At 44.5% G+C, this 576,716-nt stretch overlaps 4 protein-coding genes and 6 long non-coding RNA genes across 14 annotated transcripts in view; 7 read left to right on the top strand and 3 right to left on the bottom strand.

Annotated features, from left to right (window-relative positions):
- Rab33b (RAB33B, member RAS oncogene family) overlaps positions 1 to 4,630 on the top strand; it is a 15,226-nt gene extending 10,596 nt beyond the window's left edge. Inside the window, exon 2 of the mRNA XM_005327569.5 lies at positions 2,255 to 4,630. Coding sequence (XP_005327626.1) covers positions 2,255 to 2,695 — 441 coding nt within the window. The 3' untranslated portion in view covers positions 2,696 to 4,630. The remainder of the gene's footprint in view (positions 1 to 2,254) is intronic.
- Positions 4,631 to 28,878: 24,248 nt separating this feature from the next.
- Setd7 (SET domain containing 7, histone lysine methyltransferase) lies at positions 28,879 to 77,614 on the bottom strand. Its single transcript, XM_005327568.5, has 8 exons — positions 77,278 to 77,614; positions 68,654 to 68,783; positions 55,314 to 55,515; positions 50,803 to 50,992; positions 46,238 to 46,319; positions 41,182 to 41,299; positions 39,548 to 39,705; positions 28,879 to 34,602 (listed from the first exon to the last, which is right to left on the bottom strand). The coding sequence occupies exons 1-8, from the start codon at positions 77,315 to 77,317 to the stop codon at positions 34,422 to 34,424; spliced, it is 1,101 nt and encodes a 366-aa protein (XP_005327625.1). The 5' UTR covers positions 77,318 to 77,614; the 3' UTR covers positions 28,879 to 34,421.
- A 77,036-nt stretch (positions 77,615 to 154,650) lies between these two features.
- On the top strand, positions 154,651 to 174,969 carry Mgst2 (microsomal glutathione S-transferase 2). Its single transcript, XM_021727913.3, has 5 exons — positions 154,651 to 154,752; positions 158,791 to 158,890; positions 170,238 to 170,308; positions 174,249 to 174,330; positions 174,773 to 174,969. The coding sequence occupies exons 1-5, from the start codon at positions 154,695 to 154,697 to the stop codon at positions 174,948 to 174,950; spliced, it is 489 nt and encodes a 162-aa protein (XP_021583588.2). The 5' UTR covers positions 154,651 to 154,694; the 3' UTR covers positions 174,951 to 174,969.
- A 2,872-nt stretch (positions 174,970 to 177,841) lies between these two features.
- On the bottom strand, positions 177,842 to 569,942 carry Maml3 (mastermind like transcriptional coactivator 3). Of its 2 annotated transcripts, none has more exons than XM_078022112.1 (5): positions 568,498 to 569,942; positions 330,318 to 331,871; positions 190,624 to 190,887; positions 185,787 to 185,868; positions 177,842 to 181,178 (listed from the first exon to the last, which is right to left on the bottom strand). In XM_078022112.1, exons 1-5 carry the CDS (start codon positions 568,972 to 568,974, stop codon positions 180,181 to 180,183), a joined length of 3,375 nt encoding a protein of 1,124 aa, XP_077878238.1. In that variant the 5' UTR covers positions 568,975 to 569,942; the 3' UTR covers positions 177,842 to 180,180. The 2 variants fall into 2 exon arrangements, with proteins under 2 accessions (XP_077878238.1, XP_077878237.1); XM_078022111.1 differs by having other exon boundaries at positions 185,787 to 185,871; positions 568,498 to 569,941.
- LOC110598384 (uncharacterized) lies at positions 269,172 to 279,352 on the top strand. Of its 4 annotated transcripts, none has more exons than XR_005737340.2 (4): positions 269,172 to 269,515; positions 269,583 to 269,825; positions 276,369 to 276,603; positions 277,121 to 279,352. It is a non-coding gene; the product is annotated as an uncharacterized LOC110598384 (long non-coding RNA). The 4 variants fall into 4 exon arrangements; XR_002484222.3 differs by having other exon boundaries at positions 269,174 to 269,515; positions 276,542 to 276,603; XR_002484220.3 differs by lacking the exon at positions 269,583 to 269,825 and having other exon boundaries at positions 269,175 to 269,515.
- Positions 341,111 to 345,042, top strand: LOC144366943 (uncharacterized). The gene is made up of 2 exons (XR_013426152.1): positions 341,111 to 341,664; positions 342,118 to 345,042. It is a non-coding gene; the product is annotated as an uncharacterized LOC144366943 (long non-coding RNA).
- On the top strand, positions 373,453 to 374,824 carry LOC110598385 (uncharacterized). Its single transcript, XR_002484223.3, has 2 exons — positions 373,453 to 374,092; positions 374,434 to 374,824. It is a non-coding gene; the product is annotated as an uncharacterized LOC110598385 (long non-coding RNA).
- Positions 410,216 to 414,148, top strand: LOC144366942 (uncharacterized). The gene is made up of 2 exons (XR_013426151.1): positions 410,216 to 412,733; positions 413,110 to 414,148. It is a non-coding gene; the product is annotated as an uncharacterized LOC144366942 (long non-coding RNA).
- Positions 473,000 to 476,798, bottom strand: LOC120892589 (uncharacterized). Its single transcript, XR_005737341.2, has 2 exons — positions 473,756 to 476,798; positions 473,000 to 473,570 (listed from the first exon to the last, which is right to left on the bottom strand). It is a non-coding gene; the product is annotated as an uncharacterized LOC120892589 (long non-coding RNA).
- On the top strand, positions 512,742 to 517,543 carry LOC144366941 (uncharacterized). Its single transcript, XR_013426150.1, has 2 exons — positions 512,742 to 513,496; positions 514,854 to 517,543. It is a non-coding gene; the product is annotated as an uncharacterized LOC144366941 (long non-coding RNA).
- Positions 569,943 to 576,716: the final 6,774 nt, after the last annotated feature.

Here is a 576,716-nt window from a genome sequence, read left to right as displayed (position 1 = left end):
AGTTGTAGCTGGGTGTGGGGTATGCTCCTGTAATCCCAGCTCCTCTGGAGCCTGAGGGAGGAGGAATGCAAGTTTGAGTCCAGCTTCAGCAACTTAGTGGGACTGTTGCAGAATTAAATAAAAAGGCTGAGATTGTAGCTTGAAGGTAGAGCATTTGCCTAGCAAGTGCAAGGCCATGAAAGGAGGGAGAGAAGGAGGGAGGGAAGGAAGGAAAGGAAATGAATTGTATATATTTTTAGTTGTTGATAGACCTTTATTTTATTTATTTATATGTGGTGCTGAGAATTGAACCCAGTGCCTCACACATGCTAGGCAAGTGCCCTACCACTGAGCCCCAGCCCTAGCCCCATAAGTTGTATTTTTAAAGAATTATACATTTGTTTTATTGGCTCTCTGCAAAGTCATGTAGCTAGTATTTAGTATTCATTTGTAAGGTCTGGAACTAGCTTTCCTTTTATCATTGAGGGCACTAAGGCCTAAAAGTGTAGCCATAACCTACAGGTTGTTGAGTAAATATTTGTTGATGTTAGTTGTTAGTGTGCTTTGTAAACAGCTAATGATTTATGTGACAGTCTTTATGACCCATCTGTTAATTATGTTGTTCATATCACAAAATGTGTATTTTATGATGATTCACCTTGAGACACGGTCTTGTGCAGTACTGAAGAAAACTTTGTGCTTTCTGATTTATGTGAGTGTGAGGAGCATAGGTTTCAAGTGGTATATAGGAAGTAATACTTAGATGGTATTCAGCCACATGGAAGAGAAATTCAGCTGTGCAGTTTATCCATATGAGGTCTTGCTTTTGTCATGTACTCAGGAGACCAGAGGTGGCAGTCCATCTGATGGCACTCGCCAGCTGGGTGTTAGCTTTGTGCTTCTGCTGTGCCTTTCTTGTGGGTCTGGCTTCATGGCATAGGATGGCTGCTGTATTTCCAGGCATTGTATCTCATGCCAGGCAGAAAGGGAAAGGGTAAGAGAGGAGCCGGAGACCGTGCTAAATGCTCTTTCTTCTTCTTCTTCTTTTTTTTGGCAGGGGGTAAAATGGGGTTTGAACCCAGGGGCACTTAACTACTCAGCCACATCCCCAGCCCTTTTATTTTTTTATTTTTAGACAGGGTCTCACTAATTTGCTGAGGCTGGCCTCAAGCTTGAGATTCCCTGCCTCAACCTCCCAAGTTGCTGCGATTACAGGTGTGCACCACCATGCATGGCCCAAATGGCCTTTTTTTTTTTTTTTAATCATAAAAGCAGTAGTTTTCCTGGAAACCCATGAGAGGACTATCTGCAAATTGGCTAGAATTATATCACCCTCACCTCCCAGTGCTAGGAGAACACAGGAAATCAAGATTGTATAGTATCTTTTGTTTTTGCCTGGAACAAAGGTAAAAGGACTTACCATTCATACCAGCGGGCAAATTCTGAGGCGTTCATACCTTCTAATCTACATTTTGGCCAAGTACGGTGTCCCCTCAGGTGGTTCCCTTCTGTTGCCACATCACTGTGTGAGAAATTACTAGTTCAGGCTTTCAGCGCTTACTCTGTCTAGATGTCATGCAAATCTTTCGGTATAAAGTTATCTAAGTAAATCTGCATGACCGGTACCCTCGTCATTTAACTTTGTTTTATTCATTGTTTCATGTGAATCATGATATGGCTTACATTTGGCCCTGGACATCATTGCCCTGGATCCCTTCCGTGTTCCCACTAGGAGATACTGAGATAGTTTTGTTGAAAGAAATGTTTAGAATTAGATAATTTGAGTGTTTAGCACTTTAAAATTTTCAAGTGACCCATACCTTACAGAATGTGTATGTGTGTTGGTTTGAGGGTTGGACCTCTTATCGCCATGTTTCTTAAGTCTAAATATTTTAAGTTAGACTAGGAAAGGTACAGAGGAACATACAATAACCAAATTTATAGGAGTTAAGTGTTTGTTAAAACCCAATGTATTTTTCTCTTAACATTTTAAAATAAATTTTTGAGGTATGATTTTTATCAGAGAAATTTGATGTAATGAAATTTAGAAAATGCCAAATGGAAATATTTGTCCTGCCACTTGTACTGGGATTTAATTGTGGGGTACTCTGCTAGTGTCGTGCAGTCTGGATCCCAGAGGCCACACTGGACGGCTCCAGAAGAGGGCAGTCAGGCATCGCGAGCTGGGTGTTCCCAGAGACCACGCATTAATGAGGACATTTCTTGACAGACTTTCTGTTTTTCTTTTTCTTTTTTTTTTTTTTTCCATTTTAAGATCCAGTTGTGGGACACCGCAGGACAAGAGCGGTTCAGGAAGAGCATGGTACAGCACTACTACAGAAATGTGCACGCTGTCGTCTTCGTGTATGACATGACCAACATGGCTAGTTTTCACAGCCTGCCATCTTGGATCGAGGAATGCAAACAGCATTTGCTAGCAAATGATATACCACGGATTCTCGTTGGAAATAAATGTGACTTGAGAAGTGCCATTCAGGTACCCACAGACTTGGCACAGAAATTTGCTGACACACACAGTATGCCTTTGTTTGAAACCTCTGCTAAAAACCCCAATGATAATGACCATGTGGAAGCTATATTTATGACCTTGGCTCATAAGCTTAAGAGCCACAAACCATTAATGCTTAGTCAACCCCCTGATAACGGAATTATCCTGAAACCTGAAGCAAAGCCTGCAGTGACATGCTGGTGCTAAATAACAGCTTTATTGCACTATCTCATTTTGACTAAAAATGCTTTTGGAGAATGACAGTGATAAGTCTTAAGATTTAATCTCAAATATAATGGATCATCCTGACACCTCACTGTTATCAGTGTCATGCTTACTTTTGTATTGTGTATCCACTTAATCAAGTTTGTCACTGTGACAACACAAGGGAAAAGTTGGTTTTGAAGTGAGATTGACAATGAAGCAAGCCTAGGAGGATTACCAGCTCTTCCCATGGAGAGCCCCATGAAGGAGGCCTCCAGGGATCGATGCTGGAAGTGCCAGTCAGGAACCCTTCCATCCCACGCTCCTGGGACTGAAAAAGAAAATCTGTTCAGGATACACCTCCTGATGTTAAGTCCCGTGTGAGGGCAGATGCTGTGACTTCACAAGGTGCTTTATACTTCATTTTATCATCTTTAAGCAGCAAAAAACGAATTGAAAGCATCTGAGGAGTTGTAACTTTGGGGTGGGGTTTTGGTGACGGGGGTTCCTGGTATCTCTTGCTCCCGTCACCCTGAGCAGCTTCATGACTAAGTGCTGCGTGAACTCAGATTGCGTTTGGACTGTAGCTCCGAGGGCATTGCTCTAATCGATCTGAGTCTGTGTGTATTTCTGTAATGGTATGGTATTATCAGTTTTTAAAATGTTTGAAACTTATGGTCACAATAAACAGTTCCTCCTCATTGTGAAAAAATAAGTTAGATATCGTCTGTTCCCTCGGTGATGGAAAGAATATTTCAAAATTTTTTTGCCCTAAGTATTTTAATTTTGAATTTAAGACTTTGCACATAGAAAGAGCACGTTTGACTATGAAGCTCTTTACGTAAATGGAATATAAGCCATGGACTGAACTGCAGTGTGCACATAAACTGACACTCTGCTGCCCTTGAGAATTTTAGATGAAAGTAAGTCAAAAAGATGATTGTACTTAAAATATTTGCAGAATGTGGAAAACCAATTAAACATGTCCTCTAATCTAGTTTAGGATTTTCTGTTTAATCATTAGGGTGATCCTAACTGGATAATTTAGTTACCAAAAAAAAAAAAATCTATAAATAAACTAAATGAAAGTAGTGATTATAATAAATATTCAGCTTTAAGTATTAGGGCTCAAATTGACTTTTTTTGTATTTAAGATTAATCCATTTTTCTTAATCATGCTGGAATTAAAAAATAAAAATCCTTTTACCTTTATCTAAATTAACATTGATTTGTAACTATTTTTATAGTAAAACGACAGCTGGAGTAGTTGTGATGGCTGTAGTAGTTTTTTAAAGAAGGAAATCTGTTGCTTTTCAGAACATTTCCTAAAGTGGGGGAAGAAAATTTATAGACTTTCCAAGCACATTTGTGTTTTTTCAGTACTGTTATTATGATTTTAAAAAGAAGTAATTTAACTTTCTTTTTTGTAAGAAGTTAGTACTAAGTGTCCTTTATACTTCTGTGAAAGGACTTATTTTTTCACTTTAATAATTTATTAATTTTAAAATATTTGTATCATTTGCAACAACTTACATTTTAATTTTTGGTATGTTATCAGTTGAATGGGGATAAAGCTTTTAGATATTCCAAAATATTTATAAAACATCTTATTGACTGTTGAAATCACTTCCAAAATGGTGACTATCTAATTACTAATTATAAATTTTTTTAAGCACAAATCACACATTTTGTAAATCTGTGAATTTATTTTAACTCTCACTTTTAATTGATATATCAGGTATGTTTTAGAAAAATCTTTGAGAACACCAAAGGAAACTACCCCAGAATCTAATGTAGTTTGTTGTTAACAATGCTTAAATGAAAGTATATTGCTAATAATATATTTCCTCAAGAAATCTAAAGTTGAATAATTTTATTGTAGAAAAGTATGTTACATTTATCCATGAAGTTCAATAAATCATCTTTGTTATGAAGAAATGGTGTTTTGTTTTCTTTGTTTACTGGGTTGAATATAAAATTTTTAAGAATCCCTCTCCCCCACCTCACTTTCCAGATAATATATGTACACAGGTTGAAAATGCCTAATCTGCAAATCCAAAACTTTTTCCATTCAAAAATGTATGGATTTTGGAGCATTTTGGTGTTTCAGATTAGGGATATTCAACCAGCAGTAAAGTCTATGCAGATATTCTAAAGTCCAGAAAAATTCCCAAATCCAAAATACTTCTGGTTCCAAGCATTGTGGGTAGGGGTAGTCAAAAGTCTTAATTGTAAGCAGAAAATGCTATAAAAGTGGTTGACATCTATTTGGACATAAAAGAATTCAGCAGAATGAATAGATGCAACTAGAAAAAACGTGGAAGGACAGAAGCTATTCGAGGTATAAGACTGCAATTCAGGCCCTTGAGGAGAGTGAGCCTGGGGCTTTGGGGACTCTGAAGTTGAGACTGTTGCCCCTGGACACTTTAATCCACAAGTTACTTTTGTGTCCAAACAATTACACTAGTGAACGACTGCTTTCTCAATCATCTGTGGAGTCAATGAGTTGGTCATGTCTTTTTGAGGCACCTGGGGGACAAAGGTTGACTCACTTGGAATAAGCTGATCGTGGAAAACGTTTAATCAAGCATCTGCCATGTGTGCCCCAGTGGTGGTAAAAGTGGAGTTACATAGACCTGTAAGACTGTTCTGTAAGAACTTGCGAAATAGGATATAAGCAAGTAGGAATTCTACCATACAATGTGGTAAATGTAATCAAAGAAGCATATACAAAGGACAGTGAGCACAGAATGGACTTAGATGAAGGAAACAGCAGATAATCCAAAACCTTGCAGCAGAGGGGACATAGTTGCTGCGCCTTGAGGTAGATGTGAGGCAGTCTTGTAACAGGAGAAATCTGCAGCCCAGGTGGGTGCACCAGAAGACTCTGGGAACTGAACTTGGAGAGAATGGCTAATGGTTGAGTAGTTGGGGTGGTGGTGTGGTCGGAACACTGGGAAATGAAGCTGGCTGATAGGATGTGGTTAAACTGCCAAGGTGCCATGTGCAGTGGTTTAGGGCTGATTTGAGTGCAGGTTTTGGAAACAGTTTAAATCAGCCCACAAGGGAGAATACATTGTAATGGTCTGATAAAGTTTTTCCCTGGGTTCAGGAGAGCTGGGATTGACACTCAGGTTCCTAACTCTGAGCCCAGCTTCTCTGTACATCTTCATTCTTCCTTACAACTGGATTTCTGCATGTTTCCAGTTATTTGGCAGAAGATGTGGCCACTGATTGCGTATGAACTTCTGCTTGCTGCAGCTGTCCCAAGAGCGATGAACTGATTGCCAGCCCACGTTGAAATATCTAGGATGAACTCAATTGGCCTGGCTAGAGCCAGGTGCCCTCCCAAGACCAACAACCGAAAAGGAGAAGTCATTTCCACATTGTGGAGGAGAAGTAATTGCAGGGGAAGGAAGTGAAAAATGAAGATAGCTGTTACAGCCACACAAAAGCATTTGAACTTTAATACTTATGTAATGAGTACAAAATGAAAGCATTTAGCAAGGGAGTGAGATCATCTTTATACTGGGAATTCCAGCAGCAGGGGAAAGGACACAGGGGATGAAGGCATGGTGACAGTCAGCTTACCATAATAGCCTGGAAGAAAGCTTTAACTGGGACACACACAAAAGAACACAGAGTTGAGACATTTCAGCTAAAATCCCAGGTGGAGGGCTGCTCATTGTAGAGCACTTGTTCAGTTCGAGGTCCTCGGTTCAATCCCGAGCATACATAATAAAAATTTAAAAAATTATAAAAAGAACTCCCCACGAGTTGAGGATGGATAAAATCTAAAAAGCCAAGGTCAAGTATTTACTTCCATGAACCAGTTAGTGTTCTTTCCTAGAGCTAGCCATTGCATGCATCTCTGAGGTCAGATGTTTTAATAATGTCTGATTTTGGTTTTACTTTTTGGGACAAACGATTGTTTTTTAATTTACCTTTATCCACTCTGGATAAAGGTAAATTATTATTTGTAATCATAATATTTTTTTAAAAATTTCAAATTTATTTAAAATGATCTGACTTTTAGATTCTAAAGCCTTTTAGATATTTTTAAAAGTAATTTAATTATAGAAGATATTTTATATTTTTCTTGGAATTCCACAATATTCTTTGAATTACATTCAATTTTTGTTTTGGATCATTCATTCCATGGAATTAACAAGAGTATAGGAAGGCATTTTATTATTTATTAGCTCCTCATTATTAATCCTTCATTGCCAGAAATTAAAGAGCTTCAGTTTCAATAAAACATGGCCAGTAATAGGACCTATTTTTTAAAACTTATCTCTGTGTGTGTGGTGCTGGGGGTTGAACCCAGGGCCTGGCATGAGCCAGAGAGGCAATCTACCATTGAGCTCTACTCCAGATCTTGATTATCATGGTTTTAGCATGAAAATAATTTTAATGCAGTGAAACTTAGCAGTCTTTTTATGGCTTTAGATATGTTGTTATTGTCTGTTTTTGCAGTCTGGGGATTGAACCCAGGGGCATTCTACCACTGAGCCATATCCCAGCCCTTTTAATTTATTTTAAGATAGGATCTTGCTAAGTTGCTAAGGCTGGCCTCAAACTTGCTATCTTTCTGCTTCAGCATCCCAAATTTCTGGGATTGCAGTACCGGTATATGCTACATACCCAGCAATCTCTTCCCCCCATCCCACCCCCCTCTCGTATCAGAGATTGAATCCAGGGGCACTTAACCACTGAGCTACATCTCCAGCATTTAAAAAAAAATTTAGACAGGGTCTAAGTTGCTTAGGACCTCACTGAGCTGCTGAGACCTGCTTTGAACTTGCAATCCTCCTGCCTCAGCCTCCCAAGTCACTGGGATCATAGGTGTGCATCACCATGTCTGGCAATTTCTCCTTTATAATGTTGATCTTTGATCTATCTAAAATTGATTGTAATGAAAGGTATAAATTATCTATATCTAACTTTTTTCAGGTGACAGTTACTTATCCTACCACTTGGCCTATTATTTTTAATAACCTGTCCTCTTTGAGTTTGAGATTGCAACTTGATCACTTACTCAATGTTTAGGGACTTCTGAATTTTCTATGCTATTCCATTAATCTCCTATTAATGTGTCATATGTTTTAATAGCTATAGTTTATTGTTTTAATATCCAGTAAGGTTCATTCCCAGTTTTTACTCTTCTTTTTCAAAATTTTCATGATTTTTGCACATTTTCCCCAGTGCTGGAGATTACATCCAGGGCCTCCCACATGCTAGGCCAGGGCTGTAGCACTAAACTCCCCAGCCCTCCACTGGCACTTTAAAATCAGTTTGGGATCTGAAGTCTAGTATAGAATAATCCTGGGTTTTCATTAGGCTACTGTTCAATTTTGAGATTAATTTAAAGACAATCAATACCTTGTTAAGACTTTCTGTTCAAAACCATGATGCATGATGGCTCAGGCTGAGGATGCAGCTCAGTGGAAGAGCATTTGCTTAGCATGCAGGGAGCCCTGGGCCGGATGCCCTGCACTGCAAGAAAAGAGAGGGAGATCATGACAGCTCTTCCCCTTTGTTCCAGAGCGTTTTAGAGATATTATTTCCATATGAATATTGCTCATTTCTTGAGAGGTTTATTTATTTTATTTTTTAATATTTTTTGAGGTGTCAGTGGACCTTTATTTTATCTGTATGCAGTGCTGAGAATCAAATCGAGCACCTCATACATGCAGGCAAGCACTTTACTACCACTGAGCCACAACCCAGTGAGAAGTTTATTTTTTTATATTTTCTTTTAATCATCCTTTGGTGTTGGGAAACTTTTTTTTTTTTTTTTTTTTTTTTTTTGTGGTACCAGAGATTGAACCTAGGGGCACTTAACCACAGAGCCATATCCCCAGCCCTTTTTTATATTTTTTATTAGTGACAGGGTCTTACTGAGTTGCTTAGGGCCTCACTAAGTTGATGAGACTGGGTTTGAACTCGTGATCCTCCTGCCTCAGTCTCCTGAGTCGCTGGGACAGGTGTGCCCCACATTGGGGGACTATGAAGTGTTTTGAGAATGGATCTCAAATTTATATATTTTGGTCAAGATGGAGAAATTGGACCAGATGCCCTAGGCTTAAACAGGTAGGATTTTAGATAAAATGTATGAAGCACCAGTTTTTAGACACTGAACAAAAGGCATTGTCTGACTTGAAATCCAGAAAGTAGGAGAAAGAAGTAGGTGAGTTCTATGATTGCCTGAGAGGCAGTTGCTGGACTGTGGTGCAGAAAGGCAGGGATTTGTCAAACCCTTGGTGTCTTGCTGAGTTGCAAAGATCAAGGCTGAAGTTAGAGAAACCAAGGCAAGACTGGTGAAGAGCAGGGAGTTGAATACAGAGGGAGCACCAGAGAATTGCAGAAAGGTCCCATCTTTGCTGGGTGTGGACTTGTGCATGTAGGAGAGACCCACCCAGTGCTCAGTCAATAACCACCAGAAAGGAGTGAAGAATACTATTACAATCTCATGCACTGTTGGCAATAGTTTGCATTCCCACCAACCAGAGTGAAAGACTTTGTACTTGGGGGCATCAGGTAGAATCCTCAGAAGGGTATTGACTTAGTAGAGGGGTTAATTTAAGACCTGCCCTACCAAAATGTAAAAGCAAACCTTGAAAGACTCTAATTCCAAATACCTTATCTGTGTTAGAACAAAACTCCAATGTTATATATAAGAATACAAACAAAACAAAACAAAATCCAGCATGCAGTAATGTAAAATTTAAAATGCCCAACATCCATTGAAAAATTAACAAGCCTGCAATGTAGTAGGAATACATGGTCTACAATCAGGAGGAAAAAAAGTTCATAGAAAAAAACTCGAAAATAATAGGGATGGTGGAACTCACAAAGATGCTAAAGCAGTTAAGAATATGCTCCATTGTTTAAGAAAAAAAAATCATGAACACAATGAGAAAAGAAATAGAAAATATAAGATAACCAAATATTACTTCTTTTTCTTTCTTTTTTTTTTGGGGGGGGTACTAGGGATTGAACCCAGGAGCACTCAACCACTGAGCCACACCCCCAGTCCTTTTTGTTTTTTATTTTGAGACTGTTTTACTGAGTTGCTTAGGGCCTCACTAAGTTGCTGAGGCTGGCTTTGAACTTGCAATCCTCCTGTCTCAGCCTCCCATGGTGTGCACCACCATGCCTGACACAAATATTACTTCTATGGTGCTAAAAAGAAGTGAGCTCTCAAGCCATGAAAAGAATGCATACTACCAGGCAGAAGAAGCCAATTTGAAAAGGCAAAATACTGTGGCATTCCAACTCTTTAATAATCCAGAAAGAGTCAAACTATGGAGACAGGGAAAAGATCAGTGGCTGCCAAAAGAGTAAGGGGGAGAGAGGTATGAATAGTGCATTACAGAGGATTTTGAGGGGAAAAAGTAAAAACTAATTTAGTATGATGCTCCAACTAATTTAGTATGATGCTCCATTGATGGACACATGTCTTCATGCATTTACCGAAATCCATACAATGTACACCAGGAGTGAACCCAACATAAACTCTAATAGACTCTGGATGATTATGATGTGTCAGTGTAGACGCTATGCTACATACCACGAGGGAGGCGGGGGGGCTGTGTTGTATGTGTGTAAAGTTAGGGTTTATGTGGGAACTCTGGTTTTTGTTCAGTTTTGCTGAGAACTTAAACCTGCTCTAAAAATAGTGTATTAAATATGTCAGAGACTGCAGGTTGCCTACCCAATTTATCTTCTCTCTCATGTTTGTTCTGGGGCTGCAGTAACAGAGTACCACAAACTGGGTGGCATAGATAACAAAAACGTATGTTCTCCCGTTCCAGAGGCTGGTCATGTCCCCTGGAGTCGGTGTCTTCTGAGGGCTCTGAGAGAGACTCTGTTCCAACCTGCCCTCCTAGCTTCATGCACTCAAGCGTTCTTGGCTTATGGACAGAGTTGCTTTCTGTGCCTCTGCCTCTGTGTCCTGATTTCCTTAGTCATATTGGATTAGGGCTCGCCTTAATGACATCACTTTAACTCGATAACCTCCTTAAAGACCCTATTTCCAAATAAAGTCGCATTCTGAGGTGCCCAGGATTAGGTCTCCAACACGCCTTTTTTTGGGAGGGCCACAGTTCAGTCCATAACACCTTTCTTCCTTCCTTCTTGTTAAAAATTTTTAGTTATTGGTTCTTTTTAGTTACTCATGACAGCAGAATCCTTCTTTCTTATCAGCAGAGCCCTGAGTGTGGCTGGCATGGCCACCTGGCCCACGAAACACCCATTTCTGAGACCCTTTTATAGTTAGGTATGGCCATTTGTCAGGTTCTGACCAAAGAGATGGAAGCAGGTGCCTGCTAGGGATTTCCCGGGAAAGTCTCCTTTCTTGTGAAGAGGATGGCCATATCCTCTGTCTGCTCCCTTCTTTCCTTTCACATGGAAGCCAGACTAGAATTGCTTTGTGGTTATGATGGCATCTTGCAGCTTGGGCTATTCACCTCATGACTTCCAGGGAGCAAAACAATGTCTGTTGTTGGGTGGGGAGGAGTGAGTGCGGGTAACTGAACTCAATCCTAACCAGAAGAATGTTTTAGGAGGAGACCCAGGGACTTTGTGCCTAAGACTTTTGAATAAAGATGGCACTAATCCCATCTAGAGGCTTCTGTGTGGTCAGGGAGCCAGTCTACCTGGAGGGAATTTCTGGGGAAGCCAGAATCAGTGCCTTTCCATCATGTTCTCAATATGGGGGAAAAGCACTCTGAGAGTCTTGGTGGAAAATAGGGAGGGCATGCAGACATCATTCCTAGACAACATACTAGGAGCTGAAGAGGAGCAGGAGGTCACCACCCATTCCCAGATGTTGAGTGACAGTCATCACAGCCCTGGATTGCTATGACCAGACAGTGAATGAAAGTCAAGTACAAGGCCACTGTTCTTTGGGTGTAATGAATAGCTTATCTAAGGGACCTTAGAAAAGTACATTTAGCTTCAAATTGCTAAAATTTGTCAGTCCAAGATAAAATTGGTGGTAGACAATTTTAATACTGGATGCACAGCGGTGTTCGTGGAAAGTCTGAGATGGAATAGACATAGAGCAGGGATTTCTTCTGGTTTGTTTAAGAAGAAAAGAACTGAGAAGGTTTGGGGTAGCTTGCATGATCTCTAGGAGGACCTGGGCCAAGATTTAGTCGCTACAGAGACAGAACAGAAGCAGCCAGGAGAAATGTCCAGGCAAGTCAGCTGTCACAGGTGCTGTCACCATTGCATTTCCTCAATGTCTATGGCACCAGGACTGACATGTTCCCAGAGCTGCCCAGAATAACCAAAGCCCTCCGACATCATGCTGCCACGAAGGGCCTCTCCGCTGCTGCCCTCTGTGCTCGCTCCTGTCACCGTTGACAGGCTTGCTGGCAGAACTTGACCACCTCTCAAACTGAAGCTGTCGAGTCTCGGGAAGTGGAACATTCCAGAAGAGCCAAGGAGAGGCTTCACTGAGCTGTCAGAGCATCTGCTGCTGCAGATGGCACTAGCTCAAGCCTGCGAAGCCCTGCACGGGCCAATGCAGCATACCGCACATTTCCATGCGCTTTTGAATCACTTCTGAATCGGAAATCCTTGTCGATTGAGGGTTTGTTATATTTTCAAAAACTTCTCATGCCAATGTAAAATTAGAACTGTTGCTTGCTTCTTGGAGGCTATTATCCCACGGATGCTATTTAGCATGCATTTCCAAATTCCAGAAACAGGCTGGCTGCAGCAGTGCATGCCTCTAGTTGCAGAAATTCAGGAGGCTGAAGGCAGGAGGACTATAAGTTTGAGACTAGCTTAGGTAACTTAACCAGACCTTGTCCCAATAAAAAAAGGGGTGGCCAATCTGGGGATCTAGCTCAGTGGTAGAGCAGCCCTAGGTCCAATCCCCAGGACCACAAAATGAGTAAAAATAAATAAATTCGGGAAGCACTGGGAACTGGATGTGCATCATACGCTAGAGGAGGCGGCCCTCCCTAGGCCCTTGTCTACCTGCTTCTCTCCTTGCTGAACGCACTTTTCCTTTAGGGTCTCATCCTCAGAAAGCTCTTAATTCCTGAGCTTGACTTTGACCCCTGACTTTCTGAGTTTGCAGCTGCATGTAGGCCATCTCTTTTTGAGGTACCAGAGGAATATCCAAATAAACATGGCAACATCCAAACTCACAGCTGTACTGATTAAACTTATTTTTCTTCCGGTGTTTTCTGGAAACCTCCAGATTCTATGTCCTTGAGTTTCTCTTTCCTCCATCTCCCACATCTGGTCCTCCTCCTGGACCCAGCACTCCTGCTGTGTCCAACATGGGCCTGGGTCCCCTTCTTTCCGAAGGCAGTGGTCACCACAGGCACCACAGACCGGAGCTTCTGACAGCTAGGCTGCTCAATACTTCAGTTTCCTTGTTTCTATTGATTAATAAATTTTCCTAATTTTTATTATTTGGGAACTATTTACATTTATTCATAAATTAATATAATAACATATTTTATATATCACATTTATAATGACAGATTCTGGAATGTGCACAAAGGAATATACTATCTTAATAGTTACTTTTAGAAAAACAAACACACTTTCCTTTTACTTGTGTACATAGACATCTGAATCAAACACCGTATATATATATATATATATATATATATATATATATATATGGATAAATTTCTGTGTTTTATTTGCAAACATCTTTATATAGTTATGTACAGATTTCTAGTTGTCCCACCCATATATATATTCATGCATATATAAATATGCAAATATTTATCAGACAAGGCTTGTTTTGCTGAGGAGGCCATATGGGTCTCAGCCTGGCATGAGTGACCTGAGGGACCCCTGGCTGCTGGCCCTGCCTCCTGCTGACCTTCCTCCTGGGGCTGTGCCCAGCTCTTTGCCTTGCGCATGTGCAGTTTCCAGTCTCCTCATTTTCAAAAACAACTGGTAGGTTATTGTGAGGATTAAACAAGTTAATGTGTGTGTGGTATCCTTTGTGCATGACAAATTTCCCCAAAGTTCAGTAGATCAAACCACCCTCACGGTCTCTCACTGTTGTGGAGGGTGGACTGTGGGAGCGGATCAGCAGGGTCCTCTGGTGTGGGGTCTCCGGTGACAGCTGGAGGAGCACCCCCCGCACTCTTCTGGCTTCTCTCTCCCTGGGCCCTCTCTACCTGGCAGCCGAATTTCCTACATGGTGCCTGGAGACACTGGAGCAAGTGGCCCAAGATCAACCTGCAAAGCTCTAGGGCCTTTTCTCATTTAGCTCAGAGTCACTCTAGGGCTGGGGTTGTGGCTCAGTGGTAGAGCTCTTGCCTAGCATGTGCAAGACCCTGGGTTCCATCCTTAACACCACATATAAATAAATAAGTAAAGATATGTGTTCAACTACAACTAAAAAATAAATATAAAGATAAAAAAGTCACTCTACTCATCCCCAGCAGCAATCCCCCAAACCTCCCTGAGCTACAGGGGAGGAGACGTAAATTGTATTTGTGGTTGGGAGACCAGGCAGAAAACTTAGGAACTTTTTAAAAAGCCATCACAGAGTGACCATGAAGATATGTTGTAGCATTCACAATAGTCTACTTTTTATCTCTGGCAGAATAATTAAAAGCATTTAAATAAAGATAAGCACACACATTTTTTTTTTCACAGAGAACTGATTTGAATCATAGACCACATTTTTTTGTTTGTTTGTTTTTGCAGCCCTGGGGATTGAACTCAGGCCTGCTGTACCACTGAGCTCCACCTCCAGCTCTTTCTATTATTTATTTATTTATTTGCTACTGGGGATTGAACTCAGGGACACTCGTCCACTGAGGCCTATCCCAAGTCTTATTTTGCATTTTATTTAGAGACAGGGTTTCACTGAGTTGCTTAGCATCTCACTATTGCTGAGGCTGTTTTTGAACTCTCTATTCTCCTGCCTCAGCCTCTCTAGCTGCTGGGATTACAGGTGTTTACCACCTGGCTTCTATTTTTTATTTTGAGACAGGGCCTCACTCAATTGCCCAGGCCACACTTGAACTTGCCAGCCTCCTGCCTCAACCTCCCAAGTAGGTAGCTGGGTTACAGGTGTATGCTACCAAGCTAGCTGTCAATCACATTTATAATGACAAATGTCTGGAATGTACACAAAGAAGTATACTACCTTAATAGTTATTTTTAGAAAAGCAAACACACTTAATCTACCTCTTCCTGGTGGATATCTGGAAATGTTACCATCTGATATGATTTTGCTTCTAAAGCTATGTCACCTATAAAAATTCTCTTAACCCAATTTTAAAAGTCTGAAATTTCCACACTGTTTAGAATTCTTTCAAACTAAGATTTAAACTAGGGTTTGGACCCAATTGTTACAAATATAAATATAACACCTAATTAGTTTGTAAGAACAACTAGGGGAGAAGCCAATTTAGAAAATTAATTCCAGTAAAAACTTTTGCAAAGCTGGTGGGAATTGAAAACTCAGGAGTAGGTCTCCCACCTCCACCCCCTGCACCAGCGATTGAACCCAGGAGTGCTTAACCACTGAGCCACATCCCTAGCCCTTTTTATTTTTGATTTTGAAACAGGGTTTCATTAAGTTGTTTAGGACTTCCCTAAGTTGCGCAGGCTGGCCTTGAACTTGTGATCCTCCTGCTTCAGACTCCCAAATTGCTAGGATCATGGGCGTATGCCACTGTGTCTCCTCAGGAGTGGGTCTTAATAAGCCAGGGCAATCGTCTCCTCTTCCTCCTCCTCCTCCCTCTCCCCTTTCTCTTTCTTCGTCTCCCTCCTCCTTCTTCTTCCTTATTCTACTTGGATCTAAGAATCTTTCTAAGGTCATTTCTTTTTAGCTTTGATAGACATTAAATGGGAGTAACAACATAAACACCGTATACAAATAGATCTTCACCTTGCTTTATCATGAAGCGTTAAATCAAGGTGTTCAAAATGATGAAGCATATCTAATTCATGACTTTGATTTTAAGATATCAGCAAAATAGTTCAGTGTGTGTGTGTGTGTGTGTGTGTGTGTGTGAGAGAGAGATAAACAGGTTTTTTTAGGACTAAATGAAAAAGAAATAAAAATTATTTTAAAAATTCTTTATCTTCTTCTAAATTTCTATTTTGTAAATGGTGTCTGATCTTCTTAATGTGATTAGTGGTTTTGATTATAATTTCATATGAACCGATCAGAGGTGTAACAGTAGTGTTTGCTCACACACTTTTCTGATGGGGGTGAGAAGGCTACTGACACCACCACTTTGTTGGTAATCTGTGCCCCAGCCTCGGCAGGGGCAGGTGAGTCTTCTTTGTGGCCCTGTGGCCACACCCTCTGGCTGTGTGGGAAGTCGCAGGGCCAAGGGCCTGTGCTTGAGGACCCACATGAGGCAGCTTCCCCCAGCTCCAGTCTCCCTAGAGTGTTCCCTTCCAGCTGTCTGTCATTTCTGCTTGTAGCGGCCTTGATTGCATGGACAGTCTTCGAATCTTTGTGGTGGGTACCTTGGATTTGCTCTTCCCTTGTTTCCTACACAGCCCTGCTCTCCTTCCCCCACAAGAATCACTGAATCTGAAAATCACTTACTTCCTTGAGTGATTCCTCTCGATTCTTTAAAGCTCCAAGGACTTTATAAGAGGAAAAAAAATTCCCGTTGTGCTGGTTGAGTCCTGCTTTGTGAAAATGAGCAATTTATGCCCAGCACGATGCTATGGCAATACTACATTAAGGCTTTGCAGAGAACATGTGTCTTTTGAGAATTTTCTTACATGAAAGTATAAATAAAGTCACTTTGCTTTTCATTTCTTTGTTAAGCTTAACAAAATGTCTTCATTAAAAAAGACAATTAGGCTGGGCGCTGTGTCGCATGCCTGTGATCCCAGTGGCTGGGAAGGCTGAGACCGGAAGATTCAGAGTTCAAAGCCAGCCTCAGCAACTTAGTGAGACACTAAGCAACTCAGTGAGACCCTGTCTCTAAATACAATACAAAATAGGGCTGGAATGTGGCTCAGTGGTTGAGTGCCCCTGAGTTCAATCCCCCAGTACCAAAAAAACAAAACCAAAAAAAAAAAAAAAACCCCAAAACAACAACAACAAAACCCTCTGAATTCCTCATCTGTTTCTCTTGTATCAAAATGGCAAGAAGGTCCAGTTCTGCTGGTTGGTTCTCACTCAGGAAGACCTCTACAAGCCACATTACAGTTCTCCATCAGTCTGAGTTTCCCCATCTGCAAGGTGAGGACAATAATAATACCTGCCATTTTTAAGTCATAGAACATTTATCATTAAGTCGACTTTTATTGATTGGGTTCAGGGATGCTTGCCTATAATCTCAGCAGCTCCGAGGCTGAGGCAGGAGGAGCTCAAGTTCAAAGCCAGCCTCAGCAACTTAGCAAGGCCCTAAGCAACTCAGCAAGACCTTGTCTCTAATAAAATATTGCTCAGTGGGTTCAATCCCTGGTACCTCCCCCCAACTGACTTTGATTAATTAAATCCTCTGAGAAGCATAAGTAGGACTTGATTCTTCTGCAGTTGACAGCCTAGTTTCTAATACAAATTTCTCTACTTGCTATGATTTTATTTTATGTGGTTCCCCATCATCCCCAAATTTAATAGAGCCAGAATCTTTTATGGCCTTATGAATTGACTTTGAATTAGAGGCTGATGGTTCCAGATACTCTTTGTAGCACAAATAGAGCCAACAGGAAGCCAGTAGACTCTGCCTGAGGTTCTGACCAGCTCAGAGAGGCTGGCTCAGCAGAGTCCTGGGCGCTTCTCACAGGCCTTTCCCTCCCAGGGGACCCTCCACCACTGTGCAGCCAGAATGCGGATGCGTTCTGAGGCACACTTCGCCTCTCACCCTTTCCAACTCTTTTTCTTTCCCTAGGGGCTCAGGACTTCTCCCTTCCGCCTGGGTTCAATCTTGGAACTTCCGCAATGGTGGCTGCCTGGCTCCAAGAAGACTCCATTTTGCAAGAAGCTGCCTTGTTCCGCCTTCCGCCCCCAGCAAGTTCTCTTTGTCTGTTAGGGAGTTCTCCCTGGGCTCAGGAGCTTTCAGATGACCTGTGAAGAACTTATGATGGGGAAGAGAAAAAAGGATTGACCCCCAAATAGGAAAACACAATGAATAAAGCAAATTTAAGAAACATTTGGTTAAGCCTACAAACTAAAAAGTGTGCTGACATTACTAATTGATAAAAGGTCATAAAATATTCATAAAATAATTACACTTGGAAACAATTGGTGGTAGGTTAGTTATTTCTACTCAAAAGATTTCCAACCAAATACCGTGATTGCTTAGAAACTTTGGTTACAGATTAAATGGTTTATTTATAGTTAAATCATTTCAAAGGCAAAATTCTTTTTCTTTTTCTTTTTTTTTAATTAGAGCATTATAGTTATGGGTTAATTTGGACCAAACTATACCCGCATGGAATTTGATTTACTCTATTTCAGTCTCTGTTCCCTACCTGTCTCCCTCCCGCCTCCTTCCTATTATTCTCCTTCCTCTACTGGTTTTTACTTTGTCTCTGTGTCTTCTTCTCTATTCCATTGGTCTTCGTGTCGACTTGATACCAATATCATGCTATTTTTCTTATTACAGCTTTGTAGTACAATTTGAGATTGGGTATTGTGATGCCTCCTGCATTGTTCCTCATGCTCAGGATTGCTTTGGTCATACTTAGTTTCTTACTCTTCCAAATGAATTTTTAAAAATATTTATTCTTTAGTTTTAGGTGGATACAATATCTTTATTTTATTTTTATGGGGTGCTGAGGATCAATCCCAGTGCCTCACATGTGCTAGGTGAGCACTCTACCACTTGAGGCACAACCCCAGCCCCCCAAATGAATTTTTAAGTCTGTTTTTTGCTGCAGTCTGGCTGGGCACAAATCACGAGCCACTCAAGCAGGAACAAACTTTATTTCTGAACTCCACCAGCACACTCCACAAACGCTCCCCGGGAACTCTCCCAAATGCCACCCACTCAGCTCCTCCAGGAACCACACACACCAACCGGAACTCTCTCTCCAGGAACTTCCCCAACCAACACGAACTCCCCTGACAATCCTCACGAGAACTCCAAAGTATCGGGTGCCCAGGCGGACAGTAAAGGTCTAATATACAATTGAATCAATCCAGCATCATCTTAATGGCTTGCCTCTCAACCAATACTATAGGTAAAATGCCAGAGGCCATTCCGTCTGGCTGTGGCTCTCAACAGTTTTTCATAGTTCTTTGAAGAATGTCATTGGTATTTTGATGGGGATTGCACTGAATTTGTATATTGCTTTGGTAATATGGCCATTTTGACAATATTGATTCTGCCTATTAAGAATATGGGAGGTCTTTCCATATTATAGGGTCTGATTCAATTTCTTTCTTCAGTCTTCTATAATTTTCACTGTAGAAATCTTTTACCTCCTTGGGTAGATTAAAGTCCCAAGGTGTTTTTTTTTTTTTTTTTATGTTATTGTGAATGGGATGGTTTTCTTGATTTCTTCCTTGGCTGAATCATTGTTGGAATATAGGAAAACTATTGATTCATGGGTGCTGATTTTGTGTCCTGATACTTTGTTGAGTTCATTCATCAGCTCTAGAAGTCTTCTGGTGGAGTTTTTTGGGTCTTCCAGATATCAGAGCATGTCATCCCCAGATGGAGATATTTTGACTTTTTCTTTTTCTCTTTGTAACCCTCTAATTTCCTTCTCTTGTCTGATTGCTCTGGATAGTGTTTCAAGAGCTAAATTGAATAGAAGTGGTCTTGTGCCTGATTTTAGAGAAAATACTTTCATTTTTTCTCTGTTCAATATGATGTTGGCTTTGGGTTTGTCGTATACAACATTTATAATGTTGAGGAAGTTCCTTCTATCTCTAGCTTCTCCAGCATTTTTAGCATGAATAGGTGCTAGATTTTATCAAAGGCCTTTTCTGCATCTTTTGAGATGATCATATGATTCTTGTGCTTAGTTCTGTTTAAGTGGTGGATTACATTTATTGATTTGTGTGTGTTGAGCCAACCTGGCATCCCTGGGATGAAACCCACTTGATCATGATGTATTATCTTCTTGATGTGTGTTTTGAATGAAGTTTGCTAATATTAAGAGTTTTCAGAGGCAAATTATTTAATTTTTTTTTTTCAGAAAAACTGTACAATAATATGGGTCCATTTTGATACTGTTGAGTCTTTCTGCCCAATAATATGGTAAGTCTCTCCATTTATTTAGGTTTTCTTTAATGTCATTCATAATTTTCTTCTAAAAAGAATTTTTTCTTTTCTTTTTTTTTTTTTTTTTTGGTACTGGGGATTGAATTCAGGGGCATTTGACCACTGTGCCACATCCCCAGCCCTATTTTGTATTTTGTTTAGAGACAGGGTCTCACTGAGTTGTGTAGCATCTGGCTTTAGCTGAGGCTGGCTTTGAGCTCCTGATACTCCTGCCTCAGCCTCCAGAGCTGCTGGAATTATAAGCATGAGCCACTGTGCCTGGCTCTAAAAAGATTCTTAAAATTTTTTTCTAAAGTATTTTTTGTGGCTTTTTAAAGGCATCTTTAAGTTTTTTCATTTTCTATTTGCTTGCTGCTGATGTATGGAAATACAATTGATTTTAGTATATTGACAGAGTATTGAGGAGACAAAAGAGACATTTTTTAAAAAGTTCTTATTATTTTTAATTTTTTAGAGACGAGGTGTCAATATGTTGCCCAGGTTGAACGTCATCTTCTGGGCTATAGGGTCCTCCCTCAGCCTCTCAGTCGCACCAGCACACCTGTAGCTGTGAAACACTTATGAATTCTAAAGATTTGTTTGTAGATTTCTTTTGATGTTCTATATAAGTAATATCACCTACAAATAACAACCAATTTTTAAAAATTATTTTCCAATTCCTATTCTTTTTATTTTTTATTTACCTTATGTTGTTCTACTTCACTGGCCAGATGTCCAACATAATATGAAATGGAGTGACGACACAGCAGTCTCTACTACATTCTGCTCTCGGAATTGCTCTCCTGCTTTTTAATTTTCCCCAGTAAGTTGGCCCTCCTGATCACTCTTCCTGGAAGTCATCCAGCCCTCACGCATGTCCTGGGTTGATGCTTGCTTCTCTCACCCCATACTTGTTGAGTGTCCCATTTCCTTTGATGAATCAATAGAAGGTGGAGATTCACCAGGAAGGCTCGTTCATTTATTTAATAGATATTGCATGAGTGTCTCCCAGGTTTTAGGCACTGTACAAAGGACTAAAGAGGTAGCAATGAACAAGACAAAGACCATCCCACCATGATGCATATGTATCTTCTAGTGGTAGAAGACAGACAGCTATCAAGTGAACAAATACACACAGTAACTGTGGCTTGGGGATGAGGGATGACCAATGAAACAATCTGGGTGATACGCAGAGGGTAAGTGGAGGAACGTCTAAGACAGGATGGTCACAGAGGAATCTCTAATGGGGACCTGTCCATAGCTTGGCGGAGGCTTAGCCTGTGACCCGCCTCCCAAGCCCCACTGTCTCAGGAAAGAACAGGATCTGGTGGAAAAGCCTAGCTGCAAGAGTTTCTTGGAATGTGAATATTTAAGGCACAGGAAGGCAAGGGGAAAATGTCCTGTGAATGGCTTTTGAATAACCAATCCACAGCGTCTGCAGCTAGGAGTCATCTCCACTGTATCAGAAATGAGCCTACAGAAATAGACGGGACAATTTTTATTTATCTCGTTTATAAAGGGCTAAACCATTAAAAAGCACACAGGTTGGTGTTGTAGCTCAGTGGTACAGTGCTTCCTAGCTTATGCTGGGCCCTGGGTTCAATTGCCACACTGGGAAAAAACAAACATACAAACGACAACAACAACCAAAAGAAAAAACCCAGCACACAGTTAAAAGGGAAGATCAAGGGCTAGAGTTCAGATTTCCTCCCCCGCAGTACTGGGTCTGGAACCCCAGGCTTCCTGAATGCTAGGTAAATGTTTTACCACTGAGCTGCATTGCCAGTCCTTTGAAAGAATTTTATTCTTGCCAGGTGTGGAGATGCATGCTTATAATCCCAGTGGCTTGGGAGGCTGAGGCAGGAGGATTGCAAGTTCAAAGTCAGCCTCAGTAATTTAGCAAGGCTCTAAGCAAATCAGTTAGACTCTGTCTCTAAATAAAATATAAAAACAGGCTGGGGGGACTGGGGCTGTAGCTCAGAGGCAAAGCGCTCGCCTGGCATGTGTGGGGCACTAGATTTGATCCTCAGCACAGCATAAAATAAAATAAAGTTATTGTGTCCATCTATAATTAAAAAATTTTTTTAAACCTTAAAAAAAAAACGGGCTGGGGATGTGGTTTAGTGGTTTAGCACCCCTGGGTTCAATTCCTGGTACCAAAAAATAAAAGAAAAGGAATTTAATGCTGAGTCAGAGTCTCCCTAAGTTGCCCAGACTGGTCTTGATTGTGATCCTCCCGTCTCAGCCCCCTGAGTAGCTGGGATTAATGAGTTCATATCTTTTGATCTCAGATTGAATGTGCTCTCTTATTACTTTAAAGCAATAAGAGCGCTGCAAAACGCTGATCTGATTACTCATGTCCTGGTGGGTCTACTAGTGACCCTTTCTTGGAACTCTGTGAGCAACATCTATCATGTGTGCACTTATTAAGGCTGGACAGGCACTGAGGGATGCCAGGTCTTCAAACTTTAGAATGAAAAGAAGCCTAAAACAGGAGAAGAAAAAGCAAAGTAATAAGCAGTGTCTTCTATTAAACTAGGAAATATTGTTTCACCAAACAATGATAAAATGGAGAGATATACCCCAAAGGACAGGAAGGACATTCCCCTGGATGCGGGGAACATTAGAGGTAAACATCGGCCTCCTCACCCTCCATTCGTCAGTGGATTATGACAAAGGTCCTAGGCAAGTGGCTTTATGATAATGATTCTTAAACTCCTCCAATTCCTTTGTAATGATATTGGGAATTTCAATGAAATTCTACCCAGAAATAATGCTTCATAATGTGATGTATGTGTGTCTCATATACACATTATATATATTTAAGAGATAATAGGTATATTTCATATCTGTCACATGGCCCTGTAGGCAGAATGTGGCTCTGCAGATGACTTGAAGTATTTAACTCAAGCAGTGAACCATCTCTTTCATTCATTTCCTTCCTTTAACCAATTTGGAAGAAAGTCTTGCTAAGGAATTGCATACCATAAAACATGCATATGGAGGGCTGGGGTTGTAGCTCAGTTGGTGGAGTGTTTGCCTTGTATGTGTGAAGCCCTGGGTTCGATCCTCAGCACCACATAAAAACAAATATTGCATTTGTTGTTGCATTTGCTTACAACAACAACAAAAAATTAAAAACAATCAAACAAAAATCATGTGTATGGAAATTAAATGAGATAACCAAAAGGAAGCCCCCAGCAGAAGGTTTGCTGCACCATAAGCATTCAATAGGTTACAGCTATTGTTTGTGCAGAAATTCAAAGAAGGAACTGTGAGCTGGATGGGGTGTTTTTGCACCTTGGTGGCTGCTTGCTCTGGGTCACCTGGGAGATGTTCATTACGTTGGGAAATCTTCCTTGACTTAGTCCCTTTCCTGGTCCTTAAAGGCTCCCAAACTTTAGGTTTTCAGCCCACTCTGAGCAGCCATGCCTTTTGGGACAGACTCACTAACCAAACTCCTAAGACCAATGTTCAGAACCAGAACCCAGTGTAGTCACAAATAGAAGGATGTGATTGTCCCATCAATTGAGGGGCTATGCCAACATGAGCCATAAAACATGAATATATGTTTTATATTCTATTTGCATGTTTATGGTATGCAAAAAATGAAATATTTTCTCCTTGGTGCCGGATTGTCAACCAGAGAATCTCTTGGTGAGCGGGGAATCTGGAACAGAGGCGTTTCCACACATGTAAATGTCATGTTTAATCATACCTGATGTATCCATTTCACAAGAGAGATTAGTTGCCTGGGGGCTCAGGAAATTCAAGGAAGGCAATTGCTTGGATGGAATTAGAACAATAAGGCTTGCCTCTGTGACTCCTGTTTTTCGACATGTTTGTAGTTCATAACCTTTTGGGTTGTAGACAGATATAAAACCTTTATTTTATGTATTTATTTTTATACGGTACTGAGGATCGAGCCCAGTGCCTCACACCTGCTAGGTAAGTGTTCTACCACTGAACTACACCTGCAGCCCTGGATTTTTAAATTCTCTCCCTTCCCCCTTCATTTTTTTTTTTTTTTTTTATTGTGGAGACTTAAAGACCTGCACAACTCCACCTCTAGTGCTGGGCTTGGTGCCCAGCCCCCACTGCAACCATTACCCACACATGGCCAGTCCAATTTGTCCACACCTCCAGCCACTTCCCTCACCTCCTGCATGATTGTGAAGAAAATTCTAAACATTCTCATTGTTTTCAAAGCTATTTATCCAGTCTTGCAGGTTTGAGAGTTGTTTTTCTCTTTCTCTGGTGACTTTAGATGTCTCTGCTCAGATCTTAAAATGGCTTCCAGAGAGTGATCTTAAGTTCTTGGGGGGAGGCCAATGTTCTGCCAACAATCACATGGACATTAAGCCATCTACTTCCACTTACTTTTATCTCTTCATAATCACTTGGGAACATTAGGAGTATCAGTTATGGGTCTGCACTGGAAAGCAAGGATGCCAGTTTTCCTGTGTTCCACCCAGGGGACCGCCCAGATCTGCAGACTCTCTGGAGAAGCACCTGGCTGAGGACGTTTTCAGAGATTATCACGGTACATAGGTCACAAGCCTGGTGCAGAAAAACTGGAAAGGGGACTTTTAGAAAACCAAGTGCATTTTTCTAACCCTTCTCTCTCTGGCTCTTGGTGACTCCTCCTGGGCCAGGGCTCTGAGGCTGATCTCTGCTGTTCCGTGGTGGTGTGCCAGGGCAAAGTGCATGAACTCTGGAAAAGCTCTTGACTGCTCAGAGGTCACTTGGTCCCTGGTTTCTGGCTGTGCCCCAGCTGTGGGTCTCCACACACACCCAAATGCACACAGGTCAAGGGCTCGAAGCCTTCTCATGTGTAAAGGAATTTCTTTACTGTCTCAATCCTGTGGGTCTCTTTTAGAAGTCAGTTTCAGTCCCCGTGGGGTGGACGCGCATCTCCAGCATACAGCCCACTCACGTGGCGAGCCTGAATAAGACTCGGTTCATCTCACTCTCCCTATAAAGGTCCTCAAGCCTTCCTTGTTTTGGAGACATTTTCTCTTTCTGTCCCAGATAGGAGCTAAATTCTAGGATCTAGAAGAAACCCAGGAAGTGGTGGAAGGTACATTGACTTAATTCCAGATGGTTTGTGCCTGTGATTAACGAGAGGGCAACTTCCTCTGGTGAACCAAGACTCATTCTCCATAAGACACTGACTCATTTAAAAAAAAAAAAAAAGAAAGAAAAAGGAGAAGTGATAGGTCAGGAAAGTGCAGAACTGTGTTATTTTAAGACATTTGAACCTATAACCCATATTTTGGCAAACAACTGTGCTAGCCATACAGAATTTAAAGAGCCACATAACTTTAAAAAATGCTTTTGTTTGTTTTAAAAGATAAACTTTTGTTCAACTTTGTTCAACTTACTTTTACTGCAGTCTCTAAACATACTATTTAACCCTTTTGAAATTGGGATTTATTTAAAAAGTCATGTAAATTGTATGTTCAGTCAGCTACTCAAAGTTCACCCTGATGATAGGAAAGAGCATTAGCCAAGAATTTTTAAATTTCTATTTATTTATTTATTTTTTGGTACCAGGGATTGAATCCAAGGGCACTTAACCACTGAGCCACATCCCCAGCCTTTTTTGTATTTTATTAGAGATTGAGTCTCACTGAGTTGCTACTAAGCACCTTGCCCTTGCTGAGGTTGGCTTTGAACTTGGGATCCTCCTGCCTCAGCTTCCTGAGCCATTGATTGGGATTACAGGTGTGCACCAAAGAGCCAGGCTAGCCAAGAATTTGTTTGTCTTGGGATTCTTGTTTAGCAGCGCTGAGGACTGTATCCAGGACCTCACATGTGCTACACCTCCACCCCACTGGTCAAATTTCCACGTTTGCTTTTAAAATGTGTTAAATCATCCTCTCCCTATAGCTCTGTTCTCTGTCTTCTTGTAAGAAACAATGTAATAAATTCTTACCACAAGAGGGAGCTGGACCATGAAGAAATTCATGGATTATTTTGGAAACAAAAACTGGAGCGTGGGAGATTGAGGTTCGCCCAGGTGACAGTTTATTTTCACTAAGTGATTACTCCTGTCTTAGTGGCTCAGACCCCAAACCATAGACCTCATGCTTGATTCCTTACTTCCTAATGTAGGAGACATGTCTTTTTCTCTTTTTGGAGCTGGGGATCAAACCCAGGCCTTTGGGCAATTCTAGACAGGTGCAGTTCCACCACCCAGATGCACCCCCCAGCCCTGAACCCTTTTTTTTTTTTTTTTTTTGGTGGTACTGAGGATTGAACCCTCAATCCTCTGCTTCTTAAAGACAGAGACAGTAGAATTTGCTGAGATGCAGGGTCAGGCATTTTTAGATGTAGATCTTATTAAGGTACGATGAGACCAAGATCCGGAGAAGAGTGCCGAGTGAAGACAGTTAATCACAGTTCCCGTGAGGTGGTGGTCTTCTTTGTTACATAAGCCATTGAGTTGGATTCTCTTTCCTCTTTCCCTCCCTCCCTCCCTCCCTCCCTCCCTCCTTCCCTCTTTCCTTCTTTCCTCCCTTTCTTTCTCCAGGGATTGAACCCAGGGATACTTTACCAGTGAGCCACATCCCCAGCCCATTTTTTTTTTTAACTTGAAGACATGGCCTTGCTAAATTACCTTGGGCCTAGCTAAATTGCTGAGGTTGGCCTCAAATTGGAGATCCTCCTCCTAGCCTCCCGAGTTGCTGGGATTACAGGCGTGTGCCACTGAGCCCAGCTTTTGGATTTTTATATTTGAAGCTAGAAGCATTCTCATACTTGTAGAAGTAAAAACCTGGCACCAATTGAGATGACTGTTAATCCCCTTTCTCTATACTGTACACTATAAGAGGTGAAGCTCTGAAATCGAATGTTGCCTTTTTTTCTTTTCCTCCCACAGCAAAACAAAACTTTAGGAAAAACACATTTACTGAATCCATCAACGTGTTTTGGGGGAGTTAGACAAAAGTTATTTTCTGTAATATTTGGGAGAAGAATCTTATTTAACAACCACAAATCAGTCATATGCTGAGTTCAAACTGGATGACTGTGCTATGGTCCAAATGTTGTGTTAGAGCTGGGCATGCCGATGCACAACTTTAATCCTGGTGATTCAGGGGGCTGAGGCAGGAGGTTCAAAAGTTCAAGGCTAGCTTCAGCAACTTAGCAAGACTCTGTCTCAAAATAAGAAGATAAAAAGGGATGGAGATGTAGCTTGGCGATTAAATTCCCAGCAGCCCCCCCCCACCCCCAAACAAAAAGAAAGGAAAAGAAAAAGAAAACGTTGTATTAGCTTTCCACTGCTGTGGCCAGAAGACCTGACAAGAGCAACTTGGAAGAAGAAAAGTGTATTTTGGGCTCATGATTTCAGAGGTTCAGTCCGTTTGTCAGCTGACCCCAGAACTCTGGGCCCAAGGAGAGACAGAACATTATGGCTGAAGGGCACGGTGGAAGAAAGCTGCTCACTTCATGGCAGAGGGGAAGCAGAGAGAGCTTGAGCCAGGGATACTATCATCCCCAGGGACCTATCCCTCCAGCCATGCCCTACCTGCCTACCCTTACTACCCATTGGTCATGTGATTAATCCATCAAATGTATTTCAATCATAATCTAATATTTGCACCCATGAACATTCCCGCATTGTCTCACACACGAGCTTCTGGGGAACACCTCACACCCAAACCCAAACAAACGTGTTCCCCAAATTTTACGTGTTGTAAACTTGATCCCCAAACTCATATGCTGATGGTTTTTGAAGGTGGGCCCACTGGGAGGTAATTAGGAACAGAGAAGGTCATCAGAGAGTGGACACACACGTGCCCTGACTGGCCACGTGGTGCCTGTGGCCAGGTCACGATGCAGCACACAGCCCTCAGGGGGTGCTGAGCAGATTCCGGCTCTGTGCTCTCGGACTTCCCAGCTTCCAGAACTATGAGCCAAATAACTGTATTCTCCACAGTTACCCATCTTAGGTATTTCATCATAGCAACAGGAAATGGAGTAGGTTAGCCCCTTCTGAATGGCTGGTGCCTTCACCTGGCGGTGACTGCTGAACGGGCAGGTTGAATGATGGAGGTTTCAGTAACAAGTCTACCTGGATGGTTATTGACACCAGCAGTGTTTGGTCTAGATCTTCTTCACATGACCTTTCTCTATAACTCTTGGGCCCACAGGGAAGCTGCCCGATTCACTTTTGAAAGTTTAGCTTCTTAGAATTACCTGGTTTGTATTAAAATTTTAATTCTACACCTCTTTTCCCCCACAGGGAAGGATACCACCGTTGTGGTCTAAGCCATGAGTGCTGGTGGGGACAGACCTGCCTTAAGATCCAGCGTGGGACTTCCCTCTGCAAGCCAGGAGCTGACCCAAGTCCACTTAGATCATCACCCTTGTTTCTGTTTCCTTTCTTCTGCAGCAGGAGGAGTGATGAGATCAAGGACTGGGCAATGGAAAGAGCCAGGAGAGCAGTTATGTCCTCTTCCAGGTGAGGCCTAACTGAGTCTCAGGTCACCTGACCCAACTCCCTGAGATTAACTGCTTTGGGGTCCTGGTGACCCAGCCAAGAGGGAAGCACTGTTTCGACTCTCTCTGTCGTTGGCTTTTGTGTTTTGGGAATAGTGGAGGGGATGGCTTAGAAATGTAGATTGTGAGTGGGTAGGAATAAGTTCCTGGGTTCTTCACCCCAAATGCCTCATAAGATTGCCCAAATCTCCTGCAACGTCTGACCTTTTAAAAATATTTTCCTTAAGCCATAAGTTGAAGCTTTTTAGCTTTCAGGTAAGTTTCCTTAACACTTATGTATTCACTTCTGGTGCTGTGGCTAATGATTCAAGATTCATGAGTATTTGGGGACTCGGCTACTTCCTTCCCCTCCTGCTCTCCTCCTCAGATCTTACTGCAAAGCTTTGAAAGTGGAAAAGGCTGAAGAGCATTTTTAAACAATTTGTAATGTAAAGTTTTTAGTAATTTAGTTACAGGACAATAACATTGTTTTTTCAACCAAAGAAAGACAAAGGCGGATGATTGTATATTTTGTTTAATACTTGCATTGTTTCTATAGCGCAATTATAGCAATCTTTAAATTTACTTTTCATTACAAATATTTGTCAAGTTTTGTTTCAGAAACATTTTTCCTACTCTCTTGCACATGCACCCAGACACGCTACAAAAAATTCATTCATAACACAGTAAGGGCAAACATTACTCATGTAAACATCTTCCATTAATTTCCCATAATTTAAAAAAAATCATAGAATTATAGATATTGAATAAGGCTCATAGATTTTGTTCAAATTCCACAAAAGACCAAAGATGCTTCTTAACTGAGATGGGGTTGACTTTTGGTTGCGGCGAATGCCGGAAGCATCCCCCTGGCTTCCACTCCTTAAACATACCTCACAACCTAAAAAAATGCATTTTTAGGAGAAAAAGAGAACAGAGAGGAAAAACTTTTAAAAGTAGGGAGCTCAGAATCATGGACATAACTTTCTTATACCATAAGCAGGCGTTTATGTCATCCCTGTCATTTCTCCATACAGCAATCAAGATTAAGTAGAGTAACCCCGAAATGTAACCAAGTAGATCTGTTAGGAGACATTGGCTTGTGAGTTCATATTGCTAGTATACACAGTGAAAATCTGTCATGTTTATATTTCGTTATATCCAGGACCAAAATGAACAAGAACAAAACAACCCACTCAAGTCCAATGTCACTATAAAGGATTTTTTTTTTTTTCCCCCAGTAACTCAAGAGTCAGGGGGCTGGGAGGTATGCCTAGGGATGGGAGTGGTCTTGATATTTGGCTGACTTCTAACAACTGTGAGTAAAGTCACAGACAGAGGAAGCAAGGATTCCCGTTATCCGAGGACGTCTCTCTCTCTGGTTGGAAGTTTGGTGCTGGGGTGCATAGTCTTCCAGAGCTGAGACAGGGAATGGGCTGTGCTGAGAAATGCGCCCCTGGCCGGCGGCTGCCTTCCCCTCCCTCCCTGGGAGGTGGAGGTCAGAAGGCAGGGATCGCTGGCAAAACCGTGAAGTCCCACCCTGGGGTCTGAGCCCCAACTCCACTGAGGGCAGCCTCCCTGACATTGTGACTAGGCAGTAGGGGTGGCGGTTGGTGGCCGGGCTTCACCGGGCCAGGTCTGGCTTCTGATTCTGCTGCCCTGCAAAGAAATTGTGCTCCGGATACTGCACCGGTGTCTCCAATGCCCTGGGTTGGCTCCCGGGGCCCCCAGTGAGTCACTGAAAGGCGGACACACCTTCATTAGCACCAAACTAACCACCAGGAAGCGGCGGAGGCACTGGCGAAGCCTACGGGGCTCTCTCCGGACAGACCGACAGACGGACAGACCGACAGGAGGCTGCCTCGGTCAGAGTCGTGCGTAGGCTTTTTGATTTTTTAAAAATCAAAATTGATCTGCATTATATCTCAATAGACTCAGATAATTCTCACCAAAATTTTTTTGTAATGTGTTTAAATAGCACTGGAATAATTCAACTTCATTTAAATATATTCATTCTACCATGAAAATATTTCATACAAACATCTATTTACATACAAACACATTAAAATTTGTGAAAAGGGTTTCCACCCCCGTGGTTGTATGGCTTGAAATCGTTTCATTGCTTTGAATATGTACGCACACATTTGGCAAAAGAAAAAAAATTTAAATTTAGAATTAAAAAAAAAAAAATCCAAAAACCCGACACCAAAGCTCCAAATTCCTCAAGGAAAGATCCAAGAAAAGAAACAATCTATTGAGGTACCTCAAGTACATGTAAATTTAATATATTTTGTGAACCTTTGATCTGTGGCAAATTAACATTACAACTATCCATCTTGCAACACAGTTTTGCTTGTTTTTCTACAACAAAAGATGTCTGGATTCTAAATTACTACTCTTAACACAGAACTTGAGGCAAGGGTTTGAAAACAAAACAGAGAACTCTGACTTCTTGGAGGATTTTAAATGCATTTTGCACTGAGTGATTTAATTTTTTACATATTAAATGAAAATTACTAAAAGTGCCACATACTGTCTCACTAAGACAACCCTTTACTTCACTGTTCACAATTAATGCAATTTTATTTTTTCCGCAGTGCTAGGGATAAAACTCAGGGCCTCAGACTTCCTAGGCACATGCTGTGCCACTGAGCTAGTCCCCAGCCCAGTGAAATCTTCTTTTGTTACAATTAAATGTTGCAAATGGTTATATTTGGCCTTGTTGGCTATTTCAGGTTGTTCATGATGAGGAAATAGTTTTTCAAGTTTGATCAACCTACAGGGCAAAGAGGTTGAACTCTATTCCCAGATAGGTCCAAAGAGATCTTGAAAAACGAGTTCCCTTCTCAGGTGCTCAGGAAGACCAGGGGTGAAGCTGGTTAAAATCAGAATAGGTACTACAAAGCTCAAGTCCTCCTCATCGCTCACTGTTAATTTCACCATTTCTTTGTGTCAGAAATTCAATCCTCCCCGTTGCTCTTGTTAGTCCACACAAATGCCAATTTGGGGACATGCTCTTACAGATTAGTTCCTATTCCTAACTCTAACACAAGATAATATTCATAATAGAAAAGATGCTAAGGCAAGGTCTAGTCATGCAGGGATTGGCTTGAGAGCTCTGAGTGAATCCCCTTGACCCCAGGGTGTCATGCACACACAGGTGCTAGCTCTTTTGGGAGAGCACAAGTCCTTATTCTGCACCATATGTGGGAGATACTATGCTAAGGCCACTTGATTCGGTTGCTTCCTGACTATGTTCTTTTGTAAAGCATGTAAAGCAGAAAAATACATTCTGAAGCTTTTCCACTTTGGTTCAACCAAGGAGCAAACCCCTACCTCCTCAACAGTGAATTCTTCATGGAACCCCCCCCCCCATCAACTTCTTCACCTACCTACCAACACAGTGAATCTCCACCCCCTGAGTGCCAACTGTGACAGTCAGAAGTTTGGGAGAGAGAGAGAGAGAGAGAGAGAGAGAGAGAGAAAGAGAGAGAGGGAGGGAGGGAGGGAGAGAGAGAGAGACAGACAGACAGACAGACAGACAGACAGACACTAGTAAGAGAGGAGAGGCTCTCTGCATGGAGAAAGAGATGGGCTGGCGCTGTCATTCCACACGGAAGCCCAGGCAGTTCTCATGCACGGAGAGGGAAGAGGAAAGAGACACAAGAGCTAGAAGACAGGTGAGTATGAGAAGAGGGAGAAAGACACAGAGAGATTTCCTCTTTCCTCTGATTTGTTGCAAGGTCACAGACAACCGCTAGGTTTTAAACCCAGACTGTGAGCATTCACTGATGTGGAGAATTGATTATCTGGTTAATCAATTAACTTACAACTCTCCAATCCCATTTATCCAAAAAAAAAATATATATATTTTAAAAAAATCCCATTTGAATGGGATAAGAATAGCCCTTTAGAATAGAAATGACACCCCACTGAAACCACCCTCAGGCCCACCCATCCTCAGGCACGAAATGACTGAGCCAGCTGTGAGGAGGCATGACCTGCATTCTCCCCTCCAGCCCAGGTTCCACTGCCCAAGGTCATGACAGGGTGGATGAAAGCCATCTTTCTCCTGAAGACAGTCACTCACTTTGGGACACATTTAAATTAAAGCACCTATCAAAATACAAATCCAGAGCCTTGGCCCACCTGTCACAGTTCACAGACCAGTCTCTTTCTACAGAATAGAAGCAATCCTATCCTGGTGCCTTTCATCTAAAAACTCTATTGGGAGATCTTTCTGGAAGCCTGACAACTTCCTCTCCTGTGGGAACTGGCAGCTCAAGCTCATAAACAGGGATCCAACTGGATTCTCCGGAAACCACTGCCATCTAGCTGCACAGGAGGCAGCTGGATGTTCCAGGAAGCCTGTCCTGGCAAAGAGAAGAGCAGCCCTGTCATTCACTGTCCTAGGGGTTGAATCCTGAGCCCAGAGGCCACCTCAACCCAAAATCGGGAGCAGCCCCGAATCAAGCACTTTTGTCAAAGGCTTGGTGAGAGCAACGTGTCACTGACAACCAACAGGAAACTTCCTCTGCCAGGCTCCTCACTCTCTCCCACTCCCAGCAAGCATTTCTCATCTGCTGGAGCTCTCTGCACAACTTGGAAGGCATTAGCTTTCAAGACCAAACCGACAGAGGTGACAGGTGGCACAGCTGACAGCTGCAGACTGGCACAACTGCTGCTCCCAGGCCTTCCAGCCACCTCATCTGTCCAGGCAGCTAAAGAAGACACAGCCATGGCATGTGACGAGGGGCCTTATCAAAAATGACAGCTCTCAGAATTCACTCAGAGCAACCCCAGTTATGTTACAGATCTAATATGCTAAACTAAAAAACAGTTTTTTTTTCCTTATTTCTGTAGTGGTGATTATACATGGCTTGTGAAATGGCTGAAATGCTATCAATAATGCTTTTAAAGTATGCAGGTGTGAACTCTTAGCTTACAGGTAAGTGCTTTGAAATTACAACGAGGAAGAGGTTTAGCATTAAGGTTTGATTTGTACCTAGTGATCAGTATGTCTGCTTTCATAGTACTGATTTAAAACAAATTTTTGAATTCTGCGTTAGAACTCAAGTTTTCTGTTTGACTTATGAATTCAATGCACTGGGCACCCCAAGCTAGGCTGTGCTAGGTTATGTACATGTGATGTGTACCCAGGGAGAAAAAAGAATCGCTAGCACTATTGAAGATATTGCAAAATTGCCACAGTTACTGCTTGGAAATAACTAATTTTCCTCTCTTCTTTCTGAAGGTATATATTACAACTCTTCCATAACTTAATGCAAACAAAGCAAATTCATTTCTTCTCACATCTGAAAGCAAAGATATCTTTGTTTACATGCGAGAATAATAATTCTATAGTAATATCCTGGCTTTAGGAGCCAGTACTTATATTAGGACATAATAATGAAATAATGATATAGAAAGAACCAGAGAGACGTACACATTGCCACGGATGCAGAATCCATGTGGAAGTTTCTCCTGTGAAGGGCATCTACGATAGGGAATGAGAGGAGTAACTCAAGTGGGCTTCTGTTCACTAGGAAAAGAAACAAAGCCATTCTATTGCAAGATACAGATCAAAGGTTAAAAGGCAAATTATCCTACATTGAGAGAATAAAGATGTCGTCGTTCTCTACTCCAGCACGGCACAAAGGCAAGCGCAACGACAGTCTGCTTTGGCCGTAGGAAAAACATCATGGAAAACCCCCGACAAAAAAATGACTGAAAAAAAACCCCTTTCCCTTTTTCAGTCTAATCATTTGGCATCTCTGAACGTGGTACAGGTTTAGACTTGAACCACCAAAGTACATGGTGCTGTCTGTGTCAGCGCTCGGCAAGACCTCTCAGTAAGACGTTGTTGCAAGGCTAGCTAATTTTAAATCTGGTATGAGTAATACAGTCAAACCTAGTTAGTATGCGAGAAAGTCGTTGCTAACGCAGGGTGAGAGGATGTGATGTCACAGCATGAGCAGTCCCTGGTTGTCCCATTGTTGGATAAACGTAGTGCATAGATCCAAGTTTCTATTCCAGGTCTCTGGACTCCGGAGCCAGGCCTTTCACTTTTGCTGGGTGGCCTGGAAGGCCTTCAGCTCCACCTGGTACCACTCGGGGGCTTCAGGCCCGCTCTTTCCAGGAGGGCTGTGGTCATAGCCGTAGGCAACCGTGAGCTCCTCGTCGGCCTCCACTGCTCGCAGGGTGCGGATGCATTTGATGGGCCCGAAGCGGGGGTGGACAAACCTAGACATCAAGATGCACACGGTCATGCCAGGGCCAGACCTGGGAGGGACAGGCAAAGGCCAGCGAGGGGCCAGTGCAGATGAGCCCATGTGCTCTTGCCTGGGCACCGCTGGAGGGCACTGGAGGTGCACGCACAGGTCAGCCAGCTTCTGCTTCACCTGGGCGCTCATTAGACTAGAGCATCTCAGCCATGCCTAGACATAGGTGGGAATGTGCACTTAACAACACCTGGAGATTCACTGGCATATTCAAGTTTGAAAAGCACTGCTTTATCTTCCTTTTTGAGCATATTGGGCACTCTATTTTTTGGGGGGAGGGTACCAGAGATGGAACCCAGGGATGCTTAACTACTGAGCCACATTCCCCATCCTTTTTATTTTGAAACAGGGTCTTATTTAGTTGCTTAGGGCTTCGATAAGTTGCTGAGGCCGACCTTGAACTTGTGACCCTCCTGTCTCAGCCTCTTTATTTGCTGGGTTACAGGCATGTGCCACTGCACTGGGCTATGGCACTCTGTATTTCTAAAGCAACAATCAGGGTCAACAACAAAAACCTGTCCTTAAAGAAAAGTGAGATCCCGTGCAGCTTCCCACAGTTCAGCTCACTGCCTGGTAGCATCAGGCTCCTTGGCTATTTCTCAAGCAGAAAGAAGGCTTGATCAGATTGCTTTTTTGGAATTGTAAGGACAGCCTTGTGGCTTTTCAAAAGCAAAAAAACCAAATAAACAAACAAAAAAACCCCATTTGTATTGTACCCTATCCATAGAGAGGAAGTATTACTTTCTAGCATAAGAATAGATGAAGATTTCTTCCCAAGAGGGAAGTCTAGACCTTTCTGCCTACCTGCTTCTTCCATATTTCCCTTGGTGGGAAGCATCCTGTGAAGGGAACAATATCTTCTCCTAGTAAAATCCTCTCAGAACCAGAAGTGGGGTTAACACTCTATAATCACTTGCCACAGGTTCCCGCCACTGTTCACCTGCCCAGCGCCCTGCACAACAGCTGCATAAATAAGTAATGGACTTAGCTCCCCTGACAGTTGCTGAAAGGGATCTAAGACCAACATGGCCAGAGAGCAATCTGCTTTATTTTTATATGCATTTGGCCAACTCAATCTCATTCACTTATAGTCATATGTTAAACAAAGGGCCCTGAGTTGGGGTGCACATGATAGTTTGGCTGACTCCCTCTGTTGGTGGTGGAGATAGGAGCATCTGAGGTTTTGGGCTATCTTCCATGTGGAATAAAAAGGAGCAACCTCTACCTCACACCAAAGGGGACTCGATGTCCACCAGAACTAACACCAGAGTCTCCTGACCCCAGGTTAAATGTCCATTTTTATGAAACATCAAGAACATCTCTTTTATGATAAAATAATATTTCACCAAAGGGATGCTTAACTTGGGGTCAAAAGACTCTGTTGTTAGTCCTGGGTCTTCTTGTAAACTCTACCTTGTATTTCTCTCTCTCTCTCTCTCTCTCTTTTTTTTTTTTTTTTTGTTTTGGTGGTGGTGCTGGGGATTTAACCCAGGGCCTTGTGCATGTTAGGCAAGCACTCTATCAATTGAGCTATACCCCCAGCCCCTCCACCTTGTATTTCTGAATCCCACTTTCTTAATCTATAAAATCATAATGATACTAGTAAGACTTACCCTATGGGGTCATCATGGTGTCAAAATGGGGTCACACATAGAAAGCACCCCACACAAATCCTGATACAATAGAGGACTTGACTAATATTAGTTACTGTGTGTGTGTGTGTGAGCATGCCTATGTGTGAACTTGTGTGTGAATGTGCATGTGTGTGTGAGCATGTGTAAGTGTGTAAGCACACAGTAGTATCAGATTGTGTCCATCACAAAGGAGATGCCTGCACCAGGGATTGAGGAATTCCTTGTTAAAAAATCACAACTTTGTAAATTAAAATGTTCATCATAATTTCCATCATGTTCTTTCAGGATGAAGGAAAAAACTGCACTCCTGAACTAGAGCTCTGATTAATCTTCTGACCCACTGAAAAAATCCTGGGTTGCCTTTTCTGGGCCTACAGGGTTTCTATGATCCTCTTGTATTTCCATTCTCCTGCTCATCATCATTGTTTTCAGAGTAGATAATGGGCAGATGGAAAAGAAGGGACTTATTTCAGTGTTGATCCTTGGAGAGGGCATTCCTAACCCCTGGGCCTTCCTGATGTGCGTTTCCAGGTCTGAAATCTGGAAAGTAATACAAGTGGGCTCTTGAATTCCTGGGCTGATCAAATGAGAAAATGCATGAAAATCACCCAAAGTGAGGATTGGGGTGTGGCTCAATGATAAAGTATGCTTAGCTTGTGTGAGTCCCTGGGTGTGATCCCCAGCACCATCACCACCAAAAAAACAAACAAACAAACAAACAAAAAAAGTACCCAGAGTAGTTAGTGACCATTTTCAGCTGCATGACTGGTCATCAACCCAAACCTCTGTGCTAAGCAGTTTGACCCCTGTCCACATGTTACCTACATTTACAGCTAGGAAAGATCTTGTCTGTGTCCATTTGACATTTTGTGCCTGGTTACATTTAAAACAGCTTAGGAAAGTGTTGTTTTACTTATATTAAATATATAAAGTGTATGTAACAATACCAGTGTTGGGAAATAAATGAATGCCATGAATTGCAATCTGAATGTTACATTTGATTAGTATTCAAGTAGTCCTCCCCTGACCCCAAATAACTAAGGTTTGATCACACTGAGTTTGCAAAACAATCAACCAACCAACAACCAAAGCCAAACTTGCAGAATGGGTTGGGGATGTGGCTCAGTGGGGAGAGTTTGCCTAACAGGTACGAAGCCCTGAATTCCATCCCCAGTATTAAAAAAAAAAAAAAAAGCCCTTCCAAGTAAAGAGACTTGCATTTGTGCATTTGCACCAATAGAACTTTCTCTTGTCTCCTGTGCTCTCTTCCTTCTGGTGAGAGAAATCATGTCCTTGCAATAGAATCATAGAGCTAGTTTGTTGTAAAGGAGTGGTCTCAGTGGCATTTATGATGGTTAGTTCCCATGCTTTAGGGGCCTTGTTGTTTCACTGTGTGCAGCTTGGGTTGATGCTTTGGCTAATGCACTGGCTATGAAAGCCTTGCTGTTAATAACAGTGTCAGTTTCATTTCACTTGACACATGTCCTTTGCCATTTCTGCCGCTCTTTGAACAGAAGTTGTAGCTCCAGTGCTTGTTATTGGCTGCCAAAGAGAGCAGATTACTGCCAGAATGATTTTTTAAGCCATCTCAGGGATGCAAGAGGAGACATTCCTGAGGAACCTTCAACTCTTGGCAATTTCCCTGCACATGAACTGCCTACGATCTGCTCTTGCTTATGCTAATAACCTGGGTGACCTGAGGAGCTGCAGTTATAATGAAGCAGAAAAGGTCAGGCGCAGCTCACTGGCTCCCAGGAAAAGCTGGCAGGCTCAGGCCAAGCTCAGGAGGCAACAGAGAAGCCCAGCTGTATCCTTCAGAGAACAGTCAGAGATGCTTGGCTTTGGGAAGAGGACATTTGGGGGCTTGAGAAAGCTGCTAAAATATTTGCAGCGCTATCATGTAGAAGAGAGAGCGACAGATTCCACAGGAAAGAAACAATTAGGACAGAGGGCTGAATATTATAGGAAAACCCATGTAGGCTCAATAAAAGAAACCTGCTAGTCCTCAGAACCCAAAGGCAAATTTCATGCTGTCTCTTTCAATTGCCTTTGTGGATAACAGTAAGCTCCGCACCGACGGAGGTTTCCAAGAAGAGAATCAACGATCAGATGGAAGGGCAGGCTTGAACACCAAGGGGGACAGGGTATTTGACTTTTTAAAATACAGCTTTGTTAATATATAATTCACGCACCCTTTTAAAGTAGTCAATTCTGCGGTATTTAAATATTCACAAAGTTGTGAATCGATCACCATCAGCTGATTTTGGAAATGTAATTGCCCTCAAATGACACCCCACTCCCATTAGCAGTCACTCCTTAGGTGACCTCCCAGCCCCAGGCAGCCACTAGTCTACTTTCTGTCTCCATGGATTTCCCCCTTTGGACATTTCATACAAATGGAATCACCCAATATGTGGCCTTGGTGACCTGATTCTCCCATTGGGCGTAATGCAGCTAACTCTCATCACACTGTGGCAGGTGTCAGTACTTCATGCCTTTTTATTACCAGATAATTGGGGCTCTGATTTTATGGTGCTCTTCTATGAAACTTCATGCCCTTGGCGTAGGATTTTATTTCTCTCTTCCTTTCACATCATAAAAAGGGTTTCCTAACTTTCTGCATTGTACAGAGTAATTTCAGATAATCCTAATTTTTTTATTTTATCCTTTGTGTTTTTTTTGCATTGCTGGGGCTCAAACCCAGGGCCTTATGCATGTTAGGCAGGTGCTCCATCACTGAGCGACACCCCCAGCCCCAAGTGAGAAAACTGAAGGACAAAAGGGCAGTAATAAAACAACAACCGCTAAGTACATTCTTCCTATGGCATGTCCTACTGTGGAAGCACTTGTCTATCTCTTGGCTTGCCAAGGCCACAGGGTGGGGATGTCCGGAGTTTTGTTTGTTTGTTCTTTTTAGATACAAATCACAGTAGAATGCATTTTGACATAGTATACATACATGGAGTGGAACTTCCCATTCTTGTAATTGTACATGATGTGGAGTTACACTGGTGGTGCATTCATATATGAACATAGAAAAGTTATGTCTGATGCATTCTGCTGTCTTTGCCATTCCCATCCCCTCCCTTCCCTTCATTCCCCTTTGTCTAATCTAATGGGGATGTTCAGATTTTGAGTTTCGAGTCATAACACAGGCCTGTGGCAGAGGCCCTTTGGTTATTCTAATGGGGCATCTTTTATCTGAGATGTAGGGACACTTCCCAAGGGTGCTCCTCAGTCCCAGGGCCCCAGGCAGCTCAGGGCCCCACTTACATATCGTAGATGCAGTTTGGAGTGAAGGAGTGGTTCGCCTTGTGTCCCAAGGAGGCACAGTACTTGGACACGTGGTTGTAGGGTTCAGGCACATCAATGACTGTGTCCTCGTCGAGGGACAGGGTGTTTCCATTAAGCGCCCAGTCCCTGCTGTCGACCTGCAGGGAACAAAACAGTGGGCATTGGAGGGTGCCTATCTCTCAAAACTCATAAGATGCCAGAGATATTAACTCATTTCTCCTTAAACTTCATAATTGGAGTATTATAGATGTGGAAAAACAAACACAAAACCCAAGACATCTCTCCACACATGGATGGTGCAAGCAGACAACTCAATTTACTTTTCATTGATTCCCCCCCCCCCATTTTTATATAGAAAAATTGAGTTCCCTCCCTTGTAAAGACACACAAAAATCTAACTAGATAACTTGAATTGAAAGTAGATGAAAGCTGAGGTGGTGGTGCATGCCTATAATCCCAGCAATTCAGGAGGCCGAAGCAGGAGGATCACGAGTTCAAAGCCAGCCTCAAGCAACCTAGCAAGCCCTTAAGCCACTCAGCGAGATCCTGACTCTAAATAAAAAATAAAAAAGGGGCTGGGTGGGTGGGGAGTAGATGAAGATGAGGCAAATAAATATATGAATAAGTAAATAAAATAGGAACATCAAATGGATGTTCATGTATGAACATAGGCTAGTTATGTCTGATGCATTCCTATCCCACCTCCTTTCCCTGGGAGAAGTGGGTGGTGATATAGCTCAGTGGTAGAGCACTTGCTTAGCAGGTGCGAGGCCCTGGGTTCCGTCCCCAAGAGATCTCATCATGTATATGCAAATATTCCAAAATCGGAGAAAATCCCAAACCCCAGACATTTATGGTCCCAAACATTTCAGATAAGGAACCCTCAACCTGTAATGTATCATTTTCCTGAAGCCACTGTTCATATGCTGAACTTCTTGGGCTTTCTGGAGTGCCTTCAGAGGTCACAGGGACCCTGCTGCGTTGGAGTGCACTGTCCCTTGGCTGGTGCACCTGCTCTGCATGTGTGATATCTCATGGTTTTTTGCTCTTTATTGTTTGGCAGGGATGAGTAAAAAAGTGGAGATAGGAATGTGAAACATTCGCTGTAAGCTTCAGTCCCACACAGTGAAACTGAATCAGGGATGGAGGTCACTCACTGGGCAGAAGGCTTCAAATTTTGCCCTTAAGCAAACTCTAAGAGGTTAGCTGAGAAGTGAAGAAAAAAACCAAAACAAAACAAAGAAAAAAAAAGACCTAGAACATACGTCAAATAGGTCAAAGTTTGTATCTCAAAGGCAGGAGGTGATTCAACTGAAACATTCTATCAGCACCTAGAACTCTTCCCAGCAAGACACAGGCTGCGTATAGCTTTTGCACTGCCAGGAGAAGGGGTTTTCCTAGAGGGCACCCTGCCCAAGGTCATGAATCCGTTACTGACAGAATCTGACTGGATCTCAATTTTCCAGACATTGGGTGTGTCTTGTACAAAGCAGTTACTCTCTCAAGGACAGCACTGTCCCCCTTTCTATGAGTTAGCTGTGGAACTTTAAAGGGACCCTGTTTGAAACAAACGCTGTAACCAGTCTCACAGCTTGTCACCTCTCCCCACTCACCTCTTGGTGTGTGATTCGGACTCCATTATAAAAAGACATAACAGTATTCGGTCCCACTGCTACCTTGGAAAATAGTCCTTCTCCGGCACTGGAAATGAGAGACTCAGCAACATAAACCCTACATGGGGAAAAAAATAATGACTTTAAAAATGTGATATGTCACTCTTTACGCCAACCACCAAATTATCAATATGGCTACTGGATCCAAAATATCAGTTCCTAATAACCAAACAAAGAAGAAAAGAAGGAAGAATATGTTAAACCACAACATTTTAACGTCAGAAAAGGAAGAAATAGCAGGATAAAGCTACCCAGGACTTGCTATAGCAGCGATTTTCTTTGGATGGTGGATGACAATTTTGAGTCTGATTGTACAAGTCGATCAGTCAGTCTCCAAAGTTAGTTAAAACTATACTCAAGTTTGTCAATGTCAGTGATGAACCCAGCCTAATTCCATCTTAAGATTGGGAGCCATCTCATCACCAAGTCATGAAAAGTTAATTTTTGTTTTACTATAAATTACTGAGATTTCTAAACTTGTCTGGAATTCCTGCCCATGCTCTGAACTCACCCAGGCCTGGCTCTTCTTGACCAGATAACAACCCTCTCTAAAACCTTAGTGGCACCTCATAAATCCTGGCTCCCCCTGACCAGATAACGATCCTCTCTGAAACCTCAAGAGCGCATCATAAATTCTGATGTTGGGACCTGAATTTACTCCCTACCTTGAAATATCATGCCATGTAGATCATTAACCTACTATCTGCCTTTGTATTATGCTTGTCAAAATCCTGGTTTTTTTCCACCCCCCTTTGAAACTTTTTGTGCTATAAAACCTTTTTCCTGGAGAGCTGGGGGGCTGATCTCTAGCCCAGCTTAGGGAGAGACAGTCCTGGCCAGCATTATTTGTGTAAACAATATAAGCTTGCTTTAATTTGATTTAAAATTGGAGTTGGCGATCTTTTCTTTGCATCGTGGTTCAACAGTCAGGAAGGGAAGACTGTTTCAGTTAAACCCCAAGATGAATCTTCTACATGGGGGAGTGACAGTTAATAGGAATAATTACTTCCCCACTCTTTTTTGTGTTGCTGGGGATTGAATCCAGGGCCTTGTGCTTTTGAGACAAGCACTCTATCTACCAACTGATCCATATCCCCAGCCCTCCAACAAGTACTTCCCAACAAAGTGGTTTGTCCAGACACTGGCTAACTAAAGCCCAAGGATCAAATCTGGCTGCTGCTCATTTTTGTAAATAAAGTTTTATTGGAGCACAGCCACCTGTATAGGCTTGGTATCTTCCTGACTGCTGTAGCTCTACTAAGGCAGAGCTGAGTACTTGCAATGAAGCTCACCGGCCTTCAAAGCCTAAATATTTACTAGGTGGCCTTTTGTAGAAACAGGTTGCCAATCACTGGTTTATAAGAAGCAAAGACAGCATTCTGCCATAGAACTCTCTGTGCGTATGTGTGTGTGTTAGTTACTGGGAATGAAACTCCATACATAGCTCTACTATGGAGCTATATCCCTACCACTTTTTCCCCCCCACAATGCCTTTATTTTATTTATTTGTTTTTATGTGGTGCTGAGGACTGAACCCAGTACCTCCCACATGCTAGGCAAGCACTCTACCATTGAGCTACAGCCCCAGCCCCTTCCCACTTTTTATTGATATTTTGAGACAGGATCTCACTAAGTTGTTGAGGCTGGCTTCAAATTTGCTGCCTCAGCTTCCTGAGTCACTGGGATTACCAGTAGATTTGAATTTTAAAACAGAATATATGTTCCATCAACAACTCTTTCAGTTCTTTGGACACCATGATGGAATGATGCCGCAGGGATTGGTCATTTGTAATTTTTGCTACATGGAATTTGTGCTTATTTCATGGACTGAATAATAGCTTCCAATTCTACTCTGTGATAGGAGTATACATCCTGCCACTTTGCCAGATGACCTCGAGGGGCCTCCCCAGTGGTGGATCACACATGTCCGCCCTGCTGACTTAGTACTTGGCTATATTCTGCTTTGTTAGCAGAATGGACAGAAGCGACTGCATGCTAGGTGTCAGGTGGAAGAGCCCTGGAAGAGTTCTGCCAGCCTCCTCCAGCATTTCCATGAGAAGAACACGCCCCGGGGGCTGTACTCCTGTACTCCAAGTCTTGGAATGAAGACTCACGAAACAGACCTGAACCCAACTTGAAGCCTGGAGTCCAGCCTAGTCCAGCTGAACTAGTTGATCTGGGTCCAAAGGGGCTGAACCTCAGCCAACCTACAGAACCGTGTCACATAAAATGTTTGTTTTTGAAAACTGCTCATTGTTTTGAGGGTGTCGTGAAGAATCACCCCAACAATAATAAGACTGATATACACAGTTACGGTGCTGTGTTGTTTTAGGGCCAACAGAGACACAACTGTCTTCTTTGTAACTGGGCCAGAGCCTCTTGTCAAAAAGAGGCCATTCATTGCTTGTGACATTGCAGGGTCAGCCCTGTCAGCTAAGTCAGGGGACAGAGACTGAATCAGAGCGAGGCAGAGAGAAAACCAACCACCGAGGTGTCCTTGCTCAGAAACACCAGCTGCTAGGGAATAAGGATCCCAAGCAGGGTATCAGCAAAAGCCACCCGAGAATGGAGGGTACAGTGCAGCCTCCTCAAGGGTAACATGTGAAGTGGAACAGAACTTGACACTTGGAGTGAGCTTGTAGAACCCGAGACTTGTCATTTACAAGCTGGAATGTTTTTATGATTTATATGTTCGGTTTCCAAACTCTCCTTGATGATTGAATAAATTGCCTTGCGCTCTGGACCTTCAGCTGGGCTAAGAAAAGGAACGTTCTGGGGGTGAAGGCCTAGGGCTTTAAAGAACTCGAAATGTTCCCCTGGAGGACCGCAGGAGTGTGCAGCACAAACCTTGCCACCAGAGCTCTAGGAAAGGGGGCTCTTGGGCAGGGCAGGGCCACCTGGCCTATGGCTCTGTTCACTTGGAGCTTCCATGCCAGGAAACATGGGAGCCCTGCTCTGTGCTTGATAAGTGTAGAAACCCTCTCTAGGGAGAGATTCTGTATGAGAATAAAAACACTCATCCTCGGAATATGTAAACATTTATTTGGAAGGTTTGCAAAGGACAAGGGACACTTTCATGAGGGGCTTTGACAGACAGAAGGAGCCCAGCTTCAGCAGAGTGTGAAAGGCATGTGAATTCCCATCACTAGGATTTTTTTGCACCAAGGATTGAACACAGGGGCCCTTAACCACTGACCCACATCTCCAGCCTTTTTTGTATTTTTAAATTTATAAACAGGGTCTCACTGAGTTGCTTAGGGCCCCTCTAAGTTGCTGAGGCTTGCTTTAAACTCGAAATCCTCCTGCCTCAGCCTCCTGAGTCACTGGGATTATAGGCATGCACCATAGCACCTGGCCCACCACTAGGATTTTTAGCTGTACATAAACAGTACAATTAAAACCACAAGGAATTGCACCACCATACAGATTTAATGCAATTCCAATCAAAATCCCAATGATATTCCTCATAGAAAAAGCAGTCATGAAATTCATCTGGAAAAATAAGAGACTCAGAATAGCTAAAGCAATCTTAAGCAAGAAGAGTGAAGCAGGCATCACTACACTTTAATCTATACTGCAGAGCAATTGTAACAAAAACAGTATGGTACTGGCACTGAAATAGACTGGTAGACCCATGGTACAGAATAGAGGACACAGAGACTAATCCACAAAATTACAATTATCTTACATTAGACAAAGACACCAAAAATATACATTGGAGAGAAGACAGCCTCTTCAATAAATGGTGTTGAAAAAAATTGGAAATCTATATGCAACAAAATGAAATTAAGCCCGTATCGCTCACCATCTCTCACAAAACTCAACTCAATGTGGATCAAGGGCCTAGGAATTAAATCAGAAACCCTGCGTCTAATAGAAGAAGAAGTAGGCCCTAATCTCCATCATGTTGGATTAGGCCACAACGTCTTTAATAAGACTCCTATAGATAGAGCAAGAATTAAAATAAAAAATCAATAAATGGGATGGATTTAAACTAAAAAGTTTCTTCTCAGCAAAAGAAACAATCAGTGAGGTGAATAGACAGCCTACATCTTGGGAGCAGATTTTTACCCCTCACACATCAGAGAGAGCACTAATCTCTAGGATATATAAAGAACTCAAAAAGCTAAACACCAAGAAAACAAATAATCCAATCAATAAATGGTCAAAGGATGTGAACAGACACTTCTCAGAAGATGACATACAATCAATCAGTAAATACATGCAAAGGTGTTCATCATCACTAGCAATTAGAAAAATGCAAATGAAAACTACTCTAAGATTTCATCTCACTCCAGTCAGAATGGCAGCTATTATGAAGACAAACAACAATAAGTGCTGGTGAGGATGTGGGGAAAAAAGTACACTCATACATTGCTGGTGGGACGGCAAATTGGTATAGCCAATATGGAAAGCAGTATGGAGATTCCTTGGAAAACTGGGAATGGAACCACCATTTGACCCAGTGATCCCTCTCCTTGGTCTATACCCAAATGACTTAAAAACAGAATACTACAGGGACACAGCCACATCGATGATTATAGCAGCACAATTCAGAACAGCTAAACTGTGGAGCCAACCTAGATGCCCTTCAGTAGATGAATGGATTAAAAAAATGTGGCATATATACACAATGGAATGTTACTCAGCAATAAAAGAGAATAGAATCATGGCATTTTCAGGTAAATGGATGGAGTTGGAGAAGATAATGCTAAGTGAAGTTAGCCAATCCTCCAGAACCAAATGCCAAATGTTTTCTCTGAGATAAGGACGCTGACTCATAGTGGGGTAGGGAGGGGGAGCATGGGAGGAATAGATGAACTCTAGATAGGGCAGAGGGGTGGGAGGAGAAGGGAGGGGGCATGGGGGTAGGAAAGACAGTAGAATGAGATGGACATCATTACCATAAGTACATGTATGAAGACACGAATGGTGTGATATACTTTGTGTACAACCATAAGGAAAAGAAAAAAAAAACCCACAAGGAAAAAGTTACCTGTCCGATTCATAAGGATCTGGAAGGAGAGCATTGGTTGAAATGCAAGATGAAGTCGACTTATCAAAGTGGAACACGGAGCCTAAAAAGCAAAAACAAACAAGCCAACTGTCAGTGCAGGTAGAGGGTTGGGGAAGAGCATTTACAACATTTACTTCTATCCAAGGGACAAGAAAGAGCTAAACAACCACAGAGATTATTCTGGTTATACCTAGTCGAATGCAATTTTTCCATTCAAATAGATTTATTCTTCAGTTGTATTTTCAAGTCTTAATGAACAGCCATTAAAAGTGCATCTTAAAAATCCCTATTTTGCGATAGGGATTCAAGAGAATTTTCTTCATTCAAACAATTTAAAAGATACTTGGCTACTTAATAATCGTTTTTTTTTTTTTTAAATAAAAAAATGCTTTGTTGTGGAATTTTCAGATATCTGGTCAGATCAAATTGAATAGTGGTTAAAAATTTTGTTGTGGTTTTCTTCATACCAGACAGTCTGTAAAATCTAACAACTGAGCCCTGGAAGTTGGGTCTTTCACTAAGAATAAACATTCAGTCTCCAGAATTCAGGAGGACTGCACTCACTGCTTTTGATAAAGCATTAACAAAGTCATCTTATTTCTGTTGAGGTGGTTCAGAACCCAATCAGTAATTTTTTTCCAGAAACTAAGACGTGCAACCATTCGAGAATTACCAATGAAATCTCTGCAAAGAATAAGCCTCAGAGAATTCTCACCAAGCATAATGGAGACATACGATGTTCTGAAGACTAATAAGTAAAGAAACAAAATTTAGAACCGGAGGGCTTACTGCTGCAAAGCAAATTATTTTAGGCATTGAGACGTCACTAATAATCCATCAGGCAGTTCTGCGGTGGTCACCAATGGTTACCAGATCCTCTATTTTTTTTTTTTTTTACAACCCAAGCCCAAATTAATGTCTCAAATTAAAAGTTAGAAAACAACCCAAATCGGTCCAGGACTAAGTAAGAAATAGGCCATTTAAGTATTTCAAAAAGAGAGAATTTAACTCAGGTATTAGTTATACTGGAGACAGGAGAACTGAGAAGCCAAGGTGGAGTAGGGAGAAGACAGGAAAAGGAAGCCTCCACTCTAAGTTAAGGGGTCTAAGAGGATATGGTGCACCTGGGGCTCTAGGGCTGGGGTGGCCAGAGTTATGGTGGACTTCCCTGGTGGGAGATGGAATCAGGAGGCGATGGCCAGGCTGCTGCTGCAGATGCTGCTCCACAGATAGGGAGCTTCCCCAAACCCCCTCCCTGTCTGCCAGGGGGCCAGTAGCCTCCCTGTGGCCAAACCCAGACAGAAGACTGATAACAGAAAAGCCTAGGAAATGCAGAATCCCCTTGCAACAGAAGCAGGTGAGAAAGAATGAGAAATAGATCTGAGAGTAAATCAGTAAGAATCGAACCAGCAGACAATCCATGAAAGGCATTTAGTTCAAAAGAGGAAAAAAAAAACACGGATTTTTTTTTTTAAACCAACCTTGTGTGTGTGTGTGTGTGTGGAGTCCAACCAGAGCCTCACATATGCTAAGCAAGTACTCTACCACTGAGCGAAGTCCCAGCACTAAATCAAACATTTGTGTGAAAATTCTATAAATTTCCATCTCCTTCCTTAGACCAAAACTTTCAACCCCAGTGTACACTGTGTGCCAGCTACATGTAGCACAACACCTCAGGGACGCTGCTGATACAAATGGGTTACATCTGTCCTGTATTGCGGGCTGCAGAACAGCGTCTTCCACTCCCTGGGACACACAGGACTCCAGGCAAGCACAACACTCCCTTTTCCTTTCCTCCCTAGTTTTCACTGTGACTGCAGATTAGAACACATCACGCACTCAGCAAGCATTGATTACACCAGTGAGCCAGAGAGCACAGGGCCTGGCCAGGGAAGGCTGAAGAGTGAGAAGAAAGTCCAGCCAGAGGCAGGAGGAGAAAATCAGCCCAAAGCCAGTGGAGAACCAGAAGCAGTCTGTGGTCACAAAGCACCAAGAGAAAGCGGGGGTGGGACAGGAAGCCAGTGAGGTGGCAGGTGGGGGAGAACTTTATGGAGCAGATGGTCACATGACCCTGGAATGCCTACTTCATCGGTTAGTAATCAGCAACAATGCCAACTAACAGGAGGGCTGGAGGAGAGCCATAGGAACGTGGCAGGACTAGATCTTGGGTGCCTGAGAGGTACCCAGGACAACCAACCATGGTCCCTGACGCTCTTCAGTTTAGTGCTTTCCCACAGAGCTGTTTCCTGACCCCTTTGAAGACCATTTCCTTAAAATGCCAGAGGCCTGCCAGAATCTTGCCCACGAATGTGCCCCTTTCTCTTTTAACCTAAATGGATTCGAGAAGGGTGTTTGTATTTGTAACAAGTAAGTATAAGAAAAACAATCATCCCCTTGACAATTACCACTCTCAAAAATCAGTTTTTATTCATACCAAGAAGAGCATAAGAACAACAGTAACTTGCATTATGGTGTTTTATAGTAGGTGCTAACACCCATATTCAAAGTGAAGAAACAGGTTCTGAAAGATAAATAACTTGCTCAGGACCACAGTATGATGGATGTTAAATTGAGACTCAAACCAGGTGACTCTTTTTTCATATATATACATATTTTTTAGTTGTAGTTGGACACAATACCTTTATTTTATTTATTTTTATTATGTGGTGCTGAGGATCGAACCCAGTGCCTTGCATGTGCTAGGCGAGTGCTCTACTGATGTGCCACAATCCCAGCCCTTCAAACCAGGTGACTCTTGCTATCAACAATGTTGTCATTTCTGAAGTGTTAAACTTTGCATCACTGGGCTGGGGAGGTAGCTCCAGGGGAAGACGGGCTGCCTGGCAGGTGCAAGGCACTGGGTTTGAATCCAGCACCCCAAAAGATAAAAAAATTGAAAATATTGGATCGCCAGTTGGGATTCTCCCCTGCCCCAGGTCTCCTGGTTTCAAAACATCATAACATTATCTTTTTTTCAGAACATATCAAGAGCTGAAATACTAGAGTTTGTAGCTCAAAGATGACTGCTTCCCTTTTTAAAAAAGAAACTGTTCATCTTGGAATAGTTTTAATTATAGAGAAAAGTTGCAAAGATAGCACAGAGAGCTTTCACTGTCTCTCCTAATGTTAACTTCTTACATTTCAGGGTACATTTGTCAAAATTAGGAAACCAACATAGATACATTACTAGGAACCAAACTCCAGACTTTATTCAGATTCCACCAGTTTTTCACTAATGTGCTTTTTTTGTTCTAGGATCCAATCCAGAACCTCACACTGCATTTAGACTGCTTCAAATTTTAACTTAAAAAATAAAAATGGAGACATTTAAAGCAACCCAAGTTGGACTTACATGTAAATGTGAGATTTTCTATTTCTGGAGAACTTTCCTTTGCAGATTCTCCTGCAGATCCCAAATAGCTAAGTATTATTTGGGCCTACTAAGGCATAGGTTTATTATCTTTTAAATTTTTTCTCCTTCAAACCTAACCTGGACCAGAGATACAGGCATTTATAGTTTCCAAGGCATCAGACTAATTCAAACAACATTCTTAGGCTGTGCCACCCAAAATGCTAAATTTTGAATTTTTTCTTTGTGTTTCCAAATTTTCTACAATAAATAATTTTATATCCAGAAAAAAATAATTTAGTGTGGCATATTGCACATGCAAAGAAAATTCATTTTTTCTCATATGGATTCTCTTGGGTTCACACATATATTGAGTGTGTGCTCCATGCAAGACGCTGGGTTCTGGAGAGGGCAGGGGAATGTCACTATGCATTTGTCTTTTCCAGTTAGCGCTCAAGTTGAATCAGCCTTCCAGTATGTACAGGTTCGGAGGTCCATCTGATCTGGTTCTTTTTAATATCATTAAAGCATGGTTCTGTGCTTTGGAAATGTAGTCATTTGACATTGATTGGATTACTACTGTCATTTCTTAGCTCCTGCACTGTATTGTAGACTCATCTATCTGTGCTTCTTGTCATGTGACTTTTCAGTGACTCCCACTGAAGTGTATGATGTAATTTCTGTTTTTCTTGTATCTGGCTTAGCCGTGTAACTTGTTTTGGCCAGAGAAAACTGGTCACTCTGTCAGTTCCAAGGTGAGGCTTTAGGGAACATCACTGGGATCTGCTTCTGTTGTGACATGTTATGATCCACTGTGAGAAAAACTTTGCTCAAAGTTGCCATGGTCCCTTCAGCCCAGGTCCCATCATTAAGACACAGAGGCACATGCCTGCAATCCCAGTGACTCGGGAGGTAGAGGCAGGCGGACTGCCAAGTTTGAGGCCAGTCTAAATAAGTTAGTGAGATCCTATCTCAAAAAAGCATAAAGCAAATCAAACCTGAACAGAATCCTCTGGTCCAGCCTCGCCCAGCTGTAGCACAGTTGGTCAGCAGACCTACATCTGCTGCTGTAAACCATCAGGTTGGTGAAGTGTCTGTTCTGCAGCAAAACTTGACTAAGGCACCATTACAGTGTGCTACTCAGGTCGAGAGACTTCTCTCGGCCTATCACCCCTCTGAAGTGCGTTCAACTTACTTCCAGGCATCAGTTCAAAGTGAGGCTTCCCTTCTTCAGTGGCCATGAGTGTGGCCAGTTTTCCCTCGATCATCTCTCCATCAATGAATTTCCCATAAAGCGCGGTCCTCTCGTCAGGGTACACATAGGCTATCTTCTCTCCAGTCATCTCTCCATCTTCGTTGACATCCCCTACAAGGCTGCCTCCGTCCTGATGGGAGAAACCAAAACCCAGAAAATATTATATATAGTATTTATCTATAGGCCACGAGTTCAAGAAATGTCCATTCTACACTATTAGTAGCAAGAGTGAGAACAAGAAACATAGCTCCTCAAGTTAATGTCCCCGTGTGCATATAACTTTCCAGATCCTTACAAAAACACTGCGGTGATATTACATACACAAAGGCTGGTAAAGGGTGAGAACCGAGTTACACTTTGTATCCCCAGACTCCCTGCAAATTCTCTATCTTGGTTTGTTATTTAAGAAACAAACATGTTACATTTGGAACATTAGTTGCAGACATTTAAAGACAATGTAACATTACCTCTGGCTAATATCAAGGCAATCCTACCTGCCATTTCTATGATCTACTTAATGTTAGATTTTGGATTTCTAGTCTGGTTTAAATGTATCTAAGAATTAATTTGGGGTGCATTGGTAAATATAGAGTTGTCTGTATTTTCTAAGAGAGAAACAAAAGGACTTCCAGACTGCCTTTCTGAGAATCCTACATCATTATCTTTTTTTCATTATCAATTACATGGTATATTTTTTTCTGGTACCAGGAATTGAACCCAGGAACGCTTAACCACTGAGCCACATCTCCAGTCCTTTTTACAATTTATTTAGAGACGGGGACTGGCTAAGTTATTTAGGGTCTCGCTAAATTCCTGAAGCTGGCTTTAAACTCGTGATCCTCCTGCCTTAGCCTCCCAAACCATTACCCCTAACCTTAACTCCAAAGGCAAAGTGAAATCAGATGAACTCAATTCTCTCTCAATCACTTCACACTCTATTTACTGCTTCCTTTTGCCTCCTTCAGTAAGAGGAGCCGGTTTTGCTTCATTCCTAAGGATCACTGTGTACTTTAGCATAGAGGCTATGATAGAATTCTGTATCCTACTAGATTCCACGGACATAGTAGGTAACCCATAAATACTGTTTTAATTGACCTAGGGGTCCAAGAAACAATGCATAATTTAATCCAGTTCCTTCCCCTCACGCCCTACCCTGAAGGTCTTTATAGTATAACTTTGAAATCTAAGATCTTTACATGGGGGCTGGGGATGTGGCTCAAGCGGTAGCGCGCTCGCCTGGCATGCGTGCGGCCCGGGTTCAATTCTCAGCACCACATACAAACAAAGATGTTGTGTCCGCCGAGAACTAAAAAATAAATATTAAAATTCTCTCTCTGTCTTTCTCTCTCTCCCTCTCTCACTCTCTCTTTAAAAAAAAAAAAATCTTAAAAAAAAAAATAAAAAAATAAAAAAATAAAAAAAATAAGATCTTTACATGTTTGATATAATGTAAATGCCATAACATTGCTAAAAGCTTGGTTACTTTCCCTGGTTCAAGGATCTAGAAATAGCTACTCAAAGTCAGTGATGTGGGTGACTTGCTGCTTATTGAGAAACAACAGAAATCAATTACATGGTATATTTGATTTCTATGCCTCGACACAGTCTAATTGTTGTTTGGTGGGAAAAAGTTTATAAATTAAAATGAATCTCAGTGCTCCCATAAGAGGAAAAATACTTGGAAGCATTTTTTCATAGGTAGAAAGTGCACTAGTACTCTATTTATTGCTCTTCCTCCTCCCCAAAATAATTCTTACTAGGCATAAATGAGGACAATACTTTGTGCATAATGCCTTCAGGCTGTCAGTGATGATTACTGAGCCTGGGCTTATGACATGCCCGAACATAAACCACCACCATTACTAGTAATCTAAAATAGAAGTCTTTCTTCCTACTCCTCATACCTTTTCCCTTAAATGCTTTAAACTTCTGGTTTTGGAAGAAGTGAATGTATTTCTCTAGAATGATAAAATAGAAATTCTTTTATTTCTCAAAGGAGTTATGCATTTTTATTTTATTATTTTTGGATACTGGAGATTGAGCTCACAGGCACTCTACTACTGAGCTACCCTCCAGCCCTTTTTATTTTTTTAATTTGAGACCTGGTCTTGCTAAATTGCTCAATTGTAAGTTGATCCTATTCACAGGCTGGCCTTGAGCTTGCCATCCTTAGTCACCTAAGTAGCTGGGATAATATTCCAAATAATGTCCAAAGAGTTATGCGTTTTTAATCAAGAACTTTGTTTTACAGTTTGAGGGAATTTCTTGAAAGAAATGAACTCTTCTTAGAGTGAGCCTATAAGCACTGCGGGGAGAATAAATTCTTCTTTTCCTGTTTTGATTCCTTCCACAGAAATATCCTTGTCTGCTCTCTCAGGGGTGCTGGGTAGGAAGCTGTGGATTCTGGCCTCTGCTCGCTGGCTCCTCCTGGTGGAGCCAGGAGTCATTCAAGCGATGTAGCCGGCTAGAGGGCAGGTCTGACACACACACCCATTTCTTCTTTGGGTGGAGAGTAATAAGATAAAGTCTTCTTTCATGCATCTGCCCTTTTTTTTCTTTCCCAGGCCCTTATCTGCTGCCTGATTTCCTCTTTCCATTGGAAGCTCTTCGAGACAGGCCCATAACCCCTGGGCAAACATGCAGCCTTCTAGCCACTGTCCAGAGCTGGCCCATCTGCTCAGTTCCCACACCTCCAACCCAACCCTGCCACAATAAAAACTGACAACTTGACCTCTGACACCTGTGTCTATTTCCTGTTTCAGACTCCAGACAGCAGAGGAGTGTGAGCCACCCCCTCAACTGCCCACAGATACCACACTTAAAACAGGCATTATCAACCACTTCTGAAAACTAAGAACTCATTAGCCCTTCCTTCCAAAGGCAGCTTCTCTTGGCATTTAATAGGATAATAATTAAGGCTACTTATTAAAATGTAGCTGCATTTTTAGTTTTCAAAGTGCAACAACACTGAGAGAGGTGAACGCAGTCCCCCAGCTTAGAGCATCTTTGATCTCACAGCGATTGTAAGTTGATCCTATTCACAAGTTAGATGACAGGCAGTGGGAGAGCCCGGGAATCTCTATTTTGCCTCTCTCTGCCTACAGAGTTCTACTTACTTCTGTGACGTCAAGGTTCACTGTCATTTCAGCACCTCCCCAGCAGTGGGCAGCTAGGTGCTCACCTGGAGCCTCAGGAAGCCCAATCACAGTCTCCATAAGGTGGTAAGTGCCTCCCCTCTTCCTGTCCCACTTGCCTTTTTCTAGGTGGTAACTGAAATGACTTATCATCAGTCATGGATCCTACCATGAGGATATATAAATGCTTTCGTAATTTTAAAACAATTTTTATTAGTTATTGATGGACTTTTACTCATTTATTTGTTTATATATGGTGCTGAGAATCGAACCCAGTGCCTCACACATGCTAGGCAAGCGTGCTACCACTGAGCCACAATCCCAGCCCTGCTTTTGTAACTCTTAGCAAATGTTTTACACGTTCTTTTCCTAGAGTATATGTTCCTTCCTTCCTTCCAGATGGGTCTTGCTATGATGTCCTGGGTTCAAGCAGTTCTCTTGCCTCAGCTTCCTGAGTTCTTGGGACTACAGGCATGCACTTCCGTACTCAGTTTAACTTTTTAAGAACGACAGATAATGTGTAAGTAGATTTAATGGGAGCTATTTTTTCTCGTTACATATGTAATAATTTGTTTTTATTAACATTTTTAAATTGTAATAGGATTCAGAGTAAGCATCTGGATATGACAAAATATTAAATAAAATATTCCCTAAGGTTTATTTTCTGAAATATTTTCTGGAAACTCACCAAGAACAGATGGGATATTTGAAATGTGAACAAAAATTAGAACATTAATTCTGAACTATGGGTTTTGCCATGTCTACTTGCTCTAATAAATTCCAGTTTACTATCACCAAATACTCAGGCAAGTTAGATTAAATCACCTTAATTCAAGCAATATAAACTATAAAGCGACTTCAAAAGTAGTGACATTGTGAAAGTAAACAATGGTGTAGTAACAAAAAAAAAAAAAAAAAGGAAATCTCTGGATTTAATCTTACATATGAGAAAGAGAACACAATAAATAGCAACAATGAAATAGCCTACCACTCTTTCTCTATGACAAAAGGAATTAAAAGCAATGTGTGTGTATATATCTATATCTATATATTATCTTTCACTTGGTTAGTGGTATGATAAAATTGATTCATCCCAGTTAATCATTCTTTCCCAAATTGACTCTAAAAAATAACCAACTCCCAGGACTAAGCCCACGTCAGCAGCGCACAGCATGCCCCAGCCTCCCAGGCTCTGGGCTTCAGCTACTGGGCTGCTCCAGCTGGAGCAGAGCGCGCACCGCGCACCGCGCTCTTTCTGAAGGTCAAAGCCTTGTCTTACTGCGCCACACCTTCCCACAGGGGCAGGCGCAGGCTTACTGGGTAGTAGATCCAGCACACTCCATGGCGAATGTTGTCTTTGTACTGCCCCTTGAAGATCAGGCGCCCATCCGTGTCGTACTCCTGCGCTGGGCCGTTCAGCTCTCCGTCCACGTAGGTGCCCTGGAGAACGCCGCCGTCCTCGTAAGTGTAGACGCCCTGGCCCTGCAGGGCGTCGTCCACGTAGTACCCCTCCAGGGTGCTGTGAGGGGGAGGACAAAGAGGGACAGTCAGACAGACTCAACTCTCCCCAGGACAGGACCCCGCCCGAGGCCCTGATGTCCAGCTCTGTCCAGCCCGACAGGCGCAGGGCACCCTCCTGAACCCTGGGTAAAGTGGGTGAGGTGAGGAGGGAAGATGAGACTTAACTCCCAGTCTCCATTCCCATGATCCTTTCTCGGCTGGAGGAAAGAGAAGAAAGCCACAGGTGGAACTGAGGTCAGACCTCACCTAAATATGTTTCTGGGGCTAGAGACCAAGCCACACGGGGACAGAGAAATTCCGCCATTACCTTTGCCTCTTATAAACCACTCACGTTGATCTCCCTCCATAGAGGGCCAGAACTCACTGGGAGCTCTCAAGCTCTTTCCGATGGTTACAGGGATCGCCAATAAGACGAATGCAGGTTAGGGTGTGTGTGTGTGTGTGTTTAAGAATGCATGGCTACATATGTGTGTGTCTGTCTACCCACATAAGCTCCAAATCACTAACGTGCGGCTCACCAATGATCGCCTTAAAAGGCATCCAGACAAGTAATCCCCTTGTATCTCTTTGGAAGGTCCTGGAGATTTATTTAAATGTATAGATATATGTGTATGTTTGTGTGACACACAGATATAAGTCATGCATCACTTGACATGAGAACAGCTCCTGAGAACTATCTATCTATCTATCTATCTATCTATCTATCTATCTATCTATCTATCTATCTATCTATCTATCTATCTGTATGTATATATTTGTACTGGGGATTGAACTTGGGCACTTGACCACTGAGCCACATCCCCAGCCTTATTTTGTATTTTATTTAGAAAAACGGGTCTCACTGAGTTGCTTAGCACCTCGCTAAATTGCTGAGACTGACTTTGAACTCAGGATCCTCCTGCCTCAGCCTCCTGAGCTGCTAGAATTACAGGCATGTGCCATCACAACCAGTAAGGCCCATGTAATTTTGCTATTGTGTGAACATTGTAAGTGCACCTATACAACCCAGATGGTATAGCCTACAACACACTCAGGCCACAGTATAACTGTATGGGTTTCACTATCCTACATTCTGCCCGTCACGCCATTCTTAGGTGGTATGGGACTGTATACACACACACACACACACGCACACACACACAAACACATGATCATGGCCAGTGGGGGCAAGATGGAAGACCATGGCTCACCCTGCTGATGTCATGTCTGTGATAACGCCTGAGCCCTACGTGGTATTAGGTGGGAGAGCAGTGCTGCGGTGATGTACCAGCACCCCTTTATCTCTCTCCCCAGAAAACACCCTTGGAAGTTCAGAAATAGGACTTCTATGTCCTATCAAAGGCTATGCAATGAAACTAACTCTACCAAATGTTTCCTTTATGTATTAAAATTTGGAATAAGAGCAGCTCAAATTATTATTATTATTATTTGGTACCAGGGATTAAACTCAGGGACACTTGACTACTGAACCACATCCCCAGCCCTATTTTGTATTTTCTTTAGAGATAGGGTCTCACTGAGTTGCTTAGCACCTCGTTTTTGCTGAGGCTGGCTTTGAACTCACCATTCTTCTGACACTGGGATTACAGGCATGAGCCACTGTGCCTGGCTCAAACTATCTTTAAAATTTAAAATGTGAGAAATTTAGAAACAAAAACATCATGATTGTTTTAATATATGCATCTAACATTCATTCATTGATTATTTTAGTATGTGCAACTATATTCACTCACTCATTCATTCATTCACTCAAACAGTGAGCATTTAGAGTGTGCCTTCTGTGTAGCAAGCACTGTGTGCGGCTCTAGAGAACATGAAGACAGAACACACGACTGGACTGTTCGGCCTGGTGGGCACACACCGTGTCCTGAGCCAGGCAGGATGAGCACATGGGGTGCTGGGGTACATGGGATGCAAAGCAGCCACAGGAACTGAGGTGACTGTCCCTGACTGCCTGGTAAAGACTTGTCTCATTTTAATGAATGACTGAGAACGATCTATAATTATTAAATGAAAAGCACAGCCTAACAGGCGATAGCCCCTGATGACATTGTAATTACACTATTTGTAGCCTCCCAAGGAGATAAATAGTTCTCTTTCAGCTTTGTTTGCACTATCAATGACAAATAGGCTTACTAAATTCATGAAGAAAATGCACTTAGCATAGCCGTTGCATAAATAATCAAAATTCCAAATCAGTGAGGTTGAAATTAATGAGATTCAACCATTATTAGACTCCCACAATTAAAGAAAAAAAAAAACCACCTTGGAGAACAATTACTAATCAACTGACATATTGATGCAATATACAGTACAAAAAACAACTTAATCATTCATCTTCATATTTTGGATTGTCAGATAAAATATCAATGCCTGGTTAAGTTTGAATTCAGAAAAATAACAAATAATTCTTTAAGTATGTCCCACCAATTTTTAATTCAATTAATTTATTTTTAATTAAAAAAATTTCTTTTAGATAGTCTTACACTATTGCTCACAAATGCCTAGGCTCAAATGATCTTGCCACCTCAGCCTCCTGAGTAGCTGGGACTATAAGCATGCATCATGGTGCCCAGCCCAAATACTAAATAGTACATGATTATACTAAATTTTTTTTGTTGTTGTTTATCTGAAATTCCAATTTAACCATGTGTGCTGGATTTTTATCTGCTCATCTTGGCAACTCTGTGGACTTTGGATTCTCAGCAACATTCAAAATGTTCCTGTGTGTGTTTGGGTACAATTATCCCCCAAAGGACCAGTCTGCCAATATTCCTCAGGTTTAAGACCAAATCTTCAAGGCACAGGTCTTGCAAATCAGTTAAATCATAACATAGACTTGCACATATTTTCTCATAACCATATCCATATTGTCCTATTCCTTGCCAATGGCCAATGAAGAAACTGCTGTTTCCCTCTCTTAGTCCAGAGGACTTTGGACACACGAGTGCAAATTCTTAAGGTGCTGGACAGTAATCTTACTGCATGACTCTTTAGCATCTGCTTATCCTTAGCTTTCTTGGCAACTTTTTATGGTAACTCGGATGGAATCTTATGTCAAAAAGGGCACGTCACACACTCGAACTGGGTTCTCCAAGGAAATAAAAATCTCTGAAATCCTCTGGCATTGAAGAAATGAAGGGAAAGCTCCTTAGATTGGCCTTCAAAGCCAGGCTTTCTTTCCAGCTTTTCCTTCCTTAGAGAAGGCTGGAAATTGTGGCCCATGACTTGCTTTTGTCAATAAAGTTTTATGTGAACACAGCCATGCACATTCCTTCTTGCCTCCTGTGGCTGCTTTTTGACACTGGTGGAAGAGTTGAGGAGTTGCAGAGTCGCTATGTGGCCCAGGAAGCCTGTTCCTCTCTCACCCTGAATAAAAAACATTTGCTGCCTCCTGTTCTAGAATCTTCGGCTTACATTATATATTCACAGACTTCTATGTACCTTAGCTTCCATGCTGTGTGTTTCCTTTCATCCTCCTTGAAACCTAAGTGAGCTGACTTTTTAGCTCTGCATCTCCAAGGACATATTCAGGAAAAAAATCACGAGTTAATTTTTCTGTCACCTTCCTTCCTTCCTTCCTTCCTTTTCTCTTCATTCAAAACATAAATGCCTTGGGATAATAATGAATATTTTCAATCCTCTGGCATTTTTCCATTCAAAGAGAGAGAAAAAAAAAACTAAGAGAAAATGGTGCTATTTTGTAGCCACTAAAATGTCAATGTGGTTATATTTGAAAAGTAGGTACACAGAAGTAGCTTTCTAATCTTTCTTGCAGAAACTGGACTGAGAGTTGTTTCAGAGCATCTGCTCCTCACTGTAGGAACATAGATTCCTCATCTTCCCCATGGAGCCCTAATTTCCCTCAAAGTCTACCCTGGCCAGGCAGCCCTGCAGACCATTACTCATTGCAGCTTAGTCAGGCACTATTCTAGAACACTCCAAAGCTCTACCGAGGATAAACTCCATGTCCTGGGCTGCGGTGTAGCCCAGTGGCAGAGTGCTTGCTTGGCATGTGCAAGGCCCTGGGTTTGGTTCCCAGCATTGCAAAGAGTAAATAAATAATGTGTCCTATTTTTCTCTATCTAGGTTGTAAGTCCTTTACATATAAACATAGCAGATCATCCTAAAGCAAGAACCTCAAGGCTATGATGGCGAGCCTTCCACTGAGGAACTGGGTTTAAAGCAAGGAGACAGTTATAAAACACTGGGATAGTCAAATTTAAAAACTGCTTCAATTCTACTTTTTTTTTTTTTTTTTTAAGCAAGAAAGAGTCCTCTCTTTTTGCAGTAAATTATGAGTGACCCAGTTGAAAGGGGAAGGATGGAATAAATGGCTCTTTATGTTAAAAAGGTAACATGTGTTCACTGTCAAAGAAAACACACACAAGCACCCTGAGCCGTGGAAGGCAGAAACCCAGGATTTGTGCCCAATTATGCACAGCATCTGAGACTTTTTCAAGGGTGTACCATGCATTTTCCCACCTTTTGTTTTTTTTGTTTTAACAAAAATGGGATCGCAACACACAATTTCTTAACTTGTATTTTCTTGAAGTCCTTTTCAACATCTTGGCAGATTTTTCAGGAGGTTATGAAATTACAAAAAAAAAAGGTCTTTCAATTTTTCTGGCACCAGCATCTGAATTAAACAACTGGAAAGTTTAGAGGAAATGAAAATATCAATTTTAATTAAATTTCTTTTTCTGCATGCGCACAAACCATTTCTGGATTATCAAAGCTGTCATACTTTCAGTGAAGTTTTCACTAATAAATTAGGAAATCTAACTTAACATAAAAAAATACGTTTTATAATAGTTTGCGAGATACACTTAAGATCTGATACACTTGCATTTTATACAGATACCACTGCATTTTTACTTAAAAATCACCTGCAGTATCTGAATTTGCAAATGTCATTAGGGTCTAACAGTGTGGGCTTGTTGTCAGGGTTTGAGGCTCTAGAAGATTTGCTGCTTTCCACCTCATGGGCCTAAATTCTATTCTCTTCCTTTTGTCAACTACAGCAACATGAGGACCAAGAGGGAAATATGAAAATGAATCATAATTCTACTTTAAATTTCCATTCTTAACCAAATTAAATTGTGACTCTTAATATTAAAACATTGTTTTAGGAATTATTTTTACATGACATTATGCATTATCTCTTAAAATATGGCAAAGTATTGAGGAACAATAAGACCCAACTCTGCTCAATCTCTTTCTTTCTTTCTATTTTTTAGTTGTAGTTGGACATAATACCTATTTATTTATTTATTTTTATGTGGTGCTGAGGACCGAACCCAGCATCTTGCATCTGCTAGGTGAATGCTCTACCACTGAGACACAACCTCTGCCCCTCTGCCCAAGCTATTTCTTTTTAAAAATATTTATTAAGTTCAAGATGAACACACAGTATCTTTATTTATTTTTATGTGGTGTTGAGGATTGAACCCAGTGCCTCACACATGAGAGGTGAGCGTTTAACCACTGAGCTACAACTCCAGCCCAGCCCAGCCCAAGCTATTTCTAACAACTTCATGCTTCACAAGTGTGATAAGCAAGCACTGTAGTGCTTCTAGATGTATGCTATATTGTGTTTCTATTTTTCTTTTTGTTGTTGTTTGTTTTTAACCCTAAAAAAACATATTGAAGATCTATGAGTCTATAAGATCTGATTATCATAAAAGCTCAAAATAGCAATAAAATATCTGAGGAGCAATTAGTGCAATTTAGCTTTACTTCAAAGAACAAACAACCACAAAACTAAACAAACAAAAAAGAAAAAAAAAAAAACTAAGAAAAGTTCTGACTCTCCAATATCTGTGTTGAAATCCTAACCCCCAGGAAGATGGGCTCAGGAGGTGGGGCTCTGAGAGATAATTAGGTCGTGAAGGCAGAAGCTTCCAGAAGGGGTTTAGTGCCCTTATAAAAAGACATTAGAGAGCCCACTTCCTCTCTCCCTCCTCTGCACCGTGGAGAGGCACACAAGGAGAAGGAAGCCATCTAAACCAGGAAGCCATCGTCACCAGACATGTACCAGCCAGCTCCCTGGTCTTGGGCTTCCAGCCTCCAGAACTGTGAGAAGGGAATGTTGTTTATTTTTTATTTATTTTTGGTACCAGGGATTGAACTCAGGGGTGCTTAACCATCGAGTCACACCCCCAGCCCTGTTTTGTATTTTATCTAGAGACAGGGTCTCACTGAGTTGCTTCGGGCCTTGCTAAGTTGCTGAGGCTGGCTTTGAACTTGTGATCCCCCTGCCTCAGTCTCTTGAGCCGCTGGGATTCTAGGCGTGTGCCACTGCGCCTGGCTGGTGAATGTTGACTAAAACACTCAGATAGCATTTATTACAGCAGGCCAAAACTGATTAAGACACTGAGATACTGTGATATATTTATAGTTTGGTTTTCAGCCATGCTTCCTGACCCATAACTCCCTCCCCCAGGCAGGCTATCGAAACTAGAATTTCTCTTCTCCACGGCGGATCACAGAAACTCTAATCATCCCCTGCCTTTCTGTGCAGGAGCTGGCCATAGAGAGAATCTCTGGCCAGCCATTGTCTGAGAGTAGGTCCTAAGACCCCCTCATTCCAGAGGGGTCCTGTTCATACCCTGGAGGGAGGAGTGCTGCACAGAGACCCAAAAAGGATCTGAAGAGACAGGCTTTCTGGGCTCCCCACCAGCTGTTAGCAATCCTGTTACCACGATGAAATCTCCCCACACACCCCAAAGGATTGGGTTCCAAGAGCGTCCAGAGACGGACATGGCAAGTTACACTTCCAAGACGGCTGGGTGGTGCCACGCAGGCCCCTTCCCCAGGCCTCGCCCTGCGCATTTCTGCATGGGCACCCTTTGCAGCACCTTATATAATGAACCAGGGAACATGAGCATCTCCTTGAGTGGCTCAAGCCGACTAACAGAACGTGGGAATGGGGTTGTGGGAGCCTCAGATTTCAGCTGGTCAGTCAGAAGCACGGGTCGAACGGCCTGGACCTTGAGCTTGGCCCGTAGTGGGAGCAGCCTTGGAGACTGAGCCCTCCGCCTGTGGAGTGTGACGCTGTCTCGTGCAGACAGCATCAGGACAGAATTGGAGGCGAGGACACCAGCCACAGAACGGTTTGCTTGCTGGTGGGGAGACATCTCCACACCTTTTGAGGTCACAGAAGTCTGCTGTGCTGCCTGTCGTGGGACACTGGGAGCAGAAGGAGATGCAGGCACTCTGAGCCTTTCCCAACACAGTCCCCCAGTCACCGTTGTCGACTCACAGTGACCACGATGATGGCGGATCATCGTCTCCATCCATCCACCGATTCCTCTGAGCACCTAGGGGAGGCCCTACATTTGATCGGGTTCTCCGGGTTTCCTCACTTCATCACCACAACTCTGAGAAGTAGGTTTGTTTATTCCCATTTTACAAATGAGAAAGCTGAAGTTTAGGGAGGCCAACCAGCTAGAACCTTCCATCAGTCTCCCAAGCTCCCACCAAGTTGTTAAAGTTCCTACAGGAAAAGGAGCTGGGTTCACCCCAGGCCTCCTTTGAATTTTTCATAATTACAGCTCTTGAGTGACCTGAAGCCCCACGAGAGTGTGGAGGGAAGGCGTGAGGACCAGCTGTTTCCCTGTTTGTAGTTGGAGGAGGGGACACATGGAGTGGACAGAGGGCCTCATCTTGGTTGAATCTCAGCTCCAGCCCCTAAGAACTAGGTGGTCATGGGACGGTTATTGAGTCTTAGTTTCTTCATACTTAAAATGGGATCATGAAACCATCGTGGCGGATTGTTGTGAAGGCAGAGCCCAGTGTTGAACGATGTGCAGATATCCAGAGGTACCTATCTCTTTTCCATTCCCTTGCTTGCTGCATGTTACAAAATCTTTTGCCTCAATTCGGACTGTTCTTTAGAATACAGGTGAACACATTTGCTGAGCCTAGTCCTACAAGAGCTGGACAACACTCAGGAACACGAAGGACTTTTGCCTTGTGTGGGAGGCTGGGAGACATGACTTCAGAGGTCCACTCCAACTCCATTTTCTCTGAAATGTGACCAAACTCTTTCTTAAAATGTAGCACAAGAAATTCTGCATAGAAGTGTCACTTCAGGGACTCATCAGATATCCTCGTTTGGGTTACTGGGCCAGTGATAAACTACAAGGAGCTCTCTCGGCTGGACGCACCAGTGTAGCAAGCGACATCAGAAGATGACTTGGACACAGAATGAAGTCACGGGGTAATTGATACTTTGAAATCTAACTGGCATGTCAAAGAGAAGCATCATGTTTACACAGCAAACAACACATGATGCATTATAGATTCGTAACTATTTTATATATTACTCATATATCTACATGTGTACGTGTGCATACATAGGTATGAGCAAATGAGTTAACTCATCTTTTTCTCAGGCTAAGAAACAATTCCCTCATATCCCACAGCCCCAAAGAAAGCCAATCTAAACTGGAACTTCCTCCTTCTTCTTACCATTCTAGGACAGTGACAAATTCTGCCTTGAGATCCATAAATCTTGGTTGAAGTGAGAACAATTAAAGAAAACTACATGATAATAAACATCCAGAATTGGGGAATTATAAAGATTAGAGCTGTATACATCAAAATATTAGATATTTTCCTAATATCCCTTAGTACTCCCACAAATCCTCTAGTGCCAGGTTCCAGATCCACATGAACGATGCCTTGAGATCCCGTTTCCCTTCCCAACATGTGCCTCCACCTTAGAACCAGAATGATATTAAGAAGAAATCCCAATTACTTAATTTTAGGAAAAGTTTCTTCTCTCCCCTCCCTTTTTCTTTCTTTCCCCCGCCCCCTTTTTTGGGGTGATTCTGGTGGTTGAGATCAGGAATGCTTTACCACTGAGCTACATCCCCAGCCCTCTTTATTTTTTTTATTTGAGATAGAGTTTTCCTAAATTGCTGAGACTGGCCTCAAGATTGTGATCCTCCTGCCTCAGCCTCCTGAGTTGCTGAGATTACAAGTGTGTGACACCGTAACAGGTTTCTTCTCTCTTTTAAGGAGAGAGTAAAATGGAAAACAATAGCTGTTTTAAAAGACAATTAAAAAAAAAACTAGTTTATTTTCCCATTCCTTCCTCATTCTGGGGATAAACTGTCAGGTGAAGGATGAGTGGTCTAACCTAGGTTTCCAACTCAACCAGCCAGTTTCAGTAACTTAGCTTTCCTGTTGCACATTTTGTCACAAAGACAGGGATGACCAAGTCTTGGTTATGGTCTACAAACCTGCAAACTTTCTGAAGCTGAGACAGTAGGGAAGGGGAGAACAATGACCGTTCTGTTTCTTTCAGCTGATTTAGCGATAGCTAGCTGTTTCTGTTTTTACCTTGAGCACCCTTAAGATGCTCACCTTGGGGCTGGGATTGTGGCTCAGCGGTAGAGCACTCACCTAGCACAGGCAGGACCGGGGTTTGGTCCTCAGCACCACATAAAAATAAAGGCATTGTGCTGTGTCCACCTACACCTCAAAATAAATGTTAAAAAAAAAAGATTCTCACCTTTTCTGTCAACGGTGGTCACCTTGGTGACATGGGGTAGGGGTGGGGTTTAAAAAAAGGAACCTTTTTTTACATTTCTGTGATTCTGAAGAGTTTAAATCCACCAAGCATTTGCTATATTTTTAACCTTTAAAATATTCTGCTTCTCTCTAGGAACTTGGTTAAAAATTTCAACAAGATCATTTCTCCTGTAAATGTGGATGCTTATTGTTCTTAATCAGGCTTATTATATTCTATGTCAAGGGGAAAGTTGATTCTAAAATTTTCTTCACATTCATTTGAGCCCTTCGCATGATTGCACATCTGGGTTCAGGTTTCATATGAGACTAAAAATGCATCTTCTGTTACTACACTTTGTGATTTTCCTTCTTGCTTTCCAAACACAGGTTTCTACAATTGCAAAGAAACCCTTTAATGGGATCATAGATCAGCACTAGAGGTTTAAGCAAGTTTCTTTAACAAAACTTTTGTTTCCTGACCTTTACTTCAAAAGCTTGATTTCAGACTTTTGCAGGGAATATTTCAAGACTATAGGCCTTGACTGACTAAAGGCCTTGACTGTAGAGTCCCACTTAATTTAAAAAAAAATTATAATAAACGGACCTAAACCCAGCACCTCCCATGTGCTAAGCAAGCACTCTACCAACTGACCACCACCCCAGCCCCACCCCCACCCCCACCTAATTTTAACAACACACAGATCCTAATAATCAGGAGTCGTAACAGGAGGAAATATTAACAGATAAATGTAAATAGAGATGCTGCCCCTGTAGAAATAAATAGCTTCCCGTGTGCCACACCCCACCAAAACTATACCCTCTTAAAAGACGCACGCAATAGATTCCACAGCCTTTGTTTCAGTCATAAGATGCTCACTAATTTTTGCAGAAAATTCTCTTAGCAGACATTTCACATCAAGACATGTATTGGGATTATGAAGGATGACAGTGACCTTCTGAGGGCCTGTCCCTGCAGCATAGATTCTCATTTGTAATAACCACCCTCTTACCCAGGGTATTGGCCCTGGCCTCTCTGAAGATCAAACAGCCTCCCCCTCACCAGCCCAACCCCCCTGACATCCTTGCCAACAATATACTGTTTTTTTTTTTGGGGGGGGGGGTACAGGGATTGAACCACTGAGCCACATCCCCAGCCCTTTTAAAAAATATTTTATCTAAATACAGGGTCTCGCTGAGTTGCTTAGGGTCTTACTAAATTGTTGAGGCTGGCTTTGAACTTGAAATCCTCCTGCCTCAGCCTCCCAGGTGGCTGGGATTCTAGGCATGCACCACCCTAACTGGCAATACTTGAGTGGTAGGTATGGAAATTAGTAAATGGGAGCCTTGAAAAGAAAAAAAAGAGTCTATGAATTTATTTCTAGCTGGAGGGTGGTTACAGGGTCTGGGCTTCCACCTGACCCCGTGCTTTGAAGTTTTCATGTCATCACACACACACAGATTTCTGCATGTGTGTGCCCCCCTGGGTCAGTGGCTGGAGCTCATGGGGCCTGGTCTTCATGAAGGCTCAGGCCTTGCTCAGCAAACTGGGGGCTACCTCCTGCTCGTTCTCGGCCTTCTGGTTCAGAAACTGGGTCTGGACCATCAGTACTTTTGTTTATCGGATCTGTGAGGCAAGAAGGTAACCAACACCAAATCACCAACTTTAACCAAATCTGTCGGGCTGTTTTCAATCAGTCATTGGTTATAATCATCAAACTATCAGATTTTAAAGCCTGGGGAGGGCATGTTTTGGGTGAATTCCACCCTTTTCTCTCAGCTCCCTACTCAGCAAGGACTCTATTACGGTTTTTATTTTAGTATCAAATCAAGGGAAAGTGCTATGGAGCATAAGAGATGTTATAGACACAGAATCTGTCCCACGGAAATCTCTGTCCTTGGATATGGAGCAGCTGAAAGAAGACATTCATGTAAGTGATTGCAGAGAGAGGAGAACGCTTGCAGTATAAGGTAAAATGGGACTGTCAAGAAAAAGAACTTTACATCAGCTGCAGTGGAAATGGGTGGGAAAAGCTGCCCTCTGGACAGGTTGCCGGGCACGTGGGAGACCAGCATCTTGACCAGGTCTCCAGGGGGCATTCCCATTAGGATGAAAGAAGAGAAGAGAGCTACCTGGCCAGTTTCCCATTGACAGTGTGAAAGCAGAATCCTGATAAATATCACGTGGGGTGAGGGGTTGGGGACAATAGGAAAGGAAAGGGTGGCATTAGTCATTAAAATGAAACTTTTTTTCTCCACTGCCAAGAATGGAACTCAGGGCCTTATGCTTGCCAGGCACTGAGCCAAATCCCCAATTCCTGAAATAAAACTTTACAAAAGTCCTATGGTCAATTCTTATTGCGTTCCTCACTTTCTTATATCAGAGAATGGAGGAACAATTGTCATCTCTGAAATCAACCCACTGCATTTCAAAAAAAGGTTTGTGGTGGCATGCCAGTGCCTGGGAACACCCTCCAGCTGCCAGCCTAGACATCCCCTTTCCTCAAGTTTGGAAAGTGCTGGCGCATCACCAATGCCAGGAGTGTAGTAAAGGGTGCCATCACCCACACGCTCCTGTAACCTGATCGAAGTCTTTTCTGTATTTCCCACTCGACGGCTCTGATAACAGTGGGCCCTTCCATGGCTCCAGATTTCTTTAACTGCTTGAGAAATTCACAGCTTCTGAAGCTGACATGGAAGAAGACCTTGCTGAAGAGTGGGGCCCATGGAACCCTGTCTCTTCCTCTAAGAGGAAAGTCCTCCAGTCATGCCGGACCATCACAGGAGGGCAAACAGCCTCCACCACGTGGCATCCTTATGAAAGGATGCAAGAAGAGATGTGAGATACCTTGTCCAGGTGGTGCAAGTGTAAGTGCTTCGACTACAGGTAAACCATGGAAAATACTAGCACAGACATCAGTGTGGCGGTATCACATAGAAGGACCAATTATCCCAAAGGCAGGCATCTAGAGGACCATGAGTCTAGAGCTCTGTACCCCACTGTCTACCCCCTGGTCTTACTTCTTGGACTGCGATGATGTGGCTTTGATGGTTTTTGCCGGATGAATTCTTCAGCAACCTCGTCAGGAGAGGGAATGTAGGGAAAAGATGAAGCTAAGGAGTCACCCAGGCAGCCGAATTGAGAAACCACACCTGCTGACAGAGTAGGCTGAAGGCAGGTATGCACTTTACACTTGGAAGAAATGGAATCAGTCTCTGCTGGAATTGCCCAAACTGGCCACCAACAGAAGTGACCCGCACTTATGTGACCTCACTGATATGCATCACAGTACTTGAATGATCAGGTGAGATCCATCAGAGAACTGGGTGACCATGTAATGAATGAACTTGTGCAAGATGGGGGTCCCTGAATCTGGCAGGGCAGAGTATCACCTAGACCAGATCCATCATGGGCTTTGCACACCTGACGGTGGCTTCCCGATAGCCACCGGGGTCACATCCCAGCCACCAAAGCAGCGCATACATATTGGGGTTACCTTTTTACCTTTTGTATAAGTTGTACAAAAATTTCCACTGGAATTCTTGCATTTGTGTCATTCCTTCATGTGAAATAGTTCAGTTCCCATCAAAACAAAAAACAAAACAGTGAGTGCTACCTGCCATCAAAGAAGAAGAACTTCCCACGTCCGTTCTTTTCTCCATGAACAAAGTTGCCCTCAAATCTGTCGGTGGAGGAGTAGGTGACTGTGCAGAACCCATGCGGCAATCCATCGTCATCCAGATGTCCTGGGGAAAGAACCACAAGGCAAAGCTTAATAGAGTCTGGGCTCCCCACCACTGTCAGCCCGGATGCTGCCAGGCAAGTCCTGGGGTTGCCCAAGGACCCCTTCCTCAGCACCAGGTGGTCAAACATGCTCACGCTGGCGGCACCCACTGGATCATGGACACTTTGTGAACTGACAGGTTTACAGGGACTTGGCCACTTTTCAGAATATGAAATTTAAATAGGCTTGCATCTCATGTGGGACTGAGGGCTATTATCAGTAAGATCTGCAGTGCTGGCTACAATGCACCATCTACCCCCCACACTAGATCTTCTCATGTTTGAAAAGAAACTCTGTGCTTAACTGAAATGTGGTTCAGAGTCATTGTTAGAGTGTATCGCCAGATACATTATCTTTGCAATAAATTATCCAGTTCTTGAGATTTTAAAGTATCCAATATGATTTTATATATCATTCTGTTTTATGATGTGGAGGACTACAGCCATTCTGAGACCCCCCCAAGTTTACATGTTATGCTCAGATAACAAGAGAGTCATGTCTCTAAAACTGCCCTACTATTCATACACAGCCTCATTAGCTAAGAGTCCTTTTTTAAATTTTTTTTTTAAATTTTTTTAAATTTTGGTTTTGAGGATTGAACCCAGAGGTGCTCTACCATTGATCCACATCCCCAGCACATTTTATTTTCTATTTTGAGATAGGGTCTTGCTAAGTTGCTGAGGACCTTGCTAAATTGCTGAGGCTGGCCTTGAACTTGCAATCCTCTTGCCTCAGCCTCCAGAGTCACTGGGATTACAGGTATGTGCCACCACCACACATGACTGGCTGACAGTCCTTAAGCTCAAACTTGAGCATAACTTGTTTTATTTTGCAAAATCATTCAGCTTTAATGTTTAGCAACAACCTTGTCGCATACCCCCTACCACTGTGTGTCAGAGGGTTTGTATTCTAAATGGAGGCAGAAGTGTCCACAAAGCCATTTCACTAGTGATCTTTCAATTGCTGGCTCTTCCTGGATCCCAGGCGGTCTATTCTAATGTACATGTTTGCCGTCCACGGTTCAGTTCTTTATTACTATCTACATATTTCACAAACCCCAGGGATCACCTCATGGGGTCTCCCCACTCATTCTGGAAAACTGATTTTGCAGAGCTGGGTGAAAATAAGGGCAGCCATTACTCTACTGGCTTTTTCCTGGGTTAACAACCAGGGTCACGGATGGAAAAGGAATAGAGACATTACACACCGTGTGCAGCACAGGACATTAAATACTAAAATGTGGCTTCCAGATGGCGCACAGACAGGAGAAAACATACCAAACCACCACAAGGAATGTTTTCATCTCCTAAAATAATTTCTTCTAGCATGATAAAAGAATATTATCAGGCTGGGCTGTAGCTCAGTGGTAGATGGTTGTTCTAAGCATTCGTGAGGTCCTGGATTTGATTCCCAGCACCACACACACACAAAATAATAATAATAATAATAATAATATTACAAAGAATTAAAATGCTCCTTAGTTCTATTACTGATTACAGAAGGATAAAATAACAGCCAACAGATCAATATATTATTGCTACATCCGACTCCACATAAAATGGGTCTCGCTGAACGCGTTCAGTAAGACATGACTACTTAAATACATGACAATCAAGATAGTCCCTTTCCTCTCAACATATGCTTTTCCCACCAGGGCCAGGAAATCAATTGTCAGGAGGGAACTAGGTCATAAGTGCTTTCTTTTTATATAAAAACCAATGGTACATGACCCTTGAGTCATATGAAATATGTGGATAGCTGTTTTCTAAATATCTACTGATGACATTTTTCTCACTGAAACAGATTAAGTTTACTTTTTTTCTTTTCATAAAAAACCCACTCAGTGTACAATAGCAAAAGTTTTTTTTTTTTTAAATGAAAATGTTGTTGGGATCAAATTAAATTTAGCCACTAAAGTTCCTATAAATTTAATGTCCTACTTTGAATTGGGTATAAAGTTCAGAATAATCAGGTTAACCTCATATGAGAGTATTTACTAATTTGTTGAAAATGCTTTTTTTTTTCCATAGAAAACAGTTCACACATTTCACACTTTACACAGTCAATGTTGATAAATCTGTTATTTCACTTTAGGAGAGAAATATTATGATAAACATGAACACTAATTCCAATGTAAATGCACCCTGCTTTCCCTCTAGCCTGTCCTATTTCTGGATAAAGAGCTCACGGTTCACCCTCAGCAATGGACCTGAACTATGAGGGAAATGGAAGATGCCAGACAACACACCAAAAGTGCATAGAGGTCAGCACTGATCCCAGGTGGGATGACCAGAGAGGCTCAACCCTGCTCCACGAGGGATGCCTGTGTTAGTGCCTTTCAACAGGCCAACGGAGAGGAGTCCCGCCATCCTTTTCATCTCTTAGGAGAGAGAGAGGGACCTACTGAAGGATGGCCATTTCTCAGGTGACCTTGTGATTCTAGAAGAAGATGCATAGGTGTGTGACCCTTCCCTGTCACTCTTAAGGTTTTTATGTTGCTGGTGGGGGAGTTCTGAAACCTCTCAGAGCACTCTGGGGTCTCTTTCTCCTTCCTCTGCCCTTCCCCTCCCCCTCCTTCTTTTCTTTCTCTTCTTCTTTTCACAGTACTAGGATGAACCCAACGTGTAGCTAAATATACTGCTACATATTTAGGCAAGGTGCTAGGCAAGTGCTCTACCACTGAGCTACATCCCCAACCCTTTTTATTTTGAGACAGGGCCTCTCTAAGGTGCTGAGGCTGGTCTGGAACTTGGAATCCTCCTGCCTCAGCTTCTGGAGTAGCCGGGATGACAGGTGTGCACCCACAAGTCCTGCTCAGGGATGCCCCACTTGACTGGCTATGTTTTTTTTTTTTTTCCCCCATATGGTCAGGATGTGATCAACTAATTGCATTAGAAATTAGAGTCATTCAAGACTTCCACCCTGAATATTTAATAGCTCAGGGGATTTTCTGAGCAGTAGAACTTTACATCTAGAAAACAACCAAAACAATAACAACAAAGACTTTTCCAAACAAATAAACACAGGGAACATAAGAAATTGGGTGGCTATGCCCCTCCATTTCCTTTTAGCATTAGTTCTATGAGAGATTCCAGCATAATTTCATTTCAAATGTCCTTTAGACAATATGATTTATGATATTTTGTCATGTCAGTGATAGTCTTATTTAGTTAGTTTTTGCAGTGTGGGAGATGGAACCCAGAGCCTTGTGTGTGCCAAGCAAATTCTGTACCCTTTTACCCCACCTCTAGTCCTACGAAGAGTCAGTTTAATGAAGTAGGATGTTGATAAACAGAAGAAGAACCCACTAGATCAAGTGCTTCCTGTTATCACTTTAAACCTCAAAACAATCTTCTAGATTTCCACCTATTTCCGCTGAGGACATCAATGACACATGACTTGTCTATAAATGCTGCAAGCCCTTCCCCCAAGGCCAACAATTCCTCTTCTCTTGGGAGGAGTGTTGAGCACTCTTTCTTCCTGGCTGCTATAGAACAAGGTGTCACTACAAATGACAGGCGGGTCCAAGGCCTGGTAGAGAAGGTAACCCTCCTAGAACTGCAGAGATTCTCAACCACATGTCCAGGTTGTCAATTCCTGTCCCCCCAGCTCTGATTGAGGTCCGTCTGCAGAATGTGCCAGGTCAGCCAACAGCCTTCCAGGCCAGTTTCCACTACACAGAGGGGGAGCACCAGGCCCAGAGGACAGGGAAATTAACTTGAATGACTGCTCTGTGTTTTTAATGCTGCCCCAGCTAATCCACCATATATCCGTCTGCAGCATGATTTTAAATATTTATAGGCATTAGAGAAAGGAAAAGAAAAAGCAACAATTTCACAAGTCTACTTTTTCATTTTGTTCTAAAGATCATTATCTATTGAATGGATAGAAAGTTAAATATTTCCCCTTGAGTTACTTTTGAGTGAGGTTTTTTTCCCCTGAACCTGATAGAAGCCAGGCCTCTACTCTGCCAGCAATGTTTGCCTCAGCAAAGAAAATTCCCTCCAGATCAGACTCTGCTGCTGACTGCCTCAGGCTCACAAGGGATCTGGGAGTGCAGTGTGGGTTTCCTCAAAACAAGAGACCCTTCCACACACGGTTGGTTTTGCACAGCCCTCCAAAAGTAGTAATAATAAAAGCCAAGCTTATTCTAATAATAATGCAAAAAAAAAAAAAAAGCCTTCCTGATGATACACTCACACAGGCTGTTAAAAATATAATTTGATTTTTAAGGGCAATTCACTGCAAGAGCTCAACTGTTAGTTGTGAGGGTCATAATTTCAGCACGTGGCCCACAGGGAGAGGGTGCTACCAGTACACTGAGCATGCGTTTGTCCTAGGAACACAGCGTGGGCAGTCTTATTACAGAAGCCAGGACAGGATATTGGGTGGCCTGTTAATAGAAATATTACTGTTTTGAGGACGCTGGGTAGGGGAACACTGAGCGGCTGTTTTCATCCTGGTCCCTTGTCCTGGGGATTCTGCTCTTTCCTCCTTTTGAGCAATTTTCCTTGGTGTCTCCTAGGCGTTTCCAGGGCTTCCTGTTTTTTTTCCTGCTTCATAACTGCACACCTGGACCATTGCAAGGGGCCTATGAGGTGACATTCAGCTGCCCATTCAGCCCCTCCCAGTGCCCAGAGCAGAGCTCCAAAGGGTCCCCGTAGCTCCCTGGCCTCCAGCTGTCATCATCTGGTCCTGTGACCCACGCTCCCCTCCCTCAGGCACCCTCCACTTCTCTCCTTCTAAGCCCAGTATTACAGCAGATCCCACAAAATGATTCTCTGGATGGGCCCCAGTAGTTCCATGTGGGATGTCTTTGCTTTCAAAGTTTCCCTCTCAACTCAACTCTGTGCCACCTCTTTGGGGGAAATCTTTCCCCCTCTACTTCCCTAAGCTGCAAGTAATTGTTACTTGCTCTGAACCACTGAGATCCATCTATATAGACATGCTACAATTTTAAACTGCTAATAGGGACTACATTGTATTCATTTTCTTTCCATCTATGGGTGGACAAAGAAATAGAAAAATAAATGTTTCCAAAGCCCCTGATGAAAACTAACACATGAAAAAGCTAAACATCACTCTTCACTGAACAAACTAGACTTTTCATGTTTTAAAAAGCCACAGTGAGAACAAGGAGCAGTGACATGCACCTCCTCTCAGCTTATCCAGAGGCTGCAGCAAGAGAATCACTTGAGCCCCAGAGTTCGAGGCCAGCCTGGGCAACATAGCAAGACCCCTGTCTCAGAAGTCATAAAAATAAAAATTTTTAAATAAAAATAAAAAGCCACAGAGAGAGCTCAGGTGCAGCCCCCGGGTCTCAGAGCTTGTTGTTTACCCAAAGGAGCAGGGCAGGCAGAGGTGCAAAGAATGCTCCCTCCTGAAACCCCATTTCCCCTCTGGGAGTTCATTCACTCGGAGTTTAGAACTTCACTAGGTTACAATTCTACCCTGATAGAGATCCAAATTGTATATGATGCACAAGACATTTAAACTCAAGTCCTCAAGAGATCAGTTTCTCCCCCAGGGTACACTTTAATGGGGGAGGGGAGAGGAGAAAGGATTCCTGTGGCAGAGGCTGAAATGAAATGATCTTTCCCAGATGCATTATTCTGAGACACCGAACTCCGTCAGAAAAACCTCTGAAGAATTATTCTGATAAAGAACGATGTTGACATAATATTTAGCTGTTTCTCAACTCAAACACCCAAGTACTTTATATAGTTGACTGACAGATCAAAAATTTAAAACTATGTGGGGAGACAGTTTGGTATAGTGGAGGGGAAGTCCAGCCTGTCTCTCCTCCTTGCTAAATGTCCTTGAATTAGTTCTTCTCTATGTCTCATTTTCCCTCCTCAGTAACATGAGAATATTTGTACCTGTCTCATAAGACTGAATGGATAATATGTGCGAAACACTAAGCACAGAACTTCCACATAATAAGAACTAAACAATTATAGCAACGATAATAATAATAGCTAAGACAATGAACTTCTGAGCAGAGAGGCTGTGTTTATGGAGAGAGGTAGATTAGTTGGCACTTGAACACCAAGATATTCAGACTAGTTTCTCTTTGGGAAAAGGTCATAAACAGTTTATACCATATACCTGTGTTAGATGTTAAGCAGAGCCCACTGCACAAGCACTAAAAGGCCAACAATTGCTGAGAAAGGCCCAAGGGTGCAATTTGCCAGGAGCACAAACACAGCTTTAGACATCCTGCAAATTTGAGCCTGACGACTCATTATTATTTATTTATTTCATTTTATTGAGACAGGGACTCGCCAGGTTGCTCAGGCTGGCCTAGAACTGTCAAGTGATCCCGCCTCAGTTCCCAGAGCAGCTGGGACTTCAGGCATACACCACCATACCTGGCCTCTCTAAGGACTTTTAAAGATCAAAAGTTATTCTAGGACTGGGAATGTAGCTCAGTGATAGAATATTTACATAGCAGGCGCTGGGTTTGATCCCTAGCACCACAAGGAAAAAAATAAATTAAAAATTTAAAAATTTAAAGTTAATCTAATTGTCTAGTGTTAGGTACCACTGAGTGTGTGTCCCAGATTGCCCAAGATAGTCAAGGTTTAAGCCAGTTGTCCCAGCATAATTATTAATAGTGTCCACTCTTGCTCTCCGGAGTGTTCTGATTCAGGACAATAATGTATATGCTCAACCTGTATAACTGCCTTCCCCAGGGATAAAAGGAAACTTCCCTGCTTCTAATCCAGGAGATTATCTCAAAAACAACACAGATACATGTTGAAAGCCTCCTTAACATTCTGCAAAAGGCCCCCAGGACCACAGGGGAAGGAGGCTTAATCTGTGATCAGGGTTTTCACAAGTAAAATGTAAAAGTAAACTTTGAGGAATAAGAGTAAACCCTAACAAGCCCTAATTTGAGAAGAGCATTTTTCCCCCCATGACAGAGGCAGAAGAAGTCAGTAACTTAATTCAAAGACTTGTGGACCAACTCAATCAATGCCTTTGGGTCCCACTAAGTTCCAACATTAAGTTTACTTAAGGGGTACAAGCTCTGAGTTCACAACATTGTGAAAATTTTCTAAAGTTAAAAAGCATACTAATTGCCTTTGAACCTAGATGAAAAAAATAATAAGTTTTACTATTTACATCAGATTGAATACCTTTTGGAGAATTCATAAATATCACTCTGATTAATCTCCTTCAAGAGCGCTGCAATAGGAATTATGTTTATGAAATCATAAAATTTGATTTTTCCTACTGTAGCACTGACCATGCATCCTTATGCATTTGTGAAGCGTTGCCACTTTAGTTTTTAATTGTTTGTGAGAATCTGTTTATACAAATTAGATAGAAACCAGATTCAACCAATAGCTAAAAATTATTTGCTGGGATGCTGTTTAAAATATTCTGGAACAATACCACACACAACATTGCAAAACATCACGACACACGGTTTAGGGTAGGATCGAATAAATACGCTAAAGAGTATTTTCCAGTATTCAATGTTACAAAATCATAACATCTGATGACACAAACAACGAGATTGTATAACGTCCCCACAGCGTTTTTCAGAACTAGCAAAAAAGAGGTGGAGAAACTCAGCAAAACAAAGTGGCAAGGAAAGTCGGGGGAGGGGCGGCAGAAGAGAAGGGGCGGAGAAACACGACACCGCGGTGGTGATATCACCCACAGCCAACTGCAAGGAATTCAGAAAGTTAAGTGTCACCCAGCAATTTCGGTCGGGGTTTGCGGCGCGCCCGCACAGCGTGGCGGCGGCGGCGACACCCCGGCTCGGAAGCAGGAAGGGGGAGGGGGGCTTGACAGAGTTCGCTCCGGGAAGCAGAAGGGAGGGCCACCGGCCTCCCCGACCTCGCACGATCGAGCCCGGGGTCGGAAGCGTGGTCCAGTACCCTGCAATGATTTCATCCTTTTGGAGGAGCCGCCGCTGCCGCCACGTGCCAGGTTCGGCCCGGTGCGCGGCGCTGGGGGACCCACCCGGTGGCGGCCGCGGTAGCCGCGGGGCGCAGCGGCGAAAGGAAGCAAAGGGCTAGTGGCCGGAGAGGGACTCCAGGTTGCCCAAACTGCACTGGGGGGTTGCTCTGCGGGGACAACCAGGTCGCTGACCTCCAGGGTACCCTACCCTCCATCCCCGCCAGGGGAAAGGCCAGAGTGCAGGGCAGGTTAGCAACTCCAAGGGAGGATGCCGGCTGTGGCCGGGCGGGATGAAGCCACCGTGCATTCCCAGGGCCCCCGGCCCAGTGAGCCCCATTCCCGGCCTGCGCCCCGCCGCGAACGGTGAGCTCCCGGCAGCGTGGCCGTAGCTGTCCTGCCCCCGCCCGATCAGGGCGGCCCGCCACCCGCGTAGGGGACAGTGGCTGCCGCGGGGCCCGGCACCGCGCAGGTCGCAGCCCGCCACTCCTTCGGCGCTCCGGGCCCTAGGAGAGTCCTCCCCGGTCCCGGAGAAATGCTTGTACCTTCCACTGCCTCCTCCACCATCTCGTCGTCGCTATCCATGGCGGCCGGGGACCCTGCCCAGCTCGGGGCCGCGCGGCTGCCTCCCGTCCCTCCGGGTGCTCCCAGCGGCTGAGCGAGCGCTGGGGCTGAGCCCTGCGAGTTTGGAGGAGGAGGAGGAAGAGGAGGAGCAGTCGGGGCTGGCTCGCACTGCCTCCCCCTACAGCCCTTTCAATTCCTCGGCCTTCAGCTGCTGCCGCAGCAGCCGTCCCCCCTCCCTTCGCCCACTTGCCCCTGGCCTCCGAGGCTCTGGGGTGCCGCGGTGGCCGCCGCCGCTGCAACTTTCTCCTGTGATACCCCCTCTTTGTTATCGAGCAGCTGATCCGCTGACATCACCCAGCGCCGGTGCGCTCCCTCCCTCGCTGATTGACAGTTCCCTGTCCCTTCCCAGAAGTAAGGCTCCTTAAAACGAAAGGCGCTCCGGGGCCGTGCTGACTCCGTGCCCCAGCCACCCGGTCCCTGGGCCCCTCGGCGTTTATCTCTTGCTTTTGCGCGACTTTGCGCGCTCCGAGCGTGCCACACGGTCCTGGCAGCTCGGGGCTTCTCACGTGCACTCAGGACCGCAGGGTACCTGCCCTCTGGGGGTCTCCCGCAACTTGGAACTCCGCAGTGCAGTGCCCCCTCCCTCCCCGCACTTCGGGACAACCTCCAAAGCTCTAGGGAAGCCGAGGAAGCCTTGCTGCCGCCCCGGCGCCTCGACTTCCTCTCGCCCTCGCCCCCGCGTCACCCGGTGTGCCACCGGAGCTGCACAGTGCGGCAGGCACAAGAGCGCAGGTGCTCGCACGGCCCCGCATCGCACCCGCGAGCCGGTTTCCGAGACTCGAGGGGGTGTCATCCCGCCTGGATTCCGCCAGACTGCGGGTCCCACCCCAGCGCCCCCAGGATCCACCTTCCTTCGGAGCGTCAGGCCCTGGGGTGATTCAGAAACGCTTCGAATACCAACAGCAGCAGGCTCTTTATCAGGCAGGAAACTAGCCGCACCGAGGGCTTGGCAGATTCCTCCTCGCGGTTGTAGTCATGGAAAAGGAGCCGCCGAGCGGAGCTAACAAGGAAGGACCCTCCGTCTGGCGCGCCTCCTTCTCGCTCTTCCCGTCCTGTACGTGTGCTGTCCCCAGCTGTCCCTGCTTCTCCAAGTGCCAACTACTTCACAGATTCAGGCGCCTTCGAGTGGAGAAAACCACTGGGCACCCACTTCACGGCCCAGCCACTTATCCACAGTGTCATTATGGTGCTGCCTCTTACAGGTGGCGGTAAAGGGCGGCAGTAAATAGCGGGTTAAATGGATGCAAATGTACACAATGTACCGTGGAATTACCGGGTGCCGCTTTGGGCATCTGCCAAGAACAGCTACTGCACCGAGAGGAAGCGGGTGAGGCGGGGAGCGAGGAAAGTTGTTCCATTTTGTTTTCTGAACAATGAACGAGGCTTTAGAGATTTCCAAGTACTTCCATCACCCAGGAGACCACTCCTTTTTTTGGCTCGGTGCTTGAATGCCAGTTTTTTGTTTTTGTTTTTAAATGAGTATTGCTGGCTCTCTCTCTTTTTTTTTTAATTCAATTTTTCCTCAGTGAAAAAGAGAACAATGCTAGGGATATTAACCCCATCAACTGCCAGGAATTTTAGGGCCTCGAATTCCCCCCTCCCACCTCGGCTTTTTTGGGGGGAGGGTAGTGGAGGTAGAACCCAGGACCTCAGGCATGCCAGGTGCTGTACCACTGAGCTATCCTCCCAGCCCTTAAAGTAGTTTTGTTTGTTTGTTTTAATTTTGAACGGGGGTCTCACTGAGTTGCCCAGGTTGGCCTCAAACTTACAATCTTCCTGCCTCAGGCTCCACAGTAGCTGGAACAGTAGCCCTGTGCCACCGCCCCAGGCTTCTCAGCCCTCTGACTTTTGGAAAGAGGGGTGGATCCTGATGCAGGAGTTAGGACACTAACTGCAAAGCCAACCTGTCACCCCTGCATACCTGAATTCCTCCTCCTGACTGCTAGAGGTTCAGACTGTACTCTAAAGCTTCCTGGGGTTTTAGGTTTGGCTATTTTGAGGACCTTTAACTTAGGCTGGACCATTCTGGGGGTCCTCTGGCTCAGGTTAGACCATTCTGAGGTTTTCCAGCTTAGTTAGACCTCCCTGAAATCTTTCTGCTGAGGGCTGACCTCCATAAAGTCCTCCAGTGGGGATACCCGGGCCTCAGGCCTTCACAGGGAGAGGCATTCTTGCAGAGAATGATGAAAGGGCCATCCCAGGTCATGCCATGTTCAAATGTGAACCACATGTACAAGATTTTAATTTTTTTAGGTTGACAGTCACTGATCTTGGTCACTCCCTGATTTTGAGTTACGTGACATTTTAAAAAAATTTTCCATTTTTATATATCACTGCTTTTCTTATTGTACTGATACACAAAAACACACCAGAGCCTCATCTTCCCCTGTTCCCAGTTTATTTTCAGGGGCAAAAATGATACTGAAAGCTAAAGGAAGAAGTGAAAATAATTTATCCCCTTACACTTAAGGATACAGGGTAGGGGAGGGTGGATGGGAGGAAAGCTCTCAGAGATACAGGTTCATATGAGTGGGTATATGTGTGGGGTGGAATCTGTCAAGTGTCCTGCCTCTGTCTTTAGGTTCAGAGAAGGAGGTCCATCTGTTGTCCCCTTGGTGTGGTTCTGTCCAGTGCCTTTCCATCTGCTGCTTTGAGAACACCTGGGACCCAGCATAGAGCCCCCATCAGGGAAGCAGACCTCCTATACACCCCCAAGGGGCTGGGCTAGGAAGCAGCTAGGGCCTTGCTGGGAAGCAACTAGGGCAGAAAAGCCACCTGAAGACCTTCACCAGATCTGCTGGTGAGGCAGGCAGTAGCCAGACAGTCCCATCTCTCATCCTTCATCAGTCATATCTGTTGGCTCTGGGCCCAAAGTTTAGGCAAAATGTTTTATGACTCCCTTAAAGAATACTAGCATCTTTACAAGTCATTTTGCGTATGTTCTGAGTCTCCTTCCCTAGGCGGACTGATTCTTATTTATAGCCCCAGAACCCAACACAGTGGTTGGTAGTGAATGTGGGTTAAGCATTGTCAGCAATGATTTTGCAGATAGGAATATCCTGTTTTATATAAACAGTACTGAGTCTCTCTCACAGACTAGCTCCTCTGCCTGTGTTTTGGCAAAGTGCTTTGTTTTGGCTCAAGACTGGAGAGCATTTTCGAGTTGTTCTACTTTCCCACCTCCACTGGCCCCAAATCTGCTTCCATCACATCCTTCCCCACAGTTTCCTTCATTGAGAGCTCATTTCATAAACCCTCTTTCCACTTGGCTTCCCACCAGTATCTCGTGTCGTACTCTGTCCCCACCAACGTGGTCATAGGCTAGAAAATCAATAAAGCTCTTAATCACAGTGTGCAGCAGCGGTAGTGACTGCAGCTGGCAGCAGTGTGGCTGAGCTCCTGACTGGCAGATCCCAGCATGCCAGGACAAGCCCAGCCAGGGACCAAAAGCACTGCCCAGGACTCCAGCATCTGGGCCCTGCCCAGGGCCTTGCCTGCAGACTGACACTGCGGTGACTTTTCTGAGCTTCCCTGGCTTGGCTTCCACCATATCCGATGATCATTGCATCCAACCATATGTCCCCTCCCTTCAGACTCAGCTTGGGAAACAGAAGTTTCTCTGCCATTGCAGCAAGCAATCAGGATACTGAGTTAATTTGATTCATTTTACCACCCATGTCTTTCCACAGAGAACTGACACGACTCATTTACTTAAGAGACTGATGTAACCTGCAGTAAGTATATTTCTATGAGCTTTTTGTACTTTGTCCGTTCACGGCTGTGTAGATGGGGAGACTTAGTAAAGGTGGATTCACTGGAATTGGCTCTTGTGACTGCTAATCCTGTCACATGGGTTAATCCTGGAGGACACCAAGCATAGAGTCTCCTATGTCTGCATGTTCTTGACTCAGCTTTAGGGAGTCTCACCAGGGCCTTTCCAGGTGCCCTGGTAAATTTCTGGTCGGTACTCTGGCTTGGGTTTGCACCATTTGCCCATGTTACCCACAAGGAGACAAGGACAGCGAAGGAACTCTCAAGTAGTCATCAAGTCCCATTTTGGCACTGCTCACTCCTTAATAAAAATTTATTTCCCACCAATCGCTAGTTGGATTGAATTTGCACCTTATGCGTTTTGGTTCTGCCAAGAGCTCACTGAGCAACTGGGCCATTAAGCTCCCTGAGCCTTAGTCTTTCCATCTGTGAATGAGGATGTTGAGCTACATAAATTCTAAGCTCAAACATTTTCTGCTGCCTTCCTCAGGGAAAGCTAAGTAGAGCATGGAAGCCCAGGGAGGGGGCAGAAAAAGGAAAGGGGAAGGAGTCAGGGCAACCCTGACAGCACTCAAGTCTCCGGTCATTTCTTCTTATGCAGGGAGATGGGAGTCCCCGAAAAGGCCCTTTACCTTGACCCAAGGAAGGAGGGCGTGGGGATTGCAGTCCAAGGTTGTCGGACTCTGAATCACTGAGTCACTAATCAAGTGGCTAACAGACTTAGTGACAACTGCAGGAGCTGGGGGGAGGGGCAGGGAGAGGAGCAGCAAGGGGAGAAGGGCGTGGGGGAGGAGGCTGGATGAAAGGGAGGCATCTGCAGCAGCCGCTCTGGGAGTGCAGCGAAAGCAGGAACATCAAGGGCATCCCAAAGAGGTCCGGGAGCAAAGGGAGACAGGGGGAAAATTCCTTCTGCTGGAAATAGATGTCTGCAGTCGGGAGAGGGCTCACGAATGCAGGGTGACCTGGTTTGATTTGATTACGGCAACAGGAAGTGCAGGAGAGAGAGGGCAGAATAACCTGACCGAGGAAGTGAATGAAATAAGAGAGAAGACACCCCAGTTGCCATGGCATTAAAATGCCTCCTGCCACATTAGGCTGCCTTTTTTTCTCTTTTGCTTGATTCTTGTTCTTGCAACATGTTCCTGTCATTGCAGTCTATGCAGTAGACTAAAATTAGACCCTCCAGGGGCGTGGGGGAAGGGAAGATGTGGCCCAGATCTCTCTGTTTGGGTCAACTCTGGGCCAATCTTGTGCCCCCACGGTGTGTTTGGGTCTTTTGCTCTTTGTGAGAACCCCTCTCAGGCTTGGGTCTTGTGAAGCTGCCAAGTGACACAACTTGGGAAAAAGAAAGAAAAAGAAAATCAGAACAGTTTGCAGTTTGCTTTAGATATTACTTCAGAAAAATCAATAGGATTCAGAAACTTGAACAATAAATCCCATCAGCATTGAAACCAAATGTGTTTTCTAAAATATTATTTTGCTTTATTGCTTTTTCAAAATTACTTTGAAGGGCTACCATTAGGGTGATTGGGTCCTGGGCAAATAGAGACATTTGGGTAGGAGGTGGGTATATATTCTTTTGACACTATTCTATTCAGGATGACTACAAGGCTATTTCTACCTGACTTATTTACCACAAATGTCACCACATTCATCAAGTGGATTCATATTAATACCAGACCCCAGAGACTGATGTTCAGACCTGAATTATGACTGACAGACTAGAGTACTCGTGTTGTCATGGCCAGCTCAGCCTCTCTCTGTAGATGAATGCACTTAAGGAGATGAATTCCATCCAGAAGTTTGCTAGCTAGCCTGGAGTTAGAATAAATGAAATTAGTTGTGTGATCCACAAGAGAAGTACTCCTGACACAGTGTCATGAAAGAATGAGACTGTCCACCCATCCTTCCTGTCCTGCGTGGATGGCCCTGCCAGGGTCTGAGATTCTGAGCTTCTTTTCTGCTGAGAGCCATAGCCAAGTAGGAATGATGCATGGCAATTTCCTTGTCAGCCTACCCAATGTTGCTTAGAGGGAGGACTCTCCATTGTGAAAATGGGCTTGCCTTGGACCCAGGTCATTTGCAGTGACATTGCATGAATGTTTGAGAGTTTTGATTTGAAAGGTGACCTTGCTCAGGGATTAGGGTGGATCCGGGTTTAGGGTGGATCTGGGTTTAGGGTGGATCCTGCTGGGAATAGTGCATATCCTGCTGCCTCAGGCGCCCACTCCTTGAGTTCCCGTTGAGTTCTCGGGGATTCAGAGGGTATTTGGTACACAGAGCCCGGTGGAGAGTGTATTTTTCCCCAAAACGTGTGTGTAGAGTGCCGGTGAGAGTTTGGGAATAAAGAATTGCTGTTTGAATCTACAAGGCTGTGAGTGGCTCATGATTTTGTGCCCAGCCAGACTGCGGCACTTTTCCATGTTCTAGTCTCTTCAAAATGATTTTTCTACATAGCATCATGTAGCCAATTTGATAGATTTTCACTTTTTTTTTTTTTTGGTGTTTGTGGGGTTCAAATCCAGGGCTATGCTAAATATTTACTCTGTTGAGTTATAACCCTAGGACTTTTCAAGTCATAATCACTGTGACAAATACCTAACATGAACAACTTAGAGGAGGAAAGAAGTATTTGGACTCTCAGTTTCAGAGTTCAGTCCGCGGTTAGCGGGCTCCTTTGCTCTGGACGTGGGGCGAGGCAAATCATGTGGAAGGTGTAGTGTGGTGGAGAAAAACTCAGCTCCTGGTGGCCATGGGGGTAGAGTGAGAGAGAGGAAAGGGGAGGAGGGGACAAGGTATAGTCCTCAAGGGCACACTCCTAAGTGATCCACTTCCTCCAGCTAGGCTCCACCTCCTAAAATTTCTACTACCTCCCTAATGCCATCAAGTTATTAATCCATCGTGGAATAATGAGGTCTGGGTCCTCATGATCCAATCACTTCCCCAAAGTCCCATCTCTGAACACCGCTGCATTCGGGAACAAGCCTTCGACCATCACAATCACATTCTTTCTATCTTCCTGATATTATAGTCATGTCACTTTAATGGGAATTGGGGGTTTCCCTAAATTCTTCAGTCACAAGTTCAGTCAGTCTTGGTTTATTCCCACTGATTTCTAGTCATATCCATTTTATGCACAGAGAGGTTTAATCCGTGGTTGGCTGAGTTCATTGCCCTGGGCCCAGGGGCAGGCAGAGCATCGTGGTGGAAGGGTATGGCCGAGAAGCACTGCTCATTTCATGCTGGACAGGAAGCAGAGGCCATTAAGCACACCCCCAAGGACCTGCCCGCTCCAGCCATCCCTCCCCCACACCTGCCTACAGTTACCACCCAGTTAGTCCATGCAAACAAGGATGGACTGATTACAATCCAATTATCTCATCTCTGAATTCCTGCATTAACACAGGAGCTTTGGGGGGACACCTCATACCCAAACCATAAAAGGCAGGCCACATCCAGAGGCCTGGATGCTAGGCTGTCCCTTCCTGAGATATACTTTGCTGGGGGCGGGGGGGGGGGACCTGCCTTGCAGTCTCTTTGCATCTAGAGTGTTCTTTCAAGTCATTTAAGATCCTATTGAACTTCTTTGCAGAGTCCATAGATCAATTCCCAGGAAAAGAGGCTGCGGCCAACCTTTTGGAATGTCTTTCAGACAGATTTAAAGAGCCCAGCTCAAATGCTCCTGTGCTCAAGGTAGAGGGATGTGAAGAAAGCTGCATCCAGCTTCCATGGCCTCCTTGGAGAAGTGCCGGTGGGCAGCCCTGCTGTGGGAGGAGAGCTCCTGCAAGCCATGAACATCTCCTATAACCTGGCATCTGAGGAATACCTGGGCCTGAGACAGGAGCCTGCTCGCTGCTGGGCTATGAGTTCTCCTCGTCCACCCTGCCCGAGCTCCCCCGGCTCTCCCCCAACATTCTCCACCTTTCCTGTCTTAGCAGGTGTGCCAAATGGTGGGGCTTTGAACAGGCTAGGTTCATTCACAGCTGTGGATGCCACAAGAGAGAGGGACCACCCAATGACCCTTCCCCTCCCACCAATCCTCTAGGTTGGGCTATCTGCAACTACATTTTCTTTATATTTCAAACTAGTCCTTCTGAAAACTGTGTATTGAGAATTTGGGGGCCGAACAGTGGACTCATCTTATTTATAGGCTCATTTTTATCCAAGGGACTATTTCTACTGTTGCCATGTTCTTTTCAAGTATTTGGAGAGATTTATCTTGAAGAGAAAGTAATTTGTCATCTATGATTTAATTTGTGCCTCGTAATAATCTCCAAGACGAGGGGTTTAAGGACTCGCCCAGGATTTCACAACTAAAATGTGGCCAAACGAGGTTTAAATTAATCCCATTGAGTCTTCAGTCACGCCTCTCACCTTACACACAGAGCACTGAGACCCTTTAGGGAGTGGGCCAGGAGGGCAGGAGAGAAATGAGGAAAGAAAGATATTTAGAGCTGTCTACTGTGTGGCAGGAGTTTGATTCATTGGATTTTATTTAATCCTGCAAATGACCTTATGAAGCATGAGCTTCATTTATAGTCGAGGAAATCTGAGCCTTTGTGTTTAAATAGCTTGTCTGGGGTCATGTAACTAGTGAGTGTGGGCTTGGCGCCATCACGTCCAAACTATGGATAGGTCTGTACAGAGAAGAGGGAAATAAGCACACAGAAGACGGATGGGTAAAGGGAAGGTTCTAGAAGTTCCATATCAATTGTAAGTGTGCCATAGAAGATGGACTCATGGAGATGGCAAATTCACACAATCATGCATATGGTTGGCCTTATATTTGAATTTGTCTGTGGGGTGTGCCTTTATGGAGGTGTCCCCAGCGGCCCGCTGTCATTTGAGATGACTCTCCCTTGTTGGAGGTCACACACTTCTTGTTGCTCAGTTTGTTCTTCTGGTCATGATGGGGGAGAGGGAGGCAGAAATTCTGTCTGCTGCCGGTGCGTCACTCTTCACCGTGCCTAGTGAATGCTGGACGTGTGGGTCCAGAAGATCTGGGCAAGCATACTGCCAGGAGGAACCGTGCTCCCAGTGAGGGGCCAGTCCACGAGCCCACCAGGAGCAGACTGGTGGCCATGGCTAAGCATGGGCATCTTGGGAGCTACTTAGTCCTGACAGATACCTTGACCGTGGAAGTAGAACTGATTTTTTTGAGAACTACATTAATTTTTTTAAAATCCAGTATTCATATACAATTTTTAAGCCACAACTTGCTTTAATTACATTTAGAAGAACATGCCCATTGTAGAGATATTAGAAAGATGGACTATCAAGTCCTGTGCAGTGGCTCACATGTGTAACCCCAGTGGTTTTGGAGGCTGAGGCAAGTTCAAAGGAGAAATCGCAAGTTCAAAGCCAGCCTCAGCAACTTAGCAAGGCCCTAAGAAACTTAGTAAGACCTTGTCTCAAGTAAAAAAATAAAAAGGGCTGGGGGTGTGGCTCAGTGGTTGAGTACCCCTGGGTTCAATCCCACAGTACAATCCACCCCCCGCCCCCCCCAAAAAAAAAACCTACCAAAAAGAAGAAAGTAAAATTTGCCCCAACTCTAACCACTATGAACAAGGTGGTATATGTCTTCTCAGACACTTCCTGAAGTCATATAGACATAGGTAAACATAATATTCTATATTATTATGTGCTCACAGAACACATACTATTCTGTATTTTTAAAATGAACTCCATTCCTAAGTAATATTTTATATTAATATATTAATATTATGTTATATTTTTATTATATTAATATGTTATATTAATATTATATTAATTCTGAGAATACATTTGGTTCTATGTATTACCACCCAGCATTTTTTCCTCACAGCATCAAGATGGGTTTATTAACAGTATTTTAAAAATTAATAGTAAAAATACAAAAGATCTATAATCTAAGAATAATTTTATTCATAGAACCAATCATATGCTTTTGAAAACAGTAGCTCATATATTTGTATAGAGCATCTGGAAAAATATAAGCTAAAATATTAACAAAGGTTATGTCTGGGTGATATGATGTTAGATGGTTTAATCGATTGATTTATTCATTTTGCTCATTTAAAATTTTTCTTATAGTGGCTACTACTGACTTCTTATAAAAGGGGGTTATTTTTTCCCAAATCCTCCCAGATGAAGGAGAGTTTCTTTACTTTTCTGGGATTTATTTCTACTGTCAGATGGAAAGTTCAGTCATTTCTCCTCATTGGAGAAGTCCTGAGGGTCAATCTGCATAATGCAGGTAGAACTCGTCACAGGAACCTGTAAGGGCACAGTGGCTGCCGCCACCTTGACTCATATTCATCTGGACTTCTGCTTCTCCCCCTGCCCATTCTTCATGGAGTAGGAAGGTAGCCTTAGAAGTCAGGACTTCCGATGTGGACCTGGCAGGCAGGACCATCAGGTCATTCACCCTCTGCAGGCTACTCAGGCTGCCCAAGTCTGCCTGAGTAGCCTGCAGAGGGTGAATGACCTGATACCCCAGGGTACACCCCAGCCATACCTCCTCCTCTCTTCCTGAATTGAAGTCAAGTTCTAGCAGGGACTTTGCACTCACTCTTCACATGGGGTTTTCTTCCCAGGTCTTCTCATAGTCGGTTTTGGGTCTTAGCATAAAAGTCACCTTTTCAGAGGGGTCTCCGTCACCACCAGCCAAGAGCAGCTTCCCAACACACTGGGTTCAGCACGTCCCTTGTTGAATATTCAGCACAGCATTGATGACTACCTTGCATATTCTTATTTACTTATTTTATTCCATTTCCTAGTGTCAGTCTCCTTACAGACTTTGTCACGTCCCAGCTGTCCCTGGAACACCTAGAACAGTGTAGGGCACATCCAAGGTGCTAGGTTCAGGATGGCTAAATGCTTTAATTAATTGAGTGGGTGATCTTTGTCAAATGTTTAAATAGTTTAATCACCTCTTGCCACCTTCTCAGAGGGCTTCTGCTTCCCAAAGGAGGAACAGGGTCATTAGATCATTTTGCTTTCAACACCCCGTTCTCATCCCCAGTCTCAGGAAGAGGATGATAGAAAATCCAAACCACGTGTTTCTCAGGACCTCCTAGATGTGGCTGAATTTCTAGCTTTCCACCTCCGATTGAGGTTTATTATTATTGTTGTTGTTATTGTTGTTGTTTTTATTAAGGTTGTTCAGATTTGAAAAGAACCCCCTTGTAGGCTTTAACTCTGATCCATGAGGCTGGGCAGGCAGTCACCACCCTACAAAGAGGTCGTGTTCCCGGCGTTTCTTTGTGTCTGTTATTTGTTTCCAACACAGAATGCACTTTTCACTGAAAACAATGTTCCCAGACTAGCCCACAAAAGCCTACTTAATCCACAAAACAGAAAAAGAAAAAAAAAAAAGTGAAACTCTAGGAAACACAACAGGGGAAACAAATAAGAAATACAATTTAAATGTTTATCTTGAAAGCTAGTGCTCAAGGAAAAGCAGCTTCTAGCAAAGGGGAAAGAGGCTCAGGGCTTGGAGGATGCAGAGGGCAGTGCCCGCCCAGCTGTTTCTGAGCTTACATTCTGCATTTGACAGGCGGAGGCTGTGGACACAACATAGCACAGGCAGGTCTGAGTCTGTTTGAGAGAGCATTTTTGCAGATCCATATGCCGCAGAGGTGGGCAGGGACTGGCCAATGCTTCCACCCATTGAATTCTTGAGGCTGGCATCAACACATGAGAATTCTTCCAGAAAACTGAGATTTGAGTATGTAATATGGGTGGCTCTTGAGTTTTCTCGGGATTTTCTGCCTGAGTTATCTAAGTATAGGCATGGTAATGCATTCTAAAAAAATAATAGGTTCCATTTTGGTTTCATCATTGTTTACCGCAGGGTAATTCAGGCTTTCTTTGCTTTTCTTTCTAGATCTGAGTTTTGTGCTGCTACTTGGAGAGAAGAGATTTTGTCTCCTAAAAGCTAGTTCTCAGAAAGAGGGGCAATGTCCTCATGTGGAAGGTCTTAAAAAAATTGTCATGTCATTTTGAATAAGAAATTGTTCCATTTTAGAAAGACTCATGAATCTGAAACAATTCCAGTTCTTCTTTTTTTTTATTTTTAACATTTATTTTTTAGTTTTAGGTGGATACAATATCTTTTTAAAATTATTTTTTAATTGTAGTTGGACACAATATGTTTATTTTATTTATTTATATGCTGAGGATTAAACCCAGGGCCTCACACATGCTCAGCGATTGTTCTACCACTGAGCTACAACCCCAGACCACAATATCTTTATTTTATTTTTAAATAGATTCGAACCCAGTGCCTCATGCATGCTAAGTTGAGTACTCCACCACTGAGCCACAAGCCCAGCCCCTCCAGTTCATTCTTTTGGATGCTTGTAGAAAGGGCCCCTTTGGTAGATTGGTCAAAAAGGCAAAGAAATTAACACAAATTCCCAAAAAGAAGACCTCACAATTAAATTTTATAAATGAGCTTTAGGATATTGATAAATAATTGTACTTGCAAAAATGATAGATGTAAACTCAGAGGACAGGGCCGGGGATGTAGCTCAGTGGCAGAGGGTCTGCTTATCATTCATGTTGCCCTAGGTTCCATCCCTAGTGCTGCTAAATAAACAAATAAATAAATTTAAAGGACAAATACAAAAATAAGGTAGGGTTTCAATGATAGTATCTTGGCTGGAATTTTAAATGCTTAGTCAGGAGAAATAACATGCTCCTGAAAACTGTGTTAAGCTGATTCTAAAAACGGCTGTAATCATGATGAAGATGCTCATATCACAGATGTATGTGAAGAGTTTGAATAAGATCATTTCATGAAATGTCGCATTGAAAGTGGCAGTATTTCGTAATGTATTATTTTGTATAATGTGTAATTTAAATATGCATGCACTCACATTAATATATTAAATATCACTGACATTTGACTCTTTTGTCCACATCCCTAGTAGTTAATATATCGAGCTGGGCTAAGGAAGGGGCAGGAGTTTATTGGAAAATGAGGATTACATTATATATGTCACCTCTTTGCTTTCAGGCTCATGTGGCATGTATCAATAGTTTGTTTCTGAGGAAGACAGGGCATACAGGATTAAGAGAAAGAAGATCAAAGATTCAGGGTTTAGTTCTGAATTTATTACCATCACTGGGTTCTCTGGAAAGTCACCTGTGTGTTCCTCAGCTTTATCAACCGGAAAAAATAGAAACAGTTACTTTTAAAATCATCTTTGTTATACGTATATCATCTCAATGATTAATTGATGCTAATAATTGGAAGCAGGTCTGGGTAATCCCAGATGAGTGTTAATTTAATACCACTTTTCATGTCACGTATGTGTCTTGGTATTGACATTTTGTATCCACCTGCAATCATACTTTCAACACGGCAGTAAGACCAGGCCAAGCACATCGTCGGCGCTGAGTGGCTGTGTGGGCCTTCCCCTTCAGGCTGCTCATTTCTTCCACGGAACCTTCTCTATGGTGTCCAGCAGCTTTGGGGCCAGGTGGCCTGGAATCAAATCCAAGTCCCATCTCTTTTTAGCTGTCTGGTCTTAAGCAAATTTGTTCATCTTACTTAGGCATGCCTGCCTTGTTCTAAACTAGGGATGATAATAAGACCTTCTTCACTGGCTAATGGAGAATATAAAATGAGATTCAGCTTGTAAACCCAGCAATAAATGGCTGCCATTATTATTGTTCCTATTATTTTAAAATACGGGTTGGTAATTGCACCAGTTTTCTGGGGCTTCCGTAACAAAGACCACAAGCTGAATAGCGAAAGCAATAGGCATTTTATGTCTCACAGTTTTAGAACCAGAAGTCTGAAATCACGGTGTCAGCAGCGCCATGCTCCCTTGGATTTCCTCTGAGTGTTGCCTGCCTCTGCCTAGCCTCTGGTGTTGGAGTCCCCTGGCTTGTGGAGGCGTCACTCAAGCCACATGACCTCTTCTCCCTGTGTGTCATCTTCCCCTGTACATGTCTGACTGTGTCTAAATTTCCCTGATAAGGCCTCAGTCATATTGGTTTAAGGTCCACTCTAATCACCTGAGTTTAACTGATTACTTCTGCAAAGATCCTATGGCTGAGGAAGGTCTTATTCTGAGACGCTGGGTTAAGGGCTCGAGCACCTCTTTTTTGGGAAGACACAATCCCACCCGTAACATGAATGGTTCTTATTTTCAAAAATTCTCCAAGGTAAGAATAGTAAGGATGTTTTACATTATGCTGTCTAAAGTCTCTTTCCCAAGAGATTATCATCACAAGACTGGTTGCTCATCAAGCGCATGGAGCTGGGCACGATGGTACATACCTGTAATCCCAGCTATTTGGGAGGCTAAGGGAGGAGGATCACAAGTTAGAGGCCAGCTTCAGAAACTTAGACCCTATCTTGAAACAGAAAGTAAACAGGGTTGGGCATATAGCTCAGCCCTGTGTGTCTTCACATCATCTTGTGAATGTCTGACTTTGTCTAAATTTCCTGAATATGGACACAGTAGAGCACTCACAGGTTTAATCTCCAGGCTGGTTCTGCCTGCCAATAAACTTGAAAGCAAAGAATATGATTTATTTATTTTTAAAAAAATATTTTTTTTAGTTGTAGATAGATATAATAACTTTATTTTTTTTCTTTAATATTTATTTTTTAGTTTTTCAGTGGACACATCTTTGTTTGTATGTGGTGCTGAGGACCGAGCCCGGGCCACACACATGCCAGGCGAGTGCGCTACCGCTTGAGCCACAACCCCAGCCTACAATACCTTTATTTTTATGTGGTGCTGAGGACCGAATCCAGTGTCTTGCACATGCTAGGTGAGCTCTCTACCACTGAGCCACAACTCCAGCCCCAGAGTATGATTTATTTAAAAGAGGGATATGCATAACACAGGAGCCCTAACTAAACCCCCATTCTCTCTTGCATGGCAGCCAAGCCCCTCACTAGGTATACATTTAAAATGGTCATTAAAATTTACCTCAATGATGTCTGTTTTGCAATAGAAAGCAATGCCCCTTGAATTACTGTTGAAGTCAGCTGACCTGATTTCCAATTCAAGCTGTGCACCAATAAGCCAGTTACTGATGTCTCTGAACTTTCTTCCTCTTACCTCTAATGAGAGTAATAATTCCTGATGGGCTAGTGGTGAGATTTGGAGCTCCTGTTGCCTGGTAGACAGTCTCCAAGTAGAGCTATTAGCATGGAAGAATTATATATGGGGGACTTGAAGGGACCTTCTCTGTCACCTACTTGAGATTTGCAATGTGCTGGCATCCCATGTTAGCAGAGTAAGAGCTGTGATTTCAAGGTGGCCCCAAAGCTCTGATATCAAAGACATCACTTTCAAAGGAAAGAGATGTCGCTGTCATCCATGCCCCTCTCTGACCTACCATTGGTGGGTTTGAAATAGCATCACTTGACTTTGAAAAAATGAAGTCAGTGTAAGAGAAGAAAGTTCCATTCAGTTGGGAGGGACGGTGAAGTAGAGAGTCGGGGTGCAAAGCAGGGGTGGGTCTGGAGAAGACCCAATTCCCCAGATACTGGGATGAGGGTGGGGGAACCCATGCAAAGGAAGCAGGGAAGGAGGAGCAGAGAGGCACAGCCACCTGACTCCCAGAATCCTGCCCATGACTGAAATTTTGAGCATATACATATATATACACATACACACACACATACATACACATGTATACACACACACACACACATTTTAATATTACATGAAATTGCACATCCAGGGTTCTCTGAATGCCAGCTCTGTCATTTCTAAGACGGGCAAAACCCAAGGCCTCTCTCATAAATTGACTGGAACAAGTGAGCAATAGATGGAGAGCAGCTGTAAAAGCCTTGACTGGGTTCCTTGAGAGCCGTATGAAGAGACCCTGGAGCACATCTTCCCTCCCCTTTGGAAGGGGCACTTGGGAACCCTGGGTAGGCCTCAGAAGGTCTGTGGGAGCCCCTGCCCGGGGTCGGCTTTGAAGAGCTTCCTGTTGGTTCTTCAGGACTGCAGCGGAGTTTGTCCAGAGGCAGTGAGGAGGGCTGAGTGCCGCATGGCCGGTGAGTAGCTTTTCATCCCCTGAGACAAGGCCCGGATGTTCCTCCTGTCCCTCATCCACTATTTGCTTCTAAAGGTCTCTAGCTTCTTTGAAAGAGCAATTGTCACTCAACAACTTAATCTATTGACATGGATTTTCTAGAATAAGCAGAGACCTAGGTCATTCTTCCCTGGGGCCTTGGGGTGCCATGTAAGAGAAGGTTGTAGGAGCAGGATGGGCTCCGGATGGGATGACACCCTCCAGGGCCTCGGGGCATGCGGCAATCCACACAGGGCAACAGGCCGGTGAAAGTGGGCAAAATTGCCTCAAGCTCCCCCTCCAAGGGGAAGAATTCATCCATTCACTCTTTTATTTTTCATCCAACAAATGAGCACTCAGACGCAAGGAAGAATAGGGAAGAAAACAGATGTTTCTTAAGGAGCTCTGAAGCCAGGAGTTGGGGAATGACCAGAAGACCCCTTGGAAGGGCTAGTGCTGGGAGTGGCGCTGCCCAGGAGCAGACAGGATTGCAATCTGGGTCCTTACCTTTTTTTTTTTTTTAAATCTTGCCTGGCTTGCCCTTATGCACCCTTCCCTTATTAGGCTATAGACTCCTATTTTGGGTTCAAAAACCTTGACCGGGGGTCTCAGGGCTAAAAGAGAACCATGAACAAGTACCTCTCACCTCCCTCGGCATCTCCAAAGTGACAAGCCCAGCCCTGACATGGCCCCGTTTGCCTGGATGAGAGGTGCGGGTCAGCAGCTGTGGTACAAGCATCTATGAGCCAGGGGGTCTTTAAAATCCCAGCCCGACTCCAGTCTTTCAGAGTTGGGGAGCAGGTGGGTAGAGACCAGACCAAGGTCCTTAGGGGCAGCTCTGTCTGTGGCTTTCTTTACAAACCTGTCTTCTAGACCACACCATGACTCCACCCACAGTCTCTGCCCACAGGAGGAGGGTTGTGATCACTCCTAAAGCACACACAGGCATGCTAAAACGGGAAAGCTTTGGTACTGTTCCCAAGGTCACGTGGGGAAATCAATCGTGGATTCGGGTTTCTGGCCCTTCCAGTTTGTTCCCTGGCTCTGGCCTACTGCCTCTTTAAATCTCAAATCTAGTTAGAATGGGAGGGGGAGCTACAGCTATGAATGAGTTCCATCTTAACTTTGCTCTTAAAGAAAGAAAGAAAGAAAGAAAGAAAGAAAGAAAGAAAGAAAGAAAGAAAGAGGGCAGCCCTTGCTTTCCTGATCTTTTACTGCAAAGCTACTTTATAATTTGCCCGAGCAAGGTCTAAATGCCCGTCAGATCTCCCTCTGGGCACACAGGAATATCCTTGTTCTCTCAGCTCTTGGTGTTCTGCCGGGCTGTGTGATGGAGCGGGATGGGCTGCAGCTCCAGCTGCCTGGGAGCACGTGTTCGCTATTTATAGCGGGAGGGGGGCTGCAAGGAATGGAATTTTTTTCCTTCTGAGTAGTGTTGATGCAACCCACAACAGGAAGTGAGCTCTGATGGGTGCTAAATGTGATCACAGGAATGAAGTCTCTTAGACACCTTGAGCACACACCACAATCATCTGGGTTTTTAAAAATCACAGATTCCTGGGCTCCAACCCCAGCGTGTCTGATTCCGTGTGTGTCTGAGTGAGTTTGGGCTGCTATACCAAAGTACCACAGCTTGGATGGCTTAAACCGCAAACAGGTCCTTCCTGCAGTTCTGGAGGCTGGGAGTCCAAGATCCAGGTGCTGACAGATCCAGTGTCTGGTGAGGGTCTGCTTCTCCTTTACAAACTGCGGTCTTCTTCCTGTGTCCTCACAAAGTGAAAGGGGACGCAGCTCTCTGGGGTCTGTTCTAGATACACACTAATTTCACCTGTGAAGGTTTCACCTTCAGGATCTCGCTTCCTCCTGAAGATCCCAGCTCCTAATAAATCATTTTGGGAATAGGATTTCAGCATATCAATGTTGTGGGAGGAAGCAAGCTCTCATTCCACAAGGGTGAAAGTTTGCATTTCTAACTATTTCTCAGATAATGCTGATGCTGCTAGTTCTGAGGCCACACTTTGGGAACCACTGCTGTATTTTGATGGGTGGGGTGGACAAGGAGGGGTCATCATCTATGACAGATTGAACAACAGAATTGCACAGACCTGCACCAAAAGACTCTTGGGGCCTTTCCTGTCATTGTCAATAAAAAATATCTACTTCTTAGCCAAGTACTTCCAGGTCAAAGGTGTTGTTTTATTGAAAAAAGACCATAAAACTTAAACAGTAGGACTCATAAGAAATATGTATAATGCACCATATAGCAAAATATTTTTTTTCATCTCTCTCTCTCTTTTTTTTTTATCTCCAGGGTAAAAATGCTATTAATTTGGTAATTTGATCACCTTACAATGCTTGGAATTATGCTGCCGGACTTGACCACCAATTTCAATCCAGCAGCGCCAACACTGACCCTGGTGGCTGACGAGGCTAGTGTCCATCTTTGATGGGAGCCAGGACAAGTGAGCAGGCAGGCCCAGGAAGAATGTGCTTAATTACTGAGCAGACCTCACCCTGGGCTTTGGCCTTTGCTTTCTTGCCTGAAATGGACATGTTCAGGATTTCTTCTTCTTTTTGACATTTTATGATTTTCTTGAAAATTGTTCATTTCACTCAGATTTTTCAAAACATTAGCATATATTTGCACAAATGAGTCTTTTTATAAGAATACAGTTTCCTAAATATGTGTAGGCACTAAGCCATTCTTTACTAACTTTATTTATATTTTTTTCTTTTTCTTGATTAGGCTAGCTACTGGATTATTTACTGTTATTGCTCTTTTCCGTTTTGGTTTTTCAACAAACTAGCTCTTGGATTTCTTTATTGATATGAAAAACTGCAAACAGCATGCAATTTTTTTTTGTACTTGCAAGCAAATAAGTTAATCTGCAGGCAGAACTCATGAGACTCCAGGTCAGAGTTAACTATAGTATCAGCATTTATACTAGATCTTCAACTCCAGTTTCCACAGGTCACCATAAAGGCACATGGCGCCTATATATTTGGGTAAAGGTGGGGAATCTGAGTTCTGAGCTTAGGGAACCTGACTCTTTTATAATGGACAATCAGGAGGCTAGACCTTAGCTCTGGATAGGAGCACATTCTTTGTCTTCCATAACAGTTTGATACACAAACCCCCTTGAAAAGATCATCCAGGACAAAGACAGCTAATGACTCTGCTCCTGTTTTCAAATTCATTATACAGTTGTCTCAGTATCCCCAGGAGGATGGGGTTCCAGTATTGTACCCCAACCCTAGGATACTAAAATCTGCAGATGCTTGAGGCCCTTATATAAAATGGTCTATTATTTGCATATAACGTATGCACATTCTCTTGTGTACTTTAAGTCATCTCTAAGTTATTGTAATACCTAATGCAATGTTAATGCCATATAAATGTTTTTCTATTGTATTATTTAGGGAATAAGGACAAAAAAAAAAGAGGGAGAGAATAAGCAAGAGAGAATCTGTACATGTTCAATAAAAATACATTTCTTTTTTTTTCTTTTTCTTTTCTTTCTTTTTCTTGGTACCAGAGATTGAACCCAGGGCATTTAACCACCAAGTCACATCTCCAGCCCTTTTTGGTATTTTATTAAAGAAATGGTGTCTCTGAGTTGCTAAGGGCCTCACTGGGTAGCTGGGGCTGGATTTGAATTTGTGATCCTCCTGCCTCAGCCTTCTGAGTCTCTGGGATTATAGGCATGTGCCACTCTGCCTGGCTCAAGTACGTTTCTTTTCTATTAAATCTTTTCAAGGGGCTAGGCCCTGTGGTGCACACCTGTACTCCCAGCTGCTCAGAGGCTGAGGCAGGAAGATGACAGGTTCAAAGCCAGCCTCAGCAATTTAGCAACACCCTAAGTAACTTAGTGAGAACCTGTCTTAAAATAAAAAATAAAAAGAGCTAGGGATGTGGCTCAGGGATTAAGCACCCCTGTGTTCAATCCTCAGTACCAGAAAAAAAAAAAGAAAGAAAAAAAATTCTTTTCAATCTGTGGTTGAATCTCCAGATGTGGAACTCATGAATATAGAGGACCAACTGAATATTTTTAAAATTTTTAATTCTTTCCTTCTATTTAAAAAAAATATTATTTTTCTATCTCTTTAAGGTGAATATTTTTTTCCTTCACTGTTTTGAATGAAGGATTTTAAAATTCCAAATTTTCCTTAAGATATATATTTGACTATATCTCATAAGTCTTAATAAACAATATTTTTCATATCATTATTTCTTAAGTTATCTAGCTTTTCTTTCTTATTTGTGGAAGCCAGAGGTTTTTAATAAAAGTAATCAATATCTTTAGGTTTACTTGTTTTCTTGGTTTGCTCTGGAAGAGATTTTCTTTTTTTCCTCAGACCCTGTAGATCAAAGCTATAAAGCCCTTTTAACAAGATCCCTGTGATTTGTGTGCTAAATAAGGTCAAATTGCACTTCATTGCAATTTAGGAGGAAATGGAATTTGGAAGATGGAGGTTCAATTCCTGACTCTGCCACTTTTTATCAATAACCAAATAAATCACCCACTTTGAGTTTCACTGTGTAGGATCGCATTACATTATCTCCAAGGCTCTTTGCAACTAGGACTCAAAGGGACTTGAAATTAGTTTCAATTAAACTGCTTTAATGATTTCTGGGGTGACTTGCTAGTTGAAGCAGCTTGGCCATGGAGACTGGAGAAGCTGAATACAGTCCTTGTCATAGGCAGGCAGGTCACACAAATCATCTTGTGCAACACAAAATCCGCAGGGCTATGGGAGCCCATTTCCTTGGAGCTCTGAGCTTGAAGGGATGACAGGCTGACGCCAGAGGGGGCGCTCTGGAGCCTCCTTTTCTCACTGGGCTGTTTCCTGTTAGGAATGCCAGACAGCAGAGGTACCCGGATGTGCCTGCACTTCTTTCTACTTATGTATGTACAGCAGTATAGGGCCAGGGCCCCTCTCCTGGGGTCTTTCTCTGTTGTGCCTGTCTGTCATCTTATGCTGGAGGACCTTTCTGAAGAATGAGACCTCAGAGCCTACAGAATACTGCTACTTCTCTGCAAATAGTTTTCCTCAATAAATCCTATTTTAAATTGACACCATAAGCAGTGTGATAGTGGCTTCCTGTCCTTTGTGCACAACACATTCTGTTTGATGAACATGATGCTTTTACATACATGATCTCATTTCACCCCTTCGTTATATAACTGTCATCCCTTTACCAATGGGGAAAACCTGGTGCTCAGAAAACTTAGGCAAAGTGCCCAAAGTTCACGCGGCTGGAAGAGGAGAGCTGGAGGTTGAGTACAAATTGCTTGGTTTCTGGGCCTCTGATTTTGTATCTATATGGGTGTCATGCAGATATCATGGAAAATTTTCCTGTAGATGGTGCTAAAGGGTCTGATTCAAACAGAATCAGTATACTAGGACGATTTCTATTTTCCATTAGAAGGTAAAGTGTAAAGGACACCTTTTCTCATTTGTCAGCAAGAGTGCTCACCAGGTCTATAGCAGATCTGGTGCTATGGCTGTGTCACAGGAGGCAATTAATACATGGGATGAAAACATATTTTTTTAAGGAGAGGTTTAGTCCGAGATACATCCAGCACCCATAGGAAGGCAAAGACCAGTCTCAGAGGAGAGGGTGAAAGAGGTGGCAGTTCCCGGAGGCCCCCGTGTAGACCTTGGAGGTCTTATGTGGAGCATTCTGGGTAATCAGAGCCATCTATCCCTATTGCTCTGTGGATACTCGTTTCCGAGGTCTCCAAGGGCAGTTATTGGGAACTGGGTGTGTGGAGGAGTTTCATAGCACTGCGGCTTGAAGGAAGTCATTTGTTGTTTTAACGCTGATATGGACATTCCTGATTAGGAACATCTGTTTTTTAAAGACAGATGGGGGAAATCTTCATTTTTAAAACACTGACTTTATTGTTTCATGAGCTAAAAATCACCCTTCCGATCCACAGCACATCAGACCCAGATGGGGCTGTGGAGATCCCCTACCTTCCTGGCAGTATTTTGTAACAAAATATCCTTTAATTCTTTTCCATAAGGCTCATATGTCCTACTTCCACATGCTATTTTCAGGTTTTTTTTTTTTTTTTTTTTGTGAGCAAAATACTCTTCTGAGATCTGCCAGCCCTCATATTAACTCTTTCCCTTCTTTTCCCCATAACTCAGCAAATGATGTATTCTCTGGGGTCCAGGTAGAGCCTGCCCTTCTAGATTCTTCCTTGACTCAACTTCCAGTTGGCTTAAACACATTATCACTTCAGGGAGCCCTGTATCCCCAGAGGATCTGTGATAGCAAAGAGGTATAAACACGTCCAGGACCCCAACGTGGATACGTGTCTGAATCCACAGCAGGGCCGATTCGTGAGTCCCAACACTGAGACTAATGTTCATATGGGCTTGTGAAGTTGGGCCCCAGACTTCGGGGTAGCACTACAAACCCATACACCTGAGTACTTAGTCAAGCAGATGCGTGACAAAGAGAAGCCTGGGTGTCTGTGCATAGCCACACAGAAATAGACAAATTACCCCGGGGGAGCAGAGGGGTGCATAGAGGCCTCCCTGGCCCAGGCACAGAAAAGACTTCATAAGCTTCTGAGTCAAAAAGACGCCAGGAACAAGAAGAAAGGAAATATCAGCCCAAGCTCATGAAGACGATGACCATCCTGAAGAGAACTAGTTCACGGACGGTCAAAAGCAAGACAACATGGCCCTGGAATTTCATATAAATGCAGCTCCCAGTTTGGACCCTAGAGAAAGGAGTCATTGCAATAATGAGGCTCTCTGATGCCCCAGTACAGCCCAAACGGGGAAAATTTTGATCTGCATAAGAGTGTCCCAAGCCGAAAAGTGGTTTATGTTGTTTGTATGAATGTCCCCCCAATCTATTTATTTACCATTTTACTGGTTCTAGGTTTTTCCAAATCAGTTATTTTTTTGTTCTTATTTATTTATTTTTGGGTAGTAGGGCTTGAACTCAGGGTTGCTCTATCACTGAGCTATCCCCAGCCCTTTCTATTTTTTTATTTTGAGACAGGGTCACCAAGTTGCTTAAGGCCTTGTTATGTTGCTTGAGTCTGGCCTCTAACTTTCAATCCTCCTGCCTCAGTCTCCCAAGTCTCTGGAATTACAGGTGTGCATCACTGTGCCTGGCTCTGAATATGTTTCCAGGGAAATATTAAACCAGATATGTCCCCTTTTGTACTATTACAAAATAATAAGTGTTTCCTAATGTATATATTAGTCTCCTGAGAATTTGGTTAATATAAATTAGAATTTAAACTAAGAAAATTGAGTGTATCTTTATCACAGTGACCTAAATAGCACTTCTTCGGGAAATTTACCTCTAACCTCTCAGGAGAAATCTCACAGCATTCACATTCACTCAACAAATATTTATTGACCACCTTCTATGGGCAAGGTTCCATTCTAGGTTCATCAGTAAACAAAATAAAAACGTATGCGGTTCTTATATTTTAGCCAAGATCATATCTTGTAATTTCACACATATTATTATCCATTGGTGTGATTTTCAAGTTATTTTTAAACTGATACATAAAAATATAAAGTTGTACACATTAAAATGGGGTACCAAGTGTGTTGATTTGATTGTGGTTTTTCCCTTTTATGTAAGATCCCTGCGGATGGGTCGTTTTGCTAGCCACGGTGGATCCAGCACTCACACAAGGCCAACTCATAAAAGGTTCTCTATTTGATGAATGAATAAATTAGTCAATTCCCAATGCTTCACAACTGACTCTGGATCCCAAGCAACTGATCCTAAACCTCTGATCCTATAAAAAGCGTGCCTGTTGAGAAATGACTAAAGGGAATTCCTCTCGGTACAAGATCTCTGCCCACCAGTTTTACCTGCGCCAGGAGATAGCGTGGTCAGGAACGGAGGCCCTGAGGCTAGCTTTCCTGACTCCCACCTGCATGAAAGCCCCGTCAAGAGTGGTGGTCCTACACAGAGCCCTCTAGGAGCACGGGATGGGTGGCGGGGGTGGTCCGCAAGCCAGCTGGAGGTCATGGGAGGAGCCCAGACTCTGCAGAAGGAGGATGAGCTGGTAAGGGAGGGTCGCCACCCCGGCCCTGCCACGCCGGCGTGGCCAGTTCCACAGCTGCTGAGCCAGCGTTGCCAGTTTCAGCCCACAAGGCTGGTAACACCGTGGGGAAGAGAAACTTGGTCTAGAGATCAGCAGAACGCAGCCAGGAGACGCGCAGAGACAAGCCCAGGGCCAGGGTCATGCCCTCCTCCAGGCAAGCGCATGGGCATGTGCCAATCCAGAACCTCGGGAGAGCCCAGGCGGGACTGTGCACGGTCTGGTTCCTGGGAAGGCGCGGAGAAGTGTTCATGCCGAGAATGAATGTCAACCAAGAAAGCTCTCCAGTGGGGTGTGCGGTGACACGCGCCTGGAATCCCAGCGGCTCGGGAGGCCAAGGCAGGAGGATCGCAAGTTCAAAGTCTCAAAATAGACAATAAAAAGGGGGAAGTACCAGATCTCGCTACTTGGGCCGCAGCCAGCAGAACCTCTGCCCCTTGGGGAGGCCAACAGGGATCTCACCCACTCCCCTGCTTTGCGGTGTCTGCTGTTCCCCTTCAGTTGGAGAACTGGGTACACTCCGACCAAACTAGCCAGGGACACAAAGGTCTATTTCCCGTAAGCCCAGGAGCCATTTTACAGGGAAGCAGGGGGAGGGAAAGAGTGAGCTTAGTTTATTTTTCATAATCAACTTTACTGAGATATTTACATTCACTAGGATCTCAGATACCCCTTCTCAGGTCAGGACAACAGAGCCAGGGTTCAAATCCAGTCTGACTCCAAAGCCAAAGTCGTGTTCACTGTACAGTGGTCTCAACTGAGGACCTAAACCAAGGGAGTCAAAGCTATTTCAAGGGCAACGTGGGCACAGAGAGTACCACCGATGTGTTGGTTTTATCTTCTAAATAGGGCTTCAGCATTTTCCCACCATGCGTTCTTCTGGGACCTTGCTACACCTCCACTATGAGGCAGAGTCTGTCTCTTCCCCTTGATCCTGAGTCCTTTGGGAATGTCTCAAGTGAGAGGTGACAGAGATGCTCTCTGACTTGGGTGACTGAGTCCTAACAGGCAGCACACCTGCCACCTGGGATCTCTGGGAAACTGCTCTTGGAATCCAGCCGCCAAGCTGCAAGGAAGCCCACGTGGCAAGGTCCTGTGCTGCGACCCCAAGAATTACAGGTGTGCATCCATATGAAGGTGACGGGGAGACTCACAGGACTCCTGTGGTTGTGCTCGTGGCTGAGACTCATTGCAGGTGACACATGCGAGGCCAAAGCAGCAGACAGAAAGGGTGTGGAAGCCAGGAGGAAAGAGTCCTCTCCAGTGGAGTCACAGGGTACACTTAATTCCTCCTGCCACTGCTTGTAGCAACACCTGTGAATGCTGTCCACCAGGGAAGGGCCAGTGCCAGTGCCCACGACTTTGATCATGGAATGGTCCTGTAGGCATTTCCTCCTGGCCCTTCCAAGACCCCAGGACAAAAGCAGGTACCAGGGATTGAACCCAGGGCTGCTTCACCACTAAGCCACTGTTCAGCTCCAGCGTACACCACACTGATTGTACGAAAGTCAGTTTAAGCACAATGAACCACTTTTATTAGTTAAGGTGGTAGGAATCCTCCCCGAATCCCAAATCCCAAACCCCAAATGCCCACCAAGGACCAACCTCACAAACAGGCCTTTCTAAAGACAGTGGCCTGACCTGCTATTCCATTCTTTTCTACACAGGGCCCAGAGCCTCTGGCCTCCGTTCCAATGGAGATCCCCATAGATGGTAGGCAGCACTGTACTGTCTTGTCAGAGATGTCTCAGAACCCATTCCCTGGGCCTGAGGCCACTCCTGCTAGCCACGAGGGGCAGAGACATGATTCCCTACTGAGCCTGCCCATGTTGTAGATCTGTGAACAGAGCAAATGACTGTTACTGATTTGAGCTGTTAGGTTTATTAGGCAGTAACAGGTAGGGAATCCTCTCCCTAGCTGTTTGCCCCAAAGGTGCTCCCAGCCGTCGCCATCCAACACCCTCACCCATGTCCAGAATGATGGGTCCACCAGATCTTGGAGTGGAACCTCTAAAACCTCCGGTAAGTTAATCAGCTCAGATACTTCATCCTAGTGATGCAAAGATGGCTAAAACACTCATCTCATATATTGTCTTCTAAAACTGATCATCTTGAGAACCTGGGATCAAGGCCGTTCCTTTTGGAGAGGCCAGTCTGTAACTGGACAAAGCAAAGCTTGTGCTTCACCCTCCTGACACTTAGTAGACTTCCTTGGCCTAGGTCAGGGATCTGAATACTACCTGGAAGGGGACAGAGAGTATAGCATAGATTTTAGAATTTGTGGGCCACCTACCATTTATTTCACTGTGTGTGTGTGTGTGTGTGTGTGTGTGTGTGTGTGTGTTCCTCTTATGTTGAATGGCTGGATGGGCTCTCTGTTACAGGCAAATGAGGGACAGAAAGGTCCATTTCCCCATAAACTTAAGACCCCTCTTACAATGGCCTTTAAAAAAAAAAAACGTAGAAATAATGTTTAAGGGCTGGGGATATAGCTCAGTTGGTAAAGTGCTTGCCTCGCATACATAAAGCCCTGGGTTCAATCCCCAGCATTAAAAAAAAAAAAAAAAGTTTAACACAAGGGCTGTAGAAGAGGAGACTAGGCAAGATTTGGCTACTACCAACTGGCCTTGGCTTACCAACCTTTGTCCTAGATAATTAAAAAAGCAAAACCAGCAACAAAATCAAACTTGTAATGCAGCAAGCAAAGGATAACTTGAAATATAATGTCAATATGGAAAGAGAGAATGACTCAAATGTTTGGATAACAAAATGTTTGCAATCCAGGTGGTCTCTATTTGTTTGCTTTCCGATGTCTTGAAAAGAATCTAATCAAGTTTTTCAGGTGGTAGATCATAACAATAATTTTGGCTCCTAGGTCACTGTGATTGTTGGTCTAGAATTTGGAAGGCATTCAGAAATTTAAGTAAAATTGTAGTTAAAAAATTCATTCTTGGGGCTGGGGATGTGGCTCAAGCGGTATCGTGTTCTCCTGGCATGTGCGGGGCGCTGGATTTGATCCTCAGCATCACATAAAAAAAAAAATAAAGATGTTGTGTCCACCGAAAACTAAAAAATAATATTAAAAAATTCTCTCTTTAAAAAAAATCATTCTATATCTATCTTCTTATATCAACAATATTTTTCACTTGTATCTAAAAACAAAGAGGAATAGAATCTGCAAAGAAGCCCATCTTATTTTAGTAATTAGTAATATTAATTTAAAAATATAAGAATTAAGAAAAACGTCCTTTTTAAGATATATATCTTTTTCTTTTCTTTTTTTTTGGGTACTAGGGATGGGACCCAGAGCCTTGTACATACTAGGCAAGTGCTCTACCACTGAGTTACATCCCCAACCCAAGAGATATATTTTCAACAAAATTTTGCTTTTAGTCTTTAATAATGATTTTAGAATACACACACACACACACACACACACGTACACAATAGTTGTTTTCAATAGATGACTGCTACTAATAATCATGACAACAAGAGCCTATTGGAAGAAATTTAAATAAATTCAAATTTATTTTTTATACATAGTTGTGCTAGAGACATATGAGAGTGAGACCAATAAAATAATATCATGGATAAAGCTAATTGGCATAAAATTGTACTGGAGAAATAGAGTGTAAATAAATGCTTAAGGAAGAAGAAAGAACAATATATAACTTCCAATTGTTAAGAAGAACTCATTTTGTATTTTTAAAAAATGGATGATGGTTTCTTTCAAATTGCTGTTTTTTATTTATTTTTTTCCTACTGGATACATTTTTGGCAGTTTTATGTTTAAATTTCAATATTTACCTAACATCAGGCAAGCAGTTCTCACAGTGTGGTCCCCCACTGTCCTGACGTCACCTGGGAACTTTTCAGAAGCCCAGATTCTCAGATCCCATCCCAACCCACTGAACCCAAACCTCTGGGAACAGGGGCCGGTCTGACCATCGACAAGCCCTCTGGGTGTATCTGGGTATAACTACTGAACTACATCTCCAATCCTTCTTTCTTTTGAGACAGGGCCTTGCTAAATTGCCAGGCTGATCTTGAACTTACAATGCTCCTGCCTCAGTCTCCTAAGTCTCCCGAATAACGGGCCTGCAGCACCATGCCTGGCATCCTCAGGGTGATTCTGATACACGCTGATGTTTGAGAACCACTGCATCAAAAATGACTTCCTCTAAATAGGCACAGACACATACTTGAAATCTAGTGACTCAGGAGGCCGAGGCATGAGGATCAAGAGTTCAAGGCCAGCTTTTCCTCGGCAACTTAGTGAGACCTTGTCTCAAAATAAAAAATGAGAAGGACTGGGGATGAACTCAGTGGTAAAGAGCCCCTGGGTTCAATCCGTAGCAGTACAAGTGCGCGCGCACACACATACACGCACACACACACACAATACATACACACATGCAGGAAACATTCGGTGAGGGAATCACTGGCCTAGGCTGGACCATGGTGTGGGTACACAGTAGTTGGAAATACATTTGGAAAGACAAGATTTCAGTGATACCAGAACACCAGAACTTTTTATGGAGCAGGAGAGAGCTGTGGTCTGAGTTGGGCTTTATTGGAACTACTCTCAGAAGAAGTGGTGAGGAGTCTGGAGCAGTGAGACCTGATGTTGGGCCGGCTGACCGGGGCCCTTTCTTACCCTATGGGGTTGCCACCTCTGTTGGCTGGAGAAATCCCTACTTGCTGTCACTGGAAAGTTCAGACAGTGTCTGCCCAAGCCAAGGGGACGGGCAAATCCTAGGGACAGTTGTGCGCCTGTTCTGAGGCAGCTAGGGTCCATCTGTCCTTTAGGGCTCTAGCCTGGGGCCACCTTTAAAATCCTGGCCCTTCCCTAAGTAGAGATCTTTCCCACCTCCTGAGATCAATGAGATGGCTGCACTCTGCCAGGAGCTGCTGGGCAGAGCTCGTTGGCCAACTCCTGGGGCGCATCCCTGTTATCTTTGTTTCTATGTAACCAAGGGCACTCCAGGGAAAGGCATGACATCATCAGAGGCACCTCTCATTGGCTGGCCATTCCCCAAAGGGAGGGTTCTCTTTCCACTTGCTTAGTTCTCCCAAGTATTATATGCAGCACAGAGGCATGTCCTGTCACTTCAGGTTCCAGATTCAGTGCCTCTGATGTCATTAGGTTGCGGCAAGAGAGTGAGGTAACAGTGATGATAGATTTTAGTTGACAGAAACGAAGCCCCTTAGAGTAAGCTGCTCTGAGTAGCCTTTAAGACTGCTTTCGACTTGGCTTTACTACATTAATTCATAATGCAATATGCATGAGGGACAGGGATAATGAAACGGTGACACTAGCTCTTCCACTTAGTGTCCCATAAAATGGGATGCAAATAAATTGGTTCGATTGGTGCATTTTATCACACAACTTCGATTGACTTCCTGAAGGATTCTCACCCTGCCTGCCTGTGAGTTTGAGGTGCCAGCTTAGTTTTCATTATCAGTCGCCTTTGTTGAAGGTTATTAACTGAACCGATCTCTTTTCTTTTTTTAAAGTCTTACACAATTATGTTGAAGGAAAGGGAGAAAATTGTCACAATTGCTTTTCTCCAAACTTGAATTTGATGTTCCTTTTGGATGAGGAGAGTTAAAATGAGTAGCTCATTTTGGGGGTCAGTTAAAAAGCAACCTAAGTCTAAAGTGCAATTTTACATGATTTATCAAATAGTCCCAACTGCTTGATGGAAAAAAAAATGTAAAAAATAAAGTTTCAAAGGGATTTTATTTAAAAATAGCCATTAGGCAGGTACTGTAATAAAACTTTTAATGGTTATTTGATTTTTCATTTCTGAACTCATTTTTAGTGCAATTACTAGGTGGCAAATGGAATCTGAGTGGATGGCCTGGGAGGCAGGACCTGTGGGTTTCTGAAATAATAGAGTCACATCCTTCCCAGGAAGGATCCTCCTGCCCGGTCGCTTGGTGCTGGCCGTGGGGACGTTACCCACCTGCCACCTGTCCTGCCCTTCAAGACCTGAGAGAGGAAGGCCTGGGAGACGCTGTGACTCTTCTGGGTACTCACGGCTCCTGAATCCAGTGAGACCAGGGCTAGCGCCCTGCAAGGGGGCAGCAGTCCTTAGTGAGTCCACGCCGTGACGACATGGTTCCAGTGGGTGGAGATAAAGAGGCTTCAGGGAAGAGTCTCCTGAGGCCTGAGAGCATCACTGAGTCCAAGGAGAGCAAGCTGGAAGGGTTTTCTTGCTCACGTTAGACCTTCCGCAACACAGGCCAAATTGCAATGACGTCCAAAGGAACCCTTCAATGAAATCGTGTTTTGTGCTGGACACAGTGGCCCCACCCATCCCTGTGTAATCCCAAGGACCCAGGAGGCTGAGGCAGGAGGCGTGCAAGTTCCAGGCCAGGCGGACAGTTTAGTGAGAACCTGCCTCAAAATAAATAAATAATAAAAAGGGGTGGGAGTAGCTAGAGGGTAGAGTACTTGCCATCTCCTGTACCACAAAACAGAAACCAAAACAAACCAAACAAAAAGCCAAAAAAGGAAACAAAACCCAAACAACAACAAAACACCGACAAGGATTTGTGAAGTATTTCTCTGCTGTCAGAAGAAATTTGGGTTGATACATTTACATCTGGATGTCAAGGGCCCACCTGGCCTTGTGATTAGAAGCTCGGGCTCTGGAGCTACACAGGATTGGGCTTCTGGCTTCGGCCTTACTAGCTACGTACCAGCTGTGTGGCCTTGCTCATTAAAACAGTTTGCTTTTGAGTTCGATTTACTTTTCTGTAAAATTGGGATAATCATTCTATTTTATAAGCTTGGTGAATGGATTCAGCGAGACTATATACACATTTGTATGTACAAACAGGCTTAGTCTGGTGCCTGGCACACAATAAATATTCAAAGAAATTAAATTTTTTCTTATTAGCCCTGCCGTTATAAATGTGATCCATTTTTGAGGAGCTCTGGATTGCTGAATTCTGTCTACTCTGTAAAATGACCCAGCAGTGTGTGCCTGAGGGACCTGGGGGCATGTGGAGCTTTGTGGTCCTCACTTATGGGGTGCCCCTCTTTTCTTGGGTCTGGAGGCTGGGCAAGCCTGGAATAAAACCCACGGGTGTTCCACGGGCAAGCCATGGGTTTTTCTCTTGGGCATGAGGGCATCAAGGGCTCCCGAGGAACAGTGGGATTTCTTCCAGAAGGTTCTAGCCGCGGCCCCCGTTTTCAGTACATTTTCTGTCTTTTGCTAGAGTTGGAAGTCGTCTATTGGGTTGTCATTTCAGAGCACAGAACATTTCCAATCCTTAAAACACAGCTTTCTAAAGAAATGTCTCAGCTCGGGAGAGAGCGGAGACTTGGATGAATCTGGTAAGGATTCTAGGTAAATGCCACTTGTCCCTTCAATCTCTTCCCAGCCGCAGAGGTACTTGGGGGCGAGGAGTCTTCTGCTGACAGAGGGGCAGACTCAAGTAAAAGGGCCCAAAGAGGGCTCTTTCCAGAACCAGGCTGCAGATTCCATGCCCAGGGTGGGAAAGGGCTTTGTGCTTGAATGGAAAGAGCTTATGACTAAGTCCTGTGACATTTGAGGCCCAGAAACCTTACGCTGCCAACCTTCCAACTGAGTGTGACCAGGGCGTGTCTAAGGGAGGGATCCTTCTCTCCCACATGGAGCAGCAGAGTCAGCTCCACAGGTCACATGGGAGCTGAGCCCCGCGGGCCCCAGGGGGAGCAGTGGTTCTGGTAGGTGGAGAGGTCCCAGGAGTGGACCTCTTCTCTGGGGACAGGGTTGAGGTCCCTCCTTCACCAAACAGGCAACATTAGGGACACTGTAGACACGCATCCTGGGGTTTCCCAAGTACACTTCAGGGGTGGGGGATGTTGGTGGGGAGCCGGCGGAGGCTAAGTCCCTGAGGTTGGGATATTCATAATGATGACATGGCAGTCACGGTCACAGATGGATGAAGCCTGAGATACTTTGGCTACAGAGACAGAAACAATTTCCCCAAGATTCATTTTTCAGGACTTAGCTCTAATTCTCTAATTTACCCATTCATTATCACTGACAAACAAACCCCAAACTGCTCAGGGCCCCAGCAAAACCTTCTGGGGGCCCAGTCAGTGGAGGACCCAATCAGTCACCTCCCATGTCTCTCCACTAATGACAGACAGCCCCCTTGATGGACTGGACCTTGGCTCTGTGAACAGGCTTTCAGTCAAGATGGTGGAATTCGAGGATTTTTCACCTAATTGTGGCCTCGGTGCCTGAGGGCGCTGTGCTATTCACTGGTGAAGTTGAGAACCTTGTAGAACAGTCCTTGGGTGGTTTTCCCCACAGCCCCGGCACCATTAAGGACAATAAGCTTTTTACCCCAGGAATTTGAAATGAGCCCAAGGCTCCTTCTCAAGGGTTTCTCCTGCCTCTGCACGGGGTTGAGACGGGTCTTCTTGTCTTTCTGAGTCAAGGCACTGCACACTAAACCCATGAAAAGGTTTTGCTCACTTAAACAATTAAAAAAAAAACCTTTAAAAGTAGCCCTCATTGTAACTTTAGGACATTAGTGATGATTTCCATAAAACAGGAGATCTATGAAAATCACAAAATCTTCTTGTAGATTATTATAGAATGTTCCAGACTATTCCTTGTTCGTCAGATTGCAGAGATAATTCCACCTTTTACCTGCACACCCAGGCCTGAGAATTTGCGCGCATGCGTGGCTCACGGCTGCCTCCTGCCTTCCCTTGGCTCCTGGGACCCCAGGCATTCCTGTCCTGTCTCCTCTCTCCTGGGTGCTGTTTCTCGGTCCTCCGCTGGTCCTCTGAAGGCTGGCGTGCTGCAGTGCTGGGTCTCCCAGCTCCTCTCTGCTGTCTGCCCTCCTCCCTGATGGGGTTCAGGGTGGAGCTCCCCATGGGGCTTGGAGCTCTCCACATCCTGGTACCTCCGTGTTAATGTCTCTCCCTCTTCTTCCCCGAGCTCCAGGCTTGTTCACACAGTTGCCTGCCCGAAGCCTTCCCCCACGTGAGGGAGCATCTTGAACCTGGCATGTCCACCACGGAGCTAGCAGACCCCCTCCAAACCACATTCTCCCCATCTCCGTCAACGGCAGTGTGTTGGGCAGCCTTTTCTCTGCTGTGACTCAATGACCCACCAGCGCAACTGTAGAGGAGGGGAGTTTATTTGAGGGCTCACGGTTTTAGAGGTCTTGGTCCATAGAAGGCTGGCTCCATTCCTCAGGGCAGAACATCACGGCGGAAGAGTGTGGCAGAGGGAAGCAGCTCACAAGATGATCAGGAAGCAGAGAGAGAACCCACTTACCGGATACCAAACATACACCCCAAAGCCGCCCCAACTCCCACCTCCTCTGGCCATGTCCACCACTTCAGCTACCACCCAGAACAGGCAAGTTCACACTTGCAGTTGCTTAGACTCAAACAGCTTCAAGTTACCTGTGTGTCCAATGGTGGCTCCTGAGAGATACGCCCACATCCTAACCGTGGAGCCATGAATTCCTCCTTATGTAGAAAGTGGGTCTTTGGGGATGTAATTAAGTTAAGGGCCTCACCATGAGGCCACCGCACCTCCAGTCTTAGCTGATCTCGTTGGCTTGATCATCAAAATCTACCCAGAATTCGCCCATTCTTAATCACCTCTGCTGCAACCAGCCTGAGCGCTGAGCATCTCTTGCCTAGAAGATTATAAACCCAGTCTGTGTTTCTGCCCTGGACTGCACCACTCCTCAGTGGTCCTCCCAACCTCAAAGTTAGTGTCATTCCTTAGCTCCCATCTCAGAGTCACGGTTTTACCAACGCGGGCTGACCTGGCCTTTGTGACCTAGGCTATCCTAGACTATCTCCTCCCTTCTTCCTCCTGTAGCTACAGAAGCCCCTTTCTATGCTCCCACTGCGTTTCTGCCTTGGGGCTTTTGCCCTTTGTCTGAAACAGTCTTCCCCAGATACCCACTTAGCTGACTCCCTAATCTCATTCACGTCTTACTGAAATACGGAGCCCTCAGTGAGGTCCTCCCTGACTACCCTGCTCATGACTGCACCCCTGAAAGGCTCCAGCCCCTCTCCGCTTGCTTTTCTCTGTTGTTCTTATTACCAGCAAAGTATCTTGTACCTTAATTGATTCATCATTTTTTGTTTGTCACCGGCTGGAAAGAGGGACCCCTAAGGCTAGGGAATGTGGGGAGTCTTTGCTCATGCCTGAAACTCCAGCCTCTAGAACAATGCCTGGGACATAGTAAGTGCTCAGAAAATATTTATTTAATGAACAATTTAAAATCAGTTTCAGTGGAATAAGACGGCACATCTTGCTTCCTGTCATGTTTCCTCTTCTTTCTTGAAATCCAGGAGAGGGAGAGAATTCTATGCTACCAAAAATTAAACTTAAAAAAAAAAAGAATTCATTAATACTACTAATAAAATATAACATACAATCTACCATCTTGCCATTTTAAGTGTACAGCTCAGTAATGTTAAGTACTTACAGAGCTTTTTCATTTGACAAATCTGAAACTCTGCCCACTAAATACCAACTCCCTGTTCCCCTCCCCACACTCTGGCAACCCCCTTCTACTTTTGGTCTCTGTGAATCTGACCGCTCCAGACACCTCAGATAAGTGGAATCATACAGTTTCATGTTTTTTTAAGTTGTTGATGGACCTTTATTTTAATTTAATTAATTAATTAATTAATTTATTTATTTTGGGGTACTGGGAATTAAACTCAGGGACACTCAACCACTGAGCCACATCCCCGTCCTATTTGTTGGTAGTTATTTAGAGACAGGGTCTCAATGAGTTACTTAGCACCTCACCGTTGCTGAGGCTGGCTTTGAACTCACGATCCTCCTGTCTCAGCCTCCCGAGTGGCTGGTATTTTATTTATTTGTATGTGGTGCTGAGAATCAAACCCAGTGCCTCACTTATGCCAGGAGCCTCTACCCCTGAGCCACCAGCCCAGTGGCCTTGGTTTTTTGAGACTGGCTTATTTCACTTCATAGCCTGCCGTCCGCGGTCACGCATATTGTAGCAGGTGCCAAACTTCATCTTTTCCAGTCCGCGAGCTCGGCTTGTGAGCAGCCCTGGAATTTCACCTGGGCTCCTCGGAGCCACCATTTGCCTCACGGTGGCCACTGCTGAAGCAGCGCAGGACAGCCAAACTGGACCCTGGGGAAGCCACGCGGTGGGAAGCCTCGTGTCCGGTGAGTTCTGCTTCCTCCAGGGGAGTTGGCTGCGCTGGGCTTCGCGGACCTAGGCCCGCTGCTGGATGGCAGGGGGACCTCCGGGGGTTCTAGGTGGGAGCAAGCCGGTCCCCTGCACTTCCCGGTACCCACCCGCTCACCATCTTCTGAAGGAGCTTGGCCACGTCTCCCGTTTCAGTGGGTTCAAGTCCTTGAAGCGTCTCCACCTTAGAGAGCCCCCACATCATGGCAGATGTCAGGCCGCAGCCGGAGCAGAACCACCGTCCCTTCAAAACCAATCTCTGTCCCTGGGGAGGAGTGAGTCTCCTGGCTTAGAGGGGGTGAAATGGGCAGAGAAGCGGCCCTCGCTGCTGGTGATCAGGATGCTCAATATTGGAATAAACATACGGAGGCGTGCACACACGCATGTTTCAGCACACACACGCTCACACACACACACACAGACACAGGATGTTTTCTGTGTTCTGGATGCTCTTTTTATTTTTTAAAACATTTTTTTAGTTGTGCATGGACACAGTACTTTTATTTTTATGTGACGCTGAGGATGGAACCCAGTGCCTCCTGCGTACTAGGCAAGCGCTCTACCACTGAGCTCCCCAGCCCCCCAGAGGCTCTTCTAAGGGCTTCATAACAGTGAGTCATTCAATTCTCATAGCAACTTTAAAAGATAGGAATGTGTCTTCACTGTTTTGCAAATAAGGAACACAAGGCCCAGGGGGTAAGCGACTTTCCCAAGGGCACAGGACGAGGAAATGGCAATGTTTGGTTCTCACCGGGGCAGACAGATTGACTCTAGAATCTAATTCAACTATTCTATTCTGTTGCCTTCCAACACCTTAAAATAATCACCTAGCTTTCCAGCTGCACTCCGAAATCTTTTTTCCTTAACCCATTTCTCTCTAGAACAAAACAAAACAACCTGTGAAATCTCACCAGCAAAGAGTCATCTTGCAGACAGTTGCATCTTGCAGAAAGCAATTGCATCAGAAGACACCTGATCTGCCTTGCAAGCAGAGCAGGCTGGGGACGTGAGTCTTGTGGGAATATACAGACTTACCGGTGCATTCAGCTAACAGGAAGAGAAATTCCAAATGTACAAGACAAAGAAAACCAGAGGGTGGTTGCTTACATTGTGAAAGGATTCTTTGATTTGGGAAAGAAACCAGTGTGGAGTTCCTGTAAACAGCAGCTTGTGTATTTCACAAAACGGTTGGGGTCAGAAAACCCTCACACTAAAATGTTCACAGACCCATCCGATCCCTTGAAGATCAATCAGAAAGTTATGGTAAATTATCCCTAAAATTATTATGTAATCAGTGAGAAAGGAGATTTGTTTATTCCCTCTTCCCGAAATATCCTAAAATGACGCCTGGTGAAACCTGTCTCTGGTGGGAGGTGGAGCCCACTCTTGCATTCAGGTTCCACGTGGAAAGGCCTGGCATTGCAACTCACGGGAATTAAAATCTGAAGGTAGTGTGGCCCAGTGTGGCCCAGGGACAGCTTTTTAAGCAGCTCAGGAGAAGAGGCCTGTGTACAGGGGCAGCGACCCCTGACTTCTCTTGTTTAAGCAGCAGGCAGATCTTTTCCTGTATGTGGTTTGTTACAAAGTAACAAGTTGCTTTTCAATCATAATAAAGGCTTAAGGGCTTTGGGAGCCTCTGTGAGTCTTGGGTGGATGTCAGCAGCCTCTTACAGTGTCAGCGCTCCAAGTGACATTTAAAAACCACGACTCTTTGAAGAGACAAGCATGATAGCAAGTGGAGCCCGAGATTTAGTGATTCACACACACAAAAATCTTAATTTTCAAAATGAAACACTCCCAAGTGCATCAGCAAAGTCTTGGGGAGGGGGTTACGTGCTTTTTGAAACTTCAGAGATTTAGTTAATGATGTGATCTGAGTAGATTTAACTGCAAGGACAAATTTCAGTTTCTCCATATTAAGAAATTCCCAGCAAGTCTAGGCGAGCGTCACTCGTAACACTTAGAACAAGAGATGATTCATTCCTGTCACCAGAGGGCACCAAAGCTCAAGTTGCTAGGAAAACTGCAGACCAAGGGGTCACAGGAGCCAGGACTAGAAACCAGAGGGTGGTCCCTGTGGACTGCAGACAGGACTCCGCTAATTACCTCAGAGGATGAGAACGCTCCTGGTGTGTTTCCATAGCCCAGTGTATTATTTAACAACGCTCCCTTCTGAGCGATTCTCAAGACCAGCTGTATTCCCCCATGCCTACGTGTTTATTGAGCACCTACTGTGTTCCAGGGAAGCCATGGTGGGCAGAAAGACAAAGTCCCTGAGCTCATGAGCTTGCAGCCTGGCGGGGCAGACGGACATCAACCCCCTCCTAGTGGAGTGTGACACAGATGCTGGAAAGGGCATCGGGGACACGGGGGAGCAGCTGGAGGGGCCCTGACCTTATCTGTGAGGTCCCAGGAGTATAGCAGTTCCTGTGGCTTCTGCATAAACTGCATGGTTTGAAGCAACAAAAAGTGATCCTCTCGCGGTTCTGGAGGCCAGAAGGTGAGACCAGGCGTTGGCTGGACGAAGCTCCCTGGGGAGGCTCTGTGGGAGGGTCCGCTCCCTGGGGCTCCCACATCTGGTGGCTCCAGCCATCCCTTCCCTGTGACTGTCTGCACGGTGACTGTCTGCCTCTGTGGTCACCTTACCTCCTCCTCTGACCTCTGGGTGTCTCCATTGTAAGAATACACGCCTTTTCCCTTAGGATTCCTTATGGGCTCAATAGGGGCCTCTCCTTTGCCCATCCTTGAGCCCAAGCCCTCGCTCTCCATGTGACTGGGTTTGGAGACAGGGATTTAGGCGTAAGTGAGATTAAAGGAGGTCTCAGGATGAGGCCCCTAATCCTGTAGGACTAGTGCCTGTAAGAGAAGAGGAAGATCAAAAGACACGGAATGAAACCACTCTTTGACCCAGTTATCCCATTCTTCTGCATATACCCAAAGGACTTAAAATCAGCATACTACAGGGACACGGCCACATCAATGTTTACAGCAGCTCAATTCACAATAGCTAAATTGTGGAACCAACCTAGATGCCCTTCAACAGATGAATGGATAGAGAAAATGTGGTACATATACACAATGGAATATTACTCAGCCATAATAAAGAGTGAATTTTGGCATTTGCCAGTGAACGGATGGAACCGGAGACTATCATGCTAATGAAATAAGCCAATCCCCCAATCCAGAGGCCAAATATTCTCTCTGATATGTGAATACTAACACACAGTAAGGGTAAGGAGGGAAGGATGGAAGTTCATTAGACCAAGGGGAATGAGGACAAGGGAGGGGGATGGGAGTAGGAGAGGCAGCGGGAGGAATTGGACATCCCTTTCCCACGTTCATATATGAGTACGCGACCAGTGGAACGCCACACCACGCAAACCACCAAAGTGGGGAGTTACGCTCTACGTATGTGTATGACTATCAAAATACACGCTACTGTCATGAATATCTAAAAAAATTTTTTAAAAAAAGAAGAGGAAGAGAGACCAGACCCCTCCCTGCCTCTCCCGCCCCCTCTCTCTCCTTGCACACGCACCAAGGCACGGCCTCAGGAGGCAACGGTCTCCAAGCCAGAGACAGAGACCTCACCAGATTGTCTTGATGTTGGACTTCAGGCTCGAGAATGTGAAGAAAAAAAAAGTCCGTTTTTCAAGCCACACAGTCTGGGTCTGGTACCCGCGCAGACAGAGGCAGGGCTACTGCACGATCAGGGTTAGCTTCTCCCCGGGACCTTTAGCTCATCCCCGCTTTCGCCCAGCCGGGTGACCGGCACAGGTTCCAGGGGCCGGGGTGGAACAGCACTGGATGCTGGGGAGCAGTTCACTGAACCCCTGTAGAAGCTCCTTGTGACGACGGAGCGGGGCCTGGGAGCCGACCAGGGTCAGACGGAGTGGTGGACAGGCTCGGAGAGCAGGAAGAGCAGAGCCAGGCCCTGGAGTGTGGTGTGGGGCTCCAGGGGGCATGCAGAGAAGGGGACGGTGCTGGGGTGGGGGTCCAGGGCAGCAGAGCCCAGTGGGCAGTGCAGGGCAAATCAGATGAGCGCTGCAGGTCAAGTGGAGCTGATGCAAGATCAGTGCTGCAGTTTGGACCCAAAGTGTCGCCCAGAGGTCTACATACTGAGGACCTGTTCCCCAGCCTGGGGTGCCATGGGGAGGGGGCAGCACCGCTAGGAGGCAGGGGGGACGTTAGGTGGCTGGGGGCCTGCCCTTGGAGGGGCCATGAGGACACTGGCCTCTTCCTCTCTTTGTCGTTGCTTCACAGCTGCCATGAGGTGAGCAGCTCCTCCACCAAGTGCTCCTGCAGCGGTGCACTGTGCCACCACGGCCCACAGCCTCAGGGTCGAGTGCCCATGGTCTGAAACCTTTCCTCTTTAAAAGTTGATTATGTCAGGTGTTTTGTTACAGTGACAGAAAGATGGCTAACAAGAAGTTAGGAGCCTCAGTGGCCTGGAACACCAGTGGAACTCCACTGAAAGTGAGGAGCCAGAGAGACCGACGTGTATAATGGAGAATTGGAAGAAGAGTTGGCCATTGATTAGATCTGAGGCGCCGGGCATCAGGATTATAGATCCAGGCTGGGCGACAGGGTGAATCCCGAGGTCATGATTGTGACTGGGGAGTGAGCTGGGAGGAGAAGACACATGAGTTGGTTTGGGGCAGGAAGGGTCTGGGCATTGTCAGGAGTCCGCCCAGGGAAGGCTCCTGTCATCAGCCGGCTGTGTGGAGCAGAAGGAAGATCTAGATGAGGAAAAGGGACTGAAAGTGGTCAGACTTCAGTCAATGAGACGGTCACTGAGCTCATCCAGGGAGAGCGGGGGGAGTGAAAGGAGGAGAGCTGGGGCCAGAGGGGGGGACATAGAAGGAGGAGTCTAGGAAGGAGATGGAGGCCCAGCAGGGGGAAGAGAGAGGGAGGAGGAGACCCAGCCAGTGCTTGTGGACTCCGGAGAGGAAGGGGGTGTGTGGTGGCAAGTGCTGCCTGGACGTTGGCGGTGGAGGACGTCACCAGGCCAGTGGGGGGCTCTGGTGGGGACCATGTTGGTGGTGGGGAGTGGAAGAGAGTGGGCAGTGCGAGGGTTTTGATTTCACTTCTAAGACGGGTCCAAATGGACATGCTGATGCTGGAGGAATAGTCTACAGGAGGGAAGAGGGGAGACTGAAGACCAGGAGAACTGCTAATCCTCCATGTGAAGACAGCTGAGGAGGACCCTGAGTCCAGGAGCGCGGGGGACTAGGGTGACCTCGGCCGTTTCACCTGGAGGGCAGGGGAAAGGAGGAAGAGGCGGGTGTGCAGATCGCCAGGCAGCCGTTCCAGGTTTTCTTCTGTGAGGGTCCATTTTCTCCTGGATGAAGTGGGTGGGGGTGCAGGGGGGGTGACGGGATTGTAGGTGGGGGCTTGGAGCCGGCCATGAGGACAGAGGTGACTCCAGAAGCCAGCTGGGGCTGCAGAGGTGAATGATGTGGGAAGTCACTGGGGAACCAGGGACATGGCAGTGTCAGGAGTTCAGAGAGGACTGGACCTGGGGCACGAGGCCACGGCGTGTCCACTAGAGCCGGTGGCTGAAAGGGAGAGAAAAGGGAGGAAACCAGGAGCTCGGGGTCACCCAGGCAGATCCTGAGGTCCCCTAAGATGCCGTAGGACTGGAGGCAGAGAAACATGGTTCAACCTGAGATCGTCCCTGGAGGACAGGAGCCTCCATGGAGTGGGGTTTTGAGGCACGTAGAGGAGTCCTGGCTCCAAGGGGTTAGACTGCAGGTGGGAACGGCGACTCCTGGCTGACGAGGGTCTATAAATCAGACTGAGGATGAGCAAGGTTCCCCCCACAAACTGAGATAAAAACTAATGTGAAGAAGAAGTCTTTAAAAATCACCCCCATCAAGCTGGGCGCGGGGGTGCACGCCTGTCATCCCAGCAGCTCAGGAGGCTGAGGCAGGAGGATCGCAAGTTCACAGCCTCAGCAAAAAGCGAGGCACTAAATAACTCAGCGCGACCCTGTCTTTAAATAAAATACAAGATAGAGCTGGGGTATGGCTCAGTAGTCGAGGGCCCCTGAGTTCAATCCCTGCTACCTCTGCCCCTCCCCAAATCACCCCAATTAATGGTGCAATAAATGAATGCCACTAACTGCCACAGGGAAAAGGTCTGCAGAACAGGTGGCAGTGTTTTAGACATGACCCGGATGAGAGGCAACGGCCTCACTTCAAAACTGAAGAGTTTCCATGTGATAAATCCATGCGAGGGCTCCGTTTTCTAGGTGTCTAATCCAGAGCTGGTGGGATTTCTGCATCAAACGCCACACATCAGCTTCGTGATTCGTTTGTGCTTCTGTGAAAGTGGAACAGAGATGAGTATAATAGCTTTTAATATCCTTAGTGAAGACCACCGCTAATTTCACAGACTCCGCCTTCAAATTCAAAGCCGAATCCTGCTTCTGCTATCTTTTTTGGAGTGAATGTTTCTCTGCCCCTTAATCAGTTTACACGTGAGCCTAGAAGTCCTCTTGATAAGAAGCAAAAGGCTCGACAGGCCACGCATTTATCAAGAGCGTCTAAAGACAGGCTGGTGCTTGAACCCTGGAGATATCACGTCTAGGAAAATTGTCGTGGAGCGAGGAATTGTTATTTTTCTGCAGAGAGAATTCCTGCCCTCCCCTGGCTCAGCTGGGGTCTCTCTTTCTCTGATCTTCAGCAGAACGAAGCTAGTCCAGGAGGAGTTTCTTCTAGAGACTTCCACCAGCTGGCAGGTTGCTGCGGTCACAGCTACTCTGTGCCACTGGGCAAGAAACTCGGTGCACCAGGCTCTGGGCCAAGCAGTGGACACACAGCACATTTAACCCATTATGTCCCCAAATAGTTGTGCTCTATGTGGGAGGCTGGGACCTATTGACCATCCCCACGTGCCCACGAGGTCAGGTACTGCCCTGGCTCTTCTTTTTCACTTCCTGTCTGGTGAGCTGAACAGTCCACCATGCTCTCCCCACATCACCATCTGGCACCCCAGGAGGTGGAAAGTGAGAGGGGCACTTGATCATGGACTTCACTGTTATGGTTTGGATGTTGAGGTGTCCCCCAAAAGCTCACGTGGGAGACAATGCAAGAAGGCTTGGGGGAGAAATGATTGGGTTATGGCCTTAACCTAATTGTTGGATCGATCCCTGATGGGATTAACTGAGTGGTGACTGGAGGCAGGTGTGGTGTGGCTGGAGGAAGGGGTTCATTGGGAGCTGAGATTTGGGGTATATATTTGTATCTGGTGACTGGAAACCTTTCTGTGCTGGCCGATCACCACGTGAGCTGCTTCCCTCTGCCACGTTTTTCTGCCATGATGTTCTGCCTCACTTAGAGCCTCAAGGAACGGAGGAGCCTTCTATGGACTAAGACCTCTGAAACCATGAGCCCTCAAATAAATTTTTCCTCCCCTAAAATTGTTCTGGTCAGATCTTTCAGTCACAGCAGCAAAATTGCTGACTAAGACAGGAAGCTCCAAAACTGTGTGCCAAAATAAACCTTTTCTCTTTGTAAGTGAATTGCTTCAGGTATTCTGTTATAGTGACAGAAAGCTAACTAATACAGAGGGCAACTCTTGGATTTATGTGGCAAAGCAACTCTTCCCTTAAGCCAAGTGCTACTGCTCTGATTCTTTAGTCCTAAGGTCCAAAGTAGAGATTGGCAAAGTTCTTACAAAGGACCAGATAGTAAATGTTTGAAACTTTGTGAATTACATGGTATAGTAAAATGAAGAAAAACCTGTCCCCACAAATGTCTGCATCCAAATCACTGAAAGAGATTTGTGGATATGCGCCAACTAAGGATCTGGACATGAGATTTTTTTGACTGGGTTATCTGGGTGGGCCCAATGTAATCACAGGAGTTCTTAAGAAGGACACTAAGCGCTTGGAGTCAGAAAGAGACTGTAGGATTCTGTGCTATCTCCTTTAGAGAGGTAAGATGAGCCCATGAGCCAAGGAATATGAGTGATTTCTAAATGCTAGAAAAGGCAAGGAAACAGCTTCTACTAGGGCCTCAGAAAGGAATTCAGTTCTGCCAATGCCTTGGTTTTAGGACATTTGACCTCAAAGTCCTGAGAAATTGGTATTGTTTAAGCTGCTAAAATTTTTTGGCAATTTGTTGTATTTGACAACAAGAAACGAATACATTGCAATTTCTATTGTGATTATTCAATGTGCTGCTGTAGCAAAAAACAGCTATAGGCAATAATAGGTGTGCCTGCATTCCCAAAAATCTGGGAATTTTTGTGGGTGATTCCCTGGACCTCTCTTGGGCTACATTCTAAATTCTAGAAATGAAATTTTAGGTCAAAGGGAGACCATCCTCTTTCAGCACTGCCCTCTGTCAACGCCACCATAGTCCACACCCTCAGGACAGCCCAGGACCATCTGCCTTCCTACATGCTCAGTGTGACCAATTCTTGGCAAACAGATACAGGGATTGCAGTAAGTACCAAAATAATGGCTTACGTTCATATTTTATACCAACTTTAAAGCGTTGAAACCGGTGTCTCTGGTAACTCTGAGGCTGGGCCGTTTAGGGTGCCATTTTGAATACGGGTAACTGAAAACAAAACATAAAATCTTATTTCTAACACTTAAAATGATGGCAAGTAATCACAGCCTTGACCTTCCTCTCGCTCTGACGCCGAGTGTGGTGGTGTGGGCCACTGTGCCAGCCCTTGGCCTCTTTGTGTTGGCCCCTTGGCAACTGAACATGGCTGGGTGCATGCTTTTCTCAATTATCTACACAGAGAATTAAAAGGGCCCTATTTCTGGGATATGCTTTTCCCCATTTTTTTTTTTTAATTGTAAGGTAACTTATCCTTTTGTTTACAACCTCATTTCTGTTGGTTTCTATAGGAATTTCATTCTGGAATCCTTGTTTTGGGTGGAGTAGAGGATGGGGAAGAGGATTGGTGGTTTCATTCTTGCTATTCAGAGGAAAGATACTCAGTACCTCCATTTTTCACAATAATTCTGCGTTTCTAAGACTGATCTTTATTTTAATTTCCAAATTGGAGTTTTTTTTTAATGTTTGAATTGCAATGTGGCCCCAAATCTCCTGTGTTGAAAGCAGGGTCCCCAGTGCAGCAAGGTTCCAGGGTAGGGCAATTTAGGGAGGGACTGGACCTTGAGCGTGGCAAGCTCTGCAGCACAGCCACCCACTTGGTGGGTTAAAGGTTTGAATGGGTGCTGGCGGTAACGGGCAGGTGGGGTGTGGCTGGAGGCAGCAGGTCCCTGGGGGAGTGCCCTGGGGGACTGTGTAGTGGCTCCTCTCTCTCTCTCTCTCTCTCTCTCTCTCTCTCTCTCTCTCTCTCTCTCTCCCTGCTTCTTTACTGCCATGAGCTGAGAAGCTTTCCTCGCCTTGATGTTTCTGCCTGGAGCCAGTCCACCCAGGACTGAGCTCTGAAAAAGTGAGCCAAGATGCATCTTTGTTAGGGTCTGTAAACAAGTCTGGATGGTGCCTGGCATTTTGCCAGAGGGAGTGGTTTGAGAAGTAATGCCAGCGAGCCATTAAGTGTGGAGATTCCTTATTGGTTGACTGCTGTATGTGCTAATTAAGATAAGCTGTGTGGAATGTATAAATACCCCTCCTGTCCTACAGTAAATGGCTCCCACTCCTGCTGTATCAATGTACACAAGTTACTCGCCGCCCCCCCCCCCCCTGCAGCCGGACTTCGGCACATCTTTCCTCTTCTAAGTTGTTCTTGTCAGGCATTTGGGTCATGGTGATGGAAAGCTGACCAACACAATGGTTTTAATCAGATTTGCCAAGAGTCCTTGTAAAATTCCTGGAGAGATTCTACTTCTGCCGTGTCAGGGTCCTGCAATGGAATAAAGTGTGTTAAGATGCCAGGTGCCCCCAACAGCTAACAAATTTAGGATTCAGCATGTTCTGGGTTGGGAAAATTGTCTGAATTAGCTCTTAAAAGATCTCTGAAAACTAGGTATTTTTTGCAGGGGTAGCGGATTGAACTCAGGGACACTCAACCACTGAGCCACATCCCTAGCCCTATTTTGTGTTTTATTTAGAGACAGGGTCTCACTAAGTTGCTTAGGGCCTCGCTTTTGCAGAGGCTGGCTTTGAACTTGAGATCCTCCTGTCTCAGCCTCCTGAGCTGCTGGGATTACCGGCAGGAGCCATGACACCCAGTGAGAACTAGGTATCTTATTGCTGTATCTATTTTATTGTTGAGAAAACGGGGATACTGAGGGCATTGAATAACTTGCCTTAGATTATCAGCTAATAAATAGAATTGGTGGAAGGTGAACCCAGACAGTTTGATTCCAAAGCTTTTCCCTGGCACTATGGATCATACTAGAGAATCAGTAGAGGCATTTTTCCTTTATATATCCCATATGTCCCTCAAATCGTGTGTGTTGGAAACTCAATCCCCAATACAACAATTCTGAGAGGCGGGACCTTTTGTTAAAGGTGACGAGGTCACGAGGGCTGTGCTCTTGTGAATGAATTGATATCGTTATTGCAGGAGTGGGTCTGACATAAAAAGATGAGGTCAACTCTCTTTCCCTCTCTCTGTTTCTTTCTCTTGCCCTTCTGCTTCTGCCATGGGATGATTCATCAAGAAAGCACTAGCTAGATGTGGACCTCCTTGACCTTGAACTTCCCAGGTTCCAGAACTCCAAGAAATAAATCTGTTCTGCATAAACTACCCACTCTTAGGTATTGTGTTACAGCAGCACAAAACAGACTAAGACATGCAGTCAATCAATCAGTATATGTTTATTTATAGGGCTTGATAGACATCAATAAGCGAAACAGAAAACCTTCCTGTCCTGTTAGAAGTGTGTTTTCTGATGAGTGGGAGTGGGAGCCAGTACAATAAACAACAACAATTGACATATTAAAGATATTAATATGTTTAACACAAATATGTTCTATCACTCAGTCAGGAAGTATGTTAGAAGGTGTTAAGTATAATTAAAAAGAAAAAAAAGAATAGAACAGGGTAACGGAGGCTGGGAGTGGGTGCATGCTAATGGGCTTTGTTGGATGGCCACTGAATAAAGACTGAAGGAAGAGAAAGAGTTCTTTGGATTCTTATACAATTTCCTGTTTTCTATATCTGTAAAAAATCTCTCAGTGAAGTTTATACCAGTTTAACATCTGTCCCAGCTAACTACAGGGTGATACTGCACTCACAGTATCACTCGTAACTCCTTGGGATTCTCACTAAGCAGAGGAGCCAAACTAAGTTGATCAAATTACTGGAACGAAAAATACACAGCCTAGCCTCAGTTACTTGGATATTAGGTGAAAACAGAGATTGCCACCATCCATGTCTGATTTGGGGGTGTTTGAGGACTCAATCCTAGAGACAGCTATAAAACTCAGGAGTGAGATAAATTATCAGAGGAGCCTGATTAGGGGACCTAATAAAACCAAACACGGTCTTGATTGCTGTGCAGAAATCTTCTAGTACAAATGTATAATGCATGAGAAATATTAGTTTTGATTTTGTTTTCACTTTAGATGCCTGATATCTTCACAAAAAATATTGAATTGCTTTGTTTGTTTTTTGTTTTTTTTTTGGTACCAGGGATTGAACCAGGGGCACTTAACACTGAGCCACATCCCCAGCCTTTTTGTATTTTATTTTGAGACAGGGTCTTGCTAAGTTGCTGAGGCTGACTTTGAACTTGGCAATCCTCCGGCCTCGGCCTCCCCAGTGCTGGGATTAAACCTCGCAGCTTTGGACTGCTGTTGAGAAGTATTTTGCTATATGAGTGATTCAGAGTGTGAGGGAAGGAACTGAACCCGTGTCTTCATGTCAAGGTCAAGGCTGAGTGTCCAGTTTACTTCATTCCTTCGCTCCAATTATAAGTGCCACCTGGTGAGGAATGTGTCTGTCTTGGTAATGGCTGGTAATGGCCAATACTTTGTTGTTGAATTAAAGAGTGAGGAAAAGAAGAAGGAAGGAAAGACAGAACAAAGAAAAAATAAAACATAAAAAAATAACAACAAAAAAATAAAAAATAAAAAGAAGTGGGGGGGCTGGGTTTGTGGCTCAGCAATAGAGCGCTCATGTAGCACGTGCGAGGTTCGATCCTCAGCACCACATAAAAACAAATAAATAAAGGTATTGTGTCCAACTAAAAAATAAATACTAAAAATAAATAAATAAATAAAAAGAAAGGGAGAAAAGAAAAAGGAAAAGAAAAAGTAAATTCCCTTTACTCGGCTGCTCTAAGTCATATGTATGGAGCAACTTTTGAATAGAGGACAGTAGTGTTAGATTTCAGTGCAGCAACTGAACATGTAAGGTTGGTGCTCTGTGCTAATAATTGTTTCTTGACTGTGACAATCATGAAAGAGGCATTGTGCTTTCAGAGAGTGACGCTAATTCATCATTTAGCTAGTATGCTAATGCCTCTCATTGGGAGGTAAAAACCAGGCAATGGTTAATCATTTTTATGAAGTTACATTTTTCCCCTGTATATCATGTCAATCAGCATTTCATCATATGCCCATTTGGACTGAGAAAAGATCCTTTCATTAGTGATTTCCAAATTGCAGAAATCTACTTAATTATTTGAGACTGGCCTGGAAAAGAATGGCAGAGAACAGAAAAGAACAGAAAATATTCTGCGTGTCTTGCATGTTGTGAGGTATTTAGCTCGTATATGTGTGTACTAGATTACAAGGAAATGTGTTTTCCAGAAAGGTTTGAAATGTAAGCTTCAAATGAACTAAGTGATTCAGTCAGTGTGATTAGGATCCCCAGATCACGCTGAGCCACTGAAATCCTCAATAGGATTGGAGCTTAGTGGAGAAGCAATGGGTGAGGATCTGTCCTGTGTCAAACACAGCCTCCACCACTTCCTACCAGTGACCCTTGGGCCCCTGTTTCCTGACCTTTAGGGTGGGCGTGTCCACATTATGAAGTTCTTTTGAGTGTTTAAAATGAGTTAATAGGTGTGAAGTGCTTAGAAGAGAGCCTGCCAGGTAGGGAGGACTCTGAGTCCTGGTGATGATTTCGTTGTTGTTGTTAGGTGTTAAGAACCAGGGCTTGGGAGGCTGAGACAGGAGGACCAGGAGTTCAAAAGCCAGCCTCAGCAGCCTAGGGAGACCCTGTCTCAAAATAAAATATATAAAGGGCTGGGATGTGTCTCAGAGGTTAAGCACCCTGGATTCCATCACTGGTACCACATACACACACAGATTCACATGTCTGTCTCAATTAACCCAAGGCCAGTGCGAGACTTAACACCTGCAACACTTTGCATTGCGTTCAAGTACATCCTGGCAAGTTCACTTTGAAGCAGAAGCACTTACACAGCAGACGTCTCTCTAGCCATTCTTTCACATAAGTTCATGTTACCCAGAGGCCACATTTTATTTGGACAGATACTGTTTCTCAAATTTTTTTAAAAAATTAAAGTTTGAATGCCTGTTGGCAGGGTTTGTACTCTTCTACTTATGCCAGACCTAGTCACTCCTGTAGTCTTACATTAGCCATGTGATAATTTATTCTGTCTGTCCCCTGGATGTATTGAGTTTTAAATCCTTGCTAGAGATGGAAGTGTCAGGAGCTACCTGTAACTTCCTCGGTCTCTGCACCAAGCTGTTCTTCAGTTTCTGATCCCTAAGCAAATTAACACGTTTACTACTTCAGGGAGCTTCCTTCTGCTTCACACCCTCTGGCCTTTTGCCTGGGATGAGAGGGGCAGGGGTTGCTCTGGTAGAAGCACCTTATCCATCTATTTTGTGGAAGTCATGCTAAAATGAAAAGGAAAGTTTCTGTGCAACATATATTTTGCCAGGCATAAATCCATATACATCTCTAGGAACAATATCAGGTCTGTGTTCTGACGCCAGAAGATTCCATGTCTGGTGAGGGCTATTCTTTGCTTCCAAGATGGCACTTTTGTGTGATGGAAAAACCTGAGCACTGTGTGCTCACATGGTGGAAGGCAGAAGGGCAAAATCCTAGCTGGTTGCATTGAGCCCTTTTAGGAGGGTATTGATTCCATTAGCAAGGGTGGAATCTCATGATTTAGTCATCTCCTTAAAGCTCCAATTATAACCTTTGGGTTTAAATGACAACATGTATTCAAACCACAGACGGTGTGTGTACACTAGATCTAATTCAGAAGTACATCCTTCACTTAGAGTAAATAGACTGGTGTTCTACGATACGGGGAAGACACAGCCAGCAAATGGGCACTCACATTAAAAATATCTAAGGTTGCAGAGGTAGAAAAACAATGGGTTTCATCTATTCCATGCCAGGTGCAAGGAATAGATAGACACAGGGAGCCTAAAACCACACAACCGGCTGTCCCATTGATAACATTTGCCGCTTCACTTAGGGCTGTATAAAGTCTCCCATTGTCTACAATTCCCTCAATGGCCATGAGAGTCACAGAAGAGAAAAAAAAAATCTTCAGAAAACTTGGTGTGAATAATGGCAGCAAGAGAAGTTCCTGTTTATAGCCCACTCATATATTTTTGAAATATAGGTCAGATCTAGAGGAAGTGAAAGAAACTTCCTGTTGAATTTTCATTTATAGCATGTGTCTAGAAATCTCTAAATGTAATTTCTTGGTGTAAAATAAACTGCAGAAATCTGGGATGTGTCAGTCTGCTTTATGTTTATTGAAGTCATTCTGTTTGAAGCTGAAATGTTGTAAAATTATATAGTGGAGTGAACAGCTACAATTAGTTTAGCAGACATGACCCTATTCCTCAACTGAAGAGCTGTCAGACCTCAACAATCAGGCACAGAAAAGATCCAGGAATTCCATAAAATCTTGCCTCCTAGGAAGGATACTTTCCCCTTTGGCTGCTACACGTCCCTTTACATTGTTGGCTACCTGTTACCCTTCTCTTTTTTTTTGTGATTTTAAAAAAGTGAAACAACCACAAATGTCTTAAAAGACTTAAAAACTTATTGAATTTCACTATTATGTGTAATTATAATGCACTAATAAAAAAAAAAGATTTAAACTGGTTGAAACAACTTGGAAGTTTAGATGATTCCAAGCAAGCTCTCAAAAGAAAAATGGATGTGGATGTGTAACCGATGTGATTCTGCAATCTGTATTTGGGGTAAAAATGGGAGTTCATAACCCACTTGAATCTAATGTATGAAATATGATATGTCAAGAGCTTTGTAATGTTTTGAACAACCAATAAAAAAAAAAAGAAAAAAAAAGAGAAAAATGGGTTTGGGGCAAACTGTACCAACTTCATCCAAGCAGTACGGCAAGCATCACCACGGAACCCTTTCTACCTCCCACTTTGATTCAGGATTTTTCACTCAATTGGGATGAGGACTCTATCAGCTGCTGAACTGACGCTTGATGCATGCTCCGCAGTGACGGTGCGTGCTGCGTGACCGACCTGCAGCAGATGCCACTGCGTGCCCACACAGCTGGCAGTGGGAGTGCTGATTCTATGGTCGTGTCCATCTTCCTTCAAGTGGCCTCTGCTTCATGAAGGTGACTCTGTTCCCCATCCCGGGTTGGATGGAGGTTTTGTTGAGCCAATCATGATAAATCCATTTTCCTTTCCAGGGCCTGGCGAAAGGATAGGCTCTGATCTCATAAAACATCAATGACAGTTTCTGAAAAACTGTCCTCTCTTCTTTTGGGGGCTGTAGTTGTATCTTCATAGAACACCCAGAGAGGTGGTGGCCCTCTTGTGACCCTGGCACAAAGCTGGCACCTTGAAGAAGGCAGAGCAGAGATAGAAGGAATTGGGTTTCTTCTTGATGTCATTAAATCATCAAATCTCGGAGCAACCTACATGGACATTTTTCTTTAATGTGAGATTATTTATCTGAACGCGTAAGCCAAATTCAATGCGGACTTTCTTTCTGTTGCTTGCTTTCCCAGACAGTCTAACTAATATTGCAACAAGGAAAATATCTGTGTTCATGCAATGAGGGATAGAGTGCTGGTGGGCTTTGTAGGCTAAGCTAAGTCTTGGCTTCTAGAAGACTAGAAAGGCAAATACTATCGAACCAAGAGCCCTGGACTCAGTCTCACAACAACCAGCTGGGAATCACACCTGTCTTTCATTGTGTGCATGATCTCAGGCAGGCAGTCTAGTCTGTCTGGACCTCAGATAACCATGTTAACTAGCTCTGAAGGTGATTAAAATACCCCCTGTGACAGACTACCAGTCTCCATGAGGTCAAAGACTGTGATGACCGTCTTTGGCTTTCCCATCACTCACTGGGTAGCACATAACAAATACTCACTTAGCATATACTTTGTGCTGGTATTTTTCATGTTTTCAGCATTTTTCATGCAGGAACTCATTGAATTCTTGCAATAATATGATATTATTACCCCTTGTTATGGTTTGGTTGTGAGGTATCCCCCCAAAGCTCATGTGTTAGACAACGCAAGAAGATTTAGAGGGGAAATGATTGGGTTATGAGAACCTTAACCCAATCAGTGAGTTAATTCCCTGATGGGATTAACTGAGTGGTAACTGAAGGTGGGTAGGGTGTGGCTGGAGGAGGGGGTGGGGGCGAGCCTTTGGGGTTGATATTTTGTGTCTGGTGAGTGGAGTCTCTCTCTGCCTTCTGATCATCCTGTGAGCTGCTTTCCTCTGCCACACTCTTCTGCCCTTATGTTCTGCCTCATCTTGAGCCCTGAGAAATGGAACCCGCTGTCTGTGGACTGAGACCTCCAAAACTGTGATCCCCCAAATAAACTTTTCCTCCTCTACAACTGTTCTGGTTGGGCCTTTCCGTCGCAGTGGTGGAAAATCTGAGGACAACACCCCTTTTTACAGAGGAAGATAGAAGCTCAGGGAAATCAAATAATTTGCCCAAGTTCACCCAGAATGTAGTAGAGTCATGATTGGAACTCAGAGTCTTTCAGATTCTAGGATCTCAACTACACTACAGTTTGCAATCAGGGGCTGAGTATTTGTTAAATGAATAAATGTTACTCAGAGGAATTTAAATGAAGGCTTATTGGTAAATGGAACTTGATAGTTGAGTAATTTCTTTTTCTTAAGGAGAAATATTATACCATCATGTATTTTTCCTTTTGGAACAAGAGCTTATTACAAGTTTAGCAGACCTCCATGACCACTGGGGGAGCATTTATCCACGACAAATGGAGTAGCTCCCCAAGGGCGCCACCTGCAGGACTATAAAGGAATATTGTCTCTCAGGTCCAGGAAGTCTCAGAAATGAAGAGCTGGTCTAGGCTCCATGACTTTTAAGAGCATATGTTGGCTCTCCTGGTTACCAGGACATTCTGGTCACAGTTTCATGAGTCCTCAGTTCAACATTGGTGAGAAAGGTTTGCTCTCATGTCCCTCTTTACTATGACACTCCACGCCTCTGTCCCATCCTCAGGACCAGCGGGGTTCTCCTCAGCACACTGCCCTCTTTACCAACCCCCAGAAACCGGGAGCATGCTACCCTCTCTACCACCCTTTGAAATCTACAGTCAACAAATACTCCTGAAGGAAAGAATTTGAACAACAAAGCAACCCATAAATAATGAAACATAATAAATTCTGCCCTAAGAAATATAATTGACTCTTAGCTTACGAACGTGCTCTTCCTCCTAGGATAATTAGTAGCGGGTCCTTTCTCTACTCCACGAGGCCGAGTAACCCAATAGAAAAGTTGGTTTGGGAAGGCTGTCTCCTCCAGAGTGAGAAGTGACATGGTAGGAGGCCACCTACTCTTCTTGCCGTTCCCAATGACCCTAACACCTTCTTCCTGTTCCCTCTCCATTGATTCCTCCTTTCCCTCCCTCCATTCTCCACTCCCTCCCATCTCCCCAGGGAAGCCACACTTTCCATTATTTGTCTGGAGTTCCTTGTAGGATGCAGAAAGCCAACCCTAGAGCTGGTCTGTGTGGAAATAGTACTCTCAAATAATTCTATATTCCAGTACTCTTACACTCATAAACAAAATAAGAAGCTTAGCAATTTCATAGAACCTAGCAAACGTTAAAATCCATAACCAGAACCATCCAATAGAAGTGTAATGCAAACCACAAATATGAGTCACGCGTAATTTAAAATTTTTGGTAACCATATTTAAAACATGAAAAGAAAAAACAAATGCAAAGCTAATCATTCAACTCAATATATTTGGAAATAATTTAAATGTGTAGTCAATATAAAGAATATTCACAAAATATTTTACCATCATTTTTAACACTGAATCTTTGAAATACATTTTTCATTCATAACACATCTCAATTTGGACCAGCTACATATCAAGTACTCAGTAACCACATGTGGCTAGTGTCTACCATATTGGATAGCAGAGATCCACTGTTCATCTTTTCACATATTATAATTCAAACAGTGTGTTCAAACTCTTCGGTGTGTTCAATCTCTTTTGGATTCTTTCTCCATGACTTACTCTTACTATATAAATATATTTAACATACATTTGCATATCATACACATTATGTATATCTAACATAGATATTTCTCTCTGTGATCGGGATGGTCCACAGAAGTGGCTTGCCATGTATAAGCTGATATAATGACTTTTGGTCATATTACTATGCGATTTGGCAATTCACCTATTGGGTACCTGGGTGACTTACATTGTTCTAAGTATTACTTCTACGAATGCCTTTTTTTTTAAATGAAATTCTTTTTTTTTTTTCTCTTTCTGTATCTCTCACTTCCTTGTCTCCTTTTCTTCTGTTTCTTTCAGGATTACAGAAAGTGATGTTGAAAAATCTTCCTTCCTCGGTTGGTCCAAGAACGAAGTTTGTATCCCTGTTCTTTCACTGCGCAAGCCCCACCTGGGGCACCTATGTTTTCTACGACAGATTAAAGTCATCACCAAGCCTGGGCCAAAGCAGCTAATCCATGAATATGTAGAGAAGGAACAAAGGATGTCGGTGGGAAGCTTGAAGTGTTAAGCAAACACCTTCTTTCATGAAGGCTTTTGCAGGAGGAAAGAATAGCACCTTGGCTTTGAAGTCTGAAGAAGAGGATGTAGTAGCAAAATAGAAACACGTGCATGAATACGGATGCCGTCTGTCTTCCATGCACCCCTGGTGGCTTGCAGATGACAAAGAAAGACCATTATCCATTCCAAAGGTGGTGGGCTGGGGACAATTAAATTCCAGCGACTCAGGAGCCTGACAAGCTGCGGTCACTCCCCGTTCCCTGGAGGAGCCAGGGAAGGCTCAGTCTCAGAGGGGGCCCTGGAGGCCCTGGGTCGCAGCCACTCAGCACCGTGCTAATGGTCAGGGAGGCAGCAGTGTCACTCTGCTTTGTTGTGTGTACCCTGGGCTGGCATCTTGGCAGGGGTGGTGACGTCTCAGGGAGGAGACACGTTGCTAGGTAACCAGGGAGCTCAGAGAAGCCCCCTCAGGCTCCCCAGGGAGGCAGAGTGCAGGGGGCTTCACAAGGATTTGGATATGAAGAAACAAAAGCAAGTGCCACCCTAAGGAGTAGCAGGTAGTTTTAGGGGGAGGCTGGTTGGAAGGGGAATTGTGTGACCTGGGGGTGGAAGGAGAGGACCGGGAGGATGTGGCCAGAGAATGGAGGAGGAAGGGTGTTAACCGGCAGGGGATAGGGAATAGATGGCTGGAAAGGAGACATTTCCCTCCGTTCTGGAAATGGCCCCTTTGTGCAATGGTCTAGTAGGCTCTCCATTCACTGAAGGGGCCTCCGAGGGTTACGACAGACGGCAAAGGACAGGCTCAGGTGGTTCTGAAGGCTGGTCGGTCTCTGGAGCAGCAGGGTCTCACCTGGGAATCTCCTGGAAATGGAATCCTCCAGGCCCAGCCCGTCCCACTGCTTCAGCAACTGTTTTAGCTCGTTTTCCAGGTGATTTGAAAACAAGCTCAAGTTTGGTGGCCACTGCTGCAAAGAACAAGACCGTTTTAGGAGGCGTGGGGAGCAGGGTGTCCAGGCAGAAACTGCGCTAGGCAAAGAGAAATGATCACAAGAGACTCTTGAAGGCTATGGCGACGGGGCCAGGGAGCAGCACTCAGGGTGAACCCAGCACTCCTAGGCAGAGGGAGAGAGGAGGGAGCCAGTCCCAGTGCTGGAAGATCAAGGGGAGAGGTCAGGGGCCATCTGTGTTTGCCCCTCAGGAGTGGGGAGTGGGGACCAGGTGTCCTGGACCCAAGAAGACCTCTCTCCTCAGATGATTGCATTTCAAAGGGAGGGCTCCCAGGCCCCTGAGACAGACATTCCTGGATTGTAAAACTGCTAAGAGGCTTTTAAAAAGATTTGCAGACATCTCCAAGTGGCAGAGAAAGAATTTACAATAATATGTTTTTTTTTTTTCCCTAAAGAAAATGCTTCAGGAAAAGGAAGATGAGGAAGAATCCCATGTAAAACATAGTCCAGCTGAAGTGGATGCTAAGATCCTCCTGGTCAGGTGACAGGGATCCGTGGAACAGTCAAGTAAATGTTGTCTCCTCTTTGCAAGAATCTTTCTGCTTCTTTTTTTCTTTGCAATCTAACCCAGCACCTCGCTGCATCCAACAGAGCCACAGGTGGGCATGCAAGACACCTTATTCTAAGAGGGCACATCTTCAGGGTGCCAGGTGGGCAGGTGGGGAGAGAGCAGAGCAAAGGGCCAGCTCAGAGCCTCCTCCCTCTTGGTTTTGTTTGGTGGGCAAGCACTCTGCTACCTCCTACAGGAGCAGGAGGGCTGCTCAGGTTTTTGCTTGATTCTCTGGAAGGGTTTTCTGAAAAGCTGGTCAGTTCTGGAACAAGGCACCTGTGGTGTAGGCAAGGTCTTTGCTGTTACACTAACAATGCTGCCCCTCCTGGGGATTTGACCAGGACGCTTCACCCCAAAGAATAGGGCACCTGGATTTTCTTGACCACTGCATCCTTCCAACTGTGGAGTTGTGGGGGATATGGCTGCTCTCGTTCCTGAGTATCAGGATCCTCCAGAAGGGCTGGCTTTCTACCCACCCCTGTTGTCTGCTCTGGTTGTGCTTTTGCCACATAGATGGTGACTGATCAGGGTTGAACTCTTCTTAAAGGGTTGAGCGCTTTAAGGCCCAAGTTAAAGGGACAAAGAGGCATCTTCCTGTGACTTTTAACATAACTTGATCACCCCCTTGGGTGTGTGTGAGGGGACTTTTTCTTAGAATGGCGGGAGGCAGCTTCTCCAGGAAGTGTAGCCCAAAGGCCTGGCTTGGGTCTTGGCTAATGTGCCGTGGGGCTATGTAGCCCGTGTGACCTGTTCCTATTGTCAAATACTCTCACAGTTCCTCTGCCCAGCTCCCCTCCTCCTGCCTAGGGAACTCCAGGTTCTGATGCTCAAGATTGGCTTATCTGAGAATCAATATCTGCTGCAGCCCATTAGGCCTAATGAGATGCTCATGAGCGAATCCAGCAGTGAGTTCAGTAAGTAGAAAGCTATGAAAATGTCCCTCATTATCACTTTGTTACCAGGCAAGGACCTGCCAGGGAGCTGGGGCAGCCTCAGCAGCCCTTTCTCACTGGTTCTTGTGATCATGCTGGGAAGATTTCAGACACATCACTCAGAGTAGCAGGTGTGAGTTTATTGAAGGGATAGGAAAAGGACAAAGAGGACACTCTCAAGGGAGAGTGATCCTCTTAGAGAGGGGAGGGACAGCGCCCCCTCCTGTCTTCCAGTTGTATCGGGAGTTCCAGGCAATTTACCTGCAGCCCTGCCTGGCTTAAGTCAATAGAACATGTTACATCCCTTGGCAAATAACCTATTCTCTGCAGGAGAAATGCAGGCCCAAAGTGCAGGTTGAAAGAAAACAAGTGGCCCTGGGTGATGGGGGCTTTGTGACCCTTACACAGCCCACAACTTAGGGAGTTAAGGAAGTTTCCAAAGAGTCCCGCCCAAGTCCACCTCTTGATTTTTTTTTTTTTTTTGTACTGGGAATTGAATCCAGGGATGCTTTATCACTGAGTCTTATCCTTAGACCTTTTTATTTATTTTTTTAATTTTTAGTTGTAGATGGACACAATACCTTTACTTTATTTGTTTTTATATGGTGCTGAGGATAAAACCCAGTGTCTCACATATAGTGGGCAAGCACTCTGCTACTGAGCTACAACCCCAGCCCACATATTGACTTTTGACTGACTTCACACTTTCAAGTCCTCCCTATGCCTGACAACTCCAGGTCACTTTGGTCCATGCTGACCAGTTCTAATTGGACCCCGTTCTTACAGATTTTATGGAGGAGGCTCTTTTTATTCTTTTACTTTGATACAGAGTCTCACTAAAGTTGCTCAAGGCCTTGCTAAGTTGCTGAGGCTGGCCTCCAACTTGCAATCTTCCTGCCTCAGGCTCCCAAGCCACTTGTAATTACTGGTATGAGCAACCATACCTGCCTGGCTGGAGGAATTACCTTTCACAGGTTGTTTGCTGAGGAATGGAACATATCCTATTGCCTGAAGCCAGGCAGGGCTGCAGGTAAATTACTTTTAAAAGAAAGCATGTGGAGGTCAACACAGTGGGCTCGGCTTATAGCATTATTCTCATAAGCTCATGTTCCCAGTGCTCACGTCTGTCTGTTACTTATCAACTTCACCTTGTCACCATTTGCTTACATGATTCTTTAGACCATGGGCTTCCAAGGGCGAGCTGAGTCTGTGCCATAAATTCACGTGTCAATGTATGAAGGAAATAATGGATGAAATGCCCCCATAACTCTGTTTTGGTTTTAAAAGCAGTAGCATAACGTAAGCTTGAGACAAAAACTGTGCTTCCTTCACCTTGAGGATTGCTGCTGGAAGAACTAGCTAGTGTGTGGCTGGCAATCTCAGCAGCACTCACAGATATTCATTTGCTAAGAACTGACCAGAGAAGGACATCATATAGCTTGTGGCAACATTTTTTGGATGAGCTAATTCAGGGAAAATGCCCATTGATGAATAAAATTCACAGATATCCAAACCAACACTTTATAGCATGTGAGTTGGTGTCCCAGATAAAAGATGAATGCCACCACACCATCAATAATTCACCAAGGAAATTGTTTAGTGAGTGTTTACTGTGTGGTTGGCAGGCACCTGGTCAGATGCAGAGTTGCTAAGGCCACATTGACCTCCTGCAGCAAGATCCCTTCGTGGCGACAAAGCCCAAGGAGTCTGGAATTTCCAGGCTTCACGGTTTTATTAGAGACCCAGTTAAAAGATACTGTTTTAAGTAAAACCAGCGTCAAACAACATTAAATGGTTCGCCTTTCAAACAGGTCACCTCTAAAGCCGTTTTTCCTTGTGAGATCAACTCTGAGCACACCAAAAACCAAAGGATGATCTGGAGAAACTGGTTTTAGCCATTAGAAGAAAAGGCTGGAAACAAACCAAGCTACAGGGCTCCAAAGTGTCATTATTCCATCTAATTCTAAGGAGCCTCCGAGGTTCCTGCAAACATTTGCATTGCAAAATAGGCTGGAAATTGGCCTTGTTTAAACAGGCGCTCCCTGTCAAGCTGCCCCCCTCCCCCTTGGTAGCAGCGACCCGCCCCGTAGAGAGGCAGCCACGTGAGCCGCCGCTGCTGAAAAGGAGCCTTTGAGCTGCTCAGCTGTTTAATTAATGCAATTCTCCCCCGAAGGTTAGAGAAGAAAGGAGGGCAAAGCATCTGTGAGTGTTCCGCCGTTTGGGTCCATTGTATGTTTGCACAGAGAGACGCCAGGTACACTCCCGGCGCGCGGCTCTCCAAGTCTCCGGGGACGTCCCTCCTAATCCCCCGCGTTCAGCGGATCACAGCGAGGCCTCTGGCTGCCGGGCTGCGCTCAGTGGGTCGATATCCACGGGAAAGTCTCTAAAGCTTCTTTTGATCCTCTCGTAAATCAGAAGAAACAAAATCCACGCCTCCCCCCACGGATCTTTAGGAATCTAAGCTGGGATCTTTAAAAACAAAGCGAACCTTTCAGAGGACCAGAGTGACCCAGGACGAAGGCGGGGAGCTCCTGACTCCAAAGCTCCTGACTCCAAAGTCTGGGGCAGAGCCTGGCCCCATCTGCTCTGCAGCTCAGGAAGCCCAGGGAAAGGGGCAGCGAACGGGTGGGCGTGGCAGGGGACCCTGTCCCTTGGCCACTTTTCCCTTTTTATCTCTGGGGATGCCCTAGAGGCAGACCCAGGAAAACTGTGAAGCGAAGCGCAGGCCTGGCCCAGACACACCTCCCCTTCCCATGTTAGTCTGCACGGCTGCCAGGGGCAAGTGCCACCCACTGTTTTTGCTGACATCCTGTGTTGTAAAAGCTCTCTGGTGACAAGAGGAACTCCCGTGGCACGAATATGGTGGGGGGTTCTGCTTAGTTAGGGTCAGGGTCTTCTGGGTGGGGGTCTCTGGCCTGCTTCAAATACAGAAGAGGAAAAGTTTATTTTGGCTCACAGTTTCAGAGGTCTCCGTCTATAGATGGCTGACTCCATTGCTAAGGGCCCAAGGTGAGGCTGGCTCGGCTTCTCACCTCCATGGCCACGTTGCATATCTTGTCATCACAAATGTATTGTATTTTTTCCAAAATTTTGCTTTGACATCCTCATCCCGACCCCCTCCACAGAGCTTCTCTGCTGGCTCCCTCAGCACCCCACCTGGAAAGATGGTCACCCTCGGGCCTTCTCAGCACGGCTGTCCAGCCTGTCTTAACCCACGGTCTCCCCACTTGGCCATGAGTCCCAGCCCAGCCTCCACCTTCAGATTTTCCTGGAGAAACTCCAGCCCTCGTCAATTCAGTTCTCTGCCTTCCCTGCGCCTGGATCCCGGGAGGAGCTGAGCACCGGGACAAACCCTGCACCACCCTGATTGGCCTCACTGTGAATTCATGGACTCAGACTTCACGTGGGCTGGGTCAGTGTCAGCCCAACCAGGCAGAGGGAATCCGTTCTCAGTGTCTCTGTAATGACAAGGAGCTGGTGGGCCACCGGGTGGGCTGAGGGGCCAAGCAGGGTGGGGGGACAACCCAAAGACACCTCAATATGTTCCTGAGGTTGAAGGGACAAGGACAGAGATGGCATCATCAGAGTTAGAACTGGTGCTGGGGTGACAGGTGGGTGTGGTGGACAGAGCTGGAGACGGGGAGACACAGCCAGAGCCAGGTGCTGCCCAAAGCACAGCAGGGTGCAAGACAGCTCTGGACTCTCCCGTCCTCCGGGTCTCCCCTCCTCCTGGTTTCCCAGGGGCCCCGCCAAGCAGGAAGCCAGCTGAACCAGGGTCTGGGACACGCAGCCCATGGTGTCAGTCCTTTGCAACACAGAGAAGCAGGAGAGGGAGGAACGGAGGCCAGGAAAATCAGACCACGGCCAGACAGTCCCTCCCCGTCAGCATCCACAGTTGCCTCCTCCCTGGGTCAAGTCCAGCTTGAGAAACAGGAAGACACACACACACACACACACACACACACACGCATTCTCACTCACACGTGCACATGGACCCCACACCCTCGCACACGCGAAACCACGCCTGTACCCGTGTCTTTGTGGAGAGCTGCTTGCTACTTCAGCCTGACCTGGGGAAGTCTGGGAGCTGGTTATCCAGTTTCTCTGTGGCTGCTGCTTCGGCTGCCAGGGCGGGACGTCGGTGGGACAGGCCCTGGGCAGCTGGGAAGGAAAGGAGCCTGTGGGGGAAAGAAACAGGGCGCCCTGGAACCGCCAAGGATGCGCTGGAGCCCATGAGGATGGAGAAAACTCTGCCAGTCTCATCCTTCTGCCGCCCAGGGCTGATGACGGGGCGGGACACAGGGGAATCTGGTCCCTTCATCATGCCATGAAACTTAGCACCGGCCCAGAGCAAGGACACTGAGGATACTGGGGAGTTGCAGGCCCAGGCTGCCCCAGGCAAAGCAGATGGGCCGCCCAGGAGGGCGGATGGGCACGCGCTCACTGGCCTTCTGATTAGAAAGGCAACGTGACTGCTGCTGTACTCCTACCTTCCACATCCTAAAGAGAGTCTCTTTGAAAGACCCCCGTCCAATGAAAGACCCCCGTATCCCTGTCCAAGGAGAATCACACGAAACACTGGCTGCAAAAGCAAGAGGTTGGTTTATTGGGACACAGGCGCCTGCGGGTGCCCAGCAGAACCTCAGCCGGAGCTTTGGTGAACTGGCACACCGGACTTGGGGATACAGAGATTTTTATAGGGTTTGGGACAGGTTTCGCGCGCGCGGGAAGCAACAGGTTTCTTATTGGTTTGTTTAAATCTAGCATATAGGCCACCTAGGGGGTATAGGTCTGCATTCCAAAAACCACAGGTCTGCATTCTATTCTTTCTGTTCCTGCTTATCTGTTCCGGTTTATTCATTTATGCCTCAGGATGCAGGTGCTCTGTTCTTCAACCGGTTGTCCGGAGAGCATGCCTGGTGCCTGAACCTGTTTATGGCCTGCCTGGTATCTTGGTTTCATATCTTGGCCTTAGGTAACTAGGCTAACTGGGCTAGGGTCTTTCATCTTGTGGCCCCGATTGACCCGGAGCTGCTCTGGATGGGCACTCTGGGGCAGCGGCTCCAGGTTAGCTAGGTCGTTACGATACAAACCCACAGAGATCAGCTCACAGGGGATTCGAGCAGGTCTTTAAAGGCTGCTTAGATTTGCTTCCAAATAAAGAAAGTAGCAAAATAATGCTGTGTTAGTTGCTTCCAATCACCATAATAAAATACCGGAGATAATTAACTTAGGAAGAGAAAAGGCTGATTTTGGCTCACACTTTGGGGGGTCCTGTCCAAAATTGGGTGGACTCATTGCTTTGGGGTGACAGTGGCAGGGAGCACGTGTGAGAGCAAACTGCTCACCTCATGAGCTGGGAAGCAAAGAGAGACTGAATGGGGTGGGGTCCCCAAAAGCCCCTCAGGGCACACCTCCAACGACCTAATCACCTCCCTCTAGGTCCCACCTGCTACCAGTCCCCCCACTTCCTTCAGAGTGCTGCAGCACGGGGCCCTGCCGACCTGCCCCTCTGTCACCTCACCTTACCTTGCTCACTGGGCCTTTTCCCATCATCCTCCAACACTCACCCTTGGCTTCAGCCACGAGAAATAGCTGTTGTCCCCAAATGCGTCATGCCACCTATGCCTCTGTGCCTCTCTGTGTGTTCCTTCTAGCGCCAATGTCACCCCCTCCGTATACATGGAGTTCAAATCCCCGTTAGTGCCACCCCCTCTGTGTGGCCCTCTCCAAGCCCTCTTCCCCCCTCTTCCTCAGCGTTGGGTGCAAACAGCTCACACAACCTCTAGCACAGGGACCTCTGGTAGCAGTGCTGTCCTCATCAGCTAAATGCAAGTTCCTCCTCTCATCTGTCTTGCATCCCCAGTTCTGTAGAAGTGCTAAGCACTTCTCAATAAAAAGTGCTCAATTAAAAAGTCACCATGGGGTGCTCGGGATGTGGATCAAGTGGTAGCGCTCTGGCCTGGCATGCGTGAGGCACTGGGTTCGATCCTCAGCACCACATAAAAAGTAAAGTAAAATAAAGACATTGTGTCCACCTAAAACTAAAAAATAAACATTTAAAAAAAAAAAGTCACCATGGGTCCCAAGAGGCAACTGTGTTTTCTTTCCAAATCTTTTGTCCATTTTTAAACCCGGTTGTCTGTTTCTGAGTTGGTGGGTTGTAGACGTGTGTTGTGTATCTGGATATCGGTTCCCTAGCACATGTATGATTTGAAAGTACTTCCCCCCGCATTCTCTGGGCTGAACCTTATGGTTTTGTTCGCTCTGCGGTTCTAACCTCTGCTGTCTTCTCGCTCATACCTCCTGGGATAGGTCATTATCCTATGGGCTTTAATGCTTATTTGTTGATTATTCCTGCTTCTCTTGAACTAATCCTGATGTCTCCTCCAAGTTCTAGACCACACATATCTTTATAGGCCTAGAGATACTTCCACTTGATTCGTTAAACCCTAACTCATCCTCTCACTCCAAATTGACTCTTTTATTTTCTCAGTTGCTCCAGCAAAAAGAATGCAAGTCTAAACCCCTCTCTCCCTATAGAGTAAGACCTGCCCAGGTATTTATTAAATGCCGTCTCTCTTTTGCATCCTGATTGCCATTGGCCTTGTCAGATCTTACTAGGACCATTGCAGGAGCCACCATCTTCCTCCTCAGGCTAATAGAGCACACTTTCTAATATGTCTCCCTGGCTATGTCACAGTCCTGCTTAAATCACTCAAAGACTTTAGAATGGTGTCCAGACTCCTTGCATGAGCATACTTTTGTAGATGACCTGCCCCCGCATCTCACCCCCCATTCTCCTTCACTCACACTTCATGCTCCAGACTTACCCACACGCTTGCCGATGGATCTTGAGATATGCTCTGCTGTTCCACCCCACCGTGCTTTTGTTTCGTGCCTATGCTTGCTCTAGAAGTTTCTCTGCTCCATCCTTTTCTGTGTAGTGAACTCTTATTTATCCTTCAAAAACCCTCATGCAGGGCTGGGCTCAGCTGCAGAGTGTTTGTCTAGAACACGTGAGGCACTGGGTTCCATCCTCAGCACCACATAAAAATAAGCAAATAAAATAAAGGCATGCTGTTCATCTACAACTACAAAAACAAACAAACAACAAACAAACAAACTCTCATGCAAGGGTCACTTCTTCTATAAAGCCCACTCTGGCCTTCGTAAGAAGAAGGAGCGACTTCCTGCTTTGGCAGGTCTGTGCCCTGTTCATATTGTTACTTCTGTGAATTTAGTCACATGCCTCTTTCCTGCAGCAGAGCCTGATGTGGTAGCAACCATCAACATGTGTGTTTTGAACTGTTTAAAACCTGAGTCCACCGAGGCCAACTTTCACTGTTAAGGCGAGTTTGGGGGGAACTGGACCCTGCTGTTCATCCTTCCCTGCCCAGAGCGGCGAGTCGCAACTCACGACCCCAGGAGGCTGGACTCACATCCACTGCCTCCACTGGGCTGTGGCTCAGCCCAGCATCTCCCACTTTACCTGACCCACTGTAGCACCTTGAAGGGCCACACGGGGATGGGCTGAGAATTACTGAGGTCAGCAGACTAGGGCTAGGGGTTCCCGTGGGTATCCAGATGACTCCATGCCCACTGCCCAGGAAGGGGCCCAGACCCCTGTCCTCTGCCCACCAACTTCCATTGGGTAGGAGATGCCATATCCCTTCTCACGGGGCATTTCCTTGACTCTATACTTTTTCTTCTGGTAAGGAACAAATTCTTTGGGATTTCTTAATTTTCTATGGCTTCCTTCTAAACAAGGTACCATTTAGACAAAAAGGATCTGGCTGGTGCTTCTAATCTGAGGACAGCTCTGCCCACCCCCGGGGCCACCAAGGCACATCATCAGTCAGGGTCAGGGGACCCCAGAGAAGGGGGAGTCCACAACCTCCAGGGCTGGGGTGCTCTGCAGGGTCTCGGGGAGGAGCAGGGGGAGGAGAGAGGGCTCTTCAAATCCAGGTGGACGCTGGTGACAGTCCAGGCAGTTCCTTCAAATTGGATCTCCTAGTGCAGCCCAGGGAGGCCCCGGACAGGCCGTCGCACGGTTGTCTCAGCCTTGTTCCCCTTAATGTTCACACGGCTGACGACCCTCACCAGGTAATGAGTGTACTGGAACCCGAGACGTCTCCTGTGAGACACGATGGGGGACCACCCACCTTCATTAACACAGAACTCTACCCATTAGTCAGGATTAAAAAAAAATGACTGAGTCCTGTTAAGAACTGACTCGTTCACCCCCACTGCCAAATTCAGATATTGGAGCCCTAATTCCCAGGACCTCAGAATGTGACCTTGGAGACAGAGCCTTTAAAGAGGTGACACATTTAAAATAAGGTCATTGGTGGGCGACTCTGATACAAACTGACTGGTGTCAGAAGAGGAGTCAGAAGAGGAGGCACAGGGAAAAGACTCAGGACCCAGCAAGAAATGCGGCCATCTGCAAGCAAAAGAGAGAGGCCTGGGGAGAAACCAGACTGGCCCAAACTGTGAACTTGGGCTCGCAGCTTCCAGAACCGTGGGAACGCAGATTTCTGTTGTTGAAGCCACACGGTGTGCGGTGCTTTATGGCAGCCTGGGCACGCTGACAGCTCCCTTGGATTAGCCCGTGTGTGGTGTGTGTTCTGTGTATGTTGTGGTGTGTGTGTGTGTGTGTGTGTGTGTGTAAGTGGGCAATTTAGAAAATGGCCTCTGGCAGCTCCAGGAGGACTGCAGCCTGGCTTCTTCCCACCCCCAGCTAGCCTGCCGCCCTCTCTCCTCAGGACACACTCTTCTCTGATGTGGGTGGGACGAGTGCCCTGTGTCAGGGATGGAGAGAAAATAGAATCAGAGATGTGGGTTAGCAGTGGGATGCAAAGGAAGCTAATTCATTTATAGCCTGCCGAGAGCCAACCAAGGATCCCGGCGGGAGACAGGGCAGGCAGAAGGCTTCACTTTCCTAAATAGAACTCTGTTTTGACATTCTCCTGCAGCTGTTCTCCCCCACGCTCCTCTGTCTCGCCAACTGCGCTGAAAACGAGGAGGCGCGTTGAGCCGCTCACTGCGCCATCTGGTGGGCATCAGAGAGCGGTGCAGAGGTTCCAGTGCACAGCCAGCTCTACTGGGGCCACAGACTCTTGGCAAGAAAGCTCCAGACTGGAGTGACCATGGAGTCTGCATTCTATTGTGTGTGCACAATCTCGGGCAAGTTACTTATCTCTGTGCCAGTTTCTTTATGTAAAAAAATATGGCTCATTTGTGAGGGTTTTGTGAGGCTTCATTGTGATTGTCGTCCTTGGACAATCCACTCACCCTACTACTCTCTTCACTTCTCGTTGCATTTCTTTCCTCTCACATGATTCCTTAACCGATCACATTATTACTTCTATAGGCCTTGCTGAAACTAGCTGCGGGTGAGGTTAGGGGCTGGAAGGACAGAGGGTGTGGGGTTGCCCAGCAGACTGGCCCAGGGGCTCAGGAGGCTGAGGCAGGAGGATCAAAGCCAGCCTTAGCAACTTAGCAAGGCCCCAAGCAACTTAGTGAGACCTGTCTCAAAGCAAAAATCAAAAAGGGTTGTGGATGTGGCTCAGTGGTTAAGCACCCCTGGGTTTAATTCCTAGTACCAAAAAAGGAAAAAAAAAAAAAGAAAGAAAGAAAAAGAAAAAAAAAAGGTGTGGGTCAGGGAGTCCAAGCTGGAACTGGTATAGTCAAGAGCAGGAGGTGGTGAGCTTCCCATCACCTCAGGCATCCAGGCACAGGAGATTGTTTTACATTATTAATTTTCAAGATCTTCTACAGGCCTGGGAATATTATGAGAATATGAATTAAAGCAACATTAACAAGAACATGAGTCAAAGCCACCAATTATCAAACTCAAAACTGAAAAGCATGATGCACACATAGAATTTACCATTCAGGTTAAAGGCCAGAGGAAGGAGAAAAGAGGACTCATTACATGTTGAGAGAGGGTTCTAACCTATTGGAAAATAACTAAAATATTTTCCCTCACAGCTTTTCTTTTCTTTCTTTTATTTTTTCCTTTGAAGATAAATCTGATGGCATCTCTCCTGCCAGGGTTGGGATGTGTGGTGTGTGTTCTCCTGTGGCAGCCCGTCCAGAAGCCATGCTCTTTCCTGGGCCACCTCTGATTCTTTAACATGCTGTCCTAGAGATACACAGCAGCCTAACATGTAGAAAACCCTCACCATGCAGGAAGAACCAGGGCAGACCCTTCAGCCTTCTTGGAGCACTGTATTCCAAAGACCCATGTCCTTGGCTGTCTTGCTCACCACTTTGCCATCTCTAATGGACTCACAGGCCCTTCGACTTCCTTTGGTCTAATTTCTCATTTCAGCAAATTGTACGACCATTAATTACTCCATCCAGTTGCTCAGGTCTGTAACCAGAAATGTGGAAATCCTCACGTCCTCTCCCTATTTGCTTTATAGACACATCCAGGGCATTGCAGCCAACGTTCTTTTTCTTTTTTTAATTTTTATTTTTTGTTGTAGATGGACCCAATACCTTTATTTTATTTATTGATTTTTTTAAACGTGGTGCTGAGCATTGAACCCAGTGCCTCACACATGCTCAGCGAGTGCTCTACCACTGAGCCTCCAGCCCTAGCCCTGTGTCCAATGTTCTTGACCTCCCCTCTGTCCCCACCCTCAGTCACATGCTCTGCTGTGGCTCCACTGTGGCCCAGTGGCTTCCTGTGGTGTCCCTGCAGTTCTGCCTGCTGGGGACCACCAGCCACATTCCCAGTGTCTGGGGCTCTTGCCTGAAGCTGCGTGAGGCAGGGGGTGGTGGGAATGGAAGGAGCCCAGCCATGCCACCTGGGAGGTGAGTTGTTAACTTGTAACACGGGGGTTCTGGTGGCTACTCAGGTGTGACAAATTATCCCCAATTCAAGGCTTTAAACCAACTGTTTACTTAGGTCCATGGATTATGTGGGTCAACAGGGCTCCACAGGACCGACTTGTGTCTGCACCTCAGCGTCAGCTGGGGACACTCTGGCTGGGGTGACTGAATGGTGGTGGGCATTCATGCAGGCTGGTGGCTGGGACTGGAGCCAGTGCCATCAACCACGGGCCCTGCACATGAGCTCTCTACGTGGCCAGAGCCTCGTCCCAGTGTGGTGGCCTCAGGGGTTGCTGTCTGGCAGGGCAGCTGAGGGCTCTTGCCCAGTGTGCCAGTGAGGAAGCAGAACCACACCTCCTCCTGTGACCTTGCCCCGGGAGCCAAACGGCATCCCGTCCGCTGTGTTCTGTTGGCCCCACGCCACTGATTAAGGCCAGCTTAGACTCACAGGAGAGGACTCGGTCTCCACCTCACCACGGGAGAGAGGTCAGCGTCCGCAGGTCAGTGTTAAGTCTAGCAGTGGCCGGCAGGACGCAGAGGTGGCTCATCTCTCCTTGCGTCCCTCCGCTGGGGGGTTTCTCCACGGAGCCTGTCCTGTGCTCTTCTGAGTGGGGGCTGGGGCACCTGCTCAGAGATGGAGCATGCTTGTCACAACTCATCTGCAGCAGTGGCCCTTGAGGACATATTCTGCTTCCCCTCATTCTCTTCCTGGTCCCTGGGCCTCACTCCTGCTGCCTTGGTACCGCACCATCCAAGTCCAGGAAGAGCATCTAAACCTTGCCTGGTCCACGGCTTTAAAAGCACGGACCAGGAGACCCTGCACAGCCAATCCGTCCCCACATTGGACTGACTTGTTCTTTTAAATCTCTTTCTCAGCCATTCACCTTCCCTGTCCACACTGACATCCCCCTGGCCTGGGGCATGGTCTCCTCTTGCCTAGACCACAGTCTGCTTCCCAAACACACTCATTCATGTCTACACCAGGGATGCTGCCCCACCAGTCCACACTGATGTCAGAGTGATTTTCCAAACAAATATCAGCAGACCTTCCTGCTTTCCCTGGCATGGCATATCCTCGTTATGAAACGGGGCTGCTCAACCGGGTGGTATTGACATTGTGGGTGGGACGGTTCTTGGTTGTGGGTTGTCCTGCAATGTGGGGTATTTAGAAGCATCCCTGGGCTCTGCTCACTAGATGCCAGCAGCAGCCCGCTCCCCAGTTGGTAAGCAAAAATGGCTCCAGTGTTGGCCAGTGTCCTCTGGGGTGGGGGTGGGGGACAGTGGCCCAGGTTGAGCACCTCTGGTATAAGGTAAGCACGCTTAGCGTGGCTCTGTGTGGGATGCCACGCCCTCCCACATCTCCACTCAACAGTGACTCTGGACTTGGTTCAGGTTCATGGACATGTCACATCCCTTCTCTCTTCAGGGCTGTTGCTGCTGTTCCTCAGCCTGGAACACTCCTCTTTCTCCTTCCTGTCACCCCTCCGACACGCACCCCTACGGGCCTTCGCCTAGCTAACACTCGCCCTGAGCTGAGAGGTCTCTTCTGAAAAGGCTCTGGTGGGGCCCCTGACACAGGCTCCCTGGCACCCCACTTCTCCCTGGCACCCGCACCATCATGGGGATCAGGAACTAATCTGACTAAATGGCTTCTTAAGGTCTGTGTTCTTCACTCCTCTGCAAACTCCACCAGAGGGGGGCTGTGTGTCTTGCTTGTCAAGCTCAGTGCATGGTACCCATGAGCTTGGTGCATGGTACCCATGAGCTTGGTGCATGGTGCCCAGAGCATCTGGTGGGTGTGTGGATACTTATCTGTATTCCCCAGACGTCTCTGGGTTCCTTAAGTTCCTTGCTCTAGGCTTTTCCCCAGTGCTGCAAAGCAGGACGCTCCTTCAGTACCTGTGGAGGCTAGATGTTTTACTGACCCTAAGAAGCTCTCCAGACTCCTCCCAGCTCTCCGACCCGCTCCTTTGAATTTACAGAAAGTCGTCTGCAGAGTGCATTTTTGGAACCCATCTGTTCTAGAAGCCAGAGGCACACCCGAGGATCAGATAGAAGTATAAGGCCAGATAGCGGATCCCTCACAATGTTCTTGGAGGACTGAGATGTCCCTTGGCTGCTGTCCTCCAGGTGGGTCTGCTGTGCCTTCTCTTGCCTGTCATTCCTTGCTACATCCTTGCGGTTTCTAATGGGGCTGCCAAATCTGAAGTGTCCCTTTCTGGTTGTGCCATTCTCTGTGGTGGAGCCTGTGTTTGGCTGGTGTCCCCCTCCGAGTGGGTCAGGGCTAAGGTTGAATCCTGGTATCTTCACATTTCTGCACCCGTGGTTTCTGAGCAGTTGTCTGTGCTCCTTTGTGTCACAGGGCTCTTACTGGCGATGATGGATCTGTGGATCTCTGGAAAACTGCATTTTTAGAGGACATCGTTTAAAGACAATCCTGGCAGTCCATTTCTGTTAACCGACCTGTCCCAGTTTTACTGACGCACATCCTTAGGGATTCTGGGAAGCAGAAGCAGGAATCGGCAGCTGGCAGCCCAGAGGGTGGCTTGCCTCAAAGCTACAGCTACCTGGGAGGGCTGTAACCTGGGGTTTATGCCCCCTAGTGGCTTCACAAAATATAGGTTACCTTGAGAGAACAGAACTTGGGCTCAGCTCCTAGATCTGAAAGTGTGGGTGTTGACAATCCTCTGACTGCAAATTAGAGATGAAATTAAATGACCAGCCAGTGGGTCTTCTGGGAAAAGCACGGGAGGTGGGGCAGAGTGGGCCAGATAAAGCTGTTTTGTTTGGAGTTCCTGTCCCAGACAGGTGTTCTGGGAATTGCCTAAGACCGAGATTCCAAGAATTCTTTGCTGCCAAATTCTCAGAAACAAAAATGAGAATCAAAAACAACCCAAGAGGGGCTGGGATTGTGGCTCAGTGACAGACTGCTTGCTCAGCATGGGCAGGACCCGGGGTTCGATTCTCAGCACCACATAAAAATAAAGGCATTGTGCTGTGTCCATCTAGACCTAAATGAATGAATGAATGAATGAATAAATAAATAAATAAATAAATAAATAAATATTTTTTAAAAAGAAATTAAGAAAAAAAAAGACAAAAACAACCCAAGGGTCAGTTGCAGTGGCACACATTTGTAGTCCCAGTGGCTCAGGAGGCTGAGGCAGGAGGATCATGAGTTCAAAGCCAGCCTCAGCAACTTAGCAAGGCCCTAAGCAACTCAGTGAGACCCTGTCTCTAAATAAAATACAAAAAAGAGCTGGGGATGTGGCTCAGTGGTTGAGTGCCCCTGAGTTCAATCCTTGATACCAAAAAACCAAACCAAACCAGACAAAAAAATCCTAAGGGACAGCAGGAGGGTTGAACAAAAAGAAAGGAAGAAAATGAAAAGAAAAGCAGGCACTTGTCTCTGAGGTCCTTTATTGTCCTGCTGAAGAAGCTGACCGAGTGCCCAGCTGCTGGTCTGGGCCTCCATCGTCACGCCAGGCCTTTCCTGGTAGGTTTCTTGTCTTGCGTAGGCCATGACTCGGCCTAGGATCTGGCGGCATCGCTGTTTTCTTGGCGTGTGGTCACGGTCTGGTGCTGTGTCGCGGTTACCTGTGTCAGGTACAGCAGCCCGGGGGCGGCCTCAGCACCACGTTTCACAGTGACTGAGAATTAGTGCTCCTAACGGTTTCTTCTTAATCTGCCCATCTCCCTGTTTCTCCTCTGGGGGGACGACATACCCTTTTCTTTTTGCGATAACAAGCCCCGGGCCTTATGTGAAGGGCAGCCACAGTGCCCTCTTTCTTCTTAGGGAGCCCAATGGCGGGGCACTAACCCTGTGCAGATTTCCTCATGTCTCCACAGGATGCCTGGTGAGGGAAGGTCGAGGCCTGAGAGACGAAAGAGCATTGAATAGTCTAGCCTGAAGAGAACTGCTGTGTGGGGTTCAGAGAAAGTCGGCTCTCCTCCGCTGAAGAGGAATCTCAGGAAGTTCTCTGAGGCACGCCCTGGCCATCCTGGGGTCACCAAACTCAAGAGATTTCTCGGGCAAATCAGTGTTGATTGATTATTTCTCACGTGAGAATCAGTCATCTAGACGCACATCCGGGTCACCTGGCGGGTGCTGGTGGGCTCTTGGCTACGATGCTGGCTCCAGTCACACTTTTGTCCCCTGGAGTCTGGAGTTCTCGTCCCAGACTCAGATTTCCCTCCCACGTCCGTCTGCTCCTTCCTCCTCCACCCAGGCACCTGGAAGTTCTAAACCCAGCAGGAACTCGGGCGTTTCTTGGGGATGGTGCTCCTGAGGCCCAGGATCCTGCCCACCTGGCCTCGGCTCTTCCCTGAAATCACTGTGGAAACTTCCAGAGCTTTTCTTCCTCCTTCCAGGTGCTGCTGATGTCCACTGTGGCTTCCACCTGCTTGGCCATCCTCCCGACCCCGCTGCCCAGACCTTCCCTCTTTGGGCTGCAGTGAAGTGACTCGAAGCTCTCTAGGTCTCAGTGTCTTCACCTGGGAAGTGGGGGCACGCCACAGCCTCATGGGAGTGTCGTGTGCATGCTGTGACACTCTACGTGCTTGGCCAGCCTGCCGTAGTGGACCCTAGATGGGGCCAAAAGTCTGTATGTTCATGTGACTTCAGGTGATGAGGCAGGTGGCGTGGGCAGCATTGGAAAACACTGGTGAAGACAGAGGCTCACCCGGGGCCCTGTGTTGGAACCCTCTGGAGAGGGTTGTTCAGGTGCCCAGGCAGGACCTGAGCCAGTGAAATCAGAAGTTCTGTGGGTGCGGAGCTCAAAGTGCCTGTTTTTAATGCCTCCCCTAAAACCTGGGGTGATTTCAACTTTCCAAGTAAAGCATGCAGCTTTGGAGGCAGCACTAGATACGGCTGACCTCGGGCCCATCACTAACCCGAAACTCAGTTTCTCCACTTGAAAAATGGGCACAAACCAGCACCTGACTGATCACGCAGACCTGTTGAGATAATGCTGTGTGTTGCCTTCTGTTGGCTGCTTGGGAGCCGGGGGAGTGGATGTCAGAGGCCCCGTCAGACTAAGCCCTTTTGGTAGTCCCAGGCCTGTCCTGAGCACCTCAGTCCCTGGGCTCTGGGCTCTCCTGCCTCTTGCTCTCTGGTCCCAGCAAGTTTATGAATCAGGCTCTGAGCATGGCCCACACTGGCCAGGGCAGGGAGTTCACGTCAACAACTCTTTTAAAAAGCATTTAATCCAAAATACTGTTCTGCTAAAAACATTTTGAGTAAATCAAAGAGACAGGCCATGAATTTTAGTTCCATTTATTGTCACCAAATTTCCAGTACGCGCTCTGTCTCCTCCTTTGTGAGTTAAAATTTTGGTTAATGTGTGGGAACCTGGAAACACGGCCACCATTTGCAATATCACCTCTGTGAAAATATGTGTTCTGAAGGCTTAAACATTTGGCGTAAAATTCCTTTTTGGAGTGTGAATGTTGGTAGAGCATGAGTGTGGGCACGTATTTGGTGTGTGTTTTGAGTGTGTACATGAGTGTGTATGACCACACACGTGTGAACGGTATGAAAGTGTATATGAAAGGGTATATGAAATAGTATGTGTGTGCGCGTGCGTGCGCGCATGCCTGTGTGTGTGTGTTTGTGTGTTTGTGTGTGTGTGTGTGTGCGCGCGCGCGCGCGCAAGACCTGGTGCACTGGGAGCTGTCTGAAATGAGGACTTCTATTTCTCCTCCCCGCTCTAGGTTCTGTTTGATTTCACCCTCTCCTAACCCTTGTGCAAACTTAAGATGACTCAGGTTGAGACCTGACACGGTTGAAAGCCATTTGGAAGCTATTCACAGGCTGTTTCTTTCCTCCTGGGGAATTTGCATAGCCCTGGAAGTCACGCTGGCCTTCAAGGCCCCTCTGTGTCCCTGGGCCTTCTCAGCCCGTCTTTTCTGCATTCACCCAGAGCTAGGGAGCTGGGGCAAGGCAGAGAGAAGGGAGAGTGTGACACTGTGGCTGGCCTGTCACATGCATCCCTCACGGTATTTCATTTATTCATCAGAGGAAGCCCTTTCCATAGTCCCAGATCAGATTATCATTCCCTTTGAAGAAAGCATCCAGAGAAGTATAGCACCTGCCCTACCTCCACGACCCCTGGGGTAGCTTGGGTCACCAGCTCTAATTTTGAACTCTTTTTTCTACACCACACTGGGAGCTGATCTTTATCTCCCCTACAGTTTGTTCTTCTTTTGTCTCTGTCTCTGAGCTTTGGTGGGACATGCCTGGGATATGACAACACCACAGGTCATTGGAATTCAGTGGTGACTCTGCCTGTGCCCAGGACAAAGTGCTTTTCCTGCTGGTTTTTCACATCCAGGATGACAGAGAAAAAGATGCTGCAGCTTCTGAAAGGGGAGAAAACATTCTGTAGGGTTGCTGCAATCCCTTCAATCTCTGCAACATGTAACAAGAGGGGGCCTGATTGCAAGTTTCATTTATCTGAGCTTTGCTCAAGGACTGGCTGGGTTTTTACTGGGTTCTCCAACTGGTCAGGACTTCCGGCAAGATGATGTAGGAAACTCCAGGCTCCCGGAGAGCCTTCTGGGTGTATTTTTCAATCAAGACTGTTCTGGTGATGGATATCCGCATGGCCCTCATTATTTCCGGGAATCCCTGAGAAGGAGGCATTTTTCCCGTGTCTCTCTGTGCCTCTCTCTGCTGCCCAGCCTGTTGGCAGCTGGGACAGCCCTGCTGCTGACATCCCCAGGTTGACGAGCTGTCACTTTGGGAAAGATAGAAAAAAGAGAAGGTGGGGCTGAGGGATACTGCTGGGGGATGCAACGGAGAATGTTTCCGAGGGAAAACACTTGCCATTCAATGTGTCATTTTTTCACCAATTTCCAAAATGATCCAGAAATAATTATAGCAGAGAAGCAGTTCTTTAACATTTTTATAATTTTTATATCACCAAACCTTAGCCTTTCTGATTTGCCTGACCTGGAGTATAACTTTGATTACAAATTGATTAAACAATAAACCTAAATTCTTTCTTAGAAATTTTAGGGCGGGGGGGGGCGGGCTCAGAGGCAGAGCGCTCGGCTGGCATGCGTGAGGCACTGGGTTCGATCCTCAGCACCACATAAAATAAAATAAAGTTAAATAAAAAGCCCTTATTAAAAACTTTTTTAATAGATTTCTTTCTTGTTTATATAGATAATGTTACTACTAAAAGGCAATCATAACCAATATTGTTCGCCCTCTAATTTCCCTTTCCTTACAAAAAATGTAAGAAATGCCTGGAGTGTAGCTCAGTGGAGGATGTACTCAGCATATACAAAGCCCCAGGGTCAATCCTCAGCATCAACACACACACACACACACACACACACACACACACACACACACACACACAACGGAACACATACTAGAATGATCTATGCTCTATGTGTACTACATTCAGGTAAAATGCTTCTCCTCTTCAGCCAGTCCAAGGGAAATTTGGAGAATCTAATTTTGGTGGGGTTTTGTCAATGCAGCGGCAGTGGTGTTCCAGCAGCGGGGGATCTGGGGAGTCCATCGCTGCAGAGCGCCAGGCGAGTGGTGCCATCCAGGGCTGCGCTGTTTCATTCCTTCCTGGAGGCAGAAACTGCCTGCACTGGCCATCAAGCTCCCGCAAGTCAGATGCAAGGGTTTCAAAGCACTTGAGGCTTTTGTTTATTTAACCAGCTCTTAGGGGGACTGGGGACTGCCTGCAATGGTCTGGGAGAAGTCAGTCAGCTGAGGATTTGTCCAGAAAGTGGTACAATTGTCGTCCAGTGGGGAGCCCAGGAAGGTCAGTCTGGAGCTGCTGACTTAAAGGAGTCGTAGTACCCAGGAGCTTCTCACCACAGGAGTTGTGTACCCCCCCAAGCAGCACCCACAGCTCCTCCTCCTGCTGTGGGCCTCTCTGAGCACTTCTCTGTCTTTGAGAGCCCTCCCTGCTCCCAGGCCCAGCCTAGACCTCTCCTTCCAGGCCTGTCATTTGGGAGGTTATTTTAGTAGGTGGTGATGTGGGTTTGGGAAGGCTGGTTTGCAGCTTAGAGTCCCTGCCATGTCCTGAGAGGCAGAACCATGAAATAGAGAACACAAAAAAGTTTCAGGCCTTGGATCTGCCTCCTTACATAATCTCTGCCTTCAGGGATTCCAGGGCAAGCTGAAGACAACCCAGCAGGCTGGAGTGCAGCTATCTGGCCGTCCCTGGGCCCGTTAGGGATGTGGTTCCTTGAACTCTGCCCTGAGCTGGTTACCCTATTGCCTCAGTGCTTCCTTCATGAATTAGTTAAATATAATTTCATTTTTATTTTTATCTTTTTTTACGGTCCTGGGGATTGAACGCAGGGCCTCGTGCATGTGAGGCAAGAGCTCTAGCCCTGAGCTGCATCCCTAGCCCTAAATAACATCTTTGATGTATTTTCATTTTATATTGTCTAAGAGGCATGATTTTTTATTTTTGAAAATATCTTTAAATATTATGTATGTTATAGGCAAACTAATTTTCTGAATTTTTTTTTTTTGTGTTTTACTTTACAAACACATTTTTATATGCTGGGTGCTCTTTTAAGTACTTTATGTGTTAACTAATTCAACCTTAAACTATATCAATTGGAGGCTCACAATCTTGCCTGGATTTGTGTCATTGTTAAATGTGGGAATGTGAGGCTGAGGCCCCCCAAATTTCTAGTTACTAGGTGCTTTCTGCTATGGGCTAAATGTGTCCCCCAATTTGTATGTTGAGAATCCACTCCCCATAGGATGGTGTTAGCAGATGGGGGAATTAGGGAGGTAATTAGGTTTAGATGAGATTATGAAACTAGGGTCACCATGATGGGGTTAGTGCCCTTTCAAAAAGTAACCAGGGTGACTCTGGAAGTGGAGGCAGGAAGATTATAAGTTTTCCAGCCTGGGAAATTTAGTAAGATCCTGTCTCAAAATAAAAAAAAAAAAATAAAAAGGGCTGGCTCAGTGGTACAGGGTCCTCAGCCCTAGCACTAGGAAAAAAAAAAAGGTATCCCTCTGCAAACCAGGAATAGGACCCTTACCAGGAACAGAAGTGGCCAGCACTGTGACCTGGGAGCTCCCAGCCACCAGAACTGGGAGGAGTAACAATTGCTTAAGCCTTGGGTCTATGGTGTCTTTGTTATAGCAGCTGGAGCTGACTCAGACACCCCTCCAACTGAGCAGGGGGGTGGGTTGAGGAAGGATTCCCCAATTTTTTGGGGGGGGGGTAAGCTGCATCATTAAGAGCAAAGAATTGTCTTGACAGAGCAGAGGGGGCTGTGATGAATGGACTCTGCAGAAACCCTTGGCTGGGGAGGTGGCTGTGGCACTGTCCGGACAGTGGAGAGGCCTGGCCCAGGGTGGTGGCCAGTCGCTGGGCTTCCCTGGAGTTCATCCACCTTAAAACGTTGGCTCAGCTGTTTCCATGAGGGCCCTTCCTCGGGACAGAATCCAAATTTGTTTTTTAAAAGCTATGTCATGATGTCTGAGGAGCACTGAGGGGACAGTGGGAGTAGCCTGGTACAGGGGACAAGGCACACTTGGAGTCTGCTGGACCTGGGTTCAAATCCTGGCTCTGCGGCTCCTCCCTGGGTGAGTAAGGTTAGAGTGGGTTTCAATAAGCACTGAAACCGCCGAGTGGGATTAGGGACAAGCTTCCGGCTTCTTCCCCAGGAGGTGAGGCCTCTGCCAGCCTGTCAGGGTGCCTGTGCCAGAAGGAAGGACCCAGAGAGTTGGAGAATGGCTGCTCTGCAGGGCTCATCCCGCAGGGGGAGCTGCCACACTGCAGCTGGCCACCAGAGAGCCTTAGGGCAAGTTCAGGAAGAACCTCAGGAAGTTCAGGAAGTATCCGTGGTCAGCTATGGCTCTGGGAGCTCCAGGCCGGTCTGCCATCCGGGTTTCTGTTCCGGTGCAAAGGCTGCTTCCTCAACTCTGTTGACTTTGTAAGGAAGGAAGGTCAGCTTTGCAGGACTCTAAGGTGATCTTCCCTCACTTCCTGCAGGGTTCTGGGAACCAGGACATCCCTGGGAAAGATGGCAGGGAATACCTTCCTGCAGGCTGTTGTCTCTTCTTTCTCTACCTGTCAGCAAAGTAAGAGTCACCGGCTGAGTGTGAGTGTGTATGTGTGTGTGTGTGTGTGTGTGTGTGTGTGTGTGTGTGTGTGTGAGGGGGGGGGAGAGGGAGGGAGGTGGGCTCAGTTTGGGTTTCTACTTGCCCTTGTCTGTGGCCCTGGGGGGCTCAGCAGAGCAGTGGGCTCAGGACTACCTGCTGCCTCCTCCTTCCCCAGGGTGGGCAGGGAATGGAACATTCCAGAGACTAGTTCTCTGCCTCCTCTGTGGTTACAACCCACAGCCCAGCTCAGGGAGCACTGAAAGGGAGGTCCCCTGCAGAGGGTGGGGCAGATGCATTAAGTACCAGGGTTCCAGAGGCCATGTTGTTTCTGCTTCTGAACCTGGTTGTGATTTCTTGAAACCTGATCTTTTAATGAATGTGTTTTCTTCAATAAACTGCCTATGGCAGGCATGATTATCATGTTAAAAAAAAACTCCTGCAGAAATATGAGCTTTAGAGTAAGTAATTAATTCTAAATATTGAAAGCATCTTCCCACTAGGATTACTCAGGATCCTGGTTGCTTGGTTATGTAGAGGGCCGCTTCTCCACGGGAGACGCATTTGCTCAATTCCCGGTATTTTACCTACCAGGCTCGGGGGGCTGGGTCTGAGCACAGTGAGCAAGCCTTCTTACCAAGCATGCGTACTTCTTGATTATTTTCCACGTGTTCACGGGCCAGGAGGCAGGACTGAGTTGGGGGCTGCTCGGATCACACCCACAACTGGAAGGCCATCGGCAACCCAGTTAAGGAGGGAGTCTGGACTCAGTGTTTGCCTCATCAGTCTATTGTGTGAGTGCGATTCCTTAAACCTTCAGATATAAACCTTATGGTTTGGTTCCCAGTCTTCTGTGGAGTAGGGAAGGATGTTGGTTACTGACTGAAGAAATAACCTGGCTCTACGTAACCTGTCCCCGTTGCGGGAATCAGACGGGTGGAGAAGCAGCAGGCAGCACTTGGAGAGGAGAACGCCCAGCTTGATTTTACCCCAGTGCGCCCAGAGACCAGACTCCACATTTGGAGCGCCCATCCCCAGTTTTTCACGACTTGGATAGGCTATCTAGTGTCATGAATTCTCTGGTCTAAATGATACAGAGTTGCGAGTGGAGTTTCAAGTGGGAAGCTTAGAGTGTGATAAGGGGAAGAATTGGCTCCTTTTTCAAGGTTTTTGATAAATCTCTAGCCTTGGGCCAGAGCTTCCACAGGGGACATCAAAGGAAAGTGGTTAGATCCCAGGGGGAGTCATTTAGAATGCACAAGGAGGGAGTGGACGGGCCAATCCAGTTCCCTGAGGGAGGCTGACTAGAGAGGGGCGCTGATCCCAGGCACTGATTCCCAGGACGGTGTCCTTAGTTTACTTTGCATCAAGGCTTACACAGGCGGTCCCAAGCCACAGGTGCTGTCATCCTGCCACTGCAGAGAGCTCAGGGCAGGGCCACGAAGCCAGGGACTCCCTTATCCCCACAGGCTTCTGTTTGCTTCCTGGAGAAGGGGAACCAGAGGATGAGGGGACTCGTGGCCAGGTGGGAAGGGAGGGGGGAGGCGGGGAGAATCATGGCTTGTGGTGGACGGTGGACGGGGAATGTTTGATGATTGTGGGGGAAGAGGGAGAGAGAGAACTGTGAGCTGGGACTGAGAATCAGAATTTGCCACTTTTGCCAAAGTCTGGTGTTTATGGAGTCTGGACACCAGGTGACATGTATAGAAGCAATTCTATTTGTTTTTCAATTTTTGGCAGTACTGGGGACTGAACCCAGGGCCTGCCCATGTGGGGCAAGGACTCTAACTATGGAGCTACATCCTCAGCTCTTTTTAAAAATGTTGAGACAGGATCTTGCCAAGTTGCCCAGGCTGACCTTGAACTTGCATCTTGCCTTAGCCTCCTGAGTAACTGGGATTACAGGCCTGTGCGACCGCACCGGGTATAGCTCAAGTTTTGAGGATGGACAGATAGACCTCTATCTGTCTGGTCCAGCCACTTATCAGCGAGGTGCCCCTGGCCAGGATACTCCACCTTTTGATGTCCCCTTTAGAAGGATAAACAGGACACTGGACAGGAAGTGTCCCCCCCCATTGGTGCCTGGCCCAGGGTAGTGCTCAGCACAGTGGTTACCATCTTAAGCTCTCTTGCTGCAGAGAGAAGCTGCTGGATAGAGAGGTAGCCCCTGGTGGTGGTGGAGGCGGGGTGTAGTGAGCATTGGTGGAGGTCAGGTATCTCCATCCACTCTCCCCAGTACACAGGTATCCCCTGGAGAAAACCAGGGAAGAGGAAAGTCAGGCAAAGCAGGTAGTGACGATTCTCAAGTGGTTTTAATCAACTCATGAGAAGGGAAATAAAATCAAAGTTTCCAGCACAAAGGTGAAAGCCACCGAAAACATACCTTGGAGAAAAGATTCCCTCTTCAACAAATGGCGCTGGGAAAACTGGAAATCCATATGCAACAAAATGAAATTAAACCCCTGTCTCTCACCCTGCACAAAACTCAAAGTGGATCAAGGACTTAGACATTAGAACAGAGACCCTGTGCCTAAGAGAAGAAAAAGCAGGCCCCAGTCTCCACTGTGTTGGCTTAGGAACTGACTTCCTTAACACAGACTCTAAAGCACAAGAAGTGAAATCAAGAATCAGTCAATGGGATGGACTCAAGCTTCTTCACAGCAAAGGAAACAATCAGTAATGTGAAGAGAGAGTCTACGGGATGGGAGAAAATCTACCACACGTGCCCTAGACAGAGCACTCACCTCCAGGATATACACAGAACTCAAAAAACTTAACACCAAAGAAACAAATAACCCAGACTCCTAGGACTATGGGCCAGGGAACCGAATGCACACTTCACAGAAGAAATATAATCTATCAACAAATGTATGAAAAAAATGTCTGATACTTCTAGCAATTAAAGAAATGCAAATCAAAACTGCTTTGAGATTTCATCTTATTCCATTCAGAATGGCGATAATCAAGAATTCCAGCAACAATAGATGTTGGCAAGGATGTGGGGAAAGAGGTTCACTCATACATTGCTGGGGGGTCTGCACATTGGTGCAACCACTCTGGAAAGCAGTACGGAGATTCCTCTGAAAACTTGAAATGGAACCACTGTTTGATCCAGTTATCCCACTCCTTGGTTTATACCCAAGGGACTTAAAGTCAGCATACTACGGTGACGCAGCCACATCAATAGCAGCTCAACTGACAATTGCTGAATGATGGAACCCACCTAGGTGCCCTTCAACAGATGAATAGATAAGAAAATGTGGCATATAGACACAATGGAATATTATTCAGCCTTAAAGAAGAGTGAAATTATGGCATTTGCCAGTAAATGGATGGAGCCGGAGAATATTATGCTAAGCAAAAGAAGTCAATCCCAAAGAACCAAAGGCTGAATGTTTTCTCTGATATGTAGATGCTAATTCACAATAAGTTGGGAGGCACTATGGAAGAATAGAGGTATTTTGGATAAACAGAGGGGAGTGAAGGGAGGGGAGGGGATATAGAGGTGGGAATGTCGGTAGAATGAATGAATTACCCTATGTGTATGTATGAGTGGTGTAACTCTATATCCTGGACAACCAGAAGAATGAGAAGTTATACTCCATTTATGTAAGACGTGTCAAAATGCATTCTACTGTCATATATATCTAATTAGAGCAAATAGAAAATCATTTAAGAATAAATAAATAAAGCTGCTGTGAATATTGGTGTACAGGTCTTTATAAAGAAAGATTTCATTTCTCTTGGGCAAATACCTCTAAGTGGAATGACTGGTTGTACACTTAAATAAAAAATTTCCTTGCAAACTGTTTTTCAACATGGTTGTACCATTTCACATCCCCACCAGCAGCGTTTGAGAGTTCTAGTTGCTCTACACCCTTACCTGTCTTTTTAAAGTGGCATTATCTTTTTAATTTTAGATGGTCTCCTAGGTCTAAGTGTTATCTGACTGTGGTTTGATTTGCATTTCTCTGTTATGCACATGCCATAGCTTTAACCCAACATACCCCTTTCTTGCAGACTATTTTGCTCTTCAGGTTGGAAAGATGGGATTAAAGTGCAGGATCATTCCCCCAGCAGTCACTGGGTCACCAAAGTTTGAGAGAATGTTTCGTGCACAGTGAATAATGCAGCCCCACCCCTCACAGGTCTGTGCCCACCACAGTTGGAATGGTAATGGGCCACCCACCACTAGGGCCCTAAAGACCCTTATAAAGTATAATGAGTATAATGGAAAGTCACTGTAGGGTTTAAGCACAAGGGAAGCATGATCTAATCTCTTACAAGGATGGCTCTGCTTGCTGAGAGTGGTCTGCACAGAAGCATCAGTAGAAGCAGAGAATTCACTGAAGAGGCTACTGCAATAGTCCAAGCAGGAGACGCTGTGGCTCCAGCCAGAGAGACAGCAGATGAAGGGGAATGGTCAGATCCAGATCTATTTTGCCATAATGAAGGCAGAGTGTAAGAAAAGTGTAAAAACCGATCCTTGGATTTTTGGCCTAAGCATCCCCAAAATGGGGCTGAATTAACTGAGATGGAGAAAGCTGTAGGAAGAAGGCTGTTTTCAGGAAAATTAGGAAGTGGTGTCCTGACATGCTGTGTCTGTGCTGCAGCCAAGAAGAGGCACCGTATCTGCTGAACTATTTGGATTATTACTGTACCCTAAACTGACTAAGTCACCGTGGTTTGCACCTCCGATTAGAGATAGAGAGGAGCTCACTGGGCGTACAAAGCTGCATTTTAGGAGAGATCTGAGCGGGAAATATAAATTCATCTCCATCACGATGATCATTCCAAACCATGGATGAGATCATGAAGGTAGTGGGTGTAGGGCAAGAAGGAGGAGGACCAGGACCTGAACCCAGAGCTCTCCAGCATCGGGAATTGAGGATGATGCTAGGACCAGCACCCAGAGCTAAGGAGATCATGGAGGCTCTACTCACATGTCAGGTGACCCTCGATAGGTTATATGTGCAAATTAACGAACCCAAAGAGCAACAACCAAAGCACTGGAGAGTGAATTGGGAGCCCCACGTCATGACTCGGGCTTAGTGAGTAGTCAGCTTCCCCAAGGTGAGTGGCTGGGAGGAAGCTTGTTTTTTTTCTATTTTATTTTGAGACGGGGTCTTGCTAAATTGCTGAGGCTGGCCTCGTGCCTTCCTCCTGCCTCGGCCTCCTGAGTGGCCGGAATTACAGGTGTGCTCACCATGCCCAACCTTTCTCCTGGGGAATCCTCAGATGACAGGCCCTCTATGTCGTCTTTCTGGGACCATTTTATTTCTCTAGAGAAAACTCTCCACGCCTTCTTCAGGAGTGAGCGTGGTGGGGGAAGGCTTGGTGCTGCTCACGATGTGGATTCTCACTGTTTTCTGGACAGACTTGTACCCCACCCTGCACAGTGCCTGGAGGGCCCTAGAAAGTCTCTGGTTCAATTTCTCCCAACAGTGACCCCCCCAGCTCCTGGGATGGGGGAGAAGGAGGCAGAGAGCGGAGGTGTCGGGAGCGTGGTGCTTCTTGGCCTTTCAACCAATCTTCTGTTTCAACCTTTGGCGTCTAAGGCACTGGTCTCCCATCCCTGAGCCTCTCCGGGATGGGAGCACGGATGCTCCCAGCCTGCCCCGTTCTTTCTCCCCACATTCTGCCCGCTTAGCTACTGTACCCCCATGTACTGTCCTTCCTGCAGAAACTTGCTCTAGATGGCTGTTTCTATTTTTTTTTTTTTTTTTTTTATTTTACCAGCACTTGAGAGAGACTTCAGGAGCGAAAAGAAATAAACTTGAATTTCACCTGCCATGTTTAACAGGGAGTCTCTTCAGTGTGGTCTCCGTGACCTCAGAGGCCCGGGCTCACAGCCTTCAGCCACCCATAGCTGCTAACTAATTCAGGAGTCTTTTGTTTTCATGCGATTTGTTACTTACTCTTTCTTTACTTATCTTTCTCCTTTATTTAGGAAAGTGAGACTCATTTGTGATGGTGACGTAAAATTCTTTCTTTCCTAATTTAAGTTTTAAAAGAGTCGATTCATGGAAAACTGCTCCATGGTACGTGGAGAGGTGACTGTCTTGACAGGGATGGGTTAATGCTGGAAATCTGGGAGATGCCACACTATTTATAAAAATCATCACAGGAGGGATTTCAGGTCTCCTCACTTTGTCCCTCATGATCTGAGGACTTCTTCATGGGCAGCACCAGGCGTCCAGCAGGCTAGCTCCCTGGGCCACTTCTTGGTTCTATTTTTATTCCTCCAGTTTCCATACATTTGATTTTCTTTCAAGTTGCTACTCTCGCTATATCTGGACTCCTCTTGTCCTAGAAATAAAGCTGGACACTGTTTCCAAATATTTCTCTTAAGTTGCTATTTATAAAATAAGTATACAAACCCAGTTCCTTTGTTAGGAGTGTTTCGTTTGGTTTGATTAATCGCAGAGAAACCGTCAGGGTCTGTGTGATAAGAACACCCCTCCCCCACATCAGGGCCATTGCAGACACAAAGGGCACCTTGGTGGTTGCCCTGTTTTCTCTGTGAGGTTGAATGGGGACAGCTCTACTTGCTTCCCTGGATTTCTTCTTGGATATTCTTCAGCCCTACTCAAGTTCTGGCCTTGGACTCTAAGGTTGAGGATAAATCTGGCCAAATCAGTTTGCATTCATTGCTCGTGACGTCATTTAGACTTTATCTGAGGAGGTCCGGCTGGGGATCCTGGGGTAACCAATTCTTTCTTAGTAACTCTACCTCTCTTTAGATCAGCTCCCTGAGCTCTGCAGCCCCCTGGAGAAGGATGTACCTTCCATCTGGTTCTTGGGGACCAAAGCATTGATACCTCCAAGCCTCTCCTGAAGGTGTCAGGACTCTGACTTTCACAGCAATGTCACCTTCCCCTAACCTTCTTCTCTGGCTGCCTTTGCTACCTCATCAGCAATCACCTCAAGGTGCCCAGCAACCCCTCAGAGCCTGCTTCCTGTCTGAGGCCACCTGGGGTTGGGGAGTCCAGGTGACAGAGATGAGTATCCTCTAGAGTTCTGCACCCCTTTGCCAAAGTACATTTTTATAAATCACGAGAATCATGACTATAGTTTTTCCAAGAAACATTCCTTTGTGCTACTGTTGAACTTAGAAAATTCCATCTTGTCTAATTTAAAACACCTCGATTCCTTTACATGGGAGACTTTCATTACATCTAAATGGGAGAATCCAGGTAACAAACTGATCCTGCTGCAATTTGAATATGTTTCCTCTGATTGTATCTTCACTGGAAGGAAGCTCCTGACTCACTCTTTCACAAGCTTGTGGCCACTATTAAGCTTCCTTCATCTCTATTTTGAGGCTGGGTAGCACTAATTTTTCTTCTTTTGTTTTCCCCCCCAACCACTTTTAGATATTTCAATTGTTCCCTTCAGACTAAAATTTTTAGGATTATTTATTAACCTGGAGCTTAGAAATATATATATAGAATATCACACAATGGTTTCACTGGGGCAGGGAAAGGTAGAAGAATCACCTCTGACCTAGGGCATATGGTGAGGTTGTTTACTTGTACAAGTAAGGTATGGAGTCTTTCTACCTTGGCACCTGTACTCAAAATGGAGCAGCTTATGGCAAACTACTGCTTTACAGAATGTACACCTATCTGCTTAATGCTGAATTATTCGGTTTTTGCCCCAGATTAACCTGCCACAGGGCACAAATAAACCCTGCCGTCATGAATCTAGGTACACTAGAAATATTAGCCTCCTCTTCTTCTACTATAGTTTTTGTATTTTATCAGTTCACTAACTTTTTACAGTCTTTTCAAATTCTAATCCTAAAATTTTAGAAATTAAGACCAGTAACCTTAATGCACAGCTGAAAACAATGGAGAATAGGAAAGTGTCATGATCGAGCTGTCATTAACATAGACCATGTTTGTGTCCTTCCACAATATCAGAATTTATTGAATAATACTAAATTCACAAGAGACACCACTTTCCTCGGTGGCAGTTCACTGAATATGGGCGGGCCACCTGGTCGTCATAAGCCAGGCAAGCACAGGTACTTTTATTCCAGTCTTAATTTCTAATAGCTGTAACATTCAAGTCACACGCCACATTTTACAATTGTTTTAGTCAGCTTTTTTTTTTTTTTGCTGCTGTAGTTAAAAGATCTGACCAGAACAATTGTAGAGGAGGAAAAGTTTATTTGGTAGCTCACAGTTTTGAAGGTCTCAGTCCATGGGCAGCCAGTTCCATTCCTCAGGGGTCAAGGTGAGGCAGAAGGTCAAGGCAAAGAGAAAGGGTGTAGTGGAGGGAAGCAGCTCACGTGATGATCAGGAAGCAGAGAGAGACTCTACTCTCCCCAAAGCCACACCTATGGGGACCCACCTCCTTCAGCCACCCCCTACCTGTCTTCAGCCACCACTCAGTTAAGCCCATTAGGGGATTCGTTCACTGAATGGGTGTAAGCTCTCATAACCCAATCATTCCTCCTCTAAGCCTTCTTGCATTGTCTTACACATGAGCTTTTGGGGGACACCTAACATTCAAATCATAACAGAACTACACACATACACACACACACACAGACACACACACATACATAGGTTGCAGAAAGGCTAAGAAAGGGTTAAGAAGTCCCCATAAGGACTTCAGCAGGTTGAGCTGAGAGCAAAGGAAGAGAGCAGATACAGATGCAAAGAGTCACTGAGGGTGGTCAGAGTATGAGAACCAGCCAAGAATTGGTTCAGGGTGCAGAGCTGTCGAAGCTCAGGAACTGATTCTAGGCCAAGGCCTGGACTGCCGCAGTTTCAGTGTCGGTTTGAGGTGTCAGCTTGGAGTGGGACTTCTGTGGTCATCATGGGCAGGAGAAACTGCACTCAGCTAAAGCCTGAGGACAGAGATTCCGACGTTCATCGCTATGGCAATTTTCCTGGGAAAGGCCTGTGATGAGTGACCAGGATGGTCAGAGTCTTACAGTGTCCAGTCTCAGTGTGCCTCTCCTTTTATGGTCTCCAGTGAGGGTTTCTCACCTGGCGAAGTTGATATGCTCCTTGTCTTGACATGATTTGGGGTGTCCATGTGTCCAGCTACTTCTTGATTTAACTTGATAAGTTGGCACATATAAGTTATTTATCAGTGCCTTATGGTCGTGCTGGGCATATGGTGAGGTTGTTTACTTGTACAAGTAAGGTATGGAGTCTTTCTACCTTGGCACCTGTACTCAAAATGGAGCAGCTTATGGCAAACTACTGCTTTACAGAATGAAGTCACAGGTTTAGGCACAGCCTGAAAACTGCTGTTTTATACATCACAGAGTAATTTAAAGCAGGGTAAAGCCTGCTCTTCACAGAAAGGTAGTGATATTTTAAATTTTCTGCAACTTCAAGATCATAGAAGTATGGGCCATTAACTTTTGTAGAAAATGCAAAAACATAGAGAGAGAGAGAGAGAGAGAGAGAGAGAGAGAGAGAGAGAGAAACATAATACGTCCCTATTTTTCTTGAAAGTGTGACCATCTTGGACATGAGCTGAAAAGCCCTACACACTAAGTTATTTAAAGGGAATTCCCAAAATGACGAAATGACTCTGGGTGATGAGTTATTCCAACGCTAGCACCTTCTACAAACACCTAAGTGTGCTTGTCATACAAGATCACGGGGGCAAGAGGTACCTGGAATTTAGGGGAGGTGCCGTCTCACGCTCCTGTGTTCATCCCAAGTCTCCCAGCAGGACTGCAGATGGGTGGGCGGAGGTCACACGTGCCCACACACAGGTTCCCTGACAAGGAGTCATTTAGACAGTGCCTGGTCCTTGTGGAAAGACGGACTCTCTCTCGTCCAGAGTCTCTTCTGAGCACATTGATCTGTGGCTTTGGTCCTTGGATGGTGTCATAATCCAAAGACTTGTGGGGGTCCAAAGTCCTCAACCAGGGCCATCTGTGAACGTCACACATAGCCCTGAACGCGTGCAGTGGCTGCTTTAGAACGCCGACTCAGCAAAACCAGGGAAGGGAGAGGGAGGAAAGCTCCTGAAAAACCTCCTTGGTGTTGCCTGGTCCGGCTTTAGTTTTTTCAAAGACGACCCACTGTGAGCATCGGGATTAGGAACTCTCTAGGGCTGATCAGCTTTCTCCTTTGGAGAATGTTCGTTCTGATTTTCTGCATGAGGCTGTTGCAAGGGAAGTTTCATGTTGTGTGTTCGCTGGAGATTTGTCAAGTAGAAAAAATATCCAGAAATGCTCTAGGCCAGCGTTTTCCCTCATCCCAAAGGAAGACACTAAATAATCTACGAAGGGAGTGAGGAAAACATTGGAGCTTCTATTTATTCTTAAAATCTCATCCTTTAGTTTTATGGTGTGTTTTATAATATATGTAATATTCCTTTCCAGCCATATGCCCCAGATTCTTAGTGGTTTAACACATGGGTGTTAATGTCTGGCTCATGTCTGGCTCTCCATGGGGGTCCCCTGGTGACCTACCTGGTCACAGAGGCCCCGCTTACTCCAATCTTTGTACCCATCCAGGTCCTCAGGCTCTTCTTGGTTCAGTCAGTGGGTGCAGAAAGGTAGCTTAGCATGACAGCTGCTTGACTGTTTGGCCTGGAAGGGACATATTTAATCCCCTCACTTCCCGTTGGCATGCAACCCACATGGGCTTCATAGCTGCGGTTTCCCCTGTCTTTGTTGTCAGCTGGCCCCCCTGTGACATAGGACATGTATGTATTTTTATGTGGCTGGGCAGCTGTGTTGGCTATGCAAAAAGTTTGGAAACTCGTGTTTTAGAAACTGCCAGATCTGGAACAGCCAGGCCATGCTTGGATTTCTTTCCCCCTCCCAAATGATATAAAGTTTGTAGTTTACTTCATCACTAAGACTAGGCCCAAATGGCAAAGGCTACCTAGTCTGGGACAGCCTCACTGCTCCCAGGTCTTGGACCCAGGCAGAATCTGTAGTAGCCACATGTCCCGAGCCCCCAGGGTACAGGAACCTTGGACACAAGTGTTTCAGCAACTCTAACGGCTCAATCTCCATCTCTACCTGACTGTCCCTTGGGGTAACCAACGCTTCCCAGTTTTTCTGAGACTTTCCCAGTTTTTGTGCTTAAAGGTTCATGTCCCAAAAAACTTCTCAGTCCCAGACCAACCTGGAAAATTTACCTGAGATGGTTTTGAAGCTTGAAGTTCCACATTCTGGAAATGTCCCTAGTCCAGGCAAACCAGGACGGTTGCTCCCTGTGGATGGCAGGCTGTGTCCTGCTCTGAGTTGCTCCTTGGTGTGTAGAGCTATGGTTTTCAGCCTGTGCCTAACTCTGAGTTACTCCACTTTATAAAGCAGTAGGTTGCCATGACTTACTCCATTCGGGGCACAATGCCAATGTAGAATTAATCCACACCTTGTTTGGGCCAGTCAACAACCACCATCTGTTCAGCACATCCACCAGGCACAAACTGGAAATAACTTATTTGTGCCAGTTTATCAAATGGGGAACATTGAGACCAGTGAGCAATTCAAATCAAACCAGAAATATCAGATACCAGGAAGTCATCGATCTCAAAGGACATACTCTCCCCTCCTAAGACCTACAAAAGAAGGAGCCCCTCAAGAGTGGACACAGAAGGCTGGGGCTGGAGCTCAGTGGCAGAGCACTAGCCTCTCAAGTAATATTCCTTTCCATAAAAATAAACAAATAAAATAAAGACATGATGCCCATATATAACTACAAAAAATTAAAAAAAAAAAGAATGGACACAGCGTCCCTCTGACCTCCTCACCTTGTCCCTTGTCATGAGCCTTGCCCAGGAAAGTCACCACAGTGATGAATTTTTGACTTTCTGACCCTGGATTCAGCCCAGTGTGGTTTCTCCTGCCTGTAAGAATAACACGAGGCCCTCTTCAAATTGATACTTCAAGTGACACTCTGGAACTTCTGTCTGTCCGTCCAGACCCTTACTTTAATAATTCTGCAGAACTAGTTCCTTCAAACCCTTGTCTGATCACCTACAGAGATTCTTTGCCTTCCTAGTTGCTCTCCACCTGTGGCTTCCTGAACCCTTTCTGTTGCCGTGTATCTCACTGTGTGACGTAGGATGTGTGACTTGAGTGCTATTGATATGGAAATGAAGATTGGAGAGGAATAAAAGAATTTGTGATCACCTCAGGCAGGACACCAAATGAGCCATGAGTTTTTTGGTGAATTAAAGCCAATGAAAGTGATTCCGCTTATGAATTTATTGTCATTCAATAAATTCTGACATGTGGAAAGACACTAACGTGTTTGGTCTATGTTAATGGCCTCGCTCACTTGTGACACTCCCCGACTGTCCTTCTAGCAAAGCTTCATTCTGATATTGTCCCCTGCAAAGACTCGGAGGCCCCTGATGTTGTGACAAAAGATAACTTCCTCCTGATCTTTCCATGGGGACTTTAAATTTCAGAAGAACACAGGAGGCTGTGACCAGAGAATGAGCAGATGCAACCTGTTTCCCTCAGTGTGGACGTAGAGGACTGTCCGTCGATGGTCAGAATCAGCTGTACCCTCTGTTCCCACATGAAGGGCAACTGATGTGTGGATGCTGTGGCTGCTTGCTGTCCCCAATGGGGAAGTTTTCTGGGCTCCCTGTGACGTGAACATGGGATATGTCTGCCTTCATGACCAGAAGGAGGCTGCAGACGATTCCATACTGATTTTCATGTTCATGAAACTGTAATTAGTGGCTGGTGGGACTGTTGAGGACTTGTCAGGATTTCACCCCTTGAGTTGAAACATGTCTGCTGACAGCTGACGGAGGTGGAGTTATCACAGGGCACACAGGGCACCCAGGGCCACATCAAGCAGGGCTTGGACTCAGAAGAAGAGCTGGTGACAGAAGATGTGATGACAGGGGGGAGGGCTGGGGGAGGTGACGATGAGCAGGTAGAACGGGATCCTGGTGTTCTCTGCAGGTGGGCAGCAGAGAGGATCGTCAGCTAATGCAGGACCCCTGACAGGTGGGCAGAGAGTATTTCAATCCCCGAAAGATGACAGCAAGAAAAGGCTAGAGCCGCATCTCACAGGGACCAGGGCTTGAGGCAGGTCAGCCCCAGAGGGGCCTCGGGGCAAGTACAGCGAGCTCAGCTGGGCCGTGAGGTCAGGGCGAGACCAGCAGTGGGAACAAAGGGAACAAAGAGACCCACTTCTTGGCCGAGGAAGATGCAGAGATATGGTGCCAACCTGCCCCAGGACCCCAGGTTTTGCCCTCCGTGAGCACAAATGGAGTTACACTGCTTTTGAAGGTACTTAAAAATATGAATTTTGAATTAGAATATGTTGTGGAAAAACTTAGTCCTTTTGGGGTAACTGAGGGTACATTATGGACTGTAATAGATAATGGGGCAATTAATAGGACCCAAAAAGGATCCTATAGGATTCCTATGAGGTGGAAGGATTAGAGCCTTCCTTTGCTAGCCTTCTCTTTCTGCTCACGGAGAACAGTTCAATGGAGTTAGTCAAGGAAAAGGAAATGGCAGGAAGCTGCGAGCCCAGGTATTTTTTAGGTAGCAGCAGTTATTCCGAGTACACAAATTTATCAAGTATCTTCACTTAACCTGTTATAACCACTTACAAACTTAAGAGGTCATTAATTAAAAAAAAAAGACAATCATCATCAAAAAGAGAAAATCATACAGTTATAAGAATCAGCAGAAAGAAGACTCTCGGTTGCTTCTTTGAGTACTAGAAAGTTGGACTTCTGGTTCCTGGGAGTATTAGGCTCTGAAGGAAACCTTCCTTGGGTCATTAGTAGCCTTTTGGGCTTTACAAACCATAAGAAAAGGAAGAAGAGAGGATTTTTGCATTTACACGACTCATTTTCGATTTTCCGGGGAATTGACAATCACTGCTGTATGGGCCCTTAGAGAGCCATAGGTGGACCTTGCTCTTGTTTTTTTTTTTTTTTTTTTCTGGGGGGTTTCAAGTTTCCCCTTGTGCTTCAGGATTCTGCATCAGCCATGGCCTCACTTATACCAGCCTTGAGTTTGTTAATTATGCGTTTTTCTCGCCCAGCGTTAAGAGATGGTTGAAAGATGTGGGGGAGCTTTGTCCCATGTGTTGAGACCTCATCTGGTGAGGTTGAGTTGACCTGTCCACGTTTTCTGTGGAATTATGGACAAGGAAGAATTATAGACAATGTGCTTTGTAATTGTGTTTCCTCCCTCTCTCCCTCCCTCCCTCCCTCCTTCCTTCCTTCCTTCCTTCCTTCCTTCTTTCCTTCCTTCCTTCCTTCCTTCTCTCTTTTCCTTCTTTCCTTCCATTAAGAAATAAAAAAGACAGCTCATGGTGACAGGGGCATCAACTATTTCTGGGTCAATTACCCATCACCTTGAGTATCGAGCCGTGAGGCTTATTTAAGGAGGGATGTGGGGTCAGTTGTGAATAATCCTGTGACTGACTGTGACTCTTCCACCAGAATCTACCGTGGCCCCTCTACCTGTTACCATGAAGAGCTTCCTGCTTGTGGTGGGTGGGCCAAGAGCTCAGCCAACCTGACCAAGATCCCTTGGGGGCGGAGCTCAGGGAGGAGGATGAAGAGGAATCATCTTTTTTTCTCTTTGTTAGGTTCAGAGGAATTATTACTATGCCCATTTACTTAAAATAGCAGCAAATTTTCCATCTGAGTCTTCTATGAATAAAGAAGGTTTGAGCAGACATTAAGACAGAGTTTTGGAATCTAGAGATGGGCACACTCTCTACTTTTAATTCTCTGCAATGCCATCAGTCAGCCTGGGCTCTCCTTAGTTTCTTCCTTCATAAATGGAAATTAGATACGTTTACTTCAGGAAGTTTCAGGAGAATAATAATTATAATAGTAATTATTACTTTTGCAATTGGGGATTGAGCCCAGGGGTGTATTGTCAGCTTACGGAGGTGGAGTTATCATGGGACGCACAGAGCGCACAGGGCCACTGAGCTACATCCCCAGCCCTTTTTAATTTTTATTTGGAGGCAGTGTCTCCCTAAGTTGCTGAGGCTAGCCTTGAACTTGTGATCTTCCTGCCTTAGCCTCCTGAGTTGCTGGATTACAGATGGGCATCATTGTCCCCAGCCGGGGAATTACTTGAAGACCATCTTTTAGTGTTCCAAGGCACTAGGTGGAAGGTAATGGACGTGAAGGAATTTTTGAGAAGAAATTTGTTTAATATGAATTAAGTAATCTTTGGGATTGAGCTAAGATACAGAATGATCTTTAGGCTCAGCAGAACTATCATGTTGAAAAGAGCCATAACTCATATCTCTTAGTGGCAGCTTCTGTGTAGGAGAATGATTTGGGCCCTTCTTGAGGTTTACCCATGTTTGAGGCCCACTTTGGAAGATTCATTTTAAACGGAAGGATCATTTTAGTTCTTTCTGCATTTATATTACTTTGTTAGGATAGACTGGATTTTTACCTACAATGAAGAATCAATACATAATTGCACGGTTTCCCACACATCAACCCCTGTTTTTATTTTTTCCCTGCAGGCAAGACTGTGTGGAGCTTTATCCTGTGTTCTTGATTACATTGTGGATGGCGGGATGGTACTTCAATGAAGGTACTCAGGAAATACAAGACAACTCTGTCCTAGTGAATATGGTGCTTAAAAATAATTGAAGAGCAGATAGTCAACCATACAGTTATTGATCCTGAAAATGATTTTAAGCAAAATAAGCCATGTCTGCATAAATCTGTGTGGTAGATTTGCCAACTTTGACCCTTGTGATTTAATTCAATAATTAAAAAAATATTGGAACAAACTATATGCTGGGCACTAGAGGATGAAAAGAACATAATTTTGTCTTCAAATCCAAGAATTTAATTAGAATTAAATTATTAGAATTAAATAGTCACCTGAATAATTATAGTTAATATTTATGGAACACTTACTATGCTAGGCATTATTATTGTTTTTTAAAAAATATCTTTATTTATTTATTTATTTATTTTTAATGTGACGCTGAGGATGGAACCCAGTACCTCACAAGTGCAAGGCAAGCGCTCTACCGCTGAGCTAGAACTCCAGCCCCCGCTAGGCATTATTTTTAAGTGTTAAGTCTCATGTTTAAGATTTATAGGATTTACAACCTACACATGACATAGAGTCTATAACTAATTTCTACTTTACAGATGAGGAAACTGAGGAACAGAGAGGCTAGGTAATTTGTCTAACTAGACTTTTTTTTTTTTTTTTTAAAGAGAGAGTGAGAGAGAGAGAGGGGGACAGAGAGAGAGAGAGAATTTTAATATTTATTTATTTTTTTAGTTCTTGGCGGACACAACATCTTTGTTGGTATGTGGTGCTGAGTGTCAAACCCGGGCCGCACGCATGCCAGGTGAGTGCGCTACCGCTTGAGCCACATCCCCAGCCCCTAACTAGACTTTTACCCAATAGAGGGAAAATAGCCCTAGGAGGGGGTGTTGACATTTATTTGTCCTACAAACCTATGTACCTTTTTAGGAGGATCCCCCCAAAATAGTGCTACTGCTTATAGATAGCAGTTCTACAAACATCCCCTGTTCTTTGACTCGGGGATCCCTGGTGAGCTCCGGGCTCTATCCAAACTGCCAATCCACTCAGTAGGGAGTCTGACCGGCATGGGCCACCTTGGTTGGAGAAATTCAATCCCTTTGATTTCTGGTGACTTTTATGGCCTCATTTATATCGGGCACTTGATGACTAAGAAGGAAACCCCAATCCAGCTGCTTCCAGAGGAAACCCCATCCATCTCTCTCTTGTAATTTTTACTGTCAACTAAGGAATCTCAGATCAAATTCCCACTCATGCTTTTGTCCCTTAACGACACGAATGGAAGTGGCTGTTCCCCCACATGAGGGCATATTAATCACTAATAAGAAAAGCGCCTTTTGATAATGGGATTCTGTCTCGGCCATGTGACCCTTGTGTGTCCCTGTGATGGGCAGAATGAGGCCCACGGCATGGCAGGAAAGGGCTTCTTGGGTATCTTATGATTTTCTTTTCCTTCTTTTTCTTCCAAAGTCAGCTGCCCATTAGCTGCTCCTGGTCATTTTCTTTGGCTTTATGGGAGTCATTCACTAGTTAGGGGTAGAACCCTTCAAGTTCCTCAGACACCAGGCGTCTCTGTCACCAGCCCTTGGCTGGGTCCCCTCTTCTCATCCTTCAGCATCCGCAGACCAGCGTCCTCCCCTCAGGGCCCTTTCTGAAGGTGGCCTCCTCCAGCTCCTCTCTGTCCTTCCCTTTCAGTTTCCCCACAGCTGTTTCAAGTCCGGGATTTTCTCCTCCATTCTTTTGTTTGCTGTCTGACTTTGCTGATAGAATACAAACCCTCTAGGGGCTGGGGTCGTGGCTCAGCAGTAAAGTGCTCACCTAGCATGTACGAGGCCCTGGGTTCGATCCTCAGCAGCACATAAAAATAAATAAATAAATAAATAAAATAAACGTGTTGTGTCCAACGACAACCAAAAAATAAATGTTAAAAAAAATCTTCTAAAGGCAGGGAGCTGCTTACCCAGTCCTTAGAATAACATTTGGAATACAGTAGAAATTAAAAAAAAAAGTCTTTATGAGCAAGTAAAAGTAGCAAACCTAATTCCATCCAGCACATCACAGTCCCACACATGGACATTAATGAGAGGGCTCTGGTGGCTTGCATCTGGGAGGGGCCTTCACAGGGAGGACACAGATATTCGCATCCATCAGGATAGCCAGATATCTTATTGAAATTCCTCCTCCTCCTCCCCCCTCCTCCTTCTTTTGAGCTAAAATTCACAGGTAGCAAAATTCACAGATCTTGAGTGTTTGCTGAGTTTTGACAGGTGTACGAGTCTCTGTGAGCCTAACCCCTGTGGAGGGACAGAACATGGAGGTTTGCTGCTGGTGCTCCCAGCCCTGCCTGTTTTCCCTCCCTTCCAGATGCAAACACTGTTCTGACTTTTTCATCCTTTGGTTTTGCACACGCCAAACCTTCATGTAGCTGGGATCGTGTAGCATGTACCTTGTAATGCTCTACTCCCACAGCAGAATGTTCTTGAGGCCGCCGTGCTGTTGTGAGTAGCAGTGTCTTTTCCCTGCTGACTAACTGTCCACTAGGTGCCTCTACCACAGCTGGTTATCGATTCTTTTGGCTAATTGCAAATAAAGCTGCCATGAACATTCTTGTACAAGTCTTTATGGGCACATGCTTTTATTTCTCTTGGGTAAATACATAGGAATGGAATTACTGGGTCAATAATATGTCTAGTTTTTTTAAGAAACTACCAGAACTTTTCCCAAAAGGGCTATACTATTTTGCATTCCTAACAAAACTGTATGAGAATTCCAGTTGCTCCCACACCCTCACCGCTTTGTATTGTTCTTTTAAAATTTTCACCATTGTGGTGGGTGCAGAATCTTTGTGACCAAGTGTTTCAGTCGTCTTTTGCACTGCTGTAACTAAAAGACCTGACCAGATCACTTGTAGAGGAGAAAGAATTTATTTGGGTGCTCATGGTTTCAGAGGTCTCAGTCCACAGATAGCCAGCTCCATTCCTTGGAGCTCGAGGTGGAAGAGGGTAGTGGAGGGAAGCAGCTCAGATGATGATCAGGAAGCATAGAGAGAGGTCTCCACTTGCCAGATATAAATATATACCTCAAAGCCATACCCCAACTCCCACCTCCTCCAGCCACTTCAGTTACCACTCAGTTAATCTCTATCCCAGGGGACTAATTCACTGATTGAGTTAAGACTCTCACAACCCAATCATTTCTCCTCTGAACCTTCTTGCATTGTCTCGCATGTGAGCTTTTGCGGGATACCTCACATCCAAATCAGAACACCAAGTAACATAATAAATTTAGTTTTGCCCACTCCATAACTTCATGTAGCTGGAATTGTACACTTGTCAAAACTCATAGAGCTATGTGGTATGTCATTGTAGTTTTTTTGGTACCAAGGATTGAACCCAGGGGTGCTTAACCACTGAACCACATCCCAATTCCTTTTTAATTTTGATTTTGAGACCAAGTCTCACTAAGTCACATGGAGTCTCACTAAGTTGTTGAGGCTGGCCTAGAACTTGTGATCCTTCTGCCTCAGCCTCCCAAGTTGCTGGGATTACAGGTGTGCACCACCATGCCTGGCCCTCGTTGTAGTTTTAAGGGGCAGTCTCCTACTGTCGAATATTGGTTAAACATTTTCAGTGGTTATTGGCATTTTGGTTTATCTTCCTATGAACTGTCTATTCAAATATTTTGACCATTTAAAAAGTTGTTTTTTTCTAATATTTTGTTTTTTAGTTGCAGATGGACACAATACCTTAATTTTATTTTTATGTGGTGCTGAGGATCAAATCCAGTGCCCCACACATGCTAGGCAAGCGCTCTGCCGCTGTAGCCACAACCCCAGCCCCAAAGTTGTTTTTCTTTTATTATTGAATTGTATATTTTTTTCAGATACACATTTTGTAAATATTTTCTCTGTCTCCATATCTTATTTTAAAAAACTGCTGCAGTGTTCTTTCTTTTTTCTCTTTCACAGTTTTTGCCGCTATTTTGGGACTGGTGTACATATATGGCCGTCACAAGTACTTCTGGGGATATGCAGAAGCTACTGAAAGAAGGTAAGGAAAACCCAATCATGTTGTATTTATGCAAGATGCAGAAGAGAAGCCTGAGTTTGTTTCCTGATCCCAAGAGCTATCAAGAGCACCAGAGTCATCCATGTGGCCCGAGGCCAGGTATTGCCAGTCCACACAGAGGCATAACATGGGGGAGATGCAGGCCTGAAGCTGCTCTGCATGCAGACTTTCCCAGTCCTGTGACAGTTCTGTATCCTCTCTGTAAAATGCAGGGAGATCATCTTGCCCAGTCTCCATAATCCTTTGAGTGATCAAAGGAGTGAACTGACCTCTGTGGCTGGGCATCTCCTTTAATTTATGTGACAAAGCAAAAATTTCAAATGGCAAAAACACAAGTGTTCTGGGCAGCATTGACCACGTGCCAAGGCTCCCAGCTTCCTCAGAGTGGCCCAGGTGGTCACTCCTTTCCCTGTCCCCCCTGCAGGATGAGTGGTTTGGAGCCGAGTCTGAGGACATTGTCTCTGTTGACTGTGCTCAGTGGCCTGGGGATTGCATACTGCTGGACCTCATATCACCAAGAACCTGAGGTGGCCCTTCTAGCTTCTTCTCTTCCCTTTCATTCCTACAAAAGCTGCCTCCACATGGTGTCATTTGTTAAATAAATAAAAAGAAAAGTCTTCATTTTGTTTTTCTTGGAATGGCTTTGTGGAAACACATCCTTTAGAGAATACATTTCCTGTTTATTTCAGGGTGGAATTTTCTGGGTGGGTCTCTCCATGTCCTCAGTGGACATGTATCCAGCTCTAGTTTTGGAAGTGCAGGTTGAAGTCACGATTGTTTTTGTGGGGACACAGCAACCTGACCTGTGGGCTGGGCTTTCTGTGGATCGCTGACTTAGCCTGCCTCTGAGACAGCCTCTGTCTTGATGGAAAGTTCCCGACAAATATTGCTAAGGCAACCGAGCCTCCTGCTCTGGTGGCTTGGAAGCATGGGGTGGCTGTAAGGGGAGAAGGCAGGTAAACACATAGTAGCTACAGAAGAGAGCCAGCAACTAACAGCGCAGGTCACACCGACTATGAAAATGTACTTTATAAAGAACAAGGAAAAAGAAAAAAGGTATCATCTTAAGGAACCACCAAGGAATTGGATGCTGAGTAACTCTTCTTGGCCCTGCGTAGAGGAAACAGGGTCCTATCACCAGCTGTAGAACCTGGATTGGGTTCTGCTGCACATCTGGGCTTTAGGGTGTGACAAAGCATGTCGGCAGAACCCAGGTGGCTACCCTGAGCCTGAGCGGCTGGCGCTGGCACCACGCAGGTGGAGTTCCCTCTTTTATAAAATGGGAACGTTTCTACCTCATAGCCCACAAAGACCTTGGGAAAGTGTCATAAAACATTTTAACATTAGGAGAAGAGCCCTCCGTCAGTTTTTCCAGAAAAACTGGCATCTAAATACTAGTTTCCAGATCAGTAGGGCAGGAAGTCATAGCAAGCTCCCAGACCCAAATAGCAGTTTGAATATCCAGACACACGCAGTGCAGGTCTGCAGTGGGGCCCTGGGGTATGAGCCCTACCTCTCCACTCCTTGCCTGCTTGGTTTTGGATGAGCAGTGAAGACTCCAGGGCCAGGCCACCCTGTCCTGTCCTGTCACTTGCTGGCCATGCTACTCCAGCAATTCATAGCTTTCTATCAGTTATGATGGTGGCTTGAACTGGGACATTTTTTTTTTAATACTTGGAAGACAATGAAGGAAGAGAGGGCACAGATTCTTGACTCGATAGCATCATTACTGCATGATCATGTCCTTTACAAGTGGGAATAAAAAATACCTTTCATATCTTGTACTGTAGTATGTTTAAGGAAGTCCTATTTTTCACTTAAATTCCTTTTGGGCAGTGTAAACCATGCACAGATGTATACACACACACACTCACACATGCACGCATACACACACACTTTTGGATAAACGACATGTGGAAATAGTGAGTGTACTTTGCGTCTTAGAGTTTGTTTCCTTCATTCGAATTCCATGGTCACCAAGCCACCTCTTGACTATTTTAACTCCTATTAGATTTGGCTACATGGAGCAGATGTACTGGCCAAAGAGAGAGTTTCTGATTGATGTGACAGTTGTACATACATTTTTTAGTATATTAGAATTTGGTCAAAATTTTATTTAGAAATCAGATTCACTACCTAAAAAGAGTCAATGTCACAATGAGAGAGTTTCTATGAATCGAGTCTTAAGAGGCATCAAAACCAAAAAGATAGTGTGAGTTGCTTGAGCAAACATCCTGTTAGAGAGAATCAGCTATGAAAGACCCATGTGAGGCCCTGGGACAATGTGAATATGGAGAAGGGGATTATCAGGCAATTCACATGACTCGCATTAGGTGTAACAATGGGGTTGTTGGTAGGGACAAGAACACCTTTGTTTTGGGTCCATTTCTGAGGATGACTTTGTTCTGTGGTCTATTTTTTCCGCTCCCCCCAAACAGTTTTGAAATATATTGTTTCACTATGCTTTTTAAAGTTTGATGGGAGACTTGGGGCAGGTCTTCTAGAAATGGAGAAATGGATTCACATGCATATAACTGATTAATAAGCGGCTTGCAGAAGGGGAAGGGAAAGGGAGCGGGGAGAAAGGACTGAGCAGAGGAAGAAACCAAGCAAGCAGTCCCCGCCTCTGCTGACCCTGCAGGGAGCTCTGGAGCACACCTAGTGTCTCAGAGTGTGTCCAGCATGTTAACTCCTTTCCTGTCCTGTACAGTGAGGCACTGGATAAAGTCACTGGAGGGGCACAAACTTGTAAGCATTTTCAATTCTGAGGGTGGGTGCAGGCAAAGTCAGGCTGGGCTGTGGCTTTGAGAGATGTTACGTGGGCTGTAGAAATAAGAAATCGAGGAGGGGGGAATGTTACTGATAGTGTCCACGGTTGTGGAGTGAGACCCCTATATTACTCCCCGCTAACATATTGATTAATTTTGTGTTCATGCAGCACCGAGATTGAGCCCAGAGGTGCTCTTCTACTGAGATACATCTGCAGACCTTTTTATTTTTTGAGACGGGATCTTGCTAAGTGGCCCAGACTTGGCCTTGAACTTGCGATCCTCTTGCCTTAGCCTCCTGAGTAGCTGGGATTATAGGTGTGTGCCATTTGCCTGCTTTATTTCTTGATTCTTGCCCCCCCCGCCAAATTTTTATTATCCATTTTCCGAGTGCTCTGAACGTGCCAGCTGGAAATTGAATTGCTATGATACTGAATTGATAAATGGACCCCAAAATGTCCCCTTGCCAAGGAGACTTCTCCCTTCCCTTGGCCACACCCTCCAGAGAGCACCAGCAAATTTAGAAAGTTTCAGTTGTGAGGTTGGATTAAAAAGGGCAGGAATGATTGATGTCCATTGTTAAACAAATCTCTAAATCGTGACATCCAAATTTTGAGAAAAGAACGGCAGTTAATCAATTAATTAAAACCCAGGAATAATATGTCCACTTATTTTAATGCTGGAGATCCAGGGAGAATCCCAAAATGAAATCTACTTGGGATTGATTCAGATAATGATCATTTATTTTTGTTTTGTTTTGTTTTTTTTTTCTTTAAAAGTGGTATGTCAACATCACCTCATTTCTACATTTCAGAGTCCTGTACATCTCTTAAAAGGAAATAAGCAATGCTCAATGTACAAAGTAAAAACAGAAAACTAGAAAAATCTGAATCAAATGGAGCCAGTTGCCATAGGTCATACAGTACAAATTAGTCATTAGATGTAATCTGAAGTGCAATACCACTGTTGTGATGATGAGTGAAGGAATGAAATAAAAATACTCTATTTTAAACAAACAGTATATATATATTTATATGTATATATTTTTTTTACAGATAGTAGACCCAGTGATATCTGTAGTATTGTAAAAACTTATGTACAAATAACTTTTTTTTTTTTTAGACATTACATATACATCAGCACCGTAGTAAAAACAAAACAAAACAACCTTATTAAAATCTACCTCTCTATTCGTTGGTCCCAGGACTGAGCGGCTGGAGGAAGCTTTGAGGAGATGATGGAGCCTCCCCCTCTCCATCAGCCTCCTCCAGCTCCTCCTCATTGCTTATATATTCATTTCCTGAACCTTGCAGGAAAGGGTAATAATTATGAATCTGTATCTCGCATTTGTTTTTTACTTTTTTGGTTTTCATCTGTTTCTTCTCAGCTTCCCTCCCCATTCAGGAAGTTCACAGTCACCCTGCCACCACCTTCCATCAGCCAGGTGCCTCTGGCCTCCCCTCTCCCCTGAACAGGTCTAGACTCCTGGCAGATGCAGAGCAAGTCAAGGCCGATGCCTGCCTGCCTCCTCCGCACAGTCCTCTGCCCAGCTTTCCCCTGGAACTCGCCTTCGGCCAGGGCGGCCTCCATGGGTTCTGACCTCCTGTGCCGAGTTGTGTGTTGGTGCACAGAAGGGAGCCAGCAAGTAGGACACGAGGGGACCAGGGACAGGAGGAAAGTCCATTCAACTTGTGCCACTTTGCCTCCATGGGAGGGGAGGCAGACCAACAGACATGGAGGTGTCACTTAGGGTGGAGCTGAGAGCATCAGAGGACATCTGTACAGAATTCCCGAAGTGGGTCACCTTGCCCTTAGGAAAGGAACCTCCCCGGTTCACTATCCAAATCCGGAAAGTGGAGCTATTGATTTTTCTGTTCCTCCATCTCTGGGGTTTTATACTGGTGTTTGATGATGAGAAAGATGTTGTGCAAGGCCAATTTTAGAATGACACCCCTGGGATTCTCACCGAGAGAGTCAGAACTGGTGCTCTCCAGGCCACTCCTCCCTGGGGGTATCAGGAGCATCAGACGCGTAGCTCGTGTAAACCCACACGCGCAGCGCACTCCGTTCCACTCTACGCAAGTGGGAGAAAGAGTCTCCAGTGTCCCCTTGGCCTCCCAGGCGTTGTCTCAGTTTTGCATTTATTCTGACTTTGCTCCAAAGCTTCACCTCTTCTTGGATGGTCTTTAAGGAGAAGCAAAGGCAGGCTGGGGTGCAGTGAGGGGGTCCAGAGGCAGGGGTGAAGGAGGAGGGCTGGCTGACCACACAATCCAGCAGGGGTCCCTCCACCCTGTGGTCCCCAGGAGCAGATGAGAGCCACCTGCTTGTCTATTATTGTACTGACCCCCAAAGACTCCCGCTCAACCTGGAGTGGTGATTGGCATGGGGCAGCTCCCTAGGACTGCCGGAAGGCCCTTCTCAAGCTCAGCTGGCCTGAGGTTCATGGGCAGGGACAGAAGACAGGCCTGCAGGATCCTTGGTGGTCCTTTGGGATCAGTCCCTGTTCTTCCTGCCTGTTCTGCAAATACAGGAGCGCGTCTGGAAGGGCGCATCTCTTCCCACTCAGAGACTGGAGCGTTTCTGACCTGCACCTGCCTGTGCGGTGGCTGGCAGCCTCTGGGGGACTCTCCCTGGCTGAGGCTCTGTCTCTTGTGTCTCCTAAGCTGTAGTCCCTGGACCTGGAGCAGGAGGGCTGGCGGTACCTCACCTCTGGCCACAGTCCAGTCCCTCTGGGCTGGAGCAGCTCTTGCTGGGTCGGGCGATCACAGGGGGCGCTGAGCAGAGGGGCTTCACTTCCTTCGTCTTCCCCCCCTGCCCTCCCCATCTCCTCTTTTGCAGCAGGGATCGGCATGGCGTCTCAGCTCGATTGCTGTGTGAAAACCAGGTGAACGAGGCCCCACTGGGCCATGGTGGACACCTGGGTCTTCCACCATCAGCCAGCTGTAGTTTTGCTCAGTTTACGTGGGTCAAAAAAACAAAAAAACAAGGATGGGTCAGCATCCTGTTTCTTTTCCACGTGGTAAGCCTGTACCACTGTAGCTGTGGCTCCCGGGACCCCTCTTGACTAGGGGTTACCAAATAATTCATCAAGCTCTTGCATCCACTCATCCCCTGGCCCGCTTTTGATGATGGAGTCCACTAGGTCTGCACCATCCGGGAGTCCAGGGAAGGAAGCCCCCGCGCCTTCGCTGTAATTGTATGGCATGTCCTGAGGAGGGTTCCGCTCATAGGCTTGACTCTGGCTGCTGGGGGCAAAGCTGCCACTGGGCATCTGCTGCTGTGCTGGGGGCTGGCTGAAGGCTGGCATGCCAGGGACGCCCTGGTTCAGCCCAGACATGACCATGGGCCTCGCCTGGCTGGTGCCCTGCTGCCCCGGGAGTGGGGGCATCATCTGCCGACCCATGGCAGCCGGGTTGAGGGTTCTCACTGTGCCAGTGTTAGCGTCCATAACCGACTGGCTCAGTCCCTGGGGGAAGTGCTGCTTGGTCAGTCTGGGTTGGCCGGCTTGAAGTGGGTAGCTGGCGCCATTATTGAATGGGCCCAGTTCTCCACTAGTCCTTCCGGGCATTCCCTGCAAGCTCCTCTGTTGCCAGCTTTGCGCTCCTTGCTGGACAGTTCCCATGATGCTCTGAAGTCTTGGAGGGGCTTGGGGCCTTGGTAAGGCCTGGCCCACTGGGCCTTTCATCTGCTGGTGCTGCTGGGTCAGGGCTGAGTTCACCAGCATGCTCTGACCAAAGCCACTCACCATGCCGACCCCTTGGCCAGAGGCAGGCTGCCTCGGCCCCTGGGCTTGGTTGTGTGTGATGCTCATGCCACTTTGGTTTGGGTGCTGCAACATTTGGGTCATTCCTGTGCTCATACTGTACATTCCTGGCTGGCTGGTAGGTGTGGTGCTGTAAGGGACCAGTCCCATCTCTGACTGGGCCGCAGCTGTGGCCATCGTCCCTGGGTTCTGGGAGGGCCCCATTCCCATCATGCCTGCGTTCTGTGCCATCAACCGTGACGTCCGCATGCTCTGGAGGGCTGCCTGGCTTCTCACGGCTGCTATATCCTGGGGTGAGCCTGCAGGAAAACACAGGACACTCATCACTCACTCTCCTCCATAAACATTATACTGTGACAAGTTGCTGGACTTTCCTTTGGAAATGACAAAATCCTTAATATGAAAGGATTTACTCTGATAATATATCTTTAATAAAAATGATTATCATTTTTCTAATTATAACATATGCTGATTATGCAAAATTTGGAAATTATTGAAAAGCACAAAGACAAAAATTAAAGTCACCCAAATTTCCGCTACTTTTTGTACTGGGAATTGAACCCAGGGGTACTTAACCACTGAGTCACATCCCCAGCCTTTTTTAAAATTTTGAAATAGGGTCTCACTAAGTTGCTTAAGGCCTCTCTAAGTTGCTGAAGCTGGCCTTAAACTTGCACTCCTCCTGTCTCAGCCTCCTGAGTCAGTGGGATTACAGGTGTGCATTTCAGAAGCAAACTCTTTCTCACTCTTCTGGATATGATGCCAACCACCCAACAGGATACCATTTTCTTTGAAGGTGAGGGGGGAATTCATCTCTCCAGCTAAATTAAGAGGAAATGTCTGATCACGCTGCACATTCTGTTTGTGAAGTGGAATGTGGCAGAGTAGGGAATGCTATCAATGGAAACCATTAGGCTGATTTCCCTGGAGACTGAAGTAGGATTTGAGAGGTCGGATGTCATCGCTTCTGCCCAGTAGCTATTTTGACAAATGGGACATTTTTTTAGATCCATCCTGTAGATTTCCACATGCTCTGGATTCTCTGACTCATACATGTCAGTTCAAACTGATCAGCTTCTAGAGCTAGAAAAAGAAATCATCTTGTTACTTGCCACTTGGCAATGAACCTTGTAGCAAAGTCTACCCTTTCCAATCTGCAATGACTGTGAACTTCTCTCTGCAGATCACCAACAGTTCCAGTGACGCAGTTTAAATGTTGGCCAGAATATCTATCAGCACCAAGTCATTCAACTTCAATTAGGCATTTGAATGAAGCCCTTCTTTCTGATTCCCATAACATTTCCAGACCAGCCAAGTGAATGGAAATGTCACCTGTGGAACACCAGTCAATGTTGTAAAGGGCTGGGAGGAGCACAAAAATAGATTTTTCTACGGCTCTGCTAATGATTAAGTCTATGGGAAAAAGAAAAATAGTTCTTTTTCCTGGACATTTAAAGAAGATGCAGCACAGGAGCTGATCGATATTATAAGCAAATTTGATCCCATCTGGAACTGTGATGAGAAACCAGCTGAGAACAGTCTAACCTTGTTAAGCCTGGCACCTTGGCAGATAACTGAAGCATGTTTTTGTCTTCCTGATGGGGTTATTGATTTCTGGGCAGCAAATACGTCTCCATATTTTCTTCCTTTCTTTAAGAAATAAAATTATGGGGATTTTGATTATGACTTAAGTTTTTGTGGCTTCTGATCAATATGAGGCTACACTGAAAAATGAAACAGTACTAAGGGGAAACTGAAAGATCTAAAAACTTAAATCCCTAGAAGCATTTCAATTTTTTTAAGCTTAATTATATCCAAGTAATTTTTGGAAAAAAAAAATCAAACCCTCATGGTCAAACACTGGATGGTAGTATCTCCTTCAACTTGTAATCTTGTTATAAAGTTTTGTGACCTTCACCACTGAATTTGTATCGACTGCATGGCCAATCAGATCGTGAAATGAGTTATTGAGTTGTTTACAAAAAATTTAAGGGAAAAATATTGCTGACTCAGAGATTGATTGGATAGACTCAGATTATATAAACAGACTGATGGAGAGGACGGCTGGACACAGATTAGAGGACTTTCATAATTTGGACATTTTAGTTTTATATTTATAATGGATGTTGATGGACCGAGTATTGTCTGGACTAATTTTGTGAATGGGAAATAGGTTCCTTTCTTTAGAAGGCAGAAATGTTGAAATGCCCTTTAACAGGTAGTGAAACATTATTCAAAGCCAACTATTACTTTTACTTAGCATAAATGACGGCACCATCTAGATGCAATTCTTATTTTTAAGAAAAGCATTTAAATATCAGCAATCAGCACAATATTTTCAACCTGAGCGAAATATAAAGCTTTCTATTAGCCCAGTTTTATGCCTTCCGTTATTTTAAACATACAAAGGAAAAAAATTCAAATGCATCCAAAGAATTAATTGTTTTTACCCGATTACTAAGTGGGTTAAACAGACTACTTTTTCTTTTTGTCTAAAACAGATATTATTGTGAGACACTGTAGTCACATTAATTTTCTTGTCTGTTGGTTAACATCACAATGTCAGCGAAAATCTTCCATATTCAAACAGAGATGGCAATATGAAGTTTTTTTTCCCTAAAAGTTTCTATGTTCTATTTTCATTCACAATTCTATATTTGTGGAAAAGAAGCATTTGGTATGGATGATCACTCAGAGGCAAGGAACTCAACAGGAAAAAGGATGGTCATTAAGACCTTTACACTTCGTGGTGGTTACGAGCATGGTGTAATAACCATGCAAGTAATTCCTAATAGAGCTTCTCTCTGAGGACTGTATTTATTATCTATCAATTTACCATCTTCCCAGGAACATAACATCACACTATCTAGGGATCCTGGAAAATAGTGAACATAGCAAAAAAATTATTATATCTCAGAGCAATCAGCTCAGGGGCCCTACTAACTTTTAACCTAGACTCAAAGCATTCAGAAGAGTCATATAAATACATATCTACGTCCTGTAACACAGAGGAATTATTCAACTCTGGTGGATCCTTTATTTCAAAAACGATAAGTGAGTCATGAACCTAGAAAATTCAAGGGACTCTGTGATTGGTATATCGGCATTTATGTTTTTAAAGCAGCAATAAGGTGTGCTCCCCTAGCCAGCTGGATTGCAACTCCTGAGAACCTGTTAGAAATGCAAACTCTCCGGCCCCAGGCTGGACCTACTGAGTCAGAAACCCTGTTAAAGGGGCCCAGCTGTCTGGGCTTTAATGAGCTCTGCCGGTGACTCTGTTGCAGGCTCAAGTTTGAGAACTCAGGTGAAAAGGAGGGCTCTGTATCTGCGACAAAGACTTTATGTCACAGTGACTCTCCAGTGGAGAAACTTGAAACGGTACTTCTTCAAAGAATACTGGCACTGATCAGTACACCTGTGCACAGGTCAATTCTTTTTGTCTTTCCTGGGTCAAGTCCAAAGGGGTCTAGGGTCATATAAATGGTCCAGGGGTGCAAAGGAATAGGAGTTATTCAGGGCCTAGTGTTTTCACAAGCACTCTTCAGCAAGATCTATCAGTAACTGCTAGTGGGTTTCACACTCATTAAGCCACAAATCATAGTGGGCGACCCAGTATATATATATACATGGGTTTATAATAGAAACTAACATTTCTGATATTCCCTGATAATTTCTATTGTATTTCATTTAAAACATGTGAATTATGACTCACTAAATCATTTTAATCATCTGTTATAACCCAAAGACTGAGACCTGCTACCCCAGGTCATAAATTGTTCACCTAGTCTATTGATCAAATTCCAGAGTGTCACACATGGGCAATGATGTCAGAGTTTGCATATATTTACATATATGCATATTTCTGTGCAGAGGCTCTGTAGCTTCCAACAGATTCTTTTTCCCCCTATTTTTTTTAAACTGGTGTGTTACAGTTGTATATAAAGTTGAGATCTGTTGTTACATATTTGTACATGCACACCATATAAAAATACAATTTCGTATGATACTTGACTTTCTGAGTTTGGTTTATTTCACTTGTTACAATGAGACAAATGAAGGGACTCTTCCATCCATTTTCCTGCAGATAACATGCTTCCAGCAGATTCTTAAAGGGTCGGTTACATCGAGGGGTTAGAACACTGATCTGAATCCCACTAAACAGGCAGAGGGTGAGAATTAGGGTTTCTGTGGCCCCCTGAAAACTCTTGTGGGTAAGATTGGGAAGGGTCCTAGGCTCTTCCTCCAGCCATACGGGACTCTCCAGGGTTCTCTCTTGGAGACTGGGAGGGCTTGATATTCGAGTGGGCCTTCTGCATTTACATGAGGTGGCTACGCTGGCACACAGTGTGCCCACAATTCAGGATTTTTGCAACTGGCAGCAGGTTAGGCACAATTCACTTGGCCTACGTTCAGCATAGACTGGTGTTTGTTTCAAGCCAGATTCTTCCACTGGGTTGTTGGAAGTGAGGGCTTTGGTCACCTCACCTGTTGGGATTAGCAAGAAAGATACAGCCCAAGACTTGGGTCCTGTGGTCACTAACATGACCATCTAGACATAAAAAATGCTGATACTGGGCCAGTAGGCACTGGTATGTCCTTACTGGTTGCTAAACTAGTGAAAGATGCTGTTCCTTTGCCAAAAGACAGCTGCCTGAGTCTTCCCTTCCACCACCACCCCATTCCCCCTGGGCTCTCTGTGACCCAGTGACCAAAATGATCATTCCTAGCACAATAGGGGCCTCCAGGAATCCATTCTGAATGCTTGGTACTCTTCTCCTGCCAGCTGCTAAATATTTGCGAGACTCTCTAGACACAAATACAGACTGTAAGGCAACGCCACCGGCCACGCATTCCCTACGCTTTGCCACTGAGAAGGATAAGGCAGAAGAGGTGCAGAACGGCCTCACCTTGAAACTGATTGACTTGCTGCACAGGGTATGGGTTCCGCTGTTGCTGGAGGTGTTGCCGGGGGAGATGAGACTGCTGCAACTGCTAGAACGAGAGAGGACAAAAGAGATGGGGACGTGAGACGGGGGAAGGACACTTGATTATACATCCTGGGAGTTGGGGAAGGCAGGGTTGTTTCCCAAAACTCAACTTTATGTTGAAAAATAACGTGCAAACAGGAAAGTGTGCAAAGTTCAAGTACACAGGTGGGTGGATTTGTACAAAGTGAACACAATCCAGGTAACAGCTTCCATAGGTCTATAACAGCTCCTGGTGCCCCTCTGGTCATCACCCTCCCTTGACCAGGGGTATGATTAGCCTAACTTTTAACAATGTCCACTGGTTAAGTCTGCTTTTGTACTTCATAGAAAGGGCTTCAACCTGGCACGGTGGCGCATGCCTGCAATCCCAGCAACTCTAGAGGCTGAGGCAGGAGGATTGTAAGTTCGAGGCCAGCCTCGGTGACTTAGCAAGACCTTTAGCACTTAGCTGGATGCTGTCTCAAGATAAAAAAGGGTTGGGGATATGGCTCAGTGGTTAAAGTCCCCCTGGGTTTAATCCCCAGTACCAAGGAATAAAAAATAAAAAATAAATTTATTGTAAAATGGACTAATATAATGCTGCTTTTGTGTCTGTCTTCTTCTTATGCTCACTGCTGTATTTGTGAGTTTCACCTGTGCTGGGTTGTACACTGATTGCTTTCTTATTACTATTGAATAGCATTGATCCTATGAATATACCACAATTCACCCATCCTACCACTGGTGGTCGTTTTGGGTGTTTCTAGTATGGGGCTGACATGATATCTTTGCTACCAACATTTCTGAATGTGCTTTTGGTGAACATCTTCCTGCATTTCTGATATGTGACTTGCTGCTCATGAGGAATGTGTGTCGAGGGAGGTGGTTTGGATTTGAATTTCCCAAGTTTGGCCTGCATGCCTTTCCTTAGCACCAAGGGGACCCAGCTCAAAGGGACAAACAACTACTTTTCAATGACCTGGGCATAGGAGGATGCGATCCTCAGGGGCTATATAAAAGAGCTAATCTTATTCCCATGAAGCCACACTGCCTGAACATACATCTAATACAAGTAAAATATTCAGCATTTACTGCTTTGAGGAAACCACATGGGATTCCACATGTACCAAGATCCAGGAGGCCAGCATTTTCGTCTTTCTTCTGCCACTCCTGGGAATTTGCACTACTAGTATTGTTACCAGTACACCAGGCAGGCTATTACGATCATTATCATTCTGTATGTGCAAAGCAAGAGGACCCAGAGTGAGGTGGAAAGAGAACAGAAAGAGGTATTAGTTCTAGGGCTGCCCCCAAGAGTAGCTGCGTGACCTTCGGAGGCTGGTTGACCTCCTTCTTGCATCTGCTGAATATGCATGAAGCACCTCCATCTGCAAGGGCTCTAAGGAACCTACAACAAGGCCCTGCTCTTTAGAGTATTCATTATAAAAATAACACACATAGACCACTTCTTACCACATGTGTTGGCTTCTATTTTTTTCTCTCGTGTTTGTTCCTGAGCAACTCTATAATTTTCTTTTTCTCTACAAGGCCAGCCAGCATTCTGGCATCCAGAAGAAAAACACACAGCCTCTACCCCGTTGACCCCAGCTGAGTGCCTACCATAGGACTCTGCAGAGAACTCTTGACATTTATCGACGTGCAGACCATTAAAGAGTCCACCAGAAACCATGCTAATCTTTTAGGCAGTAATACAGAGGCATGATTGAGAGTTAGCTGAGCATTTAAAAGGTTCTCCTCAGCTGAACTTCCCATCATATGCAGGAATTTAGGTCTGGGGTATAGTTCAGTGGCAGAGCACTTGCCTAGCATGCTCCAGGCCCGGGGTTTGATTCCCAGCATTAAAAAAAAAAAAAAAAAAAAAAGGATTAAACTGTGCCACTCACAGAGAGCAACAAACCTGGGCTATGGCCTGGAGTCAGGAGTCAGGAGTCCCATTTCCCTCTTGGCTCTGCCTCTCTCTAGTTCTGTGATCTCGAATAAATCACGTAAGCTCCCTGGCCTTAAGTGTTAGCTTTCGTCACTGTGACTGAAACACCTGACAAGAACAACTTAGAGGAAGAAAAGTTTATTTTTGGATCATGGTTTTAGAGGTTCAGTGCACGGTTGACCGACTCCATTGCTCTGGACCCAAGTAAAGCAGGCCATCCTGGCAGAAGGGTATGGTAGAGGACCCCGGCTCTACTTATGGTTCCCAGGAGGTAGAGAGAGGAAGGGAGAGGAAGGGGACATATCCTTCCAGGGCATTCTGCAGTGACCCCCCTCCTGCTTGCAGTGACTCATTCAAACTAGGATGAACTGATTAGGTCACAGCTCTCCTAATCCAGTCTCCTCACCTACACATTCTTGTACTAACCGGAGCTTTTGGGGTATATTTCATATCCAAACCATGACACCTTAATGTCCTCATTTGTAAAATGATTGGGCTTCACTATCTCGATTTCTTTCATATCTAAAATCCCCAATTCTGTTGACCCTTTGTGAACAGATGAGAAGTGACAGGGCCTTGCTCCTGGAGAGTGAGGCACTTAATGTTAACCCACGCCGGCTTTCAACGAGACTCAGTTTAAAGTTCCCACAGATCTGCTATCCCAAATCCTTCTGTTTTCCTCATATGGCCTTTCAGGAAACCCAAGTGTTTACGATTGTTTCCAAAATTAAAAATTGCCAGGACACTTTCAATGCTGCAGAGACAGAAAATCAGCAAGGTGTTGATGTGACAGGCAGTATTCATTCTCTAGCAAAAAGTTGACAGCTCACCACTTGGAGACCCCCTAGGATAGCCTGCACTAATAAGTGCTATCTGCAGGCCCAGGGCAAGATGCCATTCTGATGTGGCTGGCACATGGGTTGCAGCTCTTCACAAGGTTCTCTGACACCAAGGTCACACGTTGGGTCCCCATATAAGTTAGTATAGAGCATACAGCCTCCAAAGACATTTGCACACATGATCTCATGTGATTGTGAAACCAGCTATATGAAGGAAATTATTCAAACTTAATCTGGTCGACGAAGTCAGAGGCCAAGTGGTTTGTTTCAAAATCACCACTGCAAGCAAGAGGATGGGCAGGTTCTCACCCTGAGAAAAACAATCTCGACTTGGACCCCTATTATAAATTCACACGGTTGCTAAAGATTTGCATTCAGGTCACAGTCCCCCTGTCATCTTTTCCAAGGAGTCCTCTCTCTCTCTCTCTCTCCAGGTCCTGGATTCCGAGGGGTCTAGCTCATTTTCTCACCTCTTGATGTCTGGGCATCATTTGCTACATCTCCTTCTACACGCTCCCACCTCCTTCTTTATTCCCCCAGGGCTTGGCTGGTCTGGCTCCTGAGTAGGAGTATCCTGAGACTGGCACTGGGATTTCTGCCTGGTCACCCTGACTTCCCCCTGGGCTTTGGTGGCAGCACACGTATCAAAAGCCATCACTCAACATCTCAGGCACACCTGAAATTTCCTGGGATTGGCCGAGGAGAGGATTTACAAAACCCGGCTTCCCTCTGCAGCTCCAAGTATCACCGCCTGAGAGGTATTAGCATGGCTGCTTGTCACACACCTTATGCAGGGTGAGAGGGATAGAGGTTTGTTTGTACAATAGCTGCCAGGCGGCTGACTGACCTTGGTAAAAAGGGAGATAATTACACAGCTGTTCAGGAAGGAAAGCAAAAAACAGGGAACATGAGTGAACTGTGCCCAACAGGACAATTTTTCTCTTTGGGGGATAACTGGTGTTACTTCGAGCTGCTGTTCTTGGTTAATAGGGACATCGGTATGCCCGTGTCCTACCTGGAATCTTGTAAATAGGCGGTGGTGGATGCTTTGTAAATTTCTAGAATTCTGAGCTCATTAGGAACATTCTAGAAGGATTACCATGAGTCCGAGCCATGTTGGGCCTTGAGCCTTATATGACAACCTCCCACCTCTCACAATAAAGAAGCTGCTGTGTGAGATCCCCTGGGCAGGCCCCCACAGGGGCCATCTGGGGATCTCTTGCAGGCGGCCTCAGGCCCTCCCTGGGATAATACTAAATCAGGCTCAGACATCTGTAAAAACAAAACAAATCAAAACCTACACGAGCGGTCTGCAGGGAAGGCTTTCTTTCAAAGCTGGAGGAATTATACAGCACGGGTGGACAAAGATGCCTAAGGTAGTGGTGTATTTGTGTCAGGCCTTCCTTTAACTCACAGATTTCCTGAGCTGTTTTAAAAGCTGTCAGGAACTTTCTTAAGTTTTCACCCTCTCTGTGACCCCCAGTTCAGGTTTCCAGGTGGTTCTGCAGGCCCTATTGTGCTGCTATTGTTCCGGGTCCATTGTTCGTGACCAATTCTGCAGAATTCTCTGCAGTCCCTCCTCCTGCACTTTCCTCCCGAGAAACAAAGTTCCTGGAATTATTATTTTTTTTGCTTCATGCTAGAAATATGAGGTCCTCAGAAGAATGAGAGCCAGCCCCCACTGCAGGCTGATGACGCAGATCCCTGTACCAGGATCCAGAAGACAAGGAGCCAGCCTCGGATTGAAGAACTGTCTCTGACAAATGGGCCTTCACATTGATGGCTGACGCTTGCCTTTTAAGAACAAACTAATTCATTAGAGGAAAAAGCCTAACTAATTGAAAAGCTCTAAATTCTGTAGGTTCTTCTGTGGTCCTGGGAATTGCTGGTCTGTGTGCCGGGGACAGGGATTGTGGTGAGTCCCTCACAGACAACAGGTGCCACATAAGTGCTTGCTGAATGGATGGATAGCACCACGGAGGCACAGTACCTGCTCAGCCAGAATCTGCTGCTGCTGTTGCTGCTGCTGCTGCTGCTGCTGCTGCCTCTGCTCCCGCAGGAACTGTTGCTTCTGCTGCTCCATCAGCTGAGCCCGCTGATCAATCAGCATCTGCTTCATGATGGCTGCCTGAGGCTGGCTGCCCAGGAAGCCGGGACCAGCAGGACTGGCCCCAGAGACCATGCTGCTCGAGCCTGGGGGCACAGAGGACTGCAAAGGGCCTGTGGTCCGGGGAAGCCCAACTGGGTGCGGCTCCTGGGGGGACAAGAAGAGAGATGGATGCAGTGATTCCTCATGGCCACTCGCTGCCCTCTCAGGGGAAAGCCCTGGGAGGGGGAAGGGAGCAGGCCCTAGGGGTCCTCAGGGGCACCCATTATATTTCTATAAAAACAATCCAGCAGTCCTCAAACCCCGCCTTCCCTCAGTAGAAACAGAGGCTACAGGGGATTGTGACAGAGCGTGGCTTTGTCACAATTTGGGAAGTCTGAGCCAAGTCCAGTGTGTTTCAGGTGAAACTAAAGGATATGAACTGGATTTTCAATTCATTTCCGAGCGCTCCTAGGGAAAGGAATAAGCCCTCAGGCTGGGCTCACCGTCAGCTTGGAGGTGGCATCCTGACCTCGCCCACGATTCTTCCTCCTTACCGTCCATCTGGCAAAATGGACATCTTAGCAAGTAGGAGGGACAAACCCAGAAAAATGCTGGGTATTTTTTTTTAAAATCAACAGATCTGAAATTTGATGTTATTCTAATTGATTACAACATTGAAGGGATTTAAAAATCTTGCTGCTCAGAGTTGTGGATGGTGAGAATTGGCAATGTTTTATTTTGACCAAAGCTGGTAATTGCTCAACATCTTTAAAAATGGAATCGTGTCTCATGTGTCTAGGATGATTTGAATGTGGGGGGCTGGATTGGGACTCTTGATTCTATAATTGTATGTCAGAGAGTCAACTAATGGCAATTTTTAAGGACTGGGGTCCTGCGGAGACAGAAAGTGACAGAGAGCTAATCCCCTGCAGCCCAAGCCCTGGAGGATGTGCTCAGAGGGGTCTAAAGAGCTGGGCAGAGAGGGCACTATGTAGGAAAAATAGTTGATGGGACGTCAGGTGTGGGGTGAGATTTGGTTTCTAGACACTTCTACCAAGCATATCTGGTAATGGCAAGTATTGTTCTGCAGAAATACTTCTTCTAGTTCATTAAAGTTTTAATCAACTAATCTGAACCTAGAGGAGCTGATTTCTGAGGTATATACAAAGTAAGTGGGTACAGCTATAAGGACAAAAACGGCCATACCCTGAGTGACTATCATGAGACCTAAAGAATAAGAAAGGAATGTGAACAGCTCTGAGGTTGTTTTAAAAATTATTATAATGTGAATTGGATTTTAGCATTTTCCTCTTTTGTGTTGCTACCTTTTCAGTGTAAATATTGTTGATCATGCTGGAAGTTTCCTCTCAAAACACAGAGTTCATCTCTGTCCTAGACGGAGAGTCCTGGATTTAATTCCCCACGACCCCAGCTTGCTGTACTCTGGTTTCCTCCCACTGCATAGGTTGAGCCTCGCAGACTTTTCCTTCCACCCTTGAATTTCTATCTACACCACATCTTTGGTTGCACTTCTTCCCTCTTTCCATCTACCCAAACAAACAGAATAAACAAAAACGAAGACCACGACACAACACACTCCTCCTCTTACCCCAGCAACAGTGGCTCAAGTGTCCTGCTAGTTAGTGTAGCAATTAGTAAGTGAATGACCCCTAACTAGCAGACCTAGAATACTAAGCTTGGTTCTAAATGCAAGATTCTTTCCACTTGCCCTGGCCCTGTCTAGGCTATGCATGGGGCCAGATGCACACTTAAGAGTGGCCTGTAGACCAAATATCTAGCGTGTCTCTCAAGAATGTGCAGTGTCACACATAAATGCTGGCCCTGAAGTTCATAAAACTTTTTTTGGGTGTGCATTTTTTTCTGTAATTAGGTAGAGAGCCATGCAATATTTTTAATGTTGCTAAAAAAAAAAAGTCTAATGCCAAAACAAAAAAAAAGTCCCCAATCATGATGTTTCCAAAAAAGTTTATTTTATGCTTGACCCTTGCAGGGGTCTAGATATTTCAGGGTCTTCTTTCTTCAAAACACTTGCTACCTGCTTTCCAAGCCCTTCCTTCTCACAGGATAGAGCTGTTTCTTGCCACCCATCCAAATGGCTGACTTAACACGTTTACAAACCAGTTTACACTGATGCATAGTCCATCAGCAAGAATATTGATATATTTTTTCTGCATGTTTCGGTATATTTCATGTTTTCCAGTTTTGAAAAGGAGAAGGAAGTTGAAGAGAAATGAGACCCAAGGAAAGATAACAGGTTTTTGTACCTTGAGTTTTGAGAGGGCTGCTCTAACTGGCCCTGTTTTCTTTGTGCACTTTGAGGTATTCTTGTCCTGTGGGACCAGCTCCACACAGCTGGAGAGTATGCCCCAGGGGAGGAGCCGGAACCTTTGCTTTCCCAGATTTCTCTCCAAAGGGAAAAGAAAGGGAGAGGCCAATGGGGTGATGATGTTCATCTATTGAGCCACTTTTTTTCCCCCTGTGGGGGAAAAATACTCCCAAAGGGATAGAATAGTGATTACTTCCAGGGATTCCATTATTTCCCCAAAGGATCCTCTCCCCAAAGTTATGCCTTGGGGTTCCTCACTGAAGAACACAGGCAGAAGGGCTGTGTGCACTGGTGAAGGATCACCAATGAAACATCTCGGTGCCTTCCCAGCAAGCTCTGCTACGTTCAACAGCAGGTGAGAGTCACCTACCGCCCCAGCCTCAGGTGTGTATTGCAAAGTGTGAAGGCGCATCAAGTGACTTGCATTACAAATTAAGCTGGCGGAGCTCCTTCACATTACAGACTTCTTTTAACCTCCAGTCTAAGAAGGCTTAATGAGAAATAGTCTGTCAAATTTCATGATTTCAGTCTCTGCTCTTGTTTCTAAGGAGGACACACACTGTGTGGTGCAATTAGAGGAAACCAGGCTGAGCTTTCGTCATGCGACATGTAATGCCTGGGAGCCAAATGATGCAGTATTTTTAGTTTTAATTACTGGCTTGTTCTCCACTCCCTGCCCAACGACCTCCCTTGCTTTCTCCACAGAATCTTAATACATTCTCTTCCCCTCAAATCCAATTGGCTACATAGATCTTCATTACTCTCCAAACCTTCTCACTCTCCAGTAAAATAAAGGGAGGAACAAGAAATCAAACCCAACGAACCTGTTTTACACATCTTCCCCCCTCCAGGGACAAGAACTTAGCCATCTTCTAAAGGCTCCAGTGAGGTGGGAGGTGTCAAAAACACCCTTACCTCCCCCCAGCCAGTTTTCGACTTCAAAAAAACAGCTGTGTTAAAAATATCTCCCAAGAACAGCCAGCTGTTTATTTATAAATCTGCGCGCAGGGAAGCTTGATTTTCTCTGAAGTGTTTTCAAGAACATGCACGGTGTTTGGGTGAGAGGGGCCGGGGTTACTGGCAGCCAACCAAAGACTGCGGGCTCCTGGGAGGGATTGTCACAAAAGGCTGCCGGCGGGGATGAGGCCGGGGTGACAACGACGTCGTGAATAACTGGCTTGAAAATGCCCAGAGCTGAATGGGGCCTTTTCCTCGTCGGGGCCCTGGGAGCAGCTGCTGTTCTCCCCGCGCCCCAGCAGATGGTGGTGTCAGCCCGGCGCTCGGCACGCGGCCGCCCGCTCCGCCCGCTCCGCCCGCGTCCCCTCCCCTTGCAGATGGCTTAATCAGGACTCGGCTCTCCCCCGCCCCGCGCGTCTGGGCCGCCGCTGCGGACGTGGAGCCAGGCAGTCAAGTGTTGCTGCATACAGCAGGTAGCCTGGCAACTGAGAGCATAATACCGAGCAGATGGTGTTCGCACGGCGTGATGGACATCCCACACGACAGCCTGAGACAATCCAGGAATTCCCTGGTGACTCGAGGCCCTCTTTACACAAAATGAGTTCTCTCTCGGTTGCCGTGTATCTCTGGGGCTATCTCCCCCCTCTCCGAGTGACACCGAACGGGTTTCTTATTACCGACTTTCCTCCCAGCCCGCGGGGAGGGCTGCAGGTGGGGGAGGGCGCGGGAAGAGGACGTGGAAGGAAACGGAAGGGAGAGGGGACAGGCTGGGGGCGGGAGGGGACCGCCGATCGGCCCGGGGCGCGCAGTCCGAGAGGGATTGGCTTCCCGGTGGTCCCGGCTGCACGAGGCGCGCAAGGGGAGGGGCGGAGGCGCGGGCCCGGGGACTGTGGCAGCCACCGCCTGGGCTCTGCCACCGCGCGGTCTACCAGCAGCCTAAATGAAATTTAGGATTTTCGTTAAAAAGTCCCCGGGGGCGTAATTTACCCTCTCGACTCGAGCCTGTCTGCTTACAAGTCCTTCGGGGCCTGGGGCTAAGCAGGCGGCAGTGGGGCCGGTGCGCTCCCGGTCTCCCTGTGCACGCGGCCCTAACAAAGAAGCCGGCCCCAGGGTCCCCGCGCTGGTAGGGCGCGTGGCCAGGCCAGGCCCCAGCCCTGGGGTCTCCGAGGGCCTCAGCCAGCGCGCGCATTGCCCACGCATTGCCTGGCTCGGCCACTCCGCTTGTGCCAGTGGTCTGCGGGATACCGAAGGGAAGTACGCATGGACAGAGTCAGGGCCGTGGCTAGGAAAAACTAGGAATAAATGAATAAACATAAAAGATGTCCCAGAAAACAAATCTGTGTTACACACACACACACACACACACACACACACACACACACACACACACACACACTCACTCTGAACTGGGTCAAGTAATTTTTTTTTTTTGTTGTTTTAAATTCATCTTTGGGCCAAATGGAATTTCCACTAAATTCTATTTATCAGAAGACCTCTATGTCCAACCTCTCGGTATGCAGAAGCTCTCTCCTGTCAAGGTACTATCAAGTTTTGAGTTTCAGAGGTGGAGGTCTGTGAGAGGTGAAAGCTAACATCACAGGGTTGGGCAAGAGTTCAACAGTCTCAAGGCAGGGAGCAGCCAGGGACAACCACCGTGGGGCTGAACCAGGCCCCTGGCGGTGACGGCCACAGGTACAGGCAAGCCATCTGACCCCTCCAGCTCAGTACCCGTCCCCTGAAATGAAAATCAGATTTGACTCCTCCTTGACAATGGAAATTTGGAGATGGAAATGATTAAGATGCTATCCCCTCCCCCCACCTTGGGTACAATCAGAGGCTAAATCAGGGGTTCTTGAAGTGTGGTTCCAGAAGCAGCAGCATTAGCATCACTTGGGAGCTGGTTTGAAATGCATGTCCCCAGGTTCAACCCCAGGCCCCTGAATCAGATCCTCTGGGGGTGTTTTAACAAGATTTCCAGGTGATTGCCCATGCCCCATAGTTTGAGAATCACTGGCACAAATTTAATCCAGGCTCTTGGTCACTGACCATATAACCTAGGCCTGAAATAGGTTACAAACCTGCATTTTCAAAGGCAAGCCAGAGTGCTGAGTTGCTTATGTTTTATTGCAAATTCTTCTCATTTGGACAAAACTCTCATTTGCTCAGGGCAGTGAGGTTTGCTAACCTAAGAATTCCAAAGGGAGTTCAGGGCCATGATTCTTCCAGGAAGGAGAGTACTCCAGTTGTAGCTCTGCTGTGGAGGCTGAGGGGCAGCCCAACTGAGGTAGGTGCAGCCCGACTGCATCTGTTGCAATGCGTTGCTAAGGGAGCATCAGCGTCACTAGACTTCCCTTGGTGTGATATTCAGGCAGCACCATAGAAAGCTGTGATTTGAGGAAAGTCCCCTCTGGTTGGAAAGGGTTCTCAAATATGGAGAAGACCATACAATGGAAGAAGATAAACTAAACATGAACGAGGCACCTGCAACAGACAGAGCACTCTGCCAGGTGCTTTCACCTGTTTAATTCAATTCTTTTCTTGATCAGCCTCCCCACCCCCAGTCTCTTGTCTGATGTTCCACAGTGGGTGGTGGCATCTCTGGGATTCTGACTTCTCCATCACTGTCATGTGCATTTAGTCTTAATTGAACAGACCACCCAGGAGCATTATGGGGAAAAGAATCCCCGAAAGGGAAAGGAAGGGACCCAGAATAAAAAGGTGGAATGACTAGGATCAAAGAATGAAACTGAAAGTGCATAAAAAATATACATCATGTTAAAGTTTATTGCCTAGTACCCAAATCAGGATGCCCCTGATGTATCAACCTTGACATTTAAAGAAAAGGCATAAGATTAGAAAATCCAATCATACATGGGAGAAAGAAACAAAACATAAAATAAGACCTTAGAATCCCCTTTGAAGTTGATCAAGTGTCAGGGCAGAAATGTGGTTTCTGTATGGTGATATCTTGTACAGATTTCCCTTTCTCCAAAATGATTTTGCATTGTAGGTTTGGAGAACTCTTACAATAAATTTTTAGCAGAGTCTCAATAGTATCCATCCCATTTGCACCCCTGTGTTTCAGAAGATTATTAAAGAAGGGTAGATTAAAAGGGTTGCTTTATGATGTGTGGTGGTTGTAACCCCAAGATAATTGAATTTAAGGGCACTGATTATTAATTTAGGAATCTTATCATAGAAATAGCAGTAACTTAGGGCCCAACAGTAGGGCTGCTAAATGGTTTCAGCAAAGTTCTTTGTTTAACCTTCAAGAAGAAGCAGTCTGCATTGGGGGAACCCAGCAGACTTGGACAGGAACTCAGCTCCCCTGTGGGCCCAGTGACTGGCACACTCTGACCACAAAACAAGCAGCTTGTGGTCATACTGCCTTAGCTCTTGGTCATGTAGCGCATCCTCTGGGATGAGGGAAGTCTGAGGTTCTAGCTTAGCACCTGCAAAAGTGGGGACCAGTACTTTCAACTTGGCATTTTTTCTAAATTTCAATGAGCAGAATGGAGTTCCTACCTAGACATTGGATAAAGTAACCATAGTTGGCCTTCTTCATCTGTGGGTTCTGCACTTGAGCATCAAAAATCTTCAAAAAGACAGTGCATCTGTGCTGACATGTATAGACTTTTTCTTGTATTATTCCCTAAATATAGTATTAACTCTATTGACATAGCATTTGTGTTGTATTAGGTATTGTAAGTAATCCAGAGATGACCAAGTATATGAGACGATGTGTGTGGGTTCTATGCAAACACTATACCATTTTATATGAGGGAGCTGAGCAGCCACAGTATTGGTGGGGGTGAGGGGTAGTGTCTTGGAACCAATCCCAAGGGATAACTAAGGATAACTATATTTTAAAAATACATGGTTGGCTGATTCCCACCCTGCCCTCCATGACCAATCATTTGGGGGAAACTTAAAAAGCAATGTAGGGAGGGGCTGGGGATGTGGCTCAAGCGGTAGTGCGCTCGCCTCGCATGCGTGCAGCCCGGGTTCGATCCTCAGCACCACATACCAACAAAGATGTTGTGTCCGCCGAAAACTAGAAAATAAATATTAAAAGAATTCTTTCTCTCTCTCTCTCTCTCTCTCTCTCTCTCTCTCTCTCTCTCTCTCTCCTCTCTCTTAAAAAAAAAAAGCAATATTCCTTTTTAACACTCAAGCATAACCATTGTTAATATTTTGATGTGCTTTTCTTCTTCCTTTTAGCCTTTACCTGGTAAGCAATAATATTTTCCATGCTTCTGATCATGGCATACACATGAATGTATACCTACTGATTCTTACTGTGTAACCTGGGGGTAGTAGAAAGTTGTGTCTTCCCAAGTTCTGGCAGGGTGATATCATATGGCCTCTTTACTGGCAAGATCTTTAGTTCCTTGGGGACCACGACTGTGACTTTCCTAGCATCCAGCACAGAATTAGGTCCAAAGTCCAAATAATGAATATTTCCTGAACTCAACTAATTGGCTATGATAGAATCTGGCAGAGGGAATATGAGGTATATGAGGTGCAACTGGGGTGGTGGTGGGGTGGGTGGTGTTGGTGGTGGAGATGGCCCTATGAAGAACTGCTTGTCTGAGCTAAGGATGGGACCCTCTGCTAACTCTTAAAGAAAGGGTTAAAGTGGTCAGCTCGGTGAGAGTGCCATGAGGCACAGGGAAGGCCAGGCTTTCAAGGACTTCCTTGGGGGTAAAAATAACAAAAATACCATTTGTCCTTATCAGCACTTTGACCATCTTTACCATAAGTCCCTTCAGTGAAGACACACTGAAACACATTTGGAGAGTTATGTTTTTCCTCTGCCTTTGATGTAAATTATAGAGTCCTTTTGATCCCTTTGTTGTGTTTAATTCCACCACCAAAGCAACTCCAAATTGGTTAAAAGTTCATTAGTGTGCAACAATAGAAGCCTGATTGAATAAATTATGGCATATCCATACCATGAATACAGGGCAGCCAATAAAAATCATGCCTTCTCAGACTAGCTGATCACATGGAGAAAGGCCCACAATATATAGTTGGGAGAAAGGAAATAGAAACAGTTTCTAAAATACTGCCACATAATAATACTGCTAGACAAAGTGTTTGTGACTTTTTTATATTCTTTCAAATTTTCCATTATGAATGTATATTACTTTTAACTAATATACTATTAAAAAAAAAAACTCCTTAATAGTCTAAACTGCCATGGACTGGAATGTACTAAGTTCCTAAGGGACCCAGGTCATGTCTAGGACTGGACTAATTTTCCTTGAGCCTACTTTATGCTCTGGAGTATGAAAGTTCTGCCTTCAAGGCCTGTACATGGTGTGATCCACTGATTTGGGGGTCCAGATTCTATACACAGGCTGGCTTTTCCTTGCTTCAACAAACAGCTCCCACGTCCCAGGCAAGGCTCTGAAGGGCACTGACCATCTTCCAGGAATCCTTTGATCCACTGGTTGAGCTCACTACCCGGATCTCTGTGGCTTTTCTCCATTCTAGGCTGGAAACCACAGAGCAGGGACCAAGCCAGCCAGATCTTGAGAGTTCAAGAACTTGAGAGATGTAAGAGACTGCCCCTTGCCTCCACAGCTCACCTTCTCTGTGGGGAAGCAAGCCTGAGCTTCTAGGTGACGGCACCTGCCCCACAGAGGCCAGCATCCAAGTGGCTGCTGTCAGGACATGTGGACCGTATGTGGCTCATCGGCTGCTCCATTAGCCTATTTACATATGTTTCCACCTTTCTTTCCTTGGTTTGCAGGCCAGAAGGGGCAGCGGTCTCCGCTGTCTTCCACGGAGCTGCTAGGAAGAGGTCCTTTCTTCTCCAGCTACTATTTCCCCGACCCCAGCCTTTTCTCAGGGTCCTGCCCCTCTGATGAAGTCATCAAAGGTTGCAGAAGGGATGCACAGGCCTATCTTGTGTTATCCTGGGAGGCAGGCCAACGTTTCCATTTATAGTCAGGAGCATCACCACCCTGCCACATGGAGCCCTCCACTGCAGCCGCTCCGACAGGAAAGAGGGAAGGACTGCTGGGGTTCAGCTTCCTCCATCAGTTCCAGACCCTCCTAACCTGGGAAAGGGGGGCAAGGAAGACCAGTTCCAACTGCCGAGAAGAGCTGCTTCTGCAGAGCTCCCTCGCTTTGTCCCACTGACACTGCCGGAGGGGTGACCTGTCAACCTGCTCTCCTGGTTTTCTGACTGCTGAACCTGGCTGTGGGCAAAACACACTGAGTCACAGGAGGCTGTGGCCCGTGATGAGGGTCTTGCCTCGGCCTTCCTAAGAGCAGCAGCCTTCTCTGTGGGGGGGCTGGGCCTTCAGGAAGGTAGGACTCAGGAGCCAAGCAGAAAAAAGCAGCAACACTGGGAGATCTGGGATTGGTACTTTACATATTTAGAGATTCTGGCTGAAAACCAGCTACTGGAGGAAGCAGGTCTAGGAGAGGGGCTCACCCTTGCTCAGAGAGTGCCCCGGGCCAGTGGGGCTGGGGCAGAACAGACCCTAAACCTCACATCCACAAAGACCCTTGAGTGTAGACTGTTAGATCTTTTCTTCAATCAAGCTTTGACACAGAGACACCGAGATGGGATTGAAAGATAGCATCTATTTTATAGCTTTCAGCTGTACCCTGTTACTGGAGAGACTTCTCTGTCCATTGTCAATTAATATTCTTTCTGTGTTCCCTGTATATGTTGCTAAGAGTATAATTACACTGGCCTGCACTTTCAGAAATTATAACATCGCTTTTCCCTCCCCTTAACCCTGTAGACATTTCTTCATTTTGTAAATATACCTGAGGACTCTAAAAAAATAGATGTGGCCCAGACATTTTCTTTAATTTTTTCAAGAGAAAAACATAACAAATTTATTAATATGCACATGGATATAGGAGCCATAAAAATAGGAAACTAAAAAATACTCTCTTCAAAGGGGAGAGGGAAAGGGGAGGCTAGTGGAAATTTTAGAGATGAAGTAAATGATTTTTTAAAGAAACGAATGATCCCAGAGAATGTACAATGTCCTGAACAAAGTTCCTCTGTGGCTTGGGTATTTTCTTAACCTTGAGACGAGCTAGGGACAAACTGGGATAAAAATGATCTTAGAAAACGCGGACCTGAAGAGTCTCCTCCATTCATTCCACTTGCATCTTGGTAACCACAGCCCCTGACTCCACACCCCACACACAGTTACCTGGACAGAGCAGTCTGGAATCATTAGGAATCATCCTCGCTGCAGATCTTTTTTTTTGCCACCAGGGATTGAACTCAGGGGATCAGGGGCATTTGACCACCGAGCCACATCCCCAGTCCTATTTTTTTTTTTTTTTGTATTTTATTTAGAGATAGGGTTTCGCTGAATTACTTAGCACCTTGTTTTTGCTGAGGCTGGCTCCGAACTCATGATCCTCCTGCCTCAGCCTCCTGAGCCACTGGGATTACAGGCCTGGGCCATCGCGCCCAGCTCCCTTGGCAGATCTTAAACTTCCACTCACTTTCACGGCAGCTGTCTCAGATGGTACAATGCAGCAGAGCCTGGCCACTAGCTGGCGCTCATAAATATTTACTCTCATTATTATCACTATTAATAATAATGAGGAAATTAGAAATGTTAGGTGGAGCCTAGACTTTCCACTCCTGGCTTGTTTTTTTTTCTAAATGGTCAGATCAGTTTCTTAGCTCTAGGAAGGAAAATATGCCTTTTTGCTTAGGATAAAAACGAAGTAGGTGGCTAAAGTAGATGGATCTAGGCTGGAGTGGGAGGGAAATCTATGTGAAACTTTTATTTGAAGTGAGGAATAAACCCATTCCTGTTGACAATAGCAATATAGGTCTAAGATGGGGATTATAAGCTCAATGTATTTTGCAACTCAACCTCTGTGGAAAAATCTTACATGTTTTGGCTTATGTGTCTTTTAAGTAGTCCCCGTTTTCTATTTCTTTCTACCAGAAGCTAAAGCCAACTCTGACCTCCTTACCACGATTGTACCTTCAATATCCCTCCCTCCCGCATATCCTTTTCTAGAAGTTTCTTGGGTTAATTCTCCCTCCCCCTAGCTGACCCCCTTTCAGGGTCCAAGTGGGATCCCTGACAGCATCCTCGAGAGTCACACACCCACAGCTTCCCGTGTGAGCTTCTACGACTCCTGCCACTTGGCAAAGGTGGCTGCTTGCAGGAGGTGAACATCAGAGCAGGGGGCAGACTGACTCTGGAGCAGGACAGGAGGTCACAGCACTAAGGATCCTGTTTCTCCACATTTCCCTGGTAGACACACCTCCTATCTTTTTCTTTGCCCCAACTAATTTCTTTCTCCCTGGTGTGTCTTGCTCCTCCTCATCCTCCCCCATCCTAAGAAGAGACCATTTCTCTCTCTCTCTCTTTTTTTTTTTAAAGAGGGGAGAGAGAGAGAGAGAGAGAGAGAGAGAGAGAGAGAGAGAGAGGAATTTTTTAATATTTATTTTTTAGTTCTCGGCGGACACAACATCTTTGTTGGTATGTGGTGCTGAGGATTGAACCCGGGCCGCACGCGTGCCAGGCGAGCGCGCTACCGCTTGAGCCACATCCCCAGCCCAAGAGACGATTTCTCAATCAGCAGTGGTTGGATCCCTCCCAAGTCAACCAGTCTTTTTTTTTTTTTTTTTGGTATGGGGATTAAACCCGGAGGCATTCAACCACTGAGCCACATTCCTAGCCTTTTTTGTATTTTATTTAGAGACAAGGCCTCATTAAGTTGCTGAGGTTGGGTTTGAACCTGCAATCCTCCTGCCTCAGCCTCCTGAGCCACTGGCACACTGCTCTTTATTTCAGTATTATTATTTTTTAAATGTAGTCATAGAGAATGTCCAAGGAGAGAAGGGGCCATCGAGTCCCTATTAGTAAACAAAAGTGATCCTCCAGGGAGCAACCCCACATGTGTTGAAAGAACCCAGGGTGCAGGAGCTGTCTCAGGAGCTATCTCAAAAGGTAGGCCAGAGTCCAGCCACTACCACCATGGAAATTGGCTGTAGCAAGGTCTTCGGGGACAGAGCCCAAATGTATCCCACAGTCAGATGCGTGCACCCCGCCTCACCCCCACCCTGAGGAGCCTTGGAAGTGTGAAATATCTGACTCACTGGCTGTGAAGGATAAAGAAGGGGGACTGAGGGCTGGGGTTGTGGCTCAGCGCTTGCCTGGCATGTGTGAGGCACTGGGTTCGATTCTCAGCACCACATATAAATAAATAAATTAAATAAAGGTTCATTGACAACTAAATATGTTAAGGAAGAAGAAGAAGGAGGAGGAGGAGGAGGAGGAGGAGGAGGAGGAGGAGGAGGAAGGAGGAGGAAGGAGGAAGGAGGAAGGAGGAAGGAGGAAGGAGGAAGGAGGAGGGAGAAGGAGGAGGAAGGAGAAGGAGAAGGAGAAGGAGAAGGAGAAGGAGAAGGAGAAGGAGAAGGAGAAGGAGAAGAAGAAGAAGAAGAAGAAGAAGAAGAAGAAGAAGAAGAAGAAGAAGAAGAGGAGGAGGAGGAGGGACCGGGTCAGAGCATGCATTGCCAGGGCTGCTCAGAGTTCCGGGACCTGGCTCCAGAACTTGGAGCCTATGCCCTTCACAGGACACTGAACTGTACCATGCAAACCTCAAGTGACATGTTCAGTTTCTAGATCTTGGAGAATAATCACAGTTAAACAAAACAAGTGAGCACACACTGACTTGCTTAATATGACACAAGAACCTATGGGTTTCCAGCTACATTTGGGATTTTATGTGAGATAAGATCCTATCACTTCATGGCCAAAATGCATTTATCACTCAGAAAACAAGCATCCGCGACAAAGCCTACACCAGAAATCTGAGAGCTAGAACCTTATATGTGGAATATATAATTTGCCATTAAAGTTTTCTTTCAGTTCAGATTTTTTTCACTTTTAAAATGTGGCATTGCTCAAGGAGTGGGTGAGGGTCTTCAGCACCCACAGCACAGTGGCAGGGGTTGTGGGGGCACGAAGAGAGGTGCTGCCATGGCGCTGCCCCACAGGATGCTGAGATCCACCTGGGAAGACAGGCTCCACCTTGTGAGAAGCTCAAGGGCGATGCCAGTCGGTCAAGGGTGAAACTGTGAGAGCTGTGCTCTGGTTCCATTAGGTTTCCTCGAAGCCATCCTGGCGACCCCTGGATGGTCACAGTCATGCCATGGCATGGTGGAAAGGGGCCCAAATGGGGGAGAGAGAGAGAGAGATGCACAGGACATGGGTAACTAGGGCTTGTATGCCCTGGGGCCAGTCACTGAGAATTCTCTGGTTCCACTTGGCGAGAGATGCATGGATAAGGGGTGACTGGACTGGGAGCCTTGACCGAAGTGTAGGTTTGGATGTGAATGAGAAAAGGGGGAGGGGAAGGGGAGGGGCAGCCACCTACAAGGAGGGAGGGAGTTGACAAGTTTGCTGGGGTATGTGGGAAACAAGGGTGGCAGAGGGTGGGCACAGGAAGGTCTGCGCGCTGGTGAGACATCGGACTCCACTGATGGGCAAGAAGGATTGGGAAGCAGCTCTGGGGTGAGGAAGCTGGGGTTCCATTACTGCAAGGTATCTGAGGGTGAGAGTAAGAGTTCTGCCCTCTGGACCACAGGCACACGTCTGGCTCACTTTGTCCCATCTCCAGTTATTCTCTCTCTCTTCTTAGCCCACCAGGCTACAAGAAATCTGGCGGAGATGGTGAGCCCTGCTTAAGAATAGGGTGTGAATAATTGCAGCATTTCTTGTCCTCCCTACTCTCTACAAGTCGAATGTATTTAAATGTGAATAGTATTTTAAATATACCACCTGGTTTTAATGGGAAGTAGGACAGTAGGTACGTATCTTGAATATTTCCAAAGTCCTAACAACATGTCCTGGGGATGAAGGGAAAAATGCCAAACGGTAACAGGAAAGAGCATCAAAACCCCTTTGAGAAGAAACTTTAAAATTCTGTGCTTCTTCAACTTGTTTCTCCGACTTTTCTCTTTCCTGCTAAAGGTCTCACTACCTTTTATCAAGGAAAAGCCTGACAAAGAATAATGAAAGTTATAGAGTGGCCCAATTAAGGGTTTTAATAGCAAGTAGTCTTTGTAACAAATGTGATAACTAATTATTTCCTAGGCTAAAGCTCTTTCTGGGATGGGAATAGTCGGAAAACCGCTCTAGGTCTTATTGCTAAATCTCCTTTACCACAGAGATGGTGTTCTATTTTTATGAGATGGTTAATACAAAACACTTCAACAGGACAAAGCTGCCTGGGTCACTGGAAATTTGTGATTGAAGTTAAGAATATGTTGGTGGTTCCAGGTAAAAATGTGTCTCACGCCATCAGTTTGGGGACTGAGTATCTTCTCTGAAGACGTGAAAGATTTTCATTCTTTGAAACATTTCCTACCCCTTTGAGACATGGAGTGAAAACACTCAGGTCCCCAAACTCAGGTCTGGGGAGGGTCTTACTTTGCCTATTAGTTGAATCTTCCAGCCTAAGAGAGGGACGGCAGGTCTCCTGTGTGTCCTCATTGCCTTGATCTTTCCCGTGGTGTCTAAAGCAACTAGCTTCCTCAGACATTGGACACAGGGCCTCCTCCGCAGGTGGCCATTTGCTTTCCTGTCACCCCACCTATCTTGTATGGAATGTTCTTTCTGTCCACCCACTGAAAGGAACGTGTCTAACTATGATTATTTCTTTTATTAAACATGTAGAAGAGAGACCGACCGCTGCTCTTCCTTTGATCTAATGGTAATAAGGTGCTCGGGGCAGGTAGGGGTGGGGCAGGCGGCTGGTGCTGCTGTCCTGGGCTGGGCCCGACCTCCTTGCTCTCCTCCGGAGGTTCACCAGGAGGAATTCTGGGCCACCTGGTTGTGACTTTGCCTGGTGGCCAGAGGCCAGAATCTGTGGCTTCTCATTTTCTGTTTGTGCTTCTCTGTTTCTCTGTTCTGAGCCAACTGAGTCCATACGCTAGGGAAGCGCTGGGGTGAGCAGAGAGGGAGGCCCTCAGCAGGTGCAGGGAATGCAGTGTACACATCTTACCCGGGGAAGGGACAGCTTTTCAAGATTGCAGACATTCTGAAGGGAGTCAGCAGGTGGCAAGAACAATTTATTTAAATCCTTAAAACTTCCTACCAGATTCACCGCTGACAAAGGAAATGTACCCTGGAGTATGGGGAAGAGAGGGGGTGGGCAGAGACATGGAGCACTCGGCAACCTTTTCCCCTTTAGGACAGGAATGGTTCCTTCAAACATCTACATCCCTTTAGCTGAAGGTTGAATTATGGGGAGCAAGTTTTGAAAATCTTGTATGAGGGCTGGATGTAGCTTAGTGGTAAAGCACTTGCCTAGCATGCAGGAGGCCCATCACAGAAAAAAGTATCTCATATGTTAGTTTTTCCTTGCCCACACAATCTTTTGACTACTTCTTGCTAAGAGCAACAGGAATGAATACACATCTAGAAGTGCTGACCCTGTGCGGAGGAGATAGGGAAGTCAATTCCCAGCAACGTGGCCTGTGGCACACGAAGCATCTGTCTACTCAAAGGCCTCCATCCCTTTAAATGGTGCAGTGGCTAATCCACAGGATGGTACTTGGGAAGTGAGGTTTAGGGCACGGGGCCATGGTGGAAATGCTTCCTAGGATGAGGTTTCTAGGGCTGCTAACCACAAGTCTCTATGCCTATTATATCCCTTGAGGGACTCCAGAGAAACAGGTCAACAACTGGAAATAGAATCACTAAGGACTTGAAAATCAGGAGGAGGGTCTAGAAGCCAAAGACCCAGAGCTCAGGTCAAGAACCAACAGTGGGGATTAACACTGGTGCTTACATCCAAAACAGACAGCAAGGGGGAGGAGAGGACAATCCACAAATGGAAATGACGGAAATCATCCCAAGGGAGCAGGCTGCTGCGGGAGCCGAGTCAGCTAAGAAGAGACCAAGAGCAGCCGTGGGGGCACCCCTCCATCTCCATCTCCAAAGCCAGGATAAAGGCTGATTTGAGACACTCTTGCCTCCAAACCATGCTTTCTGCAGTCCATACTTTTTTTTGAGTAAGGAAATGGAGCTCTTGGGATGACATTTCTGTTTTTCTTTCAGTCCTGAATGCAACGGGCTTTGGAAAGATGGTGGGAGTGTGGAAAGGCAAGCAGGGGACGATGGAGGGAGGTCCCAACCTGACTGGGTAGCTCGCCAGCAGCCATTCTCAAGCAAACGCCACCTGGTCTTATTTGTTGGAGGTCTCAGAGACAGCCTGTCCGGAGGCCTCTGTGTGCATGCCACCTTTGGTCCTGCGTCTTTGATGAACAGAGGGTGCTCATGCCCAGGCTTTGTGGCTGCTTGAGCCTCTGAGGTTCGCGAGAGGACACCCCTTCCTCTTTGGAGGCCCCCAGACTGACAGCAGAAAACCAATCCAACAGTTCAAGGATAACAAATATTTTTCTTCCTCATGAAAGATTAGGAATGTCTTCAAATTGGGACAAATGATGGTTTTTAAATGTATAGTTTCTATATTCACAAAGATATCTATCCTGATGACACCAAATTATGGCAAAGTTCCTACGTGACCTAGTATTCTTGCTTCCCACATTTCTTTGCATTAATAAAGCTTTTAAAAACATGAACCATACATTAATGCTAAAATGCTAAAAAGTTTTCACTAAGAGAAACCTCAACTCGGGCACCATGAGGCCAAGTTATAGGTTTGATGGCATTAACATAGACATTTGCATATATTCTCTCCTTAATCTGTTTTCTTACAGACCTGAGTGAAAAACTGGATTGTTCCAGCCCCAGGAACAGCTTGGAAATCTCTCCAGAGACACAGTACTTATGGTAACAGGAACTATTCTTTTGACTTATGAGCTCTGGTAACTGTCAAGGGGCTGAGGGGCGCCGATCAGAGAAATCTGGAGAGACACGAATCTGTCAGAACACGTGAAAGGACTTGACAGGAGGCTGAGTTCGCGCTGGACAGGGTGCACGAACACTTCTGGACAAATGCTAGTTTCACATGCAATTCGCAACCCTGTGGTGGCAGTGCTAATTGTTGAGGTTGCCGCCCAAGTGGCGAACCAGACAGGAGCTCTCACTCCATGGATGAACCGTAGAGCCATACAGTAATTATTTTCCAGTTATTCTGAATGTCCATCGTTCCACTATCTCTTTGTCCCCCGCCACATAGTGGAGTTGAATAAGAACCTCCATCCTTCTAGAATACACCCCAAGTGGAATTCATGTTATTTGAAATCAGCGTGAGAAAAGAGATGGCAAGGGGCAGCTATCATTTCATTAATATGGATGGATTATTCATGTCACTAGAGTGACAGCGAATTTGATTGTACCCTCAAGTGCCAGTAGGATGCCAAACGCAGCCGTGAGAAACACAAAAAAACAAGGAAGGGCAGAATGCTTTGGAATTTTTGTGCAAGAAATCAGATTCCCCGCCCCCCCCCCCCTCAGATAAGGTAGCTTGTGGTTCAATGCCAAGAGAGAGGGGCGAGGGCTGAAACCCCTGGGCGCCTCCCACCCCTACCTATGAAGGGAAGAGAGGGAGAGATCCTCCTGCCCTTTCCTAGGTGGCATTAGAGACTTTACAAACTTAATGTGGGTGTCCTTGTGGGCCACTCCATGGCCAGTCAGGAAGGTGAGGCCTTCCAGGAGGCAGGTCACGGGAACTCCTGAGGACAGTTCAGTGTTTGCTGCCTCTGCCCCAAATAGAAACCAGGCAGAGCCTAGAAATGGCCTTTGGGGCAATTTAGGGCTTTCTCCTCTTTGCTCCTTGGAGATAGGAAGCCTTAAATACTCTTTGCATTGGGAGTTACCAGCTGAGCGGTATCTAAACCACACTGAGGGCTGGGGTTGTGGCTCCGCGGTAGAGCGCTCGCCTAGCACATGCGAGGCCCTGGGTTCGATCCTCAGCACCACATAAAAATAAATAAAATAAAGGTATTGTGTCCAACTACAGCTAAAAAAAAATAAACATTTAAATAAATCAATAAACAACACTGAGCCATGGAGGAGCCCGGCACGCTGCAATTCTCCCTCTATGGTTCACTCTGTCTGGCCCTGTTCAGAAGCTTACCCTTGGGCAGCCAGGAAGAAAATAAATTTAAAGAAGGGTTTGGGTCCTGTCTAAGCTCAATTCATTTCTTTGTATATTTTATGCTCCTCCCCACAAAACAGTGATTTCTCTAAGACCACTATATTTCAAGTTTTAAAAGTTGGTGATACATTTTCATCCTAGGATTTCCCATCTCAACCCTCAGCCCTACATCCACTCTTCATCTGATCGATCTATCGATAGATCTATCTATCTATCTGTCTGGGATTTAACCCAGGGCACTTAACCACTGAGCCACATTCCCAACCCTTTTTGTGTTTTATTTTGAGACAGAGTCTCACTAAGTTGTTTAGGGTCTTGCTAAGTTGCAGAGGTTGGCTTTGAACTTGAGATCCTCCTGCCTCAGCTCCCCGGGTCACTGGGATTACAGGTGTGCACCACGGAGCCCAACCATTTTCATCCTCTTAAATGGGATTGGGAGGTTTCAGGAGAAGGGTTTTTGTTCTGCTTTGAAGTTTCTGGTTTTGGATTCAGTTGAAAATGAGGGGTTGTGGGTAGGAGGAGTGGAGGTGTCTACTCCTGCCTGGGGCAGAGGCCAGTTGGCTTCTGTGATTCAGTCGCTCTTTCCCCATTTTAGAGACCTGCAGACCTGGAAGTCGGTCCTGGGGCTCTGTCATGCAGTGTAGGCCAAGAAAAGAGTCTTCAAGTGGGTGGGTGGGTGGGGGGTTGTCCTGAGGTGACAAAATGCTTTTTAAAATACCTCTCCTGAGTCTCTGTCTCAAGATGACATTTTTGCATACGAGTTTAGATCTTCTTGACTCTGACACCTAAAATACTACTTGGAGTGTTCTTATACACACTCACACACACTCACACACACACACACACACACACACACCCCAAAAAGTGTTTTTTAGGTTCCTAGGGGTGATATATAACATGGGTGGGTCTGAAGGGCCCCCAGATTTTTCAGGGGGATAGGACCTTATACCTGGGGTCAGGGAGGGAAAGGACACCTAAAAAAAACCCAGCCCTCGTCACAGTTTTGCTCCCAGCAAGCCACAGAGTTACAATGACATCTTTGACCTAGAATCCACAAAGGATTCATTCTTACTTCTTGTGGTGTCTGCATGCAAGGTTACAACATGGCTCTTTTTGATAAAGAAAGGCTACACATTCAAAGCAGAGACCTCCAAGGAGCTCCCGTGTAAAAGGAGGCCTGTATTGCATCTATTACTACTGTGGTCTAGGCCCAGCAGCAGAAACCTGAAGCTTATAATTACCTGCCTGACTCTGAAATAGCCCTGTCTTCTCCCCGGCCTGTGACTTGGAGATTTGAATTTGAAGTTTCCTTGCAGGTAGGTATTTCAACAATCTCTATAAAATGTCCGCAGATGGCTATCTTTAGGTCCTCCCCAATATCTCGTATTCCATCAACTCTAAGACTCACACATTTCAGGGCATACTTTATATACTACGAGGAAGAGAGAGAAAAGCTGCCTACAACACGGTGGCATGACATCGGCTGTAAGATGCATTCTGACTTCAGAGAGGCAAGAAAGTGCATCTTAGGATGTGCATCTCTGTAATGGACCCCGGCCTGGGGCTGGAGCCCTGCCAACCACTGGGTCCAGAGTGGCAGCTGCTTCTTCCCCACTGGGTGGTACCCACCCTGGATGGAGCATGGCTCCCTTCACGCTCACAGCCCCACCTCCAAAAACGGGTAGAGACGAGGAGAGGGCATCTAGGGAAAGTGGCTGCAGGTCCCAGGGAGTCTTGGGGTCCAGGCCTTTCCTCTCCTGGCTTCTTCAGACCAAGACTTGGCACCAACACCTGTTGTCTGTTGTCTTCTAAGTGGTAGTTAATTTTTTTTTTAAATCACATAACATTGTACGTATTTCTTTCAAGAGAGCTTGTGTATAGGTAAGAGGTAACGCGCTCACTCAGATGAGCCAGAACCAGCACCCTAGTTGCTTGATCCAAGAAGACAAAAAGGCTAGGAGCAGGGAATAATTTTTAGAAGAAAAGAATGTTTCTAGGCTGCTAATGCTTATGTCACCAGCCACTTCCTTGTGGTGACACAGGTAAGGCCGTAGGGAGGGAAAGACAATGGGATAGCAAAGGTTTTGCTTTTTTTTTTTTTTTCCTTATCTGCTAGGTCAAGATAATAGGATACACTACAAACAGAATTTACTCTTTCTGTCTTCAAAAAGTGTTATTGCAGTCTTGAGTCTAGTTCAGGAGAGGCTCAACTAGTAAAATCCGGATTTATAGGAACAGTAGCCTCCACATGACTCAATTTCTATCTTCTTCCTTTTTTTCACTGTGGTAAAATACAGATAACATGATATGTATCCCTTCCCCATTTTTAAGCGAACAGTTCAGGAGTATTAAGTACATTTGCGGCGCTGTGTTACCATTACCACTATTTCAGAACTTTTCCATCATCCCAAACAGAAACTTTGCATTCATTAAACAGACTTTCTTTTTTCAGTTCTTTTCCTTTCCTTTATTTATTTATTTATTTCCGCTATGAGCCTTTTAACTGTGATTATGAGAACTGATGTAAATTAGGAAAGGATGTGGAAAGTGCATGATGGGAAAATCCAAAGATGAATTTTAGAAGCCAGTGAGAGAGCTATTACAGACAGACCTTTCCAACGGTCTAACTCCACGCAAATAAAATACAATTTTACACAACGACTGAAGGAAAACCAGGCGATTGTAGACCTTTTATATTCCTTCCCACCACAGTGCCCGGGGCCGAGGTCGGAATTTACCAGTGTGCAAGGCTCACAAGACAACGGCTATTAAGCATCCAAGCCTGGCCTGCTCCTTTCTCCTGTCCATTCACTGCTGTCTATCTCTCCTTCCTCTCCGGCATTCACCTTTGCTGGGCAGGTGCTGGCGGCATGAGCCAGGCCCAGTGCTGGGCACCCTGCCTACCAAGAAACATGGGCATCGGCTGTTCCTCAAGCCACTCCTCCATTAGGAGGGAGACACATGGAAACAAAAATTGCCACGAGCAAAAGGGAGATGAGGGAAGAAGTAATTCTGTGTGGGGCCTGGAGTGGGGCCAGGGGTGGGAGTTAATGGAAACCCTCTTCACCCAAGGCAAAATTAAGACCAAGATTCCCTACTCTGTGAGCAAACATTAATACGTGAAAATGTTCATAGGACAATCACAAACTGCACATCACATGGAACTATGATGACAGGTGGAAAGTAAAATATAAAATGGCATCTAACCTATGACTGCAACCGCATATAAGCTTAAACAAGCACATAATGTAAAAAAACATATATGTGTATATATATGTACAAAACAAAGTTGTATTAGGGAGATCAATTATGGGTGATTTTTTAAAATTTAAAATTTTAATTTTTTTTTAAATTTAAACATAGCTGGGTGTAGTGGTGCACACCTGCAATCCCAGGGGCTAGGGAGGCTGAGGCAGGAGGATCACAAGTTGGAGGCCAGCCTCAGCAACTTAGCGAGGCCCTAAGCAATTTAGTGAGGCCCTTTCTCTAAATAAAACATAAAAAGGGCTGGGGATGTGACTCAGTGGTTAAGCATCCTGTGTTCAATCCCTGGGACAAAAAAAATTAATATTTATTTATATTAGCTTACGTTTTTTCTTTCTGATTATAAATTAATCCACTCCAGAAAATTTGGACAACATGGGAAAACATAAAACGAGAAAGCAAAACCACTGCTAACCATTATTACAAAATGGAAATCACTTGATAACTTTCCCAGCTAAATATATAAGCCTGAACATCATTCCACTCTATGGAGGTGTTATCATTTATCCAACCAATTGTCTATTACCGGACATTTAAATAATTTTCAAATTGTCACCACTTAAGGCTGAAGTAAACACTAGTAAATAGTAAACCTTTTTGCTAACCTCTGAGTAGTTCCTTCAACTAAATTCTTAGAAGTAGCTCAGCGTTGAAGAGCACAGATATTTTTAAGGCTCCTGTTTCAGTGTCTATTCTCCAGTTTTTACCTAATTACATTGCCATCAGGAATATACAAGGGTCTCTTGACTATGCTTTAGAATCATTTATTTTAAAACAACCAATCGCCCCTGTGCAACGGCGATTCTGCATGTTTCCTTATTAATGAACATAACAGAAGACACTGCATTAAGACCACTGTAACGACACGTAGTCACCTGCACCTTCCCCTCGGTTTCTTTTCCTCTGCCCCAAGCCCTGGGTACGGGCCCAGGCAGCCCCTGCTTTCCTTAATCAGCCTGCTGACATCTGATGTCTCTTGCCCTCCCTTTTCAGGGTGGTGAATGCCCAGATGCCACAAATCCTGTTCCCCTGAGTTGTCACCTGAGATTCTTCAGCTGTCTGCTTGGAGGCAAAGCCCTGGTGGAGCACAGTGGAAAGCTGCATCCTCATTCCTGTTGCTGGCTGGGCCAGCTGGCCAGCACCAATTCTTATGAATGACAGCTGGTTTGCTGTTCCATATTCCAACAGCCGTAAGCTAGCCTAACACCTGTAGGCTCCAGGAAGGAGAAGCACTCAGAACAACACTCAGAAAGCCTGCTTCTGATCTCTGGCTTGGACCTCTCACTACCTTAGCATCTTGAATTGAAGGTAACGATCAGCAAAGACGGCAACCAAGTTGCAATCTATTGCTCTGTTCCAGTGGCAGGGGGTTTGATTCAGGATTCCTAATTACTGGTTTTGGTCCACATATATGGTTTATTAGAATAAAAGAAAGAGGAATACTGAACTTTTGCATGTCAGTATTGGATAAACATTGACACGCATGAAAAAGGTGTAACTACTAAAGGCTAGCATGTTTGATCAAAATTTTTGGTTGTATGACTATATTATTTTTTATTAAAATATTTTTTTATGTTGGGTTTGCATGAACTCTAGGTAATGGATCAGGCTATGAGAATAGTTAAAATCAACTATTAATTGAAAATTAAAAAACCCACAGTAACAAATTCCACATTTTGGAATTTGTAACAGTTTATTTAATAGGAATTACGGAGTCCAAATTCGATTAAAGGCAGCTTTTGCAAGCTTGAAGAAAAATTTTTAGAACTTTTTCCAAAATGCGGGTGTGAGAACAGGAACTGGAAAGTTAAAAGTTACTTGTTTCTTTACATAATTCATTAGAAAATTGTCCACACCATAAGGAAAAAAAAGTATCATAGGAACATAAGAGTATCATAAGAGTATCATAAGAACAGCAAAGACTATAGGTGCTCCATCAGACCTCCGAATCCCAATTTGTAGTTGTTTAGTATGTTTTGGAAGTAACTCTCCTCTCCCAGTGAAAAAAGTTGATCATTTTGAAAATCTGATGTGCAACAGTAAAAGGGTTATTTGCCTTTTTTCGAGGGTGGTACTGGGGATGGAACCCAGGTCTGATGCATGGTAAACCCTAGATAACCAGTATGCTAGCTAACTTCTTCTACCTCCCAGGGAAGCTGGCTTCAGGAGGTTGGTGCAAATTCAAGCTGGTATAAAATACTTTTTGGAAATGACTTGGATGTGGCTGTGCTAAGCTGGTTTAGGCTCCTCTTGGCACCAGCAGCTCTTTGCTCATTGCACAGCCCCCCTCCCCCTCCCTCCACCTGGAACTCTTTGCTCTAGACTGGCTTAGTGGCTGACAGCTCAGTGTCCCTAAACTGTTGCTACTGTGACTATCTGCACACCACATTCTTGAGAATCAAAGTAAGAACGATTCTCTAAGGAAACACTGAGGTTTTACAAAGCTGGAGCCCTGCCCTTCTCCCCAAAGTTTACAAGGAGGCTCTCAGCTTTGCAGGACCTAATATGAATGTATGACTAAGCCACCTGTCACCATAGCTCCGCCACCGGCAGCTTGGAAGCAACTTCTCAAAGAAAAAAGACAATTCACTCTGGAACCAGGATGAAATCAGCAACCCTGACACTCTACTCCAGACTCACACGTCTCCGTCCTCTGAAAATAGTGCTGCCATCTTGCCAGTCTGGCAGAGGACCATCCTAGACCCTTCCTTCCTTTGTCCTTCTTCATGGCCAAACCATCAGAGAGTCTGGGAGATTTCACCGCCTTCACGCCAACCCACCTGGCGTTTCCTTGGGCCAGGTCTTTAAGGGCCCCTGGGTCACAGTGAGACTGTTTTCTGCTCTTGGTTCCCGTCACTACGCCCTCCAGCCCACCCATGAGGCCGATCTTTCTGATCATGCCTGGACCCTTCAGTACTCCTGCCCACATCCCCCTACATATTTCTAGTAGGGCACACTTCACGACCCAGCTCCCTAGCCCAACCAGGTGACGGCCACCACTGGGCCCCCGCACTTATTCTGGTCCTCCTGAATTGCTTTTATTTGGCTGAATGGGTCTTGCTCTCCCTTCTGTTTCCTCTATCTCACACTCTGCATCCTTCACCAGGCTCACTCTTTCTATCCATCCTTTCACACACGCCTTCTAGTACCACACCCAGGAAGGCTTCCCTGTCATCAACGTGGCTGGGTGCCATCGGTCTGACCCACGGTGGCCTTCTAGAACCAAGTTCTTGACTCGGCTCATGGCTGTTTTCCTTTATCCTTTCCTGCCACACTCAACTGCAGGATGATCTTCCCTATGTCGTCAAACCCTTCTCCTTCTCTCCTGCTCCCTCCTTGATTTTCCATCAACAGCTGGCCCAGGTGTCTCCACCTGGCTGTCTGCCATCTGAGGACTAGCTTGTCCCTTCCCCAAGTTCCTCTGTATGATTCACATCTTTCTCAAGGCTTTTCCTGGGCTAAACTAAAGTTTCATGGAGATTGCCAGCCACTGACAGATGTATCAACTGATATCCCTGCTTCCAAAATATCAATCACACATTCAAAGGATGACTGAGCTGGAAGGGACCTCTGGGCCGCGTGGCACCTCAACTTCTCTCTTGATGGGGATCGACAGGAGATTTTGTTGTATGATTGTCCATCCATCCATCTGTGAAAAGTCACAGTGATTGATTGAAAGACGGGTTCTAAACTGAACCTAATGTATTCGGAGACAGATGTCCAACAAATCACAGTCACCCAGAGAGGACCTTCTTGCCCATATGTTTCCCCTCGAATCCCTGATGCTCAAACTGACGTGTGTCGGGGAGAGAGAAACGTGTCCAGATAAAGCTCTCAGGCAGGGTAGCACGGGGCACAACAGTTATGACAGAGAGAGAAAACCCAGCGGCACGAGAACGGTCCAGCTACTTCCCCTGGGAAGGAAAATCAAGAGGCTTGGGGGGTGGCCGTGAACTGGCTGCCTTGACTGTCACATACTGCAGTGCACTGAATACAGACAAGAGATCTTTTGGAACATGGCAGAGAGAACCCTGCCGCGCACCACGTCACACCCATCCTCCCTTGTCCCCGGGGCCTGGCCTTCCTCCTCTCCTGGCACCAGCTGTCCTCTTTCGCAAGTCTGGCCGCCGCTGGCTGGGTCCTTGTTGCAGGTGTGGCATCCCAACCTGGGGACTTGCAATGAATTCTTTTCACGCCTGAGCAAATCGTCTTCTAGATTCCACAAAGAACTGTTGACAGCAGGGGCGCTCTTTAGGACGACGGGACAATGGCGTTTTGGGCTTTCTTTACCAATTTTTGTACTTCCATAGTTTCTATAAGAGGTGGGCATTATTTTAATATTGGGGGAAAAGGAAAAGGATGGAAGATCACAAAATCCTCTGCCTCGATGGCTGTGGAATTACTATTGATGCTGAGAATAAGTGAATAATGGGAGATTGGAGTGAACTCGAAGGCCTGAGCCGACTGCCCCGTTTCACACAAGGAGCAAAGTTAAATCGGAGACAAGTTTCGGGCAAAGTTTTAGGACAAAAGATTAAGCATAGATTTGTGAAAATATATAAAATAAAGGAGGCATCTTTGCCATCATTCCTTAGTGCTGTTATACATAGAACAAATATGTCATCTTCAATCTGGCTTCCAGAGAGGTGTTGACCTGGAGAGAGTTCTCTCACGGCAGCTATGGGGCACGGTTCTGGATGAAGACAGCAAACACGCTGACACCAACCTGAAGAGATGAGCAAGGACCTAAGGCCACCTGTGCGGTTTCTAAGCTGCCGGGAGGTCCAGAGGAAACCCTAATTACGCTTAGCAGAGATCCATCTAGAATTCAGGTGAACAAACAAATCAGCTACCCAAGCTCATCACGGGAGGCAGGAGGTAGGTCAGTTTGAACATGGGCTTTGGAGTCAGAGTTGGCTGCGTTCAAATCCCAACCCTTTGGGCAAACTGTATGACCTCTCTCAGCCCCAGAACCTGTGGAAGAGTTCAGGACAGAGCTCATGGTGCAATGTTTAGCAGAGCGCCAGGTTCATGTGCAGCTGTTGTTATTATCACTATTTAGTGTGGTCTGCTTGGGTTGGGTGCGCTGAACCTGGTGGAGTTTCATTGCCACAAGAACAGTAGGAACTGATAAAGAGATAAGGCTGGGAAACCAGCCGATTTGAACTTAAGCTGTAGAATCGGGGAGGAAAGTCCATTCTGTACTTATCAGCAGCCACCTGGAGTCTTGTTCTGCTCAGGGCACCATGTTTTAAGAGACATCAGGGGGGCTGGAGGGCACCAGGAATTGTTTGACAAGACAGCGAGAAACAGGTGAAGAAAAGGCTTGCATTTGATAAAGAAAAGTGAGAAGCGCCACTGAGATACTTGAGGGGCTATTCTAAAGAAACGAGAGTCAAATTATTATTCTAGAGGACAAAATTCTCAAAGTCCTCAGCTGAGTTTGCTTAACAAAAGGGAAGGCTTTCAACAGATTGGACAATGGAGCAGATTGCTGGACTCTCCATCACTGCATGGGTTCAAGAAGAGCCCGGGTGAGAGTCACTTAGGGAACTGGAGAGGTCCTCACAACTGCTCCCCATGTCCCCTTGCCCTGGGCAGCGGCCACGCCTCTACTGCTTGACCTCTCCAGGCTCCCTCTTGTCTCCTTAATTACTCTTAGGAAGGACTCCGTCTCCAGATTGCTAACCTTTTCCTCTAGGGCAGAGGAGGCACATTCTCATGCAGCTGGCAGTGTTCACCGGTGACAGCCCACGGTCAGGCTGTGCAGCTTGACAGGCGGTACAAGGAAGAACAAAGCACCCAGGGAGCCCTGGTCTGGTGGGAAACGGGCTCCTCATCAGACCCCTGTGAAGTGGGGACGCAGGTGCAGAGAGAGATGGAAACCAGGCCTGGGAAGGACCAAGGAAGTGCAGCTCACCCGGCCTGACTTGGTCAAGGAGAGCCAGGGCGGGTTTTCTGGGGGAGCAGATTCTAGAAAGTGTACGGAGGAAACACCCCTGAGGACCATCAGTGAGACGCCGCAGGCCGTGAAGCGCAGGCCTGTCTTAGGAGGAATCGGGGCTGGGGAGGTGCAGGTGCGAGAGTGCAGAGAGCCCAGCGTGCATTTCGAAGGGCTGCATGACGAGCTCTGGCCCAAGCCCGAGGCTCCCACACTAACCCTTGGCTTCATCCGTGCAACTGTGGGTTTCATTACCGTGTTAGGCAGCCTCCCGTCACTGTAACAAAGACCTGAGATAGCCAGTGTTTTATTTTGGCTCCCCTTTTCGGAGGTTTCAGTCCATGATCAGTTGGCGTCACCGCTTTTGGGCCTGCGGCGAGGAAGCTCATCATGGCAGGAGGCATGTGTCCGAGCAGAGCCATTGCTGCATGGCCACGATGTGAAGAGTTAAGAGAAGTGGCCTGAAGTCTTCACCAGGCCCCACCTCTTCAAAGATCCGCCCCTCCCAAGAGCACCACGGGCTGGGGACAAAGCCTTTAACTCAGGGAGCCTTGGGGGACACTTAACCAAACACAGCAATCATCACGGTGTGTGCTCTGTCCCAGGAGCACAGGGACCTCGTCCATGGAGCTCACTCTTGTGTCCCCCGTGTCTCGTCCAGCGCTAGCCCGTCTTGTATGTTTTCATGGAGGGAATGCGTGGGAACAGGACACAGGCAGCCTCTCAGGGGTTCTGTGACGTTTCCTAGGAGCAGCCCCGGCCCGGTGAGCACAGTGAGGGGTGCTCTCGTTGTTATTCTTCACGGGCATCTCCTGTTCTCCCGTCTTGTTGGCTCTGCAAGCTCTCTGCTCAGCACCTTTGCTCTGGGTCTGTCCCTGTTTAATACATTTTGGTGGGTGATGATGTTTGCCGAACCAAACAGCCCCCAAAGAGGCCCCAGCGCATAGAGCGCGAGAAACACGCAGCATCCTCCACCACAAGATGCAAAGGAGAGAGAAGGGGCTCATTCCTCAATGGGAACTCTAAAACTCATCTTCCCAGCCGTCCTCCTCAAGAGCGTACAAGGCTCACCCCCGGCTCCACTGCCAGACTGATGGACAACGCTGGTACCTCACAGGGACCCCTGGATAAGAGGCAGGCAGACAATGGTGGGTGGCAATAGAGGTGTCTGCAGACCCCACAGGCCCTAACAACCATCGGAAGGGGTTTCAATGTGGTGAGCTGAGGGGGTCTCCCTAGGGAGGGCAGGAGTACAGCGGGTGGGCCCAGCGGTTATCCAGGGGTAGAAGTTCAGTTTCCTCACATTGTTTTCTCTGGCTTCTCTCTCTCTTTTTGGCCTGGGGACCACCTGGGACTGGCTAAGCACTGGTTACCAGCTGGTTACCAGCTTATCGTGGTTAAAGGAAATTGACCAAAGGTGCTTCTTATATGTTACTTGTTATGAAGATTCAGGGGAACAGAACTCTCTCAGAGAGTCCAAGGACTTATTCAGGGACTGAGCCCAAGGGTACTTAGCCACTGAGCCATATCCCCAGCCCTTTTAAAATATTTTATTTAGAGACAGGGTCTGGCTGAGTTGCTCAATGCTTCACTAAGTTGCTGAGGCTGGCTTTGAACTCACAATCCTCCTGCTTCAGCCTCCCAAGCTGCTGGGATTACAGGTGTGTGCCTCTACACCTGGCATCAACCCAACTTTTTAGGACCTGGTAAAAAGGTCATGTATCCCTTAACTCCACAGAGAGGAATTTCTCCTGCACAGGAATAAGCTTGAAGAGACCTTAACATTCTCCCTCTTCCCAAGTCCCCAAAGGATAAGCTCCTTAAAAAAAAAAATCGTGGAGTCTCCCTTTTCCCCTGCATGACTCAGGCTCCAGGCAATCTAAAGAGGAGTCTGGATTTTGTGGGAAAGAGCGAGGTGGCGGCTCTGAGTTGGCCGCTGTGAGGCCATCTGTTTAACAGAGCAGAGGTACCAGGCCAGAGAAACACATGGCATTAAAACACGCTGGGTCACCGGACCAGGGTTTCTGGTCAGTTCTTGAATCAGAAAAGAACATGAAGCTTAGGTGTTAAAAGCTTCGGGGAAGCTGAAGCGACTTCAATTTCCAAAATAAACAAAATTGCTTAATTAATCTAACAAAAAAAAAATCCTGTTCAGCATTGGATTAAAAAAATCCTGTTGATGTTGCCCTTGTTTATTTGGCTGAGTACTGGACCGAGAGGGTATATTTAGCCTCAGTGTGCCTGCAAGATTGCATCTTGCAGCTCAACAGGAAGTATCTGGAGTCACAGCTAAAGATATCTCTGCATGTTCGGAAATTTACGAGCAGCTGTAAAGTGGATCTCTGGTGGGCAGAGGGCTGGAACAGTCTCCCTTTCAAATGAGGGAGGCCGTGGAATTAAACACTCGAATGTACCAAGTTCATGGCGGGCAAATGCACCTGACATGCTAAAAATAACCAAAGTGGAAGCGCTTCTGTTGTTCAAATAATCCTGAACGGATAGGCTCCTTTTCCAAACCTCTCAGAAATGGGTGAAAGGGGGAGAGGGTGGCATTCCAGAAAGTGGGTTCGAAGCCATGCCAAAGGGAAGGAAATCATGTCCTCACTAGGCCACTTTTCAAAAATAAATAGGTCCTTTAAACAGAGAGAACTGAAGCGCAGGAATCAATACATTATTTTTTAATAACGTGAGACAGAAATGGTAGCACCAAAAAGACAATGCATCCCTGGTCTGCTGCCTGTCATGCCGACAAGCCAAACTTCCCATCCTGGTCAGGAGCCATTTATTTCTAAGCGTCCTTTTGCTGGCCTCCCTTATCAGCAGCCCCACGCCCTGCTCACCGATGCCCAGCTGGAAAGGTCCCCTCACACCCTGCACAGGCCTGGCAGAGCCGCCTGCTTAACAGTAGGGACAAGGATGAGTCTGTGCGATCATAGGTGGCCAGGCAGAGGGGCCAGTCCCTGTCCTGAATGGCCGCCGGATCCAAGAATCATTTAACTTTCACTTCATGGCGGAGGACACGGCCATCTTTCCAGGTGCCACTTTCCCTTTGTGCAACATGGCGCTTGGAAAGGTCACCCCGGTGGCCTCTGGAGGCGGTGGAGACGGAAGGAGACAATGCACGGGGAAGCGCTCTGTGCACCTGAGGGAGGATGTCGGTGCCATTGTGAGTGGGCATTCTCCTGCCAAGGCAGGGAGAGGGGCCGCATCTCCACGTGACCAGGGAGCGCTGTGCCCACAGACAGCTAGCCTGGGTTCTCCTGGGGGGTCCACACCACCTAAAGAAGGTCGGAGCAGGAGGGACCTCAGGAAACAGGCTTGCTTTCCATCCCCGATTGGCTCCGTGCCTCCTTCCAGAACTGCCTCCTCTGGGAAGCTCACAAAGGGGAGCTGGGCCTGCACTCGCTGGGCAGCAGGGTGGGCTCTGCTTCATGGGGAGGGTGATCACCAGTGTCCACCCTGGGACTGTCCCTGGGGAGCAGGCGGAGGCCCACTCTCTTTGGGCAGTCCCACCAATAGTTTCTGTTGGGCTGCCACTTAACTGAGACGATATTATTAATTTTTTCTGTTTTTTCCCTCCCCCTCTCTTCTGCCTTACAAGTCTCACCTAAATCTGATGAAAATTTCCAGTTCACCGTCGTGGTACCGTGATGCATATGGATGAAAATATGTCTGCACATTGTCTAAAACTGGAAGGGCACATTAAAAAAGAGACTGCCTGTTGCGTTAGGATGATGGGATTATGAAGCCTCCTCTCACCTATTTCTGCACTGGCTAATGTTGTTAAATAGTCTTTAAAATAAAGGAAAGGATTGTAATTGGAATTTTAACATTTTATAAAATGGCACTGTTGCCCTGATTTGGGCTGTACTGAGCTTGAAAGTGCAAAGTTAAAGAAACAGCACATATTTCAATATAATAATCATATTTTCAGCCTCTAAAATACTTTGCGTGTGGTATCCTTCATTTTAAGGTTGTTTTTTTTTTTTTTTTTTTAGAATGTAGTAAGTGGCAAAGGGAATGCCATGTAAAATCAAAGCATAGCCATTTTTATTTGGAAAACCCCTGAAGTTTGCCATAGTTTGGGTCTTGAGTGACCCCAAAGGCCCACGGGTGGGTGGTATGGACCCCAGCCTGCGGTGCTACTGCGGGGTGGTGGAAGTTTTAGGTGGGGCCTAGTGGAGGGAAGCAGGTCACCTGGGGTGTGCCCAAGAAGAGGATATTAAGACTTTGGTCCCTCCTGTTTCTAGTCCCCATGAGATGAGCAGCTTCCTCAGCCATGAGCTCCCATCACGATGCGCCACCTTGCCGCAGCCCTAACTGATCATGGGCTGAACCCTCTGAGACAGTGAATCAAAGTCAACGTGCTGGCAGGGGCTGGGGCTCAGCCACAGCCTGTGTGAGACCCTGGGTTCAATCCTCAGCACCAAATAAAAACAAACAAACAAATATTGTGTCCATCTACAACTAAAAAAAAAATTAACTTGCCTCTCTTCCTGTCTCTTTCAAAATTTCTCCTCCTCCTCCTCCTCCTCCTCCTCCTCCTCCTCTCAGGAGCCCTCGACCACTGAGCCACATTCCCAGCCCTTTTTATTTTATTTAGAGACAGGTCTCACTGAGTTGCTTAGCACCTCGCTGTTGCTGAGGCTGGCTTTGAACTCTTGATCTTCCTGCCTCAGCATTTCAAGCTGTTGGAATTACAGGTGGGTGCCACGAAGCCCAGCTCAAAATTTCTATTTGCTGAGGATTGAACTCAGGGCCTTGGTCATGTGGGGCAAGCATTCTACCAACTGAGCTATATCCCCAGCCTCCAAATTTTTATTTTTAATTTTCACTTTTTTTTAACTTTTGAGGCTCAGTCTCCCTACATGGCCGAGGCTGGTCTTGAACTCCTGGGCTCAAGGCATCTTTCTGCTTCAGACTTCCAAATAGTTGGGACTACAGGAATTCACTACCATGCCCAGCTAAACTGTTCCTCTTTTTAAAGTTGATTTACCTTAGATATTTATTATAGTAAAGGAAAGCTGAGTAACAAGATATCTGCAATCTATTCAATCAGTAAATAATGCAGTATTTGTTGAGCATCTATATGTGCAGAACATTAGGCAACGTGTTGTGTATTTCCCCCCATGTTCATCTTTTTACCACATTTCTCCTCCCACTAGTATTGTTGATGGTAGTTTTGTGGGACATCTGGTAGTCGATGTCCTTTGTATGTGTTTGTGAGCATGTGTGTGTTTTAAAGTCCTAAGTACCAAGACAGTGTCAGTAAGGGGAACTTCTAACGACTTATGCTTCCTCAAGTAAACAACTAGAGACCACTGAGAAATAGGGTTTGGCTCCTATGGATTCTGTTCGCCCTCTACTGTTTCTGCAGGGGCACAGTAATAGGGTGGGTACCTGCTCAGACCCTCTCCATTTTCTCCAGACAACTCCACGTTCCCCATTTCTTGAGGCTTGGTTTAAACAATTATTCTACTTGACAAAGAGGTAGATGAAGACAAGGTGAGGGGGAGTTCCTGGTGGCTGGTAGCTCATCAGAGGGAGGAGAAGTGAGGAAAAGGTCAGGGTCATCTTTTGTACTGTCTGCCTGGGTGCTGGCTCCACATCATGGCAGTGGAACACACACTCATGGTGGTGAACACCATCTGGCAGTAAGTGGTTGAGGTGGTGGCTCGACAATGTTTGCATACATGCATGGAAAACTGGGAGGACTGAGGTGTGATCCTCCTGCTTCTCAAAAATTATCCTGTGATGGCCATTACTGTCCACTTCATGATCATGCCAATTTGGTCACCTCCATAAATCAATTTACGTTCCTTGGCCTCCCAAACAGACAAAATAAAACAAGTGGATACAGGTGATTAATTCCAGCCTAAAAACTCTACATGAGGTCAGACCCGCTATCCATCCATTCAGCTAGCACTGCATCTCTTCTGGGTGGACCTATCATCCATCCATTCAGCTAACATGATATCATTCATGTATCATTCATGAGATTGGTTCAAGCCACTTAAAAAGCTATTTATACCTTATATTTTACCACATCTTAAATTAACAAAGTTCCATGAGCTTAGGAAACCAACTATCTAAGTGAGTGATGGATTTTTTTTTTTTCCTTGTTAGATTTGCCTCTTTCAATCTCCAGGATGGTCTTACCATTCTGGGATTGAGTGAATATGTCCAGGTTTGCACAAATCACATATCTGGTGATTAAAGAATCCAAATATAGCTCCTCTCACTTTATACATTCAGACAAAAGAGTGCAAACTTTAAAATGTATTTTCCCACAGTATATCTTAAATAAACTGGTCTGAGTTCCCTAAGTTAGCCAAGGATGGGCTTTTGTTTTCTTTGAAAGCCACCAAATGCCGTGTGCCATGTTGGTGGGTCTTGGGGTTGAAGCAGCCCACAGTGGATTTGTCTTCAGAGGATGGTGTACCATGATTCTCATGCCCATCTTCTCAGTGGGATCAGGTACCTTAGCCTATTATAGCATCATTACAACTTAATTTGGGTTATTTCCCCCAGATACACTGACTTATATGTTTTCACACTGTGTGCATCTGCTACTTGTCTGTTGCTCAGCCTGGATTCTGTCAGATCTTTTTGGATGTATGTAAGTGGATTTGGCTGTTTCATTGGGACACTGTCTTCTGCAAACATATAGGTGTTCCTGTGGACTCCCTTTTCTAAACAATTCATAAATAAGTAGCCAAGTCCGTATAGTAGAAACAACTCAGCCCCCCAATATTGTGCTCTTCCGGGTGGGGTCAGCCCAGAAGTGACAATGGTTCCCATAACCTCTTGGGTACAGACAGGGCCAAATAAATGGCTCTTGCCAGTGGGGATGTACTCAGAAGTGAAAGTCTGGGGGGGGGGGAGAGAGAGAGAGAGAGAGAGAGAGAGAGAGAGAGAGAGAGAGAGAAAGAAAGAATATTCTCCACCATCTCCTTCTCTCCATTTGATAATAAGATACAGAGGACTTGTCCACAGGAAATAAGAAGCCTGGGAACACTCACACTGACTATTAGGTGAGTGGGAACTCTACATCTATCCTCCACTAAAATGTAGTGGTTTTACTTATGCCATTAGATAGCATGCATATTCAGCCACCTTTTGGAACAGTGTGCTCCATAGACACAGTCTCATTTCTCTCCATGCTTAATTCTATGCCATTTCCCCATCCACATAAAAAAAGGTTTTCTTGTAAAATCTTTGGGCCTAAAGTATTTTTAAGAGATTTCATAAAGGGCTTTGTCTCAGATATTCATGATAGTCTCTGCCACAGGCTTAAGCTATTTACCTAAATACCAGGTTCTAGTAAAGGACTGCATATCTAAAAAGAATTTTGATTCTCAGAAACACATTGCTTTAGGATTCCCTTGTGTTAGTGTTTATTATGGCTTAGTTTAATCTGGCCTTATCAATCAACAGGACGGCTTCTGCCAGTCAAGTATTAACATGCATTTTCATTTAAACTTGTAAGTATTTCTTTATGAATCAGTGACAATAGAGGTAAGTAACACCGGCTCCTATTTTCCCAGTGTTTAGGAAATAATGCAAAAGCAATGTGAATTCCTGGTGCTGATCTTGTTATGACAATGCAGGGAAATTGGCCTTGCTGGGCCAGGGCAGAAACCAGTTCTGCTGCTGTGTGACATGGCCTTAGCTGATGCAAAGGGCCTCGTTGACCCAAGTCAAGGATTGAGTGCTATCATGGCTTTCTTGGACCAATCAAAATGCTGGACATTCCCTCTTCAGCAACATGCTTCCACTCAGACCAGCAATAACTGTTTTCCCTTTCCTCCCAGCTGGTAATCTCAGACAAGACTGTTTCCATTCACTTGGCCTCCATGGACCTTGTCACCAAGTGCACATCACACCCCAGGAATGGATGCTTGAACCCTGGGCCTGGCTGAGTCCTGGTCCTGGCTGTGGCTGCTCTGGCCAGAACATGGTGTTTAGGAAGAAAAGTCACGACCTCTTTCCAAAGCTCACCTCCTGGCAAATTTGCTAAAAGAATTTCACGTCTCAGCAAAAGCAGAAGCCCTATAATATCATTAGAAAAGGCTTGGGGAAACCTCTGGGTTGGCAAAGGAGCCCCGGGCTTTGAGCACTTAGCTGGGAACTGGGAGCAGGTAGGCAGGGCTCGTGCTGTGCACCCTTCTCCCAGGGGAGGTGATGCCTCCCACATCCAAAGGGGCCCTGGGGTCTCTGAATCCGGATATAGTAGCAGATGAGATAAAGCACATTCTCCCAAGGACACATCTCAAGGTCACAGAACACAAAACTTGCTGCTTTGATTAAGAGTGCCCTCCTGTCCACTTTGTTCTGTCATCCACGGGAGCAGACCATCTGCCCAACGGTGACACTCTCTAGTTCACTCTAAGGAGCCTTTTCTAGGGAGACTACCTTGAGTGACAGATCTTACGGCAGACCACAGGACGTGATAGTACAACTGGGGGAGAGGGGAGTGTGCGGAGGACAGTCTTATAGGTAATGAATGATTAGGTCAGGAAGATGGGGGCTGATTCCAGAGGAAATAAAATGCTAATACCTCCAGACTTCCCCCTCCTCCAACCTGTTGCCAAGGTCACCTCTGAGGAACTATTCCTCCCTGCAAGGGGCTGTTAATAAAGTGCCTCTGGGTGGCTTCCTTCCTGTCTCTGGGCAGATATGGAGAGGCACCCCTGGAAGGCTCCTTTCCCACCTTCTGGTTAGGTAGGGAGGAGGGGCATGAGAACAAAAGAAATCTGAAATCTATAAAAGGGGCAGAACACCCTCACTCCCTCAGGAAACAGTGTTGGACACCCCTCCTCTGTGGAAGAGTGTCTCTCTCTCTCTCTCTCTCTCTCTCTCTCTCTCTCTCAATAAAACTTTTTGCTCTTGCCTCAGCATTTCTCGGGTCAATCGACGACCCTGGGGGAACAGGACCTGGAACACCGGCACTATCTCTGGTCTCACCATCACCAGGAAAATCCACATGAACATTACACATTTATTCATCAGCAATGAAGGGTGATTTTGGAGACCTTCCGTGGCAAGGCTTCTTGTCTGTTAGGAGGATTCAGAGACATCTCGAAAGATATTTCCATTAACTTTGCATAGAAATAAACTAAGTGACGATATTAGAAAAAAATCTTTGGAAATTTCTAGTTTGAATGAGGGTGGGTAGGATGGAAGCGCTTCAGAGCCGAACAGCTCCCGTGAGCAGGACAACAGGGAAAGAAGGAGGAGGGACGTCCCTGTTTTCGTTGTTAACTTATGCTGTTTCTTTCAAAAGGAGTATTCTCTGTATCTCTGGTAATAAGCCCCTCTCAGGCTCCAAAGGGAACAAGAAGGACAGAGATTGGTGGGGGCTGGGTGGAGCAGGACAGAATAGGATGCTGATGTCAGGGGGCAAGTTGGCCAGTTGGTTGGAAAGCTGCTCTTTGTTTCTAAAAATAAGTCTGACCCTTTTTGGGGGAATCTTTCCTGGAATGAAGTCAGCCAACTGCTGACCTCCTTTTAAAAGTAGCTCAGTAGCTCCCTGCCCAAAGGTGAGCTCCAGATCTTCCGGCCCTGGATAAAATGTTATGCAATAAAGTTCATGGACCTAAGAGACAGTTTCTCCAGAAAGGATATGGCTGGTGTGCATGTCTGTAAAGAGAAATAGGCAGGAAAGGTGAGTGGACAGGAGGGGGCGGGTGTGAGGACAGGGAGAGAGGCCAGGCTGGAAAGGCTGCCCGGAGGTTTGGGTGCAGCAAGGGTGCCTCATACAAAGGTATCCTTGAGGGATCCCTGTCACACTTCCCTTCTAGAGCCATCTTTATAGCATCCTGAGATTTTCCAACTTTTCTCCATTCACAAAGTCTTCACCCAAAGTTCAGCCTTAGCTTATAAAATGGCAGTGATAGATTATGTTGCACGTCTAACAAACATGGGGGTCAAACCCTTCTCCTTTGAAGAGCCTCCGTTTTGGGGAGTGTGGGGCAGCCCTTGAATAGACTGACCACACGTTTTGATGGGTCCCAGAAGCGAAGCTGTTTCTCCGAGCTCTTCTGATGGACCCTCGTGCTACAGGTTCTGTATATAAAGGGCTTTCACCACACAAAGGGACCTTTCTCGGTGTTCTTCCTTACTGTCACAGCGACGGGTCACTTGAACTGACTAAATGCAAAGTTTTTCCCTGAAAGAGTAGAGTCTGTGGCCTCAGCACTCAGGCTCCAACACGATTCCCCCAGCAGCAAACCCTGGGAAGAAGATCCACTAAGACCTCCATGACTGTTTTCTATGTAAGCAGTGGAATTATAGGATGTAAAATAATGGGCAGAATTTCATGACCTTATCTGTACACTATACTTCTAGAGTTTGGCTGTTAGAAATAATTTTCTGGTTGAGAAATACAGAAAGTCAGAGAAATGCTGAGTTTATGAGATTATGATTTTTTTCCCAGCCTAGGCCAGAGTTTCTTTCTCTTTTTCCTTGCTTCCTTTTTTTTTTTTTTTTTTTTGGTACTAGGAATTGAACACAGGGCGCTTTACCACTGAGCTACATCCCCAGACTTTAAAATTTTGAGACAAGCCCTTGCTAAATTGCTGAGGCTGGCCTCAGAGTTGTGATCCTTCTGCCTCATCCTCCTGCAGTGCTGGGATTATGAGCACGTGCCACCATGCTCAGATAGAGTTTTCATTTATGTGATTCAAGAGATCATTTCTACCAGAATTAGGTATTGGTGCTTTGAAGATACAGGGGCCCATCCCAGACCTAGATCTCTGGGTTAGAGGCTGAGCATCTTCACCTACAACAAAATTACTGGGTGATTCTTAAACATGTTGAAGTTTAGGAATCACTGACATGTCCTGTTCTCCCAAGCTTTAAAAGCCAAAAAAAAAAAAAAAAAAAAAAAAAAGAAAGAAAAAAAGAAAAAAGATATCACATTCTTTAGGTGTAGTTCTCGCTCGCCTGGCTCACATTTTTAAGAAGTTATCTTAACATTATTGGCCCTCCATTAACTTTTACATGTATTATAGCAAGATCTAAAAGGATGAGCTGTCCAAAAATGGAACGGGTTAGTGAATTTTCCATCACAGAAGCTGTTCAAGCGGAGGCTGGAAAACCACTTATCAGAAATACCGCGGGAAGGACTCAAGTACCAGCAAAGGGCTCCAACTCTGAAATAATGTATTACATTTCCTCTAGCTCTAGGATCCCGCGATAACATTATAAAAAAATCAGCTTTAATATGTCAAGTACTACGTTTAAAAAAAAGTCTATGCATTCACTCAGAAATGTTATTGGTAGTTTTTAAAAGAAGCAAGAAAACCAGTCGATAAAATCCGAGTCCAGCAGCTACTGACAGAACTTTCGATGGGCTTGGGGATTCTTAGCCTTAAATCCAGCTCTGAAATTTACTGGCTGAGCCTGTGCTCGTGGGGATAGGGAGAAGGCAAGAGTGCATTGTCTTTACGGTGGTCCACCGTCTCCCAAGCACCCTGCGGAACCTTTACACACCTCACAACAGTGTTCAACAGACCGGGGACCTTAAATCATTCCCAATGCTTCAGGGTCTTTCCAAAAAGTAAAAAAAAAAAAGTATATCCCAGAAGCCCAGGGAAGCCTGATTCTCAAGAGGGTAAGTGCTTGACTGTGTGAGAACGCCTGTTTTCCACCACCCCTTGGTCAAAGTGCATGGATCATTGCTACTCCAGAAAAAGAATTCCAAATGCCGGCGAGTGCAAGGCTGGGAGAGCAGTGGGAAATTACCAGAAAGCTCTGGGTTCATGGGAAGAGAGGACGGGCGGCTGTGAAACTAAAAGGAGACCTGGAGGTTCTTCAATGAATAAAACTAACAATTCAGAGAAACAGGGAAGCCAGCAGTGGAGCTGGAATCATCTGCAAAATCACCTGCATATATCATACTGAGAAAATGGTTCCAGACTGGCCACACTTCAATCCACGTTGTGTGGACGTGCCTAAGCATCTCCATCGCTCTGGATGACTTGAAACTGGTCCTCTGAGATGATTGAGAAATATCCAATTTAATGAGAAAGTACACACTACAGGACCACCGAGAAGTCACCTTTATGGATTGTGACTAATTGGGCACTTTATTTCTGAAAGACTTTTCAAGATTTTGGAATCTAAAACCAACAGCCAGAACAGGAAGCAAGCCACACCTGGTCCTCCTTGGCAGGGGGTCAGGGGATCTTCATTTTTTTCCAACAAGGATGACTCCTCAGAGAAGTGCCCCTGTCACAGAACAATGGCACAGTGCCAGCCAGGATGCTGCTCTCCAGAGCTGAGCTTCAGTCTGCTGTTCCTCTAATTTGGAAGCAGAAATAATGACCAGAGTGCTCCTTACCTGGACTAGCTGCTTGGAACAAATCATCCCCACCAACCTGGGTAGTCGTGATTTCACCGGGGGATGATATTTTACTGTCTTCCCAACCAGTCTGCAAGTGACATGAGGGCAGGAACGACATCTATTCTGCTCACTGTTTTATCCCAAGTTCCCAGCGCTGTGGCTGGCACATAGCAGAAGTTCACCCTGTAGTTGAAGGGCGGATGAAGGCACAAATGAATGAAGAGATGGCAGCCTCCGTCAGTAACTGGGTCTCAATCCTGTAGCCCACTTCTTTTTCTTTTTCTTTTGGTACCAGGGATTGAACTCAGGGGTGCCTATTCACGGAGTCCCATCCCCAGGCCTTTTTAAAATATTTTATTTAGAGACAGGGTCTCACTAAGTTACTCAGAGCCTCCCTAAATTGCTGAGGCTGGCTTTGAACTTGCGATCCTCCTGCTTCAGCCTCCTGAGCCACTAGGATTACAGGTGTGTGCCACTGCCACTGGCTCCTGTAGCTCACTTCTAAGAGTGATATCGTCTTAGGAGACCCTGGTATTTAATCTTCAGAGAGTGCTAAGTATAATTTGTGAGTTATGAAAAAAACTTAAATTCTGTGTCATTCCATTAATGATCAAGACAGGAAGGGTTTTAAGAAGGGCAAAAGCGAGGGAGGGGAAAACGACAGGAGAAAAATCACGTTTAAGAACTAATTGAAGATTTATGATAGCAATTTTAAAATCTCAGACAGGAATTATTCTGAACCATGATAACGGAATTCACTACAACGGGTGGTTCCAGGAGAGCTTGAACTGCTCTATGATATTTTATTGAATCTCCACACTGCAAAATTGGTGGAAATTAAGCTGTTTGTAACTTACTTTGGAGGCAAGAGAAATAAATGTGCGTGTAAATGTTCATCAGGCCGACAAGCTGCCTTTCGGTGCAATTGGATAGCTACACTTGGGATAGGAACCAAACTTGCTTTGGGGGGAAGACTTACTTTTAGAATACCAGCAGCCCCCAGATCCATAATGGTGAATTACAGGGGTCTGAGGATAAGAGGGAACGTCACCGGGGCTAGAATGGATAACGTGAGCTACCTGGATCCGGCCGCTGCATGGTGTATGATTCTCTGGGTTTTATACTGCTTCTTCCTCAGCCCTCAGAACTCTTAATCCTATTTTCATTGCCCTAGCTAAACTGGGAAATATTTTCTCCCCCTAGACTGCAGTTACTCACACAATAAACAGGTAATAAACATTTTACTGCCCCAAGCAAACTCCTGCTGGGCAGGCTGTCAGGAGAGAGAAGACTGTGCACGGAGCAGCCCCCTACAGGACCCTCTGCGGGGGACAAAGGATATGAGTAACCCCTTAATAGGGCGCCCCCTCTGTGGGTTCCCGGAGAGCGGCTGGGCCTGCTGGATGCATTAGCGACCTGGCGGTCTAGATTCCTCCCTGCTTGAGGCTAGTAGGGAAGATTTGATTTCACCAAAAGGTAATTTAGTTGCCATTTCAAAGCTCTGTCTAGCTAAATTAAGGATGAGGAATGAAACTGGAGTTTACAATCTCACAGCTTAAAACGTGAGCGGTGAGGCTGGAAAGCAAGAAGGGGACAGTTAGCCGCCAAGTGGAGTGGCTCAGGGGACAGAATGATGCCACTTGATTCCTCTTTGATTTCCGGTTGGCATCGTATTTCCCAGTGCATCTCCGTTTCCTTATTCTTGCTTATATCTTCCCTGTATATTAACAGTTATTTGTTTGCAAGGCACAATGCACATCCTTTGACTTTCTGTTTTTCTGCTATACTAGAATTCCCTCGAAAGCCTGTTACCTTCAGTTTAGTTAAAGCATTTTATGTTTCCAACTGCTTGAAAAATATTCCCGTTTTTTTTTCTTTTCACGTGCTGAAGGTACAACTTGCAACTGTGAGAAGGTTGCACCTTCTCCTGCTCCGGGAACAGGCAGAGCCCAGTGTAATACCATCAGCTCTGCTTCTACCACAGCTATTTAACTTATGTATGGGAAATAAAAATTTCACATAAATATTTCCCACCAAACAGCACGCCAGATCTGAATGTATGAACCCAAGGCAGATGACAAACGCATCCACACAGACAATTTTCCAATTCACAACAGTTGAAAAAAAAATGATTATTTTGTAAATCAACAGTTCTTTGATGTCGATTGCAGTTAATTTGAGGCATTTTGCTCCCAGTTTATTCTGGAATATTAATTTTTGTTACATTTTGTAGCAGAAGCATTGTGATTGTCTAGCGAGATGCTGCCGTATCTAAAGAGATAGAGGAGATCCGATTGCACCTGCTGGAACAGGTCTAGACGTGTGGTTCCGCAAGCCCTCACCCTTTCTGCTTTTGTCTGTCTGCTGAACTTTTCTTGGGTGGGACTCTGCAGACAGGGCGATGACTGAATAGAAAGCACTTTGAAGACACACTCTCATAAAGGCACGTGAAGAATCACAGAGCTACAGGCAGCTGTAGGAAAAAAGTGTCAGGCTATGTCGGGGTTCTTGGCCATTTTGGGAAAGGGTCTCAAGTCGATTGAGTCTTTCCTTGAACTGTCTTTGGATGCCTTCCTCAAAGATGGTGGGAATACACTTGAGCAGACACCTGCAAAGTGGAGCCATTGGGCCCCTAAACAACAGGTGCAAAGTCTGCACAGCAAAGCTGGGCCCAGGCTGTAGCAGAGGCAGAGCTCGCCTGTGGACCAGGGGTCAGCCAGCAAAGGCTCTGGAGCCTGGGATGGCTCACAAGGACGGTGGCACACAAAGGGCATTAGACCATTGTTAGAGGTCTCTGTCCTACTCTGGTCTAGCCTTTACAAAAGGCCCCAAACTGCCCCTAGACCCTTTGTGCTTCTGAAAGAGAGGAATGATGTGGAGAAGACTCGGGAGGACCCAGAGGCCAGCAACTGCCATGATTAGTGGATAGAAAAAGGTTCTGGCAGTTAGACAAAAGGATTTGATTTGCTTATCCTGTAAAAATAAAGGTTAAGGGCAAAAGTGGTAGTACTCAAATACAGGAAGGGCTTCGGAGGGGAACTCGTCAACTCCACGGGCATGGGAGATTCTCCAAGAGCAACAGGTTTAAATAAAAAGCTAGAGAACCTTTAGTCAGAGAGAAGGAAGAACTTGTGGAAGAACAGGGTAATTTAAACTGTGGGCAGACTCTGAAGGATCTTGGGCTTAATAGGACTAACATAGAATTCCTGGTTCTTTTCTTCCCACTTCTGAAAACAAAGACCCTGACAGCCACATTCCCCTCCTTCCCCTGCCCACCTTTGGTGCAGCCCTCCAGCAGGTCTTATAGGAACCCAGTGCATGTGACCAGTTCCAGACCCCACCTTTGCCCTCCCTGTCCCGGCCATCATCATCAGTTGCTTGGACCCATCTCTTGGGTCCATCCTTTTGCTCATTCTCCATACACCTGCTTTTTAGAGCACAAATCAGACTATGTTACTGCCCGGCTTCATCACACCTGGTGTTAACCCCAACTCTACACCCTGACCTTCAAGCCCTGCACTTGCCCCTGCCCTCTGCGAGCCCTGTCTCAGTCCTCTGTCCCACCTGCTCACTTGGGCCACACAAAGTTCCCTGACATTCTTGAACAAGTGGCTTTGTTACATCTTTGGGCCAGCTGCTACCCAGCCTGGGACACTCTTGCCCGGGTCCTTCATGGGGCTGGCTCCTTTGGTCCTTCTGAGCTCAGCTCCAGTGTCACCTTTGCAGGCCATCTCTGGCCACTGGCAATGTACACGTAGAGTGGGAACCTTGTCTACCCGTGGCCAACGCTATCCTCCAGCCCTGAACAGGGGCCTGAAGCCGTGGGGCGAAGAGGTAGGAATTGGTTGAATCACAGAGTCAACCGACTGTAAAAGCAGACGGCTGCCTGCTGTCCCACGAGGTGAGGGGAAGAGAAAGAGAAGCCCATGGAAGGTTGATATCGCCAGGGCCTGGACCATCTTCTGAGTCAGAACAGAGATTCACCTTGAAGTGGGGCCTCTCTCCTTCAGAGAGGCCCCTGTCTTCACCAGGGACTTGGAATTCTAGGGCAGTTTCCCTAAGCAAGATAAAAAGCACAGAGGGCTGACCTTAGGTCCAGGCTGTGTGTGGTGTGGGCAGGGGGTCGGGGGGAGCCACGTGGAAGGAGAGAGTGGGGAGGGACTGAAGATCTGCTGCATCATCAGCAAACCCTCGAGCTGGATCACCTGTCGGATGAAGTGAGGAGAAGCAGGAGCGGCTGGGCTGTTCCCTTCCTCTTCCTGGAGGCTGATCCTTAGCTCTAGCTTCAGAGAGTCTGTGAGCTGTCCTAAGTCTGCCTTCACACCGCCTGTGGGAACTGAGCCAAAGAGGAAAGGGAAGGAGGTGGGCAGACGGGATTCCTGTGGTCCTTGCAAGCGGTGCCCATGGGTGCCCAGCCGGGCAACCAATGGCTTCTACTTCATGCTGGCTCTCATTTCTCTAAGAGCTGAGAGGTGGCCTTTGGGGTTCTAGAAACACTAGGGGCGCATTGACTCCGTGTGGCTCTGGCAGGTTTTTAGTTGTCTTTGTTGCCCTTCAATTCAAAATCTCCAGGGGTCATTGCCAGGTGACGGACAGAAATGGAAGACAATTGAAATAATTTTAAAATGTTTCTTCTTTTAAAAATTTATAGTCCCTCGCTCCAAAAACGGTCATAATTTTAATTGTGTTTTTAAGGCCCTGATCTTTTTATTTAATATTATTTCTAAAATATTTGAGAAAAGCCAGTAAAACATCCTTACGTTTAGAAATACAAGTTAATATTTACTGCCCACTTCAGGAAGCGTTTCTTGGTCTTCCTGGTCTTCCAGACCCCATCTGCCAGACACACATAGGACCTTGGATTTGATGGCAGCCTGGAACATGGGGCGGGTGTTTATAAATCAATAACTGGAGGGCTGAGGGACTGTCGTTTTGGTGATTTCATTTTTAGCCACAGCTGGCCAGACTGCATATTGGAAAACAAAAGGCTTGGCAAATTGAGCTTGACGATGACCAGGCTGGACTGCAGAGGCCCCTGTCCACTCACTGCTCTGAGGATGGGTGGAGGAGGGGAGGTTGATAAGGAAGGAACCCCCCACTCGGTCACAGAGCAGTCTTGGTCATTCTGCAGGGCACGGGACACATGTTACTCCTACTGGTGCTGCTGTCTGTCAGTTTGTGGATGCTGCTGTTCCCTGTTCCTCCAGGCCAGCGAGGCACTGCCCATTCTGACTTCCAGCTCCTTAAGTGGAGACAAAATCTAGAGTCATGGTGCCCAATGCAGCCACCATGGTTTAAATGAAATATCAACAACGTTAAAAATTCAGTTCCTCAGTCACATTAGCCCCTCTCCAAGTGCTCACAGTCACAAGTGCTAGTTGCTGCTGTGTTGGGCTGGGCAGACATGGAACATCTCTCTCATTCCAGAAAGATCTGTCAGACAGCCCCGGTATAGAAGACACAGTTGGTTCCAAGAGGCCCCTCCTTCTTTGTTCAGAAACATGGCTACCTCTGTGGTCAAAAAGGGAACTGGGTCATAGAATTTGAGGATTCTCGGGCGGGATGCTTGGTGGTAACACTCACCCAACATGCATGAAGGCCTGAGTTCTATCCCCAGGACCTCAGCAGAAAGCCAAGGATTCTCTGGACACCATGCATCGATGTGTAAAGCTGGCAGTACAAATGCCCTGACCTAGGACACAGCTTGGGCATCTGGAAGCCAAAGTTAGACTCCAAACGAACCTCACGTTTCTCAACAGAAGCACAAAGTGGGAGGTCTATTCCACCACAATACAAAAGACCCCTGGATGCTTTACCTGGCGTCTGCCCCCTTTCCATTGTTACTCACCAGGGAGCCTCAACCACCCTGCTTTCCATCATGTTGCTATGTGTGTGCCACTTGTTCTGATGACAAAGACTACAGAGGCTCTGATAACTTGCCCCTGCTCACGGGACTGTCACTGAAGTCATTATTCTATCCCGGTCAGGTTGCTCAGCCCTCCTACCCCCACGCCCACCAACGGGCGTCTCTGGCTCCTTCCCCAAAAGGCCCTGCTCCCTGGACATTTCTTGCATGGTATATTATGAATTCTTAAGTTTCTAATTTATTTGCCACCCTCAAAGGTATTATAGATCATCAGTGAAAAATGAAGCTGCCGAGGAAAAATCCAGATGCTGTCTCCAACAGGAAGCAATGGAACCCCCTTTCCTATGCAGCACAGAATTCCTGCTGCATGCCTCAGCCGCTGTCCTTTGGGGCAGACATGGTGAGAGGGAAAGCCTTTTATATCTACAAGTAGATATCAGACTGGGAGTTCTATGGATCAGAAGGTCAGGGTGTGCTGTTTGGATTCGGTCAACTCCATGATGTTTAATTTTGGTGAACCTCAAAATCTCAGTTCCATCACTGGGTGGATGTATGGTGAGCTTTCTTCTGAGGATCTTGGAGGATTTTTCTGTGCATGTACTCTGCACGAGGGCCCTGCAGTGGCTGTGTTCTCTATAAGCCTCATTTAATTCTGCAATCGGCAGGATTAGTGATCGTCCTGATTCCGTCGTTCGTCGGTGGACAAATGGAGAACAAAGTGGTCAAGAACTCCGGCCTCTCCTAGGGTTGTGAAGAGGGATTTCACAGTCAGGCCAAGCTTGTTGTGTGGCTGGGCACGGGGACACTGGTTTTGACACCAGTTACTTTATTCGTGGTGATGCTGCCTCTTCTAGAAAACTTGAGAAAGTATCCCAAGGTCAAGGTGACTGACAAAACAGCATCGTGTTAAAGATGACAGGATCTGGGTCTTCCCCACAGTTCCCCACTACGCACCACCCACGGGAGTCCTTTGATTAGCTAATAATAGGATCACCAGCTTGGTCCAAGAGAAGCTGAGTCGGCCTGGATGGAGGAAGCTATAAGGGATGGGAGTGGAGGGGTCGCATCCCAGAACATGATCACCGAAGTGACTTGCCGGCTTGTGGGAGGGAAATGGAAAGTGACGAGACTTGGGAATGAAGGCTCCATCAATATACTTTATCCACAAATCATGCTTAGTGCTCCGGTTTGGATGTGTGTCCCTCAAAGAGCCACGTGTTAGAGGCTTGGACCCCAGGGTGCTGCTCTTGGGAGGTAGTGGGACTTTTAGAAGTGAGGCCTATTGAGAGGTGGTTAGGATTGAGGATGTGTCCTTTAAAGAGACTGTGGGACTATGATAGTCCTTTGTTTTCTGGCTCATGAAGTGAGTGGTTTGATTCACTACCCACCCCTGCTATGATGTGCTGCCCTTGGCAAAGGCTCAAGGAAATGGGACTACCAGATCTAGGACTGGGACCTCCAAAACTGTGAGCCAAAAATAAACCTTTTTTCTTTACAAGCGAATAGCCCCAGATATTGCATCATAGTAACATGAAACTACCTAATACAATTAGTTAAATAAGTTTTTTTTTTTTTTAAAGCAGCCAAAATGCTGGATAATTTCAATGCATCCTCGATCACGGAGCACAGTGAAACTTCTAGTTCATGTGGGCACAGAGATAAAAGAGTTAAATAGTATTTATCTGTAGGAAAGTCTTCCTTGGAAGCTCTCCCTAATTTAACAGGTCTCTTAGGAAGGACAATACACATGTTACATGGAGACAGCCTCCCTGGTCCTTCTCTGGGTTGGCCTGTAATGAATAGCAAATGAGGCCAAGGAACAGCTGCAGGTTGAGCTTTCTGACCATGAAGGTGCTGGCTGGAGCCATGGTGTGGGAGCGGGAGATTGCAGCACCTGTGAGCGGGAACTCACTGCAGACAGGAGGCCCTCCCTGAAAAGCATTTCCCCCTCCATGTTTTGGGTGGGAATTGGCACATTCACAGGACCTTGTCATTGTATTTGCTGCTCTTTCCTACACTCCCGATTTGGCTTCAGGTTTCCTGTTTCCACTGTTTGGGAACCTCAAGCAGGAGCCACGCATAAAACCTGCAGCTAACATGAACCCTTCCTCGGGGCTTGGCAGTTAGCTGCTGCTGCAGCAGGCATGTTGAATTGTAAAAAGAAAGGGGGGGGGGGAGAGAGAGAGAGAGAGAGAGAGAGAGAGAGAGAGAGAGAGAGAGAGAGGGAGGAGGTATGTGCAGACTCTCTGAGTGCAGGGGCCTTAAAGGAGACGTGGTTCTCAAAGCCCTTTGTGCTGTGGAGCTGCAGAGCAGGACAATGAAAATGGAGACGTGCAGTTCCTGGTTCCCATGTAAATGCTACCTGGAGGACACAGTCCTCACCAGGCAGATGGCTAATTTCTGCGCTCTAACCTCATTTCTCCCTCGTTCCTGTGTTCCTGTGATGTCCTGCCCCTGGAGTCAGGTCCTAATTGCTGTCAAATGTTCAGAGACAAAAGTGGCGTCTATGCATCACTCACGTGGAGGCTGTTCCTGGCTGTGAACTGAGGTGGCGTTGGTGGCTGCGGCTGCAGTATAAACCTCGTGGTGGGTGGTACCTGCCAGGGCAGGGCCGCTCAGAACCTGCTTTTCTGCTTCCAAGTGTCAAGCTGCACATTTTCCTTTGTTATGGCTTCCAGCCGCCCCCTCTCCCCCCACACCATGCCCCAAGCCGGTGCTTTTCTTTGGGGATCCAAATCCGCTTCCTAACTGCTCCTATCTAGTTCTGACCAACTCTTGGCATCAGGCTGACCATGCAAATCCTGGCAGGGCCAAGAGAAGGCCCGTTTGTCTCATCTCAGATTTGGGGGTGGGGGCTGGTAAACTTGCGGCCCCTCGGAAGCGCCACTGCCACGGAGCAGACAGGTAATCCTAACAGCCAGGACCCTGCCACTCAGCGATTGGCCGTCTGATTGGATGCACATTCATCTTCAAATTATGTTGTGTGACAGCCCGGGCTGCTGAACACCATTTTAACATGCAGATTGACTCCTCGGAGGCTCTTCATTATGCATTTAGCGGTCTGTTTTCAGACTAACCAACATGTCAGAGAGGCCCCTATCCTTTTTCCACCTGGGTGGAGGAAATAGCTCACTGACTGGGGTGGGGGGAGCCGGAGGTATTAAAATGCATATGTTTACTTTCTTGAGCATCCACACATGCACACACAGCGACACCTTTTCCGGATGCAAGAGAAGAAGAAGAAAAGAGGGAGGGTCTTGATTCTGAAATGCAGGAGACATGGCTGTGCAAAACAAGCGAGGCTTTGTGGAGGACAGGAGTCCAGGAGGCAGGGCCAGGCCCCCAAGCTGGGCTGGGTGAGCCCACCCAGGGCTCCTGTTATCCATGCATGGACCCTATCTTCGGTCTCACACACACAGTATTTTAAGCAGAACACTTCCAATTTCCTGTTTCTAAAATTGTCTTGCATCTCCAATGGCACTCGGAGCGATCCTGGCGAGTCACGGGCAGAGCTGACTTCACTCAGAGCAGAGGGAGCGGGCACCGCATCTGCTGAGGCGGCTTCTGCAACTGGGTTTGGGGGTGCCTGCCCCTCTTCCCTTCCTGGCATGATTTACTCCCACTTGCAAGAATATTTCTTTATGGCTTTGGTGGCTACTGTGCCAGCACTGATGTTTTCCTGTGTGTGTGTGTGTGTGTGTGTGTGTGTGTGTGTGTGTGTGCCCGCCCCCCTCCCCGCGCGCAAGGATCTTTCCCCCTTCCTTAAAAGGAAATCAAGGAACCACGTTTGCACTGCTTTTTAAAAATTCTCATCTCTTCCCCTGTACCCGCTCAGCATGGTATTTTCTCCCTTCTTTTAAAGGACCAACAGAACTCATGTGGCCTCCAGCTCCTTAGGCTTCTCCTGCGGGCTCTACCTTGCTCAAGTCAGCAGCCCCCTTCTGTCGCCCCTGGTCAATGGTGCTTCCCAATTTGGAGAGTGGGAGCGCTCCTGCTGTGTATCTACGATGCTACCTGACAAAGGTCCTGCATCGGTTTGGAAGGCTGGCTTGGACCCCAGAGCTCACAGGCCAGGACCTATACCTGAATTCTAACTGACAGCCCTGCCACATGCCTCAGAACCCATTGTCTCCAAAACAGCCTGTCCCTCAACTTCTGGGTCCTTCAGTGGTGTAGGACCCTGTAGCAAAGACATGGCGGGGTTTTGCTATTTACATTAAAATATTAAACAGCAGAGTTCATTTTAGTAGGGCTCTGGGCAGAAAAGAAAATCGAAGGCAGAGCTATACTCTCAATTCCCCTGGAAGAGCTGTGAGGGAGGAATAAAATTGTTCCTGATGCTTGCTCAGGGATCGGAATGTTCCTGATGAGTGAATTGGGCAGTAACTGCAGCCTTTTATTTTTGTGTGGAATATGGTGATCCCCACTGGCAGGAACAGGTTGCATGCAGTTGCCAGGCTGTTGCTCGGCTGGTGTCACACTGTGGAGCATTGTCTGAAAAGGTCTCACCCAGCAAGAACAATATGGTGACCCAGGGCCCGAGGCGGTGTGTGCAGAGATCTGTCCCCTCGTTCACATATCTCCCCCCCACACCCCCGATAAAACAAATGGGGTTCCTGTTTTTAAAATGCTACTGAGGGATTTTGGCCCTGGCACAACTCTGTTTTAAGAAAAGTCCTTGATTGGCAAGGGAGCAGGGGGCCACTTGGTGTTTGAGAGTTGCTCAGACACAGAGAAGTGAGTTTCAATGACAGCTCCAATTGTGACCTGCCACACAGACCAGAGAACATCACTGAATCTTGACATTTAAGTTCATGATGGTACAGAGGGGGTACCCGTTGTTATGGGTCGAGCCCCGGAGCATTCATATGTTGCCGGCACCTCAGAACGTGACTGTACCTGGAGACAGGGCCCTTTATAGGCCTAACTAAGGCTCCACGAGGATTACCAGGGTGGGCCTTCATTGAGTACGACTGGTGCTCTTTTAAGAAGGGGAGATTTGGACACAGACTTCGAAGACCATGTGAGGACACGGGGAGAAGGTGGTCACCTGCAAGGCAAGCAGAGGCCTCGGAAGAAATCCACCTGGCCCATGCCTTGACCTCAGACTTCCAGTCCCCAGAACTGCTAGGAAACGTTTTGTCACTTAAGCCCATTCTTTGGTGCCTTCTTAGGACAGCCCGCACAGACTCCACAGCAGGGGTGTGACAGGACCATCCACGGAAGGGGGAAGAGGGGGCTTCATGGTATTCGGGGAATCTCAAGCATCTCCTGGTAGACCTGAAGGAAGATGGCCAGCAAATCTAGCCCGGATGCTCACTTCACAGGACCTGGGTGGAAATGGGGTGGTTTTCTGTTGGCAAAATACCTGTAGAAGCGTGGTTTCTCTTTAGCGTCCCGTGCATAGGGCAGAACTGACATCTTGAACCGAGAAAACGCTGTGAAGGACCTATCTGGCCCTTCAAATAAATCTCTTAAGATTTTTGTTTGAGCCAATCAATCGGTTCTCCAAGGTGTCAGCCGGTAACAGACATATCTGTCAATACAACAGCTCTGCCATCGCCGGGCAGGTTGTGCTCACAGTGGGAAGCAGGGCTCGGCAGTTCCTTATGTTTGGAAAATGGATGACCTGGGATCACGTGTTTCAGGAGGGGAGGTGAAAGTGGGGTCGAGGGCCAGGGACTGCTAGTACAGTTTCCACTGGAGAGAGACAGTGCGATGCATGGACTCGCAGGAAGCATGTTTGCTGGCCTCGCTTCCGAAGCCTGCTTCTGTTCCATCGGGGACACTCTTTGACAGGGACTAACTGTGCCTCACAGATGCACCCCTGCAACTGGTGACATAGGAAATGCCCAATCATGAGAGGCAAGAGGAAATACTCTGTATACAAGAGAAACATGTCACCCTCCTCAGTGGGTCTGGCTGCCGAGTTCGGTTTTTCTCTCACCAGCTCTGGGCAGAACTGGGTGGAACCTTCTGCGTCTTATAGCTCTGCCTGGTCTCGCCTCCCGGGGGAATTTCCTTCCACGTCGCTCAGCTGAACAGACGCAAATGTTAATGTGATTCTGTGCCCCTTAATCAAACACAGAAGCCCTCTTGGCACAGGGAAATCCACAGCTAACGAGCACTGGTTGGAGCTACCTTATATCTTTGTTTCATATTCTTTTTTTGTTGAATTCACCAAGTGCGGCCTTCTCATACCATGGGGTACCAGACCCGAGGCGGAAGTAGCCATTTCTAAATTATTATTCCTCTTCTTTGTATGATACCTACTCTTCCTTCCACAAAAGTGTCATTTTCCGAGTCAGTAAGTTTATATAAATCCCATGTCTCACTACTTTTCTAAACTATTTTCAAGTCCCTTTTCTGGGATTTAATATTCTCCTAAGATAACCCAAACTGGACACAGAATAGCACTAATGTTCTATCTGTTTTCCTAAATTTTCTACATCATTTTTTCCTCGTAACCCCCCAAGCATCCTATTGGCTTTTTCAATTGCTTCTGCACACCCCATGGATATTCTCCCCAAGTTATCAACCATCTCTTAACTCATTTTACTATGAGTTCAGAGCCTACCAGAGATTATGAGAAGTTTAGACTATTTTCCCCAAAGTGCATTACTTTACACTTAACCAAATTAAATTTCATCTGCTTCCACACTAGCCAATCCCCCAGCTGGCTCAGATTTGCCTGAAGTGTCTCATAGCAATCCTTAATTTTTTATTAACTGTGCCGATTCAGAGCCTTGTACTTAACTCTCTGTTTTAGCACTCTGGCCCTCTGCTCTCTTTGTGCTTCTGGAGATCATATTTGGTACGATCCCGTGCTTAGTAATATGTCCAAGATCCCAACAAGTGAAGATAGTCCTGAGGATGAGGTATGCGAGTCAAGTTCAACCCCCCAAAGCAACTTCACTCCTGTGCTGAGAACAAATGATCCTAAAATGCTCCTCATTCCAGGTGGATATTATATGGAAAACTTAAACCTGCAGCAAGCTAGTTTCTCCTGCAGAGCCGCCTCCTGGTCTGGGTTCCTCTGTGTACTGTAGGGGTTGCCGAGGGCTTGTCAAACCAAGATCCCGTGCACCCTCCCGTTCCCCTCTTCTTCTTGGTGGCTTTTCCTTTAATCGAATTGAAACTAGGATCCATTGGTTCATTGCAAATTTTTCCATGGTCATTTCCTGATTTCTTTTCTCAGGTAACAAGGGAAAGAGAAATAGATTGTATCTTGTCTCTAATTCTTTGCTCCCATCTGACTCCAGTCTTTTCCATGCCTGATGTAATGGAATCCTCCCGACTTAAGAATTACTACCAAGACCGTGGCTGAGACTACTAGTTGTCTACCACCTACTCATTTTTTTATCTGGGTCCATTGCTAGCAAGCTAAAGGACTATAATCCTCAATCCTTGCAAATAGGGATGGTCAAGAAACTATGGTTTGGTCTCTAAACTCTAGTGAAAGTTTGAGTAGGCTTTCTTGGACATTTCCATCAAAGAGGGCATGACTTCTTCTGTTCCTGGTATAGAAGTTCTGCCTGGAATTCATATGTGATGGCTGAAGCTCCACCAGCCACTATAAACCAAGAAAATAGTTGGCAGAAGCCTGAGTTCTTTTTCTTTTTGGTACTGCCGATTGAACTCAGGGGCACTCAACCACTGAGCCACGTCCCAGCCCTGTTGTATTTTATTTAGAGACAGGGTCTCACTGAGTTGCTTAGTGCCTTGCCCATTGCTGAGGCTGGCTGTGAAATCGAGATCCTCCTGCCTCAGCCTCCCAAGCTATTGGCTGAAGCCTGAGTTCTGGGTGATGTTGTGGAGTGCCTTTCTGCCCCTGGACTGCTTGCTTCTGAACACTCTCTATGAAAGAAAAACAAATGATGCTGTTTAAACCACTATTCTGGGAGATGAAGTGGGGAGGAGAGGGGACCTCTGTTGTTCGCAGCTGTATCTAACTTTTACAGAGATGGAAAGATTTGGTTCAGGTTTATTTCATATAGCTAAAGCCTTTTAATGCTAGCGAGTGGCCTGAGAGACCACCAAACTCAATTTCTTCAAATACAGCCCAATTCATCTCATTTGTCAAATGCCTACCTTGTGAAAGGCAGTTGACCAAGGGCCAGAGGGAGACGAAATGCCGTGAGAGATGGCTCTCTCCCTTGAAGGAGTTTTCATCTCATAGTGGACAGTAACGCAGGCCGGGGACATTAAGTGCCACGGAGAGCGCTTCAGTGTGTTGCAGAAACGTGGGGAGCCTGGCCACCAATGGGATCAGCGGGCTGGTCTGGACCACGGAGGCATAGCAGGTGAAGGCCGGCTGGGGGCTTCCGTCAGTGCCAGGATGCGGAGCTCAGAAAGAGGGAGGGGGCACCGCAAAAGGCAAGGAAGGATCCCAACATGGGGCTGAAGACCTGATGCTCTCTTTTTGTGTTCTTCAGGTTTTGCAGAGGAAAGATGCTGTATCAACAAAAATTGAACAGCGTTTTTGCCTAGAACACTGAGCTGATATCATGGCATTACAGTAAGCTTTAAGATAATTCAGATAGAAATTTCATTTAAATATCTTTTCAGGCCTGGCATGGTGGTGCCCGCCTGTAATCCCCAGCGGCTCAGGAGGCTGAGGCAGGAGGATCTTGAGTTCAAAGCCAGCCTCAGTAAAAGCGAGGCACTAACCAACTCAGTGAGACCCTGTCTCTAAATAAAATAGAAAATAGGGCTGGGAGTGTGGCTCAGTGGTCGAATGCCCCTGAGTTCAATCCTTGGCAACCCCCTGCCAAAATAAATAAGTAAATAAATATCTTTTTGACTCTTGATGTGTACTAAATTTCAAGTTTTATAATAGTAGAACCTTACACTAATGTAATCTTTAATGCTTATAAAGTATCCTCTCATTCATTATCCTTGAAGTAAATGAGGGAGCCATCATCCAGACTATGTCATGGACATAAAGTTATAAATAAATTTCGTCTGATATCTGCTAGAAGAAGTTTCATAGGGGTAGGGGTGTGGCTCAGTGGTAAAGTTCTATCTAAGCATGTGCAAGACCCTGGATTCCATCCCTGACACATTCCAAAAAAGAAAAAAAAATTTCATTGCATGTAAGAACTCCTTTCAGTGCATTTTAACTTCTGAAAACTCTTGATTCCAAGAGGATAGTCAAGGGCAGTTTTACTCAAAACCCAGGGAACTGTCCTTCTAACAGCTATCCACTAGGCTCTTTGGACATTACTACAAAACCACCATTATTCCAAAACCCGAGCATCTTTTATAGCATTTCTAGCCTACTGTGTTCTAGCAGAGAGTTTGGTATCACTTCCTCATCAACATGAGTGTTCAGCAGCTAGCCGCCTGCCATTGGTGCGGTAGAGAAAGGTGCTCCTCCCCAGAGCAGCCGGTGGAGATAGAGGGACTCTCCAGTAAAGGTTGTTTGATCAGCCAGTGGGCGTCGCCTATGCTGGAATCTGCTTGAATTTAGAGACTTCTTAGTCTGTGGGCAGATGCGTGTTGTAGGTTAAAGCAACACAAATGGGGACAGGGTGAGTTAAGTTTTTGTTGCTTTGAGCAAATCAATTCAACCCACATTTACTGAGACCCACTAAGTCTCAGTCTCCGTGCTGGGTTCCTCAAGAGCTAAGGAGAGAGCAGAATGAAGGCATTGGCATTGTCACACACAAAGGGACGAGACTCTGGCTCACGGTATATTAAATCTAGGAGACCTAAGATGTCCTTAAGGTCCAATTCCTCCTGTAACAAGGAGCAAACGTGTTTAAAATGGTAGAGATGGTTTTGGAACCAAGATTCAAGCTAACATCTGAACACCAGTTCAGGTTTAAAATATTTAAGATAGAAATTTGTTTGGTATTCATTTATTTATGTTCCTCATAAATTAATAAGCTCCGAGTTACAACCATTCTGCAATAATCCTACCTCACAATTATACAGAGATTGAGTGGATTAACCAAGATGGCGCAGATCTACTCTCCCAGTCTGTGTTTTCAGATATACAAGCTTAAAAACATCACACACTTCATGCTTAGGGTATCATGGAAAGGACCACCAACTCAACCTGCTTACACAAAAGAGACCTTCACAGAGATGTCTAATGAAGCTGAGGGACCTCCTTGCAGCAGACAATTAATGACATTCATTGGCCCATGTCACCTCCTTCTAATGGCACTTCAACATTCTTCTGGGAGTCATTCCACTGACTTGGTGGAACTGCAGGCAAGGTGCCTTCTTCTCTCACCAAGGAGTGGGTAGCTCACCCACAGGCCAAGTACAGGCTCTCCCAGGCAGAAGAATGCAGAGGCTGAAAAGAGTTGGAAGGGACTCATTTTGGTGGTGGCATCTTTATAGCCTAAATACTACTTCTTGATAAAAAAGCCCCAGAGTTACTATTATTCTTATGTTTTTTAAAACATGGCAGTCCAGTGTTCTGAAATCTGGGAGCTACCCACTGCTACCTACAGCTAGCTAGCTTGCTTGCTTATTTGCTTTCTTCCCTCTTTCAAGTTCACTTGAGTTGATTTTTATTGCTCTTCTAAGAAAAGCACCCCATTTATACTGAGTCCAAAAATGCAGATCTTCCATTTCAGAGGGTAGGAGACGCCATAATTTGCTCATGTTAGATCAGCAATCATTTATGGGTGGATGTTTGAATGTCCTATAGCATCTAGTTGGGAATGTGAAACTCTCGGAGAATATTGTTACAGCTATGTATTGAGAATACATTACTTTCCTAAATATAAGGAAACAGAAAAAACAAACATCTCCATACATCTTGGTTAGTTGACTTCTCACATTAGCTAGAACCCTTTGTCAGAAAGTATCCATGTACCTAAGTCCTATGTGAATGATCAAAATTCATGCTGGCGACTCCCTGGTCCTATTACGATCTGAATTAATTTATACATCATCATCAAACAAAGAATACATTAGCAGGGTGCGGTGGTGCACCCTGTAATCCCAGTGTCTAGGGAGGCTGAGGCAGGAAGATAGAAAGTTTAAAGCCAGCCTCAGCAACTCAGTGAGGCCCTAAGCAACTTAGGGAGACACTATCTCAAAACAAAACATAAAAAAGGGCTGGGGATATGGCTCAGTGGTTAAGCATCGCTGAGTTCAATCCCTGGACAGAACAAAATAAAACAAAAACAAAAACAAAAATCCACAAAACATTGTACTCACTTCATTTCTTAAAAACATTGTTTTAGATGTTGACAGACTTTTATTTTATTCATCTACTTATATACGGTGCTGAGAATCGAACCCAGTGCCTCACACCTGCTAGGCAAGTGCTCTGCCGCTGAGCCACAACCACAGCCCCACTTACTTCATTTTAATGTAATGAATTTTGTTTGAAAAAATTATAATATTCATCCTTCAGTATTCTGGTTTCTCCAGTAAGATCAACCAGAGCACTAGACTCCTGTAGAGAGCTAGAGAAGACACAAAGTCATCAAACATTCTTGTCCAAAGAATATTGTTCTGGTCAGGTGAGCTCTCTGTCTCTCTTTCTGTGGGCATCGGGAAGGACATGCAGTCTGGTGAGGAGGGAGACCAGTCTTCAGGTCAGGAAGTTACACTACAGAACCAACCCAGGCAATCAACAGGGAGCCTGGTCCCCCAGAAGGACCACCCCACACCCAGTCTGACTGCACTGGGCACATGGGTACCGTAGGATCCTCAGTCTGCTTCTGGCCCTGTCTGTCTGTCTACCCACAAGGTCTTGTTGAAGTGAACAATAATTTCCAGCTACTTCCATCTCTACCTTAGCATTTTCTTTTGCTTTAAAATGTGATCTCCTATGACTTACTGAGATGGTCTTCTAATACTGGGTCTAAAGAGCTCTCTTTCAGTTATTGGAACGATTTCCTACTGGAAAATGCCAACCCTCTGCCTCCCAGTTTTGTGGCTGAAATGTAGTTGAAGGGGCACATCTGAGTTCTGTGTTGGAAGAGCACATGGTATCTGATTCTTGCTGGTGGCACTGCCGAAAGTCTCTGCTCCTCGGTGGAGCTGGCCAAAATGACCTGTTTTCACAGTGTTTAATCAACTGGGGTCAGGTGCCAAGAGGTGGTCTGCCCCAGAAGCTTCTTTCCTAGAAGAAGGCAAGCATTGGTGCAGTGACACTTAGAAACTCCCAAAGAGCTGAAGTTTTTGAGAAAAAAAAAAGTTCCTTAGCAATATAGTTATCTCTGCCAACAGAGAGACTGGGACCAGAGTTCTCTTGCTTCCTCATCAGAACTCAGAAAGGGCAGCCACACAGTTAGGTGAGAAGGCACAGCTGGCAACAGAAGATTTGTATCACACCTGTCAGGTATGTCAATAATCCATCCTGAAACTCAGGAAAGCCTGCAAACTGTCTAACTTGAAATTGCATTAATAATAGTAGCAAAAAAAAAAAAAAACAAAAAACAAAAATAACCACCTAACCCAACAATAACCCTACATAATGTTGAATTCATAGATATCTTATTAAAGAGGAAAACAGCAAGCAAATTTGGAAGTCCCTTTTAAAATGTAGACTTCTGGTTGTTATTTTTTTTTTTAAAAAACAAACAAACAGAAGTATAAGGGTGTCAACTAAATCTGAATTCAATCCAAGAGGTCGTGCCTCGCGCGTCCTGCATATTACACATGAAATGTTCTTGGATGCATTTTAGCGAGCATTAAGGGTGAAATTAGAAAGGCTTAAGACTCTGAGGCAATTTCCCGTTAAAACTGTCAGCTCTTGTTTGTTGCAGGAGCTTCTGGGAACTGTTTAAGTCACCATAGCTCTTGTGTTGTTTTTTATAAGAAACCAAAGAAGTGGATGACATTTTTACATTTTGTGGGTAAGGAGCAGACGCCATTCTTTTCTCCACAGCACAGACACACTTTTTGGGTGTTGGCCCCACGAAGCTCCCCGCCACAGAGCTGCACCATCTTGAAGCTTGAAAACAGGAAAGGAGCCCCGTCCTTCCAGCTGACACCCCTGGAGGTGTCGAGCTGACCCACACAGCTCTCTCTACCATGGAAGGGATACAAAGCATTTCTGGAAGATTCTACATTATTCCAGAAGAGTTACCAGGCGTATTCCCACACCTGTATGGGCACCCAGATGCACACCTAAACACAGACAGAAGTCCCTTGCATCCATGCTTCATGCACCCATGTGTGAACCCCACGATTGGTGCACCTGCTTCAGCCCAGCTGTATCGAGGACATTTGGTAGGGTGATTTAGGTGGTGCATAGGAATCTCCTCCTCGGGGTTGGAAAACTCTTTTCTCTTGGGCAGGCAATTCAAGGTGAGGTTTCAGAGGACGTGGCAATGCAGGGTTTTCCCTTTTTCTCCTCGCAGAATACCTTTTCTGTAATTTTTTGGTAAACAAAGGATAAGACCCATCTCTGACACAGCAGCGGATTTGTTCCGCGTTATAATCCTTGGCTTACAGGCATCGTGACAATTATGAGGCTTTAGGAACTGCTGATATCTACTTGGGCTTTCAAGAGAGAGAAAACTTTGGAAAAAGAAGATATTTTACGCTTCACATGTCTGACAAGGGTGTGTGGGGCCAATTTACAGCAGGGGCTTAATATATTTTTGATGAAAATTGCTGCAATGTGGCACACAGATTAAAGAGAAAACAGCTATTTTGTAATGACAGCAGTAGATTCTGAAATGAAGCCCAGCTGGTGCGAAGATCCTGCATGGATTTCAAGAGATGTTCCCCTCTTTGCAGGCTTTATGCAGCGTTTCAAATCCCTCCAGGCCTCAGTAACTTATCAGAGTTTTCTACGGGTGAGAATCTATGGCTCCAATCTCCAAAGGGATTGGTTCTTTTAAATGGAAACTTCAGCTAGATGAACGTGTTGAAAAGCCAACCATCAACATGGATTCACACGGGCCATGGTGTAGCTCTTTCCACCAGAGTTTACGGTAAGCATCTCATATTACAGTGCGCCAGAAGCAGGTTCTACTTCTCTGTACCAGCAATATGTCAATATTCACAATATGAATGGGGTGTTTCCCTCCCTCCCTCCTTTCCTCCCTTCCTCCCTTCCTTCCTTCTCCTCTCCTCCGCTCCCCCTTCCCCCCACCCTTTCCTTTCTTTACTAGGGATTGAAGGTGCTTAACCATCAAGCCACATCTCGAGACTTTTTATGTTTTATTTTGATACAGGGTTTTGCTAAGTTGCTTAGAACCTCTCTAAGTTGCTGAGGTTGACTTTGAACTTGCACTCCTCCTGCCTCAGCCTCTTAAGCCACTGGGATTACAGGCGTGGGCTACCATGCCCAACCATAATATGTATTTTTAAAATGATCACAAATCCAAAGAGGAAGGGCATCCACTCCAGCAAAGCATGGCATGTGACATATAGCAAGAATGAATGCAGGACTGGTGACCTGCATTTGAAGACAAAGACCCAGCAGTGAGTTTTCCCAGACCTTATTTTGCACCTGAGCAATGGAATCGGTCCCACGGAGCCTTAGGTAGGGTTATTTGGGTTCCTTAAACTCAACTTCCTCATCTGAAAAATGGGGATTATCTGCTTCATTCTTATGATGCCTTAAAGAAATAATATCAAAGTTCCCAGGCTCTACGGGGCTCCAGGTGGGCTGGTGTGTTGAGACAGCAGTCTACAATCTGTTCTTAGGGTTGAAGAAAATATTACATATATCATACGAAACCTCTCAGTTTTATAGTTTATCTCAACTAAACTTGGCATTATTTTAAAGTAACAAAAACAGATATGTACACATACACAAGTGGATATTTAACTAATTAAAGCACAGGTCCACGATGGTGGTGGCCATCTAAACAGTGAATGTGTGGGCAGGTTGGTGCTGCGGGGCACTGGCTGGGGGTCAGGAGAGCCAGGGAGACGCCACAGTGAGGCCCACTTACAAGCTAACGTCCTGTGGCACTGAGAGATGCGTTTCTTCAGCAAGTCAAGGGCAGGTAATAAAAGAGATGAAAAGAGCCTGAATCCAAACAGCACATCCTTGGAGGAAGGGTGCTCCCCCCTCCGCAAGCACCCTGGGTCTGAGGGTATTGCTGGCTGGCCCAAGAGCACACCGTGGCGAAGACCGCCAGTTACCTTTTAGGAATAGACTCTAGAGTAAACTGATATAATGGTTGAAACTTGCTATAAAAGTACTTTGACAAGGGGCTGTAGATGTCATTCAGGGGTAGAGTACCCCCAGGAGGCCCCTGGGTTCAAGCCCCAGCACCTCAAAAATAAAAACAAAAACAAAACACATGCACAAATTTTCAACAAGAAGAAAAAAAAAATAAATGAAACAAATACATATTCCTGGCCTTCATAAAAAATTTATAGCTATAACATTCAAAGGTAACAGATGGACTTTGTTTGGATCCTGACTGACCATACAAAACAGTTTTTGAAACAATGTTAATGTAGATGAAGTACTAACCATTAATTTTTTAAAGTGTGATAATGACATTGTGACTGCCTGAGAAACTGGCCATATTTTAGAATTGGATCATGCACATAAAATGTAGGGGTGAAGTGACCTGAAGTCTAGCGCTCACCTGAAAAAACTCAGACACACACACACAAGCAGAGAGGGACTGATCAATGAAGTGTGGCAATACCTTAAGAACTGATTTGGGGCAGAATTTCTATGGGGGCTCATAATACACTTATATTGTGTAAATTTTTTCATCATAAAGTAAGAAAAAAAAAATCACTACTCATTCTGAGCCCTGGTGCCCAATATTCAAAATGAGTGGTACATCTTGGGTTGAGCCACATGAAATTGCCATCTTTCTAACTCAAAATTTGCCATCGTTGTTGTGTATTTGCAGCTAGGGGTGGGAGGTGTGGCTTAGTGGCAGAGCACTTGCTTAGCATGAGTGAGACCCTGAGTTCCATCCCTAGCACTGAAAATAAAACAACCCCAGACCCCAGACTGGTTGAACTCAACTCAGTCCCACAGCCTTCAAAGCCATGTTCATCTCTATGTTCTACCCATAACCCCAGACAGGTAAACTCTGTGGCAAGTTCATAGTTTTGTGCAAGACTCTCCAGGGATGTGCTGGGCACAAGTTAGATAGCTATCTACCCTCGTCCATTGACTGGTTCCTGTTGCAACTGCATGGTAAAGCGTGGTGCAGAGAGAAAGTCAAGACAGAGGCTCTGCTGTGACCTGTGTGGCCGTATGGCTGAACCCCCTGCCCCTGCCTGCCCATCACTGGTCCTGCTGCTTGTCCACGTCAGTCACTCAGGGGTCTCCCTTACACACGTATCGCGTCGCTCATGGCCTACGAGGTAAAACAGATCTGGATCAACCCACAGACTCTGCCTCCCCCGCAGTGCAGATGGGAGAAGCCTTTAAAGTCAGATATTCCACTGATTTCTAAATTCAGTCCTAGCCTTGCTTCCAAAATTAAACAAAATAATAAAACTACTTTTGGTATTGTACTTCAAAATAGCAAAAGTTGTCCAATTTAACAGCTGTGTATCAACATGTCGCTTCTAATCCTGATCCTCTTCGGGGCCCACTTGTGGCCTTCACCCATTAAATTTGGTAAATTTAAATATCTTATCTAATAAGTTCAATTTTCTGAAGTGGGAAGATTAAAAGCAGCTGAATCCCTTGGTCTGTAAGTAATTAGTTTAGGCACTAAAGCAACTAAACTTATGGGCAAGGTTTTGAGTTCCCCAGCTTTCTTCTCTGTCCTGTGGCTAATAAGAACATTCCGACCCTGGCCGGCCTACTGCAGGCCCTGATCCCCTATGCTCAAAGCGTGCGTGAGCACTTTTAGAAGCCTGGCCTTTATTCTTCAGGGCTGAGCAGTGCCTGTCTGTTTGTGAAGTACTACCCAGAATTAAATGACCAACTTCTAAAGCCATTTATGTCCATGAGTTAAAACTGCTTTTATCTACTTGGGATCAACAATCCTATAAGTGATTCTTTCAAGGAAAACTATCCCAACACTATCAATCAACCTAATGCTACCAATTGCCTAATGATAAGGTAACTATTCTGCTTTCAAGGTTGAAGCAACTGAACTCAGAAAATAACTAGACAAGGGTTCATAGATAAAATGGATATTAAGTAAAAATGGATGGCTAGTGAAAACCCTTTGGTAGTGAGAGGGAGACTCTCACTCTCCAAGGAAGGCAATTAACTAATTTTTCTTTCTGTCCTAAGTTGATGCATTACCAGGTTCATGTAAGGACATCCGAAAATCAGTTTATGAATTAGAAATAGCTCCAAAGAGGAGCTGGACAGGAAGAAGCTAGACTCTCATTTTCCCTCCAGGTTGAATTGATCCACACCTTCTGTAGAAGAAACTGAAGACCAGATTTCAGAACACGTCTGTCCCCTCCTATATCATGAGATGGGGGGATGACAAAACCCAGCTACAGCTGATTTCAATTGCAGTGCTTTACAATTATTTGTTCACCGGGAGGGGTCCAGTAAGCCCTGTGATTTAGATTTAAACAGAAGCAAATGCATTTTCATATCTGCCCTCTTAAGTTTCAGAAGTAAGGGAAAGAGAAAGAAAAGGGGAATGGTATTTATAATGTGAATCTTTATCTAAAAAAAAAAAAAAACCACTGGACAACAAAGGGTTCTATTTTCTTTGTCAGGCTAAAGACTATATATTGATCTATGCCCCAAATAATTTCATTTTAGGAAAGAGAAGAATCAGGCTATATGTTCAGGCTTTAACAGCCCATGATTTAAAAAAATGTTACACGCATCACCCAAAGTGAATATTCTTGAACGTTCTCTGGCCACGTTTTGGGTGCAGAAAGGGAGGCGTGGTCAGGACAGGGAGATGGTCAGTTCTGTGTCTAGATTTGTTTCACGATGGCCCGTCCCATCTTCTTTAAGAAGGCAAAGAGAATCACGCAGAAGCCTGTGTGAGAGCGCACAAAAGCCAATTTACAGATTCTTCCTTTCCATCCATGAACTCTGGGGCCGTCAGGAACACCTATGAGCCTCGGAGCTGATCTGATGATGATGACAACTAAAGAAGGAGAAGAGAACTATGTAACTCGCTGGGACTTGTAAAGTTCCTGTTTTAAAAGTTGTGCAGATCAGAGAAAGATTTTAAAAAGAGTAGAAAAGAGAAAGGGCACCTCTTGAGTTGCCATCTGGACCCCAGCAATGTGAAGGCCTTCACCACTGCAAGCCTGGGCAGAGCAAGCAGAACCCCAAGGATCAGAAAGATCCCCGAGTTAGTTTCTTTTGAAAACTCAAGTCAGCTTTCGTTTTTGAAAGGAACGGGAGATAATGACTAAAACCATGGCAGACTAGTTTTATTAACAGCCCTATCCCCCAAATGAATAATAATCGGAGACAATGAGTTATGCTACCCTGTAACTGGATTTCGTAGATTTGGCAACCAGTAATCCTGTGGAGGAGAGATGGGGTTGGCAAACTGTATTGGATAACTACAGTATCTTTGGACCGTATTTGCGAAGTTGGAGGAAATCCTGACAGAAGCAGAGAATGACATTTTGATCCGTATTAATGAGATGTATTCAGGGAGTTGGTCTGGCCATGTTGGGTTCATCTAATAGACCAAGATGGAATCTGCTTAGTTCTTAGAAATAACCATGCTTCTAAATACCGGTAGCTAGGAGCCTGCTATGAGACAGAGCAGTTTTAATGGCAAAGCCCACTTTAGCACCCTAACCATCTTGAGACCTCTTCCTAAGAGGATATTGAAGGGCCAGATGTGACTCCAGGGGTGGTAGGCCAAGTAAATATGAGACACCCAGCTTAATTTGAATTTCAGATTCACAATTTATACTACACTTTCATACACATACTAAAAATTATTTGTTGTTCAAGTGAAGTTCAAATTTAACTAGACCCCTCCCTCCTCCCCGATTCTGGTAATCTCATTCTCAAGTAACTTCCCCCAGGGTAGGGCTGAGCTATACCACTGCTCAAGGATGGAGCCAAAGTCGCAGAGAGGGGGAAGGAGACATCAAACATGGGCTTTTTTTCCAATAAAAAGAAGTCCCGAAGTGAAGATGGCAAAACTGAGAACAGATTTCAGACTTGGATGAGCATCCTGGGGAGACCTAGACTGCAGAGAACAGAAACAGGCACCTGTGGACACAGGTCTGAAGTGGCCATTCTGCAGAGGATCAGGAGTGGATCTGATGACCATGGTAGGAAAGTTGTTCAATGAGAAGAACAGATGAGAAAAAGTACAGTCCTGTTAATTCCCAATTCTGCAGGCTGCAGCAGGTCTGGGCTCCCCACAGATGAGTTCCCAGTTGCCCCAGAAGCCTTAAGCAGGGGGGGGATAATGGACAGATTGATGGTTCCCCTCAGAACAGGGCAGAGTGTGTGAGTCAGGGGCTGTGGTCTGGTTGTTTCTGAACACCAAGGGTTCTCTTTCAATCCTAGGCCTCAGGTCAGCATCATATTACATAAGCTGGGGAGCTCCAACTCCCCTGCCCCGTGGGTTCAGTTGTACTTTGGATGGGTAGATAGAGGGCAGGGTGGAAAGCCGAAGCTACCCTGTAACTGGAGACCTTTAGGATGGAGCATGTTGGTCCTCAAGTTGGTAGAACTGCCTACTTCTAACATGCGCCTCTTCCCAAGCCCATGTTTCTTTCTTTTTTTAAAACTTGTTCTTTTTAGTTATACATGACAGTAGAGTGTATTTTGACATATCATACATCCATGGAGTATAACTTCCCATTCTGGTGGTTGTACATAATGTGGAGTTACGCAGGTGGTGCATTCATCTATGAACATGGGAAAGTGATGTCCGATTCATTCTACTATCGTTCCCATTCCCATCTCCCTCACTTCCCCCGTCCTTCTTTCTCCTTTAATGGATATAAATATACATTATACATTATGGGGTACCATGTGATGCTTTGATAAATGTGTACATCAGAATAATTTTAAAGGTAGTGCTGCCAGATATAAGATTTAATTTGTTTTAAGCCTACTTTACCATAGTCTTTCAAAGATTACAGACTATCATTTTTTGGGGGGAGTGGGTAGGGAAAATATTTTATAAAGTAAAACAAACAAAAACAGATCCCCTATTAGGAAGTTCTAAGGGTTACCTGTTCTTGGGTGTAACATCATAAAGGGGAGTTTTGTCAGAGGGTGCTTGGGTGACATGTGAGTTAATGGTCACATTTGCTATCAAAACAGTAGAGAGGGCTCATTAGTGTAGCGAGGCTGGCTCTGGTGGAGAATGAGGTGCTGGTGGGCACAGGGTGGCAGGTGAAGACTACTAATGCTGCCATCTGACTCCACTGTGCATCCCCTACCCCGATTCCCCCCAAGTCAGGATGAGAACAACAGCAGTCTCTAGCACGTTACAGTTTATGAAGTACCTAGGTATGTACACACACACACACACACACACACACACACACACACTCTCTCTCTCTCTCTCTCTCTCTCTCTCTCTCTCTCTCTCTCACAGCATCTGGCTATATCCTCTTGGAAGCCCTGTGAGATAGGTCTCATCTCTGCAACCCGACTTCACAGAAGAGAACACTGAGGCCAGAGTTGAACACTTTGCTCAGGGTCACACAACTGGTGAACCCAGAACCAAATCTCAACTTAGGGGCTAGACTCTAAATTCCAGCACACCCAGGTCACATGATGCACACACACCGGGTGAGCAAGGATCAGACAGACTCTCACAGGGAGTGCCTAGAAAAAGCGGGGGATCCAGGGACCCAACTTCCTGCCCTGGCTTTGCCCCGCAGAGCTGTGTGTCCGAGGCTCCATCTCCCCAGCAATTTGGGCCCTCCTGTTCTCATCTGACAAATAAGAGGGTTGGAGCAGTGCAGTCACTCTCAGCAAGTTTTAGGGTCTTAGACAACTGGCCAGCACATTGCTGTAGTTTGGATCTGGATTGTCAAAGGTGTGGTCCCGGTGTGGCAGTACTAGGAGATGGTATTAGGAGATGGTAGAGACAAGTGGGGTCTGGTGGGAGTTCTTTAGGCCACTAGGGCATGCCCTCAAGAGGGGACGGTGGGACCTTGATCTCTTTCTCTCTTGTTTTTCACTTTCCAGTCACGAGGTGAGTGATATTGTCCTACCATATGTTCCCACCATGATGTGCCACCGTACGCCCACAGCAATGGAGCTAACCAATCATTCACAGAAACCTCTACAACTCGGAGCCATAATAACCCTTTTTCTCTTTATAAGTAGATTATCTCAGGTACTTGTTATAGTGACAGGAAGGTCACATGTGAAATTCAGCTACCCATTCTTTCCTCAGAAAAACGTGGACAGACACATGCCATCTCTCTAACAATGTTGGGATCCCAGTAGACTAGATGGCTTGGGCTAGTTGATTTTTAAGGTCATTTTACACTCTAAAATATCCCCTTTGTTCCTTCCCTCTTTCCTTGCTTTCTTTTTAGAAGTAGGGTCCAGGATCCTGCTATGTTTCCCAGGCTGTCCTTGAACTTGTGGGCTCCACTGATCCTCCTGCCTCATCTGCCTGGGTAGCTGAGATGATAAATGTGGGTTACTGTGCCTAGTGATAATGCTCTCTCTGTAAGCATATTAATTTAAATTGCCTGTAGTCTCATAGTTGGACACTAAAATGTTTACTTTTGTAGCAGGAAAAAGTATGTCTGGGGAAATCAAAAGGTATGTTTTACTGAGCTCAGGCCTGAGACTTAACTTAGAAGTCTTGACTTTAGAATAATAGGGAATAACATGTCTAGAACATTATTTGGTAATAACAAATAACAATTTTGTTTAAAAGTGAATTTATTATAGGCATGTAGCTCATTTATTCCTCATTTTCTCAAGGACTAAGAGTAGCATATTACGAGGGATAGTCACCGGTGGTGATATGAGAATAGCGGCTGGGCATTTCTTATCTGAGAAATAAAACCTTAAAATGAGTTAATTTAATCCAATTAGTTTTCAGATGGAAATTATTTAATTACTAATGACTTCTAGCTTGTCAGGTTCTGTTGGGTTTTTGCAGTGTGTAACCCCAATCTAGCTAATCAGGATCCTCCTTTTAAAAATGCCACTTTGCCATGATTTCAGAAGCAAAAATAATTAAACATTTGTGTTACCCAAGAACAATCTTAATAAGAAATGAATATGAACCATATGAAAAAACTTAGAGAATCATTAAAAAAAAAAAACTTGAGTAAATGGAGATATATTTCATTTCTGAATGGAAAGACTGGATATTGTAAAGATGTTCATTCATCCCAAATTATCCAGTATATTTAATGTAGTTCAAAACAACATCCCAGAGGAATTAATAAATATAATGAAATGAAATGTTTTTCTAGTTATTCTGGAAAAATCAACTGGGAGAGGAGCTAAGGAACTTGAAGGAGAATAATTGAGATATTAAAATCTACCCATCACCTTACAAATAGGAGACAGAGCCAGTAGGAGAAGAATTGGAAGGTCAATGGAAAAGACACGTAGTTCAGAAACTGCTTAAAAGAATCATTATCTGTTAAAAATATGGGGAAAGGAAGGATTATTAGTACTAGACCTCACAACGACCCCAAAATACATTTCTGAAAATCATCTGTAAAAAAAAATAAACTCCTCTAAACATTTAAAAAGTCAATATTTAATGATTGTGGCATAGAGAAAGTCTTCCTAAGTATAAAATGAAAGTTACAAAAGAAAACCTTAATAGTTATTATTACACATAAAAATTAAAAACTGTACATAAGAATCGTAATTAAAAACAGATTAAATCTAAGTTAAAGTATTTGCAAAAATGCTAATTTGTGATATGTAAGTTTTAAAAAGAAAAATACATATATTATTGTAAAACCTGGTCAACAGGCGTGAACATTAGACAGTTTATTAATGAAAAATGCAATTTTGCCAATAATTCTTATTAATGCTCAATCTCACTAATGATCCTACAAATGCAAATTAAATTTCAAAATTTATGTTTTCACTATTATATTGCAACTCTAGAGAAAGACATAATTCTTAAAGCTGGACAAGGTGTGGTGAGAGAGCTCATTCATATGGCTGGAAAAATCATATCGATTTTTCTAGAAACCAAATATACAACCCATGTCAAGATCCTAAAAAATTTGTTAATCACTTCCAACCCAGCAATTGTTCTTCTAAGCATCTAATACAATAAAAAAAACCACCAGAAATTCCACTTAATATTTGTTTAGAAGAATGTTTGTAAACAAAAAAAAAAGTAAACTAAAATGTTCAACAAGAGAGGATAGATTAAATTTTAAATAATTTATGGTATAGTGATACCAGGGAAAATTAGGCAGACATTAAAAATCATGTTTTATAAATAATGTTTAATGACCAAGAAAAAAATCTCAGTAAGAGAAGTGAAAATGTAAGGTTATTACACCAACTGCTGTATGATTAATGCTGTATAAATCAAGACCTTATAGGAATAGAAATAATGACTGCGATGAATTAGTTCCAAGTGATATCTGAGTATTTATCTTGAATGGTATGATTATGCACGATTGAAAAAAACACTATGTTTTCTAAATTTCTAAAACAAACAAACTGTTTAGAATTAAAATATCATGTAAACAGTAATTTTTAAAAATTCCCAGTAATAATTTAGAAAGACACTATATATTCAATGGCAAACTAGATCAGAGGTCTCATCACCGGTTTCCATTCTAGTTCCTTATTTGCCACAATGACCCTAAACAAGTCATTAGTCTCTCTAAGCTTTGGTTTCTCAGCTTAAAAAAATAACAACTGATAATACTCACCACAGAAAAACTGTTTTGCAAACTGTAAGCTATCATTGCAATATAAGCCATTATTATTAGGTAATTTTGTGTGTGTGTGTCTGAGTTTAGCATTCCAACCTAAGTAGAACTTGTAGATTAAAGCAAAAATTTACTAATCCATATCTGAGAAACCCAAATTCTGAAAATCTTAACATTTATGTCCTTGTTCCGTCACACACAGGAACCGTTTTGTCATAGATTATCATGGTACATACACATGCTGATCTGTAATAACTGGCTTGGTAGCCAAGAGAGGAGTGATACATTACATCTAGGGTTATTGGTGAGTAGGTAAAAGAAAGATAGAGCCAAGGACGGATGGTGTTTTAGTCAGCTTTTTTCACTGCTGCAACTGAAAGACCTGACCAGAACAATTGTGCAGGAGGAAAAGTTTATTATAGGGCTGAAGGTTTCAGAGGTCTTAGTCCATAGGAGGCCGGCTCCATTCCTCAGGGCTCAAGGTGAGGCTGGACATCATGGCGGAAGATTGTGGCACAGGGAACCAGCTCACATGATAATCAAGATGAGAGAGTCTCCACTCTCCAGATACAATATATATACTCCAAAGCCACGTCCCCAGTGACCCAGCTCCTGCAGCCACACCCTACTGCTTCAGTTACCACTCAGTTTATCCCTATCAGAGGATGAAGTCACTGATTGGGTTAAGACTCTTATAACCCACTCATTTCTCCCTGAATCTCCTTGTATTGTTTGACACATGAGCTTTTGGGGGACTCCTCACATCCAAACCATAACAGATGGCCTGAGCTGAGATGCCGTAGGACACCACAAAGGTGCCCCAAACACCTGGTGCCTCAGAGGCAGAAGCAAGGTGGCGGGATGCACCTTCTTCTCTGCCTGGGGTAGGTCGGGGGAACTGTTCTTTGCTCTCCTTCTGAAGTCAGATCATTGGTGTCAAATTGGGAAGTAAATTTAAAAGGCTGACATTATTATTAGCTTGACAAAGGCGGAGTGGGCTGTGGGCATACGGCACATAAATGATGACGATGCACTCCACCTTTGATGGATTTTCTCATCGACAAAACAAATGACCATGAATTTGAGCCTGGCAAGTCCCACGGTCAAAGGCAGCACTGATTCACAGCGAGGGCCGTTCCTCGGTCAGGACTGCGGGGTGCAGCGGGAAAGGTGCAGTCCATTTAGCGCTGGCTGTTCCCACCCTCTCTTGCTCTTCATCCGTGGGCACACGCTGAGGAGAGTGGTGACCTACAGTGTGTGCCGAGGGGCCAGGCATTCATTTGTCAGAGAAGATGGGCAATTTTCCTGACTTTCCAAGCTGTATTCATAACACAACCTCGAACTCTACTTACCCATCATTCATGCATCCATCTCTCCTTTCACGTACTCATTCATCCATCCATCTGTTCATTCATTCTTCAAACAGCTCTGCGTGCCTGGGGGAGCCCCCTCCCCCAACATCTCTGGTGGCCTCAATATTTTCAATGAACATACATCAGCCTACAAGTGAAGGGCGTGTATCACGGGCCTGTGGCCAACCGCTGCAGGCAGCGTACCACTTTTAAGCCCTGTTATTTGATTATCGCCATCTTTATTGGCCACAGAGGGGAAGGGATATTATAGCTTTGTGGCTTTTGAGAGTTGGGTCCTTAGTGAACTGCCAAGCCTCAGCAGCAGCTCCCAGATCACAGGATGGGGGATTTTTATGACCACATCTCAGTTCTCACCAGAAAAAGCAAAAAGAAGGAAGCGGGCGGCACATGACAGAACACGCAGCCACGGAGGAGCCGACAAAGCCAAGTCCTCCTCACTCTCTCGCTGACTTCTGTGTTCTTTCCCTCCCGCTCTTCCTGTCCACTCTCCTGACATCCCCTCCCAACCTGTATTCCAGAAGAATCTGAATTGGCTCAACCTCAAAGGCAAGGCAACATCACTGTTTACTAGATTCCGTATCATGCTTTTCTTAAAAAAAAAAAAAAATGCTGCACGAAGCCCACCCCTCAGTGAGCCCCGGGAAGAGAGGAGCATGGGAACATGGATGGGCGCAGGGTGTGTGTGTGTGTGTGTGTGTGTGTGTGTGTGAGAGAGAGAGAGAGAGAGAGAGAGAGAGGGAGGGGGAGGGAGAGGGAGGCGGGGGAGGGGGAGGGGGAGGGAGGGAAGCAGGAGGGACAGTATGAATGGTGGCGTGTGACTCCCCCCCTGCTCTGCGCAGCCCGAGTGACTCTCCTCTCTCAGAGCAATTACTACAAATGATTTATGTGGCCAGTCAAGAGGGCCTGCCAGGGTTCTTATTTCATCTCCAGAAAAAGGAGCTCTGCTGGAATGTTATCAGGGAGCTTGGGATTAAACTGACAGCTGCCTTTTGTTTTCCTGTGAAAGAGCTTCTCTGGACTGTGGCATTCCTTTTCCACCCAGAGCCAGAGCTCCATGGAGGCACAGGCCTGCTAGCACCGGGCCTTGAGGGGAGGGGATGCAGCCCTCCTGGGGAAGGCGGGCTCTCTCCCCTTCCCTGACGCATTGGCCTTGGGAAGATGTGTTCTTGCTGTGCCTTTCAGGAAGCAGCCTGGCCCCTGCAGGATTGGAATCTTTTTCTTCTTCAATGTACAGATACCTGGGCCCTCGGTTACCCAGCTGGTTTTTGCTGGGAGAGGAAAACAAAGGTCCCTTGCATTGTAGGCTGTTGAAGTGTGACCCCTGGCCCTGGCCTCTGCTGGACTGGCACATGTCAAGTCCCAGGGAATGGGGTGGGAAACAAGGTGGGCTGTAAAACACAGGGTCACATGCATCTCACCCTTGAACCCCCAAATGCTAACAGACCACTGTGGTGTTCCTAAGGCCTGGGTGGTAGGCTCAGCTGGCCATAGCCCTTCCTGGCCCAGCTTCCTGGGTACAGGGAGTGAGGGGTCACGGGGCTGACTAAAGCAAGGCGTATCCACCCACACAGTCACCGCACACAGGTTCCAGTGACTTCAGCATAGAGCTTTGTGGATAAAAAAAATCGTAAACACAAATTGAGGGAAAGCAAGGAATCAAGAGAAGAGTGTGGTAAGAAAAGGTGGGTGGGTGGGAGGAGAAAAAAGGGGAAAGGACATAAAAGAAGATTAAGGATGATAACAAAAGCCGTGGACTCTAAAATCATGGTTATGGTGTTATATTTTCTGTGCCTTGAATTCAGACATTCTATGCATGTTTTTAGCTTTTGATTTTGAAATTTTGCATTTACTACTGTTTTGCCAAGAGGTTTTGGGTAATGTCCAAAGCAAAATCAATTTGCATCAAATCATCTGCCTGTTTGCCTGTCTGTCTGTCTGTCTGTCTATCCATCCATCCACCCCTCTATGTCTCTGCAGCACATGCTGATGGTGTGATGGATTTGGAAGTCAGCCCCCGGAAGTATCACATAGGGATCCCCCATCCCAGAGAAGGGAATTGATTATAAAGGCATATTACCTGTTAAGTGTGGGATTCTGCATTCTTGAAATGTTTTCTCCTTTATTTCTCACTATGAATCCACGAGGTAGATATTTTTTTTCTCACTTCACAGATAAGGTTTATGAATATCAAGTGATATTAACTAAGTTGCTCCTAGTGTTGGTAGACACCAGTAACTGCCCAGTGAATCTTCCTTTCCCTTTCTGCATTGGAATCATGATTGCATTCTTGCATTTGAGGAGGGATTTCCCAGCCTCCCTTGCAGCTGGGGGTGGCTGTCTAACCCAGTGTTGGCCAAGAAGATGTCTGCAGAAGCCTGGGGACTTGTGAATAGGTCTCTGCCCTTTTCTCCTGTTGCTTTCCTCTTTGTCTGCTGGCTTGGAGTACAGACATAGGCTGGGCATGAAGACACCATCTTGTGACCCCGAGATAACAAGCACAAGGATAAAAGCCACATGCTGGGATAGAAAGACTGTAAGAGATGGGAAATACATGCCATGGCAGATCAGCTGCATTTCCTCTTCTCTGCCTGTCTCGGGCTTCTTATTATGAGGGAAAATGAAACATTTGTACTATGCTGCTGTAATCTAGTGCTCCTTACATAGAGACTAATGTGGCAGAGCTGAGCTGTCTATCTAATCTAATTTACCTAAGAACATCCATCACCCAATGGTGGTCCCACCCTGTGTTTGCAGGGTGCCCTGGACAAAAGAAGGAGCGCGGGGCGATTTCTTTGATTCATACAGAGACTCGCAACTGGGGTTGTTCTAGTTACTTAGACTGCTCTGGAATTTGTGCACAGATCTCAGTGCCAGACCCAGCAAATTGTTTGGCTTTGATCATATGTGAATTTTAGACTCCTTGCTGCTGAACCAGAACATCTGACTCCTGATCCTGGGATAGCTCTAGATCACACTGCATATTCTTTAAGGAATTCTCATGCAGACCCACACCAATATGGCAACCCAAGAGGAAACATTCCCAGATGAGGAACTTGCCAAGTAACTCAGTTTTATTTTGCTGCATATAGAAATGGGGCATTCCTTAGAGAAAAGGGTCCATTCATACATTGCAGCTAAACGTGGCAAGTTGACTACATGCTTATCTCCATTTCTTTTCTGCCTTACCTACTCATATTCCACAAAAATGACCAAAGGTTGGGGGGGGGGGATCGAAAATTGTATAAAACAAAACTTCATGCAGAGTAAAAAGAAAAGTAGGCAAAAGAGGATATGAGATGCCAACATAATTTTGGAAATCAGAAAGCAGATGAATGAGTAGGAACTCATTTAGCAGAGAAAGAAAAGCTAAAATCCAAACTTTCAATGGGAAGAAAACCCAAGTAACCCAGTGCAAGTTAAAAACCTCAAAAAGCCCAGGAGTCAGGGACACAGAGCATCTCTGATGATGGGGATGTCTATGTGGCTAAAACCAGGATGACTGACTGAACATCTGTATAAGATAAAGATTTAGACTCTAACACCTTTTTCTTCATCCTGTGATGGAGTGACACACATCATCACGCAACTACAGGTTGAGTGGCCCTAGTCCAAAGGTATGAATCCCAAAATGGTCCAACATTCAAAACCTTGTGAATGCCGACGAGATACTCCAAGTGGAAAATTCACACTTGACTCATGGGCCAGGTCTCAGTCAAAACAGGCACATTAAACATGTTGTATAAAATCACCTTCAGGCTATGTATATAAGGTGCATGTGAAACATAATCCATTCCTGTTTAGATTTGGATCTCACCCCCAAGATATCTCATTATATATAAGCAAATATTCCAACCTTTGGGAAAAAAATCTGAAATACTTCTAGTTCTAAGCATTTTGGATAAGGGATACTCAACCAACATTTCTCCTCCAACTTGAAAAGTCTGTGGTTTACTCCATGAAAGTGTGGAAACAGATTTGTCATAGGGACATAAAGCACAGTGGAAGGTGGGGGTATTGAACTGTAAATGACAATTAAGTGAAAATCTACAACTCAGTGTTGAGACAACTTTATTCAGCCAAAACCTCTCTGCCACTTGGCTTCAAGAACTCTGGCAGACAGAGTCATGGCTCCTAGACAGAAGACTGGCAGATTCCTCTGGGAAATTAACCAGCCCATGAGACATGACTAATAGATCTTGGATTCCCCATGGCTTCTAAGCTAATGATCACCACTTGAGAGTCCTCATGTGTACACACAGGGCTCCCAGCTAGATTGTTAATGCCTTACTCTGACTACAAGTATCTAAGCAAAAATTATGACACAGCTGGGCCTGGTGGCATATGCTTGTAATTCCAGTGGCTCAGGAGGCTGAGGCAGGAGGATCACAAATTCAAAGCCAGCCTCAACAATTTAATGGGGCCCTAAGAAACTTAACAAGAGCCTGTCTCAAAAAAAAAAAAAAAGGCTGGGGATGTGGCTTGGTGGTTAAGTGCCTTTGATTTCAATCCCCTGGTACCAGGAAAAAAAAAAAAAAAGAGAGAGAGAGAGAGAGAGAGAGAAATTCCAGCACATTTGAGGAAAGTCTCTAACCCAAAATGCAGAGTTCAATAAACAAATGGAAAAGAGAAAGGAGAGAAAATAAAGGCAACAGAAGAATATTTGAAAAAAAAATCGATAAAATATTTTCAAAAAGAGTAAAGAAAAAGTCAACCTATGAATTAAGAATAGGATGTTAAACATTTAAAACAAACAAACTTTTAAAAAAAATTTAATTATAGAGGTACACAATATCCTTTTTTTGTTTATTTATTTATTTTAATGTGGTGCTGAGGATCGAATCCAGTGCTTCACATGTGCAAGGCAAGTGCTCTGCCACTGAGCCACAACCCCAGCACTGAAGCAAAGCTTTTTAAATTAAAAATATAATAGTAGGAACAACAACAAACTAGAGAGTGGGAAGGGAAGGTTCAGAAATATTTCAAAAGGTAGGATGAAACTCAAAGAGATGGAAAAAAGAAAAGAAAATGATAACCAGATAGGGAATCAGTTCAAAAGGTACAATATCTACATAGTAGGAGTTCCACAAAGTAAGAAGAGAAAACAGTTGAGGAAATCATTAAATTATCAATGACATTGTACAAGAAAATTTCCCAGGACCAAAGGACAAGACCCTCCCGATTGAAAAGGTCTAGAAAATTTTCTGACTGATGAATGCAAACAGGGCCACACCAGAGTACCTCACTGTAAAATTTCATAAGATCAAGAATACAAAAGAGATCCTGAACATCTGCCAAGGAATTAGAGTGGCTCTGCACTTTTGGACAGCAACCCCGGAGGCCGGATGAGATGGCATGAAGTGCTTCAGTATTCCTGCTGAAAGCTATTTACAGCCTGCAATTCTATATCCAGCCTGATGTGAGAGAGAATGAAATCTCTTTTCATATATGAAAGTCCGCAAAAATCTACCTTGCAAGTACTCTTCTTAGGAAGTGAGTAGAATATACACTTCACTTAAAATGGGAACGGAACCAAGCTGGGGAACACTTGGAATCCACAAACAAGAGATCCGGCCTTGCCCCAGTGCCAGGTCTGCAGCAGCCTTGGCACCGCAGAAGGGACCAGACTGGGGGACCTCATGAAGAAAAAGAAATGGTTTGATTACCTCATGTTCCAAATGAACTGAGAACGATGTTCACTTCTGATGAGGATTCTGTGAATGATTTCAGGATAGGAGCAGAGGAGACCCAACAAGAAATGCAACCGATACTTGCAGGAAAGCTGAGGTCGTATGCAAGAGCAATGCCATGGGAATCGACCATTTGGTTCAGCTGTGAACAGTATTTATCTAGACGTAATACACACAGACACACACACATTAAATACTAATCTCATCCAAAGTTGTGATGTAACAATAATTGGTAAGATGAAAGAAAGGTGGGTTTGAGAGGTGGAAGGATGATGGGTAAATCCCTATTTTTATGGGTCGGGAGTCAATAGGTAATTTCAAAAACACAATAATCAAGAGACAACTGGGGGAACACGCTATTTAGGAAGACAGAGGTTCATATCAGAAGAAGCGGCTGAAACACTTCAAAGATTTGGGGAACAGAAACTGTGATGGGGAACATACTTCATATACAAAGATATGAAAAATTGTGCTCTATATGTGTAATAAGAATTGTAATGCATTCTGCTGTCGTTTTTTTTTAAAAAATAAAATCAATTAATAAAAGAAAAAAGAAACTGTGATGGGGAAGGGTTGGGGCAGTGCTGATACTTTTCATCATATACACTTTGCAGAACTCATACCTAACTGTGTTGCTTAAGATACTGACCGAAGAACAAAAGAGCCAATGAGTTCCCTTGAACACCTACTCAGGATGAAGGCAGGTGGGTGTGACTAATCCCTCAGGCTTTGGCAGCCATGCTGTGAGCATTTCCCACAGGGAGAACTTCCATACTGCCAGTGTTGCTCCCAGTGAATCTGTGCCCACAGTTGTCTGGTCTTGATATGTGGCTTCTGGGTAGACAGGACCAAATTGCAATGAACCATGTGGTTCAGATAACGTTTCTGTATGCCTCCGCTGGCTGAAAGGTGGGTGCAAACCCCTAACAGTTTCTAGGCTCACAGGGTGTCCGAGAGTTTTCTGAATCCCACTTACATCTCAGTCCTGTGACTTTCCACTCTGGACTCTCTCCAGAATCGTCCAGCAAATGACATCCCTTCATTGAGTAAAGCGGGCAGGAACTGAAGTGATGGGAGATCTGAGTGATGAAGACAAAGGAAAACTTCTACAGAGAATTTTACATGCTATTACCATGGCGTACTATAGAAATGAAAAGGTATTGTTAGGGTTTAGAGTCTAATGAGGAAGTGTCAGATAAGCCAAGGAAAAGTCTCTGAATGTAAAATATAATTATCTGGAGGAGAGGTAAGTGTGCTTGGATTTAGAGTACAGGAGAGCCAAAACCTAATTTTGATGAAATGAGACTAAAAGTTTGGCTGTGGGAAAGGCAGACTGGGAAGCTAGAAGGCTCCACTTCGGAATAAGAGACAAAAAGGCCTGTTCTGTGGGTTAGTGTCCACGCCATCTTTACAGAATGGATGGCTTGTCAATTGGGAAGTGAAGAAAGGTGGGATCCTGACTGTATGGTGTTGTTGAAGAAAACACTTTTGAGGATTGAATCATTTCTCTTTAAACAGGTAGATATGTCTGTTGTATGAAAACAGTCTGCACTTACTGACCGCTTATTATATGCGAGACCCTGTTTTAAGCTCTTTATGAATATTAGCTTTTTGAGTGCTCAAAACAATTCTATGATGCTATATGTGTGGGAAGTTAAAAAAAGAAAAAAAATTAAGACACAAGGAAATTAATGACTCCAAGAATACAGGAAATAAGTGGCCAAGTGGAATTCAAAACCAAGGCTCTTAACATATCAGACTCTATAAATTATAAATTCAATATAATTAACAGCACGTGGAGACCTAGGCAGAAGATATCTTGCATCAGTGGGGCATCTTTTTTTTTTTTAAATAAGTAACACTGTGTTTGGTATTAGCTTTATCTGAACTCCAGGTCGGGTGTCTAGAATTCAACTGGGAGGAAGTTAAAAAGTTTCAGCGTCGAACTCAAGTTTTCTCTGAAGATGAGTCTTGGCAATCCGATCCCGGCTCCCTCCCTGGCCTGCCATTCATCTGCGACCTCGGGAGATAACAGCAGCTTGCACAGTAACACAGCAACAATCAGGATGACGACGAGCATAGTAAACAATACTTCTAACGCTTGAACCCTCCTGCACGGGGAGAGGAAAACACTCTGGCTGCATCGCATCTGTGCGTAGATTCACCCCCAGCCCCAATATAATTCTGTGCAGGCGGCTGAGCTCTGAGACGGAGAAATGGTGAGTCATTGGGGAGGGGGGAGCAGAGATAAAAATAGAGATGTTGATTGCATTGTTACTAATTCAGTGGAGCCGAGGCAGCCCGGGCCTGCTGGTGAGTCAACCGCGTGACAAGTCGACAGAAAAAAAGGGAAGAGCTGGATGCTCCTGGGGTCCGCGCAGAGGGGCCGCGCATGGCTACATCAGTGACTTCACGCCCAAACAGACCCGCAGCGTCGAGGCTGCGGCGTGGTTCAAAAACCAACAAGAGCCAAGGGCCGGGGAGCGACCAAGGGGCTCAGATCGATGAGCACAGCGCCCTGACCCTCCGGTAAAAAGCTGCCTTTTGTAAGAACCCGGGTTGTGGGGGATGGGGCCGCAGGCCAGGAGCTGAGAGGCCGACTCACCAGGTTCAAACGGAGCATTGTTCTCTCTGGGGCATAAGGCTGACTGCGATTCCAGACGTGTCGCCATGGCAGCGGTGGGGGAGGGAGGCAGAGGAGGAGGAACAGATGGGGGTCACCGGGTCCTGTTTCTCAGGCAAGGGCCCCACTGCCCGCCCCTCTCTCCAGGACTCCAGTGTTGTGTGGCACCTTCTCTCAGGACCAGGACGCCACTGGTGTTGGCCCAGTTTGATTGAATGCGTCTTCCCCAGTTCCCACCACGTGTAGGCCTTTCCCTTCCAATTAAAATACCCAGCTTCTGCCTCGGAAAGCTGAAAGCAGGGATAAAAAGACCTTGTTTTCATACACTCAAAGCTTATCTTATTCCCAAACTGTATGGCTTAGAGGTTAAGCATATAGAGCCACATGGATGGGATATGATGAACGGATGCATGTGAACTTGCTGGTGGTCTGTGAGAAGGAACCAGGCATTCCCAAGCTTCCTTAGAATTCCTATAACAAACTTTCCCCTTGAGTTTCTTGCCTGTGTAGGTCCCTGCTGGTTAAGCTTTCTGAGGCATCCCTCCGCCACGATGTTCCCTGGTGACCCAACCTCCCCCTAGCTTGGATTTCAGTATCTGCCATACCTGCTCCTCATCCCTCCTATTAATCTTCTTCTAACCTTCAAATGTCCTTCCATGTTCTTGGAAGGATATAATAGGTAGAATGAATGAATGAATGAATGAATAATAAAAGAGGCAGATGCATGTCAAAAACTCATTTCCATCTCCATCCTTTGGCTCATATGGTCACTGTATCTCTCTCTTGAGAATCATTTTTTCCTTGGTTTTCACTCATGCAATTTCTACCAAGGTCTAGTGCATAGCTCCAGGGGATCTCAAATTCTGTATGATCCAAAATAAAATGCATGATCTCCGCCCTCTGTCTCTCAGTGTCTGGGACTATCACCCTCAATCTAGGTTTACAAGTTGGAAACCTGGGCTCTGTCCTGCCACATCCCTTTCCCTCAGTCCCCACTTCAAAGTATCACCTCTCCCTGGGGCCCCACCTCCTTAATACTGGGATTAGTTGAACTTCATTCACTTCCTTCTGTCTCCATATCCTGTTATTCCGTTCTATCAGTTATTGAACTGAAGAACCGAAGTCATTTCCAATAAGTCTTTCCATGTCCACTGCCCTCCATAGTTTTGTGGTTCGAGGAAGCTTTGAAAATGCAAATATGGCCCTCTCACACTCCTGATCATAACTCTCCAGCAGCTTTCTCCCATTCTTAGGACCGTGGGCAGGATCCTCACCACAGGCCCTGAAGCCCTCTGCCTCCAGCAGCTTCCAGCCTGGCCACACACCATTTTCTTTGGGTCCTCTGCCTTGGCCTGGCAGATCCCCCCTCTCCCATGCTGTGTCCCTTCCAGCCTTGGGGCTTCACTGCACTATTTCTTCTGGCTCATCTCAGCCCTGTCCCACCTCATCTGCTGATACAGTGGCTCTTGGACCTCAGGGTCCATCACAGTCGCCTAGAGGGCTTATTGAAACCCACAAAGCACAGCAGATTATTATTCGACCATAAAGACAAATAAAATTCAACGCAGATAGAACTAGAAGACGTTATGTTAAGTGAAATGAGTCAGGCGCAGAAAGACAGAAACCTCATGTTCTCACTTATACGTGGAAGGTAAAAAGTTGATCTCAAAGAGGTAGACAGCAGAACAGTGCTCTGACAACCTGGGAAGGTGTGGGGAGGGCGGGTGGAGAGAGGATGGATCATGGGTACAGGTTGACGATGTAGGAGGAATGACTTCTAACATTCTACAGCACAGTAGGATAACTGTGGCGCACCATATTTATTTGAAAATTTCAAGATAGGTAGTCGAAAGATTTTGAAAGTTGCCAGCACAAAGGTATAAGTCTGAGGTGATAGGCCTATTACCCTGTTCTGATCATTATACATGTATATATGTGTATTGAAATGTCACACTGCACCCCATAAATACGTACAATTACTATGTGTCAGTTAAAATAAAAATGTTTAAAAAAAAAGAAGAAAAGAGACGTGCAAGTGAATAAAATTTCTCAGACGTACAAAAACCAACTAATCAACCAACTTCCATGGCAGGAACCGCTCAGAGTTTCTGAGTTAGTAGATCTGAGGAGGGACCCAATCATTTAGACTTCTAACAAGTCCCCAGGTGCTGTTTGTTGATGCTACTGGTCCTGGAACTACACTCTGAGAATCGCCGCCCTTGGCACCTTCTACAGGTTTTCTGAGTCTCTGAGAAGCCTTCCGGGCAGGTCTCTCCCTTGGTGAGGTTACACAAGTTTATAGCCGTCTGTGTATTTCCTTCATGATACTGCTCTCGTTAAGGGCTGTAATTGTACATCTGTATAATTATTTCATTAATGCTGGTCTCTGCAGTTAGACTCATAGGCATGAGGTTAGGGACGTCTGTTTTCTATCCCCAGTGTTTACCAAGTACCTGGCACCTAGTGTGTGCTTGCAAATAATTGTTAAGCAGAGAAATTCTTCCATGAAGTTCTCTGGCTAGGTGCATATCACCATCCCTTCTCGTGCATGATTATTATTTAGAAAAAGCCCATCCCCTCTCAAAGAGGTTCCCTAAAATAGAGGAACCACCAAACACTGTTAACTACCTACGATAGGTGGAGAAAATTTGTTTGGAAGCAGAGAAACTGTTAGAAAAAAATATAGTACCTGCTGTGTAGCTCACTTCTTGTGTGGTGATGATGGATCTTATGCAGAAGGAACCTAGTGCAGCACCTAAAATGTAGCACAAGCTCAAAATACTAGCTGGTCGTGTGGTTTTGGCTGTATCCTCTGTATGAAGTTCCTCCATAGGTCATGTTTGTCCTCAGGTTTGGCTCAGGGAGGATGGGTTGTGATGTGTACAGTCATCTGAGTGGCCAGGTGGGCAAGGCTACCCCTAAGCTGAGATTTTACTTTTTGTGGTCTATTTTCTTCCAATTGGACTATTCTGCCACCAGGAAAGAGGTCACGGGTACTTAGAATGCTATTTTTTAAACACCCAAGTATTCTCAGAGATATGATTATGAAAACAAGATTAGAAAAACACTCAGGTGTAATTAGATAGCTTTCTTAAAAATGCTTGACTCAGATTTCTCTCCAATCTAATCCTATTCAGGTTTGAAGACTTTTTTTTTTTTTTTTTCATCTGACCCTGAGCGTTGACATTTTACACTTTAAATCTAAAGTTCCTTCCAGGCTGGATGCAATGGTTAACACCTGTGATTCCAGCGACTTGGGAGGCTGAGGCAGGAGGAGGGCAAGTTCAAGGCCAGCCGTGGCACTTTAGCAAGATCTTTACCAACTTAGTGAGACCCTTTCCCAAAATTAAAATAAGAAGGACTATGGATGTAGCTCAGTGGTAGAGTAATACCCAGTTTTTTTTAGGAAAGTCCTGCCAGGACATATATAATTCTCACGTACAGCCTGTGTTGGAGAACATACTCATTCCTGTAGTATTAAGATAATATTTTGATGACCTGGTCTTTCTCAGGCAGTCAGTGGTGCTGAGTTCAGCACTCAAATACTCTAGCTGCTGCCTCTCCTTTTCTTACTCCAGTACAAAGAAGTTACCTCATTTATTCACATGATCACAATAAGGAAGGATGGCAGAGGTGCGTCTCCATGTTGGCTCTGCCAATCCCCATGTGCCATTTTCCTGATGGGGTCGGACTCTGTTCGTCAATCCATCCACTTGCTTCCACATTTTGGCAATGAAGTAACTGTTGCACAAATGATATAAATACCCCTGCTTTGCTTTTGAAGGGACATGAAACTACAAAACTATCAGTGCATATCAGCCTATAACTTGATAAAATATGTTTTAAGGTAAAGAAGAAAATAAAAGAAATATAAAGTAGTTCGAAGTCAGATATTCAGCTATCCCATGATTTCATTAGGAACTTTGATGAGAAAAAAGTCTCCACTGCTAAAATTTCCTCTAAGTTCTTAAAATTTTTACTCCAAATTCATTTATGGGAGCAAGTGCTTATTTTCCATCTCACAAAACCAAAAATCCAGTCTCAAATTGTTTATATTCTTGCTCTTTTAAAAATATTAGGATTAGGAGTACTTTTTCAAGGTCACTTGAATCTGTGTTTTCTAGATTGCAATCCTAATTAGCCCCAAATAAATGTAATTTTCTTTGCTCTTGAAAATAAAAAAGGAGGATAAAAATAATGGGATCGTAGGTAATTTTATATTCTACCTTTTGTCACTTATTATATCACAGATCCCATGTTATTAAATACTCTACTAAAATACTTTAATAGCAGATGAATATATCATAAATTATTTAACAAATCTTCTACTTTTGGTCATGCAAGTTTTTTCCCTCCCAGTTTTTCACTACTATACATAATTCTAGAGTGAACATCCTTATAGATACTTTTCAAAAAATCATATCTATGATCATGTTCTTAGGATATTTTTTTTTTTTCCAGCAGACTCACTAGGTCAAGGGGTAGGAGTACTTGGAGGACCTTTCTATACTGCTGAACTGTTCCATGCTCGTTTCTTATATGGAAACTGGTGTTGGGAGGTCCATAGGAACTTTGATGTTTCTATGAGAAACCTCATAGTTCAATTGATTGGAAGCAGCAAATTCTATTACCAAAGCTGTTCCCTTCTTACAAGAATGGAGTATTTTGTCTGCATGTATGGAGCTGATCACCAGGTTTCAGTTTAATTAGATGAACTATTTATTGCAATGGTTGTGAAACATATGTACCAGGCCACAAGCTAATCTGAGTTAAGAAGGGTCTGGTGGCAAGATTTGTCATTCTACCACACGCAGCCCAGGAGAAGAGAGGAGGCGGAGAGTAGGAGAGCCAGGGAACTTGGCCTGGGAATTGGAACCCTGAGTTCAAAGCCTGATGCTTGTAGCTTGGTAGGGAGATAACTGTGAGCCAGGCTCATTTCCCTGATTTATGCAATGTGGACAATAATGGCTCTGTTCAAAAGATGTGTGGGGATTAAGTGAGGTAGAGGGCCTCACCACAGCACCATGTGAATTGTAGGCATGCAGGAAGTACTTAGTTTTGAAAATTAATTCCATGCTCACAATTGCCTATGGAACTTCAATATCTGGGGAGTACTTGGAATCAGAGAATAACCAGAAACAAACCATCTATTTGGGACCAGAAGTTTCTAAAATTCACACAGGGATTTTAGCCCTTTTTGTTGTTAAGGCAAATGGAAACACACTGAGTACCACTGGCTGTGGCAGCCACGGCCTCGTGGGTCTGCGGCCTCTGTGTGTCCACACCCTGGGGGTTTGCTCTGTTCTGGGTGGAAGGCAGAATTCCCAGGTGGCCTACATAATGGCCGCCCTCTTCACCTTCCTGCACCCCTTTTCCCATAGCACTTACAGCATCTTGCATGCTATACAATTTATGCTGAGTTATTATGTTTAATGTCTAGAATGCAAGCTGTACAAGGCCAGCCAGGGGTCTACCTTGTTTATCCATTGATACATGTTAAGCACCTGCCTCAGTGGCTGGCACACAACAGGTACGCAATGTTTGTTTAGTGAATGAACATTGATTAGCCATTCTAATTCATATTCCTGTTGAGTAACTGATGAGACCACAGGTCCAAACCTGCTCCTCTTTTGGAAGCATTTGCCCTCACCCCCCACTCCTCAGACTCAACACGCTCCCCCTGTCCACAGCAGGGCTGGTTCTGACACCGCCAAGCAATCACTGTCACTTGGTAAAATTGAGGAGGAAGTGAAATACTTAGTGAAGCAGAAATTCCAGAGGTCAGTAGACTGGGTTGTTTTTACTTAAACTAATGATGGCCATTGGCCCCCCACCCCACCTTGGTATTTATTTCAGAAGCCAAACAGACCAGTATATGATCTTGTTCTGTGATTCAGGCATAGTCAAAAAAAAAAAAAATTGACACTGTTTTAAAAATCCTTATATTTCCACTAAGTATGATCAGGGAAAATCCTACCTCAGATGCCTTTCTATCCTCAGAATGCCTTGCACATTTGTGTATGTTTGAGAATAGTCTTGAAGGTATGCAAGAGAACAGAGAATAAAAATAAAATCACACTGAAACTGGGGATCTCTCAGCATCTCCTAGTTGCTGAGAGGTATAATGAGGGCAAATACATAATTTTCCACCCAAACCAGGACAAGTGGCATAAACTGGGACAGACTGTCTTGGGCAAATTATACAGATGGTTGCCTTGGGTCTAATCTGCTTCCATCACTCTAGGAGATGGGAGAGAGCTAGCAAAGATCCTTGTGTCTGAGATATCACAGCCCTGTGGTTTGCATCCTTACCCGGTTTGAATTCAAGGGTCACAGATGTTGATCAAAATATTCATATTGTCAATTTGCACTAATTTCACTAGTTTGTAAGTATCAGGCAAGAATGTTCAATAATTGACCTAGCAAATTAATCTATTTCCCCCCATTAGTTTCCGACTCTTTAGCATGACAATATCAGATACCCTGTTAAAGAAAAGGCCCCGTTCAAGCTGTGGAACTGACGGCTTCTATTCCTCCTTGGAGACGCATCTGCCTACTTACCACCCCCGCCTGGGTATCCCCCTCCATCCCCGACCAGGCCTCTCTTTTTCGGTTCTTGCAGTACAATCGGAACAAGTGAAAAAGGACCCTGATTTTTCCAGAGGGACCACGCAGTCTGAAAAGGTACATCTTCAACATCATTAGCGGTTCATCTTCTGAAACCTGGGGGCAGCCCCTAGGCAGCACCCTGCAATCGCCCAGCCCCCTCCCACCGCCACCCCTGGCTTTTGGTGTCGGCTTATCAAATTAATGAAGCCTATCCAGACGGGAGGAAGTGTGTGTGTGGGGGAGACAGTGGTTTAAGAATAATTCGGTGCAAGCCCCTCCCTCCCTTAAAAAAAAAAAAAAAGAAGGGGGGAAATGAGAATTTCTTTCTCTTAGAATGGGAAGAGGGAAGGAAAATGGGGTTGGGGGTGGGGCGGGGTGGCTGTGATTGTCTCCTAGTCCCTGCAGGAGGAGGTGTCGATTTCCTTTCCCTGACTGAACATTTGCATGTTAAAAAGGCGCAGTTCCTTTGTGGGCAGGATTCATCAGGGCCACATTTTCTACTTGAAGGGGCAGGGTGCGGGCTTTGGACTCCAGGTAAAGGAGAGAGCAACTTCCTAACCCTCCCTCTCACCGTTTTTCCTCTACCCCACAGCGGCTCTGGGAGGCCAGAGTGAGATTCCTGTGACCCTGTGTGCAGCGTTTTGGCAGGTGGCTCAGGGCTGGTCCCACCGGGCGGGCGGCAAAAGCTGGAAGCCGCAGCCTGCTGCACACCCCCGGTGGCATGAGGCGGTGCCATTAGAGCCTCTCCATTTCCCGTATCCAGAGAAGCAATTTTCAGGGTGAGGCACGGAACTCATCAACATCTCTCATCACACCACGTCACTGACCTAAATATAGACAATGACTTCAAGGAAGAGAGGGGGCGGGGGAAGAAGTTGCAAGTTCTTTTACACCTGCAAATGCTGCGGAGAGCGTCAAACAAACTGGCAATGAGGAACAATAGATAACCAGTCAGATGGGAAGGCAGCAGAGAGGCTGTTCTAGAATGATGGCTGTGATAAGGCCATTACGGTGTCTCAGCGTAACATCAATCCTCATTTGTAAGCCGGGGTGGAGATAGCCCTGAGGGAGCAGCTCTGGGTCCCTTGCCAGCTTTTCCACGGGGAGCCCTGCGGGAGGAAGGGGGCATCTGCCACAGATCTTCCTGGCTGAGCCGGGCTGGTCTCTTCACTGGGTAGTGCAGGGCTCTGATTCAAAGAGGCAGGCACTCACTGGACGGGAAGCCATTTCTTTCCCACCCAAGAAGAGCACTGTGCAGTCTTTGTGACCAACAGCCTTCCCCAGCAGCCACTTGGAGCCACCCGCCTGTCTGGCCTTCCCCTGTCGCCTCCTGTGTCAAAGCCCTCCTCCACTCTGGAAGGCAGAAGTGCCCTGGATCTCTTGTGTCTGCCAAGAGGGGTGTCAGCCAGGGTCACTCTCTCTCCCAGAACCTATTCAGAGTCTTGAATGACATCATAAGAGTGCCTACCTTAAGGATGTGGGCATTATTCACCTGCCAGGTGAGCGGAAGGGCTGTTTTAGCAGCTTTTATGAACATGAATCCCATGTCTAGGGACATCGGAAAGACACCCGAGCCAAACATTAAGTGTAGCTAGGCTAGTGACGTCAGCAATTAGGACACAATCGTGGGCAATCATTGTGGAGGAAGAGTCACCTGTCTCTCACATGCTTCTAATGCTCTTCCTGTTCACTCAGATAACTATCTGCGTAAGAACTGCAGCGGGGGAGGCTCCAGAGGCAAGCTAATTGCCTGCTGTTAGGGAACCAGGGAGCCACTCCAGACTGGGGCTGTCCACAACTCCGTCATTTAGGCTGAAACACAAGCCCGTGCTCTTCTGTGTGCGCAGAGCATCCATAAGTGCAGCCATCAATTTGTGACCTCAGAGAGTACGTAGCTGACCCCAGCAGAAGCAGATGCCACCGTGGCAAGGAGAGCCCTGGCCCTTGGCAAAGTAACAATGCAGAAGAACGGAAAAAACAACACCACCCATGAGGTAAGAGGCCAAGGCAGCGCTGCACCTGGAGTAAAACCACGGCTCTAGCAAGAAACGAGGACAAGAAGCCACCCGAATGTTCCAGCCAAACCAAATGACAACCAGGAAAAGATGCTGGCTCAAGAGGAGCCCAAGGTCAGAATCCCCACCAGGGACAGTTTGGGCAGGGACATCTTGGTGGCTTCCCTGACATAGTGACCCTCTCTGTGTCTTTTACTGATGTTCTGGAAAGTGAGACTGAGTCAGAGCGAGGAAAATAAGGATCTGTATGAAGAAAAAAAAAAAAAAAACATCCCCAAAGGGTGGCAGAAACAGTGGCTCTGGATTACAAATGTCAGTTTAAGGGGATTCACCATAATAGAAATCTAGTTGCTCTGTTCTGTGCAACGGGAGGACTCTGGCACTGGTGGTTTCTACAAAGGGCTGGAAGCTAACTGGGTTCAGAGTCTGGAAGATCCCGACAGTGTTTCACTTCTGCAGGGCTTCCGCCTCCCTCCACAGACCCCGGGAAATATACTCTCTGGGATAGGTGAATGCAATTAAAAATTACAAAAGACTAGCAGGGGGAAAAAGCAATTTGGTCAAGAAGAAATATGCCCAGAGTCATTTTTTTTTCCAATCCAATATCTTTGTTAATTAAGCATTTTCCAACCTATGATGAGAATACTAATAGTAATCGAATACTTACTACTCATTACTAATAAAACATATTTGTGAAATGGAAATGTAATGTGCCTATTTCCAAAATGTGGTTATAAATGACTTACTCTCAGCCACAATTTAAAGTGGTTTGAGAAATGAGTCTTTAATAAAGAATTGATGAGGAACGATGACTGTTGGAAATAATTCTATTTGGTAAGATTATGTGGTTTGCTATGGCAATTTGAGCTGAGGTGATTGCCTCCAAAATTACTGCAAGTAACTAATATAGGGAAATTTAATTGATGATAAATACAGTGGTGGTATGTCAACTCTTGAAAAAGTGAGCATGTAATTGAACAATTCAGCATCATCTTGTTTGCTAATTATACTCGGAGTCATTACAGCGTTGTCAAGATGTTATTTGTCTGACACGTTTGCACATAGTAGGGATTTAAAAGGTGAGTGAATAAGTACCTATAATTAGTCCTTGATGTGGATTCCTATATACAATTATAGTTAATCATAAACCCATTAACATTTAGGGGAAAAAAAACCAATTATAATATGGCTTAGGCTAGAGCCATAATAGCATTTGTAATAGTCAGTGAAGTCATAGTCAGCATGGTCAGGCAGCCTGGATGTCAGGTTGTCACGATTTGGCCTGAGCTTCTTAGAAGGAAGAAACAAAACAACAAACAACTCACCAAAGCTCACTTCTCTTTTTTAACCGTCTTACTGCACTAACGGGTCAGGGTGTCTTGACTTGAGCAAAGCATTTGTTGGTACTTCCTTGGGATCCCTTTGTGCAGGGAAGCTGTGCCCTTGTAGACCTGGACAGATATCATGCACACAGAGACTCCTACCGTGACACAAAGCTTTGTCCTAAACTGTGAAACCCGAGGGAATAAAAAGGCCCAGACCATCAAAGAGCTGAAACACTAGTGAGGCCTAACCAAGAACAAACAGCTGAAGAGAACAGGGTAAATGATCAATGGCACCGAGGACTAGCGCTTCAAAGACTGGGCTGCAAGTGGGCCAGGGAGGGCTTTCTAGAAGTGACGACTGTTTGTGTTTGTTTAGAATTATTATTTTTTTTATTGTAAAGAGTCAATGGCCTTTACTTAATGTGAAAAATAAGCAGAACAAAGATGCTCATGGACTGTTGTTGGCTCCACGCTTTGGACGCAAGGTGGAAACCCTTTGCTGGGCAGCCTCCTTGTCTCCCTGTGGCTCTTGAGTTAAGTCTTAAAGGAGGAGTAGAAGTTTATGAATTAGATTAAGTATTGCTGGAGGCTTCCACGCAGAGAAACAGCCTGTGTGAAGACATGAAGAACCTGTGTTGGAGCAAGTGCTGAGGTAGACCCCGGAGAATAAGAGGTAGGGCCAGGGCATGACAGGAACCAATGATGAAGTCTTGTGACAAACCAAGAGAATGGATTCTATGGGGCAGTAGTGGACGGCTCTGAATGGATGCCGTTCTTCATCTGTGTTAGCCGTTTGTATCCCAGCATAGCAACCAGGAAGAATGACAATTACAAGAAAAAAAAAAATCTTACCAGACCAGCAAAGATAAATATGAAAGCCTGAATATACAGCTTCATAAACACTAACTACTCTGTGCTGTGCTAGAAAAATCTTGTCTATATGTGGTTTATGTTAAAAGATGTGAGATCTGTAATTGATTCAAACACTGTTAAGCTGAAGACCAAAAAAAATGTGATAATTGTCAGTGAACTCTGACATTTAGTGACATTTGGAATTTTATATATGATCTAAAAATCTCATAAAAAAGGTGTCAGTTGATCTGAGCATGTCAGAGAGAGGACAGTCTCTGTGACAATGGGTCAGGTAATCATGCCTACTTGAAGGGACTGGAAGGAGCTGGCAATGTCTGAGTTGGAGAGGAGATGAGAAATACTAAGGCACTGCTTGGCCATCTGGAGGTTGCATGTGAAAAAGATTTACCCCGTGTCACAACATAGGGCCAAGGTGGAGAGTGAGGAAGGACTGAATGTGAGGAAGGACTTTGAAATCACTCCATATCCAAGAAGTATGAGTGGGGACAAGCAAGGACTCCCCGAGAGTTCAGGAGAAGATTCGTGACTTTGGCCAGAGTTTCACGTAGATGACCTTGACAGTCCTTTCAACCCTTCTATTCTCTAAAATGTCAGTATATCCTGGCTGTATCCGGAATCTCTGATCTCAAAGTAAACCAACGGTCCCATTGGTTGGTGTTAAATCTAGTTTGTGTTAAAATACTCAACAAATATTTTTTGCACAGTTGGACAGTTTTGGAGGAGGATCAAAAAATAAAACACGTTCCGATGGTCTGTCCTTTCCCGGAGAAAATGTGCAACACCACCCCGTGGATGATTGTTGATCGTATGAAATTGAGGAAGGAGCCCAATTTGGCATTCATTATTTCTGCAGAAATCATGCAGAAATATGTTATGCTAATATTGAGCTTATAAAGTACCTCAAGGATAGAAGGATTCCTTTGCCTTATGAAACCAAAACAACAAGAGCCAGGTTGACAGAGCGTATGGAGTCCCTCAGGTACTCCTCGTTCTGGCTGCTGGGCTGTAGGGAGATAGGCAAAAAAAAGAAGAGATGATTTCTCTTTCAAATGGGTACCAATGGCAGGGCCACCCAAACCCCTCAGAGAACAGGGAGGTTTCAACTTTCATAAGCAGGGACAATTGATGAGCTCATGGCAAGGAGGTTTCCGATTACGAGTGGCTAAAGTATCAATTCCATACACCAGAGATCTATTTCTACCTGTTATTTATCAAAAATCCTCAGGGGTAGAAATTAGCATTAGACTGCTGTTTTTAAATGTCTAAGTGAGTTTTAAAAGCCCGAATGAAGGTCCTCAGATGTGTTTGGGAAAACTGACTGACACCTAAAATCTTAAAATACAAAATCAGAATTAACCAAACATTTTAAGTTTCGCTGGCACCAGGTCTCAAACTCAAACCTGGGATCCCTATTAGAACTTTCCTTAGACACTCCCCTCAGTTTTCCCACATGATAAATAGGCTGCTCCCTGTTTATTGATAAAGTCATGCTAGTAGCAACATTTTCTATCCTTGGCCAAGAGAGTGTGGCTTCGCTGATCCCAGTGACCCAGGTGAGAACCAGAAGAACATTTCTCTCTTGACAAAGGTACCAAATACACGCCCAATCTTCAGTACAGTCTTAGCATGGAATTGCCTTCTCCTGTGTGACCAAGGCTGAGATTCTGAGCTTGTGGCCAGGAGGAAGAAAAAAAAAAAAAAATCCATCAAAGCGAATATGATATCCTAAGGAACAAAGGCCAGGGATTGCCACCCCCTGTATTTTAATAGGGATTGTTTTCCTCTGCTGTGCAGGAGGCTGGAGGGAGGAGGTGGATGTATTTATTGTCTGTGCTTCTTGTTCCCTTTAGGCGGAAGAGAAACTAAAACAAGTGCAGCCACAACCTTTGTTCTCTCTGTTCTCCTGACCTTCCTCCTCCTTCTGCGTAGGGACCTTCTGTTTCTCACTCTTTCCTCTGGTTTTGATTTGCCAACAGCAACCTCACCTGGTGTCTTCCCACTAAACTCTCAGTCTCAAAAGTTAGGATGTGCCAAAGTCATTACTTACCCCCACCACTCCCACCCCAGGGTTGACCTGTGTATTTTAAAATAAAATACACAGAAAAGCAGAGATCCACCTGAGCAGGTAATCGATGTAAATAAATTATCTTAAAGGCTCTTTGGAAGTTACGGATAAGTGTCTCACATGAGTGCATATCACCCTTCTGGGACCGGCATGGATTCTTCTTAAATTTTAAATAGTAACCTTAGAATAAAGGAGATACATCTCCTTTATTTCTAGTTAAGAAAAACAACAGGCCAGAGAGCATAACAGTAATTTATGATTTTGCGGGTGTATTATCATCCTGTAATAAGTGCAATGTGAAACTGCCAATTATCTCATAAGAGGGGTATCACCTTTTCTGTTGTGAACGACTACATCAATAACTGTGGGTCCAGCCCCTTCACTCCCCCTACCCCTCCCCAGTGGCTCTGCAGCAGAAGTGAGCCAGAGAAGCAGAGGAGAAACAAAAACAGTCAACACACAAACACTCAAGCCAGAGAGCCCCTGGCCAGGGAACCCAGAGAGCACTAGAGGGAGAGAAAGGCGGTGGTGGTGGTGGTGGTGGTGGTGGTGGTGGTGGTGGTGGTGGAGGGTGGGGGAGGGGCTGTGGATTGCCGGGAGCAGTCGGCAGGTCACACGCAGGCGGTGCTCCGCAGCAAACTCAGTTTACAAAGAGACATCTGTTCCATTACTCCAATGCATTGTGGCTAATTACATCCTGGCCCGTCTGTGAAATGACAGCCACTTATTCTCCAGTGAACCGTAAAATCTGTACATGTTCGATTTGGGGAGTGGGAGAGCAGAGGCCTGCAGGCTGGAGTGGGGGGAAAGGGGGGTGCAGCCAAGGGGGAAAAGAAAGGGCTGGAGAAACCCAGAGAGAGACCCCTTCCTGGTAAGAGAAACATGGGCCCGGTGGAAAGATGGGATGAGAAATGGAGGACCTCCTCTGGAGTTCAGAGGCCCCACATTTAAGAGGCAAGAATTTGTACTTGCAAGTGTCACTGGTCCCTCTTATTTAAAGGAGGCAGTGCCAGGGGTTAGTTGCTTGAAGTTCTCCATCATCATTATCCCAGGGTTGTGTCTGGGGGACAGACAGACTTGCCCAATTGCTCTAGTCTCCGGGGGCTTGTAAAGAGGCAGCTGGTGTCGGTTGGACAGGGGGCGCTGGTGGGAGGGTGGGTTCTCCTGTAAGCTCTCTGGAAGAGTAAATCACTGCATCTCTCTTATCAGGGGACTCTGCCTGGATGATGGGCTTCCTGCAGTATGGGAAGAAATCCACCTCAAATATTTTTAAAAGAAAAAAAAAATCAGTGGAAGTAGCCCAGGTGAAAGAGAGAAAAAAGAAAAGGTGCTTCCTTTTCTTTTGGTTGACATTGAAACTTCATCCTAACAAAAATCCAAAATTTTTATGTAACTTGGTGACAGGTACAGGGAACTAAGAAGCACTGCCATTTTGAAATGAGACTTCAATCCACTGTGTGGCTGAACAGGAAACTTATTCTTACACAAAACCTTCTGCCAGAAACTCTGTGCACTTCGATTGCAATCTGAAACAGGACTGGTGATATTGTGGGGTTTTGCTGTGGTTAAACAGCCTCTTTCTTCCTTCTGGAACAATACCGTATTCTGTGGATCACAACTGGCAGTGAGAAAGATCTGGCAGCTCTTTGGAGGGAAGACCCTGTAGCTTCTGTTGGCTACTACCACTCGACACTGCTTCTGTGTGGCCTGGGGATCCCCATGCCCGGCCAATATAGCAGTACTTCTCAAACTTGAGCATTCAATGGACCTGGTGAATTATAGATTCTGATCTGGTACATTTAGAGTGGGCCTAGGCAGTGCAATTCCCAGTTCTGAAGGGATGCTGATGTGGCTGGCTCCCCCAGAGAGGAGCCTGGTTATAAAACACCCACCTGCATGTACTTCTGACCAAAGGTTGGGGTGATGTGAGGGAAGGAAAGGGTAGAATAAAGCTGAAGTCTTTGAACACGAAACACTGCATTTAATTGCTCTAGGAATTTTTACTAATTTGGAATCAAAGTCATTTAAACAACTGTGCATTAACTACAGAGATGTCAGAAAATTAATCAAACGGTGACCACCACTCTCTGGGAGAAAAATGAGGGGAGGTGAAGTATAGTTAGAGACAGGAAATAGACTCTGGTTTTATGTGCACCCCAAGAAGTTAATTTTATTCAGTTCACAAGGGGGAAGTATTCTTATAAGAGTCCTGCATTTTTATTTAATTTCTAGTGCCGCATTTTCCTTTGGATGAAGAAGCAAATAGCTCTGGCAAAGATGCAGTGACAGGGAGGGAGGAACAAGAGCATGGTGTCACCCCCTTTCTGAAGCATGTTCTTGCATAGTAATTTGGATTCAGTGAAAATTAATGAAAGTTTATGTAAAGGAAATGATTCCACCAGTAGCAAAGGCTGAATAAAGAGAGGCGACCCTTCCATCCTGGCTCGGAGATGGCTCCATGTGCCCTCAGTGTGCACAGGTACCCTGGGCTGTGCCTGTCTTTATGTTTCTGCCCTGTGCTGCTGGTGAATGAATTTTCAGCTGAGGCTGCAGGGTGCCTAATACAATGCTGCAAATACTAAATGTTCAGAGGATGCTACTGACTAAAGACAGACACGTGGACTCAGCTTTCATTTGTTATTTGAGGCGTCCTGAGACTGATTTTATTTTGGTCCTTGTCAGATTCCTTTCAGACTCCGAACCTGCATTTTTCTGTGAACCAGAGAATTATGACTAGCCTACGACTGAGTTTGAAAGTCCCCTCAGCAGTGGGTGGTCACCTACGGGCAGCCATAATATTACACAGACTGGGAAAACAGTGTTACAGCTGACCCGAGATGATCTAACTCGATCTACGTTATCAAAGGGGACTGTCCCCATTTTTACTCAATGGCCTGTAGTCACCAAGGAAGACAAATAACTGGGTAGTATGAGAGCTTTGGCTTGAACCCAACAGGTCTCACTTAAGAGGTTTTCCTAGTGTGTGGTGCTGTGTCTCAATCAAAATGGAAGATAACTCTTCTGAATAAAGAGGCCCTTCATTTCCTTCCTCCAATGACACAAGAGTCAAATATTATTTCTATGGAGGAAATATGGCTCAAAAGAAACAAATATAAGTGCAAAGGTTTTAAGAAAAACTCTGCTGATGTAGTAGAAGAGAGAATGACTTTGTAATTCAGGGAGCTGGTCTTTGGGAACATGTTTCTTCTGCTTGCCATGAAGAGGAAGGGGCCTTGGGGGAGGGGGCTGCCCCCGAGTCTGCAGGGGGAAGCGGATCGCACAGAACAGGGCCGGGCATGCCAGGGGAGGTGGCAGGTCAGGTCACGGCAGCCCTTGGCGCTCTGGGGCTGGGATGCCCACAGAAGATATCAAGGACCGCCCTTCTCTGTCTTCTCTTCTACGACCATTTCTATAGATAACCACGGTGTGTTCTAGAGACTAGACAACCGTCTACATTTCAGCCTGTCAGTCAATTTGCCCGCTTCACTCTCCTGTCCTCTGCCAACTCATCACTAAATAAAGAAAGCTAGAAAAGGGCAGTTGGGAGAAACACATCCATACAATAAAAATCACAGACTCAGACAGTACAAAATTACAGGAGCAGGAACGAGGGCGGTGATAGGAAATATCCTCAGAGGGTAGTTGTGAGAACTATTTCCAATGCAAAACAACCACGATGATCATCTTTATTCAATTATTAACTTCTGCTGTGTCTCAATGCCACGTTTAGGGGTGGTCAGATTACCAATTAAAAATGGAACACCACAGTTCCTGCAAGAAGCCCCAGGAGTTTAGCAAAGTGCTGGAGCCTGCCTTAGCTGAGATGGCAAGGGGCCCTTCCCAGCTTCCCAGCACCTGTGCCTGTCTCCAAAGGCCCAGAAATGCTGGAGAGCCTGAGCCAATATTATTCTTGGTGGAATTCACCATTGCTCTAACTTCCAAAACAATACTGTTGTTGTTACTGTTTGACCATGTCTCCAAGAAGGTCTGAGGTGATTACAGACCTTTAATTTGCTGAAGTGACTAATACAGCCCAACCCATCCATATTGTTGTCCACAAGAGCACAGCTCATCTCCCAGGGAGAAGGAAGGCACTTCCTCTTGTATCACAGTTTGGCTGAATAAATAATAAGCCATTCTGGTTGGGGGTGGTGGTGCATGCCTGTAATCCCAGCAGCTTTGGAGACCAAGGCAGGAGGATCTCAAGTTCAAAGCCAGCCTCAGCAACTTAGCGAGGCCCAAAGCAAGGCAGTGTGACCCTATCTCAAAATAAAAATGAAATAGGAGTAGAGATGTGGCTCAGTGGTTAAATGTCCCTGGGTTCAATTCCTAGACACACAAACACACACACACCAGCCATTCTGACAGCCTGCATTGGATAAAAAGTTGAAGAGAAAATGGCTGAGAGATCTGACCATGCGAGACTATTCTCCCCATAAAGGCAGGTCTGGAGCAGCCGAGAGTGGGGTTTGGGTTACATTTCTAGAGATTATCATGAACAGAGTGAGGCAAGGTAGCTGCAGGCCACTGGATAAGTGCCAATCTGGCCTGACTTGCTCTGCTAATGATGGGCCTCTTCACTTGGTGCCGGGCTACTCTTCATGGTGATATCAGCTTGCACGTGAATCTACTATTAATTTCCCACCAGGCACTAGATTTTTTAACATTCTTTTTAAGATTATTTCTGAAAAAATACTGCATGTCAGTAGGACTTCCCCAACTTGCAGATACTCCTCTTCCCCTGAGATAGTCCCTCCCATCTCAGATCATGTCAAGTCCTGTTTTGGAGGAGGACAGTATCCATTAGCTATTGCTCAATTCATCTTTTTCTTCACCCTGAGCACCTCTCTTTGTCCACTGAATGGGTTTGGGGAAAGCAAGATATCTTTCTTAGAAAAATGAATCCTATGCTTTATAAAATGTATTTCTGAGAAAAAGAAATTTTGTTAAGTGTTGCTGTTTGGATCCTTGACTTAAAATTGTTTTCCCCCTTAGTTCTTCTACCCATTTGCTTTTTCCATTCTTTCTCCTGTAAAATGGATGCACGGTCGAAAATTTCCTCAGAAAAAGTGGCGTTAGGTAGGTCTAGGACCTGGTACGGTTCTGCACATTCTACAGCTTTTTACTCTATGGCTTCAGAGAAGCAAACATCAATGCAAAGATTATAAGAAAAACTCTGCTGATGTAGGAGAAGAGAGAATGACTTTGTAATTCGGGAGTCAGTCTTATCATCACCAGCAGCATCATCTTCATCTTTATCCTTACTATTCCTGCCACTGCAATTGCTATTAGACACTAAATGCCATATTTGAAGTGTCCCCACAGAATTAAGATGCTGCTGTCTTCCTTGGCTTTTAAGATGAAGTTAGCAATGGTAAGTGGCCCTCCTGGCCCCTTGACCCAATGACCGTGACATGGTTCTAGACAGATTCCTGAAGTCTTCTCTTCTGACCGTTGGCTGAAGTCACTTGAAAACACTCATCTGAAAAAATTCAGGTGGGCTGAGCCTTGGCTGACTTCTTAATATAGCCAGAAAATCTTAAGAGAACAGATTTTTCTGGAAGCCAGGTGGTCTGCACATCTGCCAGTCTGACTCGCGGACCCCCTTCACTATCCACAACCTGCTGGCTTCGTTCCTTATCGGAGCAGCATCTGATCCCATTCATTCCAGCTCCTCACCAGAGCAGCCTGGAATAGAAGAGAATCAGATAGGGCACCTGAATCTCTGTTGGCCTGGAAAGTTCATCGCTGTCGACTGTCACATAAATCAGATCTTACAAGAGCAAAGGGGTCAAGGGGCTAAAGGACTCTTGAGACGCTTTCCTCACCAGAGGGGGGGGTGGCTAATAACCTATGGCTTTGGCATGCTAACCACAATTTTTCAAATTCAAAAATCATGAACTAGCTCACCTTCTGCTACATTGCACCCCCTCCTCATCCCGCAGGCCAGCTTCTCTCTTTTCAATGGAGGCTTCATTGGTTGGCATTCCTCCTGCACCTCCCCCAGGACTGGAGGAGGGAGCAGATCGTCAGTGTGTGTGTGTGTACACCCAGCATGTGCTCCCCCTCCCCGCCCGGCATTGTTTGTTGAAATAAATATGGAAATAAGGCTGAGCAAGACAGCCAAACCAGCCAAACTGAAATAAATTCATCACTCATGGGTTCTCAAGGGAAGGAAACCGTGCATTTTTTTCTAAATGATTATTTCTGAAGCACTGAAGGAATGGCTATATCACTAATGAGGCCCGGACGCCATGACTGCTGGTTACAAATGACCTGCGAAGACACAGGGGATGGTGGACACCAAGGGGAGACCGTGGCGGGAGCCGAGGAAGCAGCTGCAGGTGGAGGCTGCTGAGGGCGGCAGACAGGGCAGGTGGGTGTCCACAGTCTGCTCTCCCCGCCTGTCTGGCCCTGCAGCTGACCCCCAGAAGGCGCGCAACTCGTTCTACGAGGTGAATTCAGGTGGATGGAAGCTGTCAGAAGCCCCGCCCCCACAGAAGGGAGAAGGAGCATCTTGTGTGCAAGTCCTTCCTGTATCACCACAAACATCCCTCTCCTCCCGCACAAGAAGTTCTTGGCCGCAGAACAACATCTGCAAAATGTGGCGGAGGAGCCTGCAGCGACACACACACACACACACACACACACACACACACACACACACACGAGGCCCAGACACTGAACAGTGGCCCAGCTCCCGGCCTGGGGAGCGTCCCCTGCCGTCGACGACCGAGGCATAGAGGGCCAGAAGACGCAGACAGAAACCGGTTCCTACGTGGGATGGGGACTGTCCAAGCCAAGCTGGCCCTGGACTTGCCAGCTAGCTGCCATAACGCTGGGACTGAGAAAGCCAAGCAAGAGCCCGTTGAGCTTCTCCGAGCTTTGTGACTCATTGGAACTACGACTTCACGGGATATACTTCAAGAAAATACCCCTGGATCTCCTGGTATGACCTGGTGAGAATCTTTTGGACGGAAGAACTCACTATGCTATACGAACAGCAGCTAAAAAAGGCCTAGCCGGGGACCCACTTGGCAAATGAAGCGACCCTGTTCCCAAGGGTGAGGACAGAGTGACGTGGTAGTTGCTTTTTGAAATGTGTCTATCACTTAACTCAAGGAGATGTACTACTGATCTTCTTATCCTTATGGACGTGGAGGCAGAAAGGAGCTTTGGCAGCCTGTCAATCCAGGAGGCTGAGACCTGGCGTGAGATACATATGTTAGACAGGGTGGTCGTGTCAGAGGTTCCCGATGTTATGGAAGATGGTCGTCCTCTTGGTCCACTGCACCAGTGTGCCTTCCCACAACACTGTGGTAGGGCTGCAGAAGGAGCGTCTCACGGGTGGCATGCGTGCTTCTGCACATGGCACTCAGTGACAAGAGTGAAGGGCTAGGCTTCAGCTCCTGCTGCAATGAGCACTCTGGTTTTACAGGTTATCAGCAGCTGCAAAATGCACCGAGGATTCTGGACTATCACCCTCCATTTTCTAAATGTCCAAAGGATGACAACATTAGAACCTAAAGATATGTGGCTTCAAGCACGATGTAGGAAATCTGCTCACCAAATTAGTCAAGGCAATTCTCACAAACAAGGAGGAGAAAAGAGACAGAAAGGACTAATCAGAAAGTTCCGCTCAGTTTACTTCTCAGCCTTGCTGCTGTGGCAAGAAAGACACGTGCTTCTAACTCCCTCCCTTGCAGCCTCTGGGCAACAAAGAGCCACGTGTCAGCAAAGAGAAAAGCAATGGCAGCAGGCCCCAACCTTCTTATTCTTCATCACTGGGGTGAGAGCCATGCCCAGATCTATCTTTCTCTCTCATCTTCTCCATGCAGGGTCACAGAACAAACAGGGGTTCTCAAATAATCATAACAAAGAAAAGAATGAAAAGCCACCCATTCCAAGATTCAAGCTCCTGCCTGCCTTGCTGCTTCCAACAGGGGAGCAGAGAGAATCTCAGCAGTAGTACAATCTCGCTAAGGGCCCAGTGCTCTCTAATGAATCTGACCCCCGGCTGCAACTCTGAAAGGGTGCAGCAGCGTGTCAATGTAAACAGCTAAACCTAGTGTCATGTCAAGTGGTAACGAGGCCACTGCTGGTTTTTTACAAGCACTGTGCACTTAGCAGATAAAAATGAGCATCCTATCGCTGGTCTCCACAAGTCACACTTATCAACAGTGAGAAGAAACAATGCTTTGTGTGACAGGTGTTGCTTGGTGGCAGTGATAGGAAGTTAAATTTCTTACAGGCTGCCCATTAGCATGATCAAAAGGCGAGTAACAGCTGCATTAACAAAATCTTTTTGCATGTTTCCCAAGTAAGCAGCAAGGAGCTTCCTGATGTCCCCTCCGGTAAAGAGAACTAATTACCCTCCACGGGGCCACCTGGGCTTGAGACAACTACGGAAGGAAAGGGCTCTGACAAACACATTTATTTGTCCAGTCAGAGTCCAGGGCCGGCAACCTCCATTCTTGCTGGTATCAGAGTGGACCCAGATGCACATGAGATCAATAGGAGGCCCAGAGTTCACTGCGGGCTTGGGAGTACCCACAGACAAGGCATGCCCTGGGGGATACTGGTTTCCAGCCGTGGCCATGGAGATACACTCTGTGCCTGGGCAGAGCACAGCTCTGCCTGTGCACCAGGACCGAACATTAGGTCCAAGTTCTCGTTTGGAGAAAGCTGGGAGGTGCGGAGGCTGTCAGACGAGGAAGGGGAGTTTGAGAAAAAGGGACGTTAAGGTACCTGGTTTATAATAGAGGAGTTTTAAGCAGAAAATATATGTTGACCTTATTACTCCTACATTTTACATACTAGGAAGCTACACTCTAGGTGAGTGACTGCATCACGTGTCTGCAAAGGAAAGAGAAGAGAAAGTGTATTTCCTGAGCATGTACTCATTATCTACTTCCGTTTCTGCAATCCCAGGAGAGAGGCTTATTTATTTACTGGGTTCTGGGACTTGAACTGGAGGGTGATTTAGTACTGAGCTACCTCCCCAGCTCTTTCTATTTTTTATTTTGAGACAGGGTCTCGCTAAGTTGCTGAAGTCGAGCTTGAACTTGGCCATCCTCCTGCCTCAATCTCTGGAGTCACGGAGGTTACAGGCATGCCACACTGTGTCCAGTGGAGGTAGGAAGACACACACACACACACACACACACACACACACTCACGTACCACACTTGGGCTGAAGAAACTAATATTTAAGGAGATTGATGAACTTGCTCAAAACCTCTCTGCAAGGGCTGGATTCCTACCTTAATCCACCTGATTTTAAATTCCGTACTCATTCCACTCCAGGCCGCTCAAGGCTACAGTGAACACTGGGCGGTAAGAAGCTCAGTGATCTGCATTTTGGAGTCACTGGAGCACTCTTCTCTAGCTGCTGGGCCCTTCAGGAACCTTCCAGGAGGCCTAGGGCCTGGTCCATCAGTGAAGCTCTAATACAGTAAACAAGCCCAGCTTCTTTTACTAGTCGCCAATGCATTCTTCATCTTCTTTTCCCTCTGAGCGGACTAAACCCATAGATAATGACATCTGTTCCTCTCTGAAACTCCACCTGTACCCATCGGATAATGGGGTTTTGCCGGTTACTTGTTTCTCCCAATCTGCTGTCCAGCTCAGCAGGCAACAGAAAGGACATTTCATCTATCTTTTGCCCAGAAATGAGTACGTGACTAAGGCGTGTCTCCTCTGTGGGTATACATGCTCACATCTGAGAATCACACCAGACAATAACTTGATATATCACAAGTGTTGATTTACTCCCAGTCCCAGTGCAGGGAAATAGAGTATTTTAATTACGAATTAAAATGCCAACTTACAGTACTGTCAGGTCTTAATTACCTGTGTTTAAGGACAATGCAAAAATAAAACAAAAACCTCTAATTAGTTAAAATTAATGATAATTTAATCCAGCCCATATTTTTCCTTCTCAACCCACCAAATCTTTTGCTGGAAAGACATTTACAGACAACCAGTTCATAGAAGCAGGTCATGATATGCAGTTGGAGTTTCTGAGGCAGTCACTTCTAAAGGACTTTAATTTTTTTTGAGTCTTGTCATGAAACAGCTACAATTTCCAGGTTAATAACCAAATGATTACCATCCTTCTTGGCCTGGTCCCTTCCCAATCTGGCCCTGAGCTTCTGTTTCAAAAAATGAGCTTTCCCTCATTTCCTGAAGTCTCTCTCTGTGGACCTCATGAAATGACCTCCTGTGGGCGGCATCCTGGCCATGGAGAAAAACCTCAGCCACCAAAGGAAAAAGCTCTGCCCACAGGGCCCCTGGGAGGTACCATTTTCATCTTCTATTGCACTGTGCTGACATTTTTAAATTATAATGACTCCATATCCCAAATGAGCCCTAAGAACATTCTGAATCAGCTAATTAATAAATCAATTGCTCTTCAGGATGGCATTTATCAAATTCACAACTAATATGTGGGGTGAGGTTAGAGTGGAATTCTGCAGCTGCTGGGCACTGGCTCCGGTACGGCCCATTTGCGTAGGAACCAGTCTCTTCCAAGACCTTCCACACACTCTGGCTGCGAGCTGAGCGCCTGCAAGTGTGCACTGTACTCTGAGCCCCCTGGGGCACGCCTGCCTCATCAGAGCAACATCTGATGGAATAGTGAGTAGCTGCTAAGTCTGAAGGACAAAACACCCTTCCTACCCTTCCTAATCACTCCGTGTTCCATATGCTGGTGGTAACTGGAAACATCCTTTTGGTCACACGGTTGAACTACGATTAAAACCAATTAGATGCAATCATTTAGATGTCGGTGGCTTCTGGTATCTTTGCCTTGTTCATTAGCATAGGGATGATAAAGGTTGACAATACCAAGCTGATGAGCCTTCTTTGCAAAAAGTAGACCACTGGTGAACTTGAGAATTCCTTAAAACCTCGTCGACTTTCTACACCTTTCAGAATCGCTGCCGACACACATCAGTTGTGACAATTAGGCGGTCAGAGCAGAGTGCACTGCTCTTTCTTTCCTACTTAGTGCCTCCTCCTTGGTCATGACTGCCCCCTCCCTGCTGCAGCCACCTTGCTCCTCACGGGCTACTGAGGTCCTGCAGTGGGCCAAGAAGAGGAATGATGGGAAGATGGTTCAAAGGTGCCATCCGTCCATAGGACGATGGAAAGTCTGAGAGCCCCTGTTCAGAAGCCAAAAGTCTGCCACTGGTGGAGTCCTTTCTGGCTTGCACTATTCACCCTCTTTTCCTTCTTTTTTTATCATCAATGTGGGTTTTCTCCTGGAGAGGATTTTTTTTTTTTTTTAAAGATAATGGGCCTTGACTTTGCCATCAAACAGTTACTCAAGCCTAATGGCTTCACAAGTTTCATAGGCAGAATCTACTCTTGAGGGTAGATATCAGGGATAGGGTGTCGTGGGCAGGGAATCAGAAATGGGCCTCTGTCCTACAGAGAGGACACACCAAAGAAGCAAGAAGATGGAGTGAGGGAGAATGGATGGGGAGCAAGGCAGGGAAGGAATTGGACGTGGGGCTGTTTCAGATGGAGCACACCCAGGGGGTGCACCGACAGAGAGATGGGTGAAGGCGTGTGAGTTAGGAATGGAAACAGAAGCCATCTTTACTCAAGTTCGGGGTGTTTGAATCAGGCCCAAATTGACAAAAATATCCAGGTAGAAATTGAAATTAGAAAAACTAAATAAGAAAACGATATTTGGCTGAATAAATTCATCTCTGAACAGATGCCAGAAAGCCTCAAGACTGCCCATTTTCTTTCCATGACTGTACGGAGACTGCACAGGAGCGAGTGGTATCGGGAGTTCGGCTGGCTTGAGACCAAAGCCAAGCAGGAAGCTACTTGAAATAAAATTTTACTCATCTCCATGTTTTTGGACTTGAAACAGACGTTTACCTTATCTGAACTAGAGCATTTTACAGGATGTGATTTCCTATTTTCTCTTTTGTGGTCCCATTTATAAATCTATGGTGAGCGGTTTGAAATGGTTTTGTTGGTACCACCATCTCCTTCTGCCCAATATTATGATAATTCTGAAATACAAACTGAATAAATACCTAGGTAGGTCATTTTCAAAATGATTTGTATTTGCTTAGCAGATTGAATCTGTGCAGTAGTAAAATTACAGTTGGTTAAGTCAATCTTGAGTCAGAGTAAGGTTTACCAGGGTAATGTTGCTCTTTAACCCCTTAGTCTAATGTGTTTTTAGGAGTGGGAGGAAATCTCAACATCTGTATCAACAGAAGATCCACAGAGTTTGAAATGCTCCAAGCAGACTTTCCTCACAGTTATTTATGACAGTTTGACAGTGATAGAAAAATCTGGAATGCCTTCTCCTCAGCTTTGCAGATGCCTATTTCTGCAAGCCCGATTGATCATTCTGTGCCTTAGTTTCTCTTTCTGCACATTGCCCGAAGCCTTGTCGACTAAACCGCGGATTATAACAAGCTCAAGGCTGCACCTGATTTTTAGTTTACTAGCCAGACTCCATGCACAAACTAAGCATTTGTGTCTGTAAAGGAAAGAGTTTAAGAAAGAAATGATCTACTGATAGTTTCAATATTATTGTATATTTAAAGATGTATTTAAAAATAATCATCAGTTTATGACTTCTGATGGCGAATGGAGCTTTACTGTAAAAGTCTTTTTACAGTCTTTACACAAAGCTCCGGGTGAACGTTTGCTTCTGGCCTTCTGTATACTGCCAAATACCTACTGCGTGGCTTTCTCAGGATGTCCTGTGATTTAGGACAATAAGGTGATCCATTTTGATATTTTGGAGGGAGATGGTGTGAGGCGACGGGTCCAAGTCACACTGAGCTCTTTGATAATAAGCATGAAGGCAGGGGCAGGGGGACCCCCAACAGTATAATGAAACTGGATGGATCTGCTTTTTCTCACATCACTCAATAAGATTTTCACAGTTCGCACGTAGGATTTTCTGAATCTATGAAAAGGCAGGCCAGGGACAGGATAATGGGACAGGGCTGAGTGTGCCATGGATCAGTAGCCTCACAGAGAAAGCCCACAGTTTCCCTTCAAAATATCAAAATGAATCACTTGGATTTTCTAAATTGCAGGATATCCTGATGATGGCCGGCATTGGTTATCTGAAGCACGGGTGTGCAGACCAGGAGCAAACACGTTTATATGGAACTGTTTTTTAAAGATGAAATTATTTCATAGATGAACTTGCAAATGGTACCCAGCATGCTACTGGACAAAACTTTCTTCCTCTCTCCCTCCCTCCCTGCCTTCCTATTTACCTCCTTCCTTCCCACCCTCTTTCCTCCAATTTTCTGATTGTACAAAATTACAACATTAAAAAAACCAAACCGTGTGTCCTATTCTTCTGGGTCAACATGACGATGGTTAGCCCAGGTAAGCATGGAAAGGTGCAGAGGGCAGCGAGGAGTGCACAAGCTCACCCTCTGATACAATCTACTGAGCAAATCGTAAAAATATTTTTTTCACGGGGTCCTGCAAGAGTCATAAAAAATTACAGTGCTTCTTTTACATGGGTTTCCATGTTCCACTTGATACCGACCCTCTCCCGCCAAGGACTTCTGACAGCTCAGGTCACGGGGAGGGATCAGATAAACTGAACACTGATTCTGGGCCTCTGCACAAAGCCTTTTAAATATGATGTAGGGAGTTGGAAACTGATTAAGAAGCAAAGTGCAGTGGCCAGCGCTAGGCAGCTGATTGCACTGATGAACAGGCGCAATTAAGCACAGGAGGGAGAATCTTCAAAAATCCTGTCTCGCCACGCACAACAGGCTGATCACCAAACTCGGGGGCAATGAAAGAAAACACACTTCCGCCTGATTGTTGTGACAACAGACTGCACCGCTGTTTCTATTGTTGTGAAGGGCTCCCTTGGAAAGGAAAGCTAATTTGGAGGAATGAATGACTGAGTGGCGCTTAGGTCACAAAGCACCCGGCCCTCTGAGGCCAGAAATCAGGACTCAGAAAGAAACAGAATTGGGAGTATTTTGTTTGTTTGTTTGTTTGTGAGCATATTTGATCTGGGTACGGGGAGGATTTTAGGACTTGCCAATCTCATCCGTTTGATCTATTTTTCTCTTTAGCATGTGTGCTTAGTAAATTATATATTGTAAGCGACCCTGGGGTGCAATCACATCTCTTCTAATACACTCTTCCATTCTGACAAGGAGCTTCAGTGGATTGGAATAATCCTCTTCAATTGACAAAAGAAGCCCCCAATTTCGAAGTTTTTAAACCATTAGTGGCTGATCAGTTGCAACAAATACGCTGCCACTGCTGCTGCTGCACCTAATGATTGAATTTTAAATATTCATGATGGATGGCTGTCTGTGTGTGTGCACCGAAATGACAGCATGGAGGGCTGCTTCTCACCAGGGCACCGTTAAAGCTGAGACAGAAGCTGCATATGTCAGATATTTTCTGGTTAAATATTCCAGCCATTAAAAAAATTATTCTATCCTATAGATCCAGCAGCTTTAGTGTGTGAGATGCAGCATCCACAAATATAGCAAGGTTAAAATCGGCAGAATCCATTCCTCCAAAAGAGCCCTTTAAAGATCAGAAACAAACAATCAAACAAACAAAACAAAACAAACCACTTAATACACCAGCAATTCTGACACTGGTTATTTTTGGGCATTGAGACTTACAGTGATTTAAAATTTTTTAAAATTTGCTTATCTGTGGTTTTATTTTAATTTCCTAAAATAAACTATTTTCAATTTTATTTGTAATAAAATGAAAGTTTATTTTTAAAAAATCACAATCGAAGCAAGATTATAATGTCACAAGAAAATTTTCACCAATTTAAAATTCTTATTTATTTCACTTGTGGTTTATATAAATTAACACAAAAGAAAAGAATAAGTATTATCTAAGTTTTAGCTCTTAAATGTGTGGGAAATAAGGTCTGTTTCTTTCTCAGATGAGAAAAAGCAATCATTTTTTTTGGAGGGGGGCAAATTCAACACAGAGGACATTCAGAAAAGGGACATGCTTTATGCTATGAAATTATAAGGAATGTATTCTTTGGTCATTATTTATGGCTCAGATTTTAAGCTGAAATGAAAAAATATGCCCGGATTCTACCAGCTAGCACGAGTGTCTGTGTCTTTCTTGTTTCTCTCTTTTCTCTCCTGTTCAGCAATCCCTGTGGCTCTTCCTGACACACATTTTTAAACACTATCAAATCTTTCTGTTTCTTGCATGTGTATTCACATTGTCTTCTTTCAAATGGCTCCATGCTGACTACCCTGATCACAGGAAAAGGGGAAAACAAGAAACCCAGTTGTTAAAGAGAGCAAAACCAGGCACACTTGAATTGCTCTGTATGTGTGAACCCACATTTAGGCTTGTTATTCTATAATAGGGATTCTGTGAGTTCTCCAGACCAGAGATTAAGTGGTTAAAAGGAAAACTGTATTAACTGCTTGTCTCTGATTGGTCCTTGGGAATTTCCTGTAGAAAGGGATTAGAGCAAATATATCTAAAGGAAGGTCCAGGTTCTGCATCTACAAGAAACACCAGGGAAAAAATAAGACAATCTATGACTGTGAGGCTGATAAAGAGGCTGAATGGGGCATCTGGGGTGGCTCTTGTGACTTGAGAGGTTGGCTCATAAGTTTGTTCAGGGAAAGCCGGAACAGTAGGTATAGGGCGCGACAGAGGCAAAAGGAGCCTCATTAGAAAAGAGTAATTTTACATTTTGAGTCTGGAAATTACTTGCATTGATACAATACTGCACCTGGTGGCAACCGAACCCCAAAGTACAGACTAGTTAAACATAAATGAGATCCTCTGTAATGACCTCAGAGATTTTAATCTGTCATGTTTGCTCTATCCTATCAAAATATCCCTTTATGGTTCATTTGTGGTTCAGTGTGTTTCCTTGAAATGTTACATAAAATTCTGAAGGGCTATTTTTTCTGTAATGGTTACCATTTTCAATAATAATTTGGTTCCATTTAAAGAAGTTACAGACAAAACTTTCTGATAAGAAAACATGGCTTGGTCTGGTAACCAGAGATAAAACAGACACATTGAACTTTATACTATATAAAATGTGTTTCATGACTTATATTAAATTTACAGACAAATAGTATTGGTATTATCAACCATCTTTTTCCTTAAAATTCTTACTTGCCTAACATCTAATTTTATTTAGATTCTGTGTATTTTCCCCTCCCTCAAACCCTATGTGTTTGTAGTTAGTTATACCTGGTGTCAGAATTAAAAAAAAAAAAAAATCAGCGTTTTTTTTTTTGAAATCTAAGATTCTATATCATTCTGTGTAAAAGAGATGTAAATATTTAAACAATGTTAAACAGTTTTAAAAATAGTTTCAAGTCATTATTACTGTCTTAGCAGTCTCTGTTCACTCAGGTAATTTCATTGAACAAGATTATGGTGACCATCTAGCACTGATTCAAACTCAACCTTATACATATTCTTTGCTCCCAAAGGATGGTTGAGAGTAGAATATATATATATATATATATATATAATATATGTATATATATTGTATTGAGGAGTGAACCCAGGGTTGCATAGCCACTGAGCCACATCCCCAGCAATTTTTTAAAAAATAATATTTTATTTAGACATAGGGTCTTGCTGCGTTACTTAGGGCCTTGCTAAGTTGGTAACGCTGACTTTGAACTTGCGATCCTCCTGCCTCAGTCTCCCAAGCCACTGGGACTACAGGCATGTACCACCACACCTGGTGAGAGTGAAATTTTTGATGCACATATAGACTCATGTTAAGACAGAGGATTATTTGCAACATGAAGAGAAGTCACTCTACCAAAATATGGAATATGATTGACCCTAGAAATAATTCATGATCTCTAAGGGACATTTTTTCCACAAAGGTGGGAAATTATGGTGATTTACATCGTTATTATTAATTTTGGAGTATTAACATTTGCTTTGTTTGGCTACTTGGGTTCCAGTGATTTCTATCAGCATATTCTTCTTTCAAACACTATCCCCTAGGGGCCTTCTCTCTGAAGGTACCAATGGCTTGATCATTTTATAGACTCCCCACTGATACACTTAGAACTGGTCAGGCCTGGAACTGAAGGCCAGTTTTTCTCAGGTACAGTGTGACTATCCACCTTCTCCCGGGTGCTGTTTGTCTACAGTGTGTTCTGCCCTTGGCTTGCACTGCCTGTACGACATCACAGATTCGACATGCCACCCGGACTACTTTCTTCTTCTGGCCTTTTTGAGACTCTTCAAAGGAACACCGACTTCCTTTGGCTCTGGAAATTCACTTTATGTTGCCGGTGCCCAAGGCTGTAAACCCTGGAGCTTGGAGAGAAATATGGAAGGGAACAGAAAGAGAAAGAGCTACCAAATTGAGAACATAGAATGTCTTCAGGCCTGTTCTCTTCTCAAATACTGACAACCAACATGTAGTTCATTATTTCCATTTTCCAGAGAGTCCGTGTTCACACTTGGCAATGGGGGGGGGGGCTACTAGAAGAACAAGTGAGATAGGATGCTGGAGGCAGAGGCTCAGGCACTTAAGCAGAAAGGGAGTTTTGTGTACCTGGCTTTAGGACTCTTATTGAAGTAGGAAAATGTGGTATGCTTGTAGACTAAGATCATTGCAGCTTGTAGGGAGATGTTCTCACATTGAGATAATGGCCACCTGTGAGTAACTGATTATTCAAGAAGGACAAAAGGAGGTTCCTGCATGAAGCTGACCTCAGTGATCTCTGAATGCATGGCTGAGGTCACTGAATGGAAATTGAGAAGTGAAGGATGCCCTTCTGTGATACTTTTTCTTCACTGTAACAAATACCTGAGATGATCAATTTATAAAGAGGAAAGGTTTGTTTAGGCTTATGGTTTGGAGTTTTCAGTTTGTAGTCTCTTGGCCTTCTTGCTTTGGGTTTCACAGCACATCATGGTAGCAGAGCAAAAGTGCTCCCTTCACGGCCGGGAAGCAAAAAAGCAGAAGGAGGGGACCAGTGTCCCACTTTCCCCTTCAAGGGCACATCCCTGATGACCTGAAGACCTCCCATTAGGTTTCACCTCTTAAAGGTTCCAGTTCCTCCCAACAGTGCCAAGCTGGGGACCAGGCCTTTAATACATGGGCCTTTGGTGACATTTAAGATCCAAACTAGAGCACCCTCTAAGTCTGTACAATTTCTCTCCCAAACCAACCAAGGGCTTCTAAGACCCCAGAGTGCCCCGGGGCTTGCTGCTAATTTCAATTTGAGTTGGACTGGCGACATGGCGATCTCTGCCCTGGTCCTGAAAGCTGAGACGCAGGCTAGATGAGCCACACAGGATAACAGATTTATAGATTTACCACCTGCAGGAATCAGGCCCAGAGCAAGTACACATTTTGGAATTGTTGAAAACATTTTGGAACATTTGTTCTGTATTTCTAAACATCATTCAATCGAGTATACCATCCCTACAGTATTGGATAAAGCTTAATGAAAACTTTGCAAGGCACAGTTCTTTATAACCTCTCTCCAAATCAACTTATGCCTGGGTCATGTTCACAGAATAAAATGTAAAAGATATAGAAAGCATCACAGGTCCAAAGGAGCGTGAAACCTGTCATCAATAGCTTATTTTTATTCTTAGCACTCACCAAGCTTCAGAGGACTGGATATTTTTAGTTTTATGGTACTTATCTTATTTCTGGACTGTTAGTAATCCATTCCAGGAACTTCACATTTGCCAAAGGAAAGCATTCTGGTTAATTATCTCTCTTTCCTCGTAGACTCAGCTCTAGTGAATGGAGAGAGCACATTGGGTTTATCTCCCTTAACGGGCTGGATGTCTCGGGGAAGTCTTGTACCCTCGATGGTGGGCCTCAGTTCTGTGTTTATTTTCTTATTTACAAGAAGCAAGGAATGCAAAAATCACCTACAGGTGGAACTTAGTGTATACAAGTTCTTACTGTCCTCTTGTGTTGTAGATGAGAAGTCAATGACACACAGAACCACTAAGTGACTAGATCCTCAGAGCAATTCCATTACAGAACAGGTCCCACCAGACCATGTTCCAGGGACCGGCATGTCTTCTCGTTTCTGCTTATACATTAACGTGTGGATTAAGGACAGGCTTTTAATTGGCACTTAAAGTTTCATCAAGTTCAAATGACACTACCCCCAAAAGCTACTCCTTTTCTCCTAGATGTAGTATGTTTCCTTGAAAATGGCAAAAATCAAACTCATTACCTGACCTTGCTGAAGCTGCTCCTGTGCTCCAGAGGCAGAATAGATAATCATCTTTATGTCCTCAAATAAATGAGGTGAAAGTGGAGCAGGCAGGGTCTGCAGGTTGGGGTGTAATGGGGAAGAAAACTGGAAGAATGCTTTGAGGATTATGGAGAAGGCCTGGGGGTCCCTAGAAGGCAGAATTTTGAAGACTGGATCCTAAGATCATCAAAGACTTTTCCATAGGCAAATGACGTGTGGTCACGGTTCTACTGTATGTCTCAGAGAAACTGAGGAGAGCGGCAAAGCTCATGATACCCAGACAGCGAATCAGAGGATGGTAAAGGGGAAAGGAACCAGAATGCCCCTCCTAGGTTGTTTGGGAATTAAGGTCCATGTCCACAGAGCTTCAGCTCGGTGTCGGACATAGAGCAATATGGTATACAAGAAATACCAGTGGCTTTGCTACTAATTTTAGCTTCTTCAATATCCAGTGAGAAAACTGAGAGTCACAGAAGTGTAGGGGTTTGCTCAAATCCATAAGGCTCAAATCAATGGCCAAATACTAACTACCAACCTAATCATGTAGCCACAATTACAATGGATCCTTTCCATCCCCTCATCCTACCCCCCATGCTAATTCTGATGCCTGGCGTGTCCCAGGGCACACTGAGTGGACTGGATGTGCCCTCATAGCCCCTTAGGTCTACAGAATCAATGTCAGAGCAATGCACAGAAGCATCTCTCCACATTCTATGTCAGGTAGAAGAACATTTTCATGTATAACGCCAAGTTATAGATGATCTACTGGCTCAGGAGAGGCAATAGCAGAGATCATCAGTATCCACAGTCCCCAGCTGGCAGATACCTGCCCTGAGGGCAATCCCAGGTTCTCTCACAGAGTTGCGTAGAGACGGTGAGGCCTGCTCTTGTTGAGAGCATGCTGCTGGGTGTTTGGGCCACCTTGGGAGGGGAGTGTCTCTCCAGCTGCATGGCAGCTGTCAGACAAATTCTCCTGGAAGAGGTGGGCAGTCTTAGATAATCCTAGGAGGCTTAGACTCTGAAGACTCACTGTGACCATTCCCAAGCCTCGCCCACAGCCTCCCTCCTTCTCCTGAGCCTTGCATGTGCTCTCACCCAGGAGAAAGGAGTATCAGACAGGTCCCATCACCAGCCTTGTGTTCCACAGTCAATGCTAAATCAATGGATCTGAGCCCGGGGGTGGCTCTGCATCTTGACTCTGGCTCTTCCCACTAGAGACAGGCATGTCTAGAAGTCTGAGGTTTCCAGAAGAGTCACCAGAGGACGAATGGGGTGTAGCTGGAGCAGGTGTTATATATTGAGCAATCCTGTCCTCCTCCTATTTGAATATGAACTTCATCCTATGCTCCTCACTGTGGGTAATAAGTCTCAGGGTCTGACACTTCTGGAGGTCTGAGGGAATGAAGCTGTTGCAAGATAAAGAGCATTTCAGGCAAAGAGATAAAACAACGTCAGAATAAAAAGTTTATCAATGTATATATTAGAGAAAAGAAATTTGTCCAAGTAAAATGGCTTCAGGGATCTGTTACAGTTAAGGCAGTTTTTAAAAGGCCCCTCTTGATGCGTCTCCCTGTTTTCCAGCCCACGTACTAGCTCCATCATCCTAATGGCACACGGACACTCACTGAAGATAGCTCTTTGCTTCATATTTCCAAAAGTTTTCAGTCTTTCAGGTTTTAAAAAAAAATCACTAGAGAATTTATAAGGAGGGGAAAATATTCCAAAAAAGCCTGTCTAATAGCCCTAAGCCCTTACATTGGTATGGCTGTCTTTACTTCATAAAGTGATTTTATGTACATTATCTCCTCTTTATCAGGCATCCAAGGTTTGCTATCGTTTGGAGAGCAGGAAATGAGTTCATGTCTGTGGAGATGGCATTACAAACTGCTTTTTTCTAAATTTTAATTTTCATATGGCAACAAAAAATTTTATGAGTCCACAGGAAAGCAAAATAAACTCATTACGAGGAAACCATTGTAGGCTTCCTTATGAAAATTCCTTATAGGGCCGGGGTTGTAGCTCAGTGGTACAGCGCTTGCCTAGCATGTGTGAGGCACTGGGTTCGTTCTCCGGCACCACATAAAAATCAACAAATAAAATAAAGGTATTGTGTCCATCTACAAATTAAAAAAAATATAAAAAAAACCCTTATAAAATTTGTTGTATTCCAAATGTAGGCTCTGGGAAACTCTGAGTCACCCTTTAAGACTGTTCAGATCTCACTCCTTGTGGGGACTTCTTAAGTAGTAAGAAGACTATAACTTTGGTCATTTCTAAAGTTATATTCAAAGGAGGGCAGAAGAGAGGAGTCAGGAGAGGGATTATCTTGCTGGAGAAAGGATAACTACCAGGACCTGCGATGTAAGGGACCTGGACAGACACAAGCAGCCACTGACCTTAAACCTCTCCTCCAGCTTGGAGCACTTCTTTGGGTGGAAAGGCAGAAGAAGCAGGCAGTGCTCAGAGCTGATTGCCAGTCGTCAGAAAACAAAGGACCAGCTTCGTCTTGATGTGTTATACCCAGGCAGTTAAAGATTGAAATGAAGCCTCTTGTCCAAATTCTATGAAGCTGTGAAATGGCAGAGCCCACCTAGGCCATGAGAAACTTGTGTCTTTAAGAAAACTACCACCGTTCACCTCTAAACTCTGAAGAGTTACCAGAAGGGGTGGGGCTGTGTTCCACCCACCAAAAGAAAGCAAACCGACCATCATAATCTTTGCTATTATTGAAGAATATAATTTGTAACTCTTAGGAGCTGGCAACCAACAAACCATATCTGAATGCTATTTTGTAACATTCACAGATGCTTAAGGCCACAATAAATCTAAACACACAAAGCAGAGGCAAAACTGGCTATGAGTTTTGATGTGGTTCTGAATTTTAAATTCGAGTGGGGGCAGGGGCGGGAGCCCGGAGAAGGACAACCCAAGAAAGAAACAAGAACATAAAAAGAAGATAATTAATTAGCATAGGCATAACGAAGTTTCGTGATTTTCAATAACAAATGGAACCCAAAGCAAATAGGATCCACAAATATCAGTGACATTAAACACTAGAAAGAAAGAGGAGTGGGCATTCAGCTTAACCTCTGTAACTGGTTTGCTGCTGGCTCAGGCAGGAAGAGGTTTAAAAGAGATTAAGAAAGATAAACAAGAAGCAGCCTGGTGAGCCAGGGTTTCTTGGCTGCGTGCGTGTAGCCAAGCGGAAGGTCTGTTTTTGAGCGAGTGTGCTCACACACGTGAACAAAGCCAGGGGGCAGGCAGACTAAAAGGACCGGCTTGCTGTGGAACATGGTGGAAGTCTTCCCACCTGACTCCCAGTGAACCCGAAGAAACTCCCCCCACCAGATTCTGATTGGGTGTTTTGGGGTTTTCTTCACTGGCATATAATAGACCAATTCATTGATAATGTGTTTTCCTGCCGTGGTCTTGATCAAATGGCCCTGGTTTGTTCTCCGAATTCCAAAGATCGGACATTAAAGGTGGCATGTCCACCCTTCCATTCATTAGGTGGCCGTTTGGCCTATGGTCCCCTCAAGTGTCAAGAACTTCATTTCTTCCTGAAGAGGTTGTCACCATCCTTGAGCAGTTCTGAATATTAGCAAATTCTTCCTGGGATGGAGCCAAAATTTGTCTTTCTGAAATAGCCACCTTTGGCCCCTGGGTAGAAAATAAATCTAAACCATCTATAATATGAGAACCTTTCAAATATTAGAAAATGCTATTATGTACCACCTGAGTCTTCTCTACTTCAGGCAAAATATACTCAATTCTTTTAACCTTGCATCATATGATTTTAAGTTTTCCCACCACTGCAGCTACTTTCCTCTGAACTCAATCCAATTTCCTTCTCTCTCTTTTAAAATGTGGTCTTTACTGGACATACATTACCTAATGTGGTCTGACAAGTACCAGTCACAGTGGACCACCTCTAAGTAATCATGTATTTCCATCAAGCAGCTGCAGACTAAAAGCAGTACTTGCTACATTTACTGAGCATCTACAACACGCAAACGGCACTTTGAGGCTCTAATTTTAATGCTGAGAACTGTCCGGTGTATAAGGACTACCAATATTTCTACTTTACACCAAAGACAGAGAAAGGTCAAGTGTCTCATCTAAAGCCACACAGTAACCTGTGAACTCTACGCGGATTCCCAGTACACTTTATTTTCATAGATTCTGTTCCGTGTTCCAGATTGTGAAGATCTTTTTTAGATCTGCATTCCTTCCTTCAATGTACTGTATTCATAATTCCTCTCAGCCCCATGTCATGTCCGACTTGATAAATGTGCCCTTTAAAACTTAAATACATGAAATTCATAAAAATTTTTTACCAGGACATTACCATGGCTGGGTGATGGGGTGATGATTCTTGGTGCTGTCTCTCTCTCTCTCTCCCTCTTTCCCTGTCTTTCCCCCTCTCTTGTAATACCAGTGGAAATTATTACATTTAGTCAAATTATGAGCCTTCATTTTAAAAATGAACTCATTGTTAGTTCACTGAATGCTGAGACCATGTCACGGGCTTCCTTGCACCCCACACAGCCAGTAAATGCGCAATAAAAATCATTGAAAGGCTCACTGTGTGTGCAGCAGGAAGCCTGGCGAGGGCACCAGGGGGTGGCGCAGGCCCTGCCTGTGGGGCTGAGCAGCCTTCAGCTTCTCCACTGCTCCGTCAGCGTCCCAGCCTTTCGACGCTGCCAGACGTCATTCTGTGCTTTCTGTTTGACCGTGACACTGTGAATGTAGTCAGGTATCATGCCTTCCAGACCTCGGACCGAACTGGACACTGAGAAATTTGGAACGTGAGCCACATTTAAGACAGAACGCATCATGACTGCATCAGAAGCCAACGGTAAGGAAGGGCTTCAAGATGAGACATCGGTCACACACAGGCGTGGGGTCCAGAAACCAGAGGAAAAAACCAAGAGAGGGTGGGTGTGGCCCTTGCTCCCTGGGACACCATGGCGGACACCGCATGACCACACCATCTCCCAGTACGTTGTCAAACCGCACTACGGAAGGGCAGCCCCGGCCAGCCCCGGCCACAGGTAGGTCAGGCCCTGTCCCCAGGCCTGCGCTGGCAGGAAGGCATCTCTGATTTCACCCTGAGAAAGCTTATGGACACCAACGTTACCAGGGGTCCTCCTGCAGGGTACATACATACCTCCACGTCCATTGGGATAAGAGCCCTGAAAACACCCGAACTCCGGAAACCACAGCGCAGTGTGGACCCAGCGCCAGGAACCGTGTGGATCCACCTACAGCCCTGCTCTCGCTTAGCAGGCTCCACAGTGTGTGAGACGACATTGGGGTTATTCCCGAACTACAGACGGGTCAATGGAAGCAGAGAGGGTCACTGCCTCGCTTGCCATCAGCCCAGAGCCCAAGTCCAGCCCCGAGCTACTGAATGTGGATCCTCTTAAGCCTGGTGCGCGTCAGCGCAGCTCTTTGCAGAAGCGGACATGATGTTTTTAAGTGGGTGAGACACTACAGGGGAGGAAAGTGAGGCTCTGGTGAAGAGGCTGGGAGGCCACCCCAAGGAGGCACCACCAGGATGGTCACAGGGCTAGGGCAGCTGCTGCGGGTCAGGTCAAGGGCACCGTGGAGACCGGCCAGGGATCCTGGGTGCTGCCCTCCATGTGGCCACCATGCCCGCTCTAGTGTCTTAGAGGGAAACTCAAATAGTTTCAGAAGGACGTTTCTCTATCAGTAGAAACTTCAAAACATGTGGAACCACCCGCTTCCTCTCTACCACACGAGTGGAGGGAGCAGGCCCTGGGCAGGTCCAGTTCTCACCAGGAGCTAGGGCACCATGGCGCTTGGGGAAGGACAGCCTTGGGGTCCTAAGCATCCCAACGCACTCCCTGAGAATGTTCTTCTGCAGTTTCATGGGTTCTTCAAAAAGCATTTGGGAGAGGGGTTTCTCTAGCCACATTCCAGAATATTCTGAAACAGGAACTTCCTGTGCTGTGGAGCTCATGGAAATAAGCTGGGCATAAGGCTGCCCACACCAATGTCCTTTTAATCTTTCTTGCCCCTGTCAAGCCAACCTTTGTTCTTCCACAGAATGCCAAAACTTATGATGGAACCTCTTCATTTACCCTTAGTTGGAACCCAAGGAGAGCCTGGCTTATTGTTCACTGTGGCCACCATCCAGCACTCCCCTGGTCAGGCACTGAATCAGTTATAACTTCACCAGTCTTCTGAGCTCTGGCTCCAACTTTGGCTATGTGCACAGAGGACGTGCACAGGTCATCAAGCTTTTTGAATATATACACCTACATATACCTACATCTACATACGGTATGCATATAAGGGCATAAAACAGCCTGAAATAAGACATGTCCCTTCTTTTCCTTGGTGGAGCTAAAACCACTTTGCAACTCAGGTATCATTTTCTACCTTGACTCTTGACCTCTCTGTGTATTGCCTGGTGGACACCCACAGACCTGGAACATCACTCCTGCCTAGCTGTCCTAGCACCCCCAGATATCTTCTTTCTGTGTTTCTTCCTCACTGTTTTCTATCTGTGTGCCTAGTGCACTGGGTTCTCCAGACACGTGCCCATGAGGGTGGACACACCTCTTCAGTGTCTCTATATTTGCACCCAGAGCACAAGACCTAGCAAGGAGGAGGGGCTCTGTAGTGAACGAACCAATGAGCGAGTGAGCCGTAGGTCAGTGAATACCTACTGTATATGCAGAGGAAAGGACCCCGGTCTACACTAAGACCCTGGGACCTAAATCTTCACAAGAAAGCCAAGTGGAAAATCAGGGGGTTTGGAGCAGTACAAATCCGACAGATGACACCTAGCACAGACACAGCAGATGGCAGGCAGGGAAGCCGAGTCCCAAGATCTAGGCTACTGTGTAGCTCACTCACTAACTGTTTGTTCTTAATACTGCCCTCAAATTCATTCTCTAGTGTTATTAATTGCTCACAACTGACACTTTGGCTTTGCTTGGGATGAATAAAAATCTTGAATGATAAATTCCTGACTATCAAAAGCGAACTATGTTCCCTTCTCCTCTGCTCTTCCTACAGTTGCTGTAACTTGTTTGGGGGCAAAGCGGGATGCATTAGGTGGGGTTCTCAAAGAATCTCCCACTCCTCGCCTACTAAGTTGCTTGTGAATAAGGATCAATATGGACAGATATACTTTCAGGACAATAATAATGCAAAGTTGTGTCTTGATTTTTTGCTACAAAGATTTACTTATTAATCAGGCTCTTCCCTGTTAAATCATGGAAATATTTTGATTCTAAAACAAGGAACTTGTGAAATGGAAACAAATTATAATGTTGAGATACCATGAAGAGTTGTGTTCAGTTCTACAAAGTATGTTTGGGCAATACTGAAACTGTCTTTTCCTGTTTAATTCTGCAACTAGTGTAACTTCAAATATACCAGCTATCCTTCCCTGCCTTGCTAAAGGTTCAATGAACTACTTCAGTATTACTTTTTTTAAAAGTTTTTTTTTTTTTTTCCTCTTTGGAGAACTGGAATTAACCTCCAGTTTGGTTCTCCTCCAGGGGATACGATCAGGTGGAATGTTTTCTTTTGAAGGGGTCAAGGGCCAGCTTCCAGCAAGAGGAGGGGGAGGTGCAAGACCAAGATGGAGTCAGGTGACCTTGGGAGAAATCATTTCCCGTCCCTGCTTTTAGCTCCCAAACCATCATTCTTTTGCCTTTCATATCCCTTGTCACTGAATTACAGAGCCCTTTGGCCTCTGTAAAAGCAGCTTTTTTTTTTTTCCCATTCTTTAACTAAACACAATAATAAATTAAGAGTCTCTGTCTGTGCAGGGCTGGTCCAGGTTCTGGCCTTACCCCTTCTTTTCATCTGCCTATTCTTCCTCCTGTTTCCCTCTTTCCCACTTACCATCTTGCTCTCCAAAATGATCTGAATTGTCTTCATCAGTCTTAATGACTCTGCGTTAATCTCTTCTCAAAGTCTCCTCCTCCTCTTTAGCCATGCTCTTGCACATGGGCATTGAGGGGCCCTGGGTGCTGGGCTCTGCTTGGATCCTACTCTGGCCACGCTCCTCCCTACCAAGGCCAGAAGTTTGTGTTCCACTTCCAGAGCATGCTCTGGTTGTCTGGACGCCCAGATTCCCTGCATGGGGGACCATGAGCCAGCTTCCCCAGCTTGTCTCTGGAAGGTCGTCAGATGGCTGTGTGCACCTCGAGGCCCAAAAAGTGGCCATGGGAGAGCAGATGGACTGTGGAGGCATGGGCAAGAGGGTCCCACAGGTTGGGGAGGACCCTGTGGCACAGTGCAGAGCCAGGGACAGAACGACAGTTGGGTGGTCCAGGGAACCCAGGCAGCAGAACCCCCAGGAGGCCCGATTCTACGTTCGAAGCTGGCCTTTGCTCTTACTGTAAGATACATATTTGCCGATGGAACATATTTTGCTTAATAACTTTTTAGCTCATATGTAATGATTATATGAGGCATAAGATATGGAGGCCTGCATTTGTACTATTCTCTTGCCTAGATCTTTTCCCACCCACCATTTTCCTGCAGGTTTTCTGTTTTCAATTCACATGCCATTTCGGCAGTGAATCCAGCATAAAGTTTGAAGTTCATTGTCATCGAGGTCCCTTTCGATTAACCAGGCCTTCTTCGTACCATCCCTCTGGTTCCTCACATTCAGCCACTGACAAGGCCTGCTGGCTAATTTGTAAACAAGGAAGAGAAGCTGCCGTGTGTCCCCAAGAGAGGTCTTCACGCAGGTAGGGTGCTCCGGGGTCAGACCCTGCCCAGTACAGGATCCATCTGCAGCAGTAACCACAGACAGACAAGTGACCTCTTTCCCCCCCCCACCTTTATTGATTTTTCTCTCTTCCCCACTGTATTATTTCACCCCTCTTTTCCGAAGTGTGTTTCAGACCAAGAGGGAGGGGCTGTGATGGAAGTTGGCCAAGCAAAGACAAGGGGTGGGGGAGCCGTCGGCAATTCCAGTTTGACGCTAATGATTTGTGTACGATTCAAGGTCAGAGAATGATATGTGCAGCTTGTGCACCCACCCACACAAGCATACACAATTTAGTACTTGATTATATCAGCATATAGCGCTAATACATCTCATACTGTCGCGTTCATTCGCCTCTCCAATTAGAAAGAAACGCGCAGGGCAGGGACCACATGTTAAGCTCCTTTTGTGTCCCACAACACCCACCACCTTATTAGGCACATAATAGGCATTTGATAAATATGTTTTGCTAAAAGAGGCTGCCTCTGTTAATGAAATAAATGTGTTCTTGAGATGTTCTGAATAAAGTGGGTTTCTGTAAGTGGGATCTGATTTTAATGATGCTGGGAAAGTTGCAATGGGAAGAGTCTGAGAAATCCTTTTACAAAGCCAATAATTACCCCATTTGGACTGTCAGATATTGGACCTAAACCAGGGACTCTCAACCTGGGTGTCTATGAATAATCTCATGTGACTGGATCCACGTTTGTTGTGGGAATGTGTGCTTTTCTGGTGATTTCATTAAAGCTCTCATTGTATTCTGAAAGGGATGTGTTACTTAAAAAGGAGAAAAAATTTTAAAAACTCATGGGCTAGCTGGTGGCCCAGAAGAGAGTCTTAAGTTTCTAGGAAAATAACCCACCAGCTTTGGTAAGGAGAAAATAATGAATGAAGCTAACGTTTGTTAAGCACTTGCTACACACCGAACACTTGACATTTACTGTGCTGAACATTCTCGCCAAGGTAGCCATTATCATCTCCATGAAATAGTGGGGAGACTCACCCCAGGCATATGGTTATCAAACATTGAATGTAAGATGTTTGTTTCCACATTAAAAGCTTTTCAATAAAATGGTTTCTGCATCTCTGATGTTCTACCTAAAATGATAATGATGATAATTTTGAATAAATAACTTAAGAGTATATTACTAACCCTGTTTCACAGATGGGAAAACTGAAGTTAAGAAATATATGAGGGGCCAGGGATATAGCTTAGCAGTGGAGTGCTTGCTTAGCATGTGCAAGGCCCTGGGTTCCATCCCCAACACTAGGAATTAAAAAAAAAAATGGAAAAGGGAAAGAAATATACATAAATTCAAGTGTATAGGATAACTTGGTAAAGACCCTATAGCTGGTAACGAAGGGGACAGTGTCCAGCCTCGGTCTACCTACTTGCCAAGCCCAATGCTCCTCACTACTTTTCCCACATCCTCTTGGGGACATCCTGCTTTCCCTGTGATGGATACAAAAAAAACACTGAGCTGGATCCTGATTTCAATATACCATCATTATTTTCCTGGAATTCAGTTCTTTCCTTCACATTTCTCCAGTGATAAGTCCATTCCTCAAGCATTTATAAAGCACTTATTTTGTACCTATGGCTGTTGCCGTGGGAACACACACACACAAGAAAAGCAGCCATACTTTTTAACCAAAATGTCAGGTGCTGTTTCTGACTCTCTGATTATACTTCAGGGTTGTTTAGGATCTGTGGTGAATGCGTAGTCAACTGTGCAAGTCACATATGTAACACCCTGTTCAATCCTTAAGGCAGACTACCCACAGACTTAGCCGGAACTCAGAGACAATACTGTTGACTCTAAATATATATGGAAGGTTGGCCACACGGTCATTTGAGATTCATTTGACATTATGAATTCATTCCATTTAGCTACTCAGCTTGATATCAGGAGAGTAAATTAATATGTGAAAGTGCTGTTAGCTCTTTGAAAGAAAATAATGTTGAAATTCAGGTTTAGTGTGCAACCCAGAAGGCAGTTTGGCACAGAAGGGAAGGAAAGCACGGATTTGGAATTCACAGGGCTCTGAGTTCAGATTTTCACTCTGCCATTTACAGGCTCTGTGCCCTTAGGGAAAAAAGTTAGTTGGTTTTTCTAAGCCTCAGTGTTTCCACACATAAATGGAGATAAAAAATATCTTTATGACAAACTTTGAGATGAGTAGATGAGGAAATATGTGTAGTTACAATGTCTGAAACTACATATTCACTGAAAAAGCAGCATTATTTTGCTTAACTTCATTTAAAGAAATAGGATGTGCAAAAGTAAGAATTGGTAAAACTTCTAAAAATCCAAATAGGATAAAGGATACAAACAAACTCTCCTTCTCCGTGAGTGACAGTGCTGGGTTTGAAAAGAAACTCAATCCTTACAATAAAATCTCACAGGGATAGAATTCTAAAATAAGTCTTTTCCTGTGCATAGGTTTACCCGAATTTCCTTCCCAATTTTATTTATTACTGTTGACACTTTATTGCTTAAAATAATCTTGTGTGATGCAGAGGGAGCCACAGGAATGGGTGGGATACTCTGAAAGGTCTTTCTTACATGTCAACATTAGCCTGAATTATTTCAATCCCATGTCTGCGTGGGAAGCATGACCCAAGGAAGGCAGATTGAAAAGCTTGATTGATATGTTCCAATTCTTGCTGCTGTAGTTATTCAGTATATGTAAGGCAAAAATCCTTCAAAATCCTAATTTTCAGAAAAGAAGAGCGAACGCTGGCAGCAGAGTGTCCGTGACCTTGGAGACCTTGACCCAACCAGATACACGGAGCAGAGGATCTATGCTTCAAGGACCCAGGGACGTCAGCTTTCTAAAAGCAATACAATTTTTGTTTTTCATATGCAGTGTCCTTCACTGAAAATGACAAGGAGGTTGCAGTGACTTTAGATTGCTGCAGACAAGAATTCTTCATCTGGAGATAAAGGCCCAGGAAGCTGGATAAGAGGGATATGGTAATATATGTGTTCTTGCTAACAGGATACTGAAAGTATGAATTCTCGGACATTTCCAGACCACTTCCCCACGACCGACAAGCCTACAGTCTAGAAGTACATTGGAACCCATTTGCATAGAATAAAACACCCCTCCATTCCAACAAAAAGCACAAAGTATTCATTAAAAAATAAATAAACATGTCTCTGAGAGATGGGGAGAAATTCTTTTATCGCCTATGGAAGGTTAAAAAGTGGTTCAGAAGCAAAGAGGCTGCTGTCTTGGCAAGGAAAGAGAAGAGTAGAAAAAAATAAAGACCAAAATGTTCATCTGTGAGCGTCAACATGGAACCCAAACCTTATGAGCTCAGGTTTGGATCAAATACACTTTTCTTTGGTTCCTTAGCATGTGCTTACTGATGACCTTGAAAAGACTATTTAACTTTATTTATATGCCTGAATTTCAAGATTATTTGAAGGTGACATAAATTGACCCGGGTCAAGTATGTGAATGATCGTGCTTAGCACAGATCTCGGCACACAAAGCATTCCACAGGTGGTAAGTATCAATACATACCTCACTTTGGACCAGTTTCTCAACCTTGGTATACTGACATTTTGAGGTAGATACTTCTTTCATGTGGGGATTGTCCTATGCAATGTAAGATATTTGGAAATATTTTTGGTCTAGATGCTAGTAGCAAACCCACTAGCAAACTCAATCTCCCCTTCCCTTAGCTGTAAAAACTAAAAAATCCGTCTAGATGTTGCCAAATGTCCACTGCAGGATGGGGGAACACAATGCCCCACGGTCAAGGACCACTGCTTTGGACCAGTTCAAGTTCTAAAAGGTGAAGATAACTTCATTCTTCTCCTTGACACATAATCTTAAGCCCATTCTGCAAATGAGTAAGAAACTAGGTTCACCAGCAGGGTCTCAGTTTCCTCATCTTGAGGCCATTTTTTCAAGGCTCCCTGTTGTTCTAAATTCTGACTCTGAAAATCTCTTCCAATCTCTTTCATTTCTCCAACGATTTAGAATGATTTCTCCCTAAGAAGAATTGGATACAAGTAATATACCTTCAACTAGAAAACAGAAAAATTTGCAGATAAGCAGAATATAAATATTTATAATTCAATTAGTCAGAACCAACTGGGTTAACATGATGACAGTGAAGAAGGCACAGGTTTTCTTGGAACACGTGCATGTGTGTGCATGCACAATCATGTACATATACACTCACACAATGCACATACACACAAATATTTCTTGTGTGCTTTCACTTTTCACAGTCACTAATTCTAGCCATATCCAGACCCGGTGCTAAACTTCTTTTTTTAATTCCCCCTCATGTACAGCATCCTTTAGGAAGAGATTCATCCATTTATGTGTTTTGGCTACATGGCAGATGTGGATGGGCCTGAAATCTACACCTTTACTCCTGTTTTCTTCTCCAGGATGGTAACTTGAGTTGAATGTTCCACCAACAAACCAAGAAGTATTAGCAAGTATGTGGTTGGGTCAAAGCCTACTTCATCAGTAAACAGTAGCCATCCCCAGAATTTTACATATGAAGTTAGGAAATCACATTTGACTCCTCTCTCCCTTTCACGCTCCCACTCCTGCCTGGCGTGGTCAGTTCCGCTGTTGCTTCCTGTTTCCTAGGATCCCCTTCCAGTGTGGCATGCAGTCGGGTCCTAACTACCTAGTTCCAGGAGTGCTGAGTCCTAGCATCTCTCCTGCCAACCCCTGGCATCCAGATAGTTCTTGCCTGTTTTCAGAAACCTACAACGCTTCTCTTATGGCAAGTTAGATCACTGCGGGGCTCCCTCCCTCCCTTCCATCTCCTCCTAAGGACTCTGTGCAGCATCCACTTTTTATCCCTGATCACCTCCTCACAGTCCATGGCACCCCTGCTCCCTTGTGGAACAAGAGTCTGTTCAACATAAAGCAAATCAAAGCAAAGCACAGAACCGATGCCTTCCTAAGAACACTAAAGGTCCTTCTGCAGAACACTTCAGCTACCAATGGTGCCTGATTCCTTATGATATTAGTAGGGCATATCTTTTTTTGTTACAGATGATTCATAAATGCATTGTTTATTGTATGATCATATAATTCAGGAAACATGTTGCTTTTTCACCAGGTTGGGTGAAACATGTTTATGCCTCTGAGAAGTCAACCTGGGGCAATGATTTTCTTGTAGTAATCTCTCTCTTATCCAGGCATGTGCATCTGCTTCATTCAAAAGCCAGCTTGCTTTTTCAATCAAAAGGTAGATCAAGGTATAGTCCTTGAATTTAATTATTGTCATTTGGACAACATATTGCTCTATTGGCTATAAATGGAAATTTCGATATTATTTAATTTTTTTTTTAAACCCAGCTTTCAGTAGAGGATAAACTTTTAAGACCAGGGGAGGTGTCTTTTGCTTCCTTGTGACGCTTACTGTGACGGAAATGCAGCTCTGTGTGTAGCTGGTCCTGGATAAACGTTGCTAGGTGATTCACATTTGAAGGGGAAATGGAATAAAAAGCTGAAGACTCAGAGGGTTTGCGTGCACGCATCTTGCTGTGAAAAAACAGAGTGGGAGAGATGACGAGGTGGACAGCATGAGGCAGGGAGAGCTTTGACCCTGGAAATAGTAACAGGAAGTTCCAATATGATTAGGGCATTGGCCAGGCTGTGACTTGGAAAGCAAAGGAGAAGGCATAGAAAAAAGAAATAAATGCTTTACAGTGAAAAGGTGGGGGGAAAACTTCTGAAAGCAGAAATGAAAAACCCGACTGATGACAATGGCTAGAATGAACAAGATAATGGCTAGTGCTTAGGTTTTATTTCCTGTTTTAAATAAAAGCAGAGGCTTCACTTTTGACCACTGGGTGGGATACTGCTTCTCTGCTGTGGAGCATAGCTTTGGCATCAGGTCCAGGGCTGCAAAGGGGAGGGTAGAGATTTGGAGCCTGTGACCTCATCCCTCACCCCAGTCTGCTGCTGGGATCCACATCTGCTCACTCTGCCAGCTCAGTGCCTCCCGTCCTGAGCGTCCTCCTGCCATGCCACGTAAGCGCTTTAGGAAATGTCAGAAATCATTCGTGGTCATGACGTCGTCCACAAGTATGTTCAAAAATTCTCAACATCCCCTCAGAAGGGAGGCTCTCCTTTCCCCGCTTCTAGACCATGGCTGGACAGACTTGGCCAGTGATGAATGCAACAACGAGGAGGCGGAGATGACTTGGATGCGATGTCATAAAAGGCACGTGGCTTCCTCTTTGCCTTCCCTTGAGTCCCCCTCTCTCTTGGGAAGCCAGCTGCCATGTCCATGTCATTAGGCATCTTCCATGGAGAGGGGGATGCCACCAGCCACTGAGGCCTCCAGCCAGCAGCCAGGAGCAAGTGAGCTCCCTCTGGGGCCCAGATCCTCCAGCAGGTGATGTTTGACTGTCACCTGTGGGACACTGAGCCAGAACCACCTGGTCATCCTGCTGCTCCTTGATTTTCTCAGAAACCAAAAGATAATAAATGTTTAATATCCGAAGCTGCTAAGTTATGGGTTTAATTTGTTACACAGCAGTAGATAACTATACAAGAATATTTCCAACACAGCTCTTCTTTATGGCGGAGTTAAGTTTTAAAAGTTTTACTTCAATTGTCTTCTTAAATTGGAATAACCTTCAAGATTTTTTTTTTTCCTTTGTGCTAGAGATTGAACCCAGGGTGCTTAACTACTGAGACACATCCCAGCCCATTTTATTTTTTATTTTGAGACAGGGTTTTACTAAGTTGTCTAGGGCCTTGCTAAATTGCTGAGGCACACTTTGAACTTGAGATCCTCCTGCCTCAGTCCCTTGAGCCACTGGGATTACAGGTGTGCACCACCATTCTCAGCTCAAGATTTTTTTTTTAAGCATTTTAAAGTAAAAACCACATTCATGATTTTGGAATATCTATCTTCTTTTAATAAATACAAAGTTTAGATATTATAAGTATTTGGGCAAATTAAATCCCACCTTCCTTTTTAACTTCTGATTTTAATAGAGACAACTCATTTCTCTTATATAATGAGGTTGCAGAAACATCCAGAGCCTTCACTAGAAGACCTCAAAGGACAGGAGCTCTAAGGAGGAGATGGCTACACGAACTCTGAGGTTTTCTCCTCATTTAAGATCATTTAACTTAAACAAAAAGGTGGCATTTTCAAATTAAAATATGACAAATAAGAAATTTTTATTTGAAACAGAAGTAAATGTATCAGGAACAATCTTGCCAGAACCAGGATGAAAAATCTCATCAGTATTTTTAGGAAGTGGAACTTCCTCAAAATGGACTTTTGGGCAGATGGGTTGGGGGTTGGCAGGGGTGTGGCCGGGTAGGGGGTGTGTACTGGGGATTGAACCCAGAGGTGCTCTATCACTAAGCTACATTCTCAACCTCAATTTTGTTTTTGAGAAAGAATCTTGAAGTTGTTCAGGCTGGCCTCAAACTTTCAATCCTCTTCCCTCAGCCTCCCCAGTCACTGGGTTTATGGGTGCCTGGGGTGCATAGTGTACACCACTGTACCCAGCCGAGCAACTGAGATTTAAAAGAGACACTGTTACCACTTTGCTTGCAGTCCCCCATGTATCATTTTCTCATATATATGATAAGATGCTTCTTCCAGACTGTCTCCTTCTTTGTAGTGCTCAATGTCTGGAATGCAGGTACATAATCAATGTCAATTGAATGAATGAATGAATGAAGCTGGTTTTAGGGGAAAAAAAAACTGAAGCAAAGCTGCACTCTCCTAGAGGATTAAAAAGATGTGAGCAGCATATGAAAAGATCCATGTTTTCAATTCCGCAGAGACCCATTCAGCACTGTTCTAAATGCTTCACATGAAATACAGAATTGTCCTGATGACCCTATTATTACCATCTGCATTTTCTAGATGAAAACCTGAAGTTCAGAGAGGATATGCAGCCTGCCCACCGTCCTGAAGTGGTGGAGTCAGGGTTTCAAAGTCCTGGCTTTGGAGCTGACCCCTGACCTCTACATTTTGTCACCTCCCTAACATTTTGCCCATCCACTGTCTCATCCCTAGGCCGTTTCAGGTCAAGAGAAGGCAGAGTGGTAGGGGTCCTGCCAAAGCTGCCCTGTGGTGTTTGGGGGATTTGTGTTTTCACGAGTTTCTCTCACTAGACCACTGATTCAACACTCTGCCCACTGGCCAATTAGCCATGCTCACCTGGAGCTAGGTGGGCTGTCCTCCAGCTATCTCTTTCCACATAGTTGATGAAGTACCCCAAAACCCTAGAAAACAAGCCCAGAGCACCAGCCACTCACTGAAATGTTAATGGGGGGGGGTCAGGTGTCCCGACGACACCACAGGGTGTTTATGTGGCCCCAAAGCTGCTCACCAATGCTGGACATTGACAACAGGGTGTGTTCCTTCTTTGATAAGAAGCCCAGCCTGTTACTGGACTCAAATGGCTGTGGGAGGATCTGAAGCCAGCAGGGCACCCTGCTCAGATGAACTCGAAGGACCTCGGCACAAGCCTGGCTGGGTGGCAGGCTGTCCACAGGAGAGGGCTCCCTGGCTGGGTGGAGGGTGCTGGGAGGCACTAACGCTTCTGTCCAGTGTAGGATTATGTCATTTTTAAAAGGCAACGTCAACAGTCAGAAGCGAGTGCCTCTGTGATCACAGAGCAGATGTTTTTTGTTGGTTCTGGATGGGGCTGTCAATCATGGTAGCTGCAGGCCCCACATGGCTACTGAGCACTCCACATGCGGCTGGTCCAAATTAAACTGCTGTAAGTGTAAACAAAACATCAGGATTCAAAGATCTGGTATGGAGAAGAGCATGGAAACTCTCTCACTAGTACTTTTTATACCGATTACATGTTGACATAAATATGATCCTAATATATTGGGTTCAATTGAAAAGAATTAAAATGAATTTCACCAGTTTCTTTTTACCCTTTACGATACGGCCAATAGAAATTTTAAAATGGCATGGCTTGCATTGGGGGCTTGCATTGTATTTTCACTGGGTGGAGTCGCTCTAGAGTTTGGAACGTCCAAAACTGTCACTATGCTGAGAGGGATGCAAAGGCCACACGATTTTCCAAGCCTTGTCTCTGGGCTTTTGCTGCCACATTAATGAAAATCTTACTAATGGGTGATATGGAAACTAGCATTATCGACCACCAAGGCTGCTCTGCACTCGGACGCGAATCGCCCCGAGTTCCAGAGCCTTCAATCACCTTCAGCTCACATGACAGGTCAGACTCGCCCCAGCAAGCACACCCCAAGGCACTGCAGCTCAGTAACTCATTCCTACAGCACAGACCTGGAGAGCTGACTCTGCTCTGGGCTTGGCGGCTTTTAGGGAACAATCCTATGGATCCAGGGATGCTACCTGGGCCATGGCAGGATGCATAGCTCAACCGTGTCCAGAGGAAGGTGCAAGGGGGCTGTCACCACAGCAGGGCTGCCTGGGGGACCAGGGCTTCAGTGTATCTGAAGTGCCCGAGGTGGATGGCTCTCCACACCCAGAGGTGGTCTTTTTTCTTGCACCACGAGATAACTTCAGCTGGTCCTGAAAGAGCTGCTGGCCTAAGAAGCCCATTCAAATAGCTGTGTCTGAACTGGCTAGAGCCCAGTGCCGAGGGGCCCAAATCACCTCCAAACATCTCAGACCTGGAAGCCATTCGAAAGGCAAGAATGTTTAGAGAGTCCCTCCTAGGAAATCAGAGTGTTAATAAAATAAGTAAATAAGTAAGTTAGTAAATAAATAAATAAAATAAAAATCTGCAGACAAACCGTTTCGTCTTATGTCTTGATAATAACTAATTATGACCATGTGTTTGAAATCTGACATGACGAGTATCCCGATTCTTTAGGTACTGGGTCAGATGTAAGAAGCATTTAGTTTTTCATGAAACTTGCCCTGGCACCAAGATATAAGGAAGACGTGTGTGTAGGAAAGGAACATTTTATTTTTTAAAGAGTTTTATAACTTCTAGAAAAGCCCAGCATTGATATGAACAGTTAACAAATCGTGACACACACTACTTTAAAGCTTGCGACTCTGGTCCCCTCATCGACTTAAATAAGAACTGTAGAGAGGGCTGTCCTCAATAAAGAGACCCGAGAATGTGAATCTTCATAATGAAAACATTAAGCAAAGAGAGGCTGGGGATGTAGCTCAGGGCATTTGCCAGCATGTGCAAGGTCCTGTGTTCATCCCCAGCACTGTGGGAGAAAAAAAGAAAAGAAAAAATAAGCCTGTGATAAAGTGTGTTACTATTTTCATAATGATATGAATTTATGGAAAAAAAAAAACTTCTTGTAACAACAACAAAAAGGCCAGCTATAAAAGCCCGGAGGAGCTATCTATGGTTCTGGGCAGCATGAGCTGAACAAACCTGCTCTGAGCTTGCTTCATGCCTCTTGCTGAGTGTGGGACAAGTACCTCCACAAATAGGAGAATGAGATACATAACAGCAAGGAAAATAACAAGTGTTTGAATCGCTTCTAAATGCAAACAATATTTGACACTTAGATTTATAAGACATCATCAGCATCTTTCAGAAACTATCATACTCAACCTTATGACTGTAAACATTTGCTTCCTTTCCCTTTCATCTTCCCATAAAATCAATCACCAAGTCCTGTTACATCCTTCCTCTAAATAAATGCCTCTGTGACTATTTTCCCTTAAATTCTGTTTATTTTTGCCGTGCTGGGGACTTACTAGGCAAGTGCTGTCCCACTGAGCTACACCCCTAGCTCTTCCTTAAATTTTTATGCCACATTCAGATAGATACCCACTTGCAATGGTAGCAAGTCTAACTGTTCAAATTTCACCTCTCTCTCCCTCAATGTGAGCTGTTCACTCCAGCCTGGCTGTGGCCCCAATTCTCCACTCAAGCATCAGCCCTTCAGCTCCTCTAGAGTGCCTTTCCAGCCACCCGCCATCCAACCGCTACTTAGTCTGTCTTCAGGGAGCTCAGCTCCCTGTGGCTGCTTCTCTCTCAGCTCCAGGCTGGGCCGATCCTCACCTTCCCTTGGCCCATGAGCCTGCAAGCAGCATTTGGCAAGGTGGCGGTGAGGGCTCCAGGCCTTGTGCTGACTGGACAAGGGTCTTCCTCATCTTCCCCACTGGACTGGACTGTGCTGGACACTCCAGATTGCAGAGCTTGGTAACTCTTTCTAAGCCATAATACTGAGACCTTCGGGAGGGAGCCTACCCAGGGAGGGTATGATTGGTCAGGTGTCACAATTGTCCTTACTTGTCAGACCCCTAGGCTAATAGACCCATTCTCCTACCTGTAAATGCAACATGTAAATGCAATGGCCGTGGAAGCAGGGACCTCGGGTGCAGAGGAATGTGTCTGGAAAGGAAGGGAATCCAAATGCAGGAAGTGAAATGAAACTAGGCAGATAGGCAGGGCGACACCCTGTTCAAAGCCCAGGAACATCGGGGACAGTTGCCTGGATGTCATTTGTGATGTGGCTGAGAGCAGCCCTGCTCTGCAGAGGAGATCCTATAAGAGGTCCTCCGTGAGCCTCCTGCTGGCTTTAGTGCACACTACTCCTTCCACCGTGGCCTCTCTTCCTGCAGCTCAGCATACAGCTGTGCCTTTAGTAGGTCCTCAAACAGAAAAACGAGTAACTGAATAACCAACCTCTGTTGGAAATTCCACCCTTCATCATTTTGGGAGTGGGGAGGAAGAGGATGAACCACCTTATCCTGTTAAGAAAACCAACAGGACGTTAACTTCCATATTCAAGCATATACACACACTAAGGAAAGGAATCAGCCAAGGCTGCTTCAGCCGTGGTTCTGGTAGCTTCTTACGCACAGGTCTCCATTACAGAATGGCAGTGGTGGTGCTGCTTATTAAAATGCACGTTCCCAGGCCCCGGGCCTGACGCCCTGATTTGACAGTGGAGTTTGATTACCCACATCTTGACCAGTATCCCTAGGTGATTCTTAGGCCCATAAACATTTCAGAACTGCTGTTTGAAAGGTTATAAGCTCTCTCAGTAAACAATAATATTCCCACCCTGCAAAAACCTTACAGAGTATTCTCATAGGGGGCCAATTAAAACCTCCTTCTTCCACAGTACTAATATAAAACTAATTCCTTCCCAAAAAACTTTTCCTTCTCTACTGTTCTCTCTTAGCCTCCCATTTCTAAGACTCTGACAGAATGTCAATCAAGATTGTTGAAATCTGCCAGCATGTGTATGGAAATCATTTACTGAACTCATGGATACAGACAGTTCACTTATTATCTGGATTTTTGTAGCCCTCGTGCCCATGGCTCCATTGGCTGGGAGGCCCACTCATGGAGGGCCAGCATGAGTCAATTCTTCACCTTGAGTCAAGGCGCCCAGTCCTATTGGCTTAGTCAGGGTCATGGAATCTAAATGTTTTTATAGTCCTTGAAGTCAGCCAATATTTTCAAGATTCTAAAAATGACTCAGTAGTTACGATCATAAGGTATTATTCCAAAATGGCACAATGATCATGTTGACACTGTTGGCCTTTTGAACACATGCATCTGAGATCAGTCAATTTTCCATAAAGAGAGGACTTTAGGTTTTTATGAAACCTGCTTTATTGAAGCCAAATATATTAGAAATAATTGCATACAATTCGCCACACAGTGATATTTCAATATTGGACAACTTTGCTATTCAAATGCAAAGGTGCTGAAAGTCATCGCAGAAGCCTCTGAGAGAATAAACTGGGCTTTCTCCAATGCCCCGGGACAGTGACAATAAAAGAATTAAAAATGATACAGACATTCAAGAACACAGAAGGTGGGAGATGGCAACAGCAATTAAGGAGTGTCAACAAAATTCTGGAAGACGAAAACCAGACGACTTATCAGCTCTGAGAAAGCTCAATCTAATTCTGCATCAGGGAAGCCAAAAATCAAGCAAGATGGTTCAAGGCAATGGAGACCTCAGAGGTGCCTCTGAACATGGGGAGGGAGGTCCTTAAATTCTCCCCCAGACTAGAAGAAGAAAATTGCATGACCCTGCAGGTTGAAGCCACTGGACCCTAGCATCCTGGATCCCACACCTGGCTGAGAGTGGGAGGAGGAAGAGCCACATGAAAACCAAGAGTTTAAGTTCAACACTTCACAGTAGCCATTGCTGCCTCCTACCAACTCCCTTTCCCTGCTTACTTGTGGGAAGCCCTCTCCCAGACTTAGGACCCTCAGTAATGAGACTGAAGAAATATTTTCTGTCTTGCCTCAGGACAAACCATCTGCAGATACTAACCCAGTAAACTGGCGGGTTCTGATCCAACCTCCCTGCAGCAAAGCACCACATTTGACAAGTCCTGTCCAAGCACACAGAGCAACTCGGTGGCTTCATTGAGCTTCACTCTCAATAAGTGGACATTTGAGAAAAGCTTCTAATATGAAACAAAGAAAACCCAAATCAGCATACGGCCAAAGGTGCATGGGAGAAATAGAGAACTAGGAAGCACAAGAAAACTCATTTTTAAAACGATAATTAATATCCTTAGATTGAAAGGATACTTCAGAGAATTAAAAAACAGCTTACAGAAGTTAAAAATATGAAAATTAAAATGAAATGTTGAATATTAGGGTTGGAATATAAAGTTAAGGAACGCTCATGGAACATGGAATAAAAAGACAAAAAAACATGGAAAATAGAAAAGACATGAAAACCAGGGAACAATCAAGGAGATTCAATACATAATAAACAGAAGTTATGGAAAATCAAAAAAAAAATGAAGAAAGAAAAAGGGAGGGATAATTGATCAGAAAAACAAAAACCCAACAAGACCATGTCCAGGCCTTACTATCCTGCATGATCAGATTAAAAATAAGAGTTCACAGCACCAGATGTACTGCATGAAAAAGAGCTACCCTAAGATGAGTCGTTGTGAAATCTTAGGGATAAAGAGAAGATTCGAAAGGCTTTCAGAGGGAAGAGACAGGTTACGCCCACAAGGCATGGGCTCCAAATGTCACTGGACTTCTCAATACTCTGAAAGTCATAGGACCATGAAGAAATGTCTTTAAACAGAATATGTTTTCCAAATTACAGTTCTACCAGAGGGTAAACTGTCAATCAAAAGGACAAGACATTTTCGAGAAGAGTTTTTGTTAAAAAACAACCTCCTGTACTCCTTTGCAAGAAGCTAGGTGAATGTGCTCCACTAATTTGAGGGAATGATCCAAGAAGGAGGATCGACGGAGAAAACAGTGCAATTCAGAAGGTGATAAAACCCGTCAGGAATGCTGCTGAAGGGCAGGTGCAAGAGTCAAGTGGAAGGGCCAAAAACCAGGGGACAGAAGCACAGTGCAGCAAGAGAATAGAAGCCCCCAGGAAAGACATGGAAGGAAGGAGGGAGGGAAGGAAAGATGGAGAGCAGAGGGAGGGAGGGGATAGAGGGAAGAGACAAGGAAAGACAAAAGAAAATAGATTTTTTTTTTATGTGCTTAATCATATTGAAAGTTCTACAGGGTCAGGAAAGCTTGAGGACAGGATGAAGACAGGTACAGAGATAACAACAGTATTTTAAAGAGGCAATTACTAATTTCAAAAGTTGTGCATTAAAAGAATTGGAACCATAATATATGAAATGGCTAAAGGGTGAGGCACCATGCAAAAATTAGCCATGTAAGCATGAAATACTTTTCTTTGTAAAAACTTTCTTTTCGTTGTAGATGGACATAATACCTTTATTTTATTTTTATATGGTGCTGAGGATCGACCCCAGTGCCTCACTTGTGCTAGGAAAGCACTCTACCTACCGCCGAGCTACACCCCCAGCCCCAGCATGGAATACTTTTAAAGTCATAATCTGTGATAGAGTTAGCTATATCGAGAGTATGGAAGAGAAAGAGAGAGTGTGGAAGGCTGGGCATATTTATGAGGATGTAGTGTAACTGAGCAAAATCCTTATCTTCTATAGAATCAAATAATTGAAAAATTGAGAAATAGCAGTTTATGGAGATAAATAAGGAAACAATGAACTGAAGTGGCTGCCGTTGGAAAGCAGAGTTTAAGAACAGGGCAGGTGGAGCAGGGGACCACCATCACTCATCACAAGCTTTGCAAAGGCTGTTTGGCTTTCTGATCTGTGTACGTGCATTATTTGGATAAAGTAAGCAATATGTATTTAAGGAAACTGAACAGAGGGGCTGTAGATTTTTAAAGTTAGGAAATATATGTACTCAAAAGAAATTTCCAAAACAGCTGTGAATATTAAAGGTCTATTCTTTCTATGCAGATTCTATAGCTAAAAAGCTTACAATGATATACTTTACAGGGTACCCTACAAATTTTGGTAAAATAACCAAAAAGGGCAAACATGCATTTGTGATATACAAAGCCACACAAAGAAGCCACACACACAAAGAACAAAGTAGCAGAGTAGTCAATGACTTATCTAGTTTTCTGATTGCAAGTTCATTTTCAAAATGATTCACCTTCTGCCTGTCAACATACGGATTATTCTTGGGCCCTGGGTAGCCTGTGGCCCTCCTTGACCAGCAGGCAGTCAGGTGCCTTCAGTTTTCTTCTTTAATCGTTTTTGCCATTGTTTTTGTTTGTTAGAAACAGGGACTATGTTTGCTTCCCAGCAACCTCATGGCTGCTCCACTGCTGGAGATAGCCACCTCCTTGCAAAGGATTCTCTTTACTTGCTTTTCCAGTTCTTCTGTTTGATCTCAAAAGTAGGCTTCTGTCATTTGTGCTACTGCTTTCCTCACTGGAGCTGATAATCAACTGAAAATGCATTTTTAGCCCAAATTTTGAGAATTGCCACCAAATGGTTTATTAAACATTCTTATGTTTAAGATAGTTAGGCCCTATGCAAAAATGTGCGAGAGAAAGAGAGAGAGAGAGAGAGAGAGAGCGCGCGCACTCGGGAACACACACACACACACACACACACACGCAGGCACGCACGAGAGTGCAATCCTACCCTTGAGAAATAGCAACATTAGGAAAAGATTAATAGATGGATAAGGCCAAAGTAAGTTCTGTGTATTTTGTTATAGAAAAACATATTTGAAAAATTAGAGAGCGATCCAGGAGGGTCAATCCATGATGAATAGATGCAGAAGAAATTAACAAAAATAAGAGTGAAGGGAAGGGAGAAATGATCAAAGAACTAATCTAATATGCGTATTTCCAGTGGTTGAAATTTTATTTGTATTTTACTTGTCAATCATTTAGCTTAAGTTTTACAGGAATTAGGAAAAAATGCTAAGGAGGAAAGAAGGTGGGCAGAGATAATGGAAAAGAGAGTGAGGGTGGGAGGAAGGTTTTAGAACCACCTACTAACGCAGGGACTCACAGTTAATGTATGTAAATTAACAGGATATAATGGCACTGCCCCAATCCAACTGGCAAATCAATTCAAAAATGTTCTTTTTAAAAAAGAATTTGCAAAGTGTGAACTTTTTTTTTTTTAATAGGGACTTCTCCTTCCTTAGTTTTTTGTTTCTGATGGTAGAATTAACACCTATGTATATTAGTAATTTAGAAATATGTATGATAGAAATACAGAAAAACATGAAATTCAAAGCCATAATCACTCAACCTTACCAACCAGAAATACCATTTCTAACACTTTGAACACCCTTTTTCTATGTGTATTAGACAACACAGTCTGGATTATAACATAAACTGTTTCATGATCTGCTTATTTTACTCATATTAGGAGCACATCTGTGTGATTAATCGTTCCTTAGTATCAAGATTTTCATGTACATTATTTTTTCCAAAATATTTATATTGATTCCAAATTTTCACTGTCACAAGTATACCATGGGCATAATTTTTGTTAATCCTTTGATTATAAGGAATATGTAAACATTGAGAAGTGGAATTACTAGGTAAATCACATCCAACGTTGTGAAAGTCTTTTTTTTTTTTTCTTCTATCTTTGGTTCTCTCCTTTTTGAAATATCCAGGAAGTGATGGTGTTTCTGTTCATTTCTGAAAGTAATGGACTTTCGTACAAGTGTTCCAAATAAGCAAACATCTATACAACTTTCTTGAAACAAATGTGGCTACTATTCTCCTCTGGTGCTTAAGCCATTTGTTAGAATTAAGTGTTGATCATGGTCCTTGTGGCCAAGAAAAAATGAGATGAATTTTTTCTAGCAACAACTGAAAACAAAATCAAACTATATTGTACGTCCTGCCTGTAATTCAAGCTAGCATTTGTGCAATGCCACCCCCCCCCCCAGATAGTAGAGATGACTATTCTGTGAGCTATGTAAATATTGCTCTGCAATCAGATAAAAACATGAAATAAACGAGGTTTGCAGAAAGAAATTCACATGTCTGTGTTTTGAAGCGCCTTTCAAGCAGCGGTGAGTTAATATTTCATTAAAAAGCATGCTTTTACCTGTCAGTACTTTGTGAGATTAAGAAGTGATTATTCTAATGAGGGTTTGCCTGGGAAGGTTCTGTCCACCCTCAGAGCACCTTGTGATAAGGAGAGAGGAGCAGAGGCCCACAGATTGAATCCAGAAAGCCTCACATTTGCTCCTTCACCTGGCTAAGCCCTTTCAAAACATGACCTCTGCAGCTCAAGGCTTCAGTGACTCACAGGCAAGCATTAAGGACCAAAACGAGCACCTTGAAAATTCATGTTCCAGCAAAGACAGAAACTTTATCCCAAGTGAGCACCTTTCAGAAGCAGTTTAGTGAGGGTGGGGGTTATGGGTGGGTACATATTGCACCTATGCGTCTGAAGAATCTGTGAGTCGAAAATAATCATCTTTGGTCTGGGTTGGAGAAAATACTGGTGTAAAAACAGTGAATATAAAGGCACAATTTGTATTAAGGTTAACAACAATTCACTGTGACAGCTTTCACTCTCAGAAATCTTGTGATGCCTCTGTTACCACAAACACCCCTACGTATTGCCTCTATTTGTGCCTGCTTCAGAACTTAATCTTTTAAAAAGTACATAAAATGTTGCATTTTCTAATAGTATATATATGTAAATACATATACATAGACATATATATATATATATTATGAATATATTTTAAGATGAAACCAAGATAAAACATACAAATCTCACATTTCAATGACATTTTTAGACCAGCTACCTATTTCAGTGGATGTAAACTAAGCTATACTTTTATTTATCCAGACAGAATTTCTTGGGGGCTGCTGGCATGTGCAGACAAGAAGCCACTGTGAGGTTTGAGGGTTGGAAGGCTGTGAAGGACAAGAATGAAGCCACAGAGCTCAGGCTTGTCTCTGCAGGCCAAGGCCACCCCACAGCCCTGTAGCTTCCATGGATTGGGTGGGGGTGGAGGTAGAGACAGGGTGGGGTACTCCAGGAGATACAAGATGCAAACAACCAAGAAACAAGACAAGATCTGCCTGGGTTCCTTCCCAGGGCACCCAATGCACCCCATTGTGGATGCATATCCTATCATCAGTTTAAACATGAGGGCCTCTAAAACAGAATTCTGCAAAATCTCCAACTACAGTACTAAAAAGGGATGGAGCATAGAGTAGCAACTGGTAGTTCTAAGTGATCCCCATGAATTCATCTATGATGGGGGAAGGTAGAGATAAAGTGCATTTCCCTACTTCTTCTTTTCTTCATGGAAGATACAGTGTTAAACTAGAGCTGGCTTAGATGTCACTCCGTGGTAGAACACTTGCCTAGCATGCACAAGTCCTGGGTTCCATCCCCCAGGACCGCAAAAAATAAATAAACTAAAGAAGCTGTGGCTGTTGGTTACTGGTCACTTTGAGCATCAGTAAGTGCTTGTTGGTGAGTATTTGCTACCCAACTGTGGCTGCATGAAAGACCCTACCCTCCCCAAACAGGAAGACAGTAGGAAAAAGGAGACTTTGTTTTTAATATAGCACCAAGGTACATTCATCATCCAATTTTCCCAAAATAGAGCTGAATGAGTTGGACAGAGGTCATTGTAATCTCAAGCAACAAGACTGAAACTGCTTCTGACTGTTGATACCCTAGCAGCAAATGTTTCAGTGCTGACTGGTCCTACAAAATCTACCCTCGGGCTCATTTTGAAAATACAGAAATCTCTCCCACATTTGAACATGGAGAATCCAAATTTCCCATTATTCATAATTCAATCAGGTAGCTGAAGGTTGCTCAGGCCTTAGAAAATGGTTATAGGTAGCCTTAAGCATCCTGGCCTTCCTGTCACCTGAGTCTGGGATTGAACCATTTGGTAGGAAAGTTAATGAAGTAGCAAAATGTTTGGCCATGGGTCTGCAGCCTGCCTTCCCCAGAGCGAGAATTTTGTAATGTTTGGTTCTTAATCTGCAGGCAGGAGCAGGAAATTCGAGTCCTAGGCATTCAAATACAAGAAAGTTGATGGGGTCACCCTTTTTCCAACTCTTAGAAGAAAGGGGAAACACACCTAAGAGCTGCAACTCCAGAAGGCCGTGGAGGGAGAATTTCGGCGGGTAATTAGACCCTGCTCAGGCAGAAGCTCGGAGAGCATCACACTTGACAGCTTGAAATGCACGGGGAGCAGTGCTCCAAGCGTGTCTCACTTTCACACTTACCTGACCGTGGGATGGAAGCGCGGCGTAAGCCATGGGCTGATTCATCACTCCTTTCTGCTTCATGAGAAGCATGCGCTTCTGCTCCTCGCTCAGGTGCGCCCTGGGAGCCTGGAGCTGGGGTGGGGGCGGAGGCTGCTGCTGCGGGGGCTGCTGCGGGGGCTGCTGCTGCGGCTGGATATACGGCATCAAGGGGTTCTTGTTGGGGTTGGCCATTGGTGGTGTCATTCTCTGACTCAAGTCTGCGTTAAAATGGGTCAGAGGTTTAGTGTTGCCGTAAGTTAGAATGTTGTGCTGTTTGTTTAAGGAGTTTGTACCCAAGTTATTTGGCTGATGATTGATTATATTTATGTGGTTCTGAGGGAGGTAGTTATTCATCGTGGTCTTCTGCAGGTTGTTTGCCATTGGAGGCACTATAGGGTTTTGGTTGTTAAAGGCTTGGGGGTACATCATTGGGCTATTTGGTTTTTCTGCAGGAAAAGCTGCTCCGTATGGACTAGACGGAGGCCCCAGGGGAGACCAGCTTGAAGTCTGATTTGAGTGTTGCTGCTGCTGCTGCTGTTGCTGCTGCTTCTGTTGCATGAGTTTGGCCCTTTGCTGCTGCTGGGCAGCCATCTGTTTGAGCTGCTCTGCAGGAGACATGTCAGAGCTGGGCACAGCCACGGGGCCTGTCCCTGAACCGGCCACTGTCACTGCGGCTGGATTCAGGAGATAACCGTTGCCGGGCCGCGGTGGACCTTGGCCTGGGGTATGGGCTTGGTTTGGCGTTTGAGGGGATGGGACAGCACAGTTGGCTGGTGAGCTGGCAGGGTTCGGAGCTGCGGGAGTGCTGGCAACAGAAGGTAAGCTCGTGGCGGTGGAGACGGAGGAAAAGGGAGGACCCGAAGACGAAGGCCGGGCCTGGGGAGAGCCCATGGAGACGTGCGCAAAAGGAGAGTGAGAGGGATCACTCTTCACACTGGTGCTCTCCTGGGAGAGAGGCGTCTCCGCGGCTGCCTGGGAGAACTCCGGCTCCTTCTTCTCTTCGAAGTCCTCGTTGAACAAGTCCTGGATGTCATCTTCTGGAACCGTGTTGGCCAACTCATCTATTAACTCCTGCCACTCCTGGTCATTCAGGTTAATGTCTGAGAACAGCTTGTTCTGATTAGAAAGAGATGTTTCTGATGTGTCTATGCAAGTAGGGTCATCGAGAGGTTCCTGTTTGAGGTCCTTGCTCTGCAAGATGGCAAAGCTGTCCTCCAGGTCACTACAGCCGTTGACAGGGAGTTTGATCTCGGGGAGCCTGCCGTTCTTATTAAGATCCTCCAGAAGCCCAGGAGTGTGAGTCCCGCTGTTCTGCAAGGGCAAAGAAGGCTTCAGGTCAAGTTGGTGAAGAGGGGAAGCTGAAGGCAGGGGCATGTTGTTGGGCAAACTGTTGATGGCTTCCATCCCTGTGGGCATGTCCTTTCGGATCCGCTTGCTGGTCGGAGAAAAACTCCCATCGCAAGCTCCATTCTGTTGGTCTCCGTTAAGTGGGGATCGGGCTCCTTCCAACTTCCTTTTCACAGTCTCTTGTAGCTGGAAAAGAGACAGAAGAGAGATTGACTCAATCTCCAACCACATTTTCCTCTTTTAAGCATCGTTATGTGCCTGGTTGTGAACTAATTTTAAATGCTTTAGGATACGTAAGAAAGAAATGATGCTTCTCCCTTTAAATCAGGCCACAAACACTGAAATTCGAATTCTATGGGGAAAGGTTTTGCTGAAAAGCAGAGTCTGGACACCTAAGAGAAAGCCAACTGAAGACTGGAAGGTAGGGAGCAACAGAAAAGATCCTAAGGGAGAATCATCTGTTATCCTTTTCCAAATGAATGCTAGAAACGAGACTTGGACCTAAACACATCATACTTGAGAAAGACGTTAATACCCATCTTAACGTTCTTGCCACACCTTGAGAACATCAAGGAATTAAATTAACATTTTGAAGAACACTAAAAATCCCACTGAGGATATGGAATTTAACCCTTTTATTGAATACCAGACAATAGAAGATGAATACTGAACATAACCACAAACTTCCTTTCGGTTCCTATTGTACAACTCACTCCCAATACCACGTTGATCCAGTGATCTGCTCTCTTCTCAAAGCCTGTTCGACTTGGCTTCCGTGATCTCTCCCTCTTGTGGGTTTCCTTCCTTCTCCCCACCTGCTCTTTCTCAATCTCGTGTCTTCTTATTTGTCTAAATGACGGGACTCTTTAATATTTTGTCTTAGGCCTTCTTGGTTTTTCCTCCTGGCCATTCTACATGCTTCTGTAGATAATTTCACAAATTACAACAGCTTTGACTCTCCTCTCCAGGCTTATGATCCCAAATAGTGTACCCAGCGCCGTTTTCCCTGCTGAGCTCCATTAGCTCCGAGGCTCTCCCCCTGGATATTTCACAGGCAGGTAAAACTCAACATTGAGCTTATTATCGTTTGTTACCCAAATATGATCCTCGCCAATGTTCCCCACCTCAGTATCTACTCGGTTACCCAAGATAGAAATGGACGCATCTTTCTGAAGCCCCCCTCATCACCAGCCCCTCTAACAAGCCCCTTCCGTCAACCTGCCCTGCCACTCCCCTTGCCAGGGACCCTCGTCTCCTGCTGGCCTCTTTGCCCTGTCTTCTTTCACCCACTCACTCTCTCATCAGTCCTTTGATTCTCTGTTTTGTTCTCTTCCAATGAATCTCTATGCTCTTAAAAAAAAATTGTCCTTCCTGTTTATAACCCTGCAATGATTTAATGCTTTCTGTATGGATTAAAATCTACACCGACTCCCAGTCAAACCACCTGGCTGCTGCGGGTCCTTCCAGTTCACCTTTTGCTTCTCGGCTCAGCGTCTCCATCCTCCACCCCTCACCTGTTGTTCCACTTCCAGTCAACTCTTCTGCAACTCCTCCTGTTACTTCAGCGGGCAGGCTTCCTTCTGCCTCCAGGGCCCTGCGTGTGCTTCTACACCTCTTGGGACACACTCCTCCTCCCCACACCCTTTCCCTGGTTAATAGTTGCTTATTTTTCAGGTGAGATCACAGTTAGCCTTACCAAGTCTTATCTTACATGCCTTCCCCACCCGAACAGCTCGGGAGCCTTCCCTGACTCATCCACACTGGGATGGACTAGGGGAGTGAGCTCTTCGAGGCAATCTAAACTTCCCCATCAGAGCTGTTATCATACCTTGAGCCGATGACTTACTGACTGACGTGCCTGTTTAGCGGACTGTGGCTAACTTGCTTTCGCTATATCCACAGTGCTGCACCCCGTGCTCAGCTTCTTAGCAGTGGTTAATAAATAATCGCGAATTCAACAAATAAACCTATTGTCCTAAAAGAAGCAAAGCTTGACTCAGAGCAAGAGGCAGCACCATTGACGGTAAGGAATGCCGGCTTTTGAGACTCGACATTCCTGGTAACAGGAGTGCTGGATCTCTCACTCCAGAGGGTGTGACACCCACTGAACTGGGCCCATTTAAGAAGTCTTGTTAAGAGAGACCTTTCTAATTCTATAGGTTTATAAATTTTAACCCGAATTCACCTGTGTGCTGCTTTTGTGGCTCTGGTCTAAAGGCTTGGCATAGACTGGGTATGGGCTGGTGACTGAGGGAGCCCAGGTTGCAGTGGCTTTGCACAGGCAAAGGGGGAAGGGAGCAGAAGGCAGGGTGGGAGGGGGACGGTGGAGCGGCTCTTCCACCTGGGGGCTGCGACTCTTGGCAAAGCTGCTGTGTTAGAGAAGCTGTGGCAGAGGAGTAGGGTTCCCCTGTCCCCACCCTGCTGAACCCACACATGGATCTGCCAAGGCTCTGGAGGAGCCCCACGTATAAGAAAACCAATCTCATGGTGATATGGTCAGTTTCCAGAACTGTCACTCACGGCTGTGCACTTTCAAACAAGCAGAGAATTCCATTGTAGGAAGAAGGAATGGAGGAAAGGTTCTTAGGTCAAAGTCCAGTGTAACCCTTGTTCCTGAATCTTATATTTTTAACCACAATACCAGACGCTGTCTGCAGTCACTGGATAGATGCTCCCGAGCTCTGAAGCCAAGGTCCTAACTGGGACACAATGGGAATTTGACTTCAAAGAAAATACTGGTTCAACCCATCATATCAGGTAGACACTGCTCGAAAATGATGTGATTTATGGAATCAACCAAAAAGCCATGGTTCTGACCATAGAGACCACAGACACTTGAATGCAAGGCTCCAGCGGCAAGTTCAAATACCAGAGCTTCAGGACTTGAGGGAAACAAGGCTCGGGGCACCTCTTGAAGTGATGTGAGACCACAGAAAATAAACACTTGTCTTAAAATGAGCTCAGAAAGCAAAGGTCTGTGATTCTGTTCTAGGTTAGGTAATGGGTGGGACAGGACAGAGAAACAAAGACGCTCCACGTGTTCCCCTGTAAGATGGTGGTGGCACACCACGGAGACACGTCTGGCTGGAAGCCCAAGTTGTACCTCTCATTAGCAGAGTGGGTGCAGCAGGAGGGCAGTGTCACAGATCGGGAGCCAGGCTCTGGAGTCAGAACTCCAGGCTCAAAACCAAGATCCTGACTCGACAGTCAACACACATAAATGTCACTACCAAGATCCCTACATGAGAGTCAACGTACACGAATGTCACGCCACTCCTTAGTGATCGATGGCTATGATACCCTCCATTAGAAAGGAATTTACATGAGGGCAGTGAGTTTTCTGTTTTATTCACTTTGGGGTCCTCAGGAGTTCATAGTGGACGCTCAATAAATACCTGTTAAATGAGTGAATTTTGGTAAACTCATAACACAGAAGCCTTGATTTCCTTCTCTGCAAAATGGGTTAATAATATCTAGCTCATAGAGTCGCTGTGAGGATGACGTTGAATGAAATAATATAGAAAGGTACCTAGGAAGCCTTAGTTTTACCATTTTAAAGATTCAGGGATGCGCCTAGTCACAACGGCAACTGAGACAGAATGCTTCCTGGATCTTTGAAATACAAATAGGTAGAATGATAATATTTCCATTCCCTGGCTGGCAAAACCCTAATGTTTTCCAAGCATCTGGTGGAGCTTTTTAAATATGAACAACAAAAATCAAATTTGCAATTCAAGTCCAAGTGCGAACGCATTCATGTCCTAGATTGTACAACAGCGGAGGCGAGGTTGCTGAGGTTTCAGATCAAATACGTTTTCAGCACGCCACCTGAACGGAGCTGCCAAGCACCGCTTGTCCCCAAGGGCCTCCCGTTCTCCACCACTGGCCCCTTTTAACCCAAATCTTGATATATATTTCAGGTATCAGCGTATTGGAACATAAGCAAGACATCATTGAAGATGCTGGGTTATGGTTTTTCATGTTGTGTTTTGTTTTATGAGGCCCAAAATAGCAGAGCAATCTTCCCGTCAATTCTGTCTGTCTCATCCTCCTTTGTTATACGGAAAGGTGGTCTGAGAGTCCAATTCTCTCTTTAACGTCCCCTGTGGGAGACAGTCGAGAGGGGAGGAAGATGGCCAGCCGGCTGTGTGTTTGGGAAGGCTGGCTAAAGCCTAAGCCGCCGGCTCCGTGAGCATGAGGGAGATGTCCTGGTGAGGCCCTGCCTGAAGGGCTCAGGTCCCGGTCTCAGCAAGTCCCTGGCCCTTCCGCGTCCCCATTCCGGGGGCCTCTTCCTGGGGTTGTACCCTCGTGGAAGAATCACAGAAACTCTTTTCTGAGCCTCACAGCCCCTTGCTCCTGAATTACCATTATTACATATAAATGTTGTGTCCCATTAAGAGAAGCTGCGGTGCCAGGAGCCCAAGCGTGCCATTTATCCAAGGCCTGTGACAATATGGGCTGCTATCATGTGTCAATGGCTCTGGAGGAAACAATTCCTCCTCCTTAATGGCTCCAGCAATAGTCCCTTGTCCACAGGATGTGGCTTGATGGTTTGTGTTTCTGTGAAGACGTGGGTGTGTGTGTGTGTGTGTGTGTGTGTGTGTGTGTGAGTGAGAGAGAGAGAGAACGGGGGGGGGGCAGCATATCAGTAGTAACAAGAATAGTTTTGTCTTTGGAGTTACAAAGCACTTTCACACACAATCCCACTTTATTCTTGTAGCAAACCCTGGAGCAGGCCAGGTGCTGTTCTGATGGTTCTGCAGGGAAAGGGGCAGTGTTTGGGAGGAGGTGGAAGGGGCAGGTGTGGATGACACCCATGACAAGGACAAGCCTGGCTAAGATACTACCAGCCCTCTGCTGACACAGTGGAGGACTCGAGGTGTCCCCTGAGCCAGAGTGTCCACAATAAAGAGATCTTTTCCTTCTTTCAACTTCTAGCTGTGCTAGCTAGTTCAAAGCAATTCTCCTTGCTCTGTCCTTGATTTTGCATGAAACTGGACAGAGTCCCTGAGCTTGAGAATAAAGATGGTAGTGCTACTGTTAATAATGAGGACTCTAAGATGGAAGACATTGGCAGAAACCTCAGATTCCCTGTCTCCTAATGGTTTTTAAAGGGAGGTTTTATTAGAACGTTCTTACAAAGGAGGGACTCAAGGCAGGGTGAGATGAAGCAGTTGTTTGAGATTACTGAGATTACTAAACTCAGGGCTGATGTCACAGCCCACCCTACACCCTCATCCAGGACTGGGCCACGTATCGCCAGCCTTCATCCGCGGCATGGGTTCTGATGTAAGGATGCTCTCCAGATTGTGTTTTCAGGAATCATCTTCGATTCCACCCTCTCCCTGCCACTTGCACACAATTAAAGCTCAAGAATGCTCTGGTCTTATCCTGTAAGAATTTTAGGCCCATCTTCACCCCAGGGCCAGCACCTCCATTCAGATCAAGACTCCTCTCCTGGATTTCTTTTTTTTTTTTTTAAAGAGAGAGTGAGAGAGGAGAGAGAGAGAGAGAGAGAGAGAGAGAGAGAGAGAGAGAGAGAGAGAGAGAGAGAGAGAGAGAATTTTTAATATTTATTTATTTTTTTAGTTCTCGGCGGACATCTTTGTTGGTATGTGGTGCTGAGGATCGAACCCGGGCCGCGTGCATGCCAGGCGAGCGCGCTACCGCTTGAGCCACATCCCCAGCCCCCTCTCCTGGATTTCTGCATCAGTTCCCACGAAGACCCTGCCTGCCCGCTTCCTCAGCCCATTCCCTGTGGTTTCTTCTTCCTTGTGAATCTCATCGAGCTTGCTCTGCACTTCAGCTGGGTCTGGCACACGGGCCCTCCCCAGCTGGATCCTCATCACTCCAATCTCTTTGCCCACTTGGCCTCCCACACCAGCCACCTCCTGACACTAGCTCTGCAGTCGTGTGGCTGGACAATGGAATAAGTTCTGAGAAAGGCACCTTTTGTTGATTTGGTTGATGTCCATCAATGATGCTGTGTTCCCATGGTGTGCTTAGACAGGAACGGCTACGAGGTCACTAGGCGATAAAATCTCACGGAACTGTGGTATATGTGGTCCGTGGTTGATGGGAATGTCGTGATACAGTTAGCGTCCATACTTGACTAGTCCCCAGGACACTCCATGATTATTTTCTCTCTGAGCCTTTGCACCTGTTATCTCCCATCCAGCTTCTTCACCTGCCCATTGATCCTTCCCAGTTCAGTCTAGACATCCCCTTCTATGCAGCCTCTCCTGACAGCTCCTCCCCACAGCTCCTGGTCTTGGTTAGGTGACTCTCCGTGCATACTAATGCATGTCACACTATAAAACTGTTTTCCTTTTCCTTCATGAGTGAATGAATAAATGTTAAGCAGAGCTCTCAAATAACCATACTGAATTCATGTCATTGATCCTCAAAGCAGGCACTTGAAAATGTTTGGCTGCATAGTGTTTTCAAGGAAAATGTACAATTTCTTTTGGTTAGTTGGAAACACTAGAAATAGACCATCTCTTCCTTTGTATTTTTAAAGATTCTAAGGGTCCAGGGAATCCACATTAGGAACCACTAGGGAACACATATAGTGATTGTGGAAAACAACGACAACAACAACAACAAAAGCAGAAAGTGAAAACCAGTTTTCTTTTCTCCTTCCTTCCTTCCTTCCTTCCTTCCTTCTTTTTTTTGGTACTGGGAATTGTACTCAGGGGCACTCATCCACTGAACTACATCCCCAGCCCAATTTTGTATTTTTATTTAGATCCAGGGTCTCCTTGAGTTGCTTAGTGCCTTGCTAAGTTGCTGAGGCTGGCTTTGATCCTCCTGCCTCAGCCTCCCAAGCCACTGGAATCACAGGCGTGCATCACTGCACCCGGAAAAAAACAGTTGTCTTAAGGACACTACCAAGGTCACACGTTTTCATTTGTGTGTGAAATGCTGGATATGTTCATAGTTGAACTTCAAATTTCCAAACAAAGGTTTCGTACATCTCACAGCACCTCCTCCTTCACCAGCTGCTGCAGACACGACTCTTTCCCAGGACGTGAAGAATCAAAGCTGTAGATGCTCTATCTAATTCAGAAGTTCACAGAGAATATTTTGGTCATTTTGATCTGTTCTGGTCAAACTAGAAGATGATTCACTGCCATCGATTTCATACGGTTTTTCCCTTTCCATCTACCAGCAGATCCTAAGCCTATGGACACATGGATGGATATGAATTGCTTATTTAAGGTATCTGATGAGAATACTCATGTATTGTTGGTATTTCCATTAGCAGAATATTGATAGTGTGCAAAAACACTTCCAGAACTGTCTTCTGCATGTAAGCTCTCATAATTGAGGTTGATTTAGAAGTTTGATTTTTTTTTTCTTTTTAGTGATATTCAAACTTCAGGGGACTAGTTACCTGACAAGCTGCTAAAAATGCAGATGTCTTTGGCTAGGGATGTGGCTCAAGTGGTAGCGTGCTCGCCTGGCATGCGTGGGGCGCTGGGTTCGCTCCTCAGCACCCCATAAAATAAAATAAAATAAAGATGTTGCGTCCACTGAAAACTAAACAATAAATATTAAAAAATTATCTCTCTCTCTAAAAAAATGCAGATGTCTTAGTCCTGCTGCCATAATTTTAAAAAATTTTAAAAATCTATGTTGAGTAGCTCCAGGTGGGGTCCAGATTGGCACACTGGATGTGGACATGCATCTAAAGAAATTTAATAGACACCCCAGATTCTTCTGAGGCAGTTGGTCTAGGATCTGCTTGTAGACATTCTGATCTAGGCTAATAACTGTTAGATTCTGACATTTTGAAATCATTGCTTTGATTTTTTTAAACATACAAATGCAAACCCAATGTCAATATAGAATGCTCTTAACTTGATGGGTGATACCCTGGAGCCCCTCATAAGCATGATTACGAAATAATGCTCTAGATTGGGATTTTTCAAAATCTCCAAGGATGCTAAATTCTACAGAAGATTGTTGGATTTTTTTTCACAATACTTTTCATGAAAAATGTGTATTTTTCAATGTTGTATGTTTCTCTGAACACAGTAATATTGTAGACCTTTCCCCCTACTCACTAGCTGTTTACCTCCACTTTTATTCAATGGATGGGGAGAGGTGCCAGGTGCCCATGTGCCCACGCCATCCCAGGCGCTGCAGGGTGGTCAACCCTTTCCCAGGAACAAAGACCACTCTGCACAGTGAGCACGCGCCCTACATGTGTGGCCCAAAGTTAATTACTTCTGTTTCAAAGAGATCTGTATGATGGACAGAGCAACACTGAATGAGAAGAAGAAATTTATCCCAACTCCTGAAGCCCCCCTTCTCAATCTTATACACTCCTAATAGTATTTCAGAGACGATTTTATTACATGAATTTAAAAAATGTTACATAAATGGTGGAATTACTATATACTTAGTAGATACTAAATGTGTGTCATATTGCCATGAGGATCAAGTGTTTAAAAGTTCTGTAGCTCCCCTGGGCCTGGACTGTGACCAGTGTTGGAGGAGGCATGTACCCATGTTGGATATCAGCCACGAGTCACTAAAAAGTCTCCATTCTGAAATGGAAAAACAGGATCACTTTCAAAGGGACTCCACACTCTGAGTGGGCATCAGTTAGATTAGCCAAAGAGCCCCAGAGGGAGACTGGGGCAGAGAAACAGGACCAGTGCAGAGAAACAGGACCATTCAAAACATTCTGAGGTGCTCGGAGGTTATAATTAGAAATGCCCACGATCCTTTTCCTTCCACCAGGAGTCAGATTTAAAATGACTCCCGGGTAGTCTCAGGCAGACCCGAGTCTGATGGTACATCTTTTTGGAGTCTGGGACACAAGAGATGGCCATCAAATTCCAGCTGTGAGGTATTCGAGCAAGGCCAGGTGCTTCTTTTTTGTTTTAGTTTCTCTTTAACAACATTTGAAATCTTTGTGTGGCTGAATCTTCAGGCATGCTTTTATCTTTTAATTATGCTTAAACATGTATTAAGTACCAGTGGAATGTAAGACACGTTGGGAATGGATCACAAAAACATCAGGAGCAGTAAGAGACAAAGCCCTTGACATTTAGAAACCCCAAGTCTTAAGACTCCCTCAAATCTCCAAATTTCCAAATACATGAATGTTCATGCAGGCTTTTGGCTTCCTCCCAACTGAATGAATAAATTATATTTTCATCACAAGTCACACGAGTCTTGCATACTCTTTGTATCCGAAGTTACAAGGCTTCTCCAAAGCTCCACATACATAGTTAAAAATGGTGCCTTAACAAAATGATTAACTACTCATTAAAACCAAGACTGTTTTCTCTGCGAATGCCCGGGCTACGTGATTTTCAAATCTCCTCTCAAATAGGTTTCTGTGAAATGCTCTAAATTTCTTAAGTTTTTATCAGAGAATTTGGTCCATAGTTTAGTGAATGTTTCTAGATATTGTCATATAATATTCCAACTAGCTGAGAACTTTACCACAGGTAGGCATCAAGCTAAGTGGTTTACATGTAGTATCTTGATTCATCCTCATGATAACCTACAAAGGAGGAGAACTGAGTTCAGAGAGGCCAGGTCATTGGTCCCAGGGCACTCAGCAGAGCCTATCCAGTCGTGTCTGCTGCGCAAATCTGTGCTCTCGCCTCCTCTGCTGTTCTACTTCTGATGACATCGGTCCCAATCGAACTTTGGCAAAACTTGCTTAGAAAGTCTGGGGCGGTGTTTTAGAACCTGTGTCATGATGTGTCTCCGAGTCAGGTCTGCCTGATCGCCAGAGGACAGTCATGCTGCTCTGCAAGGAAAGAAGCTCGCTAGCCGCAGATTCTGCATGTGTTGGGGAAGCGATGTGGGATGGTGCAGCCGAGCTCCTGAGCAGGGAGCACATGTGCGCATCCAGCAGCAGCTTTAAAAAATCTCCACTGAGACCGGAAGTTGCCCTTAGAATTCCACAGCCTGAACCCTGACTCCTCTGTCTTTTCATACACAGAAACACAAGGTACGTTTGTTTTTCAGGGCAAGAGACAATTTCCCTAGGAATCCCTCCTGGTATCTCTTCCTAGACTTATGCCTACATTTTCTATTCAGACATGCTGTATACACGACCTGGTTACCATCTGAAATTCCTAATGGGATTATTTAGAGCTATTTAGAGCTGTAAAGAAATGAGGGGGAGGGCGGTCGTAGGGGAAGGAGGGAAGAGGGGCGAACAGAAAGATCAGATCTCCTCTGCTTGTTCACAGCTGCAGACCAAAGGACGGGCGGGCCGCAGAGGACGGAGGAGGAGCCTGGGTTGGTTTGTTTTCTGGGAGGAGGAAGGCAGGAAGGAGAGGGGCTTCTGCGGGGCTCAGCGCTCCTCTCTCCCCTGGGCAGGAATCAAGGATATTTTTACTTCACTCTTGACTCAAAATGTCCCTTCTTTTCAATGAGAAATTCTCACTTTTGATTCTAGACCCTTCCGGGAGCCCGATTTCCTCTGCAGCCTGCAGTCGTGAAACAGCTCAGGGGATGCAAAGGGCCCAGAGTCCAGATGTGACAGTGCTTTTGAGTAAAATCCCAGCGCCGCCTGTTTACCTCCCACTGGAAGCCAAAGTATGAAATAAGACCTCGTGCCCTATAGAAAGCTCCAGTTTCCCCCAAAGAGGCCCAAGACGTCCACTTCCTTGAGTTGTCTGTAGTTTGGATGAAGCAGCAATCAGACAGCCAAGAGCCACCTCCTGAAGAGCGCTCTCTCTCTCTCTCTCTCTCTCTCACACACACACACACACACACATGCACACACACACACACACACACACACGCACACACATCTCAGTGAGTAAGCAAACAACACAATTCTTATTCCCAGAGAGGGTCTGACTCTCCAGTTTCTATGTGACTCCAAAGCTGAAGGCCAGGGCCACGCCTGTCTCCCTCCACCAGGGCGGGGGGTGGCCATTGTTGACACATCTTTGGATGAACTTCGATCACAGACGGAAGACCAGGTAGAAGAGGAGGATTTTTCTCTCTGGGATGAGTCACCGGGGGAGGGTGAGGAGACCCAGGTGTACACAGGCTCGTCTCCGTACCCAAGGCAACATGGAGGAAATTTAACCCACCCTGAAGATTGGCCACTGGGCCGCGGTGTGTGCACCACGCACTCGGGCCATCAACCCAGAGCTCCAGAGCCTGTTGGCAGAGGTTTCCTCTGTGGGGAGAAGCTGCTCAGCTTCATCCCCCCAGCTGAAATTCATTTTTCAGAAGAAATTACACTGAGGTCCTGTTGTTATAGCAACAGCCAAAGTCATCCACACAGCCTCTTCCCGCAACCTCACTCTGACTTCGGAGGGAAGCAGTTTCAATTGTGGACGGGCAGTGACCACGGCTGAGCCTGGCCGGACCCTTTATTAGCCCTTGAGACCCGGGAGTCCAAACCCCTAGGACCACTCGGAAGCCCGAAGACTTCCCTGGGCTCTGGAGCGCTCTCCAGGTCCTGAAGGGGTCAGGAACAGTGAGGTCAGGCAAGACTGTTGGGTCCGAGGCTTTGTCTCCCAGGCGGGACCTGGACATGTGACCCACTGAATTTCCTGGGTGAATCGGGGACTGAGCCCCTCAGAGCAGGAATCTCCTGAGGATGGTGACGGTGAATCCTGAGGGACTTCACTCTTGGGGGTGTGGACTTGTCAGTGTCACACGCACTCCAACCTCTGAAAATATCCCTCAACTCCAGTGGCCCCTTTCTTGATGCAGATGTTCACTTATTACCGAATCTTTATGGTAAATGACCAACCAGAGAACCGGTGTGATGGGCAGTCCATGTCTACCCTCAGGGCACACAAAGGTGGTAAAAATCTTCCCAGCCAGAGCTCAGAGCCACTGCTAGGGGCTGAATGTGCCCCGTCCCCCCTGCCATCTTCCCCATTTACTTGTTGAAATCCTAACCTCCAGTACCTCAGAATGTGACTATATTTGGAGATTTAATGAGGTAATTAAGCTAAAATGAGGTCATTAGGGCCCTAATTTAATACGACGGGTGCCCTTCCAAGAAGAGGAGATTAAGACACAGACACTCACAGAGGGAGGACCACACGAGGACACAGAAAGAAGATGACCATCTGCCAGCCAAGGAGAGGGGCCTGCCTTAGTTCCTTTGTGGTACTGTAACAAAATGCCTGAGACTGGGTAATTTATAAAGAACAGAAATTCATCTCTCAATATTTTCAAGATCAAGATGCTGGCAGGGTCAGTGTGGGATAAAGCCCTGTTCTTCAGAGCTGGCACCATCTAGAGGGCACCTCACGTGTAAGATCAGAAGTTAAAGGCCTCCACTAGTTTCCTTCAGCCCTTTTACTGGGCGCTGATCCTATCCTTAGGGGCAAAGCCCTCATGAATTAATCACTTCCCAAAGCCTCCATCTCCATACTGCCACATTTGGCTGAAGTTTCAGTATATGAGTTCTGGCAGTGGGGAGCCTCTAACCACATCAAGGCCTTAGAGGAAACCAATCCTGCCATACCCTGATCTTGGACTTCCAGCCCCCGGATCCGTGAGGGGAATCGTTTGTGCGGTGTAAGCCGGGTGTGGTACCTGGTTATGGCGGCCCCAGCAAACTAACAAAATGAGTCATTGGACTTAAATTTGTCTCTGTCCTCTCAGGGTGTTGTATAAGTCGGGCACTTACTAACTATTTGAAAGGAACATCTTGCACAAATTTGTTCAGGCTTCGATTCAACTCTCTGGGCACCCATTGGGGCTGCTTCTCTAGCAGGCACCAGGACTCCAGAGAACAAGGCTCTGGGACCTCAAGACCCCTCAGGATGAAGGGAAGGAGAGCGGAGGAGCACGCACGGTGCAGTTTGCAGGAGGCTCGGTGCCCTGGGAACAACATCCCCCAGCCCACAGGAAGGAAAGCTTTCTGGAGGGACCAATGTGGAAAGTAAGACTTTAGGGGCTCAGAGGGGACACAGCCCAGGCAGAGGGCCCGTGGCCTTTGGCTGGAGAAGGAAGAAGCACATTTGTAAGCAAAATCTCAAGTCGTGGGCGGGAGCCAGAGTGTCAAGTGGCATGCTGAGAAATGGGCCCGGGAAGGAGGAGCTGCATGGATCCGAGAGGGCTTGCAAACCACGGCGGGAAGCTGGGACCTGATCCAGAAAGTTCTGGGAGACGATGGAGGGAAAACAGTCACTTGTGAGGCTGACTTCTGATCTCACCATGATAAAAGTCGGTTGAAACGGATGAGAAGCGGTGAACCCTCTGAAGTGATGTGTACCGCTGGCGAGGGCTGCCACCACCCAGCACAGACCCCGTGAGCCTAGGTGTCCCCCGACAAGTAGGTGCCAAAGGGAACCGAGGTGGAGGCGTACCGCGGAGCTTTACTCAGCCATCGAGAAAAATGAAGGTACGTCACTTGTGGGAAAGCGGAGGGAACTTGAGAACATGGTGTTAAGCAAAATGGGCCCAACTCAGAAGGTCAGGGGTCACATATTTTCTGTCATTTCTGGAAGCTGGAGAGGAAAAGAAAAAGAAAGGGGAGGGGAGCCGCATGGAAATCAGAGGGAGACGAGAATCGAGGAAAGGGAACAGGGAGGGCGGGAGGGCAAAGTGCTGGGGAGTGAGATGGGCCAAATGATGTTGATTTGGGGAATGGACACATACATACGAATCCCCTCGTGTACAGCTACTATGCACCCATTAATAAAAGGGGGAGAAAATAAAACCAGACTGAGTGGCTCTTAGGGTTTGCATCTGGAGTGTCCCACAGAGGCCCATGTGTTGACAGCTGGGACCTCAGCCTGTGGCGCTATTGGGAGACGGAGGAGTCCTTAGGAGATATGACCTAGGGAGAGGAAGTCAGGTCACGGGGCCGTGCCCTTGAAGACGATCATCAGGACCCTTGCCCTTCCTCACTTCCTCTTTTGCCTCCTGGCTGCCTTGAGTGGTGAGCAGCTCCTTCAACCTGCACTGTCACCACGATGTAGCATGTTGCCTCAGGCCCAAGGTAATGGGGCCAGATGACAGGACTGAACCCTCTGAAGCCATGAGTCCAAATCAACCTTTCCTCTCTTTAAGTTGACTTGTCTCAGGCTGTCTGTTACCAGGACAGAGAGCTAACTAACACAGTGGTGAAAAAAGCAATTAAACTAATTTCCTCATAGTCCCGGAGGCTAGAAGTCTCAGATCAAGGGGTCAATGGGGTTGGTTTCTTCTGGGGCTGTTTCTTAGGTTTGCAGATGGCCTTGTTCTCCCTGTGTCTTCACATCATCTGGCCTCTAGGACCTCATGTCCCTGGGGTTCCTCTGTGTATCTAAAATTTTTCTTCTTATAAGGACAGAGGTCCTCTTGGGTAAAGTCCCACCTTAACTGCCTCATTTTAATTCACGCTGGCTCTATCTTCAAATAGCCATGCTCTGAGGTTTTGGTGATGGACTTTAATGCAAAAATTTTGAGGGTGACAGAGTTCAGCTCATAACACGATCCCACATCATTCCTGCATAGCCAATTAGGCAAGTGGTAAAGCCATCCTCACCATATAAATCAACAGGACGCAGATTAAGTCTTGAGGCAACTAGATCAACAACTGCTACTTGATCCAGAGCTTACCCACGGTTTTCATCTGAAAAGCATTTCCCGTCTCCCACATTCAAAACCAACTTCACGTTCACTCCGAAGAAGGGAGCTGTGGCGAGCTGTCCTGACTTTAAGAGGCTTTGAATACTGACTGAGTAAGTAAATGTTCCTTGCCCACGATACCACCTGACTTCAGAGGCACACAGAGGAAGCTGTCACACAGAAGCGCGGGCCGTGGTGCCATCCAGAGGCATGATGGTCAGGATGCCGTGCTCCAGCCCCATGCCCCTTGCAATCGCCCACTTTGCTTATAAAAGATTCCGAGTTTGTCAACTTTCTGTTCAAACCATGGTACACTGCAGATGTACTGTAAAACTGTAGCGCAAGGTCTGTGATCCAGTGGTTTTATCCTTCTTACCTAGCCATCCAGACATTATTCCTGTAGTTTCCATTAGAATGCTACAGTTAAGTTTGCATAATATTTTCCATAACTACCGACTTGGGCATGGTTATGACTCTCAAGAACTCCCCTGAGACAGAATTATTTTTTCACCTTGGTCTCTGTTCAGAAGTGAAAAAAAAAAAAAAAGAAAGTTATCAACAGATGATGACTTTGGGAGATATTTTTGGAGTTCTGTGAATGGAAAAGAAAAGAGGATTTTTACTGCAGTGGATACTTTGTTACCTTTTGTCCAATCGAATACTGCAAATCAAAAAGAGCTAAGCATATAGGCATTGAGAAAAGCAGTGTAATAGATTTCACCAAGGACTGCCCATACTGCCAGGTGTAGCCCAAGGAGGTCTGCATTCACATGGTTATCAGCATTGAAAAATACCCCGTGAACACACAACAGAAAATGTCAGGAACTTGAAAAGCCAAAAAAATATGCATGTGGCGTTTCCAAATCTCTCCAAAGCACAGCAACTAAACAAACTTAATTATGTGATCAGGCGGCAGTTACTTAACCTCTCCGGACCCCTGTTTCCTCAATTATCAAATGAGAGGGTTGAACTACATGATCTCCAAGGCTTGTTCAAGCTCCAAGAGTCTCTATTTGGACTCTGGATTCAAATCAATAGCTTTACTTTCAAAATCACCCCGGAAGGCACTGTTAACTCAGATGGGCAGTTGAACTTGGCAGGCAGTTACTGAGTCACTAAGATGCTCCTTTTCCAACAGAGAAAGAAAATTCATTACACTCTTTTGCAAAAGGCTTCTTGGCTTTGGCACATTTGAAAGACAATTACACTTGAATCTTGATCATACTTATCTTTGAAAAAAACAAACCAACCAGAAAACCAAGTGTGCAAATAACACAATTTATATAAAAGAACGTTTTATTTTTTCATCGAACACCTGGTGGCAGGTATTGGGCTGGGTGCAGAGGATGTGAAAGATACCCCGCACCCCTGATTTCAAAGAAATTTGCGGCTTACTGCATATTCTCATTTTTGCTCCTAAGCATCTAAAGTTGAAAATGCTCCTGTTTAGGGTAACCCTTGCCTGAATTACAGATTTGCAGATTACGTGTTCTGCAACCCAAACCTGGGCTAACCTATACACCCGTGCATGGCTCTTCTTCTCCACCAGGAATGATTTTGAATAAATGGCCTTAAATGACATGAAGAGTCTGAATGTATCAGTTTGGGTAATTAGATACTGGACCAGGTTCCAAGAAGAAGCTGTGTACCTTTGCAGGGACCCACTACTGTGAGCTCACCTAAAAGAGGCCCTAAAATCCCTTCTTTCCTGGCCAACCATGTATTTGTGGAAGTCAGTTGACCATGCACTGTGTTGTCATTTTTGTCCCGGACAAAATGATCTCTAGAGTCCTTTATAAACCTAATAGCCTTGAACTTCATGATCTTTCTAGGTTAATTTGGGTTTAGCTGGAAGATGAACTAATTGATATTTTAGTTTTTATTTTAATATAAGTAAACGGTCTGTTTACATATTCCTTCCTGAAATATATTACTAATTTTGAAAGAAGAAAGGAGTCTGTGACTATTGCCATTTCTATGTACTGTACAGCAAAACCTAGTTAATTCACTTCCTGCTAATTTCGCCTTTCTGCTGTATCTTGGCAGAGGGCCAACCCAATATTTATCCTTATGTAGAAAAAAAAGAGCTTACCGTGTAAAAGAATAAGTATAATAAAGATTATAAGGGGAATGCTTAACCTACTTAAGACAGAAATGAGTCTCAAGGACTCAAATTTAAATCAACAATTGGTACACGTATTATGAATTCTTCTCATATATTAGAGTGTCCCCTAAGGATGCTTATTTACTCACAGTTTGATAGTCTAGTTTGAATTGCAGTTGTTACTTTTAAATATATCACATGCCGTATATATTTATTACTGTACTTCAATTCAGATTTTTCTCCATTCAGGAAGCTGTTTGCCCAAATTAGTTTAAATTAGGGGGAGTCTATTGTATTCATAAAATCTTCATCTAAATAGCAGAAATGATGACTATAACATTTGTCTTTGGTTTGTTGGAACTCCGCAGCTGAACTTCTAGTCTGAGATTCATAAAGAATGAACGTGGAATGATTAATGGCCATTACTGATTTCTTACAGCTGTAACTTATCAGAATATGTATACTCTAATACTGTACCCATGGTAATTATCTCATTACTATGAAGTGTCACAGAAACGCATTATGCGAAGTACGTGTTGAATCACATTTAGCAATTCCTTTTGATGTTGGAGACCCAGAAGCGTCGTGCTTTCCAGTGGTTGGAACTCTGCTTGGGCGTCTGGGGCTGAGTCACGGACCTGGGCAGCAGGTCTGTGGCAGCTGTGTCCTTCTGACCACTCCTTGAAACTTTCCCGCACCTCGGCCCCTCATTGGAACATGACCACATTCATGTGTGACCCCCACTACAGCTCATGGAAAGGACTGGACAGAATAAGTCTATAAAACAGCTGGTCACCTCTGGGAAAGGCATTAGGGGAATCACTCAGCCTGCTGCAGTGGTGACTTCTCTATCTGCATAAATATTTAATGCACAGGTACACATAACACTTGACATTTCTGTGGCGCTTTTCACACGAGCGTCTCGACATTGCTGAAAACAAAATGCATGGCAACAATGATCAGAGACCGGGGAAGCATCAGGGCTCTGGCTAGAGAGGGTAGTCGGCAGCTTAGTTTTGAACCTCATGGTGGTCCAGAGTAGTGGTATATCCCAATACACCGTCATCCCACACACTAGAAGATACGGCCTTAGGAATAAGGCGATGTCTACCTGGGAATGATCCATTTAAACCCACAAGGTGGCTCAAATGATGTCGATTAAAAAATTCCCTAAGATGAATGCAAAGTTGAAAATGGCTTTGTTGATTAGATAAGAGGAGTCAGCAGAGAGACAAAGAAACAGTACGAGAGATCAAAACACAACATCCTCAAGAAAAGAGGACAAAACAAAGAGGGACAATTTGTGGGCACATTTGTAGTGTCACCTGCAGCTTTGGAATGAAAGCTAAGAGACTGTTAGATTGGCACCCAAATAATTCACTGGGAATCTAAAAGAACGTTCGTGTGCACACCCAGCAGCACCAACACCTGAGAGCTTGCTAAAATGCAAATTGTGAGTCCTCAGACTTCCTGAATCAGAAAATCTGCGCATGGGGCCTGGCATTTAGAGATTTAACAAGCCCTCCAGATGACTGTGATGAATTTCAGAATCCTTATAAAGGAACAGTGCAACTTGATAAGAGAACAGAAACATCCTACATCTGCACCCACACCTTCATTGCTAGCCGTGTGCAGCGTCTGAGGCACTAACTTCGAATCCTATTAATTTTAATTAAATTTAAATTACCACATGCAACTAGTGGCCACTGCACTGGGCGGCACAGTTCTAGGATTGTAGTGCAAAAGAACGCCAGGGTTTTGGTCAGTCAGTGGAAACAATGGTGAAGGACGGAGATGTTAGATGTGACTCTTGGGTACAAGAAATCTTGTCTGGAGAAACAGGAAGGAACAAAGGCCTCATAGCTTATGTGTCATGAAGCGAAATATAGTTGTTGTTTTTTTTTCCAGGAAAAGGAAGCTACGGGTGGGTGTGAAGGAGGAAAAACAGTCAGGGAGCCCAGGAAGCTGAGGGATAAGTGAAAATTTGTGTTGGAAAAATCCAAGAAGTGTAACACAGGTGTGTGTGTGTGTGTGTGTGTGTGTGTACATATTTAATTGTGGTGAGATATTGATAACAAAATTGATCCTCTTAAGCATTTTTAAGCATAGAGTTCGGTGGCATTTAGGACAGTCACGCTGTCATATAATCATTTCCATCATCCATCCATCTCAGAATTCTTTTCATCTTGCAATATTGAGGCCCTGTATGCACTGAACATCTCCATGTTCTCCACTCCCCCCAACACCCTCAGCCCACCTCTGGCCAGCCTTCTATTTTCTGTCTCTAGGAATTTAACCACCCTGGGGACCTCATTCAATATCTGTGGTTTTATGACTGGAATATTTCACCACATCCTTAAGGCTCCTAGCATGTCAGAATTTTCTTCCTTTACAAGGTTGAATAAAACTTCATAGTATGTTGCTATAGTTGAAAAGTTTGTGTCCTCCCCCAAATCCATATGTTGGAACCCTAACCCCCAAGATGATGGCAATAAGACATGGGACCTTTGGAAGAATTAGGTAATATGGAATCCACCTTCATAAATGGGGTAGGTACCCTTATAAAATCCCTTTAGTGTGTGAGGAAACAGTGAGAATTCAGGTAAGAAGCAGGAAGAGGGTCCTCACCAGGTGATGAATCTGCTGGTGCCCTGGTCTTGGACTTCCAACTTCCAGAACTGTGAGAAATACTTCCTATTGTTTATATGGTATTCTGTTTTTGCAGCCCAAATGGACTAAAACATATGCATATGCCACAATTTGTTTCTCCATTCATCCATTGATGGGCACTTGTACTGCTTCTACAGTCTGGTGATTGTGAATAATACTGCTACTGAACAAGAGAGTACAAAACCTCTTTGAGACCCTGTTTCCATTCTTTTGGGTGCATACCCAGAAATGGAACTGCTGAATCATAAGATGATTCTATTTTTACTTCTTTTGAGGAACCGCCATATTGTTTTCCATAGCGGCTGTGTTGTACATCCCCATCAAGATCTTTGTTTCTGAGATAAGAATGGTACATCAGAGCCATCAAAAGAACCATGAAAAGACAAGCATGTGGAAGAGATGCCTTGAGATGGAAGTGGTGGGGCAGAGACAAAGCAGCGCGGCTCCAGCGGTTTTCATTTTCTCAGTGACCTTGATCCAAGGTTATCACCTCCAAAAAAGAGCACTGTGGAGGAGGAAAAGACAAGGGCTCAAGGAGAGGAGTGAATGATGGTTCTGTAGGTCAGTTCATTAGACGACAGCGGGGGACCTTCTGAGGGCTCCAAAACAGAGGTGCAGCCATGTTGTGGGTTGAATTGTGTCCCCTCAAAGAATGACATGCTGCGCTCCTAACCCCACAGTGTCTCAGAATGTGATCGGTGGAGAGTGGTGGAGTGTGGTCTTTGCAGATGAAATTGGTTGGGATGTAGTCACACCGGAGTAGAGGGAGCTCCAAAGTCAATACAGCTGGTACCAGAAGCTGGGCATGTGAAGACCAGGAGACGCACAGGGTGACATCATGTAATGACAGAGGCAGGGATCAGAGTGAAGTGGCTGCAAATAAGGACACCATGCAGGGCCTCCGAGGGAGTGTGGCCCTGCTGACATCTTGGTTTTGAGTTTCCAGCACTCACAACTGTGAGACAAAAGGTCCCTGGGGTTTTAAGCCACCTAGTCTGCAGTACTTTGTTTCAGAAGCTCTAGGAACTAATAGGGCCACGGAGCATGAATCTGTAGTGGCTAAGGTCATCCCATGTGAAGGCTAAAATGAGCATTTCCAAATTGCTGGGATCCCGTCTCTGGGCAATATGCTTTTTGACACTCAATGATAATATAGACAATAAATCAGTGTAGCTTATATTTTCAATCAGAGTCCTTACTAAAAGGCTTCTTCCTTTCTGTCTCTTCCAGACAGAAATAGGGCATGTGTAGAAATGCACTAAGCTGTAGCTTCTAAGAACCAAGGTGGGGGTCAGGGGGTCTCAGAATCTGAGGTGTGTGAAGTCCATGTGTCCAAGCCACGGCCAGGCGCTCTCTCTTTACATGGAAGTTGTACTGCATTTTACTTCACCTACACTAGTCCCCTATACCTTTTATCCGAGTTGTCATCCTGAGGTGGCTCTTGCTTTATCTGTAAAAGTCAAGCCTTTTCTAAGTTTTAAAATTTCTAAATAGATTTGCTGATTTTGGTCTTTCCCCTAAGTGCCAATGATGTTTTGCCTTTTTTTTTCTTTTTATTTATTTTTTGATACTGGGTTTGAACCCAGGTTCCTCACAGATGCCAAGCACACTCTCCACCACTGAGCTACACCCCAGCCAACCAATGATGTTTGAAAAATCAGTAATATATCGATTTTCCAATTTTTGCACTTGAACTTCATAAAAAAAAAAAAGTGTTAGGGTAATGAGAACAAACCAACGAAGCTATTTAAGAAAAGATTGTCTGGTTGCGAACTCCTGGCTGTCTCTCTTTCAGAGCTAGAGGTGGAATGGCTATGAGGCCAGAGAGCCAGTGGATTCTGTGGGGTCAGCACTGTCCCTGCTTTCAGTGCAAGATAAGGCGGGTTGAATCCCTCACCAGGTCCTCACTGGGGATTGTGGCAGTGTACCTTGCATTGGTAGCTGAGCTGTGCTGACATGGAAGCCGTGTAGATTATTTGGCTAAGCAGAATTAACCTTGGGCATTTGGCAAGTTGAAACACAAGTCATAAAAAAAAAAAAGAAAGAAAGAAAGAAAGAAAACCACAGCTCCTCTCCCTTGCTGCCTACTTGCTCCCTCTCTCTCAAACACACTTCTTGCTTTTGTTAAAATTCACCTAGGAAAAGTGCTATGAACTGCAGTTGTAAATAAAAAAAAAAAAAGAGAGAGAGAGAGAGATCTGCATTTTTGTATTTGTTTACGAGAAAAATATCCAGCAACAAATTCTTTCCCTCTACCCTCTCACCCTCTCTCCCACAGCCCCTCACACGGATCAGAAAAGGAAAAGAAAAAAGCATTTAGACTTTGGCTTTTCATGAAAGGCATATCGTGAAAGCATCACTGCTGCAAAATTCCAAAGCACTTTCACAATCATAATGAAACGAGGGAGGAAATGGTTTTGTTTAGGTCTTAAAAACAATCACCCCATGTTGGCATGCAGAGGATCTTTATAAATTACCAAGGGCTTTGCAAAAATTAGTTCATTCATTTACGGGACCCTCATGGAGCCTCATGGATGCACCAGGCCCTGGGTGAGAAGCTGGGGCTGCAAAGATGAATAGGGCTCAGTCTGCCCGGAAGAGCTCGCAATGGAGGGAGACAGATATTATTATTACTCATTATAATGTAGTCGGGCTTCCCGTGCCCATTCCTACCTTCAGCCCCAGGAACCTTGATTTTAATTCACAAAGAACCATATTGTGGGGAAGGAAGGGGGAAAAAAAAAGGAAAATGACTACAGTCAATCATGTAAAGGTGGCAGGTTACTCCAGAAACAGAGCCACACTCTCAGCCTAGCCTTCTTCTGAACTAAGGGCAGGGAAAGAACTGTCACAGCAAAATGCCTCACCGAACAGTACCAAATGGAACCACAGCAAACATCTGTGAGCAAGTGGGAGAAATCTGAAACTGATTGGGAGAGAAAATTATGGACGGGGTAAAAATCAGTTAAAAAAGAAAATGAAACAAACTCGAATAGGGTCCAGAGCATCTTTCTTTCCTCTCCTTTTCCCTTGCAGTGCCCCCCCCCCCACAGTATCTGCCGAAGGGAGACATTTGAGGTTTCATAGACACAGGGCTCAGTCCTGAGTTGGTAACCCAGTTTCCACACATTTCAGCTTTCATTCAGATGAGCCAGTTCGAATTGCAAAACTCGGGTTTTCAGACGTGACTCTTTGCTTGCTTAACACCAGTGGCTGAGGAGAAAGTACATATCCGATAAATCTCAAATCATTCAATTACCTTAAGTCAACTGGGAGGCTTATATTTACCGAAATAGGCATTTGACTCCCATATTACAAAGACATGCAAATGACTCCCATGTTGCAAAATCATTCTGGGTAGTTTACGACTCGACTTGCAGTTGCTGGAGGAGCCAGGGAAAGGTTCAAGAGCGTGATCAGGAAAATACTACATCTGTCAGGCAGCATGTTAGCAGGGCCTCCTGAATTAACTGTCATGTGAAAGTCAGCGCACAGGAAGGGAGAAAAATCAACCCCTCTTTGGAAACAGATTCATGCTGCAAAATTATCCAAGTTAATTTCCTTCAGTTAATTAAGCCAGTTCCCTTATTAGCAAAGGGAGATGACCAAGTCTAGTCTACATCTAATGACTCACAGAATGATGAGGTTAGCGGGCCCCATCCCTATTTTTAAACTTAACTTTCAGATAAAGTCTCATGGAACTTGCAGAGGCAGAATATATCCCACCCAGTATTTAATTCTGCCTCTACTACTGTTGAAGCAAGGATTATCTCAGCAATGTCAATATAAACTACCATTGAGATCTGCTTACTGCTGAATTCCCACATTTCTTCATTTCAGAGGAGTATATGTCTGTTTGAGTTCAATGTACCAAAATATCCAGTGCCCCTTTTGAAGCCGTGAACCATGCAGCATCTGGGGTATTCTCTGAACACCCCCTGGTGACATGGCACCTTACATGGAGCCTAGGGTTCACCCTGAACACACCCTGGCATCTTGTTCACCTTAAGCAAAATCTTAGGGTGACGAGGGGTGGGGATGGGGACAGGAATTCATTCCTCTGGGATGAATGTACCTTGGATGGTAGCTTAGCTGTGCTGACATGTCCTGCAATCCAGGTCAAAACACAGTAAGCCTGAGAGTGGAGTGGGGCCAAATCGACTGTCACTCAGGCTGTCCCCAACAATTCTGGCTCCTCTCAAAATTGTCATCAAGCAACAGAAAACCATTTATTTCCTCCCTTTCCTGTGCATGGGTTACATGCCAGGCAAATCCAAGATCCTCTTAGTTTCCACGTTAACATGTGAGGTAGGTTAAAGAACATCACTTATGCCAAGGAGGAAACTGGGGCTCAAAGAAATTAAATAAATTGCCCAAGGTCACCCAGCTAGAGGGAGGCAGTTGAGATTGAAATTCCATTGCGGGCCTTTCCACTTGTGAGTGGAGCACATTTCTCATTCCTGAGCGACTCCATAGCAGGATCCTCAGGGAAAGGAACTGAGGAAAGGCTCCTCTGAACTGCTGTCCCCATCAGAGGCCACTTGGCACAGAAGGAAATCCTATTTGAAAGTGGATTTCCTATAAGGGCTGAAGTTCTTTCTCATGTTCTCAAAACTGTTTTACAGCTGTTTGAGTTGCTGAAGTCTAGTACAAATTGGCCACTAATCCCACCCCAGCCCCAAACTGAAGAAAATGACATTGGTGATGGCGTGACACCCACGTGAGCCCCACCAGTCATGACTTATCACACCTATGACCACTTTCTGGGGACATTGCAGCAGCGACACCAAAACAAGCACACATTTCCCAGGAAACCCAACTTACCCATCAGCATCTGCAATGCCACGTTCTAGTTCACCTCAGCCTTTAAAAGTGAGGAAGGCCACCAACCATGGCTCATGGCTGAGCCTACAAGGACTCTCACTGGGTCACATGGGGCTCCCTAATTTTTTCATTAATATTTTTAAATTTTGTTTGACTACGATTATGGTTTGGGCATTAAATGTCTCCCAAAAGCCATGTTCTGAAGGCTTTTCCCCCAGATTGTCACACTATGGGGAGATGGTGGTGCCTTTAGGGGTGAGGTCCAGTGGGAGGAAGTTAGGTCATTGTGGGGGGTGTGCCCTCTCTCTTTTTGCTTCCTGGCCATCAAGACGTAAGTGTACTCCCTGCCGTGATGTTCTGCCTTGCCCCAGGCCAAAATGATGGCCAGCTAAAAAATCTCTGCCACAGTGAGCCCAAGTAAATCTTCCCTCTAAGTTGATTTTTTTTCCCCCTCAGGAATTTTGTCACAGTGACAGAAAGCTATCTCAGTAAGTTGTGGCTAACCTGATCCAGTGGAGAAGATGGTTGTAAGGATGATACAAGGTCCCAGAAGCAAATGTAACTACCAATAGCACTTAAAGACTTTTTATAACTTTCCTCTTGCATCTAGTAATTTGATAGTAGCCTATACAGATTTTTAAATTCCCCTCGACAAGTACATCATAAAATATACAGATCAGGAAGATGTGCGGTTGTACCTGACAGAACCAGGGTTCCACAATATTGATGTGGCTGGCTTCTTAAACTGGAGGATTACATGGATATGAATTTTTGAGAGCTCTGAGAATTCTGAAAAAATGTCATGTAGAATTTTTTTTTAAATATTTATTTTTCAGTTGTAGTTGGATTCAATACCTTTATTTTACTTATTTATTTTTATGTGGTGCTGAGGATCAAACCCGGGGCTCACTCGTGCTAGGCGACCGCTCTACCACTGAGCCACAACCCCAGCCTCTGTTACAGAGAATTTTATAGGGATGTGTGTTTTTCAGAAGGGAGGATCCAGAGCTCCTCCCCTTTCAGACTGTCATCAGACTCTTGGTGTGGTCTGTGACTTTCCCTAAGTTTAAGAACCACTCTCCTATAGGTTAGCCCCAGCAACTAAGATTTGGTGGGTCTGATTGTAAAGTTTTGCCTTTAAGACAGGATAACCTGTCTTAAAAGCAGCTTTGGTTTCCTTTGAGTTCAAAGCCAAGTGACCTAGCGATTCTAGGTTGCATTAATGAATGCACATTCTCTGAATCCAGGGAGACACATGTATTCTGCACTGATGGCACCTGGGAGGCTGGGTTTGGTTCCGCAGTTTTCATTCTTACCAGACACCTACCTGTGCACCAGAAGGTAAAGAAGACCCTGGAAACCAGGTCAGGGGAGAAAGATGTGGAGGAGCTGAGGACATGTGGCTGCAGAAAGGTCGGAAGAGTAGAGGCGCAGGCACGCCTGAGCTCCTCTTTAAATAGTTGATGACTGCTCCATAGGAGGAGAATTAGATTTAAACTGTGCAGCCCCAGAATATGGAACTAAGATCAATGGCCGCAAGTAATACGGAAAAAGAATTCAGCTTCTGTTTAAGGAGGAACTTTTAAAAACTGATTAGAGAGATTCAAAATAGAAAGGGCTGCCTTGTGAGGCTAATGAGCTTCCTGTTCCTTGAAGTTTTCCTACCAAGGCTGCATGTTCATCCGTCAGAGATTTTTAAAGGGGATCCTTTATCGGGTAGAAGGTAGGAGAAAATGACCTCTACGATTCCTTCTAATTCCATGATCTCTCTTTTGGTTTTATATCTCTTATTAAAATTTATAGTTAAAGCCCAAACATGTCTTCCTTTACTTTAGATACCTGAGTCAAATTGCTTTAGTAAGGGAATGATTTTTACATATTTTATATCCTTAAAAGGGGGTGCACCTGTATACAGCATGGTGCTTCAGAGAGCCAATACCAGGCCTCCCACCTGGCAGGCCTCTACTTGCTCTGGACCCACCAAAGTTCATCCCATTCCCCTCCCTGCCCTGGACTTTTCCACTACTGACCTTTCTTCCCTCCTCCCCTTTCTTTGGATTTTCCATGAACATCTAGAGTAATCTTGGAAAAACCCTAATCGGCTTGTGTCTTTCTGCCTAAAACCCTCCATAGATTCCCATTTAAATCCCATTTAAATCAAACTCATCGCCACGGCCTAGAGGGCGCTGGGTGGCCTGGGGTCTCCCAGGCACCATTATGCTCTAGCCCCCCACTGGCCCCTCCCCTGACTCCTTTTCTCTTCTGCACTTGCACCTGAGATTCTCCATTTGAGGAATGTGCTTCTCTGGGCTCAGGCGGGCTGATTGTCATCCTTCAGGTTTCAGCCCACGTCCCTCCCCAGAAAGACTGTCTAAGCCACTCTGTCCCCACAGCTGCACCTTCTCATCTGTGCTGTGGCATCATGTCTTTCTGTTTTATTTCTTTTCTTTTCTTCTTTCTTTCTTTCTTTTTTTTTTAGTTGTTGATGGACCTTTATTCTATTAACTTATTTATATGTGGTGCTGAGAATCGAACCCAGTGCCTCACACATTCGGGGTAAGAGCTCTACCCCTGGGCCACAGCCTCAGGCCCCTGTTTTATTTCTTCATGCTGCTTATCACAGTGGATAATCTTCTTGCCTCTCATTCTTTCCTGGGTATTATCTTCCCTGGGTCCAAAGATAAGGACCTGGCCTGTCTCCATGTACGTATGTGTCTCTCTGGCATCCAGTAGAGGGCCAAGCACAGGACTAGTGGCCAGTAAGCACTTCTGAATGAACCAATGAGTGAATGAGAGATTGCACAGACAAGTCTGTCCAGTATTGACAGTGAGCTTTGGGCCCGTGTGACTGGTTCTTTATCCTTTTACCTGTGAGAGCTCTATGCATACTACAGGCCCTTGAGAGAATTTGGGGTTGACTCCCAAGAAACTCACAAACATAATTCAAAGCCAAAGATCCATGAAAACAGTCTTTTTTTTTACTGGTGAGAGAAAGACATGGCCCATGTCTCTGAGTTTCCCCCAGTTTACAATGGTGCAAAATCCTACAGGACACTAAAGGTCCCCAAATCTAGGAGAGTGTGTCTTTTTTCTCTGAGGACTCTCAGGAAAAATATTCTGGCAATGAGGAGCAAGAGATGCTGGGATGGGTTACTGAGGAGGTGGGAGAGACTTCTTGTCTGGGTATCTTTAAAAATAGAGCTGCCATATGGGATGGTTGAGACAGGAGAAGGGGGACAGGAGGGGGCGAAGGATCCTCTCTGAGTCCCGCCTCATTCTCTAATTTCTGATATCTCCCCTTAGACCTTTATTCACGGTAAAAGCCTGAAGGGGCTAGAAATTCGCTTTTCCTTTTTAACTGCACGTTAAATCCCATTTTATCCTGAACTGCACTTAGGCCGTTTCACTATCCTTCTCTTCAAACGGGAAATCTGAATGCTATCACTTTTTGTTATGCAGAAAGTTTGGATGCAGCTTAACTCTCACTTTCTCTTTCCTAGAAAGGAAAGCAATGGAACTGCAGAGAGAGTGTTTGAAAAGTGAGAATCCAGAGAACACAATCTACTTGTGGGTCCTGCTCATGCCACTGAAAGGGACACAGGGAAGAGTTGGCCAAGACCCTGCAGATGTGGTGTGTCCCCGCATGGGACGTGATGCAATCAGACATGGAGTTAAGCCCAAGGTCTAGTTTACTACTTATAACTATTGGTTCCTCATTTATTTTTTTTTGGTGGAATTGAGCTTGGCAAAAACCAATATGCAAACAAATACTTTTCTAATGTGTGGCAACGAAATGACAGTAACTGAACTGAGTTGTAGAATCAAAAGAAAAACAGATTTTAATACACACAGGGCTGCATTTTACTATTTTTTACCATAGAGTCTATACGTAAAAACAAAAGCAACAAAATCCTTGTTAAGTTTGATTCTTGGCAGTATTTATATGCTATAACTATTTTTTCTAATCTAAATAAATGTGGTTGTGATTATCAAATTCATTTAGTTTTAAATATTCATCATAAGCATTGTTGTATGTAAAAAAGAAAAAAATAAGGACCACTATGACTTGAGTTTTTTTTTTCCCCAAAAGGAACACAGCTTTCAACGATGACAATAACTTTTTTCGCCTTTCTGTGAGTTAATGAATAATCCATATTTTAATGGAATGTTGTGTTAAGTCAGAACAAAGTGTGACCATGAAGGTCTTCACAAACCGTCCCTGAAAACTGGCCTTGTCGCTTTACATGATATACATCAAGTGCCCGTGCTCCTTCATTTGCTGATGATCCCAGTTGCTGGCTGAGCACGTGTGGGCGGCCCCTCCATGGTCTGTGTGGTGTGTCTGTGCATCTGGGCTAGAAATGTGACCCAAATGCCAGAAGGTCACAGAGACAAAATTCTACAGTAGAAATAAGGACTCCCCCAGAACAAAAAGCCATCCATGGGACATTCTCAAAGAACGACAACACGGATTACTTTAAAGTGTCTTCATCATACAAAACCCACATAGTGTTGTGCTTTGGTGTATCCTGTTGTGCAGTCATTGGCTGAAGTGGCCACCACCCACTTCCCATTAATGGTTGAAGTATACGAATTTGTTCAGACCAGACAGAAACTTCTGAAACTTTAGCAGAGCAGAATTAGCTGTCTGCAGGGACACTGCCATTTCCTCAGAACGTGGCTCCAACTGTCCACCCATGAGTCTGATTCTGTGCTAGAGGCCCTGGAATTGCTACCTGGGTACTAAAGTCCAACTCAGCCACAGACTGTGAGAATTTAAGCCCTGGGGTGAAGACTAGACTAGTTTGGACCCCGGTAGGTAGACCTAAAGAGAGGAAGGCCCTGGCATACACCTTCTGTCTGCTCTAGAATCTTCTCTTGTGCCACTCACCAACATGGAAAACATGTTGGAAACAGTGAGAACACAGTTCTCCTAATCCCAGGGGCCGGTCGATCCCCTGCCCTCCCTCTCCTCTTTATCCACATTCGCCCCTCTGTCCTCTTTATTTGACCCCAGGAAACCTCCAGGAGCCCCAGGGAAATTGAGTGCATCAGGGACACATCCTCTGAGAAATCTAGATCTGAATGTGGAACTGGTCCCTCCCATCACCCGTCACATCCAGGTTCCAGGATGGCTGGTGTGAAAGCCACCCCGTTTTCCTTTCCCACTGCTGGTCGACTCTCCTTCTCCTCCCTTGCTGGCTGGTGCATCACAGAGTTGGTCGCTTTGCATTTACAAACTATAGTTCTTGGTCTCGCTCCCTCTCCTGAGCAGCTCACCATCGCTCCTGCGAGGCTTGCTCAGGACCCTCCCTCACAAATCCAACACTGCGGGTCCCTCAGGCATAACAAGCTTGGGGAGCTTGCTGGGGCTTGCAAGAAAAGGGGAGGGGCTGCCTTCCCAAAGCCTGTCCTCTGGCATAGCCCATGTTAACGCAGATCTGCGGGGAGATTGCAATTCTAACATAATGAGATATTAATGAGGTTTGCACATGTCCCCAGCCACAACACATCTCCCCCCTCCCCCTTCCACCCCCTCTTCTGCAAATCCAAAGAGAAGGCGGCTGCATCTCTGACACCATGATGCCTGCACTTCCCCCAGAGCCCGCCCTCTCCTGCTCCAGAGCCCCGGCTGCCCTGCTCACCTCGAGCTGCCAGCACTACAGAGCACCAAATGGGCTGGCACCGCCTTGTTTCCTGGCCTAATGGATGCTTGTTTAAACACTGGAGCTGTTTGCATTGCTGCGGCTCACTGCATGTTAAACACAGTCCTCTGAAACCCTATGCCAATCCAATAAAGGTATCAGCAGTTCAGTGTGGGGAGGCAATTACGATATGGTCCCAAGTGTGCCTTCTAAGCTCTAGGAAGGAAAATTTGATCGAACAACTAAAAGGAAAATCTGATTCGGCTCAGCATCACGTGGAGGACACAAGGCTTAACTGCAGCCAGGTCTGTGGAGGGCAGAGGGAAATCAATCCACGCGCGAGAGAGAGCAAGCGCACGTTTTAAGAGGGCTCTAAGCCAGCCTGTTAGTAAGACTCTCTCGCACGCCTGTCCTCCGCCTTCTGCCGGCTTGCTTTGTAATTCCAGGGGGTACACTTATTTATTTTTTAATGACAAACTGCCATCTTTCTGAGCCACCCTCTGCCTTCTCCCTCACCTTTAATTCCTTAAGCACTCAAATAAAAAAAAATAAAGCTTTTCTTGTCCAAGATCATTACCATATCAAAGGCGATGGAAAGAGAGCAAAAATGATAGCAGGCTAGCATGCAGGCAGGTGGAAGAAGGCAGGCCTGCCCAGAGAGAGGCGTGGGTCCCTCACCTCCAGCTCATGACACCAGTGCACAAGGCCATGGATTGTTTTTCTACCTTAGCCAAGTCTGAAAGATAAGGGGAAAAGGTGCAAGATTTATATTTATTTCTCACCCACGAAGCAAAAGTTTTGGAAAAGTGAATCTTTTCTTCTGTTTTGAGGCTCTGGCTATGAAGAGATGGGGGGCTCAGCTTTCTTTTACGTCTCCTTCTTTTCTCATTGAACAATCTGCTCCAAAATGGCCCTCCTTTCCCGAGGAAGAGCGAGAAAGCAGCAATGTATGTGTCTGGCAACACTGAGAGATGCTACCCACAATGCTCACTGGGTGCCATCCATTCACCAGGAATTTTGCCAAATTCCTGTCTGTTCCCCAAGGTTGCTGGCACAGGGGACACAGCCAACATGGAGCTGGATGGCTGCTGTCAGCGGCAGCCAGCAGCAGCTCCCGACCAATGGATGTAAGGACAAAGGTATGACTTCAAAGGGTTGGGACCAGAGTGCCTGGGGTCCTAAATCCCAGGTAACCCCAGAGATGGGGGAACTCTGCCATGATAGGACTCCAGAGGGCTACGTGACACAACGAACAGCATCCAGACCACAAGCCTGACCGTGGGCCTGTGGACCAGCACACTCTGAGTGAGGCCGTGGGACCTAGAGGGCCTGGTCTTGTACCCTACACCTGCCTCTTTATTATTCCTGGCATCAGCCTTGAACAAAACTCCAGTTCCCTCTGTCCAGGCTCCAGGTGGAGGGGGCCACCAGGCCGGCAGCATAACAATATTGACTACCCTTGGGGGCACCACCCCATCAGCTCCCCTTGGCACTAAATGCAAACAGCCATGGCGACTCACAGAGTATGGTCATCTCTGGTGCCTGTAAGTGTTGACGTTGGGTGAGGTATCACCGATTTACATAAGCAACAAATAGTATGTTGATGTGTTCTCCTTGGTTTCCTGACTTAGTTCATGGAACAGCCTCATCTCAGGCCTGGAAATATAGTACATCACTACAAAATCCCTTGTGAAAATTATAATAAATGCTTTGCTGTCTGCACATGGAGAGTGGAGTATTCTACTTGTCATATGCACACACACACATGTGGATACACTCACAGTCATATATCTTAATATATGTTAGCCTTAGTGTGTGTATAAAGACACACTGGTAAGGCTCCCTTTAAAATGTAACCCCCCCCACACACATTTGTAGGTACATGCATGCATATACACTAAGACCATGCCTTTTAATAAAAGTGCCAAAACAATTTCTGAAGATATTAAACCTTTGTTATGAAAGGTTTTATAAAAACCTTTGTCTAAAAACTCTCAGACGCTCTTTTGGTTTATTAGGAAGTAGACCATTAACTTTTTTTGATAACTCATGGGGTCATAAGTTACCGACCCTGTACTGGTTGGTTATAAGTCTGATGTTTAGTTTCTTTGTGGAGAAAAAAAAAAAAAAGGCTAGTTATTTGATTACCAGCTACCTTTATGAAGAAGGAACAGAAGCTTGCAAAAGATGAAAGAACGATGTAATTTGTGAGCCTCACTTCTGGCCCTGTTTTGAGATGGTGCCAGGCTGTATTTCCAGAATATGGAATCTTATGGGCATGCTGGTCCTGCTTCTTCTCAATAATGCATGAACTTTCCCATCTCCACCGAGCAGAAAGAGCACATTTTAGTTTCTTTCTTTTTCCTTGTGTAGGACATGTCACCATGGAATAAAAATAGTGGTCCTGACCCCAGACTTCTTCAACTTGTTCTCTTTTTCTCTACCCAGATGAAGAAACTCACAAACCCCCTGTGGTCCTCCAGTTATTCTAATCCAGAGGTAGCAGCTGGACTGTCAAGTAAGGAATTCTGCTCCAGTGATGGGGAACTGTGGTAAAAGCAAGTATATTTATTAATAGTCATTCTGAGATTTTCAAAGCAAAACCAACTACAGAGGGACAGGGTATTCCTCTTCTTTTGATTGCTTTTTTGGTATGTCCGTGAAGAGCTACTTTAATTTAAAATATACAAAAAACAAACAAACAAAAAAAAAACAACCCACCTTTCATTTTGTGTATGTGAAACCTTCTTTCCTTTTTCTCATTTGTAATACATGAAATTTTCCCTCTCTGGGGAGTTTCAAGATGGCGGAAGAGAGAAGGTCGCTTTCCTGGCTGCTCTGTGGTGTGAAACCAAGTAAGCAGACAGGCGGCTTCTCAGCTCTGTGCTAACCCTTGGGGTCGCCAAAACAAGAACAATTGGTTCTTATTTACAAGACCTCAAAGCCTCTTACATATAAATGAATAACTACCGACAAATGCAAGAAACATTCAAATGAAAAACTCTAGAAGGAGGTTTCTTTGGGCGTCAGATATTAACTCAGAGCCCACTTGTGCTAATGTTGCTCCTATGATAGAACTAATATCCCATTTGTATATTTCTCATTATTAACTACTCTTATTGATATTCTTTGAATATTATTAATCTGAAATGCACGTGCTATATAATTAACTTAAAATCTTAGTGACTGTGATCCTAGCCACTTGAGATATTTTGCAGGATAAGTCTCTCCATTTTTAAAAAATAAAATATAATTATATTTGGCTATAAAAAATAAATTTTTTCCCTCTCCACGTAAATACCTTGAAACCTGTTGTCCTGAATTGAGAAATGGTATTCTATTCCTCTCTCTACCAAGAGACAAAAATCATATCCTATTGTAAAACTGTTAGATGATTATTAAAATCACTGAAGTCAGGCACATTGAAGTGGAGTTTCATCCTCTGGCTAGTGATACTGAATGAGAAGTCAGATGTTCCATTGCTTACCTCCCACGGGTCCTTCTCCCAAAGAGGTGTGTGGCTTTGCACTCCAATATCTAACATGGACACAGATGTAAATAACTCTTTCTTCCCCTTAGGAAACTAGCATTTTATTATTCATCTCGTGCCTTCTCTGGGAAGAGTTACTATGATCTCACTTCAGTATTCATTCAGGTCCTCAATTCCTGAGGATCAAAAATTGCTAGAATCGCTTTGTTAAGAATAAAATCTGAGATTCCTCAATCTGCGTTACTGGTGATGGAAAAACCCAGATTAACACCTGGGAGAGCTGTGGTTCTGTGACCTTTCATTAAGCTTTTTTCCTTCGGTGTTTAGTAACGCAGAGGTCTAATCAGTGAAACACGATTTCAGCTTCCTTTGGAAGAATTAGACCTTTAGAGCAATAGTGATTTTGACATTATAGTAAAAGCATAAATTAAACCATGGGCTCCTTGGCAAAACACTTAAAGAGGTTCCCTTTTCACAAAACACCCCCCCGCCAATGACCTCAATCTTGTGCAAAGGAGTTGGAGAGAGGACCTTCAGTGGGTCTTTGTAGTCTTGATAAGACAGAGCAGCCAAAAAGCAAGGCATTGGTCCAAAACCCAGAGTATAAAGTCAGGATGAAGAATGAAGGGAACTGGGGCCTTCCCTTCCTGCCTGCATTGGATGAACAGTTTACGTACCTTGCTGGTTAAGGCCAAGTTGACAAAGGCTTTATTATTTTCTATTTATCTGTCTATTTGAATATTTTCAAAATAAAAACATTTTAAATGTAGGCTGACTGGCTTATTGGAAAGAAGTATACATGCAGGTAAAGGAAGGGTGGAATCCCTGGTGGGACCCCTGAGCACCTGGCAGAGTCAAAATGCAGCCTGAGAGGAGAATGGACAGGCACGCAGGCAAGGAAGGGGTCCCTGGTCCTTCCCAGAGAACTTCCCAGGTGATGGGGACCGGCTAGGGAAAGGAGAACAGGCTGTGGGCTGCACGAGGCTCCAAGGGAACACTGAGACAGAGCCAGCTCAGTCAGAAAAACCCAACAGCCACATTCAGAGAAAGACATGGTTTTATTCTGACCCCCAAGGAAAAAGCTTTTTACATAGCGCCAGCCCCTTATAACTGGAAACAAATGGAAACAAGAGTCAGGCATGGAAAGGAATGGTGAGCAGAAACAGAATAAAAGAGGACATTTGCTTGGTTTTCTTTAAAGGATTCTCTTTGGTTAAAAAATACCTGAACTATTCATTACCAACAGCCTCCTTTTCAAACAATTTTTAAAACACTGAACTATTTTTTGATTTACAGTAACGTTAAAAAACAGTCCAAAGCTCTTCTTTTCCTTTACACCACTTCCCTTAATGCCAGCATCTTGCATGACCACGGTATAATTATCAAGAACAGGAGATTAACATTCATACAATGTTATTAATTAAACTAAAGACCTCATTTGAATTTCAATCCTTTTCCCCCTGTCCTTTTTCTGTTTCAGGAGCCTGTTGCACTGAGTTGTTACTCCTGCATGGGCCCTTCCCGTCTCTAACAGTGCTCAGCCCTTTCTTTTTAAGAAAAAATAAAATTCAGTTGTAGTTGGACATAATAACTTTATTTTATTTATTTGTTTTTCTGTGTGGTGCTGAGAATTGAACCCAGGGCCTCACACGTGCTAGGCAACCGCTCTACCACTGAGCCACAACTCTAGTCTGCTCAGCCCTTTCTTGACTGACTTGGCCTTTACATTTTGGAAGAGAACTGATCAAAACGATTTTATAGGATGTTCCTTAATTTGGGTTCCCCCCATGTTTTTTCATGACTGGAGTGAAGTTGTGCATTTGCAGCAAGGATACCATGAACATGACGTCCTGTTCTTCTCTGTGCATCGTATCAATGGGTTCATGATGTCGATATGTGTTTCTGTTGGGCGCGCTCCCTGGCTCACTTGGTTAGGTTGGTGTATGGTTTCTCTGCTGTAAAGTTACTATCTTTCCCTTTGCAGCAAACAAATATCTTGCAGGAGACATGGTGAGACTATGGAGTACTGTTTCTCTTCACACCACCACTGGCCAATTCTGGCATCTGACTGTGCATCTTGTCTGCAATGATTACTCCTATAGTGTTTGCCTAATGGTGATTCTGTCACCCACTTGCCTTCCATGTCTATCATTTGGAGTTTTACTTAAGAAACAGTTGTCTCTTCTCCCTTATTTTAAATTATTTATATCAGAATGGGCTTCTGGATGTTTGTTTTATACTATGGGTTAAGATTCAAAGCTATCGTTCTTTATTTTGCTCTTCAAATTGTTCTGGTTTTGGCTACCAGGAACAAATTTATATTGATTCCTGTGCTCTAACAATCCTGTGTCTTTGCAGGGGACATTTCCTTAGGTATAGGCACTGTAAGATGTTCCAGGTTCATTTTTGTTCCTTCTCTGCCTGAGCCCTGCAATCAGCTGCTTCTCCATGGTGGCTTGGTTCCTGACATTCGAGAACACTGTTAAAAACAAGACCTGAGTACTGTGTGAGCTTACTGATACTGAGCACCTGGCGGAGTCACTGGGCTACATCACTTCTAGGCTTCGGTAGACATTGCAGGATGGTGTATGTATGGATGCTAACCTACCTATAAACACGTAGCCACATTTCTGTATCTCTTGGAATACATATATGTATCTATGTATGTATACATATATAGGTGTGTGTGTGTGTATATATATTTCAATATAATATCACAGGTCCATTTGAGCCTTCCCTTTTCTATACTGGTGTCTGTGACAGCCTCCTTTAAATTTATATGTTAGTTGCATTTAATAAAGAGCTTCCAGGTGACTAAGAAAGGTAGATTACTGGAATCCAGGGCAACATAGCAAGACTCTTTACTCAAAAGTAAGGGGGCAGGAAAGTAGACCGCCCTCAGGCAGACAGAGAAAGGAAGGAGGGAATGATACCATCCCATCCCAGAGGGAGGCATCGAGTCTAGAGAACATCCTGAGGCTGCCCCTGACAGCTTTGGCCATGATGGCTTCTCCTTAGCTAGAACATCTGGTCACGGCCCCCGAAAGCTTTAACTATAACCACCCTACCCCAGTAATGGCTCTTCACAAAATCCACCCCTACCCCAAGCACTTCCTTTTTTATCAACAAACCCTCACCCCAACCCTGTGCTAATAAAGGTTTAGAAATCACTTTTCTCTGGATTTGCTGAAGAAGACAAAATAGAGAGAGTTGATGGATCCCTTTCTGAATCCTGTATTTACACCTCATCCCACCCATCTCCAATAGAGACAAATCAAGCCCATAAAGCTCCCAAGAGCGCAGGCACCTGTCGGTAACTGTGTCTTGGGACCTCTCCCTTTTAGAGAGCTCTGCTTTCTTTCTATGGCTCTAACAAATCCTGCTACTTTGCTCTCATGCTTCTGTCTGTGGATTTCATCCTTCCAATTCATGAGACAAAGAACCCACCCATCCATGTTCCTTGTTACAGTAATAATATAATAACAATCAGTTCCAAAGCCACAGTTTTAATACCCCAAAGGTCTAAGTGTTGAAGACTTGGTCCCCGGTCCATGGTGCTATTGGGAGGTGACGGAACCTTTAGAAGGTAAGGTAGAGTAGAAATAAGCTAGGCCACTGGGGCATGCCTTTGAAGGGAATATTGGGATCCCAGGCCTTTCCTCGATCTCTTTGCCTCTCAGTTGCCATGGGATAAGCAGTTACCTTTGCCCCATGCTCCCACCATGATGTGCTATATCACTACAGATCCAAAAAGCAATAGAACCAACCAACCACAGACCAAAACCTCTGAAACTGTGAGCCAAAATAAGCCTTTCCTCCTTACAAGTTGATTATCTCAAGTTATTTTGTCACAGTGACGGAAAGCTGATCAACACACCATTCACTGATTAGTTTTGAAATGGGATGATTAATTTAGTGAATATTAATTTGGTATATTCCATGTTTAAGGCCCTGTACTCTGGGAAGACTCTGTATGGAACACAGACGAATTTTAAGTCCTGTCCCCAGGTGGTTTATGGACCATACAAATAATACAGAGAGTAAGAAGTCTTAGGAGAAACAAACAAACTGCTGTGAACAGACAGAGGAGGCAGAAACACATTCCTATGGAGGGAAGATGGAGGGGCTCCAGGCAGAGCTGGGGGTCTTTGAGGGTGTGCAGTATTGGGATCTTGAAAAGATTTGGGGACAGCGTTCCTGGAAAGAAGATAGCGTGAATAAAGGCATCGAGAGGAACAAAAAATAGATGAGGCGTGAAAAAGAGACAGAAAATCTGCACCTGGGTAGGGAACAGGGTCCCTGAAGGGAGCATGCCCAGGGCTGGTGCACAGAGCTCCAGAGGCAGCAGATTCTGGTAGAATTTGGGCTTCTTTGGGGGTGCCATAAAGAGCCCCTGAGTTTATGAGTAAAGAAATGACCTGCCTGGGGTGACATGGGGTGACATGGCAGGATCCAGTATAGAGGGGCATTTGATGGACAGGGAAGGTCTTTGGAGGAGAAAGTGATATAGTTTAGGGGATCAGAGAGGGTCCAAATTGGGAGAGGGAACACAGGAATGGAGAGGAGGGGGGTATATATATCTAAGCAGAATCAATGACACTTGCCAACAACTTGATGATGGCAAGGGAAGAGCGACGGTAACTTCAGGATTCCAGGGATATGTTAAAAACCGCCAGAGTGAAAAACTAGGAGATAAGAGGGTGGGAAGGCATCTGACAAGTGCAGAACTGGGATAAAAACCACTTCCCTGGTGACCCTTTCAGGGCTTTGTTATGAAGGAAAGAAAGGAGCGAAGAGTCAGACTTTATACCAAAATAGACTCTCGCAATGCTAAAGCTCTTGTAGGGTAGAAAACGACACTAACACGCAACAGAAATGCCTAGATAGTAATGAAATTTAATTTACCCACAGTGGTGGTTAGCCACTGCCGCTGACAATCGCCACTCGGCGGCATTTTCTTTGAAGTCAGGTAGTTAGCACTCTCTAAACTAGAAATGGCCCACATTTTACCCATTACAATGTGGAGGATATTAAAACAGAGCCATATAACTCTAGTCTCCAGGGAGTTTTAGGACACTGAGGTTGGGATGAGACTTTCAGAGCTGCTCTAGAAATGCTGTGTCACCCTTCAGATGGAATTGCTTATTCCCCGGGAGCAGCTTAAACTCAAATACGCTGACGTCAGTACAATCGTGACAGCACTTACTAGTGCACAATGTACAGGCGTAGAGTGCATTTTGGGAAACGAGCTGTCTTTCAAGTTCAAGAAGCAGCTACAAGTTGACTGCTGTTGTTACCGTCTCTGTTTATGACATTCTTATCGGGTATGAGGGAAGAGCGCTAGATTTGTTCATCCGTTTTGTAACTATGTCACAGGCAGCCAGAAGCCTGGAAGGGGAGTGGGAAGCAAGTTATGCCGGGAAGAGTCTGAAGCTGTAGACCCCATGGTTATAAGGAAGCCTGGTTACAAGGATTCCCAGCCTCGCCCAAGCCAAGGCGCCCAAGTGGGAGTGGGTAGCACCCATGGTGGCACCCTGCTCCTTCCTCTCTTCTGTCAGGTGAGCGGACTTCAAGTTTTACTTTGGACCCAGAGTCTCCTACCCGCAAAGCTCTCACAGAACAACGCTTCTAAAACAGTTCCTACACCAGACTTTCTTCTGAGTGAAACAGAGGTAATTTGAATCTTCAGAAAAGAAAATTTAATTATGCTCTTCAGGACATGAAAGTACCATGTGGAAGACGGAGGCTGATGCCTTTTTTTCTTACTCCAGTGAAGTCAAAAGGGTCACGTTGAAAGAGAGGGTTGCAATCTGTACCAAGAGTCTCGGTGACTGCGAGAGCTGTTCACTGCCAGAGCTTTGCATGGCATTGCAGAGCGAAGGTGGTGGAGGACGGGAAGATGGGGAGGAGGTGCTGACACCCTGCTCCTGAGGGTCAGCACCCTCGCAGATATCAGGCAGCAGTTCCTCCAGGAATCCAGTCCCTCATGACAAAGATGCCACATTAAAAAAAAAAATCCTTATAAATGAAGGGGAGCAGATTGGCAGGTGTGAAGGGTCAGTTACAAGCTCTGAAACACACACCGAAAAAACAGGCGAAAACTAGGCAGCAAGCAGTGTGGTCGGCTGTGTCCTGTTCCTCCCCTTGGTGCCCACTGCCCCTGCATCCAGCACCCTCTTTTTAGTCCCTTTATCTTACATGTAAGTGGGGAGTAATGCGACCCTGGACATTTATGCTTATTTATTGATGGATTACGTTATCATGTGACCAACTGAGCCCATGATTTTTTTTTTTTTTTAAGTTTCCAATTAAGGAACTGAAGCCCATACCAATTGCTAGAGGAACCTCAAGCCTGGCCCAGCAGACTGTGAGAACTGCCAGGGGTCAGAGAGCAGCTACGATCACATATTTTAGTTTTCTAAAAAAGAGGTAAAAGATGCAGGAGAGAAGAATGAGCTGCCTTCTTCTTTCTCCTGGGAGGACCGAGGCTCTGTTGTAAAGGAACCTTTGCTTTCAGCAGCACCTGGTTTGCAAAGAGCAGCGCTCAGTGAAAACGCTCCATCCCCAAATGACAAAGACTCTCCAGAGGGTGACAGCAGAGTCTTCAACCAAGTTGCAGACCCAGGGGCCCCAGGGCTTCGATGCTGTGCCTGGGCGCTCTTTCTCTTTGGTCCCCCTCCTCTGGCCACGCGGTTCATCCTTCCCTAACCCGTCACGGCTTGAGAGATGCGCGGCCCCAGCCATCTATGGGTCTTACACGAAAATCAACCCAAGTGTTTCAAACGCTGCTAGAACACCGGGTTCCCTCAGCCTTTTCGCCTTCCCTTCTCCTGGCTAGAATGGCGACATTTATCAAGATGCCCTCGTGCTCTTTAAATCCCACCTAACTGGGGTTTTGTGCTTTCCTAGGCTGTCTCATGCTCTGGAACGTGTCTGCAGGTCTCCTCTAACGCTTTTCTACTCGACTAGAGCTCCTGACGCTAGAGTGGGCCTACTGAATACTCCTCTTTATCCGGAGCCTCCCCCCTCTGCCTACCTCTCTTTACCTCGTCTCCCCTTTAGTCACCCAGTTCCGGGATCACTTTCCCAAGAGGAAAGAGAAGTTCTGAAAAGAAATTTAGAATAATTTCATGACTTGCATAATACTCTGAATAGTGTTTTTGCCTGACTTTGCCCATATTTAGGTGAGAAAAATAGATAAATAAGAAGTACTTGCTACTTATTTCTTACAGTGGGACACAAACTTTATCCTAGTCTCAGATTTTTCTTGCTTGGTGTCCACTTTAGTTCCTCCCTGGCTGATAAGTTTTTTGTTATCTTGAGATTTTTTTTTTTTTAAATTTCTCCTTCTAATTCAGACTAAGTGGAATTGGAAGGATGTCATTAAGTGAGAAAAAAATTATAAAATACTTTAAGAGAAATTAAGGTCCATTGATCTCAAGATTAGGCAGAACCTCAAGCTAAGGTTGACCGAATGTTGCTTAGTTAATAGGGACCAGGAGTCAGTTAAGTGCTTTAATAAATAGATAAGGCTTATTTGTAATTAGCATATTGATTGTTTACATATAAACGAGCATTTCTAAAGTGCTCGAGGGGAGCTCAGAACAGCTTGTTAGGGGCTTTAAACACCCACCTCACAGATCAATTATTTCAGTACAAATAGACACTGTCTTCCAATCCTGTCTTTGCTGGAACCACTGAAAATCCCAAATAAACATAGATAACTGATAAATCTTTATTAGTAGAAAATGTCCATCAAAGTCCCTCTTCTGACCCTCTGAAATTTCTCTGCAAACCTAGGGAAATGGATGCCTTTAGCAGTGGCCGCAGAACCTAAAAGACAGACGTGGAAGAGATGAGCCTTGTGTGAAGGTCTGTGTAGGAGGAAATGACTGCGAGGAAACTGAGATGGTGAGAAAGAAAGAGAAGAAGGAGGCTAGGAGGAAGGAAGGAGGGAGGAGATAAGGGAGGGAGGGAGGGAGGGAGGGAGGAAGGAGCAACACAGAGACTGACCTCCCCAGACATGGCTAAGACAGATGACAGAATGACCAGGGGACCCCCGGAGGGAGCAGTTTGTCCCTGGAGACCTCCTGGTTGGCTTTTTCTGCGCAGGCCCAGCCCATAGCATTGGGGAGCGTGAACCTCTTTGTCCTGTGAGATAAAGAGACTCAGTGCTCACTGCTTACTCTGTAGCTTGCTGCCAGGGACCAGCTACAACTCCCCAAACCCCAACAGGAGCAGGGAGTAGGGCTCTGGGAGGGGATACCTAGGGGCCAGGGTGGGACACAGCCCACACGGCACACACTCAGGAGCCTCCCTTCTGGAGCATGTGCATGGCCTTAAATGCTTCTGTTTCTTCGCTCAGGCCGAACCACTGAAGGGCCTTTCCCTGGGGTGCCCAGGGCCTTGAAGTGGAGAGAGCTGGAAGTGGCTGCGCTCACCGCTCGGGCCCAGTGCCAGCGACAGGGTGGAGTGTGTCACACGCCTTTGATGTTCTCAGTCAGGACAGCCTCTGCCTGCTGAATATTTATTTAATCCAATTTGGCCAATCAAACTTCAGGTCTAATGAGTGATTACAGTAACAGGCAAGCTCTTGACCCAGAGTGCCCTTCTACTTCCTGAGGTCAGCCCGGGGCTTTGTTTGAAAACAAGCACAGCAGGGAGCAGAGAACCCTGAAAAAGGCCAGTGTGTGTGAGCATGTGTGTCTGAGTTTGTGAACACGTGAGTGTGTGAACATGCGGCTGTATGTGTGAATGGTGTCAGGATGTAAATACACGTGCATGTGACTATGTGTGTGTGTGTGCGATTTGTGTGTGTGATGGCATGACTTGAGTGTGTGAGGTGTGCCCGAGTGTGGGCCTGGGTGCATGCGGCTGAGCGGGTGTGACCGTGAGGTCTGCTGAGGGTCACTCAGGAGGAGGAAATGAAGGACAGGAAGCCGGGAAGGAGAGGCTGGCAAAGAGGTGCCTCTTCCCTCAGCTGGAAATGCAGATGACGGTGGAGCAGGAGCAGCCAGGAACCAGGCTGCGCAGCGCTGATGTCATCCTCCATTAATCAGGAGGCAGAGGCTCCCGCCCTTGTGCTCCACCATCTCCCAGGAAGAGGGTGAGAAGCTGACCCAGCCGGCTCTTGGGCTCTCCTGTTTCTACCTCCACTGAAAGAGGAACCACGTGGCTCCCTCCACCCCTGGCTTCAAAGCATGTGCAGCAGGGACCTCAGCTTCCTAGCGGGAGCAGTCTCAGGGGGTGGGGAGCCAAACCCACTGCATTCTTCCCCACTGCCAGGGGAATCTGGTGGGCTGCCCACGATGTTTTTTCCTAAAACCTCTTTGCCCTAACAACACTTTGTAAGAAGAGGGAACGCAAGACACTCTGTCTGCTGGGAGAAAATAAACCCCAGGGCATACAGTGATTATCTGCTTGAATCTTGTGCCTGTTTTGTTTCAGCAAAGCCAGGTTTCCTGAGCATCCGGGCCCCATCTACAGCATGGGCACTTCCACAAGAGTGTGACCCTGTTTAGCATAAGATCTCTGCTTTGCCAGCTGCAGAAGTCCTGCACCACCACATACTGCTGCCCACTGCCACTCCATCAGAAGGTATTGATCATCCGTGTACTGCTGTCCTGGGCTGCCCACCACCCCTTTCCCCTTCTGCAGCAGGACACACAGCGCAGCAGACTTCTCAGGGAACTCAGCCTTCCAGGCAGATGCAGTTACATGGCAACCATAGACACCTTTTTTTGGGAGACCGATATTCTATTAATCCTTACAAGTGTATTAGTTCCGACTTGCAGCAATCCATCAGCTGTAAGTGCAATAAATGATGCTTGGAAATGAATACCCACATTTCAACAGAGATGGTTTTACATATTAAATTATCTTTAAAGTTATAAATAAATAACATATGTGAAATAGATTTAAGCAATAAACATACATTCGGCAAACAATACTAAGTTTAAAATTCAGCAAGCTAGAGGTATTTTGGCAATATCTTGTTAATAGGCCCTTCAGTGCCTGATCTGCTTCTCTTCCTTGGTAAAATCATAAATCCATCATATCAAATATGGTTGTTCCTCTCTTAGAAAAAGTAGTGCTTTCTCTCTCAAATACTTATTCTTAATGCTTCAGTTTTCCTAGGTTGTGGCTGAGGATCTTTTTTTTTTTAAATTTTATTTCTATGCTTTCTAGTACTTATTTTTTCTCCAGCTTTCGTGAAGTATTTTTGACCAATAAAAACTGTACATGTTGAGGTGTACAGCATGCTATTTTGATAAATGTATAACATTGAAAATGACAACCACAATCAAGCTAATGAACACAGCCATGACCTCACATAATTACCACTTTTTGGTGTGCGTAGTGGGAACTGTTAAGATCTACCCTCTTAGCAATTTTCAAGTATACAATTCAGTATTATTGGTTACAGTTACCAGGTCCTCTGTAAGACCTCCAGGATTAATGTATCCTGTAAAACTGAAATTTTACCCTTTGGCTAACATTGCCACATTTTTTTCCTGCTCCCAGGCCCTTTCAACCACCAGTCTACTCTTTGCTTCTATGGGTTCAAGTTTTTTCGATGCCTCATATAAATGAGATCACGCAGCATCTGTTTTTCTGTGCCTGACTTAACGTCACTTAGCATAATATCCTCCAGGTTCACCCAAATCTTTGCAAATATTAAAAACCTTCTTTTTAAAAACTTCTGTATAATATTTCTCTCTCTCTCTCTCTGTATGCATACCAGATTTTTAAATCCATTTGTCGATGGACACTTCAATTGATTCCATTTCTTGGCTATTGTGAAATAGTGCTGCCGCAAACATGGGCGTGCAGATGTCTCTCTGAGATACTGACTTCATATCCTTTGGATATATACCCAGAAAGGGAATTGCCGGATCATATGGTAGTTCTATTTTTAATGTTTTGAGGACCCTCCATCCTGTTTTCCAAAATGGCTGTACTAATTTACATTCCCACCAATGTTGTTTTAAAATAATAATTAAGAGATTTTCTATGGTATCTTCATTTGATCTTGCTTCTTCCTCTCTCCCACCTCTGCCCCACAAAGTCCCTTGAATAGCTTTGAAAAGGTGATTCCCTTAAAGGAAGTACTGTTTAAATCACATCTTCAGTAGATGTTTTCAAGGACCAACACCATTAGCAATTCTTGCTTGTGGGAGCTCACAGTCTGGCTTTAGGAGCCAAGAGTTTCTGTTTTTGTTGTGTTGTGATATGAAAGCAAGGGGGAGTCAAATTTCAAACAACTGTATCACATTATCATCCAAAAATAAGTAAAAAAAAAAAATAGCTGTTTATTTTTGGTTTTGTTTTTTCAAATGGAGAACAAGAAAGAAAGAGCCTGCAGTGCTGTTTGCTAACTTGTTTTTTCTCAATAGCTAAATTCTCTAAAAGAGACATGCAAATGAAAAGTTTTATAGCCATGTTCTTTTTTTCAGTAATGAATTAAGTCTGTGTAATTTCATCAGATTTTTCCCCTCGTGGAAATGCAATTATTGCACTCTTGTTTCCTACAACTAAACCCTTTTTTCATGATTAACCTCACTCGTGGATTTAATGTACAACAAAATGCCACAAGATTCATGCCGGTGACAATTTAAAGTGAATTAAGGGTTAATGACACGGGTGTGGTCTGGTCTAGTCTGATTATACATAAATAACATACGTGAGATAGATTCAAGCAATCAACATAGACTTGGGTCCCGTGATCTACCGAGGGGCATTTTGTTACTTAACCTCAAAGGCGACAAAGCTGGAACCCCACTTTTTGCCAGCCACTCCTCCGGCGCCTTTGGTCCTTTTCTAACATCTCTTCTTCCTACGCCTCTCTGCACACAGACCTGCTTTCGGCTTGTGAATGTAGGAAAACTGTATCCATAAATTACATCACACCTTGCTGCCAGCATTGCAATTTCTCCAGACTTCAAAACTTCACAAACCAGACAGATCAAGATGCAAAGAGTTGCATTCGGTGTCCCTGCTGGATTCTGAGGCTGCAGAGACAAGCACTGATTTAGTGTCTGCCTGCCAGGTGGACGAACAGCTCTGATAACACCCGACCGGAGCTCCCAGTTCGCCTGTCTCCCATGCCAGCACTGACATCCCTACCAAATCTGGTCGTTGGGGGTTGTCGGGTGGAGCCCCCTAGGCTGAGAGATTTCAAAATACAGGCATATTCCGAAATGGTAATAGCAAAAATTTGGAACTGCACTTGGTTTGGGGGAGATACTAAATTCCACAGATGGGGATGGGGCAGGAATGGGCATTTAGTAGATTGCAAGTGACAGAAACCTCGTGACCTACTAGCACCAACTCCTTCCGTTTTCAGAAAAGAACCCTACAAGGCAGTCATGCAGTGATTTGCTCAAGATCACAATGCCCATCTGAAGCAAGCTAGGGCCTGAACCAGGGTCCACTATTAGTTAGTAAAGGTTCTTACAAAGATAATTCCAGCCAACTTCAGATCAAATGATCACAAAATATAATGATGTTCTAATACACAGGCCCATATTGCATTAGAACAGGACACACTGTTAACAGTCATGACATCATGGCACGATTTCATTTTGCCTCCAGGGTTACACAAGGATGGAGTTAAAATTCTAAATTAGAATGAGAATGGATACTTGGAGTCAACAGAAGCCATCTTTTCTCTGAAAGGTAATTTCAATACATGTAGTCTATGTATTGTAATTAAAATAATTATTTTGATTTTATCAGCCAGTGGTGTTCACAGAACCTACCCAGTGCACAAACACCTCTAGATAGACATAAACCCACCAAATATATGATGCAGGATACCAAATATATGTGTCCTTCCCAGACACAATTCCGCTAATAACTCCCCCCTCCCTTCATGTGCATGGAGGCTGAGACAGACGGGGCCAGCAGTCATTCCTCCCCTCTCCACGCACCATGAGGACTGGCTGTCCACTGAAGTCTGCCTGCAAATGGCATCACCTGAGGAACACCCATAGCCCATCCCTGTTTCTTCACATGTCTCTTTTGTCCCTGGTGCCACCTCTTCAGTGTGTGTGTTCCTTTCTCCCTGCCACTGACCTGCCTGAAGTTCCCTCACCTCTTTTTTCTTTTCTTTTTTTTGGTTCCAGGGATTGAACCCAGAGGCATTTAGCCACTGAGTACATCCCCAGTCCTTTTGATTTTTTTATTTAAAGACAGGGTCTTGCAAAGTTGCTGAGGATCTTGATAAGTTGCCCATGTTGGCCTTGAACTCCTGATCCTCCTGCCTTAGCCTCCTGAGTCTCTGGGATTACAGGCTTGCACCACCACATGCTGCTCCCCTCTCTCTTGTATAAACTGTTTTTCAAAAGCATTTCTCTTTATCCTTGACAAAGATATCGGAATTAGCATCTTCACACACACCTCTAGACATCGTTAAGTCCCTCGGGAAACTTCTGTGGCTCTCCATGGCTGAGTAAAGTTCAAATTTCTTTTCACCATGTTTCAATTTCTCTATAAGATGGGTCAGTCTGGTTGATCACGTCCAGCCCAATCCTCAGGACGCTCCCACCTTGTACCTTTGTGCTGACCTTTGTGCCCAGATGGATGCCCTTTTCACGCACTACCATCTTCCTCCCCAGCCCCCTCATCCCTGGTCAAAACTCTCTCTATTCTTCAAAATCCAACTGCAAAGCCACACCCTCAACTGTGCTTCCCCAAACCCCTGAGTTCAAGTTTACTCTCTTGTGCCCTGTCCTTCTACAGTGCCTTGTTAAGACCTCCAGTGAGAGCACCTAATACCTTGTTTTATCTGTTTTTTCTCCATTAAACTATAAATGCCTGAGGGGTAGGAGAGCTCCTGCATCTCTGGACAAGTCACTGGCACACTGCTCTGTGTGTAATCTCAGTAAACACTTGCTGGAATGAATCTTGTACGCTCTACATGCAGGTTAGCGCTCTCATTGCCCAGCCTGCCATAGCTCTGCATTGTCTGGAATTGGGTTTCTCATGCATTCTTACAATCCCCTTTCTCACCCCTCCACCCCTAATGCTGCTGTGATTGCTGCAGACAGGAACAGCCTTCACTTGTATCGGGGCAGCTCATTTTCTCCACATTTGGCCTACCCAATCCATGTCATAGCCGTGCACCTTCTAAAGATTTGCTAAGGCCCTTCTAGTAAGGAGCGGTTAGAATCTGGACTCACCCACTTCCCTGCTATGTGACTTTGTGCCAGGGGCTTAACTGCTCTCAGTCTTGGTTTCCTCACCTGTAGAATGGGATAATGATTCCCTGGTGCTGTGAGGATTACGGTGGCAGTCATATCTGACCTAAAGAAGGCATTCAGTAACATACACCAGTGTGTGGTGTATGTTAGACCAGGTCAAGGTGAGTGATCTGTAAGGGAGGCAAACTGGGAAACCTCTTAGCTGCTTCACCAATGAGTCCTTAGACCAATCTCCAAGGTTGGTTTCTCCCCGCACACTGGTTTCCTGAGTTCCTTCACACGGGGGCCACTACTTCCCCCTCTTCTCAATGGGCACACATCCCCCTTCACTTTAGGAGCCCGGCACCACTCAGATTCTATTTTGCCATGTTCCAGCAGGCAGAGATAACTCCAGGGAGTTGCTGTTCATTGAGATTTACTTGCATAACTGAGGAGTTTTGCTAAATTCACAGACTTTGTTACTAATGATATTGTCTTATAAGCTACGATAAATATAGACCACGCGTGATGCTGATGAATGGGTTGGATCTCACAATTGTGTTCGTTCATTTCACAATCATAAATTAAAATGTTCTCTCCTCCTACTATGTCGATTTGATCTACGTTTCATTATGGCAACATCATATTCTCTTAGTTTTCATAAAAACATGCTGGCTTTTTAATTTTGTTTTCTGCCTCTAGATGTAGCTGTATATGATTGGCAACATGTGTTGCCCAGATTACAGAATTTGGTAATAAGTTATATTTAGACGATCTTTGAAAATTCTTTTCAGGGTGGAAGATTTTCTAGCTTAAGTAGTATATGCGTTTTGCCCTTGGTTTCCCTGCAAAATCATGAAGATTCTGCAAACATGATCCACTGACTTATAAATATGTATCACCGTAAGTTTCTGAAACAAAGCCATCAACATATGGAGGTAGGTTGAGGCCTAGGTGTGAGCTTTCAGCCGTACTTATGTTGGTTAGAAGTTTTCTCCCCAGGTATCGTGCTGTAGCTTAATTCTGGTACATAAAACTAGGGTACCAGTTGACAATTGTAATTTGTTGTTGGTACTGGTGTTGGAGTCTTTCTTTACGGCTGGGGGAAGAATTAGGGCAGTAAGAAAGACAGTAAGGATCATACCTCTACTAAGGCATGGTTCTTTTCTGTGCACAGGTGTGTGCCGCATGCATGTGTGTGTGTTTAGGGGGTGATACACGCACAGCCTTGCTTGGGGCAAGACAGAGCCGTGATCAGCTCTGGCCCGTTGGTCTGCGATGCTCTTGTGTTTCAGTTTGACTACAAATAACTGAATAAATGGCCCAACCTATTATTTTATGTCAGAAACCTTTAATATGGAAACAAAGAGCCATAATATCCAGGAGAACACAACCCAGAGGATTCCAGGACTTCTTTAGTAGCCAAGCTCAAGAGATGCCGGAGTCCATGCTGCTTACAGTGAGTGCTCTTTTATGAAGGCTGAAGAACACAGCCTTGCTAGTTCCTGTCCCCTGTCCTGCTGCACACACTCGGTGGCCTGGAACCCCTCGTGATTATTGAAGGAAGCTCCCCGTGATTAATCTGGACCTAGCACTGTCTAGACGAACCAAAGCAGACATCTGAGAGCCACCACCCTGTGACCATGGCATGAGCTCACGGTCCCCTTCTGTCTTAGGCTCTCTCTCACTTAAATCACTCATCAAAAAGTTGATTTAAACTAACCTTAAATAAGACACAATTTCATTAATATTTTTTCTTCCCAAATATGCCCTTTTGGTATATACTCCTGATATTAGTTACAGAGACCTCAGGTTTGTGCTTTTCCATATAAAGAAAGTACATATTCTATGTATAAAACTGTGTAGAAACACATGTTGGAGTAGTTACATTAGAAAACTGAATTGTGATTGGACCATTGTATCTCCCAAAGCTGAATAAAGCAACTCTCTGTGACATCACAGAGACAAAACGTTTTCAGCTTGACAGGTTAATTTAGGCAACATTTTGTGTTCTGCTTTATTAGATAACCAGCATAACTCAAAACAACCGATATTGAATTTTTGCCAAGATAAAATGTTAATATAAGCCTGTTGGTATTTTGGGTCTGTTTTCTCTAACAAAACACAAAAATTTCAACAAATATATAAAATCAAAGTTTATTTTGTTTATGTATTAGAAATGGGGTGCTGACAAACTGGGAAAGAACGTCTCACCTAAATAAAAAGATTCTTCCAACATGAAAAAAGCTACAATATAAGGTTGTTTTCAATAGTGCCTTCTCCCTCTAATCACAAAACTTTAACGGGTAGAGAGCTGCTTCTCTTGTAGGGAGGGGAAAAAATCATATATTCTTTACAGCATTCAAATGTGAAAGAAGATTCTGGAGATAGGCCATATGGACAGGAAGAGAGTCAAGAGGTCCCAGGTTTGTGGGGACCTGGAGACAGGCTGGAGGTGGGGGACAGTTCATACATGGCCTGGGGCTAGAAAAGTAAAATACCCAGGCTTTGAAAAGAGAGAAAAGAAGAGGTAGAGAAGGAACTAAGCATTAAGGAGGAAGAATAGGGGCTACTGTAATTTGAACCCTGGGGAGGGAGGCAACCAGGAGGCTTAAGGAGCAACCCCTATTGCTGCATTCCTGGAATTCTAGAGGGGGGCTGCTTTGGATTCGAGCCATGATGTAGGGGATGATTTTGGCTAAGACCCAAATAGAAAGAACCAGAATGAGATGTGCATCAGCTTGGGTCCCACACCTACTACAGTGAGTGCATGGGATTTTCTTATACGAATTATGTACAGCGGAGATCCTCTTGCAATGGCAGGTTTTCTATGCTACATAAGCACAATCTGTTCATTACCCACTATTCAAACTCTGGACTACCATGTGATACCGTAAGGTGAGGCTGTAGGCTCAGGGACAAAAGTTTAAAGAAATGATTCCACTCTCCCCAACCCCAACAACCCTGCCTCTAGAAAGGTGCAAAGAAGTTTCTGGAAAGTCCTCCCTTTCTCCTTATTGACCCGGGCTACTGAGGAAAGGAGCTTCTTGCCTTTTAAGTTCTAGGCTCTTGATTAAGAGTGAATTATTCCAAAGCCATCAACTCTTCCTATTCCTGCAGACTATTTGAATAACCATTTTATTTACATCTGAGGAATTCACACGTTTAAATATCTCCAGCAATACAATGATGTGTTTTCATCTAAACCTTGTTACAAAACATTTTTTTTAAAAAATATTTATCCCTAAACCTTAAAGTTTCATATTTGGTTTTAGGGATAGGTGAATGATGAATGCCAGTTCTTTTTTTTGTTGTTTGGTTTTTTGATAGCCAAACATTTATACTTAATACTAAAACCAAAACCACAGACAAAGCAGCATATTTCACACCACTCTGTACTCTTTCAAATATAACTTCACAGTCAAAGCTTCAATTGCACAAATATATTTAAATATCAACAAATCGTACTTATCCTCCCCTCTGTCATATGACATTGAATTGGTAGGCTTCCCACTTGGGGACTCACAAACTTTGTTTCACTGAGTTTTAAGCAGCCTGTTGAAGGATAGATACTTAATAAATGTTTTCTCCAATGCAAACCCCTCCCCCGCACACACAATTAATACAACTTTATTTAAATTGTTGAAATATTGAGTTCCTCCTGGTCATGGCTGTGCCAGCAGCACTTCTTCTATTTATCCACATACATAACATGAAAGCAGTTATTTAGGCAGTGGTTTTAATAAGTCACATAGGAAACAAACAGAAATGCAAGGTGAAGGATCTGGCACAGTCTGCCCCGCACACCTCCCTGGGCCTGATGAACTCCCTTCTATTTTAGCACCAGACATCTTCTAATGAGAAAATGTTAAGTTTTCCCCCATGGTACCATGGTAGAATGGAAAAAAGCAACATACCTTGAGAATAAAACCCTCCCCCAAAGGTAAGCTTATAAACGGTTTTATCTTTCCTAGTTCCATCTTGATTTGTTTTGAATTAATCACTCAATATACATAATCCTGAAAATGTGCCTGTGCTAGGTATGGTAAAATCTTATATCCAGAAACTCAAGATAATATATGCATCAGCTTCATCATAATAGTGGTTTTTGAAAGCGAGGAGTTTATTAATTATCTCGACAAACCATCCAGGCTGATGCTTTCAGGCTCAGGGAATGTTGGCTTGAGCAAATTTTCATGGTTGATCTGAAGGACTTAAGCCTAGAAGCAAATACTTTTCAGTCTGTGTAATGAGCCTGACAATGTGAATAATCTCAATGCAATAATTTTGCGGATGCTGAACACACAGGTATGGGCAAATATACAAAGGTAGCCCCCTAGTAGCCAAGAAATAACCATACCACACACTCTAATTCTAGAGGTCACATAATAAATAATTCTGATTTTTTTAAGGACAAGTCTCCATGCTTGAAAAAAATTATTTCCAGAAGAATAATTAATATATTATTTAAGTAAAGATCAAAATGAAAGCCTCCTAAATAGCCCAGATTACATTCCTGGTTTTATAAGTAAATAAATATAAATTTGTATGGAAAAGCTAAAACAGATTAAAATATGCTTCCTGGTCTCAGGGAGGTTATCAGTTCATTGAGGGTCAAGAAATAACTACACTTTTTAAACTACCTTACATCAACTCCTATTGATATTTCAGAAGGAAAGCTAAGAAAAAGCACACAAACCTCTACACACACACACACACACACACACACACACACACACACAGACTCTTTACAAAAGCAAAGTTTGCAACATGCTATAATTAAGCTCACATCCTGACAGTAAAAACACAAAGTTTTATTCTAAATATAGAGGAAGACTCTGCATTGTGCAACCACTCTGATTGTTGTGTTTTTTTTTAACATTAGTCATTGATACAGCAGTGTCGCCTTTGCATAAGAAAATGAGTCTTTCTGAAAAATACGCTTACAGTAGACATGAAAATTGTACTGCTTTATTTCTTCATTTTGCATGGAGATTTTCCTTCAAATCTCTGGGACACTGGATCCCTGCCTCCCCCTTTTCATGGCTCTAAACCATTTTGTTTAAATGGCATTTTCCTTCTTGCTGTCAAGATTGAAAAGTGCTGCTTGCTACGCATACATGGATGGCTATCTGTAGCCTAGTTTCTAGACCTCAGCATTCTACCTTCAGCCTCCTCCTGAGATGATGTTTGTCCATGGAGGACAAGCTACACACACTAAAATAGTGGCATGAAAATTACATTTCCCAGCATATCAGATTGGACTCAGCACTGCTTAATAGAAGAATTATTTACCTGAGACCAGCTCAACCCACGCCCACAAAGCACTTAAAGCCCTTAGTGCAAAGTAGGGCTGATTGTAACTTATGGGACTTAAAGAAAGTCCTTAGAGGGTGGCTGTTAAGAGTTTGGGCTTTTGTATTCCTACCACCTGGAATCTACCATGGGCCAGCTACCTGGACCAAGTTAACTTCTCCAAGCCACAGTGTCCTCAAATGGAAAATAATGATGATATGGGTATGCAACTTGGTTGGATTATTTTCAAGATGACATGTGATGGTACATATAAAAGAGTTAATATAGTGCCTTGGACATGGAAGAACTCAAACATAACTAGCACTATTTTTAAATTAGGATTTTTACAAGAATAAAAGCTTCTGCTTTGCCCCAAATATCCAACAGAGGTACACCAAATAGGCCCCATGGAGAAAACCCCCAACAATTTACAAAGGGAACTTAGGTATATAGGAAGCACACCCACTCCCAGACACCCCTGCTGCTCTACCCCTGTGCTTCATTTGACTGTTAAGAACAATTGCTGGGCCTTTCGAGAAAATATTTCAGCTTTCAAATAACTGCTTCAGAAGGGACTGAAAACTATATTTAACTGCCTCTCGGGCAATTAGACCATGACCATCACCACATCTGCTATTTGCTCACCAGGAAACTGCTTCCAAGACATTTAACATTCATAGGTGTATCAGCTCACTATTAATACCCTAGAAATCCTCCATGACGCTGTGAACTGTGGTGTAGAATTTGAGGCCAGGAAGCTCCATCTTGGTTTCAGTTCCTCTAGAGGACTACGAATGGCACCTCCCAAAGGAGGTGCAAACAGTGGTCTCAATCATGGACTGGATTATAGAAAAGCTCCAGCAGAAAGACTGCTTCTAGAAACTTTTCTGCAGGGGCTGGAGTTGTGGCTCAGTGGTAGAGCTCTTGCCCAGCATGTGTGAGGCACTGGGGTTGATTCTCAGCACCACATAAAAAGAAATAAATTAAAATAAAGGTTTACAAAATACAATAACATTATTAAACAAAAAAAAAAAGAAGGGAACTTTTCTTCCACCATCTCAGCTCTCACTCAGATTTGATCGGTGCACATTCTCAGGAAGGAATCATGAGAGCAAACACTTAGGTGGCACCAATTAGGTACAGACACATATATATTAATACAGTGGATCCTCACAAGATCCCCAGGAGGTAGAAACTACGACTATCACTGCCATCATATATGAGGAAACTGAGGCACTGGAGATAAAATAATGCAGGAGTAGCACCAGGGCTGGGATTTGAAAGCAGACAGCCCACCCCAGGGTTAACCCTTCCTACAGCCACACCACCTTTAGGACTCACTGGCATGCCTCTGAGAGTTCAGGGGTGGTGGTGCAAATCAGTGATTCCCACTCTCACTCTCTCATTCACTGTCCCATTCTTGTGACACTGAGGTAAAGAATACTCTTTCCAACAAATATCTCCTGGAACAGAGATGTCACACTACAAGCATGTCGTCGAGACAACCTGGCTTTTATCCTAAAGACATTCCCATCATGGGATCTACGGAAACCTGAATATGATGTTCTCTTTTCAATTTACAAATAAGATTGATTTACATGAAATTTATCCAACTGTGGAGCCTAAAGACAGCAATGTTTTCTTGAAATCACTGGGATGAGATTGTCAGCTGCTGGAGGAGTCAGGAATACATCTTCAGTTTCCCCGAATTCCCCTATGTAATGGCTAATTTTATGTGTCCTATTGGCTGGGCTATGGGGCCCAGTTGTTTGGTCAAATGTCAGTGTAGATGTTGCTGTGGGAGTTATCTTTTAGACATGATTAACATTTACACGGGCAGATGTTGAGGACAACAGATTTCCCTCCATACCGTGGGTGGGTCTCATCTCACCTAGGCAGGTAAAGGTCCTAAGACTGAGGTACCCAAGAGGCATCTTTCTGCCTTAAGACTACATCACAGAAAACCCACCTGTACTTCATGCCTGAACATGGTGGCCTCAAGACTGCAACAGTCATGGTCATCGTTTTTATTTGTTTGTTTTGTTTTGGGTACTGGGGTTTGAACCCAGAAGTGCTTACCCACTGAGCCACATCCCCAGTCCTTTTTTTTTTATTATTATTTTTTATTTCTGAGACAGGGTCTTATTAAGTTGCTCAGGGCCTCATTAAGTTGCTAAGGCTGACTTTGGACTTGCAATCCTCCTGCCTCAGCCTCCTGAGCCACTGGGATTACAGGTGTGTGCCACTGTGCTAGGCATACATTCATGATTATTAGAACCTCCAACTTCCACTCACTGGCGCTCATCCCCAATGAGCCAAATTCCTTAAGCTCTCACCCCACATCTCTCTCCATCTCTCTTTATCTCCCTCCCCCAAAATTGATGGTAAGTAGGTAGATTCCGGATGGCAGGAATATAAAAGCGGAAGCACTTTTTTTTTTTTTAAAGAGAGAGTGAGAGACAGAGGGGGACAGAGAGAGAGAGAGAGAATTTTAACATTTATTCATTTTTCCTTAGTTCTTGGCGGACACAACATCTTTGTTGGTATGTGGTGCTGCTGAGGATCGAACCCGGGCCGCACGCATGCTAGGCGAGCGCGCTACCGCTTGAGCCACATCCCCAGCCCAAAAGCGGAAGCACTTTATGGTTACCTTCTAATATTCTTTAAGTCCCATAAGTTAAAATCAGCTCAACTTTTTGCTGGGGACTTATAGGTGCTTTGCAAGGTATGGGATCAGCTGGTCTCAGGTGTGTAACTCTTTTATTAAGTAGTACTGAGTCCAGTCCAATGTGGGGGGTGTGTGTGTGTGTGTGTGTGTGTGTGTGTGTGTGTGTGTGTGTGTTCATACACAAAGCAGACAACCTTCTGGAGCAGGAAGGCTCACTCTCCTGGTTCAGTGGGTGGATTCTAATCCACTCCCACTCTGTGAGATGACAGGTTGTAATGACATGCACCCTGGTGTATACATGTCCCCAAACGGGGCTCCAGAGACCCCAGGTCACCCTGCTTGGAGGGGTCCAGACCACTCCTGCTCTGCAGATGGGCAGAAGTGCTTGAACCCAGAAGTGCTTACCCACTGAGCCACAGTCCAGGCATTCTGTGCCCCTCAAAACCCGCCTGAAGGATGTGAGGAGGCAGCTTAGCTTACAGATGGCACTTGGTGACCTCTTCCTCCAGGACAATGTTGCTGCCCTAATGGCTTCCAACCTCCCTGCATGGGGCTCAAGGGGGCTCAGTGGTTCCAGTCCTGTCTTGCTTGCTTAAGCCCCACCCATTTCAGCATCTGGAGTTCTTCTCTCTGTTGCAGCCCCCAGAGACCCAGTAATGTACCAATATTTGTTTTCTTAAGACCTCCCCAGGCATGGTGGCACACGCACCCCTGTAATCCCAGTGGCTCAGGAGGCTGAGGCAGAAGGGTCATGAGTTCAAAGCTAGCCTCAGAAAATTAGCAAATCCCTAAGCAACTAAACCCTGTCTCAAAATTTTTTTTTAAAAAAATAGATAAATAAATAAGAAAATAAAAAGGGATGGGGTGTGGCTAAGGGGTTAATTGCCCCTGGGTTCAATCCCCAGTACAAAAAAAAAAAAAAAAAGCCTCAACAAGCCAAACCTCCATCTCTTTTTCCTTTCCTCCCACTTTCTCCTCATCCTACCCAAACCGCAAAGCCTCATGCTTTGCAAAGGGCTGGTGCTGGGAGCAAGGGAGATGTCACACCAAGAAAATCCCCCAGCGCCCGGAGCTGTTCTCCCTGTGGCTTCTCCAGTAGCAGGCAAGCTGCCTCCAGTGTTTACAGTCAGCAATTCTGAATGTGCTGACACGGATAGCGGTGACCACAGAGTCGATTCAAACCAGCAAGGACAAGCAGGCAGCTGCGGAAATGCTTCCCCAGGCCCCAGTGAGGACCCAGCGTGGCCAGTTGGGGCTGGATGGCAGGAGCAGAGGCAGCCTCCTCTCCGCTCCCCTCCACACTTCTATTTCGGGGGCTGACGCACGCAGGGCTGTGGAGGAGGGAGCCATTCCTGGGGAGACTAGGTTTCCCTCCCTGCTGCTGGTTCATGGAGAGGAGGGAGGAAGGGGTCAGGCTGCCACGTTCCGACAGCTTTGCGAACTTCTCCCTGGCCAACATTTCACTTAACAAAAGTTCTTTATATTGCTGATTTGTGTTTGTTCGTTTTTTTTTTTTTTTCCCTCCAGTAGCAAAGGAAACTTTTGTAAGCAAAAAAACGGTGCCAGAAAATGTCTGGGTAGCAGGCCTAGCATTAAACGGGGGAGGGGGGAGAGAGAATCCATTAAATGGAAGCTTGAAGAGGACTATTATAATATGGCTATGATGTTTTATAGGCAGACTGGGATTTGCGAATTCTGGAATCTCTCTAACCTGAGCCCTGTTGGGGTTAGATAATAGCAAAGTCATTTAGTTTAAGGTGGTTCAAGAAAAGAAGTGATCAGGTAGGCACCCACCAGTTCAGGGGCCTGGGCTCCCACACGAGCGGAGACAAAAGCTCCACTGGTTCTTTGGACTTTTGTCTAAAGTGATGCTTTTCCAAGTTTACAGACCACAACTGTGGTCTAAAAATCCCTTCCAACTTCCTACTGTCCTCTCCTGTGCCAAGAGGGAAACAAAATTTCACTCCCTGTAATTGAAAGAAAACCAGGTACATTTGGGAATGACATCTGTGGCAGAAATGGCTAGCTCCTCACCAGAGACATGTGCACCCTTCCAACTCTGTGGATCTGACCTTGGTAAGTGGACATGCACTTAACTCTTAACATGGACTTAACTCTTCAAAAAAAAAAAAATGGGGACAGATACAACAGGCACCGTTTCCAGGCTTGGTCCATAAAAACCTCCAGCAACGCTGCAAGGCTCTTCCAGGCCCTCTCTTTTCCCATCCACTAACTGGAGGACAAAGATCCCGAGACCCATCAAGGAGCTACCAGAGGAAGGAACTGCCCCCTGTCCCCAGGGGGCCATTGCATGAGAGGGAGGTAAACCACTGGGCATCTCGGCACTTCTCCACCACCAAAGTTACAAAAACTGCAGAAAATCAGTAAGTGGTCTCACAGGGCAATAATCAATCAAACACAATGTCATAGGCATTCAAAAGGATGTGTTACCATTTAAATTTTCTAAAAAAGCATTTGTCCACTTACATGTTTATATATGCCTAAGTTGTCATGGAGAAGAACATGTCACTCCCAGTGGCCTGTGGGGAAGAAAACTGGGACACAGGAAGAGAGACAGGAGAGACACGTCTCTTTTCCAGCCTTTTGAATTTGTTCTATGCGCATGTATTACCTCCTCAAAAGTTACAAGAAAAAAGACGAATTCTGAAAGGATCCAGATTTCAGACCTCCAGGAGAATATTTTCACACATTATTCATCCCCAGGGCCTATTTTAAAACCAAAGGTACAAAGTGTTGACATTTAAAAATACACAAAATTGTTCATTTCTAGAAAACTCAAGGGATGGGAACAAGTGTCAGGTATGCCTACAGCACGTCTGAATTTTGGGGGTGAACGTTCTCATCCCTCCAGTGGTGGTGGGTGACTGCTGGACAGGGCTGTTCCTAAATGTGTGCCCTGAGAATCCCTGCAGAGCTTGGGAAAAGGAAGATCCCCCCCACCCCCAGCACCTTTCTTGGAAATGCTGATTCAGCAGTTGTAGAGGGAGGCCATTCACAAGTATCTGTTGACTCTTAGGCTGGAGCACACTTGAGGAACCCCATTATCATCTGTCCACCTGTGTCACCTGCCACCCCAGATGAATCGCTTCACTCTCCCAGTTCATATCCCTGGGACACAATGACATTCATGACTTTTGAAACCCAAAGGATCTGCTGAGACTCTGGCCATGCCTGGGGAGGCCGCAAGGTCCCCTACAGAACCGTGTCATAGACCGACGTCAGTTACGATCATCATTGCCACTGCGAGCACCTGCATTTTGGATGGCTGTTTTGTGTTTTAAAATTCGCATTATGAAAAAGCACTTCATTTACCAAAGACAAGGGGGCTGGACAGCACGTCTGTGCTCCCATGGGGGCTTTTGTAAGAATTCCTGCTGTGTTGAGTAGGGTGCTCCCATGGCAGAGCCTCTGCTTTTGACAAGTACATCTGTTTCCAGAACCGGAGAGCAGGGCAAGACCCACAGGGAAAGTGCTGCGTGGGAGCCTAGTGGCTAGAGCCCAGGGCAGCCCCAACACAAGAATCCCATCAGTCACTGGCCGGTGGCAGATCACTTTAAGGAATGGGGCTGGAGGCAAGAGATACATTTTGCACTAGAAGTGTCCCGAGGCGTCCAGGCTGGCCCTGAGCCATTTTACCTTTTGCCTCGATTGTGGGCCCATCCTATATCTGAATATGCTAAGATCTTCCAGACCAAAGGGCCACCCAAACCCAACTTCTCTACGTAACTCAGTCCATAGACCAGGCGAGCAGATGACTAGTACCGAGTTACAACCCTGACTCTTAGTTTTCTTCTGAGATAGGGTATCGCTAAGTTGCTAAGACTGGCCTTGAACTTAGGATCCTCCTGTCTCAGCCTCAGGAGTTGCTGGGATTACAGGCATGTGCCCGCTCAGAGGTCCTTGAATGGTGTCTTGAAATAGGCCAGCCAAAAAACCTGTGACAGAGGGATTTCTGGGGCTCATCGCAGCTGGCTGCTTTGTGAGTATCATGGGAAAACTTCCAGGCTCTCAGGGAGTTAGCTGGGGGCCAAGTCACCAGCTCGGGTATGAGTGGAGAAAGAACTGACATGAGTTCACCCCATTCTTTTTTCCTGCAGCAGGAGACCTGGGGGTCACATGACACGGCAGTGATAACACGGTGGAGCTTTGGTCAGCTTGGGTCCCTGAGAGACTGGGTGGAGCAGAGCCTCCATAATCTCCTCCCACCGACCTGAGCTGGAACTGTATCAGGGACATGTGTTGTATAAAGCCACTGGAGCCAAGGGGGCACCAGGGAGGGTGGATCTGTTACTGCAGGATAATCTTGCCTTTTCTAATGAATTCAAAGCAACCGGTTTGAAATCTCTGAGCTCCCGTCAGAATAGCAGACTTGCTATCTGTACCACTGGTGGATCATTCACCTTATCCTTCTGAGCCTCAGGTTTTTTCACTGTAAAATGGGGATAATGATTTTTGGCATGTCTACCATTCAGAGATTGACAAGGATCAGATGAGTTTTTCTGGAAGTGTTTTGAAACCTTGCAAATCACAACTACAGGGGCTAAGTGTGACTGCTAATTTGGGGCCAGTTACTTGAACTCACTGCCTGACCGTTCTTCAAAAGCCACGCAGCCCATTCCAGTGCAGGATCAGGATCGTGACAAGTCCAATTCTGATCCCCGTTGGAGAATAGCGTGTCCCAGGAGTGTCAGGGTAGCTGGGTGGTTCAGAAGCCTGGCTCTGGCAAGCAAACTTAACTATTTGCCTTTGGCATAAAAAGAAAGGAAAAATAGAGGCCCCGAATGAAAAGCCTGACACAAAGCCCTTCATTCCTCCCACAGCCTGTCAGAGCGGGGAGGGAGGGAGGGAGGGAGGGAGGGAGGCAGCGCCTGGGCATTCCAGACCCTGCCCCTGCACAAAGGAACAGAGGGCGCTGCACACGTGGGGGTGGGGGGCCCTGCAGATCTGTTCCCCTGTAACCCTTGCAGGGAAGCAGGTATCCAGAGGAAACAGCAACAGAGGAAAGGGCCCTCGCACAGACGATACAGAAGCAGAACAAGGAACTATGTCCCCTGCTTTGGCTGACCAAGGGGCCCAGCATCTAATCCTAAGCCAAGAGAAGGACTTCCTGACCCCTGAGAATGAGTGCCGAGAACACCAGTGCACAGACCGATATGCCTCAGGGCCACGTCCACCCAGCTGCTTAGGTTGTCAGATAATAACAGCTGGCTTTTTTCGAACACTTGCAAAATGCCAAGCACTGACATTTTATCTATCAAGGAACAGCAAAGCACAGCAAAGTTAAGCAACTCGCTCAAGGTCACACAGCAAGAATTTGGCAGAAGCAGAAGTTGGGCCCAGACAATCTAGCTCCAGATGTTTGTGTTCTTTTTTATAAGGGAAGAATAGAAAAAGAGAAGGAAAATGTAAGTGGGGGCAATCCATCACTTGGTACATGCCTTGAAATGGGCTTCAGATGCATAACTCGCCTAGAGCTCCTCTCTATTGGTGTTCTTGCTACATTTTACAGCTAGAAAAACAGAGACCAAGAGAGGTGGATCAACTTGACCAAAGTCACAAAGCCAAAAAGAAGTAAAGTGGGAACCAAACCGAACCTGCCTCTACTAGAAAGTGGGGAGTTCTATGCCTTAAAAAATAGGCAAAATTTTGGGGGAGAAAGAAAAGTGCATTAAGAAGGCAGTAGAAAGAAAAACCATGCAAGAGACTCAGAAGCCAGCATTTATGGATCCTGAAAAAAATAACATCCAAATAAGGGGTAATGCTAATCAATAGAGTTCCCATTATCCAGAGTGCTTTTGGGTACAGAGTTAGAAAGACAGTGAATCAGTGTTTGGACCAGAGAAAAACAGTCCAGCATGTCAGGACAACTTCTTGCACTCAGCAGGAGGAGAGAGGCCATGCACAGAGCCAGCTGCGTGTTCTCTGTCTCTCCATCTTCTCACACAAAGTCATTGTGATCACATACTTCCATCTCCCAAACTTATGAATCGATGTTTTGTTATTGTTGTTTTGCATCATGGGCTAATCCACAGCGAGGCTGTTCCCCCAACCTCCAGCTCCGTGGGAGCAATGCAGTCATGACACAGGAGCAGAAGCAGCTCATTAACATACCCGTGACTGACACGGAGGATCATTAATTAGGCATTCCAAGCATAAGTATATATGTATAAATTAGCATCTACTCACCATTTAAACTGTAAGCGATTTTTCATATCTGAATATTAACTATGTTGGAAAATTACTAAGTTTTCCTGGGTGAATTCTACAAACAATCCCCAGCCCTGATAACAGACCCAAAATGTAGACAAGAGGTTCTACGGGCAGAGCTGGACACGGCGGAGGAGTCAAATGGGGTGGTTACTCTCCATGTCTCAGGACCCTCATCTGTTCGCTCTTGTTGGTGTTTCTGACCACGCTACTGGTCAGGAGCTTCCCGGGACTCACTTGCTGAGTGTGCTCACATACCACACGGCCACTAACGCGCTAGAGATGCTATGCCATGGCCGCATTCTGTCCCTGTTCATTCATTTTTCCTTTCAATACGTACTTACTGGATGTGGCCCAAGCACAAGAGACAAGGTGGAGGATCAAGATGGCAGAGTGCCTAGCCTCCAGGGCTGAAGTGCATATAAAGAGCGAAATGTAAAGTTCAGCAAGCCAGCTACCAAAGAGTCAAACCACACTCAGAGGAGGGACGGACCTCTCCTGGCAGGGACAGGGTTGGGAATGATTCATGAAGGAGGCAGCATTTCAGTGAGCCATACAGGTTGGGTAGGAGACGCGGATCTGGCAAGGGTTGAGGCATACCCAGAGAGTCGCCTTGAGAAACCAGAGCCACCTCAACATCTGTCTTTACATCCAGGTCTCAAGTTCCGCTACTACTGCAGCCAACCGAGCTCTGCCCCTCATTTGTCCATGGACCTGAAGTATTTACCCTTCGGGCTGGAAAACTCCTAGCACCAGGGCCTTAGTGGCCATGAGACTCTGTCACCCTCCACAGGTATGACGGTGCTGCTGACTGCTCTATAGAGCTGCAGCTGGCCTGGGATTTTCTTGCCGCAGTCTTGGGGCCACGCCAGCGTTGTTCAACATTGGCTTTTCCCGTGACCAGCGGCATGTTCCACTTCTGTAACGTGGTTATCCTGGATGAGGGCTGGAATCCCAGGTGATCTGTTAGGTCTGTGCAGAGACTGAATGGAGGAGCCTGGCTTTCGGGACCCTGGACTAGGGTAGACAGAGCGAAAGCATTTTAACCAAACCTTCTAGATGAAGAAAGGTGGTCAAGAGAGCAGCTTGTCTTGAATCTCCATGCTCCACAGTTCTTGATATCTCCTATAAAAATCAGGCAGCCCACAGATCCGTGTGCTCAGGCAGGGGCCAGAGAAGGGCCTGTCTTAGCCGTCTTGATTCTGTATCTGTGGGCGCTCAGGCTGTGGGGCTGCTTTGGGCAGATCATCCCCAATTCTCTGCTTCAGTAGGGCACTGACTCTTGAAACACCTCCGGGGGGATTCAAGATCTCTCTGCTTCCTACCAGATACTGGTCTGTGGTGAATGTACAGCTGCGATGGATGTCAGACTGCAGGTGTGCCCTTGGGACAGAAATCCAGGTAGCCAGCTGTGGTTCTCATGAGGACAAGCCTATTCTGCCTCCATGATTGGCAGGCACTCTGGGCCCTGAAGGGAATGTGCTGCCTACCTACCGTGGAACAATCTGGAAAAGCCCAGGCTCTTACTGAGGAACATTCCTTGATGGCCAACCTCTTCCATGTTCTAGTTACATATAAATCTGTCTCCTATTTTTGTGGCGATCCATGGATAGCAAATATTAATATTCTGTTTTTCCAGTGGAACTAGACCTACCTCAGCCATCAATACCTATGATTAAAATGGTAAGAAAATTCTTGACTTCTACATCACTCTAACAATTAATCAATAACAATCAACTGAAAAACTTCATGTTCTATTCCCTACCCTATCCCTGGCATGTAATAAACACAGAGTGTTAGAAAGCAGAGAATATCAATTATTTGGAGAGAACCACAGAGAACCCAGAGATTGAGAGGAAAGGAAAGTTCATGGTGGCTCAAGGTCATTCTAAGTCATCTATCTGCAGGGAGAAAGAGATGAACTCAGGTCCTACAGAAAATGAGGATGATGCTGATCTTCATGAAGGGGACATAGCCTGAATCTGGGAAATACCCAGGGCAAAAAGAATCTGAGTTCATCTCAGTCAAAATTTCCCAAATTTAAGCTGGGCACTGTGGTTGGTGCACACACGTAATACAGCAGCTCAGGAGGCTGAGGCAGGAGGATTGCAACTTTAAAGCCAGCCTCAGCAAAGGTGAGGCCCTAAGCAACTCAGTGAGACCCTGTCTCTAAATAAAATATAAACAGGGCTGGGGATGTAGTTCAGTGGCCGAGTGCCTCTGCATTCAATCCCCGGTACCCCCTCAAAAAATAAAAAATAAAAAATTCCCAAATTTAATTGCATGGAAGAAAGAACATGAACCACCTCACCCTGTGAGCTCTGCAGAAACGTGTCTGCTTTAAGAGATGGCTGGCTTCAGCCCGGGGGTGCATTTGCCCCCCTCCTCCTCCACTTTCTAAAACTGGACAAAGCCCTTCCCATGGAGGCCTCCTGACAAAAATGGAGTCCTGGATTTTTACGCCGGAGCTCCTCTGCTACACCGAGTGGAGCTTGGTAAAGCATCACAGAAAGAGATGTTCCGAGGCCAGCCTATGGAGACACGTTCCAATTTAAGCCGTGGAATGAAAATTACAGGGCAGCCACAGAGGCAAGTTTAAAATTAGGACAAACTTCACTTTGGGCCTCTTAAATCTCAAAGAGTTAGGAGACGAGGCAAAGGAAAATGAGAGAGAGAGAGAGAGAGAGAGAGAGAGAGAGAGAGAGAGAGAGACTGCAGTAAGGACTTGAAGAGCAAACCCCCCAGACTTCTGTTCTTTTCCGTGGTCCTCCTGACTCCTTAAGCCTTTTGCACATCTGAAAATTAGCAGCAAGAGCCTTCCTAGTCCCCAGCTGTTTCCCAGGAGCTACTGCTGAAGGCATAGCCTGTGGGGAGATTTGGGAAAATCCTGACTGGAAAAGAAGAAAGAAAAAGAAGTGAGAGGAATCACCCCCAGCGCAAGTCCTGGATCTAAGTCCCCATCACTCAGTCCAGGACTAGTCCAGGTGGTTGGTTCTAGAAGCAGCCACAGGTATCCATCAGCCTCAATGTGGACCCAGGAGACGGACCCCCTGGGCCCAATGGAGGCTTCTCAGGGGGGGCCTAAGGCAACAGTTTGGAGCAGGGGGGTCAAGGTAACACAGAAACCATTTCCTCTCATTTGCTCCGCCAACTTATCAGCCATGACCACCTCCCTGCAGAGCTGGTCTGGGAAAAGAATCTATGCTGTTATTTTCCTCTTGTTGCTGCAAGATCATCTGTTTCTCAAAGTTAGGAAAACACCACCTACATTTCCCTCCTTTGGAGGCTATTTTGACTTGGTGCTATGTTTGTAAAGAGTTCTGAAACTCCAGGGAATTCAATGATTCCAAAATAGAGAACAAATTATTCCTACTATTCCACAAAAAGGGGTATGTTTACCTGCACACCATGTGTTTTCAGAAAGCTCAGGGGTAAACACACTCAACTCCCAGCAGAAATCCTTTCATTAGATTATCCTGAAAAAGGCAGTGAATATCTGAATGTGGGAGGCGCCACACAAATGCCATCGGGGCTTCCAAGGTCCCACAGTGGGCCTGCCAGGGCTTCCATTTTCAAAGTCATTTGTGCAACTCATTTCCTAGAGGTAGACTGTCTTACATGTGCCTTGGTCTCTAGTTCCACATTCCCAAGAGCTCGAAAGTAGAGGACAATAAAAGACAGAGAAATGGTCACCGTCGCGTGTGACTTCCTCCCTGATGATCGGAGGCACATGAACAAAGCCCGTTAAGGGGAATGCCCACGTTTTTCACGTCACTCTGAAAAAGTTTTCAATCCATCGGAAGTAAAATGAGTCCCCAAGTGAAATGAAACTACCTTCCTGATCTAATTCACGGTGTAAATAAGGAGTCAGACATGTTAGCAGAGGCTGGCTTCTCTGAGGTGGTCCTGTTACATCTCCAACTCCCTTGGTCCAGAGTGTGAATAAACCAGCTCATGGTATCATGGTGCCCCTCCAACAGGTTACAGAGCTGTGTTTTGGGTTACCCAGCTCTCTCTGTCAGAGCCATTTCAGTTGACTCAGAGCCCACCTAGTTCCCCACTTGATCCCATTGAAATATCTGGTGCCTGCTGATATGTTCAAACAAATCCACCAGATCTTGATTATGTTCTGGCAATTAAAGCTATTAAGTCAGTAGATAGACAGCAGGTTATTTCATTGCTGTTTGAAAAAGCTAGCTTTCTTTTCACCCCTTTTTTTATGTGACAGCACTGTAATTAGCCTTAATCAAATACTATTTGTGTTCAGTGCTATAACTTTGCTTCCTTAGCCGGGAATCTAAGAAAAAGGGAATCTAGGAAAAGGAGAAATGCAACTCTGGTCCAAAAGCAAGAAAGCTAGGCACGGGGTGCATGGGGACTCTCTGTACTCTCTGTGCAACTTTTCTTCAAACTTAAAGCTGTTCTAAGAAAAAAAAAAAAAGGTTTATTTTTTTGAAAAGGCTTGAGGTGTAGCTCAGGGGTAATGCAACCTGCGTTCAATCCCCAGTAGTGCAGGACAAAAAAATCCTAACAAATGCAGAAATAAACTAATCAAGAAGCAACAAAGGGGGAAAAAAGAGAGGAATGAGACCAAAAAATGCCATTTAGTGTGACTTCCACTCTAGCAGCCTCCCATGTAAAAGTAAACTTTGGAAATAGTCAATTAATTCAGAAGATAAGTATTTTGTTCCTGAACAGCAGCCATCCATAATTTCCATTTGGAAATTCCAAAAGTTAACTCCCTGGGGAGATCTCAGTGCTTCTTCTTTCCCATGGTAAATTCCCATAATAAGTAAGTTTGTATTGGAAACTAGAGGTGAGTGAAGGGAAAGACCATAACCACAAATAAAATTGATTCTTCCGCCATTTATCCAAACTTGTAGTTCTTCCTCTATGTCTTAATTCACAACTTATTTCAATATCTCCGGAAGGAAGAGCTTGTTAGAGAATGACCTTCGTGAACAGGGCAGACAGGACTTCTCAAACGTTAATGTACGTGCCAATCACCTGGGGATCTTGCAAAACGACATATTCTTGTTTGATGGGTCTAGAATGTTGCTTGAGATTGTGTTTGTAGCAAGTTACTGGTTAACACCAAAGCTGCTGGTCCGTGGACGTTACTTTGAGTAGCAAGCGTATAAAAATTAGTAATTGGGTGAGTTCAGTTGGTCAGAAACAGAGCTACAATATCTTGTTTGTGTGGCTGACAATGAGAATCCTGCAAGAAACAGCTGCCAACAAACAGATACACATTTTATATTTTCTTTGGCTAATAATCCCCTGTGTCAAATTTTCAAAACACGTTGGTAGAATCGCATTATACCACAAGGTAGAGTGTTAGCTCAGAGAATCCCAGTAACAGAAGTAACTCTTTATTCTTGTTCAAAGTGTCCTAACCATGATAAGGAGGAATCAGAGGCAACTTAAAAACCAATGATTAACTCTCACTTGTTATTTTGACTCTATGTCTTTTTATATCTCAAAAATTTTATCTATAAAACATTATCTATTAGAACCAATAATTTTTGTTTTTGTTCACTAGTTTCTTTTGTTCACTTGAATGTTTTATGTTACATTCCTAGAAAAGGATTTCTAGGATTTTGCCTCCTGTGGGTCTTGCTTCTTTGTGGTCATGAGGCCAACTGAGTGCCATGCAATCAAGTTGATGGCTTGGGAGCAAATTCCTCAGCCATTTTTCTAGACCTTTGAGTTGCACATCAAATCTTGGGCTCGTCACTTGCTCCATGCTGGTCTAACCTGTCTGTGAAGTTCACAATTTTCCTAGCTCTGTGATCATCAGTGATTTCAAAAGCACCAGTGTAACCATGATGCACCATCACATTTAGGAATCCCACAGTGACGTGAGAACATGGCCTGATAAGAACCCAGTATTTCTTCTCTGTTCAGCATCATCACTGCTCTTGAGAGCTCCCACCAGGACATTCGTGTGCGCCATTACGGCAGCATGGGAAGATGGCAGAAAGAGCTAGAACGAGTCGTATTTTGAGGTTAGGAAAGAACTGTGATATAGTTCTTAGAGCCTTCCCCAAAGTGTTATTCCTTCTTAGGAGACGATGGTACTTATGTTCCACAGGAGGAACTGTTACAAGATGAAATGCCACCTTGCCATATGGCTGATGTCCACTTGAAAAAGAAGATTACTTGCACTGCATCCAAAATAGTGGGACTGGGCCATCCACGGCTTTGAATAACAGGAGAGCTCACTTCTTACAACTCATGGAAAGTACTGTGGAGACTGCAACTAATGCATGGGTCTTAATTTTCCTCATTTGGGTTTTTGACTCTTTTAGTACAATTACTGATTTCTAAACAATGGATTTTCTGCTTATTCTAGACATCTCCCATCTCTTGATGAATACAACTCAAACCGTCTTTATATCCAGGCACACGTCGGCACGTACTTGGTACCAAGGTCCCTAGAACAATGGCAACAGAAAGGCCCTGGGATATAGCTGTCAATTTTGATGGTGCAGATATGCCCACCATGGCTGATTCCAAGCACCTGGCCTTACTAAACCCAGAATCAGGAAGAAATGTGCACAATGACAAACCTGAACAAGTGTTCTCTGGCACATAATAATAGCAAGTGACCCCAACAGTAGAAAAACAAAACAAAACAAAACAAAACTGTGCTTTAATAACTAAATTGTTAACCAGTTAGAAGGGGTAAAAGTATCCCACAACTCCAAGATGGCCTACCTCTTAAAATGTTTTCATTTTGTTCCTGAACAGCAGCCATCCATAAGCCCTCGTGTTTTCATAAACCAAAAATAACTCCTTGCTATTTTTTTTAAGACGAATCTCATGATCTGTGTAATTATCACAAAATCTTGTAAAGTAAGCCATTTGGATTTTAATGACACAAATGTACTGGGAGGTTCAGGATTCTTCTACATGAACTTGAACGCTGAACTCTTCCATTTGTGTGTTTTGTTCTATCACAAACTCTTCCATGAACTGTAAGGCACAGCTCAGCCAGCCTCTGTGGCCACACAAAGCTGCGGAAAAGACTAAAACATCAACCTGTTTCTTACTGTTCCCTACAATTTGCTTCTAAGAATGATGGGGTGGCTTAATATCTTCACGTCCCTTCCTATATCTGAGCTGATTTGTTTTAAATAAAAATATATATTCATATATATAATATATTTAAAAAGACATTAGAATTCGAAAACTGCATTTTAACAACAACAACAACAAAAAAAAAACTATTACATGGGTGCATTTTTGCCTAAGATATACAATTTTAACATATCGTTCTTTCATTATCCTTTTAATCTATGTGTGATTCTTTGTTAAACTATGTTTCATATTTTCCCCAAATACACCTGCTTATTACCAGTGAGGCTCTTGTAAGAACACAAAAGCTAAAAGACTGGAGCTTGCAGGATGGGGGAAGGGAGGACGCTGGGGAAGAAATATCTGGCCAAGTAATGTAATTAACTTGAAGAAAAACATTTGCATCATGGCTATCCTCATGGCTTTTTCCATCAGCAAAAGCCAAAACCAAGCAAACAAAAAGCCACCGCCACTCGCCCACCACCTCCAACGCAAATGATTTTGGCAGTGTCGTCAACGTGAAAAAAAAAAAATACTGCTTGAAACAAATCCAGAAAAATAAAACACTGCTTCAAATCCAGCCCTTCTGCTGGCTCTCCTCGTATCCCCCTTCAGATCTTTAAACATGTGGATCCTGTGCACCTATTAACTCTTCGCAAATAAATGTGTCCCTTCAAGTCTTCCTATTTTCTCAACTTGTAAAATCCATCTGCACTGAGCACCCCGTTTATGACGAACACATTCGGCTGCGGCACATGCAGAACACAGCGCCGTCCACCCCCTGCCATTCTCCAGATGTTCGGAACTAGAAACACGCGCAAGGATTTTTCATGTTAAAAAAATGGTGGAAGTCAGCTCATCAAAGGTGAAAAGGCAGAATTTGTCTCTGCCCTTCCTTTCCTAAGATGCATTTAAATTCACAAGGTGCAGTTCTGGTTTGACAGGATTATTAATAGGATGGGCTCACCCCTTATGTGCATGAACCTCGTAGCCACAGGAAAACCTTTTGCTATCTTGGTGTTTCTTACCAATGTCTGATGCCATTAACCAGGCATTCTGGCTGATCCTGATCATCAGTTTATAACAAAGTGGCAACAGTATTTTTACTAAATTGGAGTGTAGCTTTGTGGTTGTTTTATTTTTGGGGGAGGGTACCAGATATTGAACTCAGGGGCACTTGGCCACTGAGCAACATCCCCAGCACTATTTTGTATTTTATTTAGAGACAGGGTCTCACTGAGTTGCTTAGCACCTCACAATTGCTGAGGCTGGCTTTGAACTCACGATCCTCCTGCCTCAGCCTCCTGAGCAGCTGGGATGACAAGTGTGATGAGCCACCATGCCTGGCTTGTGGTTGTTTTATTTTGTCCTTTTTTTGTTTAAGCAGGCTATTTTTACAACAGTCAGAAGACTTTGGTTAACAGGCTTGAAAGGTGACAAAAATATCTTAATGAAAGAACAAGTATTCAATCCTGGATGTTTTTGAATGATGGCAACAGAGACCTCTTGACTTCCCACTAATCCAGTGCACCAGCCTGGCAGTCCTAAGCTAAAGCTATATCAAGACACTGCAAAAAGAGCTGAAGAATAAAGATGGGCTTGAGGGACAGCTAGAGAAATCGACTTGAATGTGGACATACACACACAGCATAGAGTCAGGTAAGCAAATGAGTGTTCACATTGTTTCTAACCATCACTAATAAACTTAAAAGCCTAAGTGAAACGCAAAACAAAAAGATCGTAATAATCTCTATTGAAACAAAGAAACAATAAAAAATATTCAGTAGAAGTGGAAAAGTGAGTGGCTCTTCTCTCCCTGCAAACTGACAGCTCTTCTTAAAACCATCACCTTTCCCTCTTCCTGGGTGCCCTTCCTGTGGGCAGCGTCTGGGAAACCCCAGACAGAAGAAAAGCAAGCTGGCATTAAAATATAAGCTTACCCTATTTCTCTGTGGCCTGCAACATACTCCTTATTAAAAACAATGTTGGCCAGGTGTGGTGGCCCACGCCTGTAATCCCTGCGGCTTGGGAGGTCATTCAGTGAGACCGTGTCTCTAAATAAAATATAAAAAAGGGCTAGGGATGTGGCTCAGTGGTCAAGCGCTTCTGGGTTCAATCCCTGGCACCAAACAAAACAATGTTAAAAAATACCAAGCTGAGCCCAGCAGCTAGGGAGGCTGAGGTAGGAGGATCGCAAGTTCAAAGCCAGCATCTGCAATCTAGCAAGGCCCTAAGCAACTCAGAAAGACCCTGTCTCTAAATAAAATATTTTTAAAAAGGGCTGGGGATGTGGTTCAGTGGTTGTCTCTGGTTTCAATCCCCAGCATCCACCCCGCAACAAAAACTAAAGCAAAAACAGCTGGCTTTCTTTTTAAGGGAGTATGCATGTGTGTGCACACACACATACAACATACACACACACACACACACACACACACACAAATTCTATTCTTCACTCTGGACAGTTTCCCATATGGGCTACCTGCATAAGGTGACCCAGCCTCTCCTGCTGGGCCTGAAGAGTTATGGAGGGCATCTAAAATGGAAAGCTTTTAGCAAAATACAGGTGTAAGCAAGTTACAAAATCACAGAGTCTGCAGGACTGAGTTCTGGTTGGCACAGGCTTGGAGGTGATTTTTCCCAACACCTGAGCAAGGGGGAATCAAACTTCTTGCACCTTGGCTAGTCCCCAGTCGTACTCACACTCTCTCCTAGCTCGCCGGCCATCCATGTACCTAAATTCAACCCCTCTTTCCCAGCAGATGCACATTCCAGGCTGGGCACCTTAGGGTGTCTGTCCTTTCCTAAGTATCAGCGGAGCAGCATCAGAAGCCCACACCTGGTTTACACCAACACCACTGTGGGCTCAGGCTGGCTGCTTATCTCAGTGCCTCAGTTTGTCCTCGAGTTGAGAAGGCGATTAATTCCCCTGGGTAAGTCCATTCCAAGTACCAGGATCCAAAGTTTTGAGCAGCTGGCAGAAGCATTCCTCCAGTAATGATAGCTTGATATTTGTACAGTGCCAGACACTCTCCTCTGTGCTATACCTATATTAACCTATTGACTCTTTGAAGACTTCCTATGAGTTTGCTGACCCCCACTTTGCAGATGCCCATGCTAATGCACATAGAGGTTAAGTTCTCTGCCACTTTGAGGAGTGGGGGTGGGGGGGCTTGAAATCCTGCAGGGATCCGCCCAGAAGCCAGCTGTTAGATCCAACCTCTTGGTAAGAATTTTTTCAAGCAAAGATGACTAAATACCTTCATTTGTAAGAACTTTAGTGGCTGTAGGAGTACAGAGAGCAAATCTTTTCCTTTGAAAATGTTTGTAAAACACAGGAAGTTCTTCAACCTTTCCCATTTCAGGGAGGCAAGCAGAGTAGCCTGTGGCCCCAAGCCTGCCTGGACGCATTTAAATGACTTTAAGATAGAGCTGAATAGAAAACACAAGCAAGAGAAAGAGAACGCAAGGGTGCCAGGCTGCCTGGAGCCAGGATAAGGAAGGAGGAGACATGGAGCAGGCCACCGAGCAAGCCTCACGGAGAGTTCCAGGGGCCCACAGAACAGAGCAAGATGGAGAGGAGTTCTGGCTGCAGAGGAAGAAATCTTAAGGAAGGGAAGATCCGCATCCTCCCTCTCCCTCCTCTAGACCACCCCCAGATCATGCTGGGTCCACCTGACCCTTTTTCAGGTGCTACCAGCAAACAGGTAGACTGGGAGAAAGGGAGAGGGGTTGGTCTAAAGTACTGAAGACTGAACCAACCATTCCTCATTGTACCCCTGCTCCCTCCTGCTTCCCCACATTTTTGCATCAGAAAATTACTCTTGGAAAAATACACACACACACACACACACACACACACACACACACACAGTATCTCCTCTCAGCACATTCTTTTGTCAAGGACCTTCATAAGCTTGAAGAATTCCCACATTTCATAATTTATAACAAACTTTTCATTTGGGTATTAAAATGTAGGCATTTGAAAGCTCCCTGACACCACTTCTCCTGACAATGGGAACATATTTATGTAAAAGAATTCACAGTACAGGCTTTATGTTAATACTCCTTAATCTTGACTTCTTGCATTTCAACTTAACCTCCCTCATAGGAAACGGCCTCTGGATTCCCCTTCAAACATTCACAGGACCTACTGTAGCAGGGAAAACGTGTTCTATATAAACACATTGGCCCCCGACTCCCTCCCCCTCCTCCTGCCACCTCGAATGTTGGGAGCCGTGATAAGACTGGCCATTCTGCACACCTGACTCACAAAGAAGGGTTTTCAAAGCGAGCCAGTGATGGAGCGGTCCATGCTAGGTAACACACTGGTATTCCTAAACGTTTGATATAAGTAAAAAGAAACTAAGTTTTTAAACCTTGATCTGCCACTAATATCTGCCACCTTGGGCAATATACAGCATCATCGGATGAAGACATTTTATAATTATTGGGTAGGAGGTCAATGGGTTATGAAAGATAGGAGCCCTTGCCCTCCAGCGACTATTTTTAGGAAAAGATAGATATATAAACCACAACCCTCATCAAAACAGAATGCAGCTTCTGTCAGGGAAGTTGTCTGCAAATCAATGTTGTGGAAAAGCCAAGTATCAATAACTAGATCAAACCAGGAGAATCACAGCCAGCTTCCGGACAAGGCAGCATTTGAGCAAGACTGAAGGAAACTAGTTGGATTTTGAAAGGTGGAGAAGAAGGTAAGCAAGAAAGAACATGGGCAAGAGCAGGAGGTAAGTAATGTTTGTACCAAAAGAAGGTAGCAGAGTCACCTGGGCTGTGGAGCACAATTTGGGAGGAATGTGGTGCAAGGGAAGGAGACGGCGGCCTGAAAATCATGGTGGGGACTTTGGACTTAGTGTGTAGGCAAAGAGGAGGCACTCCGACTTCCCTGGGTTGAAGAATGGACCAAGAACAAGACATTAAGAAGCAGGAGGAAGATTAGAAGGATCCCCAAGCGGTTTAGGTAATGGATGAGGAGGAAAGGCTAATTTTAGGGCGTTAGCATCATTTTCTTTTCTCCAAATGAGAGAACAAGGTCAGTCGTAGAATCAATGAGCCTACGTATCTTAAAACAAACTCAGGGCTTGTTCTCCTAGGTCCGTATCTTCATTACGGCAACTCCTGGTGGATTTCATAGAGCACATTCATGCCTTTCTTCTTGCCAGACGTGTTTATAAGGAGGACCTTTTCGCTGTTTCTAGAAGCCTACAAGGCTAACTGCTATGGCTTGGATCTGGAATGTCCCCCAAGTCTCATGTGTTCACAGGCAGGGCTTGGGGCAGCGACTGGCTCATGAGGGCTCTGACCTCATCAGTGGACTCATCCACTGATGCCGACTGGACTCCTGGGAGTTGGGACCTAACTGGAGGAAGTCAGTCACGGGGAGCACACCCTAGAAGGCCCCTTCTCCTCTCTCTCTGCTTCCAGGATGCCATGAGCTGAGCAGCTCACCTCTAGAATGTCCTTCCGCCATGACGTTCTGCCTCAGTGAAGGCCTAGAACAATGGAGTCAGTCCCCAATCCCCTGAAACTATGAGGCACATAAATCCCACCTCCTCTGAGTTGTCCTTTTCAGGTATTTTAGCCACAGTGACAAAAAGCTGTCCTAGTCAATCAAACAAGCAAAGCATTCTATTGTATTATTTAAAATTTCTAGATAAATTACCCAGGATCAGAGATAAGGAAACAAAAATCGAAACTGTAGGTTTGTATTATAAAGTAGAAACTGTTACACTCATGTTCAAGGAAGGCTTAGAACATGGCACGCATCTGTTTTAAAGGATCTTAGAGTTAGTATGTCCACCAGCTCTCCTGCATGCCCCACTACCCCTTTAATGACCTCTTCAGCCACTAACCCTTCCCAGTCCCCTCTCAGCCCCCTAACAGCCCTGCATCGTGCCTCACTACCAGCCTACTGGGCCTGTGTCAGTCAATAGCCATTCGGGTGACTGTAAACCAAACTGTTCAAAGTATGCAAAGGATGCTCTTCATCTTTAACTCAACAGATTATTTTTCAAATGCTAACTTCCCTCATATTCTTGGATACTCATCAAGCATTTAACTGGATGATGTTGGTATCTAAACTATCACAACAGACATTACAAACTAAACCCCCATATTCATGAACCCTCCCATTCAGAAATAACAGTAACATGGAATTTGTGTTGTGATGTTGTGCTTTATACTAATAAAAATATGAATGAATAAGTAAGGGTCTTTTCATTCTTAATGACTTGAGTGTCTCTTATAGACTGATTTTTTGCATTAGCCAGATTTTTCTCTGAAACCGTTTTAAAAGCCTTTTCTTATTTCCCTATGGTAAACTCATTCCTGGCCATGACCTAGCCACCCTTTAATCTGCTCAATATTTCCATTTCTCTGGTTAAGAAAAATTGCTGTCTTAGCCTTCTCTACTTGCATCTCCAACTCCAGAACTTAACTTCCCTTGCAGGCCACATCTCATGAAGACACTATGCTTCTATCACATTATGAAAATCTCCTGATCCAGACTTGGACTAGACCTTTCTATTGACTCTGAGATTGAGATGATTGGCAGCTGGCTTGGCTCACTCACCAGGGAACTGACTGACTCTTGTAACGCACTCCAGCTTGTAAATTCAATATTTGAATTTATGCCTTGGCAAAACTACAAAGTTCTTTCTATCTCAGATCTTTGGGGATGCTTTTTGGTTCTTCTGTTTGTTTGTTTTAGAAGTGCTAGGGATGGAACCCAGGGCCTTGCACATGGTAGGAAAGTGCTCTACCAAGGAGCCTCTTTTAAATACACAAAATGGTAAACTCTGCAAATACCATGCATCTATTAAGGAACCAAATAAATGTTGTGACTCACAGAGGGAGCCACACTTGGAGACCACACTGAAGTTTATTACAAAAATACATCCAATCTATGGCTCAAAATGCTTTTGGAATTCAGCACTGAGATGACCATCTGAACAAGTTTACAAGTCCCATCAGAAAACAGATTCCATGATTTCATAGTCATTTTTTGGTTTTGACCCAAGGTCATTTCATGCTGTGTGATGCTCTTTATGCCTTTCACTTCCTACAAAAGTCAAACCCACTAAATTGTTGCCACCATGTAACAATAATAGTGTGCTAAAAAGAGAAAACTTATTGGAAGATGAAAATGTTCTATATCATAATTATGGAGGCTGTTTTACAAATTATACATTTATCTAGGCTTACATAAATGTACGCTGACAATTAGTGAATTTTATTTTATGACAGTGATATCTCAAGAAAATTTCAAGAGTGAACTCAGAAGAAAATTTCTAAAGCAGTATCATATTGTAAGTGTAAAAATAAATGTATGAAGTTTTTGACAATTCTAAAGGAACCATACTTATTTGAAATATTTAGAAAAAGCATAATACATATCATATGAAAACAAACATACAACAAAGTGACGACGAATACTTTATCTAGAACATTGTGCGAGTCAGCTTTTTGTTATTATAACAAGCTACCTAAGACAATTAACTTATAAAATAAAAAGTTTATTCATCCCACTGTTTTAGAGGTTATAGTCCATGATCAAGTGGCCCCACTGGTGGCTCCCTGTGAGGATGCTAGTTAACAATGGCAGGAGTGTGTGGTAGAGCAAAAACACTGACATCACCCACCTTACATCATTACCAGAATCATATTATGGACCACTAAGTCAACTGACAGGAAGCAAAGAAAGAGGACAAGACTAGGGTCCTACAATCCCCTCTGAGGACACACCTCCAAAGACCTAAGGACCTCCCATGAGGCCCTACCTCTTAAAGGCCCACAGTATCTCCTAATGCATCCCTGAGGACCAAATCTTTAATACATGGGGCTTTGTGGGACATTGAACACCAAAACTACAGCAAATATGCACCCACCCATACCAGATATTTCATCATTCAGATGAATGTACTATCTAGAGTCACTTTCAGTCTGATGGTTCATGGAGCAATTTACCTTTCACTTGATTCGTGACCACTGATATTCATCTGTTAGATGAGTAGCTGGGGGAGGGTCCACTCTGTAGGTATAAATCAAGCTACTTGGCTCATTCAGGTATCTCATCCTTCTTAGCATTACTAGAATCATATTATGGGCAATTCAGTCAACTGACAGTCATTAGGTCAGACTCTGGGTCACTAACACTAGACTTAAGAGTTCTCCAAAACAAGCAGGATTTCTGCAACAGGTCATTTCCATCCTGGGAAACCCTGCTTTGGCTTCAGTGCATGAACAGCAATGGCGGACGGAATCACTTTCCATCCTTCAGTCAGTTTAGGTCATAAATAAGCCAAACCCCAAATAGTGCTGAATATATTGGCAATGATTAAAACTGTGGAAAATCACTACTGATTGGTTTGGATGGGTCTGAACTGTAAAGGTGAAGTGCAGCAAGTCTGTGTTCTAGACCACGGGTTCTTGGAAAACACTTCATCACACTGAGTAGTTTTTATTGGAACAGAGCCTTAGCATCGCCCCCACATGGAGTGTATTTTTCAGGTCAGACCTGGGTGAGGCCATTTCTTGGTCAAAGGATGAATGAGGTCTCTTAACGGGGTGCTGACAGCCTTCAGCATCTGTGAACATCACAAGTTCACACCTACTATCAAAACTACTAATTTTCCAAAGAAAACAGCTCAGAGAATGGGATTCTGCCACATCTGTCCTTCCCTGGTGGACAAAGAATAGTAAAAACCATTTGTTTTCAATCCCAACTGCTTTGATAAATCTTGCTGAAGCAACAAAAATAGCTGTATCATGCAGGGATGACAGAATTACCTTTTTTACCATTTTGTCAGGACAAAAACCTCCTAGAAAGGCAAAATTCTTCATTTCCCCATCTACCCACAGCCACAAGCAAATTCCTAAATATCCAAAGGCAAATCACATTGATTTATAACAAGCTACCTAAGACAATTAACTTATAAAATAAAAAGTTTATTCATCCCACTTGCTTGTTATAAATCACATGCAAGTGGCCTTCTGCATCCAGAGTACCTGTGAATTCAGTATACTGGTGATGAATTAAGGACCTATAGTGTGATTTTAAAAAACAAATGAACCAAAAAAAAATCAGTTTGCTTTTACATTTAACTAAACAAGCATCGGTTAGATACGCACTTTGTTATCTACTGCCATAGGGTATTTTTGAAAAGTGCAAGACATGCACCATCCCTCGATGAGCTTACTGTTTCATTGGGAAAGACTGTGTGCACATTAAACAGCTAGCTGAGCCAACCCGAACAACGTCTGAATTTGGCTGGGCTCAGTTTCCCCATCCATAAGATGAAGGAGTCAGAATGGGTAATTCCTGACACCCTTCCAGGTCTCAAGTTCTCCAGACCTTTGGATGCAGTACCTATGAAGCCTTCTTAGAAGTCAGACAGCAATACTGCGAATACCAAAACCACATTATAAATAATCAATGTAACAGAGGATGAAGAAGAGGTCGACGTAGGGGTGACAGAGGATTCCTGGAAAAGCTGAAACTTCAGCATGGATTTGAGGATGGGTGGAACTTGATGGGGAAGGCGTCACTCTTCACTAAGAGTGGGGAGGACTCCCGCAGGGTCACTGGAATGGGTCTCTTTGAGTTTGTACGGGTCCCGGTGATACAAGGATTATATGTTGTCAAGCGGGGGGTTTAACTAGGGGAAGTGATTTGATGATTTGGTCCGATTAACCTGCAAGTCAGCTTACCCCCTTCTCAGAACCACCCAGAAGCATCCCATCTCTCTAGAGTAAGGCTACTCTTCTTGCAAGCGCCTGAGAGGCTTTGCCTCATCTGCTTCTCTGGCTCCTCTTCCTTCTCCCCTGCTTCTCTGCCACCCCAGCCTCCTCCTCAGGTCATCGTTCTCAAACCCCAGACATGATTCATGCTTCAAGCTTTTGTTGTCGTTTCTCAGCTGGGGTCTCACCATGTTGCCCAGGCTGGCCTCAAACTCCTAAATCCAATCCCACCTAACCCTACTGAGCAGCCGGGACTGCTGGTGGGCGCCACTGCGCCCGACTTGATTCAAGCCTTTGCACCCGCCTGTCTTCTTCCTGGGCTGCTCTTCCCTGGGATCTGCAGGTTGGCTGCTCTTTTCTGTGTTTGCTCAAAGGTCACATTGCTGTCGCCATGTTCACTTGCTTTTTGCAGCGCTGGGGATGGAGCCCAGGTTCTCTCACAGGCTAGGCAAGGGCTCTGCTGCTAAGCTAGGCCCCCAACCCCTGTCAATGTATTATAAATTGCATCCCACCTCTCCATACACACACACACACACACACACACACACACACACACACACACACACACACCCCACACCTCACACATCTCCCAAACTCCCTTTCCCTGCTTCACTTTCTCCATAACATCAGCCACAATCTACCATAATATTTTCATTAATTCATTTTGTAAAGCCCTTCCCTATCTGAGATCCCTCATGCCCCAGAGGAATAAAAACCATACGAAGGCAGTGAGTTTTGCTTATTCTATTCCCTGCTGGATTCTCAGGGCCTCAAACATTGTGTGTGGGAGGCAATGAAGGCCCAGGAACCATTTGTCCAGAGAGCAAATGCAGAAATATAACAAAAAGGGTGTGAGGTCAACTGAGCACACAAGTGGGACTCTAGCCGGAGCCCAGAGGGTCTGAGGATGAATTCCGAAAGCCTGGACGGAAGGAAGGACGGGAGAGAGAGGGCCTTCTCGGGTGCCCACACCCAGCAGCGCCAACCAAAAGGGGTGGTTAACTCCTTCACCATCCCGGTCCGGATGCACAGAAAAGAGATTCCTGAGGAAGTCAGGAGAAGGGGCAAGGACAGAAGAGGAAGAGGACTGAAGCTGAAACAACACGGAGTTCCATAAATAAACCCCAGTTGTATTCGACTTCAGCTGTTTCCAAACACAACTGATTTCTGTTTTCTTCCTGCCTCCAATTCTGAGAAGGGCTGAAGAGCATCTAAAAAAGAAGGAAGAGGGAAATGTACAGTTTTCTTTCAAAGCAACCTTGGCACGAGTGGCCGGGCCCAGCTTCACACCCTCTGTCTGTCCTCTGTCAACCGTCAGGACCACGAGGCAGAATGCAGGAAGGACAGATCCTGTTTTTCTGTTTTGTTTTATTCCTTCTTCTTCTTGTTTTCTTCGCCTCTTCATTATATTTTCTCCTCCCCCCAAACAGTAATCAGTGAGATGACCATCAATCTCTCTAACATCAGACGGGGTGTGATGAACAGAGAGGAAATGGAAGAAGAGAGAGTGTTTGTGACAGGGTCTTTCCAGTCTGTGCAGATGTTAGGACTCCACTGGAGCCGCAGCAGGGAGACGCCATGTGGGAGGCTGATATCTTATGCATGCATTTCTTAAGAAATGATGAAAACATGCTACGTTAACAGCCAGTCATCCAGAATTATTTGGAATCATACGTGATATCTTCAGGGCAAAAAAGCGGGGAGGGGTATTCTCTCTTGACTATTAAAAGAAACCTCAAGTGCAGTGGCAGAGCTGTGTGTGGATGGGGCAGATGGAGGAGAGGAGCTTTAAAAGACAGCCCTACACATCCGCAGATTCACATTTTACTCTTCTTTACAAATTATGTATTTTTAAAGAGGGATTTGCTTAATGAAGTTCACATCAATGTTTATTTTTCTTCTATACATACCCTAAACAGCCCTAACTCAGGGTTCTGCACTAGATGCATTTCTGCACTAGATGCAATGCCTGGGGATGCTTCCGTTGTCCTAACTGGGGTGGGTGGTGGTGGTATGTGTGGCTCCTTTTCATACCTGGTAGGCAGAGGTCATGCGCTACTGTCTGAATATTTGTACTCCTCTAAAACTCAAATGTTGAAACCTAATTATCAATGTGATAATACCGGGAGGCGTGGCCTATGGGGGGGTGATTAGCATCAGGAGGGCAGAGTCCTTGTGAATGAGATTAATGGCCTCATAAAACAGGCCCAGAGAGCTGCCTTGCCCTTCCTCCATGTGAGGTTACAGTGAGAAGACACTGCCTGGATGGGAGTGGGCCTTAACTGGACACTGAATTTGCAGGGGGGAGGTTCTGGGGATTGGGCTCAGGGCCACTCAACCACTGAGCCACATCCCCAGCCCTATTTTGTATTTTATTTAGAGACAGGCTCTCACTGAGTTGCTTAGCGCCTTGCTGTTGCTGAGGCTGGCTGTGAACTTGTGATCCTCCTGCCTCAGTCTCCCGAGCTGCTGGGATGACAGGTGTATGACGCTGAATTTTCATCTTGATCTTGGACTTCCCAGCCTCCAGAATTGTGAGAAATCAATTTCTGTTGTTTATAAGCCCCTCCCTGGGTGGGACTTCCTCATGGCTGCCCGAAGGACTACAATGCTGGGGACTCTGAATATCCTGCAGTACACAGGACAGACTGCCCGACACAGAATCCTCTAATATTTGACACCCCACTCTACATCATCTGAGAGAGATGCCCAATTAGGATAAAGTGATCACCTTTTGGTCCTAGAGTGCCCTTCACATATGACTAAGTACTGCAAATGGAATTGTTTGAAAAACGCAGCCAGACCCTGCTTTGGACCTTCTTCCCTTATTGGTAATGCTAACTAGGAACATTCAGATGAAATCTCCAGATGAGCTTTAAAAGGATGTTCTATGTTCTTTTCTGTTCACAGAAATTCAGGGAAATTTGTCAGAGAAGCAGAGAATACCAAAGCTGCAGAGAGCAGAGGTTTTCGCCACGATCCTCTTGCAATGCCCGGCGAAGGCCGCAGACCTGCTTCCAGGCCACGGCTGGCTCAGTTCAACCAACCTGGGACTTTTACCCCGCATCCCTCAGGTCTGTGCTCCTCCTACTTGAATCTGAAGCAGATTTGAAAAGTAGAGCTCAAGAAGATCACAAAGAAGTTCTTGAACCGAGGTCTCCCTCTTGATTTTAGCCTCTAAGGAAATGAGCTAGTGGGTACCCTGGCTCTGGCTCAGAGATGCAGTACCCTGGCTCTCTGTCCCATACAGAGGAGGACTCAGGGCTCAGTTTCCAGGAGCTGAGACCTCTCAAGGTAGAGAATGGGAGCAAAGGTGTCTAAAGTACCACTTCTCTTAAAGGAATGTACTAGAAAAATGAAGACCTGGAATTGCTTTAAAAACAAGTGGCAGAGGATGGCCGCTCTGCTCTTTCCCCTCCTGGACAAGGGGCAGGGGCATCGTCCTCACACTCTTCAAAGGCCTGCTGTGAAGTCCCAACCACCTGGGAACAACCTACACGGGGCCTTTGTGGCACTCCCTCCCTCTAGGGCCTCCACCCTGGTCACTGGTGGGTAGTCCGAGAACTTGGGTCTGTCCTGGAGCTGCCTTTGGGCCTCCTGGATGATTCCCTCCACAGACTGCAGGTCAACCTGCCCCTTTCCAGCTGTCTCGTCTGGCCTCTCTACAGACCCAGCAGAGGAGGAAGCCTGCGTGCCACTTCTCCATCTCCAGGTGGCCCCGAGACAAGGGCACATCTCCTTTGACTTTCTGACAAGCAACAAACCTTCCGGTGTGACATGAGCAGAACACATCAAGCATCTCGTATGCGGCGGGCTGTGTGCTGGGCGGTACTCCTGCATTCTCTGTAAGCCTCTCCATGACCCTGCAGTTTTGCTCCCATGTGAATGTGAGAGAACTCTGGGTTCGAGATTTAAGAGCATAGAGTTTGTAAATAAAATCTGAAAACATTTTGGTCTGAGCTGTCTTTTCCTTCAACTTGTTGTGAATGAGTCTAGACTTGCCTGGCCCACAGTTCCATCTTCAGCTCTTTTCATGATGCTCATCCTCATGTTTTTCGGGGAGGCAGGGCTGTCAATAAGCCCCCTGGGGAGATCCCCCCATCTCCCCCCACCTCCCCCCATCTCCCCCCACCCCTGGCCACTGTGGGCTCTGATGGCTGAGCCTTCTGGACTGCGTTCAATGGTGTCGTCTTAGTGCTATCCAGATACTAGGAGCTGGTTTGTGGTTGCTGTGGTTTGAACTTGTCCCCTCCCAGGACTCAGGTATGGTCCATGTGATGGCATCAAGAGGCAGCACCTTAAGAGGGAACCAGGCCAGGGGGATTCCTCCCTCCAGAATAGGAGTAAGGACCCTCTAAAAAAGTTTAATGCAGCATCCACTTTGCTTGCTCTTCTGCTGGTCTCTCATGTGAAGACACAGGGTCCCCCCCCCCAGAGGAAAGGGGCATCGGAGTGCCAACTTGGAAGCAGCAAGCAGCCCTCACCAGGCACATGAACCTGCTGGCGTCTAGATATCAGCATTCCCAGCCTCCAGAAAGGAGGCTGTTCTTTATGAATTTCTGTTCTTCATAAACTACTCAGTCTTAGGTATTCTGTCACAGCAGCACAAAATAGACGAAGACTTTGGTTTTTTACAAAAGTCATCGTTGGTAAGTGGGGCTGGGAATATTCCTCTGAGCCAGAGGCCAGCCTTAATGCCCTGCAAGTTGTCTGGAGGCCCCAGTTCCTCCCAGCCTCTTTATCCTAGGGGATAAAGAGATTTAAGATCATAGAGCTTGTAAATAAAATTTGAAAACATTTTGGTATGAGCTGGCTTTGGGGATTCCTCACCTCCTCCAGGGTACCTCCCTGCATCTGGGGTCCCTCTTCTGGGGCCCTCTAGGTCTACAACCTCTGCATCCACACACAACAGAGCCTATGTTCACCCCGAGATCAGAGGCCACACTCTGCCTGCTCTGTCCAGCTTCCTGACCCTTGTCTGCATGCTCACCTTCTTTGGTGATTACTGTAGTCCTATTTTGACTTGATTCTGTCGAAGTCAAGGTTTGGTGAGGGCTTGTGGCCAAGTCAGGATTCCCCATCCTCCATTCTTGGTTTAAAACCCTCTTAGAGTTTAAACATATCAAAAATCTAACGTCCTGGGCTTCCTGGTTTCCAATCTGCCTACCCTGCAGATCCCAATAACTTCATCTCATAGCAGTGCTTTAAGTCTAATAATAGAGGTGAACAAGTGTCCAAATCAAGAGTTCTCAGCCTCCAGGGGCACATAGCACTCGTTTAACAAATATTCACTGAATGTCTACCATGCTGTTGGCACTGACGGTGGGTGGCATTTGGTGCCGGGGAATCAGCAGAGGACGGGACCTCCGAGGTTCCTCCTCTCAGGAGCTCCTCTCCATGTTCAGGAAGACAGGCAACAAATGAATAAACAAACGAGAAAAGCAACTTTTGGTGGTAAGCCCCATGCAGAGAAGTCACTTGGAAGTAAAGCAACGTGACAAGAGATAACGGTGTGGTCACAGGACACTCCTCTGTGCACGACCCTCAGCTGAGATGGAAGAAGAATTCCAGGTAAAAGCCTAGGATTGGCAGCAGAGAGGATGCCAGCATTGTTTTTACCACCAGGCCACACTCCGGGGTTGAGACTTCAACATGAATATGGGGGTAGGGAGTAGACGGTTCCATCCATGACAAGAAGTTTTCAAGAAAATTTGCAAAGAGAATATCAAGCATTTCCGTAGACCCTGTACCCATTTCTCCTATTATTCACACCTTCAACTAATATGGTGCATTTGTCACAACAAATGAAGGAATATTGACACGTTGTTAGTAACTCACATTCATCCTTTATTTGGATTTCCTTCATTTTTGCCTAATGTCATTTTCCAGGATCCCATCCAAGGTACCACAGCGCATCTTGTCATTAACTCTCATTAGGCTCCTCTTGGCTGTGACAGTTTCTCCGTCTTGTTTTAGCTAACAGGTTTGGAGAAGAGGGGCAGTTATTTGGAGAAGACTGACCAGCTTAGAGCATTTTCCTCTGCTGGGATTGTCTGATGTTTTTCTCCTGGCTGGACGGTTAGGGATTTCTAGGAGAAGGACCACAGAGGCAAAGAGCCAGGCTTATCACACCCTATCAAGGATGCACGGTATCAACGTGACTTATTGCTGTTGACACAAGCCTCATCATCTGCCTGAGGTAGTATTTGCCAGATTTCTTTGCTGTAAAGTTACTCTGCCTCCCTTCTACACTGAACTCTTCAGAAGGATGTCACTCTGTGTAGGTCGCGTTGAAAGAGTGAAGAATTGAGCCGGGTGTGGTGGCGCACGCCTGGAATCCTGGTGGCTTGGAAAGCTGAGGCATGAGGACTGAGAATTCAGAGCCAGACTTAGCAAAAGTGAGGCGCTAAGCAACCCTGTCTTTAAATAAAATGCAAACTAGGGCTGGGGATGTGGCCCAGTGGCTGAGTGCCCCTGAGTTCAATCCCTGGTACCACCCCCCCCCCAACAAAACAAATGAACAAAAAAACAAAAAGAATGAAGAATTGTGCTCTACCTTCTGGACAGCAGAGTATCTACAAAAATTATTTGGAATTCTTCTTGGTGGGAGATTTGTCTTTTCGTCATACATTTACTTGCTAAAGCATTTCCCTATATGAGCCTAAACTCATGATGTCTATTTTATGCTTTGGGTTATTATCCAAGGACTTTATTTTGCTCAGATTGTTCCAGCGCTGGCCACTGGGAGTTGTTTCAGTTGGCTGCTGTGTCCCTGAGATATAGCCCACCCCCCACTGTGGGTTTGTTTTGAAAACTCCCTTAATTCTTGACATTACAAGACTCCTCATCTTGTATGTTTCCTGTCCCAGCCCTACACACAGTTATTCCTTCAAGATGCCCTTTCACTAGAGAACAGATTAGAACTGGGCTCTGGGTGTGCTCATCGTTACTGGGGTGTCACTTCTAGGTCCTCTCAGTTGACAGAACAAAGGAATGTGTGTGTGTGTGTGTGTGTGTGTGTGTGTGTGTACCTGTTTGCATGTCTATGAACATTTCTATGTCACCATTTGCCTCTACATTAAGCTAAGTATGTTCACACTGATGTCTCCAACTCTGATCCATGAACCACATGGATGGATCTAGCCTCCTCTCCTTACTTTATTGTAACCTTTTACTTCAACAGTGAGAAATCTGCTTCCCACCTTCCACTGTCTACTTATTTAATTGTTCAGTTCCAGTACACATTATAGTTGTGTTAGAATTGTTCATCTGTCCCTCCCTTGAGAGAGGGTACTATGTGTTAAAAAGAAACACTTCTATACAGCTGCCTTTGGCTCCAGTGTTACAATTTCACTCACTTCTAAAGTCACTTCATATCAGCAACCTCACCCCCTCCAATCCCTAAGTCCCATTATTTCACATATTCATGACAGACTCTTCTATCACAATCCGCATGTCTTCTTGGGATTCTCTGACCTCCTCAATGTTTTGAAATTTGCATACATTAAGGAACACTCATGTGCTGTATCAGTCCATCGGTTTTGACAAATTTTGTGTTATGCATTCACCATTATGATATCATAAAGAATAGTTTCATCACCCTAAAAAAATCCTGGGCTTCACCTATTCAACCCTCCCCCTCATTCAAATCCCCGATCTGCTTTTATCTCTCTAGTTTTGAGCTTTAGAGGATGTCATAAAAATAGAACCATAGAGTACGTAGACTTTTCAGACCAGTTTTGTTATAATGTGAGGTCACGGTCAGCAGGTGGAAGCTGCTGAGTGGTAAGTGTGTGCAGAAGAGTGACTATTAGATTTGGTGACATGGAAGATAGTATTAGAGGAAGGATAAGAAAGTGTGAAATATTGTTTGGAAGGTGAAAAAGCAAACTCACTAGGGAAGAGAAGGTGTGCTGGGCAGTGGAGTGCCACTGGAGAATTGTGCTCAAGAATTTTAAAAGAGAATAGTCAGCAAGCTCCCGTGTTTTCCTCTAGTGCTGCGATCAACTGTGTGGATGCAGGTAAACAGCAGTTGGGTAGGTGTATTTAGCCAAGGCTCAGACTTTGCAAGGCAGGTTTAATGGAGAAGAAGATAGGAAAGAAAATAATGCAAAGCTATAAAAAATGCAACCATAAGAACAGACCCTGAGATCTTAAGTTGGTTTGGGAGGGAGGTAAGAATATGGACAGGCACTGTATCAGGATTGATTTTGATGAACTCAGGAAGTGGAAGCCAGAACAGGAGGTGAGAGATGAAGCACAGAAAGTTTAAGATCAGTTATTGCTGATGACAGACCAAGAGTGTGGCCTTGAGAATAGATGGTTCATATGAGAAAGAGAAAAATGCTCTGCCAATGAGGAGCTCAAGGAGCACAAAGCCATGTGCTGTGGTTTGGGTGGGAGGTGTGCCCCCAAAGCGCACGTGTGAAACAATGAGAGAGGGAACAGAAGGGAAATGATGGGGTTGTGAGAGCCTTAACCCAATCCGTGAGTTAATTCCCTGATGGGATTAACTGGGTGGTAAGTGGAGACAGGTGGAGGAGATGGGGCTTTGGGGTGTATATTTAGTATCTGGCAAGTAGATTTTCTCTCTTTCTGCTTTCTGATCATGATGTGAGCTATTTCCCTTTGCCACACTCTCCTGCCATGATATTCTGCCTCACCTAGAGCCCCGAGGAATGGAGCAGCCTTCTATGGACTGAGACCTCTGAAACCTCATCTGTGATTGTTCTGGTCGGGTCCTTTAGTCACGGCAGTGGGAAAGCTGACTAAAACACCATGAAAATACACAAAAGGTGACATCATCAGACACAGCGAGGGGGTCAGTGTGTAAGTGCAGGGGAGAGAGTGACTGTTGTGGTTTGGATCTTTAATGTCCCCTAAAGGCGCATGGCTAAAGGGCTGCCTCCTCACCTGTGGTACCTTTGGAAGTGACACAACCTTTAAGAGGTGGGGCTCAGTGGAAGGAAGTTGGGTCACCTGGGATGTGCCCTTAATGGCCCTTGCTCTCTGTTTCTGTTTGCTTCCAGGCCACTATGAGGTGACAGTTTCCCCCTGCCAGGATGTTCTACCCCCTCACAGGCCCCAAAGCAATGAAAGCAGTCAACTCTGGACTGAGAGCCCTGAAACTTCAAGGCAAAACAATCTTTCCTCCATGGAAGTTGTTTATTTCAGGTATTTTGTCAGCAACAGGAATAAACTATCACAGTAACCAAGGTACGAAATCAGCTGTGAAGACGAAGAGTAGCCAGGAGATTAACTCATATTTCTAAATTGAACTGGGGACCAATTTCAGTGCTCCACTTGTTTGCTGTGAACAAGTCAACATTCTTAATTTTCGGACATATTCTTTTATTCTAGCATGATCTACCCCAAAGAAGATCACAAGACAAGGTTAACTAGTTCACTCTTGTTCATTCAAATATATCACTTAGACATGTATCTGAGTACTCCAAAGAAACAGAACCAACAAGAGATTTATTTTAAGGAATTGGCTCAGGAGTTTGTAGGGGCTGGCAAGTCTGGAACTGGTGGGGCAGCCAGCAGGTTGGAAACTCAGACAGGATTGTGCTCTACGGTCTTGAAGCAGAAAAAAAGTTTCTTCTCTAGGAAACTTTAATCTTTGCTCCTAACTTTCAACTAGATGGATCAGACTCACCCATATTTTCTAGGATATTCTCTTCTACTTAAAGTGAACTGGTTGGTGATGTTAGCCCGTCTACACAACACCTTTATAGCAACATCTAGACTAGATATAACCATTACCCATGGAATAAATGGAACAGCAGATATGGAAGATAGATTCTTCAGCTTTGTGCAATTTATTAAGGCAAACACAGAGTCGGCCTCTCATCCTCAGGAGATACATTCTAAGACCCCCAGGGGATGCCTGGAACCTTATAAAGTATGGAGATTTCATATATATATATACACACACACACACACACACACACACACACACACAATGTCTTTTCTTATATATGCATACTTATTATAAAGTCTATAATAGGCATAATAAGAGACTAACAATGATAATTAATAATAAAATAGAACAATTATAAAAATATATTATAATAAAAGTTATGTGAATATGGTCTCTCTCAAACTATCTTGTACTGTACTCACTCTTACAGAGTGAATTATCTCACTTTGCGATAATTCAGAATCTACGTGATAAAATGAAGCGAAATGAATGATATAGGCATAGTGACATGGTGTAGGCTACCACATAAGGATTCCTTGAACACAAGCATCGTGACACCACAACAGTGCATCTGAGAACCAAGATGGCTAAGTGACTAGTGTGCAGGTAGTCTATGTAGAATGGATATGCCCAACAAAGGGATGACTCACATCTTGAGTGGGACAAACAGGGAGCTATAAGATTTCATCACCCTACTCAGAATGGCATGCTACTGAAAACTCACCCAATCTGTCTGGACCATTCCATTTAATATTTTCGGACCACAGTTGACTGGCTAACTGAAGTCTTAGAAAGTAACCCTTGGATAAGGTGTGTGTGTTTGTTGGGCGGGGGGGACTACTATAGATTCTGGCAATTTTTGATCAGAGGACTTTCATCTTGTTATGAAAATGCCTCTGGATTTTATTTTTCTGTACACCAGACACCTGTGTTCTTTCTTTGCAGTGCCGGGGATTGAACTTGGGGCTTCATGTATGCTAGGCAAGCAAGCCCTCTACCACCAAGCTTCATGCCCAGCCCCAGAAGCCAGTTTTTCTTTAGTATAAGACATTCTCAAAGACTCTCTCTGAAAAATTTCAAGACAGGTCAAACTGACAGAGTTTTAAAAGTTTCCTAAAAAATGCCAGCTATGAGCACAGCACATCCAGGTCTAGAAGTTCCCAGCAATACAGCTGAACTTGCTATTTTACTTCTCCATGCCACGACTCAAGAGCCAGGAGAGAGCTACAGCACCAGATTCCAGAGAAGGGAGAGCTGCCTGTGATCAGGGAGAGTTCCAGACAAGGACGCCTCCAACCCCAGGGGCCTTCGAATGATAAAGCACATCGTCGCATGCTGGCTCTTAAGCAGAGGGTTGAGCCTAAATTCTGTGCCACAACTGAAGTCTCACAGCCCACAGTGAAAGGTCAGTGCCTTTAGATGTGCTTAATCTATTTATCTGAGCTGAAATGGATTGTGATCAACAGTGAAACATGCCCAACAACCTGGGAATCAATTAAGCCAGCTGTCCCTGTCATTCTGCTAAGAGGCCCTGAATGAAGAATGTACATGTCTGGGATTAAGCCTGGTGCAGGGAGGTGTCCACAGAAAGCCTCATCCGGGCACAGATCCGTGGCCACACTGGCCCCAGCCTGTGGAGAATTAGCTAGAATTCTACCGTGCGCTCCAGGCACCAGGGAGTATTTAAACAAACAAACAAAAACACACCGAAAGAGGCAAGATCTCCACAGAGACCCTTGTAGCAATTTCCTTAAACACATTTTGGAATGCGAACTCTTCACGAGTGACTCTGGAAATAGGCTGGATCTCTCTGCTCCCGCAGCGAGGCCTTCTCCTGCTCGCCTCCACCTCGTGTCTGCTGGCTCCTAGCTCTCTGGCAGACCCGGCAGCATCCTCCTCTGCAAATGCACTCCCTCATCCCGCCATTTCCTCCAGGATGACAGACAGCCGTGTCAGGACCATGAGAGGAACAGACCCAGGTGGGATTTTACCCTCCACGGCTTCTCACTGTTTCTGCAGATGGATCGGCACCCACCGTTTTTCTAATTCTGGTTATGGACAGTATCACTCATCATCAGAGTGCAGCCTCATGTAACCGTCATCTGTTTCTTCTTCTCCTCCCAGAGATCTCCTCCTCCTATTGTGCTCCTCCTTGGGCTGAGTATACCAGGGACAGGCCTATTGGCCGAGACCCAAGGAATAAAGCATCTTGGAAGAGAAACTGAGAAAACGGTGCAGCTACTGAATTTCTACTTCTTTTTATAACTACTTTTAGTCATTATCACTGGATTAAACACACGCTCACACAAAACTGATTAGTTCTGGTTGTTATTCATTATTCTCCCACTTCTTGTTGCTAAAAAATCTGCATTACAAACACCCCTCCAGGATCGTGTTCCAATCAACCTATCTCAGGTCTTACAATTAATATTCCTAATATAACCACTGTGCCACTCGACTTTTTCTTGTCTCCTTTTTAGCAACAAAACCAATGCCAGTGAATCCCAAATCACCACAAAAAGAGAGGCCAAAGACTGAACTTGACATTGCAAAGCGTCTCCCCATCCACTACAGCCAGTGGCTTTGGTTAACACAGGAAGTGCACAGTCAATTGCACACACGAAGCAGCCCACGGCAATTTGCCTGGTGGGGTCAGATAGCATGTGGCTGATAGGTCTCAGGAGATGAGGAAGGGAACAGCCATGATGGATTAAGCGATTGCTATTGGCCGGGTGCTTGCCCTGAATATTTCACCACGACAGTAATCAATTACTAGAGACCAGTAATGATACCCATCAAACGCAGTTAGCACTTCTGCACCGCCAACCTGAGGGCTGCCGACCTTCCAGTTTGAAAGGGCTCAAGGCTGTGTGAGAAGTGACATGTGGGGTGGCCACGGAGAAGCCTGCACATGGGGTGGGGGGGTGGGAAGCAGGCTTTCCCCCTTCACAGTAAAAAGATAAATGGATAAATTAGCCACTCACCTGCCCTACATTAAGGTTTATTTTAAAACAAGCAATATTCTCTCCTCCTTCACTCCCGGAGGGAGGACCGTTTATAAATATTTTGGCATCATACAAGGTATCTTGGTCAGCAGTTTTTTGCAAGCAAACAGCTTTGAAAACAAAATGACTGCACAGAGGCTGTGGTACAGAAGGAAATCAGTGTCCCTGTTGTTTCTAAATGCCCCCAGTCACCATGGACGATGGCACTCAAATTGTGCTCTCTGGGGGCGCCATGCATCCTCACTGTATTTACACAATGTGTCATTCTAGAATGTTCTGTATCATGTCCATGAGAATTTGAAACACTCTCTGCGTCTCTCGCATGCCAACAGAGGAGGTATTTTCACCTCTTCTTTAGGTTTGGGATCTTTCTTTCTCCCTCCTTGGCCATCTTTACTTTCAATATGGCATACCCAGGAGTTCTGAAGTACAGAGTTGTGCGCTTGTGGGGTCTGAATCCCCAGCCTCTGCTGCCACTCTGTCAAGTTCAAGTCTTCTACTGAGTAGTGGGCTATCCACAGTCACCATGTTGATGGACCTTCTGGCTTAACAATAAATGGAAACCAATCCAAAGGGGGGAAGGCCTCTGAGAGTTGTCCCACACTTGGTTCTTGAAGTCTGTTTTTGCTATGCTTTAGCTGTTGTTCCAGACAAGCATAGATTCCCTTTTTGTGAGCTGGAGAGAACAGAAAGGCAAAGCTCATTAAAGGCTTCCATTAAACTGCTATTTGCAAATCACCTCGGTTATTCAGGTGTTTTGCCTTACACTTGCACAAAACAGGGACAGGGAGGGGCAAAGAGAGCTTTTAGTCACTACACCTTGGGGTGGTGCTTACATGGGTAAAGGTATTTGTCAAAACTCAAACTGGACACTTCAGATGGGTGCATTTGGCATATGTAAATTTTATCTCGATAGAGTCAAAGTAAAAACTCTTGATTAGCAAGCAAGTCTAAAAGGACATGCAAGATCACTGAATGGGGAATTGAGATAAACGTGTCCTTATCTTACCTCTGGTGTATGGGGGGGGGGCAATCATTTTCAAATACGACATATTCCTTAGAGAGTCATCCTGCTCTGCCTGCTGATCAGCAGTTTAGAATCGAAGCCAGGGCTTGCTGGCGGCTTGAGCCTGCTGCCCCTTCTCTGGCTGCCCCTCAGAGAAAGCAGTAGGTAGAGATTTAATAAATTGCAAGTCGCCTCCATCAGCACAACTGCCCCTTCCCAGCGATTTATGAACTCTGTCCATCTGAGAGTGCAGTCCAGAGACAGGGCTCTGAGGGACAGAGGCAGAAATAATGTCCAAGGATACAAATCTCCCAGAACCACCAAGGTGCCTCCTTTCAATAAAATACTGTTCTGAATGGATTCACTCATGTCCCTTTATCAAGCCTGCTCCTACTAACATGGGCCAACTTACCTGTGCTACAAGGGCATTGCAAGAATTAATGTGATCATGAGGCCTCTGGGGTCTCCTCCAGAGAGGTCCCCAGGAGCGTCAGCACCATCAACCTCTCTCCACCCACCGCCAGCATTATTTGGATGAAGCATCCTGACATGGTTGATGTTTCTCCCCATTATGGTACCTTTGTTATGTAAACCCGGAAAAAGATTTTGCCATTGGATGTGTCAACTATTCTGCTGGACCATCTCCAGCAGGGGATGTTACTGCTCATGGTCCATGAGTCATGGAGTCCACAGCGCTCACTACAAATCCAGAGACTCAGCCTGGTTCCTGTCCCACCGCATCACTGCGCTTCCTCCTGCCAGGAAGATGCACGCTCTGATTGTCCTTCTATCCGGGACTTTTGTCAGGTTACCTTTTTCTCTGAAAGCCAGTGGCCAATCCTTTGAAAGAACTGGACATCCATGGGACTATGTGAAGGTGCCAATGCTACAGTTGTGAGCCTGGCGTTTTAATGATTTCGTTCATCTAGTCCCTGCCCTTAGTACCATTGCACCCTGCAAAACACGCCCCCTGCAACACACAGACGCAAACTCACTTCCAGAATAATTTAAACATTGAGTAAGTTTAAAGCAAATTGAAAGGTAAAAGAAAAAAATCATGACTATAAGAAATAGGAGAGCATCCAAAGAATTCTTTTTTTTTTTTTAATTGTGTTCCATTTTCTATAGTCTTTCTGTGTATAGGAAGCCCTGGTTTCTAGTTCTCCCATCAATATGGACATCTTTAGTGTTGCTCCTTCATGCAGGTCTGTCAGTTGCTGTTTCACGTCTTTTGAGGCTCTGTAGTTAGATGCAATATACTTTTATAATGTGTGTGTGTCTGTGTGTGTGTGAGTATGTGTGTGTGTATGATAGCCCTTAATCACTGGGAAATACCAATAATAATTATGAAATATCCCTCTATCTTTAGTAATAGTCCTTTTTTTGTAGCTGTACACAATAACTTTATTTATTTATTTATTTATTTTTATGTGGTGCTGAGGATCGAACCCAGGGCCTTGCATGCAAGGCGAGTGCTCTACCGTTGAGCCATAACTCTAGCCCCTAATAGTTCTTAAAATACATTTTCTTGATGTTAATGATTAGTATCTGCCTGGTATATCATTTCCTATTCTTTTACTTTTATCCTATTTATGTTTTAAATCAACAGTGCGAAATGCACTTATGGATAGCACATAGTGGGTCCTTATTTTATTTTACACAGTCTGACAATTTCTACCCTTTGACCAGGGTAATTAGATCATTCATGTAAAATACATCACCAATATAGTTGGATTTACAAAGACCATCATGGTATTGTTTTCTTTATGTTTCCCAGCTCTCCCTCCCTCTCTCCCCCTTCCTTCCTCCCTTCCTTCTTCCCTTCCTTCCTTCCTTCGGCTGAGGATGCAACATAGGGCCTCATGCATACTGGGCAAACATTCTCCCACTGAGTTACACCCCAGACCTTCTCTTATCTTCTTTGTTCCTCTGTTCCTCCTTTTTTGTCTTTCTTTGTATTAAGTACATATTTTTTTTGGCATGCCAATTTAATTGTTTTTTTACTCACTTTTCAGTTATCTTCTTAGTGATTACTCTATGAGTTATGCACCTCAATTTACCATAATCTACTATAGATGAAAATTACTATTAATTCCAGTAAAATACAGAAATTTTTCTACAATGCAGCTCTATCCTCTTCTACACTCTTGGTTACATTAATGTCATCCATATGTCATATACAACTATGTGTTACAAGTTCAATAGTGTAGTGTTATAATTTTTGTTTTACATGTTTTTAAATCTTTTTATTAATGCATGATCATCATTATTATAATCACCCACATGTGTACATGCTTTATATCTCTTAAAAGAAGGAACAAAATAAGGAAAATACACTTACAGAGTAAATTATGTTAACCCACATGATTAGCATTTTCAGTGCTCTTCATTTCTTTCTGGGAATTAATATTATCTGAGTCATATGCCATATCCTTTAGGTTTTAAGGATTTCTTCAGTATTTATGGCAAGGAAGGGATGTTGACAGCAAATTCTTCCTCCTCCACCCCTCTTTCCCACACCTAGGATATCTTAATTTCTTCTTCAGTTTTTTTATAGGATAGTTTTGCTGGGTATACAACTCTTACCTGACCTTCCCACTCCCTGCCCTTTTAAAATTCTAAATATATTATTGTACTGCTTTTTGTGTCCTTCAAATGAGAAGTCAAATATTCATCATATTGATGCTTTCTTGTGTGGTAAATAATTTCACTCTTGGCATTTTCAAGATTTCCTTTTGGCAACAATCTGATTGTATATCTAGATATTAATCCTACTTGGGATTATTTGTGTTTCTTGGTTGTACATATTAAGGTTTTTCATCACATTTTTGCAGTGTTTGGCTATATTTCCATAATTATTTCTCTGCTCCTTGCTCTCTCTCCTCTCATTCTCAGATTCCCATTATATGTGTATTGATATGCTTGATATTGTTCCTCAGGTCTCTAAGCCTCTGCTTATTTTTTCTTTAACCTTTTATTTATTTTTTTCTTCAAGTTGGATAGTTTTTATTGATGTATCAAGTTCACTGATTATTTAACCTGTCATCTTGAATCTGCTAGTGAATTTTTTTTACAGCATTTCTGCCTGGCTCTTTTTAATTCTTTAAGTAATTTCTGTATTAATTAGATTCTCTGCTTGTTGATTTGTTATTTTCTTTTTCATTAATACTTTAAACATGGTTTCTTTTGGTTCTTGTCTAAGCTGGTCTTTTTTCCCCTCCTTCTTTCAGAGTCTTCTTACATTTGTTTTATATACAATGTTAAACATATTTATAGTAGTGGTTTTAAAAAGTCTTTGCAAATCCAACATCTGGGGACACTCAGAGACAGTTTTTATTGATTGATTTTATTCCTGAGGATAAGCCCACAGTTTTTTCTTTCTTTGCATAGCTCATATTTTGTTGCAAATGGATATTAAAGGTGACATACTGTAGTAAAGATGACATATTGTAGTTCCCTCCCCATCCTGCTACTGGCACTTTTTGGATAAAACATCCTTAAATGGTTGATAGTTGCTGTCTTCTCCCTGGTTTCTTCCTATCATAGTACCTCTGTTATGCAAACCTGGACAAAGGTTTTGCCACTGGCTGTACCTCACTATTCTACAGAACTACTTCCAGTGTGGGGTGTTATATTCCCCCACCCCTGCTGAAGTTTGTTGTTGTTTATTTATTTATTTAATAACTTTGCAGGATTAAGTCTATGAATGAATGGATTAATTAATAGATTTCGGTTACTGAAATCTCTTCTCATTTAAAAAAAAAAAACATAAAAATGCTTGTTTTTGTTTTAATTGTGGCTTCTTATGTGCCAGCTCATTTCTGCATGGCTCAATAGTTGGCCAATGACCGGACAGATTATGATCAAGCACCTTGGGCCAGTAAGAGTGCCATCCCTTTCCAATGGATCTGTATGTGGATGGAGGAGGATGCTATTTGGGCCATTTTCAAGTGGATCTCAGCTTTTGCTTTCCACTGGGCACACCTGCATCTCCTCTATGTATATGCTCAGCCCTGGGACTGGCCAGGAAGGCACACACAGCTTGGGTTCTCTCTGTTGTCTGCTGTACACATGAGCAACATCATCTAAGAACATGCTTACTCCAACCATGACTGCAACCTCAGGACAATAGGGTTACTGGCCATCTCTGATCTGCTGTTGCCAGGATCCTTATGTTCACAGGTCGTGAGCATTGCCCAGCATTCCAAATCTAGCGAGCCCCCTCTGACAGAAGCAACATCCTGCCCATCCTGGACTATTGTCCTCTCTATCCCAAGAACCTCCATGATAACTGAGCTGGAGGAGGGATGGGTACAAGCGAGGCAAGAGTTCCACAGATTCCTAGTGTGCAAACATAAGTTCTGTGGTGTTCTAGTATAAATTTCTCAGATGGATGCAGCCTTTACTCATTCTCAGGAGCATGGGAATGATTGTTTTGTTCATTTTATCTTCCTTACATTTGCTTTCAAAATAGAAGACTGGTTGGCCTATTTATGTGGATGTAGCTGAAAGTCCCACCCAGAGTTTATTTTTACTCATTGATTGATTGATAGATTGATTGCAATATAGGGTACTCTACCACTAAGCTACAGCTCTACCCCTTTTTATTTTATTTTGAGACAGGGTCCTGCTAAGTTTCCCAGGATGACCTTGAACTTGGGATCCTCCTGCTTTGGCCTCTTGATATTGTGCAAGCTCCCCAAAGTTTACTTGTAAATACTGTGGATACTGCTTAGAAACTTGACACTCTAGATTATTTATGGCCTGTCCAAGATGATTTTATAGTGTCAAATATTATGCAGTTTATTGTAGGTCTGATAAAACATTTTTTCCAAGAGAATAAGCCCAACTGGAAAGTATGGATTGTTTTCTTAAAAGGAATAGAAACACAATTGATTTAAAGATTTAACTAAAGCCATTTGGGAGCCTGGCTCTGAATATTTAGTAGGAACTCAATAAGTATCTTTGATTCTATTATTACTTCTATCTTGAGTAGAAATATACTTATTTTTCCCTACTTTTATGATATTTCTGTCTACCAGGTTTCACCAAGTATCTATACCAAGTGCCATGTGAAGTATCTATTAAGGATGATTTTTAAAAGAGCTTCCTTAAAAACATCCAGTCACAGTTACACGTTTCTTTTCAGCATGACCTTCCCCTTGAAAGTCACAATTGGTCTTCCAGGTAACCTCAGGAAAAATCTGTCTGAGACGTTGCTGACCTTAAATAGCGATGCCATTTGATTAATATATTAAAACTGTCATGGTCATCTTCATTTACCTCAGTAAAGACTGTCCATTACTTTCAATGGCTCTTTATTGCCATATGACTGAAAGGATGAGATAAAGGGCCAGGAAAGCAGCAGGAGATCCAGAACCTCTATTCCCCTACTCCTGACCCCAAACACACAAAAACGGCACTTCCTATGGCATGATTCAACCTGGACATAAAAAGCACTTTGCCAACATCAACTAAAACTCACTGCAGCTGGTGAAGTTAAAAATCAATACTAGCCCCTTAAAGGAACATAAACGTATTTGCCTGAGATCACGTAACAAATTGGTACAACAACCAGGAAAATGGCCCAGAATACGTGCCCTTTAATCGCCACATCCAAGTCTCCCTCTACTTCCATCAAAACCAAACTATCGGGCCAGTTACCCAGACCTTTATCCCAATCCACTTCCCGCTGCAGAATTTCCTCCCTAGAGGAGAAGAAGAATAGTAGTGTGGAAGAGAACAAAGATGGTCTAGCTGTGTTAAGGACACCCTCAATGGAAAAAGAACAAAGGGGTAAGAAAAGAGTTGGCCTTCTTTTTTCAAATGCAATGCAAGTATGATCAAAGAAGCAAATCTCAAATAAACTAACAAAACATAGATTGATTTTCCTGTTCCAGCCCAGAATGCAGTAGATGTGTGTTAAATTTGCAACACACGACTGCAATTTTCTCCATGAGCAGTTTGCGATTTTAGCCACCATTGGTTCTTACCATGTTAAAACACATTTTCAGAGCTTCTTCTCTATAATGAAACCAGTTTGAAGGTTCTAAATTGCTTTCTTATGGGGGATGTTATCCCATATATCCTGATAACTGTTATAATACTCATTTAAAGAAAGAGGGAGCAGGCATTATAATTTCAGTGAAAGGACAGACAAGAGCTTAAAAGATGCCCCCAAGAGGTCTCTGAGTTAGTAAGTAGCAAAGTGAGAAAAAGTCAAAGTTGCTAGAGTCAGCACAGAGCTGTGTCTTAAGATATTGAGCTCATCCCATCCTGGGTCATCACTTCATATAAGAAGTGGGTTCAAATTACAGGTGACAAAAGGCCAGAGGTACACTCTTCATCTGTCTGCTCATGCGTACACATGCACCTTGATTCACAAAGTTTTATTCTGCGTATTAACCAAGGCAGTAATACTTCCCAATTTAGCCAATTGAAATCACAATGAGTCCCCACATACCAAACTTATTTGAATAATGAAATCTATGTGTACTTTACATACATGTATCACTGTTGAATCATATCCTGTGCCTGACACAGACTATCAATCTACGCTGGGAACCTTCTTACATTTTCCTTTTCCAAAAAGACAACCAAAAAACGTCCATACCTGGATTATTATGTTTTTTTTTTCACTGCAACATAGAAAGACGAAAATCATTCATATGAACGCTATTATTTTTTCTTTTAAAAAATATCCATTTTTAATAGATAAGAATGCATATTTTTGTGGTATACCTACAAGATGATGCTTTGTAGAATGTCTACACTGTGCAGTAGTTAAATCCAGCAGATTAACTATGCATTACCTCACGTATTTATCTTTTGTGTGTGTGCTAAGAACACTCAAAATCTGTTAGCAATTTTGAAGTATGCTGTACACTATTATTAACTACAGTGACCATGTTGTGATGAATTTTTGTGTTGAACTTTTTTCCCCTAACTGAAATGTTGGATTCTCTGACCAACATCAGCACAGTTCCAGGCTCCTGGTAGCCACCATTCTGCTCTCTAGAGCTTCTTCTCTATAATGAAACCAGTTTGAAGGTTCCAAATTGCTCTTTTCAATTTCTTATTCCCTGGATAAGTGAGATCAGATGGCGCTTGTCTTTCTGTATGTGGATTATTACCATGGTGGGGGGGCAGGGGCATCTGAAGCGTGTTCTGTTTATAATTACATGAAGAATAGGTTTAAAATCAGAAAATTATTTCAGTCAAGGTCTGGGGTGAGAAAAACTTACATAGAAGCAGAAGCAGAAAAACACAAATCATGATTTTTAATAAGTCACAATGGGAAAGAGGACGACTGGTCAACTTTCTATCCAATTTATGTTCATGATACATTCGTAAGTATTCAGAAGACAGTAAGTATTCCACTGGACTGTAGGTTCCAAAGACTGGACTTCAAGTCAGAAGAATCAGAGCTTGTGGTCATTATCATTAATTAGTTGCTAAGTAGCAGCCCACTGCCCAACACTGTAGGGTGGACCAGCTGTCCTGAAGGAGCTTACACTTCAGGCCTGAGTCACAATAGTCACACACCGTAGAAAAACCTAAATAGCACAGCTACAATATCCCTTGCTTTGTTTACTAGCTATACCCCAACCAACCTGGCACAAAGGAAACTTGCATTCATTAAAATTCATTTTCCAATCCCACAGTATCCCTTGTACTGCAGAACTCCCACGGTCTTCGTTTCCCAGCAGCCCTGGTCCCCTGAGCAAGCACAAGCAGAGTGCAACTTGTGCTGTGGTGGTGGGAAGGCAAAGGCAGGGACAAAGCTCCCAGCTCCTGTGCCTTTTAAAATCATCTCACTGGGTCAATGCTTCAATTTATTAATAATTTTTCAAGATTCCTCTCTGCAAATTGCTATGATAGTTTACGATCCTACAGTTGGAAAGAACTTGCAGTGGGAGTTTGTAAGTCTTCCCAACTGGTGATAGCACCCAGGCTTGACCTCCTGCCCCCAGGCCGGCTCTGCTTTTACTGACTGTACCACCTGCCTGGTACACTTAGGAATTTCTTCTTTGGGGATACTAGGCCTGGGATACCCAGGGTATAATTCTAGAAGGAGCTCTTGGAAAGAGTTCCAGACATCCTGGGAATTAAAAACCACAAAAAGGAGAAAAAGAAAGGCATCTTTAATATAAGGAGAGGGAGATAAATGTTATTAAGGGGTAGAAGGTAGACTGGGGGAGGGGGACTTGGAAAGGAGAAGCAGGAACTTAGTAAGTTAGGAGCCAAGGATCTGATTCCCTTAAGATCACCCAATGAATCTCAACTAGCTCAGAAGGACTCTGAGAAGGACAATTCTGGCTGGTTTTGCCACGAAACATTAACCCTGGGCTATTTTTCTTTTCCTGTGTTTTGGTGTTCCCACTTTCACATCTTGCTGGTGACATCTTTCCAGAGGGACTGAGATATTAACAGTGTCCCTGAAGGAGACTTGAAGGAGCACCAGATTCAAGTGCTGGTACGGCCACCCACTGGCCTTGTGTCCTGGCTGGGTCCCCAGTATCCCAGGGCCTTAGTCTCCATCTCCATCACAACACATAACTGGGCTCCTGGAACGAAGCCTGTCGCCGCTATATGATCTCCATTCACCAAATGCTCTATGCTCCCCCTAAGAAAGTTTCAGTATAAATTAGAAATGGCTTTAAGAGCCTCGTCAACCCACCTTTCTCCCTTAGCTGCTCTCTTCCTCAGCACAAGCCAGAGAATCACTTAAAAAGCATTGTGAGCTACAGGTAATGGAAGAAAAGAAGAGAGAGAGAGAGAGAGAGAGAGAGAGAGAGAGAGAGAGAGAGAGAGAGAGAGAGAGAGAGAGAGGAGAGACTGCAAATGGGCTCTTTAGAGGAAAGCCCACCAAGCCATTAGTGCTTCACTTTGCACAAGACAGACTGTGGGTTCGCGTGTTTATTGCAGAACCCTCTCTGAACACCACACCTGGCTATTTAAATTCACCAGGCATTTGTTGTCACATTTTCCAGCTTGTTAACAATGGCACAGAAACTGGGGGGCACTGGCAGTTCTCTCAATACCCCAGTACCCCTCGACAGGGCAGCTTTGCTTGACTTCTGATGAACAGCCACTTAAGACCCGGACCTACCTCCCTACCCGGACACCCCCCATGCCATCTCCCCGACAACATTCAGGGTTTTCTAGCTAGCAATCGCTACACCAAGAACATAGCTCCCCAGTGCACATAGGGGCACTATCAGTTTTAAAGGAATCCTGTGTGGTTTCCTGATTTCTTGGAAGCCCATTAGAAACCCTTCCTTTTGAGCAAAATTTACTTTGCCAAAATGCTCTTCAATTCCTTGAATCACAAACCAGTAAGAAAGGAAAGGGTTTGGGGTCGGGGGAGGATAGTGAGGATAGGAAGAAAGAAAATGGGATGAACAGGGCTGGGACTTGCCAGGGCATGTGTGACACAAGCTACCCACCTCAGACAAAGAACAGGAGGCCCAGGGAGACAATGAAGGCGCCTAGCAAGACGCAGAGCGCTGGGGCTGCCAGGGAAGTCACCGTCCCCCACCCCCAAACCCACACTCGCTTCTTGCCAGCTGAGGGCTCCCAGCAGCTGCTCTGCAGAGCAGAGACGCAGTCATTTCCTAGCTAAAAGGATCTCTACCCTTTTAATTAGGTTGTTGCTTTTTTGAAGATAAAATAAAATATAACTTCTCCACTGCCACGTTCCCCAGATCTAGAATTTCCAACTATCAAATGAACAAACAGAAAGATTTTGTTTTCTTTCAAGAGTTTCAAATTTCTTGTGAAATAAAACAATCAAGAGGAAAAAAGTACTTGAGCAAAGTAGCTAAAATCTGTGCTTGCTTAAAAAGCACAGGTAGAAAAACGTGGGGGCGGGGGGAGTGTCACTTGGAGCTGGGGAATGCACGTGGACACCAGGGGCTTGTACGGCAGAGGGAATTAGCTGGAAGGTACTGCCACTCTTTGTCCTGTTTAGCTGGGTGGTGAACACAATGCAGAGGCTCAGGATTTCTAACGTTTCACGTTTCCTTTTCCCCAAAAGGATCTAGAACAGAGTAATGCACTAGTGACTCCTAATCATCCCTGACAGGAAAAGAATTGGCGATTTGACAAATAATATGTGCAAAAATTGTCTCTAACCTAGAAAACATGAAGGAGGAAAAAATCAACCTAGAAGAACTGAGATAAAACCTAAAACATGGAAAGGGGAAAACCCAGCCACACTAGGAGGTTGGCAACACAGCTACCTCAGAACTAGATCTTTCTAGAACCATGATCTGCTTACAACAAAGCATTTACCAAATAATACCTAGGTAATGATGACTATGAAGTAGGATTTGCTCTTCCAAACATCATCAGATTAGAAAAATAGTACAATACCACCAGACATTAAAATGAAAGTAAATTAAAGTGAAATATCTTTTTCTAACTTAAGACATGCAGATCCAGCTGAGAAAATTGATTTCCACCACCCTCCATTCTCCCAAAAGCAGATTAGAAAGAGAAAACATATCCTGGGGATGGACTTTGCCAATGAGCACCATAAACATTCCTAGGGAGAGAGGCTCCTATTTCACAGGCCTCTGAAAAAAAATTTTAATATGCACACATGAGCCAGGCTTCGGTAAAATACATTGAGTGTTTAATTTTTTCTATACACTGTGGGGGTGGGGTCAAGTCTTGTCACTCACCTGATGAAATCTGATCTCTCTCCAATCATATCACCCAACAGTGTTAAAGTCATTACTCCTGTGACATAATTCAACCTCAAGGCAACTTGTGGGAAACAGGTAAGTTTTAAAGCACCACGTGGTGCTTTAAAAACAGACACTATTAAGTCTCCTGACCTTGAATTTTAGGGGTTGGCATCTCATCTTTAGTTTAGAGGATGCCAAGTAAGACTGTGTGCTTTGCAAGGATTTTCCAAATTTAAGTGGACTTCATAGAATAAACTGAATTTACCAAAAAAAAAAAAAAATCCTCTCTTGACCCTAATTCTAAGGTGCCAATAGAGAGAGAGGGAGAAAAAGGAGGAGGGACCAGTACCCTCTCCTCTCCTGGTTGGTATTATAGAGAATGAGAAGTAAATTAGGGAGCATTTCAAGACCCCTGGGCAGAGCAGAGAAAAAGGCAGTTGGCATGTTTTCTCATTCAGCTCAAGTACTTCTGTTCACCTCTCAAGGTTAAACCATGGTAAGGCCGTAGATAGGGAAGGAAATCAGCATTCTGTAGTCTCTTATCAAGTTAGAAAGCAAAACAAGTCATAATAAAACTAATAGCAATAGGTATACAGAGCTTACCCTTTGCCAGGCACTAATTTAAGGGTTTTGCATAGATTAACTCTTTAATCTCCCCAACAACCCCATGTAAAAATGAATATAAACTTGGTTATGTCTGAGAAATAAAATGCATCATAAAGTTGGTAGTAACTGGTGCGCCATGATTTGGCTCTTAAATGTTCCCCTAAAGGTCCCTGCATTGAAGGCTTGGCTCCACTGGAGGAGGTAGAACCTCTTGGAGGTGGGGACTAGTGGAGAAAAATTAGGTCAGGGGGCATGCCTATTGGGTGCCTGGCCCCTTCCTGTCTCTCTCTGGCCACCATGAGGTAAACAGCCTCCTCTATCAAATTCTCCCACCATGATGTTTTGCCTCACCTCAGGCCAGAAGTAATGGTGGCAATTGACCGTGGACTGAAACTTCTGAAATCATGAACCAAAATAAATCTTTTCTTTAAGAAGTTGATTATGTCAGGTATTTTGTCACTGTGGTGGAGAGCTGACCATTTTGAAAAAGTATTTCTGAAGTTGGCATATCCTGTGATATTGGATGTGGCCCTGTATATTACTGGGGCAAATGTTATGTGAAGAAAACACATAAGCATACCTCCTCTAAGTTTTGTTTTAATAGTGGTGTTCATAAATCTCCACCAAAGAGAATACTAATCTCTGTAGAGAGAAAAGTTAAGATTTTTAAAAGATTAGAAATACAAAAGAGGATTTGTGGTAAAGGGTAGAAAGACCTCATCATAGCTAAAAATCTCTCATCAGCTTGAGGGAAACCTTCTGCGCTCATTGAAAGAGCAGAAAATCTAAATCAAAACAAAACAAAGCCAGACTATCCCTCTTAGAAATCATAATCATGACAGCTTTTACTTGCTGCGATTCTTCCTAAGGTCAACTCCTAGTGGCTAAAATAATAATAAAGGTCTAAAAAAAATAAGGCAAAGGGAGAATGGGAACTGCTCCTGTGTCTCATTAATCTAGAGAGGAAAAGAAATGGCAATTTCAAAAGGGTCCTTGTACCTGTTTCTTTTGCCTTCTCCCCATTTTAAGCTCAGCCATTTGGCAGAGAAGGGAGAGGTGGGGAGATGTGGTTGTAGTCTGGAGTCACAGCCCAGGGCAGCCTGGGAAACCTGGCTGCTCACATCCTTCCAGCACAGCTAACTAAGATACAGGGAACTACTAGTCCTACGACTGCCATCCTCCACCCTGTGCTCTCCCCCATGGGACTGGGACAAGCCACCAGCTTCCTCTTATCCACCCAAACTTCAGCGGCTCTAGCACTGAAGCCTCCTGCCTTCTTAAGCCACGGTCCTTGAGTCATCTTAACCTAGTCACCCAGTCATTTATTTGGCCCCACCGTCAAGATAATTTGTCATCAATAAGAAACGGCATGGTTAGGTCAATTGATACTGCCGAGAACAGAGATTCCCAATGTCTGGGGTTCATATTTGTGATATTGACCCTAGGCTAGTCCCAGAGTGGGACTATTTTTGGAAATGTTTTCACAGGGGGCTTACAGGTTGCAGACCTTTCACAATTATATCACCTGGGGAGGACCAAATGTTTTCTGACCCAACGTTCTTCCAAATAATGCAGGTTTATGAGGAACACATTTTGCTACCTACCATTCCTTTATGATGCTGGTACCGGAAGGGAGAAGAAGGCAATCGAGCTGATAAGGAATGAAGATGCAAATGGTGGATCTTATTCTTTATTTTTTTTCCCCACTCACAAGTTAAAAGCCTGCCTTTCTATTGATTTTCAGATACTGAATATGCGCAGTTCATCTTCTAGATAATCTCAATGTGTCTTACTCCCATAAACAAATAAAATTTACGAGAATGGAAAGCAGAGAGGAGCCTGTATCTGTAAACAACCTGCATTCACACACACATAAAAATCCGCCCTGTATGCCTTGGGATCCCTGCGATAAAAGAGACATTTCTGTCGGGTCCCGACTTGTCAGCTGTGCCAGGGTGTAGCTCCACCTGTGCGTTTCCCCACAGCAAAAATTCTTTACCAATTAATTTGGCAGGAAAAGGACAGTGAAATTGTTTCTAAATTATAATTTGCAAATCTGGCTTAAGTTCTTGGAATATCTAAAAGGGTCATTTTCCCCCCTAAACTCTAACACCGTTCAAACTGTGATTTAATGAGAGTGTTTTCTATGTGTTTGAGTTCCTAATATGAAACCACGAGAGATGCAAATTATAGTATTCATTTGCACCACTGCACAGAGGCACCCATATGCTCCAGTCTGACAGTTGCTAATGCACAGAGGACACATCAGCCTGTCCTCCTTGTTACTAGTAATGGGTAGTTCGGTCACTGGAATTTTGGTTTACTACTTGGGAATTGCCTGGAAGATACAAGAGCGGTCACATTTAGGAAACCACAAGCCCTAGGACCCCACAGGCTACGTGTTGCAGCGGGGGGTATCTTGCATCTTTCTATAAAAGGAGCTGTCCCTCAGCCCTCCTGTCACGTGTGTTTCCTATCTGACCCACTTTGCCTTGTCTGCACACAGTTCAGTGTAAAACGTCTTCCCAGCCTGAGTCCCAGGCCTCTTATTCTGGTTAGTAAGAGGTCTTTTCCTATCAAAAAAAAAAAAAAAAAAAAATACACACACACACACTCTCACACACACAGCTGGGGTTGTAGCTCAGTGGTACAGCGCTTGCCTAGCATGTATGAGGCACTGGGTTCGAGTCTCAGCACCACATGTAAACAAATAAAGATCCATTGATAACTAATAAAATATACATATATATATTTATATATACTCATATATATATATATATGTGTGTGTGTGTGTGTATTTGTCCTCAATTAACCATGATGAGCAATGTTTAAGAATCATTAGGTTAGTTTTCTTACTCAACAATAATATATATTATAAAAATAAAAAATTTGAATCATTACTCTTTGCCCATCTCCCCAAGTCAAGGAACATTCTCAGTTATCCAAGTACAAGATTTAATTACGTTTCCTTAATTCAATAAAAATATCTCATGAGTACCTACTGTATACCAGGAACCTCCAATGAGTCAATGATTTGAAAGTGGAAATGAAAAGAAAAACAAAAATTCCCACCATTGGGGAACTAGCCTATACTTTCCTATATTCATAGGAATCTACAAAGGTACCTAGTACCAAAAGAATCTACCAATTTAAGCTAAACTCACTTGGGACAGAATGCATCTTACATTTATTTATCCATGCTAGGGTCGGGCTTAGCACTACTTGAGCAAATGGCTGGACAGTAATGAGAACTAAGCAACTTTGGTTATCCAGAGAAATTATTGCCAACCAACATAATGTCGAAATGGACATGGCTCTCATTGGGTGCTTCCATATTCCCCAAATTTCTTTTCAGCACAAATGGCAATTTTACCCTCACTTGTCTGAGTAGCATCACATCAACTAAATAAAGCAAAGGAAAAATTGAGAAACATCATTCTTTATCCTTCACGTGGTTCACTGAAAAAAAAAAAAAAAAAAAAAAAACGACCATCAATGTGTGCTACAAATACAAGGGCACTGGTTAGTTCCCGAACTTAGTGAAAGGGGACTCATTTGGCTGGATTCTAAATTGCATCCAGCATCCAGCAGAAGGAACAAAATTAAATTAGATTTTGACTGAGGTGACTGGAAATTTGTGCCAGTGATACAGATACCTGCATACACACAGAACTCTGTTTGCCACATGGTACAATTAGCATTTGCTCCAAATGAAGAGGTAAACACACACACACACACACACACACACACACACACACACGCACGCTTACTAGCAGAGTCCTATGTATTCTTTAATTCATTCTCTGTGTAAGGGTTAGATTCATCTGAACCACTTATAGAACTAAGAATTTTTATTTAAAGAAATGTGATTTGTTTTCAAGTACATTACCAACGAGAACTAAGGTGAGTAAGCATAAACATTGCCTTGCAGATGTTTCAAGGTATTTTGTTGAGTATGTTCATTTACCTACAAGTTTCCCAAAATGTGCCCATATTAGAAAAATCTTTTCAAATCAGGAAGGCAAAAGAAGTGTCAAAATATTTTGAAGTGGGGGGGAAGCACACCTAATAAAAATATCAAGCAGTTTCTAATTTGAATTAAGGGAAATAAGTGAAATAAGGATCCCATTAAACCATATATAGGCTCTAAGAACTTTACTTGGATAGCTTTGCAAAGGAGAGAGAAAAAAAATTAGCTTTTCTACACGTTTTTTGAAGGGTAAAAGGAAGCAGCTCAAGTGAACTCACATAATGGCCCAGTGATTTTTGTTCTTGCTTAAGGTGTGGCTATTTTTGTCTAAGCTCTCTATCTGTTAGAGATAGAGACCTGGCAAGTTTTTGTTTAAGGGAGGACAGAAGCCTTAGTTAGCATACTGATCAGTTTTCTAAGAGCTATTAGCAATTTATTCTCTTCAGTGTTTTACCTGGGGAGGGGGGGCTGGGGGGGCGGGGAAAGGGAGAAAAATCTTTTTCTTGAAGAATCACAATGGAAATTTCTCCCTGCCTACAGTACCAAAAGTTTTGAATTAGCAAGTGTGAGTTAATTTTTACCATATATTAGAGAAGTAATCTAAATCTCAAAGCAGGGGTGGGGGGGGGAAGGTCTAGAGATGCTTAGCAATTACCTATTATTTAATACCTCTTCAATCAGATGAGTTTTCTTGCAAGGAAGGGATCTTAAAATAGAAAATTTTGAAAAACAGGGAGTTCTTGCAAGTTTGAGCACCATTTTTTTTTTCTGAGATAATTCAATGAGGAAAAGACAAAAGAATGAGTGCTATTTAGATTCAAAAACAAGTTTTTCTTGTGAAACTCAAGCATCGATTCCATGACGTAGAGAAACAGTCTACCGCGTGGTATGTGTCAGAGGACAGGCATGGTGAGTGTGCAGCCTGTGTGTAGCCAGGGAGCCTCAAGGTCTGGTCCTGGCATGCTCGCCTTCCTGCCCTCCTACATGAGTCCGCTGACCAGCCCATCAGCTCTTCTTCTCACTGCCCAGAGCCTCAGTGTCCCTCCAGCTGCTGGACTCTGATGGTAGCCAACCCTAAGACCTCACACCATTTTAAAAGGTGACCACCAAATCAGCCTTCTGCCTTCCTTCTCTCATGCAGTTCCCCACCAATAAGTGTTCCTAAATCCCACCAGGGGCACCTGAGAGAAGTCTTCATTTAATGAATAAAATCTGGAACTTTCTAGCCAGGCAGTCGAGTTTCCTAGGATGGGGCCCTCAGATATCTTTTGAGTTCTGCATCCTACTCTTCATTCTGGTTTGACTTTTGTAGATGCCCAATGAGACAAGCGCCCTGGCACTATCCCATAGGGGGCACTGAAACACCACTAATAAGTGAGAACTACAGCGCCAGTTCACTCGGGTTTCTACCCTCCTTACCCACTGGCAAAATGCAAGGCAGACCCACTCACATGCAGCCAAGCATGCCCTCAATAAAGACCATGTGCTGTGTCCACGGTAATGACCTCAACCCGTGATGGATGACTAATCACATCTCATTATGAATGATTAAAAAAAAAAAAAAACAACCAAACCTATAAAATGAAAGGCAAGTCTAAATAAGTTAAAAATGTCAGGCTGCAGTCAGAGCATATAAATGTTATTTTGAACATACAGAAAAGTATATCTACTTTTTAATAGAAAATAATATTTCTCCTTTATGCTCCCACTAGAAAACGTTGAACAAATATTCAAGAAGCCAAAAGTTTGTGGTACCAAGGGTACCACAAATCTCCCTCTGCTCACTCTTGTGGTCTTGTCAATCTATGGTCCTCCACACACCCCTACTTCTTCTTGCCTATGCACAGGTCATCTCTCCCCTTTCTCTCTCTCTCTCTCTGGATCCTTCCTTACTTTCCTCCTCATCTACCTGCAATTCTACCTGTCTTTTAAGATTCAGGTGCTTTACTACTGTCTTTTTAACCTCCTCCTCATTCTCACTAGACCTCTGAAACCTACTGTCGCTGACACAAGACCATACTGTACTTTGTGCCCATTTCCCCCTTTTTATGAAAATATGTCCATCATCCTCATGATAAGCCATTCTCTAAAAGTTTTATGTGCATTTTCCCATGGATTCTTCAAAGTAACTGTACCAAGGATAGAGGGGATGGCTCAGTGGTGAGCACCTGCCTAGCATGCACCGGCCCTAGATTCAGCAATGAAAAAAATGTAGCTAGTATCCTTATTTCCATTTTGCAGATGAATAAACTGAGGTTTATTGAAATTAGAGAATTTAGTGCTGACCCCACTGTATCCTCAGCAGCTCCCAGAGTACTTCCAGCCAGGATGAGGATGCCCACACGTATGGACACAGTCCACCTCACCAGGATTGCAAAAGTGCTGCAACCACACAATTTAGAACTACCTTTCCATGGTGTTCTATGAAATCATTTTAAAAATGTTGGTCACAACTTTTACAATCTTTCTTGGTTAAAACTTTCTGAATTCTTCTAAAGGACTTGTCTTTAACAGTGTCCTGACTTCCCAACATTATAGCAGAGCAGTCAAGCAAAGCCACACCCATTTGTGAAGTGACAAGTGTCCAAAGGAAAAACCAGAGTAATTAAAATGACAAATTATGTTGAACAATTTTAAGAGTCTGAATGTCCAAAGGTCAAATGAAGACATAAATGAAAAAAGAGAAGATGTGTCAAAGCAGGAAGGGGTGCAAAGATTTAGGTACACATGTATCATTGTAAAACTTAGATAAGCCTAAATGTCCAAGAGGAAGGGACTTCTTAAATAAACAGTGCCTCAAGTGAACAGTGAGACACTCCATGGTCATCTGAAATAATTCATTTGACAAGTATTGACCAAGTGCCTCATTTGTATATGATGAATAGGAAAAAAAATGATGCGACCTTCATGGTTCTTAGAGTCTAGATGTTCATGTAGAAAAGTTTATGATAACAAGAAAGTCATATTGTTGAGTGACATGGTGGGTCACAATAGACCAAATCTATGTAAATTAATTGTGTGTTGTTGCTGCTTAACTTCAAGATAAATTTGTTCCGTGTTCACAGCTTGCCTTGAAGGTGTTAAGTTCATCATCAATGTCTTAGAAATTGTTAAAATTCAAGCACTCCTCTCCCTATTTATTTGCGTAACACTAAGATATCAAGAAGTCTAAAATAATACTGAAAGACATCATATGTGTACAGAAAGAACAGAAAATATGAGGCTATTTTATATAAAGGGACATGTAAAAGTAGACATCTTATTGAGTAGACTTGCAACATTAAATTTTATGAAAGTAATGCTGCACAAAGTTCAAATTTCAAAGTGAAGAGTAACACAAAACTCAAAATCCAGAAACATTTCAAATTCAAAAATTGAAAATTCAAAAATAAATCAAAAATCAATCAACAAGGCCAGTATCAATCAAATGAAAATTAGTTTGGAATCCCAATTGAAACTGGTTTTTAGATAGCTCTTTGAAGTGTTTTTATATACTCATTTTAAGTATATATTATTTTAAAGTGTGAACAAAAGTCTTCTATCAATCAATTACAATGTAACAGTATTATCTAGTGATGCATTTTATTTTTTTACAATACAGAGCATTTATTTTTTAATTTCATTATTTATTAACAGGCATCAATATGTAGTAACTGTGCATATTAACATATTCAATGTGATCTTTCAGCATATACATACAGGGTATGCTAATCAAATCCAGTCTCTCTTTATATACCTTCCCCCACAACCCTTCCCAATATCTGGAAAAACTGATGAATTTTTTAAATGGGAAAAAAAAACACACACACAAAAAGAAAAGAATCAAAGTTACGCAAAAGAATCAGAATAAACAAAATTTTTAATCTCTTATGAAACATCAATAAAATGAATTTTTACTACTCTAGGTTGCCGTGTTTTGCATAAATCCTGAAAATGCATCTAAATAATGAAATATATGTTCTATAATTTCTTAAGGTAAACAATAAATAATGTGCATGATTTATAATATTTGCCAGTGTGGTGGTACACACCTATAATCCCAGCTAGTCAATAGGCTGTGATATCAAGAAGTCTAAAATACTGAAAGACCTTATTATGTGTGTCCAGAAAAATGGAATATGTAATGCTATTTTAGAAAAAGTAATATGTGAAAGTAGATATCATGTTGAGTAGATGTTGCAATATTAAAGGCAGAAGGCAGGAGGATCACAAGTTGGAGACCAACCTGGGCAATTCAGTGAGATCCTGTCTCAAAATAAAAAATAAAAAGGACTGGGGTATAACTCAGAGGTAAAATGCCCCTGATTTAATTCCCAGTACCCACCTCCCAATATATGTAAATATTTCAAATTCTTAGTCTTTAGGAATAAAGGAAAACTTTAATAGAACTGATAGAGAAAGAGCACTTCTGACAAAATTCTTACAATTAATATAGTTAGTGTTAAAAGACTGAATATTTTCCTCTTAGAATCAGGAAAGAGGCAAGGATAGCTACTCTCACCACTGTTATTAACAAGGTATTAGAAGTGCTAGCCAGGGCAATAGGACAGGAAAAGAAAATAAAAGCTACAACAGATGAGAAAGGATTTGTTCCTGTTCATAGATAGATAATAGGATTATGTGAGTGGCATCTAAACAAAACAAAGCGAAACCCTTTTAGAACTTTTGAGTCCAGCAAGGTAATATGATTCAAGATTAGCATTAAAAAATATAATTATATTTCTATGTACTAGCAATAATCATGTAGGCATCAAATTTAATTTATAAAAACATTTGTAATTACTAGAAAATGGAAATAAGTTCACTTCAAGTTTAAAAAAGCTCATTCAGGACTTACATGCTAAAAACATCAACAACAACAAAATGTTGATGAAAAAAAGTACAAGAAAATCCAATCAAATGAAGATACATACTATTTTTATGGACTGGAAGATTCAGTATAGTAAAATGATATGAATTTTCTTCAAACTGATATACAAGTTCAACACAATTCTTACCAAAAGCCCAGCAAGATGTTTTATAGATAAAGAGAAGGTTATTCTAAAAATTATATGAAAATGCAAGGGAACTACAAAAACTGAAACCATTTGGGAAAATAATAAAATGAAAGGAATCGGTGTACCTGATTTTAAGATGCATCATGAAGTCAGTGTGGATGACTGGTGGGCGACAGAGGCCAGATCAATGGAACAGGATGGAGAACTTAGATCCACACAACACAAATATTTTCAGGCAATTTCTAACAAAGTTGCAAAAGCAATTTGATGAAGAAATAATGGCCTTTTTATTAAAAGAGTATCACAATTAAATATCCATTGGCAGAACAAAGAAAAACCAAGGCTGAGGTTGATCTAAACCTTATATCCAAATTCCACTTCAAAATAGGACACTGATTTAAGTGTACATGTAAAAACAAACAAAAAAAATTGAGGGGAAATAAAACGAGAGAGAAAAACTATTTGAGATCTAGAGCCAAGCAAAGAACTCTTAAACTTGACACCTATAATGTGATGAATCAAAGAAAAAATGTTGAATTGTACTTCATCAGAACTGATATTTTGTTCTATGAAAGATTCTCTTAAAGGGATGAAAATACAAATTACGGATTAGGAGGAAATATTTGCAAACCTCATATCTGGCAGAGGACTTTCATCTACAATACATAAAGAACTCTCAAAACACAGCAGTCAGAAAACAATTCAGTTAGAAAATGAGTCAAAGACATGAGCATCATGTCTCCATCACAGAGGACATGCAGATGGCAAATAAGCACATGAAAAGATGGCCAACATCCTTAGCCACCAATTAAAGCCACAATGAGATATGGCCATGCTCCCATCAGAATGGCTAAAACTAAAGATAGTGACATAACCAAAATGTAGGCAGGATCCAGAGAAACCGGATCCTTCATACATTTCTGGTCACTAGGCAAAATAATACAACCACTACAGAATGCAGTTTCTTAAAAAACTAAACACATTAACATCTGACCAAGCAATTGTACTCCTGGGCATTTGTTACAGAGAAAAGAAAATTATATTCAAAGAAAAACCTACACATGACATGATTGCTCATATCAGCCTATGCATAATGATAGATCAGACATATCAGCTTTATTCATTCATAACTCCCCAAATCTAGACACAGCTCAAATGCCCTTCAAGGGATAAATGGTGAACAATCTAGTGCACATCCAGTGCATAGGGTACTGACTCAGCAATGGAAATGAATCAACTCCAGATACACACGCAACTTCAGAGAGTAGTGCTGAGTGGGAAAGGGTTACGTGGTGTTTGATTACATGTGTGTAGCCTTCTTGAAATGACAGAATTATAAAAAAAGAGGGAGGACCAAAAGGGGCCAGGGCTTAAGCAAGAGGGTAGGGAAAGGAAGAGTAGCTATAACTGACTGAGGACTTCTGGTAGCTTATAGAAATGTTCTACAGTCACTGTGTCATTATTAATATGCTGGTTGTGACAGTGTACTATAGTTTTTTTTTTTTTTTGAGAGAGAGAGAGAGAGAGAGTTTTAATATTTATTTTTTAGTTTCCGGCGGACACAACATCTTTGTTTTTTGTACATGGTGCTGAGGATTGAACCTGGGCCACACACATGCCAGGCGAGTGCGCTACCGCTTGAGCCACATCCCCAGCCCCAAGTACTATAGTTTTTTAAGGGGTCACCACCCGGGGGAAACTGGGCTAAGGTCACATAAGGTCACCCCATACCATGTTTTATAGTAACTCTATGTGAATCTACTATTAAAATAAAATATTTAATTTTCAAAATAAATTAAGAAGCTAGATTATTAGTCCTAGAAGCAGCTGTTGAAGGGGGCTTCTACATTCAACTGCAAATTTAGAAATATCAACTTCAAATAACCTAAAATTTTAATTTGAGAACTCATCTCCCCTGGTTCTAATTTAAATCTGTGGATGTTACCCACAGATTATGTGGTAACTTCAGTTGGTATATGTTCAGACACCAAATGATATAAATGAAAACACTATGAAAAAATATCAAAACCCTTCACTCAGTAAAATGAAGGTGGAAAATAAATTTATGTTAAAAACAAATGCCCATATATCTACTTGTGGGATACAATGAATGAATTAAATGAAAAGTACACTATAATATTTTATAGCAATGATAGAGTAAATGTTTTAATTAAGAAAAAAAAATCTTGTCTATCTTTATATACTAATGTCATTATATGGAAAGGAATATGGAAAAAAAAGCACATGACAGTTATTTGGCTCTGAATTAATTATTCCAAATATCACATTAATCACAATAGTTTGACTTCCATGCAACTCTTTTCCTGCAGTCAATTTCTCTGTGAAAGGGGAAATCCAAGAGTCTCTTGTCACCGTGCTTAGTTTTTCCCATTCACTCATGAATGTATCCATAAGAATTTTGAAAGTCTATCATCAGGTACTGCTTGGAACCAAGACAGGGAGATGAAATAGAAATGGTTCCTGCTATTCATGTTTTATGATTTTATTTTTAAATAAATGGGTTGAGAAATGAATGGCTACATGTAGTTTAATATTTTTAAAACTTTCCTCCATATAGTACATAGTATTTTTTTTTGTTAGAATTTTTAATATTTATTTTTTAGTTCTCAGCGGACACATCTTTGTTGGTATGTGGTGCTGAGGATCGAACCCGGGCCGCACGCATGCCAGGCGAGCGCGCTACCGCTTGAGCCACATCCCCAGCCCTAGTACATAGTATTTTAACTTATTACAACTTACGTAACTAATTCCTTCATGTTGGGTACCTAGGTATTTTCTCAACTTTTCATGATTTTAGCTAACACAGAACTGTTATCAGTGATAATAAACTAAAAAGAAAAATTAAACAAATACTTTAAAATAGATGAACTCTTACAAAACTGTTTAACTCCAATTGCTTATATGTAAAAAATTAGTAATTGGAGAATGATTGTTTTCTTTTCCAAATTGCTCAAACCTCAACCTCTTGACCAACTTGGGTTCCAATTGTTTTCTACTGACTCATCTAACTCCACCCACTAGACACATTGGACTACTTTCATTTCCCCTAATTGGTCATGCTCTTTCCCAGAGATTTAGTATCATTTCAGTTTCGAAAATGTCCCCACCCAACACTTTGACTATATCCTAATAGATTTTTGAGCCACAAAGATGACTTTTTGTACGTGTGTGAAATCATCCCAGTATCTCAGAAGGCCATCTGAAGCACAACTTAAGACCCTGTAATTTTTCATCATATTGTAATCACTTCTTGACTTCTGTCTTCCTGCTGGACCCAAAATTTTCTAACAAATTCACTATTTTATCCCCAGCACTGAGAAGAGGGCCTGATCCCTAGCAGCTTCGCAATAAATTCTCAAGAGCCACGAACGTACAAGGACTCGATGGACAAACAGACCCCTAAACTGCTGGCACAGGAAGACAGGCCACTCAGTGTATGTCCAGACGAATGGTTCCTTCTAATGAACAAGGTGAACAACAGGAGGAAGTTCCCGGGAGCTGCCCCAAATATATTTCACCTTTCCATTGCTGTACAACTTAAGCCAACAATACCAAATCCAAGGCTGGTCTCAAAGTACTCCAAAGTACTTTGGTACTTTACTCAAAGTACCAAAGTCCTTTTGGTGAATACTACAAGGTCCCTGAAAAGAGACATCATGTAACTTCAGCGTGTGATGAGCAAGTGGAAGTGTTCAGAGTTAAGTGGCTTTTATATGACAGCGTCCCTGTCATGAAATATTTAGGTGGGTTACTTTGCTTAATTTATCTGAAGAAATACTAAAGCCCTGGGTTCTTTAAAGTAAGCATTTCTTAGTACTCAGGTCTACTGCTAAGTTTCCATCTTTCTCAGTATGGAGACTACAAATCTTCAAATAGCAGTTCTGAGTGAGCCTGGCAGTCCTCCCTGTGACAAAGGCCAGGAGACCCAGGATGTTGCTTGCCCCTGATTTCCCCATGTCTCACTTCAGAGGGCTCTCCCCACTGCAAACAGCAGCACAACTTTTTTCTCTCCTGACCTTTGTCAACTGTGTTGCCATGATGCATCTGGAAGTATTAACGATGGTCTTTACCTGCCCTATTTATTCAGAGTTAAGTATTAACAAGGCTGGGTTATCTCTGCGGCTGCCATATTTCTCCAAGACAGAAGTGCCTATGTACATGTCCGTATGCAAACACCAGCCTGGTCTTTTCCCAGGTGAGGGTGGGGAGAAGACCTGGAGACAAGGAAAAGAACAGAAGCAAACAGCAGATACTTTACGAGTGCGGTTTCCAGAAACATATAACATAATTGCACCATGAACTTTGAGTCAAGACTGATTTTTTGTCTGTGCATCCATCATTTCTAGTATAGGAACAATTTAGTACATATTTCTAGATATGTGTGTAACTTTGAACAATTTGATATTGACAGTTTTATAAATATTTTACAGAATAAAGAGTTGGGGGGGTGCTTGGCATTAAATTCTCTTTGTTCATTGTCTGCACATTTGGGTTTTTGTGTAGAACAGCTATGTTGGAGTGAGTAGGATTCTGTTTCTGAGGAGATGGAAGAAAGCTGACAATATTAACTTGAGGAGGGTGAAGAGTTTTATTAAAACTCCTATCAGATATTGCTTGTTGGATAGTGAAACTGCAAAACTTGCAAAGAGGAAGGATGGACACCATGCAGAAGAGATCAAATACAAATGAAAAACTGACTTCAGGGGAAAAAAATCTTTCACCGGAGTCAGCTTTTCTGTAAAAATTGGCCCACTCATAAATTGACCTAAGTTTATGTGCTGGGGTCAGGTGGGAAGGCAGAATTCCATCCTCAGATAGTCGCCGGGAATGGCCTGTGAAACAAACCGAAGCCAAGTCCACACTTCTTCAACTAGATGTGATCTGCAGAAAGCAAAGGGGTAGGTCACCTCTTGATTTTGAAGGTACCCTAGCAATTACACGGAGCTGTAAACCGCTAATGTGTGGAGAAAGAGAAGACAATTCCTTTCTTGTACACCATAAGAAATAAAACAACAATGCTACTTCCCCTGGCATTTACAAATCTGCATATTGTTTAAGAGGTTGGGCTTTGGAAAAGTTTTACTTACAAGCTTCAGGACCCAATTTAACCATTTCATGGTTGGTGTGATCTTGGAACAGATAATTAGCTATTAAAAGTTTCCTACTTTTCAATAGTGAGCATGGATTACTGAGTTACAGAAATTAACTGTGAATGGAAAAAAAAAAAGAGAATGATTCGCTGAGAAGTACTTAGTAATATAACCTTTACCTAAGAACAAATGTCATCATTTATTAGGGCCTAGTATGTGCGAGGCATTTCAGAAACACTGTTCTCATCTTTATATCCCCCTGCAAGGTTAATTCTATTATTCCCAGCTTATAAAATGAGAAAACTAAGATTCAAAGTAGCTAAGTAATTAGTCCTAAGTCTCAAAGCTGAGAAGTGGCAAAACCACCTACCTACATCCTGACCTCATTTTTTTTTCTTCCTACTTAAAAAAAAAAAAAAAATGACCCAAGAATTTCTCATCCCTCTCTGATTTCTGTTTTCCCAATTCTACTCTGGGTCATAATAGCCTTTGGGAATCTCCCTTCTTGGTTCTTTCCTTTCTTTAGCAGTTTAACTTCTCTAAATCTATTCCACCCACCTCCTTCTCCCTCACCTGGGGTACCACTAACCCCCATATTCTGCATAGCCAAACCCCTCGGCTCCCCTTCTTCCATCAGCCCCACGCCATGGGCACCCCATGGTAAAGACGGCAAACACCTACTGAGCGCCTTTCTATGTGTCTGTATGAGATAGGTACCTTCAACATCCCCATTTTAGAGATGTGGAAACTGGGTCAGCTGAAGGGGAGGTAGCCTACCAGGGGCACAGAGCAGGGGGCAGATGGAAGGGGAACGGCTTGGCCCAATCCTACATTATTCTGCCTCCACTGTCCCAGGGGACCCACACAGCAAGTCCCTCATTCCAGCAAGTGAGTCTGGGTAGGGAAGGGAAGCCCTTGTTTAAAAGTCAATGATTATATTCCATTATGTTTGGCACAAACAGCTTCTTTTCCATTGTATTTTCGTAGCTTGTTAATTGGGAGGGGGAAAATAGTTTGTTAGTGGGATCACATAAAGAACATGGGAACAAAAATTCTGAGCTTCAAAAAAACCCTACTGGAACAGCCTGTTGATATTCTGGAGACTGCCTTTAGTTCCACTCAAGAGAAACAAGAGAAAGGGAGAACGACTTCCCATTCCTCATTCATACAGCTCCTGCGCTGTGGAATGCGAGCGGGGTGATACATCCCAATTTTCTAAGTGTGCTAAAAATAAACACAAATGGTTCATTAGAGCTAAGCTAGAAACCAAAAGTGAATATTAATAACCCGAAAGATCAATAACATGCCTCGCAAAGAACAAATGGATTAACTTGATTCTAGAAAGAGCCAAGTTGTGTGGGCCAGAGAAGCAGCAACGGGCCAGGATGCCTGGTCAGAAGAGAAATTCATCTCTGCTTTATAAGATTTAGGAAAATGAAAATAGACAAAATATGCCCATCTCTTCTTGGCTGGGCCTACTCGATAAGCAGTTGAATCAATTTTTACCTTCCCTTCCCCGTCTTCATCTTTCACTCCTAACTCAGTAGAAGAATGTATAACCCTAGTTCAAATGCAGGTCAGGATGGCTGCTATAAATACCATGAATGTGCGCTATCACTTCCTCCCTGGGCTCTTGGGGCGTATGCTCTATTCAAGTTAAAGGACAGCATAGAATAGTTTTTACCCAAAGCACAGTCAATGGAAAAAAGGGGTTCAATGGCCAAAAGAAATCTGACAAATGCTTCATGAGATTCCTCCTTTTAAGAAAACTGAAGGCTCTGAGCAGCCAGGCAGGAAAGACACCAGTGTGGTGTGTAAGCCAGTGTTTCCTAAGACTTTAGATGACACTGTTCTTTTTCTTGGCCTTGATTAACATCTTTGTGCAAAATGATGGGAAGAACTCTGCACCAGGAGGAGAACAAGCAGAGTTTCCCCGCTTCCCTTCTGGAGTGACTTGGAGAAGCAACCTAGCCTCCCGCACTTCACACTCCTGAGGGGGCTGAGGCAGGATGGCTAAGGCTCTGTTCAGACTTGCAGTTCTTTGGCCTCCTGGCCATAGTCCCCAGCGTGGAAGCTGGGGCCTGGGGAGCCACTCCACAGCCTGCTCGCTCCTGCTAAGCCACCTCAGAAGCAATCACACCCCCCAGGAGCAGGAGACAATGGATCCTTTACACGCCTTCACATTCAGTCCTTTATGCCAGGCTCAGAGCTAATGCTGCAAAGGCTACAGGGGGGATTGTGGAGGGAGGGAATTTGCAGAGAATTGTTAAAACAAGCTTACATTTGTTCTTTGAAACATTTGTTGGCATTGGTACATGGCTTTTTAAATAGTTTCTTGTGCTTTTTCATTTAAATATTCAAGTTTAATAAACATTATTCACCCAAAACAGAGAAATGAAGCAAACTCTTATAACTGATTCTTCAGGCCTGCATTCTTAGGCCACATTCTCAGATGCTTTCCCTTGAAACGCTATTAATCCTGACATTTCAACTTTTTTTTTTTTTTTAATTATCACAATCCAGAAGATTGTTTCTAATGCTGGAAATATATGACTTTTATTCAGTTTCACAAAATTATTCATCTTTTATATTTTTTTGCATATTAGTCTCCTTTAAAACAATGGAGAACCAAGGTTACCCTACAAGTTGAGGGTGGCTTTTTACTTTCTTGTTTTTATGGCAAGGACATGAATGATGGATGTACCAAGAGTAGCCAAAAATTACGTAAGTGCCTAGTATGTGATAAACCTGATCCTAGTGATGCATGTGTCTACTAATCTTAACAGCTACCACATAAAATAGGTATTATTGTTATCCAGTTTTATAGATTTGAAAACTGAGGGTCAGAGAGGACTCAGCCAAGAGCCCACATCAGTGGTAAGTAGCAAAGTTGAGACCTGAATCCAGCAGTGCATCTTCTTAATCACTATGCCACAGGACCTCTTGATTGATTTGTGAAACGGATGAACTACTATGATAGATAGATAGATAGATAGATAGATAGATAGATAGATAGATAGATAGATAGATAAAGATAGATACAGAGAGGGAGATGAGGGGCATAATTTGGAGATACATGAACTCCAGGATATATTTAAAGAAAAAGGAATATCTGACCTCATGATTCTGCTAAGTGAGATCCAAGGGGAAAAGACCTGACCTGTCATGAGAGATACAGTTAGATCCACAACATGCTGTGAGACGGGCTTGATAACAAAAGTCACAGGAATATCTGAAATACTCTGGAAAAAGTTTCGCACAGAAGAATAAACAGGCTGACTTTATTGTTCTAATGCTTTCCCAGAGCACTCCATTTGACTATTTTTCTGACATTCAAAGAATGTTTTTTTACGTGTTGATGAGGGTGGGGTAGGAAACAGGAACAGAGATTAAAAAGATCTAAGAGACACAACAACCAATATAAGCAGGGATTTTTCTTGGATCCTGAAAAACAAAACCAATATGCAGAAGGCTTTCTTGGGTTAATTGAGGAAATTTGATTATGGTCTAGGTATTAGATGTTGCCAAGAAGTTATTGTTAATTTGGTTAGATGTGGCAACAGCATACGAGAAATCACTTATTTTAGAGATGCATCCTAAAGTGAAGAAGGCTGAAATGACTCCATGTCTTAGATTTTTACTTTGATGATAAAAGGGGGACAGATGAAGTAAGTGTGGCAGAATCTTGATAATCAAGGGAGCTCAGTGAAGGCACATGGATCGTTATACTCTCTCTCTTTTTTGGGGGGGTGGGGGGTACCAGGGATTGAACTCAGGGGCACTCGACCACTGAGCCACATCCCCAGCCCTATTTTGTATCTTACTTAGAGACAGGGTCTCACCGAATTGCTTAGCGCCTCACTTCTGCTGAGGCTGGCTTTGAACTCATGATCCTCTTGCCTCAGCCTCCGGAGCCCCTGGGATTATAGATGTGCACCACTGTGCCCAGCTATACCATCTCTTGCTTTTGCATATGCTTGACAATTTTCATGATAAAGCATTTCCATAAACATGTAAGGATTTTCATCCTCATGAAAAGAAATGCATGCCGGGTAAAATAATCTTGAAAACAAACTTCTCAGGAAATGGTCAGATACACACCTGGGTCTATGGTTCCCTTCTCATAAGGCTGAGGTCAGGACCAAAGGGGAGAATGAAAGAGAAGAGAATGAAGGGTGATGGAGAGCTGAGAGGGAAGAAAAGAACACCACAATGGTGCCCACCTTGATTCAGAAAGACTTCACAGGACTCCTGACAGCTCTAGATTTGCTGTCTCTACTTTTAATATGTCTTTTTTCATGCAGTATCCTAAAGCCCTGTTTGAAAGTACTAAATGGGCCCACTAACCCTGCTCCCCTTCCATGGTTGGCATTTACAATCTCTCCCAGAGACTGGCTCCTGGTCCTGGAGAGTCATTGGCTGAATTACTGAGGTACCTGTGGGCGTAGGAATGTGTTGTTGGTGTAGGTGGCCAGCTCCTCCTCACATCCTTGCTCCTTTTTGGTTTTGTTTTGATTTTGTGCTGCTGAAGATGGACCCTCGCTGAGCTCCACCCCAGCTCATGTCCTCCTCCTTCACTCATTGGGCTGTGCCTTTATACAGCCAGGAGCCATGGTACTCCATGGGTGCTTAATGTCTATCTAACTTCAGGACCATGAAATGTCCCTCAGTAATTAAGAAATTAGACTTTATTTTTTTTTTCAGAGAAAATAACCACATAGCTAAATCATTCCATTTTCCCAAGATACCTTTACTAGAGGTTCAACAAAACATTTATCAAAATGCAAATAAAAACCTTTAGAGATGGGAATGAACACAGAATATTACGCCAGACTCTACAAATACTTCATTTCCTAGCATCCTCTTTCTCACTACATGAAGACAACTATTTTGTTTCTAAAAATACACTAGCTTTGTGCTTCTAATCATATTGTGCTGTAAATTCTGCATCTTAGTTTTCTCATCTAACATTTAAAATGCAAATATTTTCCTGTTCTAATTCTTCAGAAACACCCCTTAACGGCGTAGAGAATGTACTGTCAAATGAGACAGTAACATCTTTTTAAATTTTCTCCTTAAATTTTGTTGCCATTTTTTAATATCATAAATAAGTAATGAACATCTCTATGTGCAGTTATTTCTTATGCAGTTCTATGTGTTTCCACAGTATTGATCCTCAGATCAGGATAAAGACTAATTAAGGACGGCGTCGAGTAGTTTACCTTAACACAAGAAAAATAATGATAAAAGAGGCAGGTCCCTTTGAGACGTGATTTTGTACTGGATGAGCCCAATGTCCTGACTGTATTCTCTGTGACTTACACGGTGTGCTAGAAAAAACAATAAACCAAAAAAAGAGTCACTGTCCTGTTGCTTCTTGGTGGCACACGGTGTTACCCTTGGTCCAACCTGAGCCACTTCCTCTAAATGGCTGTTTTTCTTATAGTGTAAGGACATGAATTTGCAGTCCTGTCTGTTCCCTTTAGAATGTCATCACTCCTCTGTTCCCACAGCAGTTTTCAGGTACCTTTATTACAGCTTCCTTCTGCTATAGCTAAATGTCTGTTGTTGGCTGAGATTCTCCCCCCCCCCCCCCGCCCCCAGTGCTAGGGATGGAACCCAGGGCCTGGAGCATGGTAGGCTAGCACTCTACCACTGAGCCTCAGCCCATTCCCAATGAGACTCTCAGTCGTCTTTTAACTACCTGTAATGCCTGGGATAGTGCTCTTCACAGGAGTCAGTACTGCAGGGGCATTAATTGATTTTAATCAAATTATCAACAACATTCTCTTCTTGAGCAGGTCAGTTCAGTTTATATTGTCCTCTGCCCCACGCAGGGCTTAACAACATCGCTCCATTTAGTTTCTACAAATTTAAAGAATGTGCTATTTACATCCTATCCTAGATAATTTTAAAAAGTCATAAATAAGACTGTGCTGAACATTCAGCCCCGCCCTCCTTGAAACCCAATGCATCGCCATTTATCATTACACTCTCAGTCCTTCAGGCAGTTTTCAATCAATTTGACACATCTGACTCAGTCTGAATTCATTTTCTGAACTAGATTTCAGGAGACCTGCTACCGATTCTTCCATTAATGTCTGAATGTATTTAGAAACAATAACATATTTCGTGTATTCTTTGTCTACTCTTTTCTGATTTTGAAAACAAAAAAAATCAATTAAGTTGGTCTAACATGAAAATCTTTATAAATCTGTGTTGTTTGTGGCTCATGACTCCAATATCCCATAGAAGTTCCCATATTTGCCTTCTCAAATGTTCTATTATTGTTAGCAATGTAGTTTTCTTAATTCATTTGTTTATTTAACAAACGCCCACAGAATATTTACTATGGGCAGGTACTGAGCTTGAAACAGACTTAGGACTAATTCTATCTAGAAATTAATTATTCAGGGGCTCTTGTTCTGTGAAGTCTCTCCTAAACTGGTGTTTTTACTACACATTAGCAACACTAGAAGAGAGACAGGGCCTGAAGGGCTGGGAGCACTCAGTGTGGCTTCCCAGTGCAGCTCTGACCCACAGGCTCCTGGGGGGAGGATTCTAGAAAAGCTGGCTAAAACAAGATAACAGCATGATTCTGTCTGATTGTCTGTGACATCCTTGCCCACTAGATGTGGAGCCATTTAGAATCGGACATGCACTCTTGACTCCACCGTCCGTCCATCCCTCTGTCTCTCGTTATTCTTCCTGCTTTCCACAGGAGGGCTTCCATATTTTCATCAAGTCATTACCACTTTCATTAACACACGCTAACACATCATCCAAGACCTGGCCTATTTATTTGTTTTCTTCTTCTTCTTCTTCTTTTTTTTTTTTTTTTTTAATGAAACAGGTCTTCATTACTGTTTAATTATCCTTATTTATCTTCTTAAAGGCCAGTTTTAAAAAGCAGTTCAGCAGCTCAGCCATTTTGCCATCAATAGCTCAGTCATTTGAGCATAATCATTAAGCTTAGCTCCCTCTTCATTTAATGCCAGGCCTCCTTTATCTCTGCCGTGCCTTCCTTTCTCTTCTTTATTATGTTTGTATTATTACCCTTTGCACCACTGATCACCATAAATACTTCTAGATGTAGACTCCGGAACCTCTCCGATGATTCATGCTCCCTTAGGAGAGTCCTACAGACAGATTTCACTTACTCCCAAGTTTCTCTCTCTCTCCTTCTCCCTCCTTCTCTCTCTCTCTCTCTCTCTCTCTCTCTCTCTCTCTCTCTCTCTCTCTCTCTCTCTCTGCACAGTTGTCAGTGTCGCTTTGATATTGCCTCTGTTTTTCCTCCAATGATGTCTGGCTTTCTTGGTGAAATCGTTCACTGAGTGAAGCACCTGCCCCCAATTTTACAAGGTGAGAAGAGCCACAGAACCATGGGACCCAACAGGCAGAGACTGCAGGTGCATGGCTCCCACCCCAGGGGACAAGTGCCACCTTTCCGGTGGGACCAAATCCTGCTCAGCACAGTAGGCAGCAACACAGATTGATCTGGGGAAGAGGGCGTCGGCCCCAATTTGTGACTGTCCCATGCCAGAACGACACCCTTGGCCTCTTCTTGCAATGACTTCCACTGGCCACCAGGATAGTCTCCTCTACTTACCAGTTATCCCTCAAAGACCCCAAGCTGAGACCCTGGGTTCCCTCTTTCCTGGGTGACATGCATGCTTATTTTTATACTCAGAAACATTCACTCCTGCTCTGTGTATTCTTTTCTTATTTGTGTGGTGACTCAATTGGTGACTATTGATTGTTATGTTGGATTAATCACCAGTGAATTTTTACCCTGTATTGCAGTACAGAAATAAACTTTTAAAATTAGGGAAAGTAAAAAAACAAAACAAAACAAAAAAAAACCCACCTACTTGTATATATCTATCACTTCAGTTACAGTCTTCTATTTTTTAAAAAATATTTTTTAGTTGTAGATGGACACAATACATTTATTTATTTATCTATTTTTAAGTAGTGCTGAGCATCAAACCCACTGCCTCACCCATGATAGGCAAGCACTCTACCACTGAGCCACAACTGCAGTCCTAGAATCTTCTTTTTAAAAGACTGAAATGAGCTAGGCATGGTGGAACATGCCTATAATTTCAGCAACTTGGGAGACAGAGCCAGAAGGATCCCAAGTTCAAAGTCAGTCTGGGCAACTTAGCAAGAACCTGTCTCAAAAAAAAAAAAAAAAAAAAAAGCCAGGTGCAGGGCGGTGCATGCCTGTAGTTCCAATGGCTTGGGAGGTTGAGGCAGGAGGATCATGAGTTCAAAGCCAGCCTCAACAACTTAGGGAGACACTAAGCAACTCAGCGAGATCCTGTCTCTAAATAAAATATAAAAAAATAAGGCTGGGGATGTGATTCAGTGTTTAAGTGCCCTGGGTTCAATCCCTGTTACCAAAATAAAATGAAGTAAAAAACAAAAAGGTCTGAAGGTATAGCTCAGCGGTAGAGCACCCCGGGTTCAGACCCTAGTGCCCAAGTAAATAAATAAATTCATAAATAAAACTGAAATAAGATACATAACTATTATGTCAAAACCATTTTATACCAGCTTAGCAAATGTGTCTATTTTTCTTTCAAAACTACAATAAGTAAAGGTGTCAATTTATTATATGCTGTAAAATTCATACCAAATAAAGCCATCTAAATGATTTGGCCCCAAGCCCATATTTTTAACTAAAATGATTTTGGATCATTTGGGGGAGGTCTCTGCTTGGTTTGATAAAGTAATTCACTGAAGACACATAAGTTGACTTTTTCCTTGGTCTGAGTACAATGAACGTCTCGCACTCTCCCAGTCTGCTGGGGTGGGGGGAGTGCATTCATGGTTCTGTAAGTGGGAAGAAGTACCTAAGGTGAAGTGCTGGTCTTTCTCCCCACCGCCTCTTTCTGTTTGCCCTCTTGGTTTCTCTGGTCTGGTTTCCCCTACAGGCCTTTTCCTCTCTTTCAGCTCCGGTGCTGATCTTGGCTCCTTCTACCCCACCCCTTCTAATTCCAGGATAATTGCATTCTTCATCTCTGAATGCCACGCCAACCACACATCAGTAACTTCAAGGAATCTTCCCGGGGAGAGGGTATTCAACGATTGTAAGATTACAGGCATTCATTGACAAACTATGACCCACGTGGCCCCGGACAGACAACACCAGTTTTGGAGAAGGGCTCTGCTCTCGGTTGCCCAACACTTGCCAAGGGAAGCCTGTCTTCTGGCTTGAGAAAAATGCTATGGGAGGACAGAGGCAGCTTTTACTAAGTGGACATGGGGACACAGGAGCCGGCTTAGAACAGCTGTGCTAAGGCCCATCGTCCTCTCCTCCATCTCCTCCCATTGCTTCCTCTTCTCCCCATGTGTTATTTTAATTCTTTCTTCTTTCTCCACCATTTTGGGTTTATGTGTTTCCTGAAAACTACAGATGCCCTTCCCTCACCTCAGCCTCTGCTTTCAACTCCTGGGCATTTTACCTGCCCCCGTTCTTGGCCCTCCACCTGAGCCTCCCAGCTGCTGAGATCCAAATGCATGCTCCCATCTGGTGCCAGCTAAGTGCTTGAGCAGGAGTCGCAGGGTCACCTCTGCCTCATCTCTATCAGGGGAGACCTTGAAACCTCAGGCATGGCACAGATCATTGTCATCTTGACCTCTCTAGGCACTATGGTGTTAGGGGGAAATCAAGGCTCCCACCTTTGAGAGTGAGAAGCTCAGAAATTACCCAGAATGGTTACGCAGCGTCAGCATATAATACCTGCTGAAAATCCCGTGTTCTACAGGCAGCTACAGCAGAGACGAAAAGCCACCAGAAAACAGCTGCAGACTGTCCCCATGCTGTGCCTCTGCCCAAGCCACTCAGGTTCAAACCCCTTTCCTTCAAAATGGCCCCAAGTAAGAACGATGAGGGAGGGAAAAAAAAATCGTCAGGGGCATTTAAAACAAATTCAAGCACAAATAGATTAACAACAAAGAAAATTTCTCCATTATTCTTCCAATGCTTACCCATTCTATGATTTAAATATTTATTCTTCAAATACAGCCAGTGTGTGTCCCTGTGAAATCGTCAGAACACTGGACCTTCGACTCTCCTCCGAGGATCAAAGCTGAGATTTTGTGTGTATAATATTATTATAGAAAGAATAAATATTTAAAAATGAACTAAGTAATTTTTCCTTATAGACGGCAGAGAGAACAAAAAGTTTCACGCTGCTTCCAACTCCGAAGAAGTTTGTGACTGTGTGTGAGGAGACTACATAAAATTCTTAGAGGAGAGAGAACAAGCCCTGTGAGCCTGACATGATTCTTTCCCTGAAATTTCACTATATTAAATTTTGATTCAAATACGTAATCCATCAGCCAAGGCTTCGCAATAGGGGTTAGACAAAGATTTTCAATGAGTGACATTTTTCAAGTGGGATGTAAGTTAAATTTTATAATAACTCTGTGGTGGCATGGAGACTTTCATCCATCGATTTTACATTTTCATAGGGTTAGTCATCAAGATATTCTGGAAGGACCCGATTACCTTAGTTAGTAACTTCCTCTGACTATCTCTGCCTACCAAAGTGTAGCGGAGAAAGTTCTTTCACGGAGATTGCCCTTATCTCTCAATTGAGTGAGCTTGCTCTGTCTCCTGAATATTCTGGAATTTGCCTGTGGTTCTATTTCCAGTATTGCTGGACCCCCTACTACCAACTTACTTGGAATAGTTCTATCAGCCACTTGAACTAACTTTGCGGACTCTGTTTGCCCTGGCTGACAGGTCATGTGACTTACATAGTGAGCTCAAAATAAATAAAGATTTTCCAAAGGAAATGTGAAACTTGGAGTCCTATTGCTATCTAGCCGCAGCCTCATATTTACCTCAGTCTTTAACTAGGAAGGGTTCATTCCCCACCCTCAACACTATTCCCGTAGTTCTAAATGTTTCTGTACAGATTTAGATTGATGATTCTAGAATCACAGAATTGGAAGTGGTTTGAGATATAATTTAGTCCTATTCACTCATTTTCAAAGACAAGGCCAGGAAAGCTCCGAGAGGCTAACTCCCTTTTATCACAGTGATAAAATTTAGGCAAAGTTGAAAGTGGTTATTTGGGTTTATTTTTACAGCAGCTGACCTGTCTTAGAATTTGTTGAACTTCCAGTGTTGAATGCAGAGTGATTTTACTCTGAATGAAAAATTCAGACTTGAAATTATTCTGTTTTCAAAGACACTGAAATTGCTAATTAGTTATAGTAAACCAGAATTTTAAAATTATCTCGTTCATTCAGTTCCTCACCAAAGCTAAGCAGGCTCAAAGTTCTTTGACTATCAAAACTGTAAGCCATTTGAAAATAATTTCGGTTACACATTATATAAACATAAGAGTACTTAGATTCATATCCCTGCATCTGGTACCAGTAGGTAAATTGGTACAATTCTATTGAAGGGCTTTTGACGGTATAAAGGAGTTAACCTTTGAACCCTGCTTATAGTGTCAACATCACATCTAAACATTTATTCTAAGGGAAACTTACTAGAGATCTAGAAATACAGTCAATTTTTATTCTCCTGCCTTTCTATATGTTGATAAATTCCACGCAATGAATTTATGTCACTTTTGCCATCAGGGGGAAGAAATACTATTTACGAAGAATGAGAGAACGAACTGGCTGTTTATCCTCCAAGGTCCCTTTTCGGGTCTCATGCACTGGTTGATATTTTTCTCTGGTCAAAAGGTTATAGAAAGGGAGAAATTGTGTTTTCTGGAAAAAAAGCCACCAGCTTCTAACTGTGAACACGTATTCAGAGCATTAGCTGATGCTTGGATTTCCAAAAAGCTATGGAAAGATAAGACTCCGGCTCAATCTCCTCTTCCCGTGTGCGTCTCACATGATCACAGACCTAGAAAGCCCCCCTGAACACACCGCAAGAACATCACTGCACCAAGAGCCCCCGGGAGACTGATGGCCAGAGCTTTCCCAGCTGCTTATAACTGTGTCCTGCAGCGATGACGGGAGCACATGAGAAGAAGACCAGGAACGAGAGTCTGTAATTAAAATACAAATACAAAAGGTAGGAATGTAAAAAAGGGAGAAGCAGATGACACTGACGAGGGACTCGAGCCTCAGAAATGAGATGAGTGTGAAGAGGTGGAGTGTGGGAAAGAACTGGGTCTGGGAGGTAAAATACTGAAACCCGGGGTCAGAAGGAAAGGCCACGGAGGCCCAGCCTCAAGGGCACCTTCACTGTCCAATCACATTTGATCATCAGCCTCCAAATACCCACTGGGTGTCCATTCTGTGCCAGGTGCCACATGAGCTGGTACAGCAGAGGTTCAGAGCGCTGAGTTCTGGAACCAGTGAGTACCTGGTTTCAAACCAACTCTGATGCTGACTAGCTCTTGGTCTAGGATGAGTCAACCTCTCTAGGTCTCAGTTTCCAGTATGTCAAACAAGGGGGACAACAGGACCCACCCTGCTGGGATGTCCAAAGGACTAAGCCATTTAATGCCTAAGAACAAGGCAAAAGTTCCAGTGTTGGCAAGGTGCTGGATATAACATGAATGATGTAAGCCAGCCAAGTGTCAGGATACAGGCAGGCTTGGGATCCAGGTTTCCATGTTCTTGTCCTCATGGAAGAGATGGGCTAAATACGCTCGGATCCCTCGACTCAATCAATGTGAAAGTCAGTTCTTTCTACATGAACACCTGATATGAGATAGTTCAGTTGTTCTTTGACATTGAAAGAAACGGAGTCGATAACCAAATGTAAGCCCTTAATGGTTTATCAGGGTTTGCTGTTTAATGTTCACAGATCTATAAACACAGCTACTCAGTAACTGAACACATTTTTGTCTTGCTTTGGATTTGAAGAGGAGGCAATAGAGAAGGAAGGCACTGCTGTTAACTGATTGTATTTTTGACTCCTAATTGCCTACTTCTAGCAAATTCCGCTTAATGATATCTAACCAAATAAAATAACACACTAATGGATGGGGCTTATGCATGGGTAGAAGCAGGCACAGTAGCAGCTACAAACCCCACTGGAAAACAGTAACCACACCCAGGTCAAAAATTTGATTAGCTGTCCAACAAAACAAGCTTAGAAAGTTCCAGGGTTAAGCCCTCAAAGATCGAATGTTCACATTCTAAATAGGTAAAATGAACACAGTCATTCTCAGATCTGACACGTGAACTCAGGGACCAGGTTTCCCTTTTTTGTTTTATCCAATAGAATAATTACTGGAATCATCACTTAATAAAATATAGCTTTTAAAAGCCAAATCCTGTCTTTACTTCTGGGGAATACATGTAAAATATTCCCATTAAAATGCTAACAGAATGCTAAAACTTAACACCAAATTGCTCCATCCGAGCCGAGGGGTAAAGCTTTATTCAGAACCCAAGGTCCACTTTTTTGGAGTTTTATCCTGTTACATTTCTTACTGAGGAGCTCCTAGAAAAATAAACAGTGCAGGTGAACACGGATTAAGATGAATTCCAACCAGAAACGAGCACCTACAAAAGGGAATGGGTGGCACAGGAAAAGTAAGGAAGAGGCATACTCCTTTTCCAAAATCGTTTCCTATACCACAGTCTTTCTGTTGCCAACAGTCCTTCTGTGATTAACTGGGCTTCCACAGCCCTGTCCATCCAGGTTTCCATTAAATGATGACTGTGTGCATTTTCCCAACACATTTGAGGCATACCCTGGCACGCGCTGCTCTGAGGCGAGGGATGATCCAGCAGTTGCCCAGGTCACAGCCTGCCTTACTGCTTTCCAGGAGCCCCTGCCTCAGGGAGTGCAGCAAGTGTGTGTGTGTGTGTGTGTGTGTGTGTGTGTGTGTGTGTGGGTGGGTGGCGCGGGGATCTCAGTCATCCACATGCAGGAAAATGGTACTTCTGAACTCCATCTTCATTGTCAGGGAGGATGGAAGAGCTACCGTGATTTAAAACCTGCCTCTCTTGAAATCAGTCATGTCACTGCTGTGCACCCAATGACCCTCTCAAGTCAGAGGCTGAGCTAGATCAACACCACCCCCTGTCCTTTTGATGGTGCACCAGCCGGTTCACCCCACAGGACTCTCCTGCTGCAGGTGGATAGGCAGGACCAAGGAATCGCTTCCAGGCTCGTCCCCTGAGTGACGCGCAGGCGTTCTAGCCCAAATGTTCCCACTCCTAAGGATGCGTCTTTCCCTCCTCCTCCTGTTTCAGTCACGGGTTTTCAGATTATAAGAATGACCACGGTTTCTTTCATTTCTTTTCTCACCAGTTGGTCTCTTAGAGCTGATTTCTCGCATCAGACTCTGGGTGCCTATTTTAGAAAACACCTCGAAGGTGACGACGATGGCTCAAGAGCAACTGGGGCGCAGCTGTGGTTACAGCCACTCCCCTGAGCTCGGCAGTCTGGCTCTCCAACAGGACTGAAGCTTTCCCGAACACGGGAGGCTAAGGATCCAGGGGTCATCAGTGAGGTCCTGCTTGGGGGCACTGCTGTCTCTCAGTCCACTGCTGAGTGTAGAACACAAGTCAGTAGATTCCCGGGAAACTAAGGCACTAAGAACCCTGAGTTTTCATTTCCAGGAAAATCTCAAAACTCAGAGTTGCTTAGAGGGAAACATCATAAATGACTTCTGACTCTTGGATGGGGGGAGCGGGGGGCAGGCACTGGAGATGTGTGTATTTCAGCAGCACTTGCCTAACATGCGAGGTCCTGAGTTCAATCCCTAGTAAGACTAAGAGGTGATCAAGAAGTTCCCTGAGTTACGCTTTAACTTTATCTTTCCACTCTACAACTGGAGTTGGCACCTTAAACAGAGATTTCAATAAATTAATGCACTAGCTACAAGAAATGGACTCAATTTAAATGACGAAACAAGTGACCTGAATATTATTTCCTCTAAACAGCCTGAGCAACATGAAAAGAAAACGAATAGGAAAAGGAATCTGAGTAATGCCCTGTGTCGACAAGCTTCCATCGAAATAGAGCACGTCTCCGCGTGATGTGAGTCACGGGAGGGCTGCGCTCCAGTTTTGAACAAATGGGTGCATGTTTTCCCCCAAGCCCAAACCTAACTCGTGTGAGTCACAAAGCAAGCCAGGTATCCAGGCTATCCCTGTTTGAAACATAACCAGAAACGTACCCTCCTTTAATAGGACAAGGCCCAGTGAGTGTAAGGGTGACCCTAAGGTACACGTATTTCAAGGCATGTCAAACTGTACTTTGCAGAAAATGATTTCGTTTAGCAAACTCTCAGCAGGCACCCCGACTAGACATAATCTATAAGGGCCTTTTGTCTTCAGCTGCATGGCTCTGCTGTTCAGAGCTCTCTTTGCAGTGGTAATTGGTTTGGCTGTCCATCCCACCCATCAGGTGATAGAAAACTATCAATCAGCCTTAATGCAATGTGAGAGAAGTCTCTTTAGCCAATTAGTCAGTAATGAGAACATTAGCCACGACATCTTCTGCAGAGGGCACCTTAGCCATTCCATAAGTCTGAGGAGATCACAGTCCCTGTGTGATTAATAAAGATCACAGGACACTTCAGAAATTCTACATGGGTGAAGAAGAGAATCAGAAGGCCTGTATTTCCAGAGCCACCAGGAGCCCACGCAAGATATTCCCAAAAGACACAACCAAGCACCTTCAGAGCTGGAAGGGACCTAGAGCATCATTTGATCCCACCTCGTGCTTTTACAGGTGAGGTGAAATGAAAAGACTTGTCCAAGGTCACCCAGCTGGCTGGCCACAGTGCATTTCTCAGGGTTTCAGGTAAAAATGTCAGGACTGTTGAAAACAAGTCCTGTCCCTAAAGGGACAGCAAATCAACATGGAGAGACCCCTTGCGACTTGTGATACTTTTAAATGTGTATCTTAATGCAGGGCAAAGATTCTGTGTTTATTCCCCTGACTTCCTAGGGTCTGTCACAATGACTGTGTGCCCCAAGGAAGGACCATATATATCTAGACAACCCTCACCAACAACAGACTATCTGGGTTCGTAATGCCAGCTCCATCGCTAACCAGAGGTGAGACTTCAGGAAAGTACTGAACACAAGTACTTCAGTTTACTCTTATATAAAATAGGGATGATAATAATAGTACCTGGCTCTCAGGGTGGTCATGAGGATTGAGAGTCTACGGACAGCACAAATACCAGAGCCCAACGGCAAGGCAGAGCCGCCTCTGCATATACAGAAACGACAGTGAGGTAAATTAAGGCAAATTAAATGAAATGCTATGACCTTCCTTGGGATGAGAATCGAGGGAAGGATGGAAAGGACAGAACAAGCTGTTAAGGTACACTAGTGGAAGGATCTCTGAAGCCTTGGATGAGAGTGCCGTAATGTCCCTATCTGCCTGCTGGGTCACCTGGGCACAATCAGGGGGAGCCTTGTGCGCACACTCACTCCTGAGCAGCCCACCAGTCAGGAGGTGCGTTCCATGACCATGTTTGGCAACCTTTACCCATGCGCACCCGAGTGATCTGGTCACCATCTTCGTAGTCACCGCGCTTCTGACCTTGAAGGTGACTTTACCTCTGGCATCTGCTCCTCCTACTGACACCTTTTAGGCACAGCATGAGGGACGAGCACTGTCATTGCTTACCTCACTTCACCTCTGCCTTTTCTATTCTGCTGCGGCACTTCCTGAATGCAGGGCCAGGCAGGGATTTGATAAAAGGGACTCTTACAGACACAAGAGCCCAGCTGACATGGTGCTGCCTTACGGCCATAAAACACCTGGAGGTGTTTCTTCCTTACTTTTTTCTTTCTTGAGATGGGGCCTTGTAGTGTCACCTAGGCTGCCCCTGAACTGCAGGCTGAACTTGGGCCTCCCCAGCACCAGGACCACAGACACATGCCACCTCACCCATCGTTTTTACCTTTTAAGTGCGATTACACCCTACTGCCAACCTCTCGTTACACCTCCCGCCCCACCCCAAGAAATACACGAGCCAAGTTCAAAGACCAACTCCTCTGCATGGCCAAACAGGAGGCAAGGAATGAACACAAACAGAACTGAACAAGGAGAGCAGAGAGGCTTGGTGGACACGCTTCTAGACCAGAACGTGGCCAAGACAGGAAGGTTCAGGTAGAAAAGGTGGGAAAGGGAGGGAGGGGTGACTCTGGCGCTTCCTTTAGGTAGCAAGCTGATCTGGTCTCACGTGAAGGGGGGCATCCTATAAGATCCTTGAGGAGGGAACACGTTTCCATTTTCATTTCTATTGCATTTTTATTTCTACTTCATCGTCGCACGGAGGGCATCTCTAATCGTCTGAATCAGCAAATGGATATGGGGTGGGAGACAAAGGGAAACTAAGAACCATATTTTGAACTTATGGGATAGACCTGAAAACTTGCCTGAACCCCAGAGAGGGAGGTTCCCCAACCACCAACCACCGCGTAGGACTCAGATGGATTTCATGTCCAGGTGCAGGATGAGGGTCCCTCCCACCTGAGCCTCTGCAGGTACCGTAACTCGGTCCCTCCCATGCAAGGGCAATATGGTTGACATCCTCTCAGCTGACCAGCCCTCCTCCTCTACCACTGGTCTACCATATTGTATCTGAGATCACCTTCCGCAGAAATTAGAAACTTCAAAGCACACCCTCTCCGCAGAGCGACAATCCACATTGTAAAGTACTTAACAAAAGGCCATCATGATTTTGTGAACAATGGAAATGTGAAATTGCACACAGAGTAATTGCCACATTTATGTCTTTCACACTGACCGTATCTTGCCAGAGTAGGGGAATCAGTGTCAGGAACGAACTCTTCACAGTTTAACTAGGATTCAAATATATATATTATGCATAATAATAGCCTTCTTCCACCACTACATAAACATAAAATATTACCCTCCTTCTATTCTTGAGATGCTATGACAATCTGAGCTAATACAGTTAATTCAACTCAAGTCCCTGAGAGAACAGAACTACAATTGCTGTTCAGCAAGTGTCTGATCATGCAGTCTAGGACACGTTCACGGAGGGCGCCCGGGAACCGTTGGAATGTAAGACACGCTGTGAATATTTTTTAAACTTCTTGTTTTTGACATTTAGAATAAAACTTTACTTTCTTTTATGTAGACAAGAGTTCATGTCCGACCCTATACATATGCATAGTGAGATATTGCAATTTTCCAGAGGTACGTTAGAGTACCTCTGGGTCTTGAAGTGACATGAATGGGAATTGTTCCTTACACACCACTGGATAAACACACCTTGGCTCGCTTGGGCTCTGAAGACAGGAGGCCAGCGGTTAGGATGGAAGGAAATCCACGGGAGAGAAGGGAAGGGAGGGCGAGGCAGAGGATCAGCTATTCAAAACTGAAGAACTAGATTTAAACCCAGCCCTCCTGCCTCCCAAAACCAGAGGAGTGATCTAACCTCTCACACTGTTAATGACAGGGAGAATATTCATTTTTTTTAACTATCCAGATGATGAAAAATATATAGAAAAACCAGGAACGTGTGCGATTCCATGATCCAGAGAGCCTATTTTACCAGAAGAGACCTTAGACTATGTGGATCCCGTTTCTTATTTGGGAAATAAACAAACAAGCTGAGTATGACGGGGCGCAGGAGGCTGAGGCAGGAGGATCCCTTGAGCCCAGGAGTTTGAGGCCAGCCTGAGCAACAGAGTGAACAAAGAAAGAAAAAGGAGAGAGAGAGATAAATATGGTGACTTTACTAAAGTCTTACTAAACATAAGATACCGTTAGAATCATTGTTAAATAATTTAATTCTGCCCAAACTCCTCTCAAGTCAGAAGTACTAATATTCACATTAGTGTTCCCAAATGTACATCCAGGAAATGGCAGAGGTGGGATTCACACCCTACTGTCTACATGGCTCCAGACGAGGCACTATTAACCGTGTCATCAGCTGAGTGAGTGGAGGACGAATGCAAGTGAATAAATGCAAAAATAAAGGCAAAATAAATGCTTCTAACTTGTGGCTTCCAGGACAGCTGGCAGACCTTGTCTGGACCACACAGAACAATGATGTGGACCAAGGGCCGCTCAGCTAAACCCTGCCTCCATGCCTCTCCCCCACCACGCCCCACTCTGATCCACAGCCCCCCTTTTCAAAGGGGCAAAGTCAAAAACAAGGGCGATATCCCATAGGTCTGGCCCAGTCACACAGGGACCATGTGACAAGACAGTGTGGTGGGGATCTGCTGAAGGACTGTGGAGCTTCCTGTGGGCCCCTGGTGCTTCCTGCCTGAGAAGAGAGATGCCCCTGGTGCCCTAGAGTGAAGTTTCAGTTAGTGGCAGGGTCTTCACTTCCTGTTCCAAGCTGTTGGGTAAGTCTTGTACTTCACGACCCCGGGGCCTCTAGACTTGGGTCACATAGTGCCCTGAACAGCTTAGCGACCATGTAGTGCCAGCCAGAAACAGAGGCTCAGTTCTGATTTTTTTTTTAAAAAAACTACCTATCAGGACAAAGAGACAAGCTATTCAAATTCAGGACTGTTCTAAGATGCACCCCGGCACTAAGGACGTGACTAATCGAACGTGACATGCATATTTTATGACTGAATCTCTCCCTTCCCGTCTCCTTCTCACCCCTCTTCTCTCTTAACATTTCCAGTTGTCATTTATAGATGCAGAATAGGAGACATTTAAATCTAAATTCATTTACCTAAGGCTCTGTTCAAGTCTTATGTGCCAGGCTGAATTCTCCTTACCTAGTTTCTATTTTGTTTTCCTGTATGTGAGGAGCGTGCTATTTCAAAGGCCCTGATTTTTTACTTTATAGGAATGCTGAGGAAGTCGGGCCCCAGGAAGACCATGCCGAACGTAGCATTTTCAACTCAGTCATCTGGGGGATTTGTGACCTTACAAAAATTTCTGGTGGTTTCTGGCATCCAACTTCCTCCCTGTCTCAAACTCTCCCTCTCCCCGCGTTCTGCCACATATTTTCAGGCAAGAATCTGAGCTGGTGAAAAACTAAAAGCCTGAAAAGTCCAACATCCAACAGCGACCATAAAAATTGTATTTTAAAATCCCAGCATCTACCAGGAACAGCTGATACAAGAATGCACAGCGTATTTTAATCATATCAACTGTGCCCACCTCAATTTAGATCCTGGAAAAAGGCTCACAAAGACAACACTCGCATTCGGGTTAAACTAGTCTACTGCGACAGGAAAGTACCTTGAACATCAGTGAAGTCTTATACACAGAATGAATTTCCCCTCCAGGGAAAATCAGCGAATATAAATTCATTAGGGCCATTAATTCATCCATGTAAACACAATGGACAGCACTGTTGATGGTAGGGGGAAAAAAATCAGACTCTTTAAGAAACAGACTAACACCTAAAGCAAAGAGAGTTGGGTTCTAATTGTGCTTCTTGTAAGAAGACAATAATAACACCTGTTTCTTTCTCATGGAGAATAGATACAAAATTGCTAAAAATATGTTTAAGTTCTTCTAGGTGAAGCTCTATGGAATCCCAAGGGAGTCCAATCAGAAAGAGGAAATAGACTGGTGGGTTCTCTTCATTTTCGATGAGGGCTAGGTGCCCAAAATGTTTTAAAAGCAGAAAACTGGTAACGCTGGATGAATTGTCAAAATACATTTCCCTCTGGTTAAGAAAAGCAGAGAGGGAGGGCTGGAAGGGCGGAGCGGTGAGCAATTGTCATCAAAGCATTGTTAATATGAACTGAATTACCCCACAATGGCAACGCTTCAACGTGGAGAATGAAAATGGTTCTGTATTATTGTGGATTGGCAATATGACAATCGCTCATTGAGAGCGGATGACAGCTGTGGCATTCTAGCTCCGCACACAACACAAGATGAATGAGTGCGACAAGTTCTTCAGGATGGGCCCCTATTTCACAAGAGTCCGTCTCATCCCAAAATAAATACACGCCAGCTTTTCCCTATCTCAGCAAATTTAGCATCTCTTTACAAACCAACGTGCTACCAGCGGCCTCAAAGTGCCAGTGTCAAGTCCCTGCTTAGTGGATTTGCAGCAGCTGTGAAATGTCAAGTCAAAATGCCATGGAAGATCTATACAGCGCCTTGGCAGAAGAAAGGGCAAGAAATGGTGGAACGCCCATTCCCGGACACATGGGAGCTGTCTCCTCATCCGCAGGAGCACCGCTCAGGAATTCGCCTCTTGGCACCAGGCTGGTCTCACCACAGACCTAGGGGACACATCTGTGGACCTCCTATACCAAATTATTCACCTAAAAGAAGTCATATCATACATGCTACTTGAAATGAACACATTTCGGAGTCCAGAGAAATTTACATATCCTCTTATGGACAACAAAAAGCCATTCCTGCTTACCTACTGCCCCCGGGCCCCCTCCAAAAAGAACCCCACAAGGCAAAAAGCACAAAATCCACCCATCATATTACCATGAGAAAGTAAAAGTCCTCTGTTCATCTTCTTATTTCCAGCTTTATTGCATTTAAAAAAATATTTCTAATTAAATTTATTTTTAACTGACACATAAAACACAGAACTTGCACATATTCATGGGGTCCCATGTGATGTTTTGATGTCTATATAAACTGAATAATTAGGCCAAACATTTCTTTCTTCTCTAACATATATCACTTCTTCGAGGGGAAAACATTCAAAAATCTCTTGTAGTTTTTGTAGATATGCAGGACACAACTGTTATCTGTGGTCACCTCACTGTGCAGCAGCAGGCTAGGACCTCTTGTCCCTATTTACATGCAACTTAGTATCCGCTGGCTAATCTCTCCCCAGCCTCTCCACCTCTTCTGCCTCCAGCCTGTAGTGACCACCAGTCAATTGTTCTACACTCAATTCCAATGCATTTTTTTTTAAAAGAGAATTTGCTGCATATCCTTTTCCCAGGGCTTGCTTTTTCAGAATACAGCAATCAGTATACTCCAACATTTTTTCAATCTCATAAGTATTCTAAAATATAATTACAATGGCTATATGTATTCCATTTTCTATATATACTATAACTTACAGAATCCCCTACTATTGGATACGTAGGCTGCTTCTAATGTTTCACTAAGAAAAAGAATGCAACTATTATGGAACATTTGTATACTCTAATTTCTTAGTGTAAAATCATAAAACCTGTCCTGATTTTCTGGGATCCTGACTATGGCAACAGTCAAAACCTCAGAGTAGCCCTTAGGTAGGTACCTGGAGCATAATTCAAAAGAATGCAGCAATCAATACACTCTCAACATCTCTCAACTTTCTAGAATATCGTGTGGTTACATGGGATCATGTGACTAGTTCCAGCAAATAAGTTGTGACCAGAGTGACAGATACCACTTCTGGGTTGGAGCACTGAATTGTGTTTATTGGCTTTTCACCTCTGTGACCAAAACAACTGACAAGAAAAACTTGGAGGAAGGAAAGATGAATTTGGACTCATGATTTTAGACATTTCAGTTCATAGTCACCTAGTTCCATTGCTTTAGGACTGAGGTGAGGCCAAACATCAAGGTAGGAGGAGAGGGTGGAGGAAAGATCCTCAGCTCATGGTATCCAGAAAGAGAGGAGAGAGAGAAGGGGAGGGGAGGGAGAGACAGAGGGAGGGGGAGGGGGAGGGGAAAGAATGGGTGAGAGGGAGAGGGAGAGGAGGGGTAAGAGACAGATATAGTCCCCAGGGGTTGACGTACTTTATCCAACCATGCCCCCACCTGCCTGCAGTTCCTACCTCCTCCCAGTAGTTCATTCAAACTATTAGCTTATGATGGATTAACCCACTGTTGAGGTTAGAGCTCACATGATCCACTCAAGACAAACCCTCTGGAGCTCTCTTTCCTTTGCTGGTTTTATTGGAAAGAGTCCCTGAGCAATGGGATAAACAGAGTCCCCCTTTCTCCACCAATCCCCAATATAGATGAGCAAGAAGCAAACTTTGGTTTCTTAATTTAAATCACTAAGATTTGGGAGTTGCTTGTTACTGTACCATCATCTAGACTCTTCTGAGTGGTAAGCACAGTAATATTTAGCTGAATTTCTTTGTGGTCTCATGATCTAATTTAAAATATTCACAGAAAATTCATTTCTTCTCCTCCCATATTGTTTATGAACCTGGCAAATGACAGACATGACCTTTCAGGTTTCCTGGGCTTCAGTATGTGACAATGCAACAGGTCTTTCTTCAGTGCCCCCTGGATACAAAGCAGTTAAGGACTTCGTGAATGCTGTGGTTTGATCGTGGTCTGTCCCTATGGGTCATCTGCTGGAAGCTGGGTCCCCAATGTGACAGTATTAGAGGTGGTGGAACCTTTAATAGGTGGGACCTAGTGGGAGATGGTTAGACCACTGTGGTCACTGCCCTTAGAAAGGACTGATACAGTTCTCATGAGACTCCAACTTTTTCTAGTGGGATCAGGTTATAAATGAGCAAGCCTGACCCCCAAAGTTCCCTGGCTTCCTGTGTGGCCTGGGACCTCTTTTACTTCTACTACTGCAACACCACCAACATGAGGTCCTTACCAGATGGAGCAGAAGATGGACCTTCAGAACTGTGAACCAAATAAACCTCTTTTTTAAAACAAATTACCAAACCTCAAGCATTTTGTTATAGCAACATAAAATGGACAAATATAGGAAATAGGTAGATAAGAAAGACCCAGTCTGGCTCTGAATAACTTAAAGTGAAAGGATACGGTTTCTGGTTTTCTATATAAAAGGAATTTAAGGTTATCAACTGGGCCGTGAAGGGCACCCGGCGAAGTGATGTTCACAAAGCAAATGCAGTCTGTGTGCAATTATATATTTATTTGATGTGGCTTTGCAGGAATGCCAAAGTGGACACAAGAGAGGGACTAGAGACCTGCTTGGGCTGCACCAGTACTACCCAGGATGCAGCAAGTTCAACTGAAAGTAGAAAGTAAAAAGTTCCAAAAGAGGAAAGGAAAAGGTAGCCATGGTGCTTCAAAGGACTGGAAGATAAAGTCTGAGGGGGAGACCCTGAGAGAGCGTTCACTGGGGAAATTGTATTTAAGAGCACTTCTCAGACCAAGTTATCCACGGGAGAGGCTTGAGGGAAAGGAACGGTCTGGACAGAGGGCACCTGTAAGCAAAGGCACAGAGCGGAGGACACAGCAGGTCCCCAGGGCAATCTGACAGAGGCCTTATAAGGAGGCCCAGGAAGGATGTCAGACCAGTGTGCACTCGAGGGGAAAGTGCTGGGGGACGTAGAGGGGTCTGTGTGTGGCCAAATGAGTTGGGAGTGGTGTGAAGCTGGGGTTTGGAGGAGGAGAATTATAAACCAGAAGCAGAGGAGCTGGTCCTGGCAGGTTTCCTTGGTGGAGCACAGCGCCTGTATCTGAATAATGAAGTTGGTCAAACCATAAGGGATGCAGCCCAGAGAGGGAGGCACGGGCCAGGGCCTAGCTCTCCCCGCACAGGTGGTGCCCAGCCCTGAGCACATGCTGAGCACAGACAGAGGAGCGCAAGGAACACCACCTTGGAGTAGCCAGCCCGGGTCAAACACAGGATGAGTGGACTTACAGGATTTGTTGGTCTGTCTGTCTGTCTTGTTTCTTAACTTCTGGGCCCATTTTTGCAGCATTAGTTTGTCATTAACATCTTTCCCCCAGAATAGGCACAGTAGACTAAGGTGTTGGGCGACCCATAAATCCCTTCAGTTTAACTTGGAGGAGACTGAAAGTAAAATGAGGTTTGAAGGTTATCTATGAATTTTCTCTTTAAATATTATAAACAAGGGCTGGCAGCCTGACTATCTTCTCATGATAATGAGAAAAAGAAACTTTTGAGACAAAAAAGGAAAATGTCCCAGACATTCAGCACTGGGTAAGGTTTTTCAGTGGGGCTTCCCTTTTGCTTAAGCAGATACTTTCTTTATGAAAGCAGTTTCGTTTCGTTCACATAAACAAACAAAAAGCCCCAAATGAGTATAAAGGCTGGGAGAAGCAGGTGGAGGATGAGAATAATAGTCATTCCTCTGTGTGACCTTGAGTGAAGGGAAGGGATTTCAAATACAAAGAGAACACTTCCCAGGGCAAGTGGGCCATCTAAGCCTGACATGGTCCTCTGACATCCCACCCAAACAGAGCAAACCCAGGAGGTTACAGAGCACCTCAACATCCTTGGTTCAGAAATAAATGCAGATTAGTTTCTCAAAGCAACCAAACAATAGCGCCATCTCCAAAAGGTCAGGAGCAACTTGCTGGGAACCTGCTTGACACAGAATGGAGGAAAGTCTCCTTGAACTTAGGCTTCCTGTGGCTGTGAGGGCAAGGGGCACCTTCACACTGTCATCACCAAAGAGAGCAAACATTTTCCACGGAATCTGTTTTGTTCTAAGGTCAGATCTACAAAGCCATAATTACCCAGGTAACTCGGGTCTGATGTTGCCTAAAATATCCTGGTAATTATAGGAGAAAGGTCATTTCCTGGGTATAATCTCAACTATACCACTGGCTGTCTACACTGGCAGTGAGCCAGTTAAGAACAGCCTCTCATTTCACTTTGTACTAGCACAGACCTTGCCAAAAGACTATGAATCCTTAATGGGTTGTGTGTTTTTTTTTTTAATTACCTTTATAAATATGCCTCCGCCCTTGTCCCACTCCCTAAAACGATCTAAGGACGTCAGGAGATGACACATAAAATACCCTTTGCTCATTTTTGCATTCAAAGGAAATGCACTCAGGAATGGGAGGAGACTGTCACAAGACAGAAAGGAAAGGCGAGAGAGAGAGCAGGAGGAAGGAACAGGGTGCCCAGATCCGCAGAACTGCGGGATTCAAAGATTGCAGGCTGCGCGGGGAGAGAGAAAAGCCGCGCGGGTGTGCAGGTCAACAGACATCTTATTCAGATGAGCCCTGACCACGCAGGCAGTTTGGGGGCAGAGAGAAGCGCATCTGCTGGTGTGCGATTGCACGGGGGAAGCGACCGTTCCTCTTCCTTCACAAAGAAAAAAAAAATGGCATTTATCTCAAGTACAGCCAAGCGTATTAGGATCCACCTCCCCCCTTCTTTCTTCCCTCTTCCTCCTACCATCTCCCTTGCCACCTCCCCTTCCTGTTGCAAAAGAAAAGGTGGGAGGGGGAGGAGGACCCGCCGGTCGCAGACCGCACGGTGGGGTTCTCTTTCTTCAGCTTTTACCAGCCTCTGGGGGTCAGGATGCTATTGGTTCAGCTTTCCGTGCGATTTGGTGCCTCTCACTTAGCAACAGCGAGCAGGAGCCGCAGCGAGCGACGCCACCTGGATCAGCGAGTGTGCGAGGGTTTAAAACGAGCCACTCGCTCCGGGGGAGGCAGAAGGGGAGAGAGGAGAGAGAGAGAAAGAGCAGTCTGAGCTCCACATATTGTACCACCGAGTGCAGGGCTGGATCAGGCGGCGCCCAGCAGCCAACGGGCAGGCTGCGGGGAGGGGCAGAGACTGGACAGGAGGGATTTTAATGAGTCTGTGCATACACCCTAGATTGTCTCCGCGTGTTTTTCTTTAAAGGACAATCTACTGCTGCATGGGGTGGTGGGTGGGGAGAGAGATGGTTATCGGGGCAAGAAATGAGAGATGAGATGAATCTGAAACTCTGCAGTGAGTTTCCTCGGTTTGATTTTGTTTTTACACCAGGGTGTTGTTACTAGAAAGGAAAAAAGTAAAATTGGGTGTACTTGAAAAGGCAATTGGCTATGTAATCAGGGGATTTTTTTTTTAATTAGTCAACACAGTAGCTATTTCTAAATCCTAAATTCCATTTTAGTGGTTGAAAATTAGCTTTCTGGAGTGGAAGTGGCAAAAGAGAAGTACAGCTCTGCTAGAAAGAGATCTTCTTTTTTCTTTCTTCTAATTCTCTCTCTCTCTCTCTCTCTCTCTCTCTCTCTCTCTCTCTCTCTCTCTCTCTCTCTCTCTTCCCCTTTCCTTTGCTTTGCCTCCTTTGTGGTGCAAGGGAAATTTCTGAGAGGGAGGCTAATGGAAGTTCTGCCCCCTCTCACTGCCCAAATGTAACCACTCAGCAGCAGTAACCAGGGAACACCTAGGCTAATCCAGATTCTCCTGCTTCTCTTCATAGATTCCTCCCCTTCCCCTGGTTCTAGGTCTCCCTACCAAAGGTTAGAAGGATCATCTCACCAGTGCCTCCACTCCAACCCACCCGACTCCATAACACCCAAGAGCCAGCCTTAGCGTCAAAAATACAGATGGCAAAGGATCCCTCTGCCCGCCCTAGGGAAAAATGGAGCCCACTTGGGTCTTCCACTGGGGTCAACTGTGCCCTGGAGACAAAGACCAGCACCCTGCAGGACACAGATGGGCCCCTTTCTTCTTGCTACACCAGACCCGATTAACCCCTTAAGTACTGAGTAGCAGAAGCCACTGACTACAGTGACACCTACTGCTCGGGGCACAGCTGTACATCCTGAGATCACCTACCGGGTTCTCACTGATGGACACATTTCTGGCTACTCTGGGAAAACAGTTGACTGGGGACATTTGTGGTTCCTTCACTTTCAGGCAGACCTCAGAGATAGGCCTGTAATTTAGGTCTCCTCAGTGGAGACACAACATACACCCATCTATCAAGAGACTTGATCTAGACTGCGTAGAGGACAGTGGAAAGCAGTTTCCAAGAGCTCATGCCTTCTTCAGAGTCACTGCTAAGGAGAAACCACTGTGTTATCCTGATACTTGATTAAATTATTCTGGGAAAAATGAAAGAATTCACTGAATTTTGCTCTACTTAGAAAAATACGTTAGCAAAGCATGGGTACAAGGAATAGGGGTATTTAAAAACTCTACTTGCACAAATTATAGAATAGCATTTTAAATTAGTCTGTATTTCTTTTATTCTGTGCATTCGTTAGATGGCAGAAATTCCCTCTTGTTGAGGAAAAAATCCATTTAATTATGAAAGTCAAAATTAACCATATTCTGAAAAGCAGGAGAAAATGTCTGTATGCTGATGCCAATAACATTTACAAGTGTTGGATTCTTTTCTCCAGGAAGGACAAGAAACAATATCACAAACAGAATCCAGGACTTCCTCCCCAATAGGCACTAAGTTTAAAACCACACCAAGATGCCAAGAGCATAAGTCAGGAGAGTTATAAAATTAATGGGTCAGGAGGTACAACTTGTTTCGGTTTTGGCAAAGCACATCGAAGGAGTCTTCCGTCAAGATAGGTACACATTGAACAGAACACTAGTAGTGCAGAAACTTCAGATATCACTCTTTCTTCTGGATGACTGAAATGCTTTGCAGATATTTTGCTGATTCACAAACAATCTACTTGGAATAACTGGGTGTTAAATTGTGATATTCTCATTTCTCACGTGGGAGACAGAGGAAGTTGTACAGTTTACCCAAAGTCACAGCACAAGACAGTGGAGGTCCGAGGGATCAGGCCTCCTGGTTTAAAGCCCTCTTTTAGCCCCTGGGCCACAAGTGGCAGGTGGTTCTCTCTGAATCACAGTGGAGTCAACCTCATTCCTCTAGCAGAGGCCTCATCCCTGAGTTAATTTGTGTTACTGTCCCAGAGTTGTTGATGGCCCTCCTAACATTCTTCTTGAACTTTCTCATGTATCAGTTGCTTTCACAAAATGGGTTAAGAAAAAAATCAGTCTATGGGAGGCATGAATAAAACCTGTTAAAAAAAAAAAAAACAGCCATGGTTCAAGTGTAAGTTGAGTGAAAGGCTGTATTTGCCACCTGCACCTACCTAGCCAATGCCAACACTGAAGGTGAAAGCCGCTCCGGGTCTTCCCTAGACAGGGATCCACAAGGTGGAGCTGCTGGGGGCCGGGTGGGGGGCAGCTATGTAGTTATGAATTATATGTTACTGAAAAGAGCCTACAGATCACCCCTACTGAAGACATGAAAGTGGTATTTTATTAAATCAACCACAAAAGGCAAATACACCGTGAGGGGCTTTGCATTCTTCAGGTGGTGATAGGAACTATAGCCACCAACAACTGGTGGCCCTGGTGTTGGATAGAAAACTTCCAATTCTGAAACTTGTCTCCTCATGCAGTCACTTCCAAAATTCTTCACATTTCCCGAGGTGCCAGGATTCTCCCAGCACCGGCTTGGAAATGGGGGATACCTTGACTACTCCCCACCTGGCCTCCCTCAGTGCCTCGGGATGCCCGTTGGACGATTCTGGTATATCTCACATCTGGATCTCCCACTTCTGTCTGAAATAGGGACTGGACTATCTCTTGGTTAGGTTTCCAGGGCCAAACCACCTCACACCTAAATTACTGCCGATGCCACATTCCTGATCCCTGGGTTTCCTGCTGGGCCATCCAACTTCATGTCCCCGTTGACCCTCACAACCAACCGCGACTCTTACCTCTTACGTAATTCAATCACTGCAGATCTAAAGAACTTCACTGCAACTTGGCTCATTCACTTTTATAAATAGATCAGGCTTATGTGTACATATTTATCCAAACTTATTTTTTTTTAATGAATATTCAGGGACCAGCAAATCTTTACTGTAAAGGGCCATTTAGTCAATATTTTAGGCTTCCAGGGCTGAAGGGCAAAAGTGATCTTACTTATGAAGATATTGATACAACAAGAGAGGAAACAAACTCCCACAAATATTTGTGATCAAAATTCAAAACTTTGTTTATGAACACTGAAACTAGAGTCCCACACAACTTTCATGCACCATGAAAAACTATTATTATTTTGATTTTATTCCCCCAACAATTTAAATATAAAAAAAATCATTCTGATCATGTGAGCCATAAGAAAACAAGTGATGGGCTAGGGTTTGGGCTCATGAGTCATTGTTTGGTGACCACTAGAATATGCATTAAGTGGTTCCATGCAAACTGGAACAAAAATTTTTTTACTCCCCTTCATTTTCTTTTTAAGACATTTCTGTATTGTTTATATATATATTTTTTTCTTTTCCTTTTTTTTTTGGCGATGCTGGGGATTAAACCCAGGGCCTTGTGCATGCAAGGCAAGCACTCTACCAACTGAGCTAGATCCCCAGCCCCTGTTTACATTTTAATTACAGACATGCATTTCTTTTATGATTGAAGAAATAATGGGCTGCCAAGGTGGTTTAGTGGTAGAGTGCTTGCCTCCAATGCCTGAAGCTCTGAGTTTGTTCCCCAGCACCACCAGAAAAAAAAAAAAATTAAAAAAAGAATGAAAAGAAACAATCACAGAAGTTTTGATTGACGGGTTAAAATAAAGACCTCTCCAGAGCTTTCGAGTGCCTGCCCTCTGTTTCTATGAGGGTGGCGGTGTCTCCATGACCTCCCTAGAATCCCCTGGACCTGTGTTCATGCATTTACTGCCTGGCAAGACCATGCTCATATTTCAAGTTACTGACATTTCCTAACTTTCTTCTTTAAGACCTTCATACGTGAGGCAGCATGGGGAAAGCCTGTCATCTGATCATCACTTGTCAGTTAATTTAGTGTGTGTTTAATCCTGTCTCTTAATTGGCCTATGAGCTCCCCACAGGCAGGGACCACCTCAGAACCTCCTCTGCCCTCCAAAGCAGCACACAGTGATGACTCTCCAACATCAACAAACACTGCATGGCTATGTGTTTGATCAGTCTATGCTAAAATGCAACTGTAGACTTTTTTAAACAGCATTTAATGAATATTCTAGGATCAGCAGGTAGAAATTAGAAACAGGGAAACTTTGCCTTAACGTGCGAAATGCTATTTTTTAACTTTTAAAACTGTCCAACAATGAAATACATTGCCTCTTGAAATAACACATTTCCTGACACTAAAAAGTATTCAAAACACAAGTGTACAGCCATCTGTCAGGGATTCTGTGGAAGGAATTCCTGTATTATGTAGGTCAGACCACATGGCCTCTAAAGTCCTTTCCCATTCAAGAATCTGTTATTCTGATGGACTGATTCCCCTATCCAAAAAAAAAAAAAAAATCTCATTTGTTTGTTAAAACTGAGTAGCTTAAAGCAACAGAAATCACAAGTGTGCAATACTGATCATTGGCATTTTTTTTTTTAATTCTAGGGGTGTATGGAGACAGTATTGGTCTGTTTGTTTGAAGCAGGCTTAGAACATTCGATAAACCTCAAGCATCAACCTGAGAAAGAGATCTCAGAGCACAGAGATTTCCCGCCTCTCCTTGAGACGGCTCCCTGGAGATAGATTTATTTTTTAAGTGCAGTTGTTGGGTTGACGTCACTCGTCACTTGTCTGAATGACACCACGTACATCATAATTACACCTGAATTTTATTTATGCTGACTCTATCTTTCTAGATCCTTTAGAATTCCAGGAAAACCCCAGGTTCAAAAGGAGCTTAGAAACATTTTACCTCCCTTTTGGAAGTAAAAAAATACTTGTAGCACCTAGCTACAAGTACACATGATTTCAAGAAGTCACAGGTCCAAAAGGGCCCTCCAAGAGTTCTCTCATCAAGTACCTATGGCACCCACCATGGGCCAGGCAGTTCTGTCTGTACCAGGTACAGACAGTAAGCAAGATGTCTGTACATGGGTCACTTACCAAAAGGTCATTTCATTTAAAAAAAAAAGAGTGAAAGAATTCCATTGACTGGCTTGCATTGTCTAGGAAAGATGGAGCTTTCCTAGAAGTTTACAGATTTCGGAGAATCAGTGACTTTAGAGATAGATAGCAGATGACAAAGAAATGCATATGCAAGAAAGAGAAAGAGGTAAAAGAGTGAGAATCAGCTGCAACTGTAGGGGCTCCTGGTGTCAGATGTAAGGACAGGGACAATAGGCACTAGCAGAGAGGAAGGGGTGAATGAGACTCTGCCTGGGGCTAATACTGGAAATGAGTGGGGCCCAGGTACCAGTGTGTGCACAGCCTCCAATGCCCCAGGGCCTCTGCCACAGGATGCCTTCAGGTTAGCTAATCAACTGGTGCTCACGACAAGAAGTGACCTCTCCATGTTCCAGTTCCCCAAGCACCTTCCAAGACAGTTCGCACATATGTTCTACAAAGCACCTACTTCAAGCCCTGCCTGTACAGAATGCCCTCTGTCCATCTTCATTTTCTTTTTGTCTTCTCCTGGAATTGTTTAAAAAATATTCAGGCATGCTTTAAGTCTTTTGATTCTTAAAAAGAAATCAGGACTAATAATAATAGCTTACAGTTATTGAATGCTCACTCTATGCATTAAGCTAAGAACTCGACACGGATTATCCCGAGTTTTAGACATAGAAACTGAGAATTAGAAAAGTTCAGTAGCTTGCTCAGGTCAGAAGGCTAGTAGATGACAAAAACAGGATTTAAACCCAAGCAGTGAAACTCCAAACGAATCATTCTCAACCACAGAACTGTAGAACAGTAGCAAATGCCGTGCTGACCCACCTTCTCATCTTCCAAAGCCTTCTCATCGTTAAGCCATGGCTATTTGAACGTTAAATGCCAGCCAATGAGATGTGAAAACTGTGCATTATTTGTTAACATAAGTTAGATTAACTAAAAAGTTCTTCCCCTTCAAAAATAAACATAAAAATTTTAAAATGCTCAATTAATGAAAACCACCACATCCTAAGAATACAAAATGAAAATTTCCCCAAAAGACTGATGTGGGACTATTCACCAGTAGCTTTATTTCTGAAGTTGTAGGAAGAGGACAAAAATCAATCAACTTATTGACATTAGAGCAGAAGAAATCGAAAGAACAGCCCTTGGTCAGCAAAAGTCCATGCTAACCTGACGGCTTAGACTATACTTCATTAGGTTTCAAGGGAAATGTAGTATCCCACGGGATCAGTCCACAAAACGGAAGTCTAGTCACTGAAATAAGGAATCTTTTAAGGATATCTTTCTTGAACATTACAGATTTATATTCCTGTGTTCTTAGCAGAAAATATCATATTATCAATGCACTGTAATAGGATGATCACTGTTGTGGATATTATTAGCAGTAACAGGTGGTAATACAATTTGCTCTGGGTTGGGGAAGTTAAAATCATTGGGGTTCTTTGTTTTGCCCTAAAAAGTACCCTAAACAGCTCTGCCTTCCAGGTCCTAAGTCTGTCTGCTTTTGCTTTTTCTCTTCTTTTTTGGTACTTGGAGTTGACTCCAGGGGTCCTCTACCACAGAATTATATCCCCATCCGCTTTTTATTTTGAGACGGGGTCCCCTAAGTTGCTGAGGCTGGCCTTGAACTTGTGATCCTCCTGCCTCAGCCTCCTGAGTTGCCGGGATGGCTGGTGTGCACCACTGTGCCCAGCCCGAGACTGCTTTTCCTATTTCTTCTCTTCCTGCCCTCCGTTATCTTGACTCTTGCTCCGGCACCCTGATTCTAGTCCGCTTCTTATTCTACACAAGGCTGCTTGCTGAGGAGCTGGGGTAGCTCCCTGTCTCTCCAGGGTTAAATGGGAAGCCCCACCCCCAACACACCCTTCTCTGAGTTTTCTGTTGTTTTTTTTTAAACTCATTTACAGGTTCCAGATGGTTGAGGTTGACGAGGCTAACCTCTGTTTAAATGTACAGTTCCTCTAATTTTCTCTTTTAGAAATGCCTGGCTGAAAAGACCCAGTGTGGATTTCAAGAGTTTTCTTTCATTCATCTGAGAAATTAGGTACAATACTTTTTTAAAAAAATAAAATATTAACACAGAGTGGAGCAAGAAGGGAAAAAAAAAAGGATGAACCTATTTTGGGGGGAGGGGGCGGGTCCTGGAGATTGAACGCAGAGCCTTAGTGCATGCTGGACAAGCAGTCTACCAACTATATCTCCAGCCTAGAAGGACGACTCTTTTACAAAGATTTCAATAGTGTTTTCCCTTGCACACTTTGTCTCTGTTGGTAGCTCCTTAAGCTTAGACTCTTTTTAAGTTATGAATTTAAGCTGCCTCGCTAAGAAAGGAGAACCTAACATTTGATGTAATTCTTTCCTTATTCCAGGTTGACTTGGGCCAATGAGTGGACACACAACATTAGATGTGATATGGACAGCTCCACTCATTGACGGTATTACTGTGAATCTGTATGTTCCCGGTACTTGTGTCCTGCCAAGTTACATGATCTCATGTTACCACGATGCGACACAGCGTCTATCTCACCATGTCACAGCTTTCTGGTGTTTTCGTTTTTTTAGCCACCAGCTACCATCTTTTTTGTCTCCCTCTTCCCGTATTGAGCATATTTAGTTTGCTTTATTTATTTATTTGTTTATTTATTTATTTATTTTTGCTCTGATCCAATAGGAGGCCCAAGCACAGTTAGAGAATAAAGGGGGAAAAAAAGTGTAGAGTGTGAGAGAAATGAAGAGTCTGGGGACCTGTTTTCTTCTGAGGTGACCGAATCTGACCAGCAAGGTACGATGAGCGTGCGCAGCGGCACTGTGGAGCAGCTTACGGGGCAGGTGAGGACCGTTTCGCTGTGACGATGCTGAGGGCACAGGTCTTCTACATGTACAACACACTGAACCCAACAGCTGTGCTTTCTAGAACAATGCCCATTCCCACTACTGGATGGAGCTTCACTTTGGTTTTTTAAAAAATTTGTCTAACAGAGGTAAAGAAATAGATATCCTATTATCAGAAGCTCTGGGACAACTTTAAGTTTGATCAGGGAAAGAAAAACATCTGATTCACTGCAACATCCCAGGCCTAATCACAGGAGCACAGCAGCATTCCGTAAACATGGCCAGGGGCTGGGAGGATGGACCATGGAGAAGGGGTGGCTAAGGGGTTCAAGAACACAGATGGGATTAAGGTCCAGTGTTCTGCAGCACGGTAGGGTGACAGTAGTCAACAGTAATCCATTCTGTGTTTCAAAATACCTACAAGAAAGGATTTTGAATATTCCTAATACAAAGAAATGACCAATGTTTAGGGGTGACAGATATGCCAATTGGCGAGATTTGATCATGGCCGGTTGTAAACAGGTGTTGACCATCACGCTGTAGCCTGTGAAGATGTACAACTACTTCTTGTCAATTACAAATCAATAAGTAAATGCATTCACAGGAAGAAAAAGAGAACCCGATAAACAACTCTGGCGGAATGCCTGGTGGCAGGGGTGTTCCTTCCCCTAAAGAACAGTCATCGTCCCTAGTGTGTGCAGACTTAGGGACGGAAGAGTTTCAAGAATCTGATATCGCACAGGTCCTGAGGAATGTGCTTAGGAGCATGTGCTGACTGGGGATTCAGTTCAAACGTAAAAAGAAATGCTCTTGACATTCTCGGTATCTGATTATTAAGGAAGCAAAATAAATCTCTATTATAAAAGCAAATAAACAAAATAAAATAAATCCTCATGATTTAAAAAAGACATACAATAAATAAATAAAGATATAAAATAAATTGAATGAGTAAATGGCTGCGTGCTCAAGAAAGGACTGCCCGGTGTGAACAGAAAGCCTGAGAGAGGCCCAACTTCATAAATCTGTATTAGGATAGCCCTTCTTTATAAAGGAATCAGCCTTCATAAAACTGGCCTGGGTGACTTTAAGTTTGCCTCTAAGAGCTAAAGACCAAGATAAGAGAGAGGGAAAATAGAAAAGGATGGGTTAAATTTGCAGAAATTGTCAAGGTTTCTATGGCAGTGAAATGCAAAATCAAGGGTGCATCTTTTGCACATAGCAATGTAAAAGGTATCTTAAACACAGGCAAAAATGTTTTCCCTCCAACACAATAGTTCTTATACATATTTGGAACTCAAAGTTCCTTTGTTATATGCGACAGGATATCTGATGTAATATCCATTTTATGTATATTAACAAAGGCCTGGAAGACTCTATCTGGGTTTACAGAGGCATCCAAAAAGGGGGTAATAACAAACCATCAGAAGTCACAAGCCTGAAATGAAAGTCCAGGCTGTGAACAGAGGTAGGCTAATTTCCTTAATTTAACCCAATATCCTGCCCCTGCTATAGCCAGGAACACAGATCCCAAAAACATTACAAAGATTTCCTTGACTCAGGCATTAGATCAGGGCTAACATTGCCAGTCACAGTGGAAGCAGACACTAAATTAAAAGGAAAGTCTTGCTGATTTCATGGATTTATCCTACAGTGAATGTCAGAACCTGCATTAAGTTTATAAAACAATGTCTAAATGGTGCTATGGTTTGGATGTCTCCTAAAGTCCCAGGTATGAAGGATTTGGTCCCTAGTCCCTGGCACTATTGGGAGATGGTAGGAACATTCAAAAGGTGGAGTCTAGTGGGAGGTTCTTCTAGTCATTTGGGGTGTGCCCTTGAAGGGGATGTGAGGATATTAGCCCCTTCTTCTTCCTTTCTTTCCACTTCTTAGCCACTACGGAGTGAGCAACTTCCTCTGCCATATGCTCTCACCACAGGTCCAAAAGCAATGAGTCCCATCAACCATGTAGATTGAAACCTCCAAGACTATGAGGTGTAATAAACCTTTCCTCTTTTTTAGTTGATTATCTTAGGTATTTTGTTACAGTAATGGAAAGCACTGGCTAACTAAAACATCACTATTATACATGATATCCTGAGGCTCTTAGATAACCTACAATCTATTTAAATACAGGTACTGAATATTTTGTATCATTCATATAAAAGTAATCCCTATTCCTAAATACAACACTAATGCAATAAGCAGAGTGACAACTTGTAAACAGAAATCTAACTATACATGCCACGGATTTCAGCCAGAGGGTCCAGATTCAAACTGAAATTCTGTGCTATCAGCACAGAATAATTTTATCAGCTAAACAGGCAGGAGAAGAAGCAACTGGTCCCAGAAAACTTTGATTTTATTCCAAGTTATCATCAGGGAATAAGATGAGTCCAATTTTATGTAGCTAGGAGTGACAAAATGGCATGCACATCTGAGGTGGATTTCTTTGTGGCACATACAAAGCAGAGGTAGGTTTTCAAAGCTCTCCTGATTCCTCTCTTCTCTACCACCAGCACCTAGAGCCATATTTCATTTTCATTTTAGCAAATGGTCAACTTTTTTTTTTTTTAACCAGAATTGGACCCAAATCACTGTCCCTAAGTAAGTTAAGCAATTTGGTGCACACAGGAGATTTATCCTAGAGAGAGATCCACCTAGTGATCTTCTAACTATGACATGGAAGATTGCACTCTCTCTCTAGCTAAAGAGCATACTGCTTCTGCTAGGGCAGGAAAACATCAATCTAGGCACCTCTAAGATTAACAAAGAACAAGATGCCATTCTGGTGCCTGGTAAGGGAGAATTCTGAAGGATTTCTGTAATCAAAACAATGACCAAAGTTCAACCATGATGTAGGAGTTCTAGTACCTAAACTCAAAGCAGGAACTACACCAAGTTTATGTCCAGGTACTAAAATACAACCATGCCAGTAATAACCTGTGCCAATCCAGATACATCTTCCAGTTACTTAATGAAAAATAAGAAGGGCTGGGATTGTGGCTCAGCAGTAGAGCACTGAGCACGAGCGGGACCCAGGTTCCATCCTCAGCACCCCATAAAAATAAAGGCATTGTGTTGTGTCCATCTACACCTAAAAAATAAATATAAAAAAAAGAAAAATAAGAAATCCCAGGGTTCAGAATAGAAATGATTTTCATGCTGCTTCTGTCGCACATGGTCACCTTGGTCCACAGCATGTTACTGAGACTCTACTTGGTGTTGGCAGAAATTACCACTAACTGGCAAAAGGAACAGAGAAGAAACGACAATATGGTGCCTGTACATGCAACCGCCACAAAGCCCCGTGTTTTGACATTGTTACTGAAACAAACTCGACTATTTATGAGAACTAAGTTGAATCCAACAGTTGGTGTGGCAGGAAAAAACATCTGTTTCTGGCATCTTTTTGTCTAGAAAGACACTAAGAAAGGAGGAGGAAGCACACATTCACACCAACACACACACACCTCCCGAAAAAACCGTAAGGAGCACCGTCACGTGGGAGCAGAACCTCCTGCACCCTTGCTGAGGCCCCACCGTGGAGGCTCAGGCAGGGCATCCCTGCAGATGGCTCTGGCTCGCTTCTGGATAGTTCTAGATAGTTTCCTTTTTTATCCACCAGATTTGTTCTCATTAATTATTTTGAATAAAATACCGTTCTGGAGTGGAGCACAAACCATTTTGCCTGTATAAATGGAGAGCATAAACCCAGATAAACTTTTCTCTTGAATCTCTAAATGGTGAAAATAAGCATCCCAGGAGGTGGGGTATTGACCCCACCCAGTGGCAGCAACATCAGTGCCACCGGGGACCTAGAGAATCTCGGTATTCGGAACCTACGGAGACCCACGGAGTCCTGGGGTGGGGCCATGCAGTCCTCTGACAGTCTTCCAAGGGAGGTGGGTGGAAGTTCACGTTTAAGATCGGTGCCTTCCAGTGAGGGGCTCTAGACCGCCGACTCCTGGTTTTCTAGTTCAATAGACTCCCCGTCTGCTTGCTCTCCAGTTACTGCTCATTTCTGCCCACCCCCGAAGCTGCTTCTTTTGGCTCTTCTCTCTTTAATTTGCTGTATCTAATCTGCTCTATGCTTAGAAATCGGTTGTCACAGTTGTTAAGACCATGTGTACACTACAAACAGGTGGGCTCCACTCGGTGGAGAGCCGCTTAGGAACGGGGAGAGCCGCTTAGGAACGGGGAGAGCACCAAAGTGCACAGTTTGAGGTCAGATTCTGGGCATCGATTTTGGGTGCTCCGGGCCTTGTGTGCATCCTTCTGTGGTTGCACAGGGAGTGTTTATTTCTGGTCAGAGAGGCGGCCTCAGAACAACTGAATTCCAGTAGGTGACCCATTTCTGTGGGCCAGTGAGTCAGTGCAGCGTGTATCTTTTTAATGTACCACTGATAACTCCTGTTCGTTACCTGCTCGTTGCTGTGTGCCGGGCACCTGGCTCAGCATTTCACACACTCTGTTTAGTTAGAGCCTCACAATGTGAAACAAGTTTTATCAGCCCCGTTCTAGATGAGGAAACAGAGACATTTAGCTATTCAGTAACTTGCTTAAGGTCACAGGGCTATTAAGAAGTACAGCCAGAAGTACAGCCAGAACTTTGGGATCCAGGTTTGCTGGATCCCAAAGGCCCAGAGCCTTCCTCCTTTAAAAAAAAAAAAAAAAAAAAAAGACTTTTAAAAAGTTAACACCACTGGGTTACATAGGAAAGAGGCAGCCAGGTCTAAACTAAAAACTGAAAAGAAAAAAAAAAATGAATCCCAAGAATAAAAAAGAACCATGATAAATGGTCAATATTCAAAAAGGGATAGGTGTATCCTTCTTGGGATGGGGATAGGAAGACACGTGACTCAAGCAGGCCACCCGGCCTGGGCAGCCCACACCTACCAGCCCCTGTGGTAAGAGGGGTCCCGGGTCCCGAACACCTGGCTGTGGCAACCCCATCTGCACTCCCTGCTTCCTGCCTGGGAGCTGCGCCAGGCTGGAGGGTCTTAAGGGATCCCCGGATCTCGCTCCCATGGGGACCCATGTTCCCTTCTCTGTCCTACTCTGGGGTCCTCAATTCGTCATTTAGAAGCTGGTCTAAAGCACACAACACAATCTTCATATTTGTAAACATGGTGAAGTCAGAATCTTCTAGCGCGTAACTGAGAGCCTAGAACCAATGTCGAACCATCTTGGAATATTAAAAGTGAAATGTCCTCTTCTGACTTTTTGTTTGCTTGCTTTTTTAAAAAAGAGAAAAAGGAAAGATGTCAAGTTTGCTTTCTTTGAGCCTAAGATTTTACTAAATACACAGTCACGCTACAGCACGCTGGGCAGTGTTCTCTGAAACATTTATCAGTGTGCAGACAGATGCTATGGGTGGATACCGTGGAAGAAGTCACGACAGGCTGGGGGAGGTTAGGTAAGAACGTGTTCATCCAGCATCGAGGCCGACCTTGTATGTGTTCTTAGAGCTGCTGGGGAAATGCCATTTCTGAAGTCTTCTCCATTTCTTATTGAGAAAAATCAGAAGCAAACTTTGTATTTCAATAACTTGATTATAATCCATATTTAATCACATAAATGGGCTTCTGCTTTCTAAATCTCAAAGAATCCCCTTTGATTTTATTCTTTAAAGAATCTGTGGTCATTGAGGAGATATTTCAGTGGGAAATGCATTCTACATGGTACCTATAAAAATGACTGAAATGAGAGATAAACATCCAAGTGTTTCATAAGAAGAATATCAGCATTCTGATATGGCACTCATGCCAAGGGAACTGTAAGAAGCACATATAGGCATATTACATGAGATGGAATGTGAGGGGAACACAGTTATCCAGAGATTTCCAAACTGGTGGCATATAAAAGTGCTTTACCATCTGGCACTGGAAAACATGCCTATGATCCCGGCTACTCTGGAGGCCGAGGCAGGAGGATCGCAATTTTGAGGCCAGCCTGGGCAACTTAGTGAGACCCTGGCTCAAAATAAAAAATAATAAAAAGTGGGGGTGGGGGGGTGGGGATGTAGCTCAGTGGTGGAGTGTCCCCAGATTCAAACTCCACTACCATGAAAAAGAAAGGAGTACAGTATTACTTTGTAAATGTTTCTATGGTTTATAGAGTTGGGCTGGAGGTGCATTTGAAGCACTAGTTTGCTTTTCGTTGTTGTTGTTTTGTTTGTTTGTTTTTGGTTAACTCCTCAGTGAGAGGTAAAAGCTGTCCATCTAACCTCTGGTTCCCAGCAGACTGAGAAGGGACAAAACTTGTGTCCCTTTTGATTCTGCCATGGCCTGGTCCTCTTTGTAAACCAGTATTTCACGACACTGCACAAATCAGCTCTTGGTGTGTCTGCTGAGGGGTATCCTCTGCCTTCCCTGCCTCCCTGCAGAATCTCATCACTTTCTCTCTGCCGACCCTCCCTTTCCCTCACCAAAAGACAAACAAACAAACAGAGAACAACAGCTGTGCCCTAAAATGAAAGTGGACCTTTTAAGTTTTGTTTTTCTTAAACCTCTCTTCTAATTACTAGAAGGTTTTCTCAAGGCGGTTCTTCAAACTGATGGAAGGCCCTAAAGACTCTAGGCTTCTCTTGAAAATGAAAACTCTTTCCCCCAACTCATCAAACAGAGTGCTTTAAGTTGCCAAGATGACATTTTTCTAACGACCATGTGGTTCTGCACTTTGGTTGTCTTTGCCTTTCCCTGACAGGTAAAGTGACTCCGGCTACAACTCTTACCCAAGAGCTCATCCCCCCACTGAATGCCAAGACCCAATAAGGAAGCAGAAGTCAAGTCCTGGTCTTATATAAAGGGTGTGCCAGCAAAATCCCAAAGCCACTTTGTGAAAGTACATATATATCAAAGTCTAAATTATGTTGACATTGAGCACTTAGTCATGGTTGAACTAACAAGTTTTCTTTTTCTTCTGCCTCTAAAATTCCATCAAGGTAGAATTTCATATCTCTTCAAAAAAATTTTTTTTCCTGCATATATATTACTAGTATGTACTTTATTATAGCAGAAGGAAAGAAATATAATTATTGCACATATCTGTTGGCTGTACTGATGGTGCTATTTCTCATAAAAAATGCAGCAATTCCTTCTGCTTTGGAAGTCAGCACAGCCTTTCACCCACAGAGCTGTAACTTTTCAGAATCAATCTCTCTTGGCTTTGCCATCGTCAAGACTTTCTGGATTAAACTGATCCACAAAGTCTCCACTGACCTTCCCCCAAGGTCACCAGAGGCAGGAAATGTGCACAACATACTAGGCCCATATAGAAACTGCTTCCAAGAGCTGCACCTGAGCTGCTCCGAGGGCCCAACACCTGGCAGGCAGAGCAGGACAGGACAGCCCCCAGCTGCTGCTTCCTTTCCGGGAGATCCCATGCAATTAAAGCCCTGATGAGTATCGCTTTGAACCTAATATCTGCAGATCAGTGTGCAGAGATGAGCCACAAATCTTTTAGTGCCAATTATCCAGACTCAGAATGAAGGGGACTTTATGCACACTGGCTATTTTTAATCACAAAGATTTCCAATCTTTTCTGTAAATGGGCTAGGGCCAACAGCACTTATATGAGCAACCTCAACAATACTGTTCCCATATGAGTCCCTGAATGATACATTTTGGCACGCTTTTTCTCCAATATCAAGGCTTTTTGGAATGTTTTCACTCATTTATAAGCAGGAAGAGGGACTAGGGATGATAATTAAGAAAATCACTAAATGTTCCAATCTCAAAGGGCCACATATGACAAGATTTTAGGATGCGCATGTGCACCACTGCATGAGAGGGAGTGGGGGAGGAGAGAGAAAGAGAGAGAAGAAAAGGGGAGACAAAAAGGCCTCCAAACCTCTAGTGCTCAGGGATGTGGCTTGAGCCCAGATATCACAATGGCCAAGAGTTGGCAAATCTGTCCCACAGATTCTAAAGAAATGCTGGGAATAGCCACCAAGTCAAGGAGGGAGACAGCACAAGTGACACGATGAATCTCACTAAATTATAATGTCCCAGAATATAATAGTAATTGGGGTGGGGAGGAGCGTGGTTGATAATATTAAGTTCCTAAAACATGACAGTTTTCTGTATTGTCTCTATCAGTTAAATAGCATACTCAGCAGCCAGGACTGGGCAGCTGATATTATTCATGATAATAAATAAAACATAAGGATGAAGTTTTCCCATAGGGAAAGTGTACATTGAAAATGTACACTTCAGGTAATACATAAGCCTCCGTTTTAACTTTTTTTTTTTTTTTGGTGGTGCTGTGGATTGAACCCAGGGCCTTGTGCAAGTGAGGCAAGCACTCTACCAACTGAGCTATGTCCCCGGCCCTCAGTCTTAACTTTTTAAAATCTGTTTTGGGGAACAGAAAGGTCTTTTCTTACTTAGTCTTAAAACCCTAGCAACCATACATATCACTTCTAGGTATTCTGTTGGTCCCAGTAGTCACAAATCGCTCAGAGAAAGGAGACACACACCTCACCTCTTCCTGTGAAAAGTGTCAGAAAGTTGGGCGCCACGTTTTCCATCTGCCGCGACACAGTGCTGTCAGTTTTTGTGTGCTCTGTAATCCCTTGTGATGGCTGACAGTCCTGTAAACCTGAGTAGATACAGGCTTTTCCACACAGTAGGTGTTTAATAAATATTTGAGAAGATACACCATGAATTCTTTTGTCAGAAGTAAGGTATGACATGGCCACTAACTTGAACTGAAATCGATTCACACAGCAATGTTCCAAGCTATGTGGAGGATGTGAGAGGGTAAGCAAGGGTCTCCACCTGGGTACTTTTCAAACAAAATGGCCCAGTTCTTACACTTGAATGAAAACAAACAACATTCCAGAAAGAGAGCTCTAACAACACCCGCTCTATCAGCCTTAGAATGAGAAAAAGGTGGATCTGAACCCTGAGCCTCTCACAAGTCAGACCTGGAAACATGTCACCTCTCCAAAACTGTCATTTTAAAAACAACACCAAATAATATCTGTTTCATATTGCTGTGACAAGTCATTGTGGAAACACCTATAGAAGGCCATGGAGCCAGGTATGGACCGGCAGGCAATAAATGTGTGTGGCTTTGTATCATTACTGCTATTTAAAAATTCTTAGAGCATTCTCTAGCATACAGCAAACACTCAATAAACGTTACCTATTAATATAATTATTATCCAGCATCCTCACTGTATCCATTTCTATCTGCCTCTTTATTGTATTGCCACCGACTGATTGGACTTTCTGAACTTCTTACTCCCTGTCCCTTCTTCATATTCTGAAAACTATATAAAATAACTCCCAAGTCTGTAACTTCAAGAAAAATCAAGCTTTGTGAGTAGCTTGAATAATCATCATCAACATGTGATTTTATCAGCTTCCTCTTAACACAGGGAAAAAAAAAAACCCTTCACCTTGATTTTTGCAACTCCCAAGTGTTAGCACCCTATGGGAGAAGGCCAGCTGTGGAGTCTGACGAGGGTCCCTTACAGACTGGCTTGCTCACTCTTGGGAAGGAGAATGAGACCAGGGAACACAAGGGACATGCTAAGTCCCAAGGTGAGACGTCACAGGTGGAGCAGGGACAACATCCGTGGCAGAGGGCCTGCAGGACAGAGCGTGATGTGGGAAAAGGATTCTCTGGAGAAAGATGGCACTGGAATTGCTTTTGAAAAACGGAACTACAGATGAGCCAGACTCTGACACCTTGTGAGGACAGGCACACTCTCTGTCACAGCTGCCATTGCACTTCCAACCTGGCACTCAGCGAGTCCTTCAGAGTTATTTGTTGAATGAGTTGCATACATCCATGTCAAATAAATGGCTGGGAAAGGAGCCCTCCTGAGATTTTAGCCTTAGTACTTTGAGGCCTACAGACGATCCTATTTTAATCTCTAATAATCCTGTTTGTCCATTATGAAAATGTTTCTCCCTTTTGAACGTGAGCTTATCTTTTCAGTTCACTGATGAAGATTATCAGAATAAAGTAGAACACACTCAAGAGGAAAAAAGAAAAAATAGACAAGCCTGAGAAATGAAGGCAGAAGCCCTGCAAACAGACAGACAAAGTGCTGTGTGGTCTCCTTACCGCTGACACCTAAGAACCTAAGGAAAACGGCCTCTCTGAGCAAAGCCCAAATTGGAGGCATGAAAAACAAATCCTTGAATGGCACCTAGGTGACCAGGAAGGATGGTGGGAGTAGAGATGCCATTGGACGAGCCACTTGAGCGGGGAGGACACGGATCCCGGGCAACCCCTTCATGCCTTAGCTTGTTAATATTTTTATTCAAATTTGACCGAGTCCCCTCTGCATTGGGTCAAGGTGGCACTTGGTCATTTTAAAATCACTGGAAGTAGAAATGCACCTTCCCTCTCCAGAGGGGCACCCTTTGCCATGCTAATAATCGTTGCCATTCCAGTCCCTGGGTCTTTCTGAGAACTGCCAAACTTCCCAAGACGGATGATAATAATGTGCCACTGAAGTAGGAATGCCACATCTTTCACCCCAAGATCCCCTGCCTGAGCTCATCTCCTGCAGTCTCCTTTGTCTTCCAGATCACACTGTGTCTTGTCATCATGGGAAACAACCAGGGGTTGCTCCACAGCGGTAGAGAGGGCTGCTGCCCAGGAAACACGTGTCCATGCCCCGCCCCTCAGGTGCAAGGGAACCATTGCATCCAGGTGACTCCCCTGGCCAGCTGCCCTGGGAGGAGCACTCCTGTGGCTCCCAAGCCCTGCAGGAGCTCTCTGATTTCACAGCTGGACGCGAGGTCAACTGCCCTCAGCCCCTGTTCACTCCCACTGCCCATGTTAGCTTTGAATGTGAAAAACAGCTGTCAAGACAACCACCTCTTTCTGAGGGCGAGGAATCCAAAGCGGCCTATGAGAGTCAACATCCACAGGAAGCCAGGAAGCCAGGACTCCAAAACAACACAGGACTCCCGCTTCCTTTCTTAGACCCACAGCCTCACAGCAGTCACTCTTCAAACAAAACCAAACCCACCATCGAAGGTAGGAGCAGAGTCCTCTTTCAGATTCGATAAACATATGAGCTCTCCTTTGATAGGGATCAGGATGGGGGGGAGAGAGAGAGAGAGAGAGAGAAAGAGAGAGAGAGAGAGAGAGGGAGGGAGAATGTGTGTGTGTGTTGTGCCTGCATCTGCCTATGGTTTCAGTGACCAGCTGGACAGATGGTCAAGAATATCATTAGCCAAGAAAGCTCCCACTCATTATCAGCAAGTCCCCTGGGCAGGCTGGTGTGGGGTGTGAAGGCCCCAGAATGCGATGTTGGGAGAATGTGCTCGTGTCTGAGATATGAGCCTCTGCGGTGGACTGGGGGAAGGAAGGGGAAGAACAGACGGCCTGTTGTGATCCGAGCAGCAACCTCAGGTCCCCCAACATTGGTTTGTCACCCAGACACTTCCGGCTCCCATTCCGCCCACTCCTGTGACGGTGTTACTCAAGAAGGAAACCACCGCTGGGTCACAGAAGCCGCCATGATCCTCCCTCTCTAGATATAGGTGCCCCGCCAACAGAAAAAGATCACGGAGGGAAGAGGAGACGCTGGCTTCGATGGCCGCTTCTTGGGCATCTCTTCTGGGCTCACCCAGAATATGGACAAAGGAACAGGAGTCTAATGTGTTCATCCCCATGTCAGTGTCTTTGGGGTGAAGATTCTCTACGTCACCATTTCACCTGACCAACAAAGAGCCTGGTGGGGCAGAGTGGAGGGGGCAGGTTGGAGGAGGGAAATGACAAGCACAAGTGACCCCACGTGGGTTCAGGAGGACCTGCAGTCAACAGGTCTTCAAGAGTCTAGTTTTTCTGCACCAATTCACATTCACCTTTCAACTTAATCTCCATGAGCTGCCATGAGAGGGACTCTGGTACCTAAGATGAGTTCCTCGGCCCTTTGCATCTGAGATATGCTCACTAGGTGTGAGGTGCTATGCCAGGGACCCACAGGAGTACAAAGAACTGGGGGTGTGGGGATCCCCAGTCAGCCACCTTGGGAAAGTGTGTGTGTGTGTGTGTGTGTGTGTGTGTGTGTGTGTGTGTGTGTGTGTGTGTGTGTGTGTGCATCAGTGAGCCTTCACAGCTTCTGGAAGAAGACTTCAAAATAATCACTGAGTATAGTGGGGCACATCCATAATCTCAGTGGCTTTGGAGACTGAGGCAGGAGGATGGCAAATTCAAAGCCAGCCTCAGGAACTTAGTGAGGCCCAAAGCAACTGAATGAGACCCTGTCTCAGAATTTTTTTAAAAATTAAAATTAAAAAAGGGCTGGGGATGTGGCTCAGTGGTTCAGCGCCCCTGGGCTCAATCCCTGGTACCAAACCAAACCAAATAAAAATAATAATAATCCACATGTTGCTTTTTGCCAACAGGTTAGTCTTGCCAGCTCAGGTGAGTCTTCTGATTGGAGAGTTCTGGGGAGGAAATCACTGAGAAACCTTAGGGGTTGAGTGGGAACCAGAGTCCATCAACAGGCAGGTTTGGAGCACGAGCAAAGAAATAAGGAAAAGGAGGACCTGAGCTCTGTTATGGGGAGGGGCACTTTCATGACCAGCCATTCCCCAGGGCTGTCTTCCTTCTCCCTCCCAGCAACTGCTGGTCCTCAGAAAACATCAAAGGCAGACTCCTCTGCACTGGCCACAGCTGGCCCCTGGGCAAACCAACAGCAACTGCCCCCTGCTTTAGATCTATTACCTAACTTAATGCTTGTGACATCTTTCTAAGGCAGGTTTCACTGCCACTTTAGAGCTTGGTGGCTTAAACTACTGGCCCAAGGTCATACTGCTCACAAGTGGCAGAGATAGAAACTGGATTCTGTTTCCAGAGTCAGGCTCTGAACCCCTTTAATTCATGGAGTTCTTCCTGTATCCTGGCTAGGCCTGTTTGAGATTTTACCCAATTAAATGCATTAAAGAACTAAGGAGGGTTGGGGTGTAGCTCAACAATACAGCACTTGCCTAGCACCCACAAGGCTCTGGCTCCAAGGATGGAAAAAGAAAATTAAGAAAAAAAAAAAAAGTCAAAGGCAAGTCTCTTGCACTCTTGATGGCAAAATCCAGATGTTTACCAATTAATAAGGCCACTAACTAATTTTCATCACCAAGTGTTAGGAAGGACATTATACACACAGACATATATATTACATATTATAAAGCACAATACAAAAGGACACAATACAAAAGTATTTATTCTTTCTAGGAATGTTCTTCAGCCCCCAACCCCCGGGGTCTATGAAGATCAAATAAGGTATTATGGTAGTTGAGTATTCTGCCTTACATGCCTTCTGCAATTTAAAAATTGTAAAATCATCAGGGTGTGGTGGTGCACGCCTGTAATCCCAGTGGCTCAGGAGGCTAAGGCAGGAAGATCACAAGTTCAAAACCAGACTCAGCAATTAAGTGAGGCCCTAAGCAACTTAGTGAGACTCTGTCTCAAAATAAAATAGTAAAAAAGGGCTGAGGATGTGGTTCAGGGGTTAGGCACCAGTGGGTTCAATCCCTGATACAAAAAGAAAAATCATAAAAAGAAAAGATATTAAGTATTTTAATTTTATACCTTCAAAATGAAAATATTGTGAGTGTTGTGATATTTGTTTGGTCAGGTTTTTTTTTTTGTTTGTTTGTTTTTTGTTTTTTTTTGGTACCGGAGATTGAACTCAGGAGCACTCAACCACTGAGCCACCTCCCCAGTCCCATTTTGTCTTTTATTTAGAGACAGGGTCTCACTGAGTTGCTTAGCACCTTGCTGTTGCTGAGGCTGACTTTGAACTCTCTAGCCTCCTGTCTCAGCCTCCCAGCCGCTGGGATGACAGGTAAGTACCACCATGCCTGGCTGTTAGGTCAGTTTTTTATGTTGTGATTGTACTGGGGATTGGACCACTGAACTATATTCCAGCCGTTTTTATTTTTTATTTTGAGACAGAATCTCACCAAATTGGCCAAGCTGGCCTCTAACTTGCAATCTTCCTGCCTCAGCCTCCCAAGTCACCGGGGATTGCCAGTATGCACGCCTGGTGAAAACATTTCCAAACCTCTTAACTGGTGGAGATCTCAGATCATAGAAGGAGACAAAAGAGCTTTTGTGGTTTTGTTAAGTAGTCTCCAGTAAACCTGTGCTGATTTTGTAGTTTTCTTCTGTCTCTCTTCAAGATCTCAGGCTCCTGGCCCTTGAAGTCCTATCTTCACCCTGCCCTACATCTCTTTGTACCATTTTGTTCATCTAAGTGTGCTGAGGCTGTTTCTACACCTCTAGAAAGTTCATTTTCTTTGCCACTTATTCTGGGCTGCGTTTAGCCTCTTTCACCCGTGGCCTCTACGGGGCGCCATCTTTCCCTGAAGCCTATCTGTTTCTTTTCTTCCCGTCTAACAATCTATTCAGAGTCTGTCCTCTCCAAACAAGGGCTGCCTTAGGTGACTCTCTCCTGACTGGTACATAGCTCCAGCTCAGCTCTTGTGCAGACTCGGGGAAGGAGTTCTCACCCTCAATAACTTCTACAAATTCTTTACCTTGAAATACCCTGAAGATGCTTTCTTCATCTCTTCACGTCTAAAGCAGGAATGCTATCCATGTACTTTATAATACCAATGTTCCTAATCCATACAAAACTTCCCTATCGGGATTGCCATCAACAAACAAACAAACAAAAAAAGTAGCAGGCAAGGCTATTTTCTTGTCAATCAACCAAATCTGGCAGCCTCAGGTCCAAGACAGCCCCACAGTGCCACTTCAACAGGGAAGACAAATGTTGTTATCTGTCACAGTGCCATTCTCAATACACCACTGAGTTTGGGAGTCAGAGATTTCCATTCAAACTCCACCTCTCACTCTTTTAATGATTACCAATTTTGTTACACTTCTATGCCTCCCAAACAGTGCTCTGAGGAAAGCCACAGGAGCTCAGGCGTGTATGTGACACCAGTGGTGTCCTGGTCATCAGAGGAGGAGACTCTGAGCTTGGCTTTACAGGGCCTCACTCCCAAGGATGGGGGGGGGGGTGGCTGGAGCGGGAGCAGAAGGCCTTGCACTTGGGTCCCGAAACCTGCTTGCTCTCCATGACCATCTCTCTGTACCCTTAGAACAAAATTTAAAAGATGGAAAGGTAAAGATTGAAGGGAAAAGGGACAAGAGCAAGAACAGACAAGGAAGGAGAATAATGAAAAGAAATCTACGGAGTCAAATAAATGCAGGGTCGTCATCAGCTCCCCTGGCCAGGATGGTAAGAACTCCCGGGCTCATGGAGGGAACCTTCCCCCCACCCCCCACCCCACCCGTGCTGTACAAGATCACTTGGGCCCACCTTGACGCGGGAAAGGAGAGAAGGCAGGTGTGATTTCCAGATCCCAGGGCTGGAGGCCATTGTCACGAGAGGAAAGATGGGCAGAAGAAAGAGGAAAGTCCGGGTGGGCTGTCAGAAGCTTCATTCACCACGGTGCGTGGGAACCCCACGGGGGATGCACTCATTCAGAAAGGGGGAATCTAGCTTCTGAACCCATGTTAAGGTCACCATGGGGGGGGGGGGGCAAAGCCAGGAATCAAGAGCTCGGGGCTCTTTTACAGGACCTCCACCAGCAAGGACGCCTTGCCTCATATGATCTCCAATATGGAAGGACCTCTGCAGCCATGATGGTTTTTAGAAAGGAGAGAACGAGGGGAAATCAGATTGGTGAATGAATGCCCTTCCGAAAGGAGGAAATGTCGGAAGCCAGTGGAAGTTCTCTGTGCTGATATTTTTGACTCCTGGCATTGGAAAATTAAAGGGTAAACAATCCCCATCCTCAAAACACTGTTTCCTCTAAATCCTAAAGAAAAATGTTTAGTCAAGGTTTGGTCATAGATGAGAAGGCAGGCAATAGTTCCCAAATGACCCCAGACCCAAGAGTGAATTCTCCATTACTAATTCCATGACCTTCTCATTTACTGCCTTGAACACAGGCTTTCAAAGCCAAGGACAAGAAGCTAGCAGTATGCTCATTTTCTTAATTGTTACATAAATGTCTCAGGCTGACCTGTAAAACATATGGAATCACTGGAGGTGTAATTTACCCTGAAATACATGTTTACAAAAGGCAAGACAGGTGTTTGGATTTATTTCAAATGTATTAAAGAAAAAAAAATACCCTTGAACAAAGAGTATCACACAGTGTGTGGTGGTGAAACTGGGGGGAAGGAAACACATGCAATCACTTATATTTCAAAGTAAAGGTTAATTTGCCGAACATGGGATGTTAAGACAGTAATCAACCCAAAAAGTATACAATATGAAGAATGGAGGACAGAGACTAATGATGGGCAAGGATGGGCTAACATAGATGTACTTGCAGAAATGACCCAAAAAGCTGAACTATCTCTTATTTATTTAACCATCGTCGACAGAAGTTCTAGTAGTGGTCACAATGTATTCAAACACATTATCACTTAAAGTATGGTCCCTGGACCCTGTGCTCATCCCTAAGCTGGCCAAAGTTTCACTCCTCACAGGGTAAATGCAGAATTTGAGAATGTCTGCTAAGAAGCTTAGGCCAATTTGAAACGGAAGGAATAGTCAAGTTGGTGATACTTCTCTAGCAATTCCTTTTTATTGTATTTCCTAAATGTATCAGTCCATAATGGATTGGAAATAGGAAAAGAAACTGGTTTTCCAACACAAGTAATCTACAGAGCACACTAAAATAATCGAAAACTAAAACTGTCATTAATAAGCATTCACGATGGAGGGAATAAAACATATGACAGTTTTCTATTGCTCAGTTTTTACCTTTGATTTATGTTTTCACAGTGCAGAAGTCTGCTTGGCTTATACGGAAACTGATCAAAAAAACAGGCAGTGATTGGTATGTTCGCTTGAAGCACAGATTCCACCAAAAGCAACACATGTTTTATCTTTTCCAGCGGTTCCTCATATGATCTTTTTGTTTATTTGTATGTTAGAAGAAATTCAAAACTAAGCACACTTCGATAGAGAAAAAAGAAATTAATATTTTTGATTATTAAGCATAGTCAAATAATTATACATCATTAAGCACAAAATACATGAGTGGCATAATGGGTGCTTTTCCCACTCTGCCTTACTATAAAGGAATATGACGTAATGCATGGACCATACCGTGTAACACATTGCTTTATAATAACGTGATATATATTTTATTTGACTATCTATGGCTTTGTCAATGTTACTTTTTAATCTTCTCTGTCCAGATTTTAGGTTTCCTCTGCCCAGATTTTTTCTCCCTGGAATTCTGTTTATGAAGAGGAATAAATATAAAAAGAAAAGTTATAAGTCTTGAGATTAAACACATCAAGAAACCACAATATACATACATATGTGGTCACAAGCACAAACACACATTCATAATAACAGAGTCCTGCAAAGTCCTCATGGGCTGGAAAAGTGATATGCCCAAGGACCATCCAACGACTGTCTCACTATTTATCAACACTGTGTGTTCACTGAATCAAAGCTTGGTAGCTACTGCCTTGGTTTTATTTAAATAAACTGGTTTCAAGTTCACATGCAAATGTAAATTTCACTAAATATGCACATGTTGGCTGCAGAACAGAGGGGCCCCGGTGACAGAATGAGAGAGAGAATTAGATGAGGAGGTGGGAACAGGTCAACAGTAACTCCGTGAGGAATCTTATCAGTCAACACTGATGCCTTCCCACCGTGATTTTATCTAGTAGCTTTAACAGTTCGCTGCTGCTACCCATGCTGGGGTCATCTAACAAGAAGGCTAAAACACAGACCTCATGCTCCATAGCACTAGGGATGCCACCGGTCTAAGTTGCCCCCAGATCTTCATCAACAAGGCCTTTTTCCATCAAAGGTCTTCGTGGAGTGGACCTGCGGTGGTTTATGCGGCTTTCTTTTTCTATTAGGTTTACTTTCCCGACGTTAAACCCTGTCAACTTTACGGCCCAGAAACCTGTCTTTGGAGTAAGACCTTCTGCTTTGAAGACTCCTTTTAAGAAATGTCAAGGGGCAGTAAACATAAAATAGGATCCATAGCACCACCAATGGCAACAAAAACAGAGGCAGAGCTAATCAGTCTCCTCCATAAAACACTGGCTCAGGCTCCCTCTCTCACACAGTAGCCGCCCAATGAGATCTGGGAGTGAATGTAAGCAACAGAGAAGGAAGCAGCTGAAAAGAAAGAGTTCCTGCTGTGTCCTCCCCGGTGCCTCCTGCCCAGTCAAAAGGACTCAAGGAAAGAATGTTTTATTGCACGCTGCAGCTCAGGACTAGCCGTGCAAGTTTATTCTGCCTGGGGGCCCACGTGGGACAAGTTTGGTCATCTCCGCTTGTTCTCAAAGTGAAATTCTTTGTTTCGTTTTTTCAGGCCCGGTCTAATTTAAAACAAGCCACACAGAGGCCCAGCAGACACCAGTCGACCCGCTCTGGTCTGAGAGTCAGGCCTGCAGTACTGGAGCCACCCCAGCAGAATTCCAGGGAGACTCCTTCCTCCCTGTCCTCTGGCCTCTTGGGCCTAGCATGGAGCCCACAGGAGTGTCCTTTCGATGGCCATAGGCCTGCAGCAGCGTGCGGCCTCCCCAGTCCACACAGCATGCACCTCACAGGCCACGGTGGCTCAGTCAAGTCAGCAGGCAGGGAGTCTAACCCGGTAGGCACCAAGTCCCCTTCACCCCCAAGTCACCACAGCACCCAGCAGACTTTCCCCAGAATGGAACTAAACCACTCGGGGATTTCAATTAAAAAGAAGATAAAAAAAAAAAAAAAAAAAAAACCTGGATTTGGGACTCTTCACAACACATGCACCCTTCAGTTGGAGACCACAGTGGGACCGACAATCAAATGAAACTGGAAAATGTTCCTTTATGGACTCCTGAGGCTCCATCCAGCAGGTAACTCCTGCAAACAGATGAGGCTAGTAACAACGGAGCCCTCTGGGAATGCTACTATTATCACCATCTTTATTATTATTAAGTCACCATCATCGTACTTGTGTATGTGGGCTTAGCAGTTCTCTCTGTATTCTTTCTATGAAAAATTTTAATGTTCCATTCACATCAAACTTAAGAGGAAGAAGGGTAGAAATTAGCACCCCCATTTTAAGGAAGAAGAATCCATGGCTCAGCATTTGCCAAAACAACCGAGCTAGAAAGAAGAGACTGAATGTGAAACCCAATCTGGTCTCTTTCTACCACTTCGCAGCCCACCTGCAGCAAGAGGCCTTAACTTTTTAAAAGCCCTGTCTTTCCACATCGCTCATTCTTCTAGGTGTGGGAAGAAAATGTCTCTCCTTTTATGCGTGTAACTAACGCATGGCTGCTGCCCAGCAAATGAGTTCTGAGCCAGTGAGCGCTCTCATCCATGCTGTTCCCATGGGCCCCTACTTCCCCTGCCCTGGGTCATATTTAGGAGGCCTTCATGAATCTCACATGGAATCTGAAGTAGTCAGAAAAACGAGAAAGAATGCAGGTGGATCTGCTCCTTGTGTGCCCATAAATGCCATCTGGCTTCCCCAGCCTGACACGTGAGCCCTTCCTGAACCCTGTGCTTTCCCAGCAGCCATGTCAGTCTGTAAAAGCCACACCAGCCTCTCTGGGACTCCAGTTATTCTGTAGTTTGACTTCTCTTGGTTTTACCAGAAAGTCTTCTCCGTCTTCCCGGTTTTAACTAAGCCAGATGATGTTTTGCCAACGGCAGGGCCTGGGGTTTCTGTGGTCTTAAAATCAACTCAGAGCACCCTACCTCTCCCCGGCTGTCTGGCCCAGGCATTTGGCCCTTTCCACTCCTCCTGGCCTAAGTCCTCTCCCACACTGTCTCCTGCAGGCTTCAAAGAGGCTCAGTGGCAAAAGAAACACCCTAGATTAAAAGAAAAAAAAAAATCCTGCAAAAACCTGCTGATAATGAAACTCAGAGCTAGCTGGGAACCAGGTGCAACTCATGGTTAACCCCCCTGCCAGCAGAGAACAGCCAAACCCATCTTCCTAGTTCTAGTTATTCCTAGGAGTTTTTAAGTCTCTGATGTGTCGCTATCACTCAGCACCCAATACTTAGGGCATCACTGAATGATTACTAGCGTTCCTGTAACAGGCCCTTGACAGAAACTTGATCAGATAAATTCTTACTAAATGTTAAGCTACTAGAGAAGCAAAAGGTCAAGGACTAGCAGATATTTACTCTGTGGTGTCAGATACAACTTTAAAGCCATGCTTATTTGCCTTCACAATCATTTAAATGCTGTGCTTGTTGGCGGTACTTTTCTTAACTATTTTTTAAGGTGTGCTGCCCTATGAGCAATGTAATATGCATGCAGACACAGGTAAAGGATAATGCTGCTGCGCTTTATCATTCCTAGAGATCACGCTCCTCAAAGTCAGTGGCAATGTTGTTTATGTCAACATTTTCACAAGTAGCTCAGCAGTTTTAAAATTTCTCTTTGTAAATTCTTCAACTTCCTATACCTGAATGTATCAGTCGCAACTTTTCCCACCACTTGATACTTAATATTCTATAATAGTCTACTTTTCACTTCAGGTTACTGAGAAGCATGACCTATAGCCAGCATTTACTTCCTGACCTCCAAAACGAAAAAGACTTATAAATAAAAAAAAAAAAGGAAGAAGTTTTAGCAACTATTTTTGGATCTGATAAACAAAACTTATTTTCCAGAGAAAGAGAATCCTTTGACCTACTTTCAGGACTAAAAACTGGCTTGAACACATTATGTTCAAGATTTTTTTAAATTATAAGATGAGGAAAATACATGATTATAATATTAAAATGCTACATTTTATGGGTTTTTTGCCCCCCCCCATAATGAACCACCCCATCCCAGTAGTAATCTTAGAAAACAAGATGGGAAAAGGGGTAACTAGACATTTTTAAGCTGGACTATTGTTATTGTTGATGTTACTGCTGTTGCTTGGTGATAATCTGGAAATGCTCCCTTTAATGTCCCTCTAATGCTTTTTGCACCTCAGTATGTGACTCCCCCCACCTCCATGAAGCTGTTAGCAGGCTGGGAATACAGAATGGAGTTCACAGAATCCAGGGTTTGTTTACCCACCAGGGCAGCATGGGGAAACAGAAAGGCCCAAATGGCTGTTGCCTAACCTGTTTTCTGTGTTTTCTTTGCTTATTTCTTCCCCAGCTAACAAACAGGTAATGGGTAGTTAAACCTATAGGACCAGTTACTCATCCTGCTGCACAGTCACAGGGCTGGCCCAAGTGGAGCAGCCAGTCACTTCAAAGGCCACCCCTGGTTTAGATCTGTTTCTCAGGGGATAGAACCCAAGCCTCAGGGTCCTTTATAAAACTGAAGGAGGCAATGATTCCATTCCTTGCCCTGGTCACCTGAGTCACAAGGTGCACACGCACATAACCTAAAGGGATACTCTACTGTGTCCTTGTGCACTCGGAAAACGAACAGAAGTCAGGTCCCTGCATCGGCCCCTTCTGCTTCTTCCCAACTCCACTTTCAAGGCCCTCATGCAAGCTCTTGGGAAAGATCACCTCATCAGGGCAGCTTGGCCAAAGCCAGAGAATGCATGGAGAGAAACCTAGAATTATGAAAGTAGTTCCCATCGCTTGTCTCTTACACAAGATCATGCATAACCCACAAGGCCCTTGCAATTTTAATTTATGATGGAGTTTCAAAATAAAGAACAAGGTACTATGACATGTAGGAACATCTAAAATCCTAATAAGGTGGGATAGCTGCTGCCTTTGATAGGGTCACATTTTCTTGGAAACTGTAGTACCAAAGGACTGAAAACTTTCATTTTTTCCTATTGATCTATACTGGGAGCCCTGGATCCAGATTAGATTGGTTCTTAGGCCTCTATCATTTTTGCCAGAGAAAAATTTATGCCTTCTCCTTTAACTACAACCAGGCTAAATTTACTTTTACTGAAGGAAATTCTGGCCCTAAAACTCATGTAAACTTTCCATTTCACCGTGATGTTTTCTTTTCTTGGATTCAGCACAAGTCTTTTCTAATCTAAGAAAATGGCTCTTAACCTCCCCTACCCCCCCGCCCCCCGCCCCTAGGAGTGTTTGTTTTCCAATTTAAGAGTATCTCTCTGTACATACATAAAACATCAAAAGCTTCAATGATGTGTCCAAAGTTGCTTTGAGCTGGGAACAGCTGATCTCCCAGAGGGTTCTGACCACCACCTCCCCCATGTGCGCCTTGCCTTACAAGTGTGGCCCTGCAAGACCCTGCCCACTCTCCCACTCCACCCCCCCCCACTCTACCCCCCTCTCTACCCCCACTCTACCCCCCACCCCCCCCTCCCCCCCTCCACTCCTCCACCCCCAGCCCCTCCCTCCCTATCCACTGCAGCCCCTCCTTCTTGAGCTCCACTCTGACAGCCACAGGTTTGAACTCCTGGGCAGTTCATCTCCCATTTCCTTCATTTTCTTCTGTCTCACAACAGAGTTGAACAGCACCTGCCTAGTTGTCAAAAGGCCTCCCTGTGTCCGTCCACAGGCTTTACGTCAGTGATCTTTAAGCAGCCAAGGACTAGCAGAGCACTAGGGCTTTCCGACCATTCTTCATAGGGGAAAAGGCTCCAGAACAACGTTGTGATTGGATTAAACACGGACAAATCGGAACTCAAGTGCCCCTTTTCAAACTGGTCCTGGACATGGCTACTCCAGCCTACTGCTCTTTCTCCTGAGGACACACGGACATAAATGGAACCTGAACCAAGTGAAGGCAAGGAAGGAGGGAAGGGGAAGGGCTTAGTGAACGGGAAACTCTTTCCCTAGAAATTCTCTTCCTTTTGACTCTGTCCCATTGACTCACTTAGGAAAAAGAACAAAAACACAAAACAGTCTTCTTCCAACCTCTGCCCTGCATTAGAGACTTCCGTTTTCCCGTACATGGTTAGAGTTAAGTAAGAGATGTTCTACTGCACAGAAGGGTGACTACAGGCAATAGTAATGTGTGCGTACTGCAAAGCAGCTAGAAGAGATGACTTGTAATGCTTTGCCACAAAAAGGATAAATATTTGACTACCTTGACATTGCACAACGTATAAAAAGACCACGTGTCCCAGAATTCTGAACAATTATTGTATACTAATGAAAAATAAAAATTTAAAAACCCCTTCAATTTTGTGCATGTGTGGTTCTAAGCTCTTTTATTTATTTTATTAATTTATTTACTTATTTATTTTGGTACTTGGGATTGAACCCTGGGGCACTTAACCACTGAGCAATATCCACAGCCCTTTATATATATTTTTTTTCTTCATATATATGTATATTTGGGGGGGGTACCAGGGATTGAACTAAGGGGCATTCAACCACTGAGCCACATCCCCAGCTTAGTTTCATATTTTATTAGAGACAGAGTCTCACTGAGTTGCTTAGTGCCTCTCCATTGCTGAGGCTGGCTTTGAACTCTCAATCCTCCCGGCTCGGCCTCCGGAGCCACTGGGATTACAGGCATGTGCCTGTATTTTATTTTTGAGACAAGGACTTAGTAAGTTGCTCAGGGCCTCGCTAAATACTGAGGCTGACCTTGAACTTGTGACCTTCCTGACTCAGCCTCCCAAGCTGCTGGGATTATAGGCCTGCCCCACTGTGTCCGGCTCTAAGCGCTTTTAGTGTTCACATTCTCTGGCTGTAATCAGAATCCATGTTGTCTTGTTCATTAAGCATCATTCTACTCACACCTGTGGTAGCACCCCTTTCCAAGCCAAAGGAAATACCTGACTAAGCAATATTTGCCTCAACATTCTGTGACTTGGAAATTTTTACTGTTTTTTTTTTTTCCATTGATTTCATTGCTGTATCAATGCCTGCCAAAAGAAACGCTATTCCTTACAATTATTTGGAGTTCCGCATGGTATTTAGGCTATGTAAAGTTTCAGCTTCTTGAGTCACTGGAAGAGTCTTCTCTGGGTCTGTTGTACCATCTACAGAGACATCAGCGGAGTGGAAGTTGTTTTGCCCACATTCAGATCAATACTGGTTCAAGATTTTTGATTAATTCCCCTCTAGTCTTTTAAGCACATAACTTCATGCTACAGTTGCCTTAATACATACACTTTATCTCCTAATTACAGCGATAATTTATGATCCACACTGAACCCTGTGCAAACTGCCTCCTTTATGACTCATGCCGCCTCTCTTTAAGCCCTGCATCATGCTGCTGGTGGAGGAAGGGGTCTCAAATAATTGTGTAACCATATTTTTAAACTATAACTAACCAATATAACTCTCTCTCTCTCTCTCTCTCTCTCTCTCTCTCTCTCTCTCTCTCTCTCTCTCTCTCTCCTGTGCATGGAACCCAGGGTCTCATGCAAGCACTCTACCACTGAGCTACACCCCTGACCTATATAACCAACTCCTCAGGACAAAACCCAGAATTCTCTACACACAGAAAATGGGATTATAATTAGCCTCCTGGAAATGAATAACAATCAAGCATAAATACTTGTTAACAAGTTCACACATAAGCACATAAAAACAAACTTGACCTGGTCAAAGAAAGAGCCCTCCCCCTCCTTCCGGCCCCAGGATCCAGCTCCAACATCCACTTACCTTCCATACTCACTTCCCCAGGACAAACCTGTTTCTCCAGCATGGTAAAGCTGCCCACCCCGGCATCCAGGGCTCAGTCCCCTGATCTCTGAGTGCTTGCTCTTGTGTCCAGTAGTTATTTCTATGACCCAAACACCTATTTCCTCCATTCCCACTGCCATGAGGTCTGCCTTTCTCCCTTCTTTCTAGACTAATGCATTTCCCAACCAACTCATTTCCAGCTTCGGTCTCCTTCCTGCTCTGTCCTATGTGGTGCTTCTAGATAAACCTCCTACAGCACAGCCATGACTTTGTCTTCCCACTATACAAAATTCTGGGGTACTTTGTGCACTGAGTAACCATATCCCAACTGGTTTTCACCAAGCAACCACGTTTCCAATAACACTGTCTCTGCACCTCTCTGGTATTAGCTTACAGCTTCCTGGGGAAAGGGAGCTTGCCTTCTCATCTTTAGGTTTTCACTTAGCAAGAATTTGCAGAAGAACTTAAATTCAAACTTTAAGTTGGAGGTTTCTTGTACATATTTTGCAGTACCTAGTCATCAAGTGTGAACTTATTTTTAAAAGTGTCTTCATTGTATTTCCTGTACTTCAGTTTTTTTCAGTATCTAATTTCCATAAATCATTATTTAGCCAATGACCTGTGAAACCAATAGCTATAGCTGGGTGCAGTGGTGCACATCTGTAATACTAGCAACTCAGGAGTCTGAGGCAGGAGGATTACAAGTTCAAGGTCAGCCTCAGGACTGGGCATGCAGATCAGTGGTACAGCAACCCTGGGTTCAATCCCTAGAGAAAGGAAGGAAGGAAGGAAGGAGGGAGGGAAGGAGGGAAGGAGGGAAGGGAGGAAAAGAAAGAGAAAGAGGGAAAGAGAATGGAAAGGAAAGGAAAAGAAAAGAAGTCAATAGCTCTATTCCAATCAGATACACTGCTTCGTGCTCTAGAATAAGCCATACAGAAACACCAGTATTTAAAATATTAGTGAAAATAATACTCAAGATATTCTGATAAATTAGTTATCAAAAAGTAATCACTGTAAACATAAAATAAATGACAGGTCTTCAGGTTAAGCTCTGTTATCAAATCACACCTGAGACAAAATCATACCAGCAAAGACACTGAAGGTCCTCAGGAAGAACTGTGTTACCGAGAGAGACGAATCCACACACTTTCTAAAGAACCTGCACCTCCTAGAAATCTCATCTTTCTAAAATTGTCATCATAAGTAAGGCTCAGTTTGCCAGATCAGATTTTGATCAATAATAATTCAGAGGAGAATGAAACCCCCTTGACAATCAGCTGCACCCTCTTCTTAATCCCAGTGTGATTTAACAGACAGGACCTGGACTAATGGTGGGGAATCCCAGCGTTCCAGTTCTTCCTTTAATTAGCTTCCTGACCTTGGGCAAGTCACTACTCCCCAGGAAGTCTGTTTCTTCACCTGGGAAATAAGAATGTTTGGCTCTGATCTTTAAGATTTATTCACCCCTAGAATCTGATGATTTATGAGTATTAGAAATAAGAGTTTTTCCCAGTACTGGGGAGTTGAAGCTAGGGGCAGTGAATCACTGAGCTACATCCCCAGTACTTTTTGCTTTCAGACAGGGTCTCACTAAATTGTTGAGGTTGGCCTCAAGCTTGAACTCCTCCTGCCTTAGCCTCCTGAGTAACTGAGATTATAGGCATGGGCCACCATGCCTACAACTATGATTACAATCACATGACATTCTGGAAAAGATAAAGCTATAGGGATGCAGGAGAGATCAGAGGTGGCCGAAATTAAATATAGGGGAACTGTCTGATTCTGAAGGGCCGTCATGGGGAATGATTCTAGGGAGGAGCCATGAGATGTTCTATATCTTGGTTGTGATGAGGTTATGTGACTCCATGCATTCACCAAAATTTACAGGATAGTACACCAAGAAAGGGGGTACTATGTGAATTTTACTGCATGAGAATTAAAGCATTTTCAAAATTACCAAGCCAATGGAATTTTTGCTCCTGTAATACTATCCAGTTTCCCAAGAAATTAATACTGATCTTTTGCATTTGCTAACACTATTTTGTTCCAAGACTGATGAAACAAGTGTGTATCGAAATGCTTTGCTGTTTGTTTTTGTGGTGTGATTGTTGCTTTTAACCTTTAGACAGACATTCTACAGAATCCTTTCTGTGTAGCTCTCTTTCCCAGTGTGGTAACAACAAAAAAGTGAAATGAACCCAAGTAGGAATGATTCTGGGGCGGTCGGGGCCCAGAGTGGCCTTGGTGGAATGCCAAAAAATGCGGTTATTACTTTTTGTGCTTCATACTAAAGATACAAGGTACAGAACACAAATGATAAGAGGACAGTAACAATAACAGCTAACATTTAATTAGCACTTAATATGTGGCAGGCGCTAAAGTGCTTCTATAAAGCCTTACTAGTGCCGCAGAAAGTAGCTCATTTCTTTCTGAGAACAATCCTGCCATGGGTTATATCGTTATCTCGTTTGACAGTTGAGAAGATCAACCAATTTTCTCAAGGTCAAATGGCTACTAGATGCAGAGTCAGACTTGAAACCTAGACAGCTTGGCTCTTACCACAAAGCTAAGATCCTGTGTAGAAAAGCCGTATTTAAAGGAACAATCTATTCATCTTCTTGGAGAGTCTCCAGCTTCTACTGTATGATACTACCAATTCTAGGTGCTCTTCAGAAATTGCCTCTCTAATGAGGACAAGCCAGCACCCCCCGCACCACTCGGTGAGTTCCTAAGGAAGTTGCACAGCAAAAGCCCTACAGAGACTTTCTAGCTGTCCCTGCCTACGCCCTGCTCCCTGTTGACAGCAGGGCTGACTGGTGGGGAGCACCCCCCCCCAGACTCTAACACAGGCAAGAGAATGAAGGGGCTTCTGCCTGCCACTGGTTAGGCTTCAGTTATTTTGCTGTTTTATGTAGGTTTGGCCTCTGGGGACAGAAAACTGTCCCAAAGCAGACAAGTTCCTGTTCCAGAAATGACCAGTTCTTCCTCACAAGGTAAGACCAACTGGCTAAACCTTATAAACTAGAGGGGGACAGTTAGTAAAAGCAAAGAACAAAGCTGTCCAGGCTGAAGGAAACCATCAGAACACACACAATGAACCCATCAGACAACACTCGTAAGGTATGTAGACCCTGAGCACTTTGAATGCAGTCAGAAGCCAGTGACAGAGAGAAAGGGCCCCAACTAGTTCAAGGGTTTGTCTAGTCTGTTCACCTCAAGTCCAAACTAATCATCTCAGTGGCGGTTTATGGCCGGAACAGGGTCAAGTGGCCTTTCAAAAGAGCAGGACAGGCCTAGCCCAGCCTGTCCTAGACTGCACCACCCTGTCTCCAAGACCCCCAGCCCTTCTTTGCTAAGGATCCCCACTCTGAGCAAGTAGACCAGGGTTTTATTTATTTATTACCTGTCTCTTCAAAGAAGCTGCAAGCCCCAAAGAGAGCAGCAAGGAATCATGTCTGTTCTTTGCTGTAGCTGACTCATAGATCATTTTTGGAATAAAAACTTAAAAAAAAAAATCAGAGGATTAATGGACTGCCCGGAGGGAAAGACAACTCAGGTTGAGGTTTAGGCCTCACTCGCTGCTGCAGACACCAAAACCTTGTCACTGGAAGTTAACCTGTCCCTTCCTCTATAGAGAACATGCACGAAACCTACGCCAACTATCGCTCTAACACTGGAATCAAGGACAACCAATTTCCCAAATTCAAATCCAACGGGGCAAGTGGGTTTAGGGGCAGACAGTCAACAAAGCAAGCCTTCTCCAGGCCATCTCTTCCCACCCCTCCACGCAGGTGCTCAGCCGGGCAGGGTGAGGCGTGTTAACCGAGAAGCCCTCCTCCAATTAATGTGTCATTGCTCCTTTAAAACTGAGAACAAACGGCCTGGCTGCTCCCGATCCCCCAGGCCGCAGAGCGGTAATTGTCTCTTAGCCACTTAACTCCCAGCAGCCCTGCTCACTCTTTCCTCCTGGTTTATCTCTCAGCCAATTACCGCTGTCATTTGCGTTTCCATGTGTGCTGTTAGGGGCCAGGCCCCGAGCACAGTCCAACAGAAAACACCAGGCCAGGAGCCCAGGGGCTTCCAGAGCAGGCAGAACCCGGCCTCCTCTGCAGCATGGTGGGGCGGCCCAGGTCTGCTCCGGAAGTGGGGGCCACAGACAGCTCTAGAGGACCCCAAGGCTCCATGACCACACTGCAGCTGTGCTCGGCACTGGCTCCACACTAAGGCAACCAAAAAGAGGAACATCTGACCCCAAAATGCCATGGCAAGAATAATGATGGTGACATTAGAGCAGTAGAGATGTTGCTGCTTAGTGACGGCAAACGAGGCTAGGAGAAAAGGAAGCAGGGATTATTGTAATATATTATTGCAAAAATCAAGACAGGCATAGTCTACAAATGGGAAGACCAGAAAAGTCTAATTCAGGTCTCGCTGCCAGCAGATTCCAGATGGATTCCCACGCAGGGTGTTGATCCATCTATAACTTGGCTCCAATGTGAATATTCTCAGGCAGCCCTGAGTTAAAATATCTAGAAATTATATTTGTGTTCTATTGTCATGTTGTACAGATTAGGGGTAAGTTGTGTACTCAGATGACAAAAATTTATTTTAAAAAAAAAGATTCCTTAAAGGTACAACCAGATGTGAATTTTTATAATTAAATCAGAATCAAAGCTTGCCAGACCATGTGAACAGATTTTTTTAGGTTTCTGCAAAGATACGTTTTCTGGTTGCTCGGTGGATCCTTGTTTTTTTCAAATATTTGGTTTACTATGCCTTCCTGGATCAAATCTCTATATACCCTTGTACACTGCAGTACAGCTTTTATTTCCACAGCGGAACCTCCCATTTGCAGAGGCAGCATCTTATTTGAAATGCATTAACCTAGCCTGAGTCTTTCTTTTGGAATTCACTTGATCTAGTTGAGGGATATATGCATGTTTTTAAGAGGGAAGGGAAAAGGAAAGAAACTGAGGAACACACGGGGTCCTTGCTGACTGAGCTCCTGCCCAGTGCACTACAGCTAGGAGCAACTGGAAGGTCAACATGGAGGTAGATCAGCAGCCAGCTGGGTGGAGAGCCACCTCTGGGCTGTCAGCATCTTAGTGTCCCCTGCTGAATAGCATTGAGTTAGTCCTGCTCAGGCTACAGTCAGCAGCTAGCTCTCTCTGACATTCCATCCTCTGAAACCCCAGCAACCGCAGGAGGAGGGCCTGAGCCAGAAGAGACCTGTTCTAGCTAGATCTACCCAGCCTGTCTCCTCCTGGTCTAAAATAAAACTCATAACTTCTCTGCCAATGAGCTCTGCCAGGCCCAATGACGTAGCAGTGCCGTCAGTTCTATTTGCAGGCAAGGTCCATGTGCACCAGGGTTTCATCCAGGTAAGGAGGAATCTGGGAGGGAGAAAATGGGAGGGGCTCTCAGAAGATGGTCCTGTCTTCTTCCCACTGTGCAGAGGGAAGGTTTGAAAGAGCTGCTGAGATGCCAGCAGGATTGTACACATCATCACGGGCTGTGCAAAGAAGACTGGGCCTTGCATTAGCTAATTGCTATCCTCGGGCTATCTGCTCCCCACTGCAGGCCAGACAAGGGAACTGTTCAGTGCATAACAAAGAAAAATCACAAGTAAAATCAAGCTTAGCAGAGGCCAAGGCTGCCGTGCTGAGGACCAGCAACTGTGTCCAGCCACATGGGGGTGGGGGTGGGGGGACTCAGGTTTGGCTCTGCTCATCTTCTTCCAGCTTTCTACTTAAGAAAAGCTTAAATTTGGAATCTTTGTGCTCCTTTCATGCTCATTTCAGTCCTCATTCTGACCATCTCCGGTGACCAGAGAGCACTTGGAAAGATGGCAAATAGCTCCACAGTGGCTGCAGGGTGAACTTGGGCCTCACGAGAGAAACTTTCTCTTTCTTTCAGCTCTGTATATATATATATATTTTAAATTTTGCTTCAAGCTGAACAAACTATTGGAACATCTTCTACCCTCCTTCCTTCCTCTTTCCTCTCTCCCTCTCTCTCTCAGCTGATCAATAATAGCTGGCTCTCTGGGTCATGAAGTGTGCAATAAGCTGTTCTTTTTCTTTTGTCTCAAAGCCAAAAGACACTTTATGGAGGAGCAAATCCCTCTTCTCCCGCCCTCCCCGTGAGTGGCAGCCTAGTGGAGGCTTGGCAGCCTGCCATCCGTGGCGGAGAACAGCGCAGGGGCCAATCAGCAGCACGGATCTGAGCCCCTGGCTACAGAGGAGCTGTCTTTCCTCAGCCTGGGCTGCTGCCACCAACTGCACCCAGGGCCACTTGGCTGAGGCAGGAGCCCCGCCTCTTTCTCAAAAGACGTCATTCTGAGTACTGGCCCTTGGGGTGCAACAGGTCTGCCTTTCCTTCTTTATGTCAGATTTGATTTTGATAAGCTGGGGAAAAGCTTTGCCTTTTCCTCCCTTATTTATTCCCAGCACCCCCAGTCACTGTCCCTAACTTTCACACAGCAAAATCAGTGGATGTGCCACTCCCAGGTTCTCTAAGATCATACTGAGGGACTCGCTTGGAGCCGGGTGCCTCCCTGGGAGGCACAGATCACACCTGCATATGAGAAGCTGAACACACTGTTTTCCTCTGTGACCCTCTGACTGTGCAGGACCCTGAACTTGGGGCTGGGGGCCCTATTAACCGCCCCTCTCCTCATCGCCTTCATCCAGTCGTGAGCTTTCTGAATTTAACCCCACACTCATTTCTCCACTCCAGCTCCCAGAGCCCAGGGAGAGGACCACAGTCCTAGATTGCGTCAAATCCATCCTCCTCCACACTGGGCCTCTGGTCCCCCACCAGAAAGAAACTCATACCAAAGTCTCACTCCATCATGGTCCAAGCTCTCTGCCCCACCCTCTGAGCTTTTCAACATGACTTTCAAGAACTCTTATTCCTCTGTCACCACACTCCTGGCAGCAGGGACTTGAACCAGGGCCCGCCCCACCAGGAAGCTCCAGCCTCCAGCCTCCAGCTCCACCCTCCCCACAGATCGGCCCCTCCCACCTCTTCACCCAGTTAACACCTGGAACCCTGCCAGAGGGCCCCACCCCCACTCTAGGAGCCACTCGCTCTTCCTGGCTCCTACAGTGCTCAGGCACATGACTGTCACCACATCAAGTTCCTTAAGAACAGCCGTCATGACGTATTTCTCTGCACAGCGACACACCACGGGCACCTGTTACACACTGTAGGCCCCTGGCGATTGGGATATTGGATTTGTGCTTTCTGATTACCAGTCAATGCCACCTATTACTTACGGCGGGACAATCAATGTCTTGGTCTGAATCGGATCCATTTTCGTATGATCTATATTTAAAGACAGAAGGTTCCCAGACACCAATGAGCGCGCCTATGTAACATATTTTGTCTCGAAACTTACGTACTCTGGGGGACTTAATAATGTGATGGGGCTGAAGACGACGACGATGACGTCAACCATGACAGGAAACGGGAGATGATTAGACATCCCTTTATTCTCTGAGGCTGTCTAGCTGCTTAAAACAGGACCGGATGAGTCACAGAGTGACAGCTCACTTATCTTGAAACCTTAACTAACCAGAATTCAGCAGGGATCTCAGTTTAACACACTTCTGAGAAGCCAAAATACATGCAGGAAAGTCGGTGCACGAGAACTTAAAGAGATAACTGGCAGAGGGGTCATCTGGTCTAGGTCCAGAGCCTGTTTGTTCCTGCTTTAAAGCCACCTTGATAATCTGGACAATCTCATTTCCCAGCACAGCAAGTTTGAGAAAGTATGGGAAGAGGTGAGCAGGAAAGAGGCTCCCCCAGGACCCCACACAGTTGTGATGGGAGAAGTGCTAACCCTGTACCAAAGAGCGGACAGACAAACTTCAATGAAACACAGCAGCTCTGGGCAGGCTAAAGCAGGAGGATCGCAAGTTCAAAGCCAGCCTCAGCAACTGGTGAGGTGCTAAGCAACTCAATGAGACCCTGTCTGTAAATAAAACCTAAAATAGGGTTGGGGATGTGGCTCAGTGGTCCACAAAGAACACAGCAGCTGGGGACATCTCACATTTGGGAGCAAGTTCCACCCAAAAACAACCCTTAATACATCCCATGATAAAGACACACTGTTGACCTCTATAATGATGACTGAGATAGCAAGAAAGAGTTGAAGCCCGTACAATATTTGCCACAGGCAGAAGAAATTTGTAATATTTTATGAACAGAACTCACTGATTATGTTTATCTGGGCATTTTTGATACTACTGACATACCTGACGAATGAGCCATTGCTGAACTTCAGCTGACGTGGAACTGCTAAGTGCCACGCCACGCTGGCCCACCAAGAGTGCTCAACCTAAAAAACTCGATACTCTGGAGAACACATTTGTATGTGCAGTTTTATTTTTAAACACAGAGAAACAGAAAACCCTATCTGCCAAAAAAACTACCAAATACAGTACATCCCACACCTCCGCATCCATGCAAAACGCAAATGGACTAAGATTTTAATTCAGGGCCAAAGAACACGGGTGACTCTATTTCAAGGCAGGTTCCACCCGGGAAAGTTTTCTTTGGGTCTTGACAGCCCACTCTCCATCTCTCTCCTTCCTTCTCTAGGTCCACTTTGTCTACCTCACCTGAGACCCCTCAGCTGTCCAGGAGCAGCTTAGATAAGGAAGCCCACCCAAACTGGCTTTCTTTGACTCATTTCCCTGGTGGTTCGGCAGAAGGATGAGCCAAACCTGGTTATTTTTCACAAGACAGAAGTTTGAAATGGGATTATATGGAAATGCTGTTGAATGAGAAAATATAAAAGGGGAAACATTACAAAATGGGATATTACGACCAGGTGTGGTGGCACACACCTGTCATCCCGGCAGCTCTGGGTAGGCTGAGGCAGGAGGATCTCGAGTTCAAAGCCAGCCTCAGCAACTGGAGAGGCGCTAAGCAACTCAGAGAGACCCTGTCTGTAAATAAAATATAAAATAGGGTTGGGATGTGGTCAGTGGTGGAGTGCCCCTGAGTTCAATCCCCGGTACCCCCCCCACACACATCCCCCCCAAAAAAACAAAAGGAATATTGATGGAAGGAGCATATCCAAGGAAAAGCAGGGGTGAAGGGCAGCCAGAGGCATCAATTGGTTAATTCTAGGAATGAAGCAAAGAGTTTATCACAGAGCACGACGGGAAGGAAGCCAAAGTTCAGCCGCTTATGTGACCATTCCTGCAGAACTGGAAATTTCACAACTGCATCTCCTAGCTCACTTTTCTTCCTGGTGACAAGAGGGGAGAAGTTACCACAACATTCTCCATACTGTGTTTCCGCAGAACGTTGCCCAGGTGGCTCTCACTGGTTTGGTATTTTTGTCAACCTGCCTGTATTAAGAAACTTGTCTTGAAAATAACTTAATTAAAAGCTAAAACCCTTTGAGTCCTCCACATCTTTTTTTTTTCTTTTTCTCCACCATATAACATTAGACTAGCAAGAAATAAATAGTAGTCACTGTTTATTTACCATGTCTTCCACACCTCTTCTGTGTTTGATCCAGGGAGTTCCTAGGAACCTCACATTTTCAAAATCAGGGTAAATTTTAATTTGCACGTAGTTAAGTGCGTCGGTTCACACCAAAAATAATATTCTGACAAAGAATATTTGCAGCGGACCCAAAAATATCTGTGATACATTCAATAGGTTTATTCAAGCCATGCAAATCCAGATAGGTTTGAATCCTGTCTATTACATACAAACTGCATGACCTTGATCGGGTAATGTCTTTAGGCACTGATTTCTTCATCTGTTGAATGGAGGACCAGGTTTCATGGTTGTTAATGAAGATTAAATGAGATCCGATGTCAAGGGCCTAACAGAACCTGGAACGGGGCAGTTAAGCAATCCTTCATTTACTAACTGTTTACTGAGCATCAGCTACGTGCCAGAGTCTATTCTAGGCATGGAGCCTCAGCCACAGAAAAGAGAACCAAGATCCCTCTCTCTCCCCATCCTTCACATTATTATCACCAGAACTTGTCGCGGGCTCCGCAAGCCTGTGAAGATTGGATATGGTCCCCATCTTCCAAAGGCCATTCTTTTCCAGATCTCATCAAGGATGGCACTTTCAAGTGAGATTGAGCCTGCAGCTATGAGTCCTGAATACAAAGGCCCCGTGGCTCCTGGTCCTCCGCAGGCTTTACCTGGGAACCCAGAAGCAGAGGGTATGTGACACACACCCTGGTCTCTGGGGTTTAGGCAGAAACAGAATTTAAGAAACATGGACTGCTGTCTCTCTTGCCTTTTTGCTCTTAAAATGAAGAAGGTGATTTATTGGGGAGGTGGGGGGGGGGTCACAGCTCTATTCAGAGGAAGTTCCCAAATGAACTGCTCCATTGTTTCTGGCTCTGTGACTCATTCTTACTTTTCCTCCCCAGCTCCCCCTCCCACGTCTTGGTGTGTTCCATATGGGGCACAATAGAATCTTTGTTTACAAGAATCGAATGTGCAATAAAACCAGTTATTAGGGCAAGAATAATTTATGAACAAAAAAATAGGGCCAGCACAATTAACATGAAGTGTGTATTTCACCGTCCTTTCTTATCTGAAACATTTCAGTTGATAGAACTGATAAGGAAACTAGCTCAAACCCCCAAGTGTCTACAAAAATCACATTCAAGATAGAAGCATATGATTCTCTCTCTCTCTCTCTCTCTCTCTCTCTCTCTCTCTCTCTCTCTCTCTCCCGCCCCCCCCCATACAGACGCTCGTGTGCACGCGCGCGCGCGCACACACACACTCACACTCACACACATGATTCAGCAATGAAACATCTGTAAAACCCTTAAACAAAATTCTGAGTTCTTTGGTTTTGATACTGGTACAATCATCTATCTCATGATCTCCTAAGTAAGAAAACTGCAGTCATTTTTAATGGGTGAGGAGATGAGGTTTCGTGAGAAAATTCTGAAGCACTTTGTTAGCCCAATGCACTTGGCTTTGAACCTCAACCCTATTCACTTCATGCTATCCCCCATCAAGGAGGTGGATAAATGTCTCAAAGCCTCACTGACTTCATCTGAAGAAAAAAAAAAAAGGATTTTTGAAAGGACTAAATTAGAGGAGGGGTGGAAGCAGGGTGTTTGAACACATGAGGCATTCAGAAAAAGGTGTTTCTCCAACCTCCCTGCCCACAACATACCACGCTCAAAACCTCTCTTTTCCCTCCTCTGTGATGGCAGCTCTCCTGGACCCCTGCCCTCCAGCTGGTTTTCCAGCTTCTTGCCTGCAACTCCTCCAGATCATCCAAAGCCTGCTATGAGAAGTAGCACTCACAACATGGGAGATTTGACCACGGCTCTCTCTGCTGCAGATCCTGCAATGGGATCACATTCAGAATGAATCTGCATTCAGAGCCAAGTCCACAATCCCCCAACCCATCTGTTCAGCCTCACCTCTTGTGACCACCCACCCCTGCCCCTGAATGACCACAGCCCCCACGTCCCAGGCTGCAGTCATTGTTCTGGGATATACCATCTGCTCTGTACACTGACTTCTGCTGCTCCCCTCCTGGCTGCCACCCTACCCCAACCCTCCCATCTGCAGAGATCACTGTTCCCTCCGAGGCTGGGCTCAGCCTCCCAGACTCCCCTGGCCACCTCAGTGATCCTCACTCAGGCATACACCATGCCTCTCAGGTTCGTCACTTAAACTCTGTGACCTACAGTTACCCATATCAATGATGGTCCTCTCCACTGGATTGTTGTTCCTCCATGACAGAGACTAAATTTTATTCATTTAACAAAATAACCCTGAAGTTTTAGCATTCCTTGTATGAAGATGATAATTTCTTGTCCTGAAAGAATAGAATAAATAAACTCTAAAAAAAAAATGCCTTTAAAAATCAGAGGAATTCCTTAGTGGAGAAAAATCCTTCCCCCATGGACACCTAGGTGAGTCTCTTTCTCTTCCCTTGAATGTGAGCTGCTGAAACTGCTTGGGCAAATAGAGTTGAGAAATGATTGTACACCGTTTCCAAACCTAGTATCTGATGGGACTAACAGCTTTGGCCTTGGTCTCTTAGAACCCTGAACTTTGCTGTAAGGAATATGATTACTCTATTGGAGAAAACACGTGGAGAGAATCCAAGGTGACATGGGAAGGCATGGGGACCTAGGGGAGCTGAGCCTTCTGGGCATCTTGCTAAGGTGTCTGGTCCCTCCAGACCAGACCAGCCATTGACTAAATGCCTTCAAGTGACCAGAGTCAATGCTACACAGAAGAGAATCACCTAGCTGATCTCTGCTTCAAGTCATGATCAACAAAATCAGAAACACATAAACGATGATTGTTGTTTTTTAAGCCAGAGGGTTTTATCGTGGTTTGCTAGGCAGCAATAGGTAACTGGGACCCCATCTTAGTCACTTTTGACTCAATGAATAGAATAACCAGGGGTAAATGGAACTTAAAGAAGTGTGTATAACACAAGTGTATCACCACCACAACTGCCCGAGGGCCCAGCACTTCCCGCATCTCAGCATCTGAAAGAAGCATTCATGTTTTACATTATACCTCCCTCATGGGTGTGGCACACAGCAGGTGTCCAACACCGTTTCTTTGAGCATCAGATTCACTGATTGCCCATCTAGTAAAGAGACTGTACCCGACGACTGGGAGGTAAGAACCTAAGCTCTGTTCTTCATTTCGAGAAGTGAAAGGACAGAATTGTCACTAATATTTGGACAGATGTAGTTAATAGATAACTTCAGGAACAATCCGGTAAACACTGTCCTGAAATCAGGAGATCCTCCATCTATCCTCTGTCCCTATCACCTCCCATGCAGGGGAGGAAGAAATGTTTGTGCCTTCATGTGTCTAGATGTCAACTGGGGAGAAGCATACCTGACCACAAGTGAAATGAGGTCATGGTGGAAAACCCCTCAGATCCCAGTTCGTTGGCCAAAATTTACATAAACTCAAGGTACTGTTGTTATTCTGCAGATATGTGATCCTAGGACATAAAATGACCTGAATTAGTACATGCAATTCCATGTGTGAAATTTGTCAGCTGAGCACTTGCTTGACATCTGCCAGACTTCCCTGTTACCATCTGTAAGGTACAGTAAATAGAACAACACCGAGATGTATGGAGAATGTGACTCATAGGAGATGTAACACATGTTGGAACCAGAAAATAATCATCTAAGCATGGTTCTTCTCCAAGATATCAGTCAGACAAAATATGGTGGACAATTTGAAACTTACATGCTCCATGGTTTGTGTGTGTGTGTGTGTGTGTGTTTTAATAATGCTAAGTACTCACCCAAAAGTCATATAGGAAATAGACACTTGCCTGTCAGACAGAAATTCTCCATCTTGGAGAAGGTATCATGATAGCACTGGGCCAACTGCTTCATTCCATTCTTTCTCACACAGAACCCTGTAGTGTCAGATCAATTTCTAACCCCAGCTTAAAGAGCTTAGAGAGATTTCAGTATCCTTCTGAATTTCTTTTCTATTTCTGCCATAACAAAACAACTGACACCAGTTTTCTTCCAGTTCTGGAATAGTGGAAGTCCAAGATAAAGAGCCAGCTGTGTTGGTTTCTCCGGGCCGCTCTCTGAGGCCTGCAGAGGGCCACTTCTCTATGTGCTTATCCCTGCAGTCCCTTTCTCTTTATAAGAACACCAATCTCATAACTTATGACCTCATTTAGCTTTATGAACTCTTTCAAGGCCTCTCTCCAAATACAGTAGCAATCTGGAATGGGGCTTCAACCTGTGAATTTGGGGTGGGGGGACACAATGAAGACCACTCAACTTCCAAAATCACCAAGCTAGTCAGTGGTAGAGCTGGGGTGTCCACCTGGCTCCCTGCCATTTCCTAGGGGCCACCCAAATGTGTTCCACCTCACCACCTCACTGCCTGACGACAGAAAATCACCTTGTGCAATCACTCATCACACAAAGTTCAGGGAGTAAAGCCAGAGTATGGAAGAAGGAAACCCAGCCATACAGAAAGGCAACAGTAAGATCCAGAAAAACTGACTGGGCGAGGGATGAAATGCAGCTCACCTCCAAACCCATCCCCTCTCTGCCACCAGGATGCTGACTTGGCTGTAACAGCAGGAAAACCCCACCCTCTTCTCAAATGACAGGGCAGGACCAGTGCTCTGTCCTACTGAAGTCATTCCCAGGCACAAAGCAATCACAGGCTTTTTGCAAAATCACAAGATAAAATACAATGTAATTGTTCCCATCACATTTTTTTTTTGCAACCAAAATAATACAAAGACTTTCTTAGAGTGCTATATAGCTCATAAATGTAATTAATAAAGATTTTCTGATTAGCTAGAATATGTTAAATCCAAAGAAGCAAGACGTGACTTTCTCCCACTTTTAGATAATGCAGAAAGCATCTTGTATTTAGAAAAGCACAAGCTTTCAACTCTATTGGATTTTCCTTTTAAAAAGAACAATAATTTAAAGTGGCTGCTAGCAGAGAATTGTTAGGTGCATTTAAATGGGTATTTGTGTTCTGAAAATCCTAATTGGAATTCTTTTATTGTTGTTGTTTATGTATGTGTTTGTTTTGGTTCCGAGGGAGAACTGAGGATTTTTTTGTGCATTAGGAAGCCTTTCATGTGAAATTCTAGTTTCATACAAAATTAAACCAGCATATTGAAGATATGACTTTATATAAAGCATTAAGACGTGCCCAAGTATTGTCTTAAAGAGATATGAAATATCGAAATGGTTTTTCTCTGTGAATAATTCCACAACAAATTAGAGACACAGAGCAACGGATGTACCTTAGAAGGAGATGGCATCTGTGTTGCCTGTTGCCTGACCCTCACTGGGTCGACTCCCTGGGCTCTGTGAGATGCTTAAGCCTTACCAGATAAGACATGGCTACTGGGAAGAATTGTAATTCACCCTCAGTAGTGTTGGCTACAACCACAGGAACCTCAAAACTGCACTCTCAGCTTCAGCAGAGCAGAGACCCAATTTTCATTTATAAGCCAGAAGCATCCTGTTGGTAAGGAAATGACTCAAACAAGAATACCCGTCTGCTACTCTCCTGGTAGAGGTACAGCATGAATACATCACATCAGTAACCTGAAACAGCGGTGATCTTTTGATACCGAAAATCAATACTGATAGTGTTTTCTTAAACAGTACCTTAAAGAAAAGAGTGAAGGCATCATTGTAAAACTCTTTTCTTTTTCACCAAGCAAAGGGATATACAATCACACAGCCACATTTTAATGTTCATATTTTGGTAATCTGTTGGTGATATTGTCCTTTGTCTGAGATATTGACTCAAGGACTTTCCAGTGTTTCTCCCTAAACTTTCCAAGTAGTAGTAGAGGATCCGGAGTGCTCATGGAAGGAGCAAAAGTATCTTTATCCTGAGGCTCTTTGACTTAGCTGACTACATAAAGACCCTCACTCTGCCTGCCTTGTACCTAAGATCATGTGTCCTATCATGGAAAAGACATTGTGTAAAAGAAAGTCCTTTCCTGCTCTGTGTCTTTTTGGATAAAGCATGCTTTTTATAACTTAAAAAAAAAAAAAAAAGCCCTTTAAAATCGTGACCAAAACAGTCCTGATAACAGACCCAAAGGCCTCCTGAGAAGCCTGCCTTATCATGGCCTCAGTCTGGTGCTTCATTTCAAATGTTCATCAAATCCCTCTCTCCTGCTCTACTTTTTCAGGGCTAAAATAAGTGCAAAGTAAGTGCCAAGGACCCCTGCAGAACTTCTTAGTACCTTGAGGAATGAATAATAAGAATTAAACATGAAAAGAGCCAGCAGATCAGCCCTTCCTCTGTCTGACAGAACAGGATTATTCCCTGCAGGGCATTTTCAAGTTAGATCACATCCATTTTTCTTGTTTACAAAGTCTAGTATTGATAAAGTAGAACAAACAGCTGCCTGTTTAAACAGCTTCATTGACAAATTCATAAGAGAGCCTATCACCGAGAAGCTGCTTGTGGGGAACATGGTGGAAGAAACCCAAGTCTTCTTCACGGTCTGGTCAAAGATGCATCAGTGGAGTGAGGGGACCTGGCCCACCCAGGCTGACATCCTGGGCTTCTGAAGTGCAATGGCCCGGTGCAAACCAGGAAAACATCCCTATGCCTGAAAAACTTACAACTGAACAGGAGATGGCTTTCCAAATTCGAAAACCATTTAAAACGAACTAGCCTGGTTTTTCCACCTCGATGCTCCTAATCCCAATTTCAAAACTTCCTCCTAATAATCCCATCACTCTGCATTATGCCACACCACTAGGGACAGTCATCCTAAACTGAAGGGACCACTCGTCATCTTTATTTCCAGATATGTCTTGGTGTAAACAGTGACTTTTAAAAAAGGAAAAAACCCGGCTTCCTTCTGAGACACGTAAAAGATTGTGGGGGAAAGGACTCAAATTAATTTCCCATTTCCCGTTTTTCAAAAAATCTTTGTCTTTGATTTGACATTCCTGCTTTGAGGCAAGGATAGATGTACTAATGTTTCCACTCAGCCACGACGGTCTTTCTAATTGAACTCAACCCTCATTAAGTCCCAGTTTGGGCCAATGGATTTCTCTCTCTCTCTCTCTCTCTCTCTCTCTCTCTCTCTCTTAGTAAATTTCCTTACATGATATACTGGGTGAATTGCTATATGCCACTTGTCTTAGAATTACCAATCCAACAGAACTATACAATTGTGCGTGTGCACACACGAGCAAGTACACACACGAAGGCACCCACAGATAAGTGAAATATGAAGGTCAAGAAGAATCTATCTTATGCAACTGTGACCTTAACTTTGATTTCCTTGTCCAAAAATTAATTAACTAATTAGTTAAAAATCAGTATATTTCAAATACCTCTAAAGTACTAGTATTTTAATTTTTATATTTGTGTCATATGGCACGGAGACCCATGCACATCCACACTGAATTTTATCACCTTTAATGGCTTTAATGTTATCTTTCCCTTAACTGTTGGTATGGTACTCACCTAGACAATTTGTAAATCACTGGCAACCAATCACAGCTTGAGAGCAGTTCACAAGTTTTCTTTTTTTAGTCTAAAATTAGGCACAGTTTAGCAAATGCCTGGGATTAATTTCAGGAATAAAATGTGCTAACCCAGGAATGAGGCTTCAGGAGAATGATGTCTTCAGGAAAACAAGAAAATAAACAGCAGAGGATTTCTAAACACCTCTGGCTGGAGGACCAGTCCCCAGTACGTACATGAACCACACGCAGGGAGCACCTTGCGCAGTGTGTGGCACAGAGGTGAAGGCTGAGTCTAGCGCTCAGTCACCTGAAGCTGAGCACTGAAGAACTGTTACCAATGAAGTCCTTTTAACAAATAAAACCCCCTCCTCCTCTTAGTTATTCAAATGATTCATCCAGGACTGATGGGCCAGTGTCCTCACCCATTCTAACTAATATTTCCTTTCATTTAGGGTCTCATAGACTATGGATCAAAAACCACTTTAAGTAGAAGAAGCCTTTAACTAGAATAATTGAAATGAAACAACAATGGTTGGGTGAGCGAAATACATACTCTGAGAAAAAGAAAAGGCACTGAGGGAGAAACATCAATAAAACAGAAAGCCAAACGTGGAAGGACCTGCCATGCAAGTCAATGACCTCTAGCTCATCTGGACTCCGCAGGCAACAACGACAACCAACAGGGAATCCCCAATCGCATACCTAAGACCAGGCCCGCTGGGCTCTAGAAAATCACCTGGCCACCTTCCCCAGCCCTGGCTTTCCCCTGTCGGTGCACGTGCACACCCACACCATTCCAGAAGGTGCCATAGTCTCAGTCTTTTGTGTCTTTACTGCCCAGCCTGGAATTTCCTTTCCTCTTCATTTACCTTCAAATTATCTATTTGCTCTTTAATAGCCATCTCTGCACTGAGCTCCTCTTGGGAGTTACTTGTCCCCTGTTTTGTATTCCTATGTCTCTTGGAACACTTAACAAGCTGCCCTGGAGTTATTAAGTGCTTCTTTGGCTCTTCAACAAACTCTGAGCTCCTTGGAGGAGAGGCTAATCTTGTCCATCCCTTGAAACCACGTGGTGGAAAAAAGAAAGAGTCTGGAGTCTTGTGTACCCCATTTGGATTTTATTTTTGCAAAGTTCTAAATGCAAAATGATAATGGTGTAACTAACTACTTTTCAAGATTACTGTGAAGGTTAATTTAAAACTAGGTGCTCAATAATTTTGAGATTCTACTTCCTACTCATTACCAGGACCAAGTTAAATACCTACCATTTAGTAAATGTTCAAAATATGTGTGTTGGATTAAGTTGAATCCCTGTTAGTATGATTGATTTATGTGCCAATGTGTTGGAAGAGTGATTTCACCTACTCCTATGAACTTAGACTTGATTGCTTAAGAATATGCCCGAGAAATGTCAAAGGTAAAGCCACTGCCTAACTCAGGCCACCAAAGGACCCCACTACCCTGGTGTCCCTTCTGATGCTCCAGTGAACACCCTGTCCTGTCCTGAATACTTCTTTTTGAACGCCACAATATCTCGTTTCCCTCAATATAAAATGGAAATGGAAATGTACACACTTTTCCTCTCCCTCTATTATCAAGATGGCATGATTCCACGAGAAATATAAAGCAGGTTTCAACTTGTTGGGACAAGGGACCACATAATCACACACATGCAAGTTACACCAGTGGTCTCTTAGCATGTGAGGGTTTCAGTTGAAGACGTCTGTCAATTTTTAAGGAAAGAAAGAAGAGACTGTGAAAAGAGAAGAGGGGAGAAAAGGAAGCAGTATGGTGACTACTTGACAAGGAACAATCCCCACCCCACCCAGTTGAATGTATCCCCTACCTTCCATAAACCCTGGCAGCAAGCAGTATCTGCTAATGCTCAAAGCGCTCTGTTAGAATATTACAAAATGACTCCTTACCACTTCTAACTAGCAAAAATCCAGTGATGCTTTCTGGCAAAAGACGTCTCAGACCTCTTTCAGTGGGCAGAGCTGGCTCCCTGATCCCCAAGCAAAGCTTCTAGACCATAAGGTGTCTCCTTGCCTCTTCTGAGGCCACCGTGTTATCACGTTAGCTCAAGGGGGAAGAAGAAAGGCATTGTGTTAATCATGTGTACACAGACAGCCATGCCACATCCAGAAGCCATTTTTTTTTCCTTTTAATAGTCCACCTTCATCTCATTAATAAAAAGTAAAAACTCTGACTTCCTCGGAATCACCTAGAGCTTTTAACGGAAATCTTTTCTTCAAGTAGGCTAGCTTTTCTCCAGCTGATCCTATAAACACCGCTGGCAATTTTTTCCCCAATGCCTCTAACATATTTTCACTTAGCACCAGTTTGATGTATAAGATCTGACAGCCCGGCAGTTATAGGCCACCTGCATCACTGTCGCCATGACAACAGTGAAAGACAATCCATGATCCCATGCCCTGGTCACACGTTTCAATACAGCTTATCTGTCCAAAGCCACTGAGTCTAATGGAAGAGAGTAATTACCATCTTCCACTCATTGTCAAAATTCCCACCATATAATGCTCTTCAAAATTATTTTATTCCTCTCACATGGCTGCTTTGCAAAAACTAAAAGAAACCTTAAGTGGAAAGGGGGGTGGATGGGAGAAGGAGGAGGCTGTGACTGGTATAAATGTAGCTGACTGTGCGTGAACTGTCCCTTTGCAGCCAAGGAATGCACCAGCCAGCAAGAGGGAGAGGGCGATAAAAACAACTCTGGTTCGTTGAGGATCCTCTTAACATTTTTTTTTTTTTAAATCTGGGTCTGGAAATTAGACAGCAGAATTTCTCAGTTTTGACCTGTATGGAAGGCATTTCATTACTACCAGCTCGGACCCTGCACAGGGACCTTGATCCTGCAGGACAGTAGCCAGCAAGCACAGTGACATTGAACCGGATGGCAGCTGGAACAGACGGAGGTGAGGCCTGGGCAGAGGCCTCCGTGTGAACGTGTGTCCTCTGTCCTTTCCTCCAATGCACCTCATTCTTTCCCTCACACTCGGGTAATAAAACGAACTTCGTGTGTCGTTGGCATTGAGCATAATCCTGGCGGTGGAGATAGCCCTGCCTCTGAGAAAAGTCTCACTCATACAGTACTAAAAAGCAGGGCTGGGGTTGTGGCTCAGTGGTAGAGCGCTTGCCTTGCATGTGTGAGGCATTGGGTTCGATTCTCAGCACCACACACACATAAATAAACAAAATAAAGGTATTGTGTCCATCTACAACTAACACAAGATTTTTTTAAAAAAAGGTGAACTTTGACCAGCAAGTGCTTTTGTGGAAAAACATTGTGGAGAAAAGTACTTACAGGAAAGAGTAATTAAATTTAAAGGCAGCATTCAAAGTCATGTGGACTTGAAAAGCAAACTATAAAGAGCCATAAAAAAAAAAATTTGGACAAAAGGGCACGGAGAAAGATAATGCTTTGGGTGCAGGCAGCACAACTTGGTGACACCGTTCCACGCTTAACTCTCACTTCAGCCATCCTCATAACAATAAATCCTTCTTCTCCCAGAAAGTTATATGAGGTGGTGCTAGCTTTGTGGTTAACCTAAAATACTCCTATTAAGAAAAAACAAGTAATCTCATATGATGAAATCAATCCCAATACAAAATGAAAATTACAAGACGTAATTTTTAAACATAAATAATGAGTTCCTAGGTTAGTATTTAAACACCTGTCAAAATGTGCTTGAAATGTTTTATTTATGACTAAATCCTAAAAACCATAGCCACAAAACATTTAACCAGCTGTCAAAACATTATACTTACGAGCTGACCTTACCTGGGCTACATGTATTAAATATGGCATTAGATGTATTTTACAAAAAAACATGGAAAGCTTGATGAGTCCATGACCTCTGGGACACAGCCACTCTGCTTAGTGGTTGGTGGACAGGCCTTTTATCTTTCTCTCGATCACTTAGCCACCTCACTGTTCATTAAGTCTTCAACGGAAGCCAGAAAAAGATGATCTCAGATGAAACTGAGGCTAACCCTATCCATGGAAAAGTTCAAGAGTTTGCATAATTTTCTGCAAGGCATCACAGATAGAGATGCTTGCAAACACACTGGATGTTCATAATCTCTGCTCTGAATGGCCAGCCATGACTAGAATGTTCCAAGGAATTTTGGCAATACCAACACTTACACATGACATATTCATAAAAAAACATTTGTGGATTTTGCTTAAGTCATCTTAGGGTTTTTCCCCTTTCCCTTCTAGAATTTGATAAACATCGTTTAGGTATAAGGGCTAAATATATATAAATGTCTTGAGGAACATAGCTGGGAAACTCAAGTTGCCCTTGTCCTTTCTGTACCCTCTTGTGAGAGGAGACAGGGCAACTGCAATGTCTCCTATAATCTTCACCTTGAGAGCCTTTTCTCCACTATTCCGTCTCCTGTGAAGGGCTAACTTTTAACACTTGCTCAAGAACCTGCTCTTAAGAAAGCCAGAGGCTCCCACCATCAAAAAGAAGAAAGTATCTGCCCTTCCCATCCAACTTGCCCACTGGTGCAACTCCAGCCCAGCCTGCCCTCTCCAGGGGTTCCTTGTCTTCTTGAACATGACATTCTTCAAGACTCCAGGCCCACTCATTCAATGACCCTCAGTTGGAATCTGTCAGATACTCTGTCATGAAGTGATCTCTTCCAGATTTCTTGCCTACGAAGCTAGATTTGCCTTTGTAATTAATTAATTAGGGCATTTGTGGGTTGATACTTTGAGACTGTGTAAATACCCTGTTGTTCATCAAATGCACACTTTCCACTCTCGCACACTGATGACTATATCTCTGTCAGTCCTTTTATACTTACTCGTTAACTCTGAATAAGAGCTTTCACCTCCCCCTGCCATTTATTCATTTGGCCTGTTTCTATATCGATATGAAATAATGGAATTCATATTTTATTAAACTGGTGATAATCAACTACCTTATTTACTATGACATAAATTCTCCCAAATTTGGCCAGTGGGAGACATCAATCTGGCCAATCTCGCCCCTGTCATTCTGATTGTATGACAATTTCCTCTGCTTTCCGGTTCCATCAGATGGAACTGTCCTTTCCCCACCTCTGCCCAGGAACGTAGCCATTTCTGCAAGTCATGTTCCACACTTTTAAAGGTAATACGTGGACTTGATGCTTTTCAAGCATGACATATAATGTAAATATATTCGAGGATGGGATGTAAAAAATAAAATGTCTCAGTCTATTCAATATAGAATAGAAGCATCACTATCTGAAGGAAGCAGTCGTACAGGGAGTAAAGGATCATGCAAACAAGGAGCTCAGACCATCACATGGGTTCACTTCCAGTAATCCCAGAACTGGCTTAGCTTTGGGCTACACAGCCGGGCTTTGGAGTCATGGGGCCACTAAGGTCAAAGAGAAGGAAAGTAAGAGCACAGAGATCAGGAAGCCAAAGCACCAGTGCCAGGTGGTGGGGACAAGCCATTGTGCCCACCAGTCTGCCTTGGGCAGGGCCAAAGTCAGCAAAGATTCTTTGCGGACCCAGGAGGTATGGGTCTGGTTCCATAAGATGTTCCAGATTCATGTGGGCAATGAGGACCTCATCAATGAGGTCCTTCTCTTCTTGTGTCAGGACCAAATTATTTATCACATTTCACTTGTTCCCCCAAACAGCATCTGATTCTATTTCACATACAATTGCATAGTAATTGCTGAGGGACAAAATATTGCTGTCTGTTCTTTTCAGAACAAAAATATAGAGGATGGAGAAACTTCCATGTGCAGCTCAGAAGCCAGGGGTGTCTTGGTTTGGTGAGGCCTGGATCCTTTAGGCCTTATCCTTTAGGAGCCAAATGACTAATATGAAGTAAAGCATGACTAGCTAGAACTTTCTAGGGCCGCTTCCTGAATTTTGTAAAGGACTGCGCAAATGAGGTGACTAAGCTTAATGATGGCTTTTCCTCCGAAGCTGTCCTCTGGTGATGCCCACCCGGAGCCTGTCACATAGCCCTTGCACTGCTCTGGGAGAATCAGACCTACCAGGTTCTACTCCGATAAATAATCCGAGGGATTTCCCTACCTGATGGGTTTCGCACACAATCATTATTTTTCAATTTAAGAAGAAAGCAACCAGAACTCCCACAAAAGTCTGGGAGCAATCTGTTTGACAGAGGATTAGAGACTTTTGACCGTCAGCAAACTTCACCTGTACACCATGCCAGTGTGCGCACCTGAGTGAGGCGATGCTGCAGCCAGGACCTAGAACCCCTCGGGCGCCAGCAGGGGTGACAGACGCTGTTCAAAGACACAGGTGCAGTCTAACCCTGGACCTGCAAACTCAGGCTCACAGATGTAAATCCTCTGGCGTCTGGCAGGGCGGACTTGAATGCTGGATTTTACTCTGATGTTCTTGTATCTGCTCTCACCTGTTTTACTCCACACTCAATGAACCCAGGCACTGCTGGCCCAACCCATGTCCCCCTGCTCCCTGCTATGGATCCTGCTGTTTTCTCTGCCTGCCGTGACTCTTCCAGAGCCATACTTTGCCTCTGCCCAGAAGAACCCTATTTACTTCTTCAGGTCCAGTGCAGATATCAACTCCCAAACATACTCCTTCCCAGCCGCCCAACCAAAGCAGAATAAAATCAGCTCGGCCTCTATTCCCAGAGTCGATTTTCCTAAGTCACCCTTATCACATCACACTGTGGGATGCCATGGAGAAATCCCACCAATGACTTCAGTGTAAGGCCCACGCATCCATGTTCTTTGAATTTCCAGTGATTTCTACAGTACCTGGCAAAGAGGGGCTTTAAGGAACCGTTCTCTGAAATAAAGACTGTTGTCAAAACGGCAAGTGTTCTTTTTCCTTTCGCCTAAGCAGAGGCTTGCCTTAATTAAAATAAAACTACAATATTATTGGATTTTAAAATCATGTAGCTGTATATAGCTGTATGTTATTGCAATGCAATCAAACCTCTGATATTTTTAGGCACTTCCTTCCCTTGAAACCCTAACTCCCCTTGAAAAAATATCAATGTGTTTCTAGTCGATAAGTTTTATGCATGTTTTCTTTTTTAAAACTTTGATTTTTGAACATGTCCAATACACCAGCCGATGACTCTCCTGTTTCTATACTCCCTCCCTACCTTTCCCTCCCAGACTATATTAAAGCAAATTCCAGTCATTATATCACATCTATAAATATCGCAGGATGCACCTTTAAAAGTCATGGTCTCTTTTTTTTTTTTCAAAAATAGAACCACAATACCATTATCACATCTAAAAAGTATATATAATTATCCTTAATACCATCAAATATTCCATGAGTGGTATGATTTCCAACTGCCTCAAGCCTTCTGCACTGAGTATATTTTTAACAGTGTAAATATGTTATTTTATGCGATCATAAACAAATTGTCCTATTTAAATAAAAAGCCCCAAACTCACATGCTATAGAGTCACAACATTCCACAGGGCAGGACATATGAAGTATCATTTCAATGCAACGTGCTAATTATGCTGCTGGCATTCTGTGAAACATTTGTCCTGTACAGATATATGAAAATAATTTTTTCAGTTCATTACCTTTCGACTCAAAGATTTTATCCCACAAAGACTTCCACATGAGTTAACACTACTTCTGGGTTATTCATAGCCCATAACAATACATTTTATTTTTAAGACTCAAAGTACATGTTTTCCTTCCTCCTCAAACTCAACTGCTCACCCTCAATTAACACAAATGCTTCCACTCTCAATTTTCACTTTCAAAATAAAACTACGGCTATATAAAAAAAAAATCTGCTGTCCATGAAATAATTCATAAACAAGTAAGATATGCAAAGCAATAAAATATCCTTTAGAATTTTTACTTGGCATGCAAATTAACACATGGAAGTAAATATTTTTATCTACAAAACAGAACTCTTGTTTGTGTCTTTTAGCCTTTTGAATGCAAAAGACCAACACCAGGATAGATCTGGTGCTTCCTCTATACATATGTTCAGAGGAAAGTGAGAGACCTAAGATTGGCTGTAGTAAGTTCACTTTTTGGTGACTCTGGACATATCCTATATATTCCTGATCTGGAAATGGGCATTGGGCCATTAACAGCATATAAATAACTATATTCAATTTCAGTAACTGAAATATTTCTGAAAAGCTAAATACATTTGTACAGAGAAATCTTGCCCTTAGATGAATATTAAAGTGAAGATCTTAGGAAGTTAAGATTCTTTTTTTATATACTGTAAAAATCATCCTTTTGAATTTTCTCTTTGAATATAAAGGGCCTTCCCACCACATACCCAGAGTCACTGGACATGCAGATGTCAACTGAAAGATAGAAAACATTTACCACTTTACACATTAATGAAGGTCAAGTGACTAGGAAATAGATACAAATACACAGACTACAAAGATTTGCTGGAGATACAGTCTTTAGGATCTTTGGTGATTTTATTGGCAATGATTTTATTGTTTCCTTGTCCTCCTCCCCCACCCCACCCCAAAAGGTTTATTTCTAAATAAAAGCAGTTTGTTTTATTGAATAGGTAAAACATCCCATCCCATGCCTGGTTTTGCTCACTGACACTCTTTGGAAAACTCAAGGTGTAAAAAGCCATATCACAATTATCACAAATTCTGAACATCCAAACCCAAATTAATCAAACTCAAGTGTTCCCAGGATTCTAATTTGTGTGTGTGTGTGTGCGTGTGTGTGTGTGTGTGTTTTCAGAACAATTCTATCCTTTATCTAGGTCACCCAGAGAGTCAGCCCTGACTCAGGAAGTCCCTTACTCACAACAGCCCTGAAGTGTCTCCCTGTGGTCTCCCGAGGAAGACCACGTTGGGATGACTGCTCTCACCAGAAACCTAGAGGTGTCTGTTCTACTGCCAAACAGGGAGGCTGACAAAGAACACGAAAGAAAACAGGACTCAGTGGAGCCCCCTGCCCGGATTCAACCCCTTCAGAATGTCCCCTGCCACTCTGACCCCAGATGCCACCCTCAAGGCGTCCCAAGTTGCCATCCCCTCCAGGGTGGGCAGCTTGGACCACTCGCACACGGAACCCATGGAGCAGGTTTGTACCCTACAGGGCAGGAAGTGAATCAGGTCTTACTCAACTGAAACTGCGGCAGGTTTTAAGGAAGCTAAACACAGTTGGCCAAATTGAATCAGTAACACTTAGCTTGTAAAGAAGTGTCTGGGGATTATGACTGATGACAAAGGATTAGCACTTTGGATTTACATCTCCCCTCACCCATGAGAGTCTTAGAAAACCCAGGCCCTTTAACTCCAGAGGCGAGTGCGGCTGCGCAGACCACCTTCAGCAAGGGGAAGCCGGCAGGACCCTCTCAGGACTCACCCAGGCACCTGGGCTCCAGGGACGTTCGCTGCTGCTGGCAGTCCATGCTGAGCGCCAGACCTGACCCTTTCCTCTTCCCAGGCAGAATATAAAGCAGGTTTACTTCCTTTTTTTAAAAGTTCTTTTGTTCTCAAAAGGGGGATGTCTCTCACCTTTACTCTTGGTGTCATTTGGTGATGTTAAGGTTCTTAATAAAGGAAATTTTAATTATGGGGAGAGCCATTACCTTATATCTTATTTACTACAACCCAAAAGTAAATGTTTGGGGTTCCTAATTATACCGATCCAAATATATCTCCTGTCTGTTCTTAAATATTCTCAAGTAAGACCTTTAAAAGGTGTTCCTAAGTCAGGCAGGCTGGTGTGCACCTGTTGTTCCAGGTACTTGGGAGGCTGAGGCAGGAGGATCACTTGAGCCCAGGAGTCCAAGAACAGCCTGGGCAATATAGTGAAAACTTAGATTAAAAAAAAAAAAAAGAAGAAGAAGGAGAAGGAGAGAAAGAGAACAAGAAGAAAAAGGTGGGTTTTACTCTGACCACATAAAAATCTACCTTCTAAAAATAAAAGTTAAATACAGTTTTATGTTTTTTATGCGTGATCTAAACACAAACTTAAAAAGTCTACGTTACAGAATATTTATTTCCCTAAGAAAACATTCAAATGCATTATAAATGACAAAGTAAGTTATTCCAAATCAGAAACCCCTTGTAAAACATAGTTTTATATAAACATTACAAAATACCTCAAAACTGTAAATATATCCAATAGAGAAATTGGTCTAATCTGATGCCACTTTCCTAAGCCCCATAAAAACACAAATTAAAAGTTTCTAAATGACAGCTGTATCTTTAATAAACTCACAAAAGGCTGAAGTTATCAAAGGGCAGAGCATGTTCTCTGAGGACGTCACACAAGATCAGAGGCCAATAGTTCAAAGAACAGAGTTTGATCTAATAACTCCTCAGGGCGATCTGTGTATACATAGTTTAAGATCATAAACAGTAATATATGCCAAAAGTAATATATCCCAAGGGAATAAAACCCTAAAAGAACACCCTAACTTCATTTTTTAAAATGCCTTTATTTTATTTATTTATTTACTTATTTTTATGTGGTGCTGAGGATCGAAACCTGTGCCTCACACATCCTAGGCAACTGCTCTACCACTGAGCCACAACCCCAGCCCTAACTTCATTTTTAAATGTTCTAAAACGAGAGACATGACATCCATAGTTAGTTATTTCTTCAGAGTCTATAGCTAGACAATTGCCACAAAAAAAAATGTTCTCTCTAGATCAGCTACAACCCATAAGTCAAAATATTTACGGTATTTTTCCTCTTTTTTTTTTTTCCTATTGTGTTCAGTCTTCTGAAAAATAACAGCCCTGGGCTAGGGATATAGCCAGAGGTAGAGCCCTTGCCTAGCATGCTGGGTTCCCTCCCCAGCACTGCAAAAGAAAGGTAATAATAATAATAATAGCAACAATGACAATAATCATTATAGTCATCAGTGTAGACTCTGGATCCAGACTTCCTGGGTTGAAGCCAGAGCTCTGCCACTCAGTAGCTATAAGACCCCGGTCAAGTCACATAGCCTTTCTGCGCCTCAGTCTCCTCACTGGTAAACATGCTGCTTCTTTGAAGAGTAAATGAGTTACTGTGGGTAAAATGCTTAGTACAGTGTGAACAGATGAGTTCCTACCAAGAGAGGAGTATGTACCACTGAAACTGTTCTAGAAAGCTCTGGTGCATTCCTTTGATCAATATTTATATTACAGCCCACTGGACATGAATAAGCCGTAGCAGGGGAAGAGAACCTGATACCCTCTCCAGTTCTAAAAACAACTACCTAAGAGCCACTTTGGACCCAGGGATCCAGGTTGAACAGATTCTCTCCCTGCTGTCCTGGCTGCATCCGAGGACATACACAGGAAGGATGCAGCCTCCTGCAATCCAAATGTGATCATTCAAGCTAACCTAATTATTTTTTGATAAGCAATTTGGAAATTAACATAGGCTTGTTAGCAAGAGTGGCAGTCAGTAGCAGCTTCAGTTAAAGGTAGCTTAGTAATGTCCTTCCTTCCTTCCTTCCTTCCTTCCTTCCTTCCTTCCTTCCTTCCTTCCTTCCTTCCTTCCTTCCTTTCTTTCTTTCTTCATTTTATCTATTGATTTATTTTGGTACTGGAGATTAAACCAGAGGTGCTCTGCTACTGAGGTAGATCCCCAGCCCTTTTTGTTTTGAGACAGAATCTCACTAATTTGCTGAGGCTAGCCTCTAACTTGTGATTCTCTGGCATCAGCCTCCTGAGTCACTGGTACTACAGGTGTGCGCCACTGTGTCCCATCTAAATGTCAAAGTCTGTTGAATTCCCAATAGAATTCAAGGCAAAAGTTCGGCATGCTATAAGGGTGTTTTCAAAATCTCCTGCTCAAGTCGACCTCCAGATTTTTTCTCCCATGATAGAAGAACTTATTTCTGTTTTCTGATACATTGTCCTTTCTAGAAATCATTTAAAAAGATGTTCCTGTGATCAACAGTTTTAATAGATATTGTAACCGTTTGTCCACTTATTTCAGGTGGTGTGAAAAGAACTTGGATTCAGCCATTCAAGTCTTACATTAGGTGGAAATTAATTTACACTTATCCAATTCCTCCCTGGATGCTTATCTTTCTTTCTCACATCTCACCATCCATTTTTGGATATGCTCCAGTGGTTCATTTTGTGTTCCTACACACAGTACAAATTTCCTCTATACTACCTCTAAGAGACACTGCAGGATAAACCGTAGTTATGCCTTCGAAGACGGGCACTCTTCTGCCGCTAAACATCTCTCCATTTCTCCATTTAGTCAACTACTCTTAGCTCCTCCAGAGAAGCAAATTAATAATTATTATGGGATTGAAAAGAGACTTCCAATCACGATCAGGATCATCTCCAGAGGTTAAAAGCTAACCAGAGTGTGACATCTACAATGTGAATCAGAGTGCCTCTCCTAATGAGCAATGAGCAGTATTAAATTACAGGTTACTACCGATACCATACACAAAAAGCTGCACATACAAGCTAGATGATGTCTTATAAAAGTCATTATTAACCAAAGACAAATTAACGAAACCTTTGGCTAGGCAAATATCTCTCTTGTTTTTATATTCCCTTCCTTTTACATGAAACTGGGCAAAGACGTCTGGTGTAGCTTCATGTTTTAAGGCATCCAATCCTTGGGCATCATGCTTCCACATTAATCTTCTGCATTTTGTTGCATATAATCCTTTCCCACAGTTCTAATTTTAGATATAGTTAGTCCATCAGAATTAATCTTTTCCCTTATAAAGACCAGTCACAGCTAAGATCTAATAGTTTCTCCTTAATCTTTTTTTTTCCTTCATAGAGAAACATATGGGTTATGTTATTAACTGGCCTTTTTACTCTCACTTTTCATTTTGAAATTAGCAACAGATAGGGGAAAGGTGTCCTTTCCAGAGCGGAAGTGTTACAAGGACGTGCAGTTTGCAACTCAAGTGCCTCCCTAGGAATGGGCTGCATTGCTGTGGTCGTTAGCCATTATTTACAAAAACACACAGTGGTTCTAGGAAAAATGCACTTCTAGTATCAAAGAAAATCTTCTGGGCTAAAAACTCCGAATCCATTCTGAAGGACAGACTTAATTTTAAGCTTCTAAAGAGTCTTACTGTTTCTGTGTTTACAGACAAGGTGTTTTTCTGGAAATTCTGCCACTGGTTATGTCGTAGAGAAACACATCAAAGACAAAGTCATTTTCACTTAGACATATAACTATGATGAGCTCACACTCGATTTCTTGGCTTCTTAAAGCTTTTGTTTTGTTTTGTAGTTACATCTTGCAGTGGTGGTCTCCAAAGCAGAGAGATTTAGCTCTTCCTAATTGCACCAAAGAGATACAAATATTAACCTTTCCTTGACACATACCATAACCTGGGTGAAACTCAAAATGTTAAATACGCTTTCTTTTCACATAAGTACGCCACTTTAGAAGCCTCCGAAGACAGATTATCTCGGCCACTCTACAACAGAGCACGTCTTTCTGTTGATTCTAAGGGCTAACAAGTTCCAATGTTCTTCCATGATCTGACCCATTAGAAATGTTCTCTGGCTGGTGAGCACAACTGAACCACCATTCTACTAAAAGGGAAAAAGAGGTGCAGGTTTCATAGGCTCCAGAGACAGGGGCGAGACTCTCCTTTCATACTAGCCTCTGATTTAGCCTGTGTTGATAGGGACTCAGTGGGCCAAAGCAAAGAGCAGAGTTTTACAGACACATTTTGTTTTATTAAATGACTTTGTTCTGCCAGACTCAGAGGCACACACTTGCAAACCCAGCTACTTGAGAGGCCGAAGCAGCAGATCACAAGTTTGAAGCTAGTCTGGGCAACTTAGCTGGGGGCTGTGCTAGGTGGGAGAGTGCTTGCCTGTTGTGTGTGAGGGCTCAGGGTTCCTTCCCCAGCACTGCAAAACAAGATAAACCAAAAACCACTCTGATGATAGGAATAACCAAATGAGTCCCATCTATGAATCCAAAAGAACCATCGTTTCTTAAAAGTACACCAATATTTAAGTATTAAGTAAATATCTATGAGCATTTTGGGTACCTAGAGTTTTGATCCTAATAATAAGGTCGAGCTTTCTTGAAATTTTTTTTTTAACTAACTCAACCTCCAATTGCTCTCATTCTCTACTATACCAATATGGTCTCTATATTATATATAAGACAAAACCCAGAAATTCTGAGCATTTCAAACCTCTTCCAAGAAGAGCTCTATAGCTTTTTAAAGAGACAGCTATAATCAAAAAACAGCTTACACCTTTCAGACCACGGTTGATTTTCTACTACAATGTGACTATTTATTCAGTCTCAACTTGCCCCCAGAAAAGGTTTATTCAGATGGCTTGCAAAAAAACGCATGCCAAATAAACTGTCAAATTAGCTAGGAGATATTACCAGTTGTAGAAAAAGGAAGAAAGCACGTATATGCCTACATATACAATTAAAAGGAATCTGAAAAATTATACCCAGTTTCATAGCACATGCCACCTGAGTAGAGCAATTGAAGATAATTTTTTTTAAACAAAGATGTATTTGCAAAAATTTTTAAGAAATAGGTGAGATATTGACACCTGGTGAACTAACTTTCTCTCTCTCTCTCTCTCTCTCTCTCTCTCTCTCTCTCTCTCTCTCTCTCTCTCTCTCTCTCATAAGTTCCATTAGGTTCTTGAGACTGATTGGTTCAGGAGGATCTTCTTTAGAAGTATGGGGGAAAAAAGTGCAGCCTACTTCCTTGGAGAGTAATGTCTGAAGCCATTATTGCTCCTCACCATTCAGATCTGAGTAACCCGAAGCATCTAAAGAGTAAAAATTCATAAATTCAATTTTGAGGGAGAAACATCTTTACAACATGTCTGGCTTCTTTGTACATAGACAGACACTGATGGTATCCTCAAAATAATAATAAAGTGAAGTTGGTGAGAAAGAACTCATCATAAATCAAGAGGAGAAGAGGACAGGACTAAACCCCACCCTTCTGGAAGATTCCTGGAGTGGAACAGAGGTTGGGCTTTTTTTAATGCAGATTCAAGACAAACATTGCTCTCTGTGTCACATTTCACGGTAAACCCTTACATGACCAATTTTGAAATGAAAATCCCTAAGTTTTATTTCAGTTTTTAGGAAAAATCCAGTCAGATTCCCCCCCCCAAAAAAAAAAATTCCCAGATAAATACTGATAACCACGTAGGAGTTTTCTCTCTTCTCAAACTTCCAAATTCGGTCGTCAGAATGCTGGCCCTTCCAACAGATCACACTTGACCCTGTTCTCTGAGGTCACATTCTGCCTTTTTTCTCCAAAGTCTTCTCAAGGCTTCTGGAACATCTGTCTTAATCCCCACACCTTGCACAATGCCTTGTGCATGTTAGTATCTCAAAGCCTGCGCACAGAGAGCTGAAAACAGTGGCTATTCTGAAGCAATGTCCAAGATACCACCTTCTTGATTAGCAGCTAGGTGCGCCCACCACAGAGCTCAGGCCGAACTATTGTGCAGCTCCCAGAGGCTGCCCGATGCAGAGATAGGATTATGTGGCACTGACTAGGTCTGCCTGGGAAAGTTTCTAAGAGGACAAACCCTCAGCCATTTCCTAGGCCTTCTTCATCTGGAAAGAAAGAATAACCATTAGGAGTGTTCTCTCCAGAGCTTGGAGGTCCCACCCAAGGTAGCCCTAGAAACGTGATGAAATCTATATCGTGGGAACCAAGAGGTTTCACAAAACAGAACCCTAAGCACCTCTTTAAAGAGTGGACCTTTGGGACTGGGAAACCACTTGCTTAGCATGCACCAGGCCCTGGGTCCACCCCTAGCACTGCAAGAAAGAGAAGAGAAGGGAAGGGTAGGGCAAGAGAGGAGAGGGGAAAGAAGAGGGTCACCAGGGCATGTGGATTCAGAGATTTGGACATTCAGGGCTACTAGGCCTATTTCCAACCCTAATTTGCCTTAAGCTGACATTTCTTCATAGTCATTAAGCTGGTAAACTAGAAGGCCTGGAACATACCATGCTCTTGATGCGGGAAGGCCCGTGGCACAGATGGCAGAGCCTTGGGCATCCTGAATTGTGACCCCAGCACGGGAAGTGCCCTCATTAGCAAGCCCCCCTAGGTTGATGCCCAGGCTGCAGATGCCCTGCCTCCTATGCAGAGCCAGAGTCTACAGGCAGAAGAGGCCAATTCTTCTAAAAGAAATGATTCATAGAAATTAATTGTTTTCTAATGCCCTTTAATTAAAGAAACTGAGCAACGGCTTTGGCTTTTTAATTAAGCCCAACTTTAGCTTATTTCTCAATATCCTGAAGTTTAGACATTCAACTCATATGCATTCTATTAAAAGACACTTCAAGTCATATCAGAACAGAAATTAATATTAACATATGTAAGCTGAAAATACTCAATAAAATGAACATTTTTTTCTAAAATGAAAGCTATTAAAATGCGTATATTTTGAAACAATGAAGAATTCACTACAAAGCAATTAGTAATTACATGACTTCTTCTTACCTGACCTTTCCAAGAATCCAAATTATATTACATACATATATTTATTTGTACACACACAGAACAGTCAAAGCAAATGACCACACTACTCCTATGTAGAGGAGAAGGTACAGGTTTTAAAGTGGAAACCCCGTAATTCCAGAATTCCCTCTTTTAAAATAAAAACAATAAGACTGAACTAGCATTGGGTGTGGTGGGGGGGGCAGGTAACAAGAACTACAAAACCATAGCTCTTTGAGACGATCCTATCCCAAGAGACTTGCCGGCTATTTAAAAGGAGGCCATTCTTCTGACTGTGAGATGGCCTGGTCCCCTCCTTCCCCTTCTGGTACATGCTGTTTTTCCTCTGTCAGGCTAAACTTCCTATTCCACACCTCCCATTTGCCCCCGCCACCATTGACAAAAAGCCAGGACCTCTCAGTTGCCAATAATGGCCGCTACATTGGCCTTACTTTTCAATGCTCCACTCTCCTGAAGGTCCTTGCTTTTGGACTACCCCTTCTTGTCTCCTTTAAAGATGAATCTGTTTTGCAAAGTTCCCGCCCTTGTTCTCTTCCTTCCATAGTATCCATGCTTCATCCCTTTCATCCATTCCAAAGTTTCAGCCATCTGCGATGTCAGCACCTGCCACTCTCAACTCTGGGCTAAATGCTAGGCCTGTGTCTCCAGATGCCTACTGACATCCTTCAGAATGGGCCATAAATAAGCCAGTCATTAAGTTAGGAACGCCCAAAGCTGAACCTCTTCCCTTCAAAAGCTAGGACAGTTCTTCTCTTTTCTAAGTTAGCTAATGATACCGTCTTCCAAGCTAGAAACCTGGAAGTTATCCCTGATCCTGATTTCTTTCTACCCTCCCTAGTCTGTTTGATGGATGGTTTCCTCCATATTTTTTGAAAGTGGTCTCACATCTATGTACCTCTCTTTCAAGCCCTTCAACATCTCTGCTGGAGTGGTCAACCATGCCCCCCCTGGCCTCTTACTTCCAGTCTTTGTCTCTACCTGTCCTTCACACGGTCATTCAGGGGCCTTATCTAAAGTCTAGTGACCACGTCACTCCTTGGTTTATAATCCCCTTGGTTTCCTCTCAACCTGGATGGTGGGGTGTGCCATCTTGAGCATGGCATCCAAGGCCGCCTGCGTCCTGGTGTTGGCTTGTCTGAGCAGCCTCTTCTCCCACCACTTTCTGCTCTGACCCTTCTGTTTCAACACTGCCAAGACTCCCTGCTCATGTCCTGTGTTTCACAGGTCCATCCTCCACCTATCCAAACCCTCCTCAAGCCCTTCAGGGCAAAGTCAATAGCCCAGATGGCCGTCACCTCCATGCTCAGTCTCGGCTCACAACAGGTTTCAGGTGAGTGGTGGGTGATAAATGATGGAAGCATATGTGGTCAAGTCCACAGTGAACGGAACAGATGAAGTGTTGAGGGAATATGGCTCACATGGAAAGTCACTGCACCGGGGCCCAGACGTGCTATAACCACTTCCACTAAGACATGCAAGAGCCAGGAAAAGCCCACTCCTCCTTATAATCCCCACCACAGACATGGAGCCGTACTCTATTTTTTTGGAGAGAACAGTCTGGCTACCCGCTGAGCCTGCCATCCCAAGGCACAACAGTGGGCATCTTGGTGATGTGCTAATAATAACATGCTATTTACAGAATGCCTACTGTGTTCCCAGAACTGCACAGAAATTCTGCATAAATCGTATCTCTCAGTTCTCATGTCAGTCCTGTGATGAAGGAACTATGGTCCCCTTTGCTTTACAGGTAGGGAAACTGCGGCCCAGATATCAAGTAACTTTATTGCAGACACAGAGATTTTAAATGGAGGACATCATTCACCACAAGGCAAGCCACGCCTCCTGTCCATCCGTGTTTCACTTAGTTCTCAAGATGGTGTGCGTATTTCAAGAGCTAACCAAAAGTGAAAGGATAACCTACTGTGCCAAAGTTTGGAGTTACTGTCCCACCAAATAAAGTGACTTCACTAAATTATAGAGTCACGGCCATCCACCGTGCCTCACAGATGCTGTCACCTGCACATCACGGAGACCTAAGTGGTAAGACAGACAGATCTTCTGCTGATGAGACCCTGCTCCCATGGCCCGGCTCTCTTTTGCCTCTTCATCTGTCCGTGGTTCTCTTCTGTTTGCTCTAAACTTCTCCCATCTTCAGTTATGAAGGAAACTTTAGGATGCCAAGCCCACAGATGTGTGTTGAGCCCCTAGTATGTGCAATCTAGAGCCGGCAGACAGAGCAGGGGACAAGAGGAAAAGAACCTCCGCCTTTAGAGAGCTTCGGACCCTGGTCCAGGGTTGTCTTCCTGTTATGGAAGGTTGGCTCCCATCAGGGCTCATCTCAGGCATGAGGAGCTGTATGTAGTAGAAGCCTCCTTCTACCACCATGAACTTGGGCTCTTGGAAAGCTCTCTATGTGCCCTGCAAAAAGGGGTGCACCCATGCTGGTTCTCCCACACACGGCTGCACATGGGAACTCCCTGGGGCTTGGTAGCCTCATCTTTTAAACGGAAAAAGTAACTATAACATCCACATAAAGCAATCTAGCACCACGGGATCATTGTGAAAACTGGGAGAGACGATCACATGTAAAACACTTAAAACTTAAGCCAGCTGCTCCGGTCCTCAAAGCCCAAAGAAAATTTTGACTTTGGTGATTTGGAAGAGGAACCAATGGATGGAAGAACACGGAACATTTTGAGACTATGATTAGCAGGCCACATGTGGGGCCAGGGACAGAGCTGACACCAGGGAACTGTCCTTAAGCTCAGGGCAGAATTGAGAGAGCCAGTGAGGGAATCAGTGGGTGACAAGCAGAATCTGGGGTGGACTTTCACGGTTCCCCTCACACCCTGCACAGGCAAACAGTCTTCCAAAGTCCTAAAGCCATCGCCTCCTCCGAGGGCCAGCCTAGGGAGGTAATTAGCCACCACACTCAGTAACCCAAACTCTGAGCAATGCTGTCGGGTTTGAATCACTTTTCCACCCCTGGAGAACCTTGATAAGGAACCAAAATTCTTGAGACTCAGCAGCCTCATCTTTTAGATGGAAATAATTCTACAGCTGCACAGGGTCATGTGGAAATGACAAGAGGCAAACGCATGGAAAGCATGTAAAACAGTGTCTGGCACTCAGGAAATATGAGCTGTGGGCTCTACTGCTTTTCCATCCATGGGAGCATCGTGAACGCCCCTTCCAGACTGTGGTAAATTCCGGAAGCCACCTAGATGCTATAAATGAACAGTTAGGGTATGAGCTCTCATTTTGAGGTCAAGTCAAAATCCTACATAAAAGGTGTTTCTAAATGCCCTTACCCCCTGAATTTCTTGTACATACTTTCCTTTTTTGAATGATATATATATATTTGTACTGGGATGGAGCTCAGGGTCTGGCATATACTAGGCAAGCAGGCTACCACCAAGCTACATCCCCAGCTTGAGACAATTATTTTTTTTATTTTTATTTGGTACCAGGGATGCTTAACCACTGAGCCACATCTCCAGTCCTTTTTATATTTTATTTAAAGACAGGGTCTTACTAAATTACTGAGGCTGGCTTTGAACCCACGATCCTCCTTCCTCAGCCTCCCTCCTGCTGGGATTATAGGTGTGCACCGCCCTCACCCCACCCACACCCCCATCCCAGCAGCAATTACTATTTATTTATTTATTTGGTACCAGGGACTGAACTCAGGGACACTCAACCATAGAGCCACATCCCCAGCCCTATTTTGTATTTTATTTAGAGATAGGATCTCACTGAGTCGCTCAGCGCCTCGCTTTAACTGAGTTGGCCTTGAACTTGCAACCCTCTTGTCTTGGCTGCCGTTGGGATTACAGGCGTGCGCCACTGCACCTGGTGGACAAGTACTTTTTAATCAAATTAAGGCAACACTGACTTTTGACTGCAGTATACATCGTCAAAAGGTAAAGGCACAAGAGTTGGCAGATGTTGCCTGCAGGCTGACCGCCAATCAGTAGAGCAACTACAAGAGCCCAAGTTTAACCAGTCACTTAAAATTGAAACAAAACATCTGAATATTTTGCTACTATTCTAATAAACCTTCTATAATAGGGCAAGGCACAATGATAAATCTCAGTAGTTGTCACCTGAAGCAGAAAGGAGATAAAAAAAAAAAACTTAACTGGGGGAAAATAATCTGTTTACAAACCAAACGTGGAGCAGGGAAGGTTTTTTTGATTTTTAACTGTGACATGGGAAAGAAATCCATGGGTGCACTGCAGCAATTAGAATCACCTGTGTGATTGCCAGGCTCAAAACAAACATTACACTAAACCAAGTTCATTTCTCTTCCTGTTTAGTTGATTGGAGTGATTCTCCCACCACACACAAGCACGCATTCACACACACACACACACACACACACACACACACACACACACACACACTCACACACACACACTGGAGTTGTAGAATAATATGAATTGTCATCAAAACAACTGAATTTGATTTAATTCCAAGGCCTTCTCCTGTTTCTCCATGTGCTTGTCAAACCTACTCAGAAGCACAGAAAATACGCTTGCCAAAAGGGGATCACTCAGGACCGAAAAATGGCTACATGTATAAGAATATGCTTGGTATATACTACTTTGGAAAACTCTTTGATTTTGCGTTATTATAATCCAAGCACTCTACTTCATTAAAAATTCCTTTTATTTAGAAAATGTGCCCAGAAACCCACCCTAATGCTCAGTATCTCTAGAACTGAAGAAATAGTTCGCTGTTTGTACATATAGTAGCTCTATACCAACACTGTCCATTGTTTTCTAAAGGAAATGCAACTAAAAGTGGTATCATATCATTTTGTTTGAGATAGTCTATAGTAAGCACTTGAGAGTCTCAAAGATTTTGCTGAGGGTCATCTATAGGCATCTGTTATAAAGGCATCTAAACTGCAATTTGTATAATGATTAAAAAAAAAAAAAACAGCTTAAAGCTAGGTGCGATGGTGCACACCTGTAATCCCAGCAACTCAGGAGGTTGAGGCAGGAGGATCACAAGTTCAAGGCCAGCCTCAGGAACTTAGCGAGACCCTCAGCATTTTAGCAACACGCTATCTCAAAATAAAAATTGGGGGGCTGGGGCTGGGGCTCAGCGGTAGCACACTTGCCTGGCATGTATGATGTGCTGGGTTCGATTCTCAGCACCACTCATAAAAAAATAAAAGAAAGGCCTATCAACAACTAAAAAAAAAATAAATAAATAAGACAACTTAGAGGAGAAAAACATTCATTTAAAGAAAAAAATTTAAAGGGGCGGGTGAGTGGGATGTAGCACAATGGTAAAGCTCCAGGGGTTCAACCCCCAGTACCAGAAAAATAAATGTCTTAAAATCTAAAATCCTTGGGATATTATTTGGCCTTATTGAAGGAGGGGTTTTACTTACACATTGCTATTTCAATAGTGGTGACAGAAGATATGTGCTAACTGAAAGAGCAGACAAGTAGCTCCAACTCCCCTGAAGAAAGGTTTGCAGGCCTCACTGACAAGCCACATTTAAGACTCCAGCCCTGAAGTTCAGGACTAATGCCATGATTAATAAGGCCATGATAAAGCAGCCAATACCATAGTCAATTTGAGAAGCATTTATTGAGTTTCTCGGTGAATCAGCCTAACTCTTACCTTGAATTTGCTCACCACCCGGTGTTGGCCACGTACCCATGGGCAACAGGACAGGCACAAGGTCACATGCAGGGTGCTGTAAGATCCTGAGGGACAGGCAGCCAGGGTTCTCAACAGACAGGATGCACAGGCAGAATTGGGAAACATCTCCTCGTGGCTTGCTGACTAGCCTAATCTTACATACCCGATTTCCAATCAGGGCATGCCACATAGACATTAACTTTATAACTTTACAATCTTTGGAGACAAAAATCCTCCAGTCCCTTCTGGGTTTTATTGTGATCAACATCTCAGGGTGGACAGAAAAACAGATGCAGGTGTTCCTACAATTTCAGGTAGGATAGCATGGCTACACAAGTCACCGAAAACTTGCATGCCATAAATCTGTTCCCTTCCTACTGTAAAACATCCTTCCAAATCAATCAAATCAAACCATGAGCTTTGTGGTGCTCGGAGATGCAGCGACTTGGTCAAGGTGACAGCATTAGTAGTGGCAGCCCTGATGTGCAGACCCGATTTCCTGGTTCCTACATCACATACCTTCCCTGAAACCCAGCTGTCCCTCAGATGTGGAGGAGAAAGCCAGAACAGATGTGATGGTGGGACTGTTGGTTATACTCAATACTCAGAAATTCTGTCTCTGAAACAGAGAGATGATGCCCAGGAAGTTACTGACTTGGTGCTGGTGTAGCCTGGGAAGTTTGCAGAGCAGGCCAGGTAAAAGGGGGGGAGGGGAATGCCCAGAGCAGCAGACCTCTGCCCAGAGCAAAGCTGGGGTGTTTCCCTGGGTGGGGCACAGTCGGGGAAGGGTGGGCAGAGGGAGGAGCTCCCCTTGGGGCAGGTCCACTTCTGAGACTTCCAAGCTCCTCCTGCCAAAGGACTCAGAGTGGAGACAAAAGGTGCCTCCAGGAAGGAGAATCACAAAGGATTTCCACAGGCTGTCCTCCAGCAAAGTGGAGAAACCCAGAGGCTCAGCATTTCAAAAATCAATTCTAGCTAATGAAGAGCCAATATCCGGGTGTCTCCTGGCATTCCGACTTCTTTCTTTTTTCCCCACCCACCCCAGGGCCCCTCCATCCAGCTGCACCATCTCCACTGTCAACTTCAGGGGCGGCCCTGGCAGCCAGGGTGGACCCTGGGGCGGAGCACCAGCAGTCAGCTGCCGCCCAACACCAGGCCGGGCCAGGAGGCAGTGACAGGGAAGGTTGTCCGGGTCATCGGCCACTGGTCTCCACTGCAAATGAGACATTCCGGGTGTTCCCCACCCATGTGAAATCAGGAATGCTTCTCCAGTTTCTATCTGAGACATCATCAGGGATGCCATAGCTGCATCTATTCCTCCCAAAGCAGCAGCATCTTTCTAGGGGCACTGGGGTCATGGGAGGGTGTGGCAATGGGCCAGCAGGTCTCGTTTACAACAAGGAGGCGCCAGGGTGGGCTCTGTGCCCGCTCAGCTCTGTCCCTTCTTTCTGACCTGGTCCTGGCACGCACGCTCCAGGAATTCCAAGCTTCAGAATACCCAAGAAGACGAGAGGCTCTCGGTCCACCCGTGTCTGCCCTGCCCTCCCTTCCCCTCCTCTCTTTTAAGAACAGAGCTCATCAGACATGAGACTCGGTAGAAAATGGAAATGGAGGAGTTCTTATGAATGTACCGATGCCGGCCATAAAGCCTGGCCAATCCGCCCAAGTCCCTTTACTCTCATATACACCTGGTCCCTCGCAGGACAAAGAAAGGAAAAACAAAGACGACGTTCAGATAACTCAAGCTTTTCACAGCTGTGCAGTCAAGAGGGGAAAAACATCTTTTATAACTTCCTCTGGTGCTAACTGAAAACTCTGGACTTTGGGGAGGCTATTAGAAAAAGGTTAAATATGAGTCCAGATAATGATATACCAAGGGACTCGTGTCAGGGTTGTTTGAACACTACTCAGAAGCAATTGCTGTTGAGAGTTGCCGACTACTTTAAAGACCTCTGGAAGAAGGTGAAGCCCTCCAGTAAATGCCTCTGTGGAGCCCGGGAGGCGCAGGCTGAAGGCTTCCTATTTGCACAAACATCCCTAAAAACGTTTGTTCTGTTCTTTAATTCAAAGATTACTAGGCACACATATTAGTAATGATTTCCTAAATGTGGCATATATTCTTAGATTTTGTTCTTGATTTAATTTTAGTTTTACAAAGACATAAGCTTCATGTTCATAACTGTACCCTTCCCCCTTTCTTTCACTGGAAGCTTTAGAGGTTTGGGGTGTAGATCTTTTTTAACCTCATGTTGAGTTTATCCTGAACTAATCAGTCAATCAGTTCATTAATATTATCCATTAATAGTATTGTATCAATGAATTGACTTCAAGGTATAAGTTGCTGACTCTAAGTACCTATCAAATTTTGCAGATTAGCTGGGTGTGGTGGCGCAGGCTTGTAATTCCAGTGAGTATCACAAGTTCAAAGCCAGTCTCAGCAACTTAGTGAGACCCTAGCAACTCAGAGAGATCCTATCTCTAAATAAAATATTCAAAAAAGGCTGGGGATGTGGTTCAGTTGTTAAGTGGCCCTGGGTTCAATCTCCAGTACCAAAAAAAAAATTATCTATCTATCTATCTATCTATCTATACATACACACACACACACATACACACACGCACAGATTATTTTGAAATCTGTATTTATTTTTAAAGGAAGGGAGAATGGAGATGAATTTCCACCACTACGCGTTGCTTGTGTAACATACATATGCATAGTTTTCCATGTTGGAAAAACAATACAAAGGGGAAAAAAAGGAGTTTACTTCAAAAGTTCTGTTTGTATAACTTAAAAATTAGTATGTAACCCTTCTCTGCCTCTAAAACTACAGTGGTCTCCCCTTATAAAATGTGCAGCTTTACCCAAAGCACCTTGTGTTATCAATTACAGGGTCATGAAATCTCCACCACTAAAACCATCTGATTGGCTTAAGGTCCCCTGGTGCTTTACAATGATAACCACATAGTATATAATTACACAGTCCCCAGAAGATACTTATAATTGAATCACGGGGCATTTTGTGAATGTTTGGGACAGTGATTAGAGGCGCACAAAGTGAGAGTATTGCAATTCTTGCCAGCTCGAATGGAAATGAAGCACCCTAAAATTCAATTATGAGAGTCCTTTAGGTATTAAATAATTATAATACAAATCATATTAGGGGGCAAGTCTTTTTTTTTTTTTAAATCAAACTGTCCTCAGAACTCCTGAAGACTGCATTTCTCAATAATTTATAAAACAACAGAGATAGATTCTCAGATTCTGATTTCTTCATCCAAAACTGGAAAAGCTGTACCAAGGGTAAAACATTCAAAAATCCGTTAGTACTTTGACTTTGCCACCCATGGTGACCTGGTGAGTCAGGTCTCACTGCAGCTCCTCTTGTCCCATAAACAAGCTACATAATTAGAATATCTAATATTATTTAGCAAATATAAAATGTATTTGCAAATTTATTTAGATAGAAATAAGAATACTTCATCTATCTGAATTGCCACTATGTGTGTGTGTGTGTGTGTGTGTGTATGTGTGTGTGTGTATACACATACATACATATTGCCAGGGTTTGAACCTAGGGCCTCTTATATGCCAGGCAAGTCCTCTATCACTGAGCTACGTACACCCTCAGCCCCCTTTTCTGAATTTTGAGACAGGGTCTTGCTGAATTGCTGAGGCTGGCCTCCAATTAGCAATCCTCCTATCTCAGCCTCCTGAGTAGCTGGGAATACAGAATGTTATCTATTCTTAACATCCAAAAATGTCCTACCTTTTCATCCCCTCTCCTTTCCTGCTTTCCTATGGCTTTCTCTTCCAGCTGACTTGCTTCTTTCCCATTCATACCTTCCACCATCTCTATCATCTCTCCACTCCAGGGAGGTTGTGATAACTGTAGGGAAACCTTTGCGAGTAGCTGTGGTTGGCTCCACAGTGCTCAGGGCAAGAGTAAGGAAAAGCCAAGAGTCTGCCTTTCTCCTCCATCGTTTTCTTGCTTCCTGAGATTGGTCCCCCAACTTTGGAGTCATGGGGAAAGCAATAAACCAGAAACACTCATCCCCGACTTTGACTCCTGTGAACACATTCTGTGAGCAACCAACCTGGCAAGTCACCAGGAGACAGGACCCTGGTCACATATCAGAAAGCTCTGAATCACTCCCAGAACAAAGGCATCAAATCCCCAACTCCTGAAGGTCAGCATCCACTTGCAGCAGATTTATCAACAGACCTAGTCTCCTCCGCTTAAACACAATTGTTCATGGCCAGTGATCAAAAATGTAAAAAAAAATCAGTGTCCCTAGCAGCCTGGCATTAAAACATAATCTCTGATTAGTGATTAGAGCATCACAGATACATACATATGTATATGTGTGTGGGGGGGGTGGAGATTTGGCCTTGTAATGACATTTGTTCACGAGAAAAAGAAATCCACTCGTCTCAACACCATAACCCAACCAACCTTCATAGGTGTTCTGCCAAAAAAAAAAAAAGTCTCAGAGATCAAGAATATGGTGACATTTGGTGATCTGCCATCAGAAGATGTGAATACCACTTGCTGAAATAAAAATATTCTCGTGCACGGAGCACAATAGCACAGGCTCTGGCCCCTCCTCATGAAGTCTGATTCTCTCTGAGCCTCGCCTTCTGCTGTGTTCCAAGAAACCTCCCCCAGGACCATGGAGCCCTTCAAGATCACCCTCTGCATTCTGGAGCCAAAAGTAAAGGAATCAGAACGGATGGCCATCACCACAGACAAGTTGAAGCCATGGAGCATTCAAGATGGTGGGGAGACTCTGGCCCACGTGGAACACACCACAGGGCAACCCAGGAGAGCCTTCCCAGGAAAGTGGAGCTAATTAGCCTTTTTATGCACACACACAGGCTGGCTTCACACATTCAGAAAATAGACCCATGCTAAGCAAAGGGCCTATTTTAGCCCTGCCTTATAAAAACTAGACAGACAGGGACTCTCTCCTTTCTAGCAGTAACCTGGCCCCAACCTACTTGCCAATTCTAGTTATGCGAGACTTTAAGAATGAAGAGGTAAGGAGCAAAGTGCTTTGAAAAGCACTAAAAATAAAACAAAACAACGTTCACTCTTAGAGGTCTGGGGCATCAGGGAATGGAAGCATCTGATAATTGGCATTCCTGTCGAACATTATCTTTGCCATGGAGCCACTGGGCCACTGTGGGAAAAGGTCCCCATGTCTACTTGTTGAACAAATGACTTGATGAGTGACCAAAGTAAGGAGGAGTGAGTGCTCTCCAAACACGAGCTTTTCCGCCTGGCCTGAGCCAGCCAGCAGGCAGCAGGGCTGGCACACGGCCAAGAGCACGCTTGCCCCATAGCAAGCCCTGAGAGCTACCAAGACCCAGCGCTGGGAGAGTTCCCCAAACAAAAGCCGGTCACCGAGTTCAACAACTGGCTCGCCCAGGCACCATATGCTCCGCAATATTGTCCTGCTGCAACACCGGGGCCTGTCTTCAGGGTCCCGTGTGCTGCACAGCTGTCAGCCCAGGAGCCTGCTTATCATTATTTTCACTGTTTTATTACTTTTCTGGGAATTCAAATCAGTGGAACCGCGCTTGATGCACCCGGTGAAAAATGGTATCTCCCTCCCCCTCCTCCCTCAACCTAATGAATTGCCTTTTTTCATATCAAAGAGTAATGAGCACCAAACCACATAATATTTATTCATGGAACAAAAGACTCAGGCACGGGGGTGCAGGGAACAGAGGCGGCTCCTGGTGTGGAGAGAAGAAAAGCTGGACGTTTGAAAGGCTCCTCACTCTGATCCCTGGTGACACTGGGTTCGATTTACAGGGAAATCCAAACCTTTGGGCTCCCCCATTCTTCCCTGGGAGCCCCCAACCCCCTTCCAGCCATTCTCTAGTCAATGCTTAGAGACCCTGCTGCTGAGAGCTGAGGTTAGCAAAGGTAACTCGTTCCCTCGACTTGACTGTGATCTGTCTAAACATTTCCTTTCTCAGTGAAATTCCCCTAAAAAGCCTCCCCTTGTCTCTCTTAGGAGAAATAAGCCAATATCTCCCAGAATGTGGTAGATAGTTCTGCCCCCACCCATGCCCCTTTCTCTGTGTCATCATGACCTCCATTGCAGATGAGGGCACGTTTGGCCCAGGGAGAAAGAGCCTTAGGAACCTTAGATGATCCTGGACGCTGGCTGACCTTAGATGACATCCATTTTATCCCTACCCACTTTCTGTGTTCATCAATCATCTGTCAATCTATAAATTTTCTTATGAATGCAGAAAATAAAAATTTATAGACAATAGTAAGGCAACACACCCCATCATTAATCTCTTTCTTTATAGGCATTGAGACTGTTGACCCTTTGCAAAGTATCCCCAAGTTGGGAGGTGCAGGATGAACAGCTAAATCAAATTGGTGCAGAATGAGTCTTTTTTCTTCTTCTTTTTTTTTTTTTTTCTTTTTTGGAAGTACTGGGGATTGAAGTCAGGGGTTCTCTACCACTAAGCCTCCAGCCCTTTTTATTTTTTAATTGGAGACAGTCTTGCTAAGGTGTCCAGGCTGCACTTGAACTTGCAATCCTCCTGCCTCAGCCTCCTGAGTTGCTGGGATTACAGGCCTGTGCCACTGTGCCTGGCTAAGTCATATTTCCTGAAGGTCACTTCCCCAACGGCAGGAGCCAGCAAAGCGAAAGGAAAACTATTTTTTAAGGTAAGGTAGCTACCAAACAAAGGTTCCTCAAGAATGACACGCTTATGCTGAGAGAGGTCAGTTAATGTCCAGGGCCTGGTGAACAACCTAGGGAGTTTTAACCCCAGCAGCTGGGTTGCTTATTTCTCCCTCCCATATTTACTACTGAGTATCTTGAATTTCTCCATTTCAATTTTCTATTTTTAAAATTAAAAAAGATTTCTTTAAACGATAGACAATTTTTTGTTTTTTTAAAATCACAAAAGTAGCCTCTTCCTCCCACAACCCTGAGCTACCGCTATGGTTGTGAATTTTAACACTGAAGAAGTTCTTATCTGGATAATTCTCCTCAAGCTAGTAACCAAATCCTTTTCTGAAGCAATGCTCTTGCTTCTCCTTCTTAAGGTTTCATTTCTGCAAGTCAAAGCTAATTATCTCTCTCCTCAAATTTATTGCTCTCCAGCGTATCATAAGCACATATATTACAAAAAGTTGGGGGGAAAAAAAAACAAGCGAAATGTGCACTCCACTGTGAAGGTAAAGACAGACATACGTAATTATTCAAAGTATCCACTGTCTCTGTTAATAAGAGTAAGGAAGATGGCATCAGAAAAACCAGAGGAGAATGCGGAAGCCAGCCAATCCCCTCTCCTCTTCCATATATGGAGGTTCCCACCCAGGACAATACCAGACACTCCTACACCATCACTTTAGGTTAAAGAGGGAAGCAAAGTTCTCAGGTTTGCAATCCTTTGACATTCCAGACCACAGATAAACACAAAGCCGACCAAACCAGTAACACAAACACCCTGGGCCTCAGAGGGAACAAAGCCAGGACTCTCCCAAGCACACACCATCATTAAACTCCCCTGCTTGAAACTATTGTTCCACAGTCCCAAGTGTCCCAATTCCAATCTCAACCACAAATTTAAAAGTTAATAAAAGGCCCTGAATGATTCATACCAGTCCTTTAACTCTAAGAATCAAATACAGAAGGATCAAACATCAAAAAAGCAATAGGACATGAATTTCAATAGATTGGATCCCACATATCCCTGATCCCCAAAGTACCCGTTTGTCACACTTTGTCACCCCCTAAATCACCTTTCCCTGTCTCCAGTTCGTTGCAGCCTACAGACATTTCCACTCTAACAACTTGCCCAAACTATTTTTGAGTGTGGTTATGTAGCATCATGACATACAACTTTTTCAAATATTCTTTCAATAGGTTTTGAGAATCAGGCAGCATGAAATCCAAATCTGAAATCATTGTTTCCATGCTTCACTAAGGAAAATGAACGTGTTTTTAAAAATTCAATAGCAGCTGTGCACTAACTAGGAAACTCCAAAATCCATTTTCCACCATTTAGCCATAACAACTTTTAAACTGAGAAAGCTGTTTCTTCATATAAACCACCTCTGTTTACCAAACACCAGAGAATCTCCGGGTAAAGGGTTACTGCAGGATGTGAATAGTGGATGTCACCGTCCCTGAGGTGCCCTGCTGCCACTACTACAGCCACACGGTCACCATGGAGAGAGGGTGCACCTACCATAGTGCACTGGAACTGAAAGTGACAGGAGCCAGGAACAGAAGATGGAACTGGGGAGGGGAATGTCACTCCCCCCAAACCCACTAGCAACTCCAGCTTTATTATCACTTAGACATTCTGAAGCTCAAACTCAAGAATAAACCATTAAAATAATTTCATTTCATTTCTTTTACTTACTCTCCAGAAAATTATATTGAACTTGGACATAAGTCAAATGTCCTGGCATAAATGTTAACATTAACCCCTAGATATTCCTGTTTACGAATTCATACCCACAGTTATTGAACTGACTTCATGGTTGTCCTGTCAAGATTTGCCTGAAACTTTCACATTTTTCTTAAAAAAGAAACAGGTTTGAAACATCTACTTTTTCTAAGATATATATATATATATATATATACATATATATATATATATATATATGTATATATATATATATATATATATATAGAGAGAGAGAGAGAGAGAGACAGAGAGAGAGAGACAGAGAGAGAGACAGAGAGAGAGAGACAGAGAGAGAGACAGAGATAGGTAGATATAGATATATAGATATATTTTTTAAATAAGGTAAAATTTACCTATAACAAGGTAAAATTTGCTTACAGTCATTTTATTACATATTTCAAATGATCTCTGGACTCTTTCAAAGAAATACAGTAAAACATTTCCCAAAGGAATTAAAAATTAGATGTTTATCACAGCAAATCTCAATAGCCTGTGGAGAAGTTTTTATCTAATATTATAATCAGGTAGCAATGAGCTAACTAGGACTCAAAACATTTCAACATAAAGGTAGGGGTTATACTTCATGCAAAATGCAAGATATTTATCTACCTTGTATGTAGGTGAAATTCATCCTTAAAAGAAAATATTCTAGAGCAAGAGAGAGATCCCAGAAAAATCAGTAGCAAACACCCATAAAGGTGGCATGGCTCCTAGGAAGGACAACAGAGAAGGTAACAGACCAGGAAAAGCCAGAGACTGGAATTCTGTCGCACAATCAGAGAAGCAGCTTTAAGAATCTCTTAGTTTGTAATATGAGATGGACTAGGTTCAGCTAAGGGGAGAAGTTTCCTATTTTCTGTGTTCAACCAATCTTGCTGATTTGAGCCATGGAAACAGAAGAAATCTAGCTGTGTTCAGGATGAAGCCTTCCCTAAAGCCTGCACTGAGCACATCAGCTGAGTTCCCTTGGTTGGCCAAAGGTTTTTCTAAGATGCTGTGTGACTGCTAAGTGACCCTAAGTGGCTAATCAACATAAATGAAAGCACGGTGCCTAATTTTTTTGGAATCAGAGGAAGTGTAACTGTAGGCCCCCATCTCCCACTTTCCTACCCTTAATCTATTTCCTGGTTCATCTCACTGTCACCTACACCTTGCTTGAGCTTCCAGGTACTACTCTCACTGTGACAAAAGTGAACCTGGGTAGTAACGAGGGGGAAAGGAGGTACACACGAGGCCAGAGGTATGTGAGGCCAGGAGACAGCAAAGTTGAGGTCCTCCCAGCAAGGGCCAGCACCACCAGTTTTAGTCAGCTACTTCACTGGTGTGACTAAAAGACCCAGCCAGAACAATCGTAGAAGAGAACAAGTTTATATGAGCGCTCAGGGTTTCAGAGGTCTTAGTCCATAGAAGGCTGATTCCATTCCTCTGGGCTTGAGGGGAGGCTGAATATCATGGTGGAAGAGTGTGGCCAAGGGAAGCAGCTCACATGACCAAGCAGAGAGACAGACTCCACTTGCCAGAATCAAATATATACCCCAACGCCACCCCCGATGCCCCACCTCCACCAGCCACAGCCCACCTGCCTTCAATTATCACTCAGTTAATCCCATCAGGGGGATTAATTTGCTGATTGGGTTAAGGCACTCACAACCCAATCACCTCTCCTCTGGACCTTCTTGCATGGTCCCACACGTGAGCTTTTGGGGGGACACCTCCCATCCATAACAACTGTGTACCTTACTTTGGGCTCCTGTTCAGACTGACCTAATGCCACAAAGACAAGCTGAGCAGGTGAGGACTGTTCCTTGGGAGAATGTGGCTGTTTGGAAAATTGAGACAATTTCCAAGAAAGACCATTGCAGTCAAGAGAGGGCAGAATAATGTAGTAACCAAGAACTGGATCCTGGAGCCAGACTGCTCCAGCTACTGTAAAAATACAGACTTGTGTGTCTCCACCCAAGGAAGCTGCGATGCCAGAGGAAATCAAATAACAGGAACTCTGAGGATGGGCCCTCGTGGGCCCACTTCAACACCTGCGAATAATCGACACTGCTAGGTCTTCTCACTGTCTAAACAGACGCTGTAAGGCCACTGTCAGGCAAGTCCATTTGGATGCATTTTCTACAGTTGGCCTGGTCAGCAAGTTATTATTACCATGTTTCACAGATGACTGGATTAGTCAGGGTAATTTAACCTGTAGGAAGTGGCAACTTCAAGATCCGAGACCTGTAGGACCACTCAACGATGCACACATGGACACCCCCAGGTATTGCATAGTGAGTTGAAGCACATGTTACGAATAATAAAGCCACACAAACACCGAAGCTCAGGACAGGAACAGAGTCCTGCAAACTTATGCAAGGAGGTGAGTTCCCCACTTTGACAGAGTGAGCAGCAGCTGTTAATCAGCCTTCTACTTCAACCTCCTCTTTAGGTCCAGCTGAAAAGAAGGACCATCATTTCTATACCATGTTACTGGCTAGATACACAGCCTCTCAAAGTTCTGTGCAAAGACTAAGGTAGTTACTAAGTTGATACTTTTTTTTAAACCACATTTTTAAGGAGACACAATTATCATCTGCCCTAAAATGGGCTGTAATAAGGGTCATGTGCCATATTTAACCATATTAGATTAAGATACATTTGTGCCATCCTCTTTCTGTTTATACATATTAAATATATAGAAAGAACCCTACATCTGCACTGCAGAAATTGGCATGTATGTTCAAGAGATGTATGGATAAGGATGTTGCAACACTGAAGTAACAAAAACGGAGAGGCTAACAGAGTGTTTATCAATAGGGGATCATGCAATTAATTACAGAACTTTCACAGCATGCAGTGCTAAGTGGGCTGTTAAAAAGAATGAGAAAAAATCTAGCTGGGTGTGGTGGCACATCTCTGTAATCCCAGTAGCTCCAGAGGCTGAGGCAGAAGGATCACAAGTTAGAGGCTAGCCTCATCAATTCAGTGAAACCCTAAGCAACTTAGTGTGACCTTGTCTCAAAATTAAAAGGGCAGGAGATGTGGCACAGTGGTTAAATACCCCTGGGTTCAATCCCCAGTACAAAAAAGAAAATAGAAAAGAATCTATACGTTCCAAATGGGGCAGATATCTAAAATATATAAAATGGAGGGCAGGAGATACAGCTCAGCAGTAGAATGTCTGCTCAAGGCCTTTTTGATCTCCAGCATCAGACAAAAATAAATAAATAAAATACATAATGGGGGGGAATATATCTTAAAACAATATACATGATTCAATTTCTATAGAAAAAACTAATGTGCAGTTATGTGCAATATATAAAATACATGTAAACAAACAAAAGATGGTCAGGAGAACAAGACCCTAACCCACAGTAACTTCTAAGAAGAGGAACATCTTGAGGGAAGGAATTAAGTCACTTCTTATTTTGTTTTCTTTCACTTAGTAATTGATTCAACAAATACGTAGAGTGCCTCCTATGTTCAGGTAGGTTCTTTTGGAGTCATAAAGATGAAAAAATGAATAAAGAAACAAAGTCCCTATCTTTCTCCTTCTCCAACATTCCAGCCAACTGAACAGCTATCGCCGGGACACTGCCACTCACAGAGATAGCCCGTTCCATCTTTGAGCAGATTTAATTTTCATAAAATTGGTTTTTAAAATATATATTATACTGAAACCTGGCTCCTAATAACCACCAACCTCTGATCCTAAATTTATCCCCTTGAGGCCATGAAGAGCACATCTAATCCTTTCTTCACACGGCGGCAGCCCTTCTTATATTTTAAGGAAGCAATCCTATCACTCCCTGGGTCAGACTAAACACCCCCAGGTAGGTCCCCCCTCCCAATGCTCCTGCTTGCTCCTTCTTAAATGCGGTCCTCCTGGTGTAATTTTTCTAACAGCTAATGTGAAGTCATGAGCAGGTGTTACAAGGGGAGGGGAGGGGAGGGGAGGAGAGGGAAGGAGGGAGGGAGGGAAGGAGGGAAGGTAGAAAGAAGAGGGAGGAAGGGAGAGAAAGAGCTAAGGGGGAGCGGGAGACAAGTCGCCTCACTTTTAGTAAACATACCTCAATCTTATCCCCCACCATGGCACGTAATTTCCTCCCTTAAAATAACTGAAATAAATTCTGTAATTTTGTTACAGAAAGCAATGCTTGCAAGAAGATACAAACCATTTAGCACCCTTAGGCTTTTCCTAAATGTTAGTTTATTAATTGTTTCCATTAACATGTCTGACAAAACCACAAATACCATTTCAGGAAGTTAATCTGCAATGTGCAACTGTGCCCTGCTGTAGTCCAACGAGAACCAGGATGCCCCCTTCACCACTGAATCCCCAAGTAGCTAGAATACAGCCCCAGAAGCAACTGTTGCCCCCTGCAGATTCCTTAGACCTTGGCTCAGGTATGAGCAAAATAAGCCTCAAATCACTCAACTTTTAGTCTGCATTTGGATGGGAGGTAACAACGAAGTGAAATGAATGTAATTTTAACATGCCAGGTGCAATGGCCCATGTCCATAATCCCAGCCACTCAGGAAGCTGACTCAGGTGACTGAGGCAGGAGGGTTGCAAGCTCAAGGCCAGCCTCAGTAACTTAGTGAGCCCCTGAAGAACTTAGTAAGACCCTGTCTTAAAATGAAAAATAAAAAGGGCTGAGGATGTAGCTGGTGATAAAGCGCCCCCTAAAATGGTTTTTGTGGTTTTGTTGGATATGTTAATGGAAACAATAAGTGCCCAGTATCAAAAAATAATTTTTTAAAAAATATATGTATATAGCTAACATTTGTGCAGCAGACTCTTACAGTACTAACTCGTGTGTTCCTAACATTTGTTCCAGAGATGAAAAGAAGAACAACTGTTCACCTCTGACAGGCAAAGGGACAGAGCTGATATTCATAAAGTAAAAGGCAAAAGGTCCTAGGCCCGCAAGACAGAACTAAAAAGCAGCACAGTTATCTACTAAGGACTCTCTACCTCCCATAGTAGTGCTGCCTCACTCCACTCCTGAAGCAGTAAGAATGTTTTCAGAACGTGAGTAAAGCCCTATTGTGTAAATCCAAGCTCTGCCATATTTTCAATTTTCTAGGGATGCTCCCTCTGTCAACCAGGGTTTCTCAGCAGCAGTAGTACTGACATTTGAGATCAGACAGGGCTTTGTTGTGGGTACCTTATAGGACATTTAGCAGCATCCTGGCTTCTACCCATTAAATATCTGTAGCACCCATAAGTTCGATGACAAAGAAAAATGTCAAATGTTCCTGTTGGTTGGGGGATGGGGCAAAATCTCTCCCAGTTGAGAATCACTGAATTAAAGGAATTTCATAGTAATTCCATTCAAATGGCAGTAGTAATCATTTAAGAGAATAATCTTAGGAACATGAACTTTTTCCCATATTTTTTTATACAAATAATATAGCAATTAGCTGTTGAAAATTCACATCCAAGTTTCACTGAGGTCTGCAGGTCCAGGATAGACTACTAAAAGCATAGGCTTCTTCTGTAAACTCTCAAAACAGCAGGTCATGGTTTACCACAAATGGAAAAAACCAATCCTCTCTCCTGTACCCATCTTCCCTGCCATCCATTACAGCAATGCCTCCAAACTGCGCATCTCCGCTTGCTTCTCCCTTACCGTTAGCTCCTTAAAACTCTTTACCGGGGAACCAACCCTTTAGATTCCCTCTCATTCACTGAGCTACTTTCAGCATCTAACAAAGACAGAAAATAACCCACCACCGAGACAATAAAGGATGTGAACAGAGCTCGTCTTTTGGAGCCCCGCGATCCTTTTGAGTCGCAGGCACAAGGCAGGTTGATCCTACACAAATGCACTCGGGGCTCTTCTGCCTTTTCCCTTGACCAGGAAGGAAGCCCCTGTGCAGACAAACGTCCTGGAGGTGGAGAAAGAGGCTAGGAGAGGGGAGGGGACACACATCCTGGTATCCTAATCTCTTCCCAAGCAGAAGTTAATGCTGATGCAATGGAGGGCTGCAGCATCCTGTAAATGTGAAACTTGACACAACCAGATTCTACCCAGCAGGATGGAGACCTCAGGGGTTAGAAGTCACTCAGAAATTCTGAAAGTTGCTAGTTAAGAATCAAATGTGTCATTGAAGTTGTCTGCAGTTGTGAAGCCAATGCTAAAGGGGATGAATGTTAGTTATTAGTATTTTAAAAGATTCTACTTCAACATTAGGTCATTTCCAGCCAATGAGAGGTTCCGTATAATTAAAAGGAAGTGCCTAAATTGTTCTTAAGGAATCACTTTCTTCTGTCAGAGCAAACATTGCACGCCTTTTGAGATTTTTATTAAATTCTCACAAGAACAGTCTCTCTCTCTCTCTCTCTCTCTCTCTCTCTCTCTCTCTCTCTCTCTCACACACACACACACACACACACACACACACACACACACACACCAAATAAGGAAAACCTGCGACATATTAGTAATTTCCGTTTCCTTTGCATGTGTGTATGTGGCCCTAAGGGAATGGCTGTGTTTCTTTCCCAACTGCAGAAAGGAACTCAAAAGTCTCTCTACAGTTTATCAGATGGAATAGCCATCTAGACCAAAATAAAATAAAAACAAAGTGTGTACTCCTCTTTTATCTACTGAATAGAACCCTATGATAAAAAGTATATGTTAAATAGTGAAGCCCTGACTCCATTTTCTGAGTGACTTTATCCAAACTTGTATTTTTTGTTCTTTATACTTTATTAGATGTAAATTTAAAAATTTAAGTAAAAGAGAATTAATCAGTTCTTGATAGCTGATTGTCCTAAAGGTATATTTCCAACTCCTGAACCTAAATAAAGGAGTTCTGGAGTGTATCTGTTTGGAAAAAAAAAAAAAAAAAGCTATATTTTTAAATAAAAATTAAATTTGGGAGTGGGAGGTTAAAACAGTGCATCAATCATGTATAAATCAGTTGTTTTTAATTTTTTTCCAGGCACCTATGTCAAATTAGTTTGAAACAGCAGGAATGTAGAGCATATTATAGGCCTATTATTTTCCTTAAAATATCATAGATGAGCAAGAGCCTGAAGCCCAATTACTATGCTGACTTTAAAAAAGAAAAAAAAAATCTGGTATTCCCTTAAAACTAGCTAGAATAAACATGAAACCTACGAAGAGTACACATCGTCAAAGCCTGGGATGCAAGGACACGACTTCACACTTTAACTTCTGTGAAGCACTATGGGTTGTGTACCAATATGGCTGAATGAATGAAATTAAAAATTTGATCTATTCTCTATTATTTGTGCTAAGGAAGGGTAAACAATGTCTAAAATCAAATCCACACTAAATCCAAAGCAGTGTCTTATCCAGTTGTTTCATTAGTTATGAGAGCCAGAAGCACCAAAATTAAATTTCTCCTCTTCTTATTGCTTCTTCCCACTCTTTGGTGAAAGTGTTAAGGACCAGGGGAAAGACCAAAAGGTTGGCAGCAGGAGGGGGGAGGGAAAACAAAGCCAGCAGCTGCAGCTTCAGGATCTAAAACTCAACAATCAGCTCTGGAGGGACAGAGTGAAAATGTAAAGCTATTTGAGAGACTTAAGAGGCAGATATTATGAATACCTTGAGAGTGAGTTTTAAATATGTTCTTCTTTGTAGGAGTTCAATGTCTGATTGATTGATGTTACACTTCTCTATGATGGATAATGTGGAAAAAGACAGAATTTAGCCATCCTAAACTCAAGAGTGTGGCACAGGACTGTTAAGGAACAAACCCAGAACACTCACCACAAATAAATTTCTACAAGTGGCCTTCGATAAAAGACAAGTACTTCAATTGTGTCCAAGAATTACTATGTAATATGCAATGTGCTTTATTATACTAGAGTCCTAGCTCTTCTATGACATCAGCACCAGTGTGTGTGTTGGGAGGGGACAAAGGATTGGGGGAGGGGGGGCTTCCATTTCTTCCTACCCAAATGAATCCCCATCAGGACATCTCTTTTAGTTGACTATTGGTCTCACAGAGGACTACAGATAATAACTTTCTTTAACTTGACTTTAAGGTCTAAGATCCTTATCCTTTTCACAGAATGTTACCAGAACCATATACAAGAACTGCTCGTTTCTCTCATAATAGGTGGCAGAAAACTTGCAAAAGATTCTAAAGTTTGACTTTATAACTCTAAAAAGTCAGTCTAGAAAGAGCACATACACAGCAGCTTTCCCTGGGAAAGACTCAGCCTGAAGAGCATTTTGTAGATTAAGATTAATGATTAACTGACTGTACTTCTACTTTCTGACCACTGGCTGCCTAGGACTAAAGAAAGTATAGCACAATCAAAGAATTAGACGTATTAGAGCTTAAGGAAAAAAAGAAAAAAAAATGCTTCTTGAGAATAAAATACCAGAACATGTTTAGGACAGAGAAATCGAAGTTTAAAAAGTTTCCCACAAACTTATTAAAGTACACTATGTTGGGCTATGGGAAGTTCAGTTACAGCTATGTCCTATCCTCCACAACAGCAGCAAAACAGGAAAAGCCAATGAAAAGGTTATCATAGGAAAGATTTAGAAATAGATTATAGTACAAGCCTGCAAAGAAACCTGGATGCAGAGCCAGAGTATCACCCTCAGTAGGATCAGGAATAGCAAACCCAATTCATTTATAAGAAGGTTTAGCACTGGGCTAGTATGTTGACATTGCCTGGATCTCTTTCAGGAATGGATGAGAACATTGTGGCAGGGGTGCAGTGGTCTCCAACACCCAGTCATTAATATATGAGAATCAAGTGAACTTTATTTGATAAATTCTTCAGAGCAAAGGTCACACAGATTTATGTAGTCTGTAAATGCTCTATAAATTAAGCATGCTCCCAAAGTTATAATGGTGGTAGTGCAGTGAAAAGGTCCTAAAAACAATATGGATCTTATCCATGTGGAGTAAGATGACCACCATTTTGAAATTTTGAAAACTTCATTGTGGTGCTGTTCAATATGCCTGAATGATCACCCATTGTCAAGTCAATTTATCTTTGGGCTTGAAAATGAACTTTGCCAGCTGAACTCTAGTTTAAAACTCTAACCAGGGGGCTGAGGTTGTGGCTCAGTGGTAGAGCGATCGCCTAGCATGTGTGAGGCCCTGGGTTCAATATACAGCACCACATAATGATAAATAAAGGTAGTGTGTCCATCTACAACTAAAAAATATTTTTTAAAAACTATAACCAGAACCTCAGTTCTAAGTACAGCAAATAAACAACAACTCCATTTATTTCCAAAAAAAAAAATTAAAATTTTAGGAAAAGATACCTTTGTGATTAGGATTCTTTAATAAGTGAAATCAAGAGTTCTCATCAACAAGTGTTTGGAGGGAAAAGCCCCTCGCCATAAACAAAGAGGTAGTGATTGGGGTTGGGGTAGGAGCTCAGCTCTCTGTCTAGAAGGACCTCCTAGCTGAGGTTAAGCAATTTCAAAACTGAGAAGTCCCACCTGTTCCATCAGCTGTGCTGTTGAGAACCCAAACTCAGGACCCTATACAACAGCCTGGAGCCAAAGAATGCCTGTTTGCCCTAACCCACTCTGCTTTTTTGCTTTCTAGTTGGTTGTCCATGCCCCTGCTTGTTAATGTCTAAAACAGCAAAACAATCGCCCTCATCAGATTGCCTTCTTAACCCAAGCCAGGCAGAAAGAGGATTAATCAATATTTTGTACTTTCAACATATTGGCCTCCCCAAATAAACAATAGCAATAAAATAGAAAAGAATCCTATTCACCTTTATTTTTATCATCATCCTTATTATTATTTGGCTGTGGTTGATCATAGTTTTTCTTAAGGGCTTTCCAAATGGAGAGCCCAATCTGAGAACTACATTTAATTGCTCTGTGCCTCACTGAAGCACAACTATAATTTAAGAGTCAATTCAAGAAAATGAAGATCAACATTTTCTTCCTAACTTCTGTCTTTCAGATTTTATCTCACACATAAGCTAAGTTAAAAAAGTCTTCATTTCAGAGGCTGATGTGAATTTTTAAACTAATTATTTTGAAAGGAAATGTAACTTGTAGAGAGGATGATGTTAATTTTTCTTTTTCCTTTTTTAGTACACAGAATTTATACACAACTCTTTGCTTAAGATTTAAGGCTGTTTATTTTCATAACATTCATCACACATACTTCGCACTGGTATCGGTGAAAGATGCATATGTGAAACAGTGGAAGCTACAATATGATCCTATTCTGTGCCTTGGCGCCAAGTGTAGTCAATAAGCTAAATTATTGTCACAAAAATTGATAGGGATTTTTTTTTAATTTTCTGGCAATCATTTTTCAAGTTTCTGTTGTCACCTTGGTAAACTGAGATTCATTATGAAATTTACAGCTGATGTCTTCATCTATTCAAGTAAGCATCATCTTTTCATTTGCAAAGGCAGCAGCTCTGGCTAGGGCTTGCGCCTCCCAGGTAACGTCAGGACGCTGGGCTTACTTCCACCTGCGGATGCATTACAACCGAGGCGCGCGCACCCCGAGTCCTCCCTACCCATCCCAAAGCTCATTGGTAAGAACATAACCCAAACACGAAAACTTTGTGGTCGCAAACTCTTCTGCTCTCGCAGCGATCAAAAGCGACCCAGCACAGGGAACGACACTGGCTTTTGTTCCAGAGTCGCCCAGCTGGCGAGGTAAGCGCCTCGACGGTCCTCATCACCTAGGATCCTGATTCCGTGGGACGGGGATTTTGGAATCCCAAGCAAAACGCCCATTTCTACACAATCTGTGAGCAGGGGGTGTACACACACACACACTCACACACGAAAAGGGGGGCGAGGGAGGGTAAAGCTGAAATCCTAAATGCCTTTCAAATTCTACCCCAGTCTCAGGTTCACAAAGTGGGTCTCCACCGCTGAGAGCGCGAGCGGGGCGGGGTCTGGAAGAGGAATGGGTACGCGTCGGGTACCCAGGCTGCAGGTCCCGCCCCGCCTCCGGGTACAATCAGAAAAGCTACAGTGTGTCAGTGGCTTTTGGCTTCCTGTTTGTAAAGCGAGAAGCTCCCTCCCCGACTCTGAGACCGTGGTTCCTCCAACCGAGTCGGCCCCTTCTTCGCGCAGGCGGCCGGGGGCGGCGGAGGGGGCAGGGCCGCGGGCGCAGCACCCCTCCCAACCGGCCGCCCTGGGCTGAGCAGGGCCGCGAGGCGGACAAAGCGCCTCCCGCACCCTCCCCCACGACCGCGTTCCAAAAGGGAGGGGGAAGGCGGGCCGGAGGGGCCGGGGGAGGAGGAAGGGAGGGGAGGAGCAGGGGGAGGAGGGAGGCGCTGCCGGCGGGACCCGGCAGCATCTTGCCCAGGAGGGAGGAGAGAGAGGAGGAGCCGGGCGGCCTCGGGAGCGGGGAGGAGGGCAGGATTCTTGAAGCCCAAGATAAACAAATTGTTCCTCTTCACGTGCGGGGCGGGGGGAGGTGGAAAGCGAACGCCGCAGCTTCCCCTCCCCCAAGCCGGCTCTTTGTCACTGAGCGCCGGGCCAAAGCCCGCGGCGCCACTGACACCACCCTCGGCGAGCCGAGGACTCCCAGACCCCGGACGTGCGCGGTTGGCACACCGCACACACACAGGGCCGCCCGCGCCGGTATCTGCGCGGCCGATCGAGTCGCGGGGTGCACAGGGAGCGGGCGCGCTCCAGCTAGCGTTCCCACCGCCTCGCCACCCCGCGCACCCTCGGCCCGGAGCCGGGCAGCGCGGTGGGGGAGGGGGTGCAGACACCTTTCCCAAGCTTCCGGCCTCCCCCCCCACCCACCAAAGGGAAGCCAAAGAACCCGGGAGAGGAGATAAGAGAAAGGATTCCACCCTCAGGGTTAGGGGGTGGGAACTGCCCCTTCCTCCCTTAGAAGTTAAGCCATTGGCTGCTCTTCCTGCCTCGAACCCACCCACCCAGCCATTTAAGCCTCTTTCACCTCCCCGCTATCCTCCACTCCTTCAGGCTCCTTACGTCGGCCTGGAAAGTTGGCGAGGAGCGGGGCGGGGGTGAGGCGGAGAAGACTGGGTGCAACCAAGTTTAGGAAGAGGAGAGGAGAGAACCCCAGGCCAAGTGGCGCCGCGGAGACTCTGGGCGCAAGCCCTGGGCGTAGTAGCTCTTGCCTCCCTCCCCTGCTGGGCCGAGTCCCTCCCGACCCTCCAGACTGCTCCACCTGCCGGGCTAGCCCCGGGTCTCCAGCCGCGAGCGCAGCGCACCCGCGTCCCGCATCCGCGCGCGCTCCCGCGCGCGCGCGCGTAGCCAGTCTCGCTCGTTTCTCACCCACTTCAAAGTTCATTCACAAAACTCTCAGACTTTCTCAGCCCAAAGGGGGTGAGCTTGAGAGGGGAGGAGAGGCTCTCCCTTACCCCTTCCCCCAAGAGGTTGAGGGCCCTGTGCCCGCCCAGAATCTGCGACAGCATCAATTTCTCCCTACACCCGGCGGATGTGCAGAGAGGGGTGGGCGAAAGGGGACGGGTCCTGGGAGGCTAGCGGCGCGGCGAGAGATGGGGAGGGGAGCGGTAAAGAGGAGGAGCAAGGTTTCAACTCTGGGGTTCACTCTCTTTCAAATCTGTATCTAAGAAAGGGAGGGGGAAACTTTTCCTGCACCTCACCCGACGCTCCTCGAGGCTCCCTCCGCCCCTCGCAGTCGTGACTGGCTTCTCCCCCCACCCCCTCCTCCCCAAATCTGACAACCCTGACAGATTAACAGGTAGCGGCGACGACAGCTTTTTCCCTAGGAAAAGTTGACGTTAACCCTTCGGCTTCATCCCACCTCACCCACGGTGCAAATCAGACAGACCCTCACACACCCTGTAAGAAGCTCACGCCCCCCCCACGCGCACCCCAAGCCCGCTGCCAGTGCGCCCTCACCATGATCAGCGTGTGGTTCCTCTGCTCCGCCGAGGCAGCCTCCGCATCTTGCTGGGGTTTGCTCGGGTGCTGCTGCTTGCCGGTGCCGGCGCCCGATTTCTTGGCCCTCTGCTCCAAGGTCCGCTGATAGAGGCTCACCGTGTCCCGGCGCTCCAGCTCCAGCTGCTCCACCTGAGCCTGCTGGTACCTGTTCTCGCAGTTGACGTGGTGCCGCCGGCAGCCCTCGATGCGCTGGCGGAGCCGCTCGACCACCGTGCTGTGCTTGGGGACGACCGCCGAGCTGCCGCCGGGGCCCCCGGAGCCGCCGCCGCCGCCGCAGCCGCCGGCAGCGGGGTGATTGCTACTCGGAGCAGCGGGAGTACTATTGGGAGTATTATTCACACCGATCCCGGCCCCGCCGAGGCTGCTGTTCAGGCTACTGTTGATGCAAATACTACTGCCATTCGCGGCAGCAGCGGGGGCTGCGAAATCCCCCATCCTGCTCCCCGGGCACACTATTTTGGAAGAACTTTTTTTATCCACCCCCCTATCAGCCTCCTCCTTGGGTCCAAGGATTAAAATAGTTTAAGTGGAACGCGGGGGAGACGCAAGCACATGGATGGAAACAGCGATCCCGACGGGGCGAAAAAAAGGGGGAGAGATTTTGGGGTGGTTTTTTTGTTTCCTTTTTTTAAACTGTAAAGCTGGAGGGGGAAAAAAAGGGGGGTGTTATCGGAATACCATCAGACACCTATCAACAAAAAGAATCACAACAAACTGAGCCAGCAGCAAATCGGGTTGCAACTCAAGGGGAGATCCGCTCCTCGCCTGCCTTCTTTTTATAATCCATTATTTTCTAATAAATTCCAGGAGATTTCCGGTAGTTGGCAAGCATTTTCTCCCTACGTACCGAAAAACACACCCCATGTACACACACAAGCATATGCCTCCAGTGCGGACACGCGCGACACACACTCACTCCACACCGCATCGGAAAACGGCAAGCTTGCTTATTGCATTTTCCTTCCACAAAAAAGTTTTGGTGTTTATGCCGCCCCGTGTTCTCAAAGTACTTTGGCTGCTCAGTTGCATTTCACAGGAACCTAGATATCGAATCCTCGGGCTGGGGGAAGTAAACACATGGACAGTCCGAGGCGACTGCAAAAGTAGATCGGTGAAGTCCTTTGGAAAACGCCGCGCGGAGAGCAGCCCCTAACGCTCGGCTGGGCTGCCGCTGCCGCCGCTGCTCCTGCCACCATCACAATGATCAACTGCTCGCCGCCGCCGCCGCCTCCTCCTCCTCCTCTCGCTCCTCCACCTCCTCCTCCTCCTCCATGCCAGCGGAGTGATATCAGGACGCGCGAGCTCAGTAAACACGGCAGCGGCGGCGGCTGGAGGCCGTGAGACAAGCCCGGGGACACGGCGCAAAACCCGGCCCGGACTCACCCGGCAGGAGCGGGCGCGGCACGCACCGGCACCCGGCGCCGGGCTCCCGCCTCCTTTGCCTCACCCTCCCCGCCCCTCCCACGCCCCAACCTCACTACTACCCAGACTGGGAAGCCTGAGCCGCCAGGAACCGGGAAAAGAAAGATTCTCTGGGATCTCAGGAATGAATCAACTTTTGACCTGTGTGTGCGTGTGTGAGTGTATATGTGCATGTGTGTACGTGTGTGCGCGCGTGCGCCCGCGCGCGCGCGCGCGCGAGGACAACCACGGGGACGCGCCTGGCTGGTTTTCCTTATTTCAAGCGAGGTAGCCTTCGAGCCCAAGTTGTTGTTATACATTTATGCATTATATTGCAGAACTGTGCATGACCAGGCAGAAACATTGCGGCCTCACAGCAGTCGTCTGTCATTCCCATCCATGTGGAAAGAGAAAGGCAAATGAGTGACTTGTTTTTCAAACACAGGTAATAAGTCCTCTCTAGTAACAAGCCTGCTTATGGACACTTGTTCGAACTCTGGACCAGTCTTAACACACAAATACCGAATTCTGAATAAACAGAAAAAAAAAGCACCAAAAAACTTGCAATATTATTAATTCACTGTATATAATGATTGTTATTAAGACAATTATTGTTTTACTTACCCTTGGGAAAAAAATAAAATAAAGCAAGCAGGGACTTGGAGGTGAGACTAACAGTACATTTTAACAGACTGTTTTGAACACTAGGTGCTAATGACAGCAGTAATTAAGGGCCCTTCGTAAATCAAGTGGAAAGATTGCAGATTTCATGGACTAGAACTATAAGAAAAACACAGCATTTCACAGTTTGTCATGACCAAAACAAAAACAAGCAAAAATAACAGGCTTACTTTATGGCTGGATATATTTCTGTTTCAATGAATTCACAGCAAGTTCAATTAAAAGGAAACGGTGACTGCAGAAAGCAATCTAAACTTTTCGTTTTATCATGGAAAATTATCTTTCCAAATATTAAATATCAAAAAACAATAAGAAGTATCAAATATCATGGAATCTGGACTTAAACCATGGCATATACATAATTTTACAAAAATTGAAATGGAGAAACTGCTAACATTTCTGTGATCATTGGTAAGATAAATCTTAATTGTGAGATGGATGTTAATTATAAGGCATTTTGTATTACCTCAATAAATCTTATAGAATTAGTTTTTAGGGTAAAAATACACCCCAGTTTTCTAAAATAGCCAGGAATAAAAGAACTTTGGATCTTATGCATTAGTCATGAGATCTGATTTAAACCATCTTCATTTCTTGGCATTGCAGATTAGCATAGGATGCTATTTCTAACCTCATAATGTCAGCGATAAGAAGCTGTATTTTTCTTCAATTAATCAGGTTATATGGTGAACCATATCTTTAACATCCACTAGATTATAGGGTAAAATGGGCAACAAAATGTTATTTAACATGGTGAGAGGCTACCTCTAAGTAGTGAAACCAACAAGAGAGAGTATCTTTTGTTAAAGTTGCCATACTTTTTCTAAGGGCTATTTAGTTAATGTACAAACTTCTGGATCAAAACTGTTGCCTTCCCCAATCTCAGCCAGAAAATTAAACTGAATTTGTTCTATAGAAAATGAATCCATTCACACTTTAAAAAATATATTTTTTAAAAAAAAAAGTGATGTTATAAGAAAAAGCAATACCAAAGTAGCCTTTTTCTTTTTCACATATTTACTAAATAATATCTGTTAACTCAGGAAGCACATGACTTCCCTCAGAGGGGAAGCTATGACTCTGCATTAACTCTTTGCAAGAGTTTAATTCTTAACTCTCTTGCTACCCCACTAGTCAACACATGACTGCAACTTGATTCACAAAGGCAACGAGTTTGAGGGTCATGAGCCTTCAGTTTTATGACATGGGTTCTCATTCCAGATTTCTCTTTCCATTGAGATTTTCTCTTTTTGATTTAAAAAAAAAATGACTTTGGCAGCACCAAAGTATTCCCATCAAGTTGTTTATCTCACCTATGGAAATACACAGGAATTTGCATCCTTTCCTTTGGGGAACAATTAGGTGGGGGGATCATATTTTGTGGCTTTACCCCAAAGCCCTACAATGACAAATGGAGCTATTCTTGAACAACAGCAGTGTTCTCTGAGGCTCGATTTTACTTCAAGAGTGGCCTATACTCTGGGCTGGGGATGTGGCTCAAGCGGTAACACGCTCGCCTGGCATGCGCAGGGTGCTGGGTTCGATTCTCAGCACCGCATGGGTAATTAGAAGTAAGGAGCGGGCAGTGAACAAAACTTGAATCTTAAACAGCCTAAGCTAGTCAGTCACCTTGAACTAGAGATGTTCACCTACTCCCATGACCTTAGGAGAAAGAGACACCTTTATTCTGTGATACATTCCAGCAAGCCTGCTAACTTTCTTTTTGCGAGAGGAGCGGGTACCAGAAAATTGAACCCAGGCTCTCTTCATCACTGAGCCACATCCTTACTCCTTTTTATATTTTATTTAGACAGAGTCTCACTAAGTTGCTTAGGGCCTTTCTAAATTGATGAAGCTGGCTTTAAACTTTCCATCCTCCTGCCTCAGCCTCTGCACTCACTGGGATTACAGGAATGCATCACTGCACCCAGCAAGCCAACTTTCTTGATCACCATTCTAAACAGCTCCCTGAAAGTCACAAAGAAATTCAAGTTCTAGGGAAGCAATTTTCCATTCTTTCCCATCACTAGATACTGATAGCATGAACTTCTTTGTCTTTTATTTGAGTTTGCTACAAAACAAAACTCTAAGATGGGGGCTACAGACACATCACAAATGCAGTTTCTCTTGAATGCAAAAAAAAAAAAAAAATCCTCTGGAATGCCATAGTGAAATGACAGAGACATTCCTGTGGCTCTGTCCTCAGACTTTGATGGTAACTCTGAGGATGCTACAGTAATAAGGGCTTGACAAATAAGTACCTGCACCAGGTGGTTCTACAGCTCTAGCCCTGAGCCAAAGTTGACAGTTCAGAGGATGGAACCAGGTTCTCTTTCCTTTGACCAACTCTGTCATCTTCCTTTATCCACAGATAGCATCCAGTGTCCCAATGAGAAGCAGGAGGCTCTAGTACAGACACTCCGGCTTATGTGCCATTTGTCCATTCCCAGGGGCCCGGGCACTCCTGAAGTGCTGGCCACAGTGGGGCCCTCCTCTCTCTACTAATAGCTATTGTTTCAATAATTCCACAAGTAGGTTTATGGCCTTCTGTGTGCCAGACAACCTTGTCCAGTATTTGTCCTCTGAGTATGTGGTGGGCTACTGGGTTGTACAGCCTAATCAAGTAGAGAACATAGTCCCAACATCAGTGGATCAGGGTGGTAGATGCCACAAGAGGACTAATCTCTAATTGGTATGGGAACAGATAAGAGACTGCATGCTTTCAGGGGTCTAAGAAAGTTTTTGCAGACAAATCCACCAGTAGTTCCCTCCAGGATTGCGACTGTGAGAGGCTGTAATGGGAGATGAAGGCTGGAGAGATAAGCAGGAGCCAGATTGTTCAAGGCCATCCAGAAGTTTAGACTACATCTTGGGGACCACGGCTGCCATTAAAAGGATTTAAGCTCATTTACAAGTTTGGCTTTGGCAACACAGCCAGAGTATTATAGTGTTTTCTAAAGTGTGTCCTAAAAACTCTGATCCTATCAGACGCTTCACCAGAAAGATTTCTAAGCCAAGTAAGTTTAGGAGGTGATCTGAACAACACATCTCTGGAAGATTCATTACCACGTTGAAGGTCACATGAAATCCTGCAGCAAAGCCTGTTTAACTTTGTTTAACCTAACATTGCCAAAATTCTGATATGTCCCACAGAATAGAACATACTCTAGAAAGCTCAGTGCAGGAGAGAGTGAGAATTGAAGGCAGTTCTAAATCCACTGAAATTTACAGCATGCCTGGTATGTGGCCTGAGGCAGAGTCACACTCGCCTTAGCATCTACCCGGTCTGAATCTCTAGTACTCAGGGTCAGGGCTCAAGGTTGAATGCTGACCCTTAATTACTAAGGAAGCAGCCACACCAGGCAGAAGTCCCAGAAGGGTGTTTGATCAACCTTGTCCAGTATTAGTCCTCTGAGTATGCCATATTAATATTTCTCTATAACAAAACCCCCGTTACTAAGGGAAAGTTCAGTCTCACTTAACTGAAAAATCTTAATTATATGATACCTTTAAAGATGAAAAGTTTCATTATTTTTGAAACCTGCAGTCTGTCTGGCTTACCAAATACTGGCCTCTTGGAGCAATTTTAATGATTTCTTTCTATCTAGTAAATCAATTGTATGTAGGTGACATTCCCCATGGACTAGGGGTCTTTCAAAGTTTGTTTCCTTAAGTCATTAAATATTCCCAGCAAGATCCTATTTGAGTTATTAATTTTCACTTTTTTATTAAGAAGGGGTTTATTGAACCCTCCATGAATAGGAACTCGTGGAGTTTATTTTCGTATTCATGTATTTTAATATGTGTATAATGATTTTATGGTTAATGCAGGAAAGGTTATCTAAAGTCCATGGCAGGGAAAAATTTTAGAAGGCTTTAATTTTATTTCACATATTCTCCTCTCAGCACTCCGTCATCTGATAGAACAAGGGATCTGGCTTGAGCCCAGTTGGCTTCCATTTTGGATGTCAAAGATTTCTGAAAGAAAATATTTATGAATTTCTTTTATTTATGGAAGGACTATGATCAGCTAAACTGTTAACTTTATAATAATTCATTTTAACTGCCCATAGTCATGAAGACCTGTCCTACCCAGCTTCTCTTGTTTTCCCCATCTTACTAACAAATAAACTGAAGAAACTGAGGCACAGGAAGCAGAGGAATTTCCCCCAAACGGCACAGTGTAAAGTGGCAGAGACCGAGTCTGAACTCAGGCACTCTGACCCCAGAGCACAGAACTGTGGAAGGAACATGTAGCTAGGTTCCTAAGTCTCCTTCAGCTTTTAAGGCTCTACATTTCTATAAAACTACACTCACTGTGTTTTACCCAGGTCTTGTGCTAACAGAAGTCTGTTACTGCGACGGGGCGAGGGCTGGGGCAGCATCTGTGCAGAACGCTATCTCCAGCAGGCCATGCCTGTGCCAGCCCCCATTCTGGGCTAGCCACCCTCCCAGGGCTCTGGGCCTCCTGGCCATTCCGTTCTGGTACTTAGGTTAACACATTATTTTGTAACTATTTCTCACTTGTGTTTTTATTAGTCTTTGTGCCTAACCCAGGGCCTGGCAGTGGCAGCTCCATAACTGTGATTGGGGAGTAAGTAAATGCAAGAGCGAGCAGAACACTATGGCCAGTGTGCCCGGATCAAGAGAGACGTGGCCCCGGCCCAGCAGTACCTCTGCAGAGGGCAGTGCTGTGCTGTCTGCCTGGGGAGAGAATTTGGATGCAATCTAAGGAAATCATAGGAAGATGTCACATCGTTTTCAAAATGTTGTTTCTCAGGAGTTTCCTGTTTTTTATATATTGACTTTCAGAGATGCGTGGGTGAAAGAGATGTGTGTGTATATATATATTATATTATCTATTATATATATTTAATAATATAATATATATTTTCAATAAGGGCATTTATTTCATCTGTCCTTAAAATGAACAGTGGAGGAAGGACAGAGACTATCATTTGGGAGTTGTAATAGGTAGTAAAGGAATTTGCCAAATTGTAGATTCCTCCTCTGCTGCATGGATGATGTAAAGAGCTATGCACTGGGTTTGTGCCCTCCCCTTCTTTGTAATCCCCAGCATGATGGTATTTGGACGTGGGGCTTTGGGAGGTAATCAGGTCATGAGAGTGAAGCAATGAGATTAGTGCCTTTATAAGAAGAAACAGGAGAGTGTACTTCCCCTCCCCTCACCAGGTGCCAGGTCATGATCCTGCAAGAAGTCATTCACCCGAAGACAGGAAGAAGACTCTCACCAGGAACCAAACTATCCCCAACCTTGATCTTGGACTGCCCAGCCTCCAGAATTGTGAGGAATAAACATCTGCTGTGTGGCCACCCACTCTGTGGCGTTTTAGTCCCCACTGACTAGGATGTAGAATGTTTTGTGGCAGTGACACACCTGAGAAATATGGAACTACCATGTTATCATGCACTTCTGTTTCAGGGATGAGAAAATGAAAGCTTAAGGAATTTACATAGGGTCTGAGGGTGTGACTCAGTGGTGGAGGGCTTGCCTAGAATGTGCAAGACCCTGGGTTCCATCCCCAGCACCGTACAAAGATAAAATTAAGACAAAAAAGAGTTTACATAACTTGCATTCCAATCCGACCCAAAGCCTCTGTCTTAAGCACCTCGCACTACTATCTAAATCTCTTTATGGTGGTGGCATTGTTGGAGAGCCTCAAAGTCATTCTTTCTCTGCTTGTGTCCTTCATCCAGCAAGCAGTGTGTGTCTGTGGACAAGCCTGTGCTCGGTACAAGGGATCATATTGGAAAGAAGACATTTTCCCCCTTGAGAAAGCTTACTGATCTGGAGGCGAGAGGAAATATCATACCAAGCAAGCAGAAGAGAAGTAGTCACCTCTTTGACCAGAGTTTTCAGGAGGCATAGGGCAACCTTTGTCACAGTTAAAACTAGTAAATTAGGGGATTTGAAAAAACAAACTTAGGCTCAGCTTAGTTAGATTACACTCATTACTAAGAAAAGCTTTGCCACAGTATGCATGGCATTCAAAAGGTAAAATAAATAAATAAATAAATAAATAAATAAACACACACACACACACACACACACACACACACACAATAGTTTAAGA

Source organism: Ictidomys tridecemlineatus, chromosome 9, assembly GCF_052094955.1.
Source record: "Ictidomys tridecemlineatus isolate mIctTri1 chromosome 9, mIctTri1.hap1, whole genome shotgun sequence".
Lineage (NCBI taxonomy): Eukaryota > Metazoa > Chordata > Mammalia > Rodentia > Sciuridae > Ictidomys > Ictidomys tridecemlineatus.
Note: the sequence above shows the minus strand (reverse complement) of the source record. Positions and strands in the feature narration are given on the sequence as shown.

Excerpts from the sequence above, each read along its gene's own strand:
- Mgst2 (XM_021727913.3), top strand. The coding sequence starts at position 154,695 with ATGGCAGGGAATACCTTCCTGCAGGCTGTTGTCTCTTCTTTCTCTACC. Across the intron at positions 170,309-174,248 it reads GGGATGGTACTTCAATGAAG|TTTTTGCCGCTATTTTGGGA; the intron begins GTACTCAGGAAA and ends TCTCTTTCACAG. Across the intron at positions 174,331-174,772 it reads GCAGAAGCTACTGAAAGAAG|GATGAGTGGTTTGGAGCCGA; the intron begins GTAAGGAAAACC and ends TCCCCCCTGCAG.
- Setd7 (XM_005327568.5), bottom strand. The coding sequence starts at position 77,317 with ATGGATAGCGACGACGAGATGGTGGAGGAGGCAGTGGAAG. Across the intron at positions 68,784-77,277 it reads GGTGGAGGAGGCAGTGGAAG|GACATCTGGATGACGATGGA; the intron begins GTACAAGCATTT and ends TTCTTTCCCCAG. Across the intron at positions 50,993-55,313 it reads TGTGCTGGATCTACTACCCA|GACGGAGGCAGCCTTGTAGG; the intron begins GTAAGCCTGCGC and ends TTCTCCCATCAG.
- Maml3 (XM_078022111.1), bottom strand. The coding sequence starts at position 568,974 with ATGGGGGATTTCGCAGCCCCCGCTGCTGCCGCGAATGGCAGTAGTATT. Across the intron at positions 185,872-190,623 it reads AGCAGATTCTGGCTGAGCAG|CAGTTGCAGCAGTCTCATCT; the intron begins GTACTGTGCCTC and ends CTCTCGTTCTAG. Across the intron at positions 181,179-185,786 it reads GCAAGTCAATCAGTTTCAAG|GCTCACCCCAGGATATAGCA; the intron begins GTGAGGCCGTTC and ends GTTTTCCTGCAG.